Source organism: Squalius cephalus, assembly GCF_949319135.1.
Source record: "Squalius cephalus genome assembly, chromosome: 25".
NCBI lineage: Eukaryota > Metazoa > Chordata > Actinopteri > Cypriniformes > Leuciscidae > Squalius > Squalius cephalus.
The window spans coordinates 20,315,155-20,891,870 of record NC_137146.1 but is presented as its reverse complement, the minus strand read 5'-3'; the positions used below and the strand labels follow the sequence as shown (position 1 = coordinate 20,891,870).

The 576,716-nt window shown below is 40.5% G+C and overlaps 4 protein-coding genes across 7 annotated transcripts in view; 2 read left to right on the top strand and 2 right to left on the bottom strand.

Moving 5' to 3' along the window:
* Positions 1 to 127,649: 127,649 nt before the first annotated feature.
* Positions 127,650 to 134,068, bottom strand: gcm2 (glial cells missing transcription factor 2). Of its 3 annotated transcripts, none has more exons than XM_079863696.1 (6): positions 134,056 to 134,068; positions 133,245 to 133,324; positions 132,748 to 133,000; positions 132,021 to 132,133; positions 131,402 to 131,527; positions 127,650 to 129,958 (listed from the first exon to the last, which is right to left on the bottom strand). In XM_079863696.1, exons 2-6 carry the CDS (start codon positions 133,284 to 133,286, stop codon positions 129,059 to 129,061), a joined length of 1,434 nt encoding a protein of 477 aa, XP_079719822.1. In that variant the 5' UTR covers positions 133,287 to 133,324; positions 134,056 to 134,068; the 3' UTR covers positions 127,650 to 129,058. The 3 variants fall into 3 exon arrangements, with proteins under 3 accessions (XP_079719822.1, XP_079719821.1, XP_079719820.1); XM_079863695.1 differs by lacking the exon at positions 134,056 to 134,068 and adding an exon at positions 133,443 to 133,844; XM_079863694.1 differs by lacking the exon at positions 134,056 to 134,068 and having other exon boundaries at positions 133,245 to 133,859.
* Positions 134,069 to 136,013: 1,945 nt separating this feature from the next.
* sycp2l (synaptonemal complex protein 2-like) lies at positions 136,014 to 150,822 on the top strand. Its single transcript, XM_079863677.1, has 34 exons — positions 136,014 to 136,217; positions 136,430 to 136,549; positions 136,666 to 136,784; positions 136,874 to 136,973; positions 137,184 to 137,208; positions 137,305 to 137,390; positions 137,472 to 137,560; positions 137,893 to 137,927; positions 138,026 to 138,168; positions 138,270 to 138,322; positions 138,460 to 138,505; positions 138,616 to 138,708; positions 138,790 to 138,850; positions 139,037 to 139,200; positions 140,506 to 140,545; positions 140,645 to 140,687; positions 140,835 to 140,868; positions 140,984 to 141,027; positions 141,117 to 141,165; positions 143,868 to 143,984; positions 144,245 to 144,294; positions 144,437 to 144,482; positions 144,727 to 144,829; positions 144,934 to 144,980; positions 145,085 to 145,202; positions 145,273 to 145,340; positions 145,411 to 145,471; positions 145,604 to 145,696; positions 146,607 to 146,716; positions 147,540 to 147,634; positions 148,861 to 148,960; positions 149,713 to 149,771; positions 149,864 to 149,945; positions 150,117 to 150,822. Exons 1-34 carry the CDS (start codon positions 136,212 to 136,214, stop codon positions 150,183 to 150,185), a joined length of 2,568 nt encoding a protein of 855 aa, XP_079719803.1. The 5' UTR covers positions 136,014 to 136,211; the 3' UTR covers positions 150,186 to 150,822.
* A 56-nt stretch (positions 150,823 to 150,878) lies between these two features.
* elovl2 (ELOVL fatty acid elongase 2) lies at positions 150,879 to 350,190 on the bottom strand. Its single transcript, XM_079863706.1, has 8 exons — positions 349,888 to 350,190; positions 285,610 to 285,673; positions 175,361 to 175,548; positions 175,165 to 175,242; positions 164,507 to 164,678; positions 160,435 to 160,559; positions 158,826 to 158,960; positions 150,879 to 151,409 (listed from the first exon to the last, which is right to left on the bottom strand). The coding sequence occupies exons 1-8, from the start codon at positions 349,888 to 349,890 to the stop codon at positions 151,287 to 151,289; spliced, it is 888 nt and encodes a 295-aa protein (XP_079719832.1). The 5' UTR covers positions 349,891 to 350,190; the 3' UTR covers positions 150,879 to 151,286.
* Positions 350,191 to 569,898: 219,708 nt separating this feature from the next.
* gnal (guanine nucleotide binding protein (G protein), alpha activating activity polypeptide, olfactory type) overlaps positions 569,899 to 576,716 on the top strand; it is a 155,774-nt gene continuing 148,956 nt past the window's right edge. For both annotated transcript variants that reach the window (XM_079863704.1, XM_079863703.1), the window contains exons 1-4: positions 569,899 to 570,392; positions 570,574 to 570,646; positions 571,341 to 571,395; positions 571,523 to 571,642. In XM_079863704.1, coding sequence (XP_079719830.1) covers positions 570,254 to 570,392; positions 570,574 to 570,646; positions 571,341 to 571,395; positions 571,523 to 571,642 — 387 coding nt within the window. In that variant the 5' untranslated portion in view covers positions 569,899 to 570,253. The remainder of the gene's footprint in view (positions 570,393 to 570,573; positions 570,647 to 571,340; positions 571,396 to 571,522; positions 571,643 to 576,716) is intronic.

Genomic DNA, 576,716 nt, shown 5'->3' with positions numbered 1-576,716 from the left:
TCACAGCACAGAGACAGCGCTCATAAAGATAATAAACGATATTCGCTTAAATACTGATTCAGGCAAATTATCAGTGCTGGTTCTACTCGACCTCAGTGCTGCATTTGACACTGTCGATCACAAAATACTTCTAGACAGGCTGGAAAACTGGGTGGGGTTTTCTGGGACAGTTCTAAAATGGTTCAGGTCATACTTAGATGGGAGAGGTTATTATGTGAGTATAGGTGACCATAAGTCTGAGTGGACATCCATGACATGCGGAGTCCCTCAAGGCTCAATTCTTGCGCCACTCCTGTTCAACCTGTACATGCTCCCAATGAGCCAAATAATGAGAAAGAACCAAATCTCTTACCACAGCTATGCAGACGACACACAGATCTATTTAGCCCTATCGCCTAATGATTACAGCCCCATTGACTCTCTGCTTCAATGCATTGATGAAGTCAACAGCTGGATGTGCCAAAACTTTCTACAGTTAAACAAAGACAAAACTGAAATCATTGTGTTTGGAAACAAAGATAAAGTTCTCAAGGTGAACGCATACCTTCACTCTAAAGGTCAAACAACTAAAAATCAGGTCAAGAATCTTGGTGTGTCTTTAGAGTCAGACCTTAGTTTCAATAGTCATGTCAAAGCAATAACTAAATCAGCATACTATCATCTGAAAAATATTGCAAGAATTAGATGCTTTGTTTCCAGTCAAGACTTAGAAAAACTAGTGCATGCTTTCATCACCAGCAGGGTGGATTATTGTAACGGACTCCTCACTGGCCTTCCCAAAAAGACCATAAGACATTTGCAGCTCATACAGAACGCTGCAGCCAGGATTCTTAGCAGAACCAGAAAATATGATCATATCACACCAGTACTCAGGTCATTACACTGGCTGCCAGTTACTTATAGGATTGATTTTAAAGTATTATTACTAGTATATAAATCATTTAATGGCCTAGGACCTCAATACATTGCAGATATGCTCACGGAATACAAACCCAACAGATTACTCAGATCATTAGGATCACATCAGCTAGAAGTTCCAAGAGTTCACTCTAAGCAAGGCGAGTCCGCTTTTAGCTATTATGCCAGCCGCAGCTGGAACCAGCTTCCAGAGGAGATCAGATGTGCTCCTACATTAGTCACATTCAAATCCAGACTCAAAACACTTCTGTTTAACTTTGCATTTAATGAATGAGCACTGTGTCACTGTTTGTCCGACTGTTTATCCTGTGTCTTATTTTAGTCTTTATTCTAAACTGTTTTAATTATTTTTAGTTCTTTCTCGTTTCTTTATTTTAAACTGTTTTGTATATTCTTATTTCTTCTGATTATTTTTAATAGTATGTAAAGCACTTTGAATTACCATTGTGTATGAAATGTGCTATATAAATAAACTTGCCTTGCCTTGCCTTGCCTTGTCGCGACGGGCCTGCTAACAGCCTACGCATGTCAGCAGCCATATCACCCTGTAGCTCAAGACTGGTTGCCCACTAAAGCTAAGCAGGGCTGAGCCTGGTTAGTACCTGGATGGGAGACCTCCTGAGAAAACCAGGTTGCTGCTGGAAGAGGTGTTAGTGAGGCCAGCAGGGGGTGCTCACCCTGTGGTCTGTGTGGGTCCTAACGCCCCAGTATAGTGACGGGACACTATACTGTCAAAAAGCATCGTCCTTCTGATGAGACGTTAAACCGACGTCCTGACTCTCTATGGTCATTAAAAAATTCCCAGGATGTCCTTCGAAAAAGAGTAGGGGTGTAACCCCTTGGCCTCTGTCCATCATGGCCTTCTAATCATCCCCATGTATTGATTGGCTTCATCACTCTGTCTCCTCTCCACCAGTAAGCTGGTGTGTGGTGGGCGCTCTGGCACAATATGGCTTCCGTCGCATCATCCAAGTGGATGCTGCACATTGGTGGTGGTTGAGTAGATTCCCCCTTCCATGTAAAGTGCTTTGAGTACCCAGAAAAGCGCTATATAAATGTAACGAATTATTATTATTATTATTATTATGTCAAGTCAAGTCAAGTCATCTTCATTTATATAGCGCTTTTAATAATGTAGATTGTTTCAAAGCAGCTTTACAGAGATAAACGTATAATTTAAGGTAACAGAGAATGTTTTGGCTTTATAGCGGTTCTTTAATAAAGTTATTTTCCAGCTAAAGTTAGTTTTGATTGATTCGCTTCCGTCGCAACGATCATTTGTTATTAAATTAGGGGCCGCCAAGAAGACACCATTCTCTCTACACAAACTTTAAACGCGATCCTGTGAGAAACGCTGATGGCGTTCACATGCGCATTAAGAATTGGTTCTATAGTTATGTGCGTTTCAATATATGTGTGCAGGTTTGTTATTCCCTACAAACCAAGCCTAAACAAATTACTGGTGTTTCATTATAGTTTTGATTCAGAATTTTATTTTATTTTATCAATTCGGGGTAGATACGCAAATTGAGTTTTCCCGACCACACTTTATCTGTAGAGTGGGAAAGGGATCCTCCATAGGGAGAGACTAGTTGGCACTTCAGCACTGCGTTGTCATCGGGTCCAGGCGAAGGGCCTTCATCAGATCTGGATACGGCCTGTATCCGGCAGGCTGCGGGAAGACCTCGGGATAAACAAAGACACTAAAATTAGCGTAGATGCCATTCTTCTCATGATGTAACAAGTACATCAGGATTTATGGGAAGTGTTCCCGGTTCCAGCTGACCTAATCTATGCAGCTATAATCTATGTCAAAGAGATGTGTCTTTAATCTAGCTTTGAACTGACAGAGTGTGTCTGCTTCCCGGACAATGTTAGGAAGATTGTTCCAAAGTTTTGGTGCTAAATAGGAAAAGGATCTACCGCCAGCAGTCGATTTTGATATTCTAGGTATTATCAACTGGCCGGAATTTTGAGATCGCAATAGACGTTAAGGACTATAATGCGTTAAGAGCTCGCTCAAGTACTGCGGAGCTAAAGATAAATCCTATCACATAGAGCCTCTTTCACCTAGCTATCATCATATAGAGACTGTGTCTGTTCCCCGAATTTGGAAATCCAAAAAACGTTTAAACCCATCTAAGGTTAAAAATTTAATTGATGTTCAACAAATAAAAAACAGCTATATTACAGATGAGCAAATGCTAAAGCTTGGGTTGCTGAATATTCGATCGCTTACTTCAAAAGCACTTGTTGTTAACGATATGATTTCAGATAATAACCTAGATGTGCTGTGTTTGACAGAAACCTGGCTAAAACCAAACGATTACATTACTTTAAATGAATCAACCCCGCAAGATTACTGTTATAAACATGAGCCTCGTCCGAAACGCAAAGGGGGTGGTGTTGCTGTAATTTATAGTAATAGTTTCAAAACCACTAAGAAATCAAGTTTTAAATATAATTCTTTTGAAGCATTGGTGCTTAATGTAAAAATATATAGTGTAAACGATAAATCACGTTTGAGATTTGTGCTGGCTACTGTATACAGGCCACCAGGGCACCATACAGACTTTATCAAAGAATTTGCGGACTTTCTATCAGAATTAATATTGACTGCAGATAAAGTACTAATTGTTGGTGATTTTAATATACACATCGATAATGAAAAAGATGCATTGGGATTGGCATTTAAAGACATTGTAAATTCAATTGGAGTTAGACAACACGTGTCGGGACCTACTCATCGTCGTAATCATACTCTAGATCTAATATTATCACACGGAATAGATGTTGATGCCATTGAAATTCTGCAGCAGAGCGATGACATCTCAGATCATTACCTAGTCTCGTGTAATTTGCATTTAGCCAAGGCTGCAAAGCCGACTCCGTGTTTCAAATATGTGAGACCTATCACTTCTGCCACTAAAGATTGCTTTATTAATAATCTTCCTAATCAGTTTCATCATCTCAGCATCTCAGATAGCTTAGAAGAACTAGATATTACAACAGAAACGTTTAACTCTCTCTTTTCCAGCACTTTAGACACAGTTGCTCCGTTGCACTTAAAGAAGATTAAAGAAAATAGTCCAACGCCGTGGTACAATGAGCACACTCGGGCCCTTAAGAGAGCAGCCAGAAAAATGGAGCGCAACTGGAAGAAAACAAAACTAGAGGTATTTCGCATTTCATGGAAAGAGAGCTCAATTACTTACAGAGAGGCTTTAAAAGCTGCTAGATCTGCTTATTTTTCAACCCTATTAGAAGAAAATAAACATAATCCTAGGTATTTATTTGAAACGGTGGCTAAACTAACGAAAAATAAAGCTTCAAGCTCAGAAGTTTCCAAGCAACACAACAGTAATGACTTTATGAACTTCTTCAATTATAAGATTGATAATATCAGGGACAAAATTATAACTATGCAACCGTCTACTACTGTATCGCATCAGGCAGTGCATTGTAGTCTCCCTGAGGAAAAATTTGATTCATTCGTTGCTATAGGAGAGGAAGAATTTACTAAACTCATTAAATCATCTAAATCTACAACATGTATGTTAGACTCTATACCGACTAAGCTACTGAAAGAAATACTTCCAGAGGTCATAGATCCTCTTCTTAATATCATTAATTCGTCTTTGTCTCTAGGATACGTACCAAAAAACTTTAAGCTGGCTATGATTAAACCGCTTGTTAAAAAAACGCAACTTGATCCTACAGAATTAGTCAATTACAGGCCGATCTCAAATCTACCTTTTCTGTCAAAGATATTAGAAAAGGCAGTATCCTCACAACTGTTTTCCTTTCTTGAAAGAAATGATATCTGCGAGGATTTCCAGTCAGGATTTAGACCGTACCATAGTACCGAGACAGCTCTCGTTAGAGTCACAAATGATTTGCTCTTATCATCCGATCGTGGTTGTATCTCTCTATTAGTGTTACTCGATCTTAGTGCTGCATTTGACACCATTGACCACAACGTTCTTTTAAATAGATTAGAACATTATGTTGGCATTACGGGAATTGCACTAGCATGGTTTAAATCATACTTATCTGACCGTTATCAGTTTTTAGCAGTAAATGAAGAGATGTCTCATCGATCACAAGTTCAGTATGGTGTACCACAAGGCTCAGTACTAGGACCGTTGCTGTTCACTCTGTACATGCTACCCTTAGGAGATATCATTAGGAAACATGGCATTAGCTTTCACTGTTATGCCGATGATACTCAGCTCTATATTTCTTCAAAACCTAACGAAACTTATCAATTCACAAAATTAACGGAATGCATAGCGGATATAAAAAATTGGATGACTTGTAATTTCCTACTTCTAAATTCTGAAAAAACTGAGTTTCTAATTATTGGACAAAAAACTTCCTCACGTAATAATCTAGAATACTGTCTAACACTCGATGGCTGCTCTGTTAAGTCTTCGTCGTCGGTTAGGAACCTGGGTGTGCTCTTTGATACCAATCTTTCATTTGAAAGTCACGTGTCTAGTATCTGTAAAACTGCATTTTTCCATCTTAAAAATATATCTAAATTACGCCATATGCTCTCATTGACAAATGCGGAACAATTAGTTCATGCGTTCATGACCTCAAGGCTAGATTATTGTAATGCTCTACTGGGTGGTTGTCCTGCACGCTTAATAAACAAACTACAGCTGGTTCAAAACGCAGCCGCTCGAGTTCTTACCAGAACCAGGAACTATGACCATATTAGCCCAGTTCTGTCAAAACTGCATTGGCTCCCTATTAAACATCGCATCAATTTTAAAATATTGCTGATCACTTACAAAGCACTAAATGGTTTAGCTCCGCAGTACTTGAGCGAGCTCTTAACGCATTATACTCCTTCACGTCTATTGCGATCTCAAAATTCCGGCCAGTTGATAATACCTAGAATATAAAAATCGACTGCTGGCGGTAGATCCTTTTCCTATTTAGCACCAAAACTCTGGAACAGTCTTCCTACCATTGTCCGGGAAGCAGACACACTCTGTCAGTTCAAAGCCAGATTAAAGACACATCTCTTTGACCTAGCTTTCACATAATACATTATAGACTTCTATAATTTAATGTTAGGCTGCATAGATTAGGTCAGCCGGAACCGGGAACACTTCCCAAAAATCCTGATGTACTCGTTACATCATGAGAAGAATGGCATCTACGCTAATTTTAGTGTCTGTGTTTATCCCGAGGTTTTCCTGCAGCCTGCCGGATCCAGGCCGTATCCAGATCTGACGAAGGACCTTCGCCTGGACCGATGACAACGCAGTGCTGAAGTGCCAACTAGTCTCTCCCTATGGAGGATCCCACTACCACTCTACAGATAAGGCGTTGTCGGGAAAATCCGTTTCGCGTTCCTACCCCAAAGCAACAAAATAAAATAAAATTCTTTATCAAAATTTATAGGGAAAGACAAGTACTTTGTTTAGGCTTGGCTTGTAGGGAATTCCAAACCTGCGTATATTCAAACGCACATAACTATAGAACCCGTTCTAAATGCTCATGTGAACGCCATCAGTGTTTCTCACAGGTTCGCGTTTAAAGTCTGTGTAGAGGGAATGGTGTCGTTTTAGCGGCCCCTAATTTAATAACAAATGATCATTGCGACGGAAGCAAATCAATCAAAACTAACTTTAGATGGAAATAACTTAACTCTACTGTAAAGCCGAAACAATCTCTGTTACCTTAAATTATACGCTTGTCTCTGTAAAGCTGCTTTGAAACAATCTACATTGTTAAAAGCGCTATATAAATGAAGATGACTTGACTTGACTTAAACCATTTAGTGCTTTGTAAGTCATCAGCAATATTTTAAAATTGATCGATGTTTAATAGGGAGCCAGTGCAGTTTTGACAGAACTGGGCTAATATGGTCATACTTCCTGGTTCTGGTAAGAACTCGAGCTGCTGCGTTTTGAACTAGCTGTAGTTTGTTTATTAAGCGTGCAGGGCAACCACCCAGTAGAGCATTACAATAATCTAGCCTTGATGTCATGAAAGCATGAACTAATTGTTCCGCATTTGTCAATGAGAGCATATGACGTAATTTAGATATATTTTTAAGATGGAAAAATGCGGTTTTACAGATACTAGACACCTGACTTTCAAATGAAAGATTGGTATCAAAGAGCACACCCAGGTTCCTAACCGACGACGAAGACTTAACAGAGCAGCCATCAAGTGTTAGACAGTATTCTAGGTTATTACTTGAGGAAGTTTTTTGTCCAATAATTAGAATCTCTGTTTTTTCAGAATTTAGAAGTAGGAAATTACGAGTCATCCAATTTTTTATATCAGCTATGCATTCTGTTAATTTAGTGAATTGGTAAGTTTCGTTTCATTATGTGCATGACGTCACCGTTTTCACAGATTCACGTTCATCTTTAGTTTATGTGGTTGTGTTACAGTATATGCTCTATTCCTGGTAATCTGTGTGTTTGGATTTATTATTAAAGACTTTTCTGTTTATGCTCCTACTGTACGTTGTGTGCTTCATTACAGCCACTTGTGACAGTCTGACACTTGGCCTCATCATAACTTCAGTGTAGGTTATACAATATGTGGAAATGTTTTAATAAATAATAGATTTATTTATAATATATATATATATATATATATATATATATATATATATATATATATATATATATATATATATATATATATATATATATATATATTAAATAATATAATCTTCTGTAAGATATTAAGTGTGAGGTTTGCAATACCATTACAGTAGGCTTAGTGATTTATTGTCTGTGACTAATAGAAAAAACACAACTGCACAATTTATTTTTATTACAGTTATTACCTAGTTCTGGCATGAAACTCTAGATGGCACAGGCTGATAAGTCTTTTGACTCATTTGGTAGTGATCACATCATTCTCTACATGGCACAGCTGATTGGTTGCTGTTGCATCAGCGTCCAATGAGCTGAGGCTCAACATTCAAACAAATACTGCTGATAGCAGTATGCAGCGTGCTTTCAGAAACCCTCCACCTTCCCCAGCTCCACCCGTATAGATCTGCTACGGGGGTTAAATCATGTATGTACATGTGCAGCAGCAGCAGTATCTTACATGCTCACAGCAATGTCTGTGAATGTATTGGCAGTAGCAAGTCTCGGTATTTGCTCTGCAGCAGCAGCGTAGCAGATCTATTCTGTCAAGACCAAATTAACATGGCCATATCCATTACCATGCCAATCTCCCGACAGAAATGTGTTAGTGCTAAAGATATTACTGTCATCCATGTTATAAAAGCAATAAGTCACATGAGTATGTTACATTCACTTTGCCAGGGTTAAGTTTTAAGCATGACATGAAAAAAAAAAAAAAATGAAAAAAGAAATAAACACCCCTTACCGGTAGTAAAACCAGTACTGTACTCTTAGAGCAATAATCTATGGCAATAATTATAATAAAAATTAATTCAGGAAATACATTTTCAAAAGTTTTGCATTGCATGTGACAGTGTCTAATAGATTCTACTTTTTGAAAATGTATGTCCATTAGCGTACATGAAACAGCTTGATCTTCAAAGATAAGGTAAAGTTCATACTGTAGCAGGTCAAGGGCACATTGACAGGACACAATCCTAGGTCACCTCTATCTGCCACTGAACCTGCAACCACTGTGTCCACATTCCTAACCATGGGGCTACCACCACCACACCATACATCCTGTGGAGAAACGCATGTAAGCTTTAAGCGTATGGGCTCAAAACACAGCCTTGTGGTGCTAACTCTTTATTCATGAGGGCAGTTACCTGCATAATAACAAAATCATGCAATGGGCAAAATTACACTGTCAATACTTCCTCTTTGTTGGTACACAATATATTTAATCTCAGCAAGTAAACAGGCCAAAGGGTTCTCACTGTAATTTTCAAAAGCCTAATATTCAGCAGTGTCCCACGTTTTTCTCCTTTCACTATTTATTTGCTGGAAAATGAAAAAATAAATAATTTTAGACCCATTAAAAATATCTTAAAGATGTTCTCACAAAACTGAAAAATATAATTTATTGTTTATCTATATATCATCTTGCTTTTTTATTTTTATTAACCAGTTTAACACCGTTCCCAGCAGCATAGAGATCATTGCACGCTGGAAGAGTATGCGCATGAAGTGATATGCTCAGAAATGTTTACTATGAATGCATGAGTCACTGATGCCGAACTGTTCAGGTTAGACTCACTGAAATGTCTTTAATCTTCCCGACAAAGCTGAAAACCATTGCCAGTTCACTCTCAAGATCTCTGATCTGCACGTAGACATTACTGACGCTTATGCCAATATGCAGCCAAGAAAACTCCTGTTCATGCAGGTAGCTTTGATAAAGTATCAGCATTTCCACATCATCTAAACAAGAAAGCATGTTTTGTGAATCATTGATGTCTGGAGATTGCAAAGAATGTAATTGTATACAAAGACCAGACACATAAACTAAGAAGGCTTAAAATATGATGGCAGCCATTTTGCTCATCTTTCTGAAGCTGCTCATAATTTTGCATTGTATGCCTCAACAGATGTTCTAAGCATTGTGCTCTATCTGTTCATCTGGGATTGGGTTACAAAGAGACTGGTGCGATGTTTTGCCACAATTTTCAGGTCGGCTTGCTGTCTGTCTGGAATGCAGCCAGTTTCTTCTGTTGTTCAAGATGCTGATGACAAAAGTTATACCTAAGACGGTGCAAGTTACCAAGAATGATTAATATGCCGGCACTAAAGCAGGTCAGAATTGGCATTGTGCAATCCACCAAAGAGTAAATAAGCCCACTCTGTCAACGTAGCAGGACTTCTTTCTAGTTTACATATTTGAATGAATTGTCTTGTATGTGACTTCTGTGGTGGATACCATCTCTCGATTTTTATCCCTGCTTTGAATCTCAGAGTTCACCCACAGGTCTCCAAGCGTCTGTTAAAAAATTCTAAAATTTCCTGTGCAGTATAGCTGTATCATTAGAAACATTCTATCTGATATTTTCAAAGGTAGCAATAAAAATAGATTCAAATAACAGACAATAACAGACAGTCTTATTTAAGTAAATCAGATCTTGGGAAACACTTTATTTTACACTATCCTTGTTACACATATACTTACTATTGTACAAGCAACTAACACTGAACCAAACACTTACACTTTAGTAAGAAAGCTAATATTACTCAGTACTAATTGGTGTAATTACACTGTAACAAGAACACCTTCAAATAATGTGTAACTGAAGCTTTTTTTTTTTTTTCACACACAAAACACCAAATCAACATAAAGCATACAAAATGCCACTAAGAGATAATATACATTGCCTATTATTACATTCCTACTTACAAAATATGTTTATAAGTTGTTTGAATATGTGAAGTGTGAAATATATTTTATCGGACCGATTACATTCTGAAAACAAATCTTCAAAGCATGAACTGATTGTCCACTGTATTATGGTGATTATTTTTCAATTATATTTTAATTATTATTTATAATCAGGTGTTAGGTTGTTCATTGACACAAGGTTGATAACTGCATGTGACTTGTATTTCTGAAAACTTACTTTGGTGCAGGTACCAGGATATAGTGATGTGGAATGCTGCCCGCTGAAGCAGCGCTCATTAGTATTTGAAGCCATGTTCTCTTGACTGTTCCTCAGGTGTTGCACAGAAAGACTAGATTTTGGCATAAATTCTGGTCCACATTGCAGCTTATTCTGGCCATTAACCACCCCCATACACATATCCTAGCCAGGCACAATGTGATGATTAATATTTCCTCTGCACTTCGGCAACACACAAACATTAACATATCTCCCTGCATGAGAAGACTCTTTACCATAGAACACATTTTTGGGCTGGACGATATGTTGATAAAGTGATGATATGAGTGATCCTCTGGATTTAGGTCTTAGCTACTTTATATTGTATTTATAGTGTTGTCTAGCTAGCACATACATCAGTGCCACAGTGACTCAGGTACAGGACTGAGCATTCAAAGGATATTAAGATACGAATCGTATAAGATATGATTATGTTTTTTCACTTTTTTTAAACTTTAGTTAGTGTGTAATGTTGCTGTTTGAGTATTAAAAAAAGAATTGCAAGGTACAAAGCTCAAAGTCCACTCCAAAGGGAGATATTTTATTTAACAGAATCCACTTTCCAAGAACTTCAACAAATCCATCCATGGAATGTGAAAAAAGGGGACGAGGCCTGGCTGAGCTAAGCTAGAGAAGACAGTGTTGTCACTATCTCAAAGAGACACTGTTTTTTACACCAAAACTCATTTGTTTAACCTTCCTATGACTGACGAACTTAGAGTGGTTAAAAGTTATTTTAAACACGGTTCCTGAACATTACAACCCCAACGTTTATCTGTATGCTGCACATTTTAAGCAAGTCTGTGGCGGAGGTGGTGTGACAACTGACCAATTGGGAGCCAGTGGGACGAGGGAACCCAGTGGAGCTGTAAGGCAGAGGGTGTCTGGTGGAGCCGAAAGAGGGAGGAGCCAAGGTGGAACCGACAGGTCGATGGGTCGAGATGGAGCGAGACGATCTGAGGCCAGAGCAGGAGCCACTGAATCTATCCGCTCAGGCACTGATGGTGGTTGTAGGACTTGAGGCTCGACTTGAGTTCTTGACATTACAGGAGACGGTGAAGGGCTGCAAACCTCCAACAGAGGCGGGGCTGGAGGAATAGCTGAGCAGAGCGGTGACGGAGGCAGATGAAGGCTAGACAGGGTTAAAGGTAATAATATATTGTTCATGCAGGTGTCCGGGCTTCATCGACACATTCGACCTAGACTGGGGAGAGAGGTGCTCTAATAATATAAAATATGTGAAAAATAATGTGTTTTAATTAAGCATGGAAACATTTTCTAGTACACCCCAAAAACTAAATCAAGACTTCGTTAAAGGGCATAATAGGACCCCTTTAAGTAAAAAATAGCAGGTTGACAAAGAGTTGGAAATGAGTTTAAAGTTATTAACAGTTATAACAATGTTGAGAAATATAGGTTATGGCCCTCATTTCAATTAGTAACGTCTATGATTTTAGGCAAAATTACTATATTGTGATGCCGTTTTATGATTATGACGTATATTGTGTTTAATATTTTGGCTGAAAATTACTATATTGCGGCAAAGACTTTGTCATATCGGTCACCTCTGAGTTTATATATCATAATTTCATCAAGGAAATCTATGACAAAAATTTTTAGTTGACAACCTTTTTTCCATAACTAATGCACCGGTACACACAGTACGGTTTTGGCCTGTCCCAGACAAAAGATGGCCAATCGTGGCGATTTCTGTGGTATCGGTTTGCATCTATAGTCATGATTGTTTCATTTGTTGTTTAAAAACAAACATCTAATACTGTATAAGCAACACTGGACAATTGGATTGATTCATATTATTTCTCACCTATTCGTGAATATGTCTGATATTATTAAATATTTTCTTTTACCTGTATATTTTCTTGGGTATCTCTGTGATAGTGATGGGTCACTCATGCACGGTTTGCTTATTGTGTTGGTCATAATGTATTTTTGGCTGCATTATAATGGCTTCCTACTAAGAAATATGATCAAAGATTGTGTATGTGGATGTGTTCGGAGAAATTAGCTAATGAAAAATTGGATTTTAAAACCTCTCAAATGAACGAAATTCAAAGTCATCAAATCAGTAAAATTATCTGATCTATCACTCTTATTAGATCCATGTCTACACAGCAAAATCCCCAGTGTTAAATTAACACTCTGTGTTTATATGAGTCCACACTCAGAGTGTTATAAGTAACACTGAAGCAGTGTTAAAGTTAATGAGATAATTAAGTGATTAATTGAGTGATGATTGAGCATTATTGAAGACATCTGATGTTAACAAGCAGAATCACTGAAGGAGAAAATCGTAATTGATATGTTACCATTATGGTGATCAGTGTTTGCTTTAGTTGGGCTCTTGACCCTTACTTTTTAACTTTAGATTTTGTTTTGCTGTTGTACTTGATTTATAACAGTCAGATGAACAAGAGAAAAAGTGATATGATGGTGTTGGTTGTGTTTTAAAATAATCATTATTTCACAATCATTTGACCTGAATCACTGAACTCATGTAGAGCCCAATTTCTGAGTTAGATTTACTTTATTAATTATAGCAGCAATTAAATGTTTTAGCTCCCCAGTACTTGAGTGAGCTCTTAACGCATTATAGTCCTTCACGTCTATTGCGATCTCAAAATTCTGGCCAGTTAATAATACCTAGAATATCAAAATCAACTGCTGGCGGTAGATCCTTTTCCTAGTTAGCACCAAAGCTTTGGAACAGTCTTCATAACATTATCCGGGAAGCAGACACACTCTGTCAGTTCAAATCTAGACTAAAAACACATCTCTTTGACCTAGCATTCACATAATACATTATAGACTTCTATAATTCAATGTTAGGCTGCATAGATTAGGTCAGCCGGAACCGGGAACACTTCCCATAAATCCTGATGTACTCGTTACATCATAAGAAGAATGGCATCTACGCTAATTTTAGTGTCTTTGTTTATCCCGAGGTTTTCCCACAGCCTGCCGGATCCAGGCCATATCCAGATCTGACGAAGGACCTTCGCCTGGACCCGATGTCATAACGGGGTGCTAAAGTGCCACCTAGTCTCTCCCTATAGAGGATCCCTTTACCACTCTACAGATAAAGCGTCGTCGGGAAAAGTTCTTTGGCGTACCTACCCCGAAGTGACAAAATAAAATAAAATTCTGTATCAAAATTTATAAGGAAAGACCAGTACTTTAATTAGGCTTGGTTTGTGGGGAATTACAAACCTGCGCACATATATTCAAACGCACATAACTATAGAACCAATTCTTAATGCGCATGTGAACGTCATCAGCATTTATCACAGGTTTGCGTTTAAAGTCTGTGTAGAGAGAATGGTGTCGTCTTAGCGGCCCCTAATTTAATAACAAATGATCGTTGCGATGGAAGCGAATCAATCAAAACTAACTTTAGCTGGAAAATAACTTTATTAAAGAAACGCTATGAAGCCAAAACAATCTCTGTTACCTTAAATTATGTTTATCTCTGTAAAGCTGCTTTGAAACAATCTACATTGTTAAAATCGCTATATAAATGAAGATGACTTGACTTGACTTGAAAATTCTAATTACTAAATTCCATGCTTATGGTGAAAGCATGCGTTGAGCGCTTCATGCTAGGGCTGAACGATTAATTGCACTTTCCATGTAATCGCACTTAAATCGAGATGGCTTATCGCGATTTTAAAATCGCAAAGGCTGCGATTATTTTTTATGCGCAGTTTGTCAGTTATGTACGGCTCTGTAAACGCTGCTCCAAGCACTGTGAGTTTGAGTCACTTATAACGTGCATTTGAAAAGGCAACACGCGTCAAACATTTTTCCAAACACGAGAATAATTTATGAACCTCTTGTCCAACAACAGACAATATTTAATAACATGCATTTACTCCAAACTCACTTCATAACGACAGCTGAGCTTCTCCTTCTGTGAGATGATGTGCTTCTTACACAGAACAAGGCAGTCTTGTATTTATAAGTCATGTTTAATTAAAGCTTTTAATTTATTCAGATATTCTGTTTATTCAGATACAGCGATAGGGATTTCCTGGAATGATGCGCCGTTATTGTACTTCTGTGGCGGGGCATATTTAGCGTGTTTGCGTGAGAGCGCCCTCTGGCGTTCAGATGGAGCAGTATTCACTACCAATCAGCCGCACTCCACTGACAAGCTACGCATAAGAAAATCGAAAATCGCGTGCGGTTTTGTTGCAATTAATCGTTCAGCCCTACTTCATGCCCTTTCTAACATCCATGTTTGTGGTAAAGCGCATGCGTTTAGTGCTTCATGCTCTTTCTAAAATCCAAAATGTGGAAGCTGTGCGTCGCTACCTGTACTCCCCCTCGGGATGCTCGCTCCCTCCGAGGAGGGCACTAGAGCAGTCAAGTCAGTTGTTCCCTACTGGTTCGCCACTTCAGGGTGCCGAACTGGCTTCTCAAGCTACACCAGAGACCAGTCTTGAGAGACTGGTTCCCCTAGTAGATTTTTTGATGGCCTAGCTTTATCACCTCGCACTTTCACAAAGTGTGTGGATGCAGACTCCAGGGCATCTGCATACTAAGTATATTGACGATTGGTTTATTTTATCTCAATTGAGCATCTGGCCATTCAACATCGAGATATCGTTCTCGCCCATATGAGAAAGTTGGGGTTGAGGCTGAACGCTAAGATGAATGTGCTTTCTCCAACTCAGAGGACCACTTTTCTAGGTGTAATATGGGATTCGACGATGATGCAGGTATGTCTGTCTCCTGCTCACATCGCCTCAAATCTCTCAGCCAGAGGCAAGCTAAAGCTAGGCCGCTCGGCTCGGGGTCTGTGGCGGGACCATCATGGCTCATATGTGCTCTCGTGGCACATAAATTGCCTGGAGATACTGGCCGTCTTTCAGACATTGAAACACTTCTCCCCAGACTTGTGCTTGTTTGTACAGACAACACATTGATGGTCTCTTACATAAACCATCAGGGGGGTCTGCGGTCATGTCCCTTATATAAGCTGGCTCACCAGATCCTCAGTATTGTGAGTATTTCTGTAAGTTTGAGTTTATGATTAATAAAGACTGCTGTATATAGATCCTGTTTTCTCGTTGCTGAAACCAGACCTGTAACAGAGGTTGCATGGTTATAATTTTTTCTATAATTGTATCAATCTTGCAAGTGAAGAAATTTATAAAGTCATTGCTGCTGTGGTGTTGAGAAATGTCTGAACTTGCTGAAGCTCTATTTCTCATTAGCCAGTGTATCAAATAAATACCTATGGGTTGTGTTTGTTTCTTCGAGAGAGTAACAAAGTAAGCAGACCGAGATATTTTTAATGCCTTACTGTAGCCAGCAAAACTATCCTTCCACCCAATGCGATATAGCTCTAGTTTTATCTTCCAGCTGCATTGCATTTTTCCGGGCTGCTCTCTTAAGGGCATGAAAGTGCTCGTTATTCCACAGTGTCAGACTGTTTTCCTTAATCTTCTTTAAGCGTGAAACAGCAACCATGTCTAAAGTTCTAGAAAAAAAGAGTCAAGAGTTTGTTGCAACGTTGAGTGCTTCTAAGCTATCTGGCATGCTGAGGAGTTGAGACTAATCCGGAAGATAGTTTATAAAGAAATCTTTAGTGGTAGAAGTGATAGTAAATTTAATGTCCCCAACTAAGCAAGCCAAAAGCCAGTGGCAACAAAGGTGAAAAAAGGCGACAGTGGCAAGGAACCAAAACTCCATCAGGTGGCAGAATGGAGAAAAAAACCTTGGGAGAAACCAGGCTCAGTAGGGGGGCCAGTTATTCTCTGGCCAGCGAACGAACAGTTTATGATTATGATTCAGACAGCATTATAGGTCAGAAGTCAGATTGGATTGGAACAATCAGGGCTGCATCTCCTGATAACGTTGTCTCTTAGCGCGATACGAAGACTCATCTAAACGTATACCATTTCTAGGCGTGTTCCCCGAACAAATTAAATTATTTTTTAATTCAACATAATCAAACAATTTATGTTAACATACTCAACAGATGTTTACTTCATCCCAATTACACACACACACACACACACACACAGACACACACACACACACACACACTCACGCACACTCACTTGGATATGTGGTTTACGGGGACTCTCCATAGGCGTAATGATTTTACTAATGTACAAATTGTATAATCTATCCCCCTACACTAACTCTACCCCTAAACATACCAATCACAGAAAACTTTGGGCCTTTTTTGAATTTCAAAAAACACCATTTAGTATGTTTTTTAAGCCATGTGGTTTATGAGGACACAGATGTCCTCATAAACCATGTTTACATTGTAATACCCATGTCATTATACACATTTGTGTCCTCATAAACCATAATACAAGAACACACACACACACACACACAATAACAGCAAGCCCTGACAGGAGAAGGACAGAGTAAAGGTAGCCTAGAAATCTAGACGCACCCTAGCGGCAGCAAAATTTATTTTGGCGGGGCGGGCTTAACATAATGACGACAGAGTTGCGACGGTTCCATGCTACTTGAAAAAAAGAATGGCGGCTGCTGCTGGAGAATAGTCTTTCGAATCGGCTTTGGCTTTTGGCTCTGGAGGACTTGGAGTTAAGTTTTTCTTTGAGAAAAGAGCAAAGAACGGCACTTAACTCATTCTTAAAAAAGGAAGATGTGTTCGTAGTTTTGCTGGCCAGATTCAACAGTTGAATCTATCAACGTCTCGGTTACGGATGTAACCCTCGTTCCCTGAGTAGGGAACGGAGACGTTACGTCGGATGACGACGATTGGGGTTTCGCTTAGAAAGCCTCTCATCTTCGAGTATATAAAACGAGCCAATGGCAATGAAATGCCATGGGTCTGCGGAATTTGCATAGCGTATCTCCGCCCACCGCAGGGGGTATATAAGGAAGTACGCTGCAACATGCAGATATGTCTTCGCTGAGGAGCCGAGACTGAACTCAGGCGTTTTTCAGCGATACAGCGGAAGTGGCAGGAAGACGTAACGTCTCTGTTCCCTACTCAGGGAACGAGGGTTACATCCGTAACCGAGACGTTCCCTTTCGTGGTCACTCCGAGTTACGTCGGATGACGACGATTGGGGTTCCAGTCTAATCACGCCACCTCGGCTGTCATCCAGTGCCCTGCGTAAGTCTGAGCTCCCTGTTGTGAGACTAGCACGAACGAAGGAGTCCTACTTAACACAGGAATACCAAGGTACACTGGGAAGCATATCTCAGAGGAAATATGCAATTATGCCCAACCAATACAGGGGGGACTTGGAATACACATATGACCCAGAGGGATGCATATGGGGTATCACTGGGGTGTCCAGCCGCAGGTGGAATATTTAAACCCCAGGGGAGGCAAGGTGGCTTGCCAAGGGAAAGACACACGCTCACAAAGAGACTTACAGTGGAATACGCATGTGGGGGTCGCCCAGAGGGGGGACCATGCACATGGAGGCACCTAGTCTAGCGCAAAAGCTGCGTTATGGCAGAATGGCATAAGTCAGGCGTTGACGTAACCAGTGCTGGAGGAACTCAGAGCTTATCAGACTCACCTGAGAAGATAATCGCACGTATCCCGTCCGTGGAGAGGAATGGCGAGCAAGCGAAGACACCTGAGCAGAATCTAGTACCAGCTGGTTGAAGTGAGTACATGAGAAGAAACTGGCTCTACTCGGAGATTATAGAATCTCGCGAATGTGTTGGGTGTCGCCCAGCCTGCAGCTCTACAAATGTCTGTTAGCGAGGCGCCATGCGCTAGAGCCCAAGAGGAAGCCACACTACGAGTGGAGTGGGCTTTCACACCAAGGGGGCATTGACGACCTTGCTGTTGGTATGCCAAAGCAATGGTATCCACTATCCAGTGAGATAACCTTTGCTTTGAGAGAGCCTTTCCCTTCAGCTTCCCACCATAACAGACAAAGAGCTGGACTGAGGTCCTGAAACACCACGTTCTGTCCACGTAAGCACGAAGGGCGCGTACTGGACAGAGCAGTGCCAAGGCTGGGTCTGCCTCCTCCAAGGGCAGCGCTTGCAGGTTCACTACCTGGTCTCGAAAGGGTGTGGTAGGAACCTTGGGCACGTATCCAAGCCGGGGTCTCAGGATCACGTGAGAGTTAGCCGGCCCGAATTCCAGGCACGCTTCGTCAACCGAAAATGCCTGCAGGTCCCCTACCCTCTTGATGGAGGCCAATGCAACCAGGAGCGCTGTCTTCATAGACAGGAACTTAAGCTCTGCTGATTGCAAAGGCTCAAATGAAGCACTCTGCAGGGCAGTTAGAACCACTGAGAGGTCCCAAGAGGGTACGAGGGGAGGACGAGGAGGATTCAGCTCGCTCCCCTCAGGAACCTGACGATCAGGTCGTGCTTCCCCAGAGACTTACCATCAACTGCTTCGTGATGTGCGGCAATGGCGGCAACATACACTTTCAGGGTGGAGGGAGACAGCCTTCGCTCCAACCCTTCTTGCAGGAAGGAAAGCACGACACTGATGGGGCAATTCGTGGGTTCTTGATGTTTAGAAGAACACCAGTTGACGAAGAGGTTCCACTTCAACGCATAGGCATGTCTCGTGGACGATGCTCTAGCGGAAGTGATGGTAGCCACCACCGCTGGTGGTAGGGTACTCAAACCTGCCTCATCCCGTCCAGGAGCCACACGTGGAGGTTCCAAAGATCGGGACGAGGGTGCCAAAGGGTGCCCCGTCCCTGAGAAAGAAGGTCCTTCCTCAGAGGAATTGGCCAGGGAGGTGCTGTCGCGAGGAGTACTAGTTCGGAGAACCAGGTCCGGTTGTGCCAATACGGGGCAACCAAAATGACCTGCTCCTCGTCCTCCCTGATCTTGCGCAAGGTCTGCGCAAGAAGGCTCACTGGGGGAAACGCATACTTGCGTAGGCCCCGCGGCCAGCTGTGCGCCAGTGCATCCGTGCCGAGCGTGCCCTCGGTCAGGGAATAATACAGGTCGCAGTGGGACGAGTCGTGGGAGGCAAACAGATCTACCTGTGCGTCGCCGAACTGATCCCAAATCAGCTGGACCGTCTGGGGATGGAGTCGCCATTCTCCAGCGAGAGGCCGAACTCGAGACAGCTCGTCGGCCGCCTGGTTCAGGTGTCCCGGGATATAAATGGCTCGAAGCGACCTCAGATGCTTCTGACTCCATATGAGGAGGTGGCGAGCGAGTTGCGACATACGGCGGGAGCGTAAACCACCCTGATGGTTGATGTACGCTACTGTTGCGGTATTGTCTGATCGGACTAGTACGTGCTGACCCCTGAGCAGCGCACGGAAGCGGTGCAGGGCGAGACGTACAGCCAGCAACTCGAGGCAATTGACATGCCAAAGGCGCTGGGGTCCTGTCCAGGAGACCGCGGCAGCATGACCATTGCACATGGCGCCCCAGCCCGTGGTGGAGGCATCTGTTGATACAACAACATGCCGGGAAACTCGTTCTAAGGGCACTCCAGCCCGTAGAAAATTGAGGTTCGTCCACGGGGTGAAGGTCTGACGGCAGGCTGGAGTCACTGGGACTCGGAGCGTGCCGTGTTGCCATGCCCACCTCGGGACTCGATCGCGAAGCCAAAGCTGAAGCGGTCTCATATGAAGCAATCCCAGCGGCGTTACTGCGGCTGCGGATGCCATATGCCCCAGGAGCCTCTGAAATAATTTCAGTGGAACCGCACTCTTGCCCTCGAACTGACGAAGACAAGTCAGCAGTGACTGCGCGCGCTCGCTCACATAAGCTGCGCGCACATGGCGACCGAGTCGATCTCCATACCGAGAAAAGAGATCCTCTGCACGGGGCAGAGTTTGCTCTTCTCCCAGTTGACCCGAAGGCCCAGACGAGCTAGGTGCCGGAGCACTAGGTCCCTGTGTTCGCAAACCTGGTCTCGAGAGTGAGCTAGGATTAGCCAGTCGTCGAGATAGTTCAGGATGCGAACCCCGTGTTCCCGGAGGGGAACAAGGGCTGCCTCGACGACCTTCGTGAAGACGCGAGGAGACAGGGCTAGCCCGAAAGGGAGAACCGCGTACTGGTATGCCTGCCCCTCGAAAGCAAACCGTAGAAACGGTCTGTGTCGAGGTAAAATGGAGACATGGAAGTAGGCGTCCTTCAGGTCGATCGCTGCAAACCAATCCTGCGGCCACACACACTGGAGGATGTGTTTGGCCGTTAGCATCTTGAACGGCAGCCTGTGAAGGGAGCGGTTCAAGACGCGCAGGTCGAGGATTGGCCGTAACCCACCGGACTTCTTGGGCACAATGAAGTAAGGGCTGTAGAAGCCGGACTTCATCTCGGCTGGAGGGACAATCTCGATCGCACCCTTCGCCAGTAGGGTGGCGACCTCCGCTCTCATGACAGGGGCATTGCCACCGATATCGCGAACTGAATCGCGTAGCCGAATCTGATGGTTCTCGCGACCCAGCGGGACAGTCTGGGAAGCTCTAGCCAGGCCTCCAGAAAGTGCACCAGAGGGGTCATACGAACCACAGACGCACCGTCGGTGGGGCAGCGAGGCGGAATGACTGGCACCGGCGAGGGTGGCATAGCGGCCCTGTGCGGGGGCACGGTCATTAACCGCGTCCTGCCAGAGGAGGCCAGGGGAGGGCGCGCGTCCCACGGGGGCGTGCTCTGTCAGGGGTCTGGCGACAGAGGGGGATGAGAGGAGCGTGGCCCGTGGGCGGCGCGTGCTGTAATCCACAGCCTCTTGGGGCTTGGAGGAAGGGACATCTGTTCTTGAAACAAGAATTTCCCCCCGGCCCTCCACCGGGGAAAGGAGTGGCCCTGCTACCAGCTCCTGAGAAGAACTGAGCCCTAACCCCAAGCTGCCCGTCTCAGAAGTGCTGCTTAGCATGGCGTTTAGCCGGCTAAGGGGCGGAGACAGGCGGTGCCACCCTCCTGCGACCTCCTCTGCTGTGGGCCAGTGAAGGCTCGAGGGGAGGAACGCAGAAGGGCGGTGTCGGCGGGAAGCAGGCTAAGGAGACCGCACGGACAGATGACCGTCGGTGCAGAAGGTCCTGCGCCTGCTTATAGAGTGATCGAAGACTGTTGGGCGCAATCCTCAACCACACCGCCGACTCGGCTGCCCGTCTCAAGAGTGCTGCTTAGGCTGGCGTGGCAGTCTAAGGGGCGGAGACGGACAGCGCCGCCCTCCTGCGACTTGCTCCTGCTCAGGGCCGGTGAAGACCCGAGGGGAGCAACCGCATGGAGGGGGCCTTGGCGGGAAGCAGACTAAGGAGACCACACGGATGGATGACCATCGGTGCAGGACCCGAGTCTACTTCAGGTGGTCAAAGCCACACCGCCAAAGAGCCCAGCCCGGGACATGGGGGAGCTTAGAAAATGAACTCTCAGACACCCCCACATCAACCTGGCTAAGCCCATGTCTGGACCACACTAGTGGACATCACCTGACCCAGGATCACGCAGGTGCTGATGTCGCCTGAGCGAGGTCGGCAGTGTGCGTGGCGGAACAAACCAGGCCGGGCATGGGAGGCATAGCGTCCCAGCATAGGGGCGTGGTTAGAATTTCCGCGTTCTGCCAGGGTTGGCCAGGCAAGGACTAGCGTTCCACTGCGGCCGGTTCGACAGAACTCCCGGGACAGCACTGCATCGAAGGCGCAGGCGACACACAGCACTGCATGACCGTGCCACGATAGTGACAGGAAACATGCAGACCATGATCGCCGTGCGATCGAAAGCAGCGAAGGCGGAGGACACCCGCGGGCCACGAAAGTCACGTGGAGTCTCGCGCAGCGCAGGCGTCCTAATGCACGTCCGGGAGAAGCTTACAGCGCTCGGGGGGAGGGCGGGGCCACTCCAGCCGATGCTTTCAGCTGCCCGGGAAAGCATGGCTGACAGCTCTGGATCGGTCCCGGCAACGATGGCACTCCCGTGGGAGGCAACGCAGTCGAAACTTCATTTCCAGAGGAATCAAGCCCGCCTTGTGATGCTGTGAGTGCATGGTCTGCGATGTGGAGGGGGGTGTGGCCCGAGGAATTGACTCGTTGGTTGTTGTGCCACACCAAACCCTCAGATCACCCTGGCCACCAGCCAAAGTATCCCTTCTCGAGGAAGAGATAAATTGGGGTGTGGCAGAGGGGACTCTACTCACATGGAGATCATTGAGTCTTGATCTATAAACATCGCGATGGTCATGTTCCCGCAATGAAAACATGACTCATCAACGAGCGCTGCCGAGCGTGATTAAGCCCAACACGCAAAACAGCGCTCGCGACCGTTAGGCAGATGACTCACGCACACACATCCAGAAAATACACGGGCGAACCGTCTTGAAAAAGACATGCCGCGTGCAGCTCTTTTAGAGAGTGGAAAAGCTCAGCAGAGTGCTGAAGCGCCCAGGGAGAAACACACTCACTGTCGGCAGATTACTGCACAAATCAGCAGCAGGAAATGCGATCTCGCTGGAAAGCGCCGTCACACCAACACACTGAAGAGCCGCTCGTCTCGAAGAGATTTGAGATGACACTCAAAAGGCTTGTGGAGTGAAGTACTGAACTTGGCTCCGAAGCGAAAACATATCTGCATGTTGCAGCGTACTTCCTTATATACCCCCTGCGGTGGGCGGAGATACGCTATGCAAATTCCGCAGACCCATGGCATTTCATTGCCATTGGCTCGTTTTATATACTCGAAGATGAGAGGCTTTCTAAGCGAAACCCCAATCGTCGTCATCCGACGTAACTCGGAGTAACCACGAAAGGGAACTAACGTTAGCTCCGCTGTTGGGAAAACGCTCTAGTTGGTTGAAACGCTGTCCTATTGCGTGCAGAGGGAATTTGAAAGACAGACGTTTATCCCGCCCCTCGGATTGAGCCGTGTCTATGGTGAGTTGCCAGACCTAACATCTTGATGTAGGTCTGGCTTGCCAGGCTAGAGTAAAGGTAAACAGGACCTAAAATTTCCACACTTTTATTAGCCCCGGGTCCAGTGGACCCGAACATCCTTTGTGTAATATAAATGTGTAGGGGGGTGTACAGTGTCTGGTCATTGAAAATGTGTTCTGATATATGTTCTTCACAGAAAATGAGCCAAGGCCAATGAGTCTGAGGTTGAAAAAATAATTAATCGTATCATTTTTCTTTTGATAAAAAATGAAAACGGGTCCTACAGAACTGAACACCATCCAAGGCTTAAGATATACCTTCTTACGTGCAACGTTATCAGGTGCTGACCGTGGCGATGGTGCTGAATTTGTGGTTTATCGATGGCTCACTTATGCAGGGGCTTCTTCACTGCGTTATGTGAGAAAACGGTGTTCTTACTTGCTGTAAATACTTTCCAGCATTTCAGTAATAAAAGTGTACATCGTACGTAGGGTGCTCGGCAGTGATCAAAAAGGATTAAACAGTGAAGTTTGAAGTGATCTCTTGTAAACTTAGAGATGTGGATTTGGACGGCAGTTAAATCACCACATGACCTTGGTGTTTTTCAAAAAACAGTAGCCTAGGTAATTTGGCTGGAGACTTTTACGCGGGTGGTGGGAGAAAAACACTGACATTCTGGATTCGGACGGCAATAAAATCACAGACTAACCCCTGTAAATTTTTTAAATACCATACGACCCCATGAGAAACTATTAGCATCTGAATAGGGCTAATGTTGTGAATCATCAGACTCAGTCAGGTCCATTTGCAACAGTTTATTACTCAAAGTCAACAGGCAAGGGTCCAATACCAGCAAGAACCGTGTAGCAGGGCAGGCAAGGCGTAAAGGGAACCAGGCAAGGGGTCAGAGGCAGGCAGCAGACGATACGAGATCCAGGAATCAGGCAGAAGGTCAATGGGCAGGCGGCAGGCAGCAGGCAATCAAAGAGAGAGTTTCAGCAAAGGTCACAAACACAGGCAGGATAACTTTCTAGAAAACACTCAGAGATGCACACAACAGTGAAACAAGACTTCGCACAGAATGTGCTGTGAGTGTGGTTTATATAGGGATGGGAATGAGTAACAGCTGTGTGTGTGATCATTACTCACAGGTGAAAATGGGATCACAGGGCGCCCGTTGGCGGTTACTGAGAGAGATTGCTGGACTGGTAGTCGTGACAGCTAAACTGAGAGTATGTTTTCATTGGCCTTTAAAAGGGCTCCGCGGATGGCGCTGTCTTTCATTTAGCACAACTATTCGCTGTATCACTGCCATAGTCTGAGCAATCATTCACAATCATTGCCTTTAAATAGACTCCTAAGCCTTTTCTGCCTAATGGTTTGCCAGCTGATGTACCTTTAGTTAATATAATTAAAAAGCTAACAACAATCAGTGTAATTACAATTTTATTCTGTGCATGAACAAACTTGAATTAGCCTAATTAAACACTGTGTGTATTAAAGGGCACCTATTATGCAAAATTCACTTTTACATGGTGTTTGAACATAAATGTGTGTTGGCAGTGTGTGAGCAAAACCACCCTAGAATGATAAAAATCCACCCAGTGTTTTTTTTACAATCTCAATAAATCATAAGCACTGTCTCAGAATGAGCTGTTCTAAGATTCTATGGAATGCGACGTAGAATTGCACAGGCCCCTCCCACGACTGTTGATTGACACTGCAGTTTGAGCATAGACCCGCCCTGAGGGAGTGGGACACAGTCCTCCATTGTTTCGACACTTGAGCAGCTATAGACAAGAATGTCTCCTAAGAATGAACATAGCAGTCTTCATTTACTCTCGTTGTTACTCGAGGATCACCAACTGTTCGTGATCCAGCTTACGGTCGCCGGAGCGACAGGCCTAACGTTACTGACCACGGCAGAAATGAAAGTGAGAGCGTGCACTTTATGACAGCTCATCGAATAGTTTTATGGATTTACAGTGTACCAGTTTATTAAGCACAGAATGAAAAGGTGTGTATATATTTGTTTACTGTTAGTTGTAACAAGTGTTTTGTGTACTTCGCTGTGTATGTTCCATGCTAATGAAAGGGAGAGAGAGAGTTTTGGATAAGACTTAAATGCTCACATCTTATACTGTTTATTTAGCTGCTCTTACAGTGATTTTCTGGAGTAAAACTAACGCTTCATCTTTTGTGTCATGTATAGTAAACTTAATTGAACTCATCAGTATATTTTGGTCATCATTCGGACGAGGTCTGCTACAGCAGGCTTGTATTAATAGTGGATAAAAGCAGATGACAAATAAGTTATAACCATAATTAAGCTAAACTATACCTGTTCAATCTCCATACAGTATATATTCTCTGGCTCTGTAGGCATTATTGAGTCGAAATGAACACCGCAACTGAGAGTTTCAGTTCTGATATCATCAGATGAGATTGTCCTGGCTCTGAGCGCAAGCTCGTGAGGCTCTGCCTTTTGGGCTGGCAGCAGCAGTTCATTTGCAATTAAAGGGATACACACTAAAACGGCGCGTTTTTCTGAGCCCCAAAAAATGACAATTTTAACATGCTGTTAAAAAATATCTGCTGGGTATTTTGAGCTAAAACTTCACATACACACTCTGGGGACATCAGAGACTTATTTTACATCTTGTGAAAAGGGTCATAATAGGTGCCCTTTAACTTCAGAATTATACTCCTATACTGAGATGTAAAGAGTTTTTTTTTTTTTTTTTTTCAGTGGTGGCCACCTGTTAACAGTGATAAGGCAAAGCTAAGAGTGGTCCAGACCAACCATCGGAACATATGACTTACAGAAGGTATACTGAAAGGGATACTTCACCGTTTTTTCATATTAAACTATGTTATTCCCTTAACTAAGACGAGTTGATGCATACCTCTCTCGTCTCAGTGCGTGCAATCAATCGCTCTGGCGCGCGGTGAGCGATTGATTGCACTTGAATAGCACTTGGGAGCACTTCGACTCGGCGCAGTAAAAAGTCACTCCTGAAAAATCCTCTCCTCCTCCTCCCTCTCACTTCTGTCATTAGAACCAACGTGACTTTTTACTGCGCCGAGTCGAAGTGCTCCCAAGTGCTATTCCGCCATACATTATAGTTATCCTTTTTACCCGCTTAGAAAAGCGGCATGTTTTATTTTGTGTCACCATACTTGGTCGTGTAACTACTCGTGTAACTGTATTTAAATAGGGAAAACGTGGAGGTGTTTGGTCGCTTCTAACTTCATCTCTGTTTGGGTCCTAATGAATGAACTGGGCTAAGCTGTGCTATCAAAGAGGGAGGAGGAGGAGAGGATTTTTCAGGAGTGACTTTTTACTGCGCCGAGTCGAAGTGCTCCCAAGTGCTATTCAAGTGCAATCAATCGCTCACCGCGCGCCAGAGCGATTGAGTGCACGCACTGAGATGAGAGAGGTATGTATCAACTCGTCTTAGTTAAGGGAATAACATAGTTTAATATGAAAAAGCGGTGAAGTATCCCTTTAACTAAGAACGTTTCTGGAAACACGTATTAACGATAAGTACAGCTTAAGGTGTAACTTAAGAACGACGTATAGAGTTAAGAAGGTTTCGGGAAACGCAGCCCTGGATATTAAAAATCACCAAAAATGAATACTTCTTTGATAAAGTCTGCATAGTTCCTAGGGATGGGTACAGAAACCCAGCCCCTGCTTAATGAGAATTGATGGCAGAGAGAACTAAACATTAAGTCTGGTTACACTTTAGGCCTGTGATATTCATCTAATTTGAATTTCGATGTTGGCATCCAATGATTATAAAAAAAGATATTTGAGATAAAACTCTTAAAAACTAGCCACGTTCTGTCTTGTGCAACTTCATTCCCTTTACAGCGGCGCCAGAATCAGCACAATCAATGATTGTTGTAAAATGCAGTCTTTACTGTTGCTAAATTGCGAGATGTGTTTGATAATAAAAAGAGCTATTAAAAGCACAATAATCTGCAAAGAGACACTGTTTCCAACTTCAGAGAGGCTTTATGTGTGTGCGCTCTGAAATGGACCTTAGAGAGGCAAATTATACTTTACTACACCTAATCAATCAAATACACACAACAATATGTCAAAATGACCAGCTTGCTGTGTATTCACTTAAACACCATTTGTCTTAAATTAAAGTAAATAGTTGGGAGAAAATATGTTATGTATTATTAGATCTGCATTCGGTCTTAAAGTGTCTGCAGTCTAATAAACCTGCTGATGATTGTGTGACGATTATTGTGGCGATTAACACGGCAAAGAAAAAATTACATACAGCTCTTGAATGAATAACTTTAGCTTTGATAAGCATAAATGTATCAACTTATACTGTTATTTTATATTTGATTACTAGATTTCTTTTGCAGGCCATATTACTTAACTCAACTAGCCTAGAAATCTAGACGCTGTCAGGTTCAATAAAGCAGGATTCAGTTGCGAGTGAATAAACAGTATATTTATTAGAAAACGTCCAACAAGAGTAGTAGCAGTGGGTCAGATGAAACAAGGTGCACGGAAGTCCCTCCTTGGCAGCGCATGGACGCAAATGGGCAACCAGCCTTCCAGGGAACACGAGGAACCAGACGATCAGGAAGACAAACACTGGATCCAGATACAAGACGAAGAAACACTGAGACAACCAGGACCAGGACATGAACACAGGAAACTCCAAAACGGTCTGACAAACACAAGGTGGATGGCATGACATTAAATAGAAAACCAAATCAGCAGCAGCTGGTGCTGATCATCAGATCAGCAGTAATCAGTGGCAACGCCTCCAACACACACACACACGGAGAGAGAATGAGACAGTGAATTCATGAACCGTGACAGTACCCCTCCCCCTAGGAGTGCCCCCTGGCTTACCCGTTGATTGTAATCATCGATAAGGGAGTGATCCAGAATGTCCCTCGCAGGAACCCAACTTCTCTCCAACTTCTCTCCTCTGGACCGTAACCCTCCCAGTCCACCAAGTACGGAAATCCGTGTCCCCTCCGTCTCGAGTCCAGAATATGATTGACCGTATAAGTTGGTTCCCCATCTACGAGTCGCAGCGGTGGGGGAACCGGGGCAGGCGGATTAATATGTGAACGAAATACTGTTTTCCATTTGGACACATGAAAAATGGGATGAATCCTCCTGTACGCAGGAGGCAGTTTGAGGCAGACTACCACCGGACTAAGGATCTTGGTGACAGGGAACGGGCCAATGAATTTGGGAGCGAGCTTGTTACAAATGGAGCGGAGAGGAATGTTCTTGGAAGAAAGCCACACTTTTTGACCAACGACGTAGACGGAAGGCTTCGACCGGTGGCAATCGGCCTGAGCCTTGGTGTGCGCTCCCACCTGGAGCAGAGTCTCACGGGCTCTGTTGCATGTGCAGCGGCACCTCTGGACAAAGGCGTGAGTGGAGGGGACCGCGACTTCGGATTCCAGACTAGGAAAAATTGGTGGCTGGTAACCTAAGCTACATTCAAACGGAGAAAGAGCCATAGACGACACTGTTACCAGTTATGTGCGTACTCAACCCATGAAAGTTGCTGGCTCCAGGAGGAAGGATTCTTGGAAACCAAACATCGCAACACTCTCTCTAAATCTTGGTTGGCCCGCTCGGTTTGGCCATTGCTCTGGGGATGGAAACCTGAAGACAGACTTACATTCAACCCCAGTAATCTACAAAACTCCAAAATTTGGACACAAATCGGGGCCCCCTGTCAGAGACCACGTCCATCGGGAGGCCATGTATACGAAAGACGTGATCTATAACAGCCAACGCTGTCTCGTTGGCAGAGGGTAATTTGGGCAAGGGAATAAAATGAGCCGCCTTTGAGAACCGGTCCACTACGGTCAAAACAACCGTCTTGCCCTGAGAGGGCGGTGACAAAATCGAGCGCAATGTGGGACCAGGGTCTCGAAGGGACAGACAGCGGTTGGAGTAACCCATCTGGAGGTCGATTGGAAGTCTTACCACAAGCACAAACCGAACAGGCCAAAACTAAACACAGAATGTCACGAGCCATCCCCGGCCACCAGAATCGTTGCTTTACCAAAAAACTGGTACGATTAACTCCTGGATGACATGCTACATTGGAACAATGACGCCATCGAATTACATCGGACCGTAATCCCTCCGGCACAAATAACCGACTCGGTGGGCCACCAGGCGGAGGCGTTACCCCTTCTAAGGCCGACTTGACCTTCGACTCGATCTCCCATGTGAGTGTGGAGACAATGCGTCTCTCAGGTAAAGTGCACTCGGGAGTGGACGGGCGTTCAGATCGGTCAAAAACACGAGACAAAGCATCAGGTTTGATGTTTTTAGAACCCGGGCGGTACGAAAGAGTAAAATCAAAACGACTGAAAAAAAGAGCCCACCGAGCTTGCCTGGAGTTGAATCTTTTGGCGGATCTGATATATTCCAAATTCTTATCCAGACGATAAAAGGTACCCCCGACCCTTCTAACCAATGATGCCACTCTTCCAATGCTAACTTGACCGCCAACAATTCTCTGTTACCAATGTCGTAGTTACGTTCTGCTGGCGATAAGCGATGGGAGAAAAACGCGCAAGGATGCATCTTGTCATCCGAGGAAGAGTGCTGGGAGAGAACCGCACCTACCTCCACCTCTGACGCATCGACCTCCACCACGAACTGACGTGAAGGATCAGGGGCAATCAGAATGGGAGCCGAAACAAAGCGGCTCTTGAGTTTGGAAAATGCAGCTTCGGCTACACCAGACCACCTGAACTTCGTTCCGGGGGAGGTCAAGGCAGAGGAGCGGCTAGTTGGCTGAAGTTATGAATGAAACGTCGGTATAAATTGGCGAAGCCCAGATACCTCTGTAGGGCCTTTAGGAATCTGGACTTGGCCAATCCACCACAGCCTTATCCTTTTTAGGATCCATGCGCATTCCCTCAGATGAAATGATATACCCTAGGAAAGGAACAGACTGTGCATGAAATTCGCATTTCTCCACCTTGACAAAAAGCCCATTCTCTAACAACCTTTGGAGCACTCGTCTGACGTGCTGAACATGCTCCTGGAGAGACGAAGAAAATATCAGTATGTCGTCCAGGTAGACATAAACAAACTGATCTACCATGTCTCTCAGCACGTCGTTGAGGAGTGCTTGGAAGACCGCAGGGGAGTTAGACAGCCCAAAAGGCATAACCAAATATTCAAAATGACTCCTGGGGGTGTTAAACGCCATCTTCCACTCATCCCCCTCTCTTATGCGAACCAAATGATAAGCATTACATAAATCCAATTTTGTGAAGACGGATGCACCCTGCAACCTCTCGAAGGCTGAAGACATCAATGGCAAAGGATAAGTATTATTTACCGTGATGTTGTTCAACCCTCGGTAATCAATACAAGGTCGCAGAGAACCATCCTTCTTACCCACAAAAAAGAACCCCACCCTGCTGGAGAAGAAGAGTGGCGGATGAACCCGGTTGCTAGAGAATCAGAAATGTATTTCTCCATGGCCTCCCTTTCTGGAGTAGAAAGTGAGTATAACTCACCATACAGACTTTATCAAAGAATTTGCGGACTTTCTATCAGAATTAATATTGACTGCAGATAAAGTACTAATTGTTGGTGATTTTAATATACACATCGATAATGAAAAAGATGCATTGGGATTGGCATTTAAAGACATTGTAAATTCAATTGGAGTTAGACAACACGTGTCAGGACCTACTCATCGTCGTAATCATACTCTAGATCTAATATTATCACACGGAATAGATGTGGATGCCGTTGAAATTCTGCAGCAGAGCGATGACATCTCAGATCATTACCTAGTCTCGTGTAATTTCCATTTAGCCAAGGCTGCAAAGCCGACTCCGTGTTACAAATATGTGAGACCTATCACTTCTGCTACTAAAGATTGCTTTATTAATAATCTTCCTAATCAGTTTCATCATCTCAGCATCTCAGATAGCTTAGAAGAACTAGATATTACAACAGAAACGTTTAACTCTCTCTTTTCCAGCACTTTAGACACAGTTGCTCCGTTGCGCTTAAAGAAGATTAAAGAAAATAGTCCAACGCCGTGGTACAACGAGCACACTCGGGCCCTTAAGAGAGCAGCCAGAAAAATGGAGCGCAACTGGAAGAAAACAAAACTAGAGGTATTTCGCATTTCATGGAAAGAGAGCTCAATTACTTACAGAGAGGCTTTAAAAGCTGCTAGATCTGCTTATTTTTCAACCCTATTAGAAGAAAATAAACATAATCCTAGGTATTTATTTGAAACGGTGGCTAAACTAACGAAAAATAAAGCTTCAAGCACTGAAGTTTCCAAGCAACACAGCAGTAATGACTTTATGAACTTCTTCACTTATAAGATTGATAATATCAGGGACAAAATTATAACTATGCAACCGTCTACTACAGTATCACATCAGGCAGTGCATTGTAGTCTCCCTGAGGAAAAATTTGATTCATTCGTTGCTATAGGAGAGGAAGAATTTACTAAACTCATTAAATCATCTAAATCTACAACATGTATGTTAGACCCTATACCGACTAAGCTACTGAAAGAAATACTTCCAGAGGTCATAGATCCTCTTCTTAATATCATTAATTCGTCTTTGTCTCTAGGATACGTACCAAAAAACGTTAAGCTGGCTATGATTAAACCGCTTGTTAAAAAAACGCAACTTGATCCTTCAGAATTAGTCAATTACAGGCCGATCTCGAATCTACCTTTTCTGTCAAAGATATTAGAAAAGGCAGTATCCTCACAACTGTGTTCCTTTCTTGAAAGAAATGATATCTGCGAGGATTTCCAGTCAGGATTTAGACCGTACCATAGTACAGAAACAGCTCTCGTTAGAGTCACAAATGATTTGCTCTTATCATCCGATCGTGGTTGTGTCTCGCTATTAGTGTTACTCGATCTTAGTGCTGCATTTGACACCATCGACCACAACGTTCTTTTAAATAGATTAGAACATTATGTTGGCATTACGGGAAATGCACTAGCATGGTTTAAATCATACTTATCTGACCGTTATCAATTTGTAGCAGTAAATGATGAGATGTCTCATCGATCACAAGTTCAGTATGGCGTACCACAAGGCTCAGTACTAGTACCGCTGCTGTTCACTCTGTACATGCTACCATTAGGAGATATCATTAGGAAACATGGCATTAGCTTTCACTGTTATGCCGATGATACTCAGCTCTATATTTCTTCAAAACCTAACGAAACTTATCAATTCACAAAATTAATGGAATGCATAGCGGATATAAAAAATTGGATGACTTGTAATTTCCTACTTCTAAATTCTGAAAAAACAGAGTTTCTAATTATTGGACAAAAAACTTCCTCACGTAATAATCTAGAATACTGTCTAACACTTGATGGCTGCTCTGTTAAGTCTTCGTCGTCGGTTAGGAACCTGGGTGTGCTCTTTGATACCAATCTTTCATTTGAAAGTCACGTGTCTAGTATCTGTAAAACTGTAAAGAGTTGGATTCCCATGCTAAACATGGACAAAGTTTCAAAAACTAAGTTGTACGTTTGAAGGAGTATTTTTGTTCCAAAAATACTCCTTCCGGTTTGTCACAAGTTTCGGAAAGTTTTTTTCGAGTATGGCTCTGTCTTACGTAAGATAGGGCGGAATTTCCTTATATGGGTCCTAAGGGCACTTCTCCGGTAAGATCGCGGCCGCGCGCGCACTCGTAGACCAGAGCAAGAGAGTGAAAGCAGTTCGCCATCAAAGCGCCCTGCCCGGCTTTTGGGAAGTCAATGTCACCAAAGAAATGTGTTTTTGGTTGCCAGGGCAAGACAACCCTGCACAGATTCCCAAAAAACCCAGCGTTAAGGAACCCATGGATGGAGTTTGTTTTCCTGAGCATAAACGGAGTTGTGTAAAGACTGTTGTTCCCTGCATTTCGACGATGATTGTTTTATAAACAAAGCCCAGATCTACGGATTTGCAGATCGTCTAATGCTTAAGGATCGAGCAGTCACAATGATAAAAATTCGCGGTCGTGCGTTGGAACCGGACGGTGAGTAAAACTGTTTGTTGAACAAATGTCTCTGTGTGTTGTCACTAGCTTGGCGCGTTAGCACAGCTAAGCTTCGCCCACACGGCCCGCCCCCAGCCGCTCGGTTTTTTCCGGAAAGACTCGGTACAGCCTATCTTTATGTTAAAAATTTAATAAAACAAAATACTTTTTGGAGATATGAAGGATGCAATATTACTCTATAGGTACTCAAGATTAACAGGAGATTGAGTGAAAATGAGCATTTCACCCCCCCTTTAATAAACAAACTACAGCTGGTTCAAAACGCAGCAGCTCGAGTTCTTACCAGAACCAGGAAGTATGACCATATTAGCCCGGTTCTGTCAAAACTGCATTGGCTCCCTATTAAACATCGCATCAATTTTAAAATATTGCTGATTACTTACAAAGCACTGAATGGTTTAGCTCCGCAGTACTTGAGCGAGCTCTTAACGCATTATAGTCCGTCACGTCTATTGCGATCTCAAAATTCCGGCCAGTTAATAATACCTAGAATATCAAAATCGACTGCTGGCGGTAGATCCTTTTCCTATTTAGCACCAAAACTCTGGATCAGTCTTCCTACCATTGTCCGGGAAGCAGACACACTCTGTCAGTTCAAAGCCAGATTAAAGACACATCTCTTTGACCTAGCTTTCACATAATACATTATAGACTTCTATAATTTAATGTTAGGCTGCATATAGTAGGTCAGCCGGAACCGGGAACACTTCCCAAAAATCCTGATGTACTCGTTACATCATGAGAAGAATGGCATCTACGCTAATTTTAGTGTCTGTGTTTATCCCGAGGTTTTCCTGCAGCCTGCCGGATCCAGGCCGTATCCAGATCTGACGAAGGACCTTCGCCTGGACCGATGACAACGCAGTGCTGAAGTGCCAACTAGTCTCTCCCTATGGAGGATCCCACTACCACTCTACAGATAAGGCGTTGTCGGGAAAATTCGTCTCGCGGTCCTACCCCAAAGCAACAAATAAAATAAATTTCCTTATCAAAATTTATAAGGAAAGACAAGTATTTTGTTTAGGCTTGGCTTGTAGGGAATTCCAAACCTGCGTATATTCAAACGCACATAACTATAGAACCCATTCTAAATGCGCATGTGAACGCCATCAGTGTTTCTCACAGGTTCGCGTTTAAAGTCTGTGTAGAGGGAATGGTGTCATCTTAGCGGCCCCTAATTTAATAACAAATGATCATTGCGACGGAAGCAAATCAATTAAAACTAACTTTAGATGGAAATAACTTAACTCTGCTGTAAAGCCGAAACAATCTCTGTTACCTTAAATTATACGCTTATCTCTGTAAAGCTGCTTTGAGACAATCTACATTGTTAAAAGCGCTATATAAATGAAGATGACTTGACTTGACTTGACTTGCCCTTAGGCGGAAACATACCTGGCAGTAACTCTATAGCACAGTCATAGGGACAATGCAGAGGTAGAGAAGCAGCCTGGGACTTACTGAACACTTCCTTCAGGTCGAGGTACTCCTGGGGCACGTTTGACAAATTCACCGGCTCATCCTGCAACACAGAACTAGACACAGACGAACAGGCAGACACAAGACAAGAGGAATAGTACTGATTACTTCCCTCAGAGATGGAGCTGTGACTCCAGTCAACCCTGGGGTCAACTAAGTCTAGTTTCAAATATAATTATTTTGAAGTGTTGGTGCTTAATGTAAAAATATATAGTGCAAATGATAAATCACGTTTGAGATTTGTGCTGGCTACTGTATACAGGCCACCAGGGCACCATACAGACTGGGCACCATACATACAGAATTTGCTGACTTTCTATCAGAGTTAGTACTGGCTGCAGATAAAGTCCTAATTGTTGGTGATTTTAATATACATGTAAATAACGAAAAATATGCATTGGGATTGGCATTTAAAGACATTCTTAATTCTATTGGAGTTAGACAACACATGTCAGGACCTACTCATTGTCATAATCATACTCTAGACCTAATATTATCACATGGAATCAATGTTGATGCCGTTGAAATTCTGCAGCAGAGCGATGACATCTCAGATTATTATCTAGTCTCGTGTAAACTTCATTTAGCCAAGGCTGCAAAGCCGACTCCGTGCAACAAATATGTTAGACCTATCACTTCTGCCACTAAAGATTGCTTTATTAATAATCTTCCTGATCAGTTTCATCATCTCAGCATCCCGGATAGCTTAGTAGAACTCGGTATTGCAACAGAAACTTTTAACTCTCTCTTATCCAGCACTTTAGACACAGTTGCTCCTTTGCACTTAAAGAAGATTAAAGAAAATAGTCCAACGCCGTGGCACAACGAGCACACTCAGGCCCTTAAGAGAGCAGCCAGAAAAATGGAGTGCAACTGGAAGAAAACAAAACTAGAGGTATTTCACATTTCATGGAAAGAGAGCACGATTGCATACAGAGATGCCTTAAAAGCTCCTAGATCGGCTTATTTTTCAACCCTATTAGAAGAAAATAAACAAAACCTTAGGTATTTATTTGAAACAGTGGCTAATCTAATGAAAAATAAAGCTTCAAGCCCAGACGTTTCCAAGCAGTACAGCAGTAATGACTTTATGAACTTCTTCACTTGTAAGATTGATAATATCAGGAAGAAAATTATAACTATGCAACTGTATACTACAGTATCGCATCAGGCAGTGCATTGTAGTCTCCCTAAGGAAAAATTTGATTCATTCATTACTATAGGAGAGGAAGAACTTTCTAAACTCGTTAAATCATCTAAATCGACAACATGTTAGACCTTAGACCAACTAAGCTACTGAAAGAGATGTTTCCAGAGGTCATAGATCTTTTTCTTAACCTGTTAAACTGCAACCCCACTTTTGAAAAATCCCCAGAAATGACATACCCAAACTGAAACAGATACAGTTCATGAACCCTTTGTACTAAAAGCACAAGTATGATCTCATTTGAAAGCTGACACCTGGCAGTTTATTGTAAATGTAGAATTAATTATTGTCATAATGAATTTTTTTTTTTTATAAATAGCTTCAAAGTTTTGTAAAGTTATTAGAAATTTATTTTTATGAAACATCCTCATGAAAATAAAATTGAAGTTGGCACTGTAGCAATCTAGAAATGCACTACAGCTAAAGCCACATGTCTAAACATTTTATGTTTAAAATCTGAAGATAATAAGTCTAAAACTCTGTATTTAGTTAAATGTTTTTCAAGACCATGTCATGTGACTTTATTTTGATTAGACTCTAAAATGCTACTGATGTTTAGTCATCTTCTAACCATCCATTCAGTCTTTTGTCTCTATTGTTTTGTGGTGCAAACGAGCCCCATTCAGTCTCAGTCTCCCTATGCACACATTCACACCTCTCCAGCCTGGTTATGGCTCTAAATATGCATTTCTTTTGTATGCATTATAGTTTCTAACGACTGGCTATTCACAGGCTATTCATAGGGTTTCAGTCCCTAATTTCTTTTATCAAAGTTCACTTCACCTTTGAAACTGTATCAGATGCCCATCTGGAATAAATAAACATTTCAGTAAGCATTCCTATTTAGAAAAGAATCATAAAAGAATAACTGCTAGGTGGCAGGTGCACCTAGGGCTAGCTAGCATGTTAGCTTAGCACACCATCAATACACAACAATTTATGAGATTAAAACCATGTTTGTGCTCCAAACTTACTTTATAACGCAAATCGAGTATTTTAAATAAACTTCTGTGATCTAATTTGGCTTCAGATAAAAAAAAATCAGACAGAAAATATTATTTTATAGTTCTGCACGATGATAAAGTCTATATAGATTTGCATTACATTATAGATATAATCTATTATTATGAAAATACCTGACATGGCTCGAAGAACACAGGCAACTCAAATATCATTGCAAACATGTTTATTGTCTTCAAAACGTCTGTATCTGCATGTTATGTAGCGATCTCTGTGTCTGGGACTTCCTGTAATGTCACATGATTATGGCACTTCTTCATGTTCCATATATGGACTATACTGTGCACATAGGGCGCCCTCAGGCTGCTGGTATGTATTGAAAACACAGTATAAGAGTATCCAAGCGCACATAATGATTACATCGACGCATTTGGGTATAAATTCAATAAATATTATTCCTGTCTATAGAAATATGATGTAAACCTATGAGAATCTATCAATATTTTTCCAAATCTGCACATTTTTGAGCTAAAGCCCTGAGGGACGTTGTTTTGTCAAGCGCTGTCATGACGACAGCACAGAGTTTTTTTATGAATGAAAGCAGCTGACGCGCATAATTCATATTAAAGGTATCGACGCATTTTTTCATTTCATAACTCCTGACACAAATTAAGAAATAACTGTCACTATAAGTTTCTCAGAATACAATAGTGGTCAAATACTGAAACTTGAGTCTTATATATTTTTAATGATGTATAGTTTGTCAAGGTATAACATTAAATTTGATAGTAACTTTGAACTAAATAATAATAAAAAAACGCTTCAGTGCTTGGGCGCACTGGCAACGGTTAACAGGTTCATTAATTCATCTTTGTCATTAGGCTACGTAACAAAAATTAAGCTGGCTATGATTAAACCAATTTGACACTATGAAAAAAACTATTTGACACTATGGACCACAACATTCTTTTAAATAGACTCAAATTATGTTGGCATTAGTGGAATTGCATTAGTATGGTTTAAATCATACTTATCTGACTGTTATCAGTTTGTATCAGTAAATGAAGAGATGTCTTATCGATAAAAAGTTCAGTATGGTGTACCACAAGGCTCAGTACTAGGACCGTTGCTGTTCAGTCTGTACATGCTACCCTTGGGAGATATCATTAGGAAGCATGGCATTAGTTTTCTCTGTTATGCTGATGATACGCAGCTCTATATTTCTTCACACCCTGACGAAACTTACCAATTCATAAAATTAACGGAATGCATAGCTGATATAAAAACACTAGATGACTAGCAATTTCCTACTACTTAATTCTGAAAAAACAGAGATTCTAATTATTGGACAAAAACTTCCTCACGTAATAACCTAGAATACTGTCTAACACTTGATGGCTGCTCTGTCAAGTCCTCGTCATTGGTTAGGAAGCTGGGTGTGCTCTTTGATATCAATCTTTCATTTGAAAGTCACCTGTTTAGGATCTGTAAAAACACATTTTTTCATCTTAAAAATATATCTAAATTCCGTCATATGCTGTCAATGAAAAATGCAAAACAATTAGTTAATGCGTTCTTGACATCAAGGCTAGATTATTGTAATGCCATTATGGGTGGTTGCCCTGCACTCTTAATAAACAAACTACAGCTGGTCCAAATTGCAGCAGCTAGAGTTCTTACCAGAACCAGGAAGTATGACCATATTAGCCCGGTTCTGTCAACATTGCATTGGCTCCCTATTAAACAACATATACATTTTAAAATATCGCTGATTACTTATAAAGCACCAAATGGTTTAGCTCCCCAGTCCTTGAGAAAGCTCTTAACGCATAATAGTCCTTCACATCTATTGCGATCTCAAAATTCCAGCCAGTTAATAATACCTAGAATATTAAAATCGACTGCTGGCGGCAGATCCTTTTCCTATTTAGCACCAAAACTTTGGAACAATCTTCCTAACACTGTCTGGGAAGCAGACACACTCTGTCAGTTCAAATCTAGACTAAAAACACATTTCTTTGGCCTAGCATACACATAACACATTATAGACTTCTATAATTCAATGTTAGGTTGCATAGATTAGGTCAGCCGAAACCAGGAACACTCCCCATAAATCCTGATGTACTTGTTACATCATAAGAAGGATGGCGTCTATGCTAATATTAGTCTCTCTATTTGTCTGAGGTTTACCGCAGTCCACCGGATCCAGACCGTATTCAGATCTGATGAAGGACCTGCACCTGGACACGATGACAACGCAGTCCTGAAGTGTCAACCAGTCCCTCCCCTCTGAAGGCCTCCTTCCCTTCCCTTTACCTCAGTGCAGATAAAATGTTGTCGGGATAATTCCGGTTCGTGTGGCTATGCAGACACAAAAATAAATAAATAAATAAAACATTTCTGTATTATACATTTTTAAGGCCAGACAAGTAGTTTATTGAGGGTTGATTTGTAAAGAAGGACTACACGCCTGCGCACATATATATTCAAACGCGCATACCTTTGGATTGAACACGTAATGCACATGTAGGCAACGTCTGTGTTTTCACGGGTTTGCATTTTTGAGGTTTGCACAGAGATAACAAATAATCGTTTGCACCTTCTAAACTATTTCAGGGAGCGCGTTCTCGAGACACCAGGCACTGTTTTGTGCGGATGGGCGGCCGGAGCGCGTTAAGGGTTTTCCTGTTAGAACAGTGTTGTGTTAGCGGCCCCTAAGTTAATAACTAATGATCTTCGCAATGGAAGTAAATCAATCAATCAATCAATCAATCAATCAATCAATCAATCAAAACTAACTTTAGCTGGACAATAACTTTATCCTAGAGCTGTTGTAAAGCCTAAACAATCTGTTACTGTAATTTCCTATTATCACTGTAAAGCTGCTTTGCAGTGGTGGAATGTAACGAAGTACAAATACTTCGTTACTTTACTTAAGTACATTTTTCACGTATCTGTACTTTACTTAAGTAGAATAAACAGTGCATACTTTTGACTTTTACTTTGTTACTTTTTGCAGGAATTATTATACTTTCTACTCCACTACATTTCTACAACGTTTCGTTACATTTTCGTTACATTTTCTGATCAGTTTTTCCCCTGCCAAAAGAGGGATTGAAAAAAATCTCCATGTTTTCGGTGCTGACGCGTTGGTGGCGCTGCCAATAAAGCACCTAAAAGCTGTCACAAAGAACCGGCAAAAGTAATGAATATGTCAAATATAGCAAGTAGACATTTTAATTGTTTATTAATAAACAAGTGTTTTCTGTGTCGGCTGCAAAGATGAAGTTGACGATACGCGATCTTCGCAGTAGTGAACGCACCAGAGAGAAATGCGCATTTCATGGATTACATAAGCAGAGAGCAGTCTGTTTTCTTTCGTTTTGAATTGTTCTGTTTAAAAGTACACATTTAAAGCTGTCTAAAGATATATTTATCAGGTCTGTGAGGCAAGTAGGTTACCTTATACGCTGAGTTTCGGTTCATTTATGAGACGCGCTTCAGTTCACACGCCGGCGCCTTCGTGTCGTGATTATCTATTTTCTACTATATTTACTTATTTATTAAATCCTGGCAATTGGTTGATGAAACATTGATTAAAATTAAGATACAATTAATACAAAACGAAATTCGCTTTAAAGAAAGGCTTTGTGCTTTCTGTTTGAGGTCTCTTTGAAAGTTAAAGCAGTCTTTTAGTGCCGCTTCAGAGCGGCACGTCTGTAACATTGTTTTTTCCTCATAAATGGGAACACGAAAAATAAAATAAAATGAATATTTTATGTTCTGTGGAGAGCCAACCCTTCTTCATCTGGTCGGTATTACTTTTGGTTTGCGCAGTGTAATTCACAGAATTACTAAAAAATATTTTGCTACCTAAAAGTTAAAGATTTCCCTCATATTAAATATAAAACGCATACTGATATTTTTCAATATGTATTAAATGCATTTTCTGAGAATTTATATTTCAAGTTTTTACTGAAAATGTCCCGTTTATAACGCTCGAATTGCCCAATATTAAATAATTTTTCCTCAACTAGTTTTGTGGTGTAGGTCTACGTATTGTAGTGTTAACTTCAAAAAAGGGGTGTGTCGCGATTCTGCCTTCTCACCGCGACACAGGTTCGTAGATCTGAGTGTAGCGATTTCGGATTCATATTGCATATTGGTACAGCCCTAATTATTAGAATATAGACATTAAGAGAATAAATTGTTATGCAAGCACTTTTACTTTTAATACTTAAAGTACATTTAAAATCAGGTACTTTTTACTTTTTACTTAAGTAGGGTTTTCATTGCGGTACTTCTACTTTTACTAAAGTAAATATGTCTCTGGTTATTTGTACTTTTACTTAAGTACTGATATTCAGTACTTCCTCCACCACCGCAACATGCAGATATGTCTTCGCTGAGGAGCCGAGATTGAACTCAGGTGTTCCAGCGGTACAGCGAAAGTGGCAGGGAGACGTAACGTCTCCGTTCCCTACTCAGGGAACGAGGGTTACATACGTAACCGAGACGTTCCCTTTCGTAGTCACTCCGAGTTATGTCGGATGATGACGAATGGGGTTCCCAGTGTAATCACGCCACCTCTCAACTGTCTTCCAGTGCCCTGCGTAAGTCTGAGCTCCCTGTCGTGAGACTAGCACGGACGAAGGAGTCCTACTTAACACAGGAATACCAAGGTACACTGGGAAGCATATCTCAGTGGAAATATGCAATTATGCCCAGCCCGAAGGGGGGGACTTGGAATACACATATGACCCCGGGGGGCTGCATATGGAGTATCACTGGGGTGTCCAGCCACAGGTGGAATCTTTCAACCCCAGGGGTGGCAAGGTGGCTTGCCAAGGGAAAGACACATGCTCAGAGAGGCTTACAGTGGAGATACACATGTGGGGGTCGCCCAGAGGGGGAACCATGCACATGGAGGCACCTAGCCAAGCGCGAAGCTGCCGGTGGCAACTCTGGCGTTGACGTCGTCAGTGCTGGAGGAGACTCAGGGCTTATTAGGCTCACCTGAGGAGAATATCGCACGTATCCCGTCCGTGGAGAGGAATGGCGAGCAAGCGAAGACACCTGAGCAGAATCTAGTACCGGCTAGTTGCAGCGAGTACATGAGACAGGGTTCCCGCGGGGTCTTAAAAAGTCTTATAAAAGTCAAAAAAATTCGGAACTTTAAATTTAAGGCCTAAAAAAGTCTTAAAAACGGCCAGATTTTCATCCGCGGTCTTAAATTTCATTTAGTCAGGTCTTAAAAAGGGTTTACCTTCGTTTATTTCCAGAAACGCTGGCCGCAGAAAGTTATTACAAAGTAGCAAAAACGTATGGAGTCGTAGCCTACAAAGCGGAGCTCTAGTGCAGGGTTCTCCAACACGTCGCTCCACTGGCCTGATTGGAGGTCGCTTGCCAAGAGGCCGCTCACACGTTCACATATCGCGTCTTTTGCGCGCTCAAGTTTGCTCAAATGTAGGCGCGCGGTAAGCGTGCTCATAATTGAAGCGATGCACTCGTGCAGTTTGAAAGCTCAGCCAACAGGAAGGATGGGGGTGCACCCAAACACTACGGGTGTTTTTCTCTTCCCCGTAAATAAATCTTGTAGCAGAGCTACAGCAAGCGTTTTTCGGTGGTGGAAATCCATTAGCTACTAAAACTTCTTTGTCGTTGTGGAGAGCGCAGGGCTTGGTTGCATATCAGCGACAGACGCCACGGGAAAATCGGACCGAATTTTACTATAAATAAAAGATAAGCTAAAGTGCATTGTACTGTAAATGTCAGTAATTTATCTTTTTTGACTCATTCTTTTTATAAAAAATAATTTAAAGTCTGAAATATGTGAGGTTTATCTTTTTATAAAACCTTTTTTGTCAAACCTTTATTTTAACTTGTACATGTTAGTATGCAAGACATTTTTAAAATGTTCATTTTTAATGGTATTATTTTAATGTTTATGTAAACAAAAAATGCATATTGATGCTAAATTTATTTGTTATTTGCTGGTTTTCGACATAAAACTTGGTGAATTGATTTCATTGTGTAGTATTACTACTTTTTGAACAGGATTCTGTGATAACCATGATCATTTTTGTCACTATAATCATGAAATTAAATGTTCATGCCATTTCATCTTTAGTTATGATCAACTATGATCAACTAATTATGTGTTTTTTACAGTATAATATGCAAAGTACAATTTTCTATAAAAAAATTATATCTGATTCTGTTCTTTTCTCTGACACGCGTTGTTGGGTGTGGAAGGTTACTAATGTGATTTATCTGTAAATTAAATTAATGCTTTTTCAATTACTGAATTCATTGAAATAAAATGAATTCTTTGATTTGAATATTTATTTGGTAATGCGTCGTGTAGGTCTTAAATTTCAATCTTTATGGTCTTAAAATGTCTTAAAAAGATCTTAAATTTGACTTACTGAAACCTGCAAGAACCCTGATGAGAAGAAACTGGCTCCACTCGGAGATTGTAGAATCTCGCGAATGTGTTAGGTGTCGCCCAGCCTGCAGCTCTGCAGATGTCTGTTAGCGAGGCGCCATGCGCTAGAGCCCAAGAGGAGGCCACACTCCGAGTGGAGTGAGCCTTCACACCAAGGGGGCACGGTCGACCTTGCTGCTGGTAAGCCAAAGCAATGGCGTCCACTATCCAGTGAGACAACCTTTGCTTGGAGAGAGCCTTTCCCTTCAGCTTCCCACCATAACAGACAAAGAGCTGGTCTGAGGTCCTGAAACACTGCGTTCTGTCGACGTAAGCACAGAGTGCACGTACTGGACAGAGCAGTGCCAAGGCTGGGTCTGCCTCCTCCAAGGGCAGCGCTTGCAGGTTCACTAACTGGTCTCGAAAGGGAGTGGTAGGAACCTTGGGCACATATTCAGGCCGGGGTCTCAGGATCACGTGAGAGTTAGCCGGCCCGAATTCCAGGCACGCTTCGTCAACCAAAAATGCCTGCAGGTCCCCTACCCTCTTGATGGAGGCCAATGCAACCAGGAGCGCTGTCTTAATTGACAGGAACTTAAGCTCCACTGATTGCAGAGGCTCAAAGGGAGCACTCTGCAGGGCAGTTAAAACCACTGAGAGGTCCCAAGAGGGAACAAGAGGAGGGCGAGGAGGATTCAGTCTCCTCGCTCCTCTCAGGAACCTGATGATCAGGTCGTGCTTTCCTAGAGACTTACCATCAACTGCGTCGTGATGTGCGGCAATGGCGGCAACATACACTTTCAGGGTGGAGGGAGACAGCCTACGCTCCAACCCTTCTTGCAGGAAGGAAAGCACGACACTGATCGGGCATTTCGTGGGTTCTTGATGTTTAGAAGAACACCAGTTGACGAAGAGGTTTCACTTCAACGCATAGGCATGTCTCGTGGACGATGCTCTAGCGGAAGTGATGGTAGCCACCACCGCTGGTAGTAGGGTACTCAAACCTACCTCGTCCCATCCAGGAGCCACACGTGGAGGTTCAAAAGATTGGGACGAGGGTGCCACAAGGTGCCCCGTCCCTGAGAAAGAAGGTCCTTCCTCAGAGGGATTGGCCAGGGAGGTGCTGTCGCGAGGAGTATAAGTTCTGGGAACCAGGTGCGGTTGGGCCAATACGGGGCAACCAAAATGACCTGCTCCTCGTCCTCCCTGATCTTGCGCAAGGTCTGCGCAAGAAGGCTCACTGGGGGAAACGCATACTCGCGGGGCCAGCTGTGCGCCAGTGCATCCGTGCCGAGCGTGCCCTCGGTCAGGGAATAAAACAGGTCGCAGTGGGACGAGTCGTGGGAGGCAAACAGGTCTACCTGTGCGTCCCCGAACTGATCCCAAATCAGATGAACCGTCTGGGGATGGAGTCTCCATTCTCCAGCGAGAGGCCGAAGCCGAGACAGCTCGTCGGCCGCCTGGTTCAGGTCTCCCGGGATATAAATGGCTCGAAGCGACCTCAGATGCTTCTGACTCCATATGAGGAGGTGGCGGGCGAGTTGTGACATACGGCGGGAGCGCAGACCACCTTGACGGTTGATGTACGCTACAGTCTCGAGAGTGAGCTAGGATCAGCCAGTCGTCGAGATAGTTCAGGATGCGAACCCCGTGTTCCCAAGGAACAAGGGCTGCCTCGATGACCTTCGTGAAGGCGCGAGGAGACAGGGCTAGCCCGAAAGGGAGAACTGCGTACTGGTATGCCTGCCCCTCGAAAGCAAACCGTAGGAGCGGTCTGTGTCGAGGAAGAATGGAGACATAGAAGTAGGGGTCCTTCATGTCGATCGCTGCAAACCAATCCTGCGGCCGTATGCATTCGAAAATGCGTTTGGCCGTGAGCATCTTGAACGGCATCCTGTGAAGGGAGCGGTTCAAGACGCGCAAATCCTGGATCGGTCGTAATATACCGGATTTCTTCGGTACAATGAAGTAGGGGCTGTAGAAGCCAGACTTCATTTCGGCTGGAGGGACAGTCTCGATCGCACCCTTCGCCAGTAAGGTAGCGACCTCCGCTCTCATGACAGGGGCATTGCCACCTACCATAGTGAAGCGGACTCCCCTGAAGCGGGGAGGAGACCGCGCGAACTGAATCGCGTAGCCGAGCCTGATGGTCCTTGCGACCCAGCGAGACAGCCTGGGAAGCTCTAACCAGGCTTCCAGGAACTGTACCAGCGGGGTCATGCGGACCACAGACGTACCCTCGGTGGTGCAGCAAAGCGGAATGACCGGCCCAGGCGTGGGTGGCATAGCAGCCCGGTGCGGGGGCACGGTCATTAACCGCGTCCTGCCAGAGGAGGCCAGGGGAGGACCAGCGTCCCACGGGGGCGTGCACTGGCAGGGGGCTGGCGACAGAGGGGGATGAGAGAGGCGAGGCTCGTGAGCGGCGCGCACTGTCATCCGAGAGCTCTGTGTGCTCAGAGATGGGAGAGTGAGTTCTTTCTTTAACAACAATAGGGAGTGGGAAAACCAAGGATTCTCCCCCGGCCCTCCACCCGGGGGAAGGATCGACCCTGCTACCGTCTCCTGAAAAGAACTCAGTGCCATCTCTGAGCAGCCTGTCTCAGGAGCGCCGCTTTGCCTGGCGTTTAGCGGGGCACGGGGCGGGAGAGGGCTGTGACGCCTTCCTGCGGCGTGGCCACAGAGCGTTCAACCTGGGGAACCCCAGTGTACCCTTTGGCAGCTGCCTGATCGAGAGGAGGCAAGGCGGAGGAGGTCGTCGAGCGATCACGGGAAGACAAGGGTGCCTTCCAGGACCTTGTGACCTCCTCATGCACATCCGGGAAGAAAGGCATTGGGGATGGGCGCTGACGAGGATCAGCGGCCGCGCCCAAAAACCAATCGTCCAGCCGCGAGCGCATCGGACCAGGTGGTGGGGACCACTCAAGACCGATGGCCGCGGTTGCCCGGGAAAGCATGGCCGTCATCTCGGGATCAGACTCGGGCAATGCTGGAACACCCGAAGGTGGCAGCACAGCCGAATCGTCACTTCCCAAGGACTCCTGCCCACCTTGTGATGCAGCGATCGGAGCTTCCTCTGGAGCGCCGAATGAGACCCGCGGCAAGTCAGAGGACTGTACAGCGGGCTCATTCGGAACACTCACGGGTTGCACAGTGCTAGAGGGAGGTGTGGAGCGTGGAATAGTCGGCGCTTTGTTCCACACCGTAACCCTCAGGTCACCCTGGCCACCAGCCGAAGTACCAGCTCTTGTGGAGCTCGTAGATTGGGGTGCGGATGAGGGGACGCTACCATGAAGGTCATTGAGTCTCGACCGCAACCGTGTGATGGGCATGTTCCCGCAATGGGAACATGACTCATCCACAAACGCTGCCTTAGCGTGCTCAATACCCAGACACACAAGACAGCGATTGTGCCCATCAGAGTCAGAAATTAATAGACCGCAACCAGAAGTGCACGGGCGAGGCATCTTTAAAAAGACATGCCGCGTGCAAGCTCTTTTAGAAAGGAGATTTTTCCGCAAATGTTGAAGCGACCAGGTAGAGAACACACAAACACTGGAAAATCACTGCACAGATAAGCAGGGAATGTGCACTCGCTGGAACTCGCTGTCACACCAACACTTGGAGAAAGGCTCGTCTCGAAGAGAAAGAGAGATGAATCTCAGGATTGGCTGTGGAGTGAAGTACATCAACTTGGCTCCGAAGCGAAAACATATCTGCATGTTGCCAGCGCTATGCAAATTCCGCAGACCCATGGCATTTCATTGCCATTGGCTCGTTTTATATACTCAAAGGTGATAGGCTTTCTAAGCGAAACCCCATTCGTCGTCATCCGACGTAACTCGGAGTGACTACGAAAGGGAACTTTAATGATACCCATCCCTAATGGTGCCTTGGTGGCCTGTATACAGTAGCCAGTACAAATGTCAAACGGGATTTATCACTTACCCTAGATAATGTTACTTAAACTACCATTACTTCAAAAGAATTATACTTCAAACCACATGTCTGTAATACTGAACATGTTACTATAAATTGCAGCAATACCTCCTCTTTTGCCCTTCAGACAAGGCTTACAGTATTCTGTAAGTACTAATTTAAAGTAATGTAATCATCTTATTTTAGCCAGGTTTCTGTCAAACAGAGCACGTCTAGGTTATGATCTGTGATTATATAATTTACAAAAATTGCTTTTGTAGAAAAGTAGCCTATCTAATATTCAGTAAAGAAGTTTTATAATTTGTTTATTTGTATTAGATCTGTTTTTTATTTGTTGGACATCAAATATTACCCTTAAATGGGTTTGGTAGTTTTTCTGTATTTACTCGTACAGGGAAAAGACTGACTTTATACTATGATATCTACACTCTTAAAAAAGATAAGGTAACACTTTATTTTACAGTGTAGACATTTTACTTGCCTATAGTAAGTACATGTAGTTAATTAATATTACTCAGTACTTAAACATTTTACTTGCCTATAGTAAGTACATGTAGTTAATTAATATTACTCAGTACTTAAATATATAATTACACTGTAAAATAAAGTGTAACCAAAGATGGTTCTTTAAAGCTACACTGTGTAATTTTTTTAGTTGATTCTTAGCAAAAAACACTTAGTTCTTTCAAAAATATATGTGCTCATTAATGTATATTTACTTCTTTCAAGTAATAAAGTATTCTCGTTAGTTTATAATCTGCCATTGAAAGTACATACGGGTGAGGGGTTCGAATGCCGGTCGCCATGTTGCCCCTCCATCTTGAAACTACATTAGTCAAAGAGGGACATACCTGTAAATTCAAGCTTCGCCTTTCGCGCTTTACACTCAGTGACACAGAGACGAATGCAAGGGGGAGATTACTCGCGACTGCCGGCAGATTTGAAAGATTGCTGATGGAGGATCACACCTATTTTCGAGGACATGTAGCAGAGTCGCCAAGGAAGCGAAAGAGAGAATTAAAACGTCAACGCGACAGGCAAATCAGCAAGACCAAAGTCAATGTTGGAGTAACTTTTCCCAGATGGAAAGAGCTCATGAGGAGCAAAGATTTTAAAACGGACGCCGAAGTTGCCTGCTTTCTTCTCGACAGGTAATTCAGCCTATTTGTGTAAATTCGAAGTTTTATAGTTGCTTGTCTAACCATAGTATGGTTGTGCATAACGCCAGAACGACCTCTAGTATAACTTGCGTTACTTTTCCTCACGTCAATGGTGAAAAAGTATTGTTTACCTTGTAACATAAATCTGTGCTGCGACGGATCACAGGTGATGAATAGTTTTAAAGGCGCAATTGGACGAAGTCGAACTGGAAGCCATGTTAATCTTAGAATAATACGGCCACCGTAGTAGTTAAAACACCCTCGAAATTGAAAGGAACAGAAACTAATATTCACTGGGTAGTCATATACAATTTCACCGCTAGATGGGGGAAATTATCACACAGTGTAGCTTTAAAGGTTCTTTACGTAACAGTTCTATTTAGAACCGTATCGTCCAGAAGAATCCTTTAAATGCTGAAATGGTTCTTTGTGTTAGAGTTTAGGGTTCTTTATACCCAACTTTTTATTTTTCAAATCTGTAACTGTCAAAGCCACCTCATTACTGATTTTCTGGAGCTCAGCTATTAAGCTACACATACTGTACACAGCTACACAACTATCCTTCTCTTCTCCACAAAGTAAGTAACAGAGATATGGAATTTATAATCCACATTGTTTTATTTATTTATTTATTTATTTTATTTTTATTATTACTTCATGCCTAAACATACCCAGTCACAAAACACTTTAAAGCTATCCAATGACTGTATATCACTTTTTTCATTTTAACACGGTAAAGGGCTTATACTATCTATTTTTGCTATTTTTTGCTTTCATTAACATAATTGTTTTTACATAATCAAATGGAAGAGACACAATGTAACTAAACTCAATTGTGTATTTCAGATGCTGTCACATATCATCATCTGCAGAGAGAAACTGCCACTCAGAATACACACATAACGAAATCGTGTTCAATGTCAATTGTTATTTATTAATATATTCAAATAACAGCTGTTATTAGAGTATTAAATATTAAGTATTGACACGTTTTTTTTAATGTTTTTTAAAAAAAAATTTTTTTTATGTAAAACAAAAATAGAGGCAACAATATATAAGACCAGGCAGATAGAGGACTAAAAAACATTATTAATAAATAATATATCATTTTAATGCGTTACGGAAGTGAACGCTGGCACGACTCGCTGCCGCTGCTCTCCGATTTTTTTTTTTAATTTTGGACTTTTAACTTCGGCTTTTATTGAACTTTTAACTGTTTATTGCCCTGCTGATATACTGTCACCGATTGCTGCGTTCATACCAGCTACACCTGGCTCTTTTGCTTCTCTACCTGACCTTGCTGTGTGAGCCAGAATGTGGATCAGCAAGTCGGCGATACTCATGTGGACTGCTGCGCTTCTCCTGACAAGTTCCTCGTCGGCCCTGCTTCAATACTCGGCTGCTGAGCTTCTCAAACTTTGCTTCAATCCGACTGTCTCAGCAGTTCTACAATCGAAGCTGCACTCTGGCCCGGAAAACGCTCGCATACCTCGTCGGAGATATTTTCATTGCGGGTCCCGACGGAGTTTCAACATCGATGCCTCCACTTCAATCAACTCCTTCTGGTCCTCATCTCGCCGTCAACCGAGATCATCCAACAGGAGGGTGGACCATAGTGTGCAAACCAGTCTACCCAGGTCTGCTAATGCTAGCTCTGTCTCCCACAAAAACAACTTTAGTGATCTCCACTTTGGATTATACAACATCCGATCACTTTCGGGCAAAGGACTTTTTCTCCAGGATCTCATCAATGACCGCAAATATGACTTCTTTAGTCTGACAGAGACTTGGCAGCAACCAAATGACTTTTCCCAGTTGAACGAAGCAACTCCCCCCCGGTTTGTTTACAGCTGTCAACCCCGCGCTACAGGTCGCGGGGGAGGTCTCGCAATAATCTATCGCGAGAGCTGGAAAGTCTCGCCTGTCTCTGTGCCACTTTACCAGTCATTTGAGTCTCTTGTCATTAAACTAAATGGTCCATCCCCTATCATTGTAGCCACCATGTATCGTCCACCTAAGCCCAATTCAGAATTCATCAATGAATTTTCTGCTTTTCTTATTTCACCTCTCTCCCCTAATGTTATTCTCCTTGGTGATTTTAACATCCATATTCATAATGGCAATAACTACCTCACAAAAGACTTTATATCATGCCTTGATAGTTTTGATTTGCAGCAGTTTATTAATTTCCCCACTCATTCAAAAGGCCATACCTTGGATCTACTTTGCTGCTCAGGTGTCACTCCTTTTAACTGTACTGCATTTGACCTTCCCATCTCTGACCATAAACTTATCTCATTTAATGCTAAGGCGACACTGCTCAAAACGAAACTGTCACGTACAATCTCTTTTCGCAACATCAAGTCCATTGACCCAGCAGCTTTAGACTCTGGTATTGCCAATCTTCCCAATATTGACTTCACATCCACCCCTGATGAACTGCTTAGTTACTACGATTATGGATTACACCATCTCCTTGATACCCTGGCCCCATTAAAAACACGGACTGTTTCCTATTCTCAATCTGCACCCTGGTTTACTTCTGAACATCGTCAACTGAAAGCCAGAGGTCGCCAACTGGAACGCCTCTATAGAAAAACTGGTTTGACCATCCATAAACAAATGTTTTATACCCATTTACTTTCCTATAAAGATTCTCTTTCTACTGCAAAGTCCAACTATTATACAGATTTAATCAGATCAGGCTCTGGTAACTCTCAAGCACTTTTTTCACTGGTGTATAAAACACTACGTCCACCTGATTCTCTCCCACTTCATTTTTACTCCACTGACTCCTGTAATTCTATTATGACATTTTTTACTACTAAAATTGATCGTATACATCAACAGTTACTCCCTCAGATCTCACCCCTCAAATCATCCTCTGATTTTCAAATAACTTCTTGTCATCTTTTCTCTGACTTTACCCTCCCCTCTGCTGCTGAAATAACCAACGTTGTCCGCAAATCTAAACCATCAACCTGCCTGCTTGATCCTCTCCCGACTACACTGGTTAAAGCTTGCATTCACTCCCTGACCCCTCTTATAACTGCAATTATCCATTCCTCTCTTATCACTGGTATTGTTCCGTCACCCCTCAAATCAGCTGCAATAACCCCCATTCTCAAGAAACCTGGAGCTGACCCCAGCAACTTCAACAATTTCCGCCCAATTTCCAACCTCCCCTTCCTTTCAAAAATCCTGGAAAAAACAGTTGCCTCTCAGATTCATGACCACCTCACCCACAATAGTCTCAATGAACAGTTCCAATCAGGTTTCCGTCCCTTTTTCGCACCGAAACAACTCTTGTTAAAATAACCAATGACCTTCTCACGGCTACGGACTCTGGATTTCTAACAATCCTCATCCTCCTGGACCTGAGTGCGGCTTTTGACACCATTTCCCACACCATCCTCATCGATCGACTAGCTTCCCTTGGATTATCTGATACACCCCTGCACTGGTTTAAATCATATCTTTCTGGCCGTACTCAGTTTGTACAACTTAAAACATTCAGATCCCATTCCACCCCCCTTTCCTCTGGTGTTCCCCAAGGTTCTGTCCTTGGACCCCTTTTGTTCATTATCTACCTTCTCCCTCTTGGCCATATTTTTCGTAAACATAACATCCAGTTCCATTGCTATGCAGATGACACCCAGCTCTACCTATCCACTAAACCCACCACATCCCTCCCTCCCAATTCTCTATCCAACTGTCTTCAGGAAATCAGATCCTGGTTCTCCCTAAACTTTCTCAAGCTCAACAGTGACAAAACTGAACTCCTCCTTATTAGCACTAAATCCATCCTATCTAAAATAAATGACTTCTCCATCTCCATCGACAATTCATCTGTGTTCCCCTCCCCTCAGGTCAAGAGTCTGGGTGTCATCCTAGATAGCACTCTGTCATTCCAGTCCCACATTAATAGCATCACTCGGTCAGCATATTTCCGTTTACGTAATATCTCTCGCTTACGCCCATCTCTCTCCCCCAACAGTGCTGAAATTCTGGTTCACACCCTGGTCACCTCTCGCCTAGACTATTGCAACTCTCTCCTCTATGGTCTACCTGACAAATCCATCCATAAACTGCAAATAGTCCAAAACTCTGCTGCCCGTATCATTACCAGAACCCCCTCCATCAGTCACATAACACCAGTCCTGCAGCAACTTCATTGGCTCCACTTCAAATACCATATATTTTATAAGATCCTCCTCCTTACATTTAAAGCTATCAACAGTTCTGCCCCTAAGTATCTCACTGAGCTCCTCCATATCAAGATACCCACTCGTTCTCTCAGGTCCTCTTCCTCCATTCAGCTCATCCTCCCACATGCTCGTCTGGTTACAATGGGGTTTAGAGCTTTCAGTCATTCAGCCCCACACCTCTGGAACTCCCTGCCCCACTACATTCAACACTCCACGTCCATAACCATTTTCAAAACTCACTTAAAAACTCATCTTTTCAGACAGGCTTACTCTCTTTAATTTTTTATTTGTTTTGACTGTAATGACCCCACCCTTTTTCTTGTTTTTTTATTATTAATAGTATTATCATGTTATTTTATTGCCTGTTTTTTTCTGATTGCTTGTTTAATGGATTGAGTGTTTTATTGTTGATTTTGTAAGGTGACCTTGAGTGTTGAGAAAGGCGCCTATAAATAAAATGCATTATTATTTATTATTATTATCAAAACAATAGTAATAGTAAAAGTAATAATACAAAGATAGTAATATACTAATATGAATGAAAATAAATATTGTTAAAAAGGTTATTTCTAACACCATTAAGGTCCTATATAGCACTATTAAAGCATGGTTTATGGAACCTTATAAAAAGAGTTATATTTTGCACCAAAAATGTTCTGTTATTGTCACAAGTGTGGGTGAAAGAGTCTCTATGTGCTGAGGTTTATTTGACTCCTGTCATGTGTGGCGGCCTGGCGGTTAGCAGACGGTTGGTTTAGCCAGTCTGTCTGCTTCCTGATCTGGGTCCCAAATAGTAAAATACCAACTCTAAGACTATATGCAATATTACTAGAATGAACCACCCTAGTTACTTGTCACCACCCTAGGAGAGATGAAGACCATTTCTTTTTTACAGTTCAGGTATGCCCAATATACTTGTCCAAGTGTCTATGAAACCTATGTTATTCTGCAGACACCACTTAGACATCCAGCCATTGAGTGACGGTAGTCTGCTATGTATCTCGTCACCACGGTAAATGTAGAGGAGGCCAGAGCATATTACAGTGTCTGACATCATACTTGTGAGTTCACACACCTCTTTAATGTTTTTTATAGTGATCTCTGACTGACAGAGTCGGGCATCATTAGTGCCAATGTAAAAAAAAAAAAAAACTTTATGTTTAGCATTAGCCAGAACTTGCTACATTTGCTTTGATGTCAGGTGATTTTACTCCCGGCAAACATTTGACTATGGTGGCAGGAGTCTCTATTTTTTTATGTTTCATTATTTTCATGAATAGATTCGCCAATAACTAATAACAATAACTTTTAACAGGTTTCTCAGTGGGTGCATCACTGAGTGAGGAGAACCTGTTTAATATTAGCAATGTATAACGTCTCAGGTTACGACTGTAACCTATGTTCCCTGAGAACATGGAACGAGACACTACGTCATAGACGCTTTGGGGAACGCCTCAGGCGTGACAGGTGTCTGAAATCAAATATCAACTCACGGTAATCATGTTGACCAGTGACAGCCCGTGAATCATCAGCTTGATTGATTAACGCCCGACCTGGATGTATAAAAGGGAGCCTTGCACACATGACAATATCCTATCGTCTGAAGGGATTGTTGGTGGGCAGGCCCCGAGGCATGGCAGGGAGACGTAGTGTCTCGTTCCCTGTTCTCAGGGAACATAGGTTACAGTCGTAACCTGAGACGTTCCCTTTCGAAGGGAACTCGACACTACGTCATAGACGCTTAGGGGAACAAAATACCCACTCCGCCATGCTGAGGGGAGTGCATGCCCAAGGGCAGTGACAACGCCACCAGGGCACCATACAGACTTTATCAAAGAATTTGCGGACTTTCTATCAGAATTAATATTGACTGCAGATAAAGTACTAATTGTTGGTGATTTTAATATACACATCGATAATGAAAAAGATGCATTGGGATTGGCATTTAAAGACATTGTAAATTCAATTGGAGTTAGACAACACGTGTCAGGACCTACTCATCGTCGTAATCATACTCTAGATCTAATATTATCACATGGAATAGATGTTGATGCCGTTGAAATTCTGCAGCAGAGCGATGACATCTCAGATCATTACCTAGTCTTGTGTAATTTGCATTTAGCCAAGGCTGCAAAGCCGACTCCGTGTTTCAAATATGTGAGACCTATCACTTCTGCCACTAAAGATTGCTTTATTAATAATCTTCCTGATCAGTTTCATCATCTCAGCATCCCGGATAGCTTAGAAGAACTAGATATTGCAACAGAAACTTTTAACTCTCTCTTTTCCAGCACTTTAGACACAGTTGCTCCGTTGCGCTTAAAGAAGATTAAAGAAAATAGTCCAACGCCGTGGTACAACGAGCACACTCGGGCCCTTAAGAGAGCAGCCAGAAAAATGGAGCGCAACTGGAAGAAAACAAAACTAGAGGTATTTCGCATTTCATGGAAGGAGAGCTCAATTACTTACAGAGAGGCTTTAAAAGCTGCTAGATCTGCTTATTTTTCAACCCTATTAGAAGAAAATAAACATAATCCTAGGTATTTATTTGAAACAGTGGCTAAACTAACGAAAAATAAAGCAACAAGCACCGAAGTTTCCAAGCAACACAGCAGTAATGATTTTATGAATTTCTTCACTTATAAGATTGATAATATCAGGGACAAAATTATAACTATGCAACTGTCTACTACAGTATCGCATCAGGCAGTGCATTGTAGTCTCCCTGAGGAAAAATTTGATTCATGCGTTGCAGGAGAGGAAGAATTTACTAAACTCGTTAAATCATCTAAATCTACAACATGTATGTTAGACCCTATACCAACTAAGCTACTGAAAGAGATGCTTCCAGAGGTCCTAGATCCTCTTCTTAATATCATTAATTCATCTTTGTCTCTAGGATACGTACCAAAAACCTTTAAGCTGGTTATGATTAAACCGCTTGTTAAAAAAAACGCAACTTGATCCTACAGAATTAGTCAATTACAGGCCGATCTCGAATCTACCTTTTCTGTCAAAGATATTAGAAAAGGCAGTATCCTCACAACTGTGTTCCTTTCTTGAAAGAAATCATATCTGCGAGGATTTCCAGTCCGGATTTAGACCGTACCATAGTACCGAGACAGCTCTCGTTAGAGTCACAAATGATTTGCTCTTATCATCCGATCGTGGTTGTGTCTCGCTATTAGTGTTACTCGATCTTAGTGCTGCATTTGACACCATTGACCACAACGTTCTTTTAAATAGATTAGAACATTATGTTGGCATTACGGGAAATGCACTAGCATGGTTTAAATCATACTTATCTGACCGTTATCAGTTTGTAGCAGTAAATGATGAGATGTCTCATCGATCACAAGTTCAGTATGGCGTACCACAAGGCTCAGTACTAGGACCGCTGCTGTTCACTCTGTACATGCTACCATTAGGAGATATCATTAGGAAACATGGCATTAGCTTTCACTGTTATGCCGATGATACTCAGCTCTATATTTCTTCAAAACCTAACGAAACTTATCAATTCACAAAATTAACGGAATGCATAGCGGATATAAAAAATTGGATGACTTGTAATTTCCTACTTCTAAATTCTGAAAAAACAGAGTTTCTAATTATTGGACAAAAAACTTCCTCACGTAATAACCTAGAATACTGTCTAACACTTGATGGCTGCTCTGTTAAGTCTTCGTCGTCGGTTAGGAACCTGGGTGTGCTCTTTGATACCAATCTTTCATTTGAAAGTCACGTGTCTAGTATCTGTAAAACTGCATTTTTCCATCTTAAAAATATATCTAAATTACGCCATATGCTCTCATTGACAAATGCGGAACAATTAGTTAATGCGTTCATGACCTCAAGGCTAGATTATTGTAATGCCCTACTGGGTGGTTGCCCTGCATGCTTAATAAACAAACTACAGCTGGTCCAAAACGCAGCAGCTCGAGTTCTTACCAGAACCAGGAAGTATGACCATATTAGCCCAGTTCTGTCAAAACTGCATTGGCTCCCTATTAAACATCGCATAAATTTTTAAATATTGCTGATCACTTACAAAGCACTAAATGGTTTAGCTCCGCAGTACTTGAGCGAGCTCTTAACGCATTATAGTCCGTCATGTCTATTGCGATCTCAAAATTCCGGCCAGTTACTAATACCGAGAATATCAAAATCGACTGCTGGCGGTAGATCCTTTTCCTATTTAGCACCAAAACTCTGGAACAGTCTTCCTACCATTGTCCGGGAAGCAGACACACTCTGTCAGTTCAAAGCCAGATTAAAGACACATCTCTTTGACCTAGCTTTCACATAATACATTATAGACTTCTATAATTTAATGTTAGGCTGCATATATTAGGTCAGCCGGAACCGGGAACACTTCCCAAAAATCCTGATGTACTCGTTACATCATGAGAAGAATGGCATCTACGCTAATTTTAGTGTCTGTGTTTATCCCGAGGTTTTCCTGCAGCCTGCCGGATCCAGGCCGTATCCAGATCTGACGAAGGACCTTCGCCTGGACCGATGACAACGCAGTGCTGAAGTGCCAACTAGTCTCTCCCTATGGAGGATCCCACTACCACTATACAGATAAGGCGTTGTCGGGAAAATTCGTTTCGCGTTCCTACCCCAAAGCAACAAAATAAAATAAAATTCTTTATCAAAATTTATAAGGAAAGACAAGTACTTTGTTTAGGCTTGGCTTGTAGGGAATTCCAAACCTGCGTATATTCAAACGCACATAACTATAGAACCCATTCTAAATGCGCATGTGAACGCCATCAGCGTTTCTCACAGGTTCGCGTTTAAAGTCTGTGTAGAGGGAATGGTGTCGTCTTAGCGGCCCCTAATTTAATAACAAATGATCGTTGCGACGGAAGCAAATCAATCAAAACTAACTTTAGATGGAAATAACTTAACTCTGCTATAAAGCCAAAACAATCTCTGTTACCTTAAATTATACGCTTATCTCTGTAAAGCTGCTTTGAAGCAATCTACATTGTTAAAAGCGCTATATAAATGAAGATGACTTGACTTGACTTGACAACTGTCAAAACCAGCAATTCAGTGAACGCTAGAACCCCCTCAGGTCACACTGGGCTGTCAGTGACAGCACTCCCTACGGTCATAGCCCAAGCTACAAGATACCACAGAAAACCTCCATAGGTCTACCTGGGCCAGCTCAAAGGCCTAGGACCTCAATTAAAAAATAGAAGGGGTCCCTTCTAGGGAATGTGGCTAGGGGACCCGAGGGAACCCCAGCCAGTCACTATCCAGGGGAATGTGCCACCTGAAATGCCACCAAGCAGGCCTGACCTGGTGTCACTACATAAGACACTACAGTCTGGCCACTTCCTGTCTGTCTGAAGACAGAGCCTCTGGACACTTGCCTTTAACCCTCTGAGGTCGACAATCACGCCGGCGTGATCTGCTCGCTTTTTTCCTTATCAGTTGAATTGAGACCCGAAATACTCTTTTGACTTTGATTTTACAAACAAGTTTCATACATCAATCGATTCTGTTAAATGTGTATTATTTTTGTGTATACTCACAATAAAAACAAAGTGTTGTGCTTTTTGCCAAATAAAGAAAAATAAACACGAAGCGAGTTCTGCCTTCTCTCTGTCAGTGTAGTCCATTGTGAAACGCGACCGAAAATGAACAATAACTCAGCGAATACTCAGTCAAACAGACACACAGGCATGAAGCTTGAATTCTCTTCTTTTAAATAAAGTAATTTATATAAAAACCAAATATTCTCATCTTGTGAAATCTGTATTAAAAGAGAGCGATTCCAGTCGAGCTCATTACAGCTGATTCAAATGTAATGTGACTCCGCCCACGGAGAGCGCGCGCTATTCAAACGCAAATGATTGAGGCAATCCACGCAAACCTGTGAACGCCCCCATATCAGCTCGAGAAAACACAAGTTTATTCAGATCATTACTTGTTTACACTGTCTCGCAGCGCTGTGAGGAATAATAATAATGGAAAATACCTCAGAAGTGCGGGTATTTCGAGGAGCAAGGATCAGACTGATCTGAGGAATACAGTAGTAGGCTAAGTTTTTTTTTCCTTCTCACGTGAATCGGGTTTCTGTTTATGAATGAATGAACGGCAGAGATGCACTGTTTACCACAGCTCGCAAAAAAAGACAGTTTAAAATTTAAATCGCGTTTGTGAATGAATGAATGATGTTTTAGCAAACTGTATTGCTATACTGAGATGAGTAAAAATCGACTGAAATATGTTGAAATAAAATGTAGGCTATTTGTATAAGCAACGTATTAAACTGCAAATTACCATTTATATGCCCTAATATTTCATAAAAACAACGTTACAGTCAGGCGAAATATGAAAGACAACATTTTGTTGACTAGATTTGGGTACAGTTTTTACTGTAGAATATACTGTAAGATTACACTTGAATTGTTGTTGCAATTGTAACCTTTTTAATAAAAAAAATATATTTACAAGGTAGATGTAAACAAACTATTAAAAGGTAAATATATATTTTTTCTTTTAATAATTTGTATTGTGTTTTATTAGTAACAAATGTGGGGAGAGGATAAATATTCCAAAACTGAAAATACAGTATGATAATTAACTGCACAATTACTAGACATGTTTACCTTGGATATTATACAATTTGCAAGCACAATTTGTGAAAAAAAAAAAAATTATGTATATAAAAAAATATAAATAAAATTTATATTTGTGTATAAATATATACACATATATATATATATATATATATATATATATATATATATATGTGTGTGTGTGTGTATATATGAAGAGTTCAGATGCAAAAGCCTCTAAATGCCATCTGAAATTTTCTTCTAGAATGATCATTTTTATGAAGCTTGTATATTTAAGTTAGCTATAGGTGACACACCTGAATGAATGGCTCATTAAGTATGCAAGGGCATTGTCTCATCAGGTGTGAACTACTAAATATGCATGATCGTTTACGCCCCATCCGCATATTGCCTTTCCAAACTAAAAGCGTTTCACAAAACTTAAATCAATGTATCGTTTTATGTGAATGATTGGCAGGATGATTTTCACATCATTTTGAAGAAAAAACTCTAGGCGAAGTCTTATTGACATATTTAGTATGTGTTTTGTTGCCTTATTTCAGAAACTTTCATTTTTTGTTTTTTCAATAACCATGCATAAACATTATTCTCTCAAAAATGAAAACATGTACATACATGTGGCTCACATATCATGGTAGTCCTGTTTGTGCTAAATAGAGTGTACTTTTTTTTTGCCATTGATATGTTTATAAGCAACTGAAAAAAGCACAAATGTCAGGGCATGTCAGAACATCTCAAGGACCCCAAAAACACCCCAGACCTCAGAGGGTTAAGAAAGGCATCCAGCCCGAGGGACTGCGAAGCAGGCAATGAACCACTCAGCCCAGATCTCACAGAGGGATATCCTGGAGAGTATAACTCAGCATAGCGCTTTACAACCCTTGCCAGCGAGGGGAGTTTCTTTACTCGATCCACGGATCTACCCAGTGTTTGTGTTTCAAAAACACTGAGGAGGCCTGTGAGGGCCTAGGAACTGAAATGCCACCAGGCAGACCTGACCTGGTGTCACTACATGAGACACTACAGTCTGACCACTTCCTGTCTGTCTGAAGACAGAGCCTCTGGACACTTGCCTTTAGGTAAGGCATCCAACCCGAGGGACTGCGAAGCAGGCAGTGAACCACTCGGCCCGGATCTCAGAGACGGGATATCCTGGAGAGTATGACTCAGCATAGTGCTTTACAACCCTTACCAGCGAGGGGAGTATCTCTACTCGATCCACGGATCTACTCAGTGTTTGTGTCTCAAAACACTGAGGAGGCCTGTGAGGGCCTAAGAACCATGACATGAGGGAGCTCACCTTCAGGAAGGGCTGGTGAGGCCTCTGACCTGCTAACCACAGTATGTGGGAGCTCATATTCAGGAAGGCCTGGTGAGGCCTCTGCCCTGCTAACCACAGTATGTGGGAGCTCATATTCAACCACAGTATGTGGGGGCTCATATTCAGAAAGGCCTGGTGAGGCCTCTGACCTGATGACCACAGTATGTGGGAGCTCATATTCAACCACAATATGTGGGAGCTCATATTCAAGAAGGCCTGGTGAGGCCTCTGACCTGCTAACCACAGTATGTGGGAGCTCAAATTCAACCACAGTATGTGGGAGCTCACATTCAGGAAGGCCTGGTGAGGCCTCTGACCTGATGACCACAGTATGTGGGAGCTCATATTCAACCACAGTATGTGGGAGCTCATCTTCAAGAAGGCCTGGTGAGGCCTCTGACCTGATAACCACCGTATGTGGAATCTATACTCATGAAGGCCTGGTGAGGCCTATAACTTGGTAACCACGGTATGTAGGAGCTCATATTCAACCACTGTATGTGGGAGCTCATGTTCAAGAAGGCCTGATGAGGCCTCTGACCTGAAAACCATAGTATCTAGGAGCTCATATTCAACCACATGGTTGGTTGAGATGGCTCGATCTCCGCCTGACTGACGGCATCATCAACCATATCCTGCCCGTCCGGAAGAGCACCAGCTGCAGACGCATTAGGGGATAATGATAAAACGTCATCATCTACCTGCAGCTCACCCTCGTCAGCGGACGAACTGTCTGAGAGGTTAACCTCCCTCTCAAGACGATCGGCCAGCTCCATCTGAGAACCCCATGATAAAAGTCGCCTCAGCCCGAGCGGGACCAGTACCACGGGACTCAGATGCTGAACCCTCTTCCCTCGAGAAAAGGGTCAGACGAGAGCGGAGAGTCTTTAATGAAAAACTCTCGCAGTTTGCACAAGAGGCTCTCTCTCTCAAGAGGCTCTCTCTCTATACCCGGCGTCAAATATCTTGGGCACGGGTCTGCACATTTACGAAAGCTCTGCTTTTTCTCTGTGCGTTTCATTTCCTCTCTGAAGCGATATTCTTACCAGACAAACAGTCCCTGAAGACGAAAAGGATGTTGTCATGTGTGCAAGGCTCCCTTTTATACATCCAGGTTGCGCGTTAATCAATCAAGCTGATGATTCACGGGCTGTCGCCGGTCAACATGATTGCCGTGAGTTGATATTTGATTTCAGACACCTGTCACGCCTGAGGCGTTCCCCAAAGCATCTATGACGTAGTGTCGAGTTCCCTTCGAAAGGGAACCATTGCTCTACATAGCTCTACTTTTCATTTCAACCAGACGATCCCACGCTAGCTGCACAGATCTCAGACTGACTGGCGGACATCTTGCCATGGATGAAGAACATCACCTAAAACTCAACCCTAAAACTCTTCCCAACCAACCTGTCAGTACAGCCCAACGTTACCATTCAGCTAAGTTCATCACCAATAATACCATACATTTCGGCCAGGAATCTTGGAGTAATCTTTGATGACCAGCTGAACTTCAAAGACCACATTGCTGCAACACGATCGTGCAGGTTTGAATTGAAAAACATCAGGAAGATCAGGCCCTTCCTAACTGAGCATGCAAGACAACTTCTCGGCCCTTGTCAATTCTAGGCTAGACTTCCAACAATCAAATCCCAACAAATGATCCAGATTGCAGCGGCACGACTGGTCTTCAACAAGGGCACGTCACACCGCTGTTTATCTTGCTGCTCTGGCTTCCGGTTGCGGCTTTCATCAAGTTCAAGACATTGGTGCTTACCAACAGGATGGCCACAGGCTCCGCACCCTCCTACCTCCACTCTCTCTTACAAGTCTACATGCCCTCAAGGAGCCTCCAGTCTGTAAGTGAATGGTATCTCATGACCCCATCACAGAGAGGCACAAATCCCTCTCAAGAACTTTTTCGTTCACTGTTTCTTGTTGGTGGAATGATCTTCTCAACCCTATCCAGACAGCCAATCCCTGACAATTTTCATCTGAAAACTAATCTTGTAAATGCAGCTTGTTGAATTAAAAATAAATCTATTTCACACTTCCTTCATCTATAAAAGCATGCTGCTAAACTGGCGGACATCTTGCCATGGATGAAGAACATCACCTAAAACTCAACCCTAAAACTCTTCCCAACCAACCTGTCAGTACAGCCCAACTTTACCATTCAGCTAGGTTCAGCTTAGCATGCTGCTAAATGAATACATTTAAATTTAGATGTAAATTACCACTCAAACATTTCACTTTATTTGTCAAATTAAATAGTGGGGAAATGCAGCACTGTTTTAGGCGGTCAAAACAATCATACTAAAAATAAACTTAAGTGTATTGAACATTGTTATGTTATAACATTACTGTGTGTATATCATTACTGTTATGTTATAACATCTTGGAAATGCCACATCAACAACATTGATCACGGTTTGACCTATTTTGTCCCAAATTCTTCTTGGGTCATTTGATTCACCTATACGTTTTCGCTTTATATGGTAATCTTTGGTGACAGAGCCTGCAGCAAATGATAATGAATAATTGTGGTCCATCATGAATCTGCAAAACAAACAACAGAATGGCTTGCTAAATACTACACCTACTGCATTTTTTCAGGAAGAGCACTGTGTTTCTATGAAATTACTCACAATTCGGTTGTATCACTGTTTTAGGTCATGGTTTTGATACGGTTCGGTATTTGCTATGTTTAGTGTAAAAAGGACTACTGTCAAATAAAAATAAAGAAAATAAGAATACAATAGTACGGTGGCCGAGAGAGCTCAACGCGTTGCAACTGACACCCGCAAATTAAGAAAACATCTTCATCAGTTTCACAACACATGAGTGCTCCAAATACTCACAACATAACCAAATACAGAAGCACGCTGCTAATAGCAGAGACCACAACGGAAATGTTTCCAGGGGACCCCAATAAGTGACGAACCCGGCTGGGACATGCTTATTGCTTGTGAGCATCCTATGTCCTACTCCCTTCGAAGGGCAGACAGCAAAGCCCTTGAAGTGGGGACTTTGCAGTGAGCAGGGCACTTGTGTGCTATTATGTAGCCGTTTGGAACGCACTTGATGAAGGGAGCAACGAAAGACAATGCCTCATTATTTTCACCTGGGATGTTCCCATGACAACGCAGCACAGTGTCCATCAGGTGAATAGCTGTCATCATCATCATCAATCGGCTGCGAACAGGGTAGGTTGACAGTCGGTCACTAATTTTGTCCATTCCTTGCGATTGCTGGCAACTTCTCGTAGTTCGCTCACTGTTGCTGGTACGTTCTTATTGATGAGTTCGCCGATATATTGATGGTATAGCCTTCGCGCTCTACCTCGACTTCTTTTGCCATGCCGTTGTTGTGGCGCGTACAAGACATACTTATTGATCAAGTCGCTCTCATGTCTTCTTAGGCAGTGTCCTACAAATCTTAGCTGTCTCTGTTGTACTTTAAGAACGAGTGGGTTGCGGCCGACTCTTTCATAAATCACTTTATTGCTTTCCTTGTCCAGTCGCTTTATGCCAAGCATGATTCTATAGCAGTTGGTGGCAAAACTGTTGAGTTGGTCTCAGTTTGCTGTTAAGGATCCAGCTCTCGCAACCATAGAGCAGGATTGAGACACACGCAGATTCGAATATGTTGATCTTGAGTGTCATTGGAAGACTTTGTGACTATTACAGCTATTTCTTAATAGCTGTTATTACCAGAAATATTGTATTATTGCTGTTAACATAACTGTTGCAAATAAATGTACATTTTATACAAAAAAGTGTTTTAAAAATATGCGTTATATGCATATTTCTACCAGAAAGACTCGGGAGAGTTATTTCAATAAACCATACATTTATTGACAGCTCAGCAAGCTGATAAACTACAAAGTCATTTGGCGTAGGCCCCGTCCGTAGTGCATAATCCGAGAGTATCGGATCTGCGATTCCTGCCTAAAGATGAAGGCAGGGGCGCAGCCGACCCCCCCTGGGAGGTATGGACGGGACCATCCTGGTGGTGGTGGGGAGGATGGGGGTAATCGTCACTTCAGTATCTGCGAACTCAAACATGTGTAAGTACCGTGCTTTTATACAGTGAGCATAAGAATATGATTGGATAGAAGTGAAGGCAATAAGTGACGTAGTAATTGAGTCTTCCCAGCAGAACTTATGCTAAAGCTTTCATTTCTACCAGAAAGACTCGGGAGAGTTATTTCAATAAACCATACATTTATTGACAGCTCAGCAAGCTGATAAACTACAAAGTCATTTGGCGTAGGCCCCGTCCGTAGTGCATAATCCGAGAGTATCGGATCTGCGATTCCTGCCTAAAGATGAAGGCAGGGGCGCAGCCGACCCCCAAAAATAGGTGGAGTATGACTACACTGGGACGGGGCACGCCAACCCCCAAAAGATGGTAACTGAGTATACCCACCAGTCTAGAGTCCTGGGGTTCCTGAAAAATAGAGAAGGAAGAAACAAATGGTGAAGATACAAATTAGATGTGAAAATACAGCGTGCCTAAAGTTTAATAGGGGAGAAGGACAGATAATTCTAAAATAACTATGTTTTTATTTGTTAATTTAAAATTATTTTATTTTATTTATTTATATATTTATTTTTTAATTGCCAGTTCACTCCTAGGAAAACACAGAGACAAGGCCTCATTGGACCGGCAATGCCGCTTTTGGCTTGCATAGACAAGGCCACATTGGACCACACAGACAGCCGCCTTGGCAAAAATAATAAACAGGCCTCCTTGGACCACATATAGCAGCCACCTGGGGCTGAGCATAACACAGACTCTGGCCTCATTGGACCACATGGCCTTTATAGACCACAGAGACGAGGCTTTAATGAGCCACACGGCCACAATAGACCACAGAGACGAGGCTACTAAGCCACAACGGCCGCTAATGCCACAAAGAGACGAGGTAAGACTGGACAACACAAGTTTTTTTTTTTTTTTTTTTTTTTTTCTTCACGGGATACAACAGCTTTAAGATCACGAAACATATGTCCCGGGGGGGGCAACTGGCCACCATTGCAGCTTTTAAGGACAAGACCGAGCCACTAGAGCCACATAAAGACAAACCACACAAGACTACGGCATCTAAGCCACATTAAACCTCTGCCCCAAGGGGGCCACTGGCCATTCAGGCATCTTTTTAAAAGGACAAGGCAAACATATGCCACAAGGCGCCAAGCCCCACATGTACACAAGGCCCACGTGGCCACAAGGCCACTAATGCCACACGTAGACAGACATACTTGAGTACAAGGCCACTAGGCCACATTTAACCATGCCATGAAGGCCACAAGACCACGAGACAAGGCCACATTAGGCTACACGGTCACAGTAGACCACACAGAACATAAAGGGTTCCAAACCATAAGCCCACACATAGACGAGACGTACAGACAACGGCCACTAAGCCACACAGAACAAGGCCATAAGGGCCACAGCCTTGGAGGCCGAACATAGGACATGGCAACATGGACCACGAAGCCATGAGACCGACACAAAGACGAGGCCCACCAGGCCACAAGGCTGCTAAGCCACACTGAACAAGGCCAACGAGACAGAGCCACTAAGCCACACAGAACCTGCCATACTTTATGGCCACAAGACCATGGGACAGCCACATTAGGCTACACGGTCACAGTAGACCACATAGAACATGAATATCGCATAAAATAGCCGTTTTTTTTTTTTTTTTTTTTTTTTTATTATTATTTTTTATTATTTATTTATTATTATCAATTGACGAACATGTAACAAAGGCACGACGGCTGCTACAGCCACATAGAGACGAGGCCACATTGAACAGAGCCGCTAGGCCACACATAATAGTTGACTAGATAGTCATTGAGGAGTGCTAGCTAGAATAATAACAGGATGAAGGAAATAAGATTATGACACCACCACCAGTAGTTGCATAGTTATTTACCTTTGGGTTATTGTAGAGCTTGCTGGGCTTGAAGAATAGTTTTAGAATAGGGTCTTATATAAGACTTGAATGCAGAGGAAGACTATCTGCCCAGGATCTTGAAAGCTGAAGTAGAAATGCCGCGTTCAGCTGCTGTAGTGGCTGCCCCAATCCTAAATGAATGACCGTTATACTGGAGGGGAGATAACTTCAGCTTGAGGACAGAACTAGATGAGTCTTAAACCAGGCTTAAAAGAGATGCTTCGTAGGTAGGAAAATAGGGAAAGAGATCTGAGAATCTAGCACAGATTTTTAGGAATGTAATCAGAAGAGAAGGGACAAAATGTATTGCTAATTTTAGAAATTGTTGATGTGATACCAGAACTTGAGAGTCGGTTGATATGCTTAAGAAAGAGTAAAGAATTAGGGGAGAAGGTGAATCAGAAAAAGGACCTAGGGCAAGATCAGAGTGTTAGATCTGAAGAGAATCTGAAGAGCCATGAACATAGTTAAACATGGATACGATCTGGATATGAAAATAGGAAAAGAAAAACCAATATGGATGGGAGGTAATAAAGGGGGTTAAATGGATATCACTTTCTGTAATGTTACTGTTAAAGTATAAACAACATCTGCAAAGTTATAATGCACAAAGTTCAAGCATTGAAGATTAAATTAAAGAGATCGCTTTTAAAAGACTACAACAATGCTGAGAGAGACTGTGCGTCATTCCTTGGATTAGTGGCATCACAAACCATAAAGTTATATATTCAGCTCCCGGAATATAATTTATAGCATAACAAAGAGAATGAGCTAATCAATACTAGAAGATATAAGCTACACGATACATCAACTAACCATCCGGAAATGGGGTCTACATGTTGATGCTTCTTGAGTCTCTCCATCTTTGGCTGACTTGGTTTGACTAAGCTAGAAGTTTTGAAATGTCTGTGAGAGGTAATCAAAGCTGCAAAACGAGCTGTTGAACTCCAGCCCTGTTCCGGGAGCAGCAGCTCAACTGCATCCAAAGGGACGACAAAAACCATGCGCTTTACTTACCCTAGATAATTCCAGCATAGGATATGAAATATATTTAGGACATTCCAAGCAAAACCCTTCACACACACCATGGGGACACTGAGACCCACCACGCATCGATTTTACTAATTGTAGATAAGGAAGGAACAACCGGCCGTGATCCGGATAAGAAATAAGGAATCTGAAAGAAAAGCGAAACATAATAATCAATTCTGCAGAAATACAAGCTTTAAAGGTGTAGGGAGCCACATCTTCAGTGATATACTGTCTAGCTGAATTGAGCAGAGTGACTAATTTATTTGATCACAGTTAAAGGAGGGCAGGGTGATGGATAAGGGTTCACTCTTACCCGAATTAGTTGACTTTACTCGCAAACGCGAGGAAACCCGTTGCCTTATACCACTTTAGTTTTTACACAAGCAGAAACTAAACATGTTTAGTTGTATTAACATAACACTAACCTTTTACACAAGCTGAAACTAAACTTGTTTAGTTGTATTAACATATAACCCTAACCTTTTACACAAGCTGAAACTTAACATGTTATGTTGTATTAACATGGTTTAGGATAATAGGTTTACTATTGGGTACCCAGCATGCATTGCAAGTGTCACCATTGTTGAGATTCATATACAATTCCGTTGGATTTTCTGCTGAAAAATATTAGGAATAGTCAAATGCTACTGACTTTAGAGATTTATAATCTCTATTAATAACAGCATCAATAGACAGGTATAGTCAATTGCTCAGTTTACTCTTGGCTTTTTGCTATAACTATTGTGACTTACAAAAACACAGTAAAAGCAGTCAGAGAAAATATAATGTTTAAATGTCAAAGGGAAGAGCCCAACTAAAGCCAGCACCTTTCACCATCATGGTGACTACAAATGAAACAATAAATAATAAACATCTAAACCTCTGTTGATTCTCAACAAGATCTTTTGTAGACTCTGACGGAGATAAAGTCAGTCTGTTTAGTAATAAGTTAAGCTGGTAATGTTCGACTCTTCGGTTCAAAATTTAAATGACGCACTCTGCGCACTGTCACCTATTTAAATAGGCCACACCCCTCCCCTGCAGAAGCTTAACATAGCGAGTTATCTTAGCTTAACATAATTAGTGCAATGAATCTTTCAGCTAAATAGTACAAACAGCTAATGTTGTTTAGGAATGATAGCAGGTTTTTACTAAACATAATAGTAATGATTACTCGTAAGTTTAATTAGAAACAAAATCTGGGTTTACAGAGTTGCTGAAAGGCAGAGCCGCCTTAAGACTACAGTGCGTACATGCTTTGCAGTGGTCAGGAATGTGCTTGCGTGACCTTAATCATGAAATTGGAGACTACTGATTGCCGGCTGAGTGTCTCGGGAATAGCGTGATCGTCTAACGAGATCTGCCTTAGTGATGCAACCGAGCTTCATTAGCACATACAACATAAGTTTTGCAACCACTTCGAACCCAGAGATGTTAGCAGCCGCTATAAGATAATTTTGTTGAAGTGCGAATGAACAGAGTCTGAGTAGGCTTGGTAATTTATCTGACCTTTGCTATCCAAATGTCCAAATCTGAACGGATATGCACCCTTTGACTATGGTCAGTGTTGATAGGCGAGAAATAAATGCCCTGCCTTAAAGAGATACTTATGGTGAATTTTTAGAATTTTTTATTTTTTATTTTTTTATTTTTTATTATTAAATCTCAGTACAATACTTACCTGTAGTAAGGTGACAGCATACCGATAAGATACCTCAATCACGCTTGATATTCTGTTGTTGACTTTTGAGCAATCTTTCTCAGCTGCGCAGCGTACACCTGACGTTACTCAAGTTGAATGAATGAAGATATTCACAACCGAGAGATCACTGCCATGGCAACCAAATGAGACCCTTGAATAGAAAAATAGGTGAACATTTCAATCATACAGATAAGTAAATATGATGTCATTCAAGTCTTCTTGACTGAGATTCGTCTGGTGATAGGTTTGAATTATATAGTCTACACTTATAACTTAGTTCTACTGTGTTAGGCAAGTTTTGGCAAAGTCTGTGACCTTTGACCTGAGCATCCTTAGTCTGCTTTTGTACATTTAATATCAAATCCTTATAATGTCGATATCTCTATGACTATATCGGTAGATTAAAGTAGTCGCCAAGAAAATTTGTGTTATGGCGGTTGTATCATATTTCTGTTAGTGAAGAACTTAAATGCAAGAATTAAAAGATCTTGATATGAAAAATCATATCATTGTAGGCCTATATGCCACAAGTCAAATTGAATAGAGATATAAGAATTATTAGCACTGTAAATGTATCATTTACTTTTGTATCAAAAAAACTCCTGCTACAAATACCCTACATACCCTTCATAACCTAACCCTAACGTAAAACATCCAACTTGCTTCTAATATGGACATATTTACATATATCACTTTCAATTTTTACAAACCCTTTATAGATTTATAATTTATGTATTTTTTTTTTTTTAATAATTTAACAGTAGCTATTAATTGCTTTTGTATTATGTTTGAATAATACATAGTTATATTTACAGAAAATGAACGGAGATAAAATGCCCCCTTTTATTGGTTAAAGCGCAATCTAGAATAGAAGAATAGAAATCTAGGTAGGCTATAAGTTGATTCTTACCGGCGGTCGGGAAGTGATTAGCAAAACGTCTCCATAAATGCCGAAGCAATAACGAAATCAGATAGGGCGTAAAATGAGTTGAATAGGTATGCTCCTTTATTGAAAGGCACTCTCACATAGTGAGTGAGCGGATGAGGAGCGCGAGCTGTAAATGGCATAGGCCTAGATAAAGCCAATTTGATAAAGTTGCTCTTAAGCTTGATTTAATTATATTCAGCAACCCAGCTGTAAATATTTTGCAATTAACCATGAGAGCGTGGAATCAACAACACTAAAATAAATTAGTAGCTACTGCGCTGAGGATATCATATATACGTGTCGTGAATCTTTGCTTGCAATTGCTACAACCAGCGAGCTATCCGTCCCTTCTTTTAAAGCGTTACAGTAGGCTATGTTACGTTGCAGACTGTAGCATGTATTAGCATTTTTTATTTTTTATTTTTTTTTAACTACCGCGTCACCAAAGTCACAACTGAACTTTACCTCTGAAGAAGGGAGCAGTAGAGTAGCAAGTTAATATACTTACCTGAATGGAATTTAATCATAGAAGCCTAATAAGGATGTAAACAGTGGCCGCGGGAATGTATACAACGTGAAAGCCTTGAAAATGGAACTTGAACTTGAAAGCCCTGTTAGGAGATCGTCTCGTGAGATTTAAAGCCACCACATTTGTTTCCTCTGCAAGCGTGGTGCATTCGCGCACCGCGAAAATGGCTGAGATCAAATCAACGATATGACTTGTGTTATGATTGGAATCGAACGCAAGTGAATGAACGCCGGTGTCGTTCTGCGAACTGAATTGAAGCGTCGGCATCTGCGAACTGAATTGAAGCGTCGGCATCTGCGAACTGAATTGAAGCGTCGGCATCTGCGAACTGAATTGAAGCGTCGGCATCTGCGAACTAATCGTCACTTCAGTATCTGCGAACTCAAACATGTGTAAGTACCGTGCTTTTATACAGTGAGCATAAGAATATGATTGGATAGAAGTGAAGGCAATAAGTGACGTAGTAATTGAGTCTTCCCAGCAGAACTTATGCTAAAGCTTTCATATCTGTGTGTGAGAGTCTCAATCTTTCGATTTTCTTTTTCTCTATCTTTTTTATTGATTTATTTATTTATTTTAGCTTTCAGCTCATTGTTCTTTTCTCATTAGTATTCTGATGACATTGAACATATTGTTAATACATTTTTATATTGTATACAAATTTGTATGTCATGACATTTAATCTCTGTATGTTTTGCAAAAAAAAAAAAAAAAAAAAAAAATGATAATAATAAAATGATTAAAAAAAAGAATTAATAAAATAAAATAAATTAAAGTAGACTTTGAGCTGTAAGCACCTCCCAGCCGTGTTCGTCACTTATTGGGGTCCCCTGGAAACATTTCCGTTGTGTTCTGTGCTATTTGCAGCGCGTTTATGTATTTGGTTGTGTTGTGAACTTTTGCACCACGTTTATGTATTTGGTTGTGTTGTGAATATTTGGAGCACACATGTGTTGTGAAACTGATGAAGATGTTTTCTTAATTTGCAGGTGTTTTTTCTATTTGCATGTGTTTTCATCAGCTGCAGCGCGTTGAGCTCTCTCGGCCACCATACAATAGAGCAAAGATACAAATAAATAAACTGCTTTTCATGTTATTTAGGTATCTAACAGTAGTTTTCTCGTACAGAAATGTAATAAAAAGAATCAAATGTAAAACAACATTGCATGTAATCTTTACTGTATAAATTAAACAAAAGATTAATCATTATTCAAGTTACAAAAGCTATTCAGTCTAGATTAGTGAGTTATTTCCTTGGGCTCGTTCTTCGTACGTTGCTTATTACATCCGAGATCAAATGAGACATCCAAGATGATATCATCGTGCTAATCATGATCCGGCTAATTAGGTTCTTCGAACACACTTGCCGGATATGATTAGTATAGCTGGATTGAGTTATCTGAGATAATTGCGTGTTCATGCGCTGTTTAAAAGGGATTATGTATAGATAGTAGAAACATTGATCAGCAACGCTGCTATTGGCTATTCAGCGTGGCCAAAGAGCGCGCACAGTTTTTCTCCTCAGCAGAGCAAGAATTAAAGGAGCTGTATGTAAGAAATGTATTTCAATTAATCATAAAATGGCCCTGATATGTCACTAGACATTAAGAAATCATGTTCATTTCAAATACTTATATCACTGACAACAGTAGTACGGCCAGGATATTGTCATTTAAAAAGTGAACTTGCAGCCCTCAACTGATGTTGATGTTGTCATCTTGTGTTTTGGCCTGAAGCCCCACCCTCCACCTATCTACCAATCACGAAGTCAGAAGTGTTTCGGCATCCGGGTTGCCAGCTCTGCTCTAGTTACCACAGCTGCAGCTCCTTGTAGCAGCCTACGTCCCTGCTGGATCCTGCAACATATCTGGCAACCTCGAGTCAGGGGGGAGGGGGAGCGGATACACTGCTCTACAGTAATTTGAAAGTGATTGCAGTACCAGTTTTGGCCACAATCTTACATACAGCTCCTTTAATAGTCGAAGTTTATTCGGAATTTTAATGTTTAATTAAAACACCAGGGAACACCTCAAAGTCTGCAAAAGCCAGGAGAGAGGGCTGGCAAAAAGTAGCAGACAATTTAAATCCGTTAGAAGTGGCCATGTTAGATGTTTTTTATCACTTATTAGCCTATATTTTTGTATTTTAATAATTGCATAATTACTTTGTTCATTGTAATGTCAGAGTCACCACACTAGAACATGGGAACAAATAAAAGTGAAGTACAAAAATATTATACATAATGGTAATTTTTAGTTATATTAAAGTCTCTTTTATAAAATGCACTGTTAAATAAATGGTTGTCTGTTTATAAAAGCAACCAAGAAAAAGGCTGAGAAAAAAAGAAAAAGAAAAGATCTTAGTAGCCAACACTGTAAAATCATTTTTGCTGCATTAAATTAAGGCCGTATAGTCATTTCAACTGTTAAATCTTGAGTAATGATGAACTGCTTTGACTTGTGAAAGTGAAAACTGATAAACTTATGTTAATGTGTTATTGATCACATTTTTCACGAGTGTAGTTCATTGTAATGACATTGTGTTTTCCTCTTTTGTGCACTTTTACATAATACACCAACACTTGTATCTGTTCCCAAGAAAGTGGTGGCTGAAATATGTGCAGTAAGTGGACATTTTCTAACTTTCCAAAGGAAAGAAAGTATAAGACTTTGTTTTGTCCATTTGTTTCCATTGCACTGGACAGTGAATAAACCCTCTCAGATAACTGTCATATGGAGGAACTAGCCTACCTGCAAGTGCATAAATAACTTTACTTCAGTTATACTTGCATGCTTTATGGCTGCAATATAAGTTGCAGGATTCCACATCTACAGAAAGGCCTACAGAAGAGTCTGCACAGACAGAGGAGACATAGGCCTACAGGTGGGCAGTGTAGCCTATAGCCAACATTTCCTTTTTATTTGTTGCATGAGGCATGTGTCTAATATCTCTTGTTGCAGGCACTTGACCACTGGCTTTTCTTTACAAAGAACAATTGAAATAAAACTCAAGGAACTAAGCATATTTGTCTTTTATTAAACATTTAATGAAAAGTGTTTTTTTTTTTTTTTTTTTTTTTTTTGTGGCAATGTTGTGTAATATGGCACATGCAACAATGTCACAGGCCCTGTCAGGTGTGCAACCCTCAGACTTTTCAGACACTGAAGTCTTCCCTTTAGTTAGCCAAAGTTCATTTCATTGTGTGCCCTTGTCCTGGCTAGAGCTGCATTGTAACTGGTTTGGGTCAGGGAATGGGGTCATAAAACACCAGTCTGCAGGCAGGAACATGTCATAATCATCTATGAAAAAATGCAGTTCTGTTAGGATAAGCATAAGTGTATGTAATACAGTGAGCTTGATATTTAATTGTGGAACTTTCCTTACCACTTTCAAATAATGTGCATAAATGTGAATCTCTTAAAATTATTAAAGGGATAGTTCACTTTGAAATTAAATTTTGGTATGTTTTAGCTTACCCGAAGGGCATCCAAGATGTAGGTGTCTTTTTTCCGCAGTAGTTTCAATTTTGATATCTGTCAATATCAAATGATGATGTTCAGACTATGTCTGACAGTCATATCATGCAGGTCTATGGTCACGGTCTCAAAGAGCATGCACAGAGTCCAAATTAAAACAATTCACCATTGTCCAAATTAAACAATTCCCCATCGTAAGTACACATTGATGGCCTAAGACACGAAACGAGCGGTTTGTGTGAGAGAACGAACAGTATTTATAGGGATCTCCCAGTCACGTGACCCCTAGCCGCGTGTCAGCCATTTTGACGGAATACTTCAGCGCACCTACATACATGAGAATGCGGATTATCATATGTTTTATGGCTGCGAATTGATTAAAATAATGAATAATGGTCACTGTATTAATTATCTTGAGCCTGCTGAAATGTTCCTATAAATATATTTTCTTTCCAACTGTGCAATCTGAATAAAAAATAGGCTAAATATATTTATCCACTAAGCTGCAGCAGTCCTATGCTCGTCTTCCCATTAACAGTTTTTTTTTTCCTCTTTCTGACATTTCATACCTGTTGGGTTTACATTTTTTAATTAAATTGACTATAAAAAAGATTGCTTGTGTGTGCTGGCGTTTATTCCAGTCTTTTAAAATAGTTGAATGAATGAATGCTTGCGAGGTGCCTGTAACGATGTTAAATAGGCTAACGTTAGGCTATTTAATGCAGGCTACACAGGGTAGAGGAGAACGACAGTCAACTTTGAATATTATAGCATTTTGGCCATAAACATGTAAATAGTGAAAAGATTGACATTGAAAAATGACACAGAACGATTAAAATTTAATATTTAAATATTGAATCCAAATAAATAAATGTTCGTGGTTCGCACTGATGTTATTCATCTGTTCTCACACACTTCAGCGTCGCCGTCACTGGTTTAGATGAACACTGACCACTATCTAGCGCAGCGGCCGTCAGCTAGGCAACTCTTCACGTCATGTCATCACAAAAAGAAATATACAAGAGTAAGATAAAGGAATTAGGAATCATAGATCCTTATGAAGCACCACAAGTTCTTTTTGCAGGCATTAAATGTGTAGAAAATCTTCCTGACATTAGTTCGGTGACATTTACAGCTACCTTATTCACTTCCCATCACGCTACACTGGAGCTTTATTAAAAGCATACAAAAGCTTAGCAGGCTATCAGTATCACGAGTCCGGATGGGTCAGCAACTCTTTGATTTGGACGTTTGATTTGATTGATCCCGTATCTCATCGCACCCAACTGCACAGCATCGCTCAGGCATGATAGAAGAATAGGTGAATATTTCGCGACGACCTGTATTATCACCGGCGGTTTAGCATTTTCTATACCGTCAAAATGGCTGCTCCAAATGGCGTGACGTCACGCGGGACGTCCCTATATCGTTTTTACCTCTTATAACACACCCACGTCCAAGTGATCTGAGGGCGCGGGCACTTCCTGCTGTGTGACGTGTACGCAGACTGGTGCATAGATATATACACTAGATGTCGCATTAAAGACATTCGTTCCAATGAACTGCCGTAGCCAAGGCGACATCTAGATGTCGCATTAAAGACATTCGTTCCAATGAACTGCGACATCTAGTGTATATATCTATGCACCAGTCTGCGCACACGTCACACAGCAGGAAGTGCCTGCACCCTCAGATCACTTGGACGTGGGTGTGTTATAAGAGGTAAAAACTATATAAATACTGTTCGTTCTCTCACACAAACCGCTCGTTTCGTGTCTTAGGCCATCAATGTGTACTTACGATGGGGAATTGTTTAATTTGGACGATGGGGAATTGTTTTAATTTGGACTCTGTGCATGCTCTTTGAGACCGTGACCATAGACCTGCATGATATGACTGTCAGACAAGAACGGTTTGACCTAAAAATATCAAAATTGAAACTACTGCGGAAAAAAAGACACCTACATCTTGGATGCCCTTCAGGTAAGCTAAAACATACCAAAATTTAATTTCAAAGTGAACTATCCCTTTAAGTCATGCACAGATCCTGGCCATTTTGCTTTCACATTTGTGATATGGAAGATTTTAGTCAACTGCCTTTTTTTTATTTGATATAATATTACTAATCTGGAATATTAAGAATCACAATAGTAACTGGGCTGCACATTTACACTGTGAACCCCCTTTCTGTTCACATAATCCCCTTCATTGAGGCCTTGATGGCAGTCTATGGTCTAGCTATAGCCTATAGTCTATGGTACCAATCACGTTATGAAGCCTGACATACTGTAATCGGCATGGTCATGATTGCATGATCTTCATAAAAAAATATGATAGCCTAAAAAAAACTGCTTTACAACATTGGGTCTTAAGTGGCTTGGAAATGCCACAAAAAAACCTAAAACTGTTTTTTAAACATAAAAGCGCCAGGTAAACTCCGAATGACATGACAGACAGCAATTTCCATCAAGTTCTCCGCATCTCCAATAGTGTAAAGGAAAGAGCAACTCGCAAATAATCTTATAGGGCAATGCAAATAGTTTGTGCTGTAGTTAAAGCCCGACTCCGACAGGTCGAAAATAAATGTGCGTTTCCAACAAATTAATAATGTAAACGACAATCTCACGAGTCACGAGAAAAAATATATATCTCAGAAAGTGCACTATGAGGACTGCACTGCGCTGGACTTCCCGTATCAGCTCCGCTTATGAAGCCGCAGTCTAATCCTGTTAACATGAAATATGCCTGCTCCCGAGCAGGTTTAAGATTGCGCATCTGTTGCTATGACAGCAAGTCTAGGATGAGCGTCGAAGAACCAAACAATCCAAGATCATGCCAAATCGCCAACAATCAAATCCAGCTAACTGAGATAGCGACGTACGAAGAACGGGCCCCTTGTCTTTTGTTGTTTAATTAACTTTAAAAACACAGACAGCAGGAATATTAGGCTGCATAATATTAGGCTATTAGGTCATAATAATAGCTATTAGGCTATTATTGATGCACTGATCCAATACACTGATTCTGAACACATGCCTTGTCTTTCTAGACCTGGACGTCTAGACGTTCTTCGTACGTCGCTAACTCACTTAGCTGGATTTGATTGTTGGCGATTTGGCATGATCTTGGATTGTTTGGTTCTTCAACGCTCATCCTGGACTTGCTGTCATAGCAACATGTGCGCAAACTTAAACCTGCTCGGGAGCAGGCTTATTTCATGTTAACAGGATTAGACTGCGGCTTCATAAGCGGAGCTGATAGTGATACGGGAAGTCCAGCGCAGCGCGATAGTGCACTTTCTTTCTGAGATATATTTTTTTTTTCTCGTGATTCGTGAGATTGTCGTTTTTTGTCACTTTTATGTTTTAAAAACAGTTTTAGTTTTTTTGAGTTTTTTTGTGGCATTTCCAAGCCACTTAAGACCCAATGTTGTAAAGCAGTTTTTTTTTAGTTTTTTTTTAGGCTATCATAATTTTTTATGAAGATCATACAATCATGACCATGCCGATTACAGATATGTCACTCAGGCTTCACTAACGTGATTGGTACCAGACTATAGGCTAGACCATAGACTGCCATCAAGGCCTCAATGAAGGGGATTATGTGAACAGAAAGGGGATTCACAATGTAAATGTGCAGCCCAGTTACTATTGTGATTCTTAATATTCCAGATTAGTAATATTATATCAAATTAAAAAAAAAGGCAGTTGACTAAAATCTTCCATATCACAAATGTGAAAGCAAAATGACCAGGATCTGTGCATGACTTAAGAATTTTTAAGATTCACATTTATGCACATTATTTGAAAGTGGTAAGAAAAGTTCCACAATTAAATATCAAGCTCACTGTATTACATACACTAAATGCTGATCCTAACAGAACTGCATTTTTTCATAGGTGATTATGACATGTTCCTGCCTGCAGACAGGTGTTTTATGACCCCATTCCCTGACCCAAACCAGCTCTAGCCAGGACAAGGGCACACAATGAAATGAACTTTGGCTAACTAAAGGGAAGATTTCAGTGTCTGAAAAGTCTGAGGGTTGCACACCTGACAGGGCCTGTGACATTGTTGCATGTGCCATATTACACAACATTGCCAAAAAAAAAAAACTTTTCATTAAATGTTTAATAAAAGACAAATATGCTTAGTTTCTTGAGTTTTATTTCAAGCCAGTGGTCAAGTGCCTGCAACAAGAGATATTAGACACATGCCTCATGCAACAAATAAAAAGGAAAAGTTGGCTATCCACTGCCCACCTGTAGGTCTATGTCTCCTCTGTCTGTGCAGACTCTTCTGTAGGCCTTTCTGTAGATGTGGAATCCTGCAACTTATATTGCAGCCATAAAGCATACAAGTATAAATGAAGTAAAGTTATTTATGCACTTGCAGGTTCCTCCATATGACAGTTATCTGAGAGGGTTTATTCACTGTCCAGTGCAATGGAAACAAATGGACATTACAAAGTCTTATACTTTCTTTCCTTTGGAAAGTTAGAAAATGTCCACTTACTGCACATATTTCAGCCACCACTTTCTTGGGAACAGATACAAGTGTTGGTGTATTATGTAAAAGTGCACAAAAGAGGAAAACACAATGTCATTAAAATGAGCTACACTCGGGAAAAATGTGATCAATAACTCATGGCAAAATATTTTTACTTTCACAAGTCAATTTTAAAATATTGCTGATCACTTACAAAGCACTAAATGGTTTAGCTCCGCAGTACTTGAGCGAGCTCTTAACGCATTATAGTCCTTCACGTCTATTGCGATCTCAAAATTCCGGCCAGTTGATAATACCTAGAATATCAAAATCGACTGCTGGCAGTAGATCCTTCTCCTATTTAGCACCAAAACTTTGGAACAGTCTTCCTAACATTGTCCGGGAAGCAGACACACTCTGTCAGTTCAAAGCTAGACTAAAGACACATCTCTTTGACCTAGCATTCACATAATACATTATAGACTTCTATAATTCAATGTTAGGCTGCATAGATTAGGTCAGCTGGAACCGGGAACACTTCCCATAAATCCTGATGTACTCGTTACATCATAAAAAGAATGGCATCTACGATAATTTTAGTGTCTTTTGTTTATCCCGAGGTTTTCCCGCAGCCTGCCGGATCCAGGCCGTATCCAGATCTGATGAAGGACCTGCGCCTGGACCCAATGACAACGCAGTGCTGAAGTGCCAACTAGTCTCTCCCTATGGAGGATCCCTTTACCACTCTACAGATAAAGCGTCGTCGGGAAACTCAGTTCGCGTATCTACCCCGAATTGATAAAATAAAATAAAATTCTGTATCAAAAATTATAAGGAAACACCAGTACTTTGTTTAGGCTTGGTTTGTAGGGAATTTTCAAAACCTGCGCACATATATTCAAACGCACTTAACTATAGAACCAATTCTTAATGCGCATGTGAATGCCATCAGCGTTTCTCACAGGTTCGCGTTTAAAATCTGTGTAGAGAGAATGGTGTCGTCTTAGCGGCCCCTAATTTAATAACAAATGATCGTTGCGACGGAAGCGAATCAATCAAAACTAACTTTAGCTGGAAAATAACTTTAACTTTATTAAAGAACCACTATAAAGCCAAAACAATCTCTGTTACCTTAAATTATACGTTTATCTCTGTAAAGCTGCTTTGAAACAATCTACATTGTTAAAAGCGCTATATAAATGAAGATGACTTGACTTGACTTGACTTTGACCTGGTGTGAGTGGTGATGCTACCTGGTATGCTAAATTGCATATTCATGGGAACGCATATACTAAATGATGTAATGATGTAGAGTTACATTCAAGTTATTTTAAGGCATGAATACATTTTTTCACTGGAAAAAAAAACCTTTAAATATGTAATTTTGGTGATCAAAGATGAGTTTTAAGGGATACAATTATTGACTACAGGGGGACTTTAAGACATAACCTACTGAAAGATTTTGTATTTTCAGTCATCAGAATCATCTACATTGTGACTTAGATTTAATCAACTGAAAACAGTGTCTGTAAAGGTGTGAACCAAATGGCCCACAGTCATATGGCCCATACAGACAAATGGCCCATAGAAACTGATGGGTGTGAAACCACATTGCTCAAGGTAGATTGTAGTATAGATCGATCTCCTGTGGGAGGTCCTAACAGTTTTCCTTTGTTTGTAGCCCTTTTGTCTTCATGTATAAAGTTCTGTCTCAGACACAGAACGTTGGGTTAAGATTGTTGAAGGGCGACATGCTAACATCGCTGCCGAAGGACTGCTACACTACAGACCTTCAATAAATTCCTCTCCCCACAAGAACACTGGTCAAGCTTACTTATTTTATGTATTGGAGAAATCTAATACATTGGCGAGCCACCCAAACCACTGCTTGGCCAAATACACCAAAATCTAACACTACAAATGTTTGCTAGGATACTGACCAGGATGGGCATGTTGACATAATGTTTGTGTGCATTTTTCCATTCAAACACAAGACTTGAAAGAGAACTCAATATTTTTGCGCGCTTTGGGTGAGTGCACACACAAATCTTCTTACAGCACTTGAGTGAGTTTCGTGTCTTGCACTCAAATGTTTAAATCGCATGGCTTAAATGAGTTCAATTTAAACACAGATAGAAATGTGTGCTGTTCAGGTGGTCTCGCCTGGCGCTATCAACACCCAGTTGATGACGCCGTAAATGACTGGTCATCATCAAGCATACAGCACTCACATTGAACAAAGTTTAGGGTAAGCCAGAATGCATATTCATCGACAGAAACATATTAGCCTAACTCTGTCTGTCTGTTTTATTTATTTTCATAAAACCATATACAGGTGCTGGTCATACAATTAGAATATCATCAAAAAGTTGATTTATTTCAAGAATTCAACTTAACAGGTGAAGCTAATATATTATATAGACTCATTACATGCAAAGTGAGATATTTCAAGCCTTTATTTGTTATAATTTTGATGATTATGGCTTACAGCTTATGAAACCCACAAAATCAAAATCCCAGAAAATTTGAATATTACATGAAATCACACAGTAATTACACAGTGATACCATGGTCATTGAACCAGGTTTTGGTTATTTTGGCAGTGTGGGCAGGTGTCAATCCTGCTGGAAAATGAAGGAAGCATGAAGTGCTCTGGAAATGTCCTGGTAGACAGCTGCGTTGACTCTGGATTTAATAAAGCACAGTGGACCAAAGTCCTCTTTTCTGATGAGAGCAAATTTTGCATCTCATTTGGAAACCAAGGTCCCAGAGTCTGGAGGAAGAATGGAGAGGCACACAATCCAAGATGCTTGAAGTCCAGTGTGAAGTTTCCACAGTCTGTGTTGGTTTGGGGAGCCATGTCATCGGCTGGTGTTGGTCCACTGTGCTGTCCACTCAACGCAGCCGTCCACCAGGACATTTTCAGGACATTTTCTCTGTATTAAAACACTGTTGGAAACATTTGTGATAATGTCACAAGTCAACAAAATATATAACACTGTTCTAATAGTTTTGGGATATTTTAATGCAAAATTCATATAGACATCTGTCAAGACACTTTTATTTGTATAGCACTTTATACAATGAATGCAGATTGTTTCAAAGTAGCTTTACAATTAAGTCGACAGAAGTCAGTTCAGTGTTGATTTAGTTCAGTAAAGTTTATCAATTAGGAAATGAGTTTAATTCAGATATAAGCAGCTCTACCGAGCTCTTCGTGAGATTGTCGTTTTTTGTCACTTTTATGTTTTAAAAACAGTTTTAGTTTTTTTGAGTTTTTTTGTGGCATTTCCAAGCCACTTAAGACCCAATGTTGTAAAGCAGTTTTTTTTTAGTTTTTTTTTAGGCTATCATAATTTTTTATGAAGATCATACAATCATGACCATGCCGATTACAGATATGCCACTCAGGCTTCACTAACGTGATTGGTACCAGACTATAGGCTAGACCATAGACTGCCATCAAGGCCTCAATGAAGGGGATTATGTGAACAGAAAGGGGATTCACAATGTAAATGTGCAGCCCAGTTACTATTGTGATTCTTAATATTCCAGATTAGTAATATTATATCAAATTAAAAAAAAAGGCAGTTGACTAAAATCTTCCATATCACAAATGTGAAAGCAAAATGACCAGGATCTGTGCATGACTTAAGAATTTTTAAGATTCACATTTATGCACATTATTTGAAAGTGGTAAGAAAAGTTCCACAATTAAATATCAAGCTCACTGTATTACATACACTAAATGCTGATCCTAACAGAACTGCATTTTTTCATAGGTGATTATGACATGTTCCTGCCTGCAGACAGGTGTTTTATGACCCCATTCCCTGACCCAAACCAGCTCTAGCCAGGACAAGGGCACACAATGAAATGAACTTTGGCTAACTAAAGGGAAGATTTCAGTGTCTGAAAAGTCTGAGGGTTGCACACCTGACAGGGCCTGTGACATTGTTGCATGTGCCATATTACACAACATTGCCAAAAAAAAAAAACTTTTCATTAAATGTTTAATAAAAGACAAATATGCTTAGTTTCTTGAGTTTTATTTCAAGCCAGTGGTCAAGTGCCTGCAACAAGAGATATTAGACACATGCCTCATGCAACAAATAAAAAGGAAAAGTTGGCTATCCACTGCCCACCTGTAGGTCTATGTCTCCTCTGTCTGTGCAGACTCTTCTGTAGGCCTTTCTGTAGATGTGGAATCCTGCAACTTATATTGCAGCCATAAAGCATACAAGTATAAATGAAGTAAAGTTATTTATGCACTTGCAGGTTCCTCCATATGACAGTTATCTGAGAGGGTTTATTCACTGTCCAGTGCAATGGAAACAAATGGACATTACAAAGTCTTATACTTTCTTTCCTTTGGAAAGTTAGAAAATGTCCACTTACTGCACATATTTCAGCCACCACTTTCTTGGGAACAGATACAAGTGTTGGTGTATTATGTAAAAGTGCACAAAAGAGGAAAACACAATGTCATTAAAATGAGCTACACTCGGGAAAAATGTGATCAATAACTCATGGCAAAATATTTTTACTTTCACAAGTCAATTTTAAAATATTGCTGATCACTTACAAAGCACTAAATGGTTTAGCTCCGCAGTACTTGAGCGAGCTCTTAACGCATTATAGTCCTTCACGTCTATTGCGATCTCAAAATTCCGGCCAGTTGATAATACCTAGAATATCAAAATCGACTGCTGGCAGTAGATCCTTCTCCTATTTAGCACCAAAACTTTGGAACAGTCTTCCTAACATTGTCCGGGAAGCAGACACACTCTGTCAGTTCAAAGCTAGACTAAAGACACATCTCTTTGACCTAGCATTCACATAATACATTATAGACTTCTATAATTCAATGTTAGGCTGCATAGATTAGGTCAGCTGGAACCGGGAACACTTCCCATAAATCCTGATGTACTCGTTACATCATAAAAAGAATGGCATCTACGATAATTTTAGTGTCTTTTGTTTATCCCGAGGTTTTCCCGCAGCCTGCCGGATCCAGGCCGTATCCAGATCTGATGAAGGACCTGCGCCTGGACCCAATGACAACGCAGTGCTGAAGTGCCAACTAGTCTCTCCCTATGGAGGATCCCTTTACCACTCTACAGATAAAGCGTCGTCGGGAAACTCAGTTCGCGTATCTACCCCGAATTGATAAAATAAAATAAAATTCTGTATCAAAAATTATAAGGAAACACCAGTACTTTGTTTAGGCTTGGTTTGTAGGGAATTTTCAAAACCTGCGCACATATATTCAAACGCACTTAACTATAGAACCAATTCTTAATGCGCATGTGAATGCCATCAGCGTTTCTCACAGGTTCGCGTTTAAAATCTGTGTAGAGAGAATGGTGTCGTCTTAGCGGCCCCTAATTTAATAACAAATGATCGTTGCGACGGAAGCGAATCAATCAAAACTAACTTTAGCTGGAAAATAACTTTAACTTTATTAAAGAACCACTATAAAGCCAAAACAATCTCTGTTACCTTAAATTATACGTTTATCTCTGTAAAGCTGCTTTGAAACAATCTACATTGTTAAAAGCGCTATATAAATGAAGATGACTTGACTTGACTTGACTTTGACCTGGTGTGAGTGGTGATGCTACCTGGTATGCTAAATTGCATATTCATGGGAACGCATATACTAAATGATGTAATGATGTAGAGTTACATTCAAGTTATTTTAAGGCATGAATACATTTTTTCACTGGAAAAAAAAACCTTTAAATATGTAATTTTGGTGATCAAAGATGAGTTTTAAGGGATACAATTATTGACTACAGGGGGACTTTAAGACATAACCTACTGAAAGATTTTGTATTTTCAGTCATCAGAATCATCTACATTGTGACTTAGATTTAATCAACTGAAAACAGTGTCTGTAAAGGTGTGAACCAAATGGCCCACAGTCATATGGCCCATACAGACAAATGGCCCATAGAAACTGATGGGTGTGAAACCACATTGCTCAAGGTAGATTGTAGTATAGATCGATCTCCTGTGGGAGGTCCTAACAGTTTTCCTTTGTTTGTAGCCCTTTTGTCTTCATGTATAAAGTTCTGTCTCAGACACAGAACGTTGGGTTAAGATTGTTGAAGGGCGACATGCTAACATCGCTGCCGAAGGACTGCTACACTACAGACCTTCAATAAATTCCTCTCCCCACAAGAACACTGGTCAAGCTTACTTATTTTATGTATTGGAGAAATCTAATACATTGGCGAGCCACCCAAACCACTGCTTGGCCAAATACACCAAAATCTAACACTACAAATGTTTGCTAGGATACTGACCAGGATGGGCATGTTGACATAATGTTTGTGTGCATTTTTCCATTCAAACACAAGACTTGAAAGAGAACTCAATATTTTTGCGCGCTTTGGGTGAGTGCACACACAAATCTTCTTACAGCACTTGAGTGAGTTTCGTGTCTTGCACTCAAATGTTTAAATCGCATGGCTTAAATGAGTTCAATTTAAACACAGATAGAAATGTGTGCTGTTCAGGTGGTCTCGCCTGGCGCTATCAACACCCAGTTGATGACGCCGTAAATGACTGGTCATCATCAAGCATACAGCACTCACATTGAACAAAGTTTAGGGTAAGCCAGAATGCATATTCATCGACAGAAACATATTAGCCTAACTCTGTCTGTCTGTTTTATTTATTTTCATAAAACCATATACAGGTGCTGGTCATACAATTAGAATATCATCAAAAAGTTGATTTATTTCAAGAATTCAACTTAACAGGTGAAGCTAATATATTATATAGACTCATTACATGCAAAGTGAGATATTTCAAGCCTTTATTTGTTATAATTTTGATGATTATGGCTTACAGCTTATGAAACCCACAAAATCAAAATCCCAGAAAATTTGAATATTACATGAAATCACACAGTAATTACACAGTGATACCATGGTCATTGAACCAGGTTTTGGTTATTTTGGCAGTGTGGGCAGGTGTCAATCCTGCTGGAAAATGAAGGAAGCATGAAGTGCTCTGGAAATGTCCTGGTAGACAGCTGCGTTGACTCTGGATTTAATAAAGCACAGTGGACCAAAGTCCTCTTTTCTGATGAGAGCAAATTTTGCATCTCATTTGGAAACCAAGGTCCCAGAGTCTGGAGGAAGAATGGAGAGGCACACAATCCAAGATGCTTGAAGTCCAGTGTGAAGTTTCCACAGTCTGTGTTGGTTTGGGGAGCCATGTCATCGGCTGGTGTTGGTCCACTGTGCTGTCCACTCAACGCAGCCGTCCACCAGGACATTTTCAGGACATTTTCTCTGTATTAAAACACTGTTGGAAACATTTGTGATAATGTCACAAGTCAACAAAATATATAACACTGTTCTAATAGTTTTGGGATATTTTAATGCAAAATTCATATAGACATCTGTCAAGACACTTTTATTTGTATAGCACTTTATACAATGAATGCAGATTGTTTCAAAGTAGCTTTACAATTAAGTCGACTGAAGTCAGTTCAGTGTTGATTTAGTTCAGTAAAGTTTATCAATTAGGAAATGAGTTTAATTCAGATATAAGCAGCTCTACCGATGACCATACGCTGGTTACGGATGTAACCTTGATCTTATCTTGTTTTGTTCATTTTTATAGCATTGTTAAAAAACAACAAAGGTTGAACCAAAGTGCTTTACATAAAAATTCTAAAATAAGGACATATTTTCACGTTTTCAGTTTGTCTTTTGATCTGTTTCTCGGTTCTGTTCATGTTTGAGTTTCTTTGTTGTTCTAATCTGTTAATTAGTTTAGTCATTCTCATTTGACTCTGGTGATCCATAGTATGTGATCCATACCAAAGTTTACCAATTAACAATATGTGTTATAAAAAGTGCTATATAAATAAAGGTGACTTGACTGGACACAGAGCTGCCTTCATGATTAAAAGCCACAAGCTGAATAGGTTTGTTTACAAACTAATCAGACAACACCTTAGGTTGGAAAGCTGAATTCAGCCAGAGTATAACCTGATTATCCTGAGGTCCCCATCTGAGAGATTGCGTACTGACCAAGAGAGCATGTTGTTCACCTAGACACCTACACTTCTGGTTGATGTTATAGCCAAGAGAAAAACAGTATTCATAAAGACTCCTTAATACCTGCTTTATCAAGGGGCTCACAAGTTGCTCAGCATAGGCTGTTAAGCACCACCAGCAGATCAAACAATAGATGACCCAAATAATTTCTTTCACGGCTAAAGTCTGAGACAGTGTTTTAAATTCTGACCAACAGATAATCAGTACATTCTGGGCTGGGGCATCAAAGATCTTGTCTAATGGGTTAATCTAGCGATACCACCAGGGAAGAAATGCACTGAAGGCATGTTACTGAAGGCATGTTACTAAGGCTCTTTTCTTAGGCCTCAGCCATTGCCACTAGTGTACGGGCCACAGGATCAGGTCTGGATGAGGGAGCAGACCGAGGTGTGGAAAACAGGACAGCTTGGCATCAGGAAAACCTGCTGAGAGACTGGGCGATGCAAGAGTTTTTTAAGGGGCCAGCACAGGAGGAGGTGGGTCAATATTCAGTTTAGTGAGTGCAATCTTGAGTGCATCCTGCAGTGAAAATACCACTGAAGAAGCAGTACTCTGAAGGCCCAAAATTCAGAATCTAATTTAGCCAGTCAATACTGTCTCACAACCAAGGACTTTAAACTATACTAAGGGCATGGATCTACTAAAGCCTTTCTGATGTGTTCAATGCCTAAGCCCTATTGGACCTTAGCAAAGAGAGCATGGGGCTTCCATAACTTCCCACACCAGTCAATGAAAACTTAAAAACTTATGGTCAACCTTATGGTTTTTCCCAACCTGGTCTACCAATAGGTTAATAATAAAATATTAAAGGCAGAGAAATAACAGTGTTGAAGAATAAGGCATTAAAGTTGTTGCAAAAGTAACCCCTCTTAACTGAATGTCACCCATGGTTTACCAGGGAGTGTTTGTATACAAATTATTCATCTAAAGACAACAGGCAATACTACACACAGTGTTGATAGAACCCTGGTTAACCACTGAGTTCACGTAGCACCCATCACAGCACTGGTAGTAGTAATCGATTTTAATGAAACCCTAGATAACCAGTGCATACCTGAATCTGATGAATAAGTCGGATTTTTCATAACCGAAAAATCCAATGACGAATCTGGCAATATAAATCCAATATAAACTCCAATATGAATTCCTGAGATACAGCTGTAGTGGGGAGAAGCTGCTCACCAAAAAAGCTATTCACGCTCGAGCGAGATCACTTCATGAGAATAACAAAGAGAACGAATATGATGTGAACAGAATGGATATAGCTTCTGACACATCAATGGTCAGGGTCACTGGTGACAAGTCAATGCTGGATTCTCGATATGACGTTCTGTCATAGTGACTAGATGAGACAGGTGCAAGTGCAAGACGTTTATTAATTAAATGACAACAGTACAAGCAGATGGTGATGGGTGACGCAGGGACTTTGATGGCCAGAATCCGTGATGAAGTGCAGTGAAGGTGATGGTGAGACGACAGACGAACCCACGGAGAAAACTTGGATCAGGAACACTGCAGGAACAGGACACCGGGACACCAACACGGAAGACATCAACAACGATCTGACACGGATGATACAACAACGGTAAGTCTTTATAGAGATGTGATATTGTCTGCAGCTGGTGAAGTAATGATGATCAGCTGGAGCGGATCAAGTGATGTCATACACTCACGCCCACCACACACGCGCTCACACAACAACATAAACACAAGACTAAAAGGAACAGAGAATACGTCTACCGTGACAGTACCCCTCCTCCTAAGAACGCCTCCTGGCGTTCCCAGGCTCCCCTACCTGTCGATTGTAATCATCGATAAGGGAGTGATCCAGGATGTCTCTAGCAGGCACCCAACTTCTCTCCTCCGGACCGTAACCTTCCCAGTCCACCAAGTACTGAAATCCGCATCCCCTCCGCCTAGAGTCCAGAATACGATTAACCGAATAAGTGGTCTCCCCATCTACGAGTCGCGGTGGGGGAGGAACCGGGACAGGCGGATTAATGTGAGAATGAAACACTGGCTTAATTTTAGACACATGAAAGGCGGGATGGATCCTCCTGTACGCGGGAGGCAATTTGAGGCGGACTGCCACCGGACTAATAATCTTGGTGACAGTAAACGGGCCAATAAATTTAGGTGCAAGTTTATTAGAGACGGTGCGCAAAGGAATGTTCTTAGTAGAAAGCCACACTTTTTGACCCACGACGTATACGGGAGGCTTTGACCTGTGGCGATCGGCCTTGGCCTTGGTGCGCGCTCCCACTTGGAGTAGAGTCTCACGGGCTCTAGTCCAAGTACGATGACACCTCTGAACAAAGGCGTGAGCGGAGGGAACCGCAACCTCGGATTCCAGACTGGGAAAAATAGGTGGCTGGTAACCTACACTACACTCAAATGGAGAAAGGCCCGTGGCCGACACTGGCAACGTGTTGTGAGCGTACTCCACCATAGAGAGTTGTTGGCTCCATGAGGAAGGATTCTTGGACACCAAACATCGCAACACCCTCTCCAAATCTTGGTTGGCTCTCTCGGTTTGACCATTGCTCTGGGGATGAAACCCTGAGGACAGACTAACCGTCGCCCCCAGTAATCTACAAAACTCTCGCCAAAATTTGGACACGAACTGGGGTCCCCTGTCAGAGACCACGTCAATCGGGAGGCCATGTAAGCGAAAGACGTGATCTACGACCGCTACCGCTGTCTCCTTAGCTGAGGGTAATTTGGGTAAGGGAACAAAATGGGCTGCCTTCGAGAACCGGTCCACCACAGTCAAAACGACCGTGTTCCCTTGAGAGGGTGGGAGGGCGGTAATGAAATCTAGAGCGATATGGGACCAGGGTCTCGAAGGAACCGACAGCGGTTGAAGTAACCCATCAGGAGGTCGATTGGAAGTCTTACCAGTGGCACAAACCGAGCAAGCCAAAACAAAATCGTGAATGACGCGAGCCATGCGTGGCCACCAGAATCGTTGCCTGACCAAAAAACTAGTGCGATTAACTCCTGGATGACAAGCCACGTTGGAACCATGACCCCACTGGATAACGTCGGACCGTAACCCCTCCGGCACGAATAAACGACTCGGTGGACCACCGGGCGGAGGCGTTACCCCTTCTAGGGCCTTCTCGACCCTCGATTCGATCTCCCATGAGAGTGTGGAAACGACTAGAGTTTCGGGTAAAATGCACTCGGGAGTAGTCGGGCGTTCGGAAAAATCAAATATGCGAGATAGGGAGTCGGGTTTGATGTTCTTGGAACCCGGACGGTAGGAAATAGAAAACTCAAAACGACCGAAAAAAAGTGCCCACCGAGCCTGCCTGGAGTTCAGTCTTTTAGCAGTGCGGATATACTCTAAATTCTTGTGATCGGTCCAGACGATAAAAGGTACCCCTGACCCTTCTAACCAGTGGCGCCATTCCTCCAACACTAACTTAACTGCCAACAACTCTCTGTTGCCAATGTCGTAATTACGTTCTGCCGGGGACAACCGATGAGAAAAAAACGCGCATGGATGCACCTTGTCGTCTACAGGGGAGCGTTGGGACAACACTGCACCTACTCCCACCTCTGACGCGTCGACCTCCACCACGAACTGACGTGAAGGATCAGGGGCGACAAGGATGGGGGCTGAAACAAAGCGGCCTTTCAGTTTGGTAAACACAGCCTCGGCTGTGTTAGACCACCTGAACGTCGTTCTGGGGGAGGTCAAGGCAGTCAGAGGTGCGACTAGTTGGCTGAAATTGCGAATAAAACGCTGATAGAAGTTGGCGAACCCCAGGAACCTCTGCAGGGCCTTGCGAGAATCCGGGCTTGGCCATTCTACCACAGCCTTGATCTTCTCAGGGTCCATCCGCATCCCCTCAGACGACACGATGTACCCAAGGAAAGGGACTGACTGTGCATGAAATTCGCATTTCTCCGCCTTGACAAAAAGCCCATTCTCTAGCAACCTTAGAAGCACTCGTCGGACGTGTTGCACATGTTCCTGGAGAGAAGAAGAAAAAATCAACATGTCGTCCAGGTAGACATATATGAACTGATCGATCATATCTCGCAACACATCATTGACCAGTGCCTGGAAAACTGCCGGGGAGTTGGACAGCCCGAAGGGCATGACCAAATATTCAAAGTGCCCCCTAGGGGTGTTAAAGGCAGTTTTCCACTCATCCCCCTCCCTAATGCGAACCAAATGATAAGCGTTACGCAAGTCCAATTTTGTGAAGACGGACGCTCCCTGCAACCTCTCAAAGGCTGAAGACATCAACGGCAAAGGATAAGTATTCTTTACCGTGATGTTATTCAACCCCCGGTAATCAATACAAGGTCGCAGAGAACCGTCCTTCTTCCCCACAAAAAAGAACCCCGCCCCCGCTGGAGAAGAGGAAGGGCGAATGAACTTGGTTGCTAGAGAATCAGAAATATATTTCTCCATAGCCTCCCTCTCAGGAATAGAGAGTGAATATAACTTGCCCTTAGGCGGAGACTTACCTGGCAGTAGATCTATAGCACAGTCATAGGGACGATGCGGAGGAAGAGAAGCAGCACGAGACTTACTGAACACTTCCTTCAGGTCCAGGTACTCCGCGGGCACGTTAGACAAATCCCCTGTTTCCTCCTGAAAAACAGAAACAGGCACAGACGAACAAGCAGACACGAGACAAGACTTATGACACTCCTTGCTCCACTCCAGCACGGCTTTATGATGCCAGTCCACACGGGGGTTATGTAGAATGAGCCAGGGATGTCCGAGGACGACGGGTGCCAGAGGTGAATCCATGATGTAAAATGAAATAGTCTCAGAGTGATTGCCGGAAGTGATGAGGGTTAAATCTTCAGTGGAGAGTGAAATGGTGGGGAGTACTTGTCCATTTAGTGCGTGAACTGCGATTCTGTGAGTGAGGGGTCTGAGGGGAATCTGTAACTGCTGTGCAAAAGAGTGGTCCATAAAATTACCTTCAGCCCCAGAATCCAGAAGTGCTCGACAGTCGTGCTGGTGGACTGACCATCTTAGTCTTACCGGAAGGAGCGTGGAGGTAGATGTAATAGCTGATGAGGTCTTCCTGGCGGAGATCCCACCCGATAGTAGCCTCAAGTTTACTATCGGGCTTGGCCTTTTACCGGGCAGTTGTATGCAAAATGTCCCGCTCCTCCACAATACAGGCAAAGGCCCTGGGATCTCCGCCTCTCCCTCTCCTCCCGGGAAAGCCGAGCTCGACCCACCTGCATGATCGTAGACGGGGCTGACCACGTCCCTGCCGTTGGATCTGGAACCGTCGACTCCTCCGAAGGTACGGGTGGACGGGTGGACCCGCAGAGCTAGATCAATCAGACCGTTCAGTGTGGTGGGTAGATCCAAGGCGTAGATCTCCTTCTGGACGTGGTCAGCCAACCCATGCAGGAACATATCCCACTGCGCCTCCTCGTTCCATCCGCACTCCGCCGCCAGGGTCCGAAATTCAAATAAAAAAATCGGAAACTGATCCTTCACCTTGTCGAAGGTCCGCTAATGTTCTGGCAGCCTCTCTCCCAGAAAGCGCTCGGTCAAAGACCTTCTTCATCTCGCCGGCGAGGGTCTGGAACGAGGCGCAGCATGGGTTTTGGTTCTCCCACACCGCCGTTCCCCAAAGTGCTGCCCTCCCAGTCAACAATGTAAGAACAAACGCCACCTTGGCCTGTTCTGTGCTGAAGGTCTGTGGTTGAAGAGCAAAGTGCATTGAACAACGCGTCAAGAATGCTCTACAAAAAGCTGGTTCACCTGAATATGATTCCGGTGCAGGTAGTCGAGGCTCTGACTGGGAGGGTCTCGCTGGTGTTGCAGGAGGAATGGCCGGTGTGGGCGGCGCAGCGGGAATCTGTAGGCGATGGATCTGCTGGGTGAGCTCGGACACCTGCGTCACCAAGGCTTGTACTGCGCGACCCGTGTCGCCGATCTCTTGCTGTTGTGAGTCCATTCTTCGGATACTGTGGTGAATGAATTCTACAATTGATCCAGAAGACGCGCTCGCTGCTTCCATTCCGCGGTCAGATCGTTCTGTCATAGTGACTAGATGAGACAGGAAGCAAGTGCAAGACGTTTATTAATTAAATGACAACAGTACAAGCAGATGGTGATGGGTGACGCAGGGACTTTGATGGCCAGAATCCGTGATGAAGTGCAGTGAAGGTGATGGTGAGACGACAGACGAACCTACGGAGAAAACTTGGAACAGGAACACGAGGCAGGAACAGGACACCGGGACACCAACACGGAAGACATCAACAACGATCTGACACGGATGATACAACAACGGTAAGTCTTTATAGAGATGTGATATTGTCTGCAGCTGGTGAAGTAATGATGATCAGCTGGAGCGGATCAAGTGATGTCATACACTCACGCCCACCACACACGCGCTCACACAACAACATAAACACAAGACTAAAAGGAACAGAGAATACGTCTACCGTGACACGTGCAAGACATAAATCCTTCCACTATGTTTGTCCATCTCTGGCTGTCTGGAAAAGTGAAATAGAACCGTGTTATTCAATTTGAGTCAAGTCAAGTCAAGTCATCTTCATTTATATAGCGCTTTTAACAATGTAGATTGTTTCAAAGCAGCTTTACAGAGATAAGCGTATAATTTAAGGTAACAGAGATTGTTTCGGCTTTACAGCAGAGTTAAGTTATTTCCATCTAAAGTTAGTTTTGATTGATTTGCTTCCGTCGCAATGATCATTTATTATTAAAATAGGGGCCGCTAAGACGACACCATTCCCTCTACACAGACTTTAAACGCGAACCTGTGAGAAACACTGATGGCGTTCACATGAGCATTTAGAATGGGTTCTATAGTTATGTGCGTTTGAATATACGCAGGTTTGGAATTCCCTACAAGCCAAGCCTAAACAAAGTACTTGTCTTTCCTTATAAATTTTGATAAAGAATTTTATTTTATTTTGTTGCTTTGGGGTAGGAACGCGAAACGAATTTTCCCGACAACGCCTTATCTGTAGAGTGGTAGTGGGATCCTCCATAGGGAGAGACTAGTTGGCACTTCAGCACTGCGTTGTCATCGGTCCAGGCGAAGGTCCTTCGTCAGATCTGGATACGGCCTGGATCCGGCAGGCTGCAGGAAAACCTCGGGATAAACACAGACACTAAAATTAGTGTAGATGCCATTCTTCTCATGATGTAACGAGTACATCAGGATTTTTGGGAAGTGTTCCCGGTTCCGGCTGACCTAATATATGCAGCCTAACATTAAATTATAGAAGTCTATAATGTATTATGTGAAAGCTAGGTCAAAGAGATGTGTCTTTAATCTGGCTTTGAACTGACAGAGTGTGTCTGCTTCCCGGACAATGGTAGGAAGACTGTTCCAGAGTTTTGGTGCTAAATAGGAGAAGGATCTCCCGCCAGCAGTCGATTTTGATATTCTAGGTATTATCAACTGGCCGGAATTTTGAGATCGCAATAGACGTGACGGACTATAATGCGTTAAGAGCTCGCTCAAGTACTGCGGAGCTAAACCATTTAGTGCTTTGTAAGTGATCAGCAATATTTTAAAATTTATGCGATGTTTAATAGGGAGCCAGTGCAGTTTTGACAGAACCGGGCTAATATGGTCATACTTCCTGGTTCTGGTAAGAACTCGAGCTGCTGCGTTTTGAACCAGCTGTAGTTTGTTTATTAAGCGTGCAGGGCAACCACCCAGTAGAGCATTACAATAATCTAGCCTTGAGGTCATGAACGCATGAACTATTTGTTCCGCATTTGTCAATGAGAGCATGGCGTAATTTAGATATATTTTTAAGATGGAAAAATGCAGTTTTACAGATACTAGACACGTGACTTTCAAATGAAAGATTGGTATCAAAGAGCACACCCAGGTTCCTAACCGACGACGAAGACTTAACAGAGCAGCCATCGAGTGTTAGACAGTATTCTAGATTATTACGTGAGGAAGTTTTTTGTCCAATAATTAGAAACTCAGTTTTTTCAGAATTTAGAAGTAGGAAATTACAAGTCATCCAATTTTTTATATCCGCTATGCATTCCGTTAATTTTGTGAATTGATAAGTTTCGTTAGGTTTTGAAGAAATATAGAGCTGAGTATCATCGGCATAACAGTGAAAGCTAATGCCATGTTTCCTAATGATATCTCCTAAGGGTAGCATGTACAGAGTGAACAGCAACGGTCCTAGTACTGAGCCTTGTGGTACGCCATACTGAACTTGTGATCGATGAGACATCTCATCATTTACTGCTACAAACTGATAACGGTCAGATAAGTATGATTTAAACCATGCTAGTGCATTTCCCGTAATGCCAACATAATGTTCTAATCTATTTAAAAGAACGTTGTGGTCAATGGTGTCAAATGCAGCACTAAGATCGAGTAACACTAATAGAGAGATACAACCACGATCGGATGATAAGAGCAAATCATTTGTGACTCTAACGAGAGCTGTCTCGGTACTATGGTACGGTCTAAATCCTGACTGGAAATCCTCGCAGATATCATTTCTTTCAAGAAAGGAACACAGTTGTGAGGATACTGCCTTTTCTAATATCTTTGACAGAAAAGGTAGATTCGAGATCGGCCTGTAATTGACTAATTCTGTAGGATCAAGTTGCGTTTTTTTAACAAGCGGTTTAATCATAGCCAGCTTAAAGTTTTTTGGTACGTATCCTAGAGACAAAGACGAATTAATGATATTAAGAAGAGGATCTATGACCTCTGGAAGTATTTCTTTCAGTAGCTTAGTCGGTATAGGGTCTAACATACATGTTGTAGATTTAGATGATTTAATGAGTTTAGTAAATTCTTCCTCTCCTATAGCAACGAATGAATCAAATTTTTCCTCAGGGAGACTACAATGCACTGCCTGATGTGATACTGTAGTAGACGGTTGCATAGTTATAATTTTGTCCCTGATATTATCAATCTTATAATTGAAGAAGTTCATAAAGTCATTACTGCTGTGTTGCTTGGAGACTTCTGGGCTTGAAGCTTTATTTTTCGTTAGTTTAGCCACCGTTTCAAATAAATACCTAGGATTATGTTTATTTTCTTCTAATAGGGTTGAAAAATAAGCAGATCTAGCAGCTTTTAAAGCCTCTCTGTAAGCAATAGAGCTCTCCTTCCATGAAATGCGAAATACCTCTAGTTTTGTTTTCTTCCAGTTGCGCTCCATTTTTCTGGCTGCTCTCTTAAGGGCCTGAGTGTGCTCATTGTACCACGGCGTTGGACTATTTTCTTTAATCTTCTTTAAGCGCAACGGAGCAACTGTGTCTAAAGTGCTGGAAAAGAGAGAGTTAAACGTTTCTGTTGTAATATCTAGTTCTTCTAAGCTATCTGAGATGCTGAGATGATGAAACTGATTAGGAAGATTATTAATAAAGCAATCTTTAGTAGCAGAAGTGATAGGTCTCACATATTTGAAACACGGAGTCGGCTTTGCAGCCTTGGCTAAATGCAAATTACACGAGACTAGGTAATGATCTGAGATGTCATCGCTCTGCTGCAGAATTTCAACGGCATCAACATCTATTCCGTGTGATAATATTAGATCTAGAGTATGATTACGACGATGAGTAGGTCCTGACACGTGTTGTCTAACTCCAATTGAATTTACAATGTCTTTAAATGCCAATCCCAATGCATCTTTTTCATTATCGATGTGTATATTAAAATCACCAACAATTAGTACTTTATCTGCAGTCAATATTAATTCTGATAGAAAGTCTGCAAATTCTTTGATAAAGTCTGTATGGTGCCCTGGTGGCCTGTATACAGTAGCCAGCACAAATCTCAAACGTGATTTATCGTTTACACTATATATTTTTACATTAAGCACCAATGCTTCAAAATAATTATATTTAAAACTTGATTTCTTAGTGGTTTTGAAACTATTACTATAAATTACAGCAACACCACCCCCTTTGCGTTTCAGACGAGGCTCATGTTTATAACAGTAATCTTGCGGGGTTGATTCATTTAAAGTAATGTAATCGTTTGGTTTTAGCCAGGTTTCTGTCAAACACAGCACATCTAGGTTATTATCTGAAATCATATCGTTAACAACGAGTGCTTTTGAAGTAAGCGATCGAATATTCAGCAACCCAAGCTTTAGCATTTGCTCATCTGTAATACAGCTGTTTTTTATTTGTTGAACATCAATTAAATTTTGAACCTTAGATGGGTTTAAACGTTTTTTGGATTTCCAAATTCGGGGAACAGACACAGTCTCTATATGATGATAGCTAGGTGAAAGAGGCTCTATGTGATAGGATTTATCTGACCTTGGTGACGCGAGGCCGCTAGCAGACGGTTGGTTTAGCCAGTCTGTCTGCTTCCTGACCTGAGCCCCAGATTGTCATGTTTGAGCTCTAAGACTATGAGCCATATTACTAGAGAGAAGAGCAGCACCATCCCAGGAGGGATGAATACCATCTCTTTTCAACAGGTCAGGTTTGCCCCAAAAACTTTTCCAATTGTCTATGAATTCTATATTATTAAGCGGACACCACCTAGACAGCCAACCGTTAAGCGAACACAATCTACTAACTATCTCATCACTCCTGCGAACAGGAAGGGGGCCAGAGCAAATTACAGTCCTTGACATCGTACTTGCAAGTTCACACACCTCTTTAATATTAATTTTGGTGATCTCCGACTGGCGGAGTCGAACATCATTAGTGCCGACATGAATAATGATCTTAGAGAATTTACGATTAGCATTAGCCAGCACTTTTAAATTTGCTTTGATGTCAGGCGCTCTGGCTCCCGGCAAACATGTGACTATGGTGGTTGGTGTCTCTATTTTCACGTTCCGTGTAATAGAATCGCCAATAACTAGAGCACAATCATTCTCAGTGGGTGTTTCACTGAGCGGGGCAAATCGATTTGTTATGGTAATCGGAACGGAAGAGTGGTTTTTAGATCCGCGACTAGAGCGATCCCTCACTGTCACCCATTTGCCCGGCTGCGCAGGCTCTAATTCAGCCGGAACCGACTCATGTAAAGTGTTCACTATACTATGCGCATCCAAAACATCTAAAGCACTAGCACTCTTACTATCCTCAATTAAAGTTTGGATGCGTGTTTCTAATTCTGAAATCTTCTCTGTCAACCTAACTGTCTCCTTACATTTATCACATATAAATCCTATATTGTCGACAGAGAAGGCTATACTAAACATGTGACATGAAGTGCAGGTGACAATAACAGGACAAGACATTACTCACCGTGTTTGTTGACTGATTCTTACTCACCTGAGCTTTTTATGAACTCAAAGGCGCGGACGCGCGAGAGAAAAATAAATAAATAAAAATAGCTGAGCGCACGGGTGGCGCGTTAACAGGCTAGCGAATTACTAGCGTTTTGTGCTAGTAGTACTAATAACAAAAGCTAGCGATGTCAGGTTAATCTGAGATGTTGGGTAAAATGTAGTAGTATAAACAACTAGAAATGGTAGTAAAATGATGGTTCAAAACAAAGAAATATAAGGCTAAGACGGAGCTTACAGCACCGAAGCACACAAACACACTCACAGCAGGCAGCGAGGCAGACAGGAGCAATCGATCAGCGATCCCAATTGATCCCGAGTCAATTCAATGTTCAGTTTGAAAACAGTGTCGATGTTGCATCATTTGTGAATTATAAAACTTATGAAACAATGTTAAATCAGCTATAAAGCAGCTCTACAGAAGACAATAGTGTCATCATCCAGCTCAGTTCAGGTTTGATGTCATTCAATAGAGTTAGTGCAGTCAAATTACTAATATTACTGTATATTAAGTGTGTTTTAAACCCCTATACCCCAACTAAGCAAGCCAAAGTTTACAGTGGCATGGAACCCAAACTCCATCAGGTGACAGAAATAGAGAAAAAAAGAAAAGAAAAAACCTTGAGAGAAATCTGTGGCTGATATTAGATATCAATCTACAGAACATTTTGTGAGACTGGAAGATTTCACTAGATCTCTACATGATTCAATTGATAAAATTTTAATTTTATCAAGTTTCTTTCTCATCCCACAATCATTTAACAAATGTATGCCTACTATTAACCATTGGAGTAAAGAAAATATACATGTCTTTGGCCAGCTTACAACTAAATTGAAAACCTTACTTTCACAAATATAATGAAATGCCTGTGCGCTGATTTAAAAATATATATTATAAAGTATATTTAAACTCAGTAAACGCAGAGTAAAGAGTTACCTTAGTTGTGTTTAACAACATGTGTCAAGCCAGATCTTGATCATGATCATTTGGCTTAATTTGTTGCCTTAAATAAATCACCCTGTTTTATTGGTCAGATACATTTAAAAAAGTTACATTTATCATCCAATATTGACTTGACCACAATATATTGCTTATCTGTACAACCAATCACAGTTTGTGTTTATATGCGCTGTCTAAGGGTGAATTTGAAATTGAATATCACAGTAATGCTGAAAAAAATGGAAAATGTCTGTTGACTTTCTATTTAAAATAAACTGATTATTTAAATGACATAACAGAAAATATATTGAAAAATACAGTTCAGCTGATGGATATAGTTTACTTGCTAAGTGCCTCAAACAAAACAATATTTCAAAGATCTGATGCTTTTTATGCAAATCTAGTTCTTTGTCAATGCATCAACATGATATTTTGATTTTGGTTCCAGTCTGTATGATTAAAAAATTTTTTTTAAATATGATTATGCTCCTAGAAACCACATAAAGCAAGCAGATGAAACTGGAACCAGTACTTTTTGTGTGCTGTGTGCATTAGACAGTCAGTAAACAACCTTCCTCAGATCCATCCCAATCCCATCCATCCCAACGGATTTAAAAAAAAAAAAAAAAAAAAAAAAAATATTATTATTTAAATACTAAGTGTAAGCTGAATTTCAATGTGCTTACTTAAAGACAAACGATTTTTTTAATACATCCTAACAGACCACCAGTGTTTTACAAATTCCTGTTAATGGGTTAACCTGTGTGGGTGCTGCAAACTGAGGTGATAAGAATGGTGTTTCTGTATTACTCCATGAGCTCATGACTGCTGCTGATATAGGGATTACCTTGTACTGTTGTCATATCCCACTTAATACAAGTCTTTGCCGGCACGGCACCTCCTTCTAAAGGGGCATCAATTGTCCTTCCGCCCAACAAAGTTCATAGACTCATAGTCAAACACACACTCATATACACATGCTCTTTCTGTTTCTGTCTGTGCGGCATACAGTCTCCTCACTCAAAGCCTCTTTCAGCACCTACGCAGCATTAAACTCAACATTACTGGGAAGCATAACAACTTCTCCTGTGTGTACATGTCCCCAAGATCTATGGTTGATTCTGAAGCTCAAATATATTGCATTTCTTCCATGTACTTCTTACAATAATAAAAAGTACAATGGAATCAAAAAATATTTTCTGTTTTTTTTTTTCTTTTCTTTTTAGGGTCAGTTGAAGTTAGTTTCCAATTGCAGAATCAAAGCTAAGAATGTGCACTACAAGTCAAAACTTGGGATGCACCTACTTATTTGTAATTATTACCACTTACCACTTTCTAGTATGATAATAAAAATGTCATCAAAAATATGAAAAAAAAAAAACTTCAAACATTTTATAGTAATTTTATTTTATTTTTTTTTAGATCATGAAAAGAAATATAAATTCGGTAAAGTGTGTCCAAGCTTTCAAATGGTGTCTCACTAATATTTTACTGTATTGTTTTGGTAGTATCCTACCTTGTAAATGAATTCATTATGTTTGTTGCATCTGTGGTAGATAAACGATTTACTAAACCTTGACGTTTCTAATGAGCTGTTTCCTCTTGCTGTTGTGTCATATGTGTGAATATGATTTACAGCGCTTTCAAGTAAAGTACAGAAGTGCAGCTGTTTTCTCTGCATTGGTCTGACCTTAGGAATGGGTGACCGAATATTGTATCAAAATACAATATTCATGTAAATATCAACTACACATGAGGAAGAAGCGTTCCCGCACCAAAGATCAAGCAAAAGTGAGTAAAGTATGGATCATTGCTTTACAAAAATCCGTTAACACTATGTTTTAGTACAGAGACAAAACATGGCTAATGTACTTTGCTCTCTCTATGAACCAGGAAGCTACTATATACTGTATATGGCCTAAGAAACGATAAGAGCAACAGGGAGGAAGGGAGAGAGAACAGAAAAAACTCTAAACTTTAAGGGAGAGGGAAGTGTTTGAGAGGTGCCGTGACACACCTGCTTGGCTTCTCATTTTACCAAAGTGATGTCTGTAACCTGCTGACTCGGTAAGGTTCAGTTCTCTCAGGTGTCATGTACGAGTAATCACCATGTATGTGGTGAGAGAGTTGAAGTGCTGAAATGTTGCACAGGCTTCATACACTCATTCCAGCTTCTGCAGGAATCAATTGTGATCAACTACAGCGGTCATAATATGACAAATATAAGTGTTTATTGGTGAAGTTGTTAAAGTCTGTATCTATATCAGAAACCGTTTGGTTTTTGTTTGTTTTTTTTACGTAAAGGAAATATGTATCTTAACCAATAACTACAAACCAGCCAGCCCCTACTCAGTGATAACTTACTTTAGAAATTGGCAACCCTGTTACCTAAAATTCAGTGTATTTTAATTTCATTAAAACCTAGGATTTTGTTAATGTTTATTTTGATTATTTTTTTTATTTTTTTTGTTAGGTTTACTGAAGTTTCTGAGGTTGATGATCCTTATGTTGAAAAATAACAGACATGCCTTTTTTCAGTCTCTTTTAAATATCGCCAACATCATACGAAACTTATTACACCACTAAGGATGAAGTCTGCTTTTAACAATTAGGTATACTTTCTAATTTAAGGAATACAGGGCTTTGTGTATTGCTCATATACAATTTTATGAAAGGATGACACAATAGTATCATGTGTTAAAACCAGTAACTAGAGATGTTTATTCACTGCAACAGCCCTGAATGTAACACTGGATCCAATGAAGATGAAGATGAAGATGATATAACATAAGATTTATTAGGAACTAATAACAAGCCAACATACAAGACAGCTTGTCTTAACAAAAACAACAACAACCGACAATTGAACAGCACAAAGGGAGGAACTTAAATACACAGTGATGATGAACTAAAATGACGAACAACTGTGAAGAATGGTGTTAGTGTCCATGGTGGGAAAATAGAACAAAGGGAGACATGAACTGAAGAAATGCAAACTAAAAGTCCTTGAACTGAACTAAACTGGGGCTCGTTCTTCGTACGTCGCTAACTCAGTTAGCTGGATTTGATTGTTGACGATTTGGCATGATCTTGGATCGTTTGGTTCTTCGAAGCTCATCCTGGACTTGCTGTCATAGCAACAGCTGCGCAAGCTTAAACCTGCTCGGGAGCAGGCTTATTTCATGTAAACAGGATTAGATCGCGGCTTCATAAGCGGAGCTGATACGGGAAGTCCAGCGCAGCGCGATAGTGCACTTTCTGAGATGTTTTTTTTTCTCGTGACTCGTGAGATTGTCGTTTATATTATTAAATTGTTGAAAACGCACATTTATTTTCGACTTGTCGGAGTCTGGCTTTAAATACAGCACAAACTGTTTGCATTGCCCTAAGATTATTTGCGAGTGGCTCTTTCCTTTACACTATTGGAGATGCGGAGAACTTGATGGAAAGTGCTGTCTGTCGTGTCATTTGGAGTTTACCTGGCGCTTTTACGTTTAAAAAACAGGTTTTTTTTGTTTTGTTTTTTGGCATTTCCAAGCCACTTAAGACCCAATGTTGTAAAGCAGTTTTTTTTAAAGCAATTTTTTTTTTAGGCTATCATCATTTTTTATGAAGATCATACAATCATGACCATGCCGATTACAGTATGTCACTCAGGCTTCACTAACGTGATTGGTACCATAGACTATAGGCTGCCATCAAGGCCTCAATGAAGGGGATTATGTGAACAGAAAGGGGGATTATGTGAACAGAAAGGGGGTTCACAATGTAAATGTGCAGCCCAGTTACAATTGGGATTCTTAATATTCCAGATTAATAATATTATATCAAATAAAAAAAAGGCAGTTGACTAAAATCTTCAATAATCACAAATGTGAAAGCAAAAAGGCCAGGATCTGTGCATGACTTAAGAATTTTCAGAGATTCACATTCCTGCACATTATTTGAAAGTGGTAAGGAAAGTTCCACAATTAAATATCAAGCTCACTGTATTACATAAACTTATTGATCCTAACAGAACTGCATTTTTTCATAGGTGATTATGACATGTTCCTGCAGACAGGTGTTTTATGACCCCATTCCCTGACCCAAACCAGTTACAATGCAGCTCTAGCCAGGACAAGGGCACACAATGAAATGAACTTCAGCTAACTAAAGGGAAGATTTCAGTGTCTGAAAAGTCTGAGGGTTGCACACCTGACAGGGCCTGTGACATTGTTGCATGTGCCATATTACACAACATTGCCAAAAAAAAAAAAAAATTCATTAAATGTTTAATAAAAGACAAATATGCTTAGTTCCTTGAGTTTTATTTCAATTGTTCTTTGTAAAGAAAAGCCAGTGGTCAAGTGCCTGCAACAAGAGATATTAGACACATGCCTCATGCAACAAATAAAAAGGAAAAGTTGGCTACACTGCCCACCTGTAGGCCTATGTCTCCTCTGTCTGTGCAGACTCTTCTGTAGGCCTTTCTGTAGATGTGGAATCCTGCAACTTATATTGCAGCCATAAAGCATACAAGTATACATGAAGTAAAGTTATTTATGCACTTGCAGGTAGTCTAGTTCCTCCATATGACAGTTATCTGAGAGGGTTTATTCACTGTCCAGTGCAATGGAAACAAATAGACATTACAAAGTCTTATACTTTCTTTCCTTTGGAAAGTTAGAAAATGTCCACTTACAGCACATATTTCAACCACCACTTTCTTGGGAACAGATACAAGTGTTGGTGTATTATGTAAAAGTGCACAAAAGAGGAAAACACAATGTCATTACAATGAACTACACTCGGGAAAATGTGATCAATAACTCATGGCAAAATATTTTTACATTAACATAAGTTTATCAGTTTTCACTTTCACAAGTCAAAGCAATTCATCATTACTTTTAATGCGGCCTTCATTTAATGCAGCAATATTTGTACAATCATTTTACAGTGTAGGCTACTAAGATCTTTTCTTTTTTTCAGCCTTTTTCTTGGTTGCTTTTATAAACAGACAGCCATTTATTTAACAGTGCCTTTTATAGAAGAGAAGAGACTATAATATAACTAAAAATTACCATTAGGCTATGTAGAATATTTTTGTACTTCACTTTTATTTGTTCCCATGTTCTAGTGTGGTGACTCTGACATTACAATGAACAAAGTAGCCTAATTATGCAATTATTAAAATACAAATAAGGCTAATAAGTGATAAAAACATCTAACATGGCCACTTCTAACAGATTTAAATTGTCTGCTACTTTTTGCCAGCCCTCTCTCCTGGCTTTTGCAGACTTTGTGTTCCCTGGCGTTTTGATTAAACATTAAAATTCTGAATATCTATCTATCTGAATCGACTATCTTGCTCTGCTGAGGAGAAAAACTGTGCGCGCTCTTTGGCCACGCTGAACAGCCAATAGCAGCGTTGCTGATCAATGTTTCTACGATCGATACATATCCCCTTTTTAAACCAGCGCATGAACGCGCAGTTATCTCAGATAACTCAATCCAGCGATACTAATCATAAACAACAGGTGAGTTTGAAGAACCCAATTAGCCGGATCATGATTAGCACGATGATATCATCTTGGATGTGTCATTTGATCTCGGATGTAATACGCAACGTACGAAGAACGAGCCCCTTAACATAATGGTGACAATGTATATTGTAAACAAACAATCTAAAAAATAAAACAATGCAATAAATGCAATAAATGATTGTAAAAATAAATCCTGGCTCAGGAATTGTGCAAAACCAACCAATCAATCCAATCTGTCTGAGTTTGCCATCTGAGATGGAGACTAGGGTGATAGCTATAAGATCACATGATAGTACACCTGGTAGATAAACGATTTACTAAACCTTGACATTTCTAATGAGCTGTTTCCTCTTGCTGTTGTGTCATATGTGTGAATATGATTTACAGCGCTTTCAAGTAAAGTACAGAAGTGCAGCTGTTTTCTCTGTGTTTTGCGGTATACTGCATATACAGTAATGCAGAAGTTCAGTTCCTGCTTAATTAACATATGACTCTTAATGTCATGATAACATTTGATCATTTTTTTATTACAATTTTTATTTGTTGAATAAACATAAAAAATGCACACATTTCTTAAAACATACAGTATGCAGTTTATCCGTGCAAATTATTATGCTTTATCATGCTTAAAACTAATACTTCTTATTGACAGTATGATGGAGATTGCTGTATGCATGTGCTGTGTTACCAAAGCACCAAAACACAACTGTTATGAATTCTGAGCTTCACTCTATGCGGGTGATTCACCTGTGTGACATGACTGTAGCTACTGTAAACTCTACATATAAATATCAAAGGGCACAATTTCAAAAGCTCTCAACAGTAGTTTGACCTGGTTCAAGGACATCTAGGCAGAAATAAATATAGACAGAAGTTCTTCCAGTAGCCTATTCTGGGGGTAATTTTACACACAATTTTAGCTGTAAAGTTGCATAAAAAATAATAATATAAGCAAATAAGCAAATTAAGTGTTGATTCTTTAAAAGATTTTTGTCAAGAAAGTGTTAATGCAACAATATGCATATATATATATATATACACTCACCTAAAGGATTATTAGGAACACCTGTTCAATTTCTCATTAATGCAATTATCTAATCAACCAATCACATGGCAGTTGCTTCAATGCATTTAGGGGTGTGGTCCTGGTCAAGACAATCTCCTGAACTCCAAACTGAATGTCAGAATGGGAAAGAAAGGTGATTTAAGCAATTTTGACCGTGGCATGGTTGTTGGTGCCAGACAGGCCGGTCTGAGTATTTCACAATCTGCTCAGTTACTGGGATTTTCACGCACAACCATTTCTAGGGTTTACAAAGAATGGTGTGAAAAGGGAAAAACATCCAGTATGCGGCAGTCCTGTGGGCGAAAATGCCTTGTTGATGCTAGAGGTCAGAGGAGAATGGGCCGACTGATTCAAGCTGATAGAAGAGCACCTTTGACTGAAATAACCACTCGTTACAACCGAGGTATGCAGCAAAGCATTTGTGAAGCCACAACACGCACAACCTTGAGGCGGATGGGCTACAACAGCAGAAGACCCCACCGGGTACCACTCATCTCCACTACAAATAGGAAAAAGAGGCACGAGCTCACCAAAATTGGACCGTTGAAGACTGGAAAAATGTTGCCTGGTCTGATGAGACATTCAGATGGTAGAGTCAGAATTTGGCGTAAACAGAATGAGAACATGGATCCATCATGCCTTGTTACCACTGTGCAGGCTGGTGGTGATGGTGTAATGGTGTGGGGGATGTTTTCTTGGCACACTTTAGGCCCCTTAGTGCCAATTGGGCATCGTTTAAATGCCACAGCCTACCTGAGCATTGTTTCTGACCATGTCCATCCCTTTATGACCACCATGTACCCATCCTCTGATGGCTACTTCCAGCAGGATAATGCACCATGTCACAAAGCTCGAATCATTTCAAATTGGTTTCTTGAACATGACAATGAGTTCACTGTACTAAAATGGCCCCCACAGTCACCAGATCTCAACCCAATAGAGCATCTTTGGGATGTGGTGGAACGGGAGCTTCGTGCCCTGGATGTGCATCCCACAAATCTCCATCAACTGCAAGATGCTATCCTATCAATATGGGCCAACATTTCTAAAGATTGCTTTCAGCACCTTGTTGAATCAATGCCACATAGAATTAAGGCAGTTCTGAAGGCGAAAGGGGGTCAAACACAGTATTAGTATGGTGTTCCTAATAATCCTTTAGGTGAGTGTGTATATATATATATATATATATATATATATATATATATATATATATATATATATATATATATATATATATATATAATACACAGTGATGTGTATATATATATATATATATATATATATATATATATGGTCATGTAAGGAGATTGATGGTAATTTATTTTACTTAGGTATTTATTAGAATTCATAAAATGGCAAACCAAACAAAAAATCTTGACAGGAATACATTTGTGAAGCCAGAACAAGTATATTTCTTACTGAATAACAGCCACCAATATGCCAATGTACAAAATCTTTTTTTTTTATATATATATATATATGGCAGCTATTGTCAGCAGAGGAAGCGTTTCTGGTTCAGTGATAGCCAGTTATGTAGATGTGAACAAAGTTTACTTTTCTAGGAGATGTGTAAGACAGTTTTAGATGTCAAAACCTGTTCAAAATTAGTCACTCCATTATGGCTGATGGGGTGAAATATGCTTCAGTGTGTGTGGCTGCTGCTCTGAGTCATACCTCACTTCCACAGTAATTATAGATCATACTGATACCATCTGATGACTGCTCTCTGCTACACACATGTAAAATCGAGCAGATCATGTGTACTGTACCTGATGCTCAGATATGGAAAGACATTCCATCACGTCCTCATTCAAGAGCATTTTGATCTATTAAATGTATTTATTCTTTTATTTTTACCTAGGTTTGTTCTCTTATGGGCCATTTAATGTTTCTTTATAATAAATTAACACTAACACTGGGAGAACATGCAAACTCCACAGAGAAAGGCCTCCTGACTCAGCTGTGCCGTCCCAGCTCAAAAATGTATTTAATTGTCACATAGCTCCAAAAACGACAGTAAGACATGTTACACATGTAAAGTGTAGATGGTATTACAGTGTCTGTTCTTCTATTGTTATCTAAAATGCTGCATACTTCTGCAGATGGCAACAGGAATGAATGCTGATATATTTTTGGAATGTCAGCGTCAGGTCCATTTGGTAAACACAGAATCTGAAACATTGGTGGGGATTAGGGATTAGTTTAGTCATTTGGAACTGAGGGTATTGTTTACATACCCTGTTACACTTCAGCCAGTATTTAGACTGACTTTGGCTACACTTGCGGGGGCTGAAGACCCGCCCTTCAAAGGTGTTTGAATTTATGCTATTTCTATACTATTCTTTTCTTCTTTATTTTTTAATGAGAATCATTTCATTAGAAAATACCACTGCTGAGTTTTATTTTCCCACCTAAAACAAACCACATAGACAAGAGACACAAAAAAAGTTTTAGATTGTTTTTTTTTTTTCTTTATAACCCATTACAGTGTAATAGTTGATTAATGGGAACAATCAAATTTGCTATAATTCCAACAAGATTTATAAAAACTAAAATTGATTTATTTCATGATTTATTTAGCATTGCAACACTAAACAGAATTAAAGCTATCAAATAATGAGACCAGGGGCTCGTTCTTCGTACGTCGCTAACTCAGTTAGCTGGATTTGATTGTTGACGATTTGGCATGATCTTGGATCGTTTGGTTCTTCGAAGCTCATCCTGGACTTGCTGTCATAGCAACACATGCGCAAGCTCAAACCTGCTCGGGAGCAGGCTTATTTCATGTAAACAGGATTAGATCCCGGCTTCATAAGCGGAGCTGATGCGGGAAGTCCAGCGCAGCGCGATAGTGCACTTTCTGAGATGTTTTTTTTTCTTTCTCGTGACTCGTGAGATTGTCGTTTACATTATTAAATTGTTGGAAACGCACATTTATTTTCGACTTGTCGGAGTCTGGCTTTAAATACAGCACAAACTGTTTGCATTGCCCTAAGATTATTTGCGAGTGGCTCTTTCCTTTACACTATTGGAGATGCGGAGAAGTTGATGGAAAGGGCTGTCTGTCGTGTCATTTGGAGTTTACCTGGCGCTTTTAGGTTTAAAAAACAGTTTTTTTTTTTTTTTTTTTTTTTTGGCATTTCCAAGCCACTTTAGACCCAATGTTGTAAAGCAGTTTTTTTTTAAGCAAATTTTTTTTTAGGCTATCATCATTTTTTATGAAGATCATACAATCATGACCATGCTGATTACAGTATGTCACTCAGGCTTCACTAACGTGATTGGTACCATAGACTATAGGATACCATAAGCCTCAAGGCCTCAATGAAGGGATATGTGAACAGAAAGGGGATTCACAATGTAAATGTGCTGCCCAGTTACTATTGTGATTCTTAATATTCCAGATTAGTAATATTATATCAAATAAAAAAAAGGCAGTTGACTAAAATCTTCCATATCACAAATGTGAAAGCAAAATGGCCAGGATCTGTACATGACTTAAGCATTTTCAGAGATTCACATTTATGCACAGTATTTGAAAGTGGTAAGAAAAGTTCCACAATTAAATATCAAGCTCACTGTATTACATACACTTATGCTGATCCTAACAGAACTGCATTTTTTCATAGGTGATTATGACATGTTCCTGCCTGCAGACAGGTGTTTTATGACCCATTCCCTGACCCAAACTAGTTACAATGCAGCTCTAGCCAGGACAAGGGCACACAATGAAATTAACTTTGGCTAACTAAAGGGAAGATGTCAGTGTCTGAAAAGTCTGAGGGTTGCACACCTGACAGGGCCTGTGACATTGTTGCATGTGCCATATTACACAACATTGCCACAAAAAAACACTTTTCATTAAATGTTTAATAAAAGACAAATATGCTTAGTTCCTTGAGTTTTATTTCAATTGTTCTTTGTAAAGAAAAGCCAGTGGTCAAGGGCCTGCAACAAGAGATAGACACATGCCTCATGCAACAAATAAAAAGGAAAAGTTGGCTATACACTGCCCACCTGTAGGCCTATGTCTCCTCTGTCTGTGCAGACTCTTCTGTAGATGTGGAATCCTGCAACTTATATTGCAGCCATAAAGCATACAAGTATAAATGAAGTAAAGTTATTTATGCACTTGCAGGTAGGCTAGTTCCTCCATATGACAGTTATCTGAGAGGGTTTATTCACTGTCCAGTGCAATGGAAACAAATGGACATTACAAAGTCTTATACATTCTTTCCTTTGGAAAGTTAGAAAATGTCCACTTACTGCACATATTTCAGCCACCACTTTCTTGGGAACAGATACAAGTTTGTATTATGTAAAAGTGCACAAAAGAGGAAAACACAATGTCATTACAATGAACTACACTGGGGAAAAATGTGATCAATAACTCATGGCAAAATATTTTTACATTAACATAAGTTTATCAGTTTTCACTTTCACAAGTCAAAGCAATTCATCATTACTCAAGATTTAACAGTTGAAATGACTATACGGCCTTAATTTAATGCAGCAAAAATTATTTTACAGTGTAGGCTACTAAGATCTTTTCTATTTTTTTCTCAGCCTTTTTCTTGGTTGCTTTTATAAACAGACAACCACTTATTTAACAGTGCCTTTTATAAAAGAGACTATAATATAACTAAAAATTACCATTATGTAGAATATTTTTGTACTTCACTTTTATTAGTTCCCATGTTCTAGTGTGGTGACTCTGACATTACAATGCACAAAGTAATTATTCAATTATTAAAATACAAAAATATAGGCTATTAAGTGATAAAAACATCTAACATGGCCACTTCTAACGGATTTAAATTGTCTGCTACTTTTTGCCAGCCCTCTCTCCTGGCTTTTGCCGACTTTGAGGTGTTCCCTGGCGTTTTGATTAAACATTAAAATTCCGAATAAACTTCGACTATTAGTTCTTGCTCTGCTGAGGAGAAAAACTGAGCGCGCTCTTTGGCCACACTGAGCAGCCAATAGCAGCGTTGCTGATCAATGTTTCTACTATCGATACATATCCCCTTTTTAACCAGCGCATGAACGCGCAGTTATCTCAGATAACTCAATCCAGCGATACTAATCATATCCGGCAAGTGTGTTCGAAGAACCGAGTTAGCCAGATCATGATTCGCACGATGATATCATCTTGGATGTGTCATTTGATCTCGGATGTAATAAGCAACGTACGAAGAACGGGCCCCAGGTTTTGTATCTGTTTATTATATCAGCACTAAGTCATGGATTCACAAATTTAGAATGCATGCAGTTCAACAAGGTCGTTTACACCGTGCTCTCTTTTGTCTCATATATTAACTAATTTTGGTGTATTAGACTTTTTAATTACTTCAAAAATTCAACTATGATTCGCACTCAGAATTCAGCGGGATTTCTTTTGTTTTTTGTTTGTTTTTACTTCACACAAGTAGAAAACTACAAACATTTCTGTTCTCAGGCCTTTCAGGACTTTTTCAGCCGAAACTTTCAGCCGAAATGTTTGTACTTTTCCACTTGTGTAAAATAAATAAATAAACAACAACAACAAATATAATAAAACAACAACATCAAAACACTGAATTCTGAGTGCAAATCAGCTGAATTTTTTAATTGTATACAAATTTTTTAAAAAACATGTCTTCTGTTTATATGTAATACATATTATATACTATATATTAGGCATATATCCTTAATATTTACATTCTGTCTCCTGAAGCACAATTATATGTATATTATTTCTTATAAAATATAAAGAATGTCAAATGTAGCACATATAAGAGAGATGAGGTCAATTGTTGTCTTCTTGAGCTTTTAGTCTTATAGTGACCAGACTGTCACTCATCAGCCCTGTATATCCTCAACTCACAGTACTATTTGGACATAGTGTCTTCATATTCTTTTTTAAGCAAACCATGAAATCCTCTACACCAGGTATTGTGTGAGGTCCTTCTGTCTCAAATCCATTAAAGCATAATTTGCCGTTACATTGAAGCAGTGACCTCTTGTGTCTTTGTGCAGCGACTGAAAACATCTCAGAAGAAAGACCCTGTTGAGCAGGTCTATCAGACAGACCCCTCCTGCTGAGATTATGCTGCTGTGAGCTGTGACAAGGATGAGTCCCAGTGTGTATAGGTGCCAATCTTCATGGAGGAGGTGAAAAGAGTGTGTGTGTGTGTGTGTGTGTGTGTGTGTGTGTGTGTGTGTGTGTGTGTGTGTGTGTGTGTGTATAGTTATTTTTAGAAAATGTAAAAATGCAGATTAGGGTTAGTGTAAGGGGATAGAATATGCAGTTTTTACAGTAAAACCATTAGTCAATGGCAGGGCCGGAGTGGGGCAACTTTTCAGCCCGGGAGTTTCAGGCCCAAGACCGGCCCACTTTTTCCATGGTGGAATTCCAAATTAGCACTTTTTCCAAATTGGATAAATGAAGCAACAGTTCAGCTCTTACTATTGTGTAGTTTGTATTAATACCATGGTTCAACAAATAATGTAAAGGTTAAATAATAATTCACTTAGACTTTATAAGAAGCAATTGCGACTTTATTTCACATAATTCTAACTTTATATCTTGCAATTCTGACTTTATAACACGCAATTGCGACTTTATTTCACGCAATTGCAACTTTATTTCACGCAATTCTGACTTTATATCTCACAATTCTGACTTTATTTCTCAGAATTGCGAGATATAAAGGCAGAATTGCGTGTAAACTCGCAATTGTGAGATAAAAAGTCGCAATTATCTTTTAAAATGTTTTATTCTGTGGCGGAAACAAGCTTCCATACCTCCTCCTGGCCTCTTCCTCCCATCCATCCTCCCTGACGCGTACCGTTACTGTAGGGCCGGCCCAGCTATCGGTAGGCGCCGGCGGTGCCGCGGTAGTCTACCTGAGAAAACGTTTTGGAAAAGACGGGCTATGGACCCAACCAACTCTATGGGAGGGGAGGGGAGAACTCCCTCACATGGTACAACCCATGCAGAGGCTACGCGCTGTGGTGTCAGAATGCGGAACGTGTGTAGCCTACTGTAACTAACAAATGTGAAAAAAAAAATACATTCCTCGACCGGCCCAAAAGTGAAGCGGCCCACCGGGAATTCTCCCGATTCTCCCGATTACCCACCCCGGGCCTGGTCAATGGAGAGTCCCCACAAAGATAGTAAACCAGACATGTGTGTGTAGGGCATGTGTATATCTGGTTATGTGTATCTGTTTGTGGGTGTGGGATCTATGTGTGTGTTGCTTGTTTGTTGCTTAGAAACCAGCTGATCACTTAAAGGGATAGTTCGGCCAAAAATTATATTAAACCCATGATTTACTCACCCTCAAGCCGTTCGAGATGCATATGTCAATCATTTTTCAGACGAACACATTTTCAGTTATTTTAGAAAATGTCTTAGATCTTTCAGTGGTTATAATGTCAAGTTATGGGGTCCACCTCCTTCAAGTCCCAAAAATGTGCATGCATCCTTCACAAAAGTAATCCATCCGGCTCCAGGGGGATAAACGAAGGCCTTCTGAGGGTAATCCGTGCGGTTTTGTCGTAAAAATATACATATTTAAAACTTTATAAATAAAAATAACTGGCTTCCGGCAACGGTCGACGCGCGTTCATGGGAGATGGATGCCGGCGTATGACGTAGGACGTAGCATAGGAAGCGTCATGACGTAGAACGAACGCGACAGCGCAGCCAGAGAGAGAGTGAGGTTTTTCCACCTGGAGATTCAAGGACTCATATTTCCTTGTTTGAGTATTTTGCCATGTGTGCGCGAGGGACCGAGGAGGCTGCAGCGCCGCCTCGCTCTCGTAGACGAAGGAGGAAGCGGGCATCCACCGTCACTCAAGACCTGGAGATTGTCACGTCTGCCGATCCAGAGACTGTTCAAGTCACGTCTGTTGATCCAGAGACTGTTCAGGTTACGTCTGCTGATCCAGAGACTGTTCACGTCAGAGGTGTGGACTCGAGTCATGTGACTTGGACTCGAGTCAGACTCGAGTCATGAATTTGTTGACTTCAGACTCGACTCGACAAAATGTACAAAGACTTGCAACTCGACTTGGACTTTAACATCAATGACTCGTGACTTCACTTGGACTTGCGCCTTTTGACTCGAGAAGACTTGCTACTTCCCATGAAAACTGGGGAAAAAAATGTCCACACGGCCGCGCCGCTCTCAGTTTATCTGCATCTGTGAAAAAAAATGTGCACCACCTGTATGCATGCAGAGAGCGCGCGCGCTGCCTGCACGACATCCAATCACTGTAGTCCCACGTTGTTTTGATTCGACAGCATCTAACGCCGGTTTCACACATACTCTGTTTGTAGTGCGTATGTGCCAGCGGTGCGTATTTTATTCTGTACCCATGTTAACAGGTTAGAGCTTTCACACTGCACGCGGTTGAAGTCCGTCGATCCGTTCCAGGTACGGTGCGTATACAGCAGTGCCGCGATCGTTTCCGCGCCGAGTCTATTTCTGCTGTGCTGCAAACGCTGAATTAAAGTGACAGCGCATGTTTCGTGGTCAAAATGAACACAGATTGACCTAAAAATGTAGTAATTTCACCATAAATGCGATTAATTAAATAATATGTAGTAATCTCACCATAAATGTATTTAATTAAATACTATTTTCACTTTAAGACCAGGGAAAGCAAGGAAAACGTCTCAGGTTACGACTGTAACCTATGTTCCCTGAGAACAGGGAACGAGACACTACGTCAGAATGACGCTATGGGGAACGCCTCAGGCGTGACAGGTGTCTGAAATAAATATCAACTCACGTCAATCATGTTGACCGGCGACAGCCCGTGCATCATCAGCTTGAATGATGAGCGCGCGACCTGGATGTATAAAGGGGAGCCTTGCACACATGACAACATCCTATCGTCTGAAGGGACTGTTGCAGGCAGGCCCCGAGGCATGGCAGGAAGACGTAGTGTCTCGTTCCCTGTTCTCAGGGAACATAGGTTACAGTCGTAACCTGAGACGTTCCCTTTCGAAAGGGAACTCTACACTACGTCAGAATGACGCTATGGGGAACGATATACCAACGCCACCATGCTGAGGGGAGTGCATGCCCAAAGGCAGTGACAACTGTCCGAACCAGTAATTCAGAAACACTGGAACCACTCACCCTTAGGTCACATATCGGGCTGTCAGTGACAGCACTCCCTACCGGTCATAGCCCAAGCTAATGAACCAAGAAACCGCCAGAACATAGTTAGTTGGGGGTATATCTGGGCCAGCTCAAAGGCTTAGGACCACAACTTCCAATAGAAGGGGTCCCTTCTAGGGAGTGTGGCTAGGGGACCCAAGGGACTCCCAGCCAGTCACTATTCAGGGGAGCATGCCTCCTGAAATGCCACCAGGCTGGCCTGGTGATCTATACTAAGACTCACAGTCTGGCCATTGCCTGTCTGTCCAAGACAGAGCCTCTGGAAGTTGCCTTGGATAAGGCATCCAGAAACTGAAGGCCTGTAAAGCTGGCAGAAACCATTCAGTTCCGGATCACAGAGACGGGATCTCCCAGAGAGTGTGACTTAACCTCAAGAAACGACGGAAGTCATCCACTCAATCCACGGGTCTACCCAGTGCTCGATCCGAACACTGGGGAAGTAAGAGAGGGTTCAAACCCAGGAAGGTCTACTGAGACCTAAGACCTGATGACCCCCTCATGTGGGGAGCTCCAGTACATGAGGGCTCATATCAGGAAGGCCGCTGGGGCCTGTAACCTGGCGACCACAGTATGTGGGAGCTTGTATTCAGGAAGACCGGAGAGGCCTGTAACCTGACAGCCACACAATGTGGGGCTACCTTCAGAAAGGCCTAATGAGGCCTGTAACCACAGAATGTGGGAGATAGCCTGAAAGGGAAGCGCCTGTCATAAAACATTGCGACAGAGGACGCATCTAGAGTGGGACCCAAGGTGAAGAACCGGAGTCTGAGCCACGTAAAAAAGGGAATGAAGCGGACAGCGCATAACCCTTACCATAAATATGGATTTTAGAAAGTACACGAAACGAAAGTGCGTGTACTTAGCCATTCTGAATCCAGGAAGGCCTGGTGAGGCCTCTAACCTGGCGACCACAGCATGTGGGAGCTCATACTCAGGAAGGCCTAGTAAGGCCTATAACCTGACGACCACAGTAAGTGGGAGCTCATCCTCAGGAAGGCCGCTGAGGCCTGTGACCTGACGACCACAGAATGTGGGGCTACCTTCAGAAAGGCCTAATGAGGCCTGTAACCACAGAATGTGGGAGATAGCCTGAAAGGGAAGCGCCTGTCGTAAAACATTGCGACAGAAGACGCATCTAGAGTGGGACCCAAGGTGAAGAACCGGAGTCTGAGCCACGTAAAAAAGGGAATGAAGCATACAGCGCATAACCCTTACCATAAATATGGATTTTAGAAGGTACACGAAACGAAAGTGCGTGTACTTAGCCAGTCCAAATCCAGGAAGGCCTGGTAAGGCCTCTAACCTGGCGACCACAGTATGTGGGAGCTCATACTCAGGAAGGCCTGTGAGGCCTGAGACCTGGCGACCACAGTAAGTGGGAGCTCGTATTCAGGAAGGCCGGAGAGGCCTGTAACCTGACAGCCACACAATGTGGGGCTACCTTCAGAAAGGCCTAATGAGGCCTGTAACCACAGAATGTGGGAGATAGCCTGAAAGGGAAGCGCCTGTCGTAAAACATTGCGACAGAGGACGCATCTAGAGTGGGACCCAAGGTGAAGAACCGGAGTCTGAGCCACGTAAAAAAGGGAATGAAGCGGACAGCGCATAACCCTTACCATAAATATGGATTTTAGAAAGTACACGAAACGAAAGTGCGTGTACTTAGCCATTCTGAATCCAGGAAGGCCTGGTGAGGCCTCTAACCTGGCGACCACAGCGTGTGGGAGCTCATACTCAGGAAGGCCTGTGAGGCCTGAGACCTGGCGACCACAGTAAGTGGGAGCTCGTATTCAGGAAGGCCGGAGAGGCCTGTAACCTGACAGCCACACAATGTGGGGCTACCTTCAGAAAGGCCTAATGAGGCCTGTAACCACAGAATGTGGGAGATAGCCTGAAAGGGAAGCGCCTGTCGTAAAACATTGCGACAGAAGACGCATCTAGAGTGGGACCCAAGGTGAAGAACCGGAGTCTGAGCCACGTAAAAAAGGGAATGAAGCATACAGCGCATAACCCTTACCATAAATATGGATTTTAGAAGGTACACGAAACGAAAGTGCGTGTACTTGGCCAGTCCAAATCCAGGAAGGCCTTGTAAGGCCTCTAACCTGGCGACCACAGTATGTGGGAGCTCATACTCTGGAAGGCCTGAGAGGCCTGAGACCTGGTGACCACAGTAAGTGGGAGCTCGTATTCAGGAAGGCCTGAGAGGCCTGTAACCTGACAGCCACACAATGTGGGGCTACCTTCAGAAAGGCCTAATGAGGCCTGTAACCACAGAATGTGGGAGATAGCCTGAAAGGGAAGCGCCTGTCGTAAAACATTGCGACAGAAGACGCATCTAGAGTGGGACCCAAGGTGAAGAACCGGAGTCTGAACCACACATAAAAAAGGGAACGAAGCGTACAGCGCATAACCCTTACCATAAATATGGATTTTAGAAAGTGCATGAAACGAAAGTGCATGTACTTATCCATTCTGAATCCAGGAAGGCCTGGTGAGGCCTCTAACCTGGCGCCCACAGCATGTGGGAGCTCATACTCAGGAAGGCCGCTGAGGCCTGTGACCTGACGACCACAGAATGTGGGAGCTTGTATCCAGGAAGGCCGGTGAGGCCTGTAACCTGGGAACCACAGCATGTGGGAACCAATGATCAGGAGGCCAGACGAGGCCTGTAACCTGATAGTCACAATGCGTGGGAGCTCACATTCAGGAAGGCCTGATGAGGCCTGCATCCTGACATGTGGACGCTCACAACCAGTGAGGCCTATACCCTAGCGACCACAGTGCGTGGGAGTTCACATCCAGGAAGGCCTGATGAGGCCTGTAACCTGACATGTGAAAACTCATAACCAGGAAGGCCTAGGAGGCCTGAAGCCTGGTGACCACTGAATGTGGGAGCTTAACACTCAGGAAAGCAGAGAGACCTGAAACCTGGCGACCACAGCATGTGGGAGCTCATACTCAGGAAGGCCTATGAGGCCTGAAACCTGGTGACCACAGTATGTGGGAACTCACATTCAGGAAAGCCGGATGAGGCCTATAACCTGACATGAGGAAGCTCATAACTAGGAAGACCTGCGACCACGGTGTGTGGGAGCTCATACTCAGGAAGGCCGGGTGAGGCCTGTAACCTGGCGGCCACAGTATGTGGGAGCTCACATTCAGGAAGGCCGGATGGGCCTGTAACCTGACATGTAGAAGCCCATCACCAGGAAGGCCGGTAAGGCCTGTAACCTGGTGACCACAGTATGTGGGAGCTCATATTCAGGAAGGCCTAGTAAGGCCTGTAACCTGATGACCACAGTATGTGGGAGCTCACATTCAGGAAGGCCGGTGAGGCCTGTAACCTGACATGTGGAAGCTCATAACCAGGAAGGCCTGGTGAGGCCTATAACCTGGCGACTACAGTATGTGGGAGCTCATATTCAACCACAGTATGTGGGAGCTCATACTCAGGAAGGCCTAGTGAGGCCTATGACCTGATAACCACAGTATGTGGGAGCCCATATTCAAGAAGGCCTGGTGAGGCCTATAACTTGATAACCACAGTATGTGGGAGCTCATCCAACCACAGTATGTGGGAGCTCATAACCAGGAAGGCCGGATGAGGCCTGTAACCTGATGACCACAGTATGTGGGAGCTCACATTCAGGAAGGCCGGTGAGGCCTGTAACCTGACATATGGAGGCTCATAACCAGGAAGCCCTGGTAAGGCCTATAACCTGGCGACTACAGTATGTGGGAGCTCATATTCAACCACAGTATGTGGGAGCTCACACTCAGGAAGGCCTTGTGAGGCCTATGACCTGATAACCACAGTATGTGGGAGCCCATATTCAAGAAGGCCTGGTGAGGCCTATAACTTGATAACCACAGAATGTGGGAGCTCATTTTCAGGAAGGCCTAGTGAGGCCTATGACCTGATAACCACATTACTCCTTGACAGTTAATTCCTGGGAGCTCACCTCAGGGAGGCCCAAGCGCTGTCCGGTTGCAAAATGGGGACTGTATGGTCAAGGAGGCCTGTTAAGACCTACTACCTGACCATCGAAAAAGTAAATCTAAAGATTTTCTTACCCAAAACATTTTGCCCCAGACTCTAAAACAGGAGACGTGGTCTGAAAAGAAACAGAAATATGTTAATTTCACATTTTACAAAAAGACCAGAATTACACCTGCTCTTTTTGTTCGCTGCTCATCATTTTAATTACTAAATTAAAATGCAGCCAAAAACACTGGATAACGCGATCTGGATGATAGGCTGAATTACTAAATATCTAACTTCTTAAAAGTCAGATAATATTCCATCATTTTAATTCATAGAATTAAATGCAGCCATAATCACCAGACAATACTGTTTTAATATTTATACGTTCTCGTAATCTACACACTGCCTCGGCAAGCGCGAGAACGAGCCGTTAAAATATATTTGGCTTTCATCCCTCGAGAAGAAAGTCAACAGGTGCGAGGTTGAAACATCCGACAGCGCACGGATTTTTTCTTTGCACGCGCGCCGAGATATTTCTTAATGAACACTGTCAGCACCCTCAGGAACTGCTGTGAACGCCTCGTACCCAAACAGTATTGTTTCACAAATCGCGTGCACCACGGGGCTCAGATGCTGAACCCTCCTCCCTCGAGAAAAGGGTCCGACGAGAGCGGAGCATCTTTAAATGAAAAACGCTCACAGTTTGCACAAGAGGCTCTCTCGAGAGCCTCCCGCGCGCTTCAGCGATATTCTCAAAACAGACAAACAGTCCCTGAAGACGAAAAGATGTTGTCATGTGTGCAAGGCTCCCCTTTATACATCCAGGTCGCGCGCTCATCATTCAAGCTGATGATGCACGGGCTGTCGCCGGTCAACATGATTGACGTGAGTTGATATTTATTTCAGACACCTGTCACGCCTGAGGCGTTCCCCATAGCGTCATTCTGACGTAGTGTAGAGTTCCCTTTCGAAAGGGAACTACAATTTACCTCAACAAGGCGACATAATGAACGACACTCTCATTCGTGGAGGTGGGAAAACATGTTCCTTGTGACATGCGAGATTTATTGTATTAATTTAAATATAAAAGAAAAGGCATGAGAGTCGGCTGTTTTTTATATAAGTAGCCTACATGGTTAAATATTTGACCACTTGCTTTAGGAACTTAATATAATTAGAAGTAATGCATTGAATAATAGGCCTACGTTGTTTAAATTGTGTTTAAACGTGCATACGTCTATTAAAGAGTGTATGTGTACAAAGAGAATCGCAATGCTGAGACGTTAAGACCAGGGTAAATCAAGGGAAAATACATATTTCAACAAGGCAACATAATGAACACTCGTCTCATTCGTGGAGGTGGAAAAACAAGTTCTTTGTGACATGCGAGATTTATTGTATAAAGATTTAAATTATGCAAAAGAAAGAGTATGAGTCTGCTGTTTTTGTCAATTTTAAGTTTTAATTTAAAATGTAGGCTATGCGATTTTAATATAAGTACATGGTTAAATATTTTACCACTTGCTTGAGCAACTTAATATATAATTATATAAGAGTAATGCATTAAATAATACGTTGTTTAAATTGTATTTAAACGTGAATACGTCTATTAAAGAGTGTATACGTGTGTACAAAGAGAATCGCAATGCTGACAAAAAAACTTTTTTTTAAATAAAAGTTGCTTAACTTCTGGATTTGAAATACAAATAGTGAGTAGGCTATGTATTTGTGGTACAGCCGCGGATCACGCACTGCAAACGCAGCATATGTGAAAGCACTATTGCGCGTGCTGGTCTTCCACCGCATACGCACTGCAACACGCACCGCTTACGCACTGCAACACGCACCGCATACGCACTGCACACGGAGTATGTGTGAAACGGTGTAAGCAGGCCATTGCAAGACAACCAATGAAGCGCAACAAGCAACAACGCGCCAGTAGGCAAAATGATACCGTAACCGAAGGTAGTTTCATTTGGCTATAAAAATTACGAGGTAGTCGACAAAAAACGAGTTGCAATTTGAAGTTGCCTGAAGTTGCACAAAGAAAGGTAAGTTTTGAACGAATGCTAAGCACCTTATCGGATGTACCGTAAAACTTCAAATAATAGCCGAGTCCCCAATAGACGCCTGTCTCTTTTAAACTGTCTTCTCTCTCTCTCTCTCTCTCTCTCTCTCTCTCTCTCTTGAAATACAAGCATTTTTTGTGAAAATTAAATTTTCTGTTTTTTACTGTATTTAATTAATGTCATTGTATAAAAAGAGGTTTAAATAAATACACATCTTACAGACATACATGATTTGTATAAATTTTATTTCTGTGGTAGAGGACTTGAAATGACTCGAAACTAAAATGGTAGGACTTTGGACTCGACTTGAGACTTGTTGGCTTTGACTTTTGACTCGACTCGGGACTTGCCTCATCTTTGACTCGACTTGACTCGGGACTCGAGGGCAAAGACTTGAGACTTACTTGTGACTTGCATAACAATGACTTTGTCCCACCTCTGGTTCACGTCATGTCTGCCGATCCAGAGACTGTTCAGGTCACGTCTGCCGATCCAGAGACCGTTCACGTCACATCTGTCGATCCAGAGACTGTTCACGTCGCATCTGCCGATCCAGGGACTGTTCACGTCGCGTCTGCTGATCCAGAGAAAGACCTCGATCAACTCAGATCCAGCAGCATGGGAATTCGGATTCTTCCTCCAGCAACTAAGAAGGAGCAGAGAGAATGACGTCAATCATTGTCTGCCATGCGCCAGCAGGGGTTCAGCGTAAGTGGCTTTGCTCAGTTGTTTTGGTCCCTGGCTGTGGGACTGGAATATAATGATATTGAACTAATAATTGTTTTTAATGGATGCCTGGACTACCCATTACCTCCATGGGAGATGGATGAACTTAAGAATCTGGGTTTTTGGGGCTTCATTGACTACCTTCAATATCGAAGTCGAGTGATGGCCGCCATGGCTGCCGCCATTCCCAAGCCTCGTCTTGAGATGGCCACCGCCGAGCCGGTGTCTCCGGACAGGATGGCCGCCGCTGAGCCAGTGTTTCCGGACAAGATGGCCGCCGCTGAGCCAGTGTCTCCGGACATGATGGTTGCCGCCGAGCCAGTTTCTCCGGACAAGATGGTCGCTGCCGAGCCTGTGTCTCCGGACAAGATGGCCGCCGCCGAGCCAGTGTCTCCGGACAAGATGGCCGCCGCCGAGCCTGTGTCTCCGGACAAGATGGCCACCACCGAGCCTGGGTCTCCGGACAAGATGGCCGCCGCTGAGCCTGTGTCTGTTCCTGAGCCGGTGTCTGTTCCTGTTCCTGAGCCGGTGTCTGTTCCTGTTCCTGAGCCGGTGCCTGTTCCTATTCCTGAGCCGGTGCCTGTTCCTAAGCCAGTGTTTGTTCCTGTTCCTGACCCGGTTTCTGTTCCTGTTCCTGACCCGGTTTCTGTTCCTGTTCCTGAGCCGGTGTCTGTTCCTGCGCCGGTGTCTGTTCCTGTGCCATGGTCGGCCATAGGGTTGTCTCCATTATGGTTGTCCGAAGGATCGTCTCCACCCTGGTCGTCTCCGCCGTGGCCGCCTGATGGACCGCCTGATCCATCCTGGTCGTCCGATGGGTTTTTTAGGATTTTTTAGGAGCGCTCCTTAGAGGGGGGGGGGGGGGGGGGGGGTAATGTCACAGTGTCTGGTTTTGTGTATCTGTTTGTGGGTGTGGGATCTGTGTGTGTGTTGCTTGTTTGTTGCTTAGAAACCAGCTGATCACTTAATCAGCCCGCAGCTGCAGCTAGTAAATTCTGTTTGTTAGCTGCCTATATCTAGCGGGAGTGATTATTGCATAGAATAGAATAGAAGAATAGAATGAGGCATTTATATAGCGCTTTCATATGTACTACTGTACACCCAAAGCGCTTTACAATCATATCAGGGGTCTCTCCTCAAACCACCACCAGTGTGCAGCATCCACTTGGATGATGCGACGGCAGCCACAGAACAACGGCGCCAGTGCGCTCACCACACACCAGCTATAGGTGGAGAGAGGAGAGAGAGTGATAGAGCCAATTCAATGTAAGGGGATTATTAGGAGGCCATGATTGGTAAGGGCCAATGTGTGGAATGTGGCCAGGACACCGGGGTTACACCCCTACTCTTTACGAGAAATGCCATGGGATTTTTAATGACCACAGAGAGTCAGGACCTCGGTTTTACGTCTCATCCGAAGGACGGTGCTCTTTGACAGTATAGTGTCCCCGTCACTACACTGGGGCGTTAGGACCCACACAGACCACAGGGTGAGCACCCCCTGCTGGCCTCACTAACACCTCTTCCAGCATGTTGTCGGTTTGTTACTCTTGTACTCTTGTTACTCTTGTCACTCTTGTGTATGCTCTCTTACCCAGCTCCGGTGTTTGAGTTTCCTGATGGAATTATTTCCGCAGCTAGGAATAATGGAATAGGATCGATCTCGTCTGTGTTCCCAGACTTCTGGAGATCGTTGGAGTCCTCTTCTTCCAGTTCCTGTTGTCATCCGCTCAAGGACTATTCATATCACTCATCCTCTCCTGTGTAACTGCTTCCAGGTCGCCTGCCTGCTAATCGTGGTGTTTTGAGTGTTTCCATCAGTTCAACCCGTTTGTCAATAAACTGCTTGCTTGCAATTGGATCTTCGACTCTCATTGTGACAGTAACGGCATGTAAATGGGTATTAGTGAATTATTGTGATGTGTTAACAGTATTATGTGTTTGTGATATCAGTGTTGGGGTGTGTATGTGTGCAGATTTGAATGCTAAAATATAGGTTTATTATATTAACATTTATATTTTTACCTCAATAGTTAAACCCTGTCATTAGGGAGAAGGCATAGTGAGTCCTTCCGTTTTTATTGAAGGAAAATATTGTTTTTTGGCACTTTAATGGTCTCTGGTGCAATGACATTGCTAGGTAAAGCTGCTAAATTCATATGATTGGTGCCAGTACAGCAGTAACTTTTTTTAACTGTTTTTAATTATAGCATTATCACAAATAGCACTGTTTTCTGAGAGGTTTTTTTTTTTGTTTAATTTTTTTTTTACCCTTTTATTAGGACCAAGTTTCATGTACTTTCTAATATAATGTGCTAAGATGTGGATTAATGCTATATAATTTACACATTCACTTTGATTTTGTCTCTTAAAAAAATGGTACCCCAGAGTGTGGTAATTTCACTTTTTAGCTCTGAGAGTGAAAGTGTGACTTTGGTGTCATTGTAGTTACAGTGGCCTCAATCATATGGACATGGTATTTCTGACCTTTGCGACAGTTACACTTGATTTATGTTACGTCCCTTGTCTTCCAATCACACAAATTCCAGCACCAATCAGTAGCCAATATCTCGTACTATGGAATAATGACTAACCTGTTGTTATGCAACCGTTCATAGCAATTAAACTGTTTTTTTGGGGGCTGGCATTCCATTTGCTAGCATTCCTTCTACGGTTCATGGCTAAGGACAAAACAACAGTATCAATCAGTGAGACAGCTTCCTCTGAAACTCGTGTATCAGATCTGATGTACGGTGTAAGAAATGTCACACGTCCTGTTTGTCCCATTCATGTGATCCTCGAAATGATGGATTCTGACACAAAACATTAAGAGTTTTCTCTGTGCATTTGTGAAAGTTGTGAAACAAACATTCTTTTTATAATGGGAAAGACATCATAATCCTTGCATTAATTTGTTGCCTGGAATACAAATATGACTAAAATTAATTTTTTAAAGAGAGGAACGGTTTTTTTTTTATTATATAGAGAATGCCAAAACACACCTTTCAAAATTTTCTAGCATTTATTAGAGAAATGTTTCGATAAAGAACTTGTAAGTTCTTCCAAATAAACCCTTCCATGTGCATGCTAAGTATTAGAAAAAAGCTTTCCCTTTTAAATGCACTCTTATGTCACAAACTTGTGAAAAGGTTTTAAAACTCTTCACTTCACTGGGTCAAAGAGGCATGTGTGCACTTTCAAAGGGCTACAGCACATAGTAGCACTCCAGCCGCTGACCTGATTGAGACAGAGAGGTTGAGACACAAAGAACAAAAAGAGTTGATGCATGCTCTCATGAGTTCGTGAGCACAAGACTGCAGGTGGAGAGTATGAGGAGCATAAGACCTAATGGCTGATGTAAAGGAACAATGGAGACAGTAAGAGGTCATTACTCAGACTGTCACAGCACATACCACCTGCGCTCTCCTGCTAATGCTTTAGACAGACAGAGAGAGAGAGAGAGAGAGAGAGAGAGAGAGAGAGAGAGAGAGAGAGAGAGAGAGAGAGAGAGAGAGAGAGAGAGACTGTTGTTGTGACTGTCAGGCTGTCATGTTAAATTAATAAAATATTGATACAATTGATGTGAAAGTAATATAAAATGTTTATTTTATAATTGGCATAATGTTTAATTTAAATGTAAGCGAGAACTAAACACCATAACATTCTAAAAGAAAAGCATGAGTATCAAAGTTATTACATGGAACTTTTTTTTTTTTTTTTTCATTTCTAAAAAAACAACAACAACCCATCATTCCTGTATTTGGTGAAATTTGACCATGAAACAGGAAGGGCATCTGCCTGTAACAAATGTGATTGAAAATTCATATTTATTCCTACTCATGGTTTCAATTGTTTTAAATTTTATACAGAAGAATCTTCAACCATTATTGACAGGTCAGGATAATGAAATCTCTCAAGGCATTGCCACATTCTTTTTTTATCAAAAGCAATATTAAAGTTAGACATTTAATAAGTATTTCCAGAAAATCAAATCCATGACTTCAACATGTTCAGCACCATGTTGAGTTGCATTTAAAACAACAGTGTGCAATATCTCTTTTAAAGGTCCAGCTCCAGTCTGATTTTGGCTCTTAAGTTTCAAACATTTACTGCAGTCTTGTATATCTCAAAAGCACCAAAGCAGATATGGGTGTCATATGCAGTGAAGTCCAAAGCCCAGCCTGTCTCTGATCACTCAGGGATGTGGTGCCACTCGTAAACGTGTCTTTGAAGTTCTCTATGGTTCCAGAGATTATCATGCAGCTGCTTTGAGTCTGGCCTATCTCTCATGCACTGTTTGTAAACATGCGGTGGCTTGAAGTTAGCAGCAGATTATGATGGCTAGAGCAGAAATATAGGAGTGACAAAGATGTAACAACAACATTCATACATAGAGCGGATATGGATTTTTCATTATTTTTATTAAAAGAATGTTTGCATCATATTACAAGTTAATCTTTAGTGAAATGGCTCCTGTCACACAAACACAGAGACTCAATTTTTTTTTTTTTTTTTTTTTTTTTTACAAATCTTTTCTCTCTTTAGATACATCTGTAAAAGCCATTAGCAGGTTCATTCCTTGAAATGTTGTAAACAATGTTGAACTGTTTAGTTACTGTACACTAAAAAAAATAATGATAATAATAAAAATAAATAAAAAATCAGCCTGTTTTTAAGATTTACGAATTCCAATTGTATTTAAAATTATCAAATGAAATTATCAAAATGAATAAAATTATCAAAATGAATTGGATAGTCCATCCTTATATTATTCATTTTGGATTAAGAATTTTAAATGAGTAAAAAAAAAAAAAAACTTAAACTTTAATAAAATATTTTGTATAAGAGTTTAATAACAATAAGTTTTAAATTTAAATTACAATATTTAAATTCATACCAGTTAACTACTGTACATTAGTTAAGATTAACTAATAATGAACTGCACTTCTACAGCATCTTTGTTAATGTCAATTTCAACATTTACTAATACATTATTAATATCAAAAGTTGTATTAGTTAACATTAGCACTGCAACTAACATGAACAAACAATAAACAGCTGTATTTTAAACAGCTGTAATGTTAACAAAGATTAATAAATACAGTAACAAATGTATTGCTCATGGTTAGTTCATGTTAGTAAATACATTAACTAATGCTAACTAATGAACCTTATTGTAAAGTGTTACCTCATTTTGTATAAACCTTAGGAACAAGGGAACGGACCATTTCAGTTTGAATTTGTATTTAAAAAATGAAAATGTGTTTAAAATTTATTAATACAATTATTCAATTCAATTTGGTGAAATTCGTAAAGCTTTTTTTATTATTATTATTTTTATTTATTATTATTATTATTATTTTTAGTGTAGAAACACTTTAGGTAACACTTTCCAATAAGATCTCATTTGTTAACATTAATTAATGCCTTAACAAACATGAACCAACAATAAACAATGTTTTTACTGCATTTAACCTTTCTTAATAGTTAATACAAATTATCATTGTTTATGTTAGTTCACAGTGCATTTACCAATGTTGACAGATACATTGTTTGATTTTAAAAATGTATTAGTGAATGCTAAGATTATCATTCACTTAGATTAATAAATGCAGTAGAATTATTGTTGATTGTTAGTTCAAGATAACTAATGTTAACAAACAAATCCCTATTTGGTAAGTGTTACTTTTTAAGTGTATCTGTTTAAAAGCAGACATTATGCGATTCTGTTTGGTGGAGCTCTGGAGAATAAAAAAAAGTTTCCTGATAAATAAGGAATAAAATATAAATAAAATATTTAATGCAAATTAGTTCATATATAATCACAATACATTAAGTGAACATGGGGTGAGCTTTTACTATCAAAAGTGTTTTCTAATATTATTCAAGGAGTTTCATATTTGTGTAATTTTCATGTAATTTCATGTAATTTTCATAAAATGAATTTATCAGCTTTTTAAGTTTAATTTTCTTATTATTGTGTAAATAATCTGAGTTTGCCCATAGAGTATTGATCAAAGTCTGATATATCTTTGTATTGAAATACTTCCTAATTTAAAACACAACAATATTATTTTTAAAAAAGTTACAGATTTCAAAAGTTGCAGCATAACAGGAATGACCCAGGTAACAGTTTATATGTCTTTGACTTGAACTGCAAAATAATTGTGAAAAGATGAGAAATGAAAGTTTGTATTTTTTCTCAAGAACAATAACAATGTCTGACTAATGTTTCGTTTGTTTCATTTTTCCATTCAAGCAGATACACTAATCAAACACACAATTATTCACAAAACAAATCACGACTGATAACTGGTATAACACTAATAAATACAGCATTTGCGTAGGCTAAATAGAACATCTGAAAACATAGCTTAAGTGTGTGTTAGTTCATTCATGTGTGTTTGTCTATTATAAAGTGGCTGTGAGGAGAGATGCTGTCAGCAGCAGGTATTACAGCCTCTCTCACCCACTCGTATTGCCTGTTCACAGTCTCCTTGTCTTTATATATTTCTGTGTTGTCTTGTTGCTGGTCTGTTGTGCTGTCAGATATTTTATCTGTCTTTTTAATTGTATCTCTTTTTTTCTGTCTAATGGAGTATGGAGTGGTTGGAGGTTTGTAGCCTGTCAGGGCACCTCTCTCATTCATTCACTCGATTAATTGTTTGTGATTATCCTTGATCCCTTTTTGACAGCGGAATATTCTTCCCTGGATTCTGTCGGCTTATGAAGAGTGTGTTCTCTTTCTCTCAGATGTCTTAAAATCTCTCAGTCACAAATCCCATGATTATAAGCTTTTACATCATGTTTTGGACTTGACATGTTATAGAGATATGCTGAACTTTGAGAAGTGGCCTCTGAGTCAAAGCCAAAAAGCTATTCGAATTTTTCTGTTTTTCTGAATTTTCCCAAATGAGTATTATGATTTTATTATGATTCTTTAAGTCTCCTTGTAACAAGATAAAGTAATTAGTGTCTTTCTCCTGTTGTAGATGACACTATGTCTGTTCTAGAATAAGTATCACACTATGATGCCCTCAATTTGTTAAAGAGACAGCTTTAATGAACATCAAAGAAACAAATTCAAAAATTCCTACCTAAATTCTCATTTGACACATGGTTCTTTATTTCTTTTGAGGACAACAGCTAATAACCGATCATGGCTTTAAAACACATTACTTGAATATATGGAAATGTACTCAACACTGATGTCAGTGTATTAAATCAATATGGGTCAAAAACACAAAAATCCACCAGTTATCTACAATCACTTTACAACTAAAGACATTTAAACAGTTCAAATACTGAATATAAATAACAACACATTTCCATATACTTGCTCTGATTTTCTGGGGGGTTTTGCACCCTGTCTGTTTTTCTGCTGTCCTTCAGTATTCCCCACTGTCGTATCTGAAAGGATGCGACATTCTTTCAGGGTAACTGTTTGAGCTGTAGCTACTGTAGCGATAGCCCTCAAAGTTTTCAGACCTCTCAATTTTAGCTGGGAGCGTGTCCTGGTACGACAGAGCAGATTTGATCACTCCCGAATCCTCTGGAATCTTCAGATCCGAGTAAGAGTTGGGAGAGGAGTCTTCCAAGATTGAGTTACAGTTAGACAGGCCTTTCACATCATAGATGTTCTCTCCATACTTGACAACAGATGGCTTGGGGCATGGCTGGTAGGACACTTTTGTGGTTGTGGTTATTATGGTCTGCAGTGCTGCTGGGGTAGCAGGGGCAGGTCCTGTGTACCTACATGGGTAGTCACTGTTGTAGTAGTGGTGGTTGGCGTTGGTTGGCAGTTGAGTGTAGTCTCCTCTCTCCCCATAGGCACCTTTACTAAGAATTTGCTTCCAGCCATGATGCTTTCCTGTAGTTTCTGCGTAGCTTCGCTCATGGCTGCCTAAAGGACTCGTGCCATGAGACACCCCACTCAGGCTAGGCACGGACTTATTAGGATCTGTCTCAGTTTGTGGGCTAGAAGGATCCTTATAAAGTGTTGTTGGATAAGGCCCTGAGCCAAGGTATCCTGGGACTGCAAAGTCATACCCACAAGGAGGGCGAGTCATATACAGACGGTGGTTGGCAGGCTTCTGCAGTGAGCTCGGTGCATCCGCCATGGCTGCTGTTGTGTCATAAGGGAATTTGTAGGGCTCTGGATTCTGGAACGAAGGATAGTGTTGGGTCTGTATTGGGAAATTGGACTCTGCAATGATGCTGAAGCGCTCCGGACCCTCCATGGTGAGCTGGTGGATATTTGGGTAGGCTATGTCGTGGTAACGTCCAGGCTGGTGACAGAAAATCAAATTTAAGTTTTCTGCAATTGGCCCTTCACATGGAGATCTTCCAGAAAGAGTTTAACATCTCTATGCACCATATCCCCTAAAATTATAATTTACACTCTAAAAAATAATGTATTAACAGAACAGTTTGGATCAAATCTCTCAAAAAGAGTTATGGCAACTTAGAGTGAAATTACATTCAACCAACAAGCTACATTGAGTAGATTTGTAGCATAAACACAAATTTTAAAGTTGATTACTCAAAAAAATTAAGTCGCGCCAAATACTTATAACAGCATTAAACACTAACAGGTCTTTACTTTCACTTAAAAAAATAAAGTAATAATAAATAAAATAACACTTAATTTCAACATTTATTCTCCTATCCAGTCCTATGCAAAGCATGCTGGGAACAGGAAATCAGAAAAATAAAGTTCTGAAGTTATCAAAACAATTTCATGAAGTCAGTAAGTTGTAATGATTGAATGATTTAAAAAAAAAAATGAACACAGAAATTTGAGTTTCATTTATACACAATATGAAATTATTATGTCAACAGAACTTAATAAAATAATGTTTGTAACTTAAACGTTTTAATTAAAACAATAAATTAGAATTTTTAACTTGCAACCATGCATTTATTTAAGTTGTGGTAACAGGTCCTCTAAATTAATTTTTAGTAAGCAGCACATTTATTAGATAGCTTCTATATACAAAAATGTAGAGGTTTCTGACCTTCTTTATTCTTACATATTTTTTTCTTATATTTTCAAATTCTTATAGTAGAAACTTATAAAGAAAAAACTCTATCAATAAGTATTCTATTGCATTCATAATGCCCTGTAAAAACCCTTCTAATTATGTTGTAACATCTCATGAATAAACGTAACAAAAGTTAAAATACATTATAATACTTACCTTCTTGTGGTTATAACTTAGCTATAATGTATTATAAGTAAGATCACTGGTAACCCTCTTACAGTTGAAACAATGCAATATGGTTTTGTTGATATTACAATAAAAAAGTTCAAAGCAAATGTGTTATATAACTCATCCATGATATCACATGGCTGTTTAAAGAAAACTTAAATTATGTTACTCAAAGCAGATAACGTCCACTTATAAATTCTATGACCATATTTTAAAGCCTTTTGGATGTTTACAAGATTTTGCATTAGTCACATTACAGTAAAAAAACACTAATAAGATATAGTATGATACTGTTCACTGCATATCTCAATGTCAATATATGAGACATAATGCATTATATGGCAAATAATGCATAAATGGCAACTATAATCCATTGCATCTTGCAATACAACTAATTACACTGCAACTAATAGTACTGTGTTTATCTATAAGTCTATTTTCAGTCTTAACCTATACCTGGAATTATGTGTATTTGGGATTAACTTTAAGTGTCACAGATTTTTTGAATATGCGTATTACCTCTGGCTCCACCAGTCTTCTTTTCTGTGAAAAGTGAGGTGAAGACATCCTTCTCTTAACTGCACTTCTTCTTGCCTCTGTTTCCGACTTACTCTCTGGTCTGGGGTGGTCATGTACTCCTTTAGCCTTAAAACAGACATAGAGGGAATTGAACATCTCAAAATAATATTCATAAATCATATCTATTTTAATCCTTAACTATATTTAAATATAATACACAATTCTGTTGAACAGTGACATCAATGAATTCAATTAAAGCTGATGATTGTCATTTGAAAGTATTTATAATAATTTGTAAACAGTAAAATGAGTTGTTTACTTATATTACCTTATTTCTACCTGATCTGATTCTTCAAAAAACTTTTGTTGGTATACTGTAAATATTCAAGTTTATTCAGCAATTATATATTTTGACTTTGCAATAAGTTAAATTGGATGTCATTTCTACAATTTCATTTGCAAATTTAACAATCATTTTGTTAAAAAATTGTATCGTCTCTTTTAAGCATTTAAAGTTATCACTGGCATATGTTTCCCAAATACACCAAACCAATATCTACACTATAATAATAATAATAATAATAATAATAATAATAAATGTATTCACAGTCAAACTCACCTGGAAAAAAATGGCTTTCCCATCTACTCTCCAAAAATTAGTTACTGGATAGCCACTGTGACCTCGGCACGGAATCAACTCGAGAGCTGAGTTACAGTTCAGACAAAGCTTTTCTGCAAAGGTACATTACGAATACATAGTTTTACTGAGACTTTTACAAAATGACCAACTACCCATTTTAATGAACAATTTTGAAGAAATTCTCATGTGTAGCTTTATCTATTGGGCATGATTCATAAGTCAGCGTAAACAAGAGGTTCTTTGACTCAGCCAAAGAGTCAAGGTGATGAGTGAGAGGGTCAGGCTCTTAAACTATCAGAACAGGGTAATTCAGCATGAAATGTGAGTTTAATGAAGTGCAAGTAAGGTCTATCAACAGAGGTCACTGCACTAAAGGCTACACTACTAAATAAATGTTCCTAAAAAAGTTCATAGCCTAATGCCATAAGAGATTTTTTTTAGTAACAGTTGTTAGTCTGTTTCAATAAAACCATATACCAAAAACCTAAAAAAAAGAAAAAAAAAGAAAAAGAAAAAAAAAAGATTCTTGATAAGAATGCGATCATTTGCTGTTCAGATATTTCAAAGGTATTTTGAACTACGCGCTACAACAAGCCTGTTTTGTAAAATATGTCTGTTCTTTCTTATCAGATTCGTTCCTGACATGATTAACTCGTTTGGTAGATGCTGCTTGTTTTGTGGGGGGAAAAAATGTTCATGAACATACTCTGCTGTTTCTGCCGTGCTTTGTCACAGATGGCCGGTCTCAGCTGAAGTTTGGACCCGTCTGGGAGAGAGCAGTTTCGTGAACACACCACCACACCAAGACATGACTTCTTCAGGATCTGACAGTTATGATTGTTAGTGTTCCTCATGGCCCATCCGCTCAGGTGTCTTTGCGCGTTCTTGTCTTCACTGCTGTAGATATAACGCACATATCCATCTGTCCACTCCTGGAACACATCATACTGTTTCGTGTCCTGGAAAAATAACAATAAATCATCATTAACAAAGGCCTATTCATATTTAGTTAGCGAGAGGGCATTTAATGTATTTTCCGAGTAGGCCTATTGGACCGACACAAAAGCTAGGCTATCAATATTTCCTTTTGTAGGGTAGGCTACTTAAACATTGAGATAAAAAAAGAAAGAAAATGTAGGCTATTCCAAAAGAAATTGTAAAATTCCGCCCTGCCAACAAATGCATAAAATGTAAAAAATTTACCTGTGGAAGCTTGGGGTCGTTTATATCCCAAGTCAACTTCATCCCGAATGAACACACGCAATCTGAGCTGTCAAACTGATCTGAGGATTTGGACATGATGTGAGTCAACTCCGGATCATATCAACCATAAGGATCAAAAACCAGCTTCAAGACAAAATTCAGCTCGGAGTTTAGATCAGTTTACAAAATGGATCATACATCACGTCCTTTAGACCTTTACTTCCAGAAAAGCGTCTTTATTTTCTTCTGTAAAATCCACGTTTATGTGAGTCCGTCCAGGTGCACTTCACATAGGTAATGGTCTCAGGTAAATGCTGCTGTGTCTATGTAAAGAAGGAGGCTGGGCTTACACACAGAGACACACACACTCACTACCTCAGATACTGCGTGCTTTCACTTTACATGATCCGTGCATTTCACCTCCACTAACGAGTCATTTCGCAACAAGACTAAACGAAAGCTCAATATGTGACTACAGGGGAGAAATAGCACAGCTTGTGATAAATAAAATTTCCTTACACATCCCAGATTTTATCTCTGCGTTTACAGTTTAAATGGGAAAATTACAGTCTCTTTTAAACGTGAACCCGACGGTGTGGTATTTCACGCGTAGTCAGCGAAATTTATGCAAGCGACGTTCACTGGGACTGATCCGAGGCTGATGGTCACAGAACAGGACTGGTCCAGTTGGTGAGGTAATGTGATCTACTGCAGGTCATTAGCTGTTGTGTGTAAACGAAAAGCCGCACTGCTGACACAACACGGACCGGTCGTTAACACAACAAACACAACGCAGCTCATAAACACGCACCTTTTCTATGTATCCATTGGCGATCACTGATGTCATTGAAATATAAGTGATTTTCAAGTGATACATAACTCGGGACATAAACTTTAAATGAATGCAGCTGCTTTTTTCTGTTAGTAAATAATAATAATAATAATAATAATAAATGTAGCCTAGTTAATCAGACTTAATTAAATGATTCTTGTAATTAAGTAGCCTAATCTGTCACTCCTCTAGGCACATCAATAATCTCTTTTTAAATATTCCAAAATATATAATTGAACTGTAAAATATTATCACATTGAACTCGCATCTTGAATAGCAAGCGAGTCTTCTGCCAAAACACAAATCTGACGGCTAATAATGGCATACAAGAAAGAAACCATTGGCTATATTTATTTTAGTTAAACTTTTTCCACTCCATGGGCCAAATGTAGGCTAACCGTCCTTCTTTAATGGTTGTGCTTTTGAAATAGCGTAGCATGTATTAACAGTGCAAGTGTACGTGTACACTTGCACGTATATGTACACTACACAACCGGCATGTTATTTTTCCGTTTAAATCGTCATTTTGTAGAGAATAAGGTTATGGGCTATTACAAGTTGTCCTAATTCTTCACCAACAAGAATTAGGTTTTCTTAAGGTAATTATAATAGTCATTAATTCATCCATAATAATAACGAGGCATGCTGTTTTAAATTCAATTTCGCCAAAACATTAACGGGAAACTCATCACTCACGTGCAAGTAACCTACCCATTACGCATTCGTGATTACACGTATATATATATATATATATATATATATATATATATATATATATATATATATATATATATATATATATATATATATATATATATATATATATAAACATCTCTATACAACTATTGCAGCCTATCTTTTGCTTATTCTTAATTATTGCTTTGTTAATTCGGTCTTGCATTACTATTTTGTCATTCTTAGGAGAACAGCGCAACTGTATACGCTTATCATATCATTGCTGTTTTATTGATTCTTTTGTCATCACTGGCAGCAAAATAAATAAATAAATATATTTAAAACAGCTTATATAATCTATCTATCTATCTATCTATCTATCTATCTATCTATCTATCTATCTATTAAATTTTAAAATGCAGAATGCTTTTTGTGAGTTGTGTTTAGGTAACGTAAAAACGTGTGTGTGTGTGTGTCATACATTTTCATATGAAGAGAAAAAGTATAGTAAATCAACATGGGTAATTCTTTAACATGTTACATTTTACCCTTAAGCTTCATAATTTGATCTTAAATTCATGTTATGATATAACTCGATGCCAAGTCGGCGTTATAGCCTTATCCTATACGTCTACAAGTCCATATACAAAGTGCAAATGACGGGAATTCACGGATCCTTTGGTGAAGACTTGGCTGATGAATATTATTACGTTACCGTGCAGTTGGCTTATGATTTTCTCTAAAAGTTTGGTCATCTGAACATCTCACTAAACTAAGATTCGTTAATATTAGACCTACATAAATCATATCACTGTATGTAAAAAAAACGAAAGAAAAAAAAAACTAATAAATAGTTAAAGAATAAATAGAATAAAAATAAATCTAATCAGAACTGTTAATGATAAATAAATAAATAAATAAACTGTCAGTGTCCTAATGCATGCAGAGAAATGCAGGCAGTGGTTAGTGAAGCGCCCTTCGCTGTCTGTCACAAATGATTTTATACTCGCAATAGTCGTATAACCTAATAGGCCTACATGCAAAAGTATACTTGTGTAGTTCTGCAGGTTGGCACAAAATATTTAAATATCTAATGTTTAAAATTTCGCTGACATATAAATTACAGGTACATTATTAGTGATATATTTATAAAAACGTTGTGTAAAAACTACATAGTTACGTTTTCACAGATCCAGCAACGTGTTACTTAATATTCATAAGGCAAACCTATAGACATGTCGAAAAGACTGCCCCCAGCCCCCACGCTCCAATGTTTTAACGCACAAACATTGTCTGTAGAGTGTTTCAGTAAATATCAATAGCCTACTGTCAAAAATAAATAGTTGGTAACTGAGAGTTCACCCCTGCTGAGTTTATAAATCATCCATAGAGCCTAATTAAAAGCCACGTGTGTTTAATTAGACAGTCTACAGTCCGAAGAGCTCGCCTGCCTGTGCATCATGAGTGTGAGTCTATTTTTTAAAATATAGGCTATATCCTCTTTAGAACTGCACATACTAATAAAATAACGATTGATTATGTAAGCCTATTATTAGTAGCTATATGCACTCCTCTAATTTTACTTTTATTTGAAGCACAATCAATTAACCCTATTGAGTATGTTATTAGTGTTTTTAGTATGCCATACATTCATCCAGTGCTTCTCTTAATTGTACAGTTTACGAGTAGATTCCATGATGCCGTTGTCCAAAATAACGTTAGCATGGCTATTATGATACTTATTGAAGAAAAATCTTCCGTATCCTTGACCGATCGACTGGACGAAGTTGTTATCAAGGCAGGTTTTGAATTGGCTTTTTCTGAGTTTTCAAATCTGTTTTGCTATTTTGTAAGATTCTCCACTGCAAAAGTTAACCTTTCTTATCGATGCAAATTATTATTACTTTTCTTTAGGAGCTGCATAAAAACGAACATAAGAATGTTTCTTTAATATTACAAGCAATTGAACATCTGATCAGTAAGGATAAGGACAGCATCCAGAAACTTGTTCATCACGGCTTGGTTGTGAAGATAAGCATTTATTTAATTCAGATTAACGTTAAACATAATAATTATTGGTCAGTAGCCCATGATCATTTATCCTCTGCTCGCTTTTTTACATGTTGAATTGGTTTGAGATGGCGTCAGAGTATATTAAAGAACAGCACAAACCACCCAGGGACGCCATGAAACTCATAGAAGTTTTCTACGAGGTTGCAATGGTAATGCATTTTCTGTCTCTAACTCCGCGTTATTCTATTTTAATATAATATATTTATTTAATATATTTTAAATCATCCAGACTAGACACTAATTCTAAAGAATATATAAATAAATAAAATAAAAAATATTATATATATATATATATATTTATTATTATTATTATTATTATTATTATTATTATTTTTTTATTTTTTTATTTTTTTATACAGAGTCTGTGTCAGATCACCATTGCAGGTGACCCATTAAAATATTTAATATCCTATTATTATTTTTTGTTGTTGTGCTAATTGTAATAATAATACTATTCAATTAATTTGGTGGTGTTGGAAGGCAGCAGTAAGATCCTGGATATATTTCTTCTGCGGTTTGGAGCTGTAGTTTTGGATTATGAAGTGCCTTTCTGTCTGCGTCTAGAGGTAATTATCATGAAGCAATTGCAAATAATGACTGGCTAAAACATTTATACTGTAAAATAATTTGACATTATTTTTACTCAGGCCATCAGAACCATCAACTCTATGTTGGACAGCAGTCCCAAAGACACAAGGAAGAAACTCTGCCAGTCAGATGACCATACTGGGCTCTTGTAAGTCGTCAACCAGCACGCATTGCCATTAAATGAGAGTATGGTTGTTGTTACACACTCACTTAAACTTCAAACGAGCCACGCTCCCATCCAGTTACAAGCAAATTGAGAGCACTCGGGACAGGTTCTCTAGAATACAAATAGTTCTAGTTATTGTTCTAAGTTCTACATAGCATCATTTTAAAATAAAATAATGATGTTGGAGAGCTCATGTAACTCAAATCTGCATGTTGAAAGGCTGCGCTCTAGTGGACAACAAATTGTTCGACACTACAACAACACAAAAAATGAGCTAATTTCTTTGCAAACACTTGCCTTGTCATCGCTTACAGAGAAGACTTGGCAAAAGCGCTGACAGACATTGGTGGTAAGTCATCAATTTGGTAAAAAAAAAAAAAAAAAAATTATGTAATTTGAGCACTTGTACATCAATGTTCACATTGCATTATCTGTTGTTGTCACCAGATTATGAAATGCAGGTGGCCATCTCTGAAGCACTCTGCAGGATGACACCAAGGAAACTAAGAGAAGACTTTGCTGGCAAATGGTTCCATTTCAGAAGCTTTGCTTCAGCTTTTACTTCAATTCGTGACAAAGATTTTGAAACTGTATGTTTAGGCACTTATTTTTTTACTGCTCAGAGTACTAGAATCACTAAGCACAGTATGTTGCAGGTATCGAAGTTCTTCCTTTTGTCTTTTATTTAAAGGACTGCAGGACATTTCTGAATGAACTCAATAGTTATTTTGGGAACTCAAGAAGGTATATTTGAAAGTTTGTGTTGTTGTTTTTTTTAAAAAAAATTATTTTTATTATTATTATTATTATGTTGGCTTTATCCAGTCACCTGTATCCGTAAAGTTTTGACATGTTTTCATGATCCTGTTGCTCTGTCTTAGAGTCTTCTCATTCCCTTGTATTCAGGCATTTCTTGATTCAGCTGAGGTAAACATGAATTGTTTCCCTTTTTCTTTCAGAAGTTACATATATCTCACATTTTCTCCCACCACCCAGTATTTGAATGAGTTTTTTTTTATTATTATTATTTTTTTTAGCTCTTCAAGCCTGAAGATGAGTTTCTGAAAGAGTTTTGGGTGGATTTCAACATTGGCACATCCACTATTAGTTTCTTTGTAAATGACCCACAGGTGTGTCCAAAATATGCTTTAGTGCAGAAAGGTTTTTAATAAATCAGGAGTGCAACTAAACTGAGCTTTCATTTGTGGTAGAACACACTGTGGGAGCTAATTCACTTGCCTAAAGATGTTGTCAGCATGTATGAACTTCAAGGTGGGTTTAATAACAACCACAAGCTTTTCTTATATTCATAAAATTATCATGGCTTTCTTTATTAAAACTAAACGGAAACCTGAATAAGACTAATGTGGTTGGAATTGCTTTTAAATCCCACAAATATTTGGTGCTAGATCATTAATCCTTTGTCTTAAAATTACTTTTTCTCTCTTACTGCTTTAGAGTGTGATGATCAGAAGATATTGGCTGTTCACATGAGCTCCCCAATCTCTCATGGAGAGATCACTGGCAAAATGGTCAAAATCATCTTTAGTTCAGAGCACAACATCCAAACAGCCCTGACAAGAGTGTTTGCAGAGAAGCCACAGCCTGCCTCAGCCTCAAAGGTATTGGCATATTATACATGCGTTGTCGGGATAATTCCGGTTCACGTGGCTATGCGGAAGCGATAAAAATCCCAGAAAAAAGGCCAGAAAATTAGTTTGTTGAGGGTTGGTTTGTAGGGAAGGACTACACACCTGCGCACATACAGTGCAATGCATAAGTGAATACACCCATGCTAAAGTTGACTAAAAAGAGGAATAAAAAATCATATTTTGGAAATTGAACGTAATGCCTTAATTAAAAAAATTAGGAAAAATTCAACCTTTAAGGACACCAATTTTCTTTGTGAATGAATAATGTATCGTAAATAAATAAATGTTCTTCCTTAAAATACATGGTGCATAAGTTAGTACACCCCTATGTTAAATTCCCATAGAGGCAGGCAGATTTTTATTTTTAAGTATTTCATCACATCATTATAATCAAATATATAATCATTGGCATGGGGTACTTTCCATAAGATCATCTCTCAATGCAAATCAAACTAGCTTTTAGGCTAACTGAAATAAAACCATGCCAATCTCTAGGTATGGTGAAGGCTATGTGATGATGTGGGGCTATTTTAATTCCAAAGGCCAAGGGAACTTTATCAGGATGCATAGTATCCTAAAAAATGTTTTAAAAAAATACTTAAAAATAAAAATCTGCCTGCCTCTATGGGAATTTAACATAGGGTGTACTAACTTATGCACCATGTATTTTAAGGAAGAACATTTATTTATTTACGATACATTATTCATTCACAAAGAAAATTGGTGTCCTTAAAGGTTGGATTTTTCCTAATTTTTTAAATTAAGGCATTAAGTTCAATTTCCAAAATATGATTTTTTATTCCTCTTTTTAGTCAACTTTAGCATGGGTGTATTCACTTATGCATAGCACTGTATATTCAAATGTGCATACCTATAGACTGAACTCATAATACCCATGTGCACGCCATCAGCGTTCTCACAGGTTCGCGTTTTTAAAGTTTGCGTAGAGAGAACTTGAGTTTTCTGTTAAAACAGTGTCATCTTAGCGGCCCCTAAGTTAATAACTAATGATTGTTGTGACGGAAGTGAATCAATCAAAACTAAATTTAGCTGGACAATAACTTTATTCTAGAGCTGCTATAAAGCCAAAACAATCTCTGTTACTTTAATTTCCTATTATCACAGTAAAGCCACTTTGGAACAATCTACATTGTTAAAAGCGCTATATAAATGAAAATGACTTGACTTGACTTGACTGTTTTCAAAGAGTCATAGTCAAATGTGTAAATATGCTTCACACATATACCAGGTTATAAATGTATGTTTATTTTTTAGGACACTCTGCAATCAGGGGATGCCGTGACCACGATAGAAGGCACAACGCATCTTACACTCTCAACAGATACAGCCGTATAGTGTTAAAGATAATTTCCATTGTTCCAGATTTATAAATATGAAATATCATCCTGTACAGGACCCCAGCGTGAAAAAACAGTGAAGCTGCAAAAAATGTTCAGGCATGTTTTTCTAACTATTTATGTAAAGCCCCGTGTTTGCATTGAGAGAGCAGAAGGCATCTTGATTTCTGCAATTGATTTTCATTAGATAAATTAGTATCTGATTTCAGAGTAAGTTTGTCTCATGGAGATATTTTTCTTCCCTAGTCCACCTGCTGGAGAAACTAAAGGCATCCATCAGGTAACTATATAATTCAGACAGCTAAAATTAAGGTAGTCACATATGTGAATGATTGTATGGGCACCCAGTTTCACCAAAACTGTTTTTTTTTTGTTTTGTTTGTTTTTTAATTAAGCTTTCCCTTCTTTTGAGTGGAACAAGCAGATACTCAATATCAAAGTAAGCCTGTTTATTCCTGGATACAGTAAATGCACTATCTGGTAGAGAGAACAGTGGTTTTACTTTTCTTTTTTTTTTGGTGAGTGAAGAGTCCCAGGCCAAGACATCTTTCACTTTAAGGATCATTCAGATACAGAGGTATGTGTGTGTGTGTGTGTGTGTGTGTGTGTGTGTGTGTGTGTGTGTGTGTGTGTGTATTCTCGTTTGACCTACATTATGAGGACCCAAAGTCTTGTATTGTGGTGTGTATTCAGGTTTCAAGGCCACGCCGTTTACATTGTGAGGACATGCCGATTCCCTCATAATTCAAAATCGCTAAATAAACATCCTAAACACTTTTTTTTATTAAAAATTTTAAAATGCAGAACGTTTTTTTACATTTCATAATGAACTCAGACAAACTCAGTGCAGACTCATTTTTCATCAGTTCTTTTTTGTGAACTGGAATGTACAAAGGATTGTGGGTGATTGAAGGATGCAAAGGATGCACTTGATGCATCCTTCAAAATCAGCTGAATGAAGGACGTGGTAACGAAAGCTGCCTTCCATAGATTAAAATTTAGACAGCCTTTGACAGTGCTTAATGACATGTCAGGCTAGACATGCAGCCTTATAGGGCATTTCCTTCTGTTTGAGAAGCACCCATATATGTCTGAAGACCTAGATTAACTGGTGCAGGATAGTGGCCCTCCAGGAGCAGGTTTGAACACCCCTTCTTTACGTCTATGGAATGTCCTCATAATGATAGGTGTACCAAAATGTACAGCCATGTCCAAAAGTATTGGTAGCGACAAATCTTGTTTTGTAAAGTTTTCTGATTCAGTTGTGGTGTTGATTCACATTGTTTCTATATTATAGTGATCAGATACATTATACATTATTGTAAAAAGCTTCATTGGCCAAAAAAAAAAAAAAAAAAAAAAAAAAAAAAAATGGCACAGAATGACCAGTTATCATCTTTTCTCTAATCATATCATCAGCACATGGGAAAAGTTTGAACAAGTACTAGTCAGGTGAAATCACTATCATTCTGATTGGATTATAAGAGCAGACCAATTGCTAAAAAATGTGTGTTCTTGTGTTAGCAATGGTTACCTCCAAAGAAATGTGTGCAGCATCATCAGTTTTGCATCAAAATGGCCTCACATGCAAGGAATTTGCTGCAAAGAATATTGCACCTAAAAGAACCATTTATCGAATCAAGAAATTCAAGGAGAGAGGTTCAATTCCAGTGAAGAAGGCTTCAGGACGTCCCAGAGTGTCCAGTTAGCGCCAAGACTTTCTCCTCCTGATAAGTCCGCTATTGAATTGTGTGACCACTAGTGTAGAGCTTGCTTAATATTGGCACTAGGTGGGTGTTGATTCATCTGCACGCACAGTGAGGCAAAGAATTGTGGACATTGGCCTGGTGTCAAAATGTACAGCAAAGAAGTCACTTCTCTCCAAGAAAAACTTTAAGGACAAACTGAAATTCTGCAGGAAGTACAATGACTGGACAGCAGAAGACTGGTGCAAAGTTATTTTCTCTGATGAAGCCCCCTTATGACTGTTTGCTGGCAATCCGCCTAAGACCATGTACACCATTGAGGCAATATTGCTATAGAGGCAATAGAGCCTTGGGTGTTAAACCTTTTCTTCATAAATGCAATAAATATTTAGATTTATAGATTTTTAATCTACAATAGAATGCCAAAAATAAATCTTTAATAAATAAATAATGTCCGATTACCTGTGGCAGTTGTTTTCACGAGATCACACTTACAAATGATTGAATGGAGTAAAAAAAAACGTAACAAGCGTATTTGGCATGCTGTCAAAGGGAATCGAGGGCTCCAAGCTTGGAAATTAGCCCAAACCCACAGTTCTCTTCCGTATCCTCAGTCTTGTCTGGAGGGAGGGATACAGAAAACTGTCGAGGTAACTAGGTGAGTCTGCTCTCGGCTATGTGTATATACCTCCTCTCAAGCTGATTAGATGGACTGTCTGAACGTGCTCCTCCTGAACTTTGATTATAAAACATAATGTGTCGCTCTTGAGATGCAGACATGTAAATGACTGACAATTAGCTGAACATATACTGGTTTAATTAGTGACACTAAGCCTACATTTTCAAACCTTTATTTGAATATGGCGACACATTTATTTTAAAACATTTTGTTGGAATTTTACAATATTTCTATGATAAAATCACTGACAGAGACCTCTCCCCCTTCAGCCAATCACTGTGTGCATAGTTAGTGTTGACATCATCCATAGCAATGAGGTCAACCCCGCCCTTACCTCTTAGCTTAAGACTTCTCTTTATTCCTTAGTAAAAGTTGGTCTCAGCAGCTTTGTGAATAGGTTTTAAGAGAACTCTTAACTAAGAACTTTTACTGCCATTTAGGATAACTCTTAGTGATATATAAAATGTTTTGTGAATACGGCCCCTGATCGCCATCAGTCAGGATTTGGCCCAGAAACTGTTAACCAGCATGCCAAGGCAAATTGCAGAGGTTATGAAGAAGGGTCAACATAGTAAATACTGACTCTTTAAGCCTTTAAAACTTTAAAACGTGAAAAAATAATCCACAAATACTGAAGCCGCAAACTTTGCAAAACACAAAATACGTTTGGCTATATGGCTGTAGTGTGTCTTTGTTCTGGTACTTTACTAATGTGCTGATGGACTTCTGGGTCTGTTCTCTAGAGTTTTTATGCTTTGTTTCACATTGAGCAGTTGTTGTTACAATGTGCTCTTTGTGACAATAAAAATTACCAGAATAATGTCTAAGGTCCACGTGATGAAGAATGGATGTAGTTTTCTGGCATATGAGTAGGTGTGTATATGGCTGCCCCAGGTGATCCTTGAGGTGTCTCAATGTCTGAGTGACACTTTTGACACAGAACGATCAGGGAAGTCACATGACAAGAAGCCAAAGACTATAACGTTCATGACTGCTTTATGGAGGTACCAGGTCAGTAGAGTGCAGTCACACATATCAGATCCCACTGTCCAGTTTTTGACTTAATATTAATTTCTTGACCAAATCTTGGGCTTCTTGGGTCAGTTTGTTCATTTTATTGTTTATCTTGATCTGGCCAGTGCCATGTCTATAAATTGCCACTCAAATGACTCTTGAAAATGAAAATATTTAATATTATTTTCAACCAAAATGGATTCATTTTCTAAATATTAAAATTTAAGATTAGTTGAGATTTTGGCCTTTCTGTTTAGGTTGAACGTGCCAAGACTGTATTGTTCTGTCAGACACCATCTTCTAATGGGTAAGTGACATCTCTGTATGGTCTGATGATGCTTGTCTAATATTGAAATCAGCAGATGAAATGCAGCAGTGTTACTCTTTGTCAAAATGTACTGTTGAACATTTGCCATAGTCTCACTAAAACATGCTTCTTTCTTCATCAGGTCTACAAAGTCCCTCCCTGACACTCTGGGTAGAACTCCTGTGAAGGTTAGCCAGAATGTGTAAAGGCCCCATTATTTGTGTAAATTGGTAATTGTATACATGTTAGACATTGGTGCATTTAAGAATGTCTTAGTTTGACTAATCTAACTTTCTAATAAACCTGCAAAATATAATCTGAATATTGTTGGCTCTGTGACACAGTTATGCCCCTCTGTTGGGAGCAGCTTTGGACAAAAGTGTTTACAAAATCTATAAATGTATCAATTAAATGTAAATTGGTTGATTGCAGAAGAAAATAAGGTTGATGCAGTCAGATGAAGGGTTTCTCCGCAAGGACACTCCACATGCTGACTACAGCAGGAGAAAGCCCAGGCCTAAGGGAAAACTCAGAGGTATCATTCCTCATCCCGCAGGACTAGGCTACATCACTTTATAAATCCTTCAGATAGGCTGCAACCTAACTCTTTTTTTTTTTTTTTTTTTAACTCTTGCATAGTTCTTCCTCTTTCCTCACCCAGCAGTAATGAGGAGGAATTCTCCAAGGTAGAATGTCATTTTTCAGAAGATTTGCGGTATAAACAAAATAGCCACAATTATGCAGGGCATAAAAATGTAGGTCTTTTAATGATTTTCTTCTTTCTTTCTAGTATTCAACACCCAAACAAAGACTTCAAGTGGCAAGTGAAGACGGGAGGTCTCAAGTCAAACTAGGGAGATCACTGAACAAAGAATTGTCATTACTTAAAGAAACCACTGCTGATTCAGGTCAGTATGATTGCATCAGAAGATAGCTTATTCTGATCTAAATGTCCTGACATTGTGGTTTCTTTTCAAGGTTTTCAAAACAAGACTGTTTTTGAAACCAGTTTACAAGCAGATGAACTTAATAATCATATTGAAGAGGTACAACTTGATTTCAGTACGTTGAGCTTTTAATGCATATTTATCTTTAACTAAGTAAATACTGTCTTAGGAGCACTGTTTGGATAAAGAAACGCCACTTCCCATAAGAACTGAAGCACTTGAATCATCAGGTGAGTACCTAACCCCCCACACTCAGACACACTTTTTGACATAAGATGTCCAAAAATAAAATCCCTAAAAAGACTTAAGAAATCAATTTTGTAACAATTTTGCTGGTAATAGAGTAAACATGTGCCACACAGAGCTGTACATGAAAGGGGACAAGCAGCTGCCCAGACAACCAACATTCCAACCTAGAAGACTTTTTGTGTCTAGCCCACTAGAGGATGCTGCAGGTAAATGAGTTCAGTCTTGAACATCTTACAGAGGAACAGTTACATTTATGCTGAACCCACATTATGAATATCTTGACCCTTGAGCTTTCCAACACATATGAGAGTATTGAGTCTAGTCAAATTCTTGAGTTTTTTATTTTATTTTTATTAAAAACTAGACTTTTACATTTTATGAAAAGTATGGTGGTGCTGAAGAGTAGTACCTCAGGAAGCTGCACATGATATCATTCATGTCACACATTTAGTTATGCATTTAGCAGACATTTATCCAAATCAACTTACACTGCATTCATGGTATACATTTGATCAGGTCATGCATTCCCCTGGGGTTCAAACCCATGACATTGGCATTGTTAGCTCAAGAGCTACGGGAATACTGCACATACAGTGCAGGATGAGATGCACATACTGTAAAAGTTGGTAACAATTTATTTTGATAGTTCACTTTTTTTACTGCATGTCAACTACCAGTCATTAGAGCATTAGAAGATCTGCTAACACTTTATTCTGATGTCTGTCCCAACAGACCATAAGCAGCTTTGCTAATACTGTATTAAAAGTTGACATTTAATAACTTATTACTTAGTAGCCATTCTACTAACTACATCAAAATAATACTACCTAAAGCGTTCAGGGTTTATTCCAATCACTAGTGATGCTTAACTTAGTCTGTAAATATTTTGCTACAGTGGCTTGTTGTATATATATATATATATATATATATATATTTTTTTTTTGGCTCATTTACACTCTAGTGCTTGCTCTGGTTTTTCTGTTTGAAAGGATGAAAAGCAGCCATTGTGTGCTGCTGCTCACTGCCAAACAAAGAGAGTTACCTGAATGCCAAATGTACACTATATTGTGTGTGTGTGTGTGTGTGTGTGTGTGTGTGTGTGTGTGTGTGTAATAGAGCGAATAACTGAAGTGTTGATGGAAGATGAGGAGTCAGAGGAAGAGTTGGGTGCAGGTGTCAGAGCTGCATTTAATGGCTTTAAGACTCAGTTGAGAGCACACTTTTCTGTAAGTACAAAAATTCCAGTCTTTCTACTTCCAACTACTTTGTTAGCATTAGTAAATAATTCAATTTATCCAAAAGTTAGAATTGGCAAAGGTTCTTTTTTTTCATTTAAAAGGAGATATTTAGCAGATAAATCTGAGCAGTAAATTGGTGCAGTCAAACTTCCAAAACATAAGAGAAGGCCCATATGACGCGATTTCACAACGTATTCTTGGATCAACATCTTTGTTGATCCTGGAACAACATTACAATCTACCAATCAGATTTGAGGGAAAAGTTTACTGCTTATGTCAAGCATAGGCTTATAATCAGGGTGGTGCTTCTACATCAGTGTAATTCACTGATCATTTTCCTCTGATTTTAGAGATAAGTTATGGCTAGGGCTAGGTTTAGGGGTAGGGATAGGATTAAGACTACATTTTCAGACAGGAATGTTGTTCCAGGATCAACAAAATGTTGATCCAGGAATATGTTTTATTTGACAAAATCAGTGACCTATGTGCGATATTCCAAGTCTTCTGAAGCCAATAGCTTCAGTTCACTTCATATTCAACTTTGGTTATGACTTGATCAATCATATCATGATATGTGATAAGTATTTTCAATGCACTGTGACCTTTGATAAATACCGTTCATAAATGTCATTTTATGGCTTAATTTCAACATTTATGCTTTTTTTGTCATATGTGGATCTTGTCAATGCATTTTGTGTTTAATGAAATAAGCCATACAGGTATATGCATGTACAGGTACAGCATGAGAGACATTTGGTGTGAACTACCCCCTGACTTTAGTCGGCAGGAAATTATTTTCTTTGTGATCCAGAGCAGGTATAAGAAGATTGAAGCCAGATCACTGCAATCTTTAACAGACTGTCAGAGAAATGTGACCTCTCTCTTGGGAACTGTACACAATCAAAGGTACAGACTACAGAGCACAAAACACAGCGTTAGAATTCAGTAGGTTATTTGTCCTTTTCTGTCCATAAACCATGTAAATGTATAAATAATCTAAAATAGTCTAAAAATATAATCACCAGGGCCCGTATCCCTAAAGATTCTGAGAATCCTCTCAGAGAGCTCCTAACTTAACCTAAAAATTCCTTGCCAGGAGTTTTAGCTTAGAAGTGATTCCAGAACATTTTCAGTGAACTCTGAGCAAGGAATGGATGGAAAATCCTATCTTAGTGAGGAGGTGTGGTTGACCCCGTTGCTAGGTATGAGTCATCATTTCAAAAGCCGTGATTGGTTGATCCTACAAGTTTGATGAAAATGAACTTTTGGTGATAATGAGCAAAGGATGTACCCTCAAATCAATAAACATTATACACTCTAATCTTATGCAGACTGTAATTGTAAATAATATTTCACATTCAAGAAAATATCTGGAAAATGAATAGTAAGCTGTAGGGGTTATAGCCTAACATTAGAATCTAAAATATGTGAAAACTTAAGCTCATTACACCCTGTTCAAATAATGATTCGTGTCTTATTTGCTCATATTAATATCCTAGCTGGCATATTTTGTACTTTCACTCCCATATGGACCCCATTGAAAACAAGATGGCCTATCTCAAGGGGCTGTCCTTAATGAAGTAGAAATTGCAACGTTACAACTCAGTGTGGTCTTAACGAGGGTAACACGGCTCAGCTTTTATCAATGTCTGTGATTGCTGGCTGGTCTATTTATGAAGGCTTGTTAAAAAATAAAATAACAAACATGATTCCTGCACGATCCAATCTGTAGCGTCTCAATAATTCCCTGTCATCCAGTGTTTGCAGGACATCTCTCCTGCCTCCTCTGTTGGCCATTTTGTGCAGCTGCTTAGGGGAACTCCTAAGCCACTAAAAGTCCTCTTCCCTGCTCTTAGCAGATCTCGCCTTAGGAGCCCTTTTAAGCGCTAGGAATCTTGAGGAATAGCTTTTACATTAACTGGGATTTTCGTGTCACTTTTAGGGGAAATTCTAAGAAAACGTCATGACTCTGAGAATTTTCTTAGAATTTGGCCACTAGGAGCCACTTTTTGCACAAAAATTCTTTAGGGATACGGGCCCAGTTAAGCTGACTAAAATAACACTGCTCACTTTTAATCTAAATGGTTATATAGCTGAGGTACAGAAAATGAACCATGCTGCTCTGCTTGTAGGTTGGCGCATCTGGAGCAGTTCCAGAACTTGGTGGTGCAACAGTTGGAATGTTTGGAGAAGGACTGTCTGTCTCTCAAAACCATTGAGAAGGAGACTGTGGTCTGTCTCAGTTTCTCAATGCAATGGGCACATTTTCATATTAAGTAGATTGTCTTCAAAGGCAAACTGAAATGTTTATAAATTTAGCAAAAAAAGAAACATCCTCCCAGTTTCAACTTCCCAGCAAATGTATTGACCTGTAAATATTTGCATGAACATAAAAAGATTCAACAACAGAGACACAAACTAAACAAGTTTCACAGACACTTGACGAACTGAAATGGAATAATGAGTTACACCACTCCTTGACTTGCAAGTTCTCGAACATGTCCGGGGGGTCATATGGTTACATCTGGTTTGGCACCGCATGGATGATCAGCTGTCCTTCCAGATTCCCTTTAGCACTGACTTGGGCGTCATACATTACGGACATTGCAGTTTATTACTCTGGCCACATCTGCCAGCAGGACTATGGCATTTTCACGCAGGTGAACGGGGACCCTGGGCATCTTTTTCTTCAACTTCTAATTGTCTTCTGCCTGTACACGGTTAATGTCTTGAGGATTGTTCCACAGGTGCATATGCAGTAAATGTCTGTTTCATTGAACAAGCATGAAAAACATTGTTCAAACCCTTTCCAATAAAGATCTGTAAAGCTTATTTGGATTTTACAAAATTCTTTAAAATACAGTAACCTGAAAAAGGGATGTTTCTTTTCTGCTCAGTTTATAATCTCCTGAACAAAGCATATTTAATAGCAGAAGTCTGTTGATGAAGTGCTGTTCTGTCATATGCTCTTTTTCATGTCTTAGAATTTCTGGCAGTCAGAGTCTGACACAGTTCGGGCATTTTGTGATGAACAGCAGAAGAGGTAGAAAAGTATATGCCTGGTTTATTATGTGTGCTTGGCACGACGAACATGCTGTTTTTGTCTGTAACCCCCCTTCTGATCCCCTGTGGCAGGTTGGATTCTCTCCTAATCCCTCATGTGGGTACAGAAGCATCATTTAGTCAGTCAACGAGAAGAGAGGCCAAAATTACTGTGGTAAGTGGTTTGTTCATTATAGCTTTTGTTTGCCAGCAATATGTATAGACTTTTTACAGGGCAAGAATATCTAACTTATATTTATAATGTTAGCATGTACAATTAATAAATTAACATGCAATTAACTACTACTCAGACACCATAAGTCATTTGAATTTTCATCTTCTCCAGCCAGCCTCTCCTCGAGGACAATCATCCATGGTTGCCCTATCAGAGACCCCCACTGCAGATCCCTCATAGGACTTTACACTAATGCTTTTTCTTTCATATGCCTTTTTTGTCTGTCTGAATTGTCTACTCCTAATTAAAACAATTGAATTGTCACTGCAAATTTAATATATAATATTTAATATAGCAAACATCACACAACATTTGATACTTAAAGTGTTTTATTTAGTGTGTTAGTATGAAGACAATCATTAAGTTTTCATATGGCATTTAAAACGGTACAGGTTTGCACCAGAGACAAAAAGTTTGTGTATTTGGGTCATCTACTATGCATGTTAATCCACTTTGAAATTTGACAATTAACATTTAGCAGATATACACAGTTAAAATGTACAATCTTTATCTTCTGGTAAAATAGACTAAAAATACTCATGACTCAACCTGCACCCATGAATTAGTGTCTGTTGCTTGTAGCACCTGCCAAGATCAGCAAGATGTAGCAGAACATGGTTCATGGCTGTGGCATTAATATAGAGGTTATTCACGGTTTAAACAAGGGGACATACCCTTTGATATCCTCAACATCATGTTGTAATAGGAAATACAAAACTGCATTTGTCAAACAATTTCATGGGGTCCAAAAAAAAAATTATATAGCATTAATCATGAAACTTGATATCTGTACACAACAACAATCCATGTCTGGCTGGTGGTGAAGATTTGGAAAGGTGTCTTAGTGCTACTGTATGATATATAAGATCCTTCATTTCTATATATTCAATTACACTAAACTGTCAAATCAGATAAAGGATTGTAGCCTATGGCATATTTTGTTTAACAATACATTTATACTGTAGAGATTTAGAGAACATTGCAGACCATTTCCTTGCAGCTATAGATAAACTAGCAAAGATGCATGATAAAGTAAATGCTGTACTCCATAACAAAGGCATTTATTTTGAATTGGACAAATATTTTTTCCCTCAATTATTGTACAGCATTTACATCGCTCAGTTATGAGACTTGAGAGGAACATTTGTAAAACAAAGATACAAAATGTTTAAGTTCTAATTTTAAAAATCACAGTTTGATTATCAGATGATTAGCTGCTATTAAGCTAATATTCAGCATAACTGGACTGAGACAATCCATTCTATTGGTCATGTCACAGCATCACTGCAGCTTCGGTTTGGAGTAGACTCCGTTGAGAGAAGATGAAAGGCCATTCAAATGATTGTTTTTAAATTCTCCATCCTTAGCCATTCTGCCACCCTCCAGCCTTCTATTTTTGTATGTCTGCAGAGAACAGACATTTATTGGTTAACAAGTGATAAGACTGGAAGCATGAGACCACACATACCACTAAGCATGACCCAAATCACTAGAAGATGGAGGCATTTAATGCAGAGTGAATTAAAATCAGGCATGTGATTGGCTAAGGACAAAAAAGCAGGAAAATATACTGACACGGTAGCGAGTCATTTAAAAACAGCAACAAACTCCAACAAAATAAAGTCATTTTATGCAAATCCACAGCCTTTTCTCTACAGATCAAGCATTATAATGTGAATATATCATATTGGAGAGAGTTTTACCGTGTTTGTATGCTGCTGTAACCGGACGAGGCGCGCGCACTGTTTGAATACTGAATGGAGAATGATTGACAGCCGCAGAGGAGGGAAAACGAGTTTTCGTAAACTTTAATGATGTTAATAGACTTCTGTCCCTCACATTAAGCTATGAAATAGGCTTCAGATGAATTTGTCACCCAAACTGACGGGAAAAAAGCATGAGGCGCCGAAAAGCGCGCTGTTTGCATCCCAACTTGGAAAGGAAGGAAAAATGCATCTCTTTACCATCTGTAACCATGGTGACGTGCCGCCTGGTGTGGCTCCGTCCCGGGTTACCATGGTGACGGTTGTGAGACCGGGAATGAAAATCAGGTTGCGAAAATCCGGAATTCCGGATTAATCCGGAAAAATCACATCCCTGTAAAATGAATGGCCTAACCAATTTCACAACTTTTGACTAGCACGTGGCATAGTCACAAACTTCACAGGCACTATAGGGCCATGGTCCCATGACAGACAACGTTTAGATTCAGTGGGCCTCATTTATCAATCTAACGTATAACAATGAGTGAGAAATCATCTAACAGGTTTCACGTGTGATTTATGAAACATATGTATGTTGCCAATCGAATGCTGCCAATGTACAAATGATTGTACGTTGATAAATGTGGCGGCTGAATACAATCGTCATTTGAATATCACGCCCCTGAAAATTCACGGTTTAGAAGCCTTGCCCCTATTTGACATGAGAAACGTAATCCGACCAAGAAGAGGAAGTACTCTTATGAAAGAGAAATTGATCTTACTCCAAAAAAACACCTGTTAACCTCGTAATTGTAAAAAATTACATTAATTTAAATGTATATAAAATACAGATTAATAAAACAAAACATTTACAAACATTTTAAACACTAGCGTAGGCTATTTTCCCCTCACTCCACAACAAATCCTTTAAATTTAATGGTTTTCAGAACAAAAATTGAAAAATAAGTAGCTATAAATTATATATTAAACTATAAAATAAAACACAAATTAGGCTATAGTGGCATTCATTATAAACAACATACAAACATCAAGCCAAAATGAATTTATTGTATGGCACTGGGCTCACCTCTCTTATTCGACAAGAATCAAAATATGTTTCCATATTTGCCACGTAACGTTTGGTTGCTAAAATATTATTCATTATGTAGCTTAAACAAGGCTTTGTATTTCACTCGTGTTCCAATATCCATGAAAAACAGCATCCTTCACATGCGCAAATATGTGTTTGGTTGGGCGCTGGGCACGCTGATTTTACAGCGGACCATTTCAATTGAGCAGTGTGACTTTTATGTTTGGTTGACTGCATTTTGATATTTTGCGTGGAAACGGCCATACATTTAGTTTTCTGTCGTACGTTTATTTCATAAATGAGGAGCAGTATGTGTAACAGTTTTGCCAAGTCACCCTCATCATCAAATTTGTCAGAGGCTGGGTAGGGTAAAATTAATTTTGCCAGGCTTGGTCTGAAGATTATTTATTTATTTATTTATTTATTTATTTATTTATTTATACCTTTTTTGCCATTATCATCACTGGTACTGTCACCAAACTCTCAGGCCACAGTAATGATGAACACCATTTTTTTTTTTTTTATATGCCAAAGCAGAGGTGGCCAACTGCACTCAGAAAAAAAACTGTACAAAAGCTGTCACTGGACCGGTACCCTTTTAAAAGGTTCTAATATGTACACCTTTGGTACCAATATGTACCTTTGAGGTACTAATATGCACTCCTTTTAACACCTAAACCCCTAACCAGACACCCCTCCATTTTGGCAAGTGGGGCATACATGACATATCGAATCGTCTCCTCAGAGGAAGAAAGAATTTTGTTTCTTTTTTTGTTTCTTTTGTTTCCCTTATGGTTAAAAAGTTATTAGCAAAACATAAGTCAAACTTTGGACAGGTGGTGGCGCTAGAGGGATTGAGTTAGAGACTATGGTGAATGTTTGGACTGACCTCTATCTGTGTGTGCCAAATTTCACAACATTTTACCATAGGGTACTATGGCTGCCATAGACTCAAAAGAGCGGAAGAAGAAGAAACGGAAACGGGAGAATAATAATAAGAACGCCAACGGATACAATAGGTGCCTTGGCTCCTAATAATAAGAACACCAACGGATACAATAGATGCCTACACACCTTCGGTGCTTTGCCACTAATAATAATAATGGGGGGTTGGTCGGGGGGTTGGGGGGGAATGGTCCCACTTTATATTAAGTGGCTTAAACTATGTACTAACATTGAAATTAGTCATTTGATACTTGGACTTATTGAGTACATACATGTTTTCACATTGTACTTATAATTTAAAAATACCTGCATGTAATTACAGCTGTAATTAATTTATGTAATAAAATAATTTATTATTAATTTATAAATAATAAATAATTACACAGTTGACCCTGTGTTTTGTTTTTGACACGATTGCTGATCCTGATCGATTGCTCCTGTCTGCTTCGCTGCCTGCTGTGAGTTTGTTTGCTTCAGTGCTGTAAGCTCCGTCTTAGCCTCGTATTTCTTTGCTTTAAACCATCATTTACTACAATTTCTAGTTGTTTATACTACTAAAAACAGCTTACCCAACATCTCAGATTAACCTGACATCGCTAGCTTCCGTTACTACTAGCACAACACGCTAGTAATTCGCTAGCTAGCCTGTTAACGCACCACCCATGCGCTCAGCTATTTTTTATTTATTTTTCTCTCGCGCGCTCGCGCCTTTGAGTTCATAAAAAGCTCAGGTGAGTAAGAATCAGTCAACAAACACGGTGAGTAATGTCTTGTCCTGTTATTGTCACCTGCACGCATCCAAACTTTAATTCAGGATAGTAAGAGTGCTTGAGTTTTAGATACTGCTTTGGATGCGCCTAGCATAGTGAACTCTTTACATGACTCGGTTCTGGCTGAAGTAGAGCCCATGCAGCAGGGCAAATGGGTGACAGTGAGGGATCGCTCTAGTCGCGGATCAAAAAGCCACTCTTCCGTTCCGATTACCATAACAAATCGATTTGCCCTGCTCAGTGAAACACCCACTGAGAATTCTGTTGATTGTGCCCTAGTTATTGGCGATTCTATTACACGGAACGTGAAAATAGAGACACCAACCACCATAGTCACATGTTTGCCGGGAGCCAGAGCGTCTGACATCAAAGCAAATTTAAAAGTGCTGGCTAATGCTAATCGTAAATTCTCTAAGATCATTATTCATGTCGGCACTAATGATGTTCGACTCCGCCAGTCGGAGATCACCAAAATTAATATTAAAGAGGTGTGTGAACTCGCAAGTACGATGTCAGGCACTATAATTTGCTCTGGCCCCCTTCCTGTTCGCAGGAGTGATGAGATATTTAGTGGTGTCCGCTTAATAATATAGAATTCATAGACAATTGGAAAAGTTTTTGGGGCAAACCTGACCTGTTGAAAAGAGATGGTATTCATCCCTCCTAGGATGATGCTGCTCTTCTCTCTAGTAATATGGCACATAGTCTTAGAGCTCAAACATGACAATCTGGGGCTCAGGTCAGGAAGCAGACAGACTGGCTTAACCGACTGTCTGCTAGCGGCCTCGCGTCACCAAGGTCAGATAAATCCCACCACATAGAGCCTCTTTCACCTAGATATCATCATATAGAGACTATGTCTGTTCCCCGAATTTGGAAATCCGAAAAACGTCCAAACCCATCTAAGGTTAAAAATGTAATTGTTGTTCAACAAATAAAAAACAGCTATAATACAGATGAGCAAATGATAAAGCCTGGGTTGCTGAATATTCGATCCCTTACTCCAAAAGCACTCATTGTTAATGATATGATTTCAGATAATAACCTAGATATGCTGTGTTTGACAGAAACCTGGCTAAAACCAAACGATTACATTACTTTAAATGAGTCCACCCCGCAAGATTACGGTTATAAACATGAGCCTCGTCTGAAACGCAAAGGGGGAGGTGTTGCTGTAATTTATAGTAATATTTTCAAAACCACTAAGAAATCAAGTTTTAAATATACTTCTTTTGAAGTGTTGGTGCTTAAACGGACAGTATGGAATTTTTAGCCACTAGGGATCGCTAACCTCTTTACAATAACAAAGGCGTAGTTTGATGACGCAACATTTGCTAAGAACTATGGATCTTGTCGTCAACGTCAAGCCGACCGATCTAATAATGTTTATGGATGAGTGAATACATGATGCTTTTATCATGACTGTGATATGAAGCAGTTCGGGATTGCTAAGAGACAGCTAACGTTATCAGCTCCACACACGACGCGAGTCCTGCGGATATAAAAGGAATATGGACATTTCATTCTACTGAACTACACGCAAGTGCAGAATTACAACTCACAGGTCAGTTTATTAGACAAATTAAACTTGTGAGGTTTCACTTGGTCTATTATTACACTAGCACACTAAACTGCATTTCAATGTGTTGAAATTGATGTGTTAGTTTGTCTGTATGAGACTAGCAGTAAGCTAGATCAACATTAAAATAACATAGATCATATTCTAACATTTTATCATTGTTGAACTATATAACATTGATTAGTTTTATGTAAATGTGCTCACCTGTTTAATAAAGTACATGTAGAAGCGGTCTAAGTCTCGGACGTGAAGCTCTCGTTTATACTGTCAATGGGAGCTCTAGGCATCTCGAAAACACCGCGCTGATATTGATTCTCGTTTTAGTTCTCATTTTTTATCCAAAGTCTGCTTGCCATGGTCCATAATGTTTGAACGAAACAACAACAGCGTGCAAATAGACATTGCGAACTGCACAGTTGTCTGCGTCTGTCGCTTTGGTTACTATCAGAGGGCTCTGGTTCATAGCTCTGGTTGCTATGGCAGTACGAGCGGAAACCAGGGACAACGCGGATATGACGCCATTGACGGCGACAAAACGGAAATAAAGAACGGGACGTGTTTTCGAATTAAATTACAAATTTCTCCTGGTTTGAAAGTTGTTGGAAACAGTCGGCATACACCATACCATACCATACGGCATACATCCTACGTCATACACCGGCATCCATCTCCCGTGAACGCGCATCGACTGTTGCCGGAAGCAAGATATTTTCATTTATAAAGTTTTAAATATGTATATTTTTACGACAAAACCGCACAGATTACCCTCAAAAGGCCTTCGTTTATCCCCCTGGAGCGGGATGGATTACTTTTGTGAAGGATGCATGCACATTTTTGGACTTGAAGGAGGTGGACCCCATAGCTTCACATTAAAACCACTGAAAGATCTAAGACATTTTCTAAAATAACTGAAAATGTGTTCGTCTGAAAAATGATTGACATATGCATCTCGAACGGCTTGAGGGTGAGTAAATCATGGGTTAAATATCATTTTTGGCCGAACTATCCCTTTAATATAAAGTGGGACCGAACAATCAGTCATGTCCATACATATAAACAACATCGCTAGGCTATACATAAACAATCGCTAGATTAATGGTCAATTCAGACAGCAATCAGACTCCAAAAGAAATAGTTTGGAGGGTGAACATAAACTATTATCGCAACGATGGCCAATAATTCAGGCAAAAGATGTGATTTATTCTCCAAAAACATTCAATTGTCTCACTACTTACATAAACATAGACACAGCTAATGGCGTCCGCCCATTCAGAATGATCATCGATATGATTCTGCCGCTGACTTCACTCTCCGAGTCACTATTCTCCTCGCTTCTTCTCTACCACGTCCTCGTGAAGTAATGCCTCTCAAGACGTCACAAAATCCGATGGCACTGCTTAGATATAAGTAAAGCTAGCTACCACCCTGTTTAGTAAAATAAACTTTGGAGCCGGTCTCCAAAGTTATGTATTCGATCATATACAGTTTTACAACATAAACAGTGCATAGATTGCATAATTTCTTGAAGAACGATGATGGAGAGCAGATCGTTCAGGCAAAATCTGACGTAAACAATTGTCAATATATCAATATTTCACAGATGTAACGCTTTTGTGGACAAAAAGTGCTGTTGGATGTTTTTCAATAGATGCTTGTCATGGACATTTTACGCAAGTACAACGGTTTGGATTCATCTCACGATCGCTATTTCATAACAAATGTATGAAAACCTGTTTTAATTTTGCATGTTGTCATTTGTACTCCCGACACAAATTACAATATTACTGCTGCTGGAGCAACTATATCATAAAACAGACACCGTATATTGACACTACACCCTTAGAACTTTCAAAAGATGTATAATTTGTTCATTTTACACGCACTTGCAAACTTCCCTAAGCACTTCCCCTCAGGGGAATCCCTGCCGCCATTTTGAAGTACGTTCCAGTTCGTGAAGTGGATGAGGGAAGTTTATATGGACAGACCCTCGCTCCCTCGATTTTGACCGATTTTGTACATTACTTCATATGTACACTTCAGACACCTATATGTCCCACAATGCAGTACGATTGTGACGTCACAACAGATCTCGTCTAATCACCACCACAACAAACAACTATATATGAATTATGAAATATATGAATTAATAATTACAATTTTTTTTTTTTTTAAACAACCCAAACACACCTATATACATTTGGATGCTGCATTAAACAAATTCTTAAAGTGAAAAAAAATAAAAATTAAATTAAATAATACATCAACTCCATAGCTGATTCCAAGTGATCAAGGGCTTAGGACGTTCCAATTCAGTCCATTGCAGTTTCTGCCAGTAGTGGGCACTTGTGCAATGTAAGCAATGACGTACATCCGACTGAACGAGACGGAGGGAAGTTAGCAAGTGAAGGGCATGACAATTTTGGACTAGCTCTAGCCCTATTCAAACACACCTGTCTGTAACTTTCAAGTAATTGCGAAGAATTTGGTTAGATTTTTAAGGTGTGCTGAATTAGACTTGGAACTCTGACACAAGGGTCACAGGTCCAATATCCTTCAGAGTCACCCACTGGTTTTCTATTTGGTGGCATTGTCCTCAAGTTTATATTTCCTGAAGAAGAGGTCAAAAAATAAAAATCCATCTGGTATTTATTCTTTTATTATTATTATTTAGTAAGGGGTAAAGATCATCTGACCCAATTTTGAAGAGTTGACTAAATTTGTAGAAGTTCTCACCTGCATGTAGAAGTTGACAAACAGGACGACAAGTGTGCACATGTAGAAGGTCTGAAATTTCAGACAGCCCAGAGGGTAGCCACAAGGAACGACCCATGCGCTTACTGTGTGTGTTATAGTCAATACAAACTGAACCTGAGACAAAGAATAGAACATTACAAAGAGACAATCATCTTCTAACACATGAAATACAACAAGTACAAAAGAGCAGAGCAGAAAAAAAAGTTTATTCAAGTGTGCTAGTATACTACTAAACAAATTTTTAAACTAATTAGTCTGTGCCGTTTTAAACTAAAGATAAGAAAGTATACTTTCAGTCTACTTTTTATGTACTTAAAAGTATAATTAAGTACTCCAAGAATACTTGGCTTGCGTCTGCGTCCTGCAGTACTACAAACCATGGCCCTGCAAGTTACTCCTATTACTACACATTACGCCTCCTGTGAAGAAACAAGCTTCATTGACAAACACAATCATTTGAAGTAAATTATTTCGTTTTATGTATGAAAGGTTTGTAAGTCTATAACTTGTATTTCTTTTGAATCTTATGAAGTATGAAATAACAGCTATTAGAACATAACAAAAATATACAATCAAATTAAAACAGACTCATGGTAATTATAGATGATAACCTACCCCCAAACCCTAAACCTTACTCTAAAACTAACCCTTCCATTAAATTAAAATTAACTGTAGAGTTTTATAATTAAAAAACTGAGGAAATCAAACAGGGTGACTTACGTCGTCTGATGATCTATGTAATACGGTCAGTAGGCTATGCCTTAATACTAGGTGGCAATAGCTTAAAAAGCGAGGAAAGTGAAGTAGAAGAAGAGCAGTATTAGCAACGACATCAGTTTAATGTATAAGCATTTCATTTATTCTGTGATGGCAGAGGGAAGGTCTCACCGTGTCCTTACCAGACGCGATGCGATTCCAGCGACAAATAATTTGTCTGTCCACAATAGACGCGAAGCGACTGCAAGATGTGTCGAAATCAATCACCAACAGCCAATCAGAACAGCGTGTGCACAGCACCAGAGAGTAATCTTGGCGGCAATCGCAAGAAAATGGATAAGGCTACATAATCAAATTCACAAATATTACACCATTTAAACATTATTAAAAAGACATAGGCTACTGAGTTACCGGTAATAAAACAATCTTTGTCAAACAATACACTTGTTTGTTCATAGTTTGAACAGTCTTCTTTCCATTTGTTTAATTTCAAGATCTGAGGTGAATTATGCATTGTTGCTTTTACAGCTACAAATCTGGGAGCACTAAATGATATTCAAAGTCACATTGCATGCTTTTAACATTAAATAAAGCACATAAACAGTACCTGAGATTATCATTGCCACAGTTTGTGTTTGTTGTTCCAGCCGCGACGTTGCAGAAAAATAGAAACCGTTTCTAAAATAGAATCTTCGCGTGTCGCCGTCACGGCTGGTTAGGACAAAAATTCTGAACAATTAACATGTAAAAGATACCTTTTATTGCGCGTCGTGGCGTCGCGTGTAGTTAGGACAGGTGTAAGCATGAAAATGTGAAGGGATATGGGATTGTAAGAGCAGAGGGTAGTTGGATATTGAGTTTGCACACTGACCAGCTGACCCTGGGTGAGGTAGCGTTTCCACCACAGATATTTGTGCATGGATGGAATGGTTGACAAACCATAGTAAGAATACATGAGGATATGGATGAAACTGTTTAGCATCGGTCCAAAGAAACCTGGACAAAGATGTTACATTATACAGGTTGAACTGAACCATCATGGCATTGGTAACATGCAAGATTATGTGTCAAATAAACATTATATATATATAATATATATATGTGTGTGTGTGTGTGTGTCAAATATATATTCAATACTGTTGTGTATGTTCCCTGTGTAGTGAAGGGATTTTTTTTTTAATCTGTGACATGATCTTTCAGAAATAATTTCTTATTATTATCAATGTTGAAAACAGTTTTAGCTTCTTTTCTTTTCTTTTTTTTTTGGAAATCATGATACACTGCCATTTAAAAAGGTTAAGTAAGATAAAAAAAAAAGAAAAAAGAAATTAGCACTTTTAATTAGCAAAGGCAGATTATAGGCTATTGATTGAAAGAAAAAGACACACGTTTATGAAATTAATAAATTATACAAAAAAGTTCTATTTATAAAAAATTATGTTCTACTTTCTATTCATCAGTCAAGTCAAGTCACCTTCATTTTATATAACGCTTTTAACAATACAGATTGTTTCAAAGCAGCTTTACAGTGATAATAGGAAATTACAGTAACAGAGATTGCTTTGGCTTTACAGCGTGTCACATGCCTGTTCTGTCGCGTGTAGCACATGTGGTGCTTGTGTTCCTGTCTCTGTCTCGATCCCACCCTCCTTGTTATCTCATTATTGGTTTCATTTGCCCCACCTGTTGTTCCCTCATTACCTGCCTTATTTGTCCCTTTATAAGTTCCTTGGTGTTTGCAGTCTGTGTCGGATCGTTGTCTTGTATACGTCTCCTGTTTTCCTGTGATCCTTTGGTATGTTTGTTTTTGAAGTTGTTGTTTTGTTTTATATTATGTTTTTCCCCCTTGTGGGTTTTTGTTTTACTTTTTCTTTTATTAAATAAATCATTATTCTTTTGCATTTGAGTCTTCACTTAGTTTTCTTTAGTTATAACGTGACATAACGATCCGACCATGTCGAGGACTCAGCGAAGGAATTCACGTCACCCACCAGCCCCCCCTGTCTCGTGCCACCACTACGAACCGTATTCTTCGTTTTCAGTCGCTAATTTCCCTCTGCCAACAAGGGGCTGACCTGAGGAAGGGTTTAAGACTCAATGAAGGGCCTCTTAAGGACCTTTTTTTTTATGCACTCGACGAGCCCATGGACTGGTTTCTCAGGAGGGCGTATGATAGAAGTACCTTTGAGGCTATGGTGGAGGGTCTTGCTCATTTGCAGGAGCGAGAGGCCAGGAAGATGGTCCCAAGTCCGGTGGTCCCGAGTCCGGTGGTCCCTGTTCCGGTGGTCTCGAAAAGGAGGAGGAGAAGGAAGACTCCTTCGGTGACTGTCCCGGTGGACCTTGTTCCGGTGGTCCCAGCTCCGGTGATCCCAGTTCCGGTGGTCCCGAGTTCAGTGGTTCCAGTGCCGATGGTCCCGAGTCCGGAGGTCTCGAGGCGGGTAGTCCGGAGGCGGAGGAGGAAAAGAAAGGCCTCCTCAACGACTTGTCCGGTGGCTCCTAACCCAGAGACCATCCCGGAGGGGACTGCCATCCCTGACGCGCCGCTCAGGCGTCCTGCTCTGCCCGTGCCGCCCAGGCGCCCTGCTCTGCCGGCCTCGTCCGACCTGCTTGCCCTGCCGGCCTCGTCCGAGCTGCTCGCCATGCCGGCCCCGCTCGAGCTGCTCGCCCTGCCGGCGCCACTGTTCACGTCACGTCTGCCGATCCAGAGACTGTTCACGTCACGTCTGCCGATCCAGAGACTGTTCACGTCACGTCTGCCGATCCAGAGACTGTTCACGTCACGTCTGCCGATCCAGAGACTGTTCACGTCACGTCTGCCGATCCAGAGACTGTTCACGTCACGTCTGTCGATCCAGTGTCTCCAGACAAGATGGCCGCCGCCGAGCCTGTGTCTCCGGACAAGATGGTCGCCACCGAGCCTGTGTCTCCGGACAAGATGGCTGCCGCCGAGCCTGTATCTCCGGACAAGATGGCCGCCGCCGAGCCGGTGTCTGTTCCTGAGCCGGTGTCTGTTCCTGAGCCGGTGTCTGTTCTTGAGCCGGTGTCTGTTCCTGAGCCGGTGTCTGTTCTTGAGCCGGTGTCTGTTCCTGAGCCGGTGTCTGTTCCCGTTCCTGAGCCATGGCCACCTGAGCCTGTTCCTGAGCCATGGCCACCTGAGCCTGTTTCTGTGCCATGTGCCTGAAGGGTCGTCTCCGCCCTGGCCGCCCGAGGGAAAATCTCCGCCCTGGCCGCCAGATGGACTGACATTTCTGCCCTGGCCGTCTGCACAGCCTGCTCCGCCCTGGGCTCCCGAACTCTATGGTCCGCCCTGGCCTCCCGAACCCTGTGGGCCGCTCTGGCGTCCTAAACGTTTTGTTTCCCCTGTCCCGCCCTGGTCTGTCCCGCCCTGGTCTGTCCCGCCCTGGTCTGTCCTTCCTGTCCCGCCCTGGTTGGTTCCTCCTGTTCCACCCTGGTCTGTCCCTCCCGTCCTGTCCGGGTCGGTCTCTCTCGTACCTCCCGTCCTTCCCTGGTCTGTACCTCCCGTCCTTCCCTGGTCTGTACCTCCCGTCCTTCCCTGGTCTGTCCCTCCCGTCCTTTCCGTCCTTCCCTGGTCTGTCCCTCCCGTCCCTCCCGTCCTTTCCGGGTCTGTTCCTCCCGTCCCTCCCTGGTCTGTTCCTCCCGTCCCTCCCTGGTCTGTTCCTCTCTGGTCTGTCCTTACTGTCCCTAGTGGAGTGTCTGGTAGCCGCTCCTTAAGGAGGGGGTAATGTCACATGCCTGTCCTGTCTCGTGTAGCACATGTGGTGTTTGTGTTCCTGTCTCTGTCTCGATCCCACCCTCCTTGTTATCTCATTATTGGTTTAATTTGCCCCACCTGTTGTTCCCTAACTACCTGCCTTATTTGTCCCTTTATAAGTTCCTTGGTGTTTGCAGTCTGTGTCGGATCGTTGTCTTGTATACGTCTCCTGTTTTCCTGTGACCCTTTGGTATGTTTGTTTTTGAAGTTGTTGTTTTGTTTTATATTATGTTTTTCCCCCTTGTGGGTTTTTGTTTTACTTTTCTTTTATTAAATAAATTATTGTTCTTTTGCATTTGAGTCCTCACTTAGTTTTCTTTAGTTATAACGTGACACAGCGGCTCTAGAATAAAGTTAGTGTCCAGCTAAAGTTAGTTTTGATTGATTGATTCACTTTCGTTGCAAAGATCATTAGTTATTAACTTAGGGGCCGCTAATACGACACTGTTCTAACAGAAAACACTCAACGCGCTCTGGCCCGCTCATTCGCACAAAACAGTGCCTGGTGGCTTGAGAACGCAAACCCTGAAATAGAGTCCAAGGTGCAAGCCTTGAAAATTTTTGGAAAAAAAGGTTTCTCTGCGCAAACCTCAAAACAGTTTCCAGAATAAATATTAAGCAGCACAACTATGTTTAACATTAACAATAAGAAGAAATGTTCTTTAGCACCAAATCAGCATATTAGAATGATTTCTGAAAGATCATGTGACACTGAAGACTGTAATTATGACTGCTGAAAATTCAGCTTTACCATCACAGGAATAAATTACGTTTTAAAATATACAACAGAAACCAGTTTACCATTTACATTGTAATAATTGTACATTCTAATAATATTTCACAGTATTACTGCTTTTACTGTATTTTTTTTATTTAAAAAAAAAAATGCCTTGGTGAGATTTAAGAGACTACATTCAAAAAGTGTTTCACACTTTTGACCAGCAGTGTGTGTATACTGTATAGCATGTAGTATTCTAAATCTACACTAATAATAAAATCTACATTATTATACACTGGCTATTGTTAAAACATAAAGCTAAGCCTAAGATAATTTTTTTAGAAACATCATCTTAAAACAATAATAAAACCTTGACACATTTCCTCACACCAGTACGGTCTCTTAAACCTGTGACCTTTCTTTGATGCAACTTTGTCCTTTAGGCTTACTTACTCTGTCCACAGGGTATCCAGTTGAGGACACACCACCAGATGTTAAACATAGAAGCATGATGATACACATGCAGGAAACTGATCTGGTTGTTTTTCTTCCTTAGCACAATGAAGATGGTGTCCAGGAACTCAATCAGCTTGGAGAAATAGTACCACCACAGTACTTTTGCTACCTATCGATATAAAACAGGTACAAATTTTGGGGCAAGTTAAATGTTTATAAGATGTCATATGATGTGCATAAATATTGAGATATAGGGCCCTATCTTGCACCCATCGCAATTGACTTTGTACACCGATGCATGTATCATTCCTATTTTGCACCCGCGCACAGCAGACTTTTCCCTCCACAGACGCACGTCGGTAAACTAGCAAATGCATCTGCGCTCCTGGGGGCGGTTCCGGCGCAAATGTATTTTGCAGGTTTAGAAAACAATTCCGCCAAATTTTATCACGAAAATTCAAACAATAAATGCCGTTTTGGCGCTCTTTAATGTGGCCTGACAGATCATTAACTAAACAGTTTAAGCAGCAGCATGCGCGGAACGCGAGTGAATGTGATCATCTCTTCCTAATAAACATTAATGAACATCTGAAGGTATGTTGAAAGATACAGTAGCCTACAACTTACTGAAACATATTATATGTTGTGTAATAGCTCAATCTGTGTTTCAATGGCGGAAAGACATCAGTAAAACAGCTTATAAACATGTCACATAACATTACGTAAGTCATTTAGTGTCCAGAGCTTGTTAGTCAGCTAGAGAAATTAACTATTTGGCTAAATATGCACAATATCAGCATATTCATTATATTTTACTTAACATGTTAGTGATTTCTTTATTATTTAATGTATGTTTAAAATATCTGTCATATGCAAATGACAGCCAGTGTGTAACGATTATTTAAATAACGAATTGGAATAAAAAACATATAATTCAATTTAGAAGTTAATGCAGAAACTGCCTTATGTGCAGTTTACATGTTTGCATACAATTTGTTATTTGAGTGTTGATTTAAAAAAAAAAAAAAAAAAAAAAAAATATATATATATATATATATATACAGTGCTATGCATAAGTTTAGACACGTATTAAAATAGCCCCACATCATCACATAGCCTTCACCATACCTAGAGATTGGCATGGGGTACTTTCCATAAGATCATCTCTCAATGCAAATCAAACTAGCTATTAGGCTAACTGAAATAAAACCATGCCAATCTCTAGGTATGGTGAAGGCTATGTGATGATGTGGGGCTATTTTAATTCCAAAGGCCAAGGGAACTTTATCAGGATGCATAGTATCCTAAAAAAATTTTTTTTTAAAAATACTTAAAAATAAAAACCTGCCTGCCTCCATGGGAATTTAACATAGGGGTGTCCAAACTTATGCACCCTGTATTTTAAGGAAGAACATTTATTTATTTACGATACATTATTCATTCACAAAGAAAATTGGTGTCCTTAAAGGTTGGATTTTTCCTAATTTTTTAAATTAAGGCATTAAGTTAAATTTCCAAAAGATGATTTTTTATTCCTCTTTTTAGTCAACTTTAGTATGGGTGTCTAAACTTATGCATAGCACTGTATATATATATATATATATATATATATATATATATATATATATATATATATATATATATACACTGCTCAAAAAAATAAAGGGAACAATTTTTAATCAGAGAATAGCATCAAGTCAGTTAAACTCCTGGGATATTGATCTGGTCAGTTAAGTAACAGAGGGGGTTGGTAATCAGTTTCAGCTGCTTTAGTGTTAATGAAATTAATAGCAGGTGCACTAGATGGGCAACAGCAAGACAACCCCCAAAACAGGAATGGTTTTACAGGTGGAGGCCACTGACATTTTTTCCCTACTCATCTTTTCGGACTGTTTTTCACCAGTTTTGCATTTGGCTAGGGTCAGTGTCACTACTGGTAGCATGAGGCGATACCTGGACCCTACAGAGGTTGCGCAGGCAGTCCAGCTCCTTCAGGATGGCTCATCAATACGTGCCATTGCCAGAAGGTTTGCTGTGTCTCCCAGCACAGTCTCAAGAGCATTGAGGAGATTCCAGGAAGACAGACAGCTACTCTAGGAGAGCTGGACAGGGCCGTAGAAGGTCCTTAACCCATCAGCAGGACCGGTATCTGCTCCTTTGTGCGAGGAGGAACATGATGAACACTGCCAGAGCCCTACAAAATGACCTCCAGCAGGCCACTGGTGTGAATGTCTCTGACCAAACAATCAGAAACAGACTTCATGAGGGTGGCCTGAGGGCCCGACGTCCTCTAGTGGGCCCTGTGCTCACTGCCCAGCACCAGGGAGCTCGATTGGCATTTCCCATTGAACACCCGAATTGGCAGGTCCGCCACTGGTGCCCTGTGGTTTTCACAAATGAGAGCAGGTTCACCCTGAGCACGTGACAGACAGGAAAGGGTCTGGAGAAGCCGTGGAGAATGTTATGCTGCCTGTAACATCGTTCAGCATGACTGGTTTGGTGGTGGGTCAGTGATGGTCTGGGGAGGCATATCCATGGAGGGATGCACAGACCTCTGCAGGCTAGACAATGGCACCCTGACTGCCATTAGGTATCGGGATGAAATCCTTGGATCCATTGTCAGACCCTATGCTGGTGCAGTGGGTCCTGGGTTCCTCCTGGTGCACAACAATGCCCGGCCTCATGTGGCGAGAGCATGCAGGCAGTTCCTGGAGGATGAAGGAATGATACCATTGAAGGGCCACCACGCTCACCTGACCTACATCCAATAGAACACCTCTGGGACATTGTGTTTCGGTCCATCTGACATCACCTGGTTGCACCTCAGACTGTCCAGGAGCTCAGTGATGCGCTGGTCCAGATCTGGGAGGAAATACCCCAGAACACCATCCGTCGTCTCATTAGGAGCATGCCCCGACGTTGTCAGGCATGCATACAAGCACGTGGGGGCCATACAAACTACTGAGTACCATTCTGAGTTGCTGCAATGAAATTTCAGCAAAATTGACAAGCCTGCTGCATCATTTTTTCACTTAGATTTCCGGGGTGTCTTTGAATTCAATCCTCTGTAGGTTGATCATTTTCATTTCCATCAAACCATGTGGCATCCTTTCGTTCATAACACATTACCCAGTCCATATTAGTATAAATATCCAGCATGATATTTTTCCCCATTGAGATCTGATGTGTTTTCAAAGTGTTCCTTTAATTTTTTTGAGCAGTGTATATATAATATATACACACACCTAAAGGATTATTAGGAACACCATACTAATACTGTGTTTGACCCCCTTTCGCCTTCAGAACTGCCTTAATTCTACAAGGCATTGATTCAACAAGGTGCTGAAAGCATTCTTTAGAAATGTTGGCCCATATTGATAGGATAGCATCTTGCAGTTGATGGAGATTTGTGGGATGCACATCCAGGGCACGAAGCTCCCGTTCCACCACATCCCAAAGATGCTCTATTGGGTTGAGATCTGGCGACTGTGGGGGCCATTTTAGTACAGTGAACTCATTGTCATGTTCAAGAAACCAATTTGAAATGATTCGAGCTTTGTGACATGGTGCATTATCCTGCTGGAAGTAGCCATCAGAGGATGGGTACATGGTGGTCATAAAGGGATGGACATGGTCAGAAACAATGCTCAGGTAGGCCGTGGCATTTAAACGATGCCCAATTGGCACTAAGGGGCCTAAAGTGTGCCAAGAAAACATCCCCCACACCATTACACCACCACCACCACCAGCCTGCACAGTGGTAACAAGGCATGATGGATCCATGTTCTCATTCTGTTTACGCCAAATTCTGACTCTACCATCTGAATGTCTCAACAGAAATTGAGACTCATCAGACCAGGCAACATTTTTCCAGTCTTCAACTGTCCAATTTTGGTGAGCTCGTGCAAATTGTAGCCTCTTTTTCCTATTTGTAGTGGAGATGAGTGGTATCTGGTGGGGTCTTCTGCTGTTGTAGCCCATCCGCCTCAAGGTTGTGCGTGTTGTGGCTTCACAAATGCTTTGCTGCATACCTCGGTTGTAACGAGTGTTTATTTCAGTCAAAGTTGCTCTTCTATCAGCTTGAATCAGTCGGCCCATTGTCCTCTGAACTCTAGCATCAACAAGGCATTTTCGCCCACAGGACTGCCGCATACTGGATGTTTTTCCCTTTTCACACCATTCTTTGTAAACCCTAGAAATGGTTGTGCATGAAAATCCCAGTAACTGAGCAGATTGTGAAATACTCAGACCGGCCCGTCTGGCACCAAGCGTGCCGCACAAGCCCTGAAAAGTGAAGCCAAAACGTCTCGATCGCCCCCCAGTGACTGGTCCTAGTATAGGTCATAAGTCCCGCCTCCCCGTGTTATTCAACGGGACGTGAGACCAACTAAACAATTAAATTACACTTCAAATATCTTTTTTCCAAATGCGGTTTCTTTCATTTGCTGTCGTTTTTATCACGCTGATGTAAGTTCAAGTGTCTGTTTCAAAAATAAGTTGTTTTTTAGTTAGTTACGTGATGCGGTGGTGTAACGTCATGATTGACAGCTGTGATTGACAGGTTCTCTGAGCAAAGTAGTCACTGAAGCACCAACGGACATTTTTTTCGGGATCTTCGGAGTACTGAGGAGATTGTATTTACTTTATTTTAACAAGCCTCTTGTCGTACTGCAATTAATTTTTAAAAAAGTGTGCAGAATCCACTCTCCATGAGTGCATTCTGCGAGAGTGAGGGCGGAGCGCTGATTTCGCGGCCTTACTTCCTGCTCGCTACTGCGCAGGTCTGGTCCCGAGATCGCTACTGCGCAGACTCAAGTTCCAATATGTCAGCGCCATATCGGGACTCTGGCGGCTTCAGTTCTCACCAATGGAAGAGAGCGAAGGGGCGTCGTCCATCTTTTTTTACAGTCTATGTCTGGCACCAACAACCATGCCACCCTCAAAATTGCTTAAATCACCTTTCTTTCCCATTCTGACATTCAGTTTGGAGTTCAGGAGATTGTCTTGACCAGGACCACACCCCTAAATGCATTGAAGCAACTGCCATGTGATTAGTTGATTAGATAATTGCATTAATGAGAAATTGAACAGGTGTTCCTAATAATCCTTTAGGTGAGTGATATATATATATATATATATACTATATATATAGTATAGTGCAAGTATGTACTCCCTATGTAGTTTACAGCATTAGCAGAGATAAAAACAAAAATATCCTTAAGAAACTTTTAAATATAACTGACTTAATTTAAGGAAAGAGACAATTTGTTCAGTAAGCCACTGTTTAATAAAAAAAAAAAAAAAATGTATGTTTAGTTTTCTTATATAAACAACAACGTTTATATTTGATGCGATTAATTGATTTGACAGCACTAGTTTGAAGAAATGTGTGTTGGCAGTGTGTGTACACAACCACCCTATAATGGTAAAAATACATTTTTTAATCCATATAAATCATAGCAGTGCCTCAGAATAGTAGGGCCCTATAATTTCCGCGATCACGGAATCGCGGACAGAATCGCGGAATTGGCAAATTAACGCGGAATCTAGTGTCAACGCGGAATATCGCGGAATTTTACATATTTGGAATAAAATTCTGTTTTTGTGTGGGAGAAAAACGTATGTCTGAGGAAAATCGCATATTACTGAAAGAACGAGCAGTGAGAGAGGCCCGGTCACGCGCGCGTCTTCAAACTGTCTCTCTCAAACTCTCTCACTCCCTCGTGCTTATTAATCTAAACTGAGAATTGACACAATGGTAAAAGATCGGAAGTTTCACGTGGAGCATTCGGATATTTTTTTCCTGAATTAGGCTACCGCTGGGTGTGAATTGTGCAAAAAAAATATTTTTTACCTTGCCTTCTTCTCTGAAAAGCTTTCCACCCATTCAGCTGACATAAAAAACACTTTCAATAAACTAAACAAAACCTATCCAATGATGAAATGTTTTCTGTGTTGACAAATCTTGTGCGATGTCCTAAAACTGCCGGGATAATCACACAACGCGTACAAGTCTGCTAATGATACGTCGATTCGCGAACTAATGACTCCTTTGAACCGATTCACTTTAATGAATGGTTAAAACAACTGATCTGTCCAACACTGAATCGGTTCGGTGCATAACAAAATCGGTAACACTTTACAATAAGGTTCCATTTATTAAACTCTAGTTAACTAGATCAGTTAACATTAACTATTAATAAACTGCACTTCTACAGCATTTATTCATCTTTATTAATGTTAATTTCACCATTTAGTAGCCTACATTATTTAAATGAAAAGTTGTATTTGTTAACATTAGTTAGCTTAATGCACTGTGTGAAGAAACATAATAAAAATACAGGGTTAGGGTTAACTAAGATTAACAAAGATTAATAAATACAGTAACAAATGTATTGCTCGTGGGTTATGTTAGTTAGCCTAATACATCCACTAATGTAAACAAACCAAACCACATTTAACACCTCTTAAAATGAGAATTTTGTTTGTTACCTCAATAAATTTAGTGTCATTCCTATTTTATTTGTGTACATTTTAATCATTAACATTAAAAACACTCTTTTTACGACTAAAATAACAGTAAAGGGTTAAAAAAAAACTGAATTCCCAAAAATTAAAACGGAAAAAAACGGAATTTGTAAAAATTAAAATGGAAAAAACGGAATTTGGAAAAAAATAAAACGGATTTTATAGGGCCCTAGAATAGGCCTTTTGCAGTTTCTATGCAATGTGACCTCACATTGCACACACCACGCCCACCTCTGCTGATGGACTCTTTTGTTGTTTGATTCATATTAACAGCATTTATACTACAGGGCCGTTGAATGCTTGAATCTGATTGGTTGACGAACGTTCTAAGGTGTGCATTATTTTCAGGGAAACGCACAGCTAAAGTAGTTCCAGGCAGGTCTTGACTGCATTACAGTTCCATATCACTTCGCGTAGTTAACTGTAATAACGGAAAATAGGATACAATTCATAACAAGAAAAAACATTTAGCCCCATGCGCTTGATCTGCAATTTTCAATGTCTAGCTTCACAATCAATGGAAACATGCAGTTTAATTTTAATAAATAAAGTATATTCCTATCTATAATCAATAGAAAATTAATCTGAATATAGGCTAAATAAATGGATAGTCCTGCAGCACGGATTTTTATTGCAGATAATATAACAAATAAATAATTAGGCTATTGATAGGCCTTACTTGTTAAAAGGCTTTTTTTTTTTTTCATTTATTTGGCTTGTCTACTGTCATCTGTCAATAATAGAAAAAAAAAAAAAAAAAGAATGAACGAATTAATTAAAACGAATTGAATTAATAAATAAATAATAATATTGACGCACATGCTTTTCTGTCTCATTATTGCAACATCTCTCTCTAATAACTGCATAAAGCCGAGCCGAGGACACACTTTAAGGCCGGTTATGAATGTAATTTGATGACTGATCATGCCCAAACGCATGTTCAGCGCGTTCAGTCTGTGTTCAAAGTCAGTGTTTAAAATAGTCTGCGATGAAAACAGTCAGAGAATGTGTCAGCTAGTCGTGTGTCCCCAGCATTAGTCTGCTATCAGTGGCTCAAACCTCCGTTACTAACTCTAAAATGACGTTTTGGAATTAGCAACGGAGGCATTGGATTAGATGCGTAAGAAATTAGTCCTACATACAAGAGCGTTTTAATGACAAAAACTTTACAAACGTCTCGAAATACATAATCTGAACAATGTTTCGAGGTGTGGTAACTGTAGTATAAGCGGAATAATTGACTTCAGGCCGTTGAATTATTAGAAAAATAATAACTCCGCTTCGCGACCGCATTACCACCTCGGGTGTGCATTATTTTTCTAATAATTCAACGGCCTGTCGTCAATTATTCCTTACATATAGCTGTAGGTACTGCATATTACACTGCTTTCACTTTAAAGGTAACTTAAGGTAAGTAACTTTTTTACCATAACCGAACAGCTTCGGAGTCATTGGAATAGTTATATGACTTTTTTCGGGTTGAATGGTGGTCGTCTCGCACCCCCCAAGCGCCTGTGAGCCGAAAAACCACCCTTGCAACTTTGGGCCGGCGGGAAGGACGATACTCACGTGATATCAGGTCTCGCGATGTAAAGAATTGCTTTGCGGCAAAAAAATCTGCTAAAATTCGGTCATTATTGCACTCCCTCATGCTGTTTGAACCCGAATGAAGAAGACGTTTTAAAGAATGTCCCTAACTGCTTTGATGTCGTTGATCTATAGCCTCTGGTATCTGAGAGTCACCAACGAGTTTTTCGACAGTGTTGTCAAATATCTATTCCAAAGCTGTAGGGGGAGCTCTATAGAGAAACCTGCGAGCAAAAAGCGAGAATACAGCAAAGAAATTCCCGAAACTGCATAGCCCTGCTTTAATACGCAGATCTAGTATACATGCGATTTCTTTACTTGCTGTTTATATTCATAGACATAACTGACTGTGTTTATGTGAACTTTTTTTTTTTTTTTTTTTTTTTTTTTTACATAACCTTGAGAGTATTTGACAGTCTGACCGCTCCGTCTGACATTCAGCTTTCTGTACGCGTGCTTAAGATGTGTGCACTCAGAAAACCATACATCTGGGGCCGTATTTACAAAACATCTTATGGCTAAAAGTAGCTCCTAACTTGCTGATTTAGGAAAAATAATGGGCGTGTCAGTCCTAATTTTAGGACTCCTAAATTTTTGCTCTAAGAGTATTTTGCAAAGCATTTCAGCGCTAAAACTAGCTCTTAAATTTGTGAAACGTTAGGAGTGGTCAAGAGGATTCTTAAGTCACTAAGACAAAATCACAAACAATCCTAATGTCTATTGCTGGTAATCTGCCCAAAGACACTGTACACCATTGAGGCAATAGTGATAGAGCCTTGGGTGCTGAACCTTTTCTTCATAAATGCAGAAAACTGTCGAGGTAACTAGTTGAGTCAGCTCTCGGCTGTGTGTATATATACCTCCTCTCGAGCTGATTAGATAGACTGTTTGAACGTGCTCCTCCCGAACTTTGTTTATAAAACATAATTTGTCATTTGAATCCTGCAATCTCTTGAGATGCAGACATGTAAGTGACTGACAATTATCTGAACATATACTCATTTAATTGGTGACACTTAAGCCCTATTCACACTGGATTAGTATTACCTGGTGACCTCTAGTCATTTGTAATAATTGCGGATGTTGTCTGTGATCTTAATCCCGTGCTAATCGGCCATGTCTGTAATCTGTAAAGTAAAAATTTCCCCGCAAATGACCTACCATATTTCGCCGAACACCAAGGTCCTGTGATAATATTAGTCCCGTGCGAGTCGGCATCTCTGTGATTTGGAGGGGTCATATAAAAACATTTTCAAGGTTTTTGTTTCCTGTGTGCCTTTTTATCCATCTTTCGGGAATGGAGGCTGCGTTGGAATGTTTTGATAGTAATTTGGGTGCTGGGTCATATCACTATACACCATTCAACTATACAATTTGCAGAAAGGCTGAAAATCATCAGAAGAGCGAAAACAAAAAGAATGATTAGATGGAGATGGATGACATGTATAGCAGTATGCGGTAAGGAACATTATTCTGTTTATGATACATCATACAGCTAGACCTATAACAAGAAGACATTTCTAAGCAATAGCCTATTGACATCATATCCGGGAGATGAGTCAGTAAATTCGAGTAAAATCACAGGCTTCGCTTATCCCGTGCAAATGCGCCACACGAAATTCAGATGTGGGTGGGTAATTTCTAAATCACACGAGGTCCCCAGATAATACTAATCCAGTGCGAATAGGGCTTTAGCCTACATTTTCAAACCTTTATTTAAATATGGCAACATATTTATTTTAAAAACTTTATTTGAATTTTACAATATTTCTATGATTAAATCACTGACAGAGACCCCTCTCCTTTCAGCCAATCACTGTGTGCATAGTTAGTAAGCGTGTTGACATCATCCATAGCAACCCCTTACTCTTAGCTTAAGACTTCTCTTTATTCCTTAGTAAAAGTTGGTATCAGCAGCTTTGTGAATAGAAGAGAAACCGCTTAACTAAGAACTATTACTGCCATTTAATAGAACTCTTAGTGGTGAGAAAAATGTTTTGTGAATACAGCCCCAGAAGTTTAGACTGATATGGCATTAAAACACATGGAGATAATAAACTTTCATAATGATGAAGAACTGCAATGTCACGTGAGCGTGACCACGATAGAGATGATCATCAAAACCAAACAGATGTTTTGTTAGTCTATAGCAAAGTATATGCTTTTTTTATGCAAAGGCACAAGCTGTAAAGGCTCTGCCCTCGTCTGGAGTTCTTCTGGTGGGGAGTAGAAGCTCGTTTGGATTTAGAGATACATGCACGAAAACAGCATGTTTTTCCTTCCACTCAAAAATGAGTATTTACAACATGGTATAATAAATGATCTGTGGAGTGTTTTGAGCTGAAACTTCACAGACATATTATAGGGACACCTGAAACTTATATTACATCTTTTAAAAAGGGGCATAATAGGTCCCTTTTAATGTTGTTTGAGGTATGCCTTAAATAGTATTCAAGCACATCTGTACATATATATATATATATATATATATATATATATATATATGTGTGTGTGTGTGTGTGTGTGTTTTTCTTACTCACCCTGATATCTGCTTCACCAGCTTCATGCAATCCCTGACACTGAAGACGGTAACCTGCAGACCAGACTGCTGATATCAGCTACCAAACACATGAAACACAGTGTTAGGTAAGAACAGCTTAAAGGACACTGGACACCAGCAGATCATGGGCAACTGTATTGCTACTGTACATGTAAACATACTGTACACTCACTTACCTCAACCAGCATGTAGAATGACAACACAGTAATAGAGAAGTTGTACAGCAGTAAAACATTTTTCAGTGAGTATGCTGGTCTGTTTTTCATGTATTTTGTTCCCAGGTAGATTGTTAGGAGGTAGGTAATGGTGAGTAAGAACGTTGGTGTGTAGGAATCCAGCAGGAGCCATCCTCTCACGCGAGTATCTGACATCAAACACACATGTCACATACTGTATACTGCAACTGGATGACTGGGTAAGGTAAATGTCAAACATCTTTTTAAAATATATATTAGAGAACATACTTCAAATTCTTGTAACAACTTTGGCTTAACCTTGTTTTACATTTTTTACCATTTACCATTTTTAAATCAAAAGTAAGCTTGAGAGAGAGGGAGGGAGGAGGGAGGGGGGGGGGGGGAGATGTTGAATTGAAGGTCCATGATGTAATTTGGCAGAGGGTGGACCAAATACAGAATAAAACTATAAAATCTAGGTAATTTTGAGATTTTTTCAAAATATATATATAATTACTAGCATCTGGAGACATACATTTCATTCAAACAAGCTGTACAATTATCATTTTTAAATCATAATTATTTTTAATTATTGTTTTTTAGATGATCACATTCCTACGGAAGAGGATTAGGGCCAAGCAATAATAGAAAAATAAAACCATCTCGAGATTAAAGTCATTATAATGCGAGATTAAATTCGTTAAATTTCGAGAAAAAAAGTCGAAATACAATCTTGAGAATAAACTCATTAAATACCGAGAATAAAGTCGTTGTGTTTCGAGAAAAAACTCGTTAAATTTCGAGAAAAAAGTCGAAATACAATCTTGAGAATAAACTCATTACATTTCGAGAATAAAGTTGTTGTGTTTCGAGAATAAACTCGTTACATTTCGAGAAAAAAAACTCGAAATACAATCTTGAGAATAAACTCATTAAATTTCGAGAATAAAGTCGTTGTGTTTCGAGAAAAAAAAACTCGTTAAATTTCGAGAAAAAAAGTCGAAATAATCGTGAGAATAAACTCATTAAATTTCGAGAGTAAAGTCGTTGCGTTTCGAGAAAAAAAGTCGAAATGAAATGTAGAGAATAACGCATTCGATCAGTGTTCATTGCATAGCCTACTGATAGAGGACATGGCAGAGTTGGATCACTTAGTCAAGCTATATTTTAGACTTTCTTTCAGTAACAAAGCCATCTAGGTAGGCTAGAGGAGGAGCTGTACTATGATGGAATAATGTCAACTTTAATGCACCCTATAGGCGGGTGAGAAACAGCGCCATGAATTATGCAGAAAATGCAAGACTGCTCTTTGTGCATTGTGTAATGTGTCAAGTTCAAGTCCTTACATACATTATGGCTGAGAAATGCAGAATTTCTTCATTCATTTCTAACAGAGCTTGGTGCGAGCAATGCCATACACACAGGGTGCTTAAGGAAGCGTCGCGTCATTTAAAGGGGAGGTCCGCGTATGGAGTTAGAATCATGCCAAAACCTGTGTAAAACAATTAACACAAAACGTGTTTTACTCACACCCAACGATTCACAAACAAACTCAGTGTGGTTTGTAAATACAAAACATCACTCACAAACTAATGCATTTTGTTCTGCAAATAAAAAAACGTACCTATCAAACAAATACAGTATGTTTTACAAAGAAACGTATTTCTTCAATGACAAAAATATCCTCCAAGTACAAACTAAAAACTTTCAAGTACAAAAAAAATCCTTCGAGTAAAAAAAAACCTTCAAGTACAAAACAAAATTCTACAAGTACAAAACAAAATCCTTCAAGTACAAAACAAAATTCTACAAGTACGAAAAACTGTCACGTGACTTTTGGCACTAATTTTCTACCTTACACAAATGCCTTCAGATCCACACACATGCTAGTAAACTGTCATGTAATTCGCACTCCACAACAGCAGGTGGCGCTGTTACCGACTTGCTTGGCGCCGCCACGGACATGGAAAGAGAAGAGAAGAAGAAACGCTAGCGTGGGGGACGTTTTTTGAACACGATGAGCGGCCAACAGGTGAGTTTGCAGTCGTTGCTGGTGAAAAATCAATTGTTAAAGCTGGGGTAGGTAAGAATGGTCTAAAAAACTTATTTTTCAAATTTGTTTAAACTTTATGTATATATCAATACATAATTAAAATGTAAGTATTCTGAAAAAGAAAGTATAAAAATCGAGTGTATGTAGACCTCTAACGACTGTTTTAAAGACAGCTCATTATTTCCATTCAGTCCACCCTCTCCCTTCTGGGGTCCTTCCAAAGCCACGCCCCCAAAACACATGAACGCGCGACTCCGACAGCTGAGCTGGAAGACGCATTATTTACCTGAGACGAGCGGAGAGGAAGGAGCGCAGTGCATGTAGCATCATGTCAGAATCACATGTAATAAAAAAATCTAACTTTATCATTATGAATATAAACAAATAAGATGTATTTTAGTAGCCTACTCACTATCAAGCTATCATATCGATATTGGTAAAGTTTAAAATATATATTTTTTGATTCGCTAATGAGCTAGTTATAACTATAAGGCAAAGCTAAAAACAGGTTGCATTGATACACGTTTTTCCATTTCCATTAGTTGCACTGTGATGAAGATGAATTTCGTGTAAGATTCATAACATATAACGTTAGGCCTACTAGCTGTTAAACATGTATTTTGTTATGTAAAGTTCCCCCCACAGCGGAGCCTGCTGTGAACGCGCAGGCTAGTAAACATGCAGGGTCACCGATGACAACGGATAAACCGTTATGGCACATTCACTGGTAGGGACGAAATGCTTTACATTGACTGGCCTGCCCATACTTTGACTACAAACTTGGTCCTCAAATCATTACGTATTATGCAATACATGTAATGTAACTTTATAACGTTGCACTCTTTCTATGAGTTATAAATAGCTAGTAAGATAATATAACGGTAACTAACGTTGCAGTAGGCTATGTAAATAATTATTCTAGCGATATGTAATGCTAAATAAGGTTTGCTAGTACATTATTTTAGCAACATGACAAGCCAGTGAATTAGCAGGTTTCAATTGTTGCTTTGCACAGTGCGTTATCTGTATGTTATGTGGCTAGAGTTTTAACACTGAGTCAATGGGCTCCGACGGGCTTGTTTATCGTCATCGGTCTTTTTCCGTTTACCTGTCTTTGTTGTATGAGCAGGTTCCACTCGAGAAATTGGCAGTTTTGGTTGTTTGTCCGCCATTAGCACAGCTGCTCGGCACACCGGCAATCTTGATTTTGAATGACGGTACGCGCTGTGCAAGGGAGGGGCGATCAGCGCGAACGCGAACTTGATTGACACTGCTAAGACACTCCTCTTGGCTCTGAAGGCATCTGATTGGTTCTTTACATTCGCACCGAGTGGCAGTGATTGGTCAGAGTTTTTACTGTCCTGCAGCTGCTACAGAGGTCTGATTGTTTTCATTCCTTTTTCTGAACACATAATGTATTGACTACTATCAGGATGGAAGGACCATTTCACCCAGTATAAAAAAAAATGTTTCTGAACAGGATTACCTACTATAGCTTTAAAGTGTAAGTTGCAGGTTAAATTTTTTACGAAGTAATGCAATGTGTTTATTAAACATAAAGATAAGAACCGCCCACCATTGTTTTTTATACCAAAACGCTGATATAATATGAAAAGTTGGCACTTTTAACAGTGGTTTTAACCGCTCCCGCTCCCTTCCACTAGATGGGGCGTGACGTCATAAGAGGAACTCACTAGTAGAGTTACCGTACGCTAGCAGCTATAGATGCCTTACATAACTGCAGAAAAGTTGGTTGTATGTTTTATTGATAAAAAAAAATTATGGATAAAATAACTCCATTGTAAACATACTCGTGTGTGCTGACTTCAAGGGGACCGTGATCCTGCCTGAAATGAGAATAAGCTATTCGCAAAACAAACGGGTTCAGGCTCGTCAGGTCAGCCGGTCGCAGGTCGAGCTGTTCCACTAAACTCCACAACGCGTTCACCTCACGGCACCACACACTCTCCACTGCTGATAGCCCACACAAACACAGTGATGGGGACATCGATCTCTCTTTTTCTTTTCTGACAATAAACATCGCTAATTAAATCGTGAGAAATTGATAACGCGTGGATTGAGGAAGGGTATTACATGATGTTTGAGGCGTCGATGAGACTAGCGATTGCGCCTGTGCAGTGTGTGCATCTCTAACGTTACAGCTCTGATTTGGACTGACTTACTGTAAGTAAATAATGTCTTCAGTCGTTGTCCCTTCTTGCTATTCTACATGACGGCAATATTTTGAAAAGACTTGCTTGTTCCGTTATATTATCTGGGTTAAGTTTGCACCAGGCTACACTAGCTCTAACGTAGCTAACGTTACTCACCTGGCCAACCCTCCACTCATTCTCCTCACACTAAGCATTAATAACTCTTTGAGTGCCATGGCTCCCCTCTCTCACGCCTGACCGGTTAAACATTGTAGGGCTGTGGTCCATAAAGAATTTGATGGTTTCCCACATCCTCAGTCATTCTCCAAATAGCCATAATACAGTAGGAATCTAGCGGAGTATGGGTTGCGAGTTCCTCTTGTGACGTCATCACCCAGTAACTGAAAAAACACGCTATCTCTGAAGAAACCCCAATAAATGTTATTTTAACGCATTTTAAGACAGAAATAATTAAATATATACATATAGAGCACTTTAATTTACACATTAATTGGTTGTGGTGGTTAACCTGCAACTTACACTTTAACTAAACTCCAGAAATGTCTGTCGTGGGTAGGGTGAATGGCCATAGCCAGCTATGAGGTCACCGAGGTCCAGACCTCAGTCATTTTTTTTTATATTCAAAAATAAAATTTCAAGCTCTCTGAATGATTAATTAGCCGTTTAAACCACTTCATATGAGTGTTTGCAATTCATGTCGCTGCGAGAACGTAACGTTAGAACCAGGGTTGCCAACTCTCACGCATCTGGCGTGACACTCACGCTTTCAGCATCAATCTCACGCTCTCACGCACACGCAAGAAATGTCACGCCAAAATCCATTTTTCTCCCCTCTCAATCCGTTAATTTTCTGTTGATGACAAGACCACAGCGTATTAACGACAGGAGAGGAGTGTAACATGATCTGCCTACAACGTTCTCACTGCAGTATTCTCTGATCGTTGATTCGCTGAAAACCTTGCACCTGATACGTCAGTTGCGTGTGAAAGTTCAGAGAGAGAAAGGTTCGGAGTCAGAGCCACTGATGCGCGTTTGAAAGTTTGGATGACAATCAAGGTAAACAGATAATAAAATGCTGTGCCTTTCACTTCACATGTCCCCCCCTCTTTTCGAAATCCCGTTCGTTCCCCCCCACTTTCAAATTAGTTTAATGATTTTTTAACCGCACGCCGTCATCGCCAAAGAGGAGCAGGACCGAGCAGGACACGGAGCGCCTGCCTGCGTCAATGCGCGCAGCCGCGTCCAGGAACGTCGCTTGCACACACAAAAATACCTCACTGAAAGTTATAATGAGCAGGTATTGCGCTGTCTGTGAATGTTCTGACGCACACACTCACACACACGACGCACAGAAAGACTCGCGCCAGTATAGAGCACACAGACAGCGCGTCAGAATCAGTTTTGCTGGGCAGTTCTCTTTCGCGCTTGAACGAACAATAACACACACCAAAATGCCAAAATGTCCGTTTTGTCGAGTATCCTCATAACAGAAAAGCAGTCTTAAATTAGTTACATAAAGTCTTAAATGAACAAGAGTAAATTAGAAAATGAGACGCGTGAGAGCCTGTCAGCAGCGGCAGATTTTAAAGGGACAGCAGCCACTAATTCTGTCAGTAAAGTTAACAAAGGTTTTAGTAGTTTTCCACCAATGCAGTATTAGTAGTTATTAAAAGTACTTTTTTCAGAAATATAAAAAAAAAAAAAAAAAAAAAAAAACCTCAGTGACATGGGAGCCGTCGATTGAATCAGCCCTGCAAACCTGTTGGTAGACAGCTTAGTGGACAGTGATATGCACTCAAACACTCTGGAGACCATCCCAGATGATGCCCCACCAGCAGGAGGCCTTACCAGGGGCAGCCCACCCCGGTCCAGCAGCTCCACCAGGGTCTCCCTGCTCAGCTCAATAAAAGTCTACATCATTTTTTTCTTATTTTATGTATTGAAAATGTAAATGTTTGTTGATTTTGATGTTTAACGTATGTTGTTCATAGTTGGAAAAAGTACTTTAATGTAGCCGTGGAACAAATGATTTTCATTTACCAATTTTATTTGAAAAGAAAAAGTATAGAAGAATTTGTTTCATGTAGAAATTATTACTGTCATTACAAAAATAAACAATGACCAGAACAATTCATTCTCTTTTATTTACACATTTAAAGTTGCATAAAAACAATGTACAGATTTTTTCTTTCCTTTTAAAAAATAAAAGTGAAAAAAGTTAAACAAGAATAAAAAATAGATATTTTTCAATCATTCTCTCAAGAAGAGAAAACAGCCTGTCCATCCTCTCTCTACTCTCCTGTGCTCTCCTCGCCTCTGCCTCCCTCTGTAGTTGGCCTTTGGGCGGGGGCAAAGTTTTTTTTACAATTTTAATCACATTTCCTGCATTTACATACCTTTAGGGACTATGGTGATACAAAATCCAGGAAATAATTAAGCTGATTATAATGATAAATTCTGCCAAATATAGTAGGCTACTAAACTATGTATAAGAAAAATGTCTTACTTTCTTTATTGTTTAATAGGGGCCAATTGCCAAGACTTGAGAGAATCATTTTATAAAGTTAAAAATGTTCACCATTAATGTTTTGTGTGCAAATAAAATGTAAATAATGTGAGACTCAATTTCCACTGTAATAGAGAAACAACATAAAGACAGTATATTTTAAATAATTGTTTAATGGCATTTTTTTTTTTTTATGAATGAAGGCCAGTATCACTGTAGCTACTGATGTCTCCATGAAAAATATTTTTTACTTTTGAAAATTATAACAACTTTTAATATAAGTGAACTTAAAACTATCCTCACATAAACCCCAAAATAAATGTAATATTTACATGTGCCCTTCCTGTCTAACAGGTATGAAATATACAGAAATTGAATTAGGTTATCAAACAGTCTGCACTGCATAAATTATGAATTAAATTAGATGAATCCTTATTAAAGCTGCAAGCGTTCTTTAGTCAAGAGCAGTGAGGGATTTTCCCTGTTCCCTTTGTTCTTTGGTTAAAGCTGCAGTCGGCAAGTCTGGCAGATTGAGTGGACAGCCAAAATTTTGAATGTTTACAACTCTCATGCCCCTCCCCCACTACCAACGAGCACCCGGGTCAGGGTATATTCTGGCAAACCGTTTGCCAATCACGTCTGGCAATCGGCAAAGCAAACTGTGGCACACGCCATTTACCAACAAGCGATGGGTAATTCGCAAAGCACAATGTTATTTTCTGTTTCCCCAGCACGATACCATAGAACGGCATAAAGTAAGAGGTTTGAGAAGTAAGAGGCGGGGCACCAGTTAAAAAATTTCAAAGTTAAAGTTCACGCAAACTGGTAGCCTATTAATAGACCAGGTTTAGTCAAATATTGATTGTTTATAGCTGAATTAGTTATAGGCTATATACAATTATACACAACCGATTTTATTGGTTTATAGCCTACAGCAATCCTACGCATGTAGGTGTAAGAAATTGTAGTCTGCCTCGACCCAGATTCCACTCCTAAATATATTTTAGAATAAGCTCATCCCCAAAATGGCTTAATTATCATAGAGATTAAGGCAGTCAAGTTCTATTGTTTCTTGACCATTTGGGTTGATTACATCCTGAGCAAATGGTAGTCAATTGTAGAATGGGACTGGGTGTGGGACACAGAGAACTTTCTCAGACAATGGGGTGTCTCAACTTCATTAACATACAGACCACAGCTGTTGCAACAAGATCAACTTAATTTACATTAAGAACAGGATAAAAGGTTTAAGATTTGGATGTTCTGGGTTCATTCTGACGCCGGTGAACCCAAGGTGCTTTGTGTACCTTGCCACTGCTAAGCTGTAATAAACTTCATTTTTGAGATCTTCGACGTCCACCTCATTTTTTCTTACATTGGCGAGCCAGCCAGGAGTCGACGGATTTCCAACAAAAAAGGGAAAAGGTAAGAAAAAGCTGTTTTCTTTCATTTATGCTGTTTTTGTCAAGGAATTCCTCGTTTAAAAAAATCTAGAAAAGAAAATTTAAGGACAGAAGAGATCGAATTTGGTTTATTCAGTATTAGCAGGAGGAGTTTTAAGCCTATTCCGTACAATTTTGTTTAAGATTCTAACGTAACTGAATAAGCCCGACGCAGTGTGGTGGCAGACTTGTATTGGAATTGTTGTTTCTAAAGTAATTGAAACAAAGTGCTTAAGTGTAAAGTTTCTAAAGTAACTGAAACTTGGTCTGGTCTCTTATAATTCTGATAAGATTCTAAAGTAATTGAATAAACCCGAAGTAGTGTGGTGGCAGAGTTATGTTAGATTGGTTGTTTCTAAAGTAACTGAAACTTGGTGTGGTCTCTTATAATTCTGTTAAGATTCTAAAGTAATTGAATAAACCCGAAGTAGTGTGGTGGCAGAGTTATTTCAGATTGGTTGTTTCTAAAGTAACTGAAACAAATGTGTGTTTCTAATGTACTTGAAACCGATTGTGAAGTTGTAATAATTCTGAGGAAATTCTAAAGTAATTGAATAGACCCGACGCAGTGTGGTCACAGAATTATTTCACAACTATTGTGTGTTATAGCATAGGCTAGACTAGTGAGTCTGATGTGCCGTGACTTTGTGAAGTTTAAAACAAAGAACCCGAAGCAGTGTGGTTTTGCCCGACGTACTGTGGCATTGTTTTAAAATTCATAAATATTGTTTGAAGCCGAAGTACTGATAAGCAAGCTGTTTTAAGAAAATAACATAAAAACCCGACGTAGTGTGGTTGTGTCCGACGTACTGTGACAGTGTTAATTTTTTTGATATATATTGTTTATGGCCGAAGTACTGTGAATTATCAAGCTGTTTTAAGGAAAATAAATAAATAAATAAAAATAAAAACACAAGAACCCGACGTAGTGAGGTTGTGTCCGACGTACTGTGACAGTGATATTTTTATTTTATTTTTTTTCCCCTAAACGATTTTGTGTAAAATTTAAGGTCCTAAGGACTGGGACTTTGATTAAGTTTAGAAGGTTCGCTCAGTGTTCTGGTTGTGTTCATTTGCATACAATCTGTGAATAAATTGAATAATGAATATCTTAAAGCATCTAGATATCGCATAGTCATTTAAATCAGATGTTGTGAATACACAAGTTACTGTAAAGCCAGATAAAACTTTAAAATGGAAGAAATGATTGTTAAATACATCGCTAAACACGGTTCTCAGGGATTGTTTGATGGAATAGAAAATGTTAGAAAACCAAATCAGAACAGTGATCGGGAGGTCTATTGGAAAAAAGAAGACCACAAATTAGAATTAGTTTTATGATAGTAACACATTGTAGAAAAAAGTTTTACTATCAAAAGGGGGGTGATTCTTATGATTTATGAAACATGTTTTATTAACATTGATATGCAGTTGTAATTTATAATAAATGTTTTAATGACATTATGTTTAGAAATGTTTTTTTAAAAAACATTACCGATGTTTGATGTTTTGAGATGAAACTTCTGTGACTTTGATGTTTGAATGTGAAAAGATGCTTGTGGGGGAAAGGGGGGCAACCTCTTCTTTTGATTATAGTTTCAGATATAAGCATCGAGATGTTTGTCTGAAATGTGTAACCTCCTGGAGAAAGGTGATCTGGTCGTTTGAAGGACGAGAAGGAAGTGGAGCCAGGGGATTTTCTCAAGAAAAAGAAAAGAATAGAGATATCCAGACCTGCAAGATCCAGAACTCCAGGCCTAAAAGACCTAGAAACCCTGAGACCCACCATAGGATGGAAGGAACTGATGAAGAGACACAGACTTGAACAACACCAGTGACTGCTTCTTCTAGAAGAATGGTCCAAGTGAAAAAAATATAAAAAAATGGACAATGAAAAGTGAAACAAGAGGAGATTTCAGAAACAAACCATTTCAGAGACTACGGACAGCAGTTTCTCCACATAGAGGGAAAACAAGTGGATAAAGGATGTCCACACTGAGAAAATGGACACAAAATGACACACACACACACACACACACACACACACACACACACACACACACACACACTATATTGTCTATTGATTGTTGATTATTTGAGTTATCAAAACTAAACAATATGCTAACATCACTGATGTGAACATCACTGCACATCTGACATTGTGAGAGCCCAACAAGGCCTTGAAGAAAGACAAGATTTTTGCAAAACAAATGCATGATGTGGAGATATTGCCTATTCTGGTTTAATTTGGAATGTAACCTTTAAAACGGCTGTATGTGTATGTATCTTTCTTATTATTTGCCAATGCATTATGTTATGTGTTCTATGTTTAAATGTTGAATTGCTGATAACTTAAGGATCGCTTTGAGACACTCCTACTGGTTGTGATGGTTCTTGAATGTCTTCTCACCCACACCCAAGAAAATGTTTGTACATCATATTGCCAAATTTTAGAAGAGTCTCTTTGATAATTCTGCCCAATTGGATGGAGCTGTAACCAGTGTGCATGAGGTGTCGACCCAAAGACGGGTAAGATTCTCCGGTGGCCAGAGGGGGACAACCTAAGGCAGGGCTTCACCGCCACTGGGCACCTGCCCACTAGGGAAGGGAGGTGTAATCTGTGAGAAGGGAGTGGATGTGATGCTTCTTTTGGGCCAAGAGCATCAGAGAGGGGACTGTAAGAAATTGTAGTCTGCCTCGACCCAGATTCCACTCCTAAATATATTTTAGAATAAGCTCATCCCCAAAATGGCTTAATTATCATAGAGATTAAGGCAGTCAAGTTCTATTGTTTCTTGACCATTTGGGTTGATTACATCCTGAGCAAATGGTAGTCAATTGTAGAATGGGACTGGGTGTGGGACACAGAGAACTTTCTCAGACAATGGGGTGTCTCAACTTCATTAACATACAGACCACAGCTGTTGCAACAAGATCAACTTAATTTACATTAAGAACAGGATAAAAGGTTTAAGATTTGGATGTTCTGGGTTCATTCTGACGCCGGTGAACCCAAGGTGCTTTGTGTACCTTGCCACTGCTATGCTGTAATAAACTTCATTTTTGAGATCTTCGACGTCCACCTCATTTTTTCTTACATAGGCTACACGTCTGGTACGAGTTTATGAATGATCTATGACGCTGTTTGGCCGTACTACAGAAATATTAAGTGATAACGATTTCAGTAACAATCAATTGGATAATGTTTTGATTAACTTACGAATCAAGTTAGATGAAGTTACTGTAAAAATGTATTCGTATAGCCTAGAGCTCAATTCACATCGTTTTCGTTTCAAAGTTTTACAAAAAGTCATATTGTAAGCTTTATGGCTAGACGATATCACGAAATAAATGATAAATGATACACTGTTTGAGAGTTAGCCTAGTTATATTAAATTAATTTACCCGACATATCAGTGCCACTTTTAGTGGGCAATAAGCATGACTGCATGAAATTACTAGCATGTCAAAGTCTGATATAGACAATATTTTTTCCGCATGCTATGCATGGCTCCGTTATTTTACTTCATGCGATCGTTTTTCCATTAGGATCTGTGAATAAACACAACATCGGGATTTTACACATGGTGTAGGCCTAATAATTCACTGTAGGCTATTTCAGTAAAATGTCAGAAAACATCTTTATTTTAAAGCAAAACCACCGTGACAAATAAGACCATAATAGGCTACCAAATAGAACACAAGCCCTGCATGGCCATTGGGTTTTGTGCGTACAATGGGAATAAAAACCGCGCAGTGCTAAAATGTGAAAATAAATAAAGAAATATATATTTTTTTTTACTAAAACAGATATTATGTCGATCTTTAGCAAATATTATTATGTAGCCTATAGGCTAAACGTGCTCAAGAGCGTATTTAAGCAATAGGCCTACATGTTATCACTTCTCTGCTGGGTATTGTATTATTTTATTATATTATAGGCTAATTGCACAGATTTACAGCAGTGGTTTTTATGGTTATGCAGCTAGCTATATGTGAGTGTTAATATTTGAAACCATTTTTATATACATTACACGCAGATTAAAACATGAACACACAATGCGGGGGTAGGCTAGATAAATAAATAATTGGATTTTTAATGTCACATTCGTAGGGCCTAGGCTATGTGTCAGGTTTTAAAATCATCGGTGCCGTCACCAAGCGTTTGTTTGCAGCCGGTGTGAAAGCACAATGGGCACGCACGCGCAGCAAACGCTCTTCCGACGCGCCACTCAGGCGTGCTGTATGAAACCGGCCTTAAAATAATTGTAATGTGGCGATCGGGTGCGGATATCTATAAATCAGAGAAAATTATGTTGCGGGTGGGTGGCGGTGCATTATTAATTAGAAGCAGCCGATTCGGGTGACGTTTAATATGTTCCGCGCATCTAATGTATAGCCTCAGTATTAAACGATCAAGCTTTAGATGATTTTTTTCCACAGAAAATGAATGACACAAAACCATTTAAAACTTACCATACATACATGAAATAATAGCCTAGAATGCGTTATGCAATGATTTAATAAATTATGTTGGTTGGAAGTCTTATTTCTCTGATGATTGGCTACACTGAATTTCTGAAAATTTCTATAGTTCATAAAACGTCTTAAGTGTGGCTAGGCTACCCTGTACCATCTGGAAGCTTTACAGCATGGCCACTAGTTTGAGAACCACTATTAGGCTAAAATCTGTGTTAACGGACTTTACAATTATATTACAAAATGGAGGTGTGAACTTAGATATTAAATTCGATATTTTATTAAGATATTACATAAGAATGGGGTTGCTCATGCCAATATCTTATATCGTTGGATTCTTTATTGGATTATAGGGGAGACCGGGGCACAAAGTAACGCTTTTTGACTTTCTCCGTTTGTGTAAATCTACTTATGGTTCAGAGTATTTTTTTTTCCCCATATTAATTTACCACATGTCTAGTACAATTATGTGTTTTTGTTTTATTAATACAGTATATACTTTTTTCTTGATATACCCCGAAAGAATGGAAGTGAAATGTGACAACATGCCCCATAGGTGGGGTACATTGTAACATGTGTGGGGCACATTGTAACATGACCATATGACAGCTTAAAATGTTATCTGATCTAATAAAAAAAAATATACAAAACAAACTAAAATATTTTATAAATAAAATACAATTAAAAAACGTTTTCATATAAAATAATGGCATTTTTTATTAATTAAATATAAACTCATTTTTGAGTTTTGACTACGAACACATGAAAACACAGCTATACAACATAGTTCAAAACAAATAAATAATTAGTAATTTCTGAACATTGACTCTCAGTCAGTATTCACCTTTTTCTCACGTTTTCTCAATAAAATTAATAAAAGTATAGAATATAATAGCATATTTCGAATAGGGGCACATTGTAACGCAGTGTTACAACCACAGTCTATGGTTACAACATGCCCCCGCCTGCACAACTGGGATTTAAAGCTGCCGTCGGCAACATTTTTTTGATCAAATTCAGTGAAATTGACACTATAATCCGACAGAACAACATAAATAAGGTGGTTTTAGAAAAAAACCGGAGCTTCTAACTCCACCTGGAGCGTGTTATTTGTTTTGCAAAAATCCACCGCTCCCGTCTCATCGGGTCCAATCAGCGCAGGGGGGTGTGAGATCTGACTGTCAATCAATCACAGTTCGTGCACACGCCACAGATCCCCTCTCCCTCGCGCAGACGCGCACATTACAATATCACATGCACACGACACGCCTGAAGTTCGCCTGAAGATTGTACGAAGCGTGATGGCGGAGAGAAAATCTACTAACAAGCTTCCAATTCCTCGGTTATTGCTATCTATGGATAGATTAGACAGGGCAGCCTACCTCCGAGTCCATGGTGTTGATCGATGCTGAAGAGACGGACGCGTTCACAGAAAATCAGGTACACACCTATTTTTTACAGTCTATGGTACACACGCACTGACGATGGGCGGGTGCTCGTTGGTAGTGGGGGAGGGGCATGAGAGTTGTAAACATTCAAAATTTTGGCTGTCCACTCAATCTGCCAGACTTGCCGACTGCAGCTTTAAACCCTGCTAGTGTCTTCTGCTAGTTAGCGAAGCATTAAAGAACTATCTCAACTGTTAAATAACATCTTAGAGATTAAAATAATATCAGATTTGTCTTATTTTAAATAAACACAAAAAATAGAGATGAAAAATTAATTTAAGTAAGAAATTTACTTTTGCTAAGGTTTAATAAATGTCTATGGATATATTCCAAAAAACAAAAAAAAAAAAACAAAAAAGTTTCGTCATTCAAGCATGTGCTGAAGTATTTAAAACAAGCGTGTTACAACCATAGATATCATATGGTTACAACTAGCCCCGCGTTAGGTTGTGCCCCGCGCTCCCCTAGGCTATATTCTATCTATGTTCCAAATAGGGGTGGGCGATATCTCGATATTTACGATATATCGAGATATTTTTTAAACTCGATATGGATTTTGACATATCGTATCGATATATTGTTTATATTTAATTCTGATTTCGCCACTTTGCTTGTTTGCCTTCTCTGTGCTGTGCTTGCCCCCGCCTCCTCCGTCTCCTTGCTTTTGTTCCCCCTCCTCGCGTGTTGTCTCATTCAACCAAGTCCCCCGAGTCCGGTCAGGCACATCAATCTTTCCCCGCCCAGCGAGTGCTTGAAGTGCGTCAGAAACAGCGCGCGCGATCAGTTGTTGTTGGTAATTTTTTGTGTAACGTCGCCTCTCGCCGCATTGCTTTTGTTTGAGGGCGCTTACCACACTCACACTTAACATGCTCCCCTATAGAAACGGGCCTGGCAGCTCGCGCCAGGCCTAGACACGGTGAAAGTTTCCTGATTGTGACGGATGGCCGAATTTACATGACACATTATAAATTAGCATTAGCCTACCTATTCTGCTTTAGATACAGTGCCAAAAAGAAGAGGATAAAGGTGGATAAAGACAGAGGTAAAGCGATGTAATGAATGAACAGTTTATCTAATTGCATAGTAGTAAGATACTGTAATTTAATGGCAGTTATTTTTAGGGATGCAGATGCACCGATCCGATACTCAGTATCGGTATCGGCTCCGATACTGCCATTTTTGGCGGATCGAGTATCGGTCAGACAAGGCCGATCCAAATCCGATATTGTGCGTATACTATTCTGTGTTATTGTTAAGCCCCACAAAAGGCACACAAACATTATAAAGCACCATACATTTTCGTGCACAATATTATAAGTGTTCTGAAGCCATTATATAGTATAATGTGAGATATAAATTAATATTTAAGTCGTTAAATTCAAGATCACGTAAACGTTTCCCTCAGCTGCGGCTGCAATCATTCTTCAATCAGCATTCAAACAGCGCGTCGCGTTCGGTTACGACAGTTAACACGATGAAACTCTCTCCAAGATGATTCAATGTTACTATTATTATACTTGATCTGTAGATAAAGGTATATGGTTTCGCATAAAACAACTTTATCTTGCTGTACCTTAATCATGTTACTTTCTACCGGGTGTCTGTTAGATCACAACACTGGAGTCAAGTCAGGTACTATTTGTTCTTCACGCGCACAGTAACTGAAATTTAAAACTGTTAAAAGAAAATCCTGAATAGACTATTGCATAGATAGATACTGAATAATATACTACGCATCAATATGTATTTTCTTTGTGCTTTAAAGTTTTCAATGCGGACTCGACGCGCTGCGCGCTGTGACTCATGTTGCTTCAAGCGCATCATTCTGCGCTCGGGATGCGCATAAGCGCTCTGTGACGCACTGCATTGGAGCCTTTCCTATCATAATACAGTGACGCAATGAAAGATTATCAATAGCCGTTCTTGTTCTGTCCTATCTATCATATGTTGCTTCCTCATTAAACAGCTGTGCTATACATTTAAAAAATGTCTCAATTTTATTGTTGGATATAAAATAATTGTTTTGCTATATTGCTATTAATTGCTAAGTTTTACCAGATTTAGTGTTACACTTATTGTCTCTAATTTGTTCCCCACTAAACATTTTTTTTCCACAAAATTTTCAGATTTTATACAATTATTGTGCACTCGTGATTTTTCTATACTAAATTTGAATGAATTATCCACTAATCTAGTTTATAATAGCATTTATGTCAGATTATGATCATATATTTAGGGCCCGAGCACCGATGGTGTGAGGACCCTCTTGGAATTGCTCTGTTTATTATTAGGGCCCGAGCACCGATGGTGTGAGGACCCTCTTGGAATTGCTCTGTTTATTATTATTATTATTATTCTTCTCCGCATTGAATTGCATTTTTGAGGGCCTAAACATGCGCGAAAACTCACGAAACTTTGCACACGCGTCAGAACTGGCGAAAATTTACATCTGATATAGGTTTCAGAATTGGACGGGGCAAAATGGCTCGATAGCGCCACCTATAAAAGTTCAACGGAGTGCGCCTCCTGCAACGTTCCACGTACGTGCACGAAATTCGGTACATACGTGTAATGACCTAATACCTACAAAAAAGTCTCTTGGAGCATAGCCCTAAACACAACAGGAAGTCAGCCATTTTCAACTTCCTCCCAGATTTTTGTGCAGTTTTTGACATTTTCAGGCCTCGTACTTTAACGAACTCCTCCTACAGTTTTTATCTGATCATCTTCAAATTTGGTGAGTGTAATCTTAAGGCCTTTGCGACGTTAAATTGCGAAGATCTTGAGTTTTCGTCGAAGGGCGGGTCCTCGGCGGCCTGACAAATTTTGATGTTTCGCCATGAAACAGGAAGTTGCTGTAACTCAGGCATGGAATGTCCAATCTGCCCCAAACTTCACACATTTGATAAGAGTTCTGTCCTGAACACATGACCATGCTCATATTCAGTTATAGTCATAGCGCCACCTGCTGGCAACAGGAAGTGACATGTTTAACACTGTTATGGACTCCTAATAACATATAAAAAAGTGCCAGCAAGTGCTAAACATGCTAACAACATACTAGAGGCATGCTAAAACATGCTAGCAAACTCTTAGCTAAGTGCTAAAGCATGCTATTATTGCAATTAAATAGGAATTTGCTGTAACTCAGGCATGGAATGTCCAATCTGCCCCAAACTTCACACTTTTGATAAGCGTTCTGTCCTGAACATATCTACATGAGAATATTCAGTTATAGTAATAGTGCCACCTACTGGTAACAGGAAGTGTCATGTTTAACAAGTTGATGCCATTCTAGCAACATGTTAAAAATGCCATTGACTTCTAAACATGCTAGAAACATGTTAAAACATGCTAGCAATACTTAGCTAAGTGCTAAAGCATGCTAATTCAATGAAACAGGATGTTGTTGTTACTCAAGAAGGCAATGTCCAATCTGCGCCAAACTTCACACTTTTAATAAACGTTCTGTCCTGAACACATGACCATGCTCATATTCAGTTACAGTCATAGTGCCACCTGCTGGCAACAGGAAGTGACATGTTAAACACTGTTGTGGACATATAAAAACATATAAAAAAAGTGCCAGCAAGTGCTAAACATGCTAACAACATACTAGAAACATGCTAAAACATGCTAGCAAACACTTAGCTAAGTGCTAAAGCATGCTATTGCTGCAATTAAATAGGAATTTGCTGTAACACAGGCATGGAATGTCCAATCTGCCCCAAACTTCACACGTTTGATAAGAGTCATGGCCTGAAGACATCTACATCAGAATATTCAGTTATAGTAATAGCGCCACCTGCTGTCAATAGGAAGTGACATGTTTAACACTCTTGTGGTCTCCTAATAACATATATAAAAGAGCCAGCAAGTGCTAAACAGGTTAGCAACATACTAGAAACATGCTAGCAAACACTTAGCTAAGTGCTAAAGCATGCTATTACTGCAATTAAATAGGAATTTGCTGTAACTCAGGCATGGAATGTCCAATCTGCCCCAAACTTCACATGTTTGATAAGAATCATGGCCTGAACACATGTCTATGCTCAAATTCAGTTATAGTAATAGCGCCACCTACTGGCAACAGGAAGTGACATGTTTAACACGTTGATGCCGTTCTAGCAACATGTTAAAAATGCCATTGAGTTATAAATATGCTAGAAACATATTAAAACATGCTAACAATACTTAGCTAAGTGCTAAAGCATGTTAATTCAATGAAACAGGACTTTGTTGTTACTCAAGAAGGCAATGTACAATCTACCCCAAACTTCACACGTTTGATAAGAGTTATCTCTTGAACACATGTCCATGCTCATATTTAGTTATAGTCATAGCGCCACCTGCTGGCAACAGGAAGTGACGTTTAACACTGTTCTTGACTCCTAATAACATATAAAAAAATGCCTACTGGCAACAGAAACTGACATGGTTAACACAGTAATGCAGTACTAACCACATAATTATTGTGTACTAAGCATGCTAGAAACAGACTAAACATGCTAGCAACACTTAGGTGAGTCATGAAGCATGCTATTATTACCATTATACAAAACATTTTGTAACTGACTTTGACATACTCTTACTATATATACCTCCTTAAATGTACATTTCCCAACCATGCTCTGTCTTCCTAAAGCCACCGAGTGTTGATGGCACGGGTGCGAGGGCCCTTTCATCGCTGCTTGCAGCTTTAATTATTATTATTATTCTTCTCCGCATTTAATTGCATTTTTGAGGGCCTAAACATGCTCGAAAACTCACAAAACTTTGCACACGCATCAGAACTGGCGAAAATTTACATCTGATATAGGTTTCAGAATTGGACGGGGCAAAATGGCTCGATAGCGCCACCTATAAAATTTCAACGGAGTGCGCCTCCCGCAACGTTCCACGTACGTGCACGAAATTCGGTACATACATGTAATGACCTAATACCTACAAAAAAGTCTCTTGGAGCATAGCCCTAAACACAACAGGAAGTCAGCCATTTTGAACTTCCTCTCAGATTTTTGTGCAGTTTTTGCCATTTTCAGGCCTCGTACTTTAACGAACTCCTCCTACAGTTTTAATCTGATCATCTTCAAATTTGGTGAGTGTAATCTTAAGGCCTTTGCGACGTTAAATTGCGAAGATCTTGAGTTTTCGTCAAAGGGCGGGTCCTCGGCGGCCTGATAAATTTCGATGTTTCGCCATGAAACAGGAAGTTGTTGTAACTCAGGCATGGAATGTCCAATCTGCCCCAAACTTCACACGTTTGATAAGAGTTCTGTCCTGAACACATGACCATGCTCATATTCAGTTATAGTCATAGCGCCACCTGCTGGCAACAGGAAGTGACATGTTTAACACTGTTATGGACTCCTAATAACATATAAAAAAGTGCCAGCAAGTGCTAAACATGCTAACAACATACTAGAAGCATGCTAAAACATGCTAGCAAACTCTTAGCTAAGTGCTAAAGCATGCTATTATTGCAATTAAATAGGAATTTGCTGTAACTCAGGCATGGAATGTCCAATCTGCCCCAAACTTCACACTTTTGATAAGCGTTCTGTACTGAACACATCTACATGAGAATATTCAGTTATAGTAATAGCGCCACCTACTGGTAACAGGAAGTGTCATGTTTAACACGTTGATGCCATTCTAGCAACATGTTAAAAATGCCATTGACTTCTAAACATGTTAGAAACATGTTAAAACATGCTAGCAATACTTAGCTAAGTGCTAAAGCATGCTAATTCAATGAAACAGGATGTTGTTGTTACTCAAGAAGGCAATGTCCAATCTGCGCCAAACTTCACACTTTTAATAAACGTTCTATCCTGAACACATGACCATGCTCATATTCAGTTACAGTCATAGTGCCACCTGCTGGCAACAGGAAGTGACATGTTAAACACTGTTGTGGACATATAAAAACATATAAAAAAGTGCCAGCAAGTGCTAAACATGCTAACAACATACTAGAAACATGCTAAAACATGCTAGCAAACACTTAGCTAAGTGCTAAAGCATGCAAATGCTGCAATTAAATAGGAATTTGCTGTAACACAGGCATGGAATGTCCAATCTGCCCCAAATTTCACACGTTTGATAAGAGTCATGGCCTGAACACATCTACATGAGAATATTCAGTTATAGTAATAGCGCCACCTGCTGTCAACAGGAAGTGACATGTTTAACACTGTTGTGGTCTCCTAATAACATATAAAAAAGAGCCAGCAAGTGCTAAACAGGTTAGCAACATACTAGAAACATGCTAGCAAACACTTAGTTAAGTGCTAAAGCATGCTATTACTGCAATTAAATAGGAATTTGCTGTAACTCAGGCATGGAATGTCCAATCTGCCCTAAACTTCACACGTTTGATAAGAATCATGGCCTGAACACATGTCTATGCTCAAATTCAGTTATAGTAATAGCGCCACCTACTGGCAACAGGAAGTGACATGTTTAACACGTTGATGCCGTTCTAGCAACATGTTAAAAATGCCATTGAGTTCTAAACATGCTAGAAACATATTAAAACATGCTAGCAATACTTAGCTAAGTGCTAAAGCATGCTAATTCAATGAAACAGGACTTTGTTGTTACTCAAGAAGGCAATGTACAATCTACCCCAAACTTCACATGTTTGATAAGAGTTATCTCTTGAACACATGTCCATGCTCATATTTAGTTATAGTCATAGCGCCACCTGCTGGCAACAGGAAGTGACGTTTAACACTGTTCTTGACTCCTAATAACATATAAAAAAATGCCAGTAGATGCTAAACATCCTACCAACATACTAGAGACATAATAAAACATACTAGCAAACACTTAGCTAAGTGCTAAAGAATGATATTACTGCAATTAAATATGAATTTGCTGTAACTCAGGCATGGAATGTCCAATCTGCCCCAAACTTCACACTTTTGATAAGCGTTCTGTCCTGAACACATGACCATGCTTATATTCAGTTACAGTAATAGCGCCACCTGCTGGCAACAGGAAGTGACATGTTTAACACTGTTATGGACTCCTAATAACATATAAAAAAGTGCCAGCAAGTGTTAAACATGCTAACAACATACTAGAAACATGCTAAAACATGCTAGCAAACTCTTAGCTAAGTGCTAAAGCATGCTATTATTGCAATTAAATAGGAATTTGCTGTAACTCAGGCATGGAATGTCCAATCTGCCCCAAACTTCACACTTTTGATAAGAGTCATGGCCTGAACACATCTACATGAGAATGTTCAGTTATAGTAATAGCGCCACCTACTGGCAACAGGAAGTGACATGTTTAACACGTTGATGCCGTTCTAGCAACATGTTAAAAATGCCATTGAGTTCTAAACATGCTAGAAACATATTAAAACATGCTAGTAATGCTTAGCTAAGTGCTAAAGAATGCTAATTCAATGAAACATGACTTTGTTGTTACTCAAGAAGGCAATGTCCAATTTGCACCAAACTTCACAAGTTTGATAAGAGTTCTGTCCTGAACACACATCCATGCTCATATTCAGTTATAGTCATAACGCCACCTACTGGCAACAGAAACTGACATGGTTAACACAGTAATGCAGTACTAACCACATAATTATTGTGTACTAAGCATGCTAGAAACAGACTAAACATGCTAGCAACACTTAGCTGAGTCATGAAGCATGCTATTATCACCATTATACAAAACATTTTGTAACTGACTTTGACATACTCTTACTATATATACCTCCTTAAATGTACATTTCCCAACCATGCTCTGTCTTCCTAAAGCCACCGAGTGTTGATGGCACGGGTGCGAGGGCCCTTTCATCGCTGCTTGCAGCTTTAATTATTAGGGCCCGAGCACCGATGGTGTGAGGACCCTCTTGGAATTGCTCTGTTTATTATTATTATTATTATTATTATTATTCTTCTCCGCATTGAATTGCATTTTTGAGGGCCTAAACATGCGCGAAAACTCACGAAACTTTGCACACGCGTCAGAACTGGCGAAAATTTACATCTGATATAGGTTTCAGAATTGGACGGGGCAAAATGGCTCGATAGCGCCACCTATAAAAGTTCAACGGAGTGCGCCTCCCGCAACGTTCAACGTACGTGCACGAAATTCGGTACATACGTGTAATGACCTAATACCTACAAAAAAGTCTCTTGGAGCATAGCCCTAAACACAACAGGAAGTCAGCCATTTTGAACTTCCTCTCAGATTTTTGTGCAGTTTTTGCCATTTTCAGGCCTCGTACTTTAGCGAACTCCTCCTACAGTTTTAATCTGATCATCTTCAAATTTGGTGAGTGTAATCTTAAGGCCTTTGCGACGTTAAATTGCGAAGATCTTGAGTTTTCGTCGAAGGGCGGGTCCTCGGCGGCCTTACAAATTTCGATGTTTCGCCATGAAACAGGAAGTTGCTGTAACTCAGGCATGGAATGTCCAATCTGCCCCAAACTTCACACGTTTGATAAGAGTTCTGTCCTGAACACATGGCCATGCTCATATTCAGTTATAGTCATAGCGCCACCTGCTGGCAACAGGAAGTGACATGTTTAACACTGTTATGGACTCCTAATAACATATAAAAAAGTGCCAGCAAGTGCTAAACATTCTAACAAAATACTAGAAGCATGCTAAAACATGCTAGCAAACTCTTAGCTAAGTGCTAAAGCATGCTATTATTGCAATTAAATAGGAATTTGCTGTAACTCAGGCATGGAATGTCCAATCTGCCCCAAACTTCACACTTTTGATAAGCGTTCTGTCCTGAACACATCTACATGATAATATTCAGTTATAGTAATAGCGCCACCTACTGGCAACAGGAAGTGTCATGTTTAACACGTTGATGCCATTCTAGCAACATGTTAAAAATGCCATTGAGGTCTAAACATGCTAGAAACATGTTAAAACATGCTAGCTAATGTTAAAACATGCTAGCAATACTTAGCTAAGTGGTAAAGCATGCTAATTCAATGAAACAGGATGTTGTTGTTACTCAAGAAGGCAATGTCCAATATGCGCCAAACTTCACACTTTTAATAAACGTTCTGTCCTGAACACATGACCATGCTCATATTCAGTTACAGTCATAGTGCCACCTGCTGGCAACAGGAAGTGACATGTTAAACACTGTTGTGGACATATAAAAACATATAAAAAAAGTGCCAGCAAGTGCTAAACATGCTAACAACATACTAGAAACATGCTAAAACATGCTAGCAAACACTTAGCTAAGTGCTAAAGCATGCTATTGCTGCAATTAAATAGGAATTTGCTGTAACACAGGCATGGAATGTCCAATCTGCCCCAAACTTCACACGTTTGATAAGAGTCATGGCCTGAACACATCTACATGAGAATATTCAGTTATAGTAATAGCGCCACCTGCTGTCAACAGGAAGTGACATGTTTAACACTGTTGTGGTCTCCTAATAACATATATAAAAGAGCCAGCAAGTGCTAAACAGGTTAGCAACATACTAGAAACATGCTAGCAAACACTTAGCTAAGTGATAAAGCATGCTATTACTGCAATTAAATAGGAATTTGCTGTAACTCAGGCATGGAACGTCCAATCTGCCCCAAACTTCACATGTTTGATAAGAATCATGGCCTGAACGCATGCCTATGCTCAAATTCAGTTATAGTAATAGCGCCACCTACTGGCAACAGGAAGTGACATGTTTAACACGTTGATGCCGTTCTAGCAACATGTTAAAAATGCCATTGAGTTCTAAACATGCTAGAAACATATTAAAACATGCTAGCAATACTTAGCTAAGTGCTAAAGCATGCTAATTCAATGAAAAAGGACTTTGTTGTTACTCAAGAAGGCAATGTACAATCTACCCCAAACGTCACACGTTTGATAAGAGTTATCTCTTGAACACATGTCCATGCTCATATTTAGTTATAGTCATAGCGCCACCTGCTGGCAACAGGAAGTGACGTTTAACACTGTTCTTGACTCCTAATAACATATAAAAAAATGCCAGTAGGTGCTAAACATCCTACCAACATACTAGAGACATGCTAAAACATAATAGCAAACACTTAGCTAAGTGCTAAAGAATGATATTACTGCAATTAAATATGAATTTGCTGTAACTCAGGCATGGAATGTCCAATCTGCCCCAAACTTCACACTTTTGATAAGCGTTCTGTCCTGAACACATGACCATGCTTATATTCAGTTACAGTCATAGCGCCACCTGCTGGCAACAGGAAGTGACATGTTTAACACTGTTGTGGACTCCTAATAACATATAAAAAAGTGCCAGCAAGTGTTAAACATGCTAACAACATACTAGAAACATGCTAAAACATGCTAGCAAACTCTTAGCCAAGTGCTAAAGCATGCTATTATTGCAATTAAATAGGAATTTGCTGTAACTCAGGCATGGAATGTCCAATCTGCCCCAAACTTCACACTTTTGATAAGAGTCATGGCCTGAACACATCTACATGAGAATGTTCAGTTATAGTAATAGCGCCACCAACTGGCAACAGGAAGTGACATGTTTAACACGTTGATGCCGTTCTAGCAACATGTTAAAACATGCTAACAATGCTTAGCTAAGTTCTAAAGAATGCTAATTCAATGAAACATGACTTTGTTGTTACTCAAGAAGGCAATGTCCAATTTGCACCAAACTTCACATGTTTGATAAGAGTTCTGTCCTGAACACACATCCATGCTCATATTCAGTTATAGTCATAACGCCACCTACTGGCAACAGAAACTGACATGGTTAACACCGTAATGCAGTACTAACCACATAATTATTGTGTACTAAGCATGCTAGAAACAGACTGAACATGCTAGCAACACTTAGCTGAGTCATGAAGCATGCTATTATCACCATTATACAAAACATTTTGTAACTGACTTTGACATACTCTTACTATATATACCTCCTTAAATGTACATTTCCCAACCATGCTCTGCCTTCCTAAAGCCACCGAGTGTTGATGGCACGGGTGCGAGGGCCCTTTCATCGCTGCTTGCAGCTTTAATTAGGGCCCGAGCACCGATGGTGAGAGGACCCTATTGTTTTTGCTCCGTTTATTATTATTATTATTATTCTTCTCCAAAGTGAATCGCTTTTTAGAGGGCCTAAACATGCTCGAAAACTCATGAAACTTTGCACACGCTTCAGAAGTGGTGAAAATTTACGTGTGATATGGTTTTCAGAATTGGGGGGGGCAAATTCGGTAAATTATTGCCCCCACATTTTGCCCCGGCTCCTGGTTTCACGTACAGGTATGAAATTTGGTACATACATGTAATGACCCAATACCTACAGAAAAGTCTCTTGGAGCATAGCCCTAAACACAACAGGAAGTGAGCTATTTTGAACTTCCTCCTAGATTTTGGGCATTTTTCGTAATTTCCTGATGTTGTACTTTAACGAACTCCTCCTACAGATTTGATCTGATCCTCTTCAAATTTGGTGAGTGTAATCTTAAGGCCTTTGTGACGTTAAATTGCGAAGATCTAGAGTTTTCGTCAAAGGGTGTGCCCTCGGCGGCCTGACAAACGTTCACCCAATTTCGGCCTTTTGGTGATATATGCATGATCAGATAAGTTCAATATTAATGTTGAATGCAGTTCCGATGTTGCTAGGCAACCACAGACAGCCTGCAGTAACTCAGCCATACAATTTCCAATCTGTCCCAAACTTCACATGTTTGATAAGAGTCCTGTCCTGAACACATGACCATGCTCATACTTGGTTATAGCAATAGCGCCACCTGCTGGTAGCAGGAAGTGTGGCAAATACAAAACATGCTCGAAAAATCATGAAACTTTGCACACGCCTCAGAAGTGGTGAAAATGTACGTGTGATATGGTTTTCAGAATTGGGGGGGGCAAATTCGGTAAATTATTGCCCCCACATTTTGCCCCGGCTCCTGGTTTCACGGACAGGTATGAAATTTGGTACATGCATGTATTGACCCAATACCTACAGAAAAGTCTCTTGGAGCATAGCCCTAAACACAACAGGAAGTGATCTATTTTGAACTTCCTCCTAGATTTTGGACATTTTTCGTAATTTCCTGATGTTGTACTTTAACGTACTCCTCCTACAGTTTTGATCTGATCCTCTTCAAATTTGGTGAGTGTAATCTTAAGGCATTTCCTAAAGGCGCCGGGTGGCGGTGGCAGGGGTGCGAGGGCCCTTTTCATCGCTGCTTGCAGCTTTAATTATTATTATTATTATTATTCTCCGCATTGAATTGCATTTTTGAGGGCCTAAACATGCGCGAAAACTCACGAAACTTTGCACACGCGTCAGAACTGGCGAAAATTTACATCTGATATAGGTTTCAGAATTGGACGGGGCAAAATGGCTCAATAGCGCCACCTATAAAATTTCAACGGAGTGCGCCTCCCGCAACGTTCAACGTACGTTCACGAAATTCGGTACATATGTGTAATGACCTAATACCTACAAAAAAGTCTCTTGGAGCATAGCCCTAAACACAACAGGAAGTCAGCCATTTTGAACTTCCTCTCAGATTTTTGTGCAGTTTTTGCCATTTTCAGGCCTCGTACTTTAACAAACTCCTCCTACAGTTTTAATCTGATCATCTTCAAATTTGGTGAGTGTAATCTTAAGGCCTTTGCGACGTTAAATTGCGAAGATCTTGAGTTTTCGTCGAAGGGCGGGTCCTCGGCGGCCTTACAAATTTCGATGTTTCGCCATGAAACAGGAAGTTGCTGTAACTCAGGCATGGAATGTCCAATCTGCCCCAAACTTCACACGTTTGATGAGAGTTCTGTCCTGAACACATGGCCATGCTCATATTCAGTTATAGTCATAGCGCCACCTGCTGGCAACAGGAAGTGACATGTTTAACACTGTTATGGACTCCTAATAACATATAAAAAAGTGCCAGCAAGTGCTAAACATGCTAACAACATACTAGAAGCATGCTAAAACATGCTAGCAAACTCTTAGCTAAGTGCTAAAGCATGCTATTATTGCAATTAAATAGGAATTTGCTGTAACTCAGGCATGGAATGTCCAATCTGCCCCAAACTTCACACTTTTGATAAGCGTTCTGTCCTGAACACATCTACATGAGAATATTCAGTTATAGTAATAGCGCCACCTACTGGCAACAGGAAGTGTCATGTTTAACACGTTGATGCCATTCTAGCAACATGTTAAAAATGCCATTGAGGTCTAAACATGCTAGAAACATGTTAAAACATGCTAGCTAATGTTAAAACATGCTAGCAATACTTAGCTAAGTGGTAAAGCATGCTAATTCAATGAAACAGGATGTTGTTGTTACTCAAGAAGGCAATGTCCAATATGCGCCAAACTTCACACTTTTAATAAACGTTCTGTCTTGAACACATGACCATGCTCATATTCAGTTACAGTCATAGTGCCACCTGCTGGCAACAGGAAGTGACATGTTAAACACTGTTGTGGACATATAAAAACATATAAAAAAAGTGCCAGCAAGTGCTAAACATGCTAACAACATACTAGAAACATGCTAAAACATGCTAGCAAACACTTAGCTAAGTGCTAAAGCATGCTATTGCTGCAATTAAATAGGAATTTGCTGTAACACAGGCATGGAATGTCCAATCTGCCCCAAACTTCACACGTTTGATAAGAGTCATGGCCTGAACACATCTACATGAGAATATTCAGTTATAGTAATAGCGCCACCTGCTGTCAACAGGAAGTGACATGTTTAACACTGTTGTGGTCTCCTAATAACATATATAAAAGAGCCAGCAAGTGCTAAACAGGTTAGCAACATACTAGAAACATGCTAGCAAACACTTAGCTAAGTGATAAAGCATGCTATTACTGCAATTAAATAGGAATTTGCTGTAACTCAGGCATGGAACGTCCAATCTGCCCCAAACTTCACATGTTTGATAAGAATCATGGCCTGAACGCATGCCTATGCTCAAATTCAGTTATAGTAATAGCGCCACCTACTGGCAACAGGAAGTGACATGTTTAACACGTTGATGCCGTTCTAGCAACACGTTAAAAATGCCATTGAGTTCTAAACATGCTAGAAACATATTAAAACATGCTAGCAATACTTAGCTAAGTGCTAAAGCATGCTAATTCAATGAAACAGGACTTTGTTGTTACTCAAGAAGGCAATGTACAATCTACCCCAAACGTCACACGTTTGATAAGAGTTATCTCTTGAACACATGTCCATGCTCATATTTAGTTATAGTCATAGCGCCACCTGCTGGCAACAGGAAGTGACGTTTAACACTGTTCTTGACTCCTAATAACATATAAAAAAATGCCAGTAGGTGCTAAACATCCTACCAACATACTAGAGACATGCTAAAACATAATAGCAAACACTTAGCTAAGTGCTAAAGAATGATATTACTGCAATTAAATATGAATTTGCTGTAACTCAGGCATGGAATGTCCAATCTGCCCCAAACTTCACACTTTTGATAAGCGTTCTGTCCTGAACACATGACCATGCTTATATTCAGTTACAGTCATAGCGCCACCTGCTGGCAACAGGAAGTGACATGTTTAACACTGTTGTGGACTCCTAATAACATATAAAAAAGTGCCAGCAAGTGTTAAACATGCTAACAACATACTAGAAACATGCTAAAACATGCTAGCAAACTCTTAGCCAAGTGCTAAAGCATGCTATTATTGCAATTAAATAGGAATTTGCTGTAACTCAGGCATGGAATGTCCAATCTGCCCCAAACTTCACACTTTTGATAAGAGTCATGGCCTGAACACATCTACATGAGAATGTTCAGTTATAGTAATAGCGCCACCAACTGGCAACAGGAAGTGACATGTTTAACACGTTGATGCCGTTCTAGCAACATGTTAAAACATGCTAACAATGCTTAGCTAAGTTCTAAAGAATGCTAATTCAATGAAACATGACTTTGTTGTTACTCAAGAAGGCAATGTCCAATTTGCACCAAACTTCACATGTTTGATAAGAGTTCTGTCCTGAACACACATCCATGCTCATATTCAGTTATAGTCATAACGCCACCTACTGGCAACAGAAACTGACATGGTTAACACAGTAATGCAGTACTAACCACATAATTATTGTGTACTAAGCATGCTAGAAACAGACTGAACATGCTAGCAACACTTAGCTGAGTCATGAAGCATGCTATTATCACCATTATACAAAACATTTTGTAACTGACTTTGACATACTCTTACTATATATACCTCCTTAAATGTACATTTCCCAACCATGCTCTGCCTTCCTAAAGCCACCGAGTGTTGATGGCACGGGTGCGAGGGCCCTTTCATCGCTGCTTGCAGCTTTAATTAGGGCCCGAGCACCGATGGTGTGAGGACCCTCTTGGAATTGCTCTGTTTATTAGGGCCCGAGCACCGATGGTGTGAGGACCCTCTTGGAATTGCTCTGTTTATTATTATTATTATTATTCTTCTCCGCATTGAATTGCATTTTTGAGGGCCTAAACATGCGCGAAAACTCACGAAACTTTGCACACGCGTCAGAACTGGCGAAAATTTACATCTGATATAGGTTTCAGAATTGGACGGGGCAAAATGGCTCGATAGCGCCACCTATAAAAGTTCAACGGAGTGCGCCTCCTGCAACGTTCCACGTACGTGCACGAAATTCGGTACATACGTGTAATGACCTAATACCTACAAAAAAGTCTCTTGGAGCATAGCCCTAAACACAACAGGAAGTCAGCCATTTTGAACTTCCTCTCAGATTTTTGTGCAGTTTTTGCCATTTTCAGGCCTCGTACTTTAACGAACTCCTCCTACAGTTTTAATCTGATCATCTTCAAATTTGGTGAGTGTAATCTTAAGGCCTTTGCGACGTTAAATTGCGAAGATCTTGAGTTTTCGTCGAAGGGCGGGTCCTCGGCGGCCTTACAAATTTCGATGTTTCGCCATGAAACAGGAAGTTGCTGTAACTCAGGCATGGAATGTCCAATCTCCCCCAAACTTCACACGTTTGATAAGAGTTCTGTCCTGAACACATGGCCATGCTCATATTCAGTTATAGTCATAGCGCCACCTGCTGGCAACAGGAAGTGACATGTTTAACACTGTTATGGACTCCTAATAACATATAAAAAAGTGCCAGCAAGTGCGAAACATGCTAACAACATACTAGAAGCATGCTAAAACATGCTAGCAAACTCTTAGCTAAGTGCTAAAGCATGCTATTATTGCAATTAAATAGGAATTTGCTGTAACTCAGGCATGGAATGTCCAATCTGCCCCAAACTTCACACTTTTGATAAGCGTTCTGTCCTGAACACATCTACATGATAATATTCAGTTATAGTAATAGCGCCACCTACTGGCAACAGGAAGTGTCATGTTTAACACGTTGATGCCATTCTAGCAACATGTTAAAAATGCCATTGAGGTCTAAACATGCTAGAAACATGTTAAAACATGCTAGCAATACTTAGCTAAGTGCTAAAGCATGCTAATTCAATGAAACAGGATGTTGTTGTTACTCAAGAAGGCAATGTCCAATATGCGCCAAACTTCACACTTTTAATAAACGTTCTGTCCTGAACACATGACCATGCTCATATTCAGTTACAGTCATAGTGCCACCTGCTGGCAACAGGAAGTGACATGTTAAACACTGTTGTGGACATATAAAAACATATAAAAAAAAGTGCCAGCAAGTGCTAAACATGCTAACAACATACTAGAAACATGCTAAAACATGCTAGCAAACACTTAGCTAAGTGCTAAAGCATGCTATTGCTGCAATTAAATAGGAATTTGCTGTAACACAGGCATGGAATGTCCAATCTGCCCCAAACTTCACACGTTTGATAAGAGTCATGGCCTGAACACATCTACATGAGAATATTCAGTTATAGTAATAGCGCCACCTGCTGTCAACAGGAAGTGACATGTTTAACACTGTTGTGGTCTCCTAATAACATATATAAAAGAGCCAGCAAGTGCTAAACAGGTTAGCAACATACTAGAAACATGCTAGCAAACACTTAGCTAAGTGATAAAGCATGCTATTACTGCAATTAAATAGGAATTTGCTGTAACTCAGGCATGGAACGTCCAATCTGCCCCAAACTTCACATGTTTGATAAGAATCATGGCCTGAACGCATGCCTATGCTCAAATTCAGTTATAGTAATAGCGCCACCTACTGGCAACAGGAAGTGACATGTTTAACACGTTGATGCCGTTCTAGCAACATGTTAAAAATGCCATTGACTTCTAAACATGCTAGAAACATATTAAAACATGCTAGCAATACTTAGCTAAGTGCTAAAGCATGCTAATTCAATGAAACAGGACTTTGTTGTTACTCAAGAAGGCAATGTACAATCTACCCCAAACGTCACACGTTTGATAAGAGTTATCTCTTGAACACATGTCCATGCTCATATTTAGTTATAGTCATAGCGCCACCTGCTGGCAACAGGAAGTGACGTTTAACACTGTTCTTGACTCCTAATAACATATAAAAAAATGCCAGTAGGTGCTAAACATCCTACCAACATACTAGAGACATGCTAAAACATAATAGCAAACACTTAGCTAAGTGCTAAAGAATGATATTACTGCAATTAAATATGAATTTGCTGTAACTCAGGCATGGAATGTCCAATCTGCCCCAAACTTCACACTTTTGATAAGCGTTCTGTCCTGAACACATGACCATGCTTATATTCAGTTACAGTCATAGCGCCACCTGCTGGCAACAGGAAGTGACATGTTTAACACTGTTGTGGACTCCTAATAACATATAAAAAAGTGCCAGCAAGTGTTAAACATGCTAACAACATACTTGAAACATGCTAAAACATGCTAGCAAACTCTTAGCCAAGTGCTAAAGCATGCTATTATTGCAATTAAATAGGAATTTGCTGTAACTCAGGCATGGAATGTCCAATCTGCCCCAAACTTCACACTTTTGATAAGAGTCATGGCCTGAACACATTTACATGAGAATGTTCAGTTATAGTAATAGCGCCACCAACTGGCAACAGGAAGTGACATGTTTAACACGTTGATGCCGTTCTAGCAACATGTTAAAACATGCTAACAATGCTTAGCTAAGTTCTAAAGAATGCTAATTCAATGAAACATGACTTTGTTGTTACTCAAGAAGGCAATGTCCAATTTGCACCAAACTTCACATGTTTGATAAGAGTTCTGTCCTGAACACACATCCATGCTCATATTCAGTTATAGTCATAACGCCACCTACTGGCAACAGAAACTGACATGGTTAACACAGTAATGCAGTACTAACCACATAATTATTGTGTACTAAGCATGCTAGAAACAGACTGAACATGCTAGCAACACTTAGCTGAGTCATGAAGCATGCTATTATCACCATTATACAAAACATTTTGTAACTGACTTTGACATACTCTTACTATATATACCTCCTTAAATGTACATTTCCCAACCATGCTCTGCCTTCCTAAAGCCACCGAGTGTTGATGGCACGGGTGCGAGGGCCCTTTCATCGCTGCTTGCAGCTTTAATTATTATTATTATTATTCTTCTCCGCATTGAATTGCATTTTTGAGGGCCTAAACATGCGCGAAAACTCACGAAACTTTGCACACGCGTCAGAACTGGCGAAAATTTACATCTGATATAGGTTTCAGAATTGGACGGGGCAAAATGGCTCGATAGCGCCACCTATAAAAGTTCAACGGAGTGCGCCTCCTGCAACGTTCCACGTACGTGCACGAAATTCGGTACATACGTGTAATGACCTAATACCTACAAAAAAGTCTCTTGGAGCATAGCCCTAAACACAACAGGAAGTCAGCCATTTTGAACTTCCTCTCAGATTTTTGTGCAGTTTTTGCCATTTTCAGGCCTCGTACTTTAACGAACTCCTCCTACAGTTTTAATCTGATCATCTTCAAATTTGGTGAGTGTAATCTTAAGGCCTTTGCGACGTTAAATTGCGAAGATCTTGAGTTTTCGTCGAAGGGCGGGTCCTCGGCGGCCTTACAAATTTCGATGTTTCGCCATGAAACAGGAAGTTGCTGTAACTCAGGCATGGAATGTCCAATCTCCCCCAAACTTCACACGTTTGATAAGAGTTCTGTCCTGAACACATGGCCATGCTCATATTCAGTTATAGTCATAGCGCCACCTGCTGGCAACAGGAAGTGACATGTTTAACACTGTTATGGACTCCTAATAACATATAAAAAAGTGCCAGCAAGTGCGAAACATGCTAACAACATACTAGAAGCATGCTAAAACATGCTAGCAAACTCTTAGCTAAGTGCTAAAGCATGCTATTATTGCAATTAAATAGGAATTTGCTGTAACTCAGGCATGGAATGTCCAATCTGCCCCAAACTTCACACTTTTGATAAGCGTTCTGTCCTGAACACATCTACATGATAATATTCAGTTATAGTAATAGCGCCACCTACTGGCAACAGGAAGTGTCATGTTTAACACGTTGATGCCATTCTAGCAACATGTTAAAAATGCCATTGAGGTCTAAACATGCTAGAAACATGTTAAAACATGCTAGCAATACTTAGCTAAGTGCTAAAGCATGCTAATTCAATGAAACAGGATGTTGTTGTTACTCAAGAAGGCAATGTCCAATATGCGCCAAACTTCACACTTTTAATAAACGTTCTGTCCTGAACACATGACCATGCTCATATTCAGTTACAGTCATAGTGCCACCTGCTGGCAACAGGAAGTGACATGTTAAACACTGTTGTGGACATATAAAAACATATAAAAAAAGTGCCAGCAAGTGCTAAACATGCTAACAACATACTAGAAACATGCTAAAACATGCTAGCAAACACTTAGCTAAGTGCTAAAGCATGCTATTGCTGCAATTAAATAGGAATTTGCTGTAACACAGGCATGGAATGTCCAATCTGCCCCAAACTTCACACGTTTGATAAGAGTCATGGCCTGAACACATCTACATGAGAATATTCAGTTATAGTAATAGCGCCACCTGCTGTCAACAGGAAGTGACATGTTTAACACTGTTGTGGTCTCCTAATAACATATATAAAAGAGCCAGCAAGTGCTAAACAGGTTAGCAACATACTAGAAACATGCTAGCAAACACTTAGCTAAGTGATAAAGCATGCTATTACTGCAATTAAATAGGAATTTGCTGTAACTCAGGCATGGAACGTCCAATCTGCCCCAAACTTCACATGTTTGATAAGAATCATGGCCTGAACGCATGCCTATGCTCAAATTCAGTTATAGTAATAGCGCCACCTACTGGCAACAGGAAGTGACATGTTTAACACGTTGATGCCGTTCTAGCAACATGTTAAAAATGCCATTGAGTTCTAAACATGCTAGAAACATATTAAAACATGCTAGCAATACTTAGCTAAGTGCTAAAGCATGCTAATTCAATGAAACAGGACTTTGTTGTTACTCAAGAAGGCAATGTACAATCTACCCCAAACGTCACACGTTTGATAAGAGTTATCTCTTGAACACATGTCCATGCTCATATTTAGTTATAGTCATAGCGCCACCTGCTGGCAACAGGAAGTGACGTTTAACACTGTTCTTGACTCCTAATAACATATAAAAAAAAGAAATGATAAAGAATGATATTACTGCAATTAAATATGAATTTGCTGTAACTCAGGCATGGAATGTCCAATCTGCCCCAAACTTCACACTTTTGATAAGCGTTCTGTCCTGAACACATGACCATGCTTATATTCAGTTACAGTCATAGCGCCACCTGCTGGCAACAGGAAGTGACATGTTTAACACTGTTGTGGACTCCTAATAACATATAAAAAAGTGCCAGCAAGTGTTAAACATGCTAACAACATACTAGAAACATGCTAAAACATGCTAGCAAACTCTTAGCCAAGTGCTAAAGCATGCTATTATTGCAATTAAATAGGAATTTGCTGTAACTCAGGCATGGAATGTCCAATCTGCCCCAAACTTCACACTTTTGATAAGAGTCATGGCCTGAACACATCTACATGAGAATGTTCAGTTATAGTAATAGCGCCACCAACTGGCAACAGGAAGTGACATGTTTAACACGTTGATGCCGTTCTAGCAACATGTTAAAACATGCTAACAATGCTTAGCTAAGTTCTAAAGAATGCTAATTCAATGAAACATGACTTTGTTGTTACTCAAGAAGGCAATGTCCAATTTGCACCAAACTTCACATGTTTGATAAGAGTTCTGTCCTGAACACACATCCATGCTCATATTCAGTTATAGTCATAACGCCACCTACTGGCAACAGAAACTGACATGGTTAACACAGTAATGCAGTACTAACCACATAATTATTGTGTACTAAGCATGCTAGAAACAGACTGAACATGCTAGCAACACTTAGCTGAGTCATGAAGCATGCTATTATCACCATTATACAAAACATTTTGTAACTGACTTTGACATACTCTTACTATATATACCTCCTTAAATGTACATTTCCCAACCATGCTCTGCCTTCCTAAAGCCACCGAGTGTTGATGGCACGGGTGCGAGGGCCCTTTCATCGCTGCTTGCAGCTTTAATTATTATTATTCTTCTTCTTCTCCGCATTTAATTGCATTTTTGAGGGCCTAAACATGCTCGAAAACTCACGAAACTTTGCACACGCGTCAGAACTGGCGAAAATTTACATCTGATATAGGTTTCAGAATTGGACGGGGCAAAATGGCTCGATAGCGCCACCTATAAAAGTTCAACGGAGTGCGCCTCCCGCAACGTTCCACGTACGTGCACGAAATTCGGTACATACATGTAATGACCTAATACCTACAAAAAAGTCTCTTGGAGCATAGCCCTAAACACAACAGGAAGTCAGCCATTTTGAACTTCCTCTCAGATTTTTGTGCAGTTTTTGCCATTTTCAGGCCTCGTACTTTAACGAACTCCTCCTACAGTTTTAATCTGATCATCTTCAAATTTGGTGAGTGTAATCTTAAGGCCTTTGCGACGTTAAATTGCGAAGATCTTGAGTTTTCGTCAAAGGGCGGGTCCTCGGCGGCCTGACAAATTTCGATGTTTCGCCATGAAACAGGAAGTTGCTGTAACTCAGGCATGGAATGTCCAATCTGCCCCAAACTTCACACTTTTGATAAGCGTTCTGTCCTGAACACATGACCATGCTCATATTCAGTTACAGTCATAGCGCCACCTGCTGGCAACAGGAAGTGACATGTTTAACACTGATATGGACTCCTAATAACATATAAAAAAGTGCCAGCAAGTGCTAAACATGCTAACAACATAATAGAAGCATGCTAAAACATGCTAGCAAACTCTTAGCTAAGTGCTAAAGCATGCTATTATTGCAATTAAATAGGAATTTGCTGTAACTCAGGCATGGAATGTCCAATCTGCCCCAAACTTCACACTTTTGATAAGCGTTCTGTCCTGAACACATCTACATGAGAAAATTCAGTTATAGTAATAGCGCCACCTACTGGTAACAGGAAGTGACATGTTTAACACTCTTGTGGTCTCCTAATAACATATAAAAAAGAGCCAACAAGTGCTAAACAGGTTAGCAACATACTAGAAACATGCTAGCAAACACTTAGCTAAGTGCTAAAGCATGCTATTACTGCAATTAAATAGGAATTTGCTGTAACTCAGGCATGTAATGTCCAATCTGCCCCAAACTTCACACATTTGATAAGAATCATGGCCTGAACACATGTCTATGCTCAAATTCAGTTATAGTAATAGCACCACCTACTGGCAACAGGAAGTGACATGTTTAACACTTTGATGCCGTTCTAGCAACATGTTAAAAATGCCATTGAGTTCTATACATGCTAGAAACATGTTAAAACATGCTAGCAGTACTTAGCTAAGTGCTAAACCATGCTAATTCAATGAAACAGGACTTTGTTGTTACTCAAGAAGGCAATGTACAATCTACCCCAAACTTCACACGTTTGATAAGAGTTATCTCTTGAACACATGTCCATGCTCATATTTAGTTATAGTCATAGCGCCACCTGCTGGCAACAGGAAGTGACGTTTAACACTGTTCTTGACTCCTAATAACATATAAAAAAATGCAAGTAGGTGCTAAACATCCTACCAACATACTAGAGACTTGCTAAAACATACTAGCAAACACTTAGCTAAGTGCTAAAGAATGATATTACTGCAATTAAATATGAATTTGCTGTAACTCAGGCAAGGAATGTCCAATCTGCCCCAAACTTCACACTTTTGATAAGCGTTCTGTCCTGAACACATGATCATGCTTACAGTCATAGCGCCACCTGCTGGCAGCAGGAAGTGACATGTTTAACACTGTTATGGACTCCTAATAACATATAAAAAAGTGCCAGCAAGTGCTAAACATGCTAACAACATACTAGAAACATGCTAAAACATGCTAGCAAACTCTTAGCTAAGTGCTAAAGCATGCTATTATTGCAATTAAATAGGAATTTGCTGTAATTCAGGCATGGAATGTCCAATCTGCCCCAAACTTCACACATTTGATAAGAATCATGGCCTGAACACATGTCTATGCTCAAATTCAGTTATAGTAATAGCGCCACCTACTGGCAACAGGAAGTGACATGTTTAACACTTTTATGCCGTTCTAGCAACATGTTAAAAATGCCATTGAGTTCTAAACATGCTAGAAACATGTTAAAACATGCTAACAATGCTTAGCTAAGTGCTAAAGAATGTTAATTCAATGAAACATGACTTTGTTGTTACTCAAGAAGGCAATGTCCAATTTGCACCAAACTTCACACGTTTGATAAGAGTTCTGTCCTGAACACACATCCATGCTCATATTCAGTTATAGCCATAACGCCACCTACTGGCAACAGAAACTGACATGGTTAACACCGTAATGCAGTACTAACCACATAATTATTGTGTACTAAGCATGCTAGAAACAGACTAAACATGCTAGCAACACTTAGCTGAGTCATGAAGCATGCTATTATCACCATTATACAAAACATTTTGTAACTGACTTTGACATACTCTTACTATATATACCTCCTTAAATGTACATTTCCCAACCATGCTCTGTCTTCCTAAAGCCACCGAGTGTTGATGGCACGGGTGCGAGGGCCCTTTCATCGCTGCTTGCAGCTTTAATTTTTGTTATTGTTGTTTTTCTTTTTCTTTTTTTCAGTTCTTATTATCAGTTCAACACAGAGTTATAGAAATTCTACTTGATTAAAAAAAAACAGCGCTGGTATCGGTACGGATCGGTATCGGCCGATACTCAGAATTTTTGGGATCGGATCGGTTCTGAAAAAATTGTATCGTTGCATCCCTAGTTATTTTTACCTTTAACTTTATGCTAGCTGTTGTTCTGAGTTCTCCAGAGGCCCCAGACAGTGTGATTTTTGTAACAATCATGTCAATTTTTAGATGCATTAGTATTACTTTTTTTTTTAATGTTTTACTCTACAGTTGTGCAGTTTTTGGGGGATATATGGCATTTTTTTATTTATTTGCCAAAATTAGTAAAGATATTTGGTTTATTTAAAATAGTGCAATATGTATTATTTCTTCCTTTATTTTACAGTTAAATTATTATTTTTGTATACAGGGATTTTTTTATTTATTTTTTTAAATGTCGCAGAAACACTTTGTTCCTACATGAACTGCCACTTCAATAAAAAAATACTTTGTGGTATTTGGCATATTTGTTTTTGCAGTAGTTTTTGGGGGGTTATTTTTCCTGTAAAGATATCGAGATCGTATATCGAGATATAGCAAAATATATCGAGATATATTTTTTGCTCCATATCGCCCAGCCCTAGTTCCAAATATAATTGCGTTCTACTAATTCAGCTATAAACAATCAATATTTGACTAAACCTTGTCTATTAATACCTGTTTGCGTGAACTTTAACTTTGAAATTTTTTAACTGGTGCCCCGCCTCTTACTTCTCAAACCTCTTACTTTATGCCGTTCTATGGTATCGTGCTGGGGAAACAGAAAATAACATTGTGCTTTGCGAATTACCCATCGCTTGTTGGTAAATGGCATGTGCCACAGTTTGCTTTGCCGATTGCTAGACGTGATTGGCAAACGGTTTGCCAGAATATACCCTGACCCACCCGCCCATCGTCAGTGCGTGTGTACCATAGACTGTAAAAAATAGGTGTGTACCTGATTTTCTGTGAACGCGTCCGTCTCTTCAGCATCGATCAACACCATGGACTCGGAGGTAGGCTGCCCTGTCTAATCTATCCATAGATAGCAATAACCGAGGAATTGGAAGCTTGTTAGTAGATTTTCTCTCCGCCATCACGCTTCGTACAATCTTCAGGCGTGGCGTGTGCATGTGATATTGTAATGTGCGCGTCTGCGCGAGGGAGAGGGGATCTGTGGCGTGTGCACGAACTGTGATTGACAGTCAGATCTCACACCCCCCTGCGCTGATTGGACCCGATGAGACGGGAGCGGTGGATTTTTGCAAAACAAATAACACGCTCCAGGGGCTCGTTCTTCGTACCTCGCTAACTCAGTTAGCTGGATTTGATTGTTGACGATTTGGCATGATCTTGGATCGTTTGGTTCTTCGAAGCTCATCCTGGACTTGCTGTCATAGCAACAGGTGCGCAAGCTTAAACCTGCTCGGGAGCAGGCTTATTTCATGTAAACAGGATTAGATCCCGGCTTCATGAGCGGAGCTGATACGGGAAGTCCAGCGCAGCGTGATAGTGCACTTTCTGAGATGTTTTTTTTTTTTTCTCGTGACTCGTGAGATTGTCGTTTACATTATTAAATTGTTGGAAACGCACATTTATTTTCGACTTGTCGGAGTCTGGCTTTAAATACAGCACAAACTGTTTGCATTGCCCTAAGATTATTTGCGAGTGGCTCTTTCCTTTACACTATTGGAGATGCGGAGAACTTGATGGAAAGTGCTGTCTGTCGTGTCATTTGGAGTTTACCTGGCGCTTTTAGGTTTAAAAAAGTTTTTTTTTTTCTTTTTTTTTTTTTTTTTTTGTGGCATTTCCAAGCCACTTAAGACCCAAATATTGTAAAGCAGTTTTTTTTAAAGCAAATTTTTGTTTAGGCTATCATCATTTTTTTATGAAGATCATACAATCATGACCATGCCGATTACAGTATGTCACTCAGGCTTCACTAACGTGATTGGTACCATAGACTATAGGCTGCCATCAAGGCCTCAATGAAGGGGATTATGTGAACAGAAAGGGGGATTATGTGAACAGAAAGGGGGTTCACAATGTAAATGTGCAGCCCAGTTACTATGTGATTCTTAATATTCCAGATTAATAATATTATATCAAATAAAAAAAGGCAGTTGACTAAAATCTTCCATAATCACAAATGTGAAAGCAAAATGGCCAGGATCTGTGCATGATTTAAGAATTTTCAGAGATTCACATTTATGCACATTATTTGAAAGTGGTAAGAAAAGTTCCACAATTAAATATCAAGCTCACTGTATTACATACACTTATGCTGATCCTAACAGAACTGCATTTTTTCATAGGTGATTATGACATGTTCCTGCAGACAGGTGTTTTATGACCCCATTCCCTGACCCAAACCAGTTACAATGCAGCTCTAGCCAGGACAAGGGCACACAATGAAATGAACTTTGGCTAAAGGGAAGATTTCAGTGTCTGATAAGTCTGAGGGTTGCACACCTGACAGGGCCTGTGACATTGTTGCCATATTACACAACATTGCCAAAAAAAAAAAATAATTCATCAAATGTTTAATAAAAGACAAATATGCTTAGTTCCTTGAGTTTTATTTCAATTGTTCTTTGTAAAGAAAAGCCAGTGGTCAATTGCCTGCAACAAGAGATATTAGACACATGCCTCATGCAAAAAGGAAAAGTTGTCTATACACTGCCCACCTGTAGGCCTATGTCTCCTCTGTCTGTGCAGACTCTTCTGTAGATGTGAAATCCTGCAACTTATATTGCAGCCATAAAGCATACAAGTATAAATTAAGTAAAGTTCTTTATGCACTTGCAGGTAGGCTAGTTCCTCCATATGACAGTTATCTGAGAGGGTTTATTCACTGTCCAGTGCAATGGAAACAAATGGACATTACAAAGTCTTATACTACTTTCTTTCCTTTGGAAAGTTAGAAATGTCCACTTACTGCACATATTTCAGCCACCACTTTCTTGGGAACAGATACAAGTGTTGGTGTATTATGTAAAAGTGCACAAAAGAGGAAAACACAATGTCATTACAATGAACTACACTCGGGAAAATGTGATCAATAACTCATGGCAAAATATTTTTACATTAACATAAGTTTATCAGTTTTCACTTTCACAAGTCAAAGCAATTCATCATTACTTTTAATGCGGCCTTCATTTAATGCAGCAATATTTGTACAATTATTTTACAGTGTAGGCTACTAAGATCTTTTCTTTTTTTCATCCTTTTTCTTGGTTGCTTTTATAAACAGACAACCATTTATTTAACAGTGCCTTTTATAGAAGAGAAGAGACTATATAACTAAAAATTACCATTAGGCTATGTAGAATATTTTTGTACTTCACTTTTATTTGTTCCCATGTTCTAGTGTGGTGACTCTGACATTAAAATAAACAAAGTAGCCTAATTATGCAATTATTAAAATACAAATAAGGCTAATAAGTGATAAAAACATCTAACATGGCCACTTCTAACGGATCTCTCCTGGCTTTTGCAGACTTTGTGTTCTCTGGCGTTTTGATTAAACATTAAAATTCCGAATAAACTTCGACTATTAGTTCTTGCTCTGCTGAGGAGAAAAACTGTGCGCGCTCTTTGGCCACGCTGAGCAGCCAATAGCAGCGTTGCTGATCAATGTTTCTACTATCGATACATACAGTATCCCCTTTTAAACCAGCGCATGAACGCGCAGTTATCTCAGATAACTCAATCCAGCGATACTAATCATAAACAACAGGTGAGTTCGAAGAACCCAATTAGCCGGATCATGATTAGCACGATGATATCATCTTGGATGTGTCATTTGATCTCGGATGTAATAAGCAACGTACGAAGAACGAGCCCCAGGTGGAGTTAGAAGCTCGGGTTTTTTTTCTAAAACCACCTTATTTATGTTGTTCTGTCGGATTATAGTGTCAATTTCACTGAATTTGATCCAAAAAAAAATGTTGCCGACGGCAGCTTTAAGCAAAATGATCTTGCATACTCTAATGTACTTAAAGTATCAAGAGTAAAACTAGAGGTAGGCTATGTATTCTGCAGGGGGAAAAAACTCCTTGTCAGGGTTTTTATTATAGTTTTGTATTTATATTATGCTAATGCATTTTACTTCTGTATATTTTCAAGGTTGTTACATTATATACTTTTGTGTAGTTTAATTCAGTAGGTTACTTAACATTTGAACGTGAATACTTAACGAAATATGCAGTTCTGAAAATTAAAGAAACAAAATGTAGGTCTATTGTCACAATATTAACAAATTGTTGTTAACTACAGCGTCCTCTACAAAGGGCGAATCTGAAGCGCTCGGACCGGTCTAGCCTACGGAGGATTGTTCTTGTCGCCTGGCAACTGTGACCGCTGCCGATGACGAGCGGGAGAAAGACTTTTTTATATTGGGTTTTATATTCAAACAGGGCTAAACCGAAAATACATGACCTGGCAGCGCCGGGGCTGAAACATCCTCAACATGTCCTCCAGTAAAATATAAAACATAAAAAGGACAATAGCCAATTCTGGCTCCATAGCTGTTTACTCGATTGGGCTATATCAAATGAATTATCAGGGGTGCGTTTCCCGAAAGCATCGTTGGCCAACTATGGTCGCAAGTTCATCGCAATGTCCATTGAACTCTATTGGTAACGACGGAACTTGCGACCATAGTTGGCCAACGATGCTTTCGGGAAACGCACCCCAGGATGGCAGCTGTCCATCGTTGCTTGGCGCCAGGAGCGGTGATCAGAAACACCTGGTTGCGCAATTAGGAAATCCTACGAAGGCTACACGGTGCGTCCTTCGAAGGATGCAGCCTTCACATTGGGACACAGCTATCATGTTCAACGTCCCCCATGCTAGTGTTTCTTCTTCTCTTCTCTTTCCATGTCCGTGGCGGCGCCAAGCAAGTCGGTAACAGCGCCACCTGCTGTTGTGGAGTGCGAATTACATGACAGTTTACTAGCATGTGTGTGGATCTGAAGGCATATGTGTGTGGATCAGCAAGGCAGAAAATTAGTACCAAAAGTCACGTGACAGTTTTTCGTACTTGTAGAATTTTGTTTTGTACTTGAAGGATTTTGTTTTGTACTTGTAGAATTTTGTTTTGTACTTGAAGGTTTTATTTTTTTTACTCGAAGGATTTTTTTTTGTACTTGAAAGTTTTTAGTTTGTACTTATTTTTGTCATTGAAGAAATACGTTTCTTTGTATATGTAAAACATACTGTATTTGTTTGATAGGTACGGTTTTTATTTGCAGAACAAAATGCATTAGTTTGTGAGTGATGTTTTGTATTTGCAAACCACACTGAGTTTGTTTGTGAATCATTGGGTGTGAGTAAAACACGTTTTGTGTGTGTGTGAGGTTTTGGCATGATTCTAACTCCATATCCGCGCGTCAATAAGTATAGCCTAACAAATGGATTCAGCCTCGTATGCAATGAACTCTGATCGAATGCGTTATTCTCTACATTTCATTTCGATTTTTTTTCTCGAAACACAACTAGGCCTACTTTATTCTCGAAATTTAATGAGTTTATTCTCACGATTATTTCGACTTTTTTTCTCGATTTTTAACGAGTTTTTTCTCGAAACACGACTTTATTCTCGAAATTTAATGAGTTTGTTCTCAAGATTGTATTACGAGTTGTTGTTTTTCTCGAAATTGAACGAGTTTTTTCTCGAAACACAGCGACTTTATTCTCGAAATGTAATGAGTTTATTCTCAAGATTTTTTTTCAGCTTTTTTCTCGAAATTTAACGAGTTTTTTCTCGAAACACAACGACTTTATTCTCAATATTTAATGAGTTTATTCTCAAGATTGTATTTCGACTTTTTTTCTCGAAATTTAACGAGTTTAATCTCGCATTATGACTTTAATCTCGAGATGGTTTTATTTTTTTATTATTGCCTGGCCCTAATCCTCTTCCGCATATTTTAAAAATGGTTTTGTCATTTTCTAAATCATTTTAAGTAATCTTTGAGGTGTAGGATTACAAATTTAAGAATATGTTTAAGATCTGCTGATCCTACTTCCTTACATAACATCACATGAAAAAATAAGGTGAACTACACTGTATTGGTCATTCAAGGTGAACATGATGGCATCCATTTACTGATTAGATTCAATATAGTTTCCATTAAAGGGGTTTTGTTAGTCTTTGATCTTCCTACTGAGAGTTGAACTATGTGTGAATGTTTACATAGTCTTAGTTCTCATGACCATGTGTTGTTTATACAATTTGGGGGGTACCATTATCTCCAGTTGGGGGTAATTGCCTCTATTGTCTTTAGATGATTAGATCTAGTGGTCATCCCTAAGGCTGTGTGTAAGGTCAGCACCTTTAAGGACAGCCCACTGAAATGCCTATAAGATACCATGTACAGTTACATTAGTTAGATTGTTGGACGAACTGCAGCCACGCTCAATAAAGAATAACTTCTGTTTGAACGCGATCTCAACATCTCCTGGTCTTCGATTCTGAGTTTCCTACAGAGGCCACCGAAGAAGTAACCCCTTTGGAGTAGATTTGCAGTAACTATTATGCATCTCATGTTTTTTAAGAGCAAAACTACTCCTGTGTGATTATCCCCTTTCGCCTGCCACTAAGAAGTAAAAAGTTATAAAATAGTAAATAGTAAAATAGTAAAATTGGACAGATAGTGAAACTAAAGCGCTTCTCATTATTCAGGTGGATAAAGAAAATAGCTCAGCGTTTAAAGGTCATTTCTGATGATTAACATTTACCGGTATTTGGGTACTGATGTGTGAATGGTATCTTATCGGTGCAGCATTTCACATGGTATTTTATTGTAGAAGTTGATTTCCAGTGAATCACTGGTATTACTCTTGATTGGTTTAGATTGTATTTATCGGGTCAGACTCAGTTTGTCCAATTTAAACATTTCAAATCACGGAGTCTCAGAGTCACTAGTAGAGTACATCCCCTCTTATGCTAATGACACGCAGCTCTTTATGGTTTTAAAGTCTAATTCAACGTTACCACCTTCCTCTCTTTTGCTTTGCTTATCTAATATTAAAGGTCCCATATTGTGCACCTTTCTGAAGTTTTATTTTAGGTTGTGATGTCCTTACGAATATATATTTGTGGTATAAGTACCAAAAACCATCTCAGTATATTTTTACAGCTCCTTTCTCAGGAGCTCTCCCAAGAACAGGTTGATTTTGGCCTGTCTACTTAATATTCATGAGCCTCTCTTCTGATTGGCCTGTTGTTTTTTGAGAGACGCAAACCACAGGTAACTAGGGTCATGTATACTGTAGCCTGCTGTGGCTTGGTGATGCTCACAAGTAAGGTAAATAAAACACCTGTAATGATGGTGATAAATTATTTGTTATTAAAGCATAAACATTCACAAACCACTGTTAACTTAACATAAAAGCAAGCATAGCCTACTACGTGCATGGTTTGGCATGACAGAAATAGCACAAAGTGCACTCCTCTTAATAATTCCTAAAAAAGCTGATGTCTCAGTTCATCGCAATCTCACAAAGCTCCGTTATTATCTATGAAGCTGACTGCACAATAAATCTTTCATAATGTCAACACTTCGTTTGTTATAATCAGAGGATTTGCCAGCATGCAGAATTCAGCACTGAACAAAAACTCAGTTCCCTTTAGAGGCGGTAACTCAACATTATGTCAGCTGTGATGTATATGAGAACTCCTCCCTTTTGCTGAAATCTTATGGGCTAACACCAGCTGGGGACAGCTGGCCAATTGTCGCGAAGCATTCAAATACTGACAGGTTCACGGGCAGTATAAAATGCATGGACACGACATTTGCGTCAGAATCTCTTTCTTCACGCTAAGAAGTCATCGTGGAAGTTGCACATAGAGGACTAATCATCTTTGTCTTCTCTGCTACATGCCAGATAGGCTGGGGAGCAGTGTGCTTGGGCATGCCTGCCTCAGGCCTGTGGTCGGAGTCACAGAGAGAGTGGCACATAAACCGTTTGGAATTAAAGGCAGTGTCCTTAGCCCTGGAAGCCTTTCGATCAAAATTGGAGCAGCAGCATATACTGATTCAAAATGACAACACGTCTGTGGTCTCGTACATAAATTGCCAGGGCGGCGCTACTGCTGCTTTTCGTTCCCCAGTTGACAGGCAATCGATCGGTAAGCACGCTCTGGTGATCAGATTTCTCAGGGGAGCGAGGAGATGGTGTCCTTCACGGCCGCCCTCTGTGCCGCCGGGGGATCTAGCTTGAGTTTTGAGGGCTCTATCTCTACCACCGTTCGAGCCCCTAGCTTCAATTGCGGTTAACCCCCTGGGGTCGGCGGTCGCGCCGGCGAGACCAGCTCGCTTTTTTTCTTATCCGTGCAAGAGACTCAAAATGCTCTGTTGATTTTGATCTCCCTATTTTAACGATCTAAGCACGTGGTCTAAAGCGCAGGGCGCAAGTTCACTTTGGGTGTGTCCGAATCCACTTTTGCTAATGACTGTTTAACGACTGGAAAAATGGTCCGCGGGCCAGGCGCATGGTCTAAAAGGGTTGTCCCTATTCTCTTAATGAGTAATGGGTGTGTTTAATAAGCAGAGTGTACGCGCGTTGTGGACCTGCCTATAGGTGCACATTACTAACACACTCATTAAATTAAAAAAATATTCTATTTCTGTTGCCTCAAAATAGCAACGGGCCAACAATGCGCCAGAACACACCTCGTTTTCAGACCAACACGCCCATGGGCACACAAATGGGCGCAAATGCATTTGTTATTTAAACAACGTGGTGCAGGACGTGAAAATGATAACTGAGTCGGACTGAACCCAGACCCCAGAGGGTTAAGGAGCGTAAGGTGGGCGTTCTGGCACAATATGGCTGCCGTCGCATCATCCAAGTGGATGCTGCACATTGGTGGTGGTTGAGGAGATTCCCCCCATCCATATGTGAAGCGCTTTGAGGACCCAGAAAAGCGCTATGTAAATGTAACAAATAATTATTATTATTATTATTATATTATTATTACTTTTGGTGAGTTGAGTTCTTACTCATGTATTATGAACTGTTATAACCAGCTATGCAGTAGTTACCATCATGCTGCTAACTCTGTTTATGGCTATTAAGGTCGATGCAGCTGTCACCGCAAACGCCGTCGACACTGTGTTTAACTCTCATGCTTGAGTGCTTATTGTGTTGTCTCTGCCCTGATCAGTGCAGCTTTTGCTTTCAGCTTTTCCTCCGGTTACTATCGTAACCTCGGTTCCCTGAGAGGCGGGAACGAGACATTACGTTAGCCGCCATGGTCGCTGTTTGATCAGCTGTGCTAGCGTTCAGTTGTGATTCTGATGCAATTGTTGCGCCCATACATTTTATACTGCCCGCTAACCTGTCAGTATTTGCATGCTTCGCGACAATTGGCCAGCTGTCCCCAGCTGGAGTTAGCCCATAAGATTTCAGCAAAAGTGGAGAAAGGAGGAGTTCCCATATACATCACAGCTGACGTAATGTCTCGTTCCCGCCTATCAGGGAACCGAGGTTACGATAGTAACCGGAGATGTTTTGAGCGGTGAGTGGATTCTATCTTAAATGCATTTCATTGGCCATTGCATTCAAGAAATTAACACATATGTCTGTGATTGGCTACATTGCTCTACATTTCTTGGTATGGAGTTGGACCCGATCAATCTGACAGTGCGTCTCACCAACGAGCATGCAAAGTTGGTGCTGAACTGTCTGAATTCATTCAAGGGAAGGAGAGCAGTTCCATTGAAACTATTTAAGAGGCTCCTGGGGCAAATGGCATCCGCAGCTGCAGTCACGCCACTCGGATTGCTTCATATGAGACCGCTTAAGCACTGGCTTCATGGATGAGTCCCGAGATAGGCATGGCAACGCGGCTCGCGTTGAGGTACATCTGTACATCTGAGGTCGCTTGGTGCCGTTCACATTCCGGGTGAGTTCAATCGTGCAGCCAATGAGCTCTCACGACAGCCCACACTCCCGGGAGTATGGCGACTCCACTCCAGACAATCCAGCTGATTTGGAGACGCTTTCGGGCCGCACAAGGTAACCTGTTTGCTGCTCGGATTGTGACAGCCCGACCTCAGATGTACAGATGTACCTCAACGCGAGCAGCGTTGTCATGCCCATCTCGGGACTCGGCCGTGAAACCAGTGCTGAAGCAATCTCATATGAAGCAATCCGAGCGGCACCTGTTTGCTTGCATTGCCAGTTGTTTTACTCCCTGACCACTGGCACACAGCTGGCCTCTGGGCCTACGCAAGTATGCATTTCCCCCAGTGAGCCTTCTCACATAGACACTGTGCAAGGTCAGGGAGGACGAGGAGCAGGTCTTTTTGCAAGTTTCGCCCTACTGGCCTAACCGAACCTGGTTCCCAGAGCTAGTTCTCCTCACGACAGCCCCTCCCTGGTGCATTCCTCTGAGGTAGGACCTGTTTCTCAGAGATGGGGCACCCTATGGCACCCTTATCCAGGTTAAATCCTCCCCGCCCTCACCTTGTACCATCTTGGGACCTCTGGAGGAGGAGCAATAGTGGCGCTTTGGTAGGGATCCCAATTCGGCAGTCGTTCTGACGTAACATCGAACGTGACTGACTGAAAGGGAACGTCTAGGTTACTATTGTAACCCCCGTTTCCTGAAGGAGGGAACGGAGACGTTACGTCCCATCACCACGATTGCTGTATCACCGCTGAATGGCTGGGACAACTTGAAGTGCGACTGCAAACTGATTTATTATATACTCGCTTCACTTTCTGCTTCCCGTAGTGACTGTCGTGAAGTGTTTGCCTACTTTATCACAGATGAAGTGAATTAAATACAATATTTGTCAAATACATAAATGTTTCAGATACATTTTCATTCAATACTTTATGTACTGCTTAATACGGACAGTGTCTGTTTGTACAACAATAAAGTTCTACATAAGATGGAACTGTACAAATCTGGGCCCGGTTCCCCGATAACGCTCACTCTTAGCGCACTAAGAAGACTCGAAAGATATATCTTACCAAAGTTGTTTATGTTCCTAAGTGTGTTCCCGAACTATACCTTAGAAAGCTGCTTAAGATATACCTTCTTACGTGCGACGTTACCGGGTGCTCTCCGTGGCGATGGTACTGAATTGGTTGATATCGATGGCTCGAGAATCAATTATTCTCTCGTGCAGGGGCTGTTTATGTGAGAAAGCGGTGTTCTTTATTAAAGAAGCACTTCAGACATAGTTGAAATTACATTTATTAGGACTATTGGATATTATAAAAAATAATCCAAACTATAATAGCCTATAATAGCCTAGCCTACACATTTTAAAATTGTAACATATATTGCTGCCACAATAACCTTTTCAAAAATTGTACGTGTTTTCTTCTCTTTCCCATTTTTTTCGCTGAGGTGAAGCTGCGATGAAATATTGTTCTTGTAAATACTTTCCAGCATTTCATTAATAAATTTTACATCTTACGTATGGTGCTCGGCAGTGATCAAAAAGGATTTAAACCATGAATTTTGAATCTCTTCTTGTAAACTTAGAGATGTGGATTCAGACGGCAGTTAAATTACCACACGACCTGTTTGTCAAAAAACAGTAGGTACTAATTTGGCCAGGGATTTTTATGCGGGTTGGGTGAGAAAAAACACTGATATTATGGATTTGGACGGCACTAAAATCACCGACTCACCCCTACGTATAAATGTTTAAAATACCATACAAGCCCATGAGAAACAATATTAGCATCCGAATAGGACTTAACTGACAGTAGCCTATGCTTTCACTGGCCTTTAAAAGCGCTTTTTAATTAAATTAATAATATTGTAATAATATAATAAAAAATCTATCAACAATCAGTGTAATGACAAATTTATTCTTTGCATGAAAACACTTGAATTAGCCTAATTGAATACTGTCTGGGTGTATTAAAACTTCAGAATTATATTCGTATAGACCTGCAACAGTGATAAGGTAAAGCTAAGAGTGGTCCAGACCAACCTTACGAAAGTGTGACTTACAGAAGATATACTTAGCGTACGAAAGTGTCGGGAATCGTGCCATAACGTTAAGAGAGAGGTTAAGGAATAGGTTAAGAACTACTTAGCGATAAGAACGTTTTGGGGAACCGGGCCCTGGTTATTTCGGGAACTTTTTTTCAGACATTTGCAACAGTTTATTTTTTTACACTAATGTTTATTTTTTTTTACACAAAGGTTGGTTTTACGCGATCAATCTGTTTCGCAGTGCCTTGTAAATTGCCGTTCACAGGCTTACAATGCTTTTGGCCATATTTTGGTGAAAAATGGAAGAATTTCTGACTTCCTTATTTTACGTTAGCATGAAGCTGTAGTTTCACAATACATGAATTACACTTACGAATAACAGTAAAATGCTGCAAATATGTTTTTGTATACTTGAAAGACGATTTACACCTTTACAAATCTTCTCTTGCACATGCAAATTTAATTTACGCTTGCAATCTTAAAGGGGGGGTGAAATGCTCATTTTCACTCAATCTCCTGTTAATCTTGAGTACCTATAGAGTAGTATTGCATCCTTCATATCTCCAAAACGTCTTTAGTTTTATTATTTTTATAAGTGAAAGATTGACTGTACCGAGTCTTTCCGGAAAAAAACGAGCGGCTGGGGGCGGGCCGTGTGGGCGGTGTGCTATAGCTGTGCTAACCGATCTAACAACAACACAGAGAGACATTTGAAGTAGTTTACTCACCGTGACTGCTCGATCCTTAAGCATTAGACGATCTGCAAATAAGTCGATCTGGGCTTTGTTTATAAAACAATCATCGTCGAAATGCAGGGAACAAAGAGTCGTGCACAACCTCCGTTGATGCTTCGAAAAAACAAACTCCATCCACTATTCCCTTAACGCTGGGTTCTTTGGGAATCTGTGCAGGGTTGTCTTGCCCTGCCAACCAAAAACCCACTTCTTTGGTGACATTGACTTCCCTAAAAGCCGAGCATAGCGCTTTGAGGTAACGTACTGCTTTCGCTCTCTTCTCTCTCTGGTCTGCGAGTGCGCGCGCGGCCGCGGAGAAGTGCCCTTAGGACCCATATAAGGAAATTCCGCTCTATCTTACGTAAGACAGAGCCATACTCGAAAAAAACTTTCCGAAACTTGTGACAAACCGGAAGGAGTATTTTTGGAACAAAAATACTCCTTCAAACGTACAACTTAACTTTTGAAACTTTGTCCATGTTTAGCATGGGAATCCAACTCTTTAACAGTGTAAAAAACTCAGTATGCATGAAACAGCAATTCACCCCCCCTTTAAGTACACTTTCACAAATCATACCCTGTGCATGTGATTCTTTATGGCATCATTTTACCTTCATATGAATGCTTTTTTATACATTTACAAGTTAAACAATCTAAACTTGAACACACCTATAGCCCTCAGTTTGAGTTGTCATTTCTTGTCCCTTCTCATTATTTCTTTGCTGGTTGTTATACCTGCGTTTTCTATGCTCCTGTGCTTTTGCATGTTTTTGTTTTGTCTATTCGAAATCAACTTTACTGCTGCATATTGATCCTGCCTCAACTATTCTCATTGCTGCAACCAGTTTTGACATCTTTATTTGTTGAGTTAATTTCCATGTTTTTAAAGACTTCAAGTTAAAGGAGAACTCCGGTCAATTTTAACATTGAGCTCATTTTTGTGTACATTTGGAGTGCTGTCAATACAGAGAACAACGACAAAAATCGGTGTTGCCTACACCGAGTTATTCTATTTTTAAAATTTGCACCCTGTTGACTTCAATAGGGCAAGTAGTAAGCCTGCTTTTTAGCCTCTTAACATCCTTTAAGTGTCATTACAAGTGCACAGAAAATGTGAGTGATTCCTTCCGAGTGAACACGGGTGGATCTGACTGCAGTAGATGTTAGAGATATTAATAAAAACGAAGTTAATTCAGCCAGCGCTCATACCTTTGTTTACATTCTGTTTTCGGTGGAAGGCCATAGTAATCAATTGTCGAGTTCACGCGCATAGGTTTAGTTACCAATGATCACGCGCGTGAACTCGACAATCGATTACTATGGCCTTCCACCGAAAACAGGATGTAAACAAAGGTTGAGCGCTGGCTGAATTAACTTCGTTTTTATTAATATCTCTAACATCTACTGCAGTCAGATCCACCCGTGTTCACTCGGAAGGAATCACTCACATTTTCTGTGCACTTGTAATGACACTTAAAGGATGTTAAGAGGCTAAAAAGCAGGCTTACTACTTGCCCTATTGAAGTCAACAGGGTGCAAATTTTAAAAATAGAATAACTCGGTGTAGGCAACACCGATTTTTGTCGTTGTTCTCTGTACTGACAGCACTCCAAATGTACAAAAAAATGAGCTCAATGTTAAAATTGACCGGAGTTCTCCTTTAAGAGCATGACATTATGTTCATTGAGTCCATGTTTCACATAATTGCTGTCAATGACTGACTATTTCAAACAACTAAATATTTTATTTTCCAAATTTACATTTTACGGAAAACTTCCTAATGTCAAATTATCTGATCAGGTTTAGATAACTTCCATAATTTATGCTATTTACAGTACTTATAGTGGGCAATTCCACGCAAAGGTCATCCTTACCCTGAAAAAATAAAGTTTTTACCTAAAGATCAAAACCCCTTTTAAGTTGTCCATTTAGGTCTGTAATATACTGTATTAATGTGCTGTATCAGAAATTTTAAGAAAATTGCCTTGTTTTTCCACCACATATGAGGTGAGCAACAATGCTAACATTTTAATTTCAACCAGCCATATTTCATGCTTTCAAAAGAGGTATCAAAGACCCCCCTTTTAAAAACTTAATTTGAACATAAAGCATTTTGCTGAAAGATGGAGGCATGCCTGAGAAATAAATATACTAATTTGGTCATAACAGCACTGCCTGTTGAATTTATAAGGGCTTTAATAAAGAGGTCTGGGGTGCGTTCTCCGAAACTACCTTAACGCTACGTCGTTCTTAAGTTGTACCTTAAGAAGTACCTTATCGTTAATACGTGGTTTCCGAAACCTTCTTAGTTAAGTATACCTTCTGTAAGTCATACGTTCGTAAGGTTGGTCTGGAGCGCTCTTAGCTATACCTTATCGCTGCTGACGGTTCATACCGCTAGTGGCCACCACTACGCAAAAAGCTTTTTTACATCGCAGTTTAATTACACATAGAAAATTGATTATGAACATTTAATATAAAATCTGATTTAGTATTAAAATTACATTTTTACTTTACTTTAAAATTTTACACATAAAATACTTAAGTTGTTATAGCCTACACCCAGTGTATGGAAGTGTTTTCATTAATAAAGTTTCCATACACTAATGGTTGTTAGTTTTTTTAATTACTATCCTAAGGCACATCAGCTGGCGAACTATTTGACAGAAAAGGCTTAGGAGTCTATATAAAGAAAGATGAGTTGCACAAACTTTATAGCTATGGCAGCGAGACAGCGAGTACTTGTTTTAAATCAAAGACGGCGCCGTCCGCGGAGCCAGTTAGTGTATGTCAACCAGGGCCGGAGTGGGGCCACTTTTCAGCCCGGGAGTTTCAGGCCCAAGACCGGCCCACTTTTTCCATGGTGGAATTCCAAATTAGCACTTTTTTAAAATTGGATAAATGAAGCAACAGTTCAGCTCGTACTATTGTGTAGTTAGTATTAATACCATGGGTTAACAAATAATGTAAAGGTTAATTAATAATTCACTTAGACTTTATAAGAAGCATAAGAAGCAATTGCAACTTTTTCACACAATTCTGACTTTATATTTCGCAATTCTGACTTTATATTTCGCAATTCTGACTTTATATTTCGCAATTCTGACTTTATAACACGCAATTGCTACTTTATATCACACAATTCTGACTTTATATCTTGCAGTTCTGACTTTATAAGCAATTGCAACTTTATTTCACACAATTCTGACTTTATAATTTGCAATTCTGACTTTATAACACGTTTTATGATTTTATATCACACAATTCTGACTCTACATCTGGCAGTTCTGACTTTATAAGCAATTGCGACTTTATATCACACAATTCTGACTTTATATCTTGCAGTTCTGACTTTATAAGCAATTGCGACTTTATATCACACAATTCTGACTCTATATCTGGCAGTTCTGACTTTATAAGCAATTGCGACTTTATATCACACAATTCTGACTCTATATCTGGCAGTTCTGACTTTATAAGCAATTGCGACTTTATTTCACACAATTCTGACTTTATAATTTGCAATTCTGACTTTATAACACGTTTTATGATTTTATATCACACAATTCTGACTCTACATCTGGCAGTTCTCACTTTATAAGCAATTGCGACTTTATATCACACAATTCTGACTTTATATCTTGCAGTTCTGACTTTATAAGCAATTGCGACTTTATATCACACAATTCTGACTTTATATCTTGCAGTTCTGACTTTATAAGCAATTGCGACTTTATTTCACACAATTCTGACTTTATATTTCGCAATTCTGACTTTATAACACGTTTTATGACTTTATATCACACAATTCTGACTCTATATCTTGCAGTTCTGACTTTATAAGCAATTGCGACTTTATTTCAGGCAGTTCTGATTTTATATCTTGCAATTCTGACTTTATAAGAAGCAATTGCGACTTTATATCACGCAATTCTGACTCTATATCTCACAATTCTTTATAACACGCAATTGCAACTTTATTTCAGGCAATTCTGACTTTATATCTCACAATTCTGACTTTATAACATGCAATTGCGACTTTATTTCAGGCAATTCTGACTTTATATCTCGCAATTCTGAGAAAAAAAGTCAGAATTGCGAGATGTAAACTCGAGATAAAAAGTCGCAATTATCTTTTAAAATGTTTTATTCTGTGGCGGAAACAAAGCTGCATACCTCCTGGCCTCTTCCTCTCATCCATCCTCCCTGACGCGTACCGTTACGGCCGGCCCAGCTATCAGTAGGCGCCGGCGGAGCCGCGGTAGCCTCCCTGAGAAAACGTTTTGAAAAGACGGGCTATGGACCCAACCATTTCTATAGGAGGGGAGGGGAGAACTCCTTCACATGGTACAACCCATGCTGAGTTGCGCGCTGTGGTGGCAGAATGCGGAACGTGTGTATCCTAATGTAACTAATGTGACATTGAAATGTAAAAAAAATAAAAATAAATTCCTCGACCGGCCCAAAAGTGAAGCGGCCCACCGGGAATACTCCCGATTCTCCCGATTACCCACTCCGGGCCTGATGTCAACTACATGGCTGGTGGATAATCAGCATACGTTGTGGAGAACATTAACACACTTATGGCCGTGAGGGTTTGGGATTGCACACTTGCTAAATTATAAACACATAGGACTACTCATATTTATTTCTGCATGTACATATTTCAATGAGCCCGATAAATGCAGTTTGTACTATTTCTAAAACACTTCTTTATAAAGAACATTGTTTTCTCAATACTTTACCTATACCGCTGTGAAGGAAAGAGCGCACAATCGATCATCGAGGCATCGATATCAACCTATTCAGCGCCTCCACCATGGACAGCGCCTGCTAAGGTCGAACTTAAGAAGGTTTACCTTAAGCAACATCCTAAGGTATAGTTCGGAGAACACACGTAGGAAAGGTATACCTGTAGTTAAGGTGTACCTTTTGAGTCTTCGTAGCGCGCTAAGAGACAACGTTATCGGAGAACGCACCCCTGGACGCTTCAGTGCTCTGTCACGTCCGTAACGTTTTAAAGATTAAGTTTATATAATATAACAATTATAAATGCAAATAACTTGAAACTTTATATGCAAAGCTAAACTATGTTTATGCTTACTAGGATCGACATTTCATTCCACTACTTCGCTCTGAACAACCATAATAATGCGTTACGGACGTGACCGTTACGGACGCTTCACATCAAATCATATGCACTTGTGATCGGTTTCAGGCTTACCATATATTCAGTGCATATCCAATAATCGCAATAATATTTGTGCTTTGTTAGTTTTAATATGAAAAAATGTCTCAACTTTCAAATTCAGTCTATTTTATAACAAAATGTAAACAATAGAGACCGCTCTTTAATACGGCGTGGTATATTTCTGTATAGCGCCTCAGTGCGCGGCGGATAAAGCGCACATTAACGGATCTTCTCTTCCTCTGCCAGTTACAGAACGAAATATGAATATCAGAAGGTAGTATATGATACAGTACAACTTAAAGAAGAGCATGTGTCTTATAGCCATAGGACACTTCCTTCGGGATGTCGCGTTTTTCCCTCTTGGTTAAAACATGAATATTCATCATAATCCCGCGATCAAGCTGACAAAATAACAGTGATATTGCAATCATTTTGACTCACGACTTAAAAGTAGTTTAAAAGTAGACATTTCAGACGTCCTATAGATATATTTCTCAGGTATGTGAGGCAAGTAGCCTACATTATACGCGGAGTTTCGGTTCATTTATGAGGCGCGCTCCACTTCACGCGACGGCGCCTCTGTGTCCTGATTATATTGTCTGCTATAGCCTATTTTCTTCTTATTTAAAGAAAATCCAGGCAATTGGTTGATGAAACATTGATTAAAATTAAGATACAATTTATACAAAACGAAATTCACATTAAAGAAAGGCTTTCTACAAAAAAAACTAAAGAATTGGTCAAAATCATGTCTGCCCACTGATATACCGTATGATACGGTCCGTATCCGATATATTTGCATCTTATGATCTTACTCATGCTGTTATCCTTTCATATAATCAACATATGAAATAAAAAATACAATTATTTTATTTAAACATTAATATGAGACTAAATGCCTACTCAAATGTAATGTTGGAGCTGGATTTGAGTGAACGCGTCTTACCGGTGAGCATGTTGGGGGAGAGGTACGATTTTCGAACAAACATCGAATATTATTTTTGCTTATAATGCCAATCGTTAATATTTGGTGTTTTAAATGCCTGTTTGAGGTCTCTGTGAACGTTTTAAGCAGTATTTTAGTGCCGCTTTCAGAGCGGTCACGTCCGTAACGTCACGTCCGTAACATTGTTTTTTCCTCATAAATGCGAAAACGAAAAATAACATAAAATGAATATTTTATGTTCTGTGGAGAGCCAACCCTTCTTCATTCGGTGGGTACTATTACTTTTGGTTTGCGCAGTGTAATTCACAGAATTACTAAAAAATATTTTGGCAACAAAAAGTTAGAGATTTTTTTTGTCACGTCCGTAACGCATGTGTATTTCCCTCATATTAAATATAAAACGCATGCGTAGACTGATATTTTTCTAATGTCTGGACTCCTTTATTAAGGTAGTATGGAAATATAAACAGATGTTTGCAATATATTGGTATTAAATGCATTTTCTGAGAATTAAAAATTCAAGTTTTGACTGCAAATGTCACGTCCATAACGCTGGAATTGCCCTAGTATAAATGGATTTTTTTAATATTTTGTTATTTTTTGTAAATGCAAAAATATTCCTCCTCCTCAAAAAAAAATGCTGCTTACAGTTGTTAATCTGTTAATCAGATAAACAGACCCTTGCTGAAAAATCTAGCATAAACCAGCATGAATTCCATGTTGGTCTGGGCTGGTTTATGCTGGTTAGAGCTCATATAGTGCTGGTCTAGCTGGTGGACCAGCATAGTCATGCTGTTGTACTACTATTTTTAGCAGTTTTATTTTGAAACAATAGAGCATTAAGATGAAAAGAGTTGTTACTATTGTAAAAGGCAACTGAGAGTGAGCTTGGCCTGATGTGTCGTCATCAGAGCTTATTCACTCGCTCTGGAAAAAAATTGCAGAATGAGCCAGCATTAAGCTGTTCCAGTGGTGAGGCTACATTAGGGCCGGGTTGGCACTGGCCCACTTAGATTGACGGCTGGTCCATGCAATCAATTGACTTTGTAATTGAAATGAGACACAAAATATTTTTACACTAATTTACACTCCCGAAACTGCAGCATGTACGCGGCCGCTGGTCAAGCATGCAAAACCAAAGACTTCTGAACTGATTACATCAAATTCTGAACTGATTATATGTCGCATAGAAAGCTTGCAAAGAGCAGTCCCTTTATAATCACTAAAAAGCTGTATTTATCTTAGTTCTGTCATGAAAACTCAAGTGTTTGGAATAGTATAATGGATATGACAATGTTTATATGTTTGGTCTTGATGGAATAGATCTGCTACGCTGCTGCTGCAAAACAATACGGGACTTGCTACTGCTAATACATACACAACATGCTGCTGTGGGCAGGGCCGGACTGGGACACAATTTCAGGCCGGGAAATCCTACACCCATCCAGGCCAATTTAGAAACATGGACAACCCTGTTTTTTCCTAAATTACATTTATTGGTCTAAATCCTTAGGCTGGGGCCATGTAAAATAATTAAAGGCTTTCTTTTGAACGGTATCCTCACTTCCCTTTTCCTTACATTTTCCCTAATATCTCTCTGTCTCTCCCTTCCACTAGTATCATCAGCCTCATACACTAAATAAAGTGGAGTACTAGTATTAAGTGTGTGTGTTTTTCTTGCACCTGTCTCTTCTTCACCTGTCTCTTCTTCACCTGTCTCTTCTTCACCTGTCACTTCTTCACCTGTCACTTGTTCTGGCCTCATGTTACAAACAGAACTGTCACCACCTTGGTGTAAAACAACCACCTTATTGTAATTTGTTTGCCCAGAATCTACATTTATTTTAGTAAAAAATCCAAGTATTATATTTATGACAAAATGTTGTTTTTATCTTAAAATTACTTAAATATCCAACATTTGGCAACACTATATTTCATACAATATGTAAAAAAAATAATAATCTTATTTTGACATCTCACTCCCTGGCTAAATGTGTGATCATTGCACCACAGCTATAGAGCTAGGTTGACTGTCTCCTCCACCTTCATTTGATAAAAAAAAATGGGCAGAAAATTTTCTAAATTGTCTAATAAAATGTTATTGCATTATTTTTTGTTGATGTCTGCACTATCGCTCCTGTCTCCCTGCTCCCAGTACCACATAAATGTTCATATTTGTCTGCTAAATTACTAATGTAACTTTACACTAAATAATATTAATCTCCTTTAGCATATAGTATTTTGAGTGACGATAGTAATAGGGGTGCCACCGCTTACATTTGCTAGCATTTCAATACTAAGTTAACGAAGAAAAAAGTACAGTATTTACAGATGAAACTGACCTGCACTTGAAGCCCTGAACAGGTCATTCATTTTGCAATAATTTGATGCTTGTTCTTGGAGTGCTTTCTTTTTCGTTGTCCTCTGCTCCACCTGGCCGTTTTCTGTCCATCATCGGGTGCTGCTCGCATTTTCTGTTTAACCGTTTGGCTGAGGCTTAAAGTCGAATCGTAGCCTTGCCATTTTATTTTATAATAATAATTTTATTGAATGACAAATTCGAAAATGGGCACTGGTAAATGTAGTAGTATATATATAAAAAATAATAATAATAAAAAAAAAACGCTGGCTGGCAGCAGGCCAAAATAGTCGCCAGGCCACCGGGAATTCTCTCGGTGCTCCCGATGGCCAGTCCGGGCCTGGCTGTGGCTGCTGCTGTACAATATAGCAATTACCCGCAATCTCAAGAAGTTCTGTTTTAATCAATGAAGCTGTCAACACTGCACAGTGAAAGCGATCAGAGAAGCTAAAAATGCTACTCTGAAAAGCTGAAAAAACAGTTTTCAGTCAAATTCAATATGCTATTATTACGGAAAAAAAAAAAATCCTAGACCAGCTGTTATAAGCAGCTTTTACAGATAAAAGCAATCAGAAGCAGCATGCAGTGGTTTGAGTGAGAAAATTCCACTCTAGTCTCAAGCCTGTTGCAAGGGTAAGACTAAGCCTTGCCCAGCCTTAAGGCGGGCATACACTGTGCGATTTTCGTCCGATTTTGAGCCGAATTCTGACTCGTGCGACTCTTTTTCGGGTCGGGCCGATTTTCAGCTTTGTCTTGCGTCGTTTGTCATGCAGTGTACAGGGGGAAACGAGAGGCGATTAACCTCTCCCGACCGGCAATCGGATGGTCGGATGAATTTCTGGCATGTTAGAAATTGTGGTCGCTCCTCGTGACTATATCGCACAGTTGAAGCAGAGCTAAGAACCGATTGCCCTAAACTCAGTGTTTTTTCCATCACTGCGCCTGCGCGAAAACAGAAGTTTCACCTGCAGCAGCAACAAAAAAAAAGAAAAAAAAAAAAAAAAAAGAAAAAACGAAAAGAGGGAGATCTGCGCAACAACGTTGCTACAGCCCTGTCACGTCTTACATTTCTACGTTGTTACAATGTTGCGAGCACGTAGACAGCGACGTTGCCATAGCAGAAATGCAACGTGCCAGAGACGTTGCCACAACGTAAATGTGTTTGCTGGGAAGCTTCTATGTAATATTTTATTATCCTCACAGCGCGTTGGTTTTGCGGTGATGCGCTATGAAATTATTGCGTGGCAATTATAACAGCCTATCACTTTAATAATAAAAGTAGCCTAGTCCTTCCCTAATAATAGCCTAATAATAATAATACAATAATACTACTAATAATTTAATACATAAATTGGAAATGCTAAATCATCTTGATATTGATAGCTGATGCTTGTTTTGACAATATCTCTGGATACATGATATCGTAGGCGCAACCCGGCATGAGGGTTTATCGCGCTGATTCGCGCATATTTCACACGTAGCCTATAGTGTGAGCAGTGAAGTCGCAGCTCGATGTTCGGACCGTATAGTGTGAGCACATAAATCCTGAGCTTTGGCTTTACATTGCATGCGATCTACTCATTCAGTGTGAGTAGGTACCTTGCTGAAATCGCACAGACATCGTACAGTGTATGCCCGCCTTTACACACGTTCCTTTGATTATTTACCTTAGTTTATTTTTCTTATTCTGTTCATTGGTTATTTTATTTCTAAATGCATTTTGCTTTTCGTTCCACATCTGCAAATCTGGTCTGATTTGAATCAAACCGGTGTAAATAAAGCAAGTTATCAACTAGATACCACTAGATATCACCACTACCTCCAGGAGAGATTCCACGATTAAAGGAGCGAAACGTCAGTGAGAGTTAGTCCCTGGGTGATGGCCCAGCAGCTGACCTATTAGGCACTAGTGGAGGTGCTGCTGGCAGTATGCATTAGCAGGTTAAAGGGGCTATATGTAAAACATTTCATGTATTTATCACTTTTTGTATTGCCAATGTGTGAACAGCTTGTAACAAAACTTAAAAAATGAAACCTTCCCTGACTTAGGTTGTCTATGAAAGGAAGTGGGGGAAGGTCTTCTTTTTATGTGAAGGATTCAGACCGGTTTCTCTGGGAAAATCTAAAGGATGTGATGGTTATGCATGCTCCCGAGTCATGAAATGCTTATACATTTTTGCTTATACAATATTCAGGATAATGCAAAAGAGCTATTCTGTACTGTATTGTCAATGTCATTCATAGAAAAGGGATTAATTCAAACTATTGTCTCACAGCCAGACCTAGTCTGTAGTCTCAAATATACTTTATAATCAAACTATCATGCCAGTGAATCGCAGAGCTGGTGCAAACAAATCTACATCGCTATGATTAGATGCTTTCTTGACTGCCGCTTTCTCCATGCTGTCATTTTTGTTGTTTATTTTGTTGTTAAGAAGAAAGCGTACAGCACATATTTACTCTCAGTAGGGTGGATGGCATCAGGATGCTTGCTGCAAAGGTATTTCCTACTTTAAGCAAAGAATAAAAAAGAACTTCAAAATCAACAAAAATCAACAGGCTAAAGAAAACCTACACAAGGAACTTTTGCCTATGTTTTTAATAAAAAATAACACAGCAAAAACAACTAGCCTAACTAATATAAATTTAATAAATACAAATCTTGCTCTCATATGGTTTAAAATCACATTAAAATACACATAAAGGGATCGAAATTAAAATTTTATAACAAGTATACACTGTAAAAAGCAATTCAAGGTGTTGTCTATAGGAATTGATTTTAAAAATTATATTTCTTCCAATAAATTGATTCCTTTTTCTTTTTGAATTCATTTAAGTTTTACATAATTAAAAATTGTGATTGTTTTTGTAACTTATTATTACCTTTCAAAAATTGTTTTTTACTGACCTTCACAATAAATTGCTTCTACAAAACTCTATTTAAGTGTTTATTTCCAAAGTAAAACGTCACGACCCGCCCACATCCAGAACACTAACATCGTTGCTCATCGTCACCTGTACCGGACCAGTTTCGGATTTCTGTGGAGTTTTTAAGGGCTTTATACAACGTGCAACACATGTAAGTAACTCTTTACATCGCATAAAGTTAGATTTTAGCCGAATGAGCACGCATTTATTGCACTATAAAATATAAAAGCGTCGCCAGGTTTCAGACAGTAACGTTAGGTTTGTCACTTTGCAGACTCCATGCGGCCTTACCGAAGATCTTGAAATTAACATTAATCTTAAAACAACTATCGCTAATGTTAACGTTTGATAGGTATATGTGAGATATATTGTCAGATTATGTTTCTACTTAGTTTGGGTACTTAAAAAAACATCGTAATTTTGTTTAAGAAGTCTAATAACGTTAGCCTCGGTGAATGTGAATTATTTTGTCTCAAATCACTCGTTTTAAATGTTCTGCCTCTTTCCGAATTAACGTTAGCTAGCAAAACACTAGAAGCATGGTCTCTCATCCTCGTACATGTGTCAGTTAACTGCTAGGTTTGTGGTCACAGTTCCCTGCATGATTGAAAAATATGAGGACAGTATAGCCTATTATTTTTGGCGCCCCTGCAGCGTATCATAAAAAAATCTTAAAAGCTTCAAGTTAATCTTTTGATATATTTGTTTGAAATATTTTACATTGTCTTAAACCATTTGTTCAACTAAAAATATTAAATATTTATTTTGCATTGCAAAAACATCAATGATCCTTATATTTTCCTAAACTCTTCTTTCATTTGTGTTGCTTCTTTAGAAGACCATCAGATCTACTGGGAGGAGCAGTTCATGGAGTAACTTAGGTAAGCTCTTTAGTAGGTGGAATTGAGGTTAATGTTTCAGAGGTTTGTTATTCTCTGTCATTTAGAGGAATTAATGTAACCAAAAGTCAGTTATTGAGAGTTGAAAAAAAAAAAAAAAAATTGGCATCCCTTTCTATTTTTAATGACAGATGGGATGGCCTTGTAAACTATGCAGCGCTGTTCTACCAGCAAAGACTGATATTCTAAAACATTATAGACTGCATCATGGGACCTTTGGACACAGCCATGCCTTGCCTTGTGTACATATAGACTGCCCATGCTCTTTTAAAAACTGGAGTAGCCTCCGCTGTCACTTGTCACGACAACATCAAGCAGTTGACTCACTTAACTCACCTCAAGTAACTATTTTCTTTAACTGTCTATTATGTCAAAAATCTGGATTCCCTAGCGAAAAAGAGTTTTTTGAACACATTGGTCATCATCTGAAGAATAACGAGACTGTAAAGTGTGTTTTTGCAGGATGCGATCACCAAACAAATGTGTATGGGACTTTCGCGACACACAAACACAGAAAGCATACGCCACATACTTCACAAGATTTCAAACCAGGCATTATTTGTGAAAGGCAGTTAACTGAACAGGAGGAGTCACATGTTTTTGAAGCCTCTGAAGAGGATGATGATCACAGTGATGCAAATTATCAAGTCTCTGGCTCAGATGCTCACTATGAAGAGGATGATGGAAGCAATGTGGTTGTAGAGTACATAGCATCCCTCCTTTTGAAATTAGAAAGTGTTCATAATGTTTCAATTCGGTGCATTGATGAACTGGTAGATGATCTTCACTTCATAGTAAGCTCTGCATCCATTACTGCAATAAGAGATATTGTTGTTTCACACTTAAAGAAAAACAATTGTACGATTGCTGACACGTTTGTAACATCTCTAGTGGAAGAATTGTGCAAATCGAATCCACTAAGCACAGCACTTAATGCTGGTGGTCCTCTTTCATCATCATTTAGAAGGCGACTTTATTATAAAGAAAAATTTGAAGTTGTTGAACCCATTGAATACATCCTCGAACCAAATGAAAAAATAAGTTTCCAGTATATCCCAATTCTCCAGTCCTTAGTTCAGATTTTGGGTAAAGAAAATGTTAGAGAAAAAGTTCTGAGTAATGAACAGGACCAGTTGTCATCTAGTCAATATGGATCATATCGTGATGGTACAATCTATAAAGAGAATTCCTTTTATTCTGAAGAGCTAAGACTTGCACTTGTGTTGTATGTAGACGACTTTGAAATTTGTAACCCCCTGGGTACATCAAGAAAAAAGCATAAAATCACAGCTGTATACTGGGTCTTTGGCAACATCCCTCATTCATCGCGATCCACTCTTAACTCTGTATACTTGGCCCTTTTATGCAAAGCAGTTGACATCAAAAGATTTGTCTACGCCGAAGTGCTTGCTCCTTTGTTAAAAGACATTGCTATTTTGGAGCGTGACGGTGTCTACATTTCCAGTGTTGGACAACATGTTAAAGGCTCTGTGTTTTGTGTGGCCGCTGATAATCTCGGGGCACATTCAATTTGTGGACTTGTGGAAAAATTTTGTGGACCATTCATTTGTAGATTTTGTCTTGGAGAGCGATCAGAATTTCAAAGAAAGGAGGTGAGGTCAGGTGCATTTCCTGCTCGGACCAAAGAGAATAATGCCACTCATTTATTGACTGTTAAAGAAAATCCAGCTTTGACACACTGTTACGGTGTAAAAGATGCCTGCCCACTTACTGAAAATCTGAGCTATTTCCACTGTGACTGGCTATCCACCCGATATACTGCATGACATTTTTGAAGGCATCGTTCCCTTGGAATTGGGTCTGTGCTTCAGTGTTTTTATCTCAAAGAAATATTTCACTTTCAATGAACTGAACAGTGCCATCACACAATTTCAGTATAAATGGGCTGACAAAACTGATTGTCCTCAGCCATTGCCTACAACCTTTTCCTCAAAAAAGAAGATTGGAGGAAACGCACATGAAAATTGGGCCCTCATACGACTGCTGCCATTCATTATTGGACACAGAATACCTTTGAATGATCCAGCCTGGCTTCTACTCATGTCTTTAAAAGACATCATTGAACTTGTTGTTGCCCCAGTCCACAACAAAGAAAGTGTTGCATATCTTGACTCAAAAATTTCAGAACACCGACATAGATTCCAAGAAGTATTTCCTAATGAAGGGTTAATCCCAAAGCACCACTTTTTAGAACACTATCCTGCATTAATAATTGCTTTTGGACCTCTGATTGCTTTCTGGACAATGAGGTTTGAAGCAAAGCACAGCCAATTTAAGCAGATCGTGAGACATACTGGCAACTTTAAGAACATTCTCCTTTCTCTGGCCACAAAGCATCAGCTTATGCTAAGTCATCACCTGCATTCCACAACAGTTGTGCCTGCTCTAAGTGTTGTAAGAGTCACATCAGTGCCATTAGATGTCCTGCATGTAAATGTTCAGGAATCAATCAAGCATCTGTTTCCTTGTCAGTCTCAAGTACAGCTGGCTGATACAGTCACCTTCCATGGAACAAGGTACTCAAAAGGCATGATCGTGGTCTATGGTGGTACTGCTGGTCTTCCTGATTTTGCAGAGATTGTTCAAATTGCCCTTTTTGGGGAAAAGGTGCATTTTATTTTGAAAACATTCATGTCCTGGTATGATGAACACTACCGTGGATTTCATCTTGAGAAGACAGATCACATAACTCTTGTTGAACAACAAAACCTTAGTGATGTTTGTCCACTGTCAGCCTATATTGTTGCAGGAAAGCTCATGGTGACATTAAAGCGCCACATCTGTCTCCAGTGTTGAGTATGACTTTGTATAATATATTTGTTTCTTCTGTCTTTCTAGACATGGAACCAACAGTCAGATTCCGGGTCCTCATTGATCACGAGGTCAAAAAACTTACACTCAAAAGTGGCATACCCTCAACTGTTGATGAATTGGTTGCAGCCATCCAAGAACAATTTGCCATCACCACTGAAATCAGTGTTCAATACAAAGATGAAGAGTTTGATGACTTTTTCACTCTAACGACCACAAAGGAACTCAAAGATAAAGACACACTGAAAGTAGTATATGTTCCGCAAAACATAACACTGACCCTTTTTCCACCGGAAAGCACCCCTGATACCTCCATTGTGTGCTCTTTATCCGAGTCGACACACTCTAACGTCTCAGATGATACTGTGATTCTGTCTCCTTCACCCTCTGTAAGGCAAAGTCCATGGCCTGCTGTATTTCCAATTCCAACTTTCTCACACAACACTGAGCTGGCTTTGAGTCAAGGTAATGAGATTTATTTAAGAGATGGCACCCTACTGACATCACCCAGTGTCAAAGCGGATATCTTGGAGCGCCTGGCAGAGGCCATGTTTTGCTACACAGCATACCCCAATGATGCCCAGAGATCTGCAGTAGCACAGGCACTAATAGAAAAGCATCCCTGTTTGAAGGAGCCTGGATCTTTTAATGGAATTTATGGGTGGCAACAAAGCCTTAAATACAAATGTGGAAACTATCGTACCAAACGTAAAGCATTGGGAAGCCCTGAACTCCTGATAAACTCAATGAAAAACAAGATGGGAGATGACAGAAAACCTGCTAAAAACATCAAGAAACCAAAGAGGGCAGAAGTAAATTACCTGCCTCAGCACCCTTCTGGTGAAACAGATAGCAGCCTTGAGAATGTGAGGCTTGACCTAATAGAAGCCAGCAAGAAAAGGGACGTCAAAAGCATAAATGACATGATGGCCAGGACATATAGCTGGAGAAGAATGGAAGTGGTTGCCCAGTCCCCAGATGTGGCAACATTTAAGGAGAGATGGCCTGCCCTTTTTGAACCATTCCAGGTAAATGATTTATTACTAACATGCTGCTCACTCAGTTTTTGTTTAAAGAAAAATAATAGTGAACAAGGTTGTTTATGTGATGCTAGACACTTTTTGCTGATCACATACTGAAGATCCACCTCACATGTTTTATGTAGTATTAGATTGCATAAGAATGAAAGGTTGCCAATTCTTTACACATCTTGAGTGTTCCAAATAACAGTCAAACAATTGATGTATTACAGATAAATGAAGAATTCCGAAGGTGTGCTGCAGTTCCATTAGAATCAGTGTTTATGTCCCAGCTGGACAAGTACACTCCAAAACTTCTTGACCTGTTTAGTGCGAAGGGAGGAGCGGCTGGTCAACGCATAAAGAACTTGTTATTGGAACTGATACAGGTGAGGCAAAAGTGGTAACAATGTTGCAGATGCATATTAATACAATAATTACTTTATTTACTCGTCTTGCCTAATTGGGTGAATATTGCAAAAAAAAAAGGCATTTTTGTTTACAGCTCCTAATTAATTTTAAGGTTAAATATGAAAAAAGTGTGTGTGTGTATAGATAGGAAGATATGTGATAGATATAGATAGAGAGAGAGATATGTGATAGATATAGATAGAGAGAGAGATATGTGATATATATAAAGCTCTGTTGAATAGGTAGCACAGAACACACTGATAATGACATATGTTTGTAGTTACATTGCCTGCAAGATTCAGTTTTTCATTATTCACTTACCAACTATAGGATTCAAGTACCTCTGTGGTGAAGAAGAGAGACGTGACTCTGAGATGCCTCATTGAATACATGGGAGAGAATGGGCAAGAGCTCATCTCTGACTACTATGTAAGTATTGTTTTGGGGGAAAAGCACTTATTCCTCAGATATCAATCTTATGTCTGTCTGAGTTATAGTATGGAGCTGGAGTTGGGGATTGGTTAGCTTGTCTTGGAACAAATTCTGTAATTGGGTGGAAATGGCTAGTCTGGCTCTGTCAAAAGTTCAAAAAAACACCTACAAAAACCCAAATGTATGTGCAGGAACCAGGGTCCCAAATTAACATTTTGGTCTTCCAGTTGCTTGTAGACTTGATTATAAAAATACTGTCATATTTTTCAACTGCAGTTTTACAAAAGTAAAATCCTTGTTTTACATTAATGCAGGAGTCATAATCATCTGATGATATAACTGTAAGAGTGGCATTTTCAGTACTTTTACTTAACCACACCTGGCTTTTGAAGATTGTTCTCTGTTGCCACTTATTGTTCTGTTTATTCTCATACAGGGACAAACGGAGAGCAGTGTCCATGAGGACTTGAACATGCGCAATATGCAGATATATGTCTGCCGTGAACCAGATGCGGTGGGCATAATCGTTGAGGGAATCCCAGTGCTTACTGATCTTGGCAATCTGGCCAGGGCATGTTGCCTGCTTCTGGGGATGACATATGCTCTGAACCTGCAGTATCCACCACAACTCAGCAAAACATTTGAGGTATTCCAAAGACTTTTTGTGGGACTTGACACACTGCGTCCAAAGCCTTCCTCCCGATTCATGACACTCAAAAACAAACTTCTGAGTTAGTTGGTCAAATGCCAGCCTCACACTAAATTGCAGTCTTGTTGTGTTTTTGTTGAGTTTTTCAGAAGATTGTTGTGAATGTTTAATTGTTAATTGGCTGCGGTTCAGAGGTTCTGTTATATAAACAATTTTATGGTAAAATGTTTTAATACATACTAAGATATACTGTACTGTGCACTTACGGATTGAAGCTGAAGTCAGTTCTTTCTTGTCAAATGCTGTGATCCTGCTTCCCTGTGTTTTATTTTCAAGTCAAATGTTGTGCGTTGAAGGTGTTCTTGTGTTGAAGGACTTATGTAAGATTAAGCTTTTTTTTTTATATATAATGTTTCTTTGCTTAATCACTCTTGCTCGGTGGGCAGTTTAACTTGGAACAATGTGGTAGTCAAGCACAGACTTCAGTTCCCGGACAAGTCTCCAGCTTCTGGGCACTTCTTGTGCTGAATTTAGTTTTGTTATGTCAAATGCTGAGGTCAGAGGCCCTTTATTTTATTTTATTTTATTTTATTTCAGTGTCAAATGTTTTATTGGAATATAGCACAGATTGTTCTTCCAACATGTTCATGTATTAGTTTATTATGTTTTAATACATATGAAAATGTACTGTACTGTGCACTAAAGTCAGTCCGTTTACGTAAATTGCTCAGGTCAAGAGTCATTGTATTTTAATGTTAGTGTTAAGATTGCACTTTGAAGGTGTTCTATGCTGCACTTAAAGATGAGGTTAGAAGTTTATGTAATTTTTAGTGTTAAAATGTTTACAACATTAACATTGAAATCGATTACAGAAACTTTGCACCCAATTTGTTTGTATATGGCAGCTGTTAATAAACGGTGGAAATGAATACCTCTCTTTCCTAATTAAAGTTATGGCAATGCTAACTAATTATTTCAAGTGGATTAAAGAAATAATTTGTCTAAATTAAGAGGAATAGAGTAAATTAATTAATTAAAATCAAAAAGTTATTTTTTTTACTTAATGTTACTTATTTTAACTAAGTATGATTTGGTCAATATGCTGATCTTTGTCACAATAGTTAAACTCAAATGTTTTGCTTAATATTGTAGACTCTACTTAATTTTTTAGCATTCAGTACAATTAATATTACTGATTTTTACCAAATCAAAATACCAAGAAGTTCACTAAACTAACAAAAAGTAGTTGGAAAATGTTGCCTTAATTTTTTTGAGTTGAATCTAAGTAACAGTTTTTACAGTGTACGATTTCAGAATTAGAATTGATTTTCGATTCCCAACCCCACTGATAGTAGAGGACAACACAACGGTACCATCATAAAATGTCAGATTACAATACAGCATCATTTGTTTGAGGCTTTCGACCCATTATTCATTCGACATGATTCATAGACAACTATTTCACAGGTAGGTGTTAAAGGTGCTATATGCAGAATTTAGAAAACATATTGCACTTGCTCACACATGTAACGTACAAGAGACTGAATGTTACTTCTTTTAAACAACAGACGAGTCACAGAACAAAATGGTGAAAATATGATAAATAATAGTGACATGTATGGAATGTATTAGCCACGCCTTAGATCATATTTATGTAAGCAAGTACAACCCCAGATGCTACAGTTGCTTTACAAACCAACTCAAAATCTGAGATATTATACCTCTGATAATAAAGTCTTTCTTCTGGCATCAAAACCCCAAGACTTTGAGAGTGATTTTTCACAGAGGTGGCAGAAGCCACGACATTACCAACCCCTTACAAATTGTGCAGCACACAGTAAAACGTAGAAAAACAGCGAAACCATCACATGCACCTCTTAATTCTGCAACATGACTAGTATGATTTATTAGCTGTTTTCCTCATAGCGACCAAAAAAATTGGATATTGCCAGCTCCTAATCTTTATTGGACACAGTATTGCCTGAACCAAATATGACATGCTGGTACAGTGCTGTACAAAGTACTCTAGTTATCTGAGTGCTATTAGTAATACAAGTAGTATTGTGACACAACATAGACTCTAACCAAACTGATTATGGGCTATTTCACAAGATCTGAATCCAAGTAACCTTTTTACTTAAGAAAACAAAGTTAATGTGTAAATTTGAGTGAAAAACTTCAAGACTGCTACCTCATCAAACTGTTTTGTGCAGGGTTCATTATATATATATTAGTAATATTATAAATACATAATATGAAATACTTTATATTAAATATTATATTATATTATATTATACTATATTATATTATATTATATTATATTATATTATATTATATTATGTACAGCCCCCCCCCCCCCCCCCCCCAGGTCAAAATGACCTGAAGCCCTTAAAGTATACTTTATTTTTGTCCAGAAATCTTATTTCATTTCATTTCATTTTGATATTTTTTTTTCTATTTTTAATGCACATTTTTTGGAGGGTGTTTATTTTATTTATTTATTTATTTTTATTTACCTTTAAATTACTAGATTGTATTAATAAATAATAAATAAATGACAAATTAAGCACATCCTTCATATATTTTTCAACTTAAATTCAAAATAACTAATTTCATGGATACCCCTTTTAATTCAGCTCAAAATATCTCACATGGGGTAGCTCATGGAATCACATGGTGTTTCTGCCGAACTCTTGTGGAAAATAATAATATAACATGATATTTCATGACTCTTGCCACTAGATGGCCTTATAGCCATATACAGAGAAAATTAACTGCTCTTCTGGGTGGTAAAAGACAGTTTCATTTAGGTTTATTCATCAGTATGCATTCAGATATCTATTTAGACATTATAAAATAATTTTTTGGTAAAGGTTTAGCATTTTTAGTTGTAATTTTGACTTTTTTTGGGGGGGGGGGTTTTCTATATATACTGAACGTCTCGGTTACGTATGTAACCCTCATTCCCTGAGGGAGGGAACAGAGACGTAGTCGACGTGTCGACTGATTGGGATCACGCTTAGGGAGCCTGTCATCTTCAAGTATTGATAAAACGAGCCAATGCACATTGGTGTGCGGGATTTGCATCTCGCTCTCCACCCCGCGGCACGGGCATAAACATGGAAGCGGATGCACGCACCACTTGTTTTTCGCTGAGGAGCCGAGCGGGGCCCGGAGTCAGTGGTGGTCCAGCAATAGTGGCGACGGGACTACGTCTCCGTTCCCTCCTTCAGGGAATGAGGGTAACATACGTAACCGAGACGTTCCCTTTCAGTCGCACACATTCGACGTAGTCGACGTGTCGACTGATTGGGATCCCTATTAAAATGTCACTAGTGCTGCCACCTTCCAGTGCCTAGACAAAAACCTTCTGATCCCCCCGCATTATTGATGCGGAGATGGGACAGGGCTTAGGCCAGGGAAGTCATTGCTGTTTCGCAAGACCCACTCAGTCAGACTTGGATAACACTGGGAAAGCGTGCCCTTTCGGTGGAAAGGAAGACGCTGCGGAAGCCACATCCTGCCTGAACGGAGGTAACATGTGGAGGATACACGTGGACTGGGCGTTTTACCGGGCAGTACAACATATGGAATGTCACTGAGGTGGCTCCAGCCTATAACAGGGGGAGACTCAACTGGTCAGTGATGGCAGAGCAGGCTCTGCCAAGGGAAAGACACGGGCTCGCCGCAGGGAGCCGTACCATGGAGAATACATATATGGGATCGCCATAGGGATCACAACATATGGGACCCAGCCTAACACAGGTTTCACAGTGCATACGTGTGATAGGCCTGGCAACAGACGCTTCGCCACGTCCATTGCCAAAGGGTATGGAGGAACTCAACAGGGTTCGGCTAAAGTGGAACTCTACTGGAGCAAGAATGGCGCACGTGAACATGAATGAATTGGAGCACAGGTCAGGAAGAAGACAGACTGGCTAAACCGACTGTCTGCTAGCTGTCTCACGTCACTGAGGTCAGATAAATCCCATCACATAGAGACTCTTTCACCTAGATATCATCATATAGAGACTGTGTTTGTTCCCCGAATTAGGAAATACAAAAAACTTCCAAACCCATCTAAGGGTAAAAATTTAATTGATGCTCAACAAATAAAAAACAAATATAATACAAATGAGCAAATGATAAAGCTTGGGTTGCTGAATATTCAATCCCTTACTTCAAAAGCACTTATTGTTAATGATATGATTACAGACTATAACCCAGATGTGCTGTGTTTGACAGAAACCTGGCTAAAACCAAACGATTACATTATTTTAAATGAGTAATGAGAGTGTGTTGGTGCTTAATGTAACAATATCTAGTGCACATTTGAGATTTGTGCTGGCTACTGTATACAGGCCACCAGGGCACTATACAGACTTTATCAAAGAATTTGCTGACTTTCTATCAGAGTTAGTACTGGCTGCAGATAAAGTCCTAATTATTGGTGATTTTAATATACATGTAGATAACGAAAAAGATGCATTGGGATTGGCATTTAAAGACAGATGTTTCCAAGCAGCACAGCAGTAATGACTTTATGAACTTCTTCAGTTATAAGATTGATAATATCAGGGAGAAAATTATAACTATGCAACCGTCTACTACAGTATCGTTACAGGACCGTTGCTGTTCACTCTGTACATGCTGCCCTTGGGAGATATCATTAGGAAGCATGACATTAGTTTTCACTGTTATGCTGATGATACGCAGCTCTATATTTCTTCACACCCTGACGAAACGTACCAATTCACAAAAATAAAGGAATGCATAGATGATATAAAAAACTGGACGACTAGCAATTTCCTACTACTTAATTCTGAAAAAACATAGATTCTAATTATTGGTGTGCTCTTTGATACCAATCTTTCATTTGAAAGTCACGTGTCTAGTATCTGTAAAACCGCATTTTTCATCTTAAAAATATATCAAAATTACGTTATATGCTCTCAATGAATAATACAGAACAATTAGTTCATACGTTCATGAAATCAAGGCTAGATTATTGTAATGCTATTATGGGTGGTTGCCTTGCACGCTTAATAAACAAACTACAGCTGGTCCAAAATGCAGCAGCTAGAGTTCTTACCAGAACCAGGAAATATGACCATATTAGCCCGGTTCTGTCAACACTGCATTGGCTCCCTATTAAACATTGTATACATTTAAAAAAAATTGCTGATTACTTACAAAGCACCAAATGCTTTAGCACCCCAGTACTTTAGCGAGCTCTTAACGCATTATAGTCCTTCAAGTCTATTGCAATCTCAAAATTCCGGCCAGTTAATAATACCTAGAAATATCAAAATCGACTGCTAGCGGTAGATCCTTTTCCTATGTAGCACCAAAACTTTGGAACAATCTTCCTAACATTGTCTGGGAAGCAGACACATTTTGCAGTTCAAATCTAGACTAAAACACATCTCTTTGGCCTAGCATACACATAACACATTATAGACTTCTATAATTCAATGTTAGGCTGCATAGATTAGGTCAACCGGAACCGGGAACACTCCCCATAAATACATCATAAGAAGGATGGCGTCTATGCTAATATTAGTCTCTCTGTTTATCCGAGGTTTATTGCAGTCCGCCGGATCCAGGCCGTATCCAGATCCGATGAAGGACCTGCTCCTGGACACGATGACAACGCAGTCCTGAAGTGTCAACCAGTCCCTCCCCATTTAGGCCTCCTTCCCTTCCCTTTACCGCAGTAAAGATAAAATGTTGTTGGGATAATTCTGGTTCACGTGGCTACGCAGAAGCGGAAAAAAAAAATTTCTGAATTGTACATTTTTAAGGCCAGACAAGTAGTTTATTGAGGGTTGATTTGTAAAGAAGGACTACATGCCTGCGCACATATATATTCAAACGCGCATACCTTTGGACTGAACATGTAATGCGACATCTGTGTTTTCACGGGTATGCGTTTTTGAGGTTTGCGCAGAGATAACAGATAATCGTTTGCACCTTCGAACCTATTTCAGGGAGTGTGTTTCTCGGGGGGATGGGGGGGGGGGGCATGGTGCATCTTGGGATTGATACGCCAAGACGATGGCATCCACTATCCAGTGGGCCAACCTCTGCTTGGAGACAGCCTTTCCCTTCTGCTGGCCTCCGTAACAGACGAAGAGCTGGTCTGAGGTCCTGAGGCTTTGCATTCTGTCGACGTACAGGCACAGAGCGCGGACAGAGAAAGGTCAGGGCTGGGTCTGCCTCCTCCGGGGGCAGCGCTTGCAGGTTCACCACCTGGTCCCGAAAGGGAGTGGTAGGAACCTTGGGCACATATCCAGGCAGGGGTCTCAGGATAACATGTGAGTTAGCCGGCCCGAATTCCAGGCACGATTTGTCGACCGAAAATGTTGGCAGGTCCCCTACCCTCTTGATGGAGGCCAAAGCAAGCAGGAGAACTGTTTTTAAAGACAGGACTTTTAACTCAGCTGCCTGCAGTGGCCCAAAGGGAGGTCTCTGCAGTGCGGTCAGCACCAAAGATAAGTCCAAAGAGGGTATAGAGATTCAGTCTTCTCGCTCCCCTCAGGAAACTGACGATCAGGTCGTGCTTTCCCACGGATCTCCCATTCACTGCATCGTGATGTGCAGCAATAGAGGCAACATACACTTTGAGGGTGGAGGGAGACAGCCCTCGCTCCAACCCATCTTGCAGGAAGGAAAGCACGGAACCGATCGAACACCTTCGGGAGCCTTCTTGGTGAGAAGAACATCACTCAACGAACAGGTTCCACTTCAGGGCGTAAGCATTCCTCGTAGAGGGTGCTCTTGCAGAAGTGATGGTGTCTACGACTGATTGTGTTAGATCACCTAGAACCTCTGCGTCCCATTCAGGGACCAGACATGGAGTTTCCAGAGGTCTGATCGTGGGTGCCATACGGAGCCCTGTCCCTGAGAAAGAAGGTCCTCCCCCAGAGGAATGGGCCAGGGAGGGGCTGTCGAGAGGAGCATTAGTTCAGGGAACCAGGTCCAGTTGGGCCAATAAGGGGCAACTAGCAAGACCTGCTCCTCTTCCTCCATGACTTTGGGACGAGTCCGGAGAGGCAAACAGATCGATCTGTGCGGCCCCGAAGTGGTCCCAGATCAGCTGGACCGCCTAGGGATGGAGTCTCCACTCTCTCTGGGCCACAGGCTGTCGTGAGAGCTCATTGGTAGCACGATTGAGCAGGCCGGGAATATAAGTGGCATGAAGCGACCTCAGATGCTTCTGACTCCATAGGAGGAGGTGGCAGGGAATTTGTGACATGCGACGGGAGCATAGACCACTTTGATGGTTGATGTACGCAACAGTCGCAGTGTTGTCCGTACAGACCAGTACATGCTTGCCGAGCAGCAGCGTTTTGAGGCATCTCAAAGCAAGGTGTACTGCAAAGAACTTGAGGCAATTGATGTGCCAATGCAGTTGGGGGCCCGTCTAGATCCCCGCTACTGCATGCCCGTTGTACGTGGCCCCTCCAGTCGGTGTTGGAGGCATCTGTGGTGACCACAGCATGCCTGGACACTTGTTCTAGGGGCACTCCGGCCCGGAGAAATGAAGTCACGGTTCGGTTCGTACCTCGGTTCAGACATCACGGTTCGGTTCGAGTTCGGTACAATGGAGGAAAAAGCAAAACAAAAATGCAGAAGGCAATTTTTTTTTTATTATTGTGCATGTCTCAGGCTGTACCACCAAAGGAAAATAAATGTCTTAAGCCTTGTATTATTTAAATAGGTTTTATTAATAAAGTAAAGGCATAGAACCAGTTTATTTGTAGTGCATTGACAATTGTTTTATATAATTAGTTTATTCATTAAATTAATAAAAAGACCTTGAGATATGTTTGGTAATTGTACCTGAATGAATTTAAAATTAATTTGCTACATTTCAGATCAATATATTTGTTTTCCTTAAAATTTTAATTAACACTAACTTTATTCTCATCTTAATTATAAATCATTTATTTCTGTATAAAATAATACTAGCATTAAAAACACATTTGATTTTCTTTCAATGTAGAATGAGTAACTTAAAAATTTTAGGACAAGAAATGAAAACCAATGCAATATGATGAATGTCTAAAAGATGGCACCAACAGACTGTTTTTAAATGGGGTTGGATAAATATTTTTTGCTTTTTAACAGTGTGTGTGAGAGAGAGAGATTTTGGTTGGGTGACAGTTGTAGGTTACAGTTTGACAAGAGTTTACAGTTTGACAAAAGCACAATGTTGTTTTATATTGCGAGTGTACACAATTATAAGTAAACACTTTGCAGTTTGAATGATGTCCTGTATGAACAAAATGACGGAGTATGTTTTTATGTTTCCACTGTTCGATCGCGCCCGCGCCTCTCCCTCTCACACACACACACACACACACACACACACACACACACACACACACACGTTCGATCGTGCCTGCGCCTCTCCCTCTCTCTCTCTCACACACACATAACATAATCCAGCATTGCAATCTTGACATCGCAGTCTGTTCATTATAGCCACAGAGCTTCAGAGCTAAGGCGGGGCTACAGCTTAGGCGTCCCTAAAGAACAAACATATCTAACAGTAGTTCCGCACTACATTAATTAATTTGCATGTGAGTTTTATTTATTTTTATACCGTGTATTCTCCGTGTAAGTTCATGCACCGAACCGTGAGGCCCGTACCGTTTCGGTTCAATACGAATACATGTACCGTTCCACCCGTAGTTTGCTCTGCCATGCCCACCTCAGGACTCGGCCGTGAAGCCAGTGCTGAAGCGGTCTCATATGGAACAAGCCGAGCGGCGTTACTGCAGCTGCAGCTGTCATATGCCATATAGGAGCCGAAGTATACGAAGTATACGAAGTAGAAGCCGGTCTTCATATCGGCTGGAGGAACTGGCTCTATCACATCCTTCGCCAGTAGGACTGCGATCTCCGCGCACATGACAGGGGCACGTTCGCTCAACACCGAAGTGTAACGAACGCTGCTGAACTTGGGCGGATGCCGAGTGAACTGAATCGTATAGCCGAGTCTGATGGTACGGAGGAGCCAGCTGGACCGGTTGGGAAGCACTCTCCAGGCGTCCACGAACCGGGCCAGGGGAACCAGAGGCACCACAGACGTACCCGTTGGGGTAGCAAGGTGGAGGACAGGGACCTGGCTCGGAAAGCCCGGGGGCAGCCCAAAGCAGGGTCTGAATGTGCGATGCAACACTTACCTGTCTCCACGGGTCGGCAGGGGTGCGTGACAAGGTGTAGTACGGTCCTCGAACCACACCCAGCTGCCAGCTGGCGACACCAGAGGGGGCTGAGGGGTGCAAGGCTTTACAGGGTCGCACACCGCCAGTCTGGCCCTCTTGGGACCAGGGCTGGACTGGCCATCGGGCATACCGGGCACTTTCCCGGTGGGCCGACGTGCTTTTTGGGCCGTTACATCTCATACTCATACATAATTTTTATTATTATTATTATTTTTACTTTTTTTTTTAACGGCTCATAAAATGTGTACATCGGCGGCCCATTCGTTTTGTTTTGTTTTGCTTAATTGGCGGCGCTGGGTTTGTGCCGGTGTAATGCATTGGTCAAAAAAAGTCAGCGTTAGTTTTTTTTTCTGACAGACCAGCCCATGAAACACGTAGATCAGCGGCCCATTGGTTCTTTTCTTGATTGACACTGGGCTGGCCCAATCTCAGCTTTGAACGAGTGAGCGAGCGTGCAGCAGTGTCGGTGTGTATCTGTCAAAATAGTCAGCGAGATGGAGAAAAAACGCAAGGAATTGTGCAGAGAAATAGCGTGAAAAAATAGAAACAGGTCCTTAAAGCAGACACTGTAAAATGTGTCAAAATATATGACCTATATGATTTCTGACCTTCATCAGCTCATGTGGCAGATGATGATAGTGAGGAGGATCAGGAGAGAGATGAGAAAGTGTAGAGCCTGCGGTAAGCAGAACTACTTTCAAAACACTTAGGCTATGTCATGAGTGTAGGAACCCATAACCCAGTTACAGATTATTTCCACATCTGCATAGTTGACGATTACCGCAATTCACTAGAAATTTAATGAGAGGCGTTTGTAAACCATGTTTTCCGCCAAAATAAAAGCTTGATGCAGTTTCCGTCATATAAAAGATCATGTGCTTATCTCTTTCAAGTATAGAAATTGGTACAAAACTAATTATGAAAGTTTCCTTTATTTTTTAGTGCATTTGTTTTACAAAACATGGCTATTACTGTCATTGGATTAATATTATAACTATTATTATGTAGTAGGTGTAATGTAAATAGACGCTGTAACTAAAAAGAGGTTTGAATTTTTCTTTGTTTAATTTGCACACTGAATATGGGTTGGAGCTTTTAATTTTGAACTCTCAAAGTGCACCAGATTGATGAATTTAACATTAAAATACACAAAATGTGGGGGCATGCCCCCAACCCCCCCAAGAAGGACCGAGGTCCACCCACCACAGTTTTACCAAAAATCCTGTGAGAAACACTGGTATTGCTATGCCAATGCAGCTTATAGCTTGTTTTAGGATTCATCACTGTGGAGTATAGTTCAACTGTATTAATAAATGTCAAATTTTTACTTATTTCATCTGTTAACTCTCACTCGTTCCTATACTCACTCATTACATGGCATTAGTGGTTTTAAGGAATATGAGTTGGTATGCATATATTTAAGGGCCTGCAAAGATGGGTGGTGTTTATGATCATATAGTGGGCCAGTCTGGGCCAAAATGCCAGGGCCGATTTTTTGTCCCAGTCCAGCCCTGCTTGGGAACCAGGAACAGAGTAATTTGCTCTTTTGACAATTCGGGTATGGAACGGCAACCATCTGAAGAACCATTCCCTCATCCCTGGGTGGCCTGTATCAGGGACACTTGGCCTTGCGTTTGCCACCTGGTTTGGCCGTGTCTGACACAATGCTGGCTCCATGCTGAGACCTGGTTGGAGGCTGCTGTGGGGACCCAGCGGGAGCGGAAGCGGCGGCAGGGGGACGCCCTTGGCGATGATCAGGCGGAGGATCTGCCACCGGCGGCGGGGTGGAGGCAGCAGCGGGCCGCCGGGGCAGGATGTGCTGGATGGCCTCCGTCTGCACCTGGGCGGCAGAGAACTGTTGGGCGCAGTTCTCTACCGCGTCGCCGAACAGCCCAACCTGGGAAATAGGGGAGTCCAGGAACTGAACCTTGTCCACATCCCCCATATCTGCCAGATTAAGCCAGAGATGGTTCCTGGACCACTAAGGTGGACATCGTCAAACTGATCGTGCAAGCCGCAACGGCCGTCCCCCGGTGTGGAGCTCAACTATGAGTGCACGGTCTGGGCTACCCTCGTGCATGTCCATGAGTGCCTCGGCCTGGCAGACCTGTAGCAACGCCTTGGCATGCAAAGAGGATGGACGAGAACTCACAGGCCTCAGAGGGGAGACGAGGATCCCCCATCCAAGAGGCAGCGGCCGCCAAACACTGGTGTGCCGTGACAGACGCTCCACTGGAGGGATAGCCTCATTACCCTTCACCACTCTTCCGTCAAGAGTAGTGAGGGGGGAGGAGCTACTCAGGCAATTTCTGGCAGTGAAAGGTGCCGTCCATGACCTGGTAAGCTCTCTATGCACTTCGAGAAAGAAATGCACTGGGGCGGCAGGCTAAGAACCAGTGCGGCCTGCCCCAAGAAACCAATCATCCAACCGAGACTGGTCGGGACACGGTGGAGGATTCCATGCGAGACCGACAGCCTTGGCGGCCCGTTTCAGCATAGCTGACATCTCTGGATCTGGCTCGGGCAATGTTACACTCCCAGAGGGAGATAACGCAGCCGAGTCATCATTTCCAGAGGTCAGTTCACCCTCCGATGCTGCAATCGACATCCTTTCCTGTAGAGGGGCCCCGAATGAAACGGCTAGTCAGTCCATTACAGAGGGACCAGCGCGCTCAACGGGGGTCTCCATCGGCTGCGGTGTGATGGAGGAGTGAGGGGCCCACAGGGATTGGTTACTGGGCGGGGAATCCATCACTATGATCCTCTGATCACCCATCCCACATGGCACCCTGGGGTGGGCGTGGTAATGGGGACTCCACCTTTGCAGGACAAGTAAAACCTTGAAGAATTGTTATTTGAAAATGCTTATTTTAATTCATCATTTAATAAAATGCTGTTATAATTTCACCATTTATTTTGCATTTGTATGGGGTGGTGGGGTTGGTGGGAGGTGGTTGTTCTGCATTGTAAATTTGTTCAAATCTAACCACTTCATATCTGTGAGCAGTCTGCATTGTGACTGATTGATTTAGTATTTTTATTTGAAGAAATTGAAGAAGAAAAAAATGTTACCCCCATTATATGACCCCCCATACATTTTAATGGGAATTCCTAGGTGTGTGTGTGTGTGTGTGTGTGTGTGTGTGTGTATGTGTTCTTCATTGGGAATGTTCTATAGACTCATGCCTTCATTTGTGTGTGTGTCTGCTCCACACGGCTCCGGGGGGTTAATAAAGGCCTTCTGAAGCAAAGTGATGAGTTTGTGTAATATTAATAATAATAATAATAGGCCTATATATATTATATATATATAACATATGAGCAGAAATTGCTAAACAAAAGCTTATTTGATGTGGCAGTATATTTTACAGTAAAAACTGTACCCAAATCTAGTCAACAAAATGTTGTCTTTCATATTTCGCCTGAGTGTAACGTTGTTTTTATGAAATATTAGGGCATATAAATGTTAATTTGCAGTTTAATATGTTGCTTATACAAATAGCCTACATTTTATTTCAACATATTTCAGTCGATTTTTACTCATCTCAGTATAGCAATACAGTTTGCTAAAACATCATCATTCATTCACACACAGAAAGGCGATTTAAATTTAAACTGTATTTTTGCGAGCTGTGGTAAACAGCGCGCATCTCTGCCGTTCATTCAATCATTCATTCACAGAAACGCGATTCACTTGAGAAGGAAAAAAAACTTACTACAGTATTCCTCAGCTCAGTCGGATCCTTGCTCCTCGAAATACCTGCACTTCTGAGGTAGATTTTCCATTATTATTATTCCTCACAGCGCTGCGAGACGGTGTAAACAAGTAGGCTACAATGATCTGATTAAACTTGTGTTTTCTCGAGCTTATACGGGGGCGTTCACAAGTTTGCGTGGATTGCCTCAGTCATTTGCGTTTGAATAGCACGCGCTCTCCGTGGGCGGAGTCACATTAAAAATAATTAGATGAGATTAGAACGACTGACATCTCGCTCTTTTCTTACAGATTACATGAACTGAGAATATTTGTTTTTTATATAAATTACTTCATTTAAAAGAAGAGAATTCAAGCTTCATGCCTGTGTGTCTGTATGTCTGTTTGACTGAGTATTCGCTGAGTTATTGTTCATTTTCGGACGCGTTTCAGAATGGACTACACTGACAGAGAGAAGGCAGAACTCGCTTCGTGTTTATTTTTCTTTATTTGGCAAAAAGCACAACACTTTATTTTTATTGTGAGTATACACAAAAATAATACACACTTAACAGAATCGATTGATGTATGAAACTCCTGTGGAAAATCAAAGTCAACAGAGTATTTATGAGTCTCTTTTACACTGATAAAAAAAAGCGAGCTGGTATCGCCGGCGATACCGCCGACCCCAGGGGGTTAATATAACTGCGATTGTATTCGTCTGAAAGAAGAAAGTCATATACACCTAGGATGGCTTAAGGGTGAGTAAATCATGGGGTAATTTTCATTTTAAAGTGAACTACTCCTTTAATGCTGCGGTACTGTTTCCACGATGGGGGCAGTGAGAAAATGATGTGGCTTGAATGGCTTGTGTACTTTATGATTTTCCTCGCCTTCCTGCGGCAGAGCTTTGTTTAAGTGTCATGAAGGGAGTAGAGGACTGCATTGGGTTTGGGATCGCATGGTAGAGGGCAGTTTAATCTTTGCTGGAGTGGGCGGTCAAAAAATAGGGTCCCACGGTCCCACAGTCCTGCTATTTGCTATTTTCACTGCATTCGATCAGTAACATTCTCTTCCTCCATTGCAGGCTAGGCCAAGTGTATGAAAGTTGTTGAGGTGCGGATCTTAAACTAGGTGACAACCGCTACAGATTGTTCAGTACAATGAATCACTTGGTCCATGTCCACAATAAAGTTCTTTACTGTTGTCTTTTGCTTCATACATCAGTATGGGTGTGGTTCTATAAATGAACAATAATAACAATAATGAATATGCAGTATACAATGAGGCAGAAACAGTACTGAACAAAATAAAAGTAATGCAATAGCATAAAGATAAGGACATATACAAGTCCAGCAGCTGTGCATTTACCTCAGGTTTATACACATATTAACTTTAAATAAACTCTCACATAATATTACATCACATAATATTCAAAAGGTAAGATTCAAAGTCTAATTCAGCGTGTTTTATGCTGAAATGAATGTGCGATCGAGCTTATGTGTGCAAAGGAATAAACAAACTTTTAGAATTGCAATATAACGTAGCAGCAACTAAATCTACCAACATATACATGAAAGAGAATTTAACTACTTACTTTTAAGATGTACGCACACAGTATGAGCAAAAATCCACTAGAAATCGGACCAGATCAGCACGGAGATTACTACAAAACTGCTGCGACATTTAGCAACATTACATGTCTGGGCATGAACACATTTTGATTGACATTCAGTTCTCCCGATCTAAACCAATGAAATTACAGGAATGATAGTCAGGTGATTCAGAAATAATATCCTAAAGTGCAACAAATTAAATGTCCAGCAGAGGGCACCAGCATCATTAAAGCTTAGCCTTTTGTACACCAAGTTATTCATTATTTAATTCTGTCGTTAAGTACTAACACGTTTAATGTTTTTTAGTATTATTTATTTTCTTTTTGCTATATGTTAACCCTCTGGGGTTGGCAAACACGCCGGCACATTTTGCTGGATTTTCTTCACATACAGTAGTAGCACAATAAACTTAAATTACTCCGTCATTTATGGTCATACAGAAAAAATAAATATGAAAAAAGAATCTGTGAGATGTCTACTTTTGTATGTGTCCACTTACAATCAAAACAAAACATTGTGCTTTTGTAAAATATAGAAAATAAACAGGGTGTGCTTTCTGCCACTCCGTCTCGGTGAACTTTTTTTTCTTGAGCACCGCTATAAACTGAAACAAAACTCAGTGAGCCATATATCTTTATAAACATTTAAGTGTGTACTTTTAAATGATCGGATTCAAAATGAAAACAAATATTCTCTGTTTAAGTAATTTGTATAAAACCAACAAGATGTCCAGTTTCTCAAACCCTTGCTCATTATTTTTAATGTGACCACGCCCACACGCACAAAAAAGATTGACATGCAAATCTCCACGTTAAGGAACGTGAACGTGCTCATTACCTCAAAAACAAAGCACCAAACTTCATCAGTCTCTGCTTTTCATCGAGTTTGGAAGACACGCTGTGAGCTTAGTCAGCTTACATTGGATTTACCTCAGAAGAAGAAGAACGCGATTTGAAGACAAGAAAGATGTAAGGTAAGAAATTTATTCAATTACATTAGTTAATGTTATTGTTGCATAAACTTCACATTGCAGTTGAACTGTTGCTAGATATATGCTGAATATTATAATGTTTAGACCCGTGTTCACTGTTAAATACTGTGTTTGTGGATACAAACGTAGATATGTATATGATAATAATGTTTCATAGTTTGGAGCGGCTTGATCGCTTCAGTAAATAACATGCTGTGCGTTTGAAAAGCAAAACGCACCAAACATTAGGCTTGTTTTTACTCCAATCTCATTTCATAACGTCATAATGAATGGAAACATTTGAAGTGACATGATAATCAATATATTTTTCTCTAGTGGAGCGTTACTGAAGTGTTCCTTTTTAATGATTGATAGGCTGCCTGCTACAAGTTATTGTTATTATTATTTTATGCAGCACTGCACATATATGCCTACAAGACACAACAAACCTGGTGTTCATTATATATGTGTGTGTGTGTTTTGTGATTTTTAAAAAGCAATTTTAACCCTCTGAGGTCGGCAAACGCGCCGGCGCGTTTTGCCGTATTTTCTTCACATTGTAGCAATATAAACTTAAATTTCTCCGTCATTTATGGTCATACAGAAAAAAGAGATATAAAAAAATAATCTGTGATATTTTTACTTTTGTAGGTGTCCACTTACAATCAAATCAAAACATTGTGCTTTTGTAAAATAAAGAAAATAAACAGGGTGTGCGTTCTGCCTCTCTGTCGCGGTGAACTTTTTTTTCTTGAGCACGTCTATAAACTGAAACAAAACTCAGCGAATACTTGTCACACATTTATGAGCCATATACCTTTATAAACATTTAAGTGTGCACTTTTAAATGATCGGATTCAAACTGAAAACAAATATTCTCTGTTTAAGTAATTTGTATAAAACCAACAAGATGTCCAGCTTCTCAAACGCTTCCTAATTATTTTTTAATTTGAACACGCCCACTCGCGAGAGGCGGTATTAACATTAAGTGACATGGCATCTGACGCACAGAAGCCAATGGCACATGTCACTATGCGCATTGGCACATCCGGTGGCACATCCGGTCTTCATTGGCATGTGCCAGTGGATAGTGGCATGTGTCACTGACATTATTGGCATGTGCCACTGACATCGCGACACACTGACACTGGCATGACACCTGACTGACACCCAGTCGCGGAACATGTCACCGTGTTGCGACACCTCCAGTAGTGACTGACAGATTAATCGAACACCTATAGCCTACTGACGTAATTGTGCCACAAAATCCTAAATAAATAGCCTAATTTTGTGATATTTAAAATATCAATTAAACGAATTAAAGTGCATTAATATTTTAATAAACGTGTTATTTGTGTCACGTCTGTAGCCTTTTTGATTGGTATGTGTCACTGAATGTTTTGTAATACCAGTGCTACTTTATGTTGTTTATCTCGCAAAGGCACAAACTGGCCATTCTAGGAAAGACACGAAATAAATATATCATGGGTCACTACGAATAACGCATTAACAGTCGCGTCCGTTACTGTAAACCTTTATTTTTGCGTGATGCTGCACAGACGCACGCCAGTAGGTGTCAGTATAAGTGAGTGTAACACTGGCCAGCGCGAGATTCTCATCTGTGGCTTAAATATTTCAAAATAATTGTATCGAATTATGTATGTTGTAGGCTACACATTAACTTAGCGATGTTATAAATCATATTTTTTTGACAGCATAAAGCAAATTGTTATGCAAGTGGCATATGACGCAATCCATTGGCACATCTCACGTTTTAGTGACACATGCCAATATCCACTGGCACATGCTAGTTGGCCTGTGTCACTAAAGCTGACATGTCTCTTTATGTTGTGGCACCTCCAGTAGTGACACCTGCAGCTGTCTGCCGGAGTATAATGTAGATTATGTACCATATGCACATCGTTAATTTGTAGATCAAAAATGTATTTTATTTATTGAATAATTCCATAAAATAATTTTTTTAAATAATAAAGGTACTGAGGAAGGTCCTGCGCGACCGAATGTTTGTTGCACTGAGTACTTTTTTGCACTTGTATAAATAAAGAATATTGCTAGTAGCTCGGTATACTCCTTTTCAGATACATAGCCTAACAAACATATGATTTTTAATAAAAAAAATTTTTTACACTTTTTGGAAGGACTTGAAATATTTAAGCCACAGATGAGAATCTTGCGCTGGCCACTGGCCAGTGTTACACTCACACCTAGGCTACTGGCGTGCGTCTGTGCAGCATCACGCAAAAATAAAGGTTTACAGTAACGGACGCGACTGTTAATGCGTTATTTAGTGACCCATGATAGATTTATTTCGTGTCTTTCCTAGAATGGCCAGTTTGTGCCTTTGCGAGATAAACAACATAAAGTAGCACTGGTATTACAAAACATTCAGTGACACATACCAATCAAATAGGCTACAGACGTGACATAAATAACACGTTTGAAAAAACATTAATGCACTTTAATTCGTTTAATTGATATTTTAAATATCACAAAATTAGGCTATTTATTTAGGATTTTGTGGCACAATTACGTCAGTAGGCTATAGGTGTTCGATTAATCTGTCAGTCACTACTGGAGGTGTCGCAACACGGTGACATGTTCCGCGACTGGGTGTCAGTCAGGTGTCATGCCAGTGTCAGTGTGTCGCGATGTCAGTGGCACATGCCAATAATGTCAGTGACACATGCCACTATCCACTGGCACATGCCAATGAAGACCGGATGTGCCACCGGATGTGCCAATGCGCATAGTGACATGTGCCATTGGCTTCTGTGCGTCAGATGCCATGTCACTTAATGTTAAAACTGCTACTGCCACTCGCGCAAAAGATATTCACATGCAAATCTCCACATGGAACGCGAACGCGCTCGTTACCTCAGAAACAAAACACCAAAACACTTCACAAGTCTCTACTTTTCGTCGAGTTTGAAAGACACGCCGTGAGCTTACATTGGAATTACCTCAGAAGAAGAAGAACGCGATTTGAAGACAAGAAAGATGTAAGGTAAGAAATTCTTACATATTAGTTTGTTATTGTTGCATAAATTTCACATTGCAGTTGAACTGTTGCTAGATAGGCTATATGGTGAATATTATAATATTTAGACCCGTGTTTACTGTTACTGTGTTTGTGGATATCTGCTCAAATGTAGATGTGTATATGGTAAGTTAACCATAATGTTTTATATTTGAGCGCGATCGTGTTTGAATGTATCATATTTGGATCGCGATCGCGTTTGAAAAGCACCAAACGGCTTCATGTTTTTACTATTATCTCATTTCATATCATCATAACGAATGGAAACATTAGAAGTAACATGATAATCAATATATTTTTCTCTAGCTTAGTTGTTACTGAAATATTTTTGGAAGATTTATAGGCTGATATGGTTATTGTTATTATTATTTTATGCAGCACTGTGCATAGCCTATGCCTACAAGGCACAACAAACCTGGTGTTCATTATATTATATATTGTTGGAAACATTTATGTGTGTGTGTATGTGTGTATTCTGTGAATTTTAAAAAGCAATATTAACCAGAAAAATCTCAAATTTATTCCCAAAATCGTGCAGGCCTATAGTTTCTCTTGATATCAGTTTGTTCACTTTTTTTTTTTTTTTTTCAGGGCCCAGATGCCACTCCTGCTGACTTCAACATTCACATGAGTTTGTACATGAACATGGTAAAGTGAAAATCCAAAACCTTGGAAATGAAAGGTATGTACAATGTTTTTAGGAATGGCACAAAGGTCTCTGTCTTTGGATAATTGTTTTCAATGAGTGCTTTTTTGTCACTTGTTTTGTATCTTTGGATTATGTTGTGTTGTAAATAAATCCAAAAAATTTAAAAAATCTAAAAGCCATTCTTTTTTAAATCTCCTCATTCTTTGTGCAAGGTTGCTCAGAATGATAGGGGCCTGATAGCTCCTAATAGGGCCGTTAGGGGAGGTTCTTTGTCTTTCTCAGGTGTCAAAAGCTTACATATTAATGAGCTCCCGCATAAAGCTTTTTCACACAAAACACGTCGTAAAATTTGTAAATCAATATATTGTCTTATCTGAATGAGCAGTCAGGGTGATTTTCACATAGTTTTGGAGCAAATATTCTAGGCTACGTCATACAATTTTTAAAAGTCTTGTGAAGAAATAATCAGTATGGGTTTCATGACCTTATTTCAGTGAGAATTTTTTTTTGTATTTTCACAAACCACGCATAAATGTCATTATCTCAAAACTACAAACTTTTACATACATGCTGCTGATATATTATTGTAGCAGAGTTTGTGCTGAATACAGTGTAATTAGACTTTAGCCATGAAAATGTCACAAGTAACAGAAATAAGCACAAATGTCAGAGCATGTCAGAACACCTCCAGGACCCAGAAAACAGCTCAGACCTCAGAGGGTTAACCAGAAAAATCTAAAATGTATTCCCAAAATCGTGCAGCCCTATTGTTTATCTTGATATCAGCATGTTCACAGCTGTTTTTGTTGTTGTTGTTGTTGTTGTTTTTACAGGGACCAGATGCCACTGATGAGTCCTGCTGACTTTAACATTCACACGAGTCTCAGTACATGAACATGGTAAAGTGAAAAATCAAACATCTTGGAAATGACAGGTATGTACTATGTTTCATGAATGGCACAAAGGTGTGTGACTGTTCAAGTCTGTGTCTTTAGATCAGTGTGTTAAATAATGTGCTTTTTTGTCATTTGTTGTGTATATTTGGATTATGTTGTGTTGTAAATAAATCCAAACAATCAAAAAGCCATTCTTTTTTAAATCTCCTCATTCTTTGTGCAAGGTTGCTCAGAATGATAGGGCCTGATAGCACCTAATAGGGCCATTATGGGAGGGTCAATATTAATGATGTGTTCACGCCTCCTCGCATAAATTTACACATTTAAAATCGATATATTGTTTTATCTGAATGAGTTGTCAGGATGATTTTCACATAGTTTTGGAGCAAATATTCTAGGCTACGTGATACAATTTTCAAAAGTCGTGTGAAGAAATAATCAGTATGGGTCTCATGGCCTTATTTCAGTGACATTTGTTTTTGTTTTTTTCACAAACCATGCATAAATGTCATTATCTCAAAACTACAAACTTTTACATACATGCTGCTGATATATTATTGTAGCAGAGTTTGTGCTAAATACAGTGTAATCAGACTTTAGCCATGAAAATTAGCCAAAAAAAAGTAACAGAAATAAGAACAAATGTCAGAGCATGTCAGAACACCTCCAGGGCCCAGAAAACACCTCAGACCCCAGAGGGTTAATTAGCTAAACACCTGTGATCAGGCCTGGTGTCCCCCCCCCCTGCGATGATCTCAAGTCCCCCTCCTCAGCAAAGCCAGGCAAGAATGTATAAACTTAATTAACTGTTTAAATAAATATAATATGCACAAAAATGCAATTGCGTGATTTATCAGTGACGGCTAGATAGAATGATTGATTAAGACTTCTATACTCTTTGTTAAGGCTACCATAACAGAATATAAAAATGGATATCCGAAAATATGACAAGTCGGTCCCATAGTTTTCCAGATGTGACCATGAAACAAAAACTGCAACCATCCAACAGCATCTCAGCAGACTTACCAGGTGCCAACACAACACCAACACCGACTGATCCTCTGCCCTCGTCCCCCGGCTTGAGCACGCCTGAACCCCCAAGAATGCCTCTCGACCTTGGTGAGGATGAAGCGAATCAGGTTAAGACGTTTTCCTCTTCGCCTTTGCGGCAACCAGCAATGGTCATTTGTTGCGTCATGGTATACGTCATGGGAGTGGTTGGAATACTCAGTGGAAGCATTTTGTTTTTCGTGCATAAAATACTTAATTTCATCATCAGACTCTGCTTTCACTGTAAGGGGCTTCAGTGATTGGAAGCACGCAGTAGAGGCGGGAAAAGGCCTAAACAAACATGCAGCGTCAAAAGAACATATGACAAGTATGGCATTCTGGAAAGAGAGAGAAAACCGGACTGAAAGTGGACAGGAGATTTCAACCCTAGTTAACAGTAACCAGTTAGCTAGGAATCACTACTATCTCTCCTCTATAGTGGACATGGTTGAATTTCTTGTAGTGAATAATTTGCCGCTCAGGGCAAGCACAGATGCATTTGATAGTCTAACAGAGGGTGGGAGTAGACTTTTCCTTTCATTATTTGAATATACCCTCCGCAAAGACCCAGAGCTTAGGAGTGTGGTACAGACAATTCCACGCAATGCAACTTCTCACAACATTCACAATGACGTTATTGCAAACATTAGCAGTCTGGTGACTGAAGAAATTGTTCGAGAAGTTGCAGACTCATGGTACACAATCAAAGTAGATGGGACACGTGACCCAACCAGAATGGAAAATATTTCCATTATCATTCGCTTTGTCAAGGACAATTATCAAGTCACAGAGCGACTTCTTTCCATGACAGAAACTGAAAAAGGGGATGCCCAAACCCTGACCAACAAAGTAATTGCAGAGCTTGAAAAGACTGGGCTCAGTACTTCTAAAATATTGAGCCAGGTGTATGATGGGGCTTCCTTTATGTCTGGGAAAAACAGAGGAGGACAGCAAATCTTGCAGGACAAATTAGGAAGAGTGATTCCGTACATGCATTGCTTCAATCATCAGCTCCACCTTGTGGTCGTTCATGCAGTATCCACCGAGCCTGTGGCTGAAGACTTCATTAATGTGTGTAATTTGCATTATAAATTCATTAAAAAGCCAACCGTCGCTGTCTTTGTACAGCGAGCAGCAACTTAAGAGACTACTTGAACAGCGTTCGAGTCAAAACAATTCTGAATTATTTTCAAGACATTAATGAGTTGTTGGCACAGATCAATGGCAATCGCAGATAGGAGACAGAGGTGCGCATGGAAGCAGTTGGCCTGATTAAGGAAGTATCAGAGACGAGCTTTAAATTCATTGCCCATATGGTCTATAAGATTCTCCAGCTGCTTGATGCTCCAAACAAACTGATGCAGTCAGAGGACATGGACCTGCTAAATGCAGTCAAATTAGTTACATGCGCTTCCGAATGCCTTGCGAAATTGCGCTGTGAACCTGACTTCTTAGAGCTGTGGGAGAAGGCCGACGACAATGAAATGCCAAAACCTTCCAAATGAAAATGCACCATTAACAAAGGCCTTCAAGAATATCTGCTGCATTGGCCAGGCTCAAGGTGATTTGGGAAAAGAAGAAGAGCTTCGAGGATTGTACTACAGTACTTTGGACGCGGTGCTTGCAGAAATCTCTGAGCGTTTCGGAGAAAGAAACAGCAAGTTAGTTGAAGCACTTTCAGCTTTTGATACACAGAATGACAGCACTTTCTTGGATGTGCAACTCGTTCAGTGCATGCTGAACTTAACTAATTCGGAAGTGGTTCATTCAGAATTTGCTGTGGCCCGACAATTCCTGCGTAAAGAACTGTCTAGATCGGTTTCAAGTGGCAAAAAGATGACAGTTAAACAAATACTCCAGCGCCATCATGCCACCCTTGAAGCTATGCCTAGTGTACTTGCTGCAATTAAATGTGCACTGACATTTGGAGCTTCTACAGCTATGTGCGAAAAACTCGTTTTCCACTCTGAAAAATGTGTTCACGGACAATCGAAGGAGCATGCTACATCAGCGAAAGGCACATTTAGTGCAACTGACATTTGAAAGGGACTTGACTAGAAAATTTCGGCATGAATGGAACGACTCCTTACTGAGATGGTTCAGCGACAGTAAGCACCACAGACTCCAGCTCCTCTAGCAGGTTGGTGTAATTTTATTTATTTTTGACTGCTTAGTTTGTTTATAACGCCGTCTTATATTAATCATGATTTTAAAAATGTTTGTGTATAGTATAGTGGGTATATATATAACCCGTCATACTCAACTGGCTCCGAGGGGGATTCGAACTGAGGTTTGCACGCAATTACTTATTTTTAAGTAATTAAATTAAATATTGTGTCTCGTTAGGTTACCAGAGTTTAACTGTTATGGTTATGTTTATGTGTGTTGTTACGCATAGGTTTAAATATGTTTTAGATGTTTTAACAGTTGATTTTAACAGTTGATTGGTTGCATTGGTTTGCGTCTGTATGCTTCGTATATCTTTCTGTTTTGAATCATTATTTACTATCATTTCTTGTTGTTTATACTGCTAAATATAGCTTACTCAACATCACACATTAACCTGACATTGCTAAAGTTTAAATCTAAATCGTTATTGCCAGCATAACACGCTAGTAATTCACTAGCCTGTTACCGTGCCATCCGTGCGCTCGCACCTTTTACGAGTTAATCAAACAACTTAGGTGAGTAGGATCAGTCAACAAACACGGTGAGTCATGTCATCTTCTCCTCTTATTGTCACTTGCACTTCATGTAACATGTATAGCATAGCCTTCTCTGTCAGCACAGGATTGACATGTGATAAATGCAGGGAGATAGTAAAGCTGACTGGGAAGATTTCAGAACTAGAGACACGCATCCAAACTTTAATCGAGGTTAATTGTAAGAGTGCAAGGATTTAAGATACTGCTTTGGATGCGACTAGCTTAGTGAACTCTGTACATTGTTCGGTTCCGGCTGTAGTAGAGCCTGTGCAGCAGGGCAATTGGGTGACAGTGAGGAGCTGTAGTCACGGGACAAAACACTGCTCTTCCGTTCTGATTACAACTTCAAATAGATTCTCCCCACTCAGTGAAACACCCACTGAGAATTCTGTTGAATGTGCCCTAGTTATTGGTAAAGTTTATTACACGGAATGTGAAAATAGAGACACCAGACACCATAGTCACATGTTTGCCGGGAGCCAGAGCACCTGACATCAAAGCAAATTTAAAAGTGCGGGCTAATGCTAATCATAATTCTCGTAGATTGCAGATTATTATTCACGTTGGCAATAATGATGTTCGACTCCACCAGTCGGAGATCACTAAAATTAATGTTAAAGAGGTGTGTGAACTCGCAAGTACGATGTCAGGCACTGTAATTTGCTCTGGCCCCCTTCCTGTTTGCAGGAGTGATGAGATACTTAGTAGATTGTCCTCACTCAATGGCTGGTTGTCTAAGTGGTGTCCACAAAATAATATAGAATTCATAGACAATTAGAAAAGTTTTTGGGGCAGACCTGACCTGTTGAAAAGACATGATATTCATCCCTCCTGGGATGGTGCTGCTCTTCTCTCTAGTAATATGGCACATAGTCTTAGAGCTCAAACATGAATTGGGGCTCATGTCAGGAAGCAGACAGACTGGCTAAACCGACCGTCTGCCAGCTGTCTCACGTCACCAAGGTCAGATCAATTCCATCACATAGAGACTCTTTCACCTAGATATCATCATATAGAGACTGTGTCTGTTCCCCGAATTAGGACATCCAAAAAACTTCCAAACCCATCTAAGGGTAACAATTTCATTGATGTTCAACAAATAAAAAACAAATATAATACAAATGAGCAAATGATAAAGCTTGGGTTGCTGAATATTCGATCCCTTACTTCAAAAGCACTTATTGTTAATGATATGATTACAGACTATAACCTAGATGTGCTGTGTTTGACAGAAACCTGGCTAAAACCAAACGATTACATTACTTTAAATGAGTCCACCCCGCAAGATTACTGTTATAAACATGAACCTCGTCTGAAAGGCAAAGGGGGAGGTGTTGCTGTAATTAATAGTCATATTTTCAGAGTTACTAAGAAGTCTAGGTTCAAGTATTGTGTTGGTGCTTAATGTAACAATATATAGTGTAAATGATAAATCATGTTTGAGATTTGTACTGGCTACTATATACAGGCCACCAGGGCACCATACAGACTTTATCAAAGAATTTGGTGATTTTGTATCAGAGTTAGTACTGGCTGCAGACAAAGTCCTAATTGTTGGTGATTTTAATATACATGTAGATTACGAAAAAAGATGCATTGGGATTGGCATTTAAAGACATTCTTAAATCTATTGGACTTAGACAACATGTGTCAGGACCTCATTGTCGAAATCATACTCTAGATCTAATATTAATCAGCCCGTTCTCATCCCAAGGTGTCATATACTGACGCTTTTGACATTTCGTCTACATCGAACGCACATGGCACCCTTTAGTGTCAATATGAGACGCAGATAGATATGGGCCAGAAGGCGCCTCCTAGCGGTCTAACCCTAACCCTACCCCAGACCTAAACCTACCCATAACCGAACAAAGCTCTGTGCGTGTCATATTGACGCTAAAGGGTGCCATGTGCGTTCGATGTAGACGAAATGTCAAAAGCATCAGTATATGACGCCCTAGGATGAGAATGCGTTGTATTATCACACGGAATAAATGTTGATGTCATTGAAATTCTGCAGCAGAGCGATGGCATCTCAGATCATTATCTAGTCTCGTGTAAACTTAATTTAGTCAAGGCTGTAAAGCCGACTCCATGTTACAAATATGTTAGACCTATCACTTCTGCCACTAAAGATTACTTTATTAATAATCTTCCTGATCAGTTTCATCATCTCAGCATCCCAGATAGCTTAGAAGAATTCAATATTGCGACTTTTAACTCTCTCTTTTCCAGCACTTTAGACACAGTTGCTCCGTTGCGCTTAAAGAAGATTAAAGAAAATAGTCCAACACCGTGGTACAATGAGCACACTCTGGCCCTTAAGAGAGCAGCCAGAAAAATGGAGCGCAACTGGAAGAAAACAGCTCAATTGCATACAGATAGGCCTTAAAAGCTGCTAGATCTGCTTATTTTTCAACCCTATTAGAAGACAATAAACAAAACCCTAGGTATTTATTTGAAACAGTGGCTAAACTAATGAAAAATAAAGCTTCAAGCCCAGACGTTTCCAAGCAGCACAGCAGTAATGACTTTATGAACTTCTTCACATATAAGATTGATAATATCAGGGAGAAAATTATAACTATGCAACTGTCTTATTACGTAAAATTACGTCATATGCTCTCAATGAAAAATGCAGAACAATTAGTCCATGCGTTCATGACATCAAGGCTAGATTATTGTAATGCTATTATGGGTGTTTGCACTGTACGCTTAATAAACAAACTACAGCTGGTCCAAAATGCAGCAGCTAGAGTTCTTACTAGAACCAGGAAGTATGTATGACCATATTAGCCCGGTTCTGTCAATACTGCATTGGCTCCCTATTAAACATCGTATAAATTTTAAAATATAGCTGATCACTTACAAAGTACTAAATGGTTTAGCTCCACAGTACTTGAGCGAGCTCTTAACGCATTATAGTCCTTCACGTCTTTTGCGATCTCAAAATTCCGGCCAGTTGATAATACCTAGATTATTCAAATCGACTTGGCGGTAGATCCTTTTCCTGTTTAGCACCAAAACTTTGGAACAATCTTCCTAACATTGTCCGGGATGCAGACACACTCTGTCAGTTCAAATCTAGACTAAAAACACATCTCTTTGACCTAGCAAACAGAGTTATACTTTATAGACTTTATGTCTATAAACACATTATAAACTTTTATAATTCAATGTAAGGCTGCATAGTTTAGTTCAGCCGGAACCAGGAACACTCCCCATAAATCCTGATGTACTTGATACATCATAAGAGGGATGGCGTCTATGCTAATATTAGTCTCTCTGTTTATCCGAGGTATACCGCAGTCCGCCGTATCCAGGCCGTATCCAGATCCGAAGAAGGACCTGCGCCTGGACATGATGACAACGCAGTCCTGAAGTGTCAACCAGTCCCTCCCTGTTTACTGAAGTCAGCTGGACCCTGGCCGTATTCAGATCAGATGGTGGACCTGCACCTGGACCCATCCATGACGCATCCCTGAAGTGCCAGCCTCATCAGCCCTGTGAAGGCCTCATCAATATGACCAATATGACTTCTGATCTGTAATGCTGCCTGGATCATAATCATACACTGTTCGCTTGTTGGCCAGAGGAAAACTGGCCCCCGACTGAGCCTGTGTTCTCCCAAGGTTTTTTTCTCCATTCTGTCACCTGATGGAGTTTTGTTTCCTTGCCACTGTTGCCTTGGCTTTTGGCTTGCTTAGTTGGGGACATTTAATATTCAACAATATTATTGATCTGCCTTACTTGGGGTGGACAATAACACAGTTTTCTTCTAGAAACAAACGTTCATAGCCCAAATGTTTATGAAATTTTTACACAATTTCTACAACATTTCTACAATCTGTAACAGTGTTTGCGGGTGTGGGCGGAAGTGGATACAAACATTGCGGGTACGGGTAGGAGTGAAACACACACGTTCCGGGAGCAGGCGGTAATTGTCAGAAATTAAAGTGGGATTAAGAAAACAGTTCCACGCAGGGCTCTAGAAGGAGGATTAATTCAGTTGATGTGTTGGCCAATTGCACTAACCTCTGCAGGGCTTTACAATTGTGGGCAGTGCAGTTCCCAAACCAGGCTGTGGTGCAACTGAGGAAGAAGAGGCGCACTGCTGTGGCTTCTTCACAGTTTTCTGTATGTGCGTTGTCCACGTTAGGACCTCAGTGCTGGGCATGCCAAGGACCTTGAAAGAGCTGACCCTCTCCACCATGTCGCTGTTGATGGTGATGGGGGCGTGTACTCATTTCTGTCTCCTGAAGTATACTTTGCAGTCTCATTGCCATGGGTGATAAAACCAACCATTGTTATGTTGTCAGCAAATTTCACTATAATGTTGGAGCTGTTAGTGGCCACACAGTCATATGTATAGAGGGAGTACAGGAGATGGCTCAACACACATCCCGACGGAGCACCAGGGTTAAGTGGGAGTGGTGATGAGATGGCATTGCCCAATCTAAACACTGGGGCCGGTCAGACAGGAAGCTCAGGATCCAGCTTCAGATGGAGATGTCCAAACCCAGGTTCCATAATTTGATGTAAATGCTGAACTATAATCCACAAACAGTATTCTTAAATAGGTCTCTATTTCCCAGGTGAGAAATGCCACTGTCAGGGCTATTGCGTCATCAGTGGATCTGTTCTGACAGTAGGCAAACTGTAGGGGGTCCAGGGTGTCAGGTAACATGGATCAGATAATGTCCTTTACCAGACTCTCAAAACATTTGCTCACTATGGGAGTTAAAGCAACCAGACGCCAGACATGTCACTTTTGGGTTCTTAGGTACTGGAACAACAGATGAAATTTTGAATCTTGCAGTGTGTTCACAGACATGTTCAATCTGTCTCTCTCCCTATGAGGTGCAGACTGCATCGGCATACTCATCCAGTCCATGCCATCATTCTTGTTGCATTCTTCCAGTCTTGTAACACAGCATCCGAATGATCCGACCAGTGGTGGATTGTCCTAATGACGGGCATCTCCTGCTTCAGTTTCTGTCTGTAGGCAGGTAAGAGTAGAATGAAGCAATGATTCGTTTTGCCGAAAGGGGAGTGTGGGAGGGTTTTTGATTGCATCTGGAAAGGAGTATAACGGTGGTCGAGAATGTGATTTTTCCCCTTTTGTTGCAGTTTATGTGTTGATAGTACTTCCTTCAGTGATGCATTATTAAAGTCTTATGCAATAAATGCAGCCTCCGGTGGGCGGTTTTTACAAAAAGTAAAGACATAAACTAAAAAACTTAGTTGTAAACTAGTTGTGTACTCATATACTAAAAAGTATACTTTTATACACTAAAAAGTGTGCCAATTTAGTCCCAAGAAGTAAGGAAACAGTACACTTACAAGTATACTTCTAGTACATTGATATTAGTATACTTACCACATACTTAAGTTTTATTTATTTTTTTATTTAACCTTTATTTACCCAGGTAAGCACATTGAGAACACTTTCTCATTTACAATGGCGACCTGGCCAAGATAAAAGCGTCGAGGTACAAAAGTTACACATGAAATTACAAGACAAAACATTTACAAATTTATACAAGTAATACAAAAGGTGTCAATATATTAAGGTAATGATTATTAGATAAAACGGCGTTGCTCTATGCCATACAATCAATAGACGAAGTAAATATATAGGTCTAATAAGAGGTAATATTGTCGAATATAAATTGAATATGCTTAGAACAATATGCAGACATAAAGACAGCCATGGTATATTAAAATGTACAGATACAAATACATAGTGACTAAAGTGTGAGTCGGGTTAGCATGTACAATGGTCTGACAATGTGTTTGCTAATAATAATTTGAATGTGGGTAACGGGACAATGAATTCAAGCTTCAAAGATTTTTGAAGTGTATTCCAGTCGTTAGCAGCGGAGAACTGGAAAGAAAGATGGCCAAAGGAGGTACGGGCTTTAGTAGCAGTCAAGGTGATATACCTGCTTGAACGAAGGTTCATAAAGGGGGTAGCTCTAGAGATTAATGATCTTAAATAAGGTGGGGTTTTACACAGTAAACATTTATAAATGAAATTATACCAATGTTTTTGACGTCGGGTCTGTAATGAAGGCCAGCCGATTAAACTATAGAGGTCGCAGCGGTGGGTGTTATATGGAGCATTGGTGACAAAACGGATGGCAGTATGATATACAACATCTAGTTTACTAAGGAGAGAGTTTGAAGCAATTCTGTAAATAATATCACCGTAGTCAATAATTGGAAGGATGGTCATTTTCACAAGAGCGAGTTTTGCTGGGAAAGTGAGAGAGGCTTTATTACGGAATAAGAAGCCAATCCTGGATTTAATTTTAGTTTGGAGCTGATTGATGTGGGTCTGGAAAGAAAGAGAAGAGTCTAACCAAACCCCTAGGTATTTGTACTTGTCTACCTGTTCTATAGCAGACCCATCTAGTGTGGTGATGCTTAATGGGCAGGTAGGTACAATGTGAGATCGGTTAAAAAACATACATTTAGTTTTGGTAGAATTTAGAAGCAGTTGAAGGGAACGGAGTGAATGCTGTATATTATTAAAACTCTCTTGAAGATTTTTTAACACAGTATCCAACGACGGGCCAGCCGTATAAAGGATGGTGTCGTCTGCATAAAGGTGGATCAAAGAATCACCTGCAGCAAGAGCAACGTCATTAATATATACAGAAAATAAAGTTGGCCCTAGAATTGATCCCTGAGGCACCCCCATGGAGACAGCCAGAGGACTGGAAAGTAGGCCCTCTGACTTAACACATTGAAACCTGTCAGAGAAATAATTTTTGAACCAAGCAAGGCAATCATCTGAGAACCCCAAGTTCCTTAATCTATCAATTAAGATGTTATGATTGACAGAATCAAAGGCCTTGGCCAGATCAATAAAGACTGCTGCACAATAATGTCTTTGATCAATAGCAGCTATGATGTCATTTGTGACTTTAAGTGTGGCTGAAGTGCACCCATGACCGGCTCGGAAGCCAGATTGCATTTCGGAAAGACTATGATGAGATTCGAGATGGTGAATAATTTGTTTATTAATAATTCTTTCGAAGACCTTTGAAATGCAGGGGAGAATAGAGATTGGTCTATAGCAGTTTGGATCTAAACTATCCCCTCCTTTGAATAAAGGGATTACTGCAGCAGTTTTCCAATCTTTAGGTAGTTCTGATGAGTTAAGAGAAAGGTTAAAAAGACTGGTGATGGGAGTAGCAATGATTACCGCAGACAACTTTAAAAAGGAAGGGTCCAGATTGTCTAATCCTGATGATTTAAAGGGGTCAAGATGCTGCAACTCCCTTAGAACGTCGGCTATCTGGACATGGGCAAAGGAAAAACGCGGAAAATTTTTACTAAGTGCTACAGAGGGTGAGGGGCTGTTAATTAGAGTCGGATTCGCCAGATGAAAAGCATGACCAGCCGTGGCAAAATGCTTATTAAAGTTCTCAACCATGGAGGATTTGTCAGTAGTGATAATATTATCTAGCTTTAGTGCTGTGGGTAACTGTATGGAGGTGTTCTTGTTCTCCATAGTTTTTACTATATCCCAGAACTTTCTAGAATTAGTGTTGCAGGTGGCAAATTTCTGTTTGAAGAAGCCAACCTTAGCATTCCTGACCGCCTGTGTATATCGATTTCTGACTTACCTAAAGAGTTGCTGGTCTCTGGGGTTGTTCGATGCTAATGCCGTACGCCACAGAATATTCTTATATTGGTTAAGGGCGGTGAGTTCTGGAGTGTACCATGGGCTGTATCTACTTTTAGTTCTGAGCCTTTTGTAAGGGGCATGCTTATTTAGAACAGCTAGAAAGGCACTTTTAAAGAATGACCAAGCATCCTCAACTGTAGGGATAAGATCGATATCCTTCCAGGGTACCTGGGCTAAATCATATAAAAAGGCCTGTTCGCAAAAATGTTTTAAAAAACGTTTGTTAATGATAAGAGGAGGCCTTTTGGTTGCAGACCCGTTACGGACACATGCAATTATGCAGTGATCACTGATGTCTTGGCTAAAGACACCAGAGATGTATTTAGTGGGCATATTAGTTAGGACAATGTCTATGAGAGTGCCCTTATTTGCAGATTTTCGATTATATCTAGTGGGTTTGTTAATGATTTGCGTGAGATTGAGGGCATCAAGTTTGGAAAGTAAACTGGATGAAGCATTAAGCATGTCCCAGTTTAAGTCGCCCAAAAGTAAAAACTCAGAAGATAAATATGGAGCAAGCAGTTCACATAGGTTGTCTAGGGCACAACTGGGTGCAGAGGGGGGTCTGTAACAGGTGGCTACAGTCAGGGACTTGTTTCTAGAAAGGTGGACTTGCAAAATTAAGAGCTCAAACTGTTTTGGCAGAGACCTAGATAAAATGACAGAGCATTGTAGAGCCTGTCTACAGTAAAGAATGACTCCGCCTCCTTTTGTAGTTCTGTCTTGACGGTAAATATTATAATCCGGGATTGAAACTTCTGAATTTTTAATGGATTTCCTGAGCCAGGACTCAGACACTGCAAAAATATCAGGATTAGTTGAGTGTGTAAGGGCAACAAATAAATCCATTTTAGGAAGTAGGCTTCTGATGTTAATGTGCAAGAGCTTCAAATTATTGCTATTACAGAAGTCTACATAAGAGAGCTCCTGAGGGGTTGGAGTGACATTATTTGCTACAGGTCCAGGATTTAATTCAATATCACCTGAGCAAAGTAAGAGCAGTGTAAGGATTCTGCAAAAGGCATTCAGAATAGGGCGTTTAGAGCATTGGGCAGGGTAAATATGTAGAGAAGATTTTTGGGCAGAATGGAATATATTCATTGCCCTATGGGCAGACAAAGTTATAGTACAGTAAGTATATCGGGGGGGTAAACCTATATGTAGAGTGACAAAGAAACAGATTGCATCTCTAGGGGAGTTGTATAAACCAGTTGAACCAGTAAAGGTCTCAGCAAAGTTAGTGAGAGGAGTAAAATGGATGTCTGTGCTATCACGACTATCTGGTCTATACTGAAATTGGACAATAAAAACTAACTCAAGCAACAAAAGACAAAACATATTGACATAAAACGCACAAAAAAATAAATAAAATAAAATAAAAATAAATAAATAAATAAAATAAAATGTACGCTGCGCGTAAAAATTATGAGCGCATGCACAAATAACAACAAAAATGCTGAGTTCTTACGGTATGTTGGAGAAATGGTTTTCCAGTTTCGATTCACAAAATCAGAGGAAAATGTAAATAGTGTCAAAAAATCCAAACAGTAGCGTTAGGGAGAATGTTGCTAGTGTGGACCATAGGGTGTGGACCCGCTAATCCAGGCAGCTAGTCCCGACAGCTGGTCAAAAGATCCGCTTCAAAGGTGAACTTCACATCGGAAAGGCACACTGAAGCGTCGTTGTGTAATCCTGTCGGCAAGACACTCACGCTGGACCTACTACGAGGTGCTGTAATGTAGGCTACGCAATTACGGCTAGTCAGCTGAGCTGGGTAGTTGATGGCTGTTACTGGCCCGATGGTTGGCTGTTAATTATTATTTGTAGTCCAGGCAGCTAGTCCCGACAGCTGGTCAGAAGATCCGTTTCAAAGGTGAACTTCACGTCGGAAAGGCACACTGAAGCGCCGTTGTGTAATCCTGTCGGCAAGACACTCGCGATGGACCTGCAGAGCTCCGAGGACAAACGCTGGGGAGTGAGGACGCCTGCCAGCCAGCCGACCAGGTCGAGGTAGACCGAACTCCGTTGCTACCTGCTACGAGGTGCTGTAATGTACGCAGTTGCGGCTAGTCAGCTGAGCTGGGTAGTTGATGGCTGTTACTGGCCCGATGGTTGGCTGTAATAATCCAATAAATTGAGGAGTGTTCCTGTAGATCACCGTGCAATCGAGGTATCAACAATGTAATAGAAAGATAGTCCCAGGATGAACAAATAACGAAGCCCACTGGAGTGCGTGCGAGAATTGTTTTTATAAAAACAAGGTTATAACAACGACGTGCACGTTTAAAACAATAGACACACTATGTACACAGACGCAATACAAACATGTCTTGACCTCGAGACGCCATCTTGAAATTTATATTTCAATATTATATTATATAAAGTATTTAATTAAGTATAATTAAAAATACGCTTGAACTTTACTTAAGTATACTTAATAAACCTTGAAGTATACTTAGTTTTTGTAAGGGTCTACCATACTCTTTAGACCCAGCTTACTGTTTCTTACTGTTTCTACATTGTGTCTGCTGAATAAGACATATTGTACAGTATATTGCAATGTGTTTACTTCCAGCAAATTTAGTAAATGAGGTTCTTGATGTCCACATTGGTGTGTTTAAGTCTGTCTCAATTTGTACTTTTTGTGTTCATTTTCTGATTAGTTCTTGTCAAATATTTACTAATATTTTAATCAAATAGGTGCTTTAAAATGTTGACCAATGTGATGATTCAGTGCTCCTGAAACACTCATTGATAACTCAGACATATGTTACGAACAGTTATGCAACCCTAATGATAAAAAGCAATTAGCATAATAAAATACGATTCAAAGTCCGATGTATTAAGTTGGAAATAGAAAGAGCATTGCTTCAGTTTATGGACTCATTACTGATAACTATTTAGCTGTGAGCAAAGTTGCATATATCTGACACAATAAAGCCACTACCCCTTATCTCTTGCTCCAAAGGGTTAGACCATTTAGTGGTAGGCCACCCCTTCGAACACGAACCTCAAGAACGGTCTGTGATGGGGGGCTATCTGGATATGAAAGATTGACAGTTAGCATACAGTTTGGATTGGCGGTATGGTTCTGTTCTGGGCAAGAACTCCATGCGCATCCATGCAGCCTAGAATGGATAAGAAAAGGGAGAGCAGCAATAACCACCCTTATGGTAAACAGAACAGAACCAACATGAATGTATTGCAGATATGATTAATTAATTTTAATGTACAACATAATTAGAGAATAAGATAATCAGAATGCCAGATCCTGACTGACGAGAGGAGGAGGTGGGCATGGAGGAGGGAATTGGCTCCTGAGAAACATGATAGCTGTTGAAAATATTGAAGGAGCTTATATACTGTATGAATACAGTGATAGGCGTTGTATTCCTATATGTAGACATGGATCAGCTGAGAGTCAGCTGATGCGAGCTTGACTAACGTGAACCGCTAGAACTGACGCTACACTTAATATCAACTGAGAAAAAACAGTCCATTTTTCCAGACAATTAGATTACTTTAAATGAGTCCACCCCGCAAGATTACTGCTATAAACACGAGGCTCATTTAAAAGGAAAAGGGGGAGGTATTGCTGTAATGGTAACACTTTAGAATACTGTATCTTACTTACTGCATAACTTATAAGGAATTATTGAAGTACTAATAGGTAATTCTTCATTAACTACTTCTTCACTATTGTTAACTACTAAAGAAGTTGTGTTAACTAATCAGTATGTAATATAATTTTATTGTTGTGTTAAGTAACAGTTAGTTAATCAATAACTAATGAATTCTGTCATACCTCCCTATGAGCTATTATTAATTATCTACTAATTAAGTTTCAAGAAAAATAACTAAGAAGTAACTAACATACAATGCCGTTATGGTGCATTTCTTCAGCGAAATACAGGTTTGTGTACGTTTTATTAAATCTATAAAATCATTACTGTGCTATAAATCATGTTATTTTATGCAAGGCAACATACAAGTACACAATATCAGTTAGCTAGCTAACGAGTCTGTCTTTTTTTGCGTGATGGAAACGCCTGATTCCTTGCATAAAACAAATGTTTTTATTTCTAAAGATCCTAAAACATCAGATGTTAAAATATGTTCTTAGAGCTGTGCACTGTTTGTTTATGTGCAGGTTATGGATTCAGTAACAGCATATTTTGGCTATGAGTGAAACGCAGGGTGGCGGTCTGGTAATTCTTTATTAATTACTAATGAGTTCCCTATATTTTCACTTTAGAATACTGTATCAGGTTCTAAGTAATTCCTGAAGAATGATCTAATAATTCTTTATTAATTACTAATAAGTTCCCTATATTTTCACTTTAGAATACGGCTTCAGGGTAAAAGTAGCCTAATTCCTGGATAATTATTTGATAGTTCTTTATTAATTACTAATCAGGTTATAAGTAATTCCTGCAGAATTATTTGACAATTATTTATGAATTACTAATAAGCTCCCTTTCAGTTTCCCTCAGTCGTTGCCTCAAATACATGAATTTACTCAATGGCATATGCTGAGGAAAACAGACACACACAGTACTTTACAGGTATATAAAATATAAAAAACTAATCTGAGGTAAGTTGAGTGGGGTTCCTTTCTGAAGTTGATTTCTTACAGAACACACGCAAAAAACCACACAAGTAAAAACCTCTTTAACATTGTATGCATTTGTTAAAATTGTATTTTCATAATACTACTTCTATTAATAACATTAGTAAATAAGGAAGGTCACAACTCAATGTAGTTTGTATGACTGTTCATTAGTTACTTCTTAATTATTCTTCTTGAACCTTAATTAGTAGATAATTAATAGTAGTTCTTCAGGCGGTATGACAGAGTTAATTAGTTATTGATTAACTAACTGTTACTTAACACAATCATAAAATTATTTTACATACTGATTAGTTAACACTTCTTCCTTAGTAGTTAACAGTAGTGAATAACTAGTTAATGAAGAATTACCTATTAGTTCTTCAATAATTCCTTATAAGTTATGCAGTAAGATACAGTATTCTAAAGTGTTACCGCTGTAATTTATAGCAATATCTTTAGTGTTACTCAGAAGTCTAGGTTAAAATATAATTCTTTTGAAGTGATGGTGCTCTCTGTAATGTTATCTAGTGTAAGTGATAAATCCCGTTTGATATTTGTGCTGGCTACTGTATACAGGCCACCAGGGCACCATACAGACTTTATCAAAGAATTTGCTGATTTTATATCAGAGTTAGTACTGGCTCGAGATAAAGTCCTAATTGTTGGTGATTTTAATATACATGTAGATAACGAAAAAGATGCATTGGGATTGGCATTTAAAGACATTCTTAACTGTATTGGAGTTAGACAACACGTGTCAGGACATCATCATTGTCATTGTAATCATACTCTAGATCTAATATTATCATATGGAATCAGTGTTGATGCCATTGAAATTCTGCAGCAGAGCGATGACATCTCAGATCATTATCTAGTCTTGTGTAAACTTAATTTAGCCAAGGCTGCAAAGCCAACTCCGTGTTACAAATATGTAAGACCTATCACTTCTGCCACTAAAGCTTGTTTTATTAATAATCTTCCTGATCAGTTTTATCATCTCAGCATCCCAGATAGCTTAGAAAAACTCGATATTTCTACAGAAACTTTTAACTCTCACTTTTCCAGCAATTTAGACACAGTTGCTCCATTGCTCTTAAAGAAGATTAAAGAAAATAGTCCAACACCGTGGTACAACGAGCACACTCAGGCCCTTAAGAGAGCAGCCAGAAAAATGGAGCACAACTGGAAGTAAACAAAACTAGAGGCATTTCATGGAAAGAGAGCTCGATTGCATACAGAGAGGCATTTTTCAACCCTATTAGAAGAAAGTAAACAAAACCCTAGGTATGTATTTGAAACCGTGGCTAAACTAATGAAAAATAAAGCTTCAAGCCCAGAAGTTTCCAAGCAGCACAGCAGTAATGACTTTATGAACTTCTTCACTTATAAGATTGATAATATCAGGGAGAAAATTATAACTATGCAACCGTCTACTACAGTATCGCATCAGGTAGTACATTGCAGTCTCCCAAAGGAAAAATTTGATTAATTCATTGCTATAGGAGAGGAAGAATTTTCTAAACTCGTTAAATCATATAAATAGACAACATGTATGTTAGAACCTATACCGACTAAGCTACTGAAAGAGATGCTTCCAGAGGTCATAGATCCTCTTCTTAATATCATTAATCCATCTTTGTCATTAGGATACGTACCAAAAACTTTTAAGCTGGCTATGATTAAACCGCTTGTTAAAAAACCACAACTTGATCCTACAGAATTAGTCAATTACAGGCCGATCTCGAATCTACCTTTTCTGTCAAAGATACTAGAATAGGCAGTATCTTTACAACTATGTTCCTTATTAGAAAGAAATTATATCTGTGAGGATTTTCAATCAGGATTTAGACCGTACCATAGTACTGAGACAGGTCTCATTAGAGTCACAAATGATTTGCTCTTATCATCTGATCGTGGTTGTATCTCTCTAATAGTGTTACTCGATCTTGGTGCTGTATTTGACACTATCGACCACAACATTCTTTTAAATAGACTCAAAAATTATGTTGGCATTAGTGGAATTGCATTAGCATGGTTTAAATCATACTTATCTGATCGTTATCAGTTTGTAGCAGTAAATGAAGAGATGTCTTATCGATCAAAAGTTCAGTAAGGTGTACCACAAGGCTCAGTACTAGGACCGTTGCTGTTCACTCTGTACATGCTACCCTTGGGAGATATCATTAGGAAGCATGGCATTAGTTTTCACTGTTATGCTGATGACACGCAGCTCTGTATATTTCTTCGCGCAGAGACGAAACGCACCGATTCACAGAATTAAAGGGGCATTATGCAAGTCTGAGTGTTTTTTCTCTACGAGCTCCCCCTAGTGTCTGGTAGTATAATGCTTTCAAACACTCTGTCGTAAAAACGAACTGTTGTCCCTCCCCCCTCGCCACGAGCAACCCAGCTGATCAGCTGTCAACCTAGCTGAGCAGAGGAACCGGCTATTTCAAAACCAGTTATGTCTACCGAGGCAAGTAAAGCAATACTTTCTTTCCAACTGATGGCGATTTTTTTATTTATTGTGTTGTCATGCATACTAGTATTTTTACCGGGAACGAACGATATGAACGAGGCGAACTACTGCTTTCGTGTTTGTTTGTTTGTTTGTTTTTGGGAGAATGGGCATGAGCATAAAAAAATATATATATCGGAGGCTAATATTTGTCTAAAGTTATATTAGCAAGGTCTATAAGTTCATCTGGTAGAATGATGGTTTACCTTTGCTTGTCTAAGAAAACATCAGAACGTTTTTTCTAGCTCGATCATGATATGTGCAACATTTTGCGCGTCTGGTATTGCCTACTATCAGACGCGTAGACTTAGTGACATAAAATAAAAGTGTAAGTTACACAAATAAAACCGACAGAGGAACTGCCAAACAACTACAGAAATCAAACGTGTTTGCCATGACAATGCTAACATCAAAGTTATAGTATCTAGCGTACTAGTAAGCCCCTAACAGACAGCGATCATAATAAAAACCTTTACAGACAATAGCAAACATCCTGAGGTCGCAATTACTTGAAATTTAAATATTAAACACAGTTTATTCCAAAGATACTTAACTTACAAGTGCAACAGCAGGATCAGCATCCGTTTTGCAGGCTTCTGTTTCTCTCAGTTCTCGCCATTCTGAAAAAGCCGGTCCGATATATTTACTCGAGTCTGACTTCTTGCTCGGTCAGTCTCCCGTTTCCTCTTTCGTTGGTCCTCCGACAAAGATTTCCTAGCTTTCTGCTTCTTTTTTACAGGCTCAGCCTCAGCCATAACTCAATCTATCGTTGCCCTTTGCTTATAGCTAGCCCGCCGGTGCTTGAATAGGGGCGTGTACGTGTGCAGTGCCGTCAAGCAATTCGTTACATCGCGAGACCTGATATCACGCGATACTTCCTGACACCGACCCGCGTCCCAAAGTTGCAAGTGAGTTTTTTCCGCTCTCGGGCACCAGGGGGGTGCGAAACCACCACCATTCAACCCGAAATGAGTAATATAACCATTCCACTGACTCCGAAGCTGTTCAGTTAAGGTTAAAAAGTTACCTAGTGTCCCTTTAATGTAATGCATAGCTGATATAAAAAATTTGGATGACTAGTAATTTCCTACTACTTAATTCTGAAAAAACAGAGTTTCTAATTATTGGGCAAAAAACCTCTGCACATATTAACCCAGAATACTGTCTAACAATTGATGGCTGCTCTGTCAAGTCTTCGTTGTTGGTTATAGGAACCTGGGTGTGCTCTTTGATACCAATCTTTCATTTGAAAGCCACGTTTTTAGCATCTGTAAAACCGCATTCTTCCATCTTAAAAAAATATCTAAATTACGACATATGCTTTCAATGAAAAATGCTTAACAGTTAGTTAATGCGTTCATGACCTCAAGGCATGACCTTAACGCATTATAGTCCTTCACATCTTCTGCAATCTCAAAATTCTGGCCAGTTGATAATACCTAGAATATTAAAATCAACTGCAGGCGGTAGATCCTTCTCCTATTTAGCACCTAAACTTTGCAACAGCCTTCCTAACATTGTCTGGGAAGCAGACACACTCTATCAGTTCAAATCTAGACTAAAAGCGCATCTCTTTTACCTGGCATTCATATAGAACATTATACATTTCTATTATTCAAATCAGTTAAATGATTATTAGGCTGCATAGATTAGGTCAGCCGGAACCAGGGACACTTCCTATTACACCTGATGTACTCGGTGTTCCGGGTCGTATCCAGATCAGATGGTGGACCTGCACCTGGACCCATCCACAACGCATCCCTGAAGTGCCAGCCTCATCAGCCATGTGAAGGCCTCATCGACACGACAGCCATCGGCACTGATCCTCAACAAACTTGTCTCCATACCGGCGTGTTGACTCCGACTTCCAACCAGATGGAACTGGATAAATATTCTGAATGTTCTGATCCAATCTGACTTCTGACCTGTAATTCTGCCTGAATCATAATCATACACTGTTCATTTGTTGGACAGTGGAGAACTGGCCCCTGACTGAGCCTGGTTTCTCCCAAGGTTTTTTTCTCCATTCTGTCACCTGATGGAGTTTTGGTTCCTTGCCACTGTTGCATTGGCTTTTGGCTTGCTTAGTTGGGGACATTTAATATTCAACAATATCATTGATGTGCCTTACTTAATTTTCTTCTAGAAACAATCTTTGTTGTATTATTTTCATGTTATCACTATGAAGCTTCTTTGAAACAATCTGTATTGTAAAGCGCTATATAAATTAAGGTTACTTGACTTGACTTGAATGCAAACACAGCATATAACCTTCTGTAACGCCTACATCTAGAAAACACATTCCCACCTCTCTAATAAACCAGCCCGATCTCATGAAAATGCGTATCTATAGCACAAATAGTATTTATCGTGCAATTTATACACAGAAATTAGATTTTACGTGCATATGATACACAGTTTTCACATGCATATGGGAATATGGTGTGGTGTGTAAAACGTAACCCAATAAATACAATTTGTGCTATAGATACGCATTTCATGGGAACGTGTTGAATAAACACAGAGATAAAATAACAGACGTCAGGTCTCATCAAGAATTGTGACGCAAATGTCGTTTAGAAAACTAGTCCAATCCAAATAGGGCTTATTATGGCTATTATTTGACCTGGTTAAGATTGACTCTGTATAACATTAAACCTTTAAAATACATGATTACATTTCTGTTGCACATGAATATGAATATATAATAACCATTTACTCTGCTTCACTCCATTTGTCTCCAGATGCACGTTGTGTATTATTTCACTAATTGAAAGCAAACTTGAGATAACCGCATGGCACTAAACTACATGGTTCAAAATGGCACAATTGATAACATCAAGATAGAAAAGGGTTAAAAGAACAAACCTCTTTCTCCAAATAGGCTGTCCACTATAGAATTCAACAGCCTGTCAAACATTTCAAAGTGGTTCTGAAACACAAGAAAAGAGCATAAAAACAAAAATTAGATTTTCTCATGAAGATGTATTGATAATGCAGGCTTGTGTCTGCTCAGGTCTCAGGTCTCTCATTCCCCACTGACCTATGTGCCCGACATAGCAATACATACACAATCAGAATATATAGTATGCTTGCTTTGGGGAAAATGATCCTATATGAATGTAGACAGACCAATAAACATTATAAAACCATAAGTCAACTGCTCAGAGGATAATATGAAGTACAATGGCACTATATATTTTACACTCATACATGAGTTATGAATGTAGCCTATACAGATTTCAAAAGTCTGAAACCTTGTTTTGATTTTGACCCCCATTCTTCAAACCAAAAGCCTAAACAAAAGGTTTTTCCTCTAATAAAAAAAATGTTTTTGAATGCATCCTCTGAAATGGCTTGTATTTCTCTTTAATCAGCAGAAAGGGCTGAAATGAAATGCAAACTCTCAACAAAAGCGTCCTCTCTCGTTTTACAGGTCATTGCTTCTCTCTCTGCCTTTCACTATATCTCTCTGTTTGGATCTAGTAAAGTGGTCACTCAAATAGTAACTCACATTTGTTTAGAGAAACCATTTAACAACACCTTGAAGATTTTCCATCTCACTTACAAAACACTGTTATATTTATTGGCTGAGAACAACAAGAGAAGTAAAAAAAATCTTGTAAGCTAGAATTTTTCCAAAGATTCACCTAGTTATTACTTGTGGATAAATAGACATACTGATATCTTTAGAACCTGCAGCTTAGATATTATCCCAAACTCTCAAATCAGTGTCAAAAATTTTATATACAGTAGATAATAGGAAAAAAGAAAAAAAGTTGTACATGACTGTTATATTTGTGTTTTGTGCCCTGTTTCTTTGTGTTTCCTCGTGACCTAGTTTTCCCCAGTCTGTTTAATTAGTCATGTCATTCACATGTGTCCTGTTAATTATCTTATCAAGTTCCTTTGTTTGCTCCAAGTCCCTGTGTTCTCCCTCAGTCTCTGTCCGTTCTCGTCAAAGTAATGTTGTGTTTCGTTTGGTGTCTTGTACTAGGCTTGTTCAACTTCATGCTGCTTAGACCAAGCTGCGGCTGACTTGAAGCAGTGCATGCCAGTTAGAAATTTTGTCCAACTTGAGAGCGCAGACGCCACATGACTGTAACGTATGGCATCAAAGTACCGCAACAGCGATTCGAGAGCAGCCTGCTAATTCATTCTGCGCAGCTTTTCCAGAGTGGCTACACAAGCTCTAATGACGAGCTGTTCCACGATTGGCTGAATCCACCGCGAATCCTGAACGCCACAACTCTCGCCGATCAGTTACATTCAGCCGCAGCCGATGTAGAACACACCTATTATCTCCTGAGCTTTGTCATTAAAGACCATTTTTAGTTTACCACAACCTAGTTGTGACAGAGATGCACAGCAAAGCTTAAAGAGAATAGAATAATTTACCTCTTTACCACAGCCTATTAAATTTTTAGGTGGAAAATGGAAGAACAATTTATTGTTTTATGTTAAGAAAATTCCCAGTTATTTAATATCATGTCTTCAGGATGTGTAATTCTTGCTTGTAATTTCACCATTTTATCACCATAGCATATTACTCAAGTTGGAACCAGTTTACCACTGCTTTTCCCAGTGAACATACTTAATCTGCCACTGCACAACCGTTCGGAAAACTTATGTTACATACAGTTTGCATATGTTTCATTTTATGTTGTTAAATTAATGTTTATTGAATTATATTAGTTTCATAAGTGTTACAATGATGGTGTTTTGTGTGTGACTATTATATATTCGTTGTAATCTCAGCTTTTTTTCACCTTTGTCACCATTGGCTTTTGGCTTGCTTAGTTGGGGACATTTAATTTAATATTCAACAATATTATTGATCTGCCTGGTTTGACACTATTATATGAGAACTGAACTGAGCTGAACAATGACATCAACTAAATTAATAACTGTTTTACAACAAAAATTAAACATCACTTAGCTTACTTAAGCTGGACTGTGAAGCTATTTTCTTCTGGAAACAAACTTTGTTGCATTATTTTCCTGTTATCTCTGTAAAACTGCTTTGAAACAATCTGTATTGTAAAAAGCACTATATAAATAAAGGTGACTTGACTTGTGGAAAAGCTATTTGTGACTTTATTTCATCATGTGGCTGTCTCTCTACCACCTGTGTATTATAGCAGTCCATACTGTATCATGAATTCCACTGAGGTGAGCCGAAGTAAGAACCTAAGTGTAGTTTATTGGAGTGGTAACAAATACAGATTAAATAGAACTAAACAATGACATTGTGGTGAGCAGGACGAGGCCGAGGGCTGTGAGAGAATTGGCGTGAGGCCGGTGGCGTGATTGATGATGAGCGACACCTGCGCGATGCACCGGTCTCGTATCTCTTACGGAGGAGCGGAAGCATAAAAGGAGGAGCGACGACAGTGAAGGACGAGAGAGGACAGGCCTGGATTTTACAATTTGTTTTGTTTATGTTTTATTATGTGTGTGCACGGTGGGCTGGAGTGAGTTGCCGGGGGGATGGACGAACTCGCTGCCGGCAGCCGCCCCTCCAGAACCCAGGCTGAGAGAGAGCGGAGGATTCACCATTGTCTGCCTGCGAGCCGTCAACCTAAGTCTATCCAGCGCCACCTCCAGGCACCGAGAAGACGATCACACAGTTGGTGGAGGACCAGATGGCAGTGCATTTTGGGAACCGGACCAAGAATTTTTATTTACTTTCCTCTCTCCCCTCTCTTGTCTCTGTCGCTCCTCATGCTTCCATCTCCTTTTCTCTCGCCTCGTCTGTCCTTACCCCAAAACTCACCACACAGTGGTTACAGGGAACAATACATAATAGGGCAACATAACAAACATGAGGTCTTAAATGCATGTACATGGGGAACGCAGTGTTGGGGAGTAGCTAACTACAAGTAGTGATGCTACTATACTACTTTTTCCAGCAACTAGCGGTGAATTGCGGCAAAAAGCTACATTCCGATTTGCATTTTGACAAACCTGCAATGCATTGAAGCAGCGCAGCATCTTCATATTACATCACAAACTAAAATTGTGCTTTACCTTGTAGTTTTAAAAGTAGCTAACTACTTTTTCAGAAGGCTAGATTGACTGTATATTAACTAGTTTAATTTGTGAGTAGCTTGTCAAACTACATTTTCAGATTAGCTTCCCCAATACTGGGAACACATAACTATGACAACCAATGATGTAGTGGAAGTAATAAAATAAGAACCAAAAAAAAAACAAAAAAAAAACAGAACTTATAACAAGATAAGACAATGAACCAATGGGAAGATGACACTTGAACTAAGGAACCACTAAGGATCATATGGGGGGCATGGGAATCACATGACATTAAAACAAATTCTCTGTGTCTCAAACAAAAAAACAGCTATAAAAATATATGAAGGAGGGATCAACTGTATTTCTTCACAATACACTCAGCTACATCAAAGATTTTTCACAAATCTTGTTTGTTCATTACATTCTTGTTTATATGCAAAACCCACACATGCCAGGTTCACACTGATCAATGACATGATTCCTCAGAGATCTCATCATATATGAGTGCCAAATATTTTAGATGACCTTCTCAAACTAGATCAATACAAACAAAAGAAAATCAAACAATGACCCATAAATTAAATCAATCACAAAGTCTTCTCAAGAGAAAGAATGTTTGTACAAGTGATATAGTCTGGACACACAATGTAAGAAATGTCCCATATGCCCTGGCACATCAGTCTCTTCTTCATTGAGAGCACATCCACATTATTCCCATTGCATGAGCAGATGGATAAGGAAAGGAAGCCCATAAACAAAAATCCTTCTACAAAAGAAAATACAATACATTAAGAAAAATACCCAATCATAAGTTATTATGTGAATGACAACCTTAACCCTCTGGGGTCTAAGGTGTTTTTGGGGTCCTTGAGATGTTTTGACATGCCCTGACATTTGTGTTTTTTTCAGTTGCTTATAAACATAGTAATGGCAAATGTGTAATTACACTCTATTTAGCACAAACAGGGCTACCATAATATGTTACCAACATGTATGTACATGTTTGTATTTTTGAGAGAATAATGTTTATGCATGGTTATTGAAAAAACTAAAAATGAAAGTTTCTGAAATAAGGCCACAAAACACATACTGAATATGTGTCCACAAGACTTCTGAATAATGCATTTTGTCGCCTAGACTTTTTTCTTCAAAATGATGTGAAAATCATCCTGCCTAATCATTCACATAAAACAATACATTGATTTAAATGATATTGTTTTATCCAGCTGATTGTGGGCGTTCCAGTGTTGCCAACTGTTTTCACAGGAAAGTAGCTAACGCCTTCCCTAAAAGTCTCTAAATGTCACTAGATGACGTCATACGTCAATTAACATATTCATGACGTCATCGTACTTGCGTTCTGCCTGCCTAATGTGTTTTCTCTCTAAATTAATGCTCACATACTGTATTTAATATAATATAATATAATATAATATAATATAATATAATATAATATAATATAATATAATATAATATAGCCGAATGTCAAATAAAGCTGTTCTCATTTCCTATCTTTTCTTTCAATAAACGAAAAGGAAATTAAAATGGTCAAACTAAATTCTTTAAATATAAAACAAAAGAAAAGCAGATAAGTGATAAGTCTGTGGAAAAACACTACTCATTCACGTCTGTCAGCAGCCGTGCGCTCAACAGATGAACGTGCTGCTGCTCCTCTCAGCCATTCGCTGAACAGGGCAGACGCAGCTAGAGAGAGTGACAGCGGGGAGAAAGCAAGACCTCGCGCTTGCAGGACAGAACTGGCAACATTTGGAGGTTACTGAGGTTTGTCCAAAAAGTCGCTAGATTTGTCGCTAGTCGCTTTTTTGAAATAATGTCGCTAAAGGGGTCTGAAAAGTTGCTAAAAATAGCGACCAAGTCGCTAATTTGGCAACACTGGGGCCTTCACAGGTTTGCATGGATGCCTCAGATAATTTGCGTTTGAATAGCGGGCGCTCTCCGTGGGCAGGGTCACATTAAAACTTAATGAGCTGAAATGAGAACGAATGACATCTCTCTCTTTTCATACATATTACATAAACTGAGAATATTTGTTTTTTATATAAATTACTTCGTTTAAAAGAAGAGAATTCAAGCTTCATGCCTGTGTGCCTTTGTGACTGTTTGACTGAGTATTCGCTGAGTTATAGTTCATTTTTGGACGTTTCAGAATGGACTTCACTGACAGAGAGAAGGCAGAACTCGCATCATGTTTATTTTTCTTTATTTGGCAAAAAGCGCAACACTTTGTTTTTATTTTGAGTATACACAAAAAATAGACACTTAACAGGATCGAATGATGTATGCATCATTGCAGTGAATGATGCAGGATCGACACTTGTATGTAAGATCAAAGTCAACAGAGTATTTTGAGTCTCTTTTGCACTGATAAGAAAAAAAGCGAGCCTATAGCGCCGGCGCGATAGCTGACCCCAGGGGGTTAAAGTATAATAACCATTGCCTCATATATACACACTTCACATATACAACCAACAGTCAAATTTGTTAGAGTAGACTATTAGTGGTTACAAACAAACATTACTTACTATGGGATGTGCTAATTCACTTACTTATACTACGCCCTAAAAGTATGTTCTCTTTTTGTGAAGAAAAAGTACATACTTTTGACTGTGTAGCAAAAGAGTAGGCAAGCTTTGGGACATACTACTTCGTCATCTCTAACGGACAGCTCTGTCGCTTAGTTACGTGCATCCTGTCACCGTAAACTGCCTTGTCAATCATCTTGTCACAGTTAAAATCCTTCATTCAATCTAATTTAATTTCCTACCGTTTCAGAGAAAAATGTTGTAGCACATTGATCTGCCAGTCTGGGGTCTTTCATGTGGAGATTCTCCTCATGTGTTTGCAATTTGAATATAATGATGCATTTAAAAGTTAATGGCTAAACATATCTTTATAAAAGTTCACAATGCTGCTGCAGATTAAATATAATGTGGACAACATTGAATAAATACATTTTCACCAGGTTAGATACTGGTAATTAATCACTGATGTAAATTAGTTTATCTAAATCTCTCTACATAACCGCCGGACTCGCACATCCTCCATGTCTGTAGTTTTTTAACACTTTTTACTCATGTTTGTAGTTCTAATCGAATCCTCGTCCAACGCGCAATGGGTTGTGGGCAATATTAGCCGTTAGAGTGTTCACGGATCTGCACTTCAGATTCTAACCAGAAAAAGTGGACCATCCGGGTATCTTAGGAATACTCATTTCAACATACTTGGGGACGTACAATTTGGGACGTACTAATTCTATTTTCGAATACTATTTAGGACGGATAGTAAGCGAATTGGGATGGATCGATGGTCTCTCAGGGTTGAGTAGCCCACCATGCAGTCCTCTTACTCTAATACTGCCCTAGCTTATATCACACCCAGGGAGCATACTCGGACCCCCTGGTAGTGAGGAAGAATCAACATCCTCTAAACCTTGTACAGATCATGGCACTGATACATACCCTTCCCCTCACTGGAAGGTTTAACATAACCGTGAAAAGGATTCAGGTTCTGTACATGAAAAGTGTCTGGATGATCAAGGTCCTCTAAGAATGCAACAGAACAATAAACTGGACCCAAACACTTTATAATTTTGGCTGGACCTTTCCACTTGGCAGCTAGTTTAGACATGAAACCTTCACTGGCCCATGACAAAGGATGAGAGCACACCCATACCAAATCCTCAATCTGATACGGAGCATGCTTTCTTCGAAGGTTATAGTAGCACATTTGCTTACTTTGAGCTTGCTCCACATTCTTGCTCACCGACTGCAGTAGGTTCTCGTATCGTTCCAGCACAGCATAAGCAGGATTACTGGAGTCAGGAGGGCTTGACAGGGCTCGCTCCACTGGCCCTTTTCCTAAAGTGATTTTGGCAGGCGTGAATCTAGAGTTTTCCTGCCATGCTGTATTAATGGCAAACCTGAATTCTGCAAGCCAGTGATCCCAATGCCGATGATGTTTGTTCACGTAGGAGGCTATCATAGTTTTGAGCATACGGTTAATACACTCTGTGAGATTTGTTTGAGGATGACTGGCAGTGTAAAGTTTTTGGGTTACCCCCCATTGCTTGCATACTAAATTCAAGAGGTGCGAGGTAAAATGTGCTCCTCTGTCAGAGACCAGGTAGATTAGAGTACCCCATCAAGTGAAAATTTAATCTACCTGAATATGAGCTATTTGTAGCACTTTGGCTACATGTAAAGGGAACAACTCAACCCATCTTCAGTAGTAATCTATTATCACCAAAAGATACTAATTTTGCCTTGGACTTTTATGAAGAGGTCCCATCAGGTCCACTTCTAACATATATCCTAGTTCCACCACTGCGGTATTCTGCAAGTAACCAGCCAACTTGTATAGAGGGTTTGTACACCTGGCACACCTGGCACACTTGACACTCTTTAGAGTGCTTCCAAATGCCTGGCGTAAACAGGGCCAGTACACCATATCCACCAATCTCAGAAGTGTTTTAAGCTGACCAAAGTGACAACTCAAAGGATTGTCATGGACATATTTCAAGAATTCTCTGCGCAAGTATTCAGGTACCACCAACTGAAATTTCTACCCCTTCTGTCCATCTGGCACACTGCGAAATAAAAAGCCATTTAAAAAGTCTTTACAACATAATAGATTCTTGAGGGATCAATATATGTTTGAGCAAGGGCCTTACTGACCAGCTCCTTTATTTTTTAGCATCCTCTTGCTGAGCTTTGGCAATTTCATCCCAATCCACTGGTAGGCTTGAGGGTGTAATTAATGAACTTGCAGACTTCACTTGCTTCACCCTGTTCACAGTCACAGTATTTTCCAGACTTCGGGACAATGTATCTGGGACTACATTGCATTGCCCTTTTCTATACTTAACCCTCTGAGGTCGGCAAATGTGCCGGCGCGTTTTGCTGGATTTTCTTCACATTGTAGCACAATAAACTTAAATTACTCCGTCATTTATGGTCATACAGAAAAAAGAAATATGAAAAAAGAATCTGTGAGATGTCTACTTTTGTATGTGTCCACTTACAATCAAATCAAAACATTGTGCTTTTGTAAAATAAAGAAAATAAACAGGGTTTGCTTTCTGCCTCTCCGTCTCGGTGAACTTTTTTTTCTTGAGTACGTCTATAAACTGAAACAAAACTCAGCGAATACTTGTCACACATTTATGAGCCATATATCTTTATAAACATTTAAGTGTGTACTTTTAAATGATCAGATTCAAACTGAAAACAAATATTCTCTGTTTAAGTAATTTGTATAAAACCAACAAGATGTCCAGTTTCTCAAACCCTTGCTCATTAGTTTTAATTTGACCACGCCCATGAGCGCAAAAGAGATTCACATGCAAATCATCCACATGGAACGGGAACGCGCTCATTACCTCAAACACAAAGCACCAAACTTCATAAGTCTCTGCTTTTCATTGAGTATGACAGAGACACGCCATGAGCTTACATTGGATTTACCTCAGAAGAAGAAGAACGCGATTTGAAGACAAGAAAGATGTAAGGTAAGAAATTCTTAATTATATTAGTTAATGTTATTGTTGCATAAACTTCACATAGCAGTTGAACTGTTGCTAGATATATGGTGAATATTATAATATTTAGACCAATGTTTACTGTTAAATACTGTGTTTGTGGATATCTGCTCAAACGTAGATATGTATAATATGGTAACCATAATGTTTCATATTTTGGAGCGTGCTGTGCGTTTGAATGTTTCATTAATTTGTGAAAAGCAAAACGCACCAAACATTAGGCTTCATGTTTTTACTCCAATCTCATTTCATAACATCATAACGAATGAAAACATTTGAAGTAACATATTATAATCAATATATTTTTCTCTAGCGTAGTTGTTACTGAAGTGTTCATTTGAAAGATTTATAGGCTGCTATAGGTTATTGTTATTATTATTATTTTATGCAGCACTGTGCGTAGCCTATGCCTACAAGGAACAACAAACCTGGTGTTCATTATATATTGTTGGAAACATTTGTGTGTGTGTGTGTGTGTGTGTGTGTGTATTCTGTGAATTTTAAAAAGCAATTTTAACCAGAAAAAATCTAAAATCTATTCCCAAAATCGTGCAGCCCTATAGTATCTCTTGATAGCAGCATGTTCACAGTTTTTTTTTTTTTTTACAGGGACCAGATGCCACTGATGAGTCCTGCTGACTTCAACATTCACATGAGTCTCTGTACATGAACATGGTAAAGTGAAAATCAAACACCTTGGAAATGAAAGGTAAGTACAATGTTTTTAGGAATGGCACAAAGGTCTCTGTCTTTGGATCATTGTTTTCAATAATGTGCTTTTTTGTCATTTGTTGTGCATCTTTGGATTATGTTGTGTTGTAAATAAATCCAAACAATCAAAAATCCATTCTTTTTTAAATCTCCTCATTCTTTGTGCAAGGTTGCTCAGAATGATAGGGCCTGATAGCACCTAATAGGGCCATTAGGGGAGGGTCTTCATGCGTGAAATCCATAAATATTCAGGATGTGTTTACGCCTCTTCGCATAAAGCTTTCTTACACAAAACACGTCTTACAAATTTTAAATCAATGTATTGTCTTATCTGAATGAGCAGTCAGGATGATTTTCACATAGTTTTGAAGCAAATATTCTAGGCTACGTCATACAATTTTCAAAAGTCTTGTGAAGAAATAATCAGTGTAAGAGCCAATTTAATATTTCAATAATTTGTATATAGTATTGTTTGCTTGGAGTGTTGATTTTGCAAGCACGAACTGAAGATATCATATTTGTATCTTTCTTTGTGAGGCAATTCTGATATTTCCTGTGTTTATTTTATATATATACAGTGCAATGCATAAGTTAATACACCCATGCTAAAGTTGACTAAAAAGAGGAATAAAAAATCATATTTTGGAAATTGAACTTAATGCCTTAATTTAAAAAATTAGGAAAAATCCAACCATTTTTTTAGGACACCAATTTTCTTTGTGAATGAATAATGTATCGTAAATAAATAAATGTTCTTCCTTAAAATACATGGTGCATAAGTGTGTACACCCCTATGTTAAATTCCCATAGAGGCAGGCAGATTTTTATTTTTAAGTATTTTTTTGTTATTAATTTTTAGGATACTATGCATCCTGATAAAGTTCCCTTGACCTTTGGAATTAAAATAGCCCCACATCATCACATAGCCTTCACCATACCTACAGATTGGCATGGAGTACTTTCCATAAGATCATCTCTCAATGCAAATCACACTAGCTTTTAGGCTAACTGAAATAAAACCATGCCAATCTCTAGGTATGGTGAATGCTATGTGATGATGTGGGGCTATTTTAATTCCAAAGGCCAAGGGAACTTTATCAGGATGCATAGTATCCTAAAAATTAATAAAAAAAAAAAACTTAAAAATAAAAATCTGCCTGCCTCTATGGGAATTTAACATAGGGGTGTACTCACTTATGCACCATGTATTTTAAGGAAGAACATTTATTTATTTACGATACATTATTCATTCACAAAGAAAATTGGTGTCCTAAAAGGTTGGATTTTTCCTAATTTTTTAAATTAAGGCATTAAGTTCAATTTCCAAAATATGATTTTTTATTCCTCTTTTTAGTCAACTTTAGCATGGGTGTATTAACTTAAGCATTGCACTGTATATATATATATATATATATATATATATATATATATATATATATATACAGTATATATATTAGGGGTGCACGATATTGACAAAAAGTGATATTGCGATATCGATATTAATTTCGATATTAAACATGTAAAGCTACAAAAGTTATGGGAAAACGCATCAAAATAGATTCATAACAAATAAAACAAGTTTTCTTACAACATAAGGTTTATTGAACACATTCGAGACGGATTTGAATCTGATCGCTGAAACCACATCAGGAGGAGGTCTGGGCCGCATTCCAGACGAAACTGGACAAGTGTAAATGCATCTGGTTGTTGAAACCACATATGTAAAATGTACTCCTCCCAAAAACACTAAAAAATAAACGTGTGAGAACGTGTTATAGGCTATATGTCATGTTATGGCCAGATATGACGACGCTACATCTGAAACACGCATCACCGCATGAGCAGCTGAGCATCTACCGGTATTCATCAAGCCAACGCGCAAACAATAAATCAAAGTGAAAGTAAGTCACAGACGCTTTACACACAAGTATCTTCATTAAAAGTAAAGAAGCGAAATTATCTTACCAGGGCTGTTGCCGTTGGAGCGACTCTACAGTCATATTGAGAGAAACAAAGTGTCTCCCCTGTTCTTTCTGACCACTGTTGGAAATCGGTAGCATGAAAAGTTAACCCTCTCCTTGATTTCATGTTTATGGAGAAGTAGAACCAGGAAATCAATCGGGGGAAATGCAACGGTGCATGTCGGACGGGACGCATCATAAACAAAATATCGCATAAATATCGCGAGACTTTCAATATGATATCGGGCAACGTGATATCGCGATAACGATATTGATTCGATATATCGTGCACCCCTAATATATATGTATTATATATATATATATATATATATATATATATATATATATATATATATATATCAGTATTATTTAATATGTTTTCTGATGTACAGGCTAATTTCTGTTCTGTTTCTTTAATGGTTACGCGCCCACTGGGGGCGGAAGATTGGACTTGAAGTAGTTCATGTATAGCAGGGTTCACCAATCTCGGTCCTGGAGGGCCGGTGTCCTGCAGAGTTTAGCTCCAACCCCAATTAAACACACCTGAACCAGCTAATCAAGGTCTCATAGGCATACTAGAAACTTTCAAACAGGTGTGTTGGAGCTGGTTGGAGCTAAACTCTGCAGGACAGCGGCCCTCCAGGACCGAGATTGGTGAACCCTGATGTATAGGAAGGGAGAAACAGTTTTCTTACCGTTCGTCTGTGAAATCATAGGATAGGTTACAGGAGCCAACAGGATTTTGTGTATTTTTTGTAATTTTGTGTTTTGATTGAACTTGCACTTGTTTACGAATTTTTTGACTGACTTCTGTGACGAGTAAGAACGTTTTTCCTGCTACTGTACCAGTGAAGTTAACATAGGAATTTGCATCAACACTAAAGTAAGAAAACTTCTCTTTTTCATCTGAAACGAGCAATATTTTTGTTTTTAACGAGAAGATTATCGAGTGATTCACGCAACATCAGAGACCACAACGTTACTTGGATTCTAACGGACTATCGTGGGATTCGCGGCTGAGATTCTCCGATGGCATTTGGATTACAGACATACGGATGTAGCTGATCAGACTTTAGTGAACTTTCACAACTTTTTCGGGCGTTTTGAGGATATTATTGGACTTTGGATGTTATTGAACTTTGCTGCGTCATGAGCCCGCCATGTTTGCGTCTCCACACAGCATCGCAAGAGGGCGATCTCATCTGCTTTCGTGATGAACGCAATGCGCTCTTTGAACACGAAAATTGATTACTATGGAAACCGAGGAATTGAACTCGGCCTCTAAAAGAGTGCCGAAGATGACTGTTAAAGCACAAGAGGAACGGCTTAATCAGTTGTTGGGAACTAGAAGAGCCAAGCTGGGAAATGTAACAAGGCAAATGAGAGAAATTGAAACTTTGCTTGAGGACTCTGGTAATGTTGACACTGTGTATGAATGCATAAATGGTGAGTTTTCACAGTCCTTTGCTGCATTCCAAGACATTAAAGGGCACCTATTATGCAAAATTCACTTTTACATGGTGTTTGAACATAAATGTGTGTTGGCATTGTGTGAGCAAAACCACCCTAGAATGATAAAAATCCACCCAGTAGTTTTTTTACTATCTCAATAAATCACAAGCACTGTCTCAGAACGCCCTGTTCTAAGATTGCTCTCACTGTGACGTAGAATTGCGCTAAGCCCCACTGACGTGGTTTGATTGACAATCTGGTTTTGGCATAGACCCCGCCCTCGGTGATCTGTACACCATCCTCCATTGTTTCAACGACAGCCGGTAATGTCTCCTAAGAAGAGTAACGTTAGGTGTTCTGTTGTGGGATGTAAGAATGGACATAGTAGTCTTCACTGACATCAGAGCCACTGAAAACGCAGCGGATGGATTTTATTTATGAAGATACATACATCTACATACATACAACTTACATCCTTTAATAATGTAACCAGAGAACTTATGTCATTCTCATTCTCATTCTCATTCACAGTTCCATGCTGGTGGAACGCTCTTCCCACCCTCATCCGGAATGCAGAATCCCTGACAACCTTCAAAAGGAGACTGACCGAGCAAGAAGTCAGACTCGAGTAAATATATCGGACCAGCTTTTTCAGAATGGTGAGAACTGAGAGAAACAGAAGCCTGCAAAACGGATGCTGATCCTGCTGTTGCACTTGTAAGTTAAGTATCTTTGGAATAAACTGTGTTTAATATTTAAATTTCAAGTAATTGCGACCTCAGGATGTTTGCTATTGTCTGTAAAGGTTTTTATTATGATCGCTGTCTGTTAGGGGCTTACTAGTACGCTAGATACTATAACTTTGATGTTAGCATTGTCATAGCAAACACGTTTGATTTCTGTAGTTGTTTGGCCGTTCCTCTGTCGGTTTTATTTGTGTAACTTACACTTTTATTTTATGTCACTAAGTCAACGCGTCTGATAGTAGGCAATATCAGACGCGCAAAATGTTGCACATATCATGATCGAGCTAGAAAAAACGTTCTGATGTTTTCTTAGACAAACAAAGGTAAACCATCATTCTACCAGATGAACTTATAGACCTTGCTAATATAACTTTAGACAAATATTAGCCTCCGATATATATATTTTTTTATGCTCATGCCCATTCTCCCAAAAACAAACAAACAAACAAACACGAAAGCAGTAGTTCGCCTCGTTCATATCGTTCGTTCCCGGTAAAAATACTGGTATGCATGACAACACAATAAATAAAAAAATCGCCATCAGTTGGAAAGAAAGTATTGCTTTACTTGCCTCGGTAGACATAACTGGTTTTGAAATAGCCGGTTCCTCTGCTCAGCTAGGTTGACAGCTGATCAGCTGGGTTGCTCGTGGCGAGGGGGGAGGAACAACAGTTCGTTTTTACGACAGAGTGTTTGAAAGCATACTACCAGACACTAGGGGGAGCTCGTAGAGAAAAAACACTCAGACTTGCATAATGCCCCTTTAACCGCATGAAGGAAAAACAAACAAACAAACAAACAAAAAAAAACTCCCCTTTCCCTCTAAAACCTCACTTATTGGGCTTATGCTACTCTGAATAATGCCTGAACTTCGTATCTTGAGCACTTCTTGCGTTGTTTTTGTTTTTGCCTCTTCATGATGACTCGCTTAACCTAGTCCTAATTTGTAAGTCGCTTTGGATAAAAGCGTCTGCTAAATGACTAAATGTAAATGTAAATGTCAGATAATGAGGCATATTTAGATCAGTTACACTGGTTCCAACAGAAGCCTCAAGCAGTTAAGCACTTTGTAGACAAGGTTAACCCTCTGGGGTCTAAGGTGTTTTTGGGGTCCTTGAGATGTTCTGACATGCCCTGACATTTGTGCTTTTTTCAGTTGCTTATAAACATATTAATGGCAAAGGTGTAATTACACTCTATTTAGCACAAAAAGGGCTACCATAATATGTGAGCAACATGAATGTACATGTTTGCATTTTTGAGAGAATAATGTAAAAAAACTAAAACCTACTTGAAAATTGAAAAAACTAAAAACCTACTCGGTTACTAACGTAACCTCGGTTCTCTCTAGTAGAGGGAACGAGTACTGCATAAGATATCTTACGCTAGGGGGGAAAATCCTTTTTCCACGAGATATTGAAGCCAAAAATTATCCTTAATTTTTTAATAATGCAAAACGCGTTGCGGCAGCATACAGACATAGGCGAGACAGCTCGCGCGCCTATTGGGTGCTCTGCGGCAACTGCAGCAGCCTATCGAGCGAGGCCTGGGGTGACGTCAGACCCAATGAGGGCGCTTCGCGCCCACTGCGTCACATCCCGCCAAAACGGGCGTGGCCTAGGCCTATAAATACAGCTCACAGGCAGCTAATATCTGGTTTTTCATCATCGAAGCAACCAGAGCGTGTGCATGCACGGCAAGATACGCAGTACTCGTTCCCTCTACTAGAGAGAACCGAGGTTACGTTAGTAACCGAGTACGTTCTCTTACGAGAGGTCTCTCGTACTGCGTAAGATATCTTACGCTAGGGGACCCAATGCAAGACGCCGTGCGTGCTGGGATCTGACACCAAAGACCCAAGGGCGAAAGCCCGGGGTTCATATAGTGCACAATCACCCAGGGAACTCACAGGGGGTCCGGGAAGAGGGAGGGGCGAAGCCACACTCTTCCGCGTATAGCAGCGTCGCTTAGACGCGAATTACATACAGACAGGGCGGGGTATGGCCTGAACTAATGGGGAAATGTGGGTCTTATACAGTTTGCCCAAAACACATATTTGTGCTGTTTTTTTTTTTTTTTTTTTTAACACTGTCGATCATTGAGCTGTGCTCAGTAGTCGCAGCATTCTGAGCTGATAGCATCAGGACAGACAATACTTTTTATCTAGACCGACAGCAGCCTGGCCTGCAGGGCGGGAACCTCTAGGTTGTAAAACCTTATAAATGTAGACGGGGAGGCCCAGCCTGCCGCCATACGTATATCTTGCAAGGCAATCCCACTTGACCAGGCCCACGATGAAGCCATGCTTCTCGTGGAGTGCGCTCTGACACCCAACGGGCATTGCATGCCCTTGGAAGCGTACGCTAGTGCAATAGTGTCAACTATCCATCTGGATAGGCTCTGTTTCGATGCGGCTAGTCCCTTAGAACGCCCGCTGAACGAAACAAAGAGCTGCTCTGTCTGTCTGAAAACAGACGAGCGAGACACATAAGCTCTTAATGCCCTGACTGGGCAGAGGAGGCTCGCGTCTCCTTCCTCATCAGGGACCGGTAGGGCTGACAGGGAAATGACCTGCGCCCTAAACGGTGTGTTGAGGGATTTTGGAACATAACCGTGCTTAGGTTTGAGTATAACTCTCGAGTCATTAGGCCCAAACTCCATGCACGTCGCACTCACTGAGAGCGTGTGTAAGTCCCCTATGCACTTCACTGAAGCGAGAGCCAGCAGAAACACAGTCTTGAAAGACAAGTGTTTCAGATCAATCGTCTGTAAAGGCTCGAATGGGCCACCTTTCATGGCTTCCAGCACCGTAGAAAGGTCCCATACAGGGACTGAGGGAGGTCTGGGAGGATTCAGTCGCTTAGCCCCTCTAAGGAAGCGGATGACTAAATTGTTCCTTCCTATTGACTGACCAAGCGTTGTTCTCGAGAACGCTGCTATAGCCGCCACATAGACTTTGAGCATGGAAGGGGTCCTGCCCTTATCCAGCAGCTCTTGTAGGAAGGAGAGCACCTCTGTCACCCCACAGTCTGTGGGTGACACGCCACGGGCTGCACACCAGCCCGAGAACACTGACTATTTCAAGGAGTAGAGACGTCTCGTAGACGGAGCTCTAGCCTGCGTGATCGTGTTTAACACTCCTTTTGGGAGTTCAGCGGGTACCCGTTGATGGCCCAAACATGAAGGGACCACAATTCTGGGTGAGGATGCCAAATCGAGCCGTGGGCCTGGGAGAGGAGGTCTCTCCTCACTGGCACTGGCCACGGGGTAGTGCTCGCTAGCTGCATCATAACTGGGAACCAAGGTTGGTTTTCCCAGCACGGTGCTACGAGCAGTACTGAGCATCCTTCTTCCCTGATCCGCTCTATCACCTGAGCCAGGAGAGAGACGGGGGGAAAAGCATTAAAAAAAAAAGCAGGTGGACTGTCTGTGGGTGTAGAGACCATTCACCTGCCGGAACATTGTTCCTGGACAGTCTGTCTGGTCCTATGTTTAGGAGCCCCGGCACGTGCGCTGCTCTCAGCTGAGCCCATACCAGGAGGCGTTCTGCTAGCCTGTGCAGGTTCCCGGACCTGAGGCCGCCCTGGCGATTTATGTAGGACACCACAGACATGTTGTCCGAGCGGACCAGGACGTGGTGTCCTTTTATTTGGGGACAGAAACGCGTCAGCGCGTTGTCTACTGCCAACATTTCGAGGCAGTTTATGTGCAGAAGCTTCTCCCGTTCTGACCATTGGCCGAAGAATGGTCTGCCCTCGAGCAGTGCTCCCCATCCCGAGGTGGATGCGTCCGTAGACACCACCCTCACCCTCGAGGAAGTCCCCAGGCTTACACCTGATTGGTACCAGTCGTTTGCCTTCCAAGGTTTCAGAGCTGTGATGCACTTCTGATTGACCTTGAGACGAAGCAGACCGGAGGTCCACGCTCGGCGTGGCACTCGCGCTTTCAGCCAGAACTGCAGTGGGCGCATGTGGAGCAAGCCCAGCTGAAGCACTGATGATGCTGAAGCCATGAGACCTAGCATCTTCTGAAATTTCTTGAGCGGGACAGAAGCGCCGCAGCAGAAAGAGCCCAGCTCTGTGCCCAGGAAAGATATCATCTGACTGGGGGACAGAGAGCTCTTCGCCCAATTGACTCTGAGACCCAAATTCTCGAGGTGATCGAGTAAAATGGTCGTGTGCTCTGTGAGCTCTGGGCGAGATTGAGCTAGAATCAGCCAATCGTCCAAATAGTTCAGTACTCGCATGCCCCGCAGTCTGAGGGGTGCGAGCGCTGCATCCATGCACATCGTAAATGTACGGGGTGCTAGGGATAAGCAGAACGGCAGGACTGTGTACTCATATGCCTGGCCCTCGAAGGCGAATCTCAAAAATCGCCTGAATAGCCTCCTTTTATAATGTCTAGCACCCACTTTGAAACCCCGGGCAGCTTTGCCCATGCGTCTGCATGAATGACTAGGGGTTGAATACGAAGCGCGCTCCGTTCGCTCAGCGACAGAGAAGCTTCGGTGTGCTGTAACATAAGCATCGCGCTTATGACATTTGAGGCAGGGGGCGCACTGATAACAGCGGGCAGATTGCCCGCGCTCGACTCCTCTGCGGCGGTCAACCGAGAGAGGGAGGGCTGGGCGAGTCCCGTAGGAACTATCATGTCTGTGTGTGGATGTGGGCGCGGGATAGCGGGCACATTTACCACACTGAAAACATTGTCCGCTTGAGTGAAGCGAATGCACATTGGTTTCATTTTTACAGAAACCTTGAGACATGCAGAACGTAGTGTTTGTGGGCACTGGGTAGTGGGCACATTTACCACGTTTAATGCGCAATCGATCTGAGTCGATTTTATGTGCGCGAGCCCTGTGTGACGGGCTGTGCTTGTGTGTAGGAATGGGCACTGGGCAGTGGGCATTTTTTCTACACATAAAACACCATCGGCCGTGGCCGGGACACCAGAAAAATCACTCTTATGGGATTTATCTGGGTAGCCGTAAAAGCGGCGTTTGTGTGCAGGCAAGCGTGCTGCGTCGCTGACTTGTTTACTGCAGAATACACTGGAACAGTCACATTTACTGGAACTGAACGTGAAAGAAGTTGCCATAGAAACAGAGAGCGCCAACATGCTGGCGTTTATTTGCAGGCCTGCGTGTATTACAACAGGCTCGTTCACTGCAATATTGACATTTCCAGTCACCTGAACTTCAGAGGGGAATGAGAAATGTGTGAGAAATGGAGGTCGGTTCGTTCGCAGCGGGACCAGAAACACTCTCTTTTCTCCATACGCCAGTGACGCACGGAAACCATAGAAACGGTGTTTGAGTGCAGGCGAGCGGGTTGTACAACGCGCTCGTTGGCTGCAAAATACACATCTGCAGTCGCCTTTTCAGGGAACTGACAGAGCGAGCATTAACGGCATAATTTTATCTGCCGGTAGACCCGGGATCGAACACGGGTCTCCCGCGCGAAAGCCTGAGAGTCTGCCACTGAGCCACAGGGGGAGACACATGGTCATTCAGTTAGAACTGACAGAGCAAAGCATTGGTGGCATAATTTATCTGCCGTTAGACCGGGATTCGAACACCGGTCTCTCGTGCGAAAAACCTAAGATTCCACCACTGAGCCACAGGGGGGGGAACACAAAGGCTTTCAGATGCACGAGCATATAAGAGAGCGTCAACATGTTTTCTTCGGCGTTTGCTTGCAGGCGTGCTTGTATTAAAACAGGCTCGTTTGCTGCAATATTGATATTTCCAGTCGCCTGATCAGGGAACTGAGAAATGTGAGAAATTGAGGTCAGTCCATCCTCGGCGGGACTAAAAACACTCCTTTCTCCTTTCGCCGGTGAGTGACGCATGAATGGGGTGCAGGGGCAGGGTAGCTTTCTTGTAACGTAAAGAAAAACTAACCCCGACTGTCCGCTTCCAGCCTCCCTTGTGAACGGCGCAGTTTGTGCGGCTCGAACAGAGGGAGAGAGAAAGCTAGCCCCGTGACCGTCTGCTCCTGACATCCCCTGTGAGCGGCGCGGTTTGCGTGGCTCGAACAGAGGGACAACAGGTATCGTCCCCCAAGCAGGCAAGGCAAGCGGGCGAACCGGCGAGCTTTGAGGGTTGGGGGGGGCGGAGGAGCAGTCTCGGAGAAGGATGCCAGGTGAGTCCTAAGAGTCACCATAGGCAGTAACTAGCTCGCAGTGAGGGCAGTCGCCGTCCGCGAGCGCGAGAGCTGCGTGATCCTCAGGAAAGGGGCGTCTTGAAAAAGACACCCGGCTCTTTTAGTGCAATGAGAGTGTGTGTCGCGCCGGCGAACACACACACATACACAAAACACAGTAGCAGAGAAAGGATATAACGCCGGATAGCGCAGCAGGAAGGCGACTGAAGGCGGCGCGGCCAGCGGCTTCAGAGTGTCGACTCGTCCCGCTGAAAGGCTTCTTCAGACGGCGCGGCTTCTCTCCAGCTCCAGCAATGCGTGTGCTTCGCTTGAAGGATGAAAAATCAGATAGCGCCCTCATTGGGTCTGACGTCACCCCAGGCCTCGCTCGATAGGCTGCTGCAGTTGCCGCAGAGCAGCCAATAGGCGTGCGAGCTGTCTCGCCTATGTCTGTATGTTGCCGCAACGCGTTTTGCATTATTAAAAAATTAAGGATAATTTTTGGCTTCAATATCTCGCGGAAAAAGGATTTTCCCCCCTAGCGTAAGATATCTTACGCAGTACGAGAGACCTCTCGTAAGAGAACTAAAGTTTCTGAAATAAGGCCACAAAACACATACTAAATATGTGTCAATAAGACTTTTGACTAATGGATGTTGTCGCCTAGGGTTTTTTCTTCAAAATGATGTGAAAATCATCCTGCCTAATCATTCACATAACACAATACATTGATTTAAATTTTGCAAAACACTTTCTGTTTGGAAAGGCAATATGCGGAGTGGGCGTCAATGATCCAACACCATCATGCATATTTAGTGGTTCACACCTGATGAGACAATGGGGCCCGCATACTTAATGAGCCATTCATTCAGGTGTGTCACTGAGCCACAAGAAATGCAAGAGCAACAGTTGGAAGCATCTCAATTTTTTTATTTTTTTTCACAAATTGTGCTTGCAAATTGGCCTATAATATCCAAGGAAAACATGTCTAGTAATTGTGCAGTTAATTCTCATACTGTATTTTCAGTTTTGGAATATTTATCCTCTTCCCAAATTTGTCACTATTAAAACACAATAAAAATTATTTAAAGAAAAGGCTTATATTTACCTTTTAATAGTTTGTTTACATCTACCTTGTAAATATTTTTTTTGTATTAAAAAGGTTACAATTACAACAACAATTCAAGTGTAATCTTTCTTTGTAAAAACTAAAGTATACATTTTATCATGCATATTTCAAAGTTAAGGATTCATTACTTGAATATAGCCTAGGCTACATTGGAATAAACACTATAACATATTATTTGATTACTTTATTTTTGACAAAACATACTATAATTTAACATATGAGCAAAACTTGGCAAACAAAAGTTTATTTGAGGTGGCAGATATTTTACAGTAAAAATGTATAATCTATCCAAAACTAATCAACGAAATGTTGTCTTTCATATGTCTTTCAATGTTGATTTGCAGTTTAATACATTGCTTATACAAATACATTTTATTTCAACATATTTCAGTGCAATACAGTTTGCTAAAAGCGAAACATTCATTCACACACAGAAACGCGATTCAAATTTAAACCGTCTTTTTGCCAGTTGTGGTAAACAGCGCGCATCTCTGCCGTTTATTCATTCACACACAGAAACGCGATTCACTTGAGAATGAAAAAAAAAACTTACTACAGTATTCCTCAGCTCAGCAGCATCCGTTGCTCCTCGAAATACCAGCACTTCTGAGGTACATTTTCCATTATTATTATTACGATAGTATTCCTCACAGCGCTGCGAGACAGTGTAAACAAGTACAATGATCTGAATAAGCTTGATGTGTTTTCTCGAGCTGATATGGGGGCGTTCACAGGTTTGCGTGGATTGCCTCAGTCATTTGTGTTTGAATAGCGCGCGCTCTCCATGGGCAGAGTCACATTAAAACTTAATGAGCTGAGATGAGAACGACTGACATCTCTCTCTTTTCATACAGATTGCATAAACTGAGAATATTTGTTTTTTTATAAAAATTAATTCATTTAAAAGAAGAGAATTCAAGCTTCATGCCTGTGTGACTGTTTGACTGAGTATTCGCTGAGTTATGGTTCATTTTCGGACGCGTTTCAGAATGGACTTAACTGACAGAGAGAAAGCAGAACTCGCTTCGTGTTTATTTTTCTTTATTTGGCAAAAAGCACAACACTTTGTTTTTATTGTGAGTATACACAAAAAAAATACACACTTAACACGATCGATTGATGTATGAAACTCCTATGGAAAATCAAAGTCAACTGAGTATTTATGAGTCTCTTTTACACTGATAAAAAAAAAGCGAGCAGATCACGCCGGCGTGATTGCCGACCTCAGGGGGTTAAAGACTGGAATGAAAGAGTAAAACTCCAATCCAAAGAGGCAGAGCAATGTGATGCAGTGGTTGAATGTACTGACAGTGCCTCAATGGTTATCTCTTCTTCACAACTGCCTCTCTTTCTGAAAAAAATCTGGTAGGTGGCTTCAGGTGTTTCATCTACAGCTTCTTCTAGACTGAAAATTGAAACTGAAAGGGCAGAGCTGTTGGCACGAGCTAATGCATTGAAGCAGAAACAAGAGCTTGAGAGAGAGGAAACTGAGCTCAAGGCAAAGAAGGAAAATTTAGAGCTCCAAACTGCTATTGCTGTGGCTGAAGCCAAACTTCAGGTTTTGTCCATGTATGAACTAGCTCGTAATGTTTCTGATGCATCTGGTAGTGCAGCTAGGGCTGCCACTACTGCAGAAACCCTTAAAGCTACATCTAATAAAGTAGTACGGCCAAAAACATTTTTTCGTGAGCTAGCACCTGATACTAATGCAGTTCCAAGAGTCAGTGATGTGCAACATGATTTTGCTAAATCACAACCAACAAGGTCAGATGTGAGAATTCCTTCACATATTGATACAGGAAGCTTGTTCAACATCATGCAACGTCAAAATGACATTGCTGAGATTTTCATAAAACAGCAGTCTTTATCTACTCTTCCGCCTATGGATATGCCTGAGGATAATAAAGCCTTAAAGGAGTTTGCTCTTTTCCTTACTGGTTGTTGCAACACTATTGACAGTGTGGAATATGTTGAGGAAATGGACAGTCCAAGCAACATGCGTGCAATTGTATCAAAGCTTCCTTTCAAACTGAGAGAAAAATGGAGAGCAGTTGCCTGTGAGCTTCAAGAAAGGACTGGCTTGAGAGCAAGATTCTGTGACTTGGTTAGTTTTGTAAACAAGCAGGCAAAGATTGTTTCGTATCCACTGTTTGGCAATATTCAGGATAACAACATGGCAAAAGACCATCTCAAATTCAAAATAAACAGATCAAGTAACTTACAAGTGAAAGAAAGGAAAACCACATTTGCAACAAGTGTGACATCTGTTCCAGAACCCAAAAAACAAAGAACAAAGGAAAACGATGTAGTAAAAGCAAGCCATGGAACCCTCTGCTTATGCTGTAATAAAGACCATGGATTGGACGTTTGCAGCATTCTGTAGCATAAGCCACACAAAGAAAAACTTGACTTTCTGAAATCTAAAGGCTTGTGCTATGGTTGCTTATTACCAGGTCACATGAGTAAAGGTTGTGTGCAAAGACTTACTTGTCAAAAATGCTTATTAAAGCATCCAACCATCCTTCATCTCCCAGAAAAGAAGCCAGTGCTTCCAGAATCTCAAGATGGAGACAGCTCCTCAACTGTCACCGACACTGTCACCAGCGAAACTTGTGGCTGTACGGGGGCTGGTCATTTGGTGTGCTCTTTAGCCATAGTACCAGTTAGAGTTAAGTCCAAAAAAAGCAATCAGGAAGTTTCACGACTTACGCCTTCTTGGACCCGGGAAGTTCTGCGACATTTTGTACAGAACAGCTAATGAAGGAAATAAACTAACTGGCAGGAAAACAAATATTCTGCGGAGTACTATGGGACAGGAAAGGTCTGTTAGTACACATGTTTTCACCGAACTGGAAATAAGCGGACTGAATGAGAATAATTTTGTGGATCTCCCTCAGGTGTTCTCACAAAAAGAGATTCCAGTTAACCCTCTGGGGTCTGAGCTGTTTTCTGGGCCTGGAGGTGTTCTGACATGCTCTGACATTTGTGCTTATTTCTGTTACTTGTGACATTTTCATGGCTAAAGTCTGATAACACTGTATTCAGCACAAACTCTGCTACAATAATATATCAGCAGCATGTATGTAAAAGTTTGTAGTTTTGAGATAATGACATTTATGCGTGGTTTGTGAAAATACAAAAAAAAATTCTCACTGAAATAAGGCCATGAAACCCATACTGATTATTTCTTCACAAGACTTTTGAAAATTGTATCACGTAGCCTAGAATATTTGCTCCAAAGCTATGTGAAAATCACCCTGACTTCTCATTCAGATAAGACAATATATTGATTTTAGATTTGTAAGACATGTTTTGTGTGAGAAAGCTTTATGCGGGGGAGGTGTGATCACATCATTAATATGTAAGCTTTTCACACCTGAGAAAGACAAAGACCCTCCCCTAACGGCCCTATTAGGAGCTATCAGGCCCTATCATTCTGAGCAACCTTGCACAAAGAATGAGGAGATTTAAAAAAGAATGGCTTTTTGATTGTTTGAATTTATTTACAACACAACATAATCCAAAGATACAAAACAAATGACAAAAAAGCACTTATTGAAAACAATGATCCAAAGACAGAGACCTTTGTGCCATTCCTAAAAACATTGTACATACCTTTCATTTCCAAGGTGTTTGATTTTCACTTTACCATGTTCATGTACAGAGACTCATGTGAATGTTGAAGTCAGCAGGACTCAGTGGCATCTGGTCCCTGTAAAAACATACTGATATCAAGAGAAAGGCCTGCACGATGTTGGGAATACATTTTTGATTTTTCTGGTTAAAATTGCTTTTTAAAATTCACAGAATACACACACACACACACACACACACAAATGTTTTCAACAATATATAATATAATGAACACCAGGTTTGTTGTGCCTTGTAGGCATAGGCTATGCGCAGTGCTGCATAAAATAATAATAACAATAACCTATAGCAGCCTATAAATCTTCCAAAAGATTTCAGTAACAACTACGCTAGAGAAAAATATATTGATTATCATGTTACTTCAAATGGTTCCATTCATTATGATGATATGAAATGAGATAATAGTAAAAACATGAAGCCGTTTGGTGCGTTTTGCTTTTCAAACGTGATCGCGCACCAAAATATGAAACATTATGGTTACCATATACATATCTACGTTTGAGCAGATATCCACAAACACAGTAACAGTAAACACGGGTCTAAATATTATAATATTCACCATATATCTAGCAACAGTTCAACTGCAATGTGAAATTTATGCAACAATAACAAACTAATATGTAAGAATTTCTTACCTTACATCTTTCTTGTCTTCAAATCGCGTTCTTCTTCTTCTGAGGTAAATCCAATATAAGCTCACGGCGCGTCTTTCAAACTCGACGAAAAGCAGAGACTTGTGAAGTTTTTTCGTGCTTTGTTTTTGAGGTAACGTGCGCGTTCGCGTTCCATGTGGAGATTTGCATGTGAATCTCTTTTGCGTGCGTGGGCGTGGTCAAATTAAAAATAATGAGCAAGCGTTTGAGATACTGGACATCTTGTTGGTTTTATACAAATTACTTAAACAGAGAATATTTGTTTTCAGTTTGAATCCGATCATTTAAAAGTACACACTTAAATGTTTATAAAGGTATATGGCTCATAAATGTGTGACAAGTATTCGCTGAGTTTTGTTTCAGTTTATAGACGTGCTCAAGAAAAAAAAGTTCACCGCGACGGGGAGGCAGAAAGCACACCCTGTTTATTTTCTTTATTTTACAAAAGCACAATGTTTTGATTTGATTGTAAGTGGACACATACAAAAGTAGAAATATCACAGATTCTTTTTTTATAATTCTTTTTTCTGTATGACCATAAATGACGGAGTAAATTAAGTTTATTGTGCTACAATGTGAAGAAAATCCAGCAAAACGTGCGGGCGCGTTTGCTAACCCCAGAGGGTTAAAGGAGAAAACATTCCGCAACAGAAGGATGTTAAGAAATGGAAATATCTTGAAGAGGTGCATCTTCCTCAGATCGATGTGGGTATTGGCTTACTAATAGGAACAAATGTACCTAAGATTCTTGAGCCATGGAAGGTCATCAACAGTAGAGGAGATGGGCCTTATGCTGTCAAGACCATCCTGGGCTGGATTGTAAATGGATCTTTGGAGAGAGAGAACATCCAAACTAACAGAAACACAGGATGGCCACAGGTGATGGCAAACAGGATTTCAGTGGTAAGTTTGGAGAACCTAATCCAACAGCAAATGAGTTATGATTTTCCTGAATGTGAACAAGCTGAAAATTTGGAAATGTCCATTGAGGATAGACAGTTTATGAAGTCTGTATCACAGTCCATAGAGCTTGTTGATGGACATTACTACATTGACCTTCCTTTGAAAAAAAAAGGATGTAATGTTTCCCAACAACTATGTTGTTGCTTCTCTGCGCTCTCAATTTCTGAAAAGAAAATTCAAAAGAAATTCAGCTTTCTACATGGACTATTGTAGTTTCATGGAGGACATGTTACTCAAAGGTCATGCTGAGAAAATCCCTGCAAGTGAAATTGAAGGAAATCTTGGCAGAATCTGGTACATCCCACACCACGGGGTGTATCACCCACAAAAACACAAACTTCGACTGGTGTTTGACTGCGCAGCTACCTACCAAGGAAAGTCACTCAACTCACAACTGTTGCAAGGACCCAACTTGAATAATTCTCTTATTGGTGTTCTGACGAGATTTAGACATAAGCCGTATTAAGACATATTGCCCTTGCAGCAGATGTAGAAGGGATGTTTCATCAGGTCAGAGTTCCTGCTAAAGATAAAGACCTGTTAAGATTCCTTTGGTGGCCTGAAGGGGACACTGCACAGGAAGTGGAGGAATACAGAATGACTGTTCACTTATTTGGTGCTACATCCTCCCCAAGTTGTGCAATCTACGCTCTGCAAAGGTGTGCAAAGGACAACAGTGCACAGCATAGATCAGAAGTAATTCAGACAGTCCTTAGGAATTTCTATTTGGATGACTGTTTGACGTCTGTGGCTACTGAACAGCAGGATATTGCTCTAATGCATGACTTAAGGGAGATGTGTGCATCAGGAGGATTTAATTTGACCAAGTGGATGTCCAACAGTCGCACTGTACTTGCATCTATAAGTGAGGAGAGCAAAGCTAAGACAGTGAAGGAATTGGACCTGGAGAAAGACAAGTTACCATTGGAAAGAGCGCTAGGGGTTCAGTGGTGTGTTGAGACAGACACTTTGCAGTTCAAAGTTACCCTACAGGAAAAGCCTCTTACAAGGAGAGGTATCTTGTCCATGGTCAGCTCCATTTATGATCCCCTTGGAATACTTTCTCCAGTCATTCTTCCTGCAAAGCAAATACTGCAGGAGCTTTGTAGAACAAAACATGAATGGGATGACAGGATTCCAGAAACTCTCAGACATCAGTGGAATCTGTGGTTGGGTAGTCTTCAGAACTTACATGACTCTCAGGTTGAAAGATGCATAAAGCCACTTAACTTTGGTGAAGTCACCTCAGCGCAGCTGCATCATTTTGCAGATGCCAGTGAGCTGGGTTTTGGCACAGTGGCATACTTGCTCATGGGGAACCACAGAGGTAACCAACATTGTGCATTTGCTATGGGTAAAGCAAGGGTTGCTCCGGTAAAATCAGTTACCGTGCCACGTCTTAAGCTCACTGCAGCTACAATGGCTGCTAGAATGGACAATATGCTGAAATCTGAATTGGACTTGATTCTTCAGGAGCTTGTATTTTGGACAGACAGTACTTCAGTCCTGAAATATCTCAACAAGGAAAGCACACGGTTCTGTACATTTGTGGCCAACAGGGTAACTGCAATCAGAGAGCTCTCAAAGCTGTCGCAATGGAGGTATGTGAATTATTCTTCCAACCCAGCTGACATTGCCTCAAGAGGACTTACTGTAGATGCTTTCCTTAAAGCAAATTCATGGCTCACAGGTCCATCCTTTCTGACAAAGCCAGAATCAGAGTGGCCAAAAATGCCAAGTGACACTTTTAAGTTATCTGTCAATGATCTGGAAGTTAAGGAAGTCTGCATCAATGCGGTGTGTGCAGATAATTCTGACTATTACTTCTCAGTTCTTTTCACACTACTCAGATTGGTACCATTTGAAAAGAGCCATTGCATGGTTCCTCAAATTCAAAAGCACTCTTAATGCACTGATGGAAAAAAGAAATGAGCTGTGCCACAGTCAAGTCAAGTCAAGTCATCTTCATTTATATAGCGCTTTTAACAATGTAGATTGTTTCAAAGCAGCTTTACAGAGATAAACGTATAATTTATGGTAACAGAGATTGTTTTGGCTTTATAGCGGTTCTTTAGTAAAGTTATTTTCCAGCTAAGGTTAGTTATGATTGATTCGCTTTCGTCGCACAGTCTAATCACCTTGCTGGAGGGCTTTGATTTCCTCTGGAAACATGACTGTTTGGCTGTAGCGAATGATCTTTCTCAGCTTTTTCAATGTCACTTATAATCAATGTAACCCCTGACAGTGAAGATTTGAAGTTCAGAATTCACTGCTAGATTGTCTCAATCTAGCAGTGAATTCTGAACTTCAAATCTTCACTGTCAGGGGTTACATTGATTATAAGTGACATTGAAAAAGCTGAGAAAGATCATTCGCTACAGCCAAACAGTCATGTTTCCAGAGGAAATCAAAGCCCTCCAGCAAGGTAAAACTGTAAAACGCAGTAGCGCTCTCTACAAGTTGTCACCAGTTTTGCAGGACAAAATCCTAAGAGTAGGTGGCAGACTAAGCAGGTCATCTATGCCTGAGGAGTCCAAGCATCCTGCTATTTTAGCAAAGGACCATCCTGTTTCACATCTGATCTTAAGAACAATTCATTCAGATGTAGGTCATAGTGGCCGTAACCACATGTTGTCAAAGTTACGAGAAAAATACTTTCCAAAAGCACAAACGGCCATCAGAAAAATCCTATCTCAATGCACAGTTTGCAAACGCCAGCGCGGCACTACAGGCAAACAATTCATGGCTGACCTTCCCCGTGACAGACTTTTGCCAGATGAGCCCCCATTCACAAATGTAGGCATTGATTATTTTGGCCCATTTGAAATCAAAAGAGGAAGGACATTGATTAAAAGATATGGGGTAATCTCTACTTGCCAGACGTTAAGAGCTGTTCACATTGAGATTGCTAGCTCTTTGGATACTGACTCGTGCATTCATGCACTATGGAGATTTGTTTCTAGAAGGGGTCAGGTTCAAACAATCAGGTCAAATGGCACTGTAATGGCGACAGGCAGCAGAGTGCAGAGTGTAGAGTGAGAGTGTTGTCTTTTAACGTTTAAACTTTTTAACCTATAGGTTGTTTAAATAAGTCAATGTGAGTTGTGGACTTCTGTGTAGTATTTTTTTTTTTTTTACCTGATTGTATGGTTGTTGTTTTGTATAATTTGTGTGTTACTTATGTCACATGCTACTGCACAACGGGGATAATAAAGACTCCTTGAACCTCAGGGATAATAAAGACTCCTTGAACCTTGAACCTTGAACCTGACAATGGGACAAATTTCATTGGGGCAGAAAGGGAGTTGCGAAAGGCCATACAAAATTTGAATAATGACAGGATTCAAACCACATTGCTTGCAAAAGGTGTACAGTGGATTTTCAATCCCCCAACTGCATCCCACCATGGAGGAGTTTGGGAACGTCAAATACGGACTGTCAGAAAAATTCTCAACTCCATTGTAAAACAGCAGTCTCTTGATGAAGAAAGTCTTTGAACGCTCTTATGTGAGGTGGAAGCAATAATCAATAGTCGTCCCATCACTAAGGTGTCCAATGACTCAAACGACTTGGAGGCCCTCACTCCAAATCACTTGCTGCTATTGAAAGTAAAGCCGTCCATGTCTCCTGGGGTTTTTGACAAAGCAGACCTGTATTCCAGACGTAGGTGGCGCCAAGTTCAGTATATGGCTGAACTATTTTGTAAGTGCTGGATCAAAGATTACTTACCAGACCTGCAAGAAAGACAAAAGTGGCAAAGCCTAATGAAAAATCTTAAGCCTGGGGACATTGTATTGGTTGCTGATGATTCCACACCACGAAACTCTTGGCTAATGGGACGTGTGCTACAAACATTCACAGACAACAAGGGTCTTGTGCGGCAGGCCCAAGTGAAAACCAACACAAACACTCTTTTATGTCCTGTTACTAAGCTTTGTTTTCTTTTAGAGGCAGACTTATAGTCTCTTATCTGTTATGGGTTTATTACCTAAATTCAGGTTAACATCTTATTGAAAGAAAAAAAAATTCTGAGATTCAGTTGAGACTGTTTGGTATCTTTAATTTATGTAATTTGTTTGGCTCTTTGGTATAAATAGGTTGTTAATTGTTTCGTTGAACTCAAAGACAATTAGGGGCTGGTGTGTAAGAGCCAATTTAATATTTCAATAATTTGTATAAAGTATTGTTTGCTTGGAGTGTTGATTTTGCAAGCACGAACTGAAGATATCATATTTGTATCTTTACTTGTGAGGCAATTCTGATATTTCCTGTGTTTATTTTATATATATATATATATATATATATATATATATATATATATATATATATATATATATATATATACAGTGAGGAAAATAAGTATTTGAACACCCTGCTATTTTGCAAGTTCTCCCACTTAGAAATCATGGAGGGGTCTGAAATTGTCATCGTAGGTGCATGTCCACTGTGAGAGACATAATCTAAAAAAAAAAATCCAGAAATCACAATGTATGATTTTTTAACTATTTATTTGTATGATACAGCTGCAAATAAGTATTTGAACACCTGAGAAAATCAATGTTAATATTTGGTACAGTAGCCTTTGTTTGCAATTACAGAGGTCAAACGTTTCCTGTAGTTTTTCACCAGGTTTGCACACACTGCAGGAGGGATTTTGGCCCACTCCTCCACACAGATCTTCTCTAGATCAGTCAGGTTTCTGGGCTGTCGCTGAGAAACACGGAGTTTGAGCTCCCTCCAAAGATTCTCTATTGGGTTTAGGTCTGGAGACTGGCTAGGCCACACCAGAACCTTGATATGCTTCTTACAGAGCCACTCCTTGGTTATCCTGGCTGTGTGCTTCGGGTCATTGTCATGTTGGAAGACCCAGCCTCGACCCATCTTCAATGCTCTAACTGAGGGAAGGAGGTTGTTCCCCAAAATCACGCAATACATGGCCCCGGTCATCCTCTCCTTAATACAGTGCAGTCGCCCTGTCCCATGTGCAGAAAAACATCCCCAAAGCATGATGCTACCACCCCCATGCTTCACAGTAGGGATGGTGTTCTTGGGATGGTACTCATCATTCTTCTTCCTCCAAACACGTTTAGTGGAATTATGACCAAAAAGTTATATTTTGGTCTCATCTGACCACATGACTTTCTCCCATGACTCCTCTGGATCATCCAAATGGTCATTGGCAAAGCAGGGGAACCTTCCGTGCCATGCATGATTTCAAACCATGACGTCTTAGTGTATTACCAACAGTAGCCTTGGAAACGGTGGTCCCAGCTCTTTTCAGGTCATTGACCAGCTCCTCCCGTGTAGTTCTGGGCTGATTTCTCACCTTTCTTAGGATCATTGAGACCCCACGAGGTGAGATCTTGCATGGAGCCCCAGTCCGAGGGAGATTGACAGTCATGTTTAGCTTCTTCCATTTTCTAATGATTGCTCCAACAGTGGACCTTTTTTCACCAAGCTGCTTGGCAATTTCCCCGTAGCCCTTTCCAGCCTTGTGGAGGTGTACAATTTTGTCTCTAGTGTCTTTGGACAGCTCTTTGGTCTTGGCCATGTTAGTAGTTGGATTCTTACTGATTGTATGGGGTGGACAGGTGTCTTTATGCAGCTAACGACCTCAAACAGGTGCATCTAATTTAGGATAATAAATGGAGTGGAGGTGGACATTTTAAAAGCAGACTAACAGGTCTTTGAGGGTCAGAATTCTAGCTGATAGACAGGTGTTCAAATACTTATTTGCAGCTGTATCATACAAATAAATAGTTAAAAAATCATATATTGTGATTTCTGGATTTTTTTTTTTGATTATGTCTCTCACAGTGGACATGCACCTACGATGACAATTTCAGACCCCTCCATGATTTCCAAGTGGGAGAACTTGCAAAATAGCAGGGTGTTCAAATACTTATTTTCCTCACTGTATATATATATCAGTATTATTTCCTATGTTTTCTGATGTACAGGCTAATTTCTGTTCTGTTTCTTTAATGGTTACGCCCACTGGGGGTGGAAGATTGAACTTGAAGTAGTTCGTGTATAGGAGAAAAGGGAGAAACAGTTCTCTTACGAGAGGTTCTCTCGTACTGCGTAAGTTGCTTACGCTATGGTAAAGTAATCTTTTCTCGAGATCTGAAGCCAAAAAATTATCCTTAATTTTGTATTTATTGTCAACGCAGTGCAGCAGCCAGCAGACCATAGCAGGCTGTATAAGCGCGCTCATTGGCTGTCCTGCGGCAACTGCAGCAGCCTACCGGTGAGATCTGCGTGACGTCTCGCCCTCCACGCGTCACAGCCCGCCAGAATGGGTGTGGCTTAGCGTATATAAGGAAGGGCTCAACAGGCTGAACTCCGATTTTCATCTCTTCAGCGAAGCTCTCTGCATCGCTGGATCTTTGAGAGAAGCCGCCGCCGTCGAAACAAGCGACAGAGCAAGCCTAAGGACAGCGCCTGAAGAAGCCGGACGATTCTCGCCGCCTTCAGCCATCCGTGCCTGCTACGCTATCTGGCGTCATATCCTTTCTGCTGTGTGTGTTCGCCGCTGCGACACACACTCTCTTCTAAAAGAGAAATTTCCTACGAGGCGTTGTTTCAAATGCCTCGCACCTCGTCGGTGGAGACCGGCACATCCTCTGCGCTTCCTGTCTGGTCCGTTACCATGCAGAAGCTGCACTCGCTAGGGCGGCTGCCCTGAATGTGACGAGATGGATCTCCCCACCCTGCACTTCCCGCTCTCTCTCCCTCTGTTCGAGCCGCGCAAACTGCTCCGTTCACAAGGGATGTCATTACGTTGCAAGAAAGCTACCCCGCCCTCGCTGCCCGCACGCGTGCGTCACTCACCGGCGAAAGGAGGAAAGCGAGTGTTTTAGTCCCATCGAGGACGGACTAACCTCCAATTCTCACACATTTCTCAGTCCCCTCTTAAGTTCAGACGGCTGGAAACATCAATATTGCAGTAAACGAGTCTGTTATAATACATGCACGCCTGCAAACAAACGCCGACACAAGACATGTTGACGCTCTCTGGCTATTCGCCTATTACGACCCCTCTTCCCGCTCTCCCTCCCTTTGTTTGAGCCGCGCAAACTGCGCCGTTCACAAGCGAAGTCAGAGCAGACGTTCACGAGCAATGTTCAGCACCCTGCGTGACTCACTCACCGGCGAAAGGAGGAGAGAGAGTGTTGTTAGTCCCGCCGAGGCCGGACCAACCTCCAATTCTCACACATTTCTCAGTCCCCTCTTAAGTTCAGGCGGCTGGAAATATTAATATTGCAGTATATGAGCCTGTTATAATACATGCACGCCTGCAAACAAATGCCGACACAGAACATGATGGCGCTCTCTTATATGCTCACGCTGACCGAAAGCTTATGTGTATTTCCCCCTGTGGCTCAGTGGCGAAACCTTAGGCTTTCGCGCCAGAGACCCGTGTTCGAATTCTGGCTCTGGCGGCAGATAAAAATGATGCTGTTCGCGGCCAGCTTTCTTACATACGGAAAGCAAACTCGCCTCTTGCACCCTCCCGCGAGCATTTATGAGCGTCTAAACATATGAGCCTTCAAAGCATTACTCTGTCAGTCCCCTTGGAAAGGCTACTGCAGAAGTGTATTTTGCAGCCAACGAGCCGGTAATACAATCCACTCGCCTGCACGCAACCGCCGTTTTCACAGCAACCCAGAGAAATCTCAAAAGAGTGTAATGTCTGGTTATCTGGTTCAAGCAGCTTGCATTTTAAGTGTAGAAAATGTGCCCATGTCTCAGTGCTCACCCCTACACACAAGCACGATAACCCCCGTGTCTCTCACAGAGCCCACTCTCGTAAAGATGGCAAATGCTGCTCGAGCGTTAAAAGTAGGAAATGTGCCCACGAACCCGTGCCCACACCTGCTCACTGCCCGCTCTGTCACACGGCCAAAAAAAAAAAAAAAAAAATCCGGCTCACGCCGCATGAGTTTTAAGTGTAGAAAATGTGCCCACGTTTCAGTGTTCACCCCTACACACAAGCACTATACCCCCCATGCCTTTCAAGGAGCCCACTCTCATAAAGCTGGCAAAAGCCGCTCGAGTGTTAGATGTAGGACATGTGCCCATGACCCCGTGCCCACACCTACTCACTGCCCGCTCCGTTACACGGCCACTTCCTGCCGGTCACGTTACGAATGTAAGTCTTGTGCCCGCTCATGAGCGCTCACACTTACTGACAAGCAATTTACCCCCGGCGCCGCTCTCGCGCCCCGTTCCTCGCACAATATGCTCCCCGTCCGAAGCCACCGGGACATCGTGTGTAAAACGGCCAGCCATTGCTGTCTGCATGGACACGGCTCTCGCTCCCCTGAGAAATCAGGGCATGCGGATTTTGAACTATTTGGACGATTGACTGATTCTAGCACAGTCAGAGAAAGAACTTATTTCTCACAGAACAGTGCTTCTCAGCCACCTGGAAAGCCTGGGTCTCACGGTCAACTGGACCAAGAGCTCATTAATGCCCAGTCAGTCAGTCTCTTTTCTGAGTATAGAACTGGGCTCTGTGGCAATGACGGCCCGGCTGTCGACACAGCGCGCGCGCCGTGTTCAGCGCCTGGCCGCGTCTTTCCAGAAAGGCAGCGTCGCTCCTCTAAAAACATTTCAGAGGATGCTTGGTTGTATGGCATCAGCTGCAGCAGTACTTCAGCTGGGTCTACTGCGTATGCGCCCGCTGCAAGCCGGTGGATCGATTTGGCATCCCCATCCAGAGCGCTGGTCACTGCATGTGTGGATAATCAACAGATACCCGTTGCCTTGCCAGAAGGGGTCATGAACATGATCACACAGTCTAGAGCTCCTTCTACGAGAAGACTTTACGCGTCTAAACGGTCAGTGTTCTCCAAATGGTGCGCTAAAAAGAGCCTGGACCCACGCATGTGTGAGGTTTCGTGGGTGCTTTCCTTCCTTCAAGAGCTGTTGGACAAGGGCAGGTCCCCTTCCACGCTCAAAGTGTATGTGGCAGCTATTGCAGCTTTCGCAGAGTCGACGCGCAGCCGTGCAATAGGAAGGAACGAGCTCATCATCCGCTTCCTTAGAGGAGCCAGGAGGATGAATCCCCGCGGCCCCCTTTGGTTCCGATTTGGGATCTTTCTTTGGTCCTAGAGGCCCTGAAAGTGTATCCCTTTGAATCGTTAGAATCCGTGGACCTAAAGTAACTCTCGCTCAAAACCGTTTTTCTGATAGCTCTGTCATCAGTAAAACGTGTGGGGGATCTGTTAGCCCCGTATGTCTCGAGTTTGGACCAAATGACTCGAAAGTTATCCTCAAACCGAGACATGGTTACGTCCCCAAGGTGATTGGCACTCCCTTTAGAGCGCAGATCATCTCCCTATCGGCTCTGCCAGCATCCGATAGCGAGGGCAGTGATAATGCCACTAAGCTCCTATGCCCCGTCAGGGCGCTGAGAGTTTACATCACGCGCTCCGCCGCCTTCAGGCGTTCTGAGCAGCTCTTTGTTTCGTTCGGTGGGCGCACCAAGGGTCTCGCCGCCTCGAAACATAGCCTGTCCAGATGGATAGTGGACGCTATCGCAGCAGCTTATGCGCCCAAACACCTGCAGTGCCCTATGGGCGTCAGGGCCCTTTGCACTAGAGGCATGGCTTCGTCGTGGGCTTGGTCCAGCGGGATTTCTATTCACGACATTTGTATGGCGGCAGGCTGGGCCTCCCCCTCTACATTCGTTAGGTTTTATAACCTGGAAGTTCCCGCCTTGCAGGCTAAACTTTTATCAGTCTATGTGATGTGTATGTTCTGCCCTGTTGTTCATGTGCAGGCTACTCTCACGTAACTACTAGCTCTTCTGGTTGAGCTGCACGAAGGGATGATATTCTCTATACATAGACCGGCGGAGCCGCTCTGTATTTCCCTATGATGTGCTTATGTACTTGTGCTGGCCCACGTTGCTGGCCGGCTGTTCTCCACACGTTTATACATAGACCGGCGGAGCCGCTCTGTATTCCTATGAAGTGCTTATTACATGTGCTGGTCTGCGTTGCTGACCGCCTGTTTCCCACATGTTTTTGTGTTCCCCGGGCTTTCCCTGGGACTCATGCAGTGGATGCTCGGCGCGCACGGCGTTGACAAGGGGTCCCCGTAGCGTATGCAACTTACGCAATACGAGAGAACCTCTCGTAAGAGAACGTACTCGGTTACCTAACGTAACCTCGGTTCTCTCTAGAAGAGGGAACGTGTATTGCGTAACCTGCCGTGCTCGCGCCACGAGCTTATTTGCTTCAGTCAATAAAAACCAGAGTTCAGCCTGTTGAGCCCTTCCTTATATACGCTAAGCCACACCCGTTTTGGCGGGCTGTGACGCGTGGAGGGTGCAAAGTGCCCTCATTGGGCGTGACGTCACGCAGGGCTCAACGCAGTTGCCGCAGGACAGCCAATGAGCACGCTTATACAGCCTGCTATGGTCTGCTGGCTGCCGCACTGCGTTGACAATAAATACAAAATGAAGGATAATTTTTTGGCTCAAGATCTTGAGAAAAGATGACTTTACCGTAGCGTAAGCAACTTACGCAACACTCGTTCCCTCTTCTAGAGAGAACCGAGGTTACGTTAGGTAACCGAGTAAGTTTTCTTACCATTCGTCTGTGAAATCATAGGATAGGCTACAGGAGCAAACAGGATTTTGTGTATTTTTGGTAATTTTGTGTTTTGATTAAACTCCCACTTGTGTACAGATTTTTTGACCGACTTCTGTGACGAGTAAGAACGTTTTTCCTGCCACTGTACCAGTGAAGTTAACATAGGACTTTGCATCAACAATCAGTATGGGTTTTATGACCTTATTTCAGTGACAATTTTTTTTGTTTTTTTCACAAACCACGCATAAATGTCATTACAGTATGTCATCTCAAAATGTCTTTGAGATTCTTGTGTAAAAAGTGCTTTACAAATAAAATGTATTATTATTATTATTATTATTATTATTATTATTATTATTATTATTATTATCTCAAAACTACAAACTTTTACATACATGCTGCTGACATATTATTGTAGCAGAGTTTGTGCTAAATACAGTGTAATCAGACTTTAGCCATGAAAATGTCACAAGTAACAGAAATAAGCACAAATGTCAGAGCATGTCAGAACACCTCCAGGGCCAGAAAACACTTTAGACCCCAGAGGGTTAACCGTAAAATCAAACTCCTGCAGACGTATAGCCCACCATGTCAATCTTGATGAGGGTTTGGTGATTAAAAACCCAAGTCAATGCTGCATGATCAGTTATAACTTCAAAGGGTCTACATGTTTTGCTGATCTTTGCTGATCGATTGTTCCTGTCTGACTTGCTGCTGAGTGGTTTGCGTCTGTATGCTCTGTATAGATTTCTGTTTTGAATCTTTATTTACTATCATTCCTTGTTGTTTATATTGCTAAATATTGCTTACTCATCACCACACATTAACCTGACATCGCTAGCTTCAATCTAAATCGTTAATCGCTAGCACAACATGCTAGTAATTCGCTAGCCTGTTAACGTGCCATCCGTGCCTGCCGTCTTTATTTATTTTATTTTTCTCTCCACACTCGCGCCATCCGTACCTGCCGTCTATTTTTTACGAGTCCATCAAACAACTGTGGTGAGTAGGATCAGTCAACAAACACGGTGAGTCATGTCATCTTCTCCTCTTATTGTCACTTGCACTTCGTGTCACATGTATAGTCCTTCACGTCTATTGCGAGAACGTCACGTGAATAGTCCTTCACGTCTATTGCGATCTCAAAATTCCGGCAAGTTGATAATACCTAGAATATCAAAATTGACTGCTGGCGGTAGATCCTTCTCCTATTTAGCACCAAAACTTTGGAACAGTCTTCCTAACATTGTCCGGGAAGCAGACACACTCTGTCAGTTCAAAGCTAGACTAAAGACACATCTCTTTGACCTAGCATTCACATAATACATTATAGACTTCTATAATTCAGTGTTAGGCTGCATAGATTAGGTCAGCTGGAACCGGGAACACTTCCCATAAATCCTGATGTACTCGTTACATCATAAGAAGAATGGCATCTACGCTAATTTTAGTGTCTTTTGTTTATCCCGAGGTTTTCCCGCAGCCTGCCGGATCCAGGCCGTATCCAGATCTGATGAAGGACCTGCGCCTGGACCCGATGACAACGCAGTGCTGAAGTGCCAACTAGTCTCTCCCTATGGAGGATCCCTTTACCACTCTACAGATAAAGCGTCGTCGGGAAACTCAATTCGCGTATCTACCCCGAATTGATAAAATAAAATAAAATTCTGTATCAAAAATTATAAGGAAACACCAGTACTTTGTTTAGGCTTGGTTTGTAGGGAATTCCAAACCTGCGCACATATATTCAAACGCACATAACTATAGAACCAATTGTAAGACTGAAAATACTGGTCTATGGGACAAAATGGCCTGCTGGCCAATTAACATTCGACCTCCCCATATACAGCCTTTCTTCCTCTCAGAAACAAAGAACTCACACAAGAACATGGTTTAATGTGAATGTTTATCATTGACTTTTATGCTTTTGGTGTCATTTGAAATGTCTCAAAGTGAGTGGTACAGATATCTCATATCCAGATAGATAAAATAAAAGGAAATAAGGCTTAGAGAAAACTGGTTTAGAGATAAGGCCAGATAGGCCAGCCCCCCTTTCATTGAATAGAAGCCATTTGAGGGTGGTCTCGCCCATCCCCCATGTCACCTGGTCAGAGGATAAAGGAAGGTGTGCTCTGACTCTCAGGGCTCTTCTTTGCTGGACAGGAAATGGAATAGGTGGTCACTCTCTCCCTCTCTCTCTCTCTCTCTCTCTCTCTCTTTCCCTTTCTCTCTCTCTATCTAGGCTACAAGCTGGGTAAGATTATTTGGTGTAACCAATGCATAATCATGTTCTAGATATTTGAATTGATTGTGGAATTGATCTCTGATATCTGAAATATTAAATTGTTACATGTGATTATTCTAACTGATCTTGACATTGTTCATTTAATGGTTAAAGCTGGGGTAGGTAAGAATGGTCTAAAAAACTTATTTTTCAAATTTGTTTAAACTTTATGTATATATCAGTACATAATTAAAATGTAAGTATTCTGAAAAAGAAAGTATAAAAATCGAGTGTATGTAGACCTCTAACGACTGTTTTAAAGACAGCTCATTATTTCCATTCAGTCCACCCTCTCCCTTCTGGGGTCCTTCCAAAGCCACGCCCCCAAAACACATGAACGCGCGACTCCGACAGCTGAGCTGGAAGACGCATTATTTACCTGAGACGAGCGGAGAGGAAGGAGCGCAGTGCATGTAGCATCATGTCAGAATCACATGTAATAAAAAAATCTAACTTTATCATTATGAATATAAACAAATAAGATGTATTTTAGTAGCCTACTCACTATCAAGCTATCATATCGATATTGGTAAAGTTTAAAATATATATTTTTTGATTCGCTAACGAGCTAGTTATAACTATAAGGCAAAGCTAAAAACAGGTTGCATTGATACGCGTTTTTCCATTTCCATTAGTTGCACTGTGATGAAGATGAATTTCGTGTAAGATTCATAACATATAACGTTAGGCCTACTAGCTGTTAAACATGTATTTTGTTATGTAAAGTTCCCCCCACAGCGGAGCCTGCCGTGAACGCGCAAGCTAGTAAACATGCAGGGTCACCGATGACGACGGATAAACAGTTATGGCACATTCACTGGTAGGGACGAAATGCTTTACATTGACTGGCCTGCCCATACTTTGACTACAAACTTGGTCCTCAAATCATTACGTATTATGCAATACATGTAATGTAACTTTATAACATTGCATTCTTTCTAGGAGTTATAAATAGCTAGTAAGATAATATAACGGTAACTAACGTTGCAGTAGGCTATGTAAATAATTATTCTAGCGATATGTAATGCTAAATAAGGTTTGCTAGTACATTATTTTAGCAACATGACAAGCCAGTGAATTAGCAGGTTTCAATTGTTGCTTTGCACAGTGCGTGACATTTTATCTGTATGTTATGCGGCTAGAGTTTTAACACTGAGTCAATGGGCTCCGACGGGCTTGTTTATCGTCATCGGTCTTTTTCCGTTTACCTGTCTTTGTTGTATGAGCAGGTTCCACTCGAGAAATTGGTAGTTTTGGTTGTTTGTCCGCCATTAGCACAGCTGCTCGGCACACAGGCAATCTTGATTTTGAATGACGGTACGCGCTGTGCAAGAGAGGGGCGATCAGCGCGTACGCGAACTTGATTGACACTGCTAAGACACTCCTCCTGGCTCTGAAGGCATCTGATTGGTTCTTTACACTCGGACCGAGTGGCAGTGATTGGTCAGAGTTTTTACTGTCCTGCAGCTGCTACAGAGGTCTGATTGTTTTTATTCCTTTTTCTGAACACATAATGTATTGACTACTCTCAGGATGGAAGGACCATTTCACCCAGTATAAAAAAAAGTGTTTCTGAACAGGATTACCTACCCTAGCTTTAAAGGGAATAGTCAAACATTCGCTCACTTTTAGTGAGGCACAGATATTATTAAAACCTTTCATGTATGGAGTCAGATGAAATTACGAGAATACATATGATTAATGTATTACAAATTTAACCAACCAATACTTTGCATGAGTGAGGACAGAACACGTGATAACCTTCCCCGTGTATTGGCGAACCGGCAATTGGACCAATATATAACGGGCCTTACAAACCAATTCTTAATGCGCATGTGACCGCCATCAGCGTTTCTCACAGGCTCTCAACTCGAGTTTAAAGTCTGTGTAGAGAGAATGGTGTCGTCTTAGCGGCCCCTAATTTAATAACAAATGATCGTTGCGACAGAAGCGAATCAATCAAAACTAACTTTAGCTGGAAAATAACTTTATTAAAGAACCGCTATAAAGCCAAAACAATCTCTGTTACCTTAAATGATACGTTTATCTCTGTAAAGCTGCTTTGAAACAATCTACATTGTTAAAAGCGCTATGTAAATGAAGATGACTTGACTTGACTTGACTTGACTATAGCATAGCCTTCTCTGTCAGCACTAAAGGATTTACATGTGATAAATGCAGGGAGATGGAGAAGATTTCAGAACTAGAGACATGCATCCAAACTTTAATGGAGGATAGTAAGTGCAAGGGCTTTAGTTACTGCTTTGGATGCAACTAGCTTAGTGAACTCTGTACATTGTTCTGTTCTGGTGGTAGAGCCCGTGCAGCAGGGCAACTGGGTGACTGTGAGACGTTGTAGTCGCGGGATAAAACACTGTTCTTCCATTCCGATTACCATTACAAATAGATTCTCCCCACCCACTGTGAATCCTGTTAAATGTGCCCTAGTTATTGGAGATTCTATTACACGGAATGTGAAAATAGAGACACCAGCCACCATAGTCATGTTTGCTGGGAGCCAGAGCGCCTGACATCAATGCAAATTTAAAAGTGCTGGCTAATGCTAATCGATAAGATTACTATTCACGTCAGCACTAATGACGTTCGACTCCGCCAGTAGGAGATAACTAAATTTAATGTGAAAGAGGTGTGTGAACTTGCAAGTACGATGTCAGGCACTGTAATTTGCTCTGGCCCCCATCCTGTTCGCAGGAGTGATGAGATACTTAGTAGATTGTCCTCACTCAATGGCTGGCTGTCTAAGTGGTGTACGCAAGATAATATAGAATTCATAGACAATTGGAAAAGTTTTTGGGGCAGACCTGACCATTTGAAAAGAGATGGTATTCATCCCTCCTGGGATGGTGCAGCTCTTCTCTCTAGTAATATGGCACATATTCTTAGAGCTCAAACATGAATTGGGGCTCAGGTCAGGAAGCAGACAGACTGGCTAAACCGACCGTCTGCCAGCTGTCTCACGTCACCAAGGTCAGATAAATTCCATCACATATAGACACTTTCACCTAGATATCATCATATAGAGACTGTGTCTGTTCCCTGAATTAGGACATACAAAAAACTTCCAAACCATCTAAGGGTAAAAATGTAATTTATGTTCAACAAATAAAAAACAGATATAATACAAATGAGCAAGTGATAAAGTTTGGGTTGCTGAATATTCAATACCTTACTTCAAAAGCACAATTGTTAATGATATGATTACAGACTATAACCTAGATGTGCTGTGTTTGACAGAAACCTGGCTTAAACCAAACGATTACATGACTTTAAATGAGTCCACCCCGCAATATTACTGTTATAAACATGAACCTCGTCTGAAAGGCAAAGGGGGAGGTGTTGCTGTAATTTATAGTCATATTTTCAGAATTTCTAAGTCTAGTTTCAAATATAATTATTTTGAAGTGTTGGTGCTTAATGTAACAGTATATAGTGTAAATGATAAATCATGTTTGAGATTTGTGCTGGCTACTGTATACAGGCCACCAGGGTACCATACAGACTAGGGCTGGGCGATATATCGCATGACATTGTTAGGCGCATCTCGTCAGTAAAGCCGGTTCCTTGATTAGTAGTAAATCGCCATCACCTGCCTTCAGATGGAGCGACATTCACTATAAAGAGCCGTAGTTAACTGACAAGCTGAGCCATATCGCATTAATATATTTAATATTTATAATTAATGCGATATGGCTCAGCTTGTCAGTTAACTACGGCTCTTTGTAGTGAATGTTTAGAGTTTACTGACGAGATGCGCCTAACAATGTCATGCGATATATCGCCCAGCCCTAATACAGACTTTATCAAAGAATTTGCTGACTTTCTATCAGAGTTAGTACTGGCTGCAGATAAAGTCCTAATTGTTGGTGATTTTAATATACATGTAGATAACGAAAAAGATGCATTGGGATTGACATTTAACAACATTCTTAACTCTATTGGAGGTAGACAACACGTGTCAGGACCTACTCATAGTCGTAATCATACTCTAGATCAGTGGTTCCCAAACCTGTCCTGCCGGCACCCCAACACTGCACATTTTCTTTGTCTCCCTAATCAAACACACCTGATTCAACTCATCAGCTCATTAACCCATGTGATAATGAGCTGATGAGTTGAATCAGGTGTGTTTGATTAGGGAGACAAAGAAAATGTGCAGTGTTGGGGTGCCGGCAGGACAGGTTTGGGAACCACTGCTCTAGATCTAATATTATCACACAGAATCAATGTTGATGCCATTGAAATTGATGACATCTCAGATCATTATATTGTCTTGTGTAAACTTCATTTAGCTAAGGCTGCAAAGCCGACTCTGTGTTACAAATATGTTAGTCCTATCACTTCTGCCACTAAAGATTGCTTTATTAATAATCGTCCTGACCAGTTTCAACATCTCAGCATCCCAGAAAGCTTAGAGGGACTCGATATTGCGACAGAAACTTTTAACTATCTTGTTTCCAGCACTTTAGACACACGTGCTCCATTGCGCTTAAAGAACATTAAAGAAAATAGTCCAACGCCGTGGTACAACGAGCACACTTAAGAGAGAAGCCAGAAAAATGAGGCGCAACTGGAAGAAAACAAAACTAGAGGTTTTTCATGGAAAGAGCGCTCGATTGCATACGGAGATGCCTTAAAAGATGCTAGATCTGCTTATTTTTCAACCCTATTAAAAGAAAATAAACAAAACCCTAGGTATTTATTTGAAACAGTGGCAAAACTAACGAAAAATAAAGCTTCAAGCCCAGAAGTTTGTAAGCAGCACAGCAGTAATGACTTTATGAACTTCTTCACTTATAAGATTGATACGCAACCGTCTACTACAGTATCGCATCAGGGAGTCCATTGTAGTCTCACTAAGGAAAAATTTGATTCATTCATTACATAGGAGAGGAAGAATTTTCTAAACTCATTAAATCATCTAAATCGACAACATGTATGTTAGACCCTATACCGACTAAGCTACTGAAAGAGATGCTTCCAGAGGTCATAGATCCTCTTCTTAATATCATTAATTCATCTTTGTTATTAGGATACGTACCAAAACTTTTAAGCTGTCTATGATTAAACCGCTTGTTAAAAAAACACAACTTGATCCTACAGAATTAGTCAATTACAGGCCGATCTCGAATCTACCTTTTCTGTCAAAGATACTGCAAAAGGCTGTATCTTCACAACTATGTTCCTTTTTAGAAAGATATGATATCTGTGAGGTTTTTCAATCAGGATTTAGACTGTACCATAGTTCTGAGACAGCTCTCATTAGTGACTAATGATTTGCTCCGACCACAACACTCTTTTAAATAGACTCGAAAATTATGTTGGCATTAGTGGAATTGCATTAGCATGGTTTAAATCATACTTATCTGACCGTTATCAGTTTGTATCAGTAAATGAAGAGATTGTCACGGTTCAGGGTGCTTCATTGGCTTCCCTGTTGTCTGTGTTGTCCTGTCATTTTCTACAGCTTGTGACCTGGGCAATCAGCGCTGATTCTTCAGTGCTGGTGCGTGCAGATCACGAGCTGATTGCCCTCACCTGTCGCTTGTTCCCTTCCTCCCTTATATTCTCTGCTGTGTCTGCCCCTTGTTGTCAGTAGATTTCGTGCTATTGTTCATGTACGGTTGTACCTGTGCTGTGTGTCTTTATATCTTTGTATCTTGTGTTTCACCTTCTTCTGCTGCTGTGCTCAGGACACCTAGACGAGGAATCTTTCAGCTGGCTGTGTGCCTGCTATCCTCAGTCTCGTTCCACGTCCCGTTTGGGCATTGCACCTGAGGTGGTCTCCACAGCCTGTGTCCGCAGGTTTCTGTACGGACAGCTCTGGAGTTGTTACACCAGCTTTCTGTTCATGTGTGTGTCACTTCACACGTTGGATGTTTATTGGATTTTCTGTTGTGCCTAATAAACTGTTGAACGAATCCTCTGCGTTTGAGTTCTCTCTTCACGTTATCGATCACAAGTTCAGTATGGTGTATCACAAGGCTCAGTAGTAGGACCGTTGCTGTTCACTCTGTACATGCTAACCTTGGGAGATATCATTAGGAAGCATGGCATTAGTTTTCATTGTTATGCTGATGATACGCAGCTCTATATTTCTTCACACTCTGACGAAACTTACCAATTCACAAAATTAACGGAATGCATAGCTGATATAAAAAACTGGATGACTAGCAACTTCCTACTACTTAATTCTGAAAAAACAGAGATTCTAATTATTGGACAAAAAACTTCCTCACGTAATAATCTAGAATACTGTCTAACACTTGATGGCTGCTCTGTCAAGTCTTCGTTGTCGGTTAGGAACCTGGGTGTGCTCTTTGATACTAATCTTTCTTTTGAAAATCACGTGTCTAGCATCTGTAAAACCGCATTTTTTCATCTTAAAAATATATCTAAATTACGTCATATGCTCTCAATGAAAAATGCAGAACAATTATTTCATACATTCATGACATTAAGGCTAGATTATTGTAATGCTATTTTGGGTGGTTGCACTGCACGCTTAATAACTACAGCTGGTCCAAAATGCAGCAGCTAGAGTTCAGGAAGTATGGCCATATTAGCTCAGTTCTGTCAACACTGCATTGGCTCCCTATTAAACATAGTAAAAATTTTAAAATATTGCTGATCACTTACAAAGCAATAAATGGTTTAGCTCCCCAGTACTTGAGCGAGCTCTTAACGCATTATAGTCCTTCACGTCTATTGCGATTTCAAAATTCCGGCCAGTTGACAATATCAAAATTGACTGCTGGCGATAGATCCTTTTCCTATATAGCACTAAAACTTTGTCCCAAACATTGTCCGGGAAGCAGACACACTCTGTCAGTTCAAATCTAGACTAAAAACACATTGTAGACTTCTATAATTCTTCTTTTATTTTTTATTTTTTTTAAATGTATATATAGCGCTTTTAACAATGTAGATTGTTTCAAAGCAGCTTTAAAGAGATACGCGTATAATTTAAGGTAACAGAGATTGTTTTGGCTTTATAACGGTTCTTTAATAAAGTTATTTTCCAGCTGAAGTTAATTTTGATTGATTCGCTTCCGTCGCAACGAACATTTGTTATTAAATTAGGGGCCGCTAAGATGACACCATTCTCTCTACACAGACTTTAAACGCGAACCTGTGATAAACGCTGATGGCGTTCACATGCGCATTAAGAATTGGTTCTATAGTTATGTGCGTTTAAATATACAGTGAGGAAAATAAGTATTTGAACACCCTGCTATTTTGCAAGTTCTCCCACTTGGAAATCATGGAGGGGTCTGAAATTGTCATCGTAGGTGCATGTCCACTGTGAGAGACATAATCTAAAAAAAAAAATCCAGAAATCACAATATATGATTTTTTAACTATTTATTTGTATGATACAGCTGCAAATAAGTATTTGAACATCTGTCTATCAGCTAGAATTCTGACCCTCAAAGACCTGTTAGTCTGCCTTTAAAATGTCCACCTCCACTCCATTTATTATCCTAAATTAGATGCACCTGTTTGAGGTTGTTAGCTGCATAAAGACACCTGTCCACCCCATACAATCAGTAAGAATCCAACTACTAACATGGCCAAGACCAAAGAGCTGTCCAAAGACACTAGAGACAAAATTGTACACCTCCACAAGGCTGGAAAGGGCTACGGGGAAATTGCCAAGCAGCTTGGTGAAAAAAGGTCCACTGTTGGAGCAATCATTAGAAAATGGAAGAAGCTAAACATGACTGTCAATCTGGGGCTCCATGCAAGATCTCACCTCGTGGGGTCTCAATGATCCTAAGAAAGGTGAGAAATCAGCCCAGAACTACACGGGAGGAGCTGGTCAATGACCTGAAAAGAGCTGGGACCACCGTTTCCAAGGTTACTGTTGGTAATACACTAAGACGTCATGGTTTGAAATCATGCATGGCACGGAAGGTTCCCCTGCTTAAACCAGCACATGTCAAGGCCCGTCTTAAGTTTGCCAATGACCATTTGGATGATCCAGAGGAGTCATTGGAGAAAGTCAAGTGGGCAGATGAGACCAAAATAGAACTTTTTGGTCATAATTCCACTAAACGTGTTTGGAGGAAGAAGAATGATGTGTATCATCCCAAGAACACCATCCCTACTGTGAAGCATGGGGGTGGTAGCATCATGCTTTGGGGGTGTTTTTCTGCACATGGGACAGGGCGACTGCACTGTATTAAGGAGAGGATGACCGGGGCCATGTATTGCGAGATTTTGGGGAACAACCTCCTTCCCTCAGTTAGAGCATTGAAGATGGGTCGAGGCTGGGTCTTCCAACATGACAATGACCCGAAGCACACAGCCAGTATAACCAAGGAGTGGCTCTGTAAGTCAAGTCAAGTCAAGTCAAGTCAACTTTATTTATATAGCGCTTTTCACAATACAGATTGTATCAAAGCAGCTTCACAGTATTAAATAAAATAGTACATCAGTGTTTGTTTCTAGTGTAAAACGTCCACGTTTGGTAATGCTGATCAATAGTATTGTTGATTGATTAATTAAATTAAATATCCCCAACTGAGCAAGCCAAAGGCAACAGTGGCAAGGAACCGAAAAACTCCATCAGGTGACCTAATGGAGAAAAAAAAACCTTGGGAGAACCCAGGCTCAGTCGGGGGCCAGTTCTCCTCTGGCGTTTATGAACTAGATACCGGATTTAACTGTATGATTAAAAATATTATATAAATGCCTGGCTGAAGAGATGCGTCTTTAATTTAGTTTTAAACTGGGAGAGCGAGTCTGAGCAACGAACAGTATCAGGAAGGCTATTCCAGAGTTTTGGAGCTAAATGTGAAAATGATCTCCCTCCTTTGGTTGATCTGGATATCCTAGGTATGACCAAAAGCCTCGAATTTAGTGATCTTAAAGAGCGCGATGGATTATAGGGCGATAGAAGATCCGTTAAATAAACTGGAGCTAAGCCGTTTAGGGCTTTATAAGTCAGTAGCAATACCTTGTAATTAATACGGAACTTTATAGGTAACCAATGTAGTGATGATAAAATTGGTGTTATATGGTCAAATTTTCTTGATCTAGTAAGAACTCTAGCGGCGGAATTTTATACTAACTGTAGCTTGTTTATTGAGGATGCAGGACAACCAGATAATAAAGCATTACAGTAATCTAGTCTCGAGGTCATGAACGCATGAACTAACTTTTCTGCATCAGAAACAGATAGCATATTACGTAGCTTAGCAATGTTTCTAAGGTGGAAAAAGGCTGTTTTTGTAACATATGAAATATGATTTTTAAAAGACAGGTTGCAGTCAAGTATAACACCCAGGTCTTTTACTGTAGAGGATAAAGTAACAGGACATCCTACTATGTTAAAGTTGTATTGTGAGAGGTTTTGTGGGCGGTTTTTTTAACCGATAACATAAGTAGTACCTCTGTCTTGTCTGGATTTAATAAAAGAAAATTACGCGTCATCCAGTCTTTTATATCTTTAACACACTCTGTCAATTTGGATAATTTAGCGTTTTCATCCGGCCGTAATGAAATATATATTTGAGTGTCATCAGCAGCATAACAATGGAAACTAATTCCATGTTTCCTTATAATATTTCCAAGTGGCAGCATATATATTGAGAATAATAGAGGGCCTAACACAGATCCTTGCGGCACTCCATAGTTTACTGGAGTTATGATCGTTTTTTCTCCATTTAAATAGACAAAATGGTAGCGGCCAGATAAGTATGATCTGAACCAGCTTAATGCTTGTCCTTGAACACCAGTATAATTTTGTAGTCGATTTAAGAGTATTGTGTGATCTACAGTATCGAACGCAGCACTAAGATCAAGTAAAACTAATATTGAGATACAGCCTTGGTCAGAAGCTAAAAGTAAATCATTTGTGATTTTAACGAGCGCAGTTTCAGTGCTATGGTGCGGCCTGAAACCAGACTGAAACTTTTCATAGATGTCATTTTCTTGTAAGAAAGAGCCTAGTTGGGCAGACACAACTTTTTCTAGTATTTTAGACATAAAAGGAAGATTTGAAATGGGTCTATAATTTGCTAGGTTATTTGGGTCTAATTGTGGTTTCTTAATGAGTGGTTTTATAACTGCCAGTTTAAATGTTCTTGGAACATGACCTAAAGATAAAGATGAGTTAATAATATTGAGGAGAGGCTCTTCCACTATAGGTAACACTTCTTTCAGTAGTTTAGTTGGTATGGGATCTAATAAACATGTTGTTGTTTTAGAGGAAGTGATAAGTTTATTTAACTCTATTTGTTCTATAGATGTAAAGCACTGTAATTGTTCTTGCGGGGTGATAATCGAGGCTGAGTTATAAGGCGCGATTAAGGATTGAACGTTTACAATTGTGGTTCTGATGTTTTCTATTTTCTCAGTGAAAAAATTCATGAAATCATTACTACTAAACTGTAACGGAATATTTTGTTCAGGTGACGCTTGTTTATTTGTTAGTCTAGCCACGGTGTTAAATAAAAACCTAGGATTGTTTTGGTTATTTTCTATTAGTTTGCGGAGTTGCTCAGCCCTGGCTACTTTTAGGGCCTTTTTATAACGTGACGTACTGTCTTTCCAAGTGATTCTAAAAACCTCTAAATTAGTTTGTTTCCATTTACGCTCTAAATTACGGGTTTCTCTCTTTAGAACACGCGTAGTATTGTTGTACCATGGTGCTTTAATTTTCTCTCTGACCTTTTTTAGTCTAATAGGTGCAACAATATCCAATTTTCCAGAGAGAATGGTGCTCATAGTGCGGGTTAGTTCCTCTAGTTCATCTGTTTGTTTGGGTTCACTGAGCAGCTGAGACAGATCCGATAAGCAATTTGAAAAATGATCTATGGTGGATGGAAGGATTGTTCTGCCTAATCGATAACGCGGCGCAGCATGATATATTACAGGGGTATGTAATATGCAAGTTACCATGTAATGGTCAGTTACATCATCACTTTGTGGAATGATATCTATATCGGTTGGATCGGTTCCATGTGATATAATTAAATCGAGTGTATGATTAAAATGATGAGTTGGTCCGGTAACGTTTTGCTTAACCCCAAAGGAGTTTAATAAATCTATAAACGCAGCCCCTAACGCATCATTTTGATTATCTACGTGTATGTTAAAATCTCCAACAATTAATGCTTTATCGACATTGACCAATAGGTCTGAGAGAAAATCTGCAAATTCTTTTAGGAAATCAGCGTAAGGCCCTGGCGGTCTATATACGGTAGCCAAGGCTAAAGATAATAGGGATGTTTTTCTAGCATCTAAGAGCGTAACATTTAGTACAAGTACTTCAAATGAAATAAACTTATAACCCGTTTTCTGAGTAACACTAAGAAAATCTCTATAGATTGTTGCAATACCGCTGCCACGACCAATCAGACGGGGCTCATGCTTATAGGAGTATCCTGATGGAGTAGACTCATTTAGACCGAAATAATCATTTGGTTTAAGCCAGGTTTCAGTAAGGCAAAGTACATTGATGCTATTATCTGTGACTATTTCATTTACAATAACTGCCTTAGGTGTGAGTGATCTAATGTTTAAAAGACCTAGCTTTAGAATTTTTTTTTGTTTACTAATAGCAACATTTTCTGTTTTAATAACAATTAGATTTTTCCTAGATCCTGCAGTAGATTTATTATTTGATCGCACTAAACGAGGAATAGACACAATTTCTATGCAATGTTCTACACTAGTATTTATATCAGTTAATTTGGTGCAGCAGAGACTATGATTTGGACTTTTGGTTACTAGTCAAAAGGTATTTAACATTTTGGAGATGTTATCCGACAGAAGATCCGCTCCGAATCTGCTTGGGTGTAAGCCATCAGCACGGAAAAGCCTAGGACGCTCCCAAAACAGATTCCAATTATTTACAAAGAGCAGTTTCTGCTCATTGCACCATGACGTTAACCATTCATTTAGCGCGAATAATCTACTAAACTTGTCATGTCCTAGACGGTACGTGGGAAGCGGTCCTGACACAATGATCGTTATATCAGGCGATGTGCTTCGTACCGTATCGATCAGATTCCTGAAGTCTTTCTTCAGAACTTCCGTCTGGCGCAGCCTGATGTCGTTCACTCCCGCGTGCAAGACCACAGTTCCGACGCGCACGTCACCGTTCAGAATCTCGGGTACGTGAGCAGCGATTTCAGAAACACGAGCACCAGGAAATCAGTGACTGTGCACCTTACTTTTACCTAATGTAGCGTGGACGTGCCGAACGATGGAATCGCCGATGATCACAGCATCGCGTTCTGTTTCGCGAAGAGGGGAGAAGCGGTTTTGTGTGGATAACTCGAAAACCGGGAGGGTCGGAGAGGGTCTTGGTCTAGACCTGACTCGCGTCTTCCGCTGCGGAAATATCCAGGCTTCGTTGTGGCGTGTTGGAGTCGGAGTGAACGAGACCATGGCTGATCGCGACCTCGGCGCTCGGGACCGATGCTGAGTAACGCACGGAGTAGACGAGGTCGGAATCAGCGGGTTAGTAAAGTTAATCTCTGATTTGTGTGCATCGGCGCGTGATGTTTCAAGAGCTAACTGCCGGTCTATGAGTTCGGCTTGTCTCACTAACAGGTCATGGATCTGTTTCTCAACAGCTTCCAGCTCAGACTGCACCGCGTGCAGCTCAAATGTGTCCTCACCTGCACCAAAAGGTAGACTACTTACATCTGATATATTCGCCATTTTAACAGATGGACAGTAAGTTAGCAACGACGCTACCAGTGATGCTATCAATATTAATACTAATTTATGACTGAAGTCTTAGATATAATCCGTCTTTTTAGTGGTACGGGTGTAGAGTAGACGCACGATAGGCGAAAAATGTTTGTAAGTGAGTGTTGAGAAGACGCGTTCAGCCGTGATCCACGGACGTAACCTATAGGAGTATCCAGCGTTGGTAAGAAGCATATCAAGGTTCTGGCGTGGCCTAGCCAGTCTCCAGACCTAAACCCAATAGAGAATCTTTGGAGGGAGCTCAAACTCCGTGTTTCTCAGCGACAGCCCAGAAACCTGACTGATCTAGAGAATATCTGTGTGGAGGAGTGGGCCAAAATCCCTCCTGCAGTGTGTGCAAACCAGGGGCCCGTTCTTCGTACGTTGCTTATTACATCCGAGATCAAATGACGCATCCAAGATGATATCATCGTGCGAATCATGATGTGGCTAACTCGGTTCTTCGAACACACTTGCCGGATATGATTAGTATCGCTGGATTGAGTTATCTGAGATAATTGCGCGTTCATGCGCTGGTTAAAAGGGGATATGTATCGATAGTAGAAACATTGATCAGCAACGCTGCTATTGGCTGTTCAGCGTGGCCAAAGAGCGGGCTCAGTTTTTCTCCTCAGCAGAGCAAGAACTAATAGTCGAAGTTTATTCTGAATTTTAATGTTTAATCAAAACGGCAGGGAACACCTCAAAGTCTGCAAAAGCCAGGAGAGAGGGCTGGCAAAAAGTAGCAGACAATTTAAATCCGTTAGAAGTGGCCATGTTAGATGTTTTTGTCACTTAATAGCCTATATTTTTGTATTTTAATAATTGCATAATTATTTTGTGCATTGTAATGTCAGCCACCATACTAGAACATGGGAACAAATCTATAGTACAAAAATATTCTACATAATGGTAATTTTTAGTTATATTATAGTCTCTTTCATAAAAGGCACTGTTACATAAATGGTGTTCTGTTTATAAAAGCAACCAAGAAAAAGGCTGAGAAAAAAATAGAAAAGATCTTAGTAGCCAACACTGTAAAATCATTTTTGCTGCATTGAATTAAGGCCGTATAGTCCTTTCAGCTGTTAAATCTTGAGTAATGATGAATTGCTTTGACTTGTGAAAGAGAAAACTGATAAACTTATGTTAATGTAAAAATATTTTGCCATGAGTTATTGATCACATTTTTCCCCAGTGTAGTTCATTGTAATGACATTGTGTTTTCCTCTGTTGTGCACTTTTACATAATACACCAACACTGTATCTGTTCCCAAGAAAGTGGTGGCTGAAATATGTGCAGTAAGTGGACATTTTCTAACTTTCCAAAGGAAAGAAAGTATAAGACTTTGTAATGTCCATTTGTTTCCATTGCACTGGACAGTGAATAAACCCTCTCAGATAACTGTCATATGGAGGAGCTAGCCTACCTGCAAGTGCATAAATAACTTTACTTAATTTATACTTGTATGCTTTATGGATTAAGTGTGGAACTTTCCTTACCACTTTCAAATAATATGCATAAATGTGAATCTCTGAAAATGCTTAAGTCATGCACAGATCCTGGCCATTTTGCATTCACATTTGTGATATGGAAGATTTTAGTCAACTGCCTTTTTTATTTTATATAATATTACTAATCTGGAATATTAAGACATTGCTTTACAACATTGGGTCTTAAGTGGCTTGGAAATGCCACAAAAAAAAAAAAAAAAACACTAAAACGTTTTTTTAAACCTAAAAGCACCAGGTAAACTCCGAATGACACGACAGACAGCACTTTCCATCAAGTTCTCCGCATCTCCAATAGTGTAAAGGAAAGAGCCACTCGCAAATAATCTTAGGGCAATGCAAACAGTTTGTGCTGTAGTTAAAGCCCGACTCCGACAAGTCAAAAATAAATGTGCGTTTCCAACAAATTAATAATGTAAACGACAATCTCACGAGTCACGAGAAAAAAAAAATATCTCAGAAAGTGCACTATCGCGCTGCGCTGGACTACCCGTATCAGCTCCGCTTATGAAGCTGCAGTCTAATCCTGTTAACATGAAATAAGCCTGCTCCCGAGCAGGTTTAAGATTGCGCACCTGTTGCTATGACAGCAAGTCCAGGATGAGCGTCGAAGAACCAAACAATCCAAGATCATGCCAAATCGCCGACAATCAAATCCAGCTAAGTGAATTAGCGACGTACGAAGAACGGGCCCCTGGTGAAAAACTACAGGAAACGTTTGACCTCTGTAATTGCAAACAAAGGCTACTGTACCAAATATTAACATTGATTTTCTCAGGTGTTCAAATACTTATTTGCAGCTGTATCATACAAATAAATAGTTAAAAAATCATACATTGTGATTTCTGGATTTTTTTTTTAGATTATGTCTCTCACAGTGGACATGCACCTACGATGACAATTTCAGACCCCTCCATGATTTCTAAGTGGGAGAACTTGCAAAATAGCAGGGTGTTCAAATACTTATTTTCCTCACTGTATGTGCACAGGTTTGTAATTCCCTACAAACCAAGCCTAAACAAAGTACTGGTCTTTCCTTTTTGATGCAGAATTTTATTTTGTCACTTCGGGGTAGGTACGCGAAACAAATTTTCCAGACAACGCTTTATCTGGAGTGGTAAAGGGATCCTCCATAGGGAGAGACTAGTTGGCACTTCAGCACTGCGTTGTCATCGGGTCCAGGCGAAGGTCCTCGTTAGATCTGGATACGGCCTGGATCCGGCAGGCTGCGGGAAAACCTTGGGATAAACAAAGACACTAAAATTAATGTAGATGCCATTCTTCTTATGATGTAACAAGTACATCAGGATTTATGGGAAGTGTTCCCGGTTCCGGCTGACCTAATCTATGCAGCCTAACATTGAATTATAGAAGTCTATAATGTATTATGTGAATGCTAGGTCAAAGAGATGTGCCTTTAATTTAGCTTTGAACTGACAGAGTGTGTCTGCTTCCCGGTAGGAAGACTGTTCCAAAGTTTTGGTGCTAAATAGAAAAAGGATCTACCGCCAGCAGTCGATTTTGATATTCTAGGTATTATCAACTGGCCGGAATTTTGAGATCGCAATAGACGTGATTCAATAATTCAATGTTAGGCTGCATAGTTTAGGTCAGCCGGAACCGGGAACACTCCCCATAAATCCTGATGTACTTGTTACATCAGAAGAAGGATGGCGTCTATGCTAATATTAGTCTCTCTGTTTATTCGAGGTTTACCGCAGTACATCGGATCCAGGCCGTATCCAGATCTGATGAAGGACCTGCGCCTGGACACAATGACAACACAGTCCTGAAGTGTCAACCAGTCCCTCCCCTGTTTACTGATGTCAGCCGGATCCTGGCCGTATCCAGATCAGATGGTGGACCTGCACCTGGACCCATCCATGACACATCCTTGAATTGCCAGCCTCATCAGCCCTGTGAAGGCTTCATTGACATGACAGCCATCGGCCCTGTTCCTCAACAAACTCGTCTCCATACCGGCGTGATTACTCCGACTTCCAACCAGATGGAACTGGATAAATATTCTGAATGCTCTGATCCAATCTGACTTCTGACCTGTAATGATGCCTGGATCATAATCATACACTGTTCGCTCATTGGCCAGAGGAGAACTGGCCCCCAACTGAGCCTGGGTTCTCCCAAGGTTTTTTTTCTCCATTCTGTCACCTGATTGAGTTTTGGTTACTTGCCCCGGTTGCCTTGGCTTTTGGCTTGCTTAGTTGGGGACATTTAATATTCAACAATATTATTGATCTGCCTTACTTAACCCTTTCGCACGAACGATCACACCGGTGTGATCAGTCTAGGCTGGTCCCTGGAGCGTACGATCACACCGGTGTGATTAGAACGGTCAGTGCATCACGTGATCAACTGCTAAGTTCAAATGTGCTTTCGCGCGTTGGCTGGCGCTGAGCCAGAGACAGGCGCGTTCAGAGCTGTCATATATCACAACTTTTCAGTGTTTTCAACCACATAATGTGTATTTTAGGTTTCAGACATATAAATTCACATAAGTACTAAAAAAACAATACATTTAGAGTTTGTAAAATACACACTTATGTCTATGGAAGAGGCAATAATAATCATTTCCATTATAATTACGTTTTATTCAGATAAACATTGTGTAAGTAACTTTAAAGTTTACTCTATTCTTCTCCCAGTTCACCAGCCACTTACTTTTATTTATTTCAGGAGAAGTGGATGAATTCACGTGTTGTAAATAAATCCAACAGATCCGATTCTCTGAACTGCGTCTGCAGCACAAACTAACATGGCGGCGCCCATCGCGCATACAGCTCAACTAACGCGATCGTTATAAAGGTGTTTAAACAACAAAACACTTCCACTTGCATATATTATATTTATATCGGAATATCAGATATTTCATCCAATAGCTAACAAATTTGTGAATATTTTGAATTAAAAAGGAAAACTGACATAAAAGCAGATCATCATTCATTCAGCGCTGTTGTTTCTGCGGTATGTCACGTGACAAGCAATGACGCGTCACCATGGAAACCATAAAGTGACAAGTTCTAAATAACGGTCACCTTGAAAAACTCACGCTGGGGGGTCAGCCAGAATATTTTAAACTTACGTGTGAAAGGGTTAAGGTGGACGATGACGCAATTTTCTTCTAGAAACAAACTTTGTTGTATTATTTTCATGTTATCACTGTGAAGCTGCTTTGATGCAATCTGTATTGTAAAAGCGCTATATAAATTAAGGTGACTTGACTTGACTTGACTTGACACTGCCGCTGGTTTTATTCCCTGACCGGGGGGACCCTCAACTCGGATGCACTAGCGCACAGCTGGCCGCGGGGCCTCCGCAAGTATGCGTTTCCCCCAGTGAGCCTTCTTGCAGAGGTCTTTTGCAAGATCAGGGAGGACGAGGAGCAGGTCCCTCCCTGGCCAATCCCTCTGAGGAAGAGACAGGGCACCCTCTGGCACCCACGTCCCGATCTGTGGAACCTGCATGTGTGGCTTCTGGACGTGACGCGGCAGGTTTGAGTACCCAACCACCTCAGGTGGTGGCTACCATCACTTCAGTTAGGGCCTTGTCTACGAGACACGCCTATGCTCTGAAGTGGAACCTCTTCATCACCTGGTGTTCTTCTCGCCAAGACGATCCCAGGAAATGCCCGTTCGGGTCGGTGCTCTCGTTTCACCCTGACGGTTTACGTGGCTGTGATCTCTGCACACCACGACCTTGTGGAGTCAAAAACTTTGGGACAGCATGACCTGGTCGTCAGGTTCCTGAGGGGGGCGAGGAGACTAAATCCTCCTCGCTCTCCTCTTATACCCTCTTGGGACCTCACAGTGGTTTTATCTGCCCTGCAGAGAGCTCCCTTTGAGCCATTGCAATCAGCAAAGCTTAAGTTTCTGTCTATGAAGACAGCGCTCCTGGTCGCTTTGGTCTCCATCAAGAGGGTAGGGGACCTGCAGGCATTTTTGGTTGATGAAGCGTGCCTAGAATTTGGCCCGGATAACTCTCACGTGATCTTGAGACCCCGGCCTGGATCCGATTCCGTGCCCAAGGTTCCCACCACTCCTTTCAGGGATCAGATGGTGAACCTGCAAGCGCTGCCCTCGGAGGAGGCAGACCCAGCCTTGGCACTGCTCTGTCCAGTAAGCACCCTCCATGCTTACGTAGACAGAACGCAGTGTTTTAAGACCTCAGACCAGCTCTTTGTCTATTTTGGTGGGAAGCTGAAGAGTGTTTTTTCACATGTTTTCCCTCGGCAAGACCTCTTGCCATCTCGAGGTTGAAACTTCCACCCTGCGGGCTGGAAGCCTTTGTCCGTGGTAGTCTCACGACAGGGAGCTCAGACTTGCGCAGGGCACTGGAAGACAGCTGCTGTGGCGTGATTGAATTGGGACCCCATTTCGTCATTCACTGGCGTAACTCGTAGTGACTGAACGAAAGGGAACGTCTCAGTTACGTATGTAACCCTCGTTCCCTGAGGAGAGAACGGAGACGTTACGTCCCCCTGCCACAACCGCTGTACCGCTGGAACAGCCGGGAGTTCAGTCTCAGCTCCTCAGCATAACATGATGCGGCTGGGGCGGAGTTGCACTATGCAAATTCCGCAGCCCCATGGCATTGTTTTGCCATTGGCTCGTTTTCTAGAACTCGAATGTCATAGGCTTCTAAGCGAAACCGTCATTTCGTCATTCGCTGACATTCCCTGAGGAGGGAACGAGGATCACATACATAACCGAGACGTTTCTGCTTGTACTGCCATAGTAACCATGGCGACAGACATGGACAACTGCGTAGTGCGTAACGTCTAGCTGTTGTTGTTTCGTTCAAACATTATGGGCCATGGCAAGCAGACTTTGGGACAAAAGGAGAACTAAAACGAGGATCAATATCAGCATGGCGTTTTCGAGATGCCGAGAGCTCCACATCCGCGACTAACTTTGACTTGACAGAGCTTCACAAGTCACGACTTGACAGGGACGCTTGCATGTACATGCTACATGCTCTTGCATGTACTTTATTAGACAGGTGAGCAAATGTACATACAACAAATCAATGTTATAAAGCTCAACATGATGACATTTTAGAATATGATCAGTATGTTATTCTAAAGTTGATCTAGCTTACTGCTAGTCTCATATAGCAAACAAACTTACACAGAATAACATAACTTTCAACTCACTCAAATGCTGTTTAGTATGATAGTGTAACGTTAGACCAAATGAAACAGCGCTGCGTTACCTCACAAGTTTGATTCATCAAATAAACTGACCTGTGTGAGTAGTAATTCAGCATTGCGGGTAGTTCAGTAGAATTAAATGTCCTTATTCCTTTATATCCGCGCTGATATCTGTCTCTTATTAGCAATCGCGACCTGCTTCATACCACAGTCATGTTAAAAAACATGAATGTTTTCACTCATCCATAAACATTATTATTTCCATCAGCATGACAACAAGTCCCATCATTCCGCTTATCACTGCGTCATCAACCTACGCCTTTGTTATTGTAAGAGGTTAGCGACCCCTAGCGGCGAAAAACTACATATTGTAGCTTTAAGTAGAGTGACCAGGAAGAGAAAGGGGTATGAGTGATTAATGATCAGTATTTAACCTGATCCAAAATATGTATTTAATCTTATTTGTGTTGTATTTCATCTGCAACAACATTATGAACTTTTATAAAAATACAAATAGCACAATAGCAAAACACATGTTTTTATTAAGTATTAAATGCATCACTATGCAAAAGCATGAGCAAAATTCACTACATAAAAGACCCTGGCAGATCAATGTACTTCTTTTTTTCTCCAATATGGTAGAAAGACCTGTTGAGTAGTGTAAATTAAATTAAATATGGAGTAGGGGAGGGCAGGGAACAACCTAACACTTTTTGTTTTCTTAATTTCTTGAAGAGATAGTTCACCCAAAAATGAAAATTAGCCCATTATTTACTCACCCTGAAACCATCCTAGAAGTATACTACATTCTTCTTTCAGACGAATACATTCAGAGCTATATTAAAAAATGTCCTGGCTCTTCCAAGCCTTATAATGGGAGTCAATGGATATATGATTTTGGAAGTCCATCAGAGCCTATCCATCTGTAATAAAAGTGCTCGAAACGGCTCTGGGGGGAGGGTTAATAAAGGCCTTCTGAAGCGAAGCGATGCGTTCATGTAAGAAAAATATCCATATTTAAAACTTTATCGATTAAAATAACTTGCTTCGGGCAGATGGCAAGTCGACCTACACCAAAAGAGTAACACTTGACGATGTATGACGTAGAAGTAGCGTAAGCTTTGACGCCTCTCGCGGTTCAAACAGGGCTGGGCAACCACGTTCGTCATTACGTTGTGGGTCAAGTTCAAGGGTTACTCTTTTGGCATAAATTGACGCATACAGCCATCTGCTGGAAGCTAGTTATTTTAGTCGATAAAAAAAAGAAAAAAATGAAAAATTAATTATTCTTACACAAATGCATCGCTTCACTTCAGAAGGCCTTTATTAACAATTAACATTATTAACTAATTTTCGTTTTTGGATGAACTATCCCTTTAATGTTGAACACTGACTCAGTTTTTATTCACCTGTTTTTCGTGGTTTCTCAATAAAATTCATAAAAGTAATTAATGTGAATTACATTGCTAATGTCATAGAATAGCATACTGTAGTTCAGCGAGGCATACTGCAGAATTACAATGTGCCCCACCTGTGCAACTGGGATTTAAACCTGGCTAGTGTCCAGTGTCTAGCATTAAAGAATATCTAAAATGCTAAATAACAGATTAGAGAATAAAATAATAGCAGATTTGTCTTGTTTTAAATAAACAATACAAACTGAGATGAAAAATGAACTTCAGTAAGAAAATTGCTTTTGTTATGGTTAAATATTTGGCGATATCTTACAAAGATTTTTTAATTTTGGTGCATTTTGTCTCTCTATATATATTGATATGGCAACTAATAAATACAATGAGATTTGTCATGCTAGCATGTGTGGAAATGTTTAAACTATGTGTGTTACAACTAGCCCCACATTAGGTTGTGCCCCACTTACCCCTATGAGGATGTTAACTGTGACAAGATGATTGACAGACCAGTTTATGGTGACAGAATGCACATTATATGATGTGTTAATATGTCCCAACACTTGCCAACTCTTCTGCTACACAATCAAAAGTATGTGCTTTCCATAGACGTAATGATTTGTATATATAATATATATATAGTATTTTCTATTCTCTAACCCAGGGGTGGGCAAATCTGGCCCATGAGATCCACTTCCCTGCAGAGATTAGTTTCACACCCTAATAAAACACACCTGAACAAGCTAATCAATATCTTTAGGATTACTAGAAAGCTGCAGGAGGGTGAGTTTGATCAGAGTTGGAGCTAAACTCTGCAGGAAAGTGAATCTTGAGGGCCAGAGTTGCCCAGCTCTGCTCTAAACCCAACCCAAAACATAATCCTCTGTCAGCATTACAGGCACAGCTGGATGTCCTCATAATGTAGAGGCAGAGACCTGAAACCTGTATACATTCTATATTATGAGTCCTCCAAGGTTATAATCGTTAACGAAAACTAACGAAAAAACGAAAACTAGGTGGGAAAAAACATTGTCGTTAACTGAAATAAAAATAAAAACGAGGCATTACAAAAAAACGATAACTAACTAAAACTGTAATGTGTGTTTGGCAAAACTAACTAAAATAAAATAAAATTATAGAGTAAATGTCCTTAGTTTTCGTCTTTGTCAAGGTCTTTCATTTTTTAACGCTATTTAAAACACGCAGCGTATTCGTTCAGCTGCATTTCCTTTCCCTGCTCTCCCTCCGTCTCTGTCACTCATGCGTCTCTCACATGCGCGCGCGCACACACACTCACACACACACACACACACACAGCCCCTCCGTGCACACCGTCTCCATGAGAACGAGTCGAGTGTTCGTTCGATGTTGAAAGCAAGTTCGCTAAAGGTTAGTATCTGTATCTCGTGAACACCTTACAATCACACATTAAAAAGTGGTATCAAAATATTTTAAATTCTGAATATAATTTTGTCAGTGTGTTAATGTCGACCCGAGAAGCGATTGCGCCTTTTTTTAGAAAGTTAACTAGTCGCAAGTTTGAGGTAAAATGCACTTTTTGGTTGTGGTTGTCGATGTCAAAACACTATATAAGCTTTGATTCAAATATTAAATAATGTTATGTCATTTTTTTACTTTTACACTTAATGTTTGCTGCTTCAATCCAGATGAGTAGGCTATTGACTGTAGGGAAAGTGGGGTGAGTTGTGCCAGTTTTTACTCAAAGTGACTTTAAAGTGAGGCCATGGCAGTAATTCCTTCAACTTAACGATGTACATATATTTCAGGATGTGGTGCATCCCTGAGAACAATAACTTTGGATCTGAAATAAATAGTTTCAGAAATATAGCTTTTGGGGAAAAAGTGGTCTCATGGCACAACTTGCCCCTGGTGCGGGGTAAGTTGTGCCTTTAGGGGAATACATTGGGGTAAATTGTGCCAGTGATTTCTGAAGTAAAACAGAACATTTTAATGTTATGAACTGTAATGCTACTATATGAAAGCAAGACAAATTCAATACAAAATTACTCATTTAAGGTTTATTTTAGATATTGTCACCCTGGAAAACCATAGCATGCGTTTTTCCTACTATGGTCAATTGCATAGGGATTTTGTATTGAACATAACTCTGGATCACAGTGTCATAGAGACAAGGGGGCGGGCTCATTTTACTCAGACGACCAATCAGTCTCTCAGGATCATTGTGAAGCTATCAAGCTACGCCCTAGCAACCATTTAGAGCACCATAGCAACACAATATATGATATTTGTGACTCATTTCAGGCAAAAAGGCTTTGGCAGTAGATGCCTGTTGACATAGCGCTGTCTGTCAATTATGTAACATATAAGAATAAAGTGACTAGGCTAATTTCTAAACATACTATTGTGACATAGGCCACTTAAAAACGGAATAAAACTTCTCTTTAATAACATAGTGCAAACTCAAAACTGAAATCAGTGTTAGCTAAATTAAACAAATAACAGGCAGGCCTAAGTCAAACAATGATGAGGCATGCCCATCTCCTCACTTCTCAAGATTATCCCCTGTGAGTATGTAGGTCTAGGTGGTCTGGATCTGGCACAACTTAACCCAGGCCCTTTGGCACAAATCACCCCGGACCCACAAGTTTGAAAAACTAGCATGATCCAGCAGTTAAGAGCTAACATCATGCTAACTGTATAGACTCATTGTGTAGCCTACTAAAGCACTAAAACATGTGTGAAATGTTTTCAAACTTGTCTATAATTTTTCAGACACTACAATCAAAAAACCTTAATCATAGAAATTTTACTTTGAAAGGGAAAAAACTGTTTTTTTGCACTAAAATGTGCTTAACTCTCATGCCATGTGTCTCTCTTCTTTGGAGGATGAGTAAAAGTGATTGCTTTTCAAAATTATGTGGTCACATGACCAATTTCTTCTATGGTTTTCCAGAAACAAGGGGTGAAACTACTTCCCCCCCCTGGCACAAATCACCCCACTCTCCCCATAGGGTAAATTTAGTATAGGGTGTGAAAATTGTACAGCTGTGGTATTTGTATAGGGTGTGAATTCTGTATAGAAGATGTGTAGATTTTTGGTACAGCGTGTGGATTTTGTAAGAGGTAAAGGAATTTCAATGGGGTGTGAATTTTTTTCTAAAATTGTATTATGTTTTTATTATTACACAATACTTTTTCCGACTTTTTTGAATCTTGCCCCTGACAAATAACCCAAATTACAAAAAAAGACTAAAACTAACACTAAAACTAATAAAAACTAAACTAAAACTAAGCATTTTCAAAAAATAAAAACTAAACTAAACTAGCAAACCTACTTTAAAAACTAATTAAAACTAAACTGAATTTGAAAACAAAAAGTCAAAACGAAATAAAAATAAAAACTAATGAAAAATGCAAAACTATAATAACCCTGGAGTCCTCATAATATAGGTCAAACCAGTACACACACAAACACACACACACTACATATTAACAGTAAAATTTTGTTTGACTTGTGAAAGTTTATTAAGCTATCTTTAAAAATATTTTTAACAAATCTGTTTCCAACATGATGCAATTCATCATATCGCTAACGTTGAGTATATATATTTTTAAATGCACTGATACTGTGGAAATTTCAAGCAGTCTGCACCATGTTGTATGCAATATGAGTACTATGTATTAACTATAGGCCTACTGTTAATTATTACGTGGTTATACACTGCACTATTTTCATTAAGTGACACTCTATTATGTAAGTATTTTGAATATATTACATTTATGGCCTTATATGAATGGTCAAGAAGCACTTCACATACAGCTAATTAAAATGATCAGCCACTGTCACAGTAATATATGTATAGCATGTGGAGTTTTTCAGGTCATTTGGATTGGTCCCAGGTTACCCTGACATCAAACCTTTGTAGCATGGCTTCCTCAGCAGAGAGTGGGTGGTTACAGTGTATAGGATTAAATTGAAATGCCACAGCATGAGCAATGATAAGAGTACTAAGGGGTTATTTCTGATATAGAGAGTGCATTAAAAATAACACTGCACTGAAAAATGTGCAGTTGTTACCTTGAGACATTTTTTCTTAAACTTGAATAAAACCAATCAATTTAGATGCTAATGGTAGAATAAATTAACATGAAACACATTTGTTAGTTAACCTGACGAAACCTTTTACAGCGTGATTTTTACAGTTTATCATTTAAATAAAGTTTAGTCCTAAATAGATAGTTTCTATTTAGTTGTAAAAGATACATGTATAAAAACGTGCATAATAAACGTAGAGAGATAAAAGTAGAGTGATTTTAGGTTCCGGTGTGATTTTACTAAAGGAGCTACTAGTATAAAATATATTCATCATTCAGCATCCACCGGGATTCTAATGTCCTCATCAATGAGAAAACCCCACGGAAAAAAAACATATACTACAAGTGAACATGGTGGTCCTTACCATGTCTACTAGTTCCGTTAAACAATACGGGACAGCTGGAAAGTGTAGACCGATCGGGGTCGCCTGCTCCTCTGCTGTGGAATGAATGAATGAATTAAAAACGAACGAATGCGCGTCCGATACCGAAAGCGCTGGATAGTGACGCGAAGTGGCGCGGTGATGCCAAAAGAGTAACGGAAGTGAGGATGACCAATAGGGGCTCACGTCTTGACTGTTACGATAGCATGGACTGTCAGACGACGGGTTCACAGTCTGAACCAAGGCAACCTTGCGAGGGCCCACATGGGGTTCAGAAAAGAACCCAGTCACCTGCCAAAAAAAATTCCAAGCTTTAGTTAACGCTGTAATGTGATACATTTAATGAAATTTCAACTATTCCTATGAAACCCAGCTGTGTGATAGTAAGATACATACTTATTAAATACCCGTGAGTTAACTTTTGCATATGTAAAACCAAGTAAATTCTCGCATATTCGGTTCAGATCTACACAGTCAAATAGCCTACCCCTGCAGTGCCCCAAGTACTGAGAATAGGTTTCAGATTATATACGTGTTTGTATAGTCTTAACACAAATAAAAAGTCACCCTTCCAAAGGCCAGTGTTTGACAGCGACGTGCATGCCTCTGGACATTTTGCGTAATTCAATGAATTAGATTTCAAAACAATTTCTGCAGCACATCAGTCTACACCAAGTGGAGTGGATGCAGCACACAAAAGCAAACGTTTTTCATCTTAACAGCCATTGCTATTTGTAGTAAGTCATAATTAAGGTATTTGTTGGTGTTTTATGAAGAAAAAAACTTTTAGGCACTGAGAATAAATCTTTAACAAATAAATGTAGGCTTACATACTTTATTAATAAATGTTAGACCTAGCTACCAGTTTATGTTAACATAAAACAACTGGTTTAACCCCTTGATTATTTCTTCACTTTCTTTTAAAGGATAGTCCACCCCAAAGTTGAAATTCTGTCATCATAAAACTCTCCCTCATTTTGTTCCTTTTTTGTGTCCCTCCCTTTAATACTTATATGTGTGAACTGCTGCCATCTAGTGTACATAGGAGGTTACAACGATACAGATAGGTGATGTCAGGAGTATTAGATGTTAGTGGGTGCTTTTCATTTATTAATTGTGCATCCTCATTTCCTTTATCAGCACCACCCCCCATAGGACGTGAGGGAAGGATGCTTGTTGAAAAACCTGACGTACGTCAAGGTCAAGGTCAAAGTTTATTTATATAGCACCTTTTAACAACACAAATGTTGACCAAAGTGCTTCACAAGTAAAGCAAAAATACACACACAGTTAACAGAACATGTCAAAAATTCAAACCAAAAAACCTAAAAAATAAAACAGAATTTTTATTTTTATTTTATTATTTTATTTTATTATAAAAACTTAAAAGTTCCGATATATAAATAAGGGAAAGTCCATGTAGAGCTTTAAACGTATACATTAAAATCTTAAAATCAATTCTTTGTTTCACAGGGAGCCAATGGAGAGAGGCCTGGATAGGTGAGATATGTTCCCTCTTTTTTGTCCCAGTCAGGAAACGAGCTGCAGCATTTTGGACAAGCTGTAAGTGATGACTGACTAATTCCAGCATACAAGGCATTACAGTAATCAAGTCTTGAGGAAATAAAAGTGTGAATAACAGTCTCCAAATCCTTAAAAGTCAAAAGGTGCTTTAACTTTCGAAGTCGCTTTCACAGCAAAATCCCCAGTGTTAAATTAACACTGAGAGTGTGGATTATATAAACTCTGAGCAGAGTGTTATAATTAACACTGAAGCAGTGTTAAAGTTAATGAGATAATTAAGTGATTAATTAGTGATGATTGAGCATTATTGAAGACACCTGATGTTAACAAGCAGAATCACTGAAGGAGAAAATCTCAAATTGTAAACCAACGTTATGGCGATCAGTGTTTGCTTTAGTTGGACTATTGACCCTTATATTATTAACTTTAGATTTTGTTTGTCTGCTGTTATTGATTTATAACAGTCAAATGAACAAAGAAAAGTGTGATCTGATAGTGTTGGTTATGTTTTGACAATCATGCTGTGATCTGAAAATGAAACTTATTGAGATAGTTTGGTTTAACTTGATAGCAGCATCTTTGTGATTCTACAGCATATGATTATCAGTATTTTTCTTATAATCCAAAATATTTTATAAACATTGTTCTGATTTATTTAGAAATAGACTAGACGGATTTCAGAAAAATGGCCTTCTATAAGAAGTGAGAAGCATTTATGGGTACAAGTCGGGAACCGGCCTACCTTACATATTTCAAGGGTGCTGAGTCCAAGAAAAATGGTACCCAAGCGAAATTGATTTTTTTACCTTCTAATTTGTATATCAAAATGGCCGCCAAATTGCCTATCTTGCTCAGTCGTTGGACCATTTTCCCCTAGTTTTTTTGTAAGTAGGCAATCAAGATGAGGAAATTAAGTTTTTTAGATCGATAGTCAAGGGTCAGAGCAAAGATATAATGGAGGCTCACTGCCTTTTTTATGTATATATATATATGCAAAGTACCAACTTTTAAGGTGAAATTAAGCATTATTTGTGTCATTTTTTAAGGCCGACATACATATTCAATCAATATCACTCTTAAATGTTTCCAGTGTATGATATGTGATGTATTCCATATGGCCTGAGAGAGGAGATCCCTCCTCACCGGTATCGGCCACGGGGCAGTGTCTGCCAACTGCATCAGAACTGGGAACCAGGTCTGGTTTTTCCAGAGCGGAGCCACAAGCAGCACTGAGTATCCGTTTTCACTGATTCGCTCCAGCACCTGAGGCATGAGCGTGACGGGGGGAAAAGCATAGAGCGGATGGTGGGGCCAGACGTGGGCTAGCGCGTCCCTGCTCTTGGAGAAAAACTCCGGACAGTGAGCGTTTTCTTGAGACGCAAACAGGTCTACCTCCACTCTGCCGAATGTCTTCCACAGCAGCTGGACTGTCTGTGGGTGTAGAGACCATTCCCCTGCCGGAACATTGTTTCTGGACAGTCTGTCTGGTCCTATATTTAGAAGGCCTGGCATGTGTTCCGCTCTCAGCGAGCGCAGGTCGTGCTGAGCCCATACCAGGAGGCGTTCCGTCAGCCTGTAAAGGTTTCGGGACCTGATACCTCCCTGGCGATTTATACTGACCACTGACATGTTGTCTGAACGGACCAAGACGTGGTGTCCTCTTATCTGGGGACCAAAAACGCGTCAGTGCGTTGTCTACCGGCAGCATTTCCAGGCAGTTTACATGCAGAAGCTTCTCCCGTTCTGACCACTGGCCAAAGAACAGTCTGCCCTCGAGCAGCGCTCCCCATCCCGAGGTGGAGGCGTCCGTAGACACCACCTTCACACTCGAGGAAGTCCCCAGGCTTACACCTGATTGGTACCATTCGGTTGCTTTCCAAGGATTCAGAGCTGAGATGCATTTCTGACCGACCTTGAGACGAAGCAGACCGGAGGTCCGCGCTTGGCTCGGTACTCGCGCTTTCAGCCAGAACTGCAGTGGGCGCATGCAAAGCAGACCCAACTGAAGTACTGACGATGCTGAGGCCATGAGACCCAGCGTTCTCTGAAATTTCCTGAGCGGGACAATAGTGCCACAGCGGAAGGATTCCATCATGTGCTGAATATTCAGTGCGCGCTGTGGCGATAGCTGCGCTGTTATAGACAGCGAGTCCAGCTCTGTGCCCAGAAAAGATATTTTCTGACTGGGAGACCAATTGACTCTGAGACCCAGATTCTCGAGGTGTTCGAGTAAAATGGTCCTGTGCTCTATGAGCTCTGAGTGAGAGTACACTACCAGGCAATTGTTTGGAGAAATGCTCACTATGCCACACCTGAGCTTCCTTCACCCTTGGACATGGGATGGAAACATGGCGGAATTCTGTCACAGAATCCAATACCTGAAAGTTGCCTGGAAATTATCCTGTGTACCTGTAAAAAACAATGCACAACACGCCAGTGCAAATGCCAAAAATCAGGGCTGTTATGCACTGCAATGTGTGCATGTCAGAGTGATGACCAATGTCCTTGTTTAAATGTGGAATTGTAGTCCTCACGTATACCAAGGCAAGGGGTAACCAAAGAACTTGGAAAAGGACTGCAGAAAGAAATACTAATCAAAATGAAATTCCAAAGACAAATGGCACACAAGCAAACTAGAAAGGTATAAAAACAATTTACCAAAAACAATTTACAGAGGGAGTGAACTACAGAACTAAAAATCTAACAGAAAAAAGCAAAGCAATTAAGCTACAAACATGAAAGAAAATATACAGAAACAAGATGTGATCTGTAGATCTGTTCAAGGGAAGTTTCATGGTGTTTTTTCCCTATTCACCTGGGTTTTTCACGTCTTAGAATTTAGAGAACAAATGCTAAATTTGCATAAAAAAATGAAATCTCAGACAACTTGCAATGGTGTTTTTCTTAGTTATTATGTAATATGGAATACATCACATATCATATATACACTAAGAACATTTAAGAGTGATATTGATTGAATATGTATGTCGGCCTTAAAAAATGACACAAATAATGCTTAATTACACCTTAAAAGTTGGTATTTTGCATATATATATACATAAAAAGGCAGTGAGCCTCCATTATATCTTTGCTCTGACCCTTGACTATCGATCTAGAAACTTAATTTCCTCATCTTGATTGCCTACTTACAAAAAAACTAGGGGAAAATGGTCCAACGACTGAGCAAGATAGGCAATTTGGCGGCCATTTTGATATGCAAATTAGAAGGTCAAAAACTCACAATTTCACTTGGGTACCAGTTTTTTTGGATTCAGCACCCTTGAAATATGTAAAGTAGGCCGGTTCCCGACTTGTACCCATAAATGCTCCTCACTTTCACTTTTTGGGTACATCCCATCTAGACTAAAACACAGACATCAATAATCAGCCTGTGAATCTCAACAATGGTGACAATAATAAAGCATGTTGCAGTGGCTGCCACCAATCACAACTCATTAATGACTCCCATCATGCACTGCGGTATGAATAAATTGTGATCTGAATTGTCTATGTAATTTACTTTTCCTAATTGAATATTCTGCTCATTGTTGAGATACATAGACTGAATCTTGACGTCTGTGTGTGCCTAAAAGAAAGATTTTTTTTTAAAACAACTTTTAAGAAATCCTTTGTATTATATCTAAAATTCTGGATATTTATGCAGAATCACAGTTATGCTGTAATCAACAACATAAATCTAAGAAATAAGGGTCTTAATGAGTTCAGTGATCAAGTTCAAATGATGATTGTCATAATATAACCAACACCATCAGATCACTTTTTTTCTTTGTTCATCTGGCAGTTATAACTCAGATACAGCAGCCAAACAAAATCTAAAGTTAATAATATAAGGGTCAAGAGCCCAACTAAAGCAAACAATGATCGCCATAACGATGGCTTACAATTTGAGATTTTCTCCTTCAGTGATTCTGCTTGTTAACATCAGGTGTCTTCAATAATGCTCAATCACCACTCAATTATTCACTTAATTATCTCCTTAACTTTAACACTGCTTCAGTGTTACTTATAACACTCTGCTCAGAGTTTATATAATCCACACTCTCAGTGTTAATTTAACTCTGGGGATTTTGCTGGAAAAAGCTGGCCCTGACCACTGAATTTATTTGATTGCCAAACTTCAGGTCTGAATCAAAAATTACCCCCAGATTTTTGACATAAAAGTGATTGTTTGACTAAAAATTCCCAATAATGTCCCTACCAGCCATTTGTTGTAGTCCTTAAAAAGCAATTTATTTAAAAGCAAATGTCTCCCTTTGCTTTGAACTTTGAGCATTGTAACTTTGCAGATGTTGTTTATGCTCAAACAACAACATTACACACTAACTAAAGTTAAAAAAGTGAAATCATAATCAACCACCCATTTAAGGTTAAAAGAGTCGATAAGCAGTACAAACACTTTTACAAGAGGCTTTGAAGGACAACACAGATATTGAAATCCCCAACAATTAAAAGGTTTTCACTTGTGACTATATCAGGTAAAAATTCTGAGAAATCTCTTTAAAAGTCACTTTTAGAGTTTGGTGGTCTATATATCACTGCAATGAGCAGAGAACATGAGGATTTGACTTTGCATAACATAGCCTCAAAACTGTCATAACTATCTACTGATAAAAGCCTACACTTGAAAACTGTTTTTAAAAATAACAGCAACTCCACCACCCTTCCTTGACTTTCTATGGCAGCTAAAAAAGCCACAGTTCATGGGAAGAAGTTCTGCAAAGAGACTTAGATTGTTTTCAGCGAGCCAAGTTTCAGTAATAAACATAAAATCTAGATTATTTGATTAAAAAAAAGTCGTTTAGTAAAAATGTTTTGTTCACTACTGATCTTGCATTTATCAGGGCTGATTTTATAGACACCTTTTTTTTTTGTCTTGCTCTTCCACAGGGTACGTAGACAACTTAGATACAAGGGGGTAATCCAGCGAATAACTCTACATCTGAGGCGTTTAAAGACTCTATTTATTCATTGTTTATTTCTGAAGAAATACGACAATGGATAAAAGGCTCCATTACCTTGTATCTTACATTACGGCCATGTAGAAGCAATTTTTGTAAAAATAGGCTAATGATTGCGTCATAACCACGCAACACTCTGTCGCACAGTAGAGAAATTACCGTATAGACAGGAGGAGAAGCTCGCAGGCAATTTTACTCAATAGCCAGAGGAAAAACAATAAAAACACTGGTAACGTTTTATACTGTTACATACCCCTCCCCGTGACCTTAAATTTTCCCATGGAAAATTTTTTAATTCTGGGTATGGTAAGTATCTATCTGAGTCGGGTCAGACAACATAACCACCTTGTAATTAACAGGTCCTAGCTTTTTTTCCACTCTTGCTGGGCCCTTCCATTTAGGAGAAATTTTTGCCATAAAGGCATCATCTGCTCGAGAGAGGGGATGACTTTTTACCCATACTAAATCTCCCTCATCGAAATTCTGAGTCCTTCTTCTTAAGTCATAATACCTTCTATGCCTAGCTTGAGCCTTCTCAACATTCTCCCTTACTGACTCATACAAACTTTTGGCGTTCAAGAGTACTGTACGACAGTTGATCAGGGTCTGGAGGAATCTGTAAAGCTCGCTGCAGAGGACCTTTCAGCTGTCTGCCTAAAGCTATCTATGCAAGAGAATAATCTGTGCTTTCGTGCCATGCAGTATTTAGAGCAAATCTGAACTCATAAATCCAATGATCCCAGGTACAGTGGTTTTGCTCAACATATGTGGCAATCATCGTTTTTAGGTTCCGGTTGACTCTTTCTGTGAGGCTAGACTGAGGATGGTATGCTGTTGTGAGTTTTTGGGTTACATGCCATTGCTTACATACTTGGTCAAGAATGTTGGAGGTGAATTGCGTACCTCTGTCAGACACAATAAAAGCTGGTGTTCCCCATCTCATGAAGATTTCCTCTCTTAAGACTCGCACAATGGTAACAGACTTGGCAGCCCTCATGGGAAATACTTCTACCCATTTTGAAAAGTAGTCCACTATAACCAGCAGATATTCGTTCTGTCAGGTGCTTCGAGGAAATGGTCCCATGATGTCCATTCCCAGCATATAATGTTGAAGATTTTATTATTTAGAAAATAAGTAATTTAAATATTTTTTTGTACACTATTATTTCCTTTCTGTCTGAGGGTGACTTTTGAATTGACTTTGGAACCTGAGAGCTGTGTTGTTACAGCAGAGAATTCTATTTCAGTAATGTCACATGGTACAAACTATTTCTCAAAATAATCTATAGAATGCATTACCATATTTGGGACAAGGATGTAGTATATATGTTAGCTGGACAATTTTGCAGCAGGGTCTTTCTGCAGGGTCTTTCTGCAGAGGGGCACTCGGCTTTGTTTTTTTAATAAAGTCAAATTTTTTCTGGCATCAAATATCTCTGAAGTCATTCCCCTGAAAAGAATTAAACCACAACAAATGGCGCCCAACGTGGGGCGTGGCTTAGGAGCTGAAGGAGCCACGAAGGGATCGCTGGTGACTGACACAGACAACAGTGGCCGCTGTACTTTGAGGTGAGCAGTTTTTGCTTTTGAATAATGTATGTGTTAGTCACCAGTGGCCCGGATGTGGTAAGAAAAGCTTCTCCAAATTTAAAGAACTTAAAAAGTGAGATGTTTGAGATCAGAAATATTTGCATGCATTGTCTTTGTAAATGTCAAGTAGTTGGTAATAGCGTGGGGGAGCTCCCGATAGTGTTTGCTAGTGCTTGCTTGTTTAATCCTGAGTGGATTCTATAACTACTGGTGATGCTGATTTAGCGCTAAGAGTTTTGACGTACGTACGTAAGGATCTGTGTTTGCGCTTATCAAGAGGGCCTCGAAGGATGATGAGCAAAAAGCATGCACACAGAGGATTTATAAGGATATAAGTTAATTTGTATTTACTTGTCAAGAGGGCCTTGAGGATGGCAAGTGTACTGATAAGGATATCAGTGGTTCATCTGTGTTTACTTTAAAGGGGCATTCCACCCATAGGAACATTGTTTTTTATTGAAAGTGGGTCATATATGTAGTCGAAATGTAAAATAAATTTTGAATTTGGTGCCTTCGTGACCGAGGAAAGACAAAAAATAACTTCAGGACGCATTTGTATGAAAGACAACAACTCCCACAATGCACAGCTCCGCAAGCCACTCCCACTAATCCAGAACAGCGCATATCTGCCTATAAGAGAAATCACTCTTCCGTCTACAAGGCTAGCTACCACCAGAGCTTGAAATTCATTTCACACAAAATGTCTAGTTAGTTGACGAACTCATTAGTGCATTACTCCTCATTTGTATTTCTTTCGAAAAGGTGAATTATTGCATGGTACCTGGATGTTCAGTCAGAACATATGCGGTGCGAAACTAGGATAGTTCACAACACAAACGTCCGTGTCCTCGTCTGATTCAGAGATTTCATCCAGGAGAAATTGTCATCGTTGAAATTCTTTGCCGCAGACGGACTCTATCTCTGTGTTCGTAGTTGCATCTTACAGTCTATGAGTTGCATAGTGAGATCACCGGCGCCACCAGTCCGCCCTAACTCGAGCCAGTCCGGGCTCCTCGTCCGCGGCAGGCAGGTCTTCTGCCTCGGCTGCTCTTCGCTATAATGCGGCTTGTAAAGGTAGCCACAAACACCTGATTCAAGCACCAGAGTTCCGAAATCATCTTCTTCTATATCATATTGAGTACTCTCCTCCGCTATTGTCATAACAGTACATCTGTCTCCACAGCGTCTGTTAGCTTAGCTTCAAACAAGATGGAGGATATTGCTTTCAGTTTCAGAGAGTAAAGTCCCACCCACTGATCTGTAATAGGTCTGTAGCGTGAGCGGGTCCCGCCCCCTGGGAAAGATGAGGAACTAGTGCTTGTAGTCTCAACAGAAATCCCCCCCTCTTACACTTCCTCCGACAATGACGCAAAATGACGATTTTTGCGTCATTGTGGGAGGAAGTGTAAGAGGTAAATAACGGATTTCTCCCGTCTCAGGGGAAAATGAGAGAGTGTTGCACGACCATTCAATAGTATGACTGGGTTTCTAACAATGCAAAGCTTAGTGCAAATGGGTGGAGTGTCCCTTTAAGTATAGCATGTGCACAGATGGTTAGCTCACGGTTACCGTTTTGTTAAACAAAGTTTTAACAAAAGTCTGCTCGGGTGAGCTGGGAAAATAGAGGTTTTAAAAGTCTATAGGTTTAGAGTAACGGTTACTGCCTCGAATGCATGTAGCGAGGGACTGCTCGGGTTACTAAAATCATATGGAATAGGATAGTTAAAAGTGTTACTGTGTTGATGAGTGAATCTGTTAATGTATTGTTCAGATCTGACAGGGAGTACAGAGTAGTGTGTGTGTGAGTGTTTATGGGATCCTGTGTCTTGTGTGACTGTGCCTGTGGTTGAAAATAAGTGACCTCTGACCCTGGTTGCTTGAAGGGACAGAGAATGTGTGAATGATCTTTAGGGACATGAAATGATGTGTATTAAAAAAAAAGAAAGAAAAGTAAGGGAAAACAATTGTTTCAAGATATTGACTATAAAGAATATTGTAGTATAAAATAAGTTACAATAATAAGATATTTAATCAATAAATGTAGCCTAATGATAAATATTAATAGATGAATATAAATAAGATTGCACGTGCTTAACCTGTTAAGCTTCACCAGTGCGTCGGCGCACTGAAGCGTTTTTTTATTTTATTTAGTTAAAAATTACTATCAGATTTAATGTTATACATTGACAAACTATACATCATTAAAAAGATATAAGACTCAAGTTTCAGTATTTGACCACTATTGTATTCTGAAAAACTTATAGTGACAGTTATGTCTTAATTTGTGTCAGGAGTTATGAAATGAAAAAATGAGTCGATACCTTTAATATGAATTATGACCGTCAGCCGCTTTCATTCATAAAAAACTCCCGTGCTGTCGTCATGACAGCGATACACAAAACAACGTCCCTCAGGGCTTTAGCTCAAAAATGTGCAGATTTGGAGAAATATTGATATATTTTCATAGGTTTTCATCAGATTTCTATAGACAGGAATAATATTTATTGAATTTATGCCCAAATGCGTCGATGTAATCATTATGAGCGCTGGATACTGTGATGTATTGTGTTTTTAATCCATACCAACAGCCTGAGGGCGCTACATGCACAATAATAGTCCATATATAGAACATGAAGAAGAGGCATGATCATGTGACATTCCAGGAAGTCTCGAACACATTCAAAGCTATCAGAGATCGCTGCAACATGTTTTGAAGACAATAAACATGATTGAAATGATATTTGGTTTACCTGTGTTCTTCGAGTAATGTCAGGTATTTCCATAATAATAGATTATATTTGTAATGTAATGCTAATCGATATAGACTTTATCATTGTGCAGAATAAAATATATATATATATTTTCTGTCTGATTTTTTTATCTGAAGCGAAATTATATCACAGAAGATTATTTAAAACACTCTACTTGCGTTATAAATTAAGTTTGGAGCACAAACATGGTTTTAATCTCATAAATTGTTGTGTATTGGTGGTGTGCTAAGCTAACATGCTAGCTAGCCCTAGGTGCACCTGCCACATATAGCAGTTATCCTTTTATGTTTTTTTTCTAAATATGCTTACTGAAATTCAAGCAGGGCACTTGATCCAGTTTTTAAATGTTAAGTGAGAACTTTGATAAAAGAAATTAGGGATTGAAACCCTATGAATAGCTTGTGAATAGCCAGTCGTTAGTAACTATAATGCAGACAAAAGAAATGCATATTTCGAGCCATAACCAGGCTGGAGAGGTGTGAATGTGTGTAGGGGGAGACTGAGACTGAATGGGGCTCGTTTGCACCACAAAACAATAGAGACAATATACTGAATTGATGTTTAGAAGATGGCAATAAACATCAGTAGCATTTTAAAGTAGCAAATCAAAATAAAGTCATTGACATGGTCTTGAAAAACATTTAACTAAATACAGAGTTTTGGACTTATTATCTTCAGATTTTAAATATAAAATGTTTAGACATGTGGCCTTAGCTGTAGTGCATTTCTAGATTGCTCCAGTGCCAACTTCAATTTTATTTTCATGAGGATGTTTCATAAAAATTAATTTCTAATAACTTTACAAAACTTTGAAGCTATTTATAACAATTTTTTTTCATTATGACAATAATTAATTCTACATTTACAATAAACTGCCAGGTGTCAGCTTTCAAATGAGATCATACTTGTGCTTTTAGTACAAAGGGTTCATGAACTGTATCTGTTTAAGTTTGGGTATGTCATTTCTGGGGATTTTTCAAAAGTGGCGTTGCAGCTTAACAGGTTAATATATTATATATTATATCTGAAGACGTCTAAAATTTGTATCTCGTTATCCCTGAAGACAGAGTGGGAAAAGTATTCCATTGCAGATAAATAAGTTTGTGTTAAGAGAGAAATAACTGGTGCAGTGCTGAAGGTTAGCAAGATTGAGTGACCAAGTTTCAAAAGTCAATTAAAGCTGCAAGCAGCGATGAAAGGGCCCTCGCACCCGTGCCATCAACACTCGGTGGCTTTAGGAAGACAGAGCATGGTTGGGAAATGTACATTTAAGGAGGTATATATAGTAAGAGTATGTCAAAGTCAGTTACAAAATGTTTTGTATAATGGTGATAATAGCATGCTTCATGACTCAGCTAAGTGTTGCTAGCATGTTTAGTCTGTTTCTAGCATGCTTAGTACACAATAATTATGTGGTTAGTACTGCATTACTGTGTTAACCATGTCAGTTTCTGTTGCCAGTAGGTGGCGTTATGACTATAACTGAATATGAGCATGGATGTGTGTTCAGGACAGAACTCTTATCAAACGTTTGAAGTTTGGTGCAAATTGGACATTGCCTTCTTGAGTAACAACAAAGTCATGTTTCATTGAATTAGCATTCTTTAGCACTTAGCTAAGCATTGTTAGCATGTTTTAACATGTTTCTAGCATGTTTAGAACTCAATGGCATTTTTAACATGTTGCTAGAACGGCATCAACGTGTTAAACGTCACTTCCTGTTGCCAGTAGGTGGCGCTATTACTATAACTGAACATTCTCATGTAGATGTGTTCAGGCCATGACTCTTATCAAAAGTGTGAAGTTTGGGGCAGATTGGACATTCCATGCCTGAGTTACAGCAAATTCCTATTTAATTGCAATAATAGCATGCTTTAGCACTTAGCTAAGAGTTTGCTAGCATGTTTTAGCATGTTTCTAGTATGTTGTTAGCATGTTTAACACTTGCTGGCACTTTTTTATATGTTATTAGGAGTCCATAACAGTGTTAAACGTCACTTCCTGTTGCCAGCAGGTGGCGCTATGACTATAACTAAATATGAGCATGGACATGTGTTCAAGAGATAACTCTTATCAAACGTGTGAAGTTTGGGGTAGATTGGACATTGCCTTCTTGAGTAACAACAAAGTCCTGTTTCATTGAATTAGCATGCTTTAGCACTTAGCTAAGTATTGCTAGCATGTTTTTAGCAAAGGCCTTAAGATTACACTCACCAAATTTGAAGATGATCAGATTAAAACTGTAGGAGGAGTTCGTTAAAGTACGAGGCCTGAAAATGGCAAAAACTGCACAAAAATCTGAGAGGAAGTTCAAAATGGCTGACTTCCTGTTGTGTTTAGGGCTATGCTCCAAGAGACTTTTTTGTAGGTATTAGGTCATTACATGTATGTACCAAATTTCGTGCACGTATGTGGAACGTTGCGGGAGGCGCACTCCGTTGAACTTTTATAGGTGGTGCTATCGAGCCATTTTGCCCCATCCAATTCTGAAACCTATATCAGATGTAGATTATCGCCAGTTCTGACGCGTGTGCAAAGTTTTGTGAGTTTTCGAGCATGTTTAGGCCCTCAAAAATGCAATTAAATGCGGAGAATAATAATAATAATAATAAATATAGCTGCGAGCAGCGATTACGGGCCCAAGCCGGTGGCACCGCAACCCTGGTGCCTTTAGTTACCTAAAGGCACTGGGGTGGCGGTGCCACCGGCTTTGGCCCTTCATCGCTGCTCGCAGCTATATTTATATATATATATATATATATATAAAAGACAGAAACCTTATTACCTTATTCTGATTTTATGATACACTCAAAATATTCCACAACAAATCTTTTAAATTTAATGTAAAAATAAAAACGAAAGTAAGCACTGTTGGGCTCACGTAACCCTCTCATTAGAATCAAAATGTTTCAGCATTTGCGATGTATTTGGATGCTAAACTATTCTTTATTATAGGCTTTGTTCTTCACTCGTGTTCCAATATCGACGGAAAAAATCATCCTCTTCACACGCGCAAAAATGTGCTTGAAACATCACAGTGGAGCGGTGCTTACTGTGAATGTACGAATTGTACTACTGACTATTTAGAGCAGTGTAATTTTTATATGTTAGGTTAACTATTTTATTATTATATTTTATTAAGGCTATAGTGAACAGGCTGCGATGTCAAGATTGCAATGCTGGAATGTGTGTTTGTGTGTGTGTGTGTGTGTGTGTGTGTGTGTGTGTGTGTGTGTGTGTATGTGTGTTCATGTTTTTCTATCCCGGTGGGGACTTCAACCTGAATGCACACAGACTCATGGGGACTCGTGTCACAGTGGGGACCTAAATAGAGGTCTCCATGGGTAAACAAGCTTATAAATCATACAGAATGAGTTTTTTTGGAAATGTAAAAATGCAGAAAGTTTTCTGGGATAGGTAGGTTTAGGGGTAGGGTTAGTGTGAGGAGATAGAATATACAGTTTGTACAGTATAAAAACCATTAAGTCTATGGAGAGTCCCCACAAAGATAGTAAACCGTGTGTGTGTGTGTGTGTGTGTGTGTGTGTGTGTGTGTGTGTATGTGTGGCATGGGCGCGATTGAACAGTGGACACATAAAAACATACTCCGTCATTATACAGGTGTCACGATCCACACACGGGAAGCAGGGAAGATCCAATTTACAGTATAAACAATTTATTAAGGGAAAATCCAAAAACAGTGGTCAGGTCCAGGCAAGGGTCAAAATCCGAATAGGCAATCCAAAACAAAACAAAACACAAACAGGAACAGGCAGAAAACGGACACAGAAGTGGCGTGATATACAACAAGGACTCCGTGACAAACACTAAACAGGCAGGGTATTTATACACAGGGAAATGACAATGATAATGGGAAACAGGCTGAGTGCAATGATCAGTGATAAGGGACAGCTGAGTGCAATGAAAAGACAAGGATCATGGGGAATGTAGTTCAAGAGTGTGCTGGACACCGTGAGGAAGGAGGACATCTAGTGGTGACCCAAGGAACATAAACCAGACACTGTGACATAACCCCCCCGCTACGGAGCGGCTACCAGACGCTCCAAGACATAACAAAAAACAAAACCCAATAAAAGTCCAGGAGGAAGGTGCAACGGTGGAGGACCATGGAGGGGAGCAGAAACAGGGGGTGATGACTTAGCCGGGGGCCAGGGCAAAGCAGACGGCCCATCGGGCGGCCATGGCGAAGACGACCCTTCGGGCGGCCAGGGCGGAGACTTTCCCTCGGGCGGCCAGGGCGGAGACTTTCCCTCGGGCGGCCAGGGCGGAGACTTTCCCTCAGGCGGCCAGGGCGGAGTCAACAGTCCATCGGACGACCAAAGCAGAGACAACAGTCCATCGGGCGGCCAGAGTGGAGACTTTCCCTCAGGCGGCCACGGCGGTGAAGACCCCTCGGGCGGCCAGGGCGGTGTCAACAGTCCATCAGGCGGCCAGGGCGGAGACTTTCCCTCGGGCGGCCACGGCGGTGAAGACCCCTCGGGCGGCCAGGGCGGTGTCAACAGTCCATCGGGCGGCCAGGGCGGAGACTTTCCCTCAGGCGGCCACGGCGGTGAAGACCCCTCGGGCGGCCAGGGCGGTGTCAACAGTCCATCGGATGACCAAGGCAGAGACAACAGTCCATCGGGCGGCCAGAGCGGAGACTTTCCCTCGGGCGGCCACGGCTGTGAAGACCCCTCGGGTGGCCACGGCGCAGGAACTGGAACTGGCACCAACGGCTCAGGCACTGGAACTGGCACCACCGGAACTGGCACTGGAACTGGTACCACCGGAATTGGCACTGGAACTGGAACTGGCACCACCGACTCAGGTTCAGGAACAGACACAGACACAGGCTCCGGCTCAGGAACTGGAACAGACACAGACACTGGCTCCGGCTCAGGAACTGGAACAGACACAGACACTGGCTCCGGCTCAGGAACTGGAACAGACACAGACACTGGCTCCGGCTCAGGAACTGGAACAGACACAGGCTCCGGCTCAGGAACTGGAACAGACACAGACACTGGCTCCGGCTCAGGAACCGACACTGGCTCCGGCTCAGGAACAGACGACACTGGCTCCGGCTCAGGAACTGGAACAGACACAGACACTGGCTCCGGCTCAGGAACTGGAACAGACACAGACACTGGCTCCGGCTCAGGAACTGGAACAGACACAGACACTGGCTCCGGCTCAGGAACAGACGACACTGGCTCCGGCTCAGGAACAGACGACACTGGCTCCGGCTCAGGAACAGACGACACTGGCTCCGGCTCAGGAACTGGAACAGACGACACTGGCTCCGGCTCAGGAACTGGAACAGACACAGACACTGGCTCCGGCTCAGGAACCGACGACACTGGCTCCGGCTCAGGAACCGACGACACTGGCTCCGGCTCAGGAACCGACGACACTGGCTCCGGCTCAGGAACAGACGACACTGGCTCCGGCTCAGGAACAGGCGACACTGGCTCCGGCTCAGGAACAGACGACACTGGCTCCGGCTCAGGAACAGACGACACTGGCTCCGGCTCAGGAACAGACGACACTGGCTCCGGCTCAGGAACTGACGACACTGGCTCCGGCTCAGGAACAGACGACACTGGCTCCGGCTCAGGAACTGACGACATCTTGTCCGAAGACACCAGCTCGGCAGGCTTGACGTGAACACTCTCGGCGGCGGCAATCTTGTCCGAAGACACAGGCTCGGCAGGCGTGACGTGAACACTCTCGGCGGCGGCCATCTTGTCTGAAGACACAGGCTCGGCAGACGTGACGTGATCACTCTCGGCGGCGGCCATCTTGTCTGAAGACACAGGCTCGGCAGACGTGACGTGAACACTCTCGGCCGCGGCCATCTTGTCTGAAGAAACAGGCTCGGCAGACGTGACGTGAACACTCTCGGCGACTGCCATCTTGTCTGAAGACACAGGCTCGGCAGGCGTGACGTGAACAGACTTGGCACTCTCCAGGATCTGATATAGTCTTTCGAAGTACTCCAACAGAGTTTCAGCTGCCTTGTCTATCTTAGACTGCACGGGGACCTCCGAGACTGGGACCACCAGAACTGGGACCACCGGAACAGGGACCACCGGAACAGGGATCCCCGGAACAGAAACCACCGGAACAGTCACGGAGGAGGTCTTCCTTCTCCACCTCCATCTCTGATGGCAATCTGCTGGTTCTGAGCTGGGCGGAATCAGTTGCGGATGGGGCTCTGGGCTGGACCTCACCAACCCAGAGTCGAAGGGGGGCCATGGTGGAGAGTGGTGTTGGGATTCCTCTCGATAACCTCCTCTACTGCGGCCTCCACGGGTCCCGCGAAATATGACCAACCGGGTTCCCTCAAACATATCTCTCCTCTCCCGCTCGGTGGCTGGGGGGGAGAAATTGGTGTACATACCGCTGGATCTTGTATTTGACGGAGTCCTTCTGTCACGATCCACACACGGGAAGCAGGGAAGATCCAATTTACAGTATAAACAATTTATTAAGGGAAAATCCAAAAACAGTGGTCAGGTCCAGGCAAGGGTCAAAATCCGAATAGGCAATCCAAAACAAAACAAAACACAAACAGGAACAGGCAGAAAACGGACACAGAAGTGGCGTGATATACAACAAGGACAGCTGAGTGCAATGAAAAGACAAGGATCATGGAGAATGTAGTTCAAGAGTGTGCTGGACACCGTGAGGAAGGAGGACATCTAGTGGTGACCCAAGGAACATAAACCAGACACTGTGACAACAGGACGACATTCAAACTGCAAAGTGTTAACTTATATTTGTGTACAGTCGCAATAAAACACAACATTGTGCTTTTGTAAAATAATTTCAAGCAATCCACCCCCCGAAAGGCGCTAATTTTAAAATGAAACTAAAATGCTCATGGCTGCACGGGCATTCATAACGGTGCGCATCCACGGCGAGGAACGAGCAGAACAGAGTGAACGTTTTTCAGTTAATTCCTACTACCATAGGAATTCATTTGAAACGCTCGCTCAACCACTATCAATGTCAGTGCGGACGAGCATATTTTACTTTCGTTTTTAAGTTGGCGATTCAAAAGCCCCCAGCGGTGTCACACGTCGATTAACCGGTGGTAAAATATTCTCACCGTCACAAACCTAGTATATTTTTATGTAGATACAATAGGCCTACCTGATTTTGAACACAAGAGGGCAGTATAGCCCTATGTATGACTTGACTTTTATGTGACTAAATAGTACAATTACTATTTTTAAACTTATAAATAATTATTAAATTGAAAAAAAAAAAGAATAAAATGGGTTTAGTTGTGATATTTGTATACTTTTATATAGAAATAAATGTTTTTTAATTACATTTTTAGCAGATGAGGCTTTTAGTTTCCTTTTTGTACATTACTTTAGTCCCTCACTATAGCAAAACCGTTTGAGATGTTTAATATCCGTTCACAATTTAGCATCTTTAATGTATTTTCATCATTTTGAAAAAGTTTGGTGTGAATAAAATAAACCAGTTAGGAAGAGTAGCTAAAAACTCAGAGTCTGAAATATCCAAAAAATCCACATTCAAACCAAAATATCTGACTTCCTTTTGCTCTGAGCTAATAACTGTAAATTAGAAAGTTGTCCGGCTCGGTGAGACCAATATATATTCTGATTTTTGTAACTGTTGGTAAAACTAACCCCCCCACTTTTGTCAAAAGCATGTTGAAAGTGACACACTTCCTGCTGCCAGTTGGTGGCGCTATAACTTTGACTCACAATAGTTACATCCATCTGATCGGCCTCTTACCACGAACACACTGCTGAAGTTTCATCAAGATCAGTTAATGTATGCAGAAGTTATTCCACTTCGTGTTTCTCTTTTCTCGCCATAAATTCGTTTCCTCGCCACGGCCAAACCATTCGAGATATCAAAAATCCGTCCGCAATTTAGAATCCTCAATGTCTTGACTTCATGCACACCGAGTTTGGTGGGGATTGGATGAATTCTCTAGGAGGAGTACTTCGCATTCCACAGCAAGCGTTTTCCAAACAACCCATAATAGCCGACTTCCTGTTGGGCTGGTGTAAAACTTGACCGGGGGAAAGTTGTTCGGCCCGATGAGATCTATATGTGTACCGAGTTTCATATTAATTCATGCAAGCGTGTTTGATCTATGGACCAAGTTTTAGGACACCATTCAAGGGGGCGCTGTTGAGCCCCCCTGCCACGCCCGGGTACCAGCTTCAGCCCGGCCCTGATGCCAGGGGGTTCTGACTTGTGTGCAAAGTTTCAAGAGTTTTTGAGCACGTTAAGGACCCCAAAAGCCCCTGAAACCTTGATTAACAATATAAAAGCAATAGTCAAATCCCCCCCTCCCCTCACACACACAGAGACACAGAGAGAGGGAGAGAAAATTATTCAGAAAATCCACATTCAAACCAAAATATCTCTCTTCCTGTTGGTCGGAGATGGTTCATGTAAATTAGAAAGTTGTCCGTCTTGATGAGAACAATACACATACCAAGTTTCGTTGCTGTTGATAAAACTAACCCCCCCACTTATGATTAAAGGTGGCGCTAGTGAGCCCCTCACCACGCCCGTTTCTGAAACTTTGCACATGTCTACGGGCTAATAAATGTGATGTGTCTGTCGAGTTTCATCCAATTTCAAGTATGTTAAGAGTCTCAAAAGCATCAAAAAAGAATATTAAAGTTTGAAGCGTTGCCATGGCAACATTATTAAAGATATCAACAATCCTTTCACAGGTCTACATCTGCCGTGTGTTTACATTATACACATAAAGTTTGAAGCAAATCGGGTAAAAATAAGAGGGTGATTTTAAAGCATTTTAAAAGGGACACACTTCCTGCTGCCAGTTGGTGGCGCTATAATTTTGACTCACAATAGTCACATCCATGTGATCGGCCTCTTACCACAAACACACTGCTGAAGTTTAATCAAGATCAGTTAATGTATGCAGAAGTTATAACACACTTCCTGTTTCCATTATTCGCCATGAATTTGTGTCCTCGCCACGGCCAAACCGTTCGAGATATCAAAAATCTGTCCGCAATTTAGGATCCTCAATGTCTTGACTTCATGCTGACTGAGTTTGGAGGCGAATGGATGAATTCCCTAGGAGGAGTACATTAAATTCCACAGCATGCGTTTCCAAACAACCCAAAATAGCCGACTTCCTGTTGGGCTGGCGTAAACAGTAAAAGTACGAAAGTTGTTTGGCCCGATGAGATCTATATGTGTATTGAGTTTCATATTATTACATGCAAGCGTGTCTGATTTATGGACCAAGTTTTCGGACCCCGTTCAAGGGGGCGCTGTTGAGCCCCCCTGCCACACCCAGGTACCAGCTTCAGCCCGGCCCTGATGGCCGCGGGTTAAGACCCGCGTGCAAAATTTCAAGAGTTTTCGAGAATGTTAAAGGCCCCAAAAGTGCCCGAAAGGTTGACAGAAAAATAAGAATAATAATAAATATAGCTGCGAGCAGCGATTACGGGCCCAAGCCGGTGGCACCGCAATCCTGGTGCCTTTAGCTACCTAAAGGCACCAGGGTGGCGGTACCGCCGGCTTTGGCCCTCCATCGCTGCTCGCAGCTATATTTATATATATATCTATATATCTATATTATATATATATATATATATCTATATATCTATATATATATATATATATATACACACACACACACACACACACAAGCGTTTTCCAAACAACCCATAATAGCCGACTTCCTGTTGGGCTGGCGTAAAACTTGACCGGGGGAAAGTTGTTCGGCCCGATGAGATCTATATGTGTACCGAGTTTCATATTAATTCATGCGAGCGTGTTTGATATATGGATCAAGTTTTAGAACCCCGTTCAAGGGGGCGCTGTTGAGCCCCCCAGCCACGCCCGGGTCCCAGCTTCAGCCCGGCCCTGATGGCCGTGGGTTCTGACCTGTGTGCAAAGTTTCAAGAGTTTTTGAGCACGTTAAGGACCCCAAAAGCCCCTGAAACCTTGATTAACAATATAAAAGCAATAGTCAAATCCCCCCCTCCCCTCACACACACACAGACACAGAGAGAGGGAGAGAAAATTCTTCAGAAAATCCACATTCAAACCAAAATATCTCTCTTCCTGTTGGTCGGAGATGGTTCATGTAAATTAGAAAGTTGTCCGTCTTGATGAGAACAATACACATACCAAGTTTTGTTGCTGTTGATAAAACTAACCCCCCCACTTATGACTAAAGGTGGCGCTACTGAGCCCCTCACCACGCCCGTTTCTGAAACTTTGCACATGTCTACTGGATAATAAATGTGATGTGTCTGTCGAGTTTCATGCAATTTCAAGTATGTTAAGAGTCTCAAAAGCATAAAAAAAGAATATTAAAGTTTGATGCGTTGCCACGGCAACAGTATCTAAGATATCAATAATCCTTTCACAGGTTTACATCTGCCGTGTGTCTACATTGTACACATAAAGTTTGAAGCAAATCTGGTAAAAATAAGACAGTGATTTCAAAGCATTTTAATAGTGATGTACTTCCTGCTGCCTGTTGGTGGCGCTATAACTTTGACTCACAATAGTCACATCTGTGCGATCGGCCTCTTACAACGAACACACTGCTGAAGTTTCATCAAGATCAGTTAATGTATGCAGAAGTTATAACACACTTCCTGTTTCATTTTTTCGCCATAAATTCGTTTCCTCGCCACGGCCAAACCGTTCGAGATATCAAAAATCCGTCCGCAATTTAGCATCCTCAATGTCTTGACTTCATGCACACCGAGTTTGGAGGCGAATCGATGAATTCCCTAGGAGGAGTACATTAAATTCCACAGCATGCGTTTCCAAACAACCCTAAATAGCCGACTTCCTGTTGGGCTGGCGTAAAACTTAGAGCACGAAAGTTGTTGGGCCCGATGAGTTCTATATGTGTACCGAGTTTCATATTATTACATGCAAGCGTGTCTGATTTATGGACAAGTGTTCGGATCCCGTTCCAGGGGGCGCTGTCGAGCCCCCCTGCCACGCCCGGGTACCAGCTTCAGTCCGGCCCTGATGGCCGCGGGTTCTGACCTGTGTGCAAAATTTCAAGAGTTTTCGAGCATGTTAAGGGCCCCAAAAGTGGCCGAAAGGTTGACAAAATAATAATAATAATAATAAATATAGCTGCGAGCAGCGATTACGGGCCCAAGCCGGTGGCACCGCAACCCCGGAGCCTTTAGTTACCTAAAGGCACCGGGGATGGCGGTGCCGCCGGCTTTGGCCCTCCATCGCTGCTCGCAGCTATATTTATATATATATATATATATATATATATATACACACACACACACACACATATATATATATATATATATATATAAATATCTATCTATCCATCTATCTATCTATCTATAATATATATATATATATATATATATACACACACACATACACACATACATATACATATATATATATATACACGTATATATATATATATAAGACAGAAAATATTACTTGTCTTACCTTATTCTGATTTTATGATACACTCAAAATATTCCACAACAAATCCTTTAAATTTAATGTAAAAATAAAAACGAAAGTAAGCAGTGTTGGTCTCACGTAACCCTCTCATTAGAATCAAAATGTTTCAATATTTGCGATGTATTTGGATGCAAAACTATTCTTTATTATAGGCTTTGTACTTCACTCATGTTCCAATATCGATGGAAAAAATCATCCTCTTCACACGCGCAAAAATGTGCTTGGAAACATCACAGTGGAGCTCTGCTTTCTGTGAATGGTACAAATTGTACTACTGACTATTTAAACAGAGCAGTGTAATTCGTTTATGTTAGGTTGACTATTTTTATTATTATATTGTATTAGGGCTATAATGAACAGGCTGCGATGTCAAGATTGCAATTCTGGAATGTGTGTGTGTGTGTGACGCGGTTGCGGTTGAACAGTGGACACAAAAACATAAATAAAATGTTTTAGTTAATTCCTACATCCATAGGAATACATTGAAAATGCTCGCTCTACTCCGCACCATTATCAATGTCTGTGCGGACGTCTGTATTTTACTAGTATATAGTATACTATAGTTAGCGATTTAAAAGCCCTCAGCGGTGTCACACGTCGATTAACCGGTGGGAAAATTTGATCACAGTCACATCCCTAATATATTTATATATAAATACAATAGGCCTACCTGAAAGAGAATTTTAATTGCCCGACCAGAGTATAGCCTGATTAGAACGTCAATAACAAAAAAATAACTTGGGAGTCACTAAAGCGAGAGATTATTCTAATTTCATAACATTCATTTTAAGTTGCAATCAGCAGTTAAAAATGAATGTATTACTGATCAATGGTAACAAGGTTGCACTGCTGAGGCTCATGCTGCTTCTCCAGGAGAATTGTAAACAAATGAGCGCAGCACACAAAAAAGCAAACCAGTTAACAACATACTGACTATAAAAATTACAAATATGGAGTTTTTATATATTTTATAACATATGATAGAGTTAAGCAACCTCACTTGACGAGTAGCCAACTATTTCCTGAATACAATCACGATTGAAACTGTGACATTGATTTCATACAACAGGTTAATAAACAGTTACAATTAAGTCACTTACATTTTAGATGCAATATTGACTGTTTTTGTTCTGTTTCAGCAGCAAAAATAGTTAAACAAAGATCACAGCAGAACCATTGCGCATCTCACAGCAACTTGTTTTCTCATTACTGAATGATTCAGCATTTTGAAACGAATCGGTTGACTTAAAGATCCAATGGTCAATCCATAAACATCTGTCTCAATCATGAATGACTCAGTCATTGGAACGAATCGTTTGAACGAATGAATCAATGACTCGCTCATTAAGATGGTCGCCTGGCGACACCTAATGGCGGTTTAGTGTTATGTTTAAAAGTGTCATTTTTTCCAACGTGCACCATTATCAATGTCCGTGCGGACGTCCGTTTTTTACTTTCACTTTTATATTAGCGATTTAAAAGCACCCGCTCGTGTCACACGTCGATTAACCGATGGGAAAATATCCTCACAGTCATATACCTAATAAATTTATATTTAAATACAATAGGCCTACCTAGTAAAACGTTTTAAATACTATTTTGATATCCTTTTGGACACAAGAGGGCAGTATAGCCCTATGTTTGCTTTTTTGTTGAACCAAATAGCACTAAATAGCCTGTTTTTAACTTTTTCATACTTCTTGAATTTCAAAAACAGAATAAAATAGGTTTAGTTCTAATATTTGTATAATTTTATATAAAAATAAATGGTGTATAATTACATTTTTAGAAGTTATGAGATGTTTCCTGCTTCCTTTTTGACATTAATTTAATCCCTCGCCATAGCAAAACCGTTTGAGATATTCAATTTCCGTTTACAATTTAGCATCATTAATATATTTTTATCATGTTGAAAAAGTTTGGTGGGAATAAAATAAACCTTTTAGGAGGAGTAACTAAAAACTCAGAGGCTGATATAACAAAAAATCCATATTCAGACCAAAATATCTGACTTCCTGTTGGTTGCAGCTAATGCCTGTAAATTAGAAAGTTGTCCGGCTCGATGAGACCAATATACGTACTGATTTTTGTAATTGTGGGTAAAACTAACCCCCCCACTTTTGTCAAAAACATTTTGAAAGTGACACACTTCCTGCTGCCAGTTGGTGGCGCTATAACTTTGACTCACAATAGTCACATCCATCTGATCGGCCTCTTACCACGAACACACTGCTGAAGTTTCATCAAGATCAGTTAATGTGTGCAGAAGTTATAACACTTCGTGTTTCTCTTTTCTCGCCATAAATTCGTGTCCTCGCCACGGCCAAACCGTTTGAGATATCAAAAATCCGTCCGCAATTTAGCATCCTCAATGTCTTGACTTCATGCACACCGAGTTTGGTGGCGATTTAATTAATTCTCTAGGAGAAGTGTTTCAAATTCCACAGCAAGCGTTCTCCAAACAACCCATAATTGCCGACTTCCTGTTGGGCTGGCGTAAAATTTAGAGCACGAAAGTTGTTCGGCCCGATGAGATCTATATGTGTACCGAGTTTCATATCATTACATGCAAGTGTGTTTGATTTATGGACAAGTGTTCGGATCCCGTTCCAGGGGGCGCTGTTGAGCCCCCCTGCCACGCCCGGGTACCAGCTTCAGCCCGGCCCTGATGGCCGCGGGTTCTGACCTGTGTGCAAAGTTTCAAGAGTTTTTGAGCACGTTAAAGGCCCCAAAAGCCCCTGAAACCTTGAAAAACAGGAATTTTAAACAAATCTCACTCAAAAGACAAATCCCCCCACCCCTCACACACACAGAGACGCAGAGGCAGAGAGAGAGAGGGAGAGAATTCTCCAAAAAATCACATTCAAACCAAAATATCTCACTTCCTGTTGGTCACAGCTTATGACTATAAATTAGAAAGTTGTCCGGCTTGATGAGAACAATATACATAACGATTTTTGTGACTCTTCTTAAAACTAAGCCCCCATTTTTGACTAAAGGTGGCGCTACTGAGCCCCTCACCACGCCCGTTTCTGAAACTTTGCACATGTCTACTGGATAATAAATGTGATGTGTCTGTCGAGTTTCATCCAATTTCAAGTATGTTAAGAGTCTCAAAAGCATCCGAAAAGAATATTAAAGTTTGATGCGTTGCCACGGCAACAGTATCTAAGATATAAATAATCCTTTCACAGGTCTACATCTGCCGTGTGTCTACATTATACACATAAAGTTTTAAGCAAATCGGGTAAAAATAAGAGGGTGATTTCAAACCATTTTGAAAGTGACACATTTTCTGTTGCCAGTTGGTGGCGCTATAACTTTGACTCACAATAGTCACATCCATGTGATCGGCCTCTTACAACGAACACACTGCTGAAGTTTCATCAAGATCAGTTAATGTATGCAGAAGTTATAACACACGTCCTGTGTCCCATTATTCGCCATAAATTCGTTTCCTCGCCACGGCCAAACCGTTCGAGATATCAAAAATCCGTTCGCAATTTAGCATCCTCAATGTCTTGACTTCATTCACACCGAGTTTGGTGGTGATCGGATGAATTCCCTAGGAGGAGTATTTCACATTCCATTATATGCGTTTTCCAAACAACGTATAATATCCGACTTCCTGTTGGGCTGGTGTAAAACTTAGAGCACGAAAGTTGTTCGGCCCGATGAGATCTATATGTGTACTGAGTTTCATATTATTACATGCAAGCGTGTTTGATTTATGGACCAAGTTTTCAGACACCATTGCAGGGGGCGCTGTCGAGCCCCCTTGCCACGCCCGGGTACCAGCTTCAGTCCGGCCCTGATGGCCGCGGGTTCTGACGTGTGTGCAAAATTTCAAGAGTTTTTGAGCATGTTAAGGGCCCCAAAAGTGCCCGAGAAGTAGAAAAAAATAATAATAATAATAATAAATATAGCTGCGAGCAGCGATTACGGGCCCAAGCCGGTGGCACCGCAATCCTGGTGCCAGGGTGGCGGTACCGCCGGCTTTGGCCCTCCATCGCTGCTCGCAGCTATATTTATATTTATATATATATATACACACACACACACACACACATACATACATATATATATATATATATATACATATATATATATATATATATACACACACACACACATACATATATATATATAAATAAATTTAAGGGACAAGACAGATAATTTTACTTGCCTGACCTGATTAGAACAAAGAAAAAAATAAAATAAAATAATAAGTAGGGGATCACTAAATCGAGAGAATATTCTGATTTTATGATACACTCAAAATATTCCACAACAAATCCTTTAAATGTAATGATATTCAGAACGGAACAAGAATAAAAAATAAAAAATAAACTATAAACAAAGCCAAAACGAAAAAATAAATATAATAAAAAAAATTAATTTCAAGCAATCCATGGCATGATTTATTTATTTTTTGGACTAAAACATTCTGGCTTTTTTTAAACTCAAACATAATTCTTAAATTGAATAATAATAATAATAAAAGAATAAAATGGGTTTAGTTCTGATTTCGTTGAAATCGCTCGCTCTCCGTACCTAACTTTTCCTGAATACAATCACAATTGAAACTGTGACATTGATTTCATACAACAGGATATTAACAGTTAAAATGAAGTCATTTACATTTTAGATACAATATTGACTGTTTTTGTTCTGTTTCAGCAGCGAAAATAGTTAAACAAAGATCACAGAAGAACGCATCTCACAGGAACGTGTTTTCTCATAACTGAATGATTCAGCATTTTGAACGAATTGGTTGACTCAAAGATTGAATGATCAATCCATAAACATCTGTTTATGTTTATGGATTGGATGTTTATGGATCCATGTTTATGGATCTGTATATGTTTATGGATTACGAATCGTTTGAACGAATGAATCAATGACTCGCTCATTAAGACGGTCACTTGGCGACATCTAATGGCGGTTTAGTGTTGTTTAAAAGCATAATTCTTTCCAACGTGTGTGTGATTTGTGTGTGCACCATTATAAATGTCCGTGCGGACGTCCGTATTTTTCTTTCACTTTTATATTAGCGATTTAAAAGCACCCGCTCGTGTCACACACGTCGATTAACCGGTGGGAAAATCCTCAGACACATACCTAATAAATGTATATTTAAATACATTATTGGCCTAGCTGGTAAAAAGTTTTATATATTATTTTGATGTCCTTTTGGACACAAGAGGGCAGTATAGCCCTATGTATGACTTGAATTTTTTTTTTACTTTACTGTTTTAAAATTTAGAATAAAATTAGAATAAAATTCTTTTTAAAATCAGAATAAAATGGGTTTAGTTGTGATATTTGTATACTTTTATATAGAAATAAATGGTATAAAATTACATTTTTAGAAGATTTGAGGCTTTTAGTGCCTTTTGGAGGCTGATTTTGCAAAAAATCCACATTCAAACCAAAATATCTGACTTCCTGATGGTCGGAGCTAATGACTTTAAATTAGAAAGTTGTCCGGGTCGATGAGATCAACATACGTACTGAGTTGTGCTACTGTAGGTAAAACGACCCCCCCCACTTTTGTCAAAAGCATTTTGAAAGTGACACATTTCCTGCTGCCAGTTGGTGGCGCTTTAACTTTGACACACAATAGTTACATCCATCTGATCGGCCTCTTACCATGAACAAACTGCTGAAGTTTCATCAAGATCAGTTAATGTATGCATTAGTTATAACAATTCGTGTTTCTCTTTTCTCGCCATTAATTCGTTTCCTCGCCACAGCCAAACCGTTCGAGATATCAAAAATCCGTCCGCAATTTAGCATCCTCAATGTCTTGACTTCACGCTGACCGAGTTTGGAGGCGAATCGATGTATTTCCTAGGAGGAGTACATTAAATTCCACAGCAAGCGTTTCAAAACAACCCTAAATAGCCGACTTCCTGTTGGGCTGGCGTAAAACTTAGAGCACGAAAGTTGTTCGGCCCGATGAGATCTATATGTGTACCGAGTTTCAAATTAATTCATGCAAGCGTGTTTGATATATGGACCAAGTTTTAGAACCCCGTTCAAGGGGGCGCTGTTGAGCCCCCCTGCCACGCCCGGCTACCAGATTCAGCCCCGCCCTGATGGCCGCGGGTTCTGACGTGTGTGCAAAGTTTCAAGAGTTTTCGAGCACGTTTAGGGACCCAAAAGCCCCAGAAACCTTGAAATAAAAATGAAAAAGAAAATCTCACTCAACTGACAAATCACCCCCACCCCTCACACACTCAGAGACAGAGAGAGAGAGAAAATTCTCAAAAAAATCACATTCAAACCAAAATATCTGACTTTCTGTTGCTTTGAGCTAATAAGTGTAAATTAGAAAGTTGTCCGGCTCGATAAGAACAATATACATACCAAGTTTTGTGATTCTAGGTAAAACTAAGCCCCCATTTTTGACTAAAGGTGGCGCTACTGAGCCCCTCACCACGCCCGTTTCTGAAACTTTGCCCATGTCTACTGGATAATAAGTGTGATGTGTCTGTCGAGTTTCATGCAATTTCAAGTATGTTAAGAGTCTCAAAAGCATCAAAAAAGAATATTAAAGTTTGATGCGTTGCCATGGCAACAGTATCTAAGATATCAATAATCCTTTCACAGGTCTACATCTGCCGTGTGTCTACATCATACACATAAAGTTTGAAGCAAATCAGGTAAAAATAAGAGAGTGATTTCAAAGCATTTTGAAAGTGACACACTTCCTGCTGCCAGTTGGTGGCGCTATAACTTTGACTCACAATAGTCACATCCTTGTGTTCGGCCTCTTACAACAGACACACTGCTGAAGTTTCATCAAGATCAGATAATGTATGCTGAAGTTATAACACACTTCCTGTGTCCCTTATTCGCCATAAATTCGTTTCCTTACCACGGCCAAACCGTTCGAGATATCAAAAATCCGTCCGCAATTTAGCATCCTCAATGTCTTGACTTCATGCTGACCGAGTTTGGAGGCGATTGGATGAATTCTCTAGGAGGAGTACATTAAATTCCACAGCATGCGTTTCAAAACAACCCATAATAGCTGACTTCCTGTTGGGCTGGCGTAAAAAGTAAAAGTACGAAAGTTGTTCGGCCCGATGAGATCTATATGTGTACCGAGTTTCATATTATTACATGCAAGCGTGTCTGATTTATGGACCAAGTTTTCGGACCCCGTTCAAGGGGGCGCTGTCGAGCCCCCCTGCCACGCCCGGGTACCAGCTTCAGCCCGGCCCTGATGGCCGCGGGTTCTGACCCGTGTGCAAAGTTTCAAGAGTTTTCGAGCATGTTAAGGGTCTCAAAAGTGCCCGAAAGGTTGACAGAAAAATAAGAATAATAATAATAATAATAATAAATAATCCTACCGAAAACAATAGGGCCTTCGCCCTTTCAGGGCTTGGGCCCTAATAATAATAATCCTACCGAAAACAATAGGGCCTTCGCCCTTTCAGGGCTTGGGCCCTAAATATAGCTGCGAGCAGCGATTACGGGCCCAAGCCGGTGGCACCGCAATCCTGGTGCCAGGGTGGCGGTGCCGGCGGCTTTGGCCCTCCATCGCTGCTCGCAGCTATATTTATATTTATATATATATATATATATACACACACACACACATACATATATATATATATATATATATATATATATATATATATACACACACACACACATACATACATATATATATATATAAATAAATTTAAGGGACAAGACACAGATAATTTTACTTGCCTGACCTAATTAGAACAAAGAAAAAAATAAAATAAAATAATAAGTAGGGGATCACTAAATCGAGATAATTATTCTGATTTTATGATACACTCAAAATATTCCACAACAAATCCTTTAAATGTAATGATATTCAGAACGGAACAAGAATAAAAAATAAAAAATAAACTATAAACAAAGCCAAAACGAAAAAATAAATATAATTAAAGCTGCAAGCAGCGATGAAAGGGCCCTCGCACCCGTGCCATCAACACTCGGTGGCTTTAGGAAGGCAGAGCATGGTTGGGAAATGTACATTTAAGGAGGTATATATAGTAAGAGTATGTCAAAGTCAGTTACAAAATGTTTTGTATAATGGTGATAATAGCATGCTTCATGACTCAGCTAAGTGTTGCTAGCATGTTCAGTCTGTTTCTAGCATGCTTAGTACACAATAATTATGTGGTTAGTACTGCATTACTGTGTTAACCATGTCAGTTTCTGTTGCCAGTAGGTGGCGTTATGACTATAACTGAATATGAGCATGGATGTGTGTTCAGGACAGAACTCTTATCAAACATGTGAAGTTTGGTGCAAATTGGACATTGCCTTCTTGAGTAACAACAAAGTCATGTTTCATTGAATTAGCATTCTTTAGAACTTAGCTAAGCATTGTTAGCATGTTTTAACATGTTGCTAGAACGGCATCAACGTGTTAAACATGTCACTTCCTGTTGCCAGTTGGTGGCGCTATTACTATAACTGAACATTCTCATGTAGATGTGTTCAGGCCATGACTCTTATCAAAAGTGTGAAGTTTGGGGCAGATTGGACATTCCATGCCTGAGTTACAGCAAATTCCTATTTAATTGCAATAATAGCATGCTTTAGCACTTGGCTAAGAGTTTGCTAGCATGTTTTAGCATGTTTCTAGTATGTTGTTAGCATGTTTAACACTTGCTGGCACTTTTTTATATGTTATTAGGAGTCCACAACAGTGTTAAACATGTCACTTCCTGTTGCCAGCAGGTGGCGCTATGACTGTAACTGAATATAAGCATGGTCATGTGTTCAGGACAGAACGCTTATCAAAAGTGTGAAGTTTGGGGCAGATTGGACATTCCATGCCTGAGTTACAGCAAATTCATATTTAATTGCAGTAATATCATTCTTTAGCACTTAGCTAAGTGTTTGCTATTATGTTTTAGCATGTCTCTAGTATGTTGGTAGGATGTTTAGCACCTACTGGCATTTTTTTATATGTTATTAGGAGTCAAGAACAGTGTTAAACGTCACTTCCTGTTGTCAGCAGGTGGCGCTATGACTATAACTAAATATGAGCATGGACATGTGTTCAAGAGATAACTCTTATCAAACGTGTGACGTTTGGGGTAGATTGTACATTGCCTTCTTGAGTAACAACAAAGTCCTGTTTCATTGAATTAGCATGCTTTAGCACTTAGCTAAGTATTGCTAGCATGTTTTAATATGTTTCTAGCATGTTTAGAACTCAATGGCATTTTTAACATGTTGCTAGAACGGCATCAACGTGTTAAACATGTCACTTCCTGTTGCCAGTTGGTGGCGCTATTACTATAACTGAATTTGAGCATAGGCATGCGTTCAGGCCATGATTCTTATCAAACATGTGAAGTTTGGGGCAGATTGGACGTTCCATGCCTGAGTTACAGCAAATTCCTATTTAATTGCAGTAATAGCATGCTTTATCACTTAGCTAAGTGTTTGCTAGCATGTTTCTAGTATGTTGCTAACCTGTTTAGCACTTGCTGGCTCTTTTATATATGTTATTAGGAGACCACAACAGTGTTAAACATGTCACTTCCTGTTGACAGCAGGTGGCGCTATTACTATAACTGAATATTCTCATGTAGATGTGTTCAGGCCATGACTCTTATCAAACGTGTGAAGTTTGGGGCAGATTGGACATTCCATGCCTGTGTTACAGCAAATTCCTATTTAATTGCAGCAATAGCATGCTTTAGCACTTAGCTAAGTGTTTGCTAGCATGTTTTAGCATGTTTCTAGTATGTTGTTAGCATGTTTAGCACTTGCTGGCACTTTTTTTATATGTTTTTATATGTCCACAACAGTGTTTAACATGTCACTTCCTGTTGCCAGCAGGTGGCACTATGACTGTAACTGAATATGAGCATGGTCATGTGTTCAGGACAGAACGTTTATTAAAAGTGTGAAGTTTGGCACATATTGGACATTGCCTTCTTGAGTAACAACAACATCCTGTTTCATTGAATTAGCATGCTTTACCACTTAGCTAAGTATTGCTAGCATGTTTTAACATTAGCTAGCATGTTTTAACATGTTTCTAGCATGTTTAGACCTCAATGGCATTTTTAACATGTTGCTAGAATGGCATCAACGTGTTAAACATGACACTTCCTGTTGCCAGTAGGTGGCGCTATTACTATAACTGAATATTATCATGTAGATGTGTTCAGGACAGAACGCTTATCAAAAGTGTGAAGTTTGGGGCAGATTGGACATTCCATGCCTGAGTTACAGCAAATTCCTATTTAATTGCAATAATAGCATGCTTTAGCACTTAGCTAAGAGTTTGCTAGCATGTTTTAACATGCTTCTAGTATGTTGTTAGCATGTTTAGCACTTGCTGGCACTTTTTTATATGTTATTAGGAGTCCATAACAGTGTTAAACATGTCACTTCCTGTTGCCAGCAGGTGGCGCTATGACTATAACTGAATATGAGCATGGCCATGTGTTCAGGACAGAACTCTTATCAAACGTGTGAAGTTTGGGGCAGATTGGACATTCCATGCCTGAGTTACAGCAACTTCCTGTTTCATGGCGAAACATCGAAATTTGTAAGGCCGCCGAGGACCCGCCCTTCGACGAAAACTCAAGATCTTCGCAATTTAACGTCGCAAAGGCCTTAAGATTACACTCACCAAATTTGAAGATGATCAGATTAAAACTGTAGGAGGAGTTCGTTAAAGTACGAGGCCTGAAAATGGCAAAAACTGCACAAAAATCTGAGAGGAAGTTCAAAATGGCTGACTTCCTGTTGTGTTTAGGGCTATGCTCCAAGAGACTTTTTTGTAGGTATTAGGTCATTACACGTATGTACCGAATTTCGTGCACGTACGTTGAACGTTGCGGGAGGCGCACTCCGTTGAACTTTTATAGGTGGCGCTATCGAGCCATTTTGCCCCGTCCAATTCTGAAACCTATATCAGATGTAAATTTTCGCCAGTTCTGACGCGTGTGCAAAGTTTCGTGAGTTTTCGCGCATGTTTAGGCCCTCAAAAATGCAATTCAATGCGGAGAAGAATAATAATAATAATAATTAAAGCTGCAAGCAGCGATGAAAGGGCCCTCGCACCCGTGCCATCAACACTCGGTGGCTTTAGGAAGGCAGAGCATGGTTGGGAAATGTACATTTAAGGAGGTATATATAGTAAGAGTATGTCAAAGTCAGTTACAAAATGTTTTGTATAATGGTGATAATAGCATGCTTCATGACTCAGCTAAGTGTTGCTAGCATGTTCAGTCTGTTTCTAGCATGCTTAGTACACAATAATTATGTGGTTAGTACTGCATTACTGTGTTAACCATGTCAGTTTCTGTTGCCAGTAGGTGGCGTTATGACTATAACTGAATATGAGCATGGATGTGTGTTCAGGACAGAACTCTTATCAAACATGTGAAGTTTGGTGCAAATTGGACATTGCCTTCTTGAGTAACAACAAAGTCATGTTTCATTGAATTAGCATTCTTTAGAACTTAGCTAAGCATTGTTAGCATGTTTTAACATGTTGCTAGAACGGCATCAACGTGTTAAACATGTCACTTCCTGTTGCCAGTTGGTGGCGCTATTACTATAACTGAACATTCTCATGTAGATGTGTTCAGGCCATGACTCTTATCAAAAGTGTGAAGTTTGGGGCAGATTGGACATTCCATGCCTGAGTTACAGCAAATTCCTATTTAATTGCAATAATAGCATGCTTTAGCACTTGGCTAAGAGTTTGCTAGCATGTTTTAGCATGTTTCTAGTATGTTGTTAGCATGTTTAACACTTGCTGGCACTTTTTTATATGTTATTAGGAGTCCACAACAGTGTTAAACATGTCACTTCCTGTTGCCAGCAGGTGGCGCTATGACTGTAACTGAATATAAGCATGGTCATGTGTTCAGGACAGAACGCTTATCAAAAGTGTGAAGTTTGGGGCAGATTGGACATTCCATGCCTGAGTTACAGCAAATTCATATTTAATTGCAGTAATATCATTCTTTAGCACTTAGCTAAGTGTTTGCTATTATGTTTTAGCATGTCTCTAGTATGTTGGTAGGATGTTTAGCACCTACTGGCATTTTTTTATATGTTATTAGGAGTCAAGAACAGTGTTAAACGTCACTTCCTGTTGCCAGCAGGTGGCGCTATGACTATAACTAAATATGAGCATGGACATGTGTTCAAGAGATAACTCTTATCAAACGTGTGACGTTTGGGGTAGATTGTACATTGCCTTCTTGAGTAACAACAAAGTCCTGTTTCATTGAATTAGCATGCTTTAGCACTTAGCTAAGTATTGCTAGCATGTTTTAATATGTTTCTAGCATGTTTAGAACTCAATGGCATTTTTAACGTGTTGCTAGAACGGCATCAACGTGTTAAACATGTCACTTCCTGTTGCCAGTAGGTGGCGCTATTACTATAACTGAATTTGAGCATAGGCATGCGTTCAGGCCATGATTCTTATCAAACATGTGAAGTTTGGGGCAGATTGGACGTTCCATGCCTGAGTTACAGCAAATTCCTATTTAATTGCAGTAATAGCATGCTTTATCACTTAGCTAAGTGTTTGCTAGCATGTTTCTAGTATGTTGCTAACCTGTTTAGCACTTGCTGGCTCTTTTATATATGTTATTAGGAGACCACAACAGTGTTAAACATGTCACTTCCTGTTGACAGCAGGTGGCGCTATTACTATAACTGAATATTCTCATGTAGATGTGTTCAGGCCATGACTCTTATCAAACGTGTGAAGTTTGGGGCAGATTGGACATTCCATGCCTGTGTTACAGCAAATTCCTATTTAATTGCAGCAATAGCATGCTTTAGCACTTAGCTAAGTGTTTGCTAGCATGTTTTAGCATGTTTCTAGTATGTTGTTAGCATGTTTAGCACTTGCTGGCACTTTTTTTATATGTTTTTATATGTCCACAACAGTGTTTAACATGTCACTTCCTGTTGCCAGCAGGTGGCACTATGACTGTAACTGAATATGAGCATGGTCATGTGTTCAGGACAGAACGTTTATTAAAAGTGTGAAGTTTGGCGCATATTGGACATTGCCTTCTTGAGTAACAACAACATCCTGTTTCATTGAATTAGCATGCTTTAGCACTTAGCTAAGTATTGCTAGCATGTTTTAACATGTTTCTAGCATGTTTAGACCTCAATGGCATTTTTAACATGTTGCTAGAATGGCATCAACGTGTTAAACATGACACTTCCTGTTGCCAGTAGGTGGCGCTATTACTATAACTGAATATTATCATGTAGATGTGTTCAGGACAGAACGCTTATCAAAAGTGTGAAGTTTGGGGCAGATTGGACATTCCATGCCTGAGTTACAGCAAATTCCTATTTAATTGCAATAATAGCATGCTTTAGCACTTAGCTAAGAGTTTGCTAGCATGTTTTAGCATGCTTCTAGTATGTTGTTAGCATGTTTCGCACTTGCTGGCACTTTTTTATATGTTATTAGGAGTCCATAACAGTGTTAAACATGTCACTTCCTGTTGCCAGCAGGTGGCGCTATGACTATAACTGAATATGAGCATGGCCATGTGTTCAGGACAGAACTCTTATCAAACGTGTGAAGTTTGGGGGAGATTGGACATTCCATGCCTGAGTTACAGCAACTTCCTGTTTCATGGCGAAACATCGAAATTTGTAAGGCCGCCGAGGACCCGCCCTTCGACGAAAACTCAAGATCTTCGCAATTTAACGTCGCAAAGGCCTTAAGATTACACTCACCAAATTTGAAGATGATCAGATTAAAACTGTAGGAGGAGTTCGTTAAAGTACGAGGCCTGAAAATGGCAAAAACTGCACAAAAATCTGAGAGGAAGTTCAAAATGGCTGACTTCCTGTTGTGTTTAGGGCTATGCTCCAAGAGACTTTTTTGTAGGTATTAGGTCATTACACGTATGTACCGAATTTCGTGCACGTACGTGGAACGTTGCAGGAGGCGCACTCCGTTGAACTTTTATAGGTGGCGCTATCGAGCCATTTTGCCCCGTCCAATTCTGAAACCTATATCAGATGTAAATTTTCGCCAGTTCTGACGCGTGTGCAAAGTTTCGTGAGTTTTCGCGCATGTTTAGGCCCTCAAAAATGCAATTCAATGCGGAGAAGAATAATAATAATAATAATTAAAGCTGCAAGCAGCGATGAAAAGGGCCCTCGCACCCCTGCCACCGCCACCCGGCACCTTTAGGAAAGGCCTTAAGATTACACTCACCAAATTTGAAGAGGATCAGATCAAAACTGTAGGAGTTTGTTAAAGTACAACATCAGGAAATGGCAAAAACTGCCCAAAATCTGACAGGAAGTTCAAAATAACTGACTTCCTGTTGTGTTTAGGGCTATGCTCCAAGAGACTTTTTTGTAGGTATTGGGTCTTTACATGTGTGTACCAAATTTCATACCTGTACGTGAAACGTCGAGCCGGGGCAAAATGTAGGGGCAATAAGTAAGCCATTTTGCCCCACCCAATTTTTAAAACCACATCACACGTAAATTGTCACCACTTCTGAAGCGTGTGCAAAGTTTCATGATTTTTCGAGCACGTTTTGTATTTGCCACACTTCCTGCTACCAGCAGGTGGTGCTATTGCTATAATCATAATGAGCATTGGCATGTGTTCAGGACAGGACTCTTATCAAACATGTGAAGTTTGTGGCAGATTGAAAATTGTATGCCTGAGTTACTGCAGGCTGTCTGTGGTTGCCTAGCAACATCAGAACTGCAAGCAACATTAATATTGAACTTATCTGATCATGCATATATCACCAAAAGGCCGAAATTGGGTGAACTAGTGCAAAAAATGCCCGTGCAAAATCAGTTTTTGTGTGTGTTTTTAGTAATTGTTGGTTTGGTGTGTGCTTATTGTTACAATTACACAGCAAAAGTTCAGTGACATTTTTATTTGTGCATGGTAAAAAGCACACAGTGAACTCCGAGAAAACGCTATGCTTGAGCAAACAGTTTGTGAATAGGCAACTACAAATGATGCCCGTGAAAGAGACTGTGAACGCATTGAATAGGATATGTTTAGTTGGTGAATAGCATAGGCTACTATTACACAGTAGCGACAACGTTAAGCGCACCAGAATGAAATATAATATTCAGAAGTAAACACTAACAGCATAGCTGACTTACAGATTCAGTTTACATCCACAAATGAATAAGCACCTCGATTCAGGGAGCAGTGCAAAGTGCCCGTGCAAAATCAGTTTTTGTGAGCTGATCGCCGTCAAAAAAGTTCAGGAGATATTTCTTGCGATGGCAATATGATCAAAAATAACTTTATATTGATTCAATGGATTAATAGCATTTAAAAAAAAAAAAAAAAGTCATGAATTTATTGCATTTTTGGGAAAAAATAATCCGTTTTTATAATAAATCTTAAAAAATTCAAATCCAGATTTTGATTTTCAATGTTGTTATAACCTAAAGATGCTATGTGAAAGTTTGAAACAGAAAATAGTGGTTTTCACACATTTAGTGGTTATCTCACATTCGAGAGATATGCGAATAACACACAGACAGACAGACGGACGTTTCTGTAATTTATAGATAGATGGATTTATCACGTTCGGGAACCAAACTATAATATTCAGAAGTAAACAGTGTAGCTGACTGAGTGTTTATGTCAGAATGTTTATTTTTAAACCACAGCCTTCTTGGGGCTTCTTTGACCGATACAACTCTCTAATGTCAGAATGTTTATTTTTAAACCACAACCTTCTAAAAATGATATATTTAACGATATCTTTTGCATTTCTCATCCAAACAATGTCAAACTTGGCACTGCACTTACTCGTGCCCGTGGCAAGACACCTGTCGAGTTTGAAATCAATCGGACTAACGGTTCGAGAGATATGCGAGGAACAGACACACACACACACAGACAGACAGACAGACAGACGTTCCTGTAATTTATAGATAGATGTTTGTCAGGCCGCCGAGGGCACACCCTTCGACGAAAACTCTAGATCTTCGCAATTTAACGTCACAAAGGCCTTAAGATTACACTCACCAAATTTGAAGAGTATCAGATCAAATCTGTAGGAGGAGTTCGTTAAAGTACAACATCAGGAAATTACGAAAAATGCCCAAAATCCAGGAGGAAGTTCAAAATAGCTCACTTCCTGTTGTGTTTAGGGCTATGCTCCAAGAGACTTTTCTGTAGGTATTGGGTCATTACATGTATGTACCAAATTTCATACCTGTACGTGAAACCAGGAGCCGGGGCAAAATGTGGGGGCAATAATTTACCGAATTTGCCCCCCACAATTCTGAAAACCATATCACACGTAAATTTTCACCACTTCTGAAGCGTGTGCAAAGTTTCATGAGTTTTCGAGCATGTTTAGGCCCTCTAAAAAGCGATTCACTTTGGAGAAGAAGAATAATAATAAACGGAGCAAAAACAATAGGGTCCTCTCACCATCGGTGCTCGGGCCCTAATAATTAAAGCTGCAAGCAGCGATGAAAGGGCCCTCGCACCCGTGCCATCAACACTCGGTGGCTTTAGGAAGGCAGAGCATGGTTGGGAAATGTACATTTAAGGAGGTATATATAGTAAGAGTATGTCAAAGTCAGTTACAAAATGTTTTGTATAATGGTGATAATAGCATGCTTCATGACTCAGCTAAGTGTTGCTAGCATGTTCAGTCTGTTTCTAGCATGCTTAGTACACAATAATTATGTGGTTAGTACTGCATTACTGTGTTAACCATGTCAGTTTCTGTTGCCAGTAGGTGGCGTTATGACTATAACTGAATATGAGCATGGATGTGTGTTCAGGACAGAACTCTTATCAAACATGTGAAGTTTGGTGCAAATTGGACATTGCCTTCTTGAGTAACAACAAAGTCATGTTTCATTGAATTAGCATTCTTTAGAACTTAGCTAAGCATTGTTAGCATGTTTTAACATGTTGCTAGAACGGCATCAACGTGTTAAACATGTCACTTCCTGTTGCCAGTTGGTGGCGCTATTACTATAACTGAACATTCTCATGTAGATGTGTTCAGGCCATGACTCTTATCAAAAGTGTGAAGTTTGGGGCAGATTGGACATTCCATGCCTGAGTTACAGCAAATTCCTATTTAATTGCAATAATAGCATGCTTTAGCACTTGGCTAAGAGTTTGCTAGCATGTTTTAGCATGTTTCTAGTATGTTGTTAGCATGTTTAACACTTGCTGGCACTTTTTTATATGTTATTAGGAGTCCACAACAGTGTTAAACATGTCACTTCCTGTTGCCAGCAGGTGGCGCTATGACTGTAACTGAATATAAGCATGGTCATGTGTTCAGGACAGAACGCTTATCAAAAGTGTGAAGTTTGGGGCAGATTGGACATTCCATGCCTGAGTTACAGCAAATTCATATTTAATTGCAGTAATATCATTCTTTAGCACTTAGCTAAGTGTTTGCTATTATGTTTTAGCATGTCTCTAGTATGTTGGTAGGATGTTTAGCACCTACTGGCATTTTTTTATATGTTATTAGGAGTCAAGAACAGTGTTAAACGTCACTTCCTGTTGCCAGCAGGTGGCGCTATGACTATAACTAAATATGAGCATGGACATGTGTTCAAGAGATAACTCTTATCAAACGTGTGACGTTTGGGGTAGATTGTACATTGCCTTCTTGAGTAACAACAAAGTCCTGTTTCATTGAATTAGCATGCTTTAGCACTTAGCTAAGTATTGCTAGCATGTTTTAATATGTTTCTAGCATGTTTAGAACTCAATGGCATTTTTAACATGTTGCTAGAACGGCATCAACGTGTTAAACATGTCACTTCCTGTTGCCAGTAGGTGGCGCTATTACTATAACTGAATTTGAGCATAGGCATGCGTTCAGGCCATGATTCTTATCAAACATGTGAAGTTTGGGGCAGATTGGACGTTCCATGCCTGAGTTACAGCAAATTCCTATTTAATTGCAGTAATAGCATGCTTTATCACTTAGCTAAGTGTTTGCTAGCATGTTTCTAGTATGTTGCTAACCTGTTTAGCACTTGCTGGCTCTTTTATATATGTTATTAGGAGACCACAACAGTGTTAAACATGTCACTTCCTGTTGACAGCAGGTGGCGCTATTACTATAACTGAATATTCTCATGTAGATGTGTTCAGGCCATGACTCTTATCAAACGTGTGAAGTTTGGGGCAGATTGGACATTCCATGCCTGTGTTACAGCAAATTCCTATTTAATTGCAGCAATAGCATGCTTTAGCACTTAGCTAAGTGTTTGCTAGCATGTTTTAGCATGTTTCTAGTATGTTGTTAGCATGTTTAGCACTTGCTGGCACTTTTTTTATATGTTTTTATATGTCCACAACAGTGTTTAACATGTCACTTCCTGTTGCCAGCAGGTGGCACTATGACTGTAACTGAATATGAGCATGGTCATGTGTTCAGGACAGAACGTTTATTAAAAGTGTGAAGTTTGGCGCATATTGGACATTGCCTTCTTGAGTAACAACAACATCCTGTTTCATTGAATTAGCATGCTTTAGCACTTAGCTAAGTATTGCTAGCATGTTTTAACATGTTTCTAGCATGTTTAGACCTCAATGGCATTTTTAACATGTTGCTAGAATGGCATCAACGTGTTAAACATGACACTTCCTGTTGCCAGTAGGTGGCGCTATTACTATAACTGAATATTATCATGTAGATGTGTTCAGGACAGAACGCTTATCAAAAGTGTGAAGTTTGGGGCAGATTGGACATTCCATGCCTGAGTTACAGCAAATTCCTATTTAATTGCAATAATAGCATGCTTTAGCACTTAGCTAAGAGTTTGCTAGCATGTTTTAGCATGCTTCTAGGATGTTGTTAGCATGTTTCGCACTTGCTGGCACTTTTTTATATGTTATTAGGAGTCCATAACAGTGTTAAACATGTCACTTCCTGTTGCCAGCAGGTGGCGCTATGACTATAACTGAATATGAGCATGGCCATGTGTTCAGGACAGAACTCTTATCAAACGTGTGAAGTTTGGGGGAGATTGGACATTCCATGCCTGAGTTACAGCAACTTCCTGTTTCATGGCGAAACATCGAAATTTGTAAGGCCGCCGAGGACCCGCCCTTCGACGAAAACTCAAGATCTTCGCAATTTAACGTCGCAAAGGCCTTAAGATTACACTCACCAAATTTGAAGATGATCAGATTAAAACTGTAGGAGGAGTTCGTTAAAGTACGAGGCCTGAAAATGGCAAAAACTGCACAAAAATCTGAGAGGAAGTTCAAAATGGCTGACTTCCTGTTGTGTTTAGGGCTATGCTCCAAGAGACTTTTTTGTAGGTATTAGGTCATTACACGTATGTACCGAATTTCGTGCACGTACGTGGAACGTTGCAGGAGGCGCACTCCGTTGAACTTTTATAGGTGGCGCTATCGAGCCATTTTGCCCCGTCCAATTCTGAAACCTATATCAGATGTAAATTTTCGCCAGTTCTGACGCGTGTGCAAAGTTTCGTGAGTTTTCGCGCATGTTTAGGCCCTCAAAAATGCAATTCAATGCGGAGAAGAATAATAATAATAATTAAAGCTGCAAGCAGCGATGAAAGGGCCCTCGCACCCGTGCCATCAACACTCGGTGGCTTTAGGAAGGCAGAGCATGGTTGGGAAATGTACATTTAAGGAGGGATATATAGTAAGAGTATGTCAAAGTCAGTTACAAAATGTTTTGTATAATGGTGATAATAGCATGCTTCATGACTCAGCTAAGTGTTGCTAGCATGTTTAGTCTGTTTCTAGCATGCTCAGTACACAATAATTATGTGGTTAGTACTGCATTACTGTGTTAACCATGTCAGTTTCTGTTGCCAGTAGGTGGCGTTATGACTATAACTGAATATGAGCATGGATGTGTGTTCAGGACAGAACTCTTATCAAACGTGTGAAGTTTGGTGCAAATTGGACATTGCCTTCTTGAGTAACAACAAAGTCATGTTTCATTGAATTAGCATTCTTTAGAACTTAGCTAAGCATTTAAGCATGTTTTAACATGTTTCTAGCATGTTTAGAACTCAATGGCATTTTTAACATGTTGCTAGAACGGCATCAACGTGTTAAACATGTCACTTCCTGTTGCCAGTTGGTGGCGCTATTACTATAACTGAACATTCTCATGTAGATGTGTTCAGGCCATGACTCTTATCAAAAGTGTGAAGTTTGGGGCAGATTGGACATTCCATGCCTGAGTTACAGCAAATTCCTATTTAATTGCAATAATAGCATGCTTTAGCACTTGGCTAAGAGTTTGCTAGCATGTTTTAGCATGTTTCTAGTATGTTGTTAGCATGTTTAACACTTGCTGGCACTTTTTTATATGTTATTAGGAGTCCATAACAGTGTTAAACATGTCACTTCCTGTTGCCAGCAGGTGGCGCTATGACTGTAACTGAATATAAGCATGGTCATGTGTTCAGGACAGAACGCTTATCAAAAGTGTGAAGTTTGGGGCAGATTGGACATTCCATGCCTGAGTTACAGCAAATTCATATTTAATTGCAGTAATATCATTCTTTAGCACTTAGCTAAGTGTTTGCTATTATGTTTTAGCATGTCTCTAGTATGTTGGTAGGATGTTTAGCACCTACTGGCATTTTTTTATATGTTATTAGGAGTCAAGAACAGTGTTAAACGTCACTTCCTGTTGCCAGCAGGTGGCGCTATGACTATAACTAAATATGAGCATGGACATGTGTTCAAGAGATAACTCTTATCAAACGTGTGACGTTTGGGGTAGATTGTACATTGCCTTCTTGAGTAACAACAAAGTCCTGTTTCATTGAATTAGCATGCTTTAGCACTTAGCTAAGTATTGCTAGCATGTTTTAATATGTTTCTAGCATGTTTAGAACTCAATGGCATTTTTAACATGTTGCTAGAACGGCATCAACGTGTTAAACATGTCACTTCCTGTTGCCAGTAGGTGGCGCTATTACTATAACTGAATTTGAGCATAGACATGTGTTCAGGCCATGATTCTTATCAAACATGTGAAGTTTGGGGCAGATTGGACATTCCATGCCTGAGTTACAGCAAATTCCTATTTAATTGCAGTAATAGCATGCTTTAGCACTTAGCTAAGTGTTTGCTAGCATGTTTCTAGTATGTTGCTAACCTGTTTAGCACTTGCTGGCTCTTTTATATATGTTATTAGGAGACCACAACAGTGTTAAACATGTCACTTCCTGTTGACAGCAGGTGGCGCTATTACTATAACTGAATATTCTCATGTAGATGTGTTCAGGCCATGACTCTTATCAAACGTGTGAAGTTTGGGGCAGATTGGACATTCCATGCCTGTGTTACAGCAAATTCCTATTTAATTGCAGCAATAGCATGCTTTAACACTTAGCTAAGTGTTTGCTAGCATGTTTTAGCATGTTTCTAGTATGTTGTTAGCATGTTTAGCACTTTCTGGCACTTTTTTTATATGTTTTTATATGTCCACAACAGTGTTTAACATGTCATTTCCTGTTGCCAGCAGGTGGCACTATGACTGTAACTGAATATGAGCATGGTCATGTGTTCAGGACAGAACGTTTATTAAAAGTGTGAAGTTTGGCGCAGATTGGACATTGCCTTCTTGAGTAACAACAACATCCTGTTTCATTGAATTAGCATGCTTTAGCACTTAGCTAAGTATTGCTAGCATGTTTTAACATGTTTCTAGCATGTTTAGAAGTCAATGGCATTTTTAACATGTTGCTAGAATGGCATCAACGTGTTAAACATGACACTTCCTGTTACCAGTAGGTGGCGCTATTACTATAACTGAATATTCTCATGTAGATATGTTCAGGACAGAACGCTTATCAAAAGTGTGAAGTTTGGGGCAGATTGGACATTCCATGCCTGAGTTACAGCAAATTCCTATTTAATTGCAATAATAGCATGCTTTAGCACTTAGCTAAGAGTTTGCTAGCATGTTTTAGCATGCTTCTAGTATGTTGTTAGCATGTTTAGCACTTGCTGGCACTTTTTTATATGTTATTAGGAGTCCATAACAGTGTTAAACATGTCACTTCCTGTTGCCAGCAGGTGGCGCTATGACTATAACTGAATATGAGCATGGTCATGTGTTCAGGACAGAACTCTTATCAAATGTGTGAAGTTTGGGGCAGATTGGACATTCCATGCCTGAGTTACAGCAACTTCCTGTTTCATGGCGAAACATCAAAATTTGTCAGGCCGCCGAGGACCCGCCCTTCGACGAAAACTCAAGATCTTCGCAATTTAACGTCGCAAAGGCCTTAAGATTACACTCACCAAATTTGAAGATGATCAGATTAAAACTGTAGGAGGAGTTCGTTAAAGTACGAGGCCTGAAAATGTCAAAAACTGCACAAAAATCTGGGAGGAAGTTCAAAATGGCTGACTTCCTGTTGTGTTTAGGGCTATGCTCCAAGAGACTTTTTTGTAGGTATTAGGTCATTACATGTATGTACCGAATTTCGTGCACGTACGTGGAACGTTGCGGGAGGCGCACTCCGTTGAACTTTTATAGGTGGCGCTATCGAGCCATTTTGCCCCGTCCAATTCTGAAACCTATATCAGATGTCAATTTTCGCCAGTTTTGACGCGTGTGCAAAGTTTCGTGAGTTTTCGAGCATGTTTAGGCCCTCAAAAATGCAATTAAATGCGGAGAAGAATAATAATAATAATAATAAACAGAGCAATTCCAAGAGGGTCCTCACACCATCGGTGCTCGGGCCCTAATTAAAGCTGCAAGCAGCGATGGAAAGGGCCCTCGCACCCCTGCCACCGCCACCCGGCGCCTTTAGGAAATGCCTTAAGATTACACTCACCAAATTTGAAGAGGATCAGATCAAAACTGTAGGAGGAGTTTGTTAAAGTACAACATCAGGAAATGGCAAAAACTGCCCAAAATCTGAGAGGAAGTTCAAAATAGCTCACTTCCTGTTGTGTTTAGGGCTACGCTCCAAGAGACTTTTTTGTAGGAATTGGGTCTTTACATGTATGTACCAAATTTCATACCTGTACGTGAAACGTCGAGCCGGGGCAAAATGTAGGGGCAATAAGTAAGCCATTTTGCCCCCCCCAATTCTGAAAACCACATCACACGTAAATTTTCACCACTTCTGAAGCGTGTGCAAAGTTTCATGATTTTTCGAGCATGTTTTGTATTTGCCACACTTCCTGCTACCAGCAGGTGGCGCTATTGCTATAACCAAATATGAGCATGGTCATGTGTTCAGGACAGGACTCTTATCAAACATGTGAAGTTTGGGACAGATTGGAAATTGTATGGCTGAGTTACTGCAGGCTGTCTGTGGTTGCCTAGCAACATCGGAACTGCAAGCAACATTAATATTGAACTTATCTGATCATGCATATATCACCAGAAGGCCGAAATTGGGTGAACGTTTGTCAGGCCGCCGAGGGCACACCCTTCGACGAAAACTCTAGATCTTCGCAATTTAACGTCACAAAGGCCTTAAGATTACACTCACCAAATTTGAAGAGGATCAGATCAAATCTGTAGGAGGAGTTCGTTAAAGTACAACATCAGGAAATTACGAAAAATGCCCAAAATCCAGGAGGAAGTTCAAAATAGCTCACTTCCTGTTGTGTTTAGGGCTATGCTCCAAGAGACTTTTCTGTAGGTATTGGGTCATTACATGTATGTACCAAATTTCATACCTGTACGTGAAACCAGGAGCCGGGGCAAAATGTGGGGGCAATAATTTACCGAATTGCCCCCCCCCAATTCTGAAAACCATATCACACGTAAATTTTCACCACTTCTGAAGCGTGTGCAAAGTTTCATGAGTTTTCGAGCATGTTTAGGCCCTCTAAAAAGCGATTCACTTTGGAGAAGAATAATAATAATAAACGGAGCAAAAACAATAGGGTCCTCTCACCATCGGTGCTCGGGCCCTAATAAACAGAGCAATTCCAAGAGGGTCCTCACACCATCGGTGCTCGGGCCCTAATAAACAGAGCAATTCCAAGAGGGTCCTCACACCATCGGTGCTCGGGCCCTAATAATAATAATAAACAGAGCAATTCCAAGAGGGTCCTCACACCATCGGTGCTCGGGCCCTAATTAAAGCTGCAAGCAGCGATGAAAGGGCCCTCGCACCCGTGCCATCAACACTCGGTGGCTTTAGGAAGGCAGAGAATGGTTGCTAGCATGTTCAGTCTGTTTCTAGCATGCTTAGTACACAATAATTATGTGGTTAGTACTGCATTACGGTGTTAACCATGTCAGTTTCTGTTGCCAGTAGGTGGCGTTATGACTATAACTGAATATGAGCATGGATGTGTGTTCAGGACAGAACTCTTATCAAACATGTGAAGTTTGGTGCAAATTGGACATTGCCTTCTTGAGTAACAACAAAGTCATGTTTCATTGAATTAGCATTCTTTAGAACTTAGCTAAGCATTGTTAGCATGTTTTAACATGTTGCTAGAACGGCATCAACGTGTTAAACATGTCACTTCCTGTTGCCAGTTGGTGGCGCTATTACTATAACTGAACATTCTCATGTAGATGTGTTCAGGCCATGACTCTTATCAAAAGTGTGAAGTTTGGGGCAGATTGGACATTCCATGCCTGAGTTACAGCAAATTCCTATTTAATTGCAATAATAGCATGCTTTAGCACTTGGCTAAGAGTTTGCTAGCATGTTTTAGCATGTTTCTAGTATGTTGTTAGCATGTTTAACACTTGCTGGCACTTTTTTATATGTTATTAGGAGTCCACAACAGTGTTAAACATGTCACTTCCTGTTGCCAGCAGGTGGCGCTATGACTGTAACTGAATATAAGCATGGTCATGTGTTCAGGACAGAACGCTTATCAAAAGTGTGAAGTTTGGGGCAGATTGGACATTCCATGCCTGAGTTACAGCAAATTCATATTTAATTGCAGTAATATCATTCTTTAGCACTTAGCTAAGTGTTTGCTATTATGTTTTAGCATGTCTCTAGTATGTTGGTAGGATGTTTAGCACCTACTGGCATTTTTTTATATGTTATTAGGAGTCAAGAACAGTGTTAAACGTCACTTCCTGTTGCCAGCAGGTGGCGCTATGACTATAACTAAATATGAGCATGGACATGTGTTCAAGAGATAACTCTTATCAAACGTGTGACGTTTGGGGTAGATTGTACATTGCCTTCTTGAGTAACAACAAAGTCCTTTTTCATTGAATTAGCATGCTTTAGCACTTAGCTAAGTATTGCTAGCATGTTTTAATATGTTTCTAGCATGTTTAGAACTCAATGGCATTTTTAACATGTTGCTAGAACGGCATCAACGTGTTAAACATGTCACTTCCTGTTGCCAGTAGGTGGCGCTATTACTATAACTGAATTTGAGCATAGGCATGCGTTCAGGCCATGATTCTTATCAAACATGTGAAGTTTGGGGCAGATTGGACGTTCCATGCCTGAGTTACAGCAAATTCCTATTTAATTGCAGTAATAGCATGCTTTATCACTTAGCTAAGTGTTTGCTAGCATGTTTCTAGTATGTTGCTAACCTGTTTAGCACTTGCTGGCTCTTTTATATATGTTATTAGGAGACCACAACAGTGTTAAACATGTCACTTCCTGTTGACAGCAGGTGGCGCTATTACTATAACTGAATATTCTCATGTAGATGTGTTCAGGCCATGACTCTTATCAAACGTGTGAAGTTTGGGGCAGATTGGACATTCCATGCCTGTGTTACAGCAAATTCCTATTTAATTGCAGCAATAGCATGCTTTAGCACTTAGCTAAGTGTTTGCTAGCATGTTTTAGCATGTTTCTAGTATGTTGTTAGCATGTTTAGCACTTGCTGGCACTTTTTTTATATGTTTTTATATGTCCACAACAGTGTTTAACATGTCACTTCCTGTTGCCAGCAGGTGGCACTATGACTGTAACTGAATATGAGCATGGTCATGTGTTCAGGACAGAACGTTTATTAAAAGTGTGAAGTTTGGCGCATATTGGACATTGCCTTCTTGAGTAACAACAACATCCTGTTTCATTGAATTAGCATGCTTTACCACTTAGCTAAGTATTGCTAGCATGTTTTAACATTAGCTAGCATGTTTTAACATGTTTCTAGCATGTTTAGACCTCAATGGCATTTTTAACATGTTGCTAGAATGGCATCAACGTGTTAAACATGACACTTCCTGTTGCCAGTAGGTGGCGCTATTACTATAACTGAATATTATCATGTAGATGTGTTCAGGACAGAACGCTTATCAAAAGTGTGAAGTTTGGGGCAGATTGGACATTCCATGCCTGAGTTACAGCAAATTCCTATTTAATTGCAATAATAGCATGCTTTAGCACTTAGCTAAGAGTTTGCTAGCATGTTTTAGCATGCTTCTAGTATGTTGTTAGCATGTTTAGCACTTGCTGGCACTTTTTTATATGTTATTAGGAGTCCATAACAGTGTTAAACATGTCACTTCCTGTTGCCAGCAGGTGGCGCTATGACTATAACTGAATATGAGCATGGCCATGTGTTCAGGACAGAACTCTTATCAAACGTGTGAAGTTTGGGGCAGATTGGACATTCCATGCCTGAGTTACAGCAACTTCCTGTTTCATGGCGAAACATCGAAATTTGTAAGGCCGCCGAGGACCCGCCCTTCGACGAAAACTCAAGATCTTCGCAATTTAACGTCGCAAAGGCCTTAAGATTACACTCACCAAATTTGAAGATGATCAGATTAAAACTGTAGGAGGAGTTCGCTAAAGTACGAGGCCTGAAAATGGCAAAAACTGCACAAAAATCTGAGAGGAAGTTCAAAATGGCTGACTTCCTGTTGTGTTTAGGGCTATGCTCCAAGAGACTTTTTTGTAGGTATTAGGTCATTACACGTATGTACCGAATTTCGTGCACGTACGTTGAACGTTGCGGGAGGCGCACTCCGTTGAACTTTTATAGGTGGCGCTATCGAGCCATTTTGCCCCGTCCAATTCTGAAACCTATATCAGATGTAAATTTTCGCCAGTTCTGACGCGTGTGCAAAGTTTCGTGAGTTTTCGCGCATGTTTAGGCCCTCAAAAATGCAATTCAATGCGGAGAAGAATAATAATAATAATAATAATAATAATAAACAGAGCAATTCCAAGAGGGTCCTCACACCATCGGTGCTCGGGCCCTAATAATTAAAGCTGCAAGCAGCGATGAAAGGGCCCTCGCACCCGTGCCATCAACACTCGGTGGCTTTAGGAAGGCAGAGCATGGTTGGGAAATGTACATTTAAGGAGGTATATATAGTAAGAGTATGTCAAAGTCAGTTACAAAATGTTTTGTATAATGGTGATAATAGCATGCTTCATGACTCAGCTAAGTGTTGCTAGCATGTTCAGTCTGTTTCTAGCATGCTTAGTACACAATAATTATGTGGTTAGTACTGCATTACTGTGTTAACCATGTCAGTTTCTGTTGCCAGTAGGTGGCGTTATGACTATAACTGAATATGAGCATGGATGTGTGTTCAGGACAGAACTCTTATCAAACATGTGAAGTTTGGTGCAAATTGGACATTGCCTTCTTGAGTAACAACAAAGTCATGTTTCATTGAATTAGCATTCTTTAGAACTTAGCTAAGCATTGTTAGCATGTTTTAACATGTTGCTAGAACGGCATCAACGTGTTAAACATGTCACTTCCTGTTGCCAGTTGGTGGCGCTATTACTATAACTGAACATTCTCATGTAGATGTGTTCAGGCCATGACTCTTATCAAAAGTGTGAAGTTTGGGGCAGATTGGACATTCCATGCCTGAGTTACAGCAAATTCCTATTTAATTGCAATAATAGCATGCTTTAGCACTTGGCTAAGAGTTTGCTAGCATGTTTTAGCATGTTTCTAGTATGTTGTTAGCATGTTTAACACTTGCTGGCACTTTTTTATATGTTATTAGGAGTCCACAACAGTGTTAAACATGTCACTTCCTGTTGCCAGCAGGTGGCGCTATGACTGTAACTGAATATAAGCATGGTCATGTGTTCAGGACAGAACGCTTATCAAAAGTGTGAAGTTTGGGGCAGATTGGACATTCCATGCCTGAGTTACAGCAAATTCATATTTAATTGCAGTAATATCATTCTTTAGCACTTAGCTAAGTGTTTGCTATTATGTTTTAGCATGTCTCTAGTATGTTGGTAGGATGTTTAGCACCTACTGGCATTTTTTTATATGTTATTAGGAGTCAAGAACAGTGTTAAACGTCACTTCCTGTTGCCAGCAGGTGGCGCTATGACTATAACTAAATATGAGCATGGACATGTGTTCAAGAGATAACTCTTATCAAACGTGTGACGTTTGGGGTAGATTGTACATTGCCTTCTTGAGTAACAACAAAGTCCTGTTTCATTGAATTAGCATGCTTTAGCACTTAGCTAAGTATTGCTAGCATGTTTTAATATGTTTCTAGCATGTTTAGAACTCAATGGCATTTTTAACATGTTGCTAGAACGGCATCAACGTGTTAAACATGTCACTTCCTGTTGCCAGTAGGTGGCGCTATTACTATAACTGAATTTGAGCATAGGCATGCGTTCAGGCCATGATTCTTATCAAACATGTGAAGTTTGGGGCAGATTGGACGTTCCATGCCTGAGTTACAGCAAATTCCTATTTAATTGCAGTAATAGCATGCTTTATCACTTAGCTAAGTGTTTGCTAGCATGTTTCTAGTATGTTGCTAACCTGTTTAGCACTTGCTGGCTCTTTTATATATGTTATTAGGAGACCACAACAGTGTTAAACATGTCACTTCCTGTTGACAGCAGGTGGCGCTATTACTATAACTGAATATTCTCATGTAGATGTGTTCAGGCCATGACTCTTATCAAACGTGTGAAGTTTGGGGCAGATTGGACATTCCATGCCTGTGTTACAGCAAATTCCTATTTAATTGCAGCAATAGCATGCTTTAGCACTTAGCTAAGTGTTTGCTAGCATGTTTTAGCATGTTTCTAGTATGTTGTTAGCATGTTTAGCACTTGCTGGCACTTTTTTTATATGTTTTTATATGTCCACAACAGTGTTTAACATGTCACTTCCTGTTGCCAGCAGGTGGCACTATGACTGTAACTGAATATGAGCATGGTCATGTGTTCAGGACAGAACGTTTATTAAAAGTGTGAAGTTTGGCGCATATTGGACATTGCCTTCTTGAGTAACAACAACATCCTGTTTCATTGAATTAGCATGCTTTAGCACTTAGCTAAGTATTGCTAGCATGTTTTAACATGTTTCTAGCATGTTTAGACCTCAATGGCATTTTTAACATGTTGCTAGAATGGCATCAACGTGTTAAACATGACACTTCCTGTTGCCAGTAGGTGGCGCTATTACTATAACTGAATATTATCATGTAGATGTGTTCAGGACAGAACGCTTATCAAAAGTGTGAAGTTTGGGGCAGATTGGACATTCCATGCCTGAGTTACAGCAAATTCCTATTTAATTGCAATAATAGCATGCTTTAGCACTTAGCTAAGAGTTTGCTAGCATGTTTTAGCATGCTTCTAGTATGTTGTTAGCATGTTTCGCACTTGCTGGCACTTTTTTATATGTTATTAGGAGTCCATAACAGTGTTAAACATGTCACTTCCTGTTGCCAGCAGGTGGCGCTATGACTATAACTGAATATGAGCATGGCCATGTGTTCAGGACAGAACTCTTATCAAACGTGTGAAGTTTGGGGGAGATTGGACATTCCATGCCTGAGTTACAGCAACTTCCTGTTTCATGGCGAAACATCGAAATTTGTAAGGCCGCCGAGGACCCGCCCTTCGACGAAAACTCAAGATCTTCGCAATTTAACGTCGCAAAGGCCTTAAGATTACACTCACCAAATTTGAAGATGATCAGATTAAAACTGTAGGAGGAGTTCGTTAAAGTACGAGGCCTGAAAATGGCAAAAACTGCACAAAAATCTGAGAGGAAGTTCAAAATGGCTGACTTCCTGTTGTGTTTAGGGCTATGCTCCAAGAGACTTTTTTGTAGGTATTAGGTCATTACACGTATGTACCGAATTTCGTGCACGTACGTGGAACGTTGCAGGAGGCGCACTCCGTTGAACTTTTATAGGTGGCGCTATCGAGCCATTTTGCCCCGTCCAATTCTGAAACCTATATCAGATGTAAATTTTCGCCAGTTCTGACGCGTGTGCAAAGTTTCGTGAGTTTTCGCGCATGTTTAGGCCCTCAAAAATGCAATTCAATGCGGAGAAGAATAATAATAATAATTAAAGCTGCAAGCAGCGATGAAAGGGCCCTCGCACCCGTGCCATCAACACTCGGTGGCTTTAGGAAGGCAGAGCATGGTTGGGAAATGTACATTTAAGGAGGTATATATAGTAAGAGTATGTCAAAGTCAGTTACAAAATGTTTTGTATAATGGTGATAATAGCATGCTTCATGACTCAGCTAAGTGTTGCTAGCATGTTCAGTCTGTTTCTAGCATGCTTAGTACACAATAATTATGTGGTTAGTACTGCATTACTGTGTTAACCATGTCAGTTTCTGTTGCCAGTAGGTGGCGTTATGACTATAACTGAATATGAGCATGGATGTGTGTTCAGGACAGAACTCTTATCAAACATGTGAAGTTTGGTGCAAATTGGACATTGCCTTCTTGAGTAACAACAAAGTCATGTTTCATTGAATTAGCATTCTTTAGAACTTAGCTAAGCATTGTTAGCATGTTTTAACATGTTGCTAGAACGGCATCAACGTGTTAAACATGTCACTTCCTGTTGCCAGTTGGTGGCGCTATTACTATAACTGAACATTCTCATGTAGATGTGTTCAGGCCATGACTCTTATCAAAAGTGTGAAGTTTGGGGCAGATTGGACATTCCATGCCTGAGTTACAGCAAATTCCTATTTAATTGCAATAATAGCATGCTTTAGCACTTGGCTAAGAGTTTGCTAGCATGTTTTAGCATGTTTCTAGTATGTTGTTAGCATGTTTAACACTTGCTGGCACTTTTTTATATGTTATTAGGAGTCCACAACAGTGTTAAACATGTCACTTCCTGTTGCCAGCAGGTGGCGCTATGACTGTAACTGAATATAAGCATGGTCATGTGTTCAGGACAGAACGCTTATCAAAAGTGTGAAGTTTGGGGCAGATTGGACATTCCATGCCTGAGTTACAGCAAATTCATATTTAATTGCAGTAATATCATTCTTTAGCACTTAGCTAAGTGTTTGCTATTATGTTTTAGCATGTCTCTAGTATGTTGGTAGGATGTTTAGCACCTACTGGCATTTTTTTATATGTTATTAGGAGTCAAGAACAGTGTTAAACGTCACTTCCTGTTGCCAGCAGGTGGCGCTATGACTATAACTAAATATGAGCATGGACATGTGTTCAAGAGATAACTCTTATCAAACGTGTGACGTTTGGGGTAGATTGTACATTGCCTTCTTGAGTAACAACAAAGTCCTGTTTCATTGAATTAGCATGCTTTAGCACTTAGCTAAGTATTGCTAGCATGTTTTAATATGTTTCTAGCATGTTTAGAACTCAATGGCATTTTTAACATGTTGCTAGAACGGCATCAACGTGTTAAACATGTCACTTCCTGTTGCCAGTAGGTGGCGCTATTACTATAACTGAATTTGAGCATAGGCATGCGTTCAGGCCATGATTCTTATCAAACATGTGAAGTTTGGGGCAGATTGGACGTTCCATGCCTGAGTTACAGCAAATTCCTATTTAATTGCAGTAATAGCATGCTTTATCACTTAGCTAAGTGTTTGCTAGCATGTTTCTAGTATGTTGCTAACCTGTTTAGCACTTGCTGGCTCTTTTATATATGTTATTAGGAGACCACAACAGTGTTAAACATGTCACTTCCTGTTGACAGCAGGTGGCGCTATTACTATAACTGAATATTCTCATGTAGATGTGTTCAGGCCATGACTCTTATCAAACGTGTGAAGTTTGGGGCAGATTGGACATTCCATGCCTGTGTTACAGCAAATTCCTATTTAATTGCAGCAATAGCATGCTTTAGCACTTAGCTAAGTGTTTGCTAGCATGTTTTAGCATGTTTCTAGTATGTTGTTAGCATGTTTAGCACTTGCTGGCACTTTTTTTATATGTTTTTATATGTCCACAACAGTGTTTAACATGTCACTTCCTGTTGCCAGCAGGTGGCACTATGACTGTAACTGAATATGAGCATGGTCATGTGTTCAGGACAGAACGTTTATTAAAAGTGTGAAGTTTGGCGCATATTGGACATTGCCTTCTTGAGTAACAACAACATCCTGTTTCATTGAATTAGCATGCTTTAGCACTTAGCTAAGTATTGCTAGCATGTTTTAACATGTTTCTAGCATGTTTAGACCTCAATGGCATTTTTAACATGTTGCTAGAATGGCATCAACGTGTTAAACATGACACTTCCTGTTGCCAGTAGGTGGCGCTATTACTATAACTGAATATTATCATGTAGATGTGTTCAGGACAGAACGCTTATCAAAAGTGTGAAGTTTGGGGCAGATTGGACATTCCATGCCTGAGTTACAGCAAATTCCTATTTAATTGCAATAATAGCATGCTTTAGCACTTAGCTAAGAGTTTGCTAGCATGTTTTAGCATGCTTCTAGTATGTTGTTAGCATGTTTCGCACTTGCTGGCACTTTTTTATATGTTATTAGGAGTCCATAACAGTGTTAAACATGTCACTTCCTGTTGCCAGCAGGTGGCGCTATGACTATAACTGAATATGAGCATGGCCATGTGTTCAGGACAGAACTCTTATCAAACGTGTGAAGTTTGGGGGAGATTGGACATTCCATGCCTGAGTTACAGCAACTTCCTGTTTCATGGCGAAACATCGAAATTTGTAAGGCCGCCGAGGACCCGCCCTTCGACGAAAACTCAAGATCTTCGCAATTTAACGTCGCAAAGGCCTTAAGATTACACTCACCAAATTTGAAGATGATCAGATTAAAACTGTAGGAGGAGTTCGTTAAAGTACGAGGCCTGAAAATGGCAAAAACTGCACAAAAATCTGAGAGGAAGTTCAAAATGGCTGACTTCCTGTTGTGTTTAGGGCTATGCTCCAAGAGACTTTTTTGTAGGTATTAGGTCATTACACGTATGTACCGAATTTCGTGCACGTACGTGGAACGTTGCAGGAGGCGCACTCCGTTGAACTTTTATAGGTGGCGCTATCGAGCCATTTTGCCCCGTCCAATTCTGAAACCTATATCAGATGTAAATTTTCGCCAGTTCTGACGCGTGTGCAAAGTTTCGTGAGTTTTCGCGCATGTTTAGGCCCTCAAAAATGCAATTCAATGCGGAGAAGAATAATAATAATAATAATAAACAGAGCAATTCCAAGAGGGTCCTCACACCATCGGTGCTCGGGCCCTAATAATAAACAGAGCAATTCCAAGAGGGTCCTCACACCATCGGTGCTCGGGCCCTAATAATAATAAACAGAGCAATTCCAAGAGGGTCCTCACACCATCGGTGCTCGGGCCCTAATTAAAGCTGCAAGCAGCGATGAAAGGGCCCTCGCACCCGTGCCATCAACACTCGGTGGCTTTAGGAAGACAGAGCATGGTTGGGAAATGTACATTTAAGGAGGTATATATAGTAAGAGTATGTCAAAGTCAGTTACAAAATGTTTTGTATAATGGTGATAATAGCATGCTTCATGACTCAGCTAAGTGTTGCTAGCATGTTTAGTCTGTTTCTAGCATGCTTAGTACACAATAATTATGTGGTTAGTACTGCATTACTGTGTTAACCATGTCAGTTTCTGTTGCCAGTAGGTGGCGTTATGACTATAACTGAATATGAGCATGGATGTGTGTTCAGGACAGAACTCTTATCAAACTTGTGAAGTTTGGTGCAAATTGGACATTGCCTTCTTGAGTAACAACAAAGTCATGTTTCATTGAATTAGCATTCTTTAGCACTTAGCTAAGCATTACTAGCATGTTTTAATATGTTTCTAGCATGTTTAGAACTCAATGGCATTTTTAACATGTTGCTAGAACGGCATCAACGTGTTAAACATGTCACTTCCTGTTGCCAGTAGGTGGCGCTATTACTATAACTGAACATTCTCATGTAGATGTGTTCAGGCCATGACTCTTATCAAAAGTGTGAAGTTTGGGGCAGATTGGACATTCCATGCCTGAGTTACAGCAAATTCCTATTTAATTGCAATAATAGCATGCTTTAGCACTTAGCTAAGAGTTTGCTAGCATGTTTTAGCATGTTTCTAGTATGTTGTTAGCATGTTTAACACTTGCTGGCACTTTTTTATATGTTATTAGGAGTCCATAACAGTGTTAAACATGTCACTTCCTGTTGCCAGCAGGTGGCGCTATTACTGTAACTGAATATAAGCATGGTCATGTGTTCAGGACAGAACGCTTATCAAAAGTGTGAAGTTTGGGGCAGATTGGACATTCCATGCCTGAGTTACAGCAAATTCATATTTAATTGCAGTAATATCATTCTTTAGCACTTAGCTAAGTGTTTGCTAGTATGTTTTATTATGTCTCTAGTATGTTGGTAGGATGTTTAGCATCTACTGGCATTTTTTTATATGTTATTAGGAGTCAAGAACAGTGTTAAACGTCACTTCCTGTTGCCAGCAGGTGGCGCTATGACTATAACTAAATATGAGCATGGACATGTGTTCAAGAGATAACTCTTATCAAACATGTGAAGTTTGGGGTAGATTGTACATTGCCTTCTTGAGTAACAACAAAGTCCTGTTTCATTGAATTAGCATGCTTTAGCACTTAGCTAAGTATTGCTAGCATGTTTTAATATGTTTCTAGCATGTTTAGAACTCAATGGCATTTTTAACATGTTGCTAGAACGGCATCAACGTGTTAAACATGTCACTTCCTGTTGCCAGTAGGTGGCGCTATTACTATAACTGAATTTGAGCATAGACATGTGTTCAGGCCATGATTCTTATCAAACGTGTGAAGTTTAGGGCAGATTGGACATTCCATGCCTGAGTTACAGCAAATTCCTATTTAATTGCAGTAATAGCATGCTTTAGCACTTAACTAAGTGTTTGCTAGCATGTTTCTAGTATGTTGCTAACCTGTTTAGCACTTGCTGGCTCTTTTTTATATGTTATTAGGAGACCACAACAGTGTTAAACATGTCACTTCCTGTTGACAGCAGGTGGCGCTATTACTATAACTGAATATTCTCATGTAGATGTGTTCAGGCCATGACTCTTATCAAACGTGTGAAATTTGGGGCAGATTGGACATTCCATGCCTGTGTTACAGCAAATTCCTATTTAATTGCAGCATTTGCATGCTTTAGCACTTAGCTAAGTGTTTGCTAGCATGTTTTAGCATGTTTCTAGTATGTTGTTAGCATGTTTAGCACTTGCTGGCACTTTTTTATATGTTTTTATATGTCCACAACAGTGTTTAACATGTCACTTCCTGTTGCCAGCAGGTGGCACTATGACTGTAACTGAATATGAGCATGGTCATGTGTTCAGGATAGAACGTTTATTAAAAGTGTGAAGTTTGGCGCAGATTGGACATTGCCTTCTTGAGTAACAACAACATCCTGTTTCATTGAATTAGCATGCTTTAGCACTTAGCTAAGTATTGCTAGCATGTTTTAACATGTTTCTAGCATGTTTAGAAGTCAATGGCATTTTTAACATGTTGCTAGAATGGCATCAACGTGTTAAACATGACACTTCCTGTTACCAGTAGGTGGCGCTATTACTATAACTGAATATTCTCATGTAGATGTGTTCAGTACAGAACGCTTATCAAAAGTGTGAAGTTTGGGGCAGATTGGACATTCCATGCCTGAGTTACAGCAAATTCCTATTTAATTGCAATAATAGCATGCTTTAGCACTTAGCTAAGAGTTTGCTAGCATGTTTTAGCATGCTTCTAGTATGTTGTTAGCATGTTTAGCACTTGCTGGCACTTTTTTATATGTTATTAGGAGTCCATAACAGTGTTAAACATGTCACTTCCTGTTGCCAGCAGGTGGCGCTATGACTATAACTGAATATGAGCATGGTCATGTGTTCAGGACAGAACTCTTATCAAAAGTGTGAAGTTTGGGGCAGATTGGACATTCCATGCCTGAGTTACAACAACTTCCTGTTTCATGGCGAAACATCGAAATTTATCAGGCCGCCGAGGACCCGCCCTTTGACGAAAACTCAAGATCTTCGCAATTTAACGTCGCAAAGGCCTTAAGATTACACTCACCAAATTTGAAGATGATCAGATTAAAACTGTAGGAGGAGTTCGTTAAAGTACGAGGCCTGAAAATGGCAAAAACTGCACAAAAATCTGAGAGGAAGTTCAAAATGGCTGACTTCCTGTTGTGTTTAGGGCTATGCTCCAAGAGACTTTTTTGTAGGTATTAGGTCATTACATGTATGTACCGAATTTCGTGCACGTACGTGGAACGTTGCGGGAGGCGCACTCCGTTGAAATTTTATAGGTGGCGCTATCGAGCCATTTTGCCCCGTCCAATTCTGAAACCTATATCAGATGTAAATTTTCGCCAGTTCTGATGCGTGTGCAAAGTTTTGTGAGTTTTCGAGCATGTTTAGGCCCTCAAAAATGCAATTAAATGCGGAGAATAATAATAATAATAATAATAAACAGAGCAATTCCAAGAGGGTCCTCACACCATCGGTGCTCGGGCCCTAATAATAAACAGAGCAATTCCAAGAGGGTCCTCACACCATCGGTGCTCGGGCCCTAATTAAAGCTGCAAGCAGCGATGAAAGGGCCCTCGCACCCGTGCCATCAACACTCGGTGGCTTTAGGAAGACAGAGCATGGTTGGGAAATGTACATTTAAGGAGGTATATATAGTAAGAGTATGTCAAAGTCAGTTACAAAATGTTTTGTATAATGGTGATAATAGCATGCTTCATGACTCAGCTAAGTGTTGCTAGCATGTTTAGTCTGTTCCTAGCATGCTTAGTACACAATAATTATGTGGTTTGTACTGCATTACTGTGTTAACCATGTCAGTTTCTGTTGCCAGTAGGTGGCGTTATGACTATAACTGAATATGAGCATGGATGTGTGTTCAGGACAGAACTCTTATCAAACGTGTGAAGTTTGGTGCAAATTGGACATTGCCTTCTTGAGTAACAACAAAGTCATGTTTCATTGAATTAGCATTCTTTAGCACTTAGCTAAGCATTGTTAGCATGTTTTAACATGTTTCTAGCATGTTTAGAACTCAATGGCATTTTTAACATGTTGCTAGAACGGCATCAACGTGTTAAACGTCACTTCCTGTTGCCAGTAGGTGGCGCTATTACTATAACTGAACATTCTCATGTAGATGTGTTCAGGCCATGACTCTTATCAAAAGTGTGAAGTTTGGGGCAGATTGGACATTCCATGCCTGAGTTACAGCAAATTCCTATTTAATTGCAATAATAGCATGCTTTAGCACTTAGCTAAGAGTTTGCTAGCATGTTTTAGCATGTTTCTAGTATGTTGTTAGCATGTTTAACACTTGCTGGCACTTTTTTATATGTTATCAGGAGTCCATAACAGTGTTAAACATGTCACTTCCTGTTGCCAGCAGGTGGCACTATGACTGTAACTGAATATAAGCATGGTCATGTGTTCAGGACAGAACGCTTATCAAAAGTGTGAAGTTGGGGCAGATTGGACATTCCATGCCTGAGTTACAGCAAATTCATATTTAATTGCAGTAATATCATTCTTTAGCACTTAGCTAAGTGTATGCTAGTATGTTTTAGCATGTCTCTAATATGTTGGTAGGATGTTTAGCACCTACTGGCATTTTTTTATATGTTATTAGGAGTCAAGAACAGTGTTAAACGTCACTTCCTGTTGCCAGCAGGTGGCGCTATGACTATAACTAAATATGAGCATGGGCATGTGTTCAAGAGATAACTCTTATCAAACGTGTGAAGTTTTGGGTAGATTGTACATTGCCTTCTTGAGCAACAACAAAGTCCTGTTTCATTGAATTAGCATGCTTTAGCACTTAGCTAAGTATTGCTAGCATGTTTTAATATGTTTCTAGCATGTTTAGAACTCAATGGCATTTTTAACATGTTGCTAGAACGGCATCAACGTGTTAAACATGTCACTTCCTGTTGCCAGTAGGTGGCGCTATTACTATAACTGAATTTGAGCATAGACATGTGTTCAGGCCATGATTCTTATCAAACGTGTGAAGTTTGGGGCAGATTGGACATTCCATGCCTGAGTTACAGCAAATTCCTATTTAATTGCAGTAATAGCATGCTTTAGCACTTAGCTAAGTGTTTGCTAGCATGTTTCTAGTATGTTGCTAACCTGTTTAGCACTTGCTGGCTCTTTTTTATATGTAATTAGGAGACCACAACAGTGTTAAACATGTCACTTCCTGTTGACAGCAGGTGGCGCTATTACTATAACTGAATATTCTCATGTAGATGTGTTCAGGCCATGACTCTTATCAAACGTGTGAAGTTTGGGGCAGATTGGACATTCCATGCCTGTGTTACAGCAAATTCCTATTTAATTGCAGCAATAGCATGCTTTAGCACTTAGCTAAGTGTTTGCTAGCATGTTTTAGCATGTTTCTAGTATGTTGTTAGCATGTTTAGCACTTGCTGGCACTTTTTTATATGTTTTTATATGTCCACAGCAGTGTTTAACATGTCACTTCCTGTTGCCAGCAGGTGGCACTATGACTGTAACTGAATATGAGCATGGTCATGTGTTCAGGACAGAACGTTTATTAAAAGTGTGAAGTTTGGCGCAGATTGGACATTGCCTTCTTGAGTAACAACAACATCCTGTTTCATTGAATTAGCATGCTTTAGCACTTAGCTAAGTATTGCTAGCATGTTTTAACATGTTTCTAGCATGTTTAGAAGTCAATGGCATTTTTAACATGTTGCTAGAATGGCATCAACGTGTTAAACATGACACTTCCTGTTACCAGTAGGTGGCGCTATTACTATAACTGAATATTCTCATGTAGATGTGTTCAGGACAGAACGCTTATCAAAAGTGTGAAGTTTGGGGCAGATTGGACATTCCATGCCTGAGTTACAGCAAATTCCTATTTAATTGCAATAATAGCATGCTTTAGCACTTAGCTAAGAGTTTGCTAGCATGTTTTAGCATGCTTCTAGTATGTTGTTAGCATGTTTAGCACTTGCTGGCACTTTTTTATATGTTATTAGGAGTCCATAACAGTGTTAAACATGTCACTTCCTGTTGCCAGCAGGTGGCGCTATGACTATAACTGAATATGAGCATGGTCATGTGTTCAGGACAGAACTCTTATCAAACGTGTGAAGTTTGGGGCAGATTGGACATTCCATGCCTGAGTTACAGCAACTTCCTGTTTCATGGCGAAACATCGAAATTTGTCAGGCCGCCGAGGATCCGCCCTTCGACGAAAACTCAAGATCTTCGCAATTTAACGTCGCAAAGGCCTTAAGATTACACTCACCAAATTTGAAGATGATCAGATTAAAACTGTAGGAGGAGTTCGTTAAAGTACGAGGCCTGAAAATGGCAAAAACTGCACAAAAATCTGAGAGGAAGTTGAAAATGGCTGACTTCCTGTTGTGTTTAGGGCTATGCTCCAAGAGACTTTTTTGTAGGTATTAGGTCATTACATGTATGTACCGAAGTTTGTGCACGTACGTGGAACGTTGCGGGAGGCGCACTCCGTTGAACTTTTATAGGTGGCGCTATCGAGCCATTTTGCCCCGTCCAATTCTGAAACCTATATCAGATGTAAATTTTCGCCAGTTCTGACGCGTGTGCAAAGTTTTGTGAGTTTTCGAGCATGTTTAGGCCCTCAAAAATGCAATTAAATGCGGAGAATAATAATAATAATAATAATAATTAAAGCTGCAAGCAGCGATGAAAGGGCCCTCGCACCCGTGCCATCAACACTCGGTGGCTTTAGGAAGGCAGAGCATGGTTGGGAAATGTACATTTAAGGAGGTATATATAGTAAGAGTATGTCAAAGTCAGTTACAAAATGTTTTGTATAATGGTGATAATAGCATGCTTCATGACTCAGCTAAGTGTTGCTAGCATGTTCAGTCTGTTTCTAGCATGCTTAGTACACAATAATTATGTGGTTAGTACTGCATTACTGTGTTAACCATGTCAGTTTCTGTTGCCAGTAGGTGGCGTTATGACTATAACTGAATATGAGCATGGATGTGTGTTCAGGACAGAACTCTTATCAAACATGTGAAGTTTGGTGCAAATTGGACATTGCCTTCTTGAGTAACAACAAAGTCATGTTTCATTGAATTAGCATTCTTTAGAACTTAGCTAAGCATTGTTAGCATGTTTTAACATGTTGCTAGAACGGCATCAACGTGTTAAACATGTCACTTCCTGTTGCCAGTTGGTGGCGCTATTACTATAACTGAACATTCTCATGTAGATGTGTTCAGGCCATGACTCTTATCAAAAGTGTGAAGTTTGGGGCAGATTGGACATTCCATGCCTGAGTTACAGCAAATTCCTATTTAATTGCAATAATAGCATGCTTTAGCACTTGGCTAAGAGTTTGCTAGCATGTTTTAGCATGTTTCTAGTATGTTGTTAGCATGTTTAACACTTGCTGGCACTTTTTTATATGTTATTAGGAGTCCACAACAGTGTTAAACATGTCACTTCCTGTTGCCAGCAGGTGGCGCTATGACTGTAACTGAATATAAGCATGGTCATGTGTTCAGGACAGAACGCTTATCAAAAGTGTGAAGTTTGGGGCAGATTGGACATTCCATGCCTGAGTTACAGCAAATTCATATTTAATTGCAGTAATATCATTCTTTAGCACTTAGCTAAGTGTTTGCTATTATGTTTTAGCATGTCTCTAGTATGTTGGTAGGATGTTTAGCACCTACTGGCATTTTTTTATATGTTATTAGGAGTCAAGAACAGTGTTAAACGTCACTTCCTGTTGCCAGCAGGTGGCGCTATGACTATAACTAAATATGAGCATGGACATGTGTTCAAGAGATAACTCTTATCAAACGTGTGACGTTTGGGGTAGATTGTACATTGCCTTCTTGAGTAACAACAAAGTCCTGTTTCATTGAATTAGCATGCTTTAGCACTTAGCTAAGTATTGCTAGCATGTTTTAATATGTTTCTAGCATGTTTAGAACTCAATGGCATTTTTAACATGTTGCTAGAACGGCATCAACGTGTTAAACATGTCACTTCCTGTTGCCAGTAGGTGGCGCTATTACTATAACTGAATTTGAGCATAGGCATGCGTTCAGGCCATGATTCTTATCAAACATGTGAAGTTTGGGGCAGATTGGACGTTCCATGCCTGAGTTACAGCAAATTCCTATTTAATTGCAGTAATAGCATGCTTTATCACTTAGCTAAGTGTTTGCTAGCATGTTTCTAGTATGTTGCTAACCTGTTTAGCACTTGCTGGCTCTTTTATATATGTTATTAGGAGACCACAACAGTGTTAAACATGTCACTTCCTGTTGACAGCAGGTGGCGCTATTACTATAACTGAATATTCTCATGTAGATGTGTTCAGGCCATGACTCTTATCAAACGTGTGAAGTTTGGGGCAGATTGGACATTCCATGCCTGTGTTACAGCAAATTCCTATTTAATTGCAGCAATAGCATGCTTTAGCACTTAGCTAAGTGTTTGCTAGCATGTTTTAGCATGTTTCTAGTATGTTGTTAGCATGTTTAGCACTTGCTGGCACTTTTTTTATATGTTTTTATATGTCCACAACAGTGTTTAACATGTCACTTCCTGTTGCCAGCAGGTGGCACTATGACTGTAACTGAATATGAGCATGGTCATGTGTTCAGGACAGAACGTTTATTAAAAGTGTGAAGTTTGGCGCATATTGGACATTGCCTTCTTGAGTAACAACAACATCCTGTTTCATTGAATTAGCATGCTTTAGCACTTAGCTAAGTATTGCTAGCATGTTTTAACATGTTTCTAGCATGTTTAGACCTCAATGGCATTTTTAACATGTTGCTAGAATGGCATCAACGTGTTAAACATGACACTTCCTGTTGCCAGTAGGTGGCGCTATTACTATAACTGAATTTGAGCATAGACATGTGTTCAGGCCATGATTCTTATCAAACGTGTGAAGTTTAGGGCAGATTGGACATTCCATGCCTGAGTTACAGCAAATTCCTATTTAATTGCAGTAATAGCATGCTTTAGCACTTAACTAAGTGTTTGCTAGCATGTTTCTAGTATGTTGCTAACCTGTTTAGCACTTGCTGGCTCTTTTTTATATGTTATTAGGAGACCACAACAGTGTTAAACATGTCACTTCCTGTTGACAGCAGGTGGCGCTATTACTATAACTGAATATTCTCATGTAGATGTGTTCAGGCCATGACTCTTATCAAACGTGTGAAATTTGGGGCAGATTGGACATTCCATGCCTGTGTTACAGCAAATTCCTATTTAATTGCAGCATTTGCATGCTTTAGCACTTAGCTAAGTGTTTGCTAGCATGTTTTAGCATGTTTCTAGTATGTTGTTAGCATGTTTAGCACTTGCTGGCACTTTTTTATATGTTTTTATATGTCCACAACAGTGTTTAACATGTCACTTCCTGTTGCCAGCAGGTGGCACTATGACTGTAACTGAATATGAGCATGGTCATGTGTTCAGGATAGAACGTTTATTAAAAGTGTGAAGTTTGGCGCAGATTGGACATTGCCTTCTTGAGTAACAACAACATCCTGTTTCATTGAATTAGCATGCTTTAGCACTTAGCTAAGTATTGCTAGCATGTTTTAACATGTTTCTAGCATGTTTAGAAGTCAATGGCATTTTTAACATGTTGCTAGAATGGCATCAACGTGTTAAACATGACACTTCCTGTTACCAGTAGGTGGCGCTATTACTATAACTGAATATTCTCATGTAGATGTGTTCAGTACAGAACGCTTATCAAAAGTGTGAAGTTTGGGGCAGATTGGACATTCCATGCCTGAGTTACAGCAAATTCCTATTTAATTGCAATAATAGCATGCTTTAGCACTTAGCTAAGAGTTTGCTAGCATGTTTTAGCATGCTTCTAGTATGTTGTTAGCATGTTTAGCACTTGCTGGCACTTTTTTATATGTTATTAGGAGTCCATAACAGTGTTAAACATGTCACTTCCTGTTGCCAGCAGGTGGCGCTATGACTATAACTGAATATGAGCATGGTCATGTGTTCAGGACAGAACTCTTATCAAACGTGTGAAGTTTGGGGCAGATTGGACATTCCATGCCTGAGTTACAACAACTTCCTGTTTCATGGCGAAACATCGAAATTTATCAGGCCGCCGAGGACCCGCCCTTTGACGAAAACTCAAGATCTTCGCAATTTAACGTCGCAAAGGCCTTAAGATTACACTCACCAAATTTGAAGATGATCAGATTAAAACTGTAGGAGGAGTTCGTTAAAGTACGAGGCCTGAAAATGGCAAAAACTGCACAAAAATCTGAGAGGAAGTTCAAAATGGCTGACTTCCTGTTGTGTTTAGGGCTATGCTCCAAGAGACTTTTTTGTAGGTATTAGGTCATTACATGTATGTACCGAATTTCGTGCACGTACGTGGAACGTTGCGGGAGGCGCACTCCGTTGAAATTTTATAGGTGGCGCTATCGAGCCATTTTGCCCCGTCCAATTCTGAAACCTATATCAGATGTAAATTTTCGCCAGTTCTGATGCGTGTGCAAAGTTTTGTGAGTTTTCGAGCATGTTTAGGCCCTCAAAAATGCAATTAAATGCGGAGAAGAATAATAATAATAATAATAAACAGAGCAATTCCAAGAGGGTCCTCACACCATCGGTGCTCGGGCCCTAATTAAAGCTGCAAGCAGCGATGAAAGGGCCCTCGCACCCGTGCCATCAACACTCGGTGGCTTTAGGAAGACAGAGCATGGTTGGGAAATGTACATTTAAGGAGGTATATATAGTAAGAGTATGTCAAAGTCAGTTACAAAATGTTTTGTATAATGGTGATAATAGCATGCTTCATGACTCAGCTAAGTGTTGCTAGCATGTTTAGTCTGTTTCTAGCATGCTTAGTACACAATAATTATGTGGTTAGTACTGCATTACTGTGTTAACCATGTCAGTTTCTGTTGCCAGTAGGTGGCGTTATGACTATAACTGAATATGACCATGGATGTGTGTTCAGGACAGAACTCTTATCAAACGTGTGAAGTTTGGTGCAAATTGGACATTGCCTTCTTGAGTAACAACAAAGTCATGTTTCATTGAATTAGCATTCTTTAGCACTTAGCTAAGCATTGTTAGCATGTTTTAACATGTTTCTAGCATGTTTAGAACTCAATGGCATTTTTAACATGTTGCTAGAACGGCATCAAAGTGTTAAACATGTCACTTCCTGTTGCCAGTAGGTGGCGCTATTACTATAACTGAATTTGAGCATATACATGTGTTCAGGCCATGATTCTTATCAAATGTGTGAAGTTTGGGGCAGATTGGACATTCCATGCCTGAGTTACAGCAAATTCCTATTTAATTGCAATAATAGCATGCTTTAGCACTTAGCTAAGAGTTTGCTAGCATGTTTTAGCATGTTTGTAGTATGTTGTTAGCATGTTTAGCACTTGCTGGCACTTTTTTATATGTTATTAGGAGTCCATAACAGTGTTAAACATGTCACTTCCTGTTGCCAGCAGGTGGCGCTATGACTGTAACTGAATATAAGCATGGTCATGTGTTCAGGACAGAACGCTTATCAAAAGTGTGAAGTTTGGGGCAGATTGGACATTCCATGCCTGAGTTACAGCAAATTCATATTTAATTGCAGTAATATCATTCTTTAGCACTTAGCTAAGTGTTTGCTAGTATGTTTTAGCATGTCTCTAGTATGTTGGTAGGATGTTTAGCACCTACTGGCATTTTTTTTATATGTTATTAGGAGTCAAGAACAGTGTTAAACGTCAATTCCTGTTGCCAGCAGGTGGCGCTATGACTATAACTAAATATGAGCATGGACATGTGTTCAAGAGATAACTCTTATCAAACGTGTGAAGTTTGGGGTAGATTGTACATTGCCTTCTTGAGTAACAACAAAGTCCTGTTTCATTGAATTAGCATGCTTTAGCACTTAGCTAAGTATTGCTAGCATGTTTTAACATGTTTCTAGCATGTATAGAACTCAATGGCATTTTTAACATGTTGCTAGAACGGCATCAAAGTGTTAAACATGTCACTTCCTGTTGCCAGTAGGTGGCGCTATTACTATAACTGAATTTGAGCATAGACATGTGTTCAGGCCATGATTCTTATCAAATGTGTGAAGTTTGGGGCAGATTGGACATTCCATGCCTGAGTTACAGCAAATTCCTATTTAATTGCAGTAATAGCATGCTTTAGCACTTAGCTAAGTGTTTGCTAGCATGTTTCTAGTATGTTGCTAACCTGTTTAGCACTTGCTGGCTCTTTTTTATATGTTATTAGGAGACCACAAGAGTGTTAAACATGTCACTTCCTGTTGAAAGCAGGTGGCGCTATTACTATAACTGAATATTCTCATGTAGATGTGTTCAGGCCATGACTCTTATCAAACGTGTGAAGTTTGGGGCAGATTGGACATTCCATGCCTGTGTTACAGCAAATTCCTATTTAATTGCAGCAATAGCATGCTTTAGCACTTAGCTAAGTGTTTGCTAGCATGTTTTAGCATGTTTCTAGTATGTTGTTAGCATGTTTAGCACTTGCTGTCACTTTTTTTATATGTTTTTATATGTCCACAACAGTGTTTAACATGTCACTTCCTGTTGCCAGCAGGTGGCGCTATGACTGTAACTGAATATGAGCATGGTCATGTGTTTAGGACAGAACGTTTATTAAAAGTGTGAAGTTTGGGGCAGATTGGACATTGCCTTCTTGAGTAACAACAACATCCTGTTTCATTGAATTAGCATGCTTTAGCACTTAGCTAAGTATTGCTAGCATGTTTTAACATGTTTCTAGCATGTTTAGAAGTCAATGGCATTTTTAACATGTTGCTAGAATGGCATCAACGTGTTAAACATGACACTTCCTGTTACCAGTAGGTGGCGCTATTACTATAACTGAATATTCTCATGTAGATGTGTTCAGGACAGAACGCTTATCAAAAGTGTGAAGTTTGGGGCAGATTGGACATTCCATGCCTGAGTTACAGCAAATTCCTATTTAATTGCAATAATAGCATGCTTTAGCACTTAGCTAAGAGTTTGCTAGCATGTTTTAGCATGCTTCTAGTATGTTGTTAGCATGTTTAGCACTTGCTGGCACTTTTTTATATGTTATTAGGAGTCCATAACAGTGTTAAACATGTCACTTCCTGTTGCCAGCAGGTGGCGCTATGACTATAACTGAATATGAGCATGGTCATGTGTTCAGGACAGAACTCTTATCAAAAGTGTGAAGTTTGGGGCAGATTGGACATTCCATGCCTGAGTTACAGCAACTTCCTGTTTCATGGCGAAACATCGAAATTTGTCAGGCCGCCGAGGACCCGCACTTCGACGAAAACTCAAGATCTTCGCAATTTAACGTCGCAAAGGCCTGAAGATTACACTCACCAAATTTGAAGATGATCAGATTAAAACTGTAGGAGGAGTTCGTTAAAGTATGAGGCCTGAAAATGGCAAAAACTGCACAAAAATCTGAGAGGAAGTTCAAAATGGCTGACTTCCTGTTGTGTTTAGGGCTACGCTCCAAGAGACTTTTTTGTAGGTATTAGGAAATTACATGTATGTACCGAATTTCGTGCACGTACGTGGAACGATGCGGGAGGCGCACTCCGTTGAACTTTTATAGGTGGCGCTATCGAGCCATTTTGCCCCGTCCAATTCTGAAACCTATATCAGATGTAAATTTTCGCCAGTTCTGACGTGTGTGCAAAGTTTCGTGAGTTTTCGAGCATGTTTAGGCCCTCAAAAATGCAATTCAATGCGGAGAAGAATAATAATAATAATAATTAAAGCTGCAAGCAGCGATGAAAGGGCCCTCGCACCCGTGCCATCAACACTCGGTGGCTTTAGGAAGACAGAGCATGGTTGGGAAATGTACATTTAAGGAGGTATATATAGTAAGAGTATGTCAAAGTTAGTAACAAAATGTTTTGTATAATGGTGATAATAGCATGCTTCATGACTCAGCTAAGTGTTGCTAGCATGTTTAGTCTGTTTCTAGCATGCTTAGTACACAATAATTATGTGGTTAGTACTGTATTACTGTGTTAACCATGTCAGTTTCTGTTGCCAGTAGGTGGCGTTATGACTATTGCTGAATATGAGCATGGATGTGTGTTCAGGACAGAACTCTTATCAAACGTGTGAAGTTTGGTGCAAATTGGAAATTGCCTTCTTGAGTAACAAAAAAGTCATGTTTCATTGAATTAGCATTCTTTAGCACTTAGCTAAGCATTGTTAGCATGTTTTAACATGTTTCTAGCATGTTTAGAACTCAATGGCATTTTTAACATGTTGCTAGAACGGCATCAACGTGTTAAACATGTCACTTCCTGTTGCCAGTAGGTGGCGCTATTACTATAAATGAACATTCTCATGTAGATGTATTCAGGCCATGACTCTTATCAAAAGTGTGAAGTTTGGGGCAGATTGGACATTCCATGCCAGAGTTACAGCAAATTCCTATTTAATTGCAATAATAGCATGCTTTAGCACTTAGCTAAGAGTTTGCTAGCATGTTTTAGCATGTTTATAATATGTTGTTAGCATGTTTAACACTTGCTGGCACTTTTTTATATGTTATTAGGAGTCCATAACAGTGTTAAACATGTCACTTCCTGTTGCCAGCAGGTGGCGCTATGTCTGTAACTGAATATAAGCATGGTCATGTGTTCAGGACAGAACGCTTATCAAAAGTGTGAAGTTTGGGGCAGATTGGACATTCCATGCCTGAGTTACAGCAAATTCATATTTAATTGCAGTAATATCATTCTTTAGCACTTAGCTAAGTGTTTGCTAGTATGTTTTAGCATGTCTCTAGTATGTTGGTAGGATGTTTAGCACCTACTGGCATTTTTTTAATATGTTATTAGGAGTCAAGAACAGTGTTAAACATCACTTCCTGTTGCCAGCAGGTGGCGCTATGACTATAACTAAATATGAGCATGGACATGTGTTCAAGAGATAACTCTTATCAAACGTGTGAAGTTTGGGGTAGATTGTACATTGCCTTCTTGAGTAACAACAAAGTCCTGTTTCATTGAATTAGCATGCTTTAGCACTTAGCTAAGTATTGCTAGCATGTTTTAATATGTTTCTAACATGTTTAGAACTCAATGGCATTTTTAACATGTTGCTAGAACGGCATCAACGTGTTAAACATGTCACTTCCTGTTGCCAGTAGGTGGCGCTATTACTATAACTGAATTTGAGCATAGACATGTGTTCAGGCCATGATTCTTATCAAACGTGTGAAGTTTGGGGCAGATTGGACATTCCATGCCTGGGTTACAGCAAATTCCTATTTAATTGCAGTGATAGCATGCTTTAGCACTTAGCTAAGTGTTTGCTAGCATGTTTCTAGTATGTTGCTAACCTGTTTAGCACTTGCTGGCTCTTTTTTATATGTTATTAGGAGACCACAACAGTGTTAAACATGTCACTTCCTGTTGACAGCAGGTGGCGCTATTACTATAACTGAATATTCTCATGTAGATGTGTTCAGGCCATGACTCTTATCAAACGTGTGAAGTTTGAGGCAGATTGGACATTCCATGCCTGTGTTACAGCAAATTCCTATTTAATTGCAGCAATAGCATGCTTTAGCACTTAGCTAAGTGTTTGCTAGCATGTTTTAGCATTTTTCTAGTATGTTGTTAGCATGTTTAGCACTTGCTGGCACTTTTTTATATGTTTTTATGTCCACAACAGTGTTTAACATGTCACTTCCTGTTGCCAGCAGGTGGCACTATGACTGTAACTGAATATGAGCATGGTCATGTGTTCAGGACAGAACGTTTATTAAAAGTGTGAAGTTTGGCGCAGATTGGACATTGCCTTCTTGAGTAACAACAACATCCTGTTTCATTGAATTAGCATGCTTTAGCACTTAGCTAAGTATTGCTAGCATGTTTTAACATGTTTCTAGCATGTTTAGAAGTCAATGGCATTTTTAACATGTTGCTAGAATGGCATCAACGTGTTAAACATGACACTTCCTGTTACCAGTAGGTGGCGCTATTACTATAACTGAATGTTCTCATGTAGATGTGTTCAGGACAGAACGCTTATCAAAAGTGTGAAGTTTGGGGCAGATTGGACATTCCATGCCTGAGTTACAGCAAATTCCTATTTAATTGCAATAATAGCATGCTTTAGCACTTAGCTAAGAGTTTGCTAGCATGTTTTAGCATGCTTCTAGTATGTTGTTAGCATGTTTAGCACTTGCTGGCACTTTTTTATATGTTATTAGGAGTCCATAACAGTGTTAAACATGTCACTTCCTGTTGCCAGCAGGTGGCGCTATGACTGTAACTGAATATGAGCATGGTCATGTGTTCAGGACAGAACGCTTATCAAAAGTGTGAAGTTTGGGGCAGATTGGACATTCCATGCCTGAGTTACAGCAAATTCATATTTAATTGCAGTAATATAATTCTTTAGCACTTAGCTAAGTGTTTGCTAGTATGTTTTAGCATGTCTCTAGTATGTTGGTAGGATGTTTAGCACCTACTGGCCTTTTTTTTATATGTTATTAGGAGTCAAGAACAGTGTTAAACGTCAATTCCTGTTGCCAGCAGGTGGCGCTATGACTATAACTAAATATGAGCATGGACATGTGTTCAAGAGATAACTCTTATCAAACGTGTGAAGTTTGGGGTAGATTGTACATTGCCTTCTTGAGTAACAACAAAGTCCTGTTTCATTGAATTAGCATGCTTTAGCACTTAGCTAAGTATTGCTAGCATGTTTTAACATGTTTCTAGCATGTTTAGAAGTCAATGGCATTTTTAACATGTTGCTAGAACGGCATCAACGTGTTAAACATGTCACTTCCTGTTGCCAGTAGGTGGTGCTATTACTATAACTGAATTTGAGCATAGACATGTGTTCAGGCCATGATTCTTATCAAACGTGTGAAGTTTGGGGCAGATTGGACATTCCATGCCTGGGTTACAGCAAATTCCTATTTAATTGCAGTGATAGCATGCTTTAGCACTTAGCTAAGTGTTTGCTAGCATGTTTCTAGTATGTTGCTAACCTGTTTAGCACTTGCTGGCTCTTTTTTATATGTTATTAGGAGACCACAACAGTGTTAAACATGTCACTTCCTGTTGACAGCAGGTGGCGCTATTACTATAACTGAATATTCTCATGTAGATGTGTTCAGGCCATGACTCTTATCAAACGTGTGAAGTTTGAGGCAGATTGGACATTCCATGCCTGTGTTACAGCAAATTCCTATTTAATTGCAGCAATAGCATGCTTTAGCACTTAGCTAAGTGTTTGCTAGCATGTTTTAGCATGTTTCTAGTATGTTGTTAGCATGTTTAACACTTGCTGGCACTTTTTTATATGTTATTAGGAGTCCATAACAGTGTTAAACGTCACTTCCTGTTGCCAGAAGGTGGCGATATGACTATAACTAAATATGAGCATGGACATGTGTTCAAGAGATAACTCTTATCAAATGTGTGAAGTTTGGCGCAGATTGGACATTGCCTTCTTGAGTAACAACAACATCCTGTTTCATTGAATTAGCATGCTTTAGCACTTAGCTAAGTATTGCTAGCATGTTTTAACATGTTTCTAGCATGTTTAGAAGTCAATGGCATTTTTAACATGTTGCTAGAATGGCATCAACGTGTTAAACATGACACTTCCTGTTACCAGTAGGTGGCGCTATTACTATACCTGAATTTTCTCATGTAGATGTGTTCAGGACAGAACGCTTATCAAAAGTGTGAAGTTTGGGGCAGATTGGACATTCCATGCCTGAGTTACAGCAAATTCCTATTTAATTGCAATAATAGCATGCTTTAGCACTTAGCTAAGAGTTTGCTAGCATGTTTTAGCATGCTTCTATTATGTTGTTAGCATGTTTAGCACTTGCTGGCACTTTTTTATATGTTATTAGGAGTCCATAACAGTGTTAAACATGTCACTTCCTGTTGCCAGCAGGTGGCGCTATGACTGTAACTGAATATGAGCATGGTCATGTGTTCAGGACAGAACGCTTATCAAAAGTGTGAAGTTTGGGGCAGATTGGACATTCCATGCCTGAGTTACAGCAACTTCCTGTTTCATGGCGAAACATCGAAATTTGTCAGGCCGCCGAGGACCCGCCCTTTGACGAAAACTCAAGATCTTCGCAATTTAACGTCGCAAAGGCCTTAAGATTACACTCACCAAATTTGAAGATGATCAGATTAAAACTGTAGGAGGAGTTCGTTAAAGTACGAGGCCTGAAAATGGCAAAAACTGCACAAAAATCTGAGAGGAAGTTCAAAATGGCTGACTTCCTGTTGTGTTTAGGGCTATGCTCCAAGAGACTTTTTTGTAGGTATTAGGTCATTACATGTATGTACCGAATTTCGTGCACGTACGTGGAACGTTGCGGGAGGCGCACTCCGTTGAACTTTTATAGGTGGCGCTATCGAGCCGTTTTGCCCCGTCCAATTCTGAAACCTATATCAGATGTAAATTTTCGCCAGTTCTGACGCGTGTGCAAAGTTTCGTGAGTTTTCGCGCATGTTTAGGCCCTCAAAAATGCAATTCAATGCGGAGAAGAAGAAGAAGAAGAATAATTAAAGCTGCAAGCAGCGATGAAAGGGCCCTCGCACCCGTGCCATCAACACTCGGTGGCTTTAGGAAGGCAGAGCATGGTTGGGAAATGTACATTTAAGGAGGTATATATAGTAAGAGTATGTCAAAGTCAGTTACAAAATGTTTTGTATAATGGTGATAATAGCATGCTTCATGACTCAGCTAAGTGTTGCTAGCATGTTCAGTCTGTTTCTAGCATGCTTAGTACACAATAATTATGTGGTTAGTACTGCATTACTGTGTTAACCATGTCAGTTTCTGTTGCCAGTAGGTGGCGTTATGACTATAACTGAATATGAGCATGGATGTGTGTTCAGGACAGAACTCTTATCAAACATGTGAAGTTTGGTGCAAATTGGACATTGCCTTCTTGAGTAACAACAAAGTCATGTTTCATTGAATTAGCATTCTTTAGAACTTAGCTAAGCATTGTTAGCATGTTTTAACATGTTGCTAGAACGGCATCAACGTGTTAAACATGTCACTTCCTGTTGCCAGTTGGTGGCGCTATTACTATAACTGAACATTCTCATGTAGATGTGTTCAGGCCATGACTCTTATCAAAAGTGTGAAGTTTGGGGCAGATTGGACATTCCATGCCTGAGTTACAGCAAATTCCTATTTAATTGCAATAATAGCATGCTTTAGCACTTGGCTAAGAGTTTGCTAGCATGTTTTAGCATGTTTCTAGTATGTTGTTAGCATGTTTAACACTTGCTGGCACTTTTTTATATGTTATTAGGAGTCCACAACAGTGTTAAACATGTCACTTCCTGTTGCCAGCAGGTGGCGCTATGACTGTAACTGAATATAAGCATGGTCATGTGTTCAGGACAGAACGCTTATCAAAAGTGTGAAGTTTGGGGCAGATTGGACATTCCATGCCTGAGTTACAGCAAATTCATATTTAATTGCAGTAATATCATTCTTTAGCACTTAGCTAAGTGTTTGCTATTATGTTTTAGCATGTCTCTAGTATGTTGGTAGGATGTTTAGCACCTACTGGCATTTTTTTATATGTTATTAGGAGTCAAGAACAGTGTTAAACGTCACTTCCTGTTGCCAGCAGGTGGCGCTATGACTATAACTAAATATGAGCATGGACATGTGTTCAAGAGATAACTCTTATCAAACGTGTGACGTTTGGGGTAGATTGTACATTGCCTTCTTGAGTAACAACAAAGTCCTGTTTCATTGAATTAGCATGCTTTAGCACTTAGCTAAGTATTGCTAGCATGTTTTAATATGTTTCTAGCATGTTTAGAACTCAATGGCATTTTTAACATGTTGCTAGAACGGCATCAACGTGTTAAACATGTCACTTCCTGTTGCCAGTAGGTGGCGCTATTACTATAACTGAATTTGAGCATAGGCATGCGTTCAGGCCATGATTCTTATCAAACATGTGAAGTTTGGGGCAGATTGGACGTTCCATGCCTGAGTTACAGCAAATTCCTATTTAATTGCAGTAATAGCATGCTTTATCACTTAGCTAAGTGTTTGCTAGCATGTTTCTAGTATGTTGCTAACCTGTTTAGCACTTGCTGGCTCTTTTATATATGTTATTAGGAGACCACAACAGTGTTAAACATGTCACTTCCTGTTGACAGCAGGTGGCGCTATTACTATAACTGAATATTCTCATGTAGATGTGTTCAGGCCATGACTCTTATCAAACGTGTGAAGTTTGGGGCAGATTGGACATTCCATGCCTGTGTTACAGCAAATTCCTATTTAATTGCAGCAATAGCATGCTTTAGCACTTAGCTAAGTGTTTGCTAGCATGTTTTAGCATGTTTCTAGTATGTTGTTAGCATGTTTAGCACTTGCTGGCACTTTTTTTATATGTTTTTATATGTCCACAACAGTGTTTAACATGTCACTTCCTGTTGCCAGCAGGTGGCACTATGACTGTAACTGAATATGAGCATGGTCATGTGTTCAGGACAGAACGTTTATTAAAAGTGTGAAGTTTGGCGCATATTGGACATTGCCTTCTTGAGTAACAACAACATCCTGTTTCATTGAATTAGCATGCTTTAGCACTTAGCTAAGTATTGCTAGCATGTTTTAACATGTTTCTAGCATGTTTAGACCTCAATGGCATTTTTAACATGTTGCTAGAATGGCATCAACGTGTTAAACATGACACTTCCTGTTGCCAGTAGGTGGCGCTATTACTATAACTGAATATTATCATGTAGATGTGTTCAGGACAGAACGCTTATCAAAAGTGTGAAGTTTGGGGCAGATTGGACATTCCATGCCTGAGTTACAGCAAATTCCTATTTAATTGCAATAATAGCATGCTTTAGCACTTAGCTAAGAGTTTGCTAGCATGTTTTAGCATGCTTCTAGTATGTTGTTAGCATGTTTCGCACTTGCTGGCACTTTTTTATATGTTATTAGGAGTCCATAACAGTGTTAAACATGTCACTTCCTGTTGCCAGCAGGTGGCGCTATGACTATAACTGAATATGAGCATGGCCATGTGTTCAGGACAGAACTCTTATCAAACGTGTGAAGTTTGGGGGAGATTGGACATTCCATGCCTGAGTTACAGCAACTTCCTGTTTCATGGCGAAACATCGAAATTTGTAAGGCCGCCGAGGACCCGCCCTTCGACGAAAACTCAAGATCTTCGCAATTTAACGTCGCAAAGGCCTTAAGATTACACTCACCAAATTTGAAGATGATCAGATTAAAACTGTAGGAGGAGTTCGTTAAAGTACGAGGCCTGAAAATGGCAAAAACTGCACAAAAATCTGAGAGGAAGTTCAAAATGGCTGACTTCCTGTTGTGTTTAGGGCTATGCTCCAAGAGACTTTTTTGTAGGTATTAGGTCATTACACGTATGTACCGAATTTCGTGCACGTACGTGGAACGTTGCAGGAGGCGCACTCCGTTGAACTTTTATAGGTGGCGCTATCGAGCCATTTTGCCCCGTCCAATTCTGAAACCTATATCAGATGTAAATTTTCGCCAGTTCTGACGCGTGTGCAAAGTTTCGTGAGTTTTCGCGCATGTTTAGGCCCTCAAAAATGCAATTCAATGCGGAGAAGAATAATAATAATAATAATAAACAGAGCAATTCCAAGAGGGTCCTCACACCATCGGTGCTCGGGCCCTAATAATAATAAACAGAGCAATTCCAAGAGGGTCCTCACACCATCGGTGCTCGGGCCCTAATTAAAGCTGCAAGCAGCGATGAAAGGGCCCTCGCACCCGTGCCATCAACACTCGGTGGCTTTAGGAAGGCAGAGCATGGTTGGGAAATGTACATTTAAGGAGGTATATATAGTAAGAGTATGTCAAAGTCAGTTACAAAATGTTTTGTATAATGGTGATAATAGCATGCTTCATGACTCAGCTAAGTGTTGCTAGCATGTTTAGTCTGTTTCTAGCATGCTTAGTACACAATAATTATGTGGTTAGTACTGCATTACTGTGTTAACCATGTCAGTTTCTGTTGCCAGTAGGTGGCGTTATGACTATAACTGAATATGAGCATGGATATGTGTTCAGGACAGAACGCTTATCAAAAGTGTGAAGTTTGGGGCAGATTGGACATTCCATGCCTGAGTTACAGCAAATTCCTATTTAATTGCAGCAATATCATTCTTTAGCACTTAGCTAAGTGTTTGCTAGTATGTTTTAGCATGTATCTAGTATGTTGGTAGGATGTTTAGCACCTACTGGCATTTTTTTATATGTTATTAGGAGTCAAGAACAGTGTTAAACGTCACTTCCTGTTGCCAGCAGGTGGCGCTATGACTATAACTAAATATGAGCATGGACATGTGTTCAAGAGATAACTCTTATCAAACGTGTGAAGTTTGGGGTAGATTGTACATTGCCTTCTTGAGTAACAACAAAGTCCTGTTTCATTGAATTAGTATGCTTTAGCACTTAGCTAAGTATTGCTAGCATGTTTTAATATGTTTCTAGCATGTTTAGAACTCAATGGCATTTTTAACATGTTGCTAGAACGGCATCAACGTGTTAAACATGTCACTTCCTGTTGCCAGTAGGTGGCGCTATTACTATAACTGAATTTGAGCATAGACATGTGTTCAGGCCATGATTCTTATCAAACGTGTGAAGTTTGGGGCAGATTGGACATTCCATGCCTGAGTTACAGCAAATTCCTATTTAATTGCAGTAATAGCATGCTTTAGCACTTAGCTAAGTGTTTGCTAGCATGTTTCTAGTATGTTGCTAACCTGTTTAGCACTTGCTGGCTCTTTTTTATATGTTATTAGGAGACCACAACAGTGTTAAACATGTCACTTCCTGTTGACAGCAGGTGGCGCTATTACTATAACTGAATATTGTCATGTAGATGTGTTCAGGCCATGACTCTTATCAAACGTGTGAAGTTTGGGGCAGATTGGACATTCCATGCCTGTGTTACAGCAAATTCCTATTTAATTGCAGCAATAGCATGCTTTAGCACTTAGCTAAGTGTTTGCTAGCATGTTTTAGCATGTTTCTAGTATGTTGTTAGCATGTTTAGCACTTGCTGGCACTTTTTTTATGTTTTTATATGTCCACAACAGTGTTTAACATGTCACTTCCTGTTGCCAGCAGGTGGCACTATGACTGTAACTGAATATGAGCATGGTCATGTGTTCAGGACAGAACGTTTATTAAAAGTGTGAAGTTTGGCGCAGATTGGACATTGCCTTCTTGAGTAACAACAACATCCTGTTTCATTGAATTAGCATGCTTTAGCACTTAGCTAAGTATTGCTAGCATGTTTTAACATGTTTCTAGCATGTTTAGAAGTCAATGGCATTTTTAACATGTTGCTAGAATGGCATCAACGTGTTAAACATGACACTTCCTGTTACCAGTAGGTGGCGCTATTACTATAACTGAATATTCTCATGTAGATGTGTTCAGTACAGAACGCTTATCAAAAGTGTGAAGTTTGGGGCAGATTGGACATTCCATGCCTGAGTTACAGCAAATTCCTATTTAATTGCAATAATAGCATGCTTTAGCACTTAGCTAAGAGTTTGCTAGCATGTTTTAGCATGCTTCTAGTATGTTGTTAGCATGTTTAGCACTTGCTGGCACTTTTTTATATGTTATTAGGAGTCCATAACAGTGTTAAACATGTCACTTCCTGTTGCCAGCAGGTGGCGCTATGACTATAACTGAATATGAGCATGGTCATGTGTTCAGGACAGAACTCTTATCAAACGTGTGAAGTTTGGGGCAGATTGGACATTCCATGCCTGAGTTACAACAACTTCCTGTTTCATGGCGAAACATCGAAATTTATCAGGCCGCCGAGGACCCGCCCTTTGACGAAAACTCAAGATCTTCGCAATTTAACGTCGCAAAGGCCTTAAGATTACACTCACCAAATTTGAAGATGATCAGATTAAAACTGTAGGAGGAGTTCGTTAAAGTACGAGGCCTGAAAATGGCAAAAACTGCACAAAAATCTGAGAGGAAGTTCAAAATGGCTGACTTCCTGTTGTGTTTAGGGCTATGCTCCAAGAGACTTTTTTGTAGGTATTAGGTCATTACATGTATGTACCGAATTTCGTGCACGTACGTGGAACGTTGCGGGAGGCGCACTCCGTTGAAATTTTATAGGTGGCGCTATCGAGCCATTTTGCCCCGTCCAATTCTGAAACCTATATCAGATGTAAATTTTCGCCAGTTCTGATGCGTGTGCAAAGTTTTGTGAGTTTTCGAGCATGTTTAGGCCCTCAAAAATGCAATTAAATGCGGAGAAGAATAATAATAATAATAATAAACAGAGCAATTCCAAGAGGGTCCTCACACCATCGGTGCTCGGGCCCTAATAAACAATTCCAAGAGGGTCCTCACACCATCGGTGCTCGGGCCCTAATAAACAGAGCAATTCCAAGAGGGTCCTCACACCATCGGTGCTCGGGCCCTAATAATAATAATAAACAGAGCAATTCCAAGAGGGTCCTCACACCATCGGTGCTCGGGCCCTAATAAACAGAGCAATTCCAAGAGGGTCCTCACACCATCGGTGCTCGGGCCCTAAATATAGCTGCAAGCAGCCATTACCGGGGCCAAGCACAATCAGATGACAAGACATGCCAACATTGCTGAAAGTGTCAGACCAACTGCGACAATGAGCAATTAAAGACATTTAAAAAGGATTATAGGCAAAATGCCTGAAAAATCAGAGAAACAGTAAATAAAAATATGATTTAATGGATTATCACTTTTGACCAATAGGTGGCGCAGTTACAAAACTGATGTGATGTGGTCAGAGTGAAGTGACAATGACACACACAAAGTTTGGTGTCAATATGTCAAGGAATTGCAGAGATAAAGCCTGAATAGTGCTATTAGCATCATGCCTCAACTTTGCTGCTGCGCTATACGAAAACGGTTTTGTCAATCGACACGAAATCCATAACTTTTAGTCGGCACGGTCTGGAGATGATACGATTCGATTTTTGTGAAAATCGGACAAACGGTCTAGGAGGAGTTTGAAAAAGTAGGTTTTGAATGAAAATCAAGATGGCGGACAAGAAGTTTGACCAAATAAGGAAAATTTGGTATCTATGTTCTCGGCTTGACCCAAGGAATCTATTAAGACCAGTGGCATTTACATAGGCCGATGTATTCAAAAGTTATTAGCAGTTTTGGAAATGTTGTTATAACTTTTGACCACTAGGTGGCGCTGTCTCTAAATATTTTGGGTACCTTCAGGGGATGGTGCTGATGGCACATTCTGAGTTTCGTAATATTACACCAATGCATTTGTTAAGTATAGCATTTTATTTCACAAAACTGCATTGAAGTCAATGGGAATTTCATGTTTTGTTCTATTATAGCGCCACCAAGAGGCTCAGTCCCACCATTTTTTTTATGTGTCCTCAGAGTGAGCCCATACATATATGTGTCGATTTTGGTGCAAAAATCTCAATTTGCTTCGGAGTTATAGACATTTATATGAAAAAACAGGTAAAAAATGACTGACACATGACTTTGATTGAATATTACTACCCCTAAACATCAATATTTTCGCATTTGGGCATTGGCGTTTAGCTATCGACCTATGTTTCCAAACTTCTGACGGTGGTTTCGTCTCGATCGGACAAACGGTTTCGAAGATATAGCCTACTGTTTTTTAAGCGCTAAATCACAACGCTACACAAACTGTAAGGCAAAACCTAGCATGTTTGGTATCGTTGGACTCGGCAACGATTCAGGAGTCCAATGAGATGAGTTTCGTGAAAATAAGTCTATCACACCCAAAGTTATAAGCATTTGAAAAAAAAAATTCACCACTAGGTGGCGCTGTTTCGAAACTTCTCACACTCCTTCAGGACATCGTGTTGATGATCCATACCAAGTTTCGTAACAATCCGTTCATGCGTTGTTAAAATACAGCATTTTAGCACAAAATTCAAAATGGCCAACAGTCAAAATGGCCGATATGGCAAAATTGGATATCAGTCGACTCAGCATGTCGCCCTGAATCTATCAAGACCAATTTTATGATTTTTGGACAAACTCTTCAGAAGTTATAAGCAAAAATAGCCATTTTTCATATCTCCGGACCAGTAGGTGGCGCTGCGCCGAAACGCAGCATGTAGCCTCAGGTCATGCTTGTGAGTACATGTACAAAGTTTGGTCTGAATACGATAAACCGTTGCGGAGATACAGCCTTACGACTGTTTTTGCTAGCGCTACGTAAAATGTATTCGTGCGTTTATCGAAAACGGTTTGACGAATCAATTTGAATTCCATAACTTTTGGTCAGCACTGCCTGAAGATGATCTGGTTCAATTTTCGTGCAAATCGGACAAACCGTCTAGGACGAGTTCGAAAAAGTAGCTTTTTCAGAAAATTCAAAATGGCGGCCATATTTATATGACGGAAAATGACGTCATAGGGTGCAATCGAATCAGCATGAGCTCAGGAACTAGAGGAAAAAAGAATTTTGTTGATTGGCCTTACGGTTCAAAAGTTATTAGCAAAATAAAAGTGAAACTTTGGACAGGTGGTGGCGCTAGAGGGAATGACTTAGACACACCAAAATCAGTGTATTTAATGTTGGGACTGTCCTCTATCAGAATGTCAAAACATTACAACTTTCCCGCGATCGGTTCTATGGGCTGCCATAGACTCCCAGTCGGAAGAAGGAAGAATAATAAATATAGCTGCAAGCAGCAATTATCGGGGCCAAGCGCAAGCAGATGACAGGATATGCCAAAATGGCTGAAGGTGTCAGACCAACTGCAACAATGAGCAATTAAAGACATTTAGAGAGGATTTTAGGCGAAATGGCTGAAAAATCATATAAAAAGTAATTCAGAATATGATTTAATGGATTATCACTTTCGACCAATAGGTGGAGCAGTTACAAAACTGATGTGATGTGGTCAGAGTGAAGTGACAATGACATATACAAAGTTTGGTGTCAATATTTCAAGGGATTTCAGAGATAAAGCCTGAATAGTGCTTTTGGCATCATGCCTCAACTTTGCTGCTGCGCTATACGAAAACGGTTCCGTCTATCGACACGAAATCCATAACTTTTAGTCGGCACAGTCTGGAGATGATACGATTCGATTTTGGTGAAAATCGGACAAACGGTCTAGGAGGAGTTCGAAAAAGTAGGTTTTGACTGAAAATCAAGATGGCGGACAGGAAGTTTGGCCAAATAAGGAAAACTTGGTATCTATGTTCTCGGCGTGAGCCAGGGAATCTATTAAGACCAGTGGCATTTCAATAGCCAGATGTATTCAAAAGTTATTAGCCTTTTTGGAAATTTTGTTATAACTTTTGACCACTAGGTGGCACTGTCTCGAAATATTTTGGGTACCTTCAGGGGATGGTGTTCATGGCACATTCTGAGTTTCGTAATATTAAACCAATGCATTTGTTTAGTATAGCATTTTATTTCACAAAACTGTATTGAAGTCAATGGGAATTTCATGTTTTGTTGTGTTATAGCGCCACCAAGAGGCTCAGTCACACCATTTTTTTTATGTGTCCTCAGAGTGAGCCCATACATATGTGTGTCGATTTTGGTGAAAATATCTCAATTCTCTTCAGAGTTATAGACATTTATATGAAAAAACACGTAAAAAATGACTGACACATGACTTTGATTGGAATTTACTACCCCTAAACAGCAATATTTTCGCATTTGGGCATTGGCGTTTAGCTATCGACCTATGTTTCCAAACTTCTGACGGTGGTTTCGTCTCGATCGGACTAGCGGTTTCGAAGATATAGCCAAATGTTTTTTAAGCGCTAAATCACAACGCTACACAAACCGTAAGGCGAAACCTAGCATGTTTGGTATCGTGGGACTTGGCAACGATTCAGGAGTCTAATGAGATGAGTCTCGTGAAAATAAGTCGACCACACCCAAAGTTATAAGCATTTGGAAGCATTTGGGGAAAAAAATTCACCACTAGGTGGCACTGTTTCGAAACTTCTCAGGCTCCTTCAGGGCATCGTGCTGATGATCCATTCCGAGTTTTGTAACGATACGTTCACGCGTTCATAAAATACAGCATTTTAGCACATAATTCAAAATGGCCGACAGCCAAAATGGCTGATCTGGGAAAATTGGATATCAGTCGACTCGGCATGTTGCCCTGAATCTAACGAGACTGATTTTATGATTTTAGGGACAAACCATTCAGAAGTTATAAGCAAAAACATCCATTTGTCATATCTCCGGACCAGTAGGTGGCACTGCGCCGAAATGCAGCATGTAGCCTCAGGTCATGCTTGTGATGACATGTACCAAGATTGGTCTGAATCTGATAAAGCGTTGCGGAGATACAGCCTTATGTCTGTTTTCGCAAGCGCTACGTAAAATTTCTTCGTGGGTTTATCGAAAACGGTTAAGAGAATCAACTTGAATTCCATAACTTTTTGTCGGCATGGTCTGGAGATGATCTGGTTCAAATTTCGTGAAAATCGGAGTAACGGCCTAGGAGGAGTTCGAAAAAGTAGGTTTTTCGGAAAATTCAAAATGGCGGAAAAATTTTCATGACGGAAAATGACGTCATAGGGTGCAATCGAATCGGCTTGAGCTAAGGAATCAGAGAAAAAAATAATTTTGTTTCTAGCCCATGTGGTTCAAAAGTTATTAGCATAAACATGAGTGCAACTTTGGACAGTTGGTGGCGCTAGAGGTAATGACTTGGAGACTCCAAATTTGCTATGCTGATAGGTCAGACCCTCCTCTATCAGTGTGCCAAATTTCATAACTTTCCCGCAAGCGGTTCTATGGGCTGCCATAGACTCCCAGTCGGAAAAATGAAGAATAATAATAATAAGAACGGGAACAGATACAATAGGTGCCTACGCACCTTCGGTGCTTGGCCCCTAATAAATATAGCTGCAAGCAGCAATTACCGGGGCCAAGCAGAATAAGACGACAAGACATGCCAACATTGCTGAAAGTGTCAGACCAACTGCGACAATGAGCAATTATAGACTTTAAAGAAGATTTTATGCAAAATGCCTGAAAAATCATAGAAACAATAATTAAAAATATGATTTTATGGATTATCACTTTCGACCAATAGGTGGCGCAGTTACAAAACTGATGCGATCTGGTCAGAGTGAAGTGACAATGACACATACAAAGTTTGGTGTCAATATGTCAAGGAATTGCAGAGATAAAGCCTGAATAGTGCTATTAGCATCATGCCTCAACTTTGCTGCTGCGCTATACAAAAACGGTTTCGTCTATCGACACGAAATCCATAACTTTTAGTCGGCACGGTCTGGAGATGATACGATTCGATTTTGGTGAAAATCGGACAAACGGTCTAGGAGGAGTTCGAAAAAGTAGGTTTTGACTGAACATCAAGATGGCGGACAGGAAGTTCGGCCAAATAAGGAAAACTTGGTATCTATGTTCTCGGCTTGACCCAAGGAATCTATTAAGACCAGTGGCATTTCAATAGACAGATTTATTCAAAAGTTATTAGCCTTTTTGGAAATTTTGTTATAACTTTTGACCACTAGGTGGCGCTGTTTCGAAATATTTTGAGTACCTTCAGGGGATGGTGCTGAAGGCACATTCTGAGTTTCGTAATATTACACCAATGCATTTGTTTAGTATAGCATTTATGTCACAAAACTCTATTGAAATCAGTGGGAATTTCATGTTTTGTTCTATTATAGCGCCACCAAGAGGCTCAGTCCCACCATTTTTTTTAAGTGTCATCAGAGTGAGCCCATACATATATGTGTCGATTTTGGTGCAAAAATCTCAATTTGCTTCGGAGTTATAGACATTTATATGAAAAAACACGTAAAAAATGACTGACACATGACTTTGATTGAATATTACTATCCCTAAACATCAATATTTTCACATTTGGGCATTAGCGTATAGTTAACAAGCTATGATTCCAAACTTCTGACGGTGGTTTCGTCTCAATCGGACAAACGGTTTCGAAGATATAGCCTAATGTTTTTTAAGCGCTAAATCACAACGCTACACAAACCGTTAGGAGAAACCTAACATGTTTGGTATCGTTGGACTCGGCAACGATTCAGGAGTCCAATGAGATGAGTTTCGTGAAAATAAGTCGATCACACCCAAAGTTATAAGCATTTGAAAAAAAAAATCACCACTAGGTGGCGCTGTTTCGAAACTTCTCACACTCCTTCAGGACATCGTGCTGATGACCCATACCAAGTTTCGTAACAATCCGTTCATGCGTTGTTAAAATACAGCATTTTAGCACAAAATTCAAAATGGCCGACAGTCAAATTGGCCGATACGGCAAAATTGGATATCAGTCGACTCGGCATGACGCCCTGAATCTATCAAGACCAATTTTATGATTTTTGGACAAACTGTTCAGAAGTTATAAGCAAAAACATCCATTTGTCATATCTCCGGACCAGTAGGTGGCGCTGCGCCGAAACGCAGCATGTAGCCTCAGGTCATGCTTGTGATGACATGTACCAAGATTGGTCTGAATCTGATAAAGCGTTGCGGAGATACAGCCTTATGTCTGTTTTCGCAAGCGCTACGTAAAATTTCTTCGTGGGTTTATCGAAAACGGTTAAGAGAATCAACTTGAATTCCATAACTTTTTGTCGGCATGGTCTGGAGATGATCTGGTTCAAATTTCGTGAAAATCGGAGTAACGGCCTAGGAGGAGTTCGAAAAAGTAGGTTTTTCGGAAAATTCAAAATGGCGGAAAAATTTTCATGACGGAAAATGACGTCATAGGGTGCAATCGAATCGGCTTGAGCTAAGGAATCAGAGAAAAAAATAATTTTGTTTCTAGCCCATGTGGTTCAAAAGTTATTAGCATAAACATGAGTGCAACTTTGGACAGTTGGTGGCGCTAGAGGTAATGACTTGGAGACTCCAAATTTGCTATGCTGATAGGTCAGACCCTCCTCTATCAGTGTGCCAAATTTCATAACTTTCCCGCAAGCGGTTCTATGGGCTGCCATAGACTCCCAGTCGGAAAAATGAAGAATAATAATAAATATAGCTGCAAGCAGCAATTATCGGGGCCAAGCGCAAGCAGATGACAGGATATGCCAAAATGGCTGAAGGTGTCAGACCAACTGCAACAATGAGCAATTAAAGACATTTAGAGAGGATTTTAGGCGAAATGGCTGAAAAATCATATAAAAAGTAATTCAGAATATGATTTAATGGATTATCACTTTCGACCAATAGGTGGAGCAGTTACAAAACTGATGTGATGTGGTCAGAGTGAAGTGACAATGACATATACAAAGTTTGGTGTCAATATTTCAAGGGATTTCAGAGATAAAGCCTGAATAGTGCTTTTGGCATCATGCCTCAACTTTGCTGCTGCGCTATACGAAAACGGTTCCGTCTATCGACACGAAATCCATAACTTTTAGTCGGCACAGTCTGGAGATGATACGATTCGATTTTGGTGAAAATCGGACAAACGGTCTAGGAGGAGTTCGAAAAAGTAGGTTTTGACTGAAAATCAAGATGGCGGACAGGAAGTTTGGCCAAATAAGGAAAACTTGGTATCTATGTTCTCGGCGTGAGCCAGGGAATCTATTAAGACCAGTGGCATTTCAATAGCCAGATGTATTCAAAAGTTATTAGCCTTTTTGGAAATTTTGTTATAACTTTTGACCACTAGGTGGCACTGTCTCGAAATATTTTGGGTACCTTCAGGGGATGGTGTTCATGGCACATTCTGAGTTTCGTAATATTAAACCAATGCATTTGTTTAGTATAGCATTTTATTTCACAAAACTGTATTGAAGTCAATGGGAATTTCATGTTTTGTTGTGTTATAGCGCCACCAAGAGGCTCAGTCACACCATTTTTTTTATGTGTCCTCAGAGTGAGCCCATACATATGTGTGTCGATTTTGGTGAAAATATCTCAATTCTCTTCAGAGTTATAGACATTTATATGAAAAAACACGTAAAAAATGACTGACACATGACTTTGATTGGAATTTACTACCCCTAAACAGCAATATTTTCGCATTTGGGCATTGGCGTATAGCTATCGACCTATGTTTCCAAACTTCTGACGGTGGTTTCGTCTCGATCGGACTAGCGGTTTCGAAGATATAGCCAAATGTTTTTTAAGCGTTAAATCACAACGCTACACAAACCGTAAGGCGAAACCTAGCATGTTTGGTATCGTGGGACTTGGCAACGATTCAGGAGTCTAATGAGATGAGTCTCGTGAAAATAAGTCGACCACACCCAAAGTTATAAGCATTTGGAAGCATTTGGGGAAAAAAATTCACCACTAGGTGGCACTGTTTCGAAACTTCTCAGGCTCCTTCAGGGCATCGTGCTGATGATCCATTCCGAGTTTTGTAACGATACGTTCATGCGTTGTTAAAATACAGCATTTTAGCACAAAATTCAAAATGGCCGACAGTCAAATTGGCCGATACGGCAAAATTGGATATCAGTCGACTCGGCATGACGCCCTGAATCTATCAAGACCAATTTTATGATTTTTGGACAAACTGTTCAGAAGTTATAAGCAAAAACATCCATTTGTCATATCTCCGGACCAGTAGGTGGCGCTGCGCCGAAACGCAGCATGTAGCCTCAGGTCATGCTTGTGATGACATGTACCAAGATTGGTCTGAATCTGATAAAGCGTTGCGGAGATACAGCCTTATGTCTGTTTTCGCAAGCGCTACGTAAAATTTCTTCGTGGGTTTATCGAAAACGGTTAAGAGAATCAACTTGAATTCCATAACTTTTTGTCGGCATGGTCTGGAGATGATCTGGTTCAAATTTCGTGAAAATCGGAGTAACGGCCTAGGAGGAGTTCGAAAAAGTAGGTTTTTCGGAAAATTCAAAATGGCGGAAAAATTTTCATGACGGAAAATGACGTCATAGGGTGCAATCGAATCGGCTTGAGCTAAGGAATCAGAGAAAAAAATAATTTTGTTTCTAGCCCATGTGGTTCAAAAGTTATTAGCATAAACATGAGTGCAACTTTGGACAGTTGGTGGCGCTAGAGGTAATGACTTGGAGACTCCAAATTTGCTATGCTGATAGGTCAGACCCTCCTCTATCAGTGTGCCAAATTTCATAACTTTCCCGCAAGCGGTTCTATGGGCTGCCATAGACTCCCAGTCGGAAAAATGAAGAATAATAATAAATATAGCTGCAAGCAGCAATTACCGGGGCCAAGCAGAATAAGACGACAAGACATGCCAACATGTCTGAAAGTGTCAGACCAACTGCAACAATGAGCAATTAAAGACATTTAAAAAGGATTTTAGACGAAATGGCTGAAAAATCATAGAAACAGTAATTAAAAATATGATTTAATTGATTATCACTTTCGACAAATAGGTGGCACAGTTACAAAACTGATGTGATGTGGTCAGAGTGAGGAGACAATGACACATACAAAGTTTGGTGTCAATATGTCAAGGCATTGCAGAGATAAAGCCTGAATAGTGCTTTTATCATCATGCCTCAAATTTGCTGCTGCGCTATACGAAAACGGTTTCGTCAATCGACACGAAATCCATAACTTTTAGTTGGCACAGTCTGGAGATGATACGATTCGATTTTGGTGAAAATTGGACAAACGGTGTGGGACGAGTTCGAAAAAGTAGGTTTTGAATGAAAATAGCATTTTATTTCACAAAACTGTATTGAAGTCAATGGGAATTTCATGTTTTGTTCTATTATAGCGCCACCAAGAGGCTCAGTCCCACAATTTTTTTTACGTGTCCTCAGAGTGAGCCCATACATATGTGTGTCAGTTTTGGTGAAAATATCTCAATTCGCTTCAGAGTTATAGGCATTTATATGAAAAAACACGTAAAAAATGACTGACACATGACTTTGTTTGGAATTTACTACCCCTAAACATCAATATTTTCGCATTTGGGCATTGGCGTATAGCTATCGACCTATGTTTCCAAACTTCTGACGGTGGTTTCGTCTCGATCGGACTAGCGGTTTCGAAGATATAGCCAAATGTTTTTTAAGCGCTAAATCACAACGCTACACAAACCGTAAGGCGAAACCTAGCATGTTTGGTATCATAGGACTCGGCAATGATTCAGGAGTCTAAAAAGATGAGTTTCGTGAAAATAAGTTGACCACACCCAAAGTTATAAGCATTTGAAAAAAAAAATTCACCACTAGGTGGCGCTGTTTCGAAACTTCTCACGCTCCTTCAGGACATCGGGCTGATGACCCATACCAAGTTCCGTAACAATCCGTTCATGTGTTCTTAAAATACAGCATTTTAGCACAAAATTCAAAATGGCCGACAGCCAAAATGGCCGATATGGTAATATTGGATATCAGTGGACTCGGCATGTTACCCTGAATCTAACGAGACCAATTTTATGATTTTTGGACAAATTGTTCAGAAGTTATAAGCAAAAATAGCCATTTTTCATATCTCCGGACCAGTAGGTGGCGCTGCGCCGAAACACAGCATGTAGCCTCAGGTCATGCTTGTGATGACATGTACCAACTTTGGTCTGAATCTGATAAAGCGTTGCGGAGATACGGCTTTACATCTGTTTTCGCAAGCGCTACGTAAAATTTATTCGTGGGTTTATCGAAAACTGTTAAGCGAATCAACTTGAATTCCATAACTTTTTGTCAGCATGGTCTGTAGATGATCTGGTTTAATTTTCGTGCAAATCGGACAAACCGTCTAGGACGAGTTCGAAAAAGTAGCTTTTTAGATAAATTCAAAATGGCGGCCATATTGTTATGACGGAAATGACGTCATAGGGTGCAATCGAATTGGCATGAGCTCAGGAATCAGAGAGAAAAAGAATTTTGTTGATTGGCCTTACGGTTCAAAAGTTATTAGCAAAATAAAAGTGAAACTTTGGACAGGTGGTGGCGCTAGAGGGAATGACTTAGACACACCAAAATTGGTGTATTTAATGTTGGGACTGTCCTCTATCAGAATGTCAAACCAAAACAACTTTCCCGCATTCGGTTCTATGGGCTGCCATAGACTCCCAGTTGGAAGAAGGAAGAATAATAATAAATATAGCTGCAAGCAGCCATTACCGGGGCCAAGCAGAATAAGACGACAAGACAGGCCGACATGTCTGAAAGTGTCAGACCAACTGCAACAATGAGCAATTAAAGACATTTAAAGAGGATTTTAGGCAAAATGCCTGAAAAATCATAGAAACAATAATTAAAAATATGATTTAATGGATTATCACTTTCGACCAATAGGTGGCGCAGTTACAAAACTCATGTGATGTGGTCAGAGTGAAGTTACAATGACACATACAATGTTTGGTGTCAATATGTCAAGGCATTGCAGAGATAAAGCCTGATTAGTGCTATTAGCATCATGCCTCAACTTTGCTGCTGCGCTATACAAAAACGGTTTCGTCTGTCGACACGAAATCCATAACTTTTAGTCGGCACGGTCTGGAGATGATACGATTCGATTTTGGTGAAAATCGGACAAACGGTCTAGGAGGAGTTCGAAAAAGTAGGTTTTGAATGAAAATCAAGATGGCGGACAGGAAGTTAGGCCAAATAAGGTAAACTTGGTATCTATGTTCTCAGCTTGACCCAAGGAATCTACTAAGATGAGTTGCATTACAATAGGCCAATTTATTCAAAAGTTATTAGCAATTTTGGAAATTTTGTTATAACTTTTGACCACTAGGTGGCGCTGTTTCTAAATATGTTGGGTACCTTCAGGGGATGGTGCAGATGGCACATTCTGAGTTTTGTAATATTACACCAATGCATTTGTTTAGTATAGCATTTTATTTCACAAAACTGTATTGAAGTCAATGGGAATTTCATGTTTTGTTCTATTATAGCGCCACCAAGAGGCTCAGTCCAACCATTTTTTTTATGTGTCCTCAGAGTGAGCCCATACATATGTGTGTCGATTTTGGTGAAAATATCTCAATTATCTTCGGAGTTATAGACATTTATATGAAAAAACACGTAAAAAATGACTGACACATGACTTTAATTGGAATTTACTACCTCTAGACATCCATATTTTCGCATTTGGGCTTTGACGTTTAGTTAACAAGCTATGATTCCAAACTTCTGACGGTGGTTTCGTCTCGATCGGACAAACGGTTTCGAAGATATCGCCTAATGTTTTTTAAGTGCTAAATCACAACGCTACACAAACCGTAAGGCGAAACCTAGCATGTTTGGTATTGTTGGACTCGGCAAGGATTCAGGAGTCTAAAGAGATGAGTCTCCTGAAAATAAGTCAACCACACCCAAAGTTATAAGCATTTGAAAAAAAAAATTCACCACTAGGTGGCGCTGTTTCGAAACTTCTCAGGCTCCTTCAGGGCATCGTGCTGATGACCCACACCAAGTTTCGTAACAATTCGTTAATGCGTTCATAAAATACAGCATTTTAGCACATAATTCAAAATGGCCGACAGTCAAAATAGCCGATATGGTAAAATTGGATATCAGTCGACTCGGCATGTCGCCCTGAATCTAACGAGACCAATTTTATGATTTTTGGACAAACTGTTCAGAAGTTATAAGCAAAAATAGCCATTTTTCATATCTCCGGACCAGTAGGTGGCGCTGCGCCGAAACGCAGCATGTAGCCTCAGGTCATGCTTGTGAGTACATGTACCAAGTTTGGTCTGAATACGATAAACCGTTGCGGAGATACAGCCTTACGACTGTTTTTGCTAGCGCTACGTAAAATGTATTCATGCGTTTATCGAAAACGGTTTGACGAATCAACAAGATTTTAATAACTTTTTGTCACCACTGCCTGAAGATGATCCGATTCAATTTTCGTGCAAATCGGACAAACCGTCTAGGACGAGTTCGAAAAAGTACCTTTTTAGGAAAATTCAAAATGGCGGCCATGTTTTTATGACGGAAAATGACGATATAGGGTGCAATCGAATCGGCATGAGCTCAGGAATCAGAGGAAAAAAGGATTTCGCTGATTGGCCTTACGGTTCAAAAGTTATTAGCAAAGTAAAAGTGAAACTTTGGACAGGTGGTGGCGCTAGAGGGAATGACTTAGACACACCAAAATTGGTGTACTTAATGTTGGGACTGTCCTCTATCAGAATGTCAAACCAAAACAACTTTCCCGCAATCGGTTCTATGGGCTGCCATAGACTCCAAGAGCGGAAGAAGAAGAAGAATAAATATAGCTGCAAGCAGCCATTACCGGGGCCAAGCAGAATAAGACGACAAGACAGGCCGACATGTCTGAAAGTGTCAGACCAACTGCAACAATGAGCAATTAAAGACATTTAAAGAGGATTTTAGGCAAAATGCCTGAAAAATCATAGAAACAATAATTAAAAATATGATTTAATGGATTATCACTTTCGACCAATAGGTGGCGCAGTTACAAAACTCATGTGATGTGGTCAGAGTGAAGTTACAATGACACATACAATGTTTGGTGTCAATATGTCAAGGCATTGCAGAGATAAAGCCTGATTAGTGCTATTAGCATCATGCCTCAACTTTGCTGCTGCGCTATACAAAAACGGTTTCGTCTGTCGACACGAAATCCATAACTTTTAGTCGGCACGGTCTGGAGATGATACGATTCGATTTTGGTGAAAATCGGACAAACGGTCTAGGAGGAGTTCGAAAAAGTAGGTTTTGAATGAAAATCAAGATGGCGGACAGGAAGTTAGGCCAAATAAGGTAAACTTGGTATCTATGTTCTCAGCTTGACCCAAGGAATCTACTAAGATGAGTTGCATTACAATAGGCCAATTTATTCAAAAGTTATTAGCAATTTTGGAAATTTTGTTATAACTTTTGACCACTAGGTGGCGCTGTTTCTAAATATGTTGGGTACCTTCAGGGGATGGTGCAGATGGCACATTCTGAGTTTTGTAATATTACACCAATGCATTTGTTTAGTATAGCATTTTATTTCACAAAACTGTATTGAAGTCAATGGGAATTTCATGTTTTGTTCTATTATAGCGCCACCAAGAGGCTCAGTCCAACCATTTTTTTTATGTGTCCTCAGAGTGAGCCCATACATATGTGTGTCGATTTTGGTGAAAATATCTCAATTATCTTCGGAGTTATAGACATTTATATGAAAAAACACGTAAAAAATGACTGACACATGACTTTAATTGGAATTTACTACCTCTAGACATCCATATTTTCGCATTTGGGCTTTGACGTTTAGTTAACAAGCTATGATTCCAAACTTCTGACGGTGGTTTCGTCTCGATCGGACAAACGGTTTCGAAGATATCGCCTAATGTTTTTTAAGTGCTAAATCACAACGCTACACAAACCGTAAGGCGAAACCTAGCATGTTTGGTATTGTTGGACTCGGCAAGGATTCAGGAGTCTAAAGAGATGAGTCTCCTGAAAATAAGTCAACCACACCCAAAGTTATAAGCATTTGAAAAAAAAAATTCACCACTAGGTGGCGCTGTTTCGAAACTTCTCAGGCTCCTTCAGGGCATCGTGCTGATGACCCACACCAAGTTTCGTAACAATTCGTTAATGCGTTCATAAAATACAGCATTTTAGCACATAATTCAAAATGGCCGACAGTCAAAATAGCCGATATGGTAAAATTGGATATCAGTCGACTCGGCATGTCGCCCTGAATCTAACGAGACCAATTTTATGATTTTTGGACAAACTGTTCAGAAGTTATAAGCAAAAATAGCCATTTTTCATATCTCCGGACCAGTAGGTGGCGCTGCGCCGAAACGCAGCATGTAGCCTCAGGTCATGCTTGTGAGTACATGTACCAAGTTTGGTCTGAATACGATAAACCGTTGCGGAGATACAGCCTTACGACTGTTTTTGCTAGCGCTACGTAAAATGTATTCATGCGTTTATTGAAAACGGTTTGACGAATCAACAAGATTTTAATAACTTTTTGTCACCACTGCCTGAAGATGATCCGATTCAATTTTCGTGCAAATCGGACAAACCGTCTAGGACGAGTTCGAAAAAGTACCTTTTTAGGAAAATTCAAAATGGCGGCCATGTTTTTATGACGGAAAATGACGATATAGGGTGCAATCGAATCGGCATGAGCTCAGGAATCAGAGGAAAAAAGGATTTTGCTGATTGGCCTTACGGTTCAAAAGTTATTAGCAAAGTAAAAGTGAAACTTTGGACAGGTGGTGGCGCTAGAGGGAATGACTTAGACACACCAAAATTGGTGTACTTAATGTTGGGACTGTCCTCTATCAGAATGTCAAACCAAAACAACTTTCCCGCAATCGGTTCTATGGGCTGCCATAGACTCCAAGAGCGGAAGAAGAAGAAGAATAATAATAAATATAGCTGCAAGCAGCCATTACCGGGGCCAAGCACAATCAGATGACAAGACATGCCAACATTGCTGAAAGTGTCAGACCAACTGCGACAATGAGCAATTAAAGACATTTAAAAAGGATTATAGGCAAAATGCCTGAAAAATCAGAGAAACAGTAAATAAAAATATGATTTAATGGATTATCACTTTTGACCAATAGGTGGCGCAGTTACAAAACTGATGTGATGTGGTCAGAGTGAAGTGACAATGACACACACAAAGTTTGGTGTCAATATGTCAAGGAATTGCAGAGATAAAGCCTGAATAGTGCTATTAGCATCATGCCTCAAATTTGCTGCTGCGCTATACGAAAACGGTTTTGTCAATCGACACGAAATCCATAACTTTTAGTCGGCACGGTCTGGAGATGATACGATTCGATTTTGGTGAAAATCGGACAAACGGTCTAGGAGGAGTTCGAAAAAGTAGGTTTTGAATGAAAATCAAGATGGCGGACAGGAAGTTAGGCCAAATAAGGTAAACTTGGTATCTATGTTCTCAGCTTGACCCAAGGAATCTACTAAGATGAGTTGCATTACAATAGGCCAATTTATTCAAAAGTTATTAGCAATTTTGGAAATTTTGTTATAACTTTTGACCACTAGGTGGCGCTGTTTCTAAATATGTTGGGTACCTTCAGGGGATGGTGCAGATGGCACATTCTGAGTTTTGTAATATTACACCAATGCATTTGTTTAGTATAGCATTTTATTTCACAAAACTGTATTGAAGTCAATGGGAATTTCATGTTTTGTTCTATTATAGCGCCACCAAGAGGCTCAGTCCAACCATTTTTTTAATGTGTCCTTAGAGTGAGCCCATACATATGTGTGTCGATTTTGGTGAAAATATCTCAATTATCTTCGGAGTTATAGACATTTATATGAAAAAACACGTAAAAAATGACTGACACATGACTTTAATTGGAATTTACTACCTCTAGACATCAATATTTTCGCATTTGGGCTTTGACGTTTAGTTAACAAGCTATGATTCCAAACTTCTGACGGTGGTTTCGTCTTGATCGGACAAACGGTTTCGAAGATATCGCCTAATGTTTTTTAAGTGCTAAATCACAACGCTACACAAACCGTAAGGCAAAACCTAGCATGTTTGGTATTGTTGGACTCGGCAAGGATTCAGGAGTCTAAAGAGATGAGTCTCCTGAAAATAAGTCAACCACACCCAAAGTTATAAGCATTTGAAAAAAAAAATTCACCACTAGGTGGCGCTGTTTCGAAACTTCTCAGGCTCCTTCAGGGCATCGTGCTGATGACCCACACCAAGTTTCGTAACAATTCGTTAATGCGTTCATAAAATACAGCATTTTAGCACATAATTCAAAATGGCCGACAGTCAAAATAGCCGATATGGTAAAATTGGATATCAGTCGACTCGGCATGTCGCCCTGAATCTAACGAGACCAATTTTATGATTTTTGGACAAACTGTTCAGAAGTTATAAGCAAAAATAGCCATTTTTCATATCTCCGGACCAGTAGGTGGCGCTGCGCCGAAACGCAGCATGTAGCCTCAGGTCATGCTTGTGAGTACATGTACCAAGTTTGGTCTGAATACGATAAACCGTTGCGGAGATACAGCCTTACGACTGTTTTTGCTAGCGCTACGTAAAATGTATTCATGCGTTTATCGAAAACGGTTTGACGAATCAATTTGAATTCCATAACTTTTGGTCAGCACTGCCTGAAGATGATCTGGTTCAATTTTCGTGCAAATCGGACAAACCGTCTAGGACGAGTTCGAAAAAGTAGGTTTATCGAAAAATTCAAAATGGCGGCCATATTTTTATGACGGAAAATGACGTGATAGGGTGCAATCGAATCGTCATGAGCTCAGGAATCAGAGGAAAAAAGAATTTTGTTGATTGGCCTTGCGGTTCAAAAGTTATTAGCAAAATAAAAGTGAAATTTTGGACAGTTGGTGGCGCTAGAGGGATTGGTTTTAGGACACCAAATTTGGTATGGTGACTTTTTGGACTGTCCTCTATCATTGTGCCAAATTTCATAACTTTCCCGCAAGCGGTTCTATGGGCTGCCATAGACTCCCAGAGCGGAAGAAGAAGAAGAAGAAATATAGCTGCAAGCAGCAATTACCGGGGCCAAGCAGAATAAGACGACAAGACATGCCAACATGTCTGTAAGTGTCAGACCAACTGCAACAATGAGCAATTATAGACTTTAAAGAGGATTTTATGCAAAATGCCTGAAAAATCATAGAAACAATAATTAAAAATATGATTTTATGGATTATCACTTTCGACCAATAGGTGGCGCAGTTACAAAACTGATGTGATGTGGTCAGAGTGAAGTGACAATGACACATACAAAGATTGGTGTCAATATGTCAAGGCATTGCAGAGATAAAGCCTGAATAGTGCTATTAGCATCATGCCTCAACTTTGCTGCTGCGCTATACGAAAACGGTTTCGTCTATCGACACGAAATCCATAACTTTTAGTCGGCACGGTCTGGAGATGATACGATTCGATTTTGGTGAAAATCGGACAAACGGTCTAGGAGGAGTTCGAAAAAGTAGGTTTTGACTGAACATCAAGATGGCGGACAGGAAGTTCGGCCAAATAAGGAAAACTTGGTATCTATGTTCTCGGCTTGACCCAAGGAATCTATTAAGACCAGTGGCATTTCAATAGACAGATTTATTCAAAAGTTATTAGCCTTTTTGGAAATTTTGTTATAACTTTTGACCACTAGGTGGCGCTGTTTCGAAATATTTTGAGTACCTTCAGGGGATGGTGCTGAAGGCACATTCTGAGTTTCGTAATATTACACCAATGCATTTGTTTAGTATAGCATTTTATTTCACAAAACTCTATTGAAATCAATGGGAATTTCATGTTTTGTTCTATTATAGCGCCACCAAGAGGCTCAGTCCCACTATTTTTTTTATGTGTCATCAGAGTGAGCCCATACATATATGTGTCGATTTTGGTGCAAAAATCTCAATTTGCTTCGGAGTTATAGACATTTATATGAAAAAACACGTAAAAAATGACTGACACATGACTTTGATTGAATATTACTACCCCTAAACATCAATATTTTCACATTTGGGAATTAGCATATAGTTAACAAGCTATGATTCCAAACTTCTGACGGTGGTTTCGTCTCAATCGGACAAACGGTTTCGAAGATATAGCCTAATGTTTTTTAAGCACTAAATCACAATGCTACACAAACCGTTAGGCGAAACCTAACATGTTTGGTATCGTTGGACTCGGCAACGATTCAGGAGTCCAATGAGATGAGTTTCGTGAAAATAAGTCGATCACACCCAAAGTTATAAGCATTTGAAAAAAAAAATTCACCACTAGGTGGCGCTGTTTCGAAACTTCTCACACTCCTTCAGGACATCGTGCTGATGACCCATACCAAGTTTCGTAACAATCCGTTCATGCGTTGTTAAAATACAGCATTTTAGCACAAAATTCAAAATGGCCGACAGTCAAATTGGCCGATATGGCAAAATTGGATATCAGTCGACTCGGCATGACGCCCTGAATCTATCAAGACCAATTTTATGATTTTTGGACAAACTGTTCAGAAGTTATAAGCAAAAATAGCCATTTTTCATATCTCCGGACCTGTAGGTGGCGCTGTGCCGAAACGCAGCATGTAGCCTCAGGTCATGCTTGTGAGTACATGTACCAAGTTTGGTCTGAATACGATAAACCGCTGCGGAGATACAGCCTTACGACTGTTTTTGCAAGCGCTACGTAAAATTTGTTCGAGCGTTTATCAAAAACGGTTTGACGAATCAACAAGATTTTAATAACTTTTTGTCACCACTGCCTGAAGATGATCCGATTCAATTTTCGTGCAAATCGGACAAACCGTCTAGGACGAGTTCGAAAAAGTACCTTTTTAGGAAAATTCAAAATGGCGGCCATGTTTTTATGACGGAAAATGACGATATAGGGTGCAATCGAATCGGCATGAGCTCAGGAATCAGAGGAAAAAAGGATTTCGCTGATTGGCCTTACGGTTCAAAAGTTATTAGCAAAGTAAAAGTGAAACTTTGGACAGGTGGTGGCGCTAGAGGGAATGACTTAGACACACCAAAATTGGTGTACTTAATGTTGGGACTGTCCTCTATCAGAATGTCAAACCAAAACAACTTTCCCGCAATCGGTTCTATGGGCTGCCATAGACTCCAAGAGCGGAAGAAGAAGAAGAAGAATAATAATAAGAACGCGAACGGATACAATAGGTGCCTCCGCACCTTCGGTGCTTGGCCCCTAATAAATATAGCTGCAAGCAGCCATTACCGGGGCCAAGCAGAATAAGACGACAAGACGTGTCAGACCAACTGCGACAATGAGCAATTAAAGACTTTAAAGAGGATTTTAGGCAAAATGCCTGAAAAATCATAGAAACAATAATTAAAAATATGATTTTATGGATTATCACTTTCGACCAATAGGTGGCGCAGTTACAAAACTGATGTGATGTGGTCAGAGTGAAGTGACAATGACACATACAAAGTTTGGTGTTAATATGTCAAGGCATTGCAGAGATAAAGCCTGAATAGTGCTATTAGCATCATGCCTCAACTTTGCTGCTGCGCTATACGAAAACGGTATCGTCTATCGACACGAAATCCATAATTTTTAATCGGCACGGTCTGGAGATGATATGATTCGATTTTGGTGAAAATCGGACAAACGGTCTAGGAGGAGTTCGAAAAAGTAGGTTTTGACTGAAAATCAAGATGGCGGACAGGAAGTTTGGCCAAATAAGGAAAACTTGGTATCTATGTTCTCGGCTTGACCCAAGGACTCTATTAAGACCAGTGGCATTTCAATAGCCAGATTTATTCAAAAGTTATTAGCCTTTTTGTAAATTTTGTTATAACTTTTGACCACTAGGTGGCGCTGTTTTGAAATATTTTGAGTACCTTCAGGGGATGGTGCTGAAGGCACATTCTGAGTTTCGTAATATTACACCAATGCATTTGTTAAGTATAGCATTTTATTTCACAAAACTGCATTGAAGTCAATGGGAATTTCATGTTTTGTTCTATTATAGCGCCACCAAGAGGCTCAGTCCCACCATTTTTTTTATGTGTCCTCAGAGTGAGCCCATACATATATGTGTCGATTTTGGTGCAAAAATCTCAATTTGCTTCGGAGTTATAGACATTTATATGAAAAATCACGTAAAAAATGACTGACACATGACTTTGATTGAATATTACTACCCCTAAACATCAATATTTTCGCATTTGGGCATTGGCGTATAGCTATCGACCTATGTTTCCAAACTTCTGACGGTGGTTTCGTCTCGATCGGACTAGCGGTTTCAAAGATATAGCCAAATGGTTTTTAAGCGCTAAATCACAACGCTACACAAACCGTAAGGCGAAACCTAGCATGTTTGGTATCGTAGGACTCGGCAACGATTCAGGAGTCTAAAAAGATGAGTTTCGTGAAAATAAGTCGACCACACCCAAAGTTATAAGCATTTGAAAAAAAAAATTCATCACTAGGTGGCGCTGTTTCGAAACTTCTCAGGCTCATTCAGGGCATTGTGCTGATGACCCATACCACGTTTCGTAACAATCCGTTCATGCGTTCATAAAATACAGAATTTTAGCACAAAATTCAAAATGGCCGACAGCCAAAATGACCGATATGGTCAAATTGGATATCAGTCGACTCGGCATGTTGCCCTGAATCTATCAAGACCAATTTTATGATTTTTGGACAAACTGTTCAGAAGTTATAAGCAAAAATAGCCATTTTTCATATCTCCGGACCTGTAGGTGGCGCTGTGCCGAAACGCAGCATGTAGCCTCAGGTCATGCTTGTGAGTACATGTACCAAGTTTGGTCTGAATACGATAAACCGCTGCGGAGATACAGCCTTACGACTGTTTTTGCAAGCGCTACGTAAAATTTGTTCGAGCGTTTATCAAAAACGGTTTGACGAATCAACAAGATTTTAATAACTTTTTGTCACCACTGCCTGAAGATGATCCGATTCAATTTTCGTGCAAATCGGACAAACCGTCTAGGACGAGTTCGAAAAAGTACCTTTTTAGGAAAATTCAAAATGGCGGCCATGTTTTTATGACGGAAAATGACGATATAGGGTGCAATCGAATCGGCATGAGCTCAGGAATCAGAGGAAAAAAGGATTTCGCTGATTGGCCTTACGGTTCAAAAGTTATTAGCAAAGTAAAAGTGAAACTTTGGACAGGTGGTGGCGCTAGAGGGAATGACTTAGACACACCAAAATTGGTGTACTTAATGTTGGGACTGTCCTCTATCAGAATGTCAAACCAAAACAACTTTCCCGCAATCGGTTCTATGGGCTGCCATAGACTCCAAGAGCGGAAGAAGAAGAAGAAGAATAATAATAAGAACGCGAACGGATACAATAGGTGCCTCCGCACCTTCGGTGCTTGGCCCCTAAATATAGCTGCAAGCAGCAATTACCGGGGCCAAGCAGAATAAGACGACAAGACATGCCAACATTGCTGAAAGTGTCAGACCAACTGCGACAATGAGCAATTATAGACTTTAAAGAGGATTTTATGCAAAATGCCTGAAAAATCATAGAAACAATAATTAAAAATATGATTTTATGGATTATCACTTTCGACCAATAGGTGGCGCAGTTACAAAACTGATGCGATCTGGTCAGAGTGAAGTGACAATGACACATACAAAGTTTGGTGTCAATATGTCAAGGAATTGCAGAGATAAAGCCTGAATAGTGCTATTAGCATCATGCCTCAACTTTGCTGCTGCGCTATACAAAAACGGTTTCGTCTATCGACACGAAATCCATAACTTTTAGTCGGCACGGTCTGGAGATGATACGATTCGATTTTGGTGAAAATCGGACAAACGGTCTAGGAGGAGTTCGAAAAAGTAGGTTTTGACTGAACATCAAGATGGCGGACAGGAAGTTCGGCCAAATAAGGAAAACTTGGTATCTATGTTCTCGGCTTGACCCAAGGAATCTATTAAGACCAGTGGCATTTCAATAGACAGATTTATTCAAAAGTTATTAGCCTTTTTGGAAATTTTGTTATAACTTTTGACCACTAGGTGGCGCTGTTTCGAAATATTTTGAGTACCTTCAGGGGATGGTGCTGAAGGCACATTCTGAGTTTCGTAATATTACACCAATGCATTTGTTTAGTATAGCATTTATGTCACAAAACTCTATTGAAATCAGTGGGAATTTCATGTTTTGTTCTATTATAGCGCCACCAAGAGGCTCAGTCCCACCATTTTTTTTAAGTGTCATCAGAGTGAGCCCATACATATATGTGTCGATTTTGGTGCAAAAATCTCAATTTGCTTCGGAGTTATAGACATTTATATGAAAAAACACGTAAAAAATGACTGACACATGACTTTGATTGAATATTACTATCCCTAAACATCAATATTTTCACATTTGGGCATTAGCATATAGTTAACAAGCTATGATTCCAAACTTCTGACGGTGGTTTCGTCTCAATCGGACAAACGGTTTCGAAGATATAGCCTAATGTTTTTTAAGCGCTAAATCACAACGCTACACAAACCGTTAGGAGAAACCTAACATGTTTGGTATCGTTGGACTCGGCAACGATTCAGGAGTCCAATGAGATGAGTTTCGTGAAAATAAGTCGATCACACCCAAAGTTATAAGCATTTGAAAAAAAAAATTCACCACTAGGTGGCGCTGTTTCGAAACTTCTCACACTCCTTCAGGACATCGTGCTGATGACCCATACCAAGTTTCGTAACAATCCGTTCATGCGTTGTTAAAATACAGCATTTTAGCACAAAATTCAAAATGGCCGACAGTCAAATTGGCCGATACGGCAAAATTGGATATCAGTCGACTCGGCATGACGCCCTGAATCTATCAAGACCAATTTTATGATTTTTGGACAAACTGTTCAGAAGTTATAAGCAAAAACATCCATTTGTCATATCTCCGGACCAGTAGGTGGCGCTGCGCCGAAACGCAGCATGTAGCCTCAGGTCATGCTTGTGATGACATGTACCAAGATTGGTCTGAATCTGATAAAGCGTTGCGGAGATACAGCCTTATGTCTGTTTTCGCAAGCGCTACGTAAAATTTCTTCGTGGGTTTATCGAAAACGGTTAAGAGAATCAACTTGAATTCCATAACTTTTTGTCGGCATGGTCTGGAGATGATCTGGTTCAAATTTCGTGAAAATCGGAGTAACGGCCTAGGAGGAGTTCGAAAAAGTAGGTTTTTCGGAAAATTCAAAATGGCGGAAAAATTTTCATGACGGAAAATGACGTCATAGGGTGCAATCGAATCGGCTTGAGCTAAGGAATCAGAGAAAAAAATAATTTTGTTTCTAGCCCATGTGGTTCAAAAGTTATTAGCATAAACATGAGTGCAACTTTGGACAGTTGGTGGCGCTAGAGGTAATGACTTGGAGACTCCAAATTTGCTATGCTGATAGGTCAGACCCTCCTCTATCAGTGTGCCAAATTTCATAACTTTCCCGCAAGCGGTTCTATGGGCTGCCATAGACTCCCAGTCGGAAAAATGAAGAATAATAATAATAAGAACGGGAACAGATACAATAGGTGCCTACGCACCTTCGGTGCTTGGCCCCTAATAAGAACGGGAACAGATACAATAGGTGCCTCCGCACCTTCGGTGCTTGGCCCCTAAATATAGCTGCAAGCAGCAATTATCGGGGCCAAGCGCAAGCAGATGACAGGATATGCCAAAATGGCTGAAGGTGTCAGACCAACTGCAACAATGAGCAATTAAAGACATTTAGAGAGGATTTTAGGCGAAATGGCTGAAAAATCATATAAAAAGTAATTCAGAATATGATTTAATGGATTATCACTTTCGACCAATAGGTGGAGCAGTTACAAAACTGATGTGATGTGGTCAGAGTGAAGTGACAATGACATATACAAAGTTTGGTGTCAATATTTCAAGGGATTTCAGAGATAAAGCCTGAATAGTGCTTTTGGCATCATGCCTCAACTTTGCTGCTGCGCTATACGAAAACGGTTCCGTCTATCGACACGAAATCCATAACTTTTAGTCGGCACAGTCTGGAGATGATACGATTCGATTTTGGTGAAAATCGGACAAACGGTCTAGGAGGAGTTCGAAAAAGTAGGTTTTGACTGAAAATCAAGATGGCGGACAGGAAGTTTGGCCAAATAAGGAAAACTTGGTATCTATGTTCTCGGCGTGAGCCAGGGAATCTATTAAGACCAGTGGCATTTCAATAGCCAGATGTATTCAAAAGTTATTAGCCTTTTTGGAAATTTTGTTATAACTTTTGACCACTAGGTGGCACTGTCTCGAAATATTTTGGGTACCTTCAGGGGATGGTGTTCATGGCACATTCTGAGTTTCGTAATATTAAACCAATGCATTTGTTTAGTATAGCATTTTATTTCACAAAACTGTATTGAAGTCAATGGGAATTTCATGTTTTGTTGTGTTATAGCGCCACCAAGAGGCTCAGTCACACCATTTTTTTTATGTGTCCTCAGAGTGAGCCCATACATATGTGTGTCGATTTTGGTGAAAATATCTCAATTCTCTTCAGAGTTATAGACATTTATATGAAAAAACACATAAAAAATGACTGACACATGACTTTGATTGGAATTTACTACCCCTAAACAGCAATATTTTCGCATTTGGGCATTGGCGTATAGCTATCGACCTATGTTTCCAAACTTCTGACGGTGGTTTCGTCTCGATCGGACTAGCGGTTTCGAAGATATAGCCAAATGTTTTTTAAGCGCTAAATCACAACGCTACACAAACCGTAAGGCGAAACCTAGCATGTTTGGTATCGTGGGACTTGGCAACGATTCAGGAGTCTAATGAGATGAGTCTCGTGAAAATAAGTCGACCACACCCAAAGTTATAAGCATTTGGAAGCATTTGGGGAAAAAAATTCACCACTAGGTGGCACTGTTTCGAAACTTCTCAGGCTCCTTCAGGGCATCGTGCTGATGATCCATTCCGAGTTTTGTAACGATACGTTCACGCGTTCATAAAATACAGCATTTTAGCACATAATTCAAAATGGCCGACAGCCAAAATGGCTGATCTGGGAAAATTGGATATCAGTCGACTCGGCATGTTGCCCTGAATCTAACGAGACTGATTTTATGATTTTTGGACAAACCATTCAGAAGTTATAAGCAAAAACATCCATTTGTCATATCTCCGGACCAGTAGGTGGCACTGCGCCGAAATGCAGCATGTAGCCTCAGGTCATGCTTGTGATGACATGTACCAAGATTGGTCTGAATCTGATAAAGCGTTGCGGAGATACAGCCTTATGTCTGTTTTCGCAAGCGCTACGTAAAATTTCTTCGTGGGTTTATCGAAAACGGTTAAGAGAATCAACTTGAATTCCATAACTTTTTGTCGGCATGGTCTGGAGATGATCTGGTTCAAATTTCGTGAAAATCGGAGTAACGGCCTAGGAGGAGTTCGAAAAAGTAGGTTTTTCGGAAAATTCAAAATGGCGGAAAAATTTTCATGACGGAAAATGACGTCATAGGGTGCAATCGAATCGGCTTGAGCTAAGGAATCAGAGAAAAAAATAATTTTGTTTCTAGCCCATGTGGTTCAAAAGTTATTAGCATAAACATGAGTGCAACTTTGGACAGTTGGTGGCGCTAGAGGTAATGACTTGGAGACTCCAAATTTGCTATGCTGATAGGTCAGACCCTCCTCTATCAGTGTGCCAAATTTCATAACTTTCCCGCAAGCGGTTCTATGGGCTGCCATAGACTCCCAGTCGGAAAAATGAAGAATAATAATAAATATAGCTGCAAGCAGCAATTACCGGGGCCAAGCAGAATAAGACGACAAGACATGCCAACATGTCTGAAAGTGTCAGACCAACTGCAACAATGAGCAATTAAAGACATTTAAAGAGGATTTCAGGCGAAATGGCTGAAAAATCATGTAAAAAGTGATTCAAAATATGATTTAATGGATTGTCAGTTTTGACCAAAAGGTGGCGCTGTTACGAAATTGATGTGGTGTGGTCAGAGTAAGGAGACAGTGACACATACAAAGTTTTGTGTCAATATGTCGAGGCATTGCAGATATAAAGCCTGAATAGTCATTTTGGCATCATGCCTCAACTTTGCTGCTGTGCTATACGAAAACGGTTTCATCAATCGACACGAAATCCATAACTTTTTGTCGGTACAGTCTGGAGATGATACGATTCGATTTTGGTGAAAATCGGACAAACGGTCTAGGAGGAGTTCGAAAAAGTAGGTTTTGAATGAAAATCAAGATGGCGGACAGGAAGTTTGGCCAAATAAGGAAAACTTGGTATCTATGTTCTCGGCTTGACCCAAGGAATCTATTAAGATCCGTGGCATTTCAATAGCCAGATTTATTCAAAAGTTATTAGCCTTTTTGGAAATTTTGTTATAACTTTTGACCACTAGGTGGCGCTGTCTTGAAATATTTTGGTTGCCTTCAGGGGATGGTGCTGATGACACAATCTGAGTTTCGTAATATTACACCAATGCATTTGTTTAGTATAGCATTTTATTTCACAAAACTGTATTGAAGTCAATGGGAATTTCATATTTTGTTCAATTATAGCGCCACCAAGAGGCTCAGTCCCACAATTTTTTTTATGTGTCCTCAGAGTGAGCCCATACATATATGTGTCGATTTTGGTGCAAAAATCTCAATTTGCTTCGGAGTTATAGACATTTATATGAAAAAACACGTAAAAAATGACTGACACACGACTTTGATTGAATATTACTACCCCTAAACATCAATATTTTCGCATTTGGGCATTGGTGTATAGCTATCGACCTATGTTTCCAAACTTCTGACGATGGTTTCGTCTCGATCGGACAAACGGTTTCGAAGATATAGCCTACTGTTTTTTAAGCGCTAAATCACAACGCTACACAAACCGTAAGGCAAAACCTAGCATGTTTGGTATCGTTGGACTCGGCAACGATTCAGGAGTCTAATGAGATGAGTTTCGTGAAAATAAGTCTATCACACCCAAAGTTATAAGCATTTAAAAAAAAAATCACCACTAGGTGGCGCTGTTTCGAAACTTCTCACACTCCTTTAGGACATCGTGTTGATGACCCATACCAAGTTTCGTAACAATCCGTTTGTGCGTTCTTAAAATACAGCATTTTAGCACAAAATTCAAAATGGCCGACAGTCGAAATGGCCGATATGGCAAAATTGGATATCAGTCGACTCGGCATGTCGCCCTGAATCTATCAAGACCAATTTTATGATTTTTGGACAAACTGTTCAGAAGTTATAAGCAAAAATAGCCATTTTTCATATCTCCGGACCAGTAGGTGGCGCTGCGCCGAAACGCAGCATGTAGCCTCAGGTCATGCTTGTGAGTACATGTACCAAGTTTGGTCTGAATACGATAAACCGTTGCGGAGATACAGCCTTACGACTGTTTTTGCTAGCGCTACGTAAAATGTATTCGTGCGTTTATCGAAAACGGTTTGACGAATCAATTTGAATTCCATAACTTTTGGTCAGCACTGCCTGAAGATGATCTGGTTCAATTTTCGTGCAAATCGGACAAACCGTCTAGGACGAGTTCGAAAAAGTAGCTTTTTCAGAAAATTCAAAATGGCGGCCATATTTATATGACGGAAAATGACGTCATAGGGTGCAATCGAATCGGCATGAGCTCAGGAATCAGAGGAAAAAAGAATTTTGTTGATTGGCCTTACGGTTCAAAAGTTATTAGCAAAATAAAAGTGAAACTTTGGACAGGTGGTGGCGCTAGAGGGAATGACTTAGACACACCAAAATCAGTGTATTTAATGTTGGGACTGTCCTCTATCAGAATGTCAAACCATTACAACTTTCCCGCGATCGGTTCTATGGGCTGCCATAGACTCCCAGTCGGAAGAAGGAAGAATAATAATAATAAATATAGCTGCAAGCAGCCATTACCGGGGCCAAGCAGAATAAGACGACAAGACAGGCCGACATGTCTGAAAGTGTCAGACCAACTGCAACAATGAGCAATTAAAGACATTTAAAGAGGATTTTAGGCAAAATGCCTGAAAAATCATAGAAACAATAATTAAAAATATGATTTAATGGATTATCACTTTCGACCAATAGGTGGCGCAGTTACAAAACTCATGTGATGTGGTCAGAGTGAAGTTACAATGACACATACAATGTTTGGTGTCAATATGTCAAGGCATTGCAGAGATAAAGCCTGATTAGTGCTATTAGCATCATGCCTCAACTTTGCTGCTGCGCTATACAAAAACGGTTTCGTCTGTCGACACGAAATCCATAACTTTTAGTCGGCACGGTCTGGAGATGATACGATTCGATTTTGGTGAAAATCGGACAAACGGTCTAGGAGGAGTTCGAAAAAGTAGGTTTTGAATGAAAATCAAGATGGCGGACAGGAAGTTAGGCCAAATAAGGTAAACTTGGTATCTATGTTCTCAGCTTGACCCAAGGAATCTACTAAGATGAGTTGCATTACAATAGGCCAATTTATTCAAAAGTTATTAGCAATTTTGGAAATTTTGTTATAACTTTTGACCACTAGGTGGCGCTGTTTCTAAATATGTTGGGTACCTTCAGGGGATGGTGCAGATGGCACATTCTGAGTTTTGTAATATTACACCAATGCATTTGTTTAGTATAGCATTTTATTTCACAAAACTGTATTGAAGTCAATGGGAATTTCATGTTTTGTTCTATTATAGCGCCACCAAGAGGCTCAGTCCAACCATTTTTTTTATGTGTCCTCAGAGTGAGCCCATACATATGTGTGTCGATTTTGGTGAAAATATCTCAATTATCTTCGGAGTTATAGACATTTATATGAAAAAACACGTAAAAAATGACTGACACATGACTTTAATTGGAATTTACTACCTCTAGATATCCATATTTTCGCATTTGGGCTTTGACGTTTAGTTAACAAGCTATGATTCCAAACTTCTGACGGTGGTTTCGTCTCGATCGGACAAACGGTTTCGAAGATAACGCCTAATGTTTTTTAAGTGCTAAATCACAACGCTACACAAACCGTAAGGCGAAACCTAGCATGTTTGGTATTGTTGGACTCGGCAAGGATTCAGGAGTCTAAAGAGATGAGTCTCCTGAAAATAAGTCAACCACACCCAAAGTTATAAGCATTTGAAAAAAAAAATTCACCACTAGGTGGCGCTGTTTCGAAACTTCTCAGGCTCCTTCAGGGCATCGTGCTGATGACCCACACCAAGTTTCGTAACAATTCGTTAATGCGTTCATAAAATACAGCATTTTAGCACATAATTCAAAATGGCCGACAGTCAAAATAGCCGATATGGTAAAATTGGATATCAGTCGACTCGGCATGTCGCCCTGAATCTAACGAGACCAATTTTATGATTTTTGGACAAACTGTTCAGAAGTTATAAGCAAAAATAGCCATTTTTCATATCTCCGGACCAGTAGGTGGCGCTGCGCCGAAACGCAGCATGTAGCCTCAGGTCATGCTTGTGAGTACATGTACCAAGTTTGGTCTGAATACGATAAACCGTTGCGGAGATACAGCCTTACGACTGTTTTTGCTAGCGCTACGTAAAATGTATTCATGCGTTTATCGAAAACGGTTTGACGAATCAACAAGATTTTAATAACTTTTTGTCACCACTGCCTGAAGATGATCCGATTCAATTTTCGTGCAAATCGGACAAACCGTCTAGGACGAGTTCGAAAAAGTACCTTTTTAGGAAAATTCAAAATGGCGGCCATGTTTTTATGACGGAAAATGACGATATAGGGTGCAATCGAATCGGCATGAGCTCAGGAATCAGAGGAAAAAAGGATTTCGCTGATTGGCCTTACGGTTCAAAAGTTATTAGCAAAGTAAAAGTGAAACTTTGGACAGGTGGTGGCGCTAGAGGGAATGACTTAGACACACCAAAATTGGTGTACTTAATGTTGGGACTGTCCTCTATCAGAATGTCAAACCAAAACAACTTTCCCGCAATCGGTTCTATGGGCTGCCATAGACTCCAAGAGCGGAAGAAGAAGAAGAATAATAATAATAAGAACGCGAACGGATACAATAGGTGCCTCCGCACCTTCGGTGCTTGGCCCCTAAATATAGCTGCAAGCAGCAATTACCGGGGCCAAGCAGAATAAGACGACAAGACATTTCGACATGTCTGAAAGTGTCAGACCAACTGCAACAATGAGCAATTAAAGACATTTAAAGAGGATTTTAGGCAAAATGCCTGAAAAATCATAGACACAAGAATTAAAAATATGATTTAATGGATTGTCACTTTCGACCAATAGGTGGCGCAGTTAACAAAACTGATGTAATGTGGTCAGAGTGAAGTGACAATGACACATACAAAGTTTGGTGTCAATATGTCAAGGCATTGCAGAGATAAAGCCTGAATAAAGCTTTTAGCATCATGCCTCAAATTTGCTGCTGCGCTATACGAAAACGGTTTCGTCAATTGACACGAAATCCATAACTTTTAGTCGGCACAGTCTGGAGATGATACGATTCGATTTTGGTGAAAATCGGACAAACGGTGTGGGAGGAGTTCGAAAAAGTAGATGTTGAATGAAAATAGCATTTTATCTCACAAAACTGTATTGAAGTCAATGGGAATTTCATGTTTTGTTCTATTATAGCGCCACCAAGAGGCTCAGTCCCACAATTTTTTTTACGTGTCCTCAGAGTGAGCCCATACATATGTGTGTCAGTTTTGGTGAAAATATCTCAATTTGCTTTAGAGTTATAGACATTTATATGAAAAAACACGTAAAAAATGACTGACACATGACTTTGTTTGAATTTTACTACCCCTAAACATCAATATTTTCGCATTTGGGCATTGGCGTATAGCTATCGACCTATGTTTGCAAACTTCTGACGGAGGTTTCGTCTCGATCGGACAATCGGTTTCAAAGATATAGCCAAATGTTTTTTAAGCGCTAAATCACAACGCTACACAAACCGTAAGGCGAAACCTAGCATGTTTGGTATTGTAGGACTCGGCAAGGATTCAGGAGACTAATTAGAGGAGTCTCGTGAAAATAAGTCGACCACACCCAAAGTTATAAGCGTTTGAAAAAAAAAATTCACCACTAGGTGGCGCTGTTTCGAAACTTCTCACGTTCCTTCAGGACATTGTGCTGATGACCCATACCAAGTTTCGTAACAATCCGTTCATGCGTTCTTAAAATACAGCATTTTAGCACAAAATTCAAAATGGCCGACAGTCAAAATGGCCGATATGGTAAAATTGGATATCAGTCGACTCGGCATGTTGCTCTGAATCTAACGAGACCAATTTTATGATTTTTGGACAAATTGTTCAGAAGTTATAAGCAAAAATAGCCATTTTTCATATCTCCGGACCAGTAGGTGGCGCTGCGACGAAACACAGCATGTTGCCTCAGGTCATGCTTGGGATGACATGTACCAAGTTTGGTCTGAATACGATAAACCGTTGCGGAGATACAGCCTTACGACTGTTTTTGCAAGCACTACGTAAAATTTGTTCGAGCGTTTATCGAAAACAGTTTGACGAATCAATTTGAATTCCATAACTTTTTGTCAGCACTGCATGAAGATGATCTGGTTCAATTTTCGTGCAAATCGGACAAACCGTCTAGGACGAGTTCGAAAAAGTAGGTTTCTCAAATGATTCAAAATGGCGGCCATATTTTAATGACGGAAAATGAAGTCATAGGATGCAATCGAATCGGCATGAGCTCAGGAATCAGAGGAAAAAATAATTTTGTTGATTGGCCTTACGGTTCAAAAGTTATTAGCAAAATAAAAGTGAAACTTTGGACAGATGGTGGCGCTAGAGGGAATGACTTAGAAACACCAAAATTGGTGTATTTAATGTTGGGACTGTGCTCTATCAGAATGTCAAACCAAAACAACTTTCCCGCAATCGGTTCTATGGGCTGCCATAGACTCCAAGAGCGGAAGAAGAAGAAGAAGAAGAATAATAATAATAAATATAGCTGCAAGCAGCAATTACCGGGGCCAAGCAGAATAAGACGACAAGACATGCCAACATTGCTGAAAGTGTCAGATCAACTGCAACAATCAGCAATTAAAGACATTTAAAGAAGATTTTAGGCGAAATGCCTGAAAAATCATATAAACAGTAATTAAAAATATGATTTAATGGATTATCACTTTCGACCAATAGGTGGCGCAGTTACAAAACTGATGTGATGTGGTCAGAGTGAAGTGACAATGACACATACAAAGTTTGGTGTCAATATGTCAAGGCATTGCAGAGATAAAGCCTGAATAATGCTTTTAGCATCATGCCTCAAATTTGCTGCTGCGCTATACGAAAACGGTTTCGTCAATCGACACGAAATCCATAACTTTCAGTCGGCACAGTCTGGAGATGATATGATTCGATTTTGGTGAAAATCGGACAATCGGTGTAGGAGGAGTTCGAAAAAGTAGGTTTTGAATGAAAATAGCATTTTATTTCACAAAACTCTATTGAAGTCAATGGGAATTTCATGTTTTGTTCTATTATAGCGCCACCAAGAGGCTCAGTCCCACAATTTTTTTTACGTGTCCTCAGAGTGAGCCCATACATATGTGTGTCAGTTTTGGTGAAAATATCTCAATTCGCTTCAGAGTTATAGGCATTTATATGAAAAAACACGTAAAAAATGACTGACACATGACTTTGTTTGGAATTTACTACCCCTAAACATCAATATTTTCGCATTTGGGCATTGGCGTATAGCTATCGACCTATGTTTCCAAACTTCTGACGGTGGTTTCGTCTCGATCGGACTAGCGGTTTCGAAGATATAGCCAAATGTTTTTTAAGCGCTAAATCACAACGCTACACAAACCGTAAGGCGAAACCTAGCATGTTTGGTATCATAGGACTCGGCAATGATTCAGGAGTCTAAAAAGATGAGTTTCGTGAAAATAAGTTGACCACACCCAAAGTTATAAGCATTTGAAAAAAAAAATTCAACACTAGGTGGCGCTGTTTCGAAACTTCTCACGCTCCTTCAGGACATCGGGCTGATGACCCATACCAAGTTCCGTAACAATCCGTTCATGCGTTCTTAAAATACAGCATTTTAGCACAAAATTCAAAATGGCCGACAGCCAAAACGGCCGATATGGTAATATTGGATATCAGTGGACTCGGCATGTTACCCTGAATCTAACGAGACCAATTTTATGATTTTTGGACAAACTGTTCAGAAGTTATAAGCAAAAATAGCCATTTTTCATATCTCCGGACCAGTAGGTGGCGCTGCGCCGAAACACAGCATGTAGCCTCAGGTCATGCTTGTGATGACATGTACCAACTTTGGTCTGAATCTGATAAACCGTTGCGGAGATACGGCTTTACATCTGTTTTCGCAAGCGCTACGTAAAATTTATTCGTGGGTTTATCGAAAACTGTTAAGCGAATCAACTTGAATTCCATAACTTTTTGTCAGCATGGTCTGTAGATGATCTGGTTCAATTTTCGTGCAAATCGGACAAACCGTCTAGGACGAGTTCGAAAAAGTAGCTTTTTAGATAAATTCAAAATGGCGGCCATATTGTTATGACGGAAATGACGTCATAGGGTGCAATCGAATTGGCATGAGCTCAGGAATCAGAGAGAAAAAGAATTTTGTTGATTGGCCTTACGGTTCAAAAGTTATTAGCAAAATAAAAGTGAAACTTTGGACAGGTGGTGGCGCTAGAGGGAATGACTTAGACTCACCAAAATTGGTGTATTTAATGTTGGGACTGTCCTCTATCAGAATGTCAAACCAAAACAACTTTCCCGCATTCGGTTCTATGGGCTGCCATAGACTCCCAGTTGGAAGAAGGAAGAATAATAATAAATATAGCTGCAAGCAGCAATTACCGGGGCCAAGCAGAATAAGACGACAAGACATGCCAACATTGCTGAAAGTGTCAGATCAACTGCAACAATTAGCAATTAAAGACATTTAAAGAAGATTTTAGGCGAAATGCCTGAAAAATCATATAAACAGTAATTAAAAATATGATTTAATGGATTATCACTTTCGACCAATAGGTGGCGCAGTTACAAAACTGATGTGATGTGGTCAGAGTGAAGTGACAATGACACATACAAAGTTTGGTGTCAATATGTCAAGGCATTGCAGAGATAAAGCCTGAATAATGCTTTTAGCATCATGCCTCAACTTTGCTGCTGCGCTATACGAAAACGGTTTCGTCAATCGACACGAAATCCATAACTTTCAGTCGGCACAGTCTGGAGATGATATGATTCGATTTTGGTGAAAATCGGACAATCGGTGTAGGAGGAGTTCGAAAAAGTAGGTTTTGAATGAAAATAGCATTTTATTTCACAAAACTCTATTGAAGTCAATGGGAATTTCATGTTTTGTTCTATTATAGCGCCACCAAGAGGCTCAGTCCCACAATTTTTTTTACGTGTCCTCAGAGTGAGCCCATACATATGTGTGTCAGTTTTGGTGAAAATATCTCAATTCGCTTCAGAGTTATAGGCATTTATATGAAAAAACACGTAAAAAATGACTGACACATGACTTTGTTTGGAATTTACTACCCCTAAACATCAATATTTTCGCATTTGGGCATTGGCGTATAGCTATCGACCTATGTTTACAAACTTCTGACGGTGGTTTCGTCTCGATCGGACTAGCGGTTTCGAAGATATAGCCAAATGTTTTTTAAGCGCTAAATCACAACGCTACACAAACCGTAAGGCGAAACCTAGCATGTTTGGTATCATAGGACTCGGCAATGATTCAGGAGTCTAAAAAGATGAGTTTCGTGAAAATAAGTTGACCACACCCAAAGTTATAAGCATTTGAAAAAAAAAATTCACCACTAGGTGGCGCTGTTTCGAAACTTCTCACGCTCCTTCAGGACATCGGGCTGATGACCCATACCAAGTTCCGTAACAATCCGTTCATGTGTTCTTAAAATACAGCATTTTAGCACAAAATTCAAAATGGCCGACAGCCAAAATGGCCGATATGGTAATATTGGATATCAGTGGACTCGGCATGTTACCCTGAATCTAACGAGACCAATTTTATGATTTTTGGACAAACTGTTCAGAAGTTATAAGCAAAAATAGCCATTTTTCATATCTCCGGACCAGTAGGTGGCGCTGCGCCGAAACACAGCATGTAGCCTCAGGTCATGCTTGTGATGACATGTACCAACTTTGGTCTGAATCTGATAAAGCGTTGCGGAGATACGGCTTTACATCTGTTTTCGCAAGCGCTACGTAAAATTTATTCGTGGGTTTATCGAAAACTGTTAAGCGAATCAACTTGAATTCCATAACTTTTTGTCAGCATGGTCTGTAGATGATCTGGTTTAATTTTCGTGCAAATCGGACAAACCGTCTAGGACGAGTTCGAAAAAGTAGCTTTTTAGATAAATTCAAAATGGCGGCCATATTGTTATGACGGAAATGACGTCATAGGGTGCAATCGAATTGGCATGAGCTCAGGAATCAGAGAGAAAAAGAATTTTGTTGATTGGCCTTACGGTTCAAAAGTTATTAGCAAAATAAAAGTGAAACTTTGGACAGGTGGTGGCGCTAGAGGGAATGACTTAGACACACCAAAATTGGTGTATTTAATGTTGGGACTGTCCTCTATCAGAATGTCAAACCAAAACAACTTTCCCGCATTCGGTTCTATGGGCTGCCATAGACTCCCAGTTGGAAGAAGGAAGAATAATAATAATAAGAACGGGAACAGATACAATAGGTGCCTCCGCACCTTCGGTGCTTGGCCCCTAAATATAGCTGCAAGCAGCAATTATCGGGGCCAAGCGCAAGCAGATGACAGGATATGCCAACATGGCTGAAGGTGTCAGACCAACTGCAACAATGAGCAATTAAATACATTTAAAGAGGATTTTAGGCGAAATGGCTGAAAAATCATATAAAAAGTCATTCAAAATATGATTTAATGGATTATCACTTTTGACCAATAGGTGGCGCAGTTACAAAACTGATGTGATGTGGTCAGAGTGAAGTGACAATGACACATACAAAGTTTGGTGTCAATATGTCAAGCCATTGCAGAGATAAAGCCTGAATAGTGCTTTTAGCATCATGCTTCAAATTTGCTGCTACGCTATACGAAAACGGTTTCGTCTATAGACACGAAATCCATAACTTTTAGTCAGCACACTCTGGAGATGATACGATTCGATTTTGGTGAAAATCGGACAAACGGTCTAGGAGGAGTTCGAAAAAGTAGGTTTTGACTGAAAATCAAGATGGCGGACAGGAAGCTAGGCCAAATAAGGAAACCTTGGTATCTATGTTCTCGGCTTGACCCAAGGAATCTATTAAGACCAGTTGCATTACAATAGGCCAATTTATTCAAAAGTTATTAGCAGTTTTGTAAATTTTGTTACAACTTTTGACCACTAGGTGGCACTGTCTCAAAATATTTTGGGTACCTTCAGGGGATGGTGCTGATGGCATATTTTGAGTTTCGAAATATTAAACTAATGCATTCGTTTAGTATAGCATTTTATTTCACAAAACTGTATTGAAGTCAATGGGGATTTCATGTTTTGTTCTATTATAGCGCCACCAAGAGGCTGAGTTCCACCATTTTTTTTACATTTCCTCAGAGTGAGCCCATACATATGTGTGTCGATTTTGGTGAAGATATCTCAATTCGCTTCAGAGTTATAGACATTTATATGAAAAAACACGTAAAAAATGACTGACACATGACTTTGATTGGATTTTACTACCCTTTACTATCAATATTTTCGCATTTGGGCATTGGCGTATAGCTATCGACCTATGTTTCCAAACTTCTGACGGTGGTTTCGTCTCGATCGGACTAGCGGTTTCGAAGATATAGCCAAATGTTTTTTAAGCGCTAAATCACAACGCTACACAAACCGTAAGGCGAAACCTAGCATGTTTGGTATCGTGGGACTTGGCAACGATTCAGGACTCTAATGAGATGAGTCTCGTGAAAATAAGTCGACCACACCCAAAGTTATAAGCATTTGGAAGCATTTGGGGAAAAAAATTCACCACTAGGTGGCACTGTTTCGAAACTTCTCAGGCTCCTTCAGGGCATCGTGCTGATGATCCATTCCGAGTTTTGTAACGATACGTTCACGCGTTCATAAAATACAGCATTTTAGCACATAATTCAAAATGGCCGACAGCCAAAATGGCTGATCTGGGAAAATTGGATATCAGTCGACTCGGCATGTTGCCCTGAATCTAACGAGACTGATTTTATGATTTTTGGACAAACCATTCAGAAGTTATAAGCAAAAACATCCATTTGTCATATCTCTGGACCAGTAGGTGGCGCTGCGCCGAAACGCAGCATGTAGCCTCAGGTCATGCTTGTGATGACATGTACCAAGATTGGTCTGAATCTGATAAAGCGTTGCGGAGATACAGCCTTATGTCTGTTTTCGCAAGCTCTACGTAAAATTTCTTCGTGGGTTTATCGAAAACGGTTAAGAGAATCAACTTGAATTCCATAACTTTTTGTCGGCATGGTCTGGAGATGATCTGGTTCAAATTTCGTGAAAATCGGAGTAACGGCCTAGGAGGAGTTTGAAAAAGTAGGTTTTTCGGAAAATTCAAAATGGCGGAAAAATTTTCATGACGGAAAATGACGTCATAGGGTGCAATCGAATCGGCTTGAGCTAGGGAATCAGAGAAAAAAATAATTTTGTTTCTAGCCCATGTGGTTCAAAAGTTATTAGCATAAACATGAGTGCAACTTTGGACAGTTGGTGGCGCTAGAGGTAATGACTTGGAGACTCCAAATTTGCTATGCTGATAGGTCAGACCCTCCTCTATCATTGTGCCAAATTTCATAACTTTCCCGCAAGCGGTTCTATGGGCTGCCATAGACTCCCAGTCGGAAAAATGAAGAATAATAATAAATATAGCTGCAAGCAGCAATTACCGGGGCCAAGCAGAATAAGACGACAAGACATGCCAACATTGCTGAAAGTGTCAGATCAACTGCAACAATTAGCAATTAAAGACATTTAAAGAAGATTTTAGGCGAAATGCCTGAAAAATCATATAAACAGTAATTAAAAATATGATTTAATGGATTATCACTTTCGACCAATAGGTGGCGCAGTTACAAAACTGATGTGATGTGGTCAGAGTGAAGTGACAATGACACATACAAAGTTTGGTGTCAATATGTCAAGGCATTGCAGAGATAAAGCCTGAATAATGCTTTTAGCATCATGCCTCAACTTTGCTGCTGCGCTATACGAAAACGGTTTCGTCAATCGACACGAAATCCATAACTTTCAGTCGGCACAGTCTGGAGATGATATGATTCGATTTTGGTGAAAATCGGACAATCGGTGTAGGAGGAGTTCGAAAAAGTAGGTTTTGAATGAAAATAGCATTTTATTTCACAAAACTCTATTGAAGTCAATGGGAATTTCATGTTTTGTTCTATTATAGCGCCACCAAGAGGCTCAGTCCCACAATTTTTTTTACGTGTCCTCAGAGTGAGCCCATACATATGTGTGTCAGTTTTGGTGAAAATATCTCAATTCGCTTCAGAGTTATAGGCATTTATATGAAAAAACACGTAAAAAATGACTGACACATGACTTTGTTTGGAATTTACTACCCCTAAACATCAATATTTTCGCATTTGGGCATTGGCGTATAGCTATCGACCTATGTTTCCAAACTTCTGACGGTGGTTTCGTCTCGATCGGACTAGCGGTTTCGAAGATATAGCCAAATGTTTTTTAAGCGCTAAATCACAACGCTACACAAACCGTAAGGCGAAACCTAGCATGTTTGGTATCATAGGACTCGGCAATGATTCAGGAGTCTAAAAAGATGAGTTTCGTGAAAATAAGTTGACCACACCCAAAGTTATAAGCATTTGAAAAAAAAAATTCACCACTAGGTGGCGCTGTTTCGAAACTTCTCACGCTCCTTCAGGACATCGGGCTGATGACCCATACCAAGTTCCGTAACAATCCGTTCATGTGTTCTTAAAATACAGCATTTTAGCACAAAATTCAAAATGGCCGACAGCCAAAATGGCCGATATGGTAATATTGGATATCAGTGGACTCGGCATGTTACCCTGAATCTAACGAGACCAATTTTATGATTTTTGGACAAACTGTTCAGAAGTTATAAGCAAAAATAGCCATTTTTCATATCTCCGGACCAGTAGGTGGCGCTGCGCCGAAACACAGCATGTAGCCTCAGGTCATGCTTGTGATGACATGTACCAACTTTGGTCTGAATCTGATAAAGCGTTGCGGAGATACGGCTTTACATCTGTTTTCGCAAGCGCTACGTAAAATTTATTCGTGGGTTTATCGAAAACTGTTAAGCGAATCAACTTGAATTCCATAACTTTTTGTCAGCATGGTCTGTAGATGATCTGGTTTAAATTTCGTGCAAATCGGACAAACCGTCTAGGACGAGTTCGAAAAAGTAGCTTTTTAGATAAATTCAAAATGGCGGCCATATTGTTATGACGGAAATGACGTCATAGGGTGCAATCGAATTGGCATGAGCTCAGGAATCAGAGAGAAAAAGAATTTTGTTGATTGGCCTTACGGTTCAAAAGTTATTAGCAAAATAAAAGTGAAAATTTGGACAGGTGGTGGCGCTAGAGGGAATGACTTAGACACACCAAAATTGGTGTATTTAATGTTGGGACTGTCCTCTATCAGAATGTCAAACCAAAACAACTTTCCCGCATTCGGTTCTATGGGCTGCCATAGACTCCCAGTTGGAAGAAGGAAGAATAATAATAAATATAGCTGCAAGCAGCAATTACCGGGGCCAAGCAGAATAAGACGACAAGACATGCCAACATTGCTGAAAGTGTCAGATCAACTGCAACAATTAGCAATTAAAGACATTTAAAGAAGATTTTAGGCGAAATGCCTGAAAAATCATATAAACAGTAATTAAAAATATGATTTAATGGATTATCACTTTCGACCAATAGGTGGCGCAGTTACAAAACTGATGTGATGTGGTCAGAGTGAAGTGACAATGACACATACAAAGTTTGGTGTCAATATGTCAAGGCATTGCAGAGATAAAGCCTGAATAATGCTTTTAGCATCATGCCTCAACTTTGCTGCTGCGCTATACGAAAACGGTTTCGTCAATCGACACGAAATCCATAACTTTCAGTCGGCACAGTCTGGAGATGATATGATTCGATTTTGGTGAAAATCGGACAATCGGTGTAGGAGGAGTTCGAAAAAGTAGGTTTTGAATGAAAATAGCATTTTATTTCACAAAACTCTATTGAAGTCAATGGGAATTTCATGTTTTGTTCTATTATAGCGCCACCAAGAGGCTCAGTCCCACAATTTTTTTTACGTGTCCTCAGAGTGAGCCCATACATATGTGTGTCAGTTTTGGTGAAAATATCTCAATTCGCTTCAGAGTTATAGGCATTTATATGAAAAAACACGTAAAAAATGACTGACACATGACTTTGTTTGGAATTTACTACCCCTAAACATCAATATTTTCGCATTTGGGCATTGGCGTATTGCTATCGACCTATGTTTCCAAACTTCTGACGGTGGTTTCGTCTCGATCGGACTAGCGGTTTCGAAGATATAGCCAAATGTTTTTTAAGCGCTAAATCACAACGCTACACAAACCGTAAGGCGAAACCTAGCATGTTTGGTATCATAGGACTCGGCAATGATTCAGGAGTCTAAAAAGATGAGTTTCGTGAAAATAAGTTGACCACACCCAAAGTTATAAGCATTTGAAAAAAAATTCACCACTAGGTGGCGCTGTTTCGAAACTTCTCACGCTCCTTCAGGACATCGGGCTGATGACCCATACCAAGTTCCGTAACAATCCGTTCATGTGTTCTTAAAATACAGCATTTTAGCACAAAATTCAAAATGGCCGACAGCCAAAATGGCCGATATGGTAATATTGGATATCAGTGGACTCGGCATGTTACCCTGAATCTAACGAGACCAATTTTATGATTTTTGGACAAACTGTTCAGAAGTTATAAGCAAAAATAGCCATTTTTCATATCTCCGGACCAGTAGGTGGCGCTGCGCCGAAACACAGCATGTAGCCTCAGGTCATGCTTGTGATGACATGTACCAACTTTGGTCTGAATCTGATAAAGCGTTGCGGAGATACGGCTTTACATCTGTTTTCGCAAGCGCTACGTAAAATTTATTCGTGGGTTTATCGAAAACTGTTAAGCGAATCAACTTGAATTCCATAACTTTTTGTCAGCATGGTCTGTAGATGATCTGGTTTAATTTTCGTGCAAATCGGACAAACCGTCTAGGACGAGTTCGAAAAAGTAGCTTTTTAGATAAATTCAAAATGGCGGCCATATTGTTATGACGGAAATGACGTCATAGGGTGCAATCGAATTGGCATGAGCTCAGGAATCAGAGAGAAAAAGAATTTTGTTGATTGGCCTTACGGTTCAAAAGTTATTAGCAAAATAAAAGTGAAACTTTGGACAGGTGGTGGCGCTAGAGGGAATGACTTAGACACACCAAAATTGGTGTATTTAATGTTGGGACTGTCCTCTATCAGAATGTCAAACCAAAACAACTTTCCCGCATTCGGTTCTATGGGCTGCCATAGACTCCCAGTTGGAAGAAGGAAGAATAATAATAATAAGAACGGGAACAGATACAATAGGTGCCTCCGCACCTTCGGTGCTTGGCCCCTAATAAGAACGGGAACAGATACAATAGGTGCCTACGCACCTTCGGTGCTTGGCCCCTAATAAGAACGGGAACAGATACAATAGGTGCCTACGCACCTTCGGTGCTTGGCCCCTAATAAGAAGAACGGGAACGAAAACAATAGGTGCCTCCGCACCTTCGGTGCTTGGCCCCTAATAATAATAATAATAAACAGAGCAATTCCAAGAGGGTCCTCACACCATCGGTGCTCGGGCCCTAATAAACAGAGCAATTCCAAGAGGGTCCTCACACCATCGGTGCTCGGGCCCTAATAAACAGAGCAATTCCAAGAGGGTCCTCACACCATCGGTGCTCGGGCCCTAATAATAATAATAAATAATCCTACCGAAAACAATAGGGCCTTCGCCCTTTCAGGGCTTGGGCCCTAATAATAAACAATAATCCTACCGAAAACAATAGGGCCTTCGCCCTTTCAGGGCTTGGGCCCTAATAATAATCCTACCGAAAACAATAGGGCCTTCGCCCTTTCAGGGCTTGGGCCCTAATAATAATAATAATAATCCTACCGAAAACAATAGGGCCTTCGCCCTTTCAGGGCTTGGGCCCTAATAATAAACAATAATCCTACCGAAAACAATAGGGCCTTCGCCCTTTCAGGGCTTGGGCCCTAATAATAATAATAATCCTAACGAAAACAATAGGGCCTTCGCCCTTTCAGGGCTTGGGCCCTAATAATCCTAACGAAAACAATAGGGCCTTCGCCCTTTCAGGGCTTGGGCCCTAATAATCCTAACGAAAACAATAGGGCCTTCGCCCTTTCAGGGCTTGGGCCCTAATAATAATAATCCTAACGAAAACAATAGGGCCTTCGCCCTTTCAGGGCTTGGGCCCTAATAATAATAATCCTACCGAAAACAATAGGGCCTTCGCCCTTTCAGGGCTTGGGCCCTAATAATCCTTACGAAAACAATAGGGCTCTTCGCCCTTTCAGGGCTTGGGCCCTAATAAAGAATCCTACCGGAAACAATAGGGCCTTCGCCCTTTCAGGGCTTGGGCCCTAATAAACAGAGCAATTCCAAGAGGGTCCTCACACCATCGGTGCTCGGGCCCTAAATATAGCTGCGAGCAGCGATTGCGGGCCCAAGCCGGTGGCACCGCCACCCTGGTGCCTTTAGTTACACTAAAGCCACCGGGGTGGCGGTGTCACCGGCTTGGGCCCTCCATCGCTGCTCGCAGCTATATTTATATATATATATATATATATATATATATATGCCAGTTGGTGGCGCTATAACTTTGACTCATAATAGTTACATCCATCTGATCGGCCTCTTACCACGAACACACTGCTGAAGTTTCATCAAGATCAGTTAACGTATGCAGAAGTTATATTACTTCGTGTTTCTCTTTTCTCGCCATTGTTTCCTCGCCACGGCCAAACCGTTAAAAATATCAAAAATCCGTCCGGAATTTATCATCCTCAATGTCTTGACTTCATGCTGACCGAGTTTGGAGGCGATTGGATGAATTCTCTAGGATGAGTACATTAAAATCCACAGCATGCGTTTTTCAAACAACCCATAATAGCCGACTTCCTGTTGGGCGGAACTAATAACTTAGAGTGCGGACGTTGTTCGGCCCGATGAGATCTATATGTGTACCGAGTTTCATATTAATTCATGCAAGCGTGTTTGATATATGGACCAAGTTTTCAGACCGTGTCCAAGGGGGCGCTGTTGAGCCCCCCTGCCACGCCCGGGTACCAGCTTCAGCCCGGCTCTGATGACCGTGGGTTCTGACCTGTGTGGAAAGTTTCAAGAGTTTTTGAGCACGTTAAGGGCCCCAAAAGCCCCTGAAACCTTGAAAAACAAAGATTAAATGGAATAGACAAATCCCCCCCCCCCCATTTTGAAAGTGACACACTTCCTGTTGCCAGTTGGTGGCACTATAACTTTGACTCACAAAGGTCACATCCATGTGATCGGCCTCTTACAACGAACACACTGCTGAAGTTTCAGCAAGATCAGATAATGTATGCAGAAGTTATAACACACTTCCTGTGTCCCATTATTCGCCATAAATTTGTTTCCTCGCCACGGCCAAACCGTTCGAGATATCAAAAATCTGTTCGCAAGAATTCATCCTCAATGTCTTCACTTCATTCACACCGAGTTTGGCGGCGATCGGATGAATTCCCTAGGAGGAGTATTTCACATTCCATTGTATGCTTTTTACAAACAACGTATAATAACCGACTTCCTGTTGGGCTTTTGTAAAACTTAGAGCACGAAAGTTGTGCGGCCCGATGAGATCTATATGTGTACTGAGTTTCATATTATTACATGCAAGCGTGTTTGATATATGGACCAAGATTTCGGACCCCATTCCAGGGGGCGCTGTCGAGCCCCCCTGCCACGCCCGGGTACCAGCTTCAGTCCGGCCCTGATGGCCGCGGGTTCTGACCTGTGTGCAAAGTTTCAAGAGTTTTTGAGCATGTTAAGGGCCCCAAAAGTGGCAAAAAGGCACAAAAAAAAAATTATGAAGAAAAAAAAAAAAAAAAAAAAAAAAAAATCCTTACGAAAACAATAGGGCCTCCGCCCTTTCAGGGCTTGGGCCCTAATAATCCGAACGAAAACAATAGGGCCTTCGCCCTTTCAGGGCTTGGGCCCTAATAAATAATCCTACCGAAAACAATAGGGCCTTCGCCCTTTCAGGGCTTGGGCCCTAATAATCCTTAGGAAAACAATAGGGCCTTCGCCCTTTCAGGGCTTGGGCCCTAATAATCCTTAGGAAAACAATAGGGCCTTCGCCCTTTCAGGGCTTGGGCCCTAATAATCCTTACGAAAACAATAGGGCCTTCGCCCTTTCAGGTCTTGGGCCCTAATAATCCTTAGGAAAACAATAGGGCCTTCGCCCTTTCAGGGCTTGGGCCCTAATAATCCTTACGGAAACAATAGGGCCTTCGCCCTTTCAGGGCTTGGGCCCTAATAATCTGTAGCAACAATGACATCCGGCCAGCTGCTTTTCAAATTAAGTGAATCATGAGTGTGTCGAACACATCTTCTTTGTCCTTAGGAAGACGAGCTCTGGTTATTACTCCCTACGGGGTAATTCACCAGCGCCAGTGTGGCTGGAATCCCCCCCAGTTCAGCATGAACTCCCCGTGACTTTATAGACTCGTGACATTCCAGATACTCCACACACACACACACACACACACACACACACACACAATCATGCACAAACACACGCAGAAACCCACTACAGAAAAGGACTTTTTACCCATAAAGTCACTCTTAAATATACTAAATATATCCCTTTTTGTGTTAAGAGGTGTTTGTAAACCATAGGAAAGCATATACTGTATGTCCTATTGTAACATTAATCGAACTGCAAATGCCTATACTAATGCATAATAATGTATCTTTGCATTGCTACAACGTCTATATTCTATTTTTGATATCTCTGTAATCCTCTCCAGCTAACGGAGTGGAATTCCGATAGCAGAATGCAGTAATGTGCATTGTTTTATACATTTCATATGTCTTGAGCAAATCTTCTCAAGTTAAATCTCCTCATGACTCATTCCAGTGGGCGTCGTCCACTGGACAGAGGAACTTTTCCCTTTCGAAATGCTCTAAGATGATTCGTCCCCCCCACGAAAAAGGGGATGTGGGACACTGCTCATGGGACACTGCTCACGGGACACTGATAAAAGTCCAAACCTTCAGTTTCCTCTCTCTCTCACCTCGCTCTCTCACCCTTCCTCCTCTTCTCCCCGGCGCAACGCTTCTCCAAGGAACATCTAAAAGGCTCCGGCCTTCTCCTCGGACCAACACATGTTCGAGTCGTAGCTGCCGTTCTTTGCAACTAAGTTATATATATTTGCCTCTTCCTTCACGGGAGATGAATCTTATTTTCCGGTAAACGTTACATTCAGTGAGCCTTTTAAGCTTCCCGCGACACCGGAAGGCGCAGCACAAACAGGACACCGTCTGCGCTTCCTGCCTCAGCATCACCCGAACAGAGAACAAACTTGCAAGTATATTGAATCCTATGAAAGCTGATTCCAGGTGTCTCGTGAACTTAGGTTTCTGTCTGTAATAATTACTTCTCTTCTCTCTATATCCTTCTTTCTTTCTTTCATTTCATTTATTCTGATCACGTTATTTCTTATGTTCTTGTTTGGTTAAATGTTTGTTTGTTTTATTGTTTGCATTTTTACGTACGTTTATATTTGTAGCTCATATAATCTCTCTAGTTTTGCATTTATTAAAATCCATTTATACTTTTAACTGTATCTGTGTGTGAAACCCCACTTTTATAAAGTCAATGAAATAAAAGATCTAATTAAGCTACAAGCTCGATATTATAGAGTACCTTGAGTAGTTTTTAATTCATAAACTCAGAAAGTTTGATGTTCGTGGCCAGAAGATAAACTTTCTTGGAGTTTGTAAACAGGGATACTCCTTCTTAACTGTGATAGTCTTACATTTATTCGCTGGACGAATGACTGATGACGAGACCAGTTACAGAACGAGGTATTTCCGAAAATTGATAAAGTAATGTATATGCGATTTATGAATTATGACCATGAGTTATGATTAGTAATATTTCCCAAATTCCCTATATTCTTGAGCTAATTCGCATTGACCCAGAGTCATTTACGTTACAAATCCTACCGAAAACAATAGGGCCTTCGCCCTTTCAGGGCTTGGGTCCTAATAATCCTACCGGAAACAATAGGGCCTTCGCCCTTTCAGGGCTTGGGCCCTAATAAATATAGCTGCGAGCAGCGATTACGGGCCCAAGCCGGTGGCACCACAACCCCGGTGCCTTTAGTTACCTAAAGGCACCGAGGTGGCGGTGCCGCCGGCTTTGGCCCTTCATCGCTGCTCGCAGCTATATTTATGTTAGTTTTTTCAAATTTCACATCAGTAAATGAATCAGTGGATTTTTATAACAGCACCCTGAGCAGTATTTTGGACCTCCACGCACCTGTAAAAACACGAATAGTCACTTTCTCACGTACATCTCCCTGATTCACTCCAGAACTAGGGAAAATGAAAACAGCAGGGTGTGTACTTGAGCGACGTGTTTCAAAAACTGGACTTACTGTTCACAAAATAGCCTATCAAGAACATCAAAAGGCCTACTCAATATCACTAAAAAAAGCACGGACACAGTTCTACTCAAACATCATTAGTAAAAATCAGGGAAACTCTAAGCAGCTTTTCTCTACCATAAATCATCTCACCAAGCCACAAACTATTTCACACAGTGACATCAGAGGAGAAATGCAACAGCTTCATCACTTTCTTCAGGAAAAAAGTTGAGACCGTCCGCTCTCTCCTCTCCAGCACCCCTGCTCTGTCTGTCCCCACTGCTGACCCACAGCCTGGGACTTTCCAGCCTCTCTGTTGTTTTTCTGAAATCTCTAAGCAACAAGTTGAGGACATCATCGGCAGGATGAAAGCTTCCACCTGTACGCTGGATCCTTTTCCTACAGCCCTGGTGAAAACACACATCAGCTCTCTCAGTCCCCTAATAACCAAAGTAATTAACCATTCTCTACGCACTGGTCATGTTCCATCTGCTCTTAAAACTGCTGTTATCAAACCCCTTCTAAAAAAACCCCACTTCAGACCCTGAAGTTCTTGCAAACTACAGGCCTATTTCCAACCTTCCATTCCTGTCCAAAGTTCTAGAAAAAGTTGTTGCCGCCCATCTTCAGGATCATCTAAATTCAAATTTCCTTTTTGAAAAATTTCAGTCCGATTTCCGTTCCGCCCACAGTTCCGAAACAGCCCTGATCAGGGTCACAAATGACCTGTTGATGGCGGCTGACACCGGCACACCATCGCTCCTCATCCTACTGGATCTATCTGCAGCTTTTGACAGCGCCTCCATCATACTATCCGACTCTCTGACACTGCTTTGAGCTGGATCCGGTCCTACCTGTCTGGAAGAACAGAGTATGTTTCCTTGGGAAGTGTAAAGTCTCAGACGCATACAGTCACTTGCGGTGTCCCTCAAGGGTCGGTTCTCGGCCCGATTCTGTTCACCATCTATACTCTTCCCCTTGGCCATATCATCGACAGGCATGGAATATCATTTCATTGCTATGCCGATGACACTCAGCTATATATAAAAACCAACCTCATCCCATCTACAGCCACTCTGTCATCACTGAGCTCCTGCCTTGAGGAGATTGAGGCATGGATGAAGGCAAACTTCCTACAGCTAAATTGCTCCAAAACAGAAGCTATTTTAGTTGGTACACCACACCAGGTCCAGTCATCACCCATAACCCACATCACTTTCTCTGGTCAAAACATTCCACTATCATCGACAGTCACCAACCTGGGCGTAAGATTTTATGCTCAACTCACATTTGACACCCACATAAAACATCTGTGTAAGACTTCCTTCTATCACCTCAGGAACATTGCTAAACTCCGTCCCACACTTGGTCTGTCAGATGCTGAAAAACTTGTCCATGATTTTGTATCCTCGAGGCTGGACTACAGCAACGCTCTCCTCTTTGGGATTCCTGGCAAAAGCCTTCAAAAACTACAATACATTCAGAACAGTGCTGCAAGGATCCTAATGAGGATAAGAAAATATGACCATATCACTCCCATCCTTCACTCACTCCACTGGCTTCCTGTCTCATACAGAATTAACTATAAAATCATCCTACTTACCCATCAATGCATCAACGGCAACGCACCCCCCTACTTAAAGGAACTACTCAAAAAAAAAACTCTTCATGCAACCTCCGTTCTGGAAACAAAGCCCTTCTTCAACCACCCAGAACTAAGCTCCGCACTATGGGGGATCGAGCCTTCTGCTCAGCCGCACCGCGTCTTTGGAGTTCCCTTCCAGAAAACCTAAGGGCTCCTCAAGCCATAGACTCTATTAAGAAAGGACTAAAAACCTATCTTTTTAACCTGTTAACGTTCCTGCAAATTCTGCCAAAAACGCCTAAAAAAGGCCTACCCAAATTAAATTGCAGGCTGTTCTTGAACCATTTGGAGTATATGCATGGTCTTGGTCTCTTTTGAAAGGGGACACTTTGAGGTTTGTCCCCAAACAGTCAGAATCACTGTAAGTCTCACTGGTATTGAGTAATAGAATAGGGTAATAGGGTAATTTTGTAAAAAGATGCCTGCAGATAACTATAGCTGGGAGGTATTAGCTGGAAAACACAGTGGGATCATAGCATGAAGCCTTACCAAGCCCAATTTAAATGTTGATAACAATACCTAAGCTAATGAGTGTTTTACACAGGTTTATCTAAGTTTATGTCTAGGCGCTCCCCAAAAAAAGGCCACTTGGAGACTCCAAATGACACTTTGTAACCACAGACACATAACATGCTGCTATTCTTGAATGCTTTACTGTACAGGCATAATTTTGGGCTCTAATGAAAGGTTACACTTAGAGCTATTCTATTCCTTATTCAGATTCACTGAAAATAATTGTTGACACATAGTAACTGAAGCATAAACACATTATATTGTTTTTTTGCAATTCTTGAAACTGAAATTTGTGCAAATAACAATACAAAACAAGTGTTATGGTATTAAAATATTGTTTAATATTAGTATTTTATACACTACATATATCAAACTATTTACAAATTTATGATTAGGTTTTTCTTTGGTTATTGAACCTCTCTAGGAAGGTGAAGGATAGGGTTCCTCTCTTGATGTCCATCATATGGCTTTCTGCTGACTCCCATTCTTCATCCAGTTCAATGTCAGATGATTTTCTGTGATATAAAAAAGCAAAAAAAACAAATAATTTACATCTTTTATGTATTGTGTACTATTTTATACACACACACGCACGCACACACGCACGCACGCACACACACACACACACACACACACACACAAACAAACCCGTGGATAAAGACACACAGGGACATAAACAACGATACACGCACACCTCATAACAATAACAAGAGCGCTAAAAGCACCAAACACACACAAACAAACACGGACAAACACAAACCCGTGGATAGACACACATGGACATAAACAACGATACACGCACACCTCATAACAATAACAAGAGCGCTAAAAGCACCAAACACACACAAACAAACACGGACAAACACAAACCCGTGGATAAAGACACACAGGGACATAAACAAACTGATAAATGTACAACACAACAGTAACATGAGCGCTCAATGCACACATTGCTTGAGGACGAGCTTTAGCCATCACCAGTTAGCATTGGCCATCTCAAAACAGTGAAACACAAACACAAGATACTCAGAAAAACATGTCAAATATGTTATATAGTATCAGTGCCGTCGCTGGTGGGGTGCGAGGCCCTGTGCGAACTTGAAATGCGAGGCCCTGCTCTTTGATGTGTATGCTCAATTGCGCATGAATTACAGTCACACGGACGTAGCTGTTCTAATTCTTTTGCACGCATAATCTCGCTGCAATACGTTTTTATCAAGTAGAATAATACAGCATAATCATGCACATATAGTCTCAGCTATGACTTGTTGATATTTATTTAAAAAAAAATCAACTGTGCGACCACAAATGGCTATAGGCTACATCAGGTCAGCTCGAGAATTTTCATCAAGAATCCGCCTACTTAAATGGCGTGTATTTTAATGATCCAGTGGTAGAACTCTCGCTTAGAGTGTCAGAGGTTGTAGATTCGAATCCGCTCTTGTATGGTTTTATTTTTCTCGTATAGCGTTAGTTTTTTTTTTTTTCATCAAAACCGATTATGTTAATCAGTGGTTGTATATCAAGCAGGGACACATTTGTGTGCATTATGTTAGAGTATCCACAACGGATTGAAGCGCGCGTCCAAATTAAGACAGTGCGGCGTGTGCGCGAGCCACACGAGAAAACACTGTATCCGCGCCACTGATCGCAGCGGCAACGAGCACTTTGATCACTTGATTTTCAAAACAAATTTCAGCGCTAGATCTTCTCTTATTTAAAAAAAAAAAACGAACAAAATGAATGGTCTGGATATGTTTTATTTATTTGTAGAATTGTTACATTCGTGCCGCGAGATGTTTTAAAAATGGTGAAAAAACAAACAAACAAAAAACAGCAGGATTGCGAGGCCCCCTATTGGCGCGAGGCCCTGTGCGGTTGCACAGTTCGCACAGTCTATGCGACGGCTCTGTATAGTATAATAAAACACTTACTTGTCGAAAGAGACGATTTCCCATCAAAAAAGCCTTTCTCCAAAGTCTTTCTCCATATGTCATTTGCTACAGCGTTAGGCCGTGTGTCCACCAAAGCGTTTTTACTCGTGGCTGGCGTGTTTTTTCAATTGTTTTCAATGGGAGCGCCGCGTTTTTAAAACGCCATGAGCGTAATGGGCCTTTCACACAGGACGCGGTATGCGCGGCGCTGCGCTATAAAACCCATTCATTTCAATGGCCTGCGCCGCGCAAGGACGTTTTGTTGCTGCGTCGACCAAAGCGCAAGCGCAGCGGTGCGCATCATTGGCGTGCTCACGCGCACGCCGCGGTCAAAGTTCAAAATAGTTCAACTTTTGCCGCTGCGCTCTGTGACGATTACCAGCGCGGCCAATAGAATCGGGGGATCCAAACAAGCACGGAAATCAAAATGGATGAACGGCTAGTATATAATTTGTTTTTTAGTTTCAGGATTAATGTTTGAATAAATGTTTTATTCTAAAAAAGAGCTGACTTCATGATTCTTGTTTTGATTCAGATATTAAAGTATATAAATCGCGTTGTATCTGAAGGGCAACGCTGAACCCAGCGGCAAGCGCCACGCATACCGCGTCCTGTGTGAAAGGCCCATAACGAGGCGCTGAGCGTCTTTTTCACGCTGAAGCGCTGAGCGTTCAGCGTTTTTTACAGGTCGCCGAGAGTTGAAGAATGTTCAACTTTGGGTAAAACGCTGCGCTCATCACTGTCACTTTTTACCCAACCGACTAATCACAGTGGAGGGGGGCGGGACTAATAACACACCGACCAACCGCATCCGCCACATTCTGCTTAGTACAACGTCAACAGATGACAACAACAAGCATAATAACGGAACAAAATCATTTAAAACAAGAGCCAGAGAAAATACATTACATTGTATTGACATTTTAATATAGAATCAACACGGAAACAAAATATGTGTGAAATGAGATACTAGTAACACGTTAGCGGATATTCCGTATCATAACAGGCAAAGTGCAAAAAACTGAAAAAACGCAACGCTGACAAAACGCTCTCACGCGCCCACAGCTGAGCGTTTTTAGCAGAGCGCCTAGCGTTTTCAGCTGGCTAAAAACGCTTTGGTGGACACACGGCCTTACGCAGTTTTGCGCACGGGCGCACTGATCCAAAACAAACATTTGCGCACCGTCATTGCTGGCCGTGTTTGGATTCCTCCCACTAAAACTGCATATCAATGTCTTCAGGAGATCATTGGCTATCAGAGAAGTCCGTCATTTGCTAACATTTCTCCAATTGGAGTAGACAAATGTCCGTCAAAGCGAAGGATGGACCGTGTCCCTAATGCGCGGTGACTGGCTCAAGCTGGAGGAAAACCCCCCCTAAAACTCCGTGATTCGCTGAAATCCGCTGTCACTCAAAAGTTCAGGGGTCAGCGGCCATTTTGAAGTCAAAATAGCTGTATTATTTACATGTCATTTGAAGATTTACCATAGTATGTTCGATAGTTGTGAGAGCTCTGTCGGCTAACTTGGAATGCTACTATTCACAGTAAGTGGATGTTTATTGATATATAAATGTGTTATGGACTAAATACTTCGCTGAATTGATTGTATGGAGCCTTTACAGTGTAACTAAACCATTGTTGTTGCAATGTAATGGATCAGTGGACGAACAGAAGGCTTTTTAGGCAAGTGTCTTCCACTTCCTGTTTGTTTATTTGGCTGTTGGTGGTCTGACAAAGACACAGATTGTACCCGCTGTGTTTATTGCATCCTAAAATGGCTTATATCGTTAGAATCACAAGAATCTCAGCTTTCCATAGATAGTCATAGACTTGTAAAAAAAAAAAATTTTTTTTTTTTTTTTTGTCTTTCATAAAGTTAACCCTTCAAACACCCAATGTCCCGCGGGCGACCCGTCGGACCAGCATTTTTTACTTTTTGCTAATTTTTTTTTTTTTTTTTTTCGTTTTTTAACTTTGTTTATACTCTGTAGCACTTTGGGATTGTTTTTAACTATGAAAAGTGCTTTACAAATAAAATATATTATTATTATTATTATTATTATTATTATTACATAGCAAATGAGGTAACTAAACAGGAACAGCTGGACGAAGATTAACTAATCTATAGCCATGAAAACTAACAACAACTCATATAACAAACATGACAGGAACCAAACAGAACATAATCGTGACCCTGACAATAAGTACTAGCAAAAAAAAAAATATATAGTTTGTTAACCCCTTACTAGACACTCCCATTTAGGTAAGTGGGGCATAAATGGCATACCCAAAATAAAAAGGTTGCTGCTCATAAGTCATTCTGAATAGTCACATAACCAACATATATTTAGAAAGCCAACACTTGAGAGTTTACAGTTCAAGACTCAGAATTACTCAGACTGTTATTAATATGGAAATATATAAGCTCAAACATAAAAACTAAAATAAAAAATATTAAGAATATATTTTTAAATGTATAAAAATATGTGTATGTGGTATAGCAACTTATTACCATATTTAAACTGATTTGACAAGTGTGGTCATGCTTCATTTCAAATCTGACGATGATAGCTCTAAAATTATGCATTTTACGAAGCATTTCCTAAGACCATGTTCATGTAAGTTTTTAGAGAAGGCTGATAAGATTTGCAGTCTATTGTCTAATGTCTGGCAAGGAGAACTGCTTAATTCATGTTCTATTGTTCTCACTCAATTAACTTTTCGACTTAGTCCTCATTATTCTTTTATCGATATTCTTTTGTTTGTATTCAGCCATTATTAACCTTTATTCTGGCATTATATGGCTTGCCCATCAACATCACTTTCATCCCTCTATACATTAATCCACCTATTATCTGAAGTCTTTCTAGAAAACAAAACAAAAACCAAGTATTCTTGGAACCTTTAGTTGAATTTTTTTAAACAAATTATATTACGGAATAGAATACTTCCTGGCACCACAGGTGCATTAGAGCTACAATTAGCATCAAGCTACATTACACAATTTAAAAAATTAAAGTTACACTTTTACTCAAAACTCACTTTAAACCACCACTGAATGTTTGTTAACTTCCGATCGCGATCTAATGTGGATTTTAGTCATATAATGAGTTTGAAATATGTTATATTTAGCATTTTATATGCAGCTAATAGCTACACCTGCTTAGCATGTATAGTGTAAACATTCTTTATTCATATTAATATGAATATATTTAGCTCTTCAGATTGAATAATTCAGTGAAAAATAAATAGAAAAAGTATTCTGTATGACGAAATATTTTGCAAACGTGATAATAAATCAATATTTCTGCAAATATGCGAACATTTTGACTAAGATCCCTAACGGACACTGTTCTGTGAAGGTATGTGAACACAAATAAACCGCAGCACACTTGATAGAATTCATATTAGTGTTGATATTCTATACAAAATATAAAAAATTAAAAGTAAGAGTGTGATGTTTTAACAGGAAGTGAAAGTAGAACAACAATAATCTGGGGCCGTCGGCAATCTTTGCACGTAAAGGGGTAAAATACACACAATGTCTATGGAAGCAGCAATAAAAATCTACTATCTTTCAATATACTTTCAATTATTTGACAACGTTCACGTTTTATTCATATCATATACATTGTGTAAGTAACTATAATAGCCCATTACTCTAATCTTCTCCCAGTTCACCGGCCACTTACTTTTATGTATTTTGGGAAAAGTGGTTTACTCTACACAAGGTAAGTTCTGGTTGTAACACTTTTTGCTTCAGCATCTGTAACTCACAGAATTTTCTCAAACTTTTATACGAAGTACCTAGCCTGGAGATCCAGACTCAAATCCGAAAGATTAAGGGTCTGGCATTGAGTAATGAAAATCGCCCAACTCGAGGGGCGGCACCAAGCATGCAGTTGAAAACCTCACTGCACGCAATTGGATAACACTACAACCAATCACAACAATACACAGGGTGACGTATCCAGAGCCCCATTCGCTTAGCTACCAGCAGAGCTAACTGGTAGATTAGACTCTTGCCGTATCCGTTCGGCAAAACAGCAAAAACGTCCTTCTTGCAAAGGAACGATTCGAGCACCGTCTTCTGTTCCTCTTTTAGATAAAAAGCCAAGTCTAATTCGTTCATTGTAGCGGCCAAAGCCGTTTCAAACAACTGGTGTTCACCCATAGCCATCTTGCAATGTTTACTAATGACTTCGACATCGCAGGCGTTGTCGTCATCTGTTTAGCTCACCTCTGGCCCTCCTATATCAGATACACTGATGTGATTGGTGCAGCTCGGCTACAAGGGCATAAGTTAATGAGCATCATAACTCAATCACAGAGTGACTCGCTGAGCAAATTTAAATTGTGCTCTCGCAAGAGTTCTGGATTTCCAGGGTACGAAGTACCCATATTTGTTTACAACAAAAGGCACAAATTCATACCTCTGTAAGAATATCACAGACCTTATGAGTTAATGTAAAATACATAGTGTGCCTTTGTTATAATCTACCTCAAAACCGGGGTAGAATATAACAAATGCTGGGTAAAGTTGTTACAATTAGACAAAAGAGGCAAAACAGCAACCACAACGTGCAATATGTTTCAAAAACAGGTTTCACGAGTTCACACTTACAAATAAGTCAGATAGAATAAATGCGTATTTGTCGTGCTGTCCGAGGAGAGGGCTCCGGGCTCGGTATTCGGCCCGAACCCAGAGTACTCCCCCCGTATTCCTGGCTGTAAAAGAATGAGCCAAGAGTGAGGAGTCGGGGTGGTGGAGGGATGCTGGAAAACTGTCAAGGAATGTTAGGTGAGTTGACAGAGTGGATATATATATATATACTTCTTGTCATGCTGATTAGGGTAGACATAATTGTTTGATGACGAGTAGATTGGATTGATTATTTGAACGTGCTCCTCCCGAACTTTGTTTATAAAACATCATTTCACGAGTTCACACTTACAAATAAGTCAGAAAGAATAAATGCGTATTTGGCGTGCTGTCCGAGGAGAGGGCTCCAGGCTCGGTATTCGGCCCGAACCCAGAGTACTCCCCCCAAAAGCTGCAAATAAATGCCGGACAGCCGCCATGATGATGTTGGTGACCCCCCCAAAACTTGCAGAGTGCAAAGCTTTAAGGTATCGGAAGTGGAAAGGGGTAAGTCGCTGGAAGGCTTCTTGTGACATCGGACGGGAGTTGGTTGTCATGACGTCAGATGGGTGTGCCTCTAAGGTGGTAGGCTGGGGATGGTCATATGTGATGTACTTCTGCGGAAGCGGAGGAGAATGGTATAACCGCTGCAGTGAAAGCAAGTTGATGGAGAACTAGCTCTAGAATTGACACTGCTGCGGCAGTGGATCAAACTTACTTTGGCTTGCTATCCAACTAGCTGATAGCAAAAGGACGGAAGAGTAAACACTGCTGCAGGGAACGGAGCTCCTGCAGTAGAGGAGGAGATGACACTGCTGCTGCAGTAGACCAAACTTGCTTTTCAAATGCTTTAAAATATCCAAATTATTTGGACATAGAACTAAGCTACTGCGGGAGCAGAGTAGATGAAACTGCTGCGGCAGTGGACAAGTTTGGACGGAGTAACGGAGCTCCTGCGGGAGCGGAGTAGATGACACTGCTGCGGCAGTGGAGCAAGTTTGGACGGAGTAATGGAGCTCCTGTGGGAGCGGAGTAGATGACACTGCTGCGGCAGTGGAGCAAGTTTGGATGGAGTAATGGAGCTCCTGCGAGAGCGGAGTAGAAGACACTGCTGCAGAAGTGGAATAAGTTTGGACGGAGTGACAGAACTTCTGCGGGAGTTGAGTAGATTAGCTGTGGTAGACTTGGTTGACTTGCTTTTAACTGAGATCTGAAAGGTGAGTGGGACGGAGATCTGAGCTCCGGCTGGAACGGAAATAGCATTGCTGTGGCAGAAAAGCGAGGTAGGATGGGAACGTGGCTCCTGCAGGAGTGGTGGCCTGTAGGGTTGGGTGTATGAGGAGTTGGCAAAAGAATTAGCTGATGAGGGTTCGTTGGGCTTCTTTGATATGGAAGCGGTTTGAGCGGATGTAACTTTTCAAGGCTTCCGATGACCAACGGCCAAGTGATTGGATCTGCTGCTGAGAGAGGCCTTTTTGAGCAGCTGTGGTTGCTGAGCCTATGCGAAAAGAATGGCTGGAAAAGTGGTCTGCTGGGATGCCGAATGGAGCAAAACGGATTTAAGGTGTTTTTGGAACCAGAAACGTGTGACGGGGCGGTTGGTGTCGTCTGCGAAAAGTGGGTCAGAAGGGGATTTAGACTGTGAATTTCTGAAAAGCAAGTAGGCTGAGAGAGTTTGGTATGGTTGGATTGGTGATGAGAGATTGAAAATATATATGAAATGGCCTTTCCTTGTTTGATCTGTCTTACTTTGCTTAATGAAGTAGGAGATGGTTTCGTTGTCTAGCACTGATAGATCTGTTGTTGTGAGGTGGATTTTTGGGTTAAAGCTGGAAGTGATGGTGAGTTCTGAGCATCTTAGAAAACCGAAAAAACCCAATATGAACATTGCGTCCAGTGTGCGGGCCGTGTTGGTGGAGTGATAACCTCTGCGGAGGGTGGAGATGCATTTAGTGAGTATGTCTAACGTTATAGGTTTCCTGGCATCTGGGTGAGTGGGTTGGGTTTTTTGGATACCTTTGATGAGCATTGATGTCTGAGAATTTGCTATATCTGTGGAGGGTGAACCAAAAAGGAGTTTGTGGAAGAATTGGATTCCGCTTAGATAACCCTTGATGGAGCAGGCTTTGAGGTTCTTGATGCTGTTGAGATAGGTTATGAATGAAGTGATGGTGAGCAGAGAAAAATTGGGAAAAGGCAGGTTGTATGTGAAGTGAAAAGACTTTCACGGTTAAGTAGGTTAAGTAGGAATGGAGGGTGCTGGGTGAAACGGCTTGAAGAATGGAATCAAGAGAGGCATCAAGAAGTGGTTTCAATGGGTGGTTTATGGGAATATCAGCTCTGAATAGTGAGGTACTGGGGTTGGAAATGGGTCCGCATCTGGTGCCAGCAGCCTGAATTTTTGGAAAGCAAAAAGAGAGAGAGTCAGCTATTTGATTTCTGGAACCTGGAACATGTTTTGCAGTTAAAATGAACTGATCGCAAGCTGCGATCCAAATGAGGTGTCTTAGGAGAGGCATTAGTGCGGGGGAATTTGAGCGGCATTTATTGATGCAATGCACAGTTGCTTCGTTGTCGCAGTGTACCATTATGCTGTTAGTTGACCATTCTTTACCCCACAGGAAAGCTGCTACCACTAGAGGATACAACTCGAACAGCGCTGAGGATGTTAGTGACTGCGGTGAGTCTAACAGCTGGGCGGGCCATGTAGACGCGAACCAACGGCCTTGGTAATACCCTCCGAAACCAATGGAGGGAGCTGCGTCGGTAAACAGTTGGATATCCTCAGGGAGAGAAATCAGATCATTATAGAAAAATGACAGGCCGTTCCATTGTTTAAGGAAGGTTATCCATAAACTGAGCTCATTGCAACATGAAGTAGTTAGGGAGATTTGGTCCTCTAGCGCGTGCACTGATGATGCGAGGAAGAGGAGATGTGAGATGAAAGGGCGGCCTTGCGGGATGATGCGCATCGCAAAGTTTAAGTGGCCGAGCAGAGATAGTAGCTCTCGTTTAGAACAATTTGGATTTTCTAGGATGGTGGATGCGACCAGAATAATCCTGTCGATTTTTTCCTTGGGTAGTGAGGCCTGGAAGTTAACTGAGTCCAAATGAATGCCCAGAAATTTGATGGATGTGGCTGGACCCAAGGTTTTGTCTTGGGCGATTGGAATCCCGAGCTCAGCGAAGACTTTTTGGACTGTGAGAAGATGCGCGGCTGGGACAATGTCGGGTGGTGAGATGATTAGGAAATCATCTAACAGGTGAATTAAGTAGGGTATTGAGTAGTTTTTGGAAAGAATCCAACAAATGGCTTCTGATAGCATGTCGAAAATCTTGGGGCTGCTTTTGCAGCCAAACGTTAAACGGACAGCAAAGTAAAAATTTTCTTGCCAGCGTACGCCGAATAAATGCCATGAATCTGGGTGAATGGGCATCACTTTAAAAGCAGAGGTGATGTCGACTTTAGCAAGCCAAGCGCCGTAACCTGCGTCTTTAATCAAGGTTATAGCTTGGTCAATGGTGTGGTAATTAAGAGAAAATTGTTCCAGCGAAATAAGGCTGTTTATGCTTGGAAACGGGGAGTTGTGTGGGGCTGAGAGATCGATTATTAAGCGTTTCTTGCCTGAAAATTTCTGGTAGCCACTCCAATGGGGCTGATGCGGAAACACTCGAAAGGAGGATTGTTGAAAGGACCAATCATAAAGCCTGATTCGATTTCTTTTTTAATCAGGATGTCGACTGTGTAACAACAATGCCTCTACGTTAGGGAATTTATTAGCTCAAATGAGAGGTATTATTCATAAGATATGAATATGCATATGTCGTTTACACAAATTAAATTATGCCCAATAGGGAATAGGTCAAAACCTCAACTTATATCAACAATTACACGATTTCTCGTTGTAATTACTGATATAGGTAGGTAGAATTATATTTTAATTAGGGGAATTTTAGGTAGAAGTTAATGTTCATTTATTATGCAAACTGTCCGTCCAGCAAACAGAATGTACAATTTCTGAACAGAAACCTATTGTCTTTAACACCGACAAATAACCCTTTCCTGTGGCCACAAAGAATTGATTATTTTCGTGTTTAGACAACTTAGATATTTTAACAGTAAGATCAAAATTAGAGCTGTAGCTTAAATCGCAACTTTCAGGGACTTCAGTAATGAAACAAAAAGAACAATTTCAATTCAAAGAATTATGGAAGTTTAATCACACAAGCTAAAAGATTACATGTACTATTTCAATCACGCAGCAGTAAATATGCATAACAAACAAACAATATAGCGATCGCAAATAAGGAATAAAATAAAATAAAATAAAATAAAAGGTTAAGAGAGAGGAAGAGCAAAATGGGAGAGGAAGAGAATGAGAGAGGGAATAAGAGTGAGAATAATAAGAGTGAGAATAAGAATGATTTTATGTGTGTGTAAGTTGGTAGCGTTTTAAGAAGATGTGGGTGTGTGTCTGGTAGCACGTGGTCGTGTGTTTGCCTAGTAACGCGTGCGTGCGTGTGGATATGTGTGTGTGTGTGTGTGGGTGAGAGAGTGTGAGTGTGAGAATTTAGAGAAAGGCAGAAACAGTTTAAAACATTCCTTCACAACGAAACCCCAACAATTTCTAGTAATTTTTCGACAACTTAAACAGTATTTCTCTCAGATTGTGAATTTAAGGATTTACTTTACTCTGTCTGGAGACTGGCCCTCTGTGTGTGTGCGGCTGCGAAGACAAAGGAACCTGGAACACGTGGTCACGGCGTCCTTGGTTGCGATGGTAACTCAGAGCGTGCGCAAACTTAGCCAAAGATGATTTTAGCCTTAAGTTGGTTTCGCTGGTTTGTTGAAGACAATTATCAAACTGAGGTAAAACTCTCAAGAAAAGGAAGACTTAGAATAAAAACGAAATAAAAGCAAACGAAGGTTTCTTGGAGGAAGGAAGGAAGGCTGAGGCTCTCTCTCTCTCTGGCGGACTGCATCGAAGAGAGGACTGGCGCCGTATTTTGAAGGAGCTAAAATCACGCCCTCTCACGTACGTGACCCAATCGTCTGTAACGACGTATCGTGGCCACCTCCTTACATTTCGCAGAGCTACACGCCCCTTCCCACTAGGTATTGAAGGGATAAATTTGTTCCTAACATTAATAAGACTGGTATTAATAAAATAATGCATCCTCTGATATTTTGTGTTAAAGGAATACTCCACCGTGTTTTCATATTAAACTATGTTTTTCCCTTAACTAAGACGAGTTGATACATACCTCTCTCGTCTCAGTGCGTGCACTTAATCGCTCAGGCGCGCGGTGACACTTTGAAAGCCCAGTTCATTCAATATGGGCCAAGCAGAGAAACAACCAAACACCTCCACGTTTTCCCTATTTAAATACAGTTACTCGCGTAGTGTAACTCGACCTAGGACGGTGACACAAAACAAAACGTTGCGCTTTTCTAAGCGTGTAAAATGGATAACTATATTGTATGGCGGAATACCATTGCAAGTGCTTGTAAGCACTTCGTCTTGGCGGAGTAATATCTTCACTCGTGAAAAATCCTCTCACCGGCCCCCGCTCCCTCCAGTGAAGATATTACTGCGCCAAGACGAAGTGCTTACAAGCACTTGCAATGGTATTCCGCCACACAATATAGTTATCCATTTTACACGCTTAGAAAAGCGCAACGTTTTGTTTTGTGTCACCGTCCTAGGTCGAGTTACACTACGCGAGTAACTGTATTTAAATAGGGAAAACGTGGAGGTGTTTGGTTGTTTCTCTGCTTGGCCCATATTGAATGAACTGGGCTTTCAAAGTGTCACCGCGCGCCTGAGCGATTAAGTGCACGCACTGAGACAAGAGAGGTATGTATCAACTCGTCTTAGTTAAGGGAAAAACATAGTTTAATATGAAAACACGGTGGAGTATTCCTTTAAAGATTCAACACCGTTGGGGTTTTTGGAACACAACAATACCGCGAATGACAATTCTATGATCTAATGACACAAAGATACATGATTTCTCGTGATTTGTAGGCACATCAAATTGATTACAGACCAATAAAGCTATATAGGTATAGTATTTGGGAAAAGGGATCATGCACACAACAAGAAATACCTTTTAAACATTTTACAAGATGATTTTGACCACACGTGGTCGGGTATGAGTGTGTCTCTGTGTGTGTGGTTGCTGAGAGTTCACGACCGCGTGCTGAACTTTTGCTCTCAAGCCGCGGGGGTGATGGCCTATGTGTGTGCGTTTTACTTGAATTGATGAAATTATCAGCCAGCGTATCTGGTCGGACACTGTCTTGTTGTTCTGAAGTGTAAATCAGTGTCTAAGAGATCCCTAGGGGATTTGCGAAATTGCAGACATTGCGGCGCCTTGCTGCTCGTGACTCCCCGTAGAGCAGTAAAACAAAATGTTTTTTGTTGATTCAGGAACAAGAGAGGTGTCTTTAGATGGCAATCAATGAGTTACTTAGATGATAGGCGCCATCTGTTGTTTGTAGACAGTCCAGGAAGAACAGAGCCTGTTTGTTGGTCGGAATGTCAAATAGCTTTAATCAGCGCAATACACTATGTGCTTTGGTCTTGCTATCCAGGGCGGACAGGGGTGTTTGTAGATTAGACTTCATTAATTTAATCACCATGCAGACCTGGTGATCTGCTTTCTATTACAACTGAGTCGGGTTCAGCGAGAGCGGACTGGAGATTATCGCATATGATACTTTGAGTGGGGAGGCTTTCAATGCCGGGTTTGAAACCGTGTTCGAGACCAGACAGTAAATAGTCGGTAAAATCAGTGTTGGGGTGGTGGGACAATTCAGTAGACAGAGGAGAAATATTCACAGGAGTCGACAAGTAATTTTTTGAATCTTTATTTACGAACCTTTTAACAGGGCATATAGTGCGGGCATGAGCGCCGCCACAATAGCTGCAAATGTGCAAATAACGGCAGCGTTGACGTGAGCAGCGTCCTGAATTGAAGTTATTGCAAACTTGACTGTGGGATGAGAAATTTCTTCTTTTGAAATCGGAGTCGTTGAAATTGATGTTTGCTGGCCATGGGACGTAACTGGTTGATTTCTCAGCTGGTAATGAATCTGGGCGGGGAGGATTTGGAGGGTTAATCAAGGGACAAGCTGTGGTGGAGAGAGAAACGGATCTGCAAACAGCGCAGGATATGTTACGGCAGGCTAGGAACACTCTATTGTGTAGTTCTGTGTCTAGAGCGCCCCAGTAAGGGCACTGGTTCCACTGGGCTACGCGGACGGCGCACTTTGCTGAGAATAATTTATGGTAAGTATAGAAATGGGTTCCTCCGTATGATAGCTCGAGTTCTGTGATTATCGCGAGATAGTCTTTTAACTCTCGTCTCCTGTGGGGTAGTGTGGCGCAAATTATTTCGCTATTACGGCTGAAATTCAGAGAACGAAAGAATGTGGGATGAATTGTGAACTGGGTTTTTAAGGGTGACTTCGAAATCGCCACAGTCGATCTGGCAGTTTGAGACAGAGGGAGGAAGTAAAGATAGAAGGGAAGATAAATCGATGTCCGCACCTGTGAGGATCTGAGCTCTGATGTTACTGGCAACAGGGGGCGGTGCCATAGCTGTAGCGTTCGGCGGGATGGGCATCGGCGTTGCGGAAAACAGAGTGAAAGGAGAACGATTTTGAGAAAAAGTGTTAGGAGGAAGAAATCCCGGGGCCGGGGCCGTTTGTGGAGGCAACCTCACACTTGGGTCGACCCCTGGAGCTTGTGGAGGAACAGAAAAAGTGGGAAAGGAAGGGAGCTGGGGAGGTAGAAATGGTGTCTGGGCCTGCGCCTCTAGCTGAGGCAGCCTCGCGCTAGAGTCTGGAGGTGGGATTGCAGGCCATGGACAGGGGAACGAGTTGGAAAAAGTGACAGGAAAATGATATGGTAGCTGAGCCTGCGCCGTTGGTGGAAACATACTCACGCTGCCGTCTGTTTCGTTTAGAAATGGCGTTGAGACGTGGAGCGCGGTGCTGGAGAAAGCTGCGGTCTGTAGCTCGGCGGAGCGGAGAGGAGACTGGGGCCTGGCAGCAGCGGCGGAATCTGGGGCGCGGCTCAGGCTAGCTGAAGGCCTGCTGCGGTCTAACGCTCGCAGAAAACTGAGCCCTGCGCGAGAGGGAGTAGGAGTTTTCTGGGAATGTGAGTTCGGGGCCTTGTCATTACTTGCCTTTTTTGCGGATTTTGCAGATGGAGTGGATTTTGGAGATGGGAAAGCAGACTGGAGTGAAACATACAGGTTGTACAGTTGTGCTTTATTCATTCTCCTGGAAAAATGAACATCAGCGCTGATTAACTCTGATTGTCTCAATCCCAATACTGTCCATTTTTCTATTGCAGGAATGGTCGGTTGTGCTGAAGTGTAGGATGAAGCTGGAGATGGTGGTGGAAATCTTGATGGTGGAGGTGAGGGCAAGCCATGGCGCCTCGGGGTACGGGAAGCGGCTCGGCTAGGCCGGCGGCCTCGCGGTGTTGCTGGAGGTTCAGCTGCGGTGTCCTGATGAGCATGGGAGCTCGTTGCAGTGCTGGGAAACTGCGATGGATCCTGGGCAGCGAGGGCGTCGTCATCAGACGGGAAGAGTTCGACTTCGATCTCTGACATTACAACAAATGCTGGAAAACTGTCAAGGAATGTTAGGTGAGTTGACAGAGTGGATATATATATACTTCTTGTCATGCTGATTAGGGTAGACATAATTGTTTGATGACGAGTAGATTGGATTAATTATTTGAACGTGCTCCTCCCGAACTTTGTTTATAAAACATAATTTATTGAAACGATACAAAACAACAATACAAAACAACGGCTCTCTTTCTATGACTAACCACAGCTCAAATCTCAGGAGTGTGTGTATGTGTGTGTAAATTATTCTACTAGAACAAACTTCCTTAATGGTATTTATGCTTAATGAACACTCAACTCCATTGTACCTGTGTAAAGAACATGTAGGTCTAACAAAAACACTATCAATGTGTGTGTCAATGTGTGAATACTCTCGGTCATAGTCACAATGGTGACAAATTAATGTTGATAACACTAGAGTGCTGGCTTGGTGGGTCCAGAGACTGCATAGGGCACATTTTACCCACCCTTCCTTTGGCTTTGAGCTTCAAAATGGCTTCATACAAGGGGGTGGCTGAGGTTGTCAAAAGGTTGTCAAGAATTTTTGTTCGTCAAAGCGATGTACTTTGAGGTGTTGTCTATTTTGATTAAATTGACTGCTGTTCCATAAGTAGTAGTAGCCTTTATTGTCACTTAGTCACAAGTACCAGCGAAATTAGCCATCAACCTGTCCATACAAACATACATACAATATGACAAGGGGGTAGACAGAACAGGAAGACAGAGCATTGAGGAAAAAATACAGCATAACATGAGGAGAGGTGAGGAGAAAAAAAGGCAACCCCCAGACTATGCTCCTGTAAGATTAATAAGGGAATTAAGATCAATATAACTCAAAGGGGATTGAATTACAGGGAATAAGAACCGAATTATTATGCAAATTATTCAGAATTAATATTTAACACTTTATCAACTATTCGTCCACCGATAAGTTGAGATTAGGGTATTTTATCAATTCTGGACAGAATATTATCCCGTGGCCTACGGTAATAATATCATAAAGTTATGATAACTGATTAATATGAGCAAGGTAGCAAAATCTACAGTTTAAGGCAGTAACTTGTAAGCACACAGCACAAGACGCTTGTATGTAAAATCAACCAAGACTTTATTGAACTACTCTAATACACACAAACTAAACTAACACGAAAACACACAAACATTCATTCAAACAGTGACAGAGAGTGATGTTATTAACGGAGGGTGAATGGAGTCCCAAATGTCTAGCGTTAGACACTATTTCTTGACCGCAACCTGAGAGAATCAACCTACTAGCACTTTAATCTTAGTTTGTTTTCTTAATAAGATTTGCACCAGTTCAGCCAGAATTAGCAGATATTGTGTACTTGCGTTTAGATGCTCCTGAGCGCGTGCGTTCCCTGTGACGAAGTTGCTGGAGAGGGAATCTCTTCGGCGCTGATTGGCTGGCAGTCGGTCGATGATGTGTTCTGAGGGACAGCACTCGATGGTGAGTGGTTGGTTGGCTTTGCCGGGTGGCGCTTCGTTCGCGGGATTTCCTGGATTGCGGGTTGCTATGCAACGGAGTTTCCTCTGAGTCTGGAGCGACTCTGAGAGGGGTTTCTTTGACGAAGTTCAACGAAGGATCTTACGGAAGAGTTGATGAGTTTTGAGTGAGCTCTTGGTGGTTTGAAGAGTATGTAAGCATACACGCTGGACGATGGAAAGGTCAGCAAGAGCAAAAGTCACTGCAAAAGCGAGGCACAAGGCAGGCAAAAAGCAAGGCAAAAAGCAACGCATAGGTGCTTGTCATTGGGTTATAAGCGTGTCCATCTGACCCGTCCTTCCTAGTGCGACAGCCAATCAGATATTGTCTTGGGCGGGACCTACGCCCCATTCTCCGGTTCTTGCATGTAATTAGCGTAAAGTCCACGTGATCACGTGTGCCCAAACTCCTGAGAGTTTAGTTAAATGCTTTAATAAGTAAACTTAATAGTTTAAATATGGTGCATCCTACACACATCTACTTTATATCAAAATTCTAGAAATCATTTACCCATCAAGTAGGTACCAAAATACATATACTTCCCATAGTTGAGGTGGAACTAAATAAGGATTTCGCTGTGATAAGTGTTTAACACACAAAATTAACTTCAGTAATATACAGCATACATAATACAGAGAATACACATATATGAGGCAACTTCTGGTGATTAGTTCCTATAACTGAGGTAGAAAACCTTACAAATAGGCTGTAATGAAAGTTAAACACACAGAAAGAACTCCACAGGTTACATAAAATATACATGATACTTAAGATATATGTGAGGTAAATACTGGTGATCAATTCAGCTTATTGAAAGCAATTTTGAGGCCGTTGTTTGTATTAAACCACAAGTGGGTTAATTTCAGTCTATTGGTTTTGGAGACAAAAGTCTCTGGAATTTACGACTGCAGAAAGGGGGGGTGTCTCCTGGTTTAGGGTTTGTGGTGATTCTGGGCCATAAGAATGCTTTAGCATCCTTCGTTTCCTGATAAGGCTGTGGATTTATGCATTGGGGTCACCACAGGGCTTCTTGGCCATTTGGTCGTAAGTTTGGGTAACAAAGGAATCTTTTCCTGCTGTCCTGGCATCGCTGGTTTTAGATTAGACACGCACAACAAGGGGAAGGGGGGTGACATCTCCTTTAGCCATCTCGGCACCATGACTGTGTTTTATGACTTACTAATGGTTCACTGGGGAATCGTTCCGAACTGTGGAATGTGGTGTTGGGTTCATATGAAATGGACTGTTCAAGGATAATCCTACACTCCTGTAAGGAGTACAGTTTGGGAACGGTAAAAAACACCTCAGCAACATTAGCACATAATCAGCACACAACATGAACACACAAGACTTGCAACAGGGGAGGGGAGTGGGGGGTGGAGGTAACCCAGCACAGGCAAGCAGCCATCCGGTCCTGCAGCCATTTTCGGCGCTGGTCACAGACCCGCCTGTCAGACTGGTGGTACAAAGCATCGAAGGCGGGGGAGGTGGATGATTGCATATCTGTATATATGTAAGAGTTCGTGTATGTGTAGGCCTGGAGAGTCGCTACGCCTGGCATCCCAATCTAGGTGCCTCAGTCCGCAGGATGTCATAGCGATACACAGCAGTTGCCATGGAGTCAACCTTGATCAGGTCCCAGACAGAGTCAACAATCAGCAGGTGTCAGTGGGGAGTGGGAGAAGGAACGCAAGAGCGTCTCGCTGCAGTGCTCTTCAGAGGGAGTTGTTGTTGCAGCAGCAGCCTCGGCCAAGGCCAGTGCTGGTAGAGGGGGGCCGAAAGCAGATAAGATTGGGGTTGTTTGATCTTGGGACGAGTAGCCGCATTCCAATTTACACAGCTCCTGGTCCATTTGGGTCTCCGAAACGATCCATTTGCCTTTGCAAAGCTGTGAGCTTCTCCATGATGTTATCCATATTGTGGTTCATAGTCACAGTCTGAGTGCTGACAGCTCTGCCCACTGCTTCAATCATAACGGGAAGCCTTGTGGGGTTTTGGACAGCTGTCACCGTCTTCTTAATTCCTTGATAAACCAGGGCAATGCCTAATCCAAACAGCAGAAAACCTGTTATCATGGTTCCGAATAGGTAGATATCTTCAATGTCCTCCACGGAAAGAGCCGCCAGACACACGACCCGCCACCTCTCCCACGCGTCCATCGTGTAGCCAGCTGCGAACGTTCCGGCAGGGCAGTCAGGTTCCCCCGAACCCAAGCTTCTCGTCGAGAAGATGGTGTCAATTGCGTTGAGAGACCAGTTGATCAAATCCATAATTTCTTAATAATTTATCTGCCGTCCAAATCCAGTCCAAATTTAGTAAAACTTGATAGGCATAGACAATCGAAAATTCACACAAATTTTTATCTAATTCTGCCATCAAGGGGGGGGTACAACAAAAAAAAGCCATAACTCTGTGTCAGTCAGAGTATGTGAGCAGAGTGGAGTGGCGTGATTTTGAATGGAGCGAGGAGCGGATTTTTTAAAAGTTGGAGTGTCATGGATTTCATTGGTTCAGAGAGCGCTCAACTACCGCTCCATCAAGAGTACAATTCATGCCAACGGCCTAAAATATAACTGCATTTTAGCAAGAATTCACAGGTTAACCCTCTGGGGACTAAAAACGCGCCCGTGCGTTTTGCTCGTTTTTTTTTTTTAGCAATGTAAATTAAGTTCATAATGCTCTGTTAATTTTGAACTTTCATTTTCGTGTTATACATCAATCGATCCTGTTCAGTTTCTATTTTTTTTCTGTGTACTCACAATAAAAATAAAGTGTTTTGCTTTTTGCCAAATAAAGAAAAATTAACATGATGCGAGTTCTGCACTCTCTCTGTCCGTGAACTCCAATTTGAAACGCGTTCGAAAATGATCTGTAACTCCGCGAAAATTCAGTCAAACAGGCAAACATACCCACGGGCATAAAGCTTGAGATCTCATCTTTTAAATGATGTAATTTATATAAAAAACAAATATTCTCAGCTTCTTTAATCTGAAAAGAGAGTGATTCCAGTCGAGCTCATTACGAGCTCATTCACTTTAATTCGTTCACGCCTACTCACGGAGCGCGCTATTCACAACATCATGTGTTAAGCCATCTATGCAAAACAGGTAAACGCCCCCAAGCAAATGCATTAAACGCTTCAAGTTTCATCATTCAGTCACCTGCGCGTTGGGAAGATGGCACGATACAACACCGGTGCAGAAGCCCTTCAGCTCGTCCTGGATACTTGCGACGAAGAGTCCACATTTTCATCAGAAGAAGAGCGTGACTACTCTGATGACGACCGTTTGAATTTTGAAGAGCGACTTGATCCAGCCGTGGATAGAATTTCGGATGAGTAAGTATTTAGTCTTACTTGCATTAGTTGACAAGCTATTCAATATAAACATGAAGCTTACATATTATACTGGGTGGACTATTTTCCACTTGCCATCCAGAGTATTGACATTTGATATCTATCAATAGCCTATTCAACACGATCTAATGAAAGTGCATATCTATACCATGAATTTAATATCTCGTACCATTTCAAATTTTTTTTAGTGCATATGCTACGCACTGTAAACCCTTTGGTTAGGAAATTTGTATTTGTATGTGTAAATGATATGTTTAGATCATTATGTATGAAAGCTAGAATTTAGAAATTATTTTAGAAAATAGGCCTAGGTGTTTAGATTATATTTTGACTAGTTTAAATGCTGCCTCATTATCATTAACGATGCATTCTCGCAAATATCAGTTGTAAATGTGTGTAAATGTGCTGAAATGTGTAAATATACACAGTTAATGAAGTGCGCAAATGTTTGCGGTGTGCCTCTCCTCCGGTAATGGCCCATTGACACGCATATAGGCTTATTGCACACGTCTAAAATTATTTACATCAGTTATTCATTATAGACTAATGCTACTATAGTTATATTTATGTAATAATATTCTTCAACTTTTTTAAAAGGAATGTAGCTTCATCACTACCTCCGCCTGCAACTCGGAGTGCGCTTAGCAACACAGTCAGAAATCAGAAAAAGTACATATTTACCCACTATTTTACAGATGTTAGTTCAATTTTGTTTATACTTAGTGTTAATACAATATGAGCCTGTATGACTTTATTATTTATTTTTGGAGATTGGTTGATGATGTTACATATGTTTTGTGTTATCAGCATTGCTAAATGTCCATCAGTTATGCATGTGCTGGAATAGTACTCTGTAAAATATATGATAATAATAGTTTTTAACTTTTTTTAAAAGGAATGTAGCTTGTTCACTCTCGCCTTCCACTGCAACGAGGACACGCAGCAACAAAAATCAAAAAGAGTAAGTATATATTTACCTACTATTTTACAGATGTTAGTTACATTTTGTTTATATACTTAGTGATGATACAAATGTATATGTGCCTGTGTGGCTTTGCAAAAAATGTGTTATGCATGCACTATATAACAATTATTGATTGGTAATGTTAATATAAAAGAGCTTATATTGTGTTGCTTTATCAGCATTGCTAAATGTCCATCAGTTATGCATGTGCTGGAATAGTACTCTGTAAAATATATGATAATAATAGTTTTTAACTTTTTTTAAAAGTAATGTAGCTTGTTCACTCTCGCCTTCCACTGCAACTCGCAGGACACGCAGCAACGGAAATCAAAAAGAGTAAGTACATATTTATCTACTGTTTTTTACCTACTACTGTTGATTTCATGAAGTTCTTCACTGAGAAAATAGAAAACATCAGAACCACAATTGTAAACGTTCAATCCTCAATCGCGCCTTATAATTCGGCCTCAATTATCACCCCGCAAGAACAATTACAGTGCTTTACAACTATAGAACAAAAAGAGTTAAATAAACTTATCATTTCATCTAAAACAACAACATGTTTATTAGATCCTATACCAACTAAACTATTGAAAGAAGTGTTACCTGTAGTGGAAGAGCCTCTCCTCAATATTATTAACTCATCTTTATCATTAGGTTATGTTCCAAGAACATTTAAACTGGCAGTTATAAAACCTCTCATTAAGAAACCACAATTAGATCCACATAATCTAGCAAATTATAGACCCATTTCAAATCTACCTTTTATGTCTAAAATACTAGAAAAAGTTGTGTCCTCTCAACTGGGCTCTTTCTTGCAAGAAAATGACATCTATGAAAAGTTTCAGTCTGGGTTCAGGCCGCATCATAGCACTGAAACTGCGCTCGTTAAAATCACAAATGATTTACTTTTAGCTTCTGACCAAGGCTGTATCTCAATACTAGTTTTACTTGATCTTAGTGCTGCGTTCGATACTATAGATCATACAATACTCTTAGATCGACTACAAAATTATACTGGTGTTCAAGGACAAGCATTAAGCTGGTTTAGATCATATTTATCTGACCGCTACCATTTTGTTTATTTAAATGGAGAAAAATCGATCATAACTCCAGTAAACTATGGAGTGCCGCAGGGATCTGTGTTGGGCCCTCTATTATTCTCAATATATATGCTGCCACTTGGAAATATTATAAGGAAACATGAAATTAGTTTCCATTGTTATGCTGATGACACTCAAATATATATTTCATCACGGCCGGATGAAAACGCTAAATTATCGAAATTGACAGAGTGTTAAAGATATAAAAGATTGGATGACGCGCAATTTCCTTTTATTGAATCCAGACAAGACAGAGGTAATACTTATCGGTTCAAAAAACCACCCACAAAACCTCTCACAATACAACTTTAACATAGTAGGATGTCCTGTTACTTCATCCTCTACAGTAAAAGACCTGGGTGTTATACTAGACTGCAACCTGTCTTTTGAAAATCATATTTCATATGTTACAAAAACAGCCTTTTTCCACCTTAGAAACATTGCTAAGCTACGTAATATGCTATCTGTTTCTGATGCAGAAAAGTTAGTTCATGCATTCATGACCTCGAGACTAGATTACTGTAATGCTTTATTAGCTGGTTGTCCTGCATCCTCAATAAACAAGCTACAGTTAGTCCAAAATGCCGCCGCTAGAGTTCTTACTAGATCAAGAAAATATGATCATATAACACCAATTTTATCATCTCTACATTGGTTACCTATAAAGTCACGTATTAATTACAAGGTATTGCTACTGACTTATAAAGCCCTAAACGGCTTAGCTCCAGTCTATTTAACCGATCTTCTATCGCCCTATAATCCATCGCGCTCTTTAAGATCACTAAATTCGAGGCTTTTGGTCATACCTAGGACATCCAGATCCACCAAAGGAGGGAGAGCATTTTCACATTTAGCTCCAAAACTCTGGAATAGTCTTCCGGATACTGTTCGTTGCTCAGACTCGCTCTCCCAGTTTAAAACTAGATTAAAGACGCATCTCTTCAGCCAGGCATTTATATAATACTTTTAATCTTACAGTTAAATCCGGTCTCTAGTTCATAAACGCCAGAGGAGAACTGGCCCCCGACTGAGCCCGGGCTCTCCCAAGGTTTTTTTTTCTCCATTAGGTCACCTGATGGAGTTTTTCGGTTCCTTGCCATTGTTGCTTTGATACAACCTATGTTGTGAAAAGCGCTATATAAATAAACTTGACTTGACTTGACTTGACTGTGGCTTTGCAAAAAATGTGTTATGCATGCACAATATTACAATTATTGATTGGTAATGTTAATATAAAAGAGCTTATATTTTTTAAAAGGAATGTAGCTTGTTCACTCTCGCCTTCCACTGCAACGAGGACACGCAGCAACAAAAATCACCCCTGGGGGGGGGTCTACACCCCTGGTCTGAATCTCATTAATATTGATAGGCCATTACCACTCCCATGCATAAACCTCTTCTGACAAAAAAAACTGTCTTACAATGTTTAAATCAATGTAGTGTTTTTTTGTGAACGATTAGGCAGGATGATTTTCACATCATTTTGAAGCCAGAACTCGAAGCGACAACATCCATTAGTCTTGTGGACAATATTTAGTATGTGTTTTGTGGTCTTATTTCAGCAACTTTCATTTTTATTTTTTTCAATAACCACGCATAAACATTATTCTCTTAAAAATACAAACATGTACATACATGTTACTTACATATTATGGTAGCCCCGTTTGTGCTATATAGAGTGAATTTACACCTTTGCCATTATCATGTTTATAAATAACTGAAAAAAGCACAAATGTCAGGGCATGTCAAAACATCCCAAGGGCCCCAAAAACACCTTGGTCCCCAGAGGGTTAAACACATTTAGCTAGATTGAAACTCATCACTCAAATCAGAAAGAATGTAAAGGTTATGATGACGGCCATGGGCATGAGCGGGAGGTTATAGTTCTTAAAGAATTTGATTGTTCCTTCTAGATACTGAATATGATCAGGTGAAAGCACATTTTTAAACAGGTAGCAAATATTCACACATGCTATAGCTCTCTCACTAATGCATTCAAACATCTTACAGTGCTACTTTATCATTTCAAATGACAAGAAATCTGTAAGAAATGTAGCGACTTGTAGATAAAATAACCGACGAAAACGTATTTTCATCTTTCCAAACTAAATTTGCACTGAAAAAAGCAGCAATGATATTTAACTTTTAATGCTGATAACCATGTAATAAGCTTGGCATGTCGTAGGGGGGAAAAAATTGCACACTAGTGTTCCAATAAACCACGTTGAAAATATTTGATTAGTATTTTATTTTATTAAATTATTAAATTTTATTTTTTCATTTAATGTATGTTATGAACAGAACTTTTGTGATATTTCAAAGTATAGTTAAATACTTTTGCTGCAAATTTCCTCAGGGAGCGAAGACAGAGAGGTGTTTCTGATATCAAGTGAGTGAGGAGCGGGAAATGGTGAACCCGGAGCGGAGCTGGAGCAGAGTGATTATTGAATACTGGGAGAGGAAATTGTTGCCGCTCCACTCAGCTAACATACTCTGGTGGAAGTTTGATCAAATAATATTAACCTTTATGTCTGTCTTGATTTTGAAACAGGTGCATTCACATGATGTTACGCAACAGCATGTAAAACTCACTGAGCAGACATTTTCTTATCAGTGGATACTTTAAATAAAGTTAAGCCACAATCTTCACCTATCAGTTTTTGTTACCCACAGTTATTGCACATTATTGATTAGACTCTTTGTTGAGGTGATCTTCTGTGGTGTTGTGAAGATTTTATTGGTTAAATGTATCTAGTGATGAGTCATTCAGAGCTATGAGCTGGTCTGTCAAGTCATGCTGAACTTGTACCTTTGACCCAGGGTCATAAATTAAGGAAGAAATGTAAAATTAAAAAGAAATATAAAAATTAAAATACAGAAAGTAAATGCCTTCTGTATGTGAATTTACTGAAAATGAATATCCTTTGATTTATTAAACGTCATTTAACTTATTATTTTATTTAGCATTACATTTCATAATATTCTACTGAAGGCCTGTCTAGTTGTGGCTTTAATATATATATATATATATATATATATATATATATATATATATATATATATATATTAAAGCCACAACTAGACAGGCCTTATATATTTGTATATTGTCTATATATATGTATATTGTCAGGGATCCACCAGATCTGCACACTCCGCCCACTCGTTCACTCTCCCCGGAATACTGATTCACCACACCTGCACCTCATCATTCACTCCCTTTAAATACAACCCTTCACCTTCTGTTCAGTGTCTAGTCTCGTCTTTACATGGACACACAAGACTCACTACCTGTTACTTACCTGATCTACCAACCTGAGATACTCGTCTTCATTCGTCTCACACCATACCTGTCAATCACGGAGTCCCTCAAGGCTCGGTGCTAGGTCCCCCTTTGTTTATCCTGTATATGCTTCCCCTTGGACTTATCATTCATAATCACGGACTAAAATTCCACAGTTACGCAGACGACACACAACTATACCTCAGCACCAGATCCATCACTCCTGCCACAGTATTAACCATCACAAACTGCCTGTCTGCAATAAAATCCTGGATGAACGCCAACTTCCTTAAACTCAACTGCAATAAATCGGAAATCATCGTCATTGGTCCCAAATCACTCCTCCCCTCCACCCAAGACTTCACTCTATCTGTCAATGGCCATACAGTTACCACCTCTCCCCAGATCCGAAATCTTGGTTTTATTTTTGACCCCACGCTCAAATTTAAGCCTCATATCCGTCATATCACCAAAACTGCCTTTTTCCACCTACGTAACATTGCTCGCCTACGTCCCACCCTCTCCACATCTGCTGCTGAAACTCTCATCCATGCATTTATTACATCAAGACTCGACTACTGCAATAGCCTCCTATATGGTCTCCCATCCTCTGATTTACAAAAACTGCAATATGTTCAAAACTCCGCTGCCCGTCTCCTCACCCACACCCGCTCCAGAGACCACATCACCCCCGTCCTTCAACAGCTTCACTGGCTCCCTGTACAGCAGCGCATCCATTACAAAGTTCTGCTCATCACCTACAAAGCCCTCAATAACTTGGCCCCTCCATACCTCACAGACCTCTTGCAGCACCACAACCCCTCCCGACGCCGCCGCTCTGCCGACTTAAACCTTCTCAAACCCATCACCAAATCAAAGCACCGAACCTTGGGAGACCGAGCCTTTGCCATCGCTGCCCCCACCCTTTGGAACTCACTCCCCATCCACATCAGAAACTCGGACTCACTGACCACCTACAAAAACCTGCTCAAAACTCACCTGTTTCAGCTCGCCTACAATCTACAGTAGCACTCTCATTTTTGTTTGTTTTTGTTTGTTTGTTTCATTTGTAAAGCGTCTTTGCGTTCCTTGAAAAGCGCTATATAAGACTTATGCATTATTATTATTATTATTCCTCATTCCGATCTACCTTCTCCGTTGATCATCTTCATCATCCGTTCTCCACTCTGGTTTCCACTCCAGGACATTCATATTACTATTCAGCTAAGTTCTATCTTCATCTCAAGTTTGCATGACCTACTCACCATTACATCTGCTGGTTCCATGCTTCTGTTCTCAATAAACATTGTTTATATTTACTCACCTGTTTGAGTCTTCTCTAAACCTGACAGAAGACCAGACACCATATGCAGAACCCCACGGAATCAGCAATGAGTGGCATTTGTGATTTCATTACTGTCTGGCCGTGCTCTTCAAAGGGCTCAATCTTTATGGAATTCTAATGCTCAAATCACTAAATCCCTTTCCAATTTCATCCAACACTTCAAAGAAGTTTTCAGCCAAACAGCGTCTGAGTTATCAATCCATGATCAGCTTTTCAATCTTCGTCAAGGTAAACAATCTGTCTGTGCCTATGCTCTCCAGTTCCGCACCCTGGCAGCATCTAGCAGTTGGAACGAAACTGCTCTACTCACAGCTTACCACCACGGGCTCAATGCCAACATTTTCCAACAAATGGTAGTGTATGACGATTCGATGGGGCTCAAACTTCATACAAAAGACCATCCGTGTATCACAACGCCTCACCGCCTGTGCATCTCAATCTTCCGCTGCATGTCCTCCGCCCACGGCACCATCTGTCGCTCTTCCAGCACCACAACCCATGCAACTCGACGCTTACCACCTGACCCATGTGGAGCGTCAACGCCGGATCCAACATCGTCTATGTCTGTACTGTGGGGGAGAAAATCATGCCATAAATGACTGTCCCGTATGACCCCAATGCCCGGCGGTGAGTACAATCCAATTACCAAAGATTGAAACATTGTCACGCACTACTGTTCATGTCCTAAGCTCTGATATATGTGTCTCAGCGCAAGCCCTCATCGACTCCGGTTCAGTGGGAAACTTCATCTCAACCCATCTCCTTCAGAAACTGAATGCACCCAAGCAATGATGTTCTCAGGATCTTCGTATAAACACCATTCAAGGAAACCCGCTGGGCAAGGGTCGTATTCGTCACTTCTCCCCCACTCTGACGCTCCGCATTGGATGTCTACAGTCCGAGGAGATAACTTTCTTGGTGCTGGAAGAGTCCACTGCTGACCTCATCCTGGGACGCCCGTGGATGATCCAACATCAACCACTCATCGACTGGGACTCTGGTGAGATAATCCAATGGAGCAAGAACTGTTTCAAATATTGTCTTTCTACTGTTCAAAGAATCCCTAAGAACTCATCATCCTCTTCATCAACTCGGGACTGTCAGAACCTCTCTATCAACTCCACATCCGTCGAGAGTCCCAAAGTCATCCATAATGTAGAAATTCCTGAAGAGTACCGGGCGTTCCAGGATGTCTTCAGTAAGCAGCTGGCTACCAAGTTACCACCACATCGGCCATGGGACTGTGCTATCGACCTGCTACCTGGAGCCACGTTACCCAAAGGTAGAGTATACCCTTTGTCCATCCCGGGGCAGAAGGCCATGGAGGAGTACATTGAGGAAGCCCTGCAACAACAGTTTATCCGACCATCTACATCCCTTGCCGCTTCAAGCTTCTTCTTTGTTTCTAAGAAGGATGAAGGCTTGAGGCCGTGCATCGACTACCGTTATCTCAATTCACAAACTGTCATGTTCAGCTATCCCCTTCCTCTGGTCCCGGCCGCTCTAGAGCAATTAAGAGGAGCTTGTATCTTCTCGAAGTTGGACCTGCGTAGTGCCTATAATCTTATCCGCATCCATCGAGGTGATGAATTGGAAGACTGCTTTCATCACACCCTCTGGGCACTACGAATACCGGGTGATGCCCTATGGCCTGTCCAACTCACCAGCAGTCTTCCAAGGCTATATGAATGAGGTTTTCCGAGAATTCCTCAATAGATTCGTAGTGGTCTACATCGATGACATCCTCATCTATTCCCAAAACCTCACTGAACACCGGCACCACATCATGCAGATCCTAGAAAAACTTTGTGCGCATCAACTGTACCTCAAGCTGGAGAACTGCGAGTTCCACACAACCTCAGTCCAATTCTTTGGAAATGTCATCGACCAACATGGGATCCAGATGGACCAGAGGAAGGTGGACACCATCCTGAACTGGCCTCAACCCACTACCGTCAAAGAGCTACAATGTTTCCTAGCCAACTTCTACAGGAAATTCATCAACAATTACAGCCTCATCAGTTCACCTCTGACATCCACCCTCAAAGGCCGGCCCAAGTCTCTGTCCTTCACCCCAGAAGCCTCCAACTCATTCCAACAGCTAAAAGAAGCTTTTCAGACCGCTCCTATCCTGGCTCATCCGAATCCAGATATCCCCTTCATCATCGAGGTTGATGCCTCTTCTACTGGGGTTGGAGCGGTCCTATCCCAGCGGCAGGGTGATCCTCCTAAACTCCATCCATGTGCCTTCTATTATAAGAAGCTGTCCCCGGTGGAACAGAATTACGACATTGGTAACCGAGAACTGCTCGCAATTAAGCTTGCCTTAGAAGAGTGGAGACACTGGCTGGAGGGAGCAAATCATCAGTTTGAAGTCATCACCGATCACCGCAATTTAGAATACCTCAGTGATGCTAAAAGGCTCAATCCTCGCCAGGCTCGATGGGCACTATTCTTCACCTGCTTCAATTTCATTGTCACCTATCGTCCTGGCACCAAGAACTGTAAAGCTGACGCTCTATCTCGTATTCATCAACCATCTCCTGAAGAAACCCATCCGGATCCTATTCTCCCTTCAGCCATTGTTGTCAATCCCATCACCTGGAGCATCGACGAGCAAATCTCCCAAGAAAACTTTACTAATCCTGCTCCGCCGGGAGGTCCAGAAGGGTTCCTCTACGTACCACCTCCTCTCCGTCCAGCCCTTCTGGACTCAGCTCCCACTTCTCCGGGCTCTGGACACCCAGGTAGCAGGCGTACCCTCTCGCTCCTACGTCAACGCTACTGGTGGCCCTCCATTTCTCAGGATGTCTCCCGATTCGTCAAAGGTTGCTAAGTCTGTGCCGTTACAACACCCCAAGGAAACTCCCTGAAGGCAAGCTCGTTCCACTCCCTATTCCACGTCGACCATGGTCTCACATTGGTATTGACTTTATGACGGATCTACCTAAATCACAAAATCATACCTGCATCTTCGTCGTTGTTGACCGGTTCTCCAAAGTCTGCAAGCTGATACCTCTTCCAAGACTAACCACTGCTGGGTACTGTCAGGAATCCACCAGATCTGCACACTCCGCCCACTCGTTCACTCTCCCCGGAATACTGATTCACCACACCTGCACCTCATAATCACCTCATCATTCACTCCCTTTAAATACAACCCTTCACCTTCTGTTCAGTGTCTGGTCTCGTCTTTACATGGACGCAGAAGACTCACTACCTGTTACTTACCTGATCTACCAACCTGAGATACTCGTCTTTATTCCTCATTCCGATCTGCCATCTGCCTTCTCCATTGATTATCTTCATCATCCATTCTCCACTCTGGTTTCCACTCCAGGACATTCATATTACTATTCAGCTAAGTTCTATCTTCATCTCAAGTTTGCATGACCTACTCACCATTACATCTGCTGGTTCCGTGCTTCTGTTTTCAATAAACATTGTTTATATTTACTTATATATTTATATATAATCAGTGGTGGCTGCTGGTCTTTCAAAGAGGGGAAGCTAATTTTCGGCCTACATCATAAAAATTGTCCATTTATTTAAACGTAAATTCTTCGTTCCTTTTCAAGAAAATGCCCTGTGACCCTGTCGTACCAACTAGGCGTCTTTTCCAGTGACTTGACCAGTGTCCTCTCAATGGCCAGAACAGTTAGGTATAATTGTATTAATATAATAAAGGTATAAATAATATAATAAAGTATAATAATACTACTACTAATAATATATATTTTTTAATTATTTTAATTATTTTTTAATTATTACTAATAATAATATAAAAAATATAACAAGTAATAATATAATAAAGGTATAAATGTATAATTGTGTGAAATGTATTATGAAAATTGGCTAGCAATTTCGACAAGCAAATACCAAGAAATAGGTTGCAGCAGTTTGTCTTTCAATGCAAAATCCGCGATGGGACTGAGCTCGAATAGATTCCGCATCAGTGACTTTTTATTGTATGAAATCGCTGTCAATCAAAAGGAGATGCAGCCTTTTAAACAAACCCTCCAATCATCACGCAGAAGCCCGGAGTCCAGGCCAGCCCACTCCTCATTCACTCCCAGAGACACTGAGCGTCTGTGGGCGGGACATAATCGCAGCATTTATCCAATGACCGTCTTGTTTCGATGCACTGAAAAGAACTGTTCAAAGCAGCCCCATTGAAGTCAATGGACGCTGGGCTTCAACAGGGAAATGCACTGTGACGCTACCGGAATGTATGAGAAGGAAATCGAGTCAGCCGACCTACTATATGTAACTGATTCTGAACGAACTCATCTCTGAGATGAACGTTTTCTAACGCATTTTTAGTCAATAAAATGTTAACACAATAGTACATATTTGACCATTAATTTTTTGACATTTGCAGTCTTAAAGAAATCCCCACTGATATATATATATATATATATATATATATATATATATATATATATATATATATATATATATATATATATATACAGTGAGGAAAATAAGTATTTGAACACCCTGCTATTTTGCAAGTTCTCCCACTTGGAAATCATGGAGGGGTCTGAAATTGTCATCGTAGGTGCATGTCCACTGTGAGAGACATAATCTAAAAAAAAATCCGGAAATCACAATATATGATTTTTTAACTATTTATTTGTATGATACAGCTGCAAATAAGTATTTGAACACCTGTCTATCAGCTAGAATTCTGACCCTCAAAGACCTGTTAGTCTGCCTTTAAAATGTCCACCTCCACTCCATTTATTATCCTAAATTAGATGCACCTGTTTGAGGCCGTTAGCTGCATAAAGACACCTGTCCACCCCATACAATCAGTAGGGAATCCAACTACTAACATGGCCAAGACCAAAGAGCTGTCCAAAGACACTAGAGACAAAATTGTACACCTCCACAAGGCTGGAAAGGGCTACGGGGAAATTGCCAAGCAGCTTGGTGAAAAAAGGTCCACTGTTGGAGCAATCATTAGAAAATGGAAGAAGCTAAACATGACTGTCAATCTCCCTCGGACTGGGGCTCCATGCAAGATCTCACCTCGTGGGGTCTCAATGATCCTAAGAAAGGTGAGAAATCAGCCCAGAACTACACGGGAGGAGCTGGTCAATGACCTGAAAAGAGCTGGGACCACCGTTTCCAAGGTTACTGTTGGTAATACACTAAGACGTCATGGTTTGAAATCATGCATGGCACGGAAGGTTCCCCTGCTTAAACCAGCACATGTCAAGGCCCGTCTTAAGTTTGCCAATGACCATTTGGATGATCCAGAGGAGTCATGGGAGAAAGTCATGTGGTCAGATGAGACCAAAATATAACTTTTTGGTCATAATTCCACTAAACGTGTTTGGAGGAAGAAGAATGATGAGTACCATCCCAAGAACACCATCCCTACTGTGAAGCATGGGGGTGGTAGCATCATGCTTTGGGGGTGTTTTTCTGCACATGGGACAGGGCGACTGCACTGTATTAAGGAGAGGATGACCGGGGCCATGTATTGCGAGATTTTGGGGAACAACCTCCTTCCCTCAGTTAGAGCATTGAAGATGGGTCGAGGCTAGGTCTTCCAACATGACAATGACCCGAAGCACACAGCCAGGATAACCAAGGAGTGGCTCTGTAAGAAGCATATCAAGGTTCTGGCGTGGCCTAGCCAGTCTCCAGACCTAAACCCAATAGAGAATCTTTGGAGGGAGCTCAAACTCTGTGTTTCTCAGCGACAGCCCAGAAACCTGACTGATCTAGAGAAGATCTGTGTGGAGGAGTGGGCCAAAATCCCTCCTGCAGTGTGTGCAAACCTGGTGAAAAACTACAGGAAACGTTTGACCTCTGTAATTGCAAACAAAGGCTACTGTACCAAATATTAACATTGATTTTCTCAGGTGTTCAAATACTTATTTGCAGCTGTATCATACAAATAAATAGTTAAAAAATCATACATTGTGATTTCTGGATTTTTTTTTTTAGATTATGTCTCTCACAGTGGACATGCACCTACGATGACAATTTCAGACCCCTCCATGATTTCTAAGTGGGAGAACTTGCAAAATAGCAGGGTGTTCAAATACTTATTTTCCTCACTGTATATATACAGTGGGGAGAACAAGTATTTTGGGTTTTCCCACTTACAAAGCATGTAGAAGTCTGTAATTTTTATCATAGGTACTCTTCAACTGTGAGTGACAGAATCTAAAACAAAAATTCAGAAAATCACATTGTATGATTTTTAAGTAATTAATTTACATTTTATTGCATGACATAAGTATTTGATCACCTACCAACCAGTAAGAATTCTGGCTCTCACAGACTTGTTAGTTTTTCTTTAAGAAGCCCTCCTGTTCTCCACTCATTACCTGTATTAACTGCACCTGTTTGAACTCGTTGCCTGTATAAAAGACACCTGTCCTCACACTCAACAAACAGACTCCAACCTCTCCACAATGGCCAAGACCAGAGAGCTGTGAAGTGAATCAATCAAACTAACTTTAGCTGGACAATAACTTTATTCTAGAGCTGCTATAAAGCCAAAACACTTTACTTTAATTCTTTATTATCACTGTAAAGCTGCTTTGGAACAATTTACATTTTTAAAAGCGCTATATAAATGAAGATGACTTGACTTGACTAGAATACAAGACAGAGTTCTTTATTAAATTCATATAAGACAAAATAATTACAGGAATAATGGATTCTAAACCTCAAATAAATGCCACAATCAAGACTTCGAAGCAGATATGAGGGAGAAACCCTCAGAAACACCTCATGTGCCGTTCACAACTATAATAATTGTCGTTCCTTACCATTAATGCTTGGAAAACACACATACATATCCTTCGATTAATAATAATGACTAGTGCATTGGCTGGGATATAGTACATAAACCTACCAACGTCTGTTGCCATGCTTTTTGGAATGATTTTACTTAACGCGAAAGGAAAAAATTAAATTTTAGTCAACAACATCGGTTAATGGAAACGCCGTCATTTCGCAATAGTTTTTTGCCGACATTTAGAAAAAATCGCAAAAGTTTTGCGCAAATCTGTAATGGAAACGCGCCTATTATTTGTTACTGTGTTTAGTTTACGGTGTAGGAAGCCTCAGGACAGCTGACGTTGTTATGACAATGAGCGTTTTCGATGCGCGCGCTGTACGCGGTAAACCAATCACAACAGACTGAGCTGTCTGGCCAATCAGAGCAGAGTAGCTCGCAGAAAGGAGGGATTTAGAGAGATTGATTCATTTGACGAGTCGTTTGAGAATCATTGAAAAATGTGGTGATGTGCAAATGTATATTATGAGGAAATTAAACTGTTTTTTTTTTACCTTTGATGCATGTAAACCTGTTATAGGAGACTCCAAAACAACATTAGGAAACTTTAAAATAGCATAATGGGGCACTTTAAGACCCTGAGATATTTTGTATGTTTATATCAACTGTCCTTGTGTGTATACTGTCTCTCTTTCTGTGTGTAGGCATTATTTTATTGCAAAAACCAATTGGAGTTTCGTCGTTGCGTGTTAGAAAAAAAAAGAAGAGAAATAAAAACCCATGAAATTTGCTTTGCATGTCAATGCTTGGCTAGTGGTTTTCACTTTAAGGGGGAGGGAATTTGGAATGTCTTCGAAGTTTGAACCAGAAAAGTTTGCGATTCAGCCTACGTCTGAACAGGTAGATATTTACCACAAAGATGATCTGTTCACGATTGCAGATTTGTATCAAATTACAGTTCCTCATGGTGCAGTGAAACAGGAGATTAAGGAGGTGATTCATAAACACTTGGTGGAGCACAGAGTTTTGCCAGAGGAGAGTGAGTCGGCGGTTGTTGCATTTCGGTTGCCGGTTTTCGCGGGTGAGGGTGAGCAACCCAAACCTGAGGAGCTGGCCAGCATAGATCCCGTTGATCTACCTTCTCCGCGAGATCCCTTACTGGAGATCAAACTAATAGAGCTAGACTTGGAGTTGAGAAGGCAACGAAATCAGAGTCAGCTGTTACATGTACGCACAGTTGAGCTTGAAACCATGCGAGATATCAAGTTGAAGGAGATGGAGATGGAGCTCAAAATTAAATCACCTGTTCACCCCTGAGCTGTTGACGCGCCTGACGTGAGCGTGCCTGTGTCATCACCCATCATTGCTTCCACTCCGAGTCCTATTCCTGCACCTCGATGCAACCCACAAGTCAACCTGAATTTGATATTAGTCGTCAAATTTCACTAGTCCCACTGTTTCAAGAGAGCGAGGTTGACACTTATTTCACCGTGTTTGAGCGAATCGCCTGCATGTTAAAATGGCAGCGGAATGTTTGGCCACTGTTGTTACAATGTAAACTCGTGGGAAAAGCCCAAGAAGTCTGTTCAGTGTTAACACTTGAACAGTGCTTGGACAATGAGGTAATAAAGAATGCCATTGTGTGTGCTAATGAGTTAGTTCCCGAGGCGTATCGGCAAAAGTTCCGTAATCATGTGAAAAACCCTAGTCAAACGTATGTTGAATTCACAAGAGACAAAGCAAATTTGTTTGAGAAGTGGTGCGAATTGTGTTTAAGAATTGTTTACCAGAGGAAATCGTGGTTTACTTAAATGAGCAGAAATTGTCCTCTCTTTCTGCTGCTGCTGTTTTTTCAGATGAGTTTGTACTTGCGAACAGAGTAGTGTTTTCACCCACAAAACGTGATTTCCCTGATCGAGTTTGCAGTTCTAAGGATGCCTTACTGGTACCTAAGAATGTTTTGAGTGCAGACGCTAGTGAAAATCGTGAATGTTTTTACTGTCATTAGGTGGGACATCTTATTGCCGCCTCCCCCTTTCTGAAACGTAAAGCTTGCAAGAAAGCGAACACTTCCAAAAGCGTTGTGTTAGTTGAGTGACCTATTTTTTCTCCCGAGCCGGTATCTCTGGATATAGCCACTGAATATGCTATTAAGCTATTCATTTTAGATGGAGTTGTGTCGTTTAACGAGGCAGACTCGGAAACAAAACGCGTTTGCATGCTCTGTGATACTGACGCCACGCAATTCTTTATTTTGGAGAGTGTGTTGCCATTTTCTGAACAGTCAAACTGCGGTTCCTTGTTAGTGCAAGGCATTGACCTCACTGTAGTTAAAGTTCCTTTGCACAATGTTTTTTTACGCTCTGGGATTATTTCAGGGAACGTTAACCCTCTGGGGTCTGAGGGGTTTTCTGGGCCCTGGAGGTGTTCTGACATGCTCTGACATTTGTGCTTTTTTCAGTTATTTATAAACACGTTAATGGCAAAGGTGTAAATTCACTCTATATAGCACAAACAGGGCTACCATAATATGTGATCAACATGCATGTATATGTTTGAATTTTTAAGAGAATAATGTTTATGCGTGGTTATTGAAAAAAATAAAAATGAAAGTTGCTGAAATAAGACCACAAAACACATACTAAATATGTGTCAACAAGACTTTTGACTAATGAATGTTGTCGCTTCGAGTTCTGGCTTCAAAATTATGTGAAAATCATCCTGTCTAATCGTTCACATAAAACAATACATTGATTTAAATTGTGTAAGACAGGTTTTGCTTGGAAAGCCAATATGCGAGGGGGGCGTGAACGAGGAGTGGTTTACACCTGAGAATACAATGTCCCACCCATTATACGTAATGACTCTGCATAATGAGCCATTCATTCAGGTGTGACACTTCAGCCACAAGAATGAATGCAAGGCCAAAAGATATATTTAGAAGAAGACTTATATTGACCATTTAAGATTTTGCTTACATCTATCTTGTAAATATGTTTTGCTATTTTATTAAAAAGGTTACAATTACAACAATAATTACAATTTCAACAATATTTCAAGTGTACTCTTTCTTTGTAAAAAAAATGATTATAGGCCTACATTTTATCATATGTATTCATTAGTTTGAATATAGCCAACATTGGAACAACTAACATCTTAGTTGATGACTTTATTTTTGACAAAAAAAGCATTTTTTAATATATATATATATATATATATATATATATATATATATATATATATATATATACATATACATATACATATAACATATGAGCAGAAATTGCTAAACAAAAGCTCATTTGATGTGGCACTCAAATCTAGTCAACAAAATGTTGTCTTTCATATTTCGCCTGACTGTAACGTTTTTATGAAATATTAGGGCATATAAATGTTAATTTGCAGTTTAATACGTTGCTTATACAAATAGCCTACATTTTATTTCAACATATTTCAGTCAATTTTTACTCATCTCAGTATAGCAATACAGTTTGCTAAAACATCATCAGTCATTCACACACAGAAACGCGATTCAAATTTAAACTCTCTTTTTGCTAGCTGTGGTAAACAGCGCGCATCTCTGCCGTTCATTCATTCACACACAGAAACGCGATTCACTTGAGAAGGAAAAAAAACTTACTACAGTATTCCTCAGCTCAGTCGGATCCTTGCTCCTCGAAATACCCGCACTTCTGAGGTACATTTTCCATTATTATTATTCCTCACAGCGCCGCGAGACGGTTTAAACAAGTAGGCTACAATGATCTGATTAAACTTGTGTTTTCTCGAGCTGATATGGGGGCGTTCACAGGTTTGCGTGGATTGCCTCAGTTATTTGCGTTTGAATAGCGCGTGCTCTCCGTGGGCGGGGTCACATTAAAAATAATTAGATGAGATGAGAACGACTGACATCTCGCTCTTTTCTTACAGATTACATGAACTGAGAATATTTGTTTTTTATATAAATTACTTCATTTAAAAGAAGAGAATTCAAGCTTCATGCCTGTGTGTCTGTATGCCTGTTTGACTGAGTATTCGCTGAGTTATTGTTCATTTTCGGACGCATTTCAGAATGGACTTCACTGACAGAAAGAAGGCAGAACTCACATCATGTTTATTTTTCTTTATTTGGCAAAAAGCACAACACTTTGTTTTTATTGTGAGTATACACAAAAATAATACACATTTAACAGAATCGATTGATGTATGAAACTTGTTTGTAATATCAAAGTCAACAGAGCAAAATTAATCTCTTTTGAACTGATAAAAAAAAAAGCGAGCTGGTATCGCCGGCGATACCGCCGACCCCAGGGGGTTAAACTGGCAGTTCGGGCTGAATTACCTGTTAAAGGTGTATCACTCATTCTAGGAAACGATCTGGCAGGTGACAAAGTTTTCTGTTTGCCTGAAGTGATAGATGTTCCTGATGCGCCCAATGAAGATGCATTGCAGAAAGAATTTCCTGATGTGTTTAGTACGTGTGCAGTGAAACGAGCTCAAGCTCATAAATTTAAAAGACTCTGTGGATCTGTCAAAAACCTTTTTGAGTGCTGATAATTCTCGTGAGACAGGAAAAAGTTCATGCAGTTGAGTTAAAAATGTGCACTTCCCAATGTTGATTTGCCATTTGGAAAAACCATGTTAATTGAGCGTAAATCGACCGTTTTGCCAGAGTATCCAATGGCCTACTTCTTTGAAGACGGCGTTCTCATGCGTAAGTCCAGGTCATGTCAAGGCACTGTTGTTCAAGTTGTCGTTCCAAAACCATACCGAGAACAAGTGTTGAGTGTGGCACATGACCATGAACTTTCTGGGCATGTAGGAGTTCGAAAAACGTATGATAGTCTGTTGAAACATTTCTTTAGGCCTTCAATTAAATCAGAAGTTTCTAAATTCTGTAAATATTGTCATGCGTGTCAGTTATCCGGCAAACCCAATCAAGTCCTTCCCCCTGCCCCATTGAAGCAGATACCCGTGCTTGGCGAATTTGAGCGTATTTTGATTGATTGCATTGGGCCATTACCCAATACAAAATCTGGAAATTCCTACCTGTTGACATTAATGTGTACGTCGACCAGGTATCCTGAAGTGATACCACTACGCTCTCTTAAAGCTCATGCAGTTGTCAAAGCAATCGTTAAATTTTGCACCACTTTTGGAGTGCCAAAATACATTCAGTCCGATCAAGGAACCAATTTTATGTCTAAAGTGTTCACCAAAAAAAAATAAATAAATAAACATCAAACATCAGGTATCTAGTGCTTATCACCCTCAGTCACAAGGTGCCATCGAACGATTTCTTCAAACTCTCAAGTCCATGCTCCGAACCTTTTGTGTTGAACAACAGAAAGAAAGGGATGAGGAAATCCCACTATTGTTATTCGCAATTCGTACCACAACTCAAGCTTCACTCGGATTCAGTCCTTCTGAGTTGATTTGCTCTTGTCTGCCTCGTTGCTCCCTTTGCTGCGTTGGTTTGCGTCTGTAAGCTTCGCATATTTTTCTGTTTTGAATCATTATTTACTATCATTCCTTGTTGTTTATACTGTTAAATATAACTTAATCAACATCACACATTAACCTGACATCGCTAGCTTCAATCTAAATCGTTATTGCTAGCACAACACGCTAGTAATTAGCTTAGTGAACTCTTTACATTGTTCGGTTCCGGCTGTAGTAGAGCCCGTGCAGCAGGGCAATTGGGTGACTGTGAGGTGCTGTAGTCGTGGGACAAAACGCCGTTCTTCCGTTCCAGTTACAACTTCAAATAGATTCTCTCCACTCAGTGAAATGCCCACTGAGAATCCTGTTGAATGTGCCTTAGTCATTGGCGATTCTATTACACGGAATGTGAAAATAGAGACACCAGCCACCTTAATCACATGTTTGCTGGGAGCCAGAGCACCTGACATCAAAGCAAATTTAAAAGTGCTGGCTAATGCTAATCATAAATTCTCGTAGATTGCAGATTATTATTCACGTCGGCAATAATGATGTTCGACTCCACCAGTCGGAGATCACTAAAATTAATGTTAAAGTGGTGTGTGAACTCGCAAGTACGATGTCAGGCACTGTAATTTGCTCTGGCCCCCTTCCTGTTTGCAGGAGTGATGAGATACTTAGTAGATTGTCCTCACTCAATGGCTGGTTGTCTAAGTGGTGTCCACAAAATAATATAGAATTCACAGACAATTGGAAAAGTTTTTGGGGCAGACCTGACCTGTTGAAAAGAGATGGTATTCATCCCTCCTGGGATGGTGCTGCTCTTCTCTCTAGTAATATGGCACATAGTCTTAGAGCTCAAACATGAATTGGGGCTCAGGTCAGAAGGCAGACAGACCGGCTAAACCAACCATCTGCCAGCTGTCTCATGTCACCAAGGTAAGATAAATTCCATCACATAGAGACTCTTTCACCTAGATATCATCATATAGAGACTGTGTCTGTTCCCCGAATTAGGACATACAAAAAACTTCCAAACCCATCAAAGGGTAACAATTTCATTGATGTTCAACAAATAAAAAACAGATATAATACAGATGAGCAAATGCTAAAGCTTGGGTTGCTGAATATTCAATCGCTTACTCCAAAAGCACTCATTGTTAATGATATGATTTCAGATAATAACCTAGATGTGCTGTGTTTGACAGAAACCTGGCTAAAACCAAACGATTACATTAATTTAACCCTTTCACGCATAGTGGTCACTACAGTGGACAGCTATTAAAAATGCATTTTCTTGAATTTGCACGGGTTTTTATGGCAAAGTTGCACATCAATCTCTTCATTGGACCCTTGTGCATCATCCTATAAATTGCAATCAAGTGGCAAGCCTTTGTGTTTCGATTTTTCCCCCCTCCAAACTAAGATGGCCAAGGGTCAGTCATACATGCCAAGTTGCTCCAGAATATCCACCCATTCCTTCGAATCTAGGAGACTCTTGGAGGTAAAAAAAAATATTGCAGCATCAAGCAATATCTAATGAGTCATATCACAGTAAAATTTTCCAAGTTTTGATTTTAGATTGAGAGAAAACTCTGATTAATCACATGTCCACTGTAGTGGACGTCATGCATCAACTGCTATATTTCAGCTACAATTCATAATTATAATGTGAATATTGTTTTTGAAATGTAAAACTTAAAAACTTAATCTGCAGTGACTTTTTTACTGTAAATAAATGTACTTGTATTATTAGAAAGTAATTTTCATTGACATTGAAAAAAGTCATGTGATTACATATGTATGACACTTGTAATGCATTACTTTATTTGTTAGATCAAAAAGTAATCTGATTTCATAATGCACGTTATTGTAATGTGTTTTTTTACTCATAACATCAAAAAGTAATCTGATTACGTAATGCATGTTACTTGTAATGTGTTTCTTTACTCATAACATCAAAAAGTAATCTGATTACATAATGCATGTTACTTGTAATGCGTTTCCTTACTCATAACATCAAAAAGTAATCTGATTATGTAATATGCATTATTTTAATGCATTTCTTTACTCATAACATCACAAAGTAATCTGATTATGTAATGCATGTTACTTGTAATGCGTTTCTTTACTTGTTACATAAAAAAGTAATCTGATTAGGTAATGCACATTACTTGTAGTTAATTACCTGTTAGATCAAAAAGTAATCTGATTAGGTAATGCATGTTACTTGTAACACATTACTTTACTTGTAACATCAAAAAAGTAATCTGAATGGGTCATGCATGTTAGTTGTAGTGCGTTACCCCCAACACTGATCATTTCAGATGAGATTGAAAAAACGTATCGCTAGGTTTTCTCAGAGGAGGGCTATGATAGAAATGTGCATGTCCATCTTGAACATAATCAGAATTATCAGCTAATAAGGGTAAATCTCCATACTCTGGTGCACTGGAGGGAGCATCTGAGTGGTTTCCACAGTTGTACCTTGACAGACTGTAGAAAAATCTGATGGAATCATGTCCTCATGTTCTGATATCAAAGATACGCCAAGTGCAACTTGTATGAAGTTGTATGAAGCCTTTGCAATATTTTGCATTTAGATTTTTTGTATATATTTTATAGTTTTCACATGATTTGATATAATTGTATTGATTAGTTCGTTAAATTCACATACTTTATGTGTTTGATTATTGTCTTATATTAAATCTAGTATATCTTAAGTTTAAACCAAATGCATGCTGTCCACTCAAGTGGACATCTGAAGATCTCTTTGAAAAATTTGTAAAAAAATAAAATAAAAATCAATTCTTGTTTTTCATGCCCTAAGAGCAATAAAAACACATAGGAAAAAAATCCTGACTGAGGATATCATAATTCATGCATGAAAGGGTTAAATGAGTCCACCAGATTACTGTTATAAACATGAACCTCGTCTGAAACGCAAAGGGGGAGGTGTTGCTGTAATTTATAGTAATATTTTCAAAACCACTAAGAAATCTAGTTTTAAATATACTTATTTTGAAGTGTTGGTGCTTAATGTAAAAATATATAGTGTAAACGATAAATTACGTTTGAGATTTGTGCTGGCTACTGTATACAGGCCACCAGGGCACCATAAAGATTTTATCAAAGAATTTGCGGACTTTCTATCAGAATTAATATTGACTGCAGATAAAGTACTAATTGTTGGTGATTTTAATATACACATAGATAATGAAAACGATGCATTGAGATTGGCATTTAAAGACATTGTAAACTCAATTGGAGTTAGACAACACGTGTCAGGACCTACTCATTGTCATAATCATACTCTAGATCTAATATTATCACATGGAATAGATGTTGATGCCGTTGAAATTCTGCAGCAGAGCGATGACATCTCAGATCATTATCTAGTCTCATGTAAATTACATTTAGCCAAGGCTGCAAAGCCGACTCCGTGTTATAAATATGTTAGACCTATCCTTCAGTGGCTAAACTAACTAAAAAGAAAGCTTCAAGCCCAGAAGTTTCCAAGCAATACAGAAGTAATGACTTTATGAACTTCTTCACTTATAAGATTGATCATTTCAGGGACAAAATTATAACTATGCAACTGTCTACTACAGTATCTGTGATGCCGAGTCAGAGACGTTCGGATCCATTTGCAGTATGTTTATTGAGAATAGTCAAACAGGCAGTAATCAGAGAACAGCGTAGACAGTGTCGAAGGAAATCCAAGAACATAAACAATACCAGGCAGAGGTCAGGGCAGGCAGCAATATCCAGAATCAGAAACGGTAGCAGGCAAAGGTCAGGGCAGGCAGCAGACGAAGAAACGGGAATCGGTAAACAGTCACAGGTCAATACACAGGGAATCAATAACAGAGAATAAATGCTTGGTAATGTTAGCCGGGGCAGAACAAGACTTCGCAATGTGTGAGAGTCAGAAGGCAGTTTATATAGAGGGGAGAATTGGGAACACCTGTGTGGGTAATTAGACCTAGGTACGGGGCTTATGGGAAATGAAGTTCAATACTCCAGTGAAGGTGTTCTTTGCCACAGAGGTGCGATCTATGACAGAGCCCCCCTCCTGCGAGCGGCTCCTGAAGCGAGGACCAGTGTGACGCCGAGGTCTTCCACAGGGTCTGGGGGCAGGTCTTGTAGGGTGGTTTTGATGAAATTCGGTGGTAAGTGTGGGATCCAGTATGTCCTGTGATTTCACCCAGGATCTCTCCTCTGGACCGTACCCCTCCCAGTCGATCAGGTACTGTAACACCCTGCCTCGGCGTCTGGAATCAAGAATCTCCTTTACTCGGTAAGCCTCCTTGCCCTCGATGATGATTGGAGGGGAGCTCTCCTCCGCAGCCTCATCCTGGTCCCTCTCTCCACTCGGAACACCGGCAGGTTTGAGCAATGAAACATGAAAAGTGGGAGATATGCGATAAGTGGAAGGCAATGCTAGACGGTATGAAACTGGTGTTATTTGTCTAAGAATCTTAAATGGACCCACGTACCTAGGACTTAGTTTCTTGCTGGGAAGTCGAAGACGGAGGTCCCTGGATGACAGCCACACCCACTGTCCTGGAACATACTCAGGTCCCCTTCTCCGGTGACGATCAGCCTGTTCTCTGACTCTGCGAACCGCTCGTTGAAGGTGTACATGAGCATTATTCCATGTCTCTTCACTTCTCTGTAGCCAAGCATTAACGGCCTGGAGATCGGTGGGTTCCCCGGACCAGGGAAACAGAGGGGGTTGATAACCGAGCACACATTGAAAGGGGGTGAGGCCAGTAGAGGGTTTGCGGAGGGAATTCTGGGCGTACTCGGCCCACATGAGGAAACGGCTCCAATCCTGCTGGTTCTGATGAAAGTAGGTACGTAGAAAGCGTGTAAGCTCCTGATTTAACCTCTCTACTTGACCGTTAGACTGTGGATGATAGCCGGAGGTTAAACTGACATTAATGTTGAGTTGACCACATAACGCCTGCCAAACACGGGAGGTGAATTGGGGACCCCTATCTGAGACTATATCCTCAGGTAATCCGTACAGTCTGAAGACCTGTTGTACCAAAGCCTCTGCTGTTTGTAAAGCTGTGGGTAGTTTGGCCAAAGGAATGAATCTGCAGGCTTTCGAGAATCGATCAACCACGGTCAGAATGGTTGTGTAGTTCTGGGAGGGAGGTAGATCGGTTATAAAGTCAATAGCAATGTGAGACCATGGACGTTGTGGTACAGGTAGTGGTTGAAGTAATCCGGCCGGTCTCTGATGGGATGATTTGACAATGTTGCAAGTGGTGCACTGATGCACGAAGGTGATCACATCGGCTTGAAGCGTCAGCCACCAGAAACGATTCGTTATCAGATGAGTAGTAGCTGTGATCCCGGGATGTCCAGCGCTGGGAGTATTGTGCACACATTGTAACACTCGTGTGCGGAGACAGGTAGGCACGTAGGTACGATCCGGAGGGCATTCAGGCGGTGATTGTTCCTCACTCTGTGCTGATGAAATCTCGTTCATTATGTCCCACTGGACTGGGGCGAGAATAAGTGTCATCGGAAGTATGGGATCAGATTTAGGAGGACTAGAGGAGCTGTCAAACTGCCTAGACAGAGCGTCGGCCTTGCCATTCTTTGAGCCTGGGCGATATGTTACCTTGAAATTGAATCTGGTGAAGAAGAGGGACCACCTGGCCTGTCTGGGGTTCAGTCTTTTGGCAGCCTTAATGTACTCTAAATTACGGTGGTCAGTTAGTACCGTAAAGGGCAGACGAGCACCCTCCAACCAATGCCGCCATTCTTCAAATGCTGCCTTCATCGCCAGGAGTTCCCTGTCACCCACATCGTAGTTTCGTTCTGCTGGAGTAAGTTTGCGGGAATGGTAGGCACAGGGGTATAATTTCGCTGGATTTCCATGCCGTTGTGACAGTATAGCCCCGACTCCTGTATTGGATGCATCCACCTCCACAATAAACTCCCGCTCGGGATCTGGATGGTGTAGAATGGGAGCTGTAGTGAACTTCTCCTTGAGCTGCTGAAATGCTGCAATACTCTCGGATGACCACTTTAACCGATGTCCTCCGCCCTGAAGTAGGGATGTGAGGGCCGCTGCCGTGATGCTGAAGTTTCTAATGAACCGTCGATAGAAGTTGGCGAAGCCCAGGAAACATTGTAATTCCTTCACATTGGTGGGCTGTGGCCAATTTACAACTGCTCGTACCTTGCCGTTATCCATGGTCACCCCCTCAGCACTGATGATGTAACCCAAGAAGGCGATTTGTGTCTGATGAAACTCACATTTCTGTAGTTTGGTGTACAGTTGGTTCTCAATGAGACGTTGAAGCACTGCTCTTACATCTTTCACGTGATCTTCAAAAGTCTCAGAATAGATAAGAATATCATCGATGTAGACAATGAGGTTCTGATTGAGCATGTCTCGGAAGACCTCGTTGACAAAAGACTGGAATACAGAAGGACTGTTGGCTAGCCCGAACGGCATCACGTGATATTCATAGTGCCCGGTAGTGTTTGAGAAAGCTGTTTTCCACTCGTCTCCCTCTCTGATCCCAATGAGATTATAGGCATTTCGCAAATCCAACTTTGTGAAGTACCTCGCTGTGAAGCTGTTCGAGGGCAGCTGGAACTAAAGGCAATGGATAGCGAAACATCACCGTGATTTCGTTGAGACTGCGATAATCGATACAAGGATGGAGCAGAGGCTCTCGCTGAAGGCTAGAGAGAGATCGTGATATTGAACAGGAATCTTCTGAAGATCGGGATTCTCAGAGTGGGTGGTACTGGGAGTGATCTTGGTGAGAGAGTGCAGACATTCTTCTTGACAGGCTTTAGACCAGTGGGTTATCTGCTTTTCGGTCCATGAAATCGTGGGATTGTGCTTCTCCAGCCAGGGTAGACCGAGAATAATGGGGTGTTGTGGGGATTCAATGGTGAATAGTTGAATGAGTTCGGCGTGAAGAGTGCTGGTACATAAGGTGATTTCTTGAGAGATGTATTGGATCTTGCCTGTACCCAAAGGGCATCCGTCTAACGCTGCCACTGCCATGGAAGAAGAGAAAGGTGATGAGTTTTAGCGAAAGACAGATCAATGAAATTTCCAGCAGCTCCAGAGTCTATTAAAGCGGTAGTATTAACTATTTCATTGCCAAAACGCAGAGTGACCGCTAGATCAAAGGATTTTGATGAGCAGAGATGGGAACTCACCGCAGCAGAATCTCTGGAGATTGGTCGATTAGGACAGGTCGCCCTCATGTGGCCGGATTGTCCACAGTACAAGCATAAATGATTGCATAATCTTCTCTCTCTCTCCTCTGGCGTTAAGCGAGTGTAGCCAATCTGTATGGGTTCGGATTCTTGGTTTGTGGATGGATATTCAGTGACTCGGTGCATCTGCGGAACTCGCCAAGCTCGCATCAGATTGTCAAGACGAATGGCCAGATCCATGAGCTGATTGAGTGATTTTCCCTCATCCCGACATGCCAGTTCCCCTTGCAGATTAGTATTGAGACCTTCGCGATAAAGTAACTTCAGTGGATCATCTTTCCAACCAGTTTGTGCAGCTAGAGTGCGGAAAGAGAGGGTGTAATCAGCAGCCGAAGATCCGCCCTGACGTAGGGAAAGTAGAAGCTCGCCCGGTTCCTTTCCACTGGCGGGATGTTCGAACACCTCTCTAAACTGATGAAGGAAACTGTCATATGAGGGAAATGATAGTTGACCACCCTGCCATAGCGCCGTCGCCCACTCCAGAGCCCTTCCGGTCAGTAGTGAGCAGATGAATGAAACTAGGCTGTCGTCAGTCTGGTAAAACTGTGGTTGTTGATTGATAAATATTGAGCATTGCAACAGAAATCCTTTACAATGTGCAGAGGATCCATCATATTTATCAGGGAGGGATAGACGAGGATTGCTGGATTTAGTACTCACACTCTGGGTTGGCTGAACCAGAGCTGCCGCAGTTGGAGCTGAGGTGAGTGCCTGCATGGATCTCACAAGCTCCTCGGTAAGCGCGGTCAATTTGACGAGTTGTTGCTGGTGGGCAGCCAGCACAGACGCTTGAGATGTAATTTCAGTGGTTAGACGATACATTGCTGCTGGATCCTGTGGTGGCGAAGTCTTCTGTGACGCCGAGTCAGAGACGTTCGGATCCATTTGCAGTATGTTTATTGAGAATAGTCAAACAGGCAGTAATCAGAGAACAGCGTAGACAGTGTCGAAGGAAATCCAAGAACATAAACAATACCAGGCAGAGGTCAGGGCAGGCAGCAATATCCAGAATCAGAAACGGTAGCAGGCAAAGGTCAGGGCAGGCAGCAGATGAAGAAACGGGAATCGGTAAACAGTCACAGGTCAATACACGGGGAATCAATAACAGAGAATAAACGCTTGGTAATGTTAGCCGGGGCAGAACAAGACTTCGCAATGTGTGAGAGTCAGAAGGCAGTTTATATAGAGGGGAGAGTTGGGAACACCTGTGTGGGTGATTAGACTAGAGCCCTGCGCGGGACTGTTTTCTTCATCCCGCTCCCGCCCACGCCCGCCGAATTTCTGACCATTACCGCCCGCTCCCGCAACGTATGTGTTACACTCCCGCCCGCTCCCGCAATATGTATGTCCACTCCCGCCCGCACCCGCAAAACTCTGAGAATTTATTCCCGCACAATAATAGAGATACATTGATTTTGTGTCTTCTCCCGTCCCGCAGGAAAAAAACACGTATTTCTATTGCTATTATTAAAGAGATTCATGGGGTTGTTTGTTTCGTTTCCCTGGCCTGCATGTAAAACAAAACAAACAACAACAACAAAAAAAACACACAATACATTCAAATATAATTTCGTTTTTATCAAAAACTTTGCACATAAAAATAGACTGCTTTGCAAAAAAATAAATATAATATGATAAACTAGGCTACATGAAAAACAGCAGTTTTACAATTATTAGCCAAAGCCAGATGTCGCAGGTATTCTGTTTGAAAAAAATACAAATAAGAATAAAAACATTCAAACTTAGGCAGCCTGCTCAATAACACTGGCAGCATCATGCCTCTTGACCTAATTAACAAATGGCAACGAGGGGCTGTGCTCAAAAAACAACACTAATAAATAACATAAAATAAACAACGTTAACAAATGAATTTAACAAATGAATCACTTTGCAATATTGCTGTGGAGGAAGAGAATGTTGCTGATCGACTGCGGTCCCAATCCCGTGCGTCTCTCTTCCAAGATGTGCCCACAGACACTAAAGGCCCGCTCTGAAGGCGCACTGGATGCGGGGATACTAAAGATGAAACGTGCCAGCTTTGATAGCGCTGGGAAGCGCTCTTTGTTGAACTTCCACCATTGAAGCACGCTGTCTGGGTCTGGGTTATCAGAGAGCCGGGAGCTGAGATATTCAGCCATTTCATCATCGATCGGCTTTGGCACTGAAGCAACGGACGCATCGTCTTCCCAGTCTGCGAATCGGTCTGTGCTTTGCTTTTTGGCTGGTGGCTCATCCTCTGCTGTGGCTGGGCCCAGGTGAAACTGCATCTTCTGAATAAGTTCCTTTGCGCCTTTGGATAGGATTTGATTTATATAAAAATTAATATGTATTTTTAAAATGGCTCATGCTGTTATTCATTTAGATTTTTTATTTATTCATTGTCTTTTATCTCCGTTTATATATATATATTTTTTTTTTTTTTTTTTTTACTGCTTTTCACTTATTCTATTGTAATTGCACTGTGTTTTGTTTATGTCTGTAATAGGTTACATATAGCCTACCTTTAACCACTTCGTCTTTTTCATCTGGGGGCAGCATCCGTAGCATTCGCATTTTAGGAGTCAGGAGCGTTGCAATTCTGTACATCATGTGGAGAGGTAATGCAGATGTGTCACTGGTGCCCATCAGTTCTTCCAGACGCAAGGCACACACATTGGCGACTCCAGAGAGCAAGGGCTCGAGCATTGCTGCTTGGCAGTGTTCAATGAGTTTCACGGACCACGGCAGTGGAAGTGATGCGCTGGGAGTGGAGTTGTCGGACTCTAAGTCATTAGTAGCTTCCTTGAATAACTTAAGGAACGCAACTACTGTTTTTAAAGTGTTTGCATTGATCTGCGCAATTCTTTCATACTGGTTATTTCTAAGCAGTATTGTGGAGATCTCATCATGCTGTTGCAGTATGGAATCCAACATTTCATAATTTGAATTCCATCTTGTCTCGATGGATTGCTTGAGGGATTTTTTTAAGCTGTTTTGAAGACCTGAATGTTTGAAATATTTCACCAGTTTCTTTGCACTGGTCAACAGTTCAGAACGCTCAGTACTTTCAGCCAACACGTCTGGTGCAAATGCACTTGATAGGGTGACGTTCAGGATGTGCGCGTTGCAGTTCAGCCTGGTGTATCCACGCAGGGCAGTGACTATGTTGGCTCCACGGTCAGTGACAAACACAACACGGCCAGATAGAAGTGACGCATCTATTCCAAATTCACGGAGTTTCTGGAACAGCAGGCTCCTGATATTCTCCCCTGTCTTTGACACACCACTCTCAAAGGGAGCCGCGAATAACACCCTGGAAACGAGGTCGAAGTTGTTATTTGTATAATGGATGGTGCCGGATATGAAGGAAGTTTTATGATAATCCTCCGTCCATATATCGGTTGTGATGGCACATCCATATGTATCAATGATAGGCTTAATCTCCAATGCCACTGACGCCTGCAGTACTTGGGCTCGCCCCTCGACATGTCTGGATACAGTGGTTGGATGAGGTAAAACATCTTTAACATCAAATTTGCCATATTTTGCGGCGACATCAACAAAGTGTTGCGATATATCAACAAAGCCTTTCCCGGCGACGAAGTCATATGGCCTTATGTCTAGACAGCACATTTCCACACATTTCTCTGTAGTTTCTTGTTTAATGTGTGTAGGGAGATGTTGTTTATCCTTGAAAACCAGCTTACTTTGACCGGGGAGAACAGAGCAGGTGTGTCGCCTCAACCCAGACGTGCCGGATTTGTGCCCATTGTAGATTAGTATTTTTGCACATTTATCACAATGAACAAAGTCCAGTTCCTTTCCATCTTTATCACAAACAATTGAGAAACTTCTCCAAATGTCAGACTTGCCTTGCTTAGCTTTTGTGCTGTAAATACCTTGTTTGAGGTTCTTTTCTACATCATTTATTGACATCTCCATTATGTCGCTAGGCAACCTCCCTATCCCGCGGTGTTTTTTTTAGCCGCCCATTCCCGCCCGCAGCAAAATTCAAACCGCCCGCTCCCGCGAGATTTGCGTTGGGTCCCGCGGGAAACCATTGTGGACATTATTTAGTGTACTTATTCAATCTCATATTCAATCCCACTACTGGAACTGTGTTCTAGAAATAAATTTGATATTGATTTGAGGGTAGGCAGGCATAGATTCAGAGGCATACGGTACTTTAAGTATTACATACAACAATGCAACAATAATAAAACAATGCATTAACATTACTTTTTACTTTTGATACTTAAGAATTTTTAAAAACGAGTACTTCTGTACTTTTACTTAAGTAAAAATAGGTCTTTACAACTTTTACTTGTAACAGAGTAATATTTGACCAGTAGTATCTATACTTTCACTCAAGTAAGGAAGTTGTGTACTTCGTCCACCTCTGGTCGTTTTCCTAGGCAGGCGGGTTTTCCTTTGAGGCCTCGGGCTTTATCTCAATCTTAGGCCAGAGCCCACGCGGAGGGGGGCGGCGACCAACAGAGCGAGTGCGTGGTCTCGTGTCCCGGGCCTGTCGACACTGAGAACCGGCGGCGGGCGGAGCTTCGAGCAGACGGCTGTTTTGAGCGGCCTGCTGCGGAGCTGTTTCATGGTCCCAAGTGTTTCATGGCCTGTGACGTTTTGTGCACCTCAGCGAATCTATCCGCGAAATCTTTGGCGGACGATCCAAAGAGGCCGGCAGAAGAGATGGGGGCGTCGAGGAATGCGGTGCACTCTGACTCTGACATCTCAGAGAGCGTCAACCATAAATGTCTCTCCGCTACGGTGAGAGAGGCCATGTTCCGCCCTATGGCCTGTGCAGCGGACTTAGTGGCGCGAAGAGCTAGGTCCGTGGCGCTCCTTAAGTCCGGCACGCTGATAGCTCCCGGTCCTTGCTCATCCAGCTTACGGAGAAGGTCGGCCTGGAAGATCTGCAGGATGGCCATTGAGTGCAACGCAGATGCAGCCTGTCCAGCGGCGGTGTAAGCGCGACTGTGCATGGCTGAAGTCGTGCGGCAAGCTTTAGATGGTAGCGCTATCTTGGCACGCCGTCCAGCGGAGGGCGGACAAAGATGGGCCACTACAGCTTCTTCCACAGGAGGAAGAGAATGGTATCCTTTGTCTTTAGCACCGTCCACCACGGAGAATGCTGCTGAGACAGAAGGTACGCATTCTGGCTGAGAAGGGGGCATTCCAAGACTTTGCAACGTCTTCGTGAAGCTCGGGAAGAAATGTCGCAGGTCTTGAAGATGGCGAAACGTGGTCCCTTTGCAGGAAACATCCATCCAGCCAGTTGTGCGCAGACTCCTCGGGCGTCAACCACTCAAGGCCGAGGCTCGCTACGGCCTGCGTGAGCAGACGCATCAGCTCTGCTTCAATGCTGGCCCTTTTCCCAGAAGGCTCGCGAGCAGAGGGGGCAAGATCCACAGAGTTCGACCAGTCCTCACTGCCCGACGCCAGGATAGAGCAGCCGTCATCCTCCACAGACGCGGCTTCTTCATCGTCATCCATGACGGAAGCAGCGGCAGACGGCGGCCGCTGTCCGTCAGTGAGAGACTCGGGCGAAGCAGGCGGCGAAGCTGGTGGGCGAACCGGCGAGCTTTTTCGGATTGGAGGAGGTTCCGGGACCCGCTGAGCACGCCGCTTTTTACGGCGCGGCACCACAGCGGGCAGAGGTGCAGTCTCGGCGAAAGATACCAGGCGAGTCCTCAGAGTCACCATGGGCATCAGCTCGCAGTGAGGGCAGCCGCCGTCAGCAAGCGCGAGAGCTGCGTGATCCTCACCCAGGCAGGAAATGCAGATGACATGGCGGTCCCCGTCGCTGAGTGGGGCTCGACACGAACATCTTTAAAAAGACGCTCGGCTCTTTTAGAATGAGGGTGAGTCGCAGCGGCAAACACACACTAGCAGAGAAAAAGGATATAATATGCCGGATAGCGTAGCAGGAACGGCGACTGAAGGCGGCGAGTTGTCGACCAGCGGCTTCAGATGCAAATGCTCATACCGCAGAAGGCTTTCTCTAACGGCACGGCTTCTTCCTCTCAGGATCCAGCGATGCGAGAGCTTCGCTGAAGAGATGAAAAATCAGATTCTATCAGCCTGTCGAGCTGTATTTATAGGCCCAAGCCACGCCTGTTTCGGCGGGACGTGACGCAGTAGGCGCGAAGCGCCCCCATTGGATCTGACGTCACGAGGGGCCTCTCTCAATAGGCTGCTGCAGTTGCCGCAGGGCAGCCAATAGGCGCGTGAGCCGTCTTGCCTATGTCTGCATGCTGCTGCAACGCGTTTTACATTATTTCAAAATTAAGGATAATTTTTGGCTTCAATATCTCGCGGAAAATAGATTTTCCCCTAACGTAAGATATTACGCAGTACGAGAGACCTCTCGTAAGAAAACCGCATTTTTCCATCTTAAAAATATATCTAAATTACGCCATATGCTCTCATTGACAAATGCAGAACAATTAGTTCATGCATTCATGACCTCAAGGCTAGATTATTGTAATGCTCTACTGGGTGGTTGCCCTGCACGCTTAATAAACAAACTACAGCTAGTTCAAAACACAGCAGCTCGAGTTCTTACCAGAACCAGGAAGTATGACCATATTAGCCCGGTTCTGTCATAACTGCATTGGCTGCCTATTAAACATCGCATAAATTTAAAAATATTGCTGATTACTTACAAAAAACGAAATGGTTTAGCAGTACTTGAGCGAGCTCTTAACGCATTATAGTCCTTCACGTCTATTGCGATCTCAAAATTCCGGCCAGTTAATAATACCTAGAATATCAAAATCGACTGCTGGCGGTAGATCCTTTTCCTATTTAGCACCAAAACTTTGGAACAGTCTTCTTAACATTGTCCGGGAAGCAGACACACTCTGTCAGTTCAAAGCTAGATTAAAGACACATCTCTTTGACCTAGCATTCACATAATACATTATAGACTTCTATAATTCAATGTTAGGCTGCATAGATTAGGTCAGCCGGAACCGGGAACACTTCCCATAAATCCTGATGTACTCATTACATCATAAGAAGAATGGCATCTACACTAATTTTAGTGTCTTTGTTTATCCCAAGGTTTTCCCGCAGCCTGCCGGATCCAGGCTGTATCCAGATCTGATGAAGGACCTTCAGACTGGACCCAATGACAACGCAGTGCTGAAGTGCCAACTAGTCTCTCCCTATGGAGGATCCCTTTACCACTCTACAGATAAAGCGTTGTCGGGAAAATTCGTTTCGCGTACCTACCCCAAAGTGACAAAATAAAATTAAATTCTGTATCAAAATTTATAAGGAAAGACCAGGGGTCTCATTTATAAAGCGTGCGTACGCACAAAACGGGGCTGGAAACGTACGTACGCCAGTTCCCACGCAAAGGTTGTGATCTATAAAAAACAAACTTGACGGGAGAATGTGCGCACCTTTAAGCAAACTTTGAGCCGTGCGTACGCACATTCTGGAGACAAAGGGAATTGGCGACACCGATGGTGAGCTGGAGTTAAGTGTCTTTTTGGTCACTTTTAGACAGAAAATCTAAAGAAAATTAAACATATACAGAAAGATAATACAAATATATAATACAAATATAATTTCACTCACCAAGCCTGTCACTTGAAGCAAATATCCATCCCTTCTTAAATGTCCGCGCCAGCGAGCGCGTTGGGCCGTTTAGTGAAACTGACGCAAATAACAGTTTAAATAAATAAAATAATGATTTAAACTATGTTTTACTTCTGATATAAACATTTATATTAAATATGCCATTCAAATTAATGGAGTTAAGCACTTAAACATGAAATCATTACTGAGAAGTTACAACATTTTTATATTCAAATTCAGTCAATAGAAATATTTGTTGTGGATGCGATGTTTTTGAACATTTTTCCTCTGGCATGCTGTGTTTTAATGTTTTAACCACAGAGATAATTGCTTATCATGATAATACCAGATTGTCTGAGAAAATAGTTTCGTGCAAATAATGCCCAAGGCCTATCTGTTTCCATTAAAAATATAAATCAATTAAAAATACAATTCGGCCAGTGGAAAAGATTGAGAAAAACTTTCTCTGAAATGTATTTTACACTATTTGATTTATGTATTCAAAAACAAGGCAAGGATAGGCAACTACTTGATTTTTATTAATGGAATGTGTCTTGTACCGTTAAACGTTATCACGTGGATGAATAATCATATGCAAATGATGATCTACATAGTAAAACTAGGCGTTGTAAGCTCCATATATGGTTAATTCGGGGAGGAGACACATGTGCGCACAATCTTCCGCTGACTGGGATTTATAAAGTGAATTCTGCGCAGGTTCTGGCGTACGAACGGTTTTATAAATCTGAATATTTTTTTGCGTACGCCATTTTTGGCTTTCGGGCGCACGTACACTTTTAGTAAGGTTCCTACGCACAGTTTTATAAATGAGACCCCAGTACTTTGTTTAGGCTTGGTTTGTAGGGAATTACAAACCTGCGCACATATATTCAAACGCACATAACTATAGAATCAATTCTTAATGCGCATGTGAACGCCATCAGCGTTTATCACAGGTTCGCGTTTGTCTGTGTAGAGAGAATGGTGTCGTCTTAGCGGCCCCTAATTTAATAACAAATGATCGTTGCGACGGAAGCAAATCAATCAAAACTAACTTTAGCTGGAAAATAACTCTATTAAAGAACCGCTATAAAGCCAAAACAATCTCTGTTACCTTAAATTATATGCTTATCTCTGTAAAGCTTCTTTGAAACAATCTACATTGTTAAAAGCGCTATATAAATGAAGATGACTTGACTTGACTTGACTTGACAAGTAGTTTGTTGAGGGTTGGTTTGTAGGGAAGGACTACATGCCTGCGCACATATATTCAAGCATGCATCAGCATTCTCATGGGTTCGCGTTTTTGAAGTTTGCACAGAAAGAACTTAAGAGTTTTCTGTTAAAACGGTGTTGTGTTAGCGGCCCGTAAGTTAATAACTAATGATTGTTGCGACTAAAGTGAATCAATCAAAGTCAAAACAATCTCTGTTACTTTAATTTCCTATTATCAATGTAAAGCCGCTTTGGAACAATCTACATTGTTAAAAGCGCTATATAAATGAAGAGGACTTGACTTGATCTTTGGGCACACTGTGCGTGGGCCATTGAAGATTTTGCTGGAGCAAATCCTTTCTTCCAGTCGCCCGTCTCCCACAATGAACATCCCAGATTTAATTAACTCGTTTCGTGAGCGACTGCATAAAGTGTGGAAGCTGGCAAAATGCTCTCTTGATTCTGCCCAAGACCAAATGAAAACTCGGTATGATCAAAAAGCTGTGCAGCGCTCATTCCAAATTGGAGAAAAAGTTCTTCTTTTACTTCCTGTGCCTGGTTTGGCGCTTAAGACTAAATTTACTGGACCGTATGATATTAAAAAGAAACTGAGTGTCACTAATTACACTGAACAGCATTATAAACACAACACTTTTGTTTTTGCCCCCATTTTGGGGGGGTCCGAAAACCAAGTCAGTATCTGGTGTGACCACCATTTGCTTCACGCAGTGCAACACATCTCCTTCGCATAGAGTTGATCAGGTTGTTGATTGTGGCCTGTGGAATGTTGGTCCACTCCTCTTCAATGGCTGTGCGAAGTTGCTGGATATTGGCAGGACCTGGAACACGCCTTCGTATACGATATAGAGTGTCGTGCCAGAGAGATTGTTAGTGTTAAGTAAAACTGTGAGTGTGTGTTTGTTGATTGTAATCTCACTTCTGATATTCTCTTTTATCTGACAATTACCTGATTGCCTACGCCTTGAATTTCGATTCTGATTTGTCGCCATGAGACTTTGTAAATAAGTGTGTAAATATTCTTGTCAATACATTTTGCCAGATTAAGGGATGTAGGGGGTTTGATGCCAATTTATTTGTACCTCTTTTTCACTTTGTTTATGGTTAAGGGAGTTAGGTAAGTTCAACTATTTTTGTTTTCTTTGTCTTTCGTTTGAGGTTATTTAGGTTCTAAAAGAAGATTGTTTTGTTTGTTATTTTGGCCTTGTCTGTCCCTGACGCTAACCCTTTATTGTAAATAAAACTCCTGTTATTTGTCATCTCTCTGGTAGTGTGACTCTCTTCCTTTTTCCTGTTGCGGCTGACCCTTAGCGGTCGCAACAAAAATCAACTTGGGTGTATAAGTAATTTCAACTTTAATTATATTAAAATGGCTTAAATTAGTTGAATCTTGTATAGCTTAAAAAAAATAGTTACTTTTTTATTTTGATGAGTTAAAGTCATGTAAAAAGTCAAACATATGTTGTCATGACTTGATCATATCATTTTTTTTACATTGAGTGTATACATTAATGGCAGACTAAATTCAGTGACTTTGATTATATATTGTGACAAGGATTCTATTCCACTAACATATTTACTATTTTATATTTACATATTTATAATTGTAACACGGTTCATAGTGTGAGGAAGAAGTAGTACAAAATAAAATACATAAAGAAGCGAGGTAACAAGTCAGCTGCCTAAGTTTTTGGACACAGCCAGGGTGTTACTGATCATGATGCTCGGGATCTGTGAATGATCACAGTCTGTGTTTAATCCTGATTTTATGAGTTTATCCTTATTCACTGGTCCTGATGTAAATATAAAGAAGCCTTAAACTCCAACAATCCTTATCCACACAAACAGCACTTCAGCTCAATTTGAGCGAAGCACCCATAGAATACAGTTCCTTTCAGGGGTGCAAAATGAATCTGTTCCCGCCCTAAGTGTAAAGCAAAGCGAGATTGGTTGTAGTGAGAACATGCTATGATTTTTCAGCTGATTGGCTTGAGTAGATGGTGGGTGGTGTCCACCTATTTGTGTATTTGTGTGAATGTCTTGACACTCAAAATGTTTCAAAATCCACAAATGCTTGCAGTTATCCACAAAATGGAACGATGGAAGGAAGTTGGATATAGGGAAGTGTTTCATACCTGGAAAAGATGCGTCATCCGTTTGTTTGCATGAGAGGTTTGCCAGTTGTGAGTACGATGGATTATTGGGGAAAGACGGCCGCTTGTCAATCTGATGCTTCCTGAGTTTGATGTCTGGTGCGTCGCGAAGTTCGACTAAAGCGTTGCCCTTCCAGACCGACTGATTTTGAGCTATGTAAGTCAAAGCTGCTTATCAGCCTATCTTGGTGTCTGACGATGACCCGCGATACTCTCTAGCTAGGTGCCTTCATACCTGCAAACTTGGTCAGTACCTCTGTGCCACCATTACACACACTACTACACACGCACGCGCGCGCGCACCCACTCGCATACCTTGCACATTCGCATATTCTGTGTGCTTAGTGTATTTTTCCCCTAATTGTTGCTGCCCGTTAAAATTGTTGTTTGATGTTGTTGATTTACAACGAAATGAATGAGATGTTTATCAAATGTTTACTTTTTTCTCTTTTCCTTTTTTATGGACAATTTGTGAATGAATGTGGACACAAATCTGAAAACGTGGATCAGAGTGACGAGTTTTCCTGCACCGATTTCAAAGACCGAGTTGATTACTACTGCTAAAACTTTATTTTTATTGTTTGTTTGTTTTTTTATTTATTTCCTGTTTTAATTTTTTTTTTAAGGTAGTGTTATTATTATTTTGAATATTATATACTTGAATAATAAATATCCCTTGTGAACTGAATTTTTCTGGGATTATTATTTTTGATTTGTTGTGTAACAGGTGTTTTTGTTGTTGTTGTTGTTGTTTTTTGCTATCCTGGGTTAATTAAAATTTTGACAGGTTTTAATCCTGTCTGGCGCCCGAAGTTTTCTTTAAAATAATTTATTCATGTTAGGGCGGCCACCACCGTTACAGAGTGGTGCCCGAATAAAGACTTGAACATGAAACCTAAAGACTTGGACATGAAACCTAAAGACTTGAACACTTGAAACTTGAAACTTGAGCAATTGAACATTTGACATTTGATTTTGAACGTTTTGAAAATGTTTGTGAACTGCTGAACACTTGAAAAAAAAAAGTTTTTTTTTTTATGAAACTTCATCTTTGATGGAAAATTGATGAAACAATGAACTTGTCTGAATTAACCTTGTAAATTGTTATTTTGCTTGTGAAAATAAAAGTTTTTTTTTTTTTTTGTGAACGCTAATTGAATAATTAGTGTTATCTCTAAGGTGTCACAGTAATTAAGATAATTGAAGGTGACCTACCTTGAATGCTTATTGTTTTTTTTGTGTGTGTGTGTGTGTGTGGGGTATTGATTGCATATTTGTGTAAAATTGTATTTTGTTGTTTTGTAAAAATCTTTGGTGGACAAACAAACTGACACGCATCTCATTTACTGATATATTTATTTTTTCACACCCAACATTCTTACACTCAAACAATCACAGCAAACATGGCATATACCCCTCCTCCCCAATCTACTTTTGTGGAAATTGAGCCTCCACCAGACCTCTCAACTCCAGTATGGCCGCCTGCACTGCGACCTCGGTTGCCTCTGGTGCCACCTCCATGTGCTCCTGTCTTCTACCACACCCCCAATGATAATTGACTTAATGACAAGACAAGAAAAAAGAGTGAATGAACTTACCCAGGAAGTGAAAGATACTTCTTCTCATCACAAGAGTCAGATTGCTTATCTTGCTGCAAAAGTTGAGGATAACAAACATCAAGTTTTCGCCCTGTTTACTACCACTAAGCAACAAGAGGAGTCTGAAGCAGATAAGCTGACTAAAGCAATGAAGTTAATGATCACAGGAGAACTCCAAAAGGTGTAATCTACTAGGTGGAATTGGTGTCTGAACTACGTTTCATGATTGATCAGCTCCAGTCAGAGGTTCAGCAGGACATCAAAGCTGTTCAACACGCATTCCAAACAAGCCATGATAAGATAACTTCACAACTCCAACAATGTGTTACCCAAACTGACAAATGTCTCACCAGTTTCAAAGAGTTGAAAAGTGAAGTGGAGAAAGGATTTCAAAGTGTCAAAGAAAGTGCGGATCAACAAAAGTTAAGTGTATTGACATCACCAGATCCCAGCACCATCAGTACGTCATCCCTGCCAGCTGTTTCTGCTCTTCATCTTCTTCAACTCCTCTTAACATCTGTGGTTAAAACTGACCATATCAAATTAACTTTCCCCACATTTGGAAGGCCTTCAGACGATGCAGACCCCCTACTGTACTTAATTAAAATGTCAGGATTTTTTGGCTCTGCATCCTCTGACAGATGCAGACATCCTGGCTACCTTCCGTACTGTCTTATACGGAACAGCACGTGACTGGTGGGAATTCAGACGGTACAACGTAACCACCTGGAATGAGTTTGAGGCTGCATTCTTATCTGCTTTCCTTTCTGAGGATTATGAGGACAAACTGGCTGAACGTATCCGTACTTGAAATCAAAGAGAGACAGAATCTATTAGAGACTTTGCGTTTTCTTGCAGAGCTATCTGTAAAAGATGGAAGGCAGATTTTACAGAGGGTGAGATTGTGAAGATAATCCTCAAGAATATCAAGCCGTACCTTGCCAGCCAATTACGTAGCTGGGTGAATACTGTGGAAGAGCTGGTAAAATTAGGACATCAACTGGAAAAAGATTATGAATAACAGCTTCATTATGACTGTGGTCGAATGGGCCCTAAACATCTATCCACATCGCAAAGACCCTCCTCAAACCAACCTGCTGAGAAAATCCCAGTTCAGTGTTGAAAATGTAGAGGACAGCATCCACAAGGCAAATGTCCACACTATACCTCTCCACAGTCACCTCAGACATCTGGTCCACAGTATTCCACCAGTAGCAAGCATCTTTATCACCCCAAGTCAGGTGGTCACCCTTCCAACAACTCTGTTGCTGCAACAAAAATGCATAAGGCACAATCAGCAACCAAGAAAAACTCCTCTTCATCTACAAGCTCTAATGAACGGGAAGTGGTACCTCAACAACTAGTTGTTCCCCTTTGTATCGATGCCTGGTCAGGTAAGACCATTGTGGACACTGGTGCAAGCTACATACTCATCAATGAGAATCTCATGAGACAGCTTACATCTCCAGACCAGCTTTAACCGTGGTCCCGTGGTCCTCTTTATCTGGCAAATGGAAAAGCAGAGATTCCATTAGGATGGCTGAATACCACAATTCATTTACACTACTAAGCATTTACCTTACCTACTGCTGTACTTTCATCCCAAGCCCTAGCCTATGCTGTAGTCTTGGGGTTGGACTTTAATTTCTTCAGTGGGCTGCAACTCAATGTTATTTATCAGAAATACTCCTTCAAGCTTGATTCTTCAAAAGAGTATCCCTTTCACCCAGGAAATCCAAGTGTGCCAAATGTAAGTCCCCAAAAAGAGAGGGGTCAACATAAGAAAGCCACACAAAACCTTTCCTTGTTAACTTCTGTTCCCCCTCTATCATCAACATTGCAAATTCAACAACTTGACAGTATTGATGAAAAAACATTGATAAAAAATGCTGTGGATGCTGATCATTTACCCTTTGAAGGTAAGCTACAGTTACTCCAAATCTTGAAAGGCAGCCCTCAGGTATGTTCACTCCATACTGGACGTACTGAGGTTCTCCAACACCGCATCTATGCCACCAGCCAAGTACCCATTAAACAATGACCATACCGTTCGTCTCCCATCAAGCAACTTGCACTGGATGAGCAACTTGATGAAATGCTGAGGCAAGGAATAGTTTAACCCTCCCACTCTGGTTGGGCATCACCGGGTGGTCTTAGTGCCTAAAAAAGACTGCAAATTTTGGATTACAGAAAGGTTAATTCTGCAACAGAAAGTGACGCTTACCCTCTTCCCAATATCACAGAAAATCTGGAATCACTCTCTGGGGCAGCCATCTTCTCTACTATTGATCTAAACAGTGGATATTGGCAGGTGACCATGGACCCCGACAGCAAAACCAAGATAGCCTTCATCACTCCTGCAGGTCTCTTTCAATTTAATGTTATGCCGTTTGGGCTCAAATGCTCCCGCAACTTTTTAGAGGATCATGGAGACAGTTCTGGGAGAACTAAGGAGAAAAATATGCATTGTGTACATAGATGACATCATTGTGTACTCTCCTTCAATAATTTCCACACATTTCCATGACCTCCAGACTGTCCTCCATAGACTAGAAACTGCTGGTCTAACTATAAACTTGAAGAAAATTAAATTCTGTCTTCAAGAAATCACCTTCCTAGGACATGTTGTAAGTTTCAAAGGCATTTCAGCAGACCCATGTAAGACTCAAGCCATTCATGCCTACGAACTTGAAGGAAGTTCAGCATTTCCTCAGTTTAGCAGGGTGGTATCACCGGTTTGTTTCAAATTTTTCTAAGATTACTGAACCCCTCAGCACACTGAAAAAGAAGGGACATAGTTTTCAATGGACAATTCAGTGTCAACAAGGTTTTGATCAGCTAAAGTCTTGCCTCACTTCACCACTCATTCTTGGCCATCCTGATCTTCAGCATCCATTCATTGTATACACCGATGCCAGTGACACCGGTCTGGGTGCCATATTAGCACAACGGATGGATGCTGGCAGAGAGGAGGTTATCGCCTATGCAAGCCGAACCTTAACTGGGGCCGAACTCAATTATACTGCAATGGAGAAAGAATGTCTTGCAGTCATCTGGGCCCTGGAAAAGTGGCAACATTACTTGGAGCACCAGCTTTTCACAGTTCACATTCTGCGCTGCAATGGGTCATGAGCTCCACTAAAACCACCAGCCGCCTCATCCATTGGGTTCTGTGATTGCAGAAATTCGATTTTGTTATTGAGTACAGAAAAGGGAAGCTAAATGTAGCTCCGGATGCTCTATCAAGGTCTTCTGTTACCTCAAGATGTAACTTGTACACCAGCGAAAAAGACCCAGCACTGCCTGTATCAGATGTTGTCCTGTGGGAAGAACAGCACAAAGACCCCGAAGTTACAAAACTATTGCAAGCAGTTGCAGATAATTGTGCCAGTCTGATTGACTAGTATGAAATTATTAAGGACAAATTGTATCATAAAACTTACCTGGCAAATAACCAACTGCATTACAGAATCTACATTCCCAGCAGTCTCAGATCCACCCTTCTCCAGCACTATCACTCCACTCCCATCTGTGGCCATGGAGGAATCTACAAGACCTATAAGTTACTTCAGGAAGTAGCATTTTGGCCAGGCATGTGGTCAGCTGTGAAACAGCATGTGAGAACCTGTGTTAAATGTCAAACTTTGAAAAGTGATAATCAAAAACCTGCTGGAAAACTACAGCAAATCACTACCAGCCACCCAAACCAAATGGTGGGAGTCGACATCATGGGCCTGTTATCACGTAGCACAAACCGAAATGAATACCTGCTGGTCTTTGTTGATTATTATTCCAGATGGGTTGAGTTGTTCCCTATTTGTAGTGCCACAGCCCAGAATGTTGCCTCCATCTTCAGAATAGACATCCTGACACGGTGGGGTGTACCATACTTCATTCTCTCAGACAGAGGGGCTCAGTTTGTTTCATCTGTATTCAGAGAGTTGTGTGAGAATTGGAGTATTACTCACAATTTAACTACAGCTTATCACCCACAAACCAACATGACGGAAAGAGTAAATCAAATTCTCAAGAACATGATGGCAGAATGAGGAGAGAAACCAGCGCACATTTCACTGAAGTCTACGCAAGCATATTGATCAATGCGTTTGAAACGCGACTGCAAATTCAGTTCACATTTCCTAATTTCAAATGCTTAAAAATATAACACATATTCCAAAGATGGTGCTCTTAGATAATGATTAATCACATCTCTTTACATTTATTTATGGAGCATAATTATTATTTAGAATAAAAGAACGATTTTAACCTCATAATTACCCAGACCAAGAAAAAGCCCCTACTCTGACTCCTAGAGTAGATGACTACGGAGCCCCTAAAGGGACGTGGTGGTGGAAAAAATTTAGGATGGGATAATTTATTTTAATTTTTTTTAATCTTTTGCGTTCCCTCGCAAAACTTTTGCGTTCCCCCGAGAAACTTTGCGTTCCCTCGCAAAGCTTTTGCGTTCCCTCGCAAAGTTATTTGCGTTCCCCCGAGAAACTTTGCATTCCCTCGCAAAGCTTTTGCGTTCCCTTGCAAAGTTATTTGCGTTCCCACGCAAAACTTTTGCGTTCCCCTGAGAAACTTTGCGTTCCCTCGCAAAACTTTTGCGTTCCCTCACAAAGTTATTTGCGTTCACACGCAAAACCTGTTGTGAGCTCAGACAGACACTTCCTGTTTAATGTCCCGCTGGCAGTGTTTCAGGCCGTACGTAATGGAGCGTTTCATAGTGTTTGAACCATAGACTGTAAAAAAAGATGGACGACGCCCCTTCGCTCTCTTCCATTGGTGAGAACTGAAGCCACCAGTGTCCCGATATGGCGCTGACATCTTGGGACTTGAGTCTGCGCAGTAGCGATCTCAGGACCATACCTGCGCAGTAGGTGGTCCCTCACTCTCGCAGAATGCACTCTCCCTGCAATTTTTTAAGTGGCCTATGTCTGCTCCGTTCCTCCATTCTGCTCCAAGTTTTATGTCTGTTGATTGCAGTACGACAAGAGGCTTCTTAAAATAAAGTAAATACAATCTCCTCAGTCCTCCGAAGATCCCGAAAAAAAGTCTGTTGGTGCTTCAGTGACTACTTCGCTCAGAGAACCTGTCAATCACAGCTGTCAATCATGACGTTACAGTACGATGTCAGGCACTGTAATTTGCTCTGGCCCCCTTCCTGTTCGCAGGAGTGATGAGATAGTTAGTAGATTGTGTTCACTGGTGTCCGCAAAATAATATAGAATTCATAGACAATTGGAAAAAATTTTGGGGCAAACCTGACCTGTTGAAAAGAGATGGTATTCATCCCTCCTGGGATGGTGCTGCTTTTCTCTCTAGTAATATGGCACATAGTCTTAGAGCTCAAACATGACAATCTGGGGCTCAGGTCAGGAAGCAGACAGACTGGCTAAACCGACCATCTGCTAGCGGCCTCGCGTCACCCAGGTCAGATAAATCCCATCACATAGAGCCTCTTTCACCTAGCTATCATCATATAGAGACTGTGTCTGTTCCCCGAATTTTGAAATCCAAAAAACGTCTAAACCCATCTAAGGTTAAAAATTCAATTGATGTTCAACAAATAAAAAACAGCTATAATACAAATGAGCAAATGCTAAAGCTTGGGTTGCTGAATATTCGATCGCTTACTTCAAAAGCACTCATTGTTAATGATATGATTTCAGATATTAACCTAGATGTGCTGTGTTTGACAGAAACCTGGCTAAAACCAAACGATTACATTACTTTAAATGAGTCCACCCCGCAAGATTACTGTTATAAACATGAACCTCGTCTGAAACGCAAATGGGGTGGTGTTGCAGTAATTTATAGTAATATTTTCAAAACCACTAAGAAATCAAGTTTTAAATATAATTCTTTTGAAGTGTTAGTACTTAATGTAAAAATATATAGTATAAATGATAAATCACGTTTGAGATTTGTGCTGGCTACTGTATACAGGCCACCAGGGCACCATACAGACTTTATCAAAGAATTTGCGGACTTTCTATCAGAATTAATATTGACTGCAGATAAAGTACTAATTATTGGTGATTTTAATATACACATAGATAATGAAAAAGATGCATTGGGTTTGGCATTTAAAGACATTGTAAAATCAGTTGGAGTTAGACAACACGTGTCAGGACCTACTCATTGTCGTAATCATACTCTAGATCTAATATTATCACATGGAATAGATGTTGATGCCGTTGAAATTCTGCAGCAGAGCGATGACATCTCAGATCATTATCTAGTCTCGTGTAAATTACATTTAGCCAAGGCTGCAAAGCCGACTCCGTGTTTCAAATATGTTAGACCTATCACTTCTGCCACTAAAGATTGCTTTATTAATAATCTTCCTGATCAGTTTCATCATCTCAGCATCCCGGATAGCTTAGAAGAACTTGATATTGCAACAGAAACTTTTAACTCTCTCTTTTCCAGCACTTTAGAAACAGTTGCTCTGTTGCGCTTAAAGAAGATTAAAGAAAATAATCCAACACCGTGGTACAACGAGCACACTCGGGCCCTTAAGAGAGCAGCCAGAAAAATGGAACGCAACTGGAAGAAAACAAAACTAGAGGTATTTCGGATTTCATGGAAGGAGAGCTCGATTGCATACAGAGAGGCCTTAAAAGCTGCTAGATCTGCTCATTTTTCAACCCTATTAGAAGAAAATAAACATAATCCTAGGTATTTATTTGAAACAGTGGCTAAACTAACGAAAAATAAAGCTTCAAGCCCAGAAGTTTCCAAGCAGCACAGCAGTAATGACTTTATGAACTTCTCCACTTATGAGATTGATAATATCAGGGACAAAATTATAACTATGCAACTGTCTACTACAGTATCGCATCAGGCAGTGCATTGTAGTCTCCCTGAGGAAAAATTTGATTCATTCGTTGCTATAGAAGAGGAAGAATTTACTAAACTCGTTAAATCATCTAAATCTACAACATATATGTTAGACCCTATACCGACTAAGCTACTGAAAGAGATGCTTCCAGAGGTCATAGATCCTCTTCTTAATATCATTAATTCATCTTTGTCACTAGGATATGAACCAAAAAACTAAGCTGGCTATGATTAAACCGCTTGTTAAAAAAACGCAACTTGATCCTACAGAATTAGTCCATTACAGGCCGATCTCGAATCTACCTTTTCTGTCAAAGATACTAGAAAAGCCAGTATCTTCACAACTGTGTTCCTTTCTTGAAAGAAATGATATCTGCAAGGATTTTCAGTCAGGATTTAGACCGTACCATAGTACCGAGACTGCTCTCGTTAGAGTCACAAATGATTTGCTCTTATCATCCGATCGTGGTTGTATCTCTCTATTAGTGTTACTCGATCTTAGTGCTGCATTTGATACTATTGACCACAACATTCTTTTAAATAGACTAGAAAACTATGTTGGCATTAGTGGAATTGCACTAGCATGGTTTAAATCATACTTATCTGACCGTTATCAGTTTGTAGTAGTAAATGAAGAGATGTCTTATCGATCACAAGTTCAGTATGGCGTACCACAAGGCTCAGTACTAGGACCGCTGCTGTTCACTCTGTACATGCTACCATTAGGAGATATCATTAGGAAACATGGAATTAGCTTCCACTGTTATGCCGACGATACTCAGCTCTATATTTCTTCAAAACCTAACGAAACTTACCAATTCACTAAATTAACAGAATGCATAGCTGATATAAAAAATTGGATGACTTGTAATTTCCTACTTCTAAATTCTGAAAAAACAGAGATTCTAATTATTGGACAAAAAACTTCCTCACGTAATAACCTAGAATACTGTCTAACACTTGATGGCTGCTCTGTCAAGTCTTCGTCGTCGGTTAGGAACCTGGGTGTGCTCTTTGATACCAATCTTTCATTTGAAAGTCACGTGTCTAGTATCTGTAAAACCGCATTTTTCCATCTTAAAAATATATCTAAATTACGCCATATGCTCTCATTGACAAATGCGGAACAATTAGTTCATGCGTTCATGACCTCAAGGCTAGATTATTGTAATGCTCTACTGGGTGGTTGCCCTGCACGCTTAATAAACAAACTACAGCTAGTTCAAAACGCAGCAGCTCGAGTTCTTACCAGAACCAGGAAGTATGACCATATTAGCCCAATTCTGTCAAAACTGCATTGGCTCCCTATTAAAAATCTCATCAATTTTAAAATATTGCTGATTACTTACAAAGCACTAAATGGTTTAGCTCTGCAGTACTTGAGCAAGCTCTTAACGCATTATAGTCCTTCACGTCTATAGACCCTTTTACAGTTGGTAAACATGGTGACGTATTTGTGTGGGCGGGGCTTAGCTGGAGGCAGAAAGAACCCTCTGGCCGCTTCACTAACGCTAGTTTGCAAGTTTTGTTAGCTGGTTTTTTTAACAATGACTGGAGAAAATCCGATTTTGTCTTAATGTGCGAGGTCACTCACTGTCCAGGACCGCGATTGTTATTTGCAAAAGTTAATTTTAACGGACGGAACCAGATGACCGTACACGCTCAGTCAATGGACGATCTGACAGGATTAACATTAACGCTACCTCCGGTTGAGTGGCCTGACTTCTACACCTACCCGATAGAGAAACCGAGGGTAAAGAGAAACTGAGGGCATATATTTAGATGCCTATAACTATGTGCTGAATGGTCATGTAAAGATTTGTGTGTATGATCCGCAGTTCTGTCTAACCAGCGCCAAGAAGAGTGACACTACGGTGCAATTTTAATGATATGAATATTTTCTAGAAATAAAAAATCCAGATACAGCATACTCATTTTTCGTCGATTCTTGTACCCAACAACACAACAAGATGACATTTAATAATACAAATAATAATTTAAGCTCCTTATTATGTAGCCGAATCTGTGCAGGTTTGTATTGGCCGCCTCCAATTTTCCGTTTGTTTTGCCTCCAGCTAGCGCCGTGACGTAACTGTGACGTCCGCGCAAAAGGGGTCTATTGCGATCTCAAAATTCCGGCCAGTTGATAATACCTAGAATATCAAAATCGACTGCTGGCGGTAGATCCTTTTCCTATTTCCTATCACCAAAACTTTGGAACAATCTTCCTAACATTGTCCGGGAAGCAGACACACTCTGTCAGTTCAAAGCTAGATTAAAGACTCTTTGACCTAGCATTCACATAATACATTATAGACTTCTATAATTAAATGTTAGGCTGCATAGATTAGGTTAGCTGGAACCGGGAACACTTCCCATAAATCCTGATGTACTCGTTACATCATGAGAAGAATGGCATCTACGCTAATTTTAGTGTCTGTGTTTATCCCGAGGTTTTCCCGCAGCCTGCTGGATCCAGGCCGTATCCAGATCTGACGAAGGACCTTCGCCTGGACCCAATGTCAATGCAGTGCTGAAGTGCCAACTAGTCTCTCCCTATGGAGGATCCCTTTACCACTCTACAGATAAAGCGTTGTCGGGGAAACTCAATTTGCGTACCTACCCCGAATTGATCAAATAAAATAAAATTCGGTATCAAAACTATAAGGAAACACCAGTACTTTGTTTAGGGTTGGTTTGTAGGGAATTACAAACCTGCGCACATATATTCAAACGCACATAACTATAGAACCAATTCTTAATGCGCATGTGAACGCCATCAGCGTTTTTCACAGGTTCGCGTTTAAAGTTTGTGTAGAGAGAATGGTGTCGTCTTAGCGGCCCCTAATTTAATAACATATGATCGTTGCGACGGAAGCGAATCAATCAAAACTAACTTTAGCTGGAAAATAACTTTATTAAAGAACCGCTATAAAGCCAAAACAATCGTACCTTAAATTATACGTTTATCTCTGTAAAGCTGCTTTGAAACAATCTACATTGTTAAAACCGCTATATAAATGAAGTTGACTTGACTTGACCACCGTTCTCTTTCATAGGTTCACTCAACGCTGCGTAGCTTTAAGACGCAGTGGGAACGCTCTCTGGGTGTGCCGATTGTCTGAAGCCCTTATAGAATCATGCCAATTCATTGGCTGATGGCGCGGGCACCGCCCCGACGCTCTTACGTCATCACATTATACAGGCGTGCGCCATCTGCTCCTCAGATCTCTCTGCCTTCACGAAGTGGCCATTTCATGCCCTTCCCTTCGTTTTTTCTGAGCCCGAAAATTCGGATTACAACTGCTTTCGTCATCTTCTGCACTTCAGCGACTGGAATAAGTGGTACTCTGTTCTCCTTACGGTGAAGTGCAATGGCATATTGTCGTTGCTCTCCGCCATGTGCTCGTTTCATTGCGAGCGACAACCCTCACAGTAAGTTAAGTGTTTGGGTTTTTCGCATGCGCGTGAGGCTGTTTTAGGATCGTCTAAATGTGAATTCTGTGACAATCTGCTTCTCAAAACCCTCCGCTATAGGCTCGCGGTTTTTGAGAAGGAGTCATTCGTTTCCCCCCGTCGCGCTCCCGAGACCGCCGAGGCCTCTCGAGGATCCGCGACCTGGGGTTCGGATGTAGAGTTCGAGGATGTGGAGTATGAGCAGACGGGCCTCGCCCTTTCTCTGCCTCCCTCTCCCGAGCACGCACGTGGCATGCCAGTCGGTTTCTTTCGGGCTGGAAGATGTAATTTATACCGCAGCTTCCGACTCCGAGGATTTCGGGCCTGCTTTAACCGACAACGTTATCCCGCCTAACGGCCAGGAAACGCGGCCTACTGCGGCTTACACGGAGCTTATGGACGTGCTTTCGCGCGCTACAGAGAAGCTCGCTATCGACTGGCCTGACGAGCCCCGCGAGTCACAGTCGTCTAAACTCAACGAGAGATTTCTTAGTGGCCCTAATTCTAGGCCAGAGCGAAGAAAGCTGCCCTTTTTCAGTGATCTGCATCATGAGATTTCCAGATCCTGGAAGCAGCCTTTCTCTGCTCGTCTGACAAATGCGGCAGCTGCTAACTTCACCAACCTCGTGGGTTCTGTGGAGCAGGGTTATTGCGCCATTCCAGCGGTCAAGGACACATTAGCTAATCACCTCGCTCCGTCGTCTGCGCCGTCATGGAAGTCGCGTCTCCTCCTTCCTTCTAAAGCGTGTAGGACTAATTCCTCCCTTATCGGGAAATCTTACATGGCAGCTGGTCAGGCAGGCATGGCCCTACACACAATGGCCAATCTTCAGGCCTACCAGGTGGACGTCCTGAAGGAAATGGACTAGGGAAATGGAGTGACTCCTGAAGCTGTCAAAGAGCTTCATAAAGCCACGGATCTGGCCCTAAGAGCCACCAAGCACACTGCACGCGCTGTAGGCCGTTCTATGGCGGGTGCAGTTGCCGCGGAGCGCCATCTATGGCTTAATCTCACGGAGATCCGCGACAAAGAGAAAGTTTTTCTCCTAGACGCCCCTATTTCACAGTCTGGTCTGTTTGGGGAGGCGGTCAACACGGTGGTTGAGAAATTCCTAGCTGCTCAGTCGGCTGCATTTAAGCAATTTATGCCTAGGAGGGTTAGGGAATCTTCCAACCCCTCCCCTTCTCAACCCAGAGAACGCCCCTATCATAGAGCGGTAGTTCTCATAGTTCCCTACTAGGAGGAGTGACCCGGCTCCACGGTTTGGGGAGCCCGCGGTCGCCCGTTTCCCCGCCAGCGACCTCACAGACGTCTTCAGCTGAAGCGGTCCAACAAACCGGCCGCTCCAGCTTCCTCTAGCCGTTCCTGACCCTCTGGTCAGAAAAGGAGAGCCCCTCTCCATCTACGAGGTTGGGACAGACCGCGCAAGCGTTTCTGCCCGCCTCTAACCAGCTCTCCTTTTCCTACCCTGTCACCTTTGCCACCCAACGTGTTTCGAAGTGCAGTCCCTATTTTACCTTTTTCACTCAGTCCGGCGCGGGAGGAAGGAGACGCATTTTGCTCTCTCCCCTCACCCCCGACGCACTTTATACCTGCCGATCGCATCCTCGGAGGCACATTTCGTTTTCCTCATGAGCAGGCAGACCCAGTCACTCTGATCCAGACAGTGGTACCTCCCATCACGTGTCAGGACGCCAGGTGCTCTCCTCCACGGCCAACCACGCCACCCCACGGGAATCAGTGCGACACCCTGACTCAGGTATGTCCTCTGCACTGCAGCACCCCTCTTCCTCTATCACATTTCTTTCAAGAATGGGAGCACCTACCAGGGGTATCGCCTTGGATCCTTCGCACAGTTCGACTGGGCTACACGCTTCAGTTTTGTCGCAACCCCCCCTGCTTCAACGGGGTCTTTCCTACTGTAGTCGACAGCGCCGCAGAGGCTTCTGTACTACAGCAGGAGATTTCGTCCCTTCTACTCAAAGGGGCGATAGAGGAGGTTCCTTCGGGGGAAATCGAACAGGGCTTCTACAGCCGTTATTTCCTAGTCCCGAAGAAGGGCGGTGGCCTGCGACCCATACTAGACCTCCGCCAACTAAATTTCTCCCTTTACAAAGGAAAATTTAAGATGTTGACGCTGAAAGCTATCATATCTCAAATTCGGTTGGGAGACTGGTTCGTGACAGTAGACCTCAAGGATGCCTATTTTCACATCCAGGTCGTACGGAGACACAGGAGGTTCCTCAGGTTCACCTTTGGAGAAAGAGCGTACCAGTACAGGGTCCTCCCCTTTGGCCTCGCTCTAGCACCGAGGACGTTCACAAAGTGTATGGATGCTGCTCTGGCCCCGTTGCGGCTCCAGGGCATCCATATTCTCAATTACCTGGACGATTGGCTCCTTTTAGCCCACTCCAGGGAGTTAGTGACTTACCACAGGGACATTGTCCTTCGTCATATTCAGTCTCTCGGTTTGAGGTTAAATGCGGAGAAGAGCTTTCTTACCCCAGCTCAGCACACAGCTTTCTTGGGGGTACACATGGATTCCGTTCTTATGCAGGCCCGCTTGGCTCCTGCGCGGATTTCCAGTTTGGTGACATGTTTGGCCCGTTTCACGCTAGGCCATCATGTTTCTGTGGGCACTTGCCGCAGGCTTCTGGGCCTCATGGCCGCAGCCTCCCCTGTGCTACCCCTAGGTCTGCTCCACATGAGACCTTTTCTGTGGTGGATGAAGCTCTCAGGGGCTCGGCCCACGGGTCCAGCCCTTCGCCTGTTGAAGGTGTCGCGCAGTTGCTTCCGCGCCCTGTCAATTTGGCAGGACGCCCTCTTCCTTCGGAAAGGGGTCAGCATGGGTGCGGTATTCCGTCGCCAGATGATTACAACGGATGCCTCTCTGACCGGCTGGGGAGCGGTTTTCGAAGGCAGACCAGCATGTGGGATCTGGACTGGCGAGACCCTCTCTTGGCACATAAACAGCTTGGAGCTGAGAGCCGTCTTTCTGGCTCTGCATCACTTTCTCCCTTTTCTCAAAGGACACCATGTCATTGTCAGAACAGACAATATGGCGGTAGTGTCCCATGTAAACTGGCAGGGGGGTTCACGGTCGCGCACCCTGGACAGGCATGCGCACCACCTCCTCCTGTGGTCTCAGGACAAGTTCCTCTCACTGAGGGCAGTCCTTGTCCCTGGGATCCTGAACCTCGCAGCGGATTTTCTGTTGAGGCAGAAGCTCAGGTCGGGGGAATGGATGTTGAACCGCCGAACAGTAGCCCTGATTTGGGACGTGTTCGGAAAAGCAGAAGTGGACCTCTTTGCATCACAGGAGTCGTCCCAATGCCCACTTTGGTTCTCCCTGAGCACCCCAGCACCGTTGGGGATAGATGCATTCACCCACCCATGGCCGATGCGGAAACTTTATGCATTCCCGCCCGTCAAGTTGATCCAGGCGGTTCTGTCCAGAGTAAGGGAGAGCGGAGACCGTCTAGTCAAGTCAAGTCAAGTCATCTTCATTTATATAGCGCTTTTAACAACGTAGATTGTTTCAAAGCAGCTTCACAGAGCTAAGCGTATAATTTAAGGTAACAGAGATTGTTTTGGCTTTATAGCAGAGTTAAGTTATTTTCCATCTAAAGTTAGTTTTGATTGATTTGCTTCCGTCGCAACGATCATTTGTTATTAAATTAGGGGCCGCTAAGACGACACCATTCCCTCTACACAGACTTTAAACGCGAACCTGTGAGAAACGCTGATGGCGTTCACATGCGCATTTAGAACGGGTTCTATAGTTATGTGCATTTGAAAATACGCAGGTTTAGAATTCCCTACAAGCCAAGCCTAAACAAAGTACTTGTCTTTCCTTATAAATTTTGATAAAGAATTTTATTTTATTTTGTTGCTTTGGGGTAGGAACGCGAAACGAATTTCCCGAAAACGCCTTATCTGTAGAGTGGTAGAGGGATCCTCCATAGGGAGAGACTAGTTGGCACTTCAGCACTGCGTTGTCATCGGGTCCAGGCGAAGGTCCTTCATCAGATCTGGATACGGCCCGGATCCGGCAGGCTGCAGGAAAACCTCGGGATAAACACAGACACTAAAATTAGCGTAGATGCCATTCTTCTCATGATGTAACGAGTACATCAGGATTTATGGGAAGTGTTCCCGGTTCCGGCTGACCTAATCTAAGCAGCCTAACATTAAATTATAGAAGTCTATAATGTATTATGTGAATGCTAGGTCAAAGAGATGTGTCTTTAATCTGGCTTTGAACTGACAGAGTGTGTCTGCTTCCCGGACAATGGTAGGAAGACTGTTCCAGAGTTTTGGTGCTAAATAGGAAAAGGATCTACCGCCAGCAGTCGATTTTGATATTCTAGGTATTATCAACTGGCCGGAATTTTGAGATCGCAATAGACGTGAAGGACAACAATGCGTTAAGAGCTCGCTCAAGTACTGCGGAGCTAAACCATTTAGTGCTTTGTAAGTAATCAGCAATATTTTAAAATTTATGCGATGTTTAATAGGGAGCCAATGCAGTTTTGACAGAACCGGGCTAATATGGTCATACTTCCTGGTTCTGGTAAGAACTCGAGCTGCTGCGTTTTGAACTAGCTGTAGTTTGTTTATTAAACGTGCAGGGCAACCACCCAGTAGAGCATTACAATAATCTAGCCTTGATGTCATGAACGCATGAACTAATTGTTCCGCATTTGTCAATGAGAGCATATGGCGTAATTTAGATATATTTTTAAGATGGAAAAATGCAGTTTTACAGATACTAGACACGTGACTTTCAAATGAAAGATTGGTATCAAAGAGCACACCCAGGTTCCTAACCGACGACGAAGACTTAACAGAGCAGCCATCAAGTGTTAGACAGTATTCTAGGTTATTACGTGAGTACGTTTTTTGTCCAATAATTAGAAACTCTGTTTTTTCAGAATTTAGAAGTAGGAAATTACGAGTCATCCAATTTTTTATATCCGCTATGCATTCCTTTAATTTTATGAATTGGTAAGTTTCGTTAGGTTTTGAAGAAATATACAGCTGAGTATCGTCAGCATAACAGTGAAAGCTAATTCCATGCTTCCTAATGATATCTCCTAATGGTAGCATGTACAGAGTGAACAGCAGCGGTCCTAGTACTGAGCCTTGTGGTACGCCATACTGAACTTGTGATCGATGAGACATCTCATCATTTACTGCTACAAACTGATAACGGTCAGATAAGTATGATTTAAACCATGCTAGTGCATTTCCCGTAATGCCAACATAATGTTCTAATCTATTTAAAAGAACGTTGTGGTCAATGGTGTCAAATGCAGCACTAAGATCGAGTAACACTAATAGCGAGATACAACCACGATCGGATGATAAGAGCAAATCATTTGTGACTCTAACGAGAGCTGTCTCGGTACTATGGTACGGTCTAAATCCTGACTGGAAATCCTCGCAGATATCATTTCTTTCAAGAAAGGAACACAGTTGTGAGGATACTGCCTTTTCTAATATCTTTGACAGAAAAGGTAGATTCGAGATCGGCCTATAATTGACTAATTCTGTAGGATCAAGTTGCGTTTTTTTAACAAGCGGTTTAATCATAGCCAGCTTAAAGTTTTTTGGTACGTATCCTAGAGACAAAGATGAATTAATGATATTAAGAAGAGGATCTAGGACCTCTGGAAGCATCTCTTTCAGTAGCTTAGTTGGTATAGGGTCTAACATACATGTTGTCGATTTAGATGATTTAATGAGTTTAGTAAATTCTTCCTCTCCTATAGCAACGAATGAATCAAATTTTTCCTCAGGAAGACTACAATGCACTGCCTGATGCGATACTGTAGTAGACGGTTGCATAGTTATAATTTTCTCCCTGATATTATCAATCTTATAAGTGAAGAAATTCATAAAATCATTACTGCTGTGTTGCTTGGAAACTTCTGGGCTTGAAGCTTTATTTTTCGTTAGTTTAGCCACCGTTTCAAATAAATACCTAGGATTATGTTTATTTTCTTCTAATAGGGTTGAAAAATAAGCAGATCTAGCAGCTTTTAAAGCCTCTCTGTATGCAATCGAGCTCTCCTTCCATGAAATGTGAAATACCTCTAGTTTTGTTTTCTTCCAGTTGCGCTCCATTTTTCTGGCTGCTCTCTTAAGGGCCCGAGTGTGCTCGCTGTACCACGGCGTTGGACTATTTTCTTTAATCTTCTTTAAGCGCAACGGAGCAACTGTGTCTAAAGTGCTGGAAAAGAGAGAGTTAAAAGTTTCTGTTGCAATATCGAGTTCTTCTAAGCTATCTGGGATGCTGAGATGATGAAACTGATCAGGAAGATTATTAATAAAGCAATCTTTAGTAGCAGAAGTGATAGATCTAACATATTTGAAACACGGAGTCGGCTTTGCAGCCTTGGCTAAATGCAAATTACACGAGACTAGATAATGATCTGAGATGTCATCGCTCTGCTGCAGAATTTCAACGGCATCAACATCTATTCCATGTGATAATATTAGATCTAGAGTATGATTATGACGATGAGTAGGTCCTGACACGTGTTGTCTAACTCCAATAGAATTTACAATGTCTTTAAATGCCAATCCCAATGCATCTTTTTCATTATCGATGTGTATATTAAAATCACCAACAATTAGTACTTTATCTGCAGTCAATATTAATTCTGATAGAAAGTCCGCAAATTCTTTGATAAAGTCTGTATGGTGCCCTGGTGGCCTGTATACAGTAGCCAGCACAAATCTCAAACGTGATTTATCGTTTACACTATATATTTTTACATTAAGCACCAATGCTTCAAAATAATTATATTTGAAACTTGATTTCTTAGTGGTTTTGAAACTATTACTATAAATTACAGCAACACCACCCCCTTTGCGTTTCAGACGAGGTTCATGTTTATAACAGTAATCTTGCGGGGTTGATTCATTTAAAGTAATGTAATCGTTTGGTTTTAGCCAGGTTTCTGTCAAACACAGCACATCTAGGTTATTATCTGAAATCATATCATTAACAATGAGTGCTTTTGAAGTAAGCGATCGAATATTCAGCAACCCAAGCTTTAGCATTTGCTCATCTGTATTATAGCTGTTTTTTATTTGTTGAACATCAATTAAATTTTTAACCTTAGATGGGTTAAAACGTTTTTTGGATTTCCAAATTCGGGGAACAGACACAGTCTCTATATGATGATAGCTAGGTGAAAGAGGCTCTATGTGATGGGATTTATCTGACCTGGGTGACGCGAGGCCGCTAGCAGACGGTCGGTTTAGCCAGTCTGTCTGCTTCCTGACCTGAGCCCCAGATTGTCATGTTTGAGCTCTAAGACTATGAGCCATATTACTAGAGAGAAGAGCAGCACCATCCCAGGAAAGATGAATACCATCTCTTTTCAACAGGTCAGGTTTGCCCCAAAAACTTTTCCAATTGTCTATGAATTCTATATTATGTTGCGGACACCACCGAGACAGCCAACCGTTAAGCGAACACAATCTACTAACTATCTCATCACTCCTGCGAACAGGAAGGGGGCCAGAGCAAATTACAGTCCTTGACATCGTACTTGCAAGTTCACACACCTCTTTAATATTAATTTTGGTGATCTCCGACTGGCGGAGTCGAACATCATTAGTGCCGACATGAATAATGATCTTAGAGAAATTACGATTAGCATTAGCCAGCACTTTTAAATTTGCTTTGATGTCAGGCGCTCTGGCTCCCGGCAGAGAGTCTACTACTTGTTGCCCCATTCTGGCCGTCCCAGCCGTGGTTCTTGGAGCTGGTTCCTCTTCTGGAATCCCCCCCCCCCCCCCCCCTGGGAGATTCCGGTCAAGGAGGATCTACTAACCCAGCTTCAGGGCAGGATATGGCATCCTCGCCCCGACATTTGGAAGCTATGTGTATGGCCCATCAGAGGCCTAGCTTTGAGCTTTGGTCTTCCCGCTGACGTCCAGGAGACCATTGCAAGTGCGAGAGCCCTTTCCACGAGAAGGCTGTATTCCTCTAAGTGGAGGGTTTTTGAGTCATGGTGTTCAGCACACGCTAGGGACCCAGTCAGCTGCCCAGTGGGTTCAGTGCTGGAATTCCTACAGGAGAAGTTTGCTTCTGGAGCTGCCGCTACCACTCTGAGAGTATACGTTGCTGCTATTGCCGCTCATAGAGAGTCGGATGTGATCCCCCTGGGTAAACTGAGGTTAGTCTCAGCATTTATGCACGGGGTTAGGTGCCTGAAACCAGCACGCTCCCCTGGAATTCCCCCTTGGGACCTGTCGGTCGTCCTGGGGGGCATAACGGAGGCTCCCTTTGAGCCCTTAGAGTCAGCTCCGGAGCGGATTCTGACTCTCAAGGTTACTCTTTTGTTAGCTTTGACTTCGTTGAAGCGGGTGGGGGCAAGCTCTTTCTGTCAGCGAGTCATGTATGGACTTCGCTCCTGGTCTGGTCAGGGTGACTTTGAGACCGAGACCAGGATATGTGCCCAAAGTATTGTCCACAGCATTCCGCTCTCAGGTTATTAACCTTCACTCTTTCCATCCTCCTCCTTTTGTTTCTGAGGAGGACAGGAAACTTAATTTGCTCTGCCCTGTCCGAGCATTGAAGTTCTATGTGGATCGCTCTGGTTATAAAATCTAATCAGCTCTTGGTATGTTTTGGTGCTGGCTGCCGCGGGCTTGCCGCATCAAAGCAAAGAATTTCCTACTGGGTTACAGAGGGTATTTCACTGGCATATGAGGTGCGCGGTCTGCCTTCACCTCTTAGCATCAGGGCACATTCCACCAGAAGTGTGGCTTCCTCTCAAGCACTTTTTAGAGGGGCCCTCCTAGAAGACATTTGTGTGGCGGCAGGCTGGTCCTCTCCACACACTTTTGTCAGATTTTACAGTTTGGATCTCGACATGACTCCAGGTTCCCAAATTTTATCTGCTTGAACCAGTCGTGAGAGTTATCTGGTCATTGTACTAATTACAGCAGCGTATTAGCTTGGCGAGTTTGGCATTTCGTTCCCACTGCGTCTTAAAGCTACGCAGCGTTGAGTGAACCTATGAAAGAGAACGTCTCTGGTTACTGATGTAACCTATGTTCTCTGAATAGGGAACGAGACGCTGCGTTCGCTGCCAAGCTCCTCGCGCTGCCGACAAGCTTCTTTTTCGGCAGAGAAATCTGAGGAGCAGATGGCGCGTGCGCCTGTATAATGTGACGACGTAAGAGCGTCAGGGCGGCGCCCGCGCCATCAGCCAATGAATTGGCGTGATTCTATAAGGGCTTCAGACAATCGGCACACCCAGAGGGCGTTCCCACTGCATCTTAAATCTACGCAGCGTCTCGTTCCCTATTCAGAGAACATAGGTTACATCAGTAACCAGAGACGTTTTTATAGCATCGCGTAACTAACTAAAACCAAACTTATTTTAAAAACAGACACTTGAACTTATATCAGCGTGATAAAAACTACAGTAAATGACAGAAACCACCTTTGGAAAAAATATATTTGAAGTGTAATTTAATTGTTTAGTTAGTCTCACGTCCCGTTGAATAACACGGGGAGGCGGGGCTTATGACCTATACTAGGACCAATCACCGGGGGGCGATCGAGATGTTTTGGCTTCACTTTTCAGGACTTGTGCGGCACGCTTGGTTTGAACTTGGACTCAAATATAAAGAAATGCGGTCAGTGCTTAAAGCTGGGGTAGGTAAGAATGGTCTAAAAAACTTATTTTTCAAATTTGTTTAAACTTTATGTATATATCAATACATAATTAAAATGTAAGTATTCTGAAAAAGAAAGTATAAAAATCGAGTGTATGTAGACCTCTAACGACTGTTTTAAAGACAGCTCATTATTTCCATTCAGTCCACCCTCTCCCTTCTGGGGTCCTTCCAAAGCCACGCCCCCAAAACACATGAACGTGCGAGGAAGGAGCGCAGTGCATGTAGCATCATGTTAGAATCACATGTAATAAAAAAATCTAACTTTATCATTATGAATATAAACAAATAAGATTTATTTTAGTAGCCTACTCACTATCAAGCTATCATATCGATATTGGTAAAGTTTAAAATATACATTTTTTGATTCGCTAACGAGCTAGTTATAACTATAGCAGCTAAGGCAAAGCTAAAAACAGGTTGCATTGATACACGTTTTTCCATTTCCATTAGTTGCACTGTGATGAAGATGAATTTCGTGTAAGATTCATAACATATAACGTTAGGCCTACTAGCTGTTAAACATGTATTTTGTTATGTAAAGTTCCCCCCACAGCGGAGCCTGCCGTGAACGCGCAGGCTAGTAAACATGCAGGGTCACCGATGACGACGGATAAACAGTTATGGCACATTCACTGGTAGGGACGAAATGCTTTACATTGACTGGCCTGCCCATACTTTGACTGCAAACTTGGTCCTCGTTGCACTCTTTCTATGAGTTATAAATAGCTAGTAAGATAATATAACGGTAACTAACGTTGCAGTAGGCTATGTAAATAATTATTCTAGCAATATGTAATGCTAAATAAGGTTTGCTAGTACATTATTTTAGCAACATGACAAGCCAGTGAATTAGCAGGTTTCAATTGTTGCTTTGCACAGTGCGTGACATTTTATCTGTATGTTATGCGGCTAGAGTTTTAACACTGAGTCAATGGGCTCCGACGGGCTTGTTTATCGTCATCGGCCTTTTTCCTTTTACCTGTCTTTGTTGTATGAGCAGGTTCCACTCGAGAAATTGGCAGTTTTGGTTGTTTGTCCGCCATTAGCACAGCTGCTCGGCACACCGGCAATCTTGATTTTGAATGACGGTACGCGCTGTGCAAGAGAGGGGCGATCAGCGCGTATGCGAACTTGATTGACACTGCTAAGACACTCCTCCTGGCTCTGAAGGCATCTGATTGGTTCTTTACACTCGGACCGAGTGGCAGTGATTGGTCAGAGTTTTTACTGTCCTGCAGCTGCTACAGAGGTCTGATTGTTTTCATTCTTTTTTCTGAACACATAATGTATTGACTACTCTCAGGATGGAAGGACCATTTCACCCAGTATAAAAAAAAGTGTTTCTGAACAGGATTACCTACCCTAGCTTTAACTCAAGGAGTTCAGTGAAGTTGGCAATATTCACATAGGCTATTCGAACTTCCCTATTCTTGAGCTAAACGTTGTTAAAACACGAACGACACATTTACAATCAAAGTAACCTAGACAACGAGCCACAACCCAATTCGCCTCAAAACGAGCTTTTATAGGCTAAATGGATCTCTATGAGCAGGCGGCCGAGAGAGAAGTTCGAAGTGCTGTCTGCAAAGTGCAATATAAGCACTTTGTATATATATAATATAAGCGACTACAGCATTAACTCATAGTCAAAAATACAAAAATAGTCATTAACTTCAATGTTACAAACTGTAGTGCCAGCCAATTCAGTTTACACATCAGTGGTGACCCACTGGTCATACTACACTGCTTTTGCACATTTTTTATTATGAAAAATATTCAATAACTTCACTGTAACACACCAAATTTCGTTCACACATCACTGCTCTAATGTTGGTTATACAGCACATAGTTTGGGAAGTAATTGCACATAAAAAATAAGTAGGCCTATATTCTTTATGCAAATTATATCGGTACCGTACGCAGCTAACATAATAGTTACAACCATAGGTTTTGCATTATATTAGCTTGCTGAATTTGATGGCATTACACTGTATAACAGTGGGAAGTTATTGAATATTTTTTTCTAAAAAGTTATTGATTTTATTTCATAATAAATAATAATTTATCAAACTAAGTATTGTAGTATAACCAGCAGGAGAGCAGTGATGTGTGAACTGAATTTGGTGACAGTACAGTGTGTCACAGTGAAGCTATTGAATATGTTTAATAATATAAAATGTGCAGAAGGGTTTTGGGATTTGCACTTTGCAGACGGCCCCTTATTTGGACTTGTCTCTCATCCGGCTGGTTAGAGTTACTGTGATTACCGGCTCGTTGTCTAGGTTACTGTGATTGTAGGTGTCGTTTGTGCTTTAACAACGTTTAGCTCAAGAATATTGATCCGGGAAGTTCGAATAGCGTTGAATGGAATTTGCAACTTCACTGAACTCCTTAGGTTAAGCACTGACCGCATTTCTTTATATTTGAGTCCAAGTTCAAACACTATGAAACGCTCCATTAACATATGGAGTTCTGAAACACTGCCAGCGCGACATTAAACAGGAAGTGTCTGTCCGAGCTCAAAACAGGTTTTGCGTGGGAACGCAAATATCTTTGCGAGGGAACGCAAAAGTTTTGCGTGGGAACGTAAATAACTTTGCGAGGGAACGCAAAGTTTCTCGGGGGAACGCAAAAGATTTGGGAAAAAAATTCTCCCATCCTAAAAAATTTCCACCATCATCAAGGCCTTTTGCAGCGCGAGCGCCGATCTAAACGATGTCTAGCATGCCGTCTATCTGTGCAAAAGCTAATGTAAGCTTGGCATGACAGAGTCATGCCCTCTGTCAGCGTAGACCGCCAAGCTGCCCTGTCTTCCGCAATATGATGCCATCGGTCAGGGTTGATGTTAAAGACATTCATATCCCGCTTGATGACATCCTTGAAACGGAGCTTGGGTCGGCCACGAGGGCGATGTCCAACAGCTAACTCCCCATGGAAGATGGACTTTGGGATACGTTCATCCGGCATACGACGCACATGGCCGATCCATCCAAGACGTCTCCTCCGGATCGCGGTGTACATGTCACTGCTGTTAGTGAGCTTCAGCACGGTGGTGTTCGGGACCCGATCCTGCCATGACAGGCCAAGGATCTGTCGTAGACAACGGAAGTGGAAAGCATTAAGCTTGTGCTCCTCCCGCCGGTATGTAGGCCACGTTTCACTTCCATATAATAAAACAGAGAGAACACAGGATTCATATACGCGCACCTTTACTTTGAGAGAAAGGTGGCTGTTGTTCCAGACACGAGACTGAAGACGCCCAAAGGTTGTAGAGGCACGACTGATCCTGGTATTCAGTTCAGCATCCAGGCTGTTGTTTGCTGTCAGAGTTGAGCCGAGATAGACAATTTTTTGACAACCTACAGCACTGTGCCGTTGATGGTGACGTGAGGGGGAGCAAGAACATTCTGAGCCATCACCACTGTCTTACTGAGGTTTATGGTGAGTCCGAACTCTGTGCAGGCAGCGGCAAAAGAATTGCACATCTCCTGAATTTCTTGTTCAATGTGAGCCACGAATGCAGCGTCGTCTGCGTAGAGCAACTCGCGCACAAGGGCGAGCTTCACCCTGGTTCTGGCCCTTAGACGAGCCAGGCTGAAGAAGTTGCCATCACACCTGGTGTGCAGCAGAACCCCACCTGGATCCGGAAATGCCCGTCGCAGCACAGCCGAGAAATAGATGCCAAACAAGGTGGGAGCGAGGAACACCCTTGCTTTACTCCACAGCAGACATCAAACTCATTTGAGCAGGCACCGTTGAACTGTACGGTTGCCTGCATCCCATCATGGAAAGCTTGGAGTATTGCCAAAAGAGTTGCCGGACAACCGAGTCGCTGCAGAACGTGGAAGAGACCAGAGCGACTCAAATAATCGAAAGCCTTAGTCAGATCGACAAACACCATGCACAATGGGCGTTGCTGTTCCACACACTTTTCCTGAAGCTGGCGTACTGAGAAAATCATGTCCAAGGTCAAGTGACCAGCACGGAAGCCGCATTGACTCTCCGGCAGAACCTGGTCAGCAACACGCTGCAGTCTTGGGAGGATTGCATGGGCAAGGCATTTTCCTGGAAGGCTAAGGAGCGAAATGCCTCGATAGTTGTTGCAGTCCTGCCTGTCACCCTTGTTTTTATAAAGAGTGATGATGTTGGCATCTTTGAGTTCGCTAGGGATGCATTTATTCAGCCAACAGTATCGAAACAAGCAGTGAAGCCGTCTGACCAACACTGCCCCGCCACACTTCAGCAGCTCCGCTGGAATTCCATCGCTGCCCGGTGACTTGCTATCCTTCATGGCTGCAATCGCACACTCGATTTCCATTGTTGAGATCTCCGCATCCAGCTCGTTAAAGACAGGTAGTTGTGGTACAGCAGCAGAAACAGCGTTCAAGTCGGCATCCACAGAAGTGCCATACAGCAAGATGTAATGCTCAACCCATCTACCAAGCTGGCCTGGAAGGTCGTTGATGATGGTGCCATCATTGGCTTGCAAAGGTGCTGTTTTTTTCACTGTAGGACCCAGTGCCTCATTGATGCCGCTGTACATGCCGCGTATGTCCCCAGTACTTGAACACCGTTCTACCCTCCGACTAAGATCCTGCCAGTACTGCTCATGGGCCTGGCGTGTGATACGCTTAACGTCATTCCTGGCCTTACGATAGTGAGCGATAGTGGAGTCGTTTCTATCTTGGAGAACACTGAGATGGGCAGCACGCTTGTCAGCAAGGGCCGGGAGCAGAGTAGCAGAGCAGCAGAGCTTGCAAGGAACCAGTCCGGCTGTTTCCTACTACAAAGGCCAAAGACCTCAGATGCAGCCTCCATCATGGAACCTCTTAGCTCGGCCCAGATGTTTTCAGGAGTGTCGTCAGCTCTGAAGTGAAGGCCCTCCATACGCGCACAAAATCTTGCCACGTATTCATGTTTCCGCATCAACTCAGTGTTTAACTTTGGAGTGGGCTTTGGAGTGGCACTGTGAATCTTCTTTGGAGTGAGTTTTAAAAAGCAACGGACAAGGGCGTGGTCGGTGTTACAGTCCGCAGAGTGCATGCTCCTGTACCTCTTGACAGCGTTGAGTTGGCGCCTCCTGACAATAATGTGATCAAATTGGTGCCAATGTTTGGACCGGGGGTGCATCCAGGTAACCTTGGATCTAATAGGTCCAGATGAAAAGGAAGACGGTAAGCATAGGTCATGAGCAGCGCACAACTCAAGGAGACGTTGGCCGTTGTCATTGATACTACCAATCCCAAAATGACCCAAGACCGGCCTCCAGGCAATGACATCCCCTCCAACTCTGGCATTGAAGTCCCCAAGCAGAGCTAGATCATCCCCTGCCGGAATGAATGACTTGTCAAAAAAAACATCCATAAACCTAGAATTACTCCATATATATATATAATAAAACACCATATATATATAATAAAACAACAACTGGGAATAATGCACTATAATAAAGAAAGCAACATGACATCATGACTTTGCGTAAACATACACGCCACTTTCAAGTCAAGTGGCGTGTTATTTATACGCATTTTGAGCTTTCCGCGTGTATGTGTACGCCGTTAAACGTCCGAGTGATTCCGCGTGTATGTGTACGCCGTTAAATGTCCGAGCGAAACGGAGGAAAATGTATATCTACATCTGGGGAGCAATATTTATTTTCCTAGGATGGTAGGGGAACACTCATAAATGGTATTAACCCGAGTGATGGGTAGGTTTAGGGACGCGGTTGGGGTAGGTCATATATATTTATATACAGTAATGTAACATAAATCAACGGCGTTGATAAACACGCTGAAATGCGATTATGCGTGTTGATAACACGCCAAAAATGAAAATACGAATTGGCGTGTCATACATACGCCATTTCATGAGATCAGTCTGAAGAAAGAGATCCATTAATTGCAAATTCTGCCATGTTAATGTCCACCAGGGGGAGACTCAGGCTCTTTATCAGTAAAGCCAGAGTTTCCATTCTGCACACTAGTCTCGAATCATATTCAGTAGTGTCAGTACCCATCATTTGCATTAATTGGCCACTATTCATGGCCTTGGAACTCTTTAAGATGAATTTTGCATCTAATTTTCATATGTTTTACATTTAAGAATCTTACCATTGTTCTAGCTAGTGTTCACTTCTGTGTATCCTAGTGTGATAAGAATTATCCTCCAAACATATATCACAATGTATATATCGCATTTGAAGGCATTAACAAACAGTCAACTTGAATCAGTTTGGATGATTAAGAAGGTACTTTGCCACTTAAATGTTTCATTATGTCCATGTGCTTCATCACTCTTTACATTTGACTTATGCTGCAGTAGGGACCGGAGGTGGATAATTTTGTCATCAGAAAGTTTATCCAATTTCACTTTCTTACTTGCCTCCTTTTTATTGTGACCTATTTATTGTTTGACCAATATGCAATATGTCTCTATTTTAGCTATACACAGTGTTGAGCTGTAGACAATGTTATGCAAAGTAAAAACGTAGTTTGCATGACATCCATCATATTTACATATGACATAACTGACGTTCATTGTGGAATTATGAAACTTTAGCTTATCATCAACACAGACTTTTTTCTGAGACCTGTTCCATAAAGTGTGTTAAGCTACACTGTGTAACTTTTTTAGTTGATTCTTAGCAAAAAACACTTAGTTCTTTCAAAAATATAAGTGCTCATTAATGTACAGTATATTTACTTCTTTCAAGTAATAAAGTATTCTCAGGGTTCTCAAGTCTCACGCATTGGCCGTGAGACACACGCAATTCAACCAGTTCACACGCTCACACGCCACACCGTGTATTTCTCACGCTGAAAAGGCAATGCCAACCAAGCATGTCATGTCATGCAAGCTTTATAACGTTGTATACGAGGCGCGGGCACACAAAGTGAAGTTTCCTGCCGCCAGCGTGTATCTTGGCCAGATTGCGTTCGTTAATAGGCAACACAGATGCGCGAACACACGGAAGTTGACGGAACATTCTCGGCCACCGTACGTTCGTTACTAGGTAACCAACAACATCGCGCGAACACACGTCGTGATGGTCGTGATGATGGAGAAGGTAAGTTGGAAGAAAGCTCGTCTAACATTTTTAGGCTAGAACATTTAATATATAGCCCATCATATACATTATTATTGATGCAGTCAAAAACTCTACAACTACTTTGCAACCAGGCCAGAAGCTTTGGCTCAATTTGGCTAGCTTACGTTATCTGAAACTAAGGGAAATGTTAGTGGGTATGGGAAGGAATGAAGATGTATCTCTTCATTTTATTTTAAATAAATTTAAATTTATTTATTTTATTTTATTTTAAATTATATATTATACTGTATTAATAGTATTTCTAGTTACATTAAGGCTACATACGTATTAAAGCAGAGTGCTCTGGGTAATATATATCCTGTCAAAACATACATTAATCATTGCCATTGCATTTGTATTTTTCAAACACTTACAACACAAAACACATTTCATAAGCTGGAGTGTGTACTCTTGTGTACACACACACACACACACACACACACACACACACACACACACACACACCTTAATAATACTCTAATATGTCATTTGTTCACAATGTCCCACCACACAATAAATCATTATACCGTTTCGACTAGACATATTCAAAATGCAAAAATATTTGTTTTTCCAAACTGTTTGGAGCAATTCATTATATTTTTGTAATTTTTGTATAACTTATTTGTAATTTTGAAATATAACATTAAAGAGTATATTTGATGTGATGAATTGCTCTGTCATTTATTAGATTTACCAATTGTTATAATTTCAATTTGTGCGGGTTAACAATGGTTAAAATTGGGGGGCGGGGACAGGTGGGGGCGGGGCTCCATTAGGCTCCTCCCCCAACCACATGTGATCTCACTCCAAGCTTTTGATCAAACTTGAGAACCCTGTATTCTCTTAAGTTTATAATCTGCCATTGAAAGTACGGGTGAGGGGTTCGAATGCCGATCGCCATGTTGCCCCTCCATCTTAAAACTACATTAGCCAAAGAGGGACATACCTGTAAATTCAAGCTTCGCCTTTTGCGTTTTTCACTCAGTGACACCGTAATGAATGCGAGGGGGAGATTACTCGCGAGCTCGCGAGTGCCGGCAGATTTGAAAGATAGTGTGGTGTGTGTGTGTGTGTGTGCGTGCGTGCGTACTCACACTTGAAAGAGAGAATTAAAACGTCAACGCGACAGACAAATCAGCAAGACCATAGACAATATTGGAGTAACTTTTCCCAGATGGAAAGAGCTCATGAGGAGAAAAGATTTTAAAACGGACGCCGAGGTTGCCTGCTTTCTTCTCGACAGGTAATTCAGCCTGTTGTAATTCATTTGTGTAAATTCGAAGTTTTATAGTTGCTTGTCTAACCATAGCATGGTTGTGCATAACGCCAGAACGACCTCTAGTATAACTTCATCCTCGCGTCAATGGTGAAAAAGTATTGTTTACCTTGTAACATAAATCTGTGCTGCATAAAAAATAATTTTTTTACAGTCTATGGCTGCGACGGATCACAGGTGATGAATAGTTTTAAAGGCGCAATTTTTTAAGCTATATAAAAAAAAAAGGACAAGGTAAATTTTAGTTATTTTTAATTGCTTTTACTTTGTACACATTGTAACGTTAGCCTAATCTGATTATGCTGGGATAGCCGATTCCAAGGGTGACGTTTACCTCCTGACATCTGTCCTGTAGTTTTATTCATTTTAGACGTATTGTTTATTATTGTCATGGACGAAGTCGATAACTGGAAGCCATGTTAATCTTGGAATAATACAGCCACCTTAGGAGTTAAAACGCCCTCGGAATTGAGAGGAACAGAAACAAATATTCACTGGGTAGTCATATACAATTTCACCGCTAGATGGGGGTAAAAATCACACAGTGTAGCTTTAAAAAATGGTGGATTAAATCTGACTTAAATTAACCTAACAAATCAGTCGGGTTAAATCGGTTCCATAAAAGACCATTTAAGTTCACACAATCCTACTAATCTGACACAGGGTTGATGAGTGAAGATCATTTGATGTGCACGTTATTCTTAAGCAGCCCTAATGGTCGATCATGGATCAAATCGATCCACCATGGCAAACAACATATATATTTTGTGTTGTTTAATGCATTTGATAATTTTTTTTTTTTTTTCAGTGCATAGCTTACATTTCACAGGTATATTCTCCATCTGTAAATGTTAGAAAGTCATGCAAATATTTCCATTTTGCTGTCATGAGTAGACGAGGCTTATGCAAGTGAGTCTCCGCTAAACTTCACAGTGAATGAGTGCAGCTGCACACATTCTCGCAATACAACTAAAATATACATTTTGATCATTGTTGAACATTAAATATGCTTTCTTTAGAATTTTAAACCTACAAGTGTGTTTTTATGATAGCATTAACTGCAAAGGGACCATGTAATGGAGTAAATAAAATGTAGGCTAATATAGGCCTGATTACTAAGATCAGATGAGTTGATGTGTGTTCCTCTTACCACTTAAAATTAAGTCTGTGCTTTTGTTATTATTTATTTTCATTTAGTTTTAACTTCTGCTTTCCTCTTCAGACAAAACACACAAAGGTATGCCAAAATGTCCACTATAAGTATCCTCATAGCACAGTCTTAAATGAGTTAAAGTCTAAAATGACCATAAAGAGTTGTGAGGCCATCGAAGGTACCGTGTCATGTGCGTCAGGTCTTAAAGTGACAGCAGCCTAATAAACCTGCTGATGTAATGTCAGTCATTAAAGGTCCCGTTCTTCGTGATCCCATGTTTCAAACTTTAGTTAGTGTGTAATGTTGCTGTTAGAGCATAAATAATATCTGTAAAATTATAAAACTCAAAGTTCAATGCCAAGCGAGATATTTTATTTAACAGAAGTCGCCTACATCGCATGGCCCGTTTGGACTACATCCCTCTACTTCCTTCTTTAATGACGTCAGTAGAACCGTTTTTTGACTAACCTCCGCCCACAGGAATGCTCCCTCAACTCTACCGAAATTCGTTTATGTACTTGCGCACTTCTTATAACTTACTGTGTTTACTCAGCTCTTACGGTGATTTTCTGAAGTAAAACTGATGCTTCATCTTTTGTGTGATGTACAATAAACTTTATTAAACTCATCAGTATATGTTTGATCATCATTCGGACCTGGTCGAAACAGCAGACTTGTAGGCTATTAATAAATAATGGATACATACAAGCAGATGACAAATACGTTATAATAACCGTAATTAAACTACTAAACTATACCTGTTCCATCTCTGTACAGCACTCTGACTCTGTAGGCATTATTGTCTGACTCGAAATGAACACCGTTACTGAGAGTTTCTGATATTATCATCATTCCGTGAGATGAAATTGTCCTGAGAGACTGTGCGCGAGCTCATGAAGCTCCGCCCCTGTGTCGTCCAGCAGCAGCTTATTTGCATTTAAAGGGCACACACTAAAACAGCGCGTTTTTCTGAGCCCCAAAAAATGACAATTTAAACATGCTGTAAAAAATGATCTGTTGGGTATTTTGAGCTGAAACTTCACATACACACTCTGGGGACATCAGAGACTTATTTTACATCTTGTGAAAAGGGGCATAATACGGGACCTTTAATGTAAATCAAAGAACAAAAGACAAAAGAAAATCACTCACTGCTCTTGACTGAACTATTGTAGCTTTAATAAGGATTAATCTACATTTAATTTGTAATTTATCCAGTGAAGACTGTGTTTGATAACTTTATTCAATTTCTGCATATTTCCTACCTGATAGATCAGATATTTAAAATATACTGTCTTTATGTTGTTTCTACATTCATTTGGAGATTAAATGTCAAATTATTACAATATAAAAAATATATTAAAAACTTTAATGCTAGGTGCGATTAATCACGATTAATTACAGAAAAATGTGCAATAATAATTCATTTGATTTGTTATATTTATATAGCCTTTTTTTTCCTGGGTACTCAAAGCACTTTACACATGGAAGGGGGAATCTCCTCAACCACCACCAATGTGCAGCATCCACCTGGATGATGCGACGGCAGCCATATTGCGCCAGAACGCCCACCACACATCAGCTTATTGGTGGAGAGGAGACAGAGTGATAGAGCCAATCAGTATATGGGGATGATTAGGAGGCCATGATGGACAGAGGCCAATGGACACATTTGATCAGGATGCCAGGGTTACACCCCTACTCGAAAGACATCCTGGGATTTTTAATGACCACAGAGAGTCAGGAACTCGGTTTAACGTCTCATTCGAAGGACAGTGCTTTTTGACAGTCAGTGTCCCCATCACTACACTGAGGCGTTAGGACTCACAGACCACAGGGTGAGCACCCCCTACTGGCGCCACTAACACCTCTTCCAGCAGCAACCTGGTTTTCCCAGGAGGTCTCCCAGGTACTGACCAGGCTCAACCCTGCTTGGCTTCAGATATGGCTGTTAATTTTTTTTTTTGTGTATATATATAGGTTATTTTCATGAATAACAGGTTGGGGCAAGTAGATTTAAAGATTATATAAATCACATGATTAATATGTCTTAATTAAATACAATGCCTATTATTATTTTATTACAATTTATTTTTATATTTTTAGTATGTTAGTATATCTGTTTAGTATGTTACCTTTTCCATTTTTCCATCCTGCTATCACACTCAGTATGTTTTAGATGTACTGAATCTTCTTCCTGGGCAATAACAGTGGAAAACAATGGTTCGATACCTTTTTTTCAATACAGAAATTGACATCTGTCCTGATAAATGTGCACTAGTGTAAAAGTATTACAATCAACTTTGTTTGCCCATATAAGTGTGCACAGTTTTTGCAATGCTGTTGAGAAAAGAATGAAAACAACATGTTACTTTTTGTTTAAACATCAGTAATGTAGACAAATAAATTAATATAATAAAATGGAATGGTTATATATTGCATTTTTATAATAATTGATGTCGTGAAGTAGCTGGGGAAGATGATTCTGTAACAAACTCACTTATGAATGACGCCTTTAATGATGAATGATTGCATAAGCTTAAAATGCAATGATGTGGGGATATGAGAGGCTGACCTGGGATCAGCAGGTTGAGTGTGGAGTGTCACTTCCTGTAAGTGCAGAGGGAGGCAGTGCTGAGTTAAAGACACAAACACACATTACAACAAAATAGCGAGAAGAGAGAGAGAGAGAGAGAGAGAGAGGGAGAGGGAGAGGGAGAGAGAGAGAGAGATGATCTGAGCTTCAGTCGCTTCATGTCTGATTTTCAAACATTGATCATGAATATATCGAGGAGATCCGACTGAATCTGTCGCTCGGGTGTGTGAAGGGGTCAAAGCGAAACCTTTTTTTCCCCGTGGCGCAGGGATTTCTTGCTCTATTTATCAAGCTGATACATTTTAAATCATCATTGTAGGAGACATTTGAGATATTGTTATTGTTTATTGTGTGTCTGAGGAGTAAGAGGCTTTTGAACATGGGATGTTTGGGCAACAGCAAGACAGAAGATCAGCGCATCGACGAGAAGGCGCAACGAGAGGCGAATAAAAAGATCGAGAAACAGTTACAGAAAGAGAGACAGGCGTATAAAGCCACACACCGCCTGCTTTTATTAGGTAAGATAGGAATCTGTAACTAAAACATTAATAACAAATAGATATGTGTAAGCATCATCTGATCAGAGATATGGATATATTTTCATAATCATCGCCATGGATGGATAATTTCTTCATGGCCCTGGAAATACTAATATTTAGGCTGTGTATCATCTCATGACTTTTTTTCTATGATTTTAAGGCGCTGGGGAATCCGGGAAGAGCACTATAGTCAAACAGATGCGGATCCTGCACGTCAACGGCTTTAACGCAGAGTGAGTGTGTGATCATTTAGCGTTATTACTGCCACAGGGCCTTTTCTGTATTTATTATAACGGATGCGGCATCCATGTATGTTGAGGATGTTAGAATGTTGACGGGCTTCAGATGTACGCCTCTGCGTCCGGTGCGTTTTTATGGCTGTCTCTAAACCTAGTGAGCTGCCTACTTAGACAGCATTTTGGACATAGGCGTGAGCAAAATTTTTGGGCCTCATTTTTGGTCATCATACACGCATGCAGCATTTCCGAGTCTCAAATTTGAGCGCCCACCTATACAGCATTTTTGGATATAGGTGTGCAGCATTTTTTTGGACTGCGTATAGACAGCATTTTTGGCATGCAACATTTTTGGATCTTATTTTTGGGCTGTTTACCTAGACACAGTATATTTAGGCCTTATCTCACGGCAAACAAAATAGTTAGATATAATAACTGGATTGATTATATATAATTAATTATAGTTATACCGTTATTTCAATGTTCACCATTAGGATGAGGTCACTGTGTGCATGCAGTATGTGCTCTGTTGTGACTTTAATCATAGTTTGGCCTTTGATAATGACCACCTTTGAGTAATATTAATCACATTCCTAATTCATGGACAATTATTATGACACTCCTAATTTTGAAATTATGTCATTCATTCTTTAATGACAGTTTCCTCCTATTTTCCCTCTCTTCTGCTCAGAGAAAAGCAGCAAAAAATATTGGATATCCGGAAAAATGTTAAGGACGCCATAGTGGTAAGTAATTTTTGTGAATAAAAATTGCGCCCAATTTAATGTTTTTGTTTTGTCTCCAGCAGTTTTGTCTAGCTGATTAGTTTGGTTTAATTCATCCTGCTTTTACATCTATGTTTCTATTTTTTAGACGATAATATCTGCTATGAGCACCTTAACACCCCCTGTGTCAATCGCCAACCCGTCCAATCAGCCTAGAGCAGAGTACATCAAAAGTATAGCTCCACTCTCAGACTTTGACTACACAGAGGTAAGACACTGTTTCCAAATCTGTTACAGCACTAAGCGGAAGACATAAAAAGTATTTTTTTTTGAAATGATGTCATGATTGATTACACTGAAAGGGGGTGTTATAGTCTAATGACCTTATAACCAGGCTGATATTGGGCCAAGTTATCATTGAAATGTTGGTTCTTTTGTTGTTTAGACGGTAGTTCTTTGTAAGTGTTTCCTCATTGAAGTGGTGCACAAATTCCCTTTTAAATCAAGTCAATGGTTCAGGCACATGCTGCATGATGCATTTACTCTACTAGCAGAGAACCTCTGCCATAGATTCTTATATGTCCTTTGTCAATGTCTGCTCATGAGAGCTGACATAAATGTTGTCACTCAATGTCATAACTTTGTGGGTCCATTGTTTTGGTATTATAGGGAAGATCACATTATGTTAAATTACTTTTTTTTCTTTCAGTTACATGAATTAAAAATACAATGGTTTCATTTTGTGCTATTTGACTTTTTAACACTAGTCACAATGTGTACACAAACACAATCTTGTTAATAAACAATAAAGAAAAGCTTCCTTAATGGCTTAATTATAATGAAATCCATAAAGTAAATTTGTTTGTAGTCATTGACCATGTACACTTCATTCTCATTCATTTAATGATGTTTTATTAACAAAGTTCGGGAGGAGCACATTCAGATAATTAACCTGATTAACATGAGAGGAGCGCATTCAGTTAATCAACTCAATTAATGATAAGAGGTATACAGCAGACTTATCACAACTGGAGGGAGTACTTTGGGTTCGGGCCAAAATTCCAAACTCTGAGCCCTCCCCTTGAACAGTACCCCAAATATGCAAAACCCTTACTCTACTTAATTATATGTAAGTGTGAACTCGTGAACTTAACAATAACACAGAAGTGTGTGATGACCAAGACATTTATTTAATGCTTGTAAAATATCCTAAGTCTTCTCCTAACTCCAAAAGCATTTTTTTTCAATAGTTTGACTTTCAACAACTGTCCAATTGAAATACCATATAAATTAATGATCAGCTATAGTAGATATTATATGATGGAATAAAGTATTTAATTTAACACAGGTATTAAAGGGTTAGTTCACTTAAAAATGAAAATTCTGAATGAAATAATTTACTTTCTGTCATGTTGTTCCAAGACCATACGACTTTCATTCATCTTTGTAATGCAAAAGAAAATATTTTTAACAATCTCACCTTTTTTGTTAATCCATTCAAAAATCCACACAGGCAAAGCTTTCACACATTAAAAGTACAAAAAGACATTCACATGAATCAAGCAGTTTTATGCAATGAGGTTTGTTCTCGATCGTTAAGCCAGACACAGTTGAGTCTCCAGAAGACTTTTCTTAAACTGCTTGATTCATATGAATTACTTTTACAATGTATTTTTGTACTTTTTGATGCATGAACATTTTGACTATGTGAACTTTCAATGGATGGACATAGTTAATGTACTTAGTTATATGACTGTGGAGTGGCTTCATTTACAATATAGTACAGCCTCAAATGTCTACTATTTTTATAAAATGGTTATTATATAGTAAAACTATTAGGACACATTTTGACCGCACGGCATAGAGCATGAGAACTATCTATTTTATAATATTGTATTTTCATTTTGAGAACCTTAATTCATTAAAAATGAATACAAATTTTGGAAGAACAGCCCTAACATTACCACATTGCCCTTAACATTACAGTGTTACCCAAATTAAAATTGTTCATTTTATTCAGAGGAGTATTATCTACAGGGACATGTTTTTGTCAGCATCAAACCATGTGGCAAAACCTTATATTTTGTTTGTGGTTTGTTCAGGATTGGAGGCCTGGTTGAGTCTAACTCCATGACCTCACTCCTGTTTGCCTCTGATCAAATTCAGCAGTTTTCATATTTGTCTCATGAAACCCAAAGCAAATATGTCCTCTAATTTGCAAATGTGTTCATTCAAATGATTGTGGACTCAGTGATGTGATGTACAAATAAACACTCATGAATACATGTTATAATGATTAAATTATTCATAAACAGATCTTGTGTAAATGCTGATATTTATGCAAACATTTCTCTTACAATTATCCACAAAGGAATGTCAGACACCATGAGTAAAAAACAACAACTTTCCAGCATTGGGTCTAGGCAATATATAAAATATTCACAATAGACTATAGGCCTATTCACTATGATATTGCCAGTGAAATTACATTATGCAACGTTGTGAATATTGTAATGTTTTAATGCTCTTTTTATTTGACAATTACGCTTCCTAAAGATCATTTCTGTCAGGACCACTACTGCCAAATATGATTGACAATTAGCATACAGTTTGGATTGGCGGTATGGTTCCGTTCTGGGCGAGAACTCCCTGCGCATCCATGCAGCCTAGCATGGATAAGAGCAGGGAGAGCAGCAATAATCCCCCTTGGGGTAAACAGAACCAACATGAAAATTTGCAAATATATTTAATTCAAGATTTTAAAGTACAACATTATTCGATAATTATTCTGATTCAAGGGGAATCGGAGAATGTCAAATCCTGACTGGGCGAGAGGAGGAGCTGGGGATGGAGGAGGGTAATTAGCTCCTGAGAAACGCGATAGCTGCTGATAAAACTGAGGGAGCTTATATATGTATATGGTGATAGGCGTCGTATTCCTATAGGTAGATGTGGATCAGCTGAGGGTCAGCTGATGCGAGCTTGACTAACGTGACCTGCCAGAACTAACGCTACGCTTGATATCATTAGAATAGTTGGTCACACTTTATATTAGGTGTCTTTACCTACTAAGTACTTGCATAAACAAAACAAAAAAATAAAAAAATAAATTGGTACTTAGTTCATGTTGTATTGCAAAACACTTGCAGCTATTGAGGTGGGATACAGGTAAGGTTAGGGACAGGTTTGGTTTTATGTTAAGTTTAAAGGAGAACTCCGGTCAATTTTAACATTGAGCTAATTTTTTTGTACATTTGGAGTGCTGTCAATACAGAGAACAACGACAAAAATCGGTGTTGCCTACACCGTGTTATCCTCTTTTTAAAATTTGCACCCTGTTGACTTCAATGGGTTCACGCGCATTGGTTTAGTACCTATGATCATGCGCGTGAACTCGACAATCGATTACTATGGACTTCGACCGAAAACAGGATGTAAATACAGGTATGTGCGCTGGCTGAATAAACATCATTTTTATTCATATCTTTCACATCTACTGCAGTCAGATTGACCCGCGTTCACTCCGAAGGAATCACTTACATGACCTGTGCACTTGTAATGACACATCAAGGATGTTAAGAGGCTAAAAGCAGGTTTAAAACTTGCCCCATTGAAGTCAACAGGGTGCAAATTTTAAAAAGAGGATAACATGGTGTAGGCAACACCGATTTTTGTCATTGTTCTCTGTATTGACAGCACTCCAAATGTACAAAAAAATGACCTCAATTTTAAAATTGACCAGAGTTCTCCTTTAAGGGAGTGACTGAGAATTCCCTTTCCCATGTCAAAGCATTCTGTAATCACTTGTACTCCATTTAATCAGTAGTGAGAGGAATCCATTCTGAGTGATCATGTAGCAAGAGAAAACATAGATGTTCTGACTTTCAAAAAACCCTTGTCACTTCAGGCAAATCCGCTCTATGCTGCACTTAGCAAATCTAAAAATCTAAAACAAAAGCAAACAAAGTCAAACATGAAACAGTGCTGTTATACTCTAATTTATCATATACATATTGTACTGCTGCTTGGTCAATCAAATTGGAGGACTAGAACTAATTTATGAAGTGAAAAATGATTATCATTCTTTAAATGTCAGTTCTGTGTCCATTAGTGAAAAAACAGCAGACAAATATGCCTTATTTATTTAACTGGATGTTCTGCCTGTATTTTTACTGTAGTTCACTCTTGAATGTTTTTAATCTACCTGTTACCAATGGTGGTTGAGCTCACCATTTTAATTAATTTCTGAATGATTTAATGATACAAGCAAATACAAAAGTATACTGTATGACCCAGTCATATGCTATAACCTGTTTTAAGGCTAAAATAATTTATTATGGAATGGAGAATATTTTGCACGTAAGAACAGATGTACACAGTCAAATATTTTAATAGTAAAAGATAAAGAAAGATTTTAATAGTTAAAGAGCATTATTTAATGCAGAAGGCAAGAGTTTTCACCATCACTTGTGAGAAGTTATGGATGATTTCTAAATAGATGCTTCTTTCAGAACAAAATAGGTTGTATTTAGTAACTAGTGCTACAGGGGAGATGGCATTAGTGTGCACAGCCACGTGTGTGTGTGTGTGTTTGTGTGTGTTTGCTGCTGTTACCTAATTAAAATCTCTTTCTATTGGGTCGCAGAGAGCGGTCGGGCTGTCATGAGTTTTATAAGGCTGATTTGATCAGAGTTCAAAGTGGCAGCCAGCTGACAGAGGACACACACACACACACACACACACACACACACACACACACACACACACACACACACACACACAGACACACACAGACACACAGCTCTCTTTAACATTATTGGACTCTTTTTTTTTTTGGCTGTTTCTTGCAAGATGATGCTGATTATGTCATTAGTAGAGATGTTAAACAGCAGTGAGTTCATAAGGGCTGTAAACATTGGGCCTCATTCATGAAACTTTCGTAAATATGAGTAAATACTGAGTAATTCTCAAGAACTCTCTTCCGGATTCACAAATGCTTCGTAAACACCAGATTTGATAGTTAAACGTGTGAATATATATATATATATCTGCACGCACATTCATAATTAGCATGATCCCGTCTATGGATTACAAATACGTAAATTATATGTCCAGGAACGCTGTGAAAACCTTCTCAGGTTTGGCTCCAGTATAGCATAAATGCAGAATAGACTAATTGGTCATTTGCTTTACAAAAAATATTCAATTAAAATGTGTCTACCTAAGCGTTTTTAGCCAGCTGAAAGCGGCCAGCTGGGGGCACTTGAGAGTACTGGAGGCACAGCATTTTTCCACTTTGGTTGCTATGATTACTGATATTGATTGTGGCTGATGGCCGATAT

Excerpts from the sequence above, each read along its gene's own strand:
- gcm2 (XM_079863694.1), bottom strand. The coding sequence starts at position 133,340 with ATGTCCAAATCCTCAGATCAGTTTGACAGCTCAGATTGCGTGTGTTCA. Across the intron at positions 132,134-132,747 it reads AGCACGGCAGAAACAGCAGA|AAAAGCTTTGTCTGAACTGT; the intron begins GTATGTTCATGA and ends GTACCTTTGCAG. Across the intron at positions 129,959-131,401 it reads GAAGACTGGTGGAGCCAGAG|CCTGGACGTTACCACGACAT; the intron begins GTAATACGCATA and ends TTCTGTCACCAG.
- sycp2l (XM_079863677.1), top strand. Across the intron at positions 137,209-137,304 it reads GTGTCAGATCACCATTGCAG|GCAGCAGTAAGATCCTGGAT; the intron begins GTGACCCATTAA and ends TGGTGTTGGAAG. Across the intron at positions 138,506-138,615 it reads CATTTCTTGATTCAGCTGAG|CTCTTCAAGCCTGAAGATGA; the intron begins GTAAACATGAAT and ends TATTTTTTTTAG.
- elovl2 (XM_079863706.1), bottom strand. Across the intron at positions 164,679-175,164 it reads CTGGTGAAGCAGATATCAGG|GTAGCAAAAGTACTGTGGTG; the intron begins GTGAGTAAGAAA and ends TTATATCGATAG. Across the intron at positions 151,410-158,825 it reads TTGTCAACTTCTACATGCAG|ACATACAAAAATAGAAGGCT; the intron begins GTGAGAACTTCT and ends TGTTCTCTGCAG.